Source organism: Capricornis sumatraensis, chromosome 2 (genome assembly GCF_032405125.1).
Source record: "Capricornis sumatraensis isolate serow.1 chromosome 2, serow.2, whole genome shotgun sequence".
Lineage (NCBI taxonomy): Eukaryota > Metazoa > Chordata > Mammalia > Artiodactyla > Bovidae > Capricornis > Capricornis sumatraensis.
Genome location: NC_091070.1, coordinates 10,660,773 through 11,237,488, shown reverse-complemented (window position 1 = coordinate 11,237,488; position 576,716 = coordinate 10,660,773). Strand labels below are relative to the sequence as shown.

The 576,716-nt window shown below is 38.7% G+C and overlaps 2 protein-coding genes and 3 non-coding genes across 5 annotated transcripts; 3 read left to right on the top strand and 2 right to left on the bottom strand.

Moving 5' to 3' along the window:
* Nucleotides 1-54,941: 54,941 nt before the first annotated feature.
* Nucleotides 54,942-55,013, bottom strand: TRNAQ-UUG (transfer RNA glutamine (anticodon UUG)). The gene has a single exon. It is a non-coding gene; the product is annotated as a tRNA-Gln (tRNA).
* An 8,323-nt stretch (nucleotides 55,014-63,336) lies between these two features.
* LOC138074393 (transmembrane protein 126A) lies at nucleotides 63,337-64,002 on the top strand. The gene has a single exon (XM_068966524.1). The coding sequence runs from the start codon at nucleotides 63,409-63,411 to the stop codon at nucleotides 64,000-64,002; it is 594 nt and encodes a 197-aa protein (XP_068822625.1). The 5' UTR covers nucleotides 63,337-63,408.
* Nucleotides 64,003-102,227: 38,225 nt separating this feature from the next.
* CEP128 (centrosomal protein 128) lies at nucleotides 102,228-543,993 on the bottom strand. The gene is made up of 23 exons (XM_068966164.1): nucleotides 543,847-543,993; nucleotides 541,857-541,943; nucleotides 520,339-520,465; nucleotides 519,023-519,141; nucleotides 515,303-515,394; nucleotides 513,444-513,516; nucleotides 489,545-489,661; nucleotides 458,912-458,998; nucleotides 455,756-455,830; nucleotides 454,062-454,194; nucleotides 440,206-440,351; nucleotides 402,609-402,959; nucleotides 392,156-392,806; nucleotides 384,861-385,025; nucleotides 366,718-366,894; nucleotides 362,540-362,599; nucleotides 348,065-348,257; nucleotides 203,832-203,881; nucleotides 171,452-171,475; nucleotides 131,626-131,703; nucleotides 127,916-128,029; nucleotides 108,833-108,941; nucleotides 102,228-102,355 (listed from the first exon to the last, which is right to left on the bottom strand). The coding sequence occupies exons 1-23, from the start codon at nucleotides 543,991-543,993 to the stop codon at nucleotides 102,228-102,230; spliced, it is 3,303 nt and encodes a 1,100-aa protein (XP_068822265.1).
* Nucleotides 315,066-315,137, top strand: TRNAS-GGA (transfer RNA serine (anticodon GGA)). The gene has a single exon. It is a non-coding gene; the product is annotated as a tRNA-Ser (tRNA).
* TRNAS-GGA (transfer RNA serine (anticodon GGA)) lies at nucleotides 458,345-458,416 on the top strand. Its single transcript has one exon. It is a non-coding gene; the product is annotated as a tRNA-Ser (tRNA).
* Nucleotides 543,994-576,716: the final 32,723 nt, after the last annotated feature.

Sequence of the window (576,716 nt, the reverse complement as noted above, 5' to 3'; positions counted from 1 at the left end):
ATTGCTGTTTGCCAAGTTCTAGTTAACCCAGTTACAGTAAAACCATTGTGGAGTCTTTAGTGGAGCAAGCCTCACATCTACATGGCATTCACGATTGTTGATGGCCAGGGCCCCAGCCAGTAACTGCAATTTAGTGGCTTACACATTATCATGAAAGGGGGCGGGCAAAGGCTCAAGAGCAGTGGGTTTTTACAGCAATAGGAAACAGGACACATTTTGTGCGGCCGCCAACTCCTTTGCATTTCTGAGGATGAAATGCCCCCTAGATCAAAGTGACAAAGTGGTTAGGATATTCACGGGACAGAAGACAAAAGGAGTTCATCCACTGCCAAAAAACAGCCTTCTGTTAAGTGTTTAGAAGTTTAATAACAGTACTTACATGAGAAGCAGAATGCAGGAGGGTAACTTGAAAGCGTGCGATTTAATAGAAACTGGTTGTTCTTCACGACACAGGCGATCCAGGAGGCTCACCCTCATTCACTCACTCACCTGGCACACACAGACTGAGTATCTACTATATGGGCACGGTGCCTGGTGGTATAAAGGGTATAGAAATGCACATAACCAAAGCATCTACCTTTAAGGAAGCTGCAGACCTATGTAATAATTATGTAATAATATAATACGTATTTATGTACATAAAGCAAGTATGCACAAATCATCAGACACTGTATAGGTATCAGGTCACCTCTACAGTACTTGCAAAAGAAAGGGAACAAAAGCTGAATTTGCGATCTTAGCCCAACCCCCTCCTCAAGAGAATAAAAGAATTGTGGTTAAAGGGGAAAGGAGAGAGAGACAATTACTTTGGAGGATCTCTTAGTATTTGGAGTATTTTCCCACTCCACATGCCCCTACCCTGCCAGTGGAACATGGTGCTTCCTCTTTACTTCAAGTCAAACGAAAGACATTTCACGAGGACCACTTGGACAGCATGGCCTGTGTCCCTTCAGAGTTGGGGAGCTACAGGGTCTGATGCAAGACCTATACTCATAGGAACCTCTAGGCAAGAAACTACAGTTGCCTACAGTGTGATCTGAGGTCTACATTGAGTGCAAACTGTGCTTCCACTGATGGCAGAGACAAGGATGCAGACAAGTTTCCCAAGTACTACATATGGTCTGCAGCACGTGGAAAAGAGCTGCTCTAGAGTTGTTGAAAGTCCTTTACAAAAGAGGGCTACATAGTGAGACAATGGGTTTAAAGGAATGGAGGTGGACTCAGGGAGTTGAAAATAAAAATGCCTCCTGTCTGCAGCTGATGGAGATCAGCACACTTCATTTAGCGCTTATAGTCCATTAAGGTAGAAAGTCTAAATCGCATTAAGATACTTGAAGATAAAGGTTATGGGGGAAATTTTTCTAAAGCAGCTGTTTTGTTATATCCTACAAATGTGTCTCTAAATAAAGGCTGGATCTAAGAAGGCTACATCTGTGACCCAAGGAGTCAAATAAAATGTGAAATTTTAAGTTATAATTCAGATATTTAGCTTCTGAGACATCAAGGTTTTGGAAACATATAGAGTTTGGGAAACTATAATTTTTATCAACATGTCAAACTTATGAAGACACAGCATGAATAAATACAGAGTCAGACTTGATTCAAATGTATTTGGTCCTTTAGCATAAAAATCCCTTAGTGTGATGCCCCTTAAGAGTGAATCATCAGACAGAGAAAGACAAACATAATATGACATTGCTTGCATAGAGAATCTTAAAAAAAAAATGATGCAAATTGATTTGCTTACAAAACAGAAACAGACTCACAGACTGAGAGAAGGAAATTTTGGTTACTAAGGGGAAAGGTGGAAGGGGAGACAGATTGAGAGTTTGCAGTTGACATGTGCACATGGCTATATTTAAAACAGATAACCAACAAGGACCTACCCTATAGTACAAGGGAGCTCTGTTCACTACTCAGTAATAACCTAAATGGGGAAAGAATTTGAGAAAGAATAAGTAAGTGTTACTCAGTCATGCCCAACTCTTTGTGACCCCCTAGACTGCAGCCCACCAGGCTTCTCTGTCCATGAGATTTTCCAAGCAAGGATACTGGAGTGGGTTGCCACTTCCTCCTCCATGAGAAAGAATAGAGGCATATATATGTATAACTGAATCACTTTGTTGGATACCTGAAACTAACACAATATTGTTTATCAGCTAGACTCCAATATAACTTTTTTTTTTAAATAAAGAGGGAATCATATAGGGAACGATAGAAGGCTTGCATCCTCTTTCCTGAAGGAAGTGAGATGGAGCAGAAGTAGGAGAAATGAAGCCAGCTTCACTCGTCTTCACCCTGCTCCTTAGAATGGGGAAGGCAGGACATTCAGGCCCAAAGAACAAATCCTGCCTCCTCGCCCCAGCCTCTTTACCCTATTTGAAATTCCCTGCCCCCACTGCCTTTTTTCTCAACCCCCTCGACTGCTTAGCCAAACAAGCCACAGCCCTAGCAATCCTCTCCAGACTGGGCCATAGTTTGCTACCGTTTATATGCAGCTCAGGAAACATCCAGAGTTTGTGGGGTCTGTACCTCTCTGTTCTGGGGCCAAGAGAAGTTAAGTAGCCCACACACCACAACATATAGGTTGGTGGCAGCCACAGAAGGAGAATCCCCTGCTTCTCTAATCGGGCTCTTTCTACACAACCTTCAGTGGAAGGAGTGAGAGGTCCTGTGTAGATACAGACATACAAAATAGGTAAACATTGCCCAACCCCATCCCACAGAGTCATTTGGGGCCACAGTTTCAAGCAATTTTATGTGCAGCAGCCAAAACAGGGTACTTGGGAAACTTCAGAGAAATTTACAGGACCACTTAATATGCTGTGAAATTGGACCATGTGTCATGAATCCAAAAATCGATTAAATAAACTGGGAATGTCATGAAAGCTCCATTAGTGCTCGTGTTACCTCTGCCTAGAAAACCACTGGATTAAGTCAATTCTGAACAAAATGGCTCTAATCTCTAGTCACCTCAACTCTTAGTATATAATCATATCAATCTGATGTGGTTGTGGCCCAACCTTAGACAGATATTTCAGGCAAAGGGCCACGGGGTTGTCCGCAGAGCCTGCATCCGACTTAATTTTGTCCTCTGCAAGGTTCCTGTTCCTGTGATGACGTATGCATCCACAGTCTCTAGGAACCATTCCTCGATAAGAGTCAAGATCAACCTTGGCCAAGCCCTCACCATGCAGTGTCCCCACCTCACGCCAGTGCAGCTGCCCTTCAGGGTCCTTGCTGTAAACGCAAAAGACTTGAATGGAAAGAACTAACTGCTAAGAGAATTCTTACACTTGGGGATCCATTTTTTAAAAATTTCATCAAGGAGATAAAAGCAAGTAGCTCAAACACAACACCCTTGTCTCCCCCTGCCAACTCTTCCTTCAATGGCAAAAAGACAATTGCTTCTATAACATGAATAGTAAAAACATATATACTAATGAGATAGATGAAATACTGGGAAAAGATTATGAATAGGTAATGACACTTTTAGGAGATTTACAGATTTCAACCAGTTAAGCTGCGGGGTATGATTATCTCATTAGTCCTATGAACTCAAAGTAAACATAGAATAAGTTGGGTGTGACCAGTGAAAACCATGTTTTGCCAAAAACTTGTAAAGAACAAGCTGTGGCTTCAGAAGGGTATGTACCAAGGGTTACCTAAGTGGATTTCATGCTTTTGAAAGGCACACAGCACTTGGCAAAGCCAGCTCTCCACGTTCAGAGCCATTCAGGTACCTGCCATGTTGCCAGGTTCCCAAACAAACCACATTGTCTCATTCTCATTCCGGCGCCTCCGCATCTCAAAGTACTTCAAGTTCTTTGTGTACCAGGCTGCAGCTCTTGACCTACCATTCCCTCGGGCCTTCTCTGTGGCTTATCCCTTCGGTTGTCCCTAGAAATGGATTTATTCTCATCCACTCATTCCTGGGGGGCCCAGGAGTGGCGTGAGCCTCAGTGGCCCCTAAAATTTTAAACCTACCGCTTTGGCTTCATTTATATCCTACTCTGAAAGAGATCTCCTTACCCTGCTGGTGGGAATGTAAATTGGTGTGGCCACCATGGAGGACAGTATGAAGGTTCCTCTAAAAACTAAAGAGTCACCCTGTGATCCAGCACACCCACTCCTGAGCAGTGAGAGAAAAACACGCCCCAAAAGGGTATATGCAGCTCCATGTTCACTGCAGCACTGTTTACAACAGCAGGGATGTCACAGCAACCTAAAATGTCCATTGAGAGAAGAATGAATAGATAAGATATGATACACATATACAATGGAATATTCAGTTCAGTTCAGTTCAGTCGCTCAGTCATGTCCGACTCTTTGCGACCCCATGAATCGCAGCACGCAGGGGGGAATTGGGTCATTTGCAGAGACATGGACGGATCTCGAGATTGTCATACTAAGTAAAGTAAGACAGAGAAGGAGAAATAGCGTATGACACCCCTTATATGTGGGATCTAAAAAGAAATGGTACAAATGAACTTATTTCCAAAATAGAAACAGACTCACAGACTTAGAGAATGAATTTATGGTTGCCAGTGGGGAAGGATAGGGGTAAGGAATAGTTAGCAAGTTTGGAACTGACAGGTACACGTGTCTATGTTTAAAATGGATCACCAACAAGGTCCTGCTATACAGCAGAGGGAACTCTGCTCAGTGCTATGTAGAAGCCTGGATGGGAGGGGAGTTTGGGGGAGAATAGATGCATGTATATGTATGGCTGAGTCCCTTTGCTGTCCACCTGAAACTATCACAACATTGTTAACTGAATATATGCTGATATAACCTAAAAAGTTGAAAAGTGAAAAATAAAAACCAAAAAAAGTAAATAAAAGAGTTCTCATGAAGAGAGAGAGCTAGAACAGTCACAGGAGTGCTGTTGGTGCGAAATACTCATGAAGCAAAAAAGACTGAAACAACCAGCCGCAAGAACTCCTTTATCAACAATGACTAACACTGAACAAGCCCCTGCATGTGCTAGGCCCTCTTCTAGGAGCTTCGCCTGGATCAAGTTATCCAGTTTTCTGAACAATGTCATGCTGAGTGCCCCTAGAATCCTCATTTGCAGAGGAGGCAATACAATTACAGAGAAAGAAAGTCAATTGTTCGAGATTAGAATGTTGGAGTCAGGCAGTTCTGCTCAATAATCAAAGTAAAATTACTCCTAGACTCAGATGGTTCCCAGAGTGTTAGTTATATACCAGGTACTGTGCGAGGCGTGTTATACGTATTATCTCACGAGATCCCTAGAAGGCCCCATGAAGTAGGTGCTATCGTGACGCTCATTTATACATTGTCCTTATTTTACATCTGGAGTTTAGAAATGCCAAACAAGAGAGTTAGGATTCAAATTAAGGTTAGAGTAAAGGAAGTGTCAGGGTTTTTCCCTTCTCACTGTTGCCTCTACAAAGTTACACCAGCTAGTCCCTAGAGAGGGCTAGGGACGGGTGCTTCAGAAGACACAGGGCGCGCTGTTATCAGACATAGTCAAGCAGGGGCGAAGCATTTACTCAGGAGAGGTGGCCTTTCAAGTCATTTCCATCTTTCCACAGCGTAGGGACTTTTGCTCATAATCATTCAATGTATTCCATGTCTGTCTGCTTTTCCCATCAGGCTTCTAATGGCTCACCTTGCGGTTGCAGACGGCCTTCTTCTTTTCATTTGTGTTTTTTACAAGATTCAGGTGCTATCTTCAATAATTCTTGCTGCTGCAGCAGCAGCTGGATATGGAAGACCCTGAAAAACAAGCCTGAATTGTCTTCTTACAAAACAGACATTTCCTTGCTGTGTGTTTTGCGCTGAGAGCCAGGATCGCACTGTTCAGACTTGTAACGGACTGGGTGCTCCTAAGGCACCGCACCCATGCGTTAGCCCGCGGATGTCTGCTTTACCTTCAGATTTAGACCTCTAGGATGATGTTAAGTCCCTGGAGACTTAGAACTTTGTGATCAGTCACAGATTAAAGAAGAAAGTGCTCTACAGTGATAGAAAGTCATTAGGTTCTGAATCCATTATTGGAATAAAGTCAGTTTCCCCAAAAAGGGAGGACATCGTAACAAGGGTAATAATAGTCCTTATTTAATGTCAGACTTTATTTTGGGGGGCTCCAAAAGCACTGCAGATGGTGACTGCAGCCATGACATTAAAAGATGCTTACTCCTTGGAAGGAAAGTTATGACCAACCTAGATAGCATATTCAAAAGCAGAGATATTACTTTGCCGACTAAGGTCCGTCTAGTCAAGGCTATGGTTTTTCCAGTGGTCATGTATGGATGTGAGAGCTGGACTGTGAAGAAAGCTGAGTGCTGAAGAATTGATGCTTTTGAACTGTGGTGTTGGAGAAGACTCTTGAGAGTCCCTTGGACTGCAAGGAGATCCAACCAGTCCATTCTGAAGGAGATCTGCCCTGGGATTTCTTTGGAAGGAATGATGCTAAAGCTGAAGCTCCAATACTTTGGCCACCTCATGTGAAGAGCTGATTTATTGGAAAAGATTCTGATGCTGGGAGAGATTGGGGGCAGGAGGAGAAGAGGAAGACAGAGGATGAGATGGCTGGATGGCATCACCAACTCGATGGACATGAGTCTGAGTGAACTCCGGGAGTTGGTGATGGACAGGGAAGCCTGGCGTGCTGCGATTCATGGGGTCGCAAAGAGTCGGACACGACTGAGCGACTGAACTGAACTGAATATCCATTAAGCACTTCCTGTGTGCCCCTCTACTGAGCACTTTACATTTATTAATCTCACTTAATCCTCACGTACAAAAGAAAACAGAAATAAGTACTGAGATCCATCACAGGTGGGGGTGTTTTTTAGACACTCAGTCGTTTCTGACTCTTTGCAACCCTATGGACTATAGCTCCCCAGGCTCCACTGTCCACAGGATTTTCCAGGCCAGAACACTGGAGTGCGTTGCCATTTCCTTCGTGAGGGGATCATCCTGACCCAGGGGTCAAACCCGTGTCTCCTGCACTGCAGGCGGATTCTTTACCACTGAGCCACCAGGGTAGCCCACCACAGGTTGCAGGTAAGTGAACTGAAACTTTGGAGTTTTAAATAACTGCCCCATGGCCACACAGCTGTGTGAAGGGGAAACAGTATTTTAAAACAACCACTACCCTTGGAGAAGCCTATCTACCATCCAACACAGCTTCCCAGTATCCCAGTAAAATTAACTCAGCATCATGAGGTGCGCCAACACAAGAGCATTAGGGGTGCCGCTTACTGGAGCTTTTATGAGAGCCTTCAGAGCAGGACTAAGTTCTCCCTTGAGCTCAATTCCCGCCACGTTGATCGCTAGTCCAAACCGGCCTTGACACAGCTAGAAACTTACTGGGTACGCACTTACTGTATTTTCAAATGCCATCAAGTCCATACACTGTGGGTCTAAATCCAGAGAATATGACTTAAATCCAATCTTTCATAGAGCTTCCTCTCTCCTTATATGCTTATTTATCAATACTTAGGTCTAAACATGGGCTTCTTGTAGTGCCAAAGCAGGAGACATAAAGAGACACAGGTTTGATCCCTGGGGAGGGAAGATCCCCTGGAAGAGGGCATGGCAACCCCCTCCAGTATTCTTGCCTGGAGAAGCCCATGGACAGAGGAGCCCGGCGGGCTGTAGTCCATGGGGTCACAGGAGTCAGACATGAGTGAGCATACCCCGACATGGAGGTCGGCAGGACAAGAAGCAGGACCCACACTTTGTAACTCTCGGTCAGGCTTCTCACTCACAGCCTGCATTTTTTGGTTTCCTGTTAAAGTTTTACCCCCTGCCCTTTTCTCCTGCCTTCACGAAATGATATTTTTCATTAAAGAGCATTCTGGCCCACATTCTCTCTGGCAAGAGATAAACATTCAAGCTCCACCCTGCCACTGACTCACCATGGGGCACACCATTGGCCCCGGTGATGGCCCCTTGCTGCAACTGTGCTCAGCGGCCTCTCTCTCTCTCGTTCATCCCAAAACAAGAGCCCTGACTACACCGCTGATGGCTGAACCCTAGGGTACAGCCGGCATTGACAGGGACACCCGCCTTGCTGTGAACTGTACGGTTTGGGAAGCCCTCATCTCTCAGCCAGTTCCTTTTTTAAGCACCTGGAAGCTACCCCAACTGATGTAACATGTTCTCTGAATAGAAAGCCAGAGACAAGATTAAATATTGGTCTTTCTCATGGTCATTCAGCCAGAAGTCAAACATTACCTTCCCCCTTTACTATGGTGAAGTAAAATATTTGTGCCCGATGGTTCCAGTGTATTTCATCATCCTAGGTCTGGTGTTTTTTGTTGTTTTTTTTTTTTTTGCCTAGGAGCTCTTCTGTCAGAACAGATCAATGCTGTCCATCAACTGATGTCCTAGTTCTCAGTAGTCAACCCCCACGACAACCCCCTAGAAGCTTCCCCTGCCGTTCTCACAGTACCGGGGGAGCTGACAGGACTGCTTCACAAGCGATAGTGAGGAGGAGAAGGGTTCTGCCCTTTTTGCAGACATCAGAAGTTTTCTCATACTGTCTCAGGCATGGTCCTAACTTCCATTGGAGATGACGCAGGGGGAGGGCCAGCTGGCAACTGACCTGCTGGCTGGCTCTCTGAAACAGGTTCAACTAGTTAAATGGAAGTGGATTGCCAAGCCAGGATTATCCTGACCCTGCATTGGGAAAAGGTCAAAACCCCACCACTGGAGGGAGGTGGCAGGGAGCATCTGGATGCAAAGATTCTGCTGCATCTTTTGTTCAGTAGCTGTACCTTACCGGATCATGTCCATCGTGTCCATGAAAAATTTACATGCTAAAGTGCTAACCTGCAGCATCTCAGAAAGTGATCTTATTTAGAAACAGGGGTGTGACAGACATCACTAGTTCACATGAGGTCATCCCGGAGTAGGGTGGGCTCCCGTCCAATATGACTGGTGTCCTAATCAGAAGATGCAGGTAAACAGGGAGGAGACCATATGAACATGAAGATGGAGATCAGGGTAATGCCTCTACAAGCCAAGGAATGCCAAAGATTGTCAGGAAGTGGGGAGAGAAGCACCAGAAGCTGGGAGAGAGGCATAGAAGAGATCTCTCCTTCCTGGCCCTTTGAAGGAATCAACCGTGTGGACACCTTGATCTTGAATTTCTAGACTCCAAATAATAAATTTCTGTTGTTTAGGTCACTCAGTCTGTAGTACTTTGTTATGGTAACCCTAGAAAAACTATAGACCATGGTTCCCAAGTTTTCAGAAACTTAATACATCGCTACAGCAATCTAGACATTCCAATAATTAGTTGCTGAAATAAAAAGTTCATAGAATTCATCATAATTAATACTTATCCTTATTGTGATACATTGTTTGTTTATCTCCACCCGACAATACCATCACTTGAATGTCTCAAAATAAACTAAACCAACAAACCAAACCACAGGCTTATAACTAAAACTTAGAACTCTCTGCACAACTCTTTCCAAAGCGGAGTGCCGTTTCCAAAATGTAGTTAAGACCAGCTAAGAGCTTCCCATAACTCAACTGGTACACTGTATTCTTTCCTGCCCCTCAATAAATGCTACTGTGTGTCTGCTGTGTACCAGTCACCATGAAAGGTATAAGGTCCAAAGAGGTGGCCATCGTCTTCCAGTGGCCTGCGTTCAGTGAGGAAGACAGAGATCAATCAAGCAATTACTCAGACATAGACAACTACGAACCGTGGCAAGTGCAGTGAAGACCTGTCACCACACTTTGTAGGCAGCTCTTTCCCTAAGGACCAGCGGGCAGGCGAAGAGAGACAGAGATAGGCATGCCCTGTATTCCATGGGAAACCTATAATACCATCAGTTTTCTCCCATGAAAACAAAACACCAAATATGACATTCCAAGGCATCTGCCAAAAATAATCATCTTAATAAAACAGGGACCTAAAAAGAAGGAGAAGACAGGAGCTGGTGGTAAAGAGAACCAGAGCGAGAAATAGGGACACAGAGAGAGTTCAATAAATTGGAAACTCTGGACAAAATGCTGCCATCGAGTCCCCCACCCTCCAGGATTTAAGAATGAGAGCATGAGGATGTATGCCCAGCACTGTGAGCGTGGCAGTGGTGAGTGGCACGTGATCAGGCATGCGATTTTGCGCAGATGAAAGGACCTTGCTCAAAATAAAAGCCTACCTTTGTTTGCAGCACTCTTTCTAAACTGGAACCTCACTGTTCAGCAGGCTCCTTGCTCTGTACAGTTGTGAGCCCTTGAACTCGCTGCCAAACGGTGTAGCCGGTCACCAAAGAAGCTGCCGAACCCTGCTGAAGACAGGGAAGAAAATCCATTGAATTAGTCCTGAACATTGCAAAAGCGGCTGCCTCTCTCAATTACTTTGTCAAGTCCCATTTTAATTGTGGCTCTGATCACATGTAAGCTTTTCCCACGGCGGGGATGGAGCCAGGATCGTCAAAGTGCCAGCGTGTCCCCCACCACCAGGCTGACATGGACAGGTCCGAAGCTGCTGTGTTGCTTGCCTTTGGTGGAATTCAACAAGATAAACTGCTTCCTTAGCCTTTATGTTACTCTCAGCGTGGATTGTATTTACACCTTTTTTGCCTCTTGGTGATGACCAACTCGGACGATGTACTTTGAGATCTCCCAAACAAACTAAAGCAGAACTGACTTGAAAATACCTTGAAAACAATAAATCCATCACTGTATAAAAACACACACTCTTCTGTTTTCCAAAATAAGCATCCAGGGACCTGTGATAGACAGGGGCTGGGTTAACAAGCAAATGAGAGCAAAGTAATACCAGTGGGGCAAGCACCTCCTCCAGCACCGAATTCCACTGTGACCCTTGATTCAGCCTTCTCTGAGTTTGCATCATTCCCAAGTGTGGTTGTGATAAGTGGAGATGTCAAACCGTCCTTAAGTAACTACTGGCATCACTACACTGCCCAGGTAAATAATGTCAAAGCAAAACTGTTCTGAATTCTATTATATTAGAAGGTGGTGAGGCTTAAGTATGCTCAGCACATTCAGTGTCATGTTTGAAAATGAAGGGGGGGACATGGTCACAAAAGAGGAAAAAGAGAAGAGAAATAGATTGTCTGCAAGGGACAGAAAATGGAATGTTCTAGGAATGGGAATTGATGGCTGGTGAGAGCAATGGTTCTTGAAATGTGGACCAGGACTAGAAGCATCAGCAACACCCGGGAACTATTTAGAAACACAAACTCACAGAGAGAGGGGGTGGTGGGGGTGGGTTTGGGTGTGGGTGTGTATTTTGGAGGCAGGCAGAGGAAGTGGGCGTAATAATCCATAGTCTAATAAGCCAGGGATTCTGACGCATACTCACATTTGAGAACCACTGAGTTAGGGCATGAAGACCAAAGCACATTTCAGAGAAAAACAAGACAGAGCAAACCATCTTCCCCTAAGCAGATGATCAGGGGAAGAACGTTAATGCCTCCAGGAAAAGAACTCTAACCCTGGAGCCTATAAATTATTAGGGAGTCTAACAATCTAAGCAGTGGTGATAAAGAGATGAAAAGGTCATTGAAGTAGACCGTTAAATAGTTCTTCAACCGAATGGGTGACAGCCCTGACCCCTCTCCTTGTGACACTTGCAGAATTTCTGCAAGTTCACTACAAACAGTGTTTTCATCCCCAAATTCCTTAGAGACTGAAATCAGCCCTAAGCCCAGGCAGCTGGAGTTTTTGTGGTCTGGCAAGTGTTTGGTATGACTCCCTTCACCTGAATCTGAGCATTTTCTTTCTAAATCGTTCACTGAGTGAGAAGAATTTGCAAAGGAATTAATAAAACACATTCTCTGAGGTTGGAAAAATACAATTTCCCCTGATAGCCATATGGCTAGGCCAGTACAAGCAAATGACATACAGATAAGAAACACAGAAGACTTCTACCTTGTGTAGGCGTCCCAATTATCCTATACACTTGGGGGAATCCCTAGTGGAGGTCACTGGTCAAAGCAAAAGTTGAAGGGATTGAAAATCTGGGAAAGAACGAAAATGTCATAATAAAAGTGTAGCGTTGGTGTGGTTTGTCCAACCTAAGCTGGATGCTAGTGATACTTCTCCACCCTCCTCACCTCCCCCAAACTTACAAGCAACTCTTTGCTCTGGGATATTAGTGAGAAAGACTTTTATGTGAATGGAAGTTTCTTTTTTCCTTCAAACTTTTTCATTTAGCATACACCAAAGACACTTGTGGGCTTAGAAGTGACATCCGTTTGCTAGTTCAGTTTCCCCAGGCTAGGAAAGTAAATGGATGTTTTGGCAAAAAGTCTTAAACTAGCACTCAAAGTTGGATTGAGAAACAATTTTCTTTATTCAGTGTTCCCCTATAATGGAAGGTGGTATAAGACTAATTTTGAAAAGACTGGAAATATTCTAATGAAATTTCTTTTTCTTTTCCCAGATATTATTGTGAACTTCCTATGTCTACCACAAATACTCATTTCAAAAGATGCTTTAAAATGTTCCCCCAGAGGTGCTAGCTTCAGAGCCATCATATCAATTTAACTCCAGTTTATAGGAATAATTTCAATGAAAAAAATAACATTCGCTTAGCTAGTTCCAGCTCTTTGATTTTTCTCCTAAATGTATCTCCTTTTTTTCACACAACAAGGGTAGCAGCATATAGTCATGTCTCTGCCAAAACTTTTGAAAGCACTAGAAAGAAAAGTGCAAGAATAGTCATTTAGTATTTTCCACCTGTGGATATAGCGCTTCTTTTGTGCTTACTGGTCTCACCCCAGCAAGATTCATGGGATGGTTTTTCTTTGCCATGGCAACCCACTTAGTTTTTTTAATGGAGTGTAACTGCTTTTCAGTGTTGTGTTAGCTTCTGCTGCACAATGGAGCGAATCGGCTGTGTGTATAGGTATGCTCCCTGCCTCTTGCGCCTCCCTCCCACTCCCCCACTCGCAGCGGCGCCTCTAGGCATCACAGGGCACTGAGCTGGGCGCCCGCAGCTTCACACGGGGCGCGGTGTATGTATATCAATGCTACTCCCCCCATCCGCCCCTCCTTCCCCTCGCTCCCCTGTGCCACGTGCTCACTATATCTGTGTTTCTGTTCCTGTCCTGCACATAGGTTCATCTCTACCATTTTCCTAGTTCCATATTCATACACTAATGGACAATATTTGTTTTCCTCTTTCTGAGTTACTTCACTTTGTATGACAGACTGTAGGTCCATTTACATCACTACAAATGACCCAGTTTCATTCCTTTATATAGCTGAGTAATATTCCATTATACACACACACAATCACATCCCATCTTGTTTGGGCTTTCCAGGTGGCACTAGTGGTAAAGAACTCACCTGCCAATGCAGGAGACACAAGAGATGCGGGTTTGATTGCTGGGTCAGGAAGCTCCCCTGGAGGAGGGCATGGCAACCCACTGCAGTATCCTTGCCTGGAGGATCCCATGGACAGAGGAGCCTGAGGGACTACAGTCCACAGGGTCGCAAAGAGTCAGACACAACTGAAGCGACTTAGCCCACATGCACGCAATCATCTTGTTTGGTCATTCAACCATCGATGGGTGTTTCGGTCGCTTCCAGGGCTTGGCTATTGTAATACTGCCACAATGTTCATGTGCACGTGCCTTCTTAAATTATGGTTTTCTCTGGGTATATGCCCAATAGTGGGATTCTGATGCACCTGAATTTTTAACTTTGCCTACTGTCTTTTACTCACTACCAAGAATATGCTGACAACCCAGGTGGTTCAGTGGATAAAGAATCCACCTACAATGCAGGAGACTCAGGTTCGATCCCTGGGTCAGGAAGATGCCTTGGAGGATGGCACGGCAACACACTCTGGTATTCTTGCCTGAGAATCCCATGGACACTGGAGCCTGGTGGGCTATAGTCCATGTGGTCGCAAGGAGTCAAACATGACTGAAGTGACTAAGCATGCATGTACCCATGTAAGTATCTCATTTTAAGTTCATCTCATTTTAAGACAGTCCATCTTTTAGTCTAGGCTGTTAAACCTACTCTATGGATCATCAACCAAAGCTCTACTTTAGCTTGTTCACCAGTGGTCTTCAAAGCTGGAATGGAAACTACAATTTGGATATTAAAGACCTCATGACAGGTACTGATGAGAAGAACTCTTCTAAGATGCATCAGTCCAGATGGTTGCTCACAGAAATTCATAAGTTTGGTCTGGCTAAATATCCTTTGGGACTTAAAAAAGCAGACCAGTTATTTGAATTTATACAAAGCCAGCTTTACTATGATCTTTATCTTAGACTCCCTAGGCAGGTAGCTTTGCATGAGATTGAAGAAGTTAAAAACCTCAAAGAAAGGAGGATTCAGTATCCAATGAATTAAGACGGCTGTCTGACTCTCTCTCTCTCTCTCTCACACACACACACACAGAGCATCTAGGAACTCAAATTCCAATGATGGGGTCTTTTTCAACCACAGAGACAGTGGTATTTTGTTCCCTCTTCCTTTCCACAGTCAACCGAAGGGGTTTAACAGTAATTGAAGCCACATGGGATTCAAATTGTATAAACTTGCTTTCCTTTTTTCACTGCCCTCTAAATTTGCATTTTTACCGTGCACATGGTATATGTCAAATCTCATTACAATAGAAACCTCTGAAAGACAGACATCCCAAACCTCTCAACTGTGAGTACTATTTTTTTTTTCAGACAGTGCACAATGCAATAGTTTCCCTATGACAAAATTATATGGACAATCATTGGGAATTAGTCTGAAAGAAATTAATAACCTGAAATAGATAAATAATTTGAGAAGAAGCCAAGTCTTGCAATTGACATAGTACTGGTTTTCTTAATATTATTCCATGAATCTCAGTGTTATTTACTGATTTCCTTTGAGATACAACATACGGGAATACTTTCATGTACACCTCACTTTGCTCTCCATACCATCTCCTGGTTCCATTACTAGTTTATATAAATGATTCTATCTCCCTCATGTAAAATGAGACTGTTGGCCTACGTAGTCACTAAATTCCTTTCTATGTCCCCAAATCTCTGATTCTCTTCTGACAACCTCATAGAGTCACATTCTTCAGAATATTTCATGAACTCTCCCTACCAAATTCAAACTACTCCATTTAATTCAGGTATGACCTAAATCAAATCCCTTACAACTATTCAGTGGAAGTGACAAATTAGATTCAGGGATTAGATCTGATAGACTGCCTGAAGAACTATGGATAGAGGTTGATGACATTGTAGAGGAGGCAGGGATCAAGACCATCCCCAAGAAAAAGAAATGCAAAAAGGGAAAATGGTTGTCTGAGGAGTCCATACAAAGAGCTGAGAATAGAAGAAAAGTAAAAGGCAAAGGAGAAAAGGAAAGATATACCCATCTGAATGCAGAGTCCCAAAGAATATAAAAGTGAGATAAGAAAGCCTTCCTCAGTGATAAATGCAAAGAAATAGAGGAAAACAATAGGATGGGAAAGACTAGAGATCTCTTCAAGAAAATTGGAGATACCAAGGGATTTCATGTAACCATGACCTCAATAAAGGACAGAAATGGTATGGACTTAACAGAAGCAGAAGCTGTTAAGAAGAGGTGGCAAGAATACACAAAGGAACTAAACAAAAGATCTTCATGACCCAGATAACCACAATGGACTAATCACTCGCATAGAGCCAGACGTCGAAGTCAAGTGGGCCTTAGGAAGAATCGCTACCAACAAAGCTAGTGGAGGTGATGGAATTCTAGTTGAGCTATTTCAAATCTGAAAAGATGATGCTGTGAAAGTGCTGTACTCAATATGCCAGCAAATTTGGAAAACTCAGCAGTGGCCACAGGACTGGAAAAAGTCAGTTTTCATTCCAATCCCAAAGGAAGGCAACATCAAAGAATGCTCAAACTACCGCACAATTGCACTCATCTCACATACTAGTAAAGTATGCTCAAAATTCTCCAAGCCAGACTTCAACAGTAGGTGAACCGTGACCTTCCGGATGTTCAAGCTGGTTTTAGTAAAGGCAGAGGAACCAAAGATCAAATCGCCAACATCCACTGGATCATAGAAAAAGCAAGAGAGTTCCAGAAAAACATCTACTTCTGCTTTATTGATTACACCAAAGCCTTTGACTGTGTGGATCACAACAAACTGTGGAAAATTCTTAAAGAGAGAATACCAGACTACCTTACCTGCCTCTTAAGAAATCTATATGCAGGTCAAGAAACAACAGTTAGACTTGGACATGGAACAACAGACTGGTTCCGAATCAGGAAAGGAGCACGTCAAGACTCCTGTCAAGACATATATGGTCACCCTGCTTATTTAACTTCTGTGCAGAGCACATCATGGGAAACGCCGGGCTGGATGAAGCACAAGCTGGAATCAAGATTGCCGGGAGAAATAGCAATAACCTTAGATATGCAGACAACACCACTGTAGAAAGTTAAAAGGAACTGAAGGGCCTCTTGATAAAGTGAAAGAGGAGAGTGAAAAAGCGGGCTTAAAGCTCCACATTCAGACAACTAAGATCATGGCATCCGGTCCCATCACTTCATGGCAAATAGATGGGGGAACAATGGAAACAGTGACAGCCTATTTTCTTGGGCTCCAAAATCACTGCAGATGTTGACGAAATTAAAAGACACTTGCTCCTTGGAAGAAAAACTATGAACAACCTAGACAGCATATTAAAAAGCAGAGACATTACTTTGTCAACAAAGGTTCATCCAGTCAAAGTTATGGTTTTTCCAGTAGTCATGTATGGATGTGAGAGTTGGAATATAAAGAAAGCTGAGCACCGAAGAATTTGTTTTTTTGAATTGTGGTGTTACAGAAGGCTCTTGTGACTCCCTTGGGCTGCAAGGAGATCCAACCAGTCTATCCAAAAGGAAATCAATCCTGAATATTCATTGGAAGGACTGATGCTGTAGCTGAAATTCCAACACGTTGGCCACCTGATGTGAAGAACCAACTCACTGGAAAAGACCTTGATGCTGGGAAAGATTGAAGGCAGGAGGAGAAGGGGACGACAGAGGATGAGATGATTGGATGGCATCACAGACTTGATGGAAATGATTTTGAGCAAGCTCCAGGGGTTGGTGATGTACAGGGAAGGCTGGTGTGCTGCAGTCCATGGGGTCACAAAGAATTGGATATGACTGAGTGACTGAACTGAACTGAGTTTATTCATTTAGTCATTAAAGGAATATATATTGAACTTTAACCTGTGTTCAGGCATTCTGCTAGACACTGCCCTTAAGAAACTCATAGTCTAGAATCATATTTTCCATTTGATAAGATTTATTTTTAAAGAGGATGTACACACTTTTACGTAACACAATATCCATTTTGCTTATGTACGTCAGTGTAAATATGCATATGCCCAACTTGGTCTTAGTTCAGTTCAGTCACTCAGTCGTGTCCGACTCTTTGCGACCCCATGAATCGCAGCACGCCAGGCCTCCCTGTCCATCACCAACTCCCGGAGTTCACTCACATTCACATCCATTGAGTCAGTGATGCCCTCCAGCCATCTCATCCTCTGTCATCCCCTTCTCCTCCTGCCCCCAATCCCTCCCAGCATCAGAGTCTTCTCCAATAAGTCCACTCTTCGCATGAGGTGGCCAAAGTATTGGAGTTTCAGCTTTAGCATCATTCCTTCCAAAGAAATCCCAGGGCTGATCTCCTTGCAGTCCAAGGGACTCTCAAGAGTCTTCTCCAACACCACAGTTCTAGCACCCTTAAAACTATAGACATCTTGAAGTTCAGGAGAATACTTTATGAATTTTGGCCCCATTTAAAGAAAGAAGATAGAATCTATATATTTAGTATAAAAACAAAACATTAACATATAGTTCATTCAGGAAAATGAAGGGAATGCTATAGTTACTTTTCTTAAAATTTCCAGGTAAGATAGAAATCAATAATTCAAATCCCTGATTGTGAACACGATTGGAATGAAATTCAAATGAGATTGAGAAATATATTTGCCAACACGTTATTTCTCACTAATCCTTAACCAATTATTACTTATATTTGTGCAGAAATCCAGTACAAGATTAGATCAATTATGCAAATAAAGTCAGCTTTCAATCTGATAACATTTTTAATGAAATCTAATAGGTCTTAAGAGTCCATGAGTTAGCTTTAGAATTCTAATTCAAGTGTTGTGAAACCGTATAAGTGAGTTTATGAGTTAACTCATCAGAATTCCTAAGTATGCCAGAATTACTATCTTTTTATTTCTCTCCATTTTATATCATATATATATGATTGTATATGATACATCGACTCGTTGGTGTTGTTTAGTTGCTAAGTCTGACTCTTTTGCAATGCACGGACTGTATCCCGCCAGGCCCCTCGGTCCATGGAATTCCCCAGGCAAGAATACTGGAGTGGGTTGCCATTCCCTCTCTGGGGGAATCTTCCCGACTCAGAGATCAAACCCACGTCTCCTGCATTGGTAGGTGGGTTCTTCACCCGTAAACTGAGCCACCAGGGAAGCCCATGATACATCGGTACATCATTTCAATAATGATGTCCATTCATTGGGTGCGTAGCCCACTGTGACAAGTGCTTTACACACTTATTCCCCAAAACATCCCTGTAAAACAAGTATTATCTCTTTCCCCAGATGAAGGAAGTAGTAGAAAAAGATACACAGAAGGCTGCACAATTTGGAGGAAATTAATATAACGGTGATTATTATAGCTAGCATTCACTGGGGACTTATATGCACATTCACTGTCCTAGGAATCACACATATCTTTTCTTGGCTGTAGACTTTTTATTTTGTGTTGAGGTTTAGCCAGCTAACAACGTGATAGTTTCAGATGACCAGTGAGGGGCTCAGCCATACATATACATGCGTCCATTCTCCCCCAGGCTCCCCCTGCCCCGTGCCATCTAGGCTGCTGCAGAACATTGGGCAGAGCTGCATTTGCTATATGGTGTGTCCTTGTTTGTTACCAGGGGAGAATCACGCATATCTTATCTGATTTAAACTCTCAAGATCAGAGAACTGTCTCAAGTTTGGAGAAATCTCAGGGAATCATGGTTGACAGGAAAAATAAGACTTACCGTGCCAACTTGGCCTGCTTCAAGGACATTCCTTTGCACACAGAGCTACCTCTAAAAGCCAGCTTGTGATTATCTGGACACATCACGTGCTTCTAATCAAGGACCTGTGTGCTTAGTCACTCGTCGTGTCCAACTCTTTGCGACCCTATGGACTGCAGGCCGCCAGGCTCCTCTGTCCGTGGGGATTCTCCAGGCAAACATACTGGAGTGGCTTGCCATGCCCTCCTCCAGGGGATCTTCCCAACCCAGGGATTGAACCCAGGTCTCCCACATTGCAGGTGGATTTTTACTGACATAGCCACCAGGGAAGCCCAATAACACTTTTTAAAAGTGCTTATCATAACCATTCTAATGGATATGAAGTGATATCTCATTGCAGTTTTGATTTGCATTTCCTTAATAATTAATGCTGTAAAACATCTCCCCATGTGCCTGTCGGCCATCTGTAGGTTTTCTTTGGAAAAATGTCTATTCAGCTCCTCTGCTATCTGTTAATTGGCTTGTTTTGTTGTTGTTGAATTATATGATTTTGTTATATACTATTTTGAAGGGTATTAAGTGAAATAAGTCAAATAAACAAAAAAAAACGACAATTTTTAATATGTGAAATATTAAATTAAAAGCAAACAAACAAACCAAACAAAAACTGAAACAGATAGATTCAGAGAACATAGTGGCTACCAGGAGGGAAGAGAGAGGGGAAGGGCAAAATGAGTAATGGGACCGACAGTACGGTGACGGATGGAAACTAAACTTTTGGTGTTGGTGAGCATGCTAAGGTACATTCTGAAATCAAAACAAAATATTTTACAGACACAACTTACATCAAGTTGTAAACCAATTTAAAAAGTACTTACATAAAGAGCAGGGACAGATCCAGGTTTGTTAGTCCTAAAGGTTATACAACTGGGGGTCCTTATTTTGTAAAAGAAACCACAAAATTGTTCAGACAAAATTGGTCATGAAAGCACACAGTGGTTAGAACTAGCTGTTGTTAGGTTATCTTACGTTTTCAAATTTTACAAACACATGTGATCACATTGCAAGAGGTCTTGCCAGAGACTTGGAAGGGGCTGTGCATGTTGGAGGGGGTGGTGGTTAAAGTTTGCGTTTCATCGGATTCACTGCCTCTCACCATGAGCAAGCGTGAAGTGAGTACACTCAGCAGCATGTTGAAATAGTAGTCATCAGTGAAGTTGCAAGTGGAGGATATCCTTCAAATGGACTCAACTGTTGAACACAAGAAACTTTATAACCTCTGGATCCTGGGAACCGAGATACATATTGCAACTGATCATTCATCTGGAGACTGGGGCACAAGTGCTCAGGTTCAAAAGTGAGGCTAAAGGTGCCTGACTGGCAGAGTGACAGAGTGGCATATTGTTACACTTCTTAAACCCCTTCTGGGAAGTGACAACCACCTCTCCCGCCTGAATGTGTCAAAACACATCAGAGCGTTAGTCAAACAGCTCAGACGTTTACCACATTTCCATTCTTGTATGTTGACCCCAGGGATAGGGAGGGGCAGGGCTTGGTGAGGCAGTGAGCATCCTGTTACACATAATCCGCCCAACAGTCCAGAATTCATTTCTTGAATTGCTATCACACCCTGGGCCCCTTTGTGTCTCAACAATAGACAGACTCATTTTTCTCTCCACCTTGTAAAATCCACTTTGAAGAAATGTAAGGCAGTCAGCGAGCATTAAAAAAAAAAAAAATTCCTTAGTGGGACCACCCATTAATAATGTTACCCTAGAAGAGATAAAGAAAAATAAAGTATAGATGCAGGAATCAAAGAGATCAGATGAACCAGATGTCAATGGCTTTCATAGAGAATGACCTAATGAAATGCACTGGCATGGTTTTCCTTTCAAAAGCAATCTTGAAATGAAAAGAAAAATATCTTAGGCAGGCTGTAACCTACATTTTTAGATGATGGACATAGACTGACTTCCTTATTTGCACCCTTAGAGTTTTTGGAAGGCCAGAGAGATTGAACTCTTCCCTGCTGTTTGTTTGATTTGGTCTGAGTTGAAGCCAAGAGATGTGGTGATGGGAGTTTTGGAAAAACAATTAAAATGAAATGTATGCAGTGGGTTTTTCTGGGATCCTAATTAACTGGCCCATTTCTAGGTAACATTAGGGAAGTTGTGGGCAGTGATTATTATCTCTTTAAAGTCCTAATTAAAATGTCAAACTGTAAGGTAGAATGTCTTCAAAGCTGCATGTAATTTGATTGTGTTGGCGTATTGGGAAAATGGCCTTGGAAATACAAATAAACCAGCCACTAAAAAGATCCCAGAAGTCCAGGCTTTATTCCAGAAGTATAATCTGTTGAACCAATAGCATTTCATAACTAACCACTCACCAAGTGGTAGACATCCAAATGTCAAAGCCAGTTTCATAACATGGTAACACCTAACAGGCTGCACAGGAACACCTTGCCTTAGCATAGTGGGGTTTCAGAAGGGTGTTTGGGGTTAGTTCACCCACAAACACTTCTCATCTAGCTTGAAATGTTCTCATTTGATGAATTTCAGAAATGGCTGGCACCCTATCCACTGTTTAATTAAAACTTTAGAGCTGTTGAAGAACTCCTGCATACAGTACAGACTTCTGTGACTCTCCTGCACTGAGGTCTCAGGCAGACTGGAATCCCTGTCACACCGTGTAAGACCATTAGGAAAGCTGTCATTCCCTTAAGAAGGTGAAGCAGTTAAGACCTTTTAGGATGCAAATAACAAAAATTCCATCCAAAAAATGGCTTCATAAAGACTCCTATGATATAACAAGCGCAGCAGTTGGTTCACAGAGCATCTCAACGACATCACCAGTCACTCACTGTCCTTCCATCCATCCACACTGCCACTTCAGTATGCCACCTGCTCCCCTCTCTCTCACACTTTTCATGAGCTCTAGCATCACCCCCTCATATAACCACAGCCAAAGAGAGAGATACAGGAATGTGGCCTTTCATGCATATCTTTTTATCTTTTCCTGGACACCCTTCAGCAGACTTGCCATGACATTTCTTTGCCCAAGATTGCATCACATGCCCATGCCTACACTAATCACTGCCAAAGGAAATTACCATGACTGGATTAGTTTAATCAAGACTCATCTCTTACCCCCACAGCTAAGGGGAGATCCAGTCTCCCCTGATGTACACGGCACACTGATGTCATACATGCCATTCTATAAAACGACTCACCATTCTCTTTGCAATGAAAAAAAACAAAACAGAATAGCGTCCTCCTCAGAGGTGGCATGTCTATTGCACCACTATCAATAGGGTTGACCACTGAGTTGCTTTTCCAGCGGTGGACAGATTTATACTGACCCGTTCACTTCTATTCTCTTCTCTCTCCATTCATGGCAAAGCTTATGCAAACTACCTGGTCAAGACCTTTGGCCCTGAACAAGAGAAGAACACTATTTTCACCTTGGAATCCATCCATTTCATTCACTTGTTGACTCACAAATGTAGTCTGAGCAGCCACTCAGTAGTTCCCCGCCTCTGGGATCCAATGCCTGACAATTTAAGGTGGAGCTGATGCAATAGCAAGAGAAACAAAGTCCGCGATAAATACAACGCCCTTGAATCATCCCCAAACCATACCCCCTCCCCCCAGCTCATGGAAAAGTTTTCTTCCATAAAACTGGTCCGTGATGTTGGGGACAGCTGTATTAGTGATGGGCCCTGTGTTAGATGTGGTCGGATGTGGTCTCTAACATCAGAAACCCTACAGTCAAGTGGGGAGAATATGGAAAGGCAAACAGGCAGCATAGTATCCTAATCTCTGATGCAGAAAACACATTAAAGTACTTGGATATGATAGTATCATAGGTGCTTCAATAGCAAAAGTCCTGGGCACCATATAGATGCAGAGAGAAGACTCTCTCACCCAGTCTCATAGAGGAAGGGACTCCTAGAATGATAGGAGGACATGTCATAAGTAGAAAGAGTTAAAAGAAGATTAAATGAACCATACAGCCTTCATCCTCATCTAATTAATTGTGAATAATTATGTCAAAACTCCTCAAGGATATACATACCGCTGATTTCTCAAGGGTACCTAAACCACTAAATCAGGGATTCTTGAGGTACATAGATGAAAATCAGATTAGTAAACTTGAAGAAGAAAAAAACATATCTTTATTTTCATTAACACTTAACTGAAATTTAGATTTTCTTCGATAAAAAATATGAGCAAAAAAAGCACCAACCCCACAGTAGTGTTAATCATTGCCCATGACTTTGGCAACAAGAGAAATCATAGATATTTCACACTATTTTATGATGTGATGCAGACCTATCAAAAAAGTATTTGAATTGTTGCATTTCGACTGAGCGACTTCACTTTCACTTTTCACTTTCATGCATTGGAGAAGGAAATGGCAACGTACTCCAGCATTCTTGCCTGTAGAATCCCAGGGACGGGGGAGCCTCGTGGGCTGCCATCTATGGGGTGGCACAGAGTCGGACACGACTGAAGCAACTTAGCAGCAAAGACCTACTGCTAGGCATTGTTCTTTAAAGCATTTCTTTTAAAGAATTACATGGACTTAAAAAACATTTTGATTATTATATTTCAATATAATTAGTTTCCATTTTTATCCCATATATTTTAGTTCATGTATCTAAAAGCTATAGTTGGAAAGTTCACCAGATTAATAGAGTTCACCAGATTAATTGGGGCACATTTCTTCCCTGGTCAGACTCTGTACTTGTATGTGAATGACTCAGCAAAAGCTATGAATTTAATTTTTGTTGTAATTGTGCCTTCTGCCCAATTAAATTTTGTATTTGATTCTCAGCAATGATACTCCAGGTTATTAAAAAGATATTTTTTAGGGATATAATAAAGCTCTCCAAGTCTCTGGATTTGTCATTTTCTTTTTGTAAGAACTTCAAAACCGTCAGAAAACCTATCCCAGCCAAAGTCCTTGTAGTCATGATTACTGTCATAACGGTCAGGTTCTTATGCATATGCTGTAGTAGGCATTTCACCACAACCAACACTGGTAATGATTTGATTAAATGAGATCAACTGCACTCCATGGGTTGCTAGTACCTAATTTCAACACTGTATTCAAGTACAAAAATATGACCAAACCAATCCCCATTTGGAGTGTCCATTTCCCAGGACCACACGTGGAACCAATATTTGTATCAGTCAAGGTCCAAGCATGATCTAGAAACCACACTGATTATATGAACAGAGAGAACTTAATGTAATTATTTTAAAATTTTAGCATAAACTAAAAAGACAAGACTAGAACACTGTGGCAGAGTTCAGTAAACTTTCTGTACAAAGAGCCAGGGAGCAAACATTTTCATATGGTCTCCATCGCAAATATTTGACTTTTATAAAGCAGCCACAGATAATACACACATTTGCCTACCACTGTATTAAGGTATCATGGAAGTATCCTATAAATCAAGTATACTTGAACAAAAAAGTTTTTTTCAAGTATCATGAAAGTATCAGTTGCAGGAGGCAGCTGCACACCTTGGCTTAGCAGGACAAACGGAGGAGTTTGGAGTTTTGTAAACCGAAAGTCTAAAGTTTTTTAAACCCTGGAGGAGATGAAATTCAGACTTTTGAGAAGGTGCTAGCTAGTGCTGATATCCCTGGGATGGTGCCTTAATCCAACTCTGCAAGTGTTGGAAAAACCGCAAAATGAATTCCCAGTGAATTCCCAGGGAAGATACTGTGGAAAAGACGAAGAAGTATAGCACAGTCATAGGAAATAAACAGGAAACCCATCTAGCGGTGTCTAGTGGTATAGCCTAGCCGGGAGCCAAGTGGCCATGCTGAAGTGTGGTTGACAGAATCTCAGCCTCACCATCACAAAGCAGAGTTTCGAAGAGTGGGCTTGCAGCTAACGAACAATAGCTTGGCACAGAAGGTGGTTTCCAAGCTTCACAGACTAGCAAAAGATATTCCATATGTAAAAACCGAAAACAAGGAAAGAATGATCTGGTTCAACTTTTTCATAAAAGTAGTCTATACCTGAACTGTGTACTTCAGGAGACATTCATTTTTACTAAAAGAGTATTGAGAAGTATTGTTTCCCTTGTTACCAATTTGAATGAAGAGAAAGAACTGTAACTAATCAGTAAATGCAATGACTCCATTCAGGTCACTTTTGAAAAAGAAGGCACCAAAGCTGAGGCTGGTTCTTCTGCTATTTAATTATCACTTCTGGGCATACACAGATGGCACCATAATCTCTTCAAAACCTACTGGGAAATTAAAAAGAATACTAAATTAATTTAGCATTTTTAATAAAATAGTAATGTTTTTTAATGGAATCCTTTGTTGCTATGGGTGGCAGAAACAGACTGGAGACAGAGATGATAATTAGTTAGCTATTTTCTTTATGGAAACTAGTCTCTGGTCAAAAAGACCACACATTCTTTGCCCTTGGATAATATCCACTATTAATAATCATAGGGATTCTGAGGAATAAAAGAAAATAAAGCACACTCCAGGTTGACGTGCCAAGGTTGGAGGATTCATCAAATATTCCAGGTTCCAATTTTCCCAAGGATGTTTGCACCAAACAACACAGCAGACCATGCAACATTTGGAATTTCTTTTCTTTTTCATTTTTTTAAACGTTGTTTTTTTATTGGCATATCATTGCTTTATGATGTTGTGCTCATTTCTGCGGTACAATGAAGTGAATCAATTATATGTATACAGGCATCTCCTCCCCCTTGGAGCTCCCTCCCACCATCACACCCCTCTAGGTCATCACAGACACCGAGCTGAGCTTCCCGTGCTGTACAGAGGCTTCCCAGTAGCTATTGTACACATGGTAGAGTATTTATGTCAATCTTAATCTCTCAAGTCACCCTTCCCTTCCCTTCCACACCCAAGTCCACATGTCCGTTCTGTGTCTGCCTCTCTGTTCCTGCCTTGGAAATAGGTTCCTCTGTACCATTTTTCTAGAGTCTACATACGTACATTAATCTATGATTCTGTGTTTCTTTTCCTGACTCGCTTTACGCTGTATGACACACTCTAGGTCCATCCACGTCTCTATAAATTCATCCCTTTTAGTGGCTAAGTAATATTCCATCGTAAATATGCACCACAACTTCTTTATCTGTTCATCTGTTGTTAAACATTCAGGTTGTTTCCAGGTCCTGACTATTGTGAATAGTACTTCTTTGAAAACCGGAGTACATGTGTCCTTTTGAATTAGGGTTTTCTCAGGGTATTATATCTGGCAGTGAGATAGCTGGGTCATATGGTAGCTCTATGTAATATTTGGAGGTCTTTCCTATCCCTCCCATTTGGTGTCTTTAAAGAAAGAAGAAACAAAACTCTTGTAAAATTATATTTTCTTCTTGAAATTATTTCTGACTGGTATCATTCAAGGCTTGCTCACTTCCCTATACTTTGTACCACTGTGGTATTTTTTATTTAATATGTCTTCTTCCTCAGTCACAAGTAGGTGCTGTGTTAACTGCTGGGTACCCGGCACTGTCTGAGGTACTGCAGAATTCTCAGAAGGCTCCCGTTGTCTAACTGTTTACTATACGGTTTGGACAGCGGAATGGAAATAAAGGATACTATTGGATTCAACAGAATGTTAAATGAGGTCATTTCTTTCCCAGCATCCTAGTTAATAGGCTTATATCTTGGCAAAGAGAAAAGAAAATAAACATTCCTGTGCTGAAGTATGCTGCCTAAGGTTTCAAGTTAAAAATATGATTTAGACTGGGCCTTGAAGGATGAGTAGAATCTAAACCAAGGAAAGTGAGGCTGAGCAAATAGCTGAGCAAAAAGAGCACAGACGCAGAAAATAATTCCAACTTAACTGAGACAAACGCTAATAATTTGAGAAATAACTATGTGAAACAAGGTTCATAACAGTTAATGGAAGCATTGGAAAATGATTCATTAAATCTGAAACAGAAGCAGAAACTTCAAGTATGCAGGAAGGGGGGTTTTGAAAAGATGGATCATCAATGTAAAGAACAGTTAATAAGATGGGCAGGACTTGTCAGGGATGTCAAATAGGAGTCTACTGGCAATTCCCTGTGGTCCAGTAGCTAGGACTCCATGCTCTGGGGCCCAGGTTCAATCCCTGGTCAGGGAACTAGGTCCCACAAGCCCCAACTAAGACCTGTAACAGTCAAATAAATAAATATTTTAAAAATAATAACATCAGCGTTCTACTGTGGTGGCCCAGGCAGAGGTAGGTAATAATCGTACCAGCCATGAGAATAAAGATGAAGGCTCTTGGAATCCAGGAATCAAGGTCACAGTGGAAGCTACACTCCAACAGTTGGTTACTTTGATAGCATCTTTCTCAGCACCCTTTTGGTCCATCATTCTTACCACATCATTCCCAGACTGATACGTGGAGTGCTCCAAGGTACAAAGACAGTACCACCCCTGGAGGAGGAGGGCGGCCTCTTTCGAGGGTCTTGGGGATGCCCAGCGTTGAGCCTTTTTTCCATTATGTTCCCTCCACACACAGGTTTTATAGCATCCTACCATCTCCTTCAAATCTTCGTTTCTTTCCGCTAAACCTGGGGAATGCTTACCCTTCCTGCTTTCTGATTTGATGGAAAACAAAGGGGCACTGAAGATCCTAGCTGATCCCTTCACATTTTCTTCTCAAACCCCCAACTCATCTAAAACATCTGGCTCTTTGCACAATAGAATATATCTTTGTTTCACCTGACTCTTTTAGACACCAGCCTCCTAGCTCTCCCAAAGCACCTCCGCGTATTTTATAGGTTCTCAATGTTTTGGTTTGGTCTTGGTCTTAAGCAGTTTGGTTATATACAACTGAACTCAACTGGAATGTAAGTAAACAAGCTAATCTTTTGCATGTTTATGTCTCTTGCTGAAGAGCTGCAGATGCTAATGTCGAGGTCTTGATAAGAATTTCTAAACTTTGAAAGGCATGAATTTTGCTAACAGGTGAGTAAAATTTCACGAGAGCATCTTTTTCTTTAATATATGCTAAAAGATAAATTGTATCTAGGCACAAACCCTCAGGATTTGAAATGTCACTTTTAAAAAAGGCTCCTACAGTAATGCTTGGAAAATAACTTTAAAATAAAACAGAACCCAACCCGAAGACGGTTTCTTTCTTTTTTATATGTCATTTGTTCTCTAGTACAACAATCCCAAAACAGTAATTTATAATATTGTACATTCTAGCAGCATAAAAACTCAGACTATTCACAGTTAATAACCATTAGCTTTTCCTGTTCGATCACCAGCCACAGATTTTCATGAATTTTCTTTCCTGTTCTTTCAGATGGTGCCTCCCCTCCTATTCTTTAAGCCAGTTTGCTCCTCATAGTATCCTACTTCCGAAAAATTTCTACAAAACACACGCAATTTCTCAATCTGTGTGCTTCTAGTTGCAAAATTGTATTGTTACCACCTGTGATGATTATTTAGACAAGCAAAAGATATTCATTCAATCTGGCTATAGACTTACAAGAAACTAAACTTTTTTACCAACTACGTTTGCTTACCAACCCTGCACTACTTAAACAATATATTCTCAAGAGCCCAGTTCCGGATACCCACCCTTCCCTGCCTGGATTAGAAAGTGGAAAAAAAAAAAAAAAAAGATTGCTTGAAATATCTTTGATAATTAGACAACATGGAAGTAATACATGTAAAGTTGGATAAAAAGAATATACAAAAAATGTTATTAAAAGGTATGTGTGTGTGTAATATTTTATATAATAAAGGCATATAAAAAGAAAACAACTGAAACATCTTAGATACAGCAGGAAAGTTTAAGAATAAATCATTTGTTGCAAAGAGATATCTAGTCATTTAAATATTTTCCTTAACCACCTTCAGACGAATGCTCCTGTGTAGGTATCCTGGATAGCCTATGGAGATAGTCCAAAGGAAAAACCAGGCTCTTATCTAAAAGAATCTGACAATTCAGTTGGAGAGAAAACACAAGTAGAATAAATACTAAACTAAATTATAAAAATCTATCACAGGTGCATGCCTTATGACCCAGATATGCTACTTCTCAGATTTCAACCCCAAAACAATCATGAATATAACCATATAGATTTATAGGATAATTTTTAGAATAATTCATCTTGGATAAATGGCAAGATAATTCAGTTTTTACACACCGAGGAAACCAGAATTGAAAGAGACACATGTACCCCAATGTTCATCGCAGCACTGTTTACAATAGCCAGGACATGGAAACAACCTAGATGTCCATCAGCAGATGAATGGATAAGAAAGCTGTGGTACATGTACACAATGGAGTATTACTCAGCCATTAAAAAGAATTCATTTGAATCAGTTCTGATGAGATGGATGAAACTGGAGCCGATTATACAGAGTGAAGTAAGCCAGAAAGAAAAACACCAATACAGTATACTAACACATATATATGGAATTTAGAAAGATGGCAAAGACGACCCTGTATGCAAGACAGGAAAAAAGACACAGCGGTGTATAACGGACTTTTGGACTCAGAGAGAGAGGGAGAGGGTGGGATGATTTGGGAGAATGGCATTCTATCATGTATACTATCATGTAAGAATTGAATCGCCAGTCTATGTCTGACGCAGGATACAGCATGCTTGGGGCTGGTGCATGGGGATGACCCACAGAGATGTTATGGGGAGGGAGGTGGGAGGGGGTTTCATGTTTGGGAACACATGTAAGAATTAAAGATTTTAAAATTAAAAAAAATATATTAAAAATAAAAAATAAAAAAAATATTAAAATGAAAAAAAAAGAAAAAAAAAAATAAAGTGCAATACAATGGCATGTAGCCATTACAGTGATATACAAAAAACAGATTAATGACAGAACTGTTTGTGGTATGTTGGGTAGAAAACTAGGCTAAAATTTGCAAACTTGATATGATCCCCTTGGTGTGAAAAACATACAAATAATCATCCACATAAAGTTTACAGTTAATATATTTATAGGAGTGCTCAGTTGTATCCAACTCTTTGTGACCGCATGGACTATAGCGAACCAGGTTCCTCTATCCACGGGATTTTCTAGGCAAGAATACTGGAGTGATTGCCATATCCTACTCCGGTGAATCTTCCTGACCTAGGGAATGAACCTACCTCTCTTGTGTCTCCTGCATACAACCTAGCAACTGAACAACAAGTGAAAAATATCATATTGATAGTGTGAATGAAAACTAGAAACTAAACAATGGTGTCTTCTCTTTCCACTCGTATGCAACATTATAGTGGAGGTCCTAGCCAAGACAGCTATGCAAGAAAATTAAATAAAAGACTCCAGATTGGAAAGGAAGTAATAAAACTGTTTCTACTTGCCAGTGACATAATCTTGCATATAGAAAATTCTGCAGGAATCCACTAAAAATCTATTCGAGCTAATCAATGAGTTCAGCAAAGTTGCAAGATATATATCAGAATGTGAAAATTAACTGAATTTCTATACAGTGCGTGTGTGCTAACTCACTTCAGTCTTGTCGATCTCTATGACCCTCTGGACTGTAGCCCCCTAGGCTCCTCTGTCCATGGGATTCTCCAGGCAAGAATACTGGAGTGGATTACCGTTTACTTCTCCAGGGGATTTTTCCCTGGAGCAATGATCAAATAAAAAATGAAGTCAAGAAAATAATTCCATTTAAAATAGCATCAAAAAGAATAAAATACTTAGGAATATATTTAACAAAGGAAGGGTAAAACTTATACTTAAAAGCTACAAAACATCACTGAAAGAAATTTAAGACCATAATCAACAGGAAAACATTTGCTTTCATGGAAAATACATATTGCTATGATGCAAATATTCCCCAAATTGATCTACAAATTCAATGCAATCTCTATTAAAATACCAGCTAACTTTTCTGCAGAAATGGACACGCTGATCCTAAAATTCATATGGAGATGCAAGGCATGCAGAATAGTCAAAACAATCTTGAGAAAGAAAAACAAAATTAGAAGACTCACACTTCCCAATTTCAAAACCTGCTATGAACATATAGTAGTCAGGACAATGTGGTACTGTTATAAACACAGACAAATAGGCAAAAGGAATAGAATCGAGGATCCTGAAATATACCCTTATATTTATGATCAATTATTTTTAATAAGAGTGCCAAGTGTTGGATCACATATACACATACATCACACCATACACAAAAATTAGCTCAAAATGGATCAAATATCTAAATGTAAAAACTTAAACTATAAAACTCTAGAAGAAATGATATAAGTACATCTTCATGAACTTAGATTAGGCAATGGTCTCCCAAATATGACATCAAAACAATAACAAAAATAAATAAACTGGACACTGACATTTTTGGTTAGTTTTCTGTTTGTCCTGTTTTTTATTTCTGTTTTCTTTTTCTAGTCTTTTTATTGGTTTTCTGTAACAGTTTTTAGAATCGTGCTTTTGAACTGTGGTGTTGGAGAAGACTCTTGAGAGTCCCTTGGACTGCAAGGAGATCCAACCAGTCCATCCTAAAGGAGATCAGTCCTGGGTGTTCATTGGAACAACTGATGCTGAGGCTGAAACTCCAATACTTTGGTCACCTCATGTGAAGAGTTGACTCATTGGAAAAGACCCTGATGCTGGGACAGATTGGGGGCAGGAGGAGAAGGGGACGACAGAGGATGAGATGGCTCGATGGCATCACCAACTCAATGCACATGAGTTTGGGTGAACTCCGGGAGTTGGTGATGGAAACAGGGAGGGCTGGTGTGCTGCAATTCATGGGGTTGCAAAGAGTCGGACACAACTGAGCAACTGAACTGAACTGAACTGAACTGATAGCATTTCTTAGTTTCTTTGTTTAGTGTTGTTAGGGGTTGCTCTAAATATTACATTGTATACACATAACTTATTACTATTTGGCATTGTCATTCAACTAACTTAAATGGTACATAGAAACCTTACCTGGCTTTACATTCTTTTACTCTCCTCCGCTTATAAATGTAATAAATATTTCCACATATGTTCAGAGCCACATCAGACAGTGTCACAATTTTAGTTCAATTGTCAAGCAATTTTCTGTTTAGAAAACTTCCTTTGGTTGTTCATTTAGGGTAGATTTGCTGGCAACAAATCCTCTTAGTTTTCCTTCATTTTAAAATGTCTTTATATCTCCTTTCAGCTCAGAAGTATGTCTTCTCTAGGTACTCAATTTGGGGTTGACAATTCAGACTCCTAAACCCTAAGTGCACGGAATAGAGCATCTGCACCTCTGAACTTTAAAGGATCATGGACTTTTCAATGGTAACCAGTGAAGCCTACATCTCTGAAAAGTCTAGTTGGCCAAAGCTTCCTTGCATAATCCATTAAAATATGGAGAGAGTCCCAATAAATTTACAGTCTGCGGTACTGAAGCTTACAGTCAGATTTAATTTGGTTTGATTTAAAGGAAATAGATATTATGTCTTGCACATTTAGCTTTGTAAAATACAATATAAATCTCTTATATAGTTTTTGCTGCTGGTGGTAAGCTACTCAGTTGTGTCCAACTCTTTGCTCCACCAGGCTCCTCTGCTCATGGGATTTCCCTGGCAAGAGTACTGGAGTGGGTTACCATTTCCTTCTTCAGGGGATCTTCCCAACCCAGGGATCGAACCCACATCTCCTGCATTGCAGGTAGATTCTTTACCACTGAGCCACCAGGGAAGCCTTTTTGCTTCTTCCAATTTGTGTGTTTAATTTCTAGATCACTGTAGCCTTCTGCAATACCTATAATGTTCTTGGTTTTAAAAAAAGAAACACCTAAAATAAGTCAGATTTTCTTACAGAGCTAGCATTTCACACTGTAGAACTACCTTAGCCCGGGCCCCAGTGTTCAAAGGAAATTTATCAAAGTGAACATGGGTTTCAAGAGTGATGTTTCTCTCACCTTGCACTGGAATGTCATCTGTGACTTTAAAGGTAAAAAGTCCTCCTGTGGTACTCTCTATTTCCTCTGTGGTCCGGGAAATGCAGACTGTGAGTAGACAGTGTGAGTATACGTTTCTAGTAGACAGATTGGACATTATTGGTTTTCCCTGAGATTTCTGGTGTACGATATTCTCCTCCCAAGGCTGCATTCTTTATTGCTTTTTTCTGAGTTTTCCTGAGAGTTCCATCCTCCTCTTCTGCTTAAAACCTTTTTAGAGCTATTCTTGTATCCCATTTCTTTCTAATTATTTTCTCAATTACTAATTTTTTTTAATGTGGGTGTCCCAAAGATGCTAGAATTGTAAATATACTCTTTACTATGAGATATTTATCTCAAGGCTCAGTCTTTACTCCAGGTGGCACAGTGGTGAAGAATCTGCCTGCCAATACAGGAAACACAAGATAGATTCGATCCCTGGGTTGGGATGATCACCTAGAGTGGGAAACAGCAACCCACTTGAGGGAAATCCCATGGACAGAGGAGCCTGGCAGGCTACAGTCCATGGGGTCTCAAAGAGTCAGACATGAGTGAGCACACACACAAGTCTGTCTCTGTCTCCCTAATGCCAGAACTCTCCAGCTACATACGGAAATCTCACTGGGGATATTGCAAATGTATCTCAAACTCATTACTTTCCAAACCAGACTCTAACTTTCCCATTAAAGTCAGCACCTCTGTGATCAGCTTAGCTAGCCAGTTATCCAAGCTATTTTCTTGCCCACTTCTCAGTCAAACTGTTCCTGAGAATTAAAACCTAAACACTGCTACTTCTCGCCCCCCTCCCAATGCTACCACGGCTGCTACAGCTGCTATTAATAGTACTAACCAAACAGTAATAAAAGCCAGCATTTACTGGGCACTTTCTAGAAGCCAATGCCTGACATAATTTGATTAAGGCTCCTCACACAACCTTTGAGAGTAAGTTCCACTTTCATCCCCATCATATAGACAAGGAAACTGAGGGCTCTGGGAAGTTAAATATTTTATGCTAAGTGAAATAGCTAGCTAAGAGGAAATTCAGGAATTCAAGCCCAGGAAATCAGGCTCCAGAGCCAGGAGAGTTAACCTACACCATCGTCTCCAAAATCACCTCCACGCTCACTCTCCTCCTACCTCACTTCTGAACACGGCAACCGTGATGACGTTAAAATGGATGTCTGATCATGCTACTCACCTCCGTAAAATCCCTGCGGCTTGAGGACAGCATCAAATGGCTTCCTGTGTCACTTAAAAACATTCGTCCCCTGCACCATGCAAGTTCGTACCCCAGAGGAATCAGGATCTTTTGCACAGATTTCTCTGACTTCACTGCTTCCGCCATTTTCTTCCCCTGGGTGGAATCTGTTCTTACTCCAAGAATTAACTGGGTAGGTCGTAACTTCTCAGTAATCTCCAGGGCAGGTGGCTTTCATTCACCCTTTTTTTCCCTCCAAAAGGTGGCAGGTGTATGGCATTAGTTTAGCCTTGGCAGCAGCTGAGGAAAGGGTCTACCAGCCAAGGAGTGGATATACGGCAACAATCGCATCTCCCGCAGCCGCTTGCATGCTTATTGCTCTGCATGCAACTGTCTTTTTCCTTGTCTTCACTCCTATATAAGGAATTTCCTGAGCACAAGAATCGGAGATTTTCCCCTCTGGGTCTTATTTGCAAACGGATTGTCCAGTAAACTGATGAATGAATGGATTAAAGATAATTCAGTGCATCAAGGAAATCCCATCATAAGTGGAAAGTGAAAGTGTTAGTCGCTCCCTCTTGTCTGACTTTTGCAACCCCATGGACTGTAGTTCACCAGACTCCTCTGTCCATGGGATTCTTCAGGCAATACTAGAGTGGATAGCCATTCTCTTTTCCAGGGAATCGTCCCAATCCAGGGATTGAACCCAGGTCTCCTGCTATGCAGGTAGATTCTTTACTATCTAAGCCACAAGGGAAGCTCAGTCATAAATAGGTAGATATACAAACAAATTCTTATAAAATAAAAGTGTGTAGTATAAAAGAAATAGAAACGAGTGACTCAGCCTTAGGTTCAAGAGCAAGCATGAGAGCAGTGTTTCTGATAGGCTTATTCTCCAGTGTATCCCTGGAGACTGATAAGAGTGACTAGCCTTTACCTGGCACTCAGTAAATACATGTGACAAAATAAGAGAACTTCTGTGAACTGAATGCCTGAAATCCAATTGATTAAAATTGAGTAAAATTAATTTCTTGTACTAGCTTGTACACATCACAAGTCAGTGACTTCCAAAACAATTCTCAAAGGGAGGTCCCAGCAGAAGCATCACCTGGATAACTGTTATAAATGCAGATTATGGAGTACCATTCCAGACCTAGCAGAGTAATGCTCAAAATTCTCCTAGCGAGTCTTCAACAGTCCATGAACTGAGAACTTCCAGATGTTCAAGCTGGATTTAGAAAAGGCAGAGGAACCAGAGATCAAATTGCCAACATCCACTGGATCACAGAAAAACCAAGAGAATTCCAGAAAAAGCATCTACTTATGCTTTACTGACCATGCCAAAGCCTTTGACTGTGTGGATCACAGCAAACTGGAAAATTCTTAAAACGATGGGAATACCAAACCGCCACCACTATCTGCCTCCTACGAAACCTGTATGCAGGTCAAGAAGCAACAGTTGGAACCAGACATGGAACAATGGACTGGTTCCAAATTGGGAAAGGAGTATGTCAAGACTCTATATTATCATCCTGCTTATTTAACTTATATGCAGAGGACATCATGCAAAATGCTGGGCTGGATGAAACACAAGCTGGAACCAAGATTACAGAGAGAAATATCAATAACCTCAGATATGCAAATGACACCACCCTTATGGCAGAGAGCAAAGAGGAACTCAAGAGCCTCTTGATGAAGGTGAAAGAGGAGAGTGAAAAAGCTGGCTTAAAACTCAACATTCAAAAAACTAAGAGCATGGCATCCAGTCCCATCACTTCATGGCAAATAGATGGGGAAACAATGGAAACAGTGACAGACTTTTTTTCCTTGGGCTCCAAAATCACTGCAGATGCTGACTTCAGCCATGAAATTAAAAGATGCTCGCTCCTTGGAAGAAAAGCTATGACCAACCTAAACAGCATATTAAAAAGCAGAGACATTACTTCACCAACAAAGGTCTGCCTAGTCAAAGCTATGGTTTTTTCAGTAGTCATGTATGGATGTGAGAGTTGAACTACAAAGAAGGCTGAGCACCGAAGAATTGATGCTTTTGAGCTGTGGTGTTGGAGAAGACTCTTGAGAGTCTCTTGGACTGCAAGAAGATCCAACCATCCTAAAGGGAATCAGTCCTGAATACTCATTGGAAGGACTGATGCTGATGCTGAAACTCCAATACTTTGGCCACCTGATGCAAAGAGTTGACTCATTGGAAAAGACCCTGATGCTGGGAAAGATTGAAAGTGGAAGCAGAAGGGGATGACAGAGGATGAGATGGTTGGATGGCATCACCGACTCAATGGACATGAGTTTGAGCAAGCTCTGGGAGAGGTGAAAGACAGAGAAGCCTAGCGTGCTGCAGTCCATGGGTCATGACTGACTGAACAATGATTCCAGACCTATAGAGTTAGAGACTCTAGGGGTGGTGTCCATATATATTTATGTTTATATTTATATTTCCATTTATATTTATTAGCAAGTTCTTCAGATGGTTCTGACATATGAGAAGGTTTGAAAGCAATTGTTCTGAAGCAATGATTTTCAAACCTGCCTGCACATTTGAATCACCTGCTGTGTTTGTGTTGTGTCTGTGTGTGTATTATAGACTGAATATTTGTATCCCCCTAATATTTATTTATATCCTCCTAAAATCCACCCATAGGGTCACAAAGAGTCAGATATGACTGAAGCAACTTAGCAGGCATGTGTGTGTGTATCTCTATATGTACATGTATGTATATATGAATTTGTCTGTGCATATATGTACACACCTACCAAGCTGGTCTCCTTGGCTGCTGTAACAGAGAATACTGGGTGACTTAAATGAGAATTTATTGTTCTGGAGGATGGAAGTCAAAGATAAGGATGCCGGACAGGGCCGCTGCTGGGGAGGATCCTCTCCTTGGCTTGCCGATAGCCGCCTTCTCTCTGTGTTTTCACCTGGTGGTGGGTGAAGAGGGAGCGGTGAAGGGAGCAGGGAGAAAGAGTAGGAAAGGAGGAGAGGGAGAGGGAGAGGGGGCTCTAGTCTTTGTCCTTCTTCTAAGGGCGCTAACGCCATCATGGGGATGAGCTGCCCCCTCATGAATTCAACCTGAAACCAATTCATCGCCCAAAGACAGCTCCTCCAAATATCGCATTGGAAATTAGGGCTTGAGCATATGGGGACCTTCCAACTCAGGGATTGCACCCGGATTTCCTGCATTGACAGGCGGATTCTTTACCACTAGTGCCACCTGGGAAGCCCACGCATTTATTCAATCCTTGCTTTATCCTCAAGGAGCTTGATTTAATTTGCATTTGCAAAAGCAGTGGTGTTTCCTGGGGCTCCCAATGCTTGGGGCTAAGTCTCAGAAGTCCCAGGTTTGTTCTAAGAATCAAGCATGTGTTCTGAAACTCAAAAATTTTTACTGTTCCCCACAGCAGGGCATTTTCTTGTTCTTGGCCCCTCACCCTTCACTTCCCTATTCCTCGACACTGTGAGCTTCTAGAAAGAACGTGGACTTTGAAGCCAGAGACACAGATCCTGTTTATATCCAGTTCTACCACTTAATGGCTTTGTGAGCCACAGCAAGTCATTTAGTCTTTCTGAGCCTCAGTTTCTCATCCCCACCAAAAGTAGAGGGGGGATAATGGGATGACACCTACTCTCTGAACAGTGTAAAGATTAAATTAAATTAGGATCATATATAAAATTCTAATCTAACATTTAATGTAAAGCAAATATCAGTTATCACATAAATAGCAGTCTTCTTAAAGATCATATTATAATTTAAAGACTTTCCCAAATTTCATAATCATAACAAAAAATAAAAGGTGTATTTTTGTCATTTCTGACATGTGTATATTGAAACAATAGAATACAGAGCACTTTTATTTTAGAAAAGATGTTTTCTTTAATGAACATTGTTATATTTGCATATTTACTAATAAATAATATTCATCTTGATATTCCAATTATTAAAATATCAAGCGATAACAAAGCTTTAAGCACTATTTTTAAGAAGGGATTTTAATAAAGAATCTGAGACATGTTCCAACAACCTTCAAAAGAGTCTTTACCATAGTCTTACTCCCTTGATGAATGAACACAGGAAACTGCATTTTACAGTTATCCTCCCCTAAGCTTAGAGAAATTTTCAGTTTCATTTTCTTACACTCATCTTCTTACTTTCTCACCTCAGAAACTGACCAGAGGCATTAGGTAACAACCCTAGAAAAAGGGTGAATAATTCTTACTTCCATGAAAAATAATTTAGTTTTCTTTTGCAGTTTTTTTTTTTAATTTAGCTTATTGAAGCATAATTTACATACAATAACATTCACCAGTCTAAATCAGCAATTTGATGAGATTGGATAAATGTACCCAGTTGTAGAAATACTACACAATCGTGATATAGAATATTTCCAGCACATCAAAAAGTTCTTTTTCTTTTTGAGGTTGTTTCTCCCCAACCCCTCAAACTTTAGACTTTAAACCCTAAGGGTCTGCTTTATATCACTGCAGTTTTGACTTCCCTAGAATTTCGTATAAACGGAATCACATAGTCTTCTGTATTTGACTTCTTTTATTTTAGCATTATGTTTTAGGACACTGAATTTGTTTCCAGTTCTTGGCTATTATGGATGAAGTTTCAGTGAATATTCCTGTACAATTTATTATGTGGACATGAATATGTTTTCATTTCCCTGGATCCTTAGAGTGGAATTTCTGGGTCATATGGTGGCTATATGTTTTGGCTCATAATAAACAGCAAAATTGCCAAAGTGGCTGTACCATTTTATATGTACATATGCAATGTAAGAGTTTTGTTATTTCCACACCTTACCAGTGCAATGTGTGAGAGTTTTGTTATTTCCACACCTTACCAGTACTTTGTATTGTTATTTTTATTTTAGCCATTACATTGTAATTGCAGAGCATCTACTGTGGTTTAATTTTATATTCCTCTGATAACATAAGTTTTATGAGAGATTAATTTTATACTAAGTAATACAATTTTAAAATATTTTAATATTAATTGTATTAATTTCATGTTATTTTAATGTCTTAATTTAATAATATAACTCATTTGACATTAATGCTATATTTAACTTATTTCAGCAAATATTAATCCTATTTACAGTCTAAAGTGGGCTTCCCCAGTGGCTCAGTGGTAAAGAATCCACCTGCTATGCAGGAACCGCAGGAGACTGGGGTCCAAGCCCTGAGTCAGGAGGATGGCTCCCCTGGAGGAGGGAAGGGACAGAGGAGCCTGGTGAGCTAAAGTCCATAATGTTGCAAGGAGTCAGACACGAATGAAGAGGCTTGTGCATGCATGCACAGCTTCAAGCATATAGGTCTTACATATATTTTATAAACTCTTTCCTAAGTGTTTTATTGTTATTCTAAATGATGCTCATTATATACTACTTTCCAATTTATCATTTCTCATATATAGAAATACAACTGACTTTTGTTCATTGGCCAGGCATCCTGCAACTCTGCTAAATTTATATCAGTCAGTAATATTGTACAATATTTCTTAAGATTTTCAGCATAAATTTGTGGTCTGAAAGTAAAAGCAGCTACGCTTTTTCTTTCCCAAAAGCTCTGAAACCACAAGTGAAGTTTTATCTCAGGTAATAACTATATTCATTTAGCAATGCTTCATCATTTAGCTCCTGAAAAATTGCATCACATTTTGAACTTTTTTTCAGAATGATATATTTTTTCACCCAAAGTCACACTAAATAAACACACAATGAAATGTGATATTTTGACATTATACCCTGACTTATTTTCTTGGTACCATGGTTTCTAGCCAAGGAATATTCTATGGAAACAAACATAAATTGTGTGCTCATTTGGATGACCTCAAAATATTTTGTTTATATAAAGACATGTGCAGGTGTACAGATGTTTTGCTTTTACACACAAACAGAGCAAGAGGGTTGAAAAAGTAGCATCTATCACATTTCAGGCTAAGTTGGATGTGTGCTAGTTTTACTCGTTTTTAAGAATTCAGTCTTTATTTGGTCCTAACAGGAACTTTCTGTGCTATAACTTCAAAGTGTAGTCTGATTGTAAGATAAGAATGAGCCCCAAAGTACTGTAAATTTATTTGCTATAGAATTCCCATTTGCTTCCTTCCTGTTCTTGTGACTGTAAGCATCTGCTTAACAATGCTTTTTACCTTGGAAGCAGCAGTTGCTTTCAAACACAGCAGCTGAATCCAGTTTTCAATTTTTCTAATACTGGTAGAACCATCTTCATCATCCACCCCGCCCCACCACCCACCATCGCAGCCCAACACAAGAAGATATCCGCAACCGCTAAGCAGAGCCTCTTTGTCATTGAAAGTCTGACTTTCAGCACCACAGGCCTCTCTTCCAGCTTCTAGGACTTAAAATTTCCAAACTCTCCCTCTTGCCCCCCAACCCCAGCCCTAAGAGTGGTGGCCGCTTCCTTCAATAGCTACGTCTGTGACACCTTCGTGCTTTGTCCCTCTTTCTCTTGCTCTCACTCTTTTCATTTTTCTATTACATAAAATAAAACTTTAAACACAGTGACTAATTCATTCAATGAAGTCACTTCATTTCAAAAAACAAAAACAAGGTTGATACGTTTTGTTTTTGAGGAACCCTGAGTGATAAAGATATTGGCACGAGGCATAGTCCCAGACCATCAAACATAGTCCATTAGAGTTAATTTGGTCATTTTGTAAGCGGCAGTGAGTGTTGAACTGTTTGTTAATGTGAAATGGATAGTTAGTGACCCATGATAGGAAATGGCATATGACTAATCAAGGTATTGCTGGTGATTGATGGTGAAATGCCAGGGGAAGCAGGTCTGTAGAAAACCAAATGGTTACTCTCCTTCAGTACTGTGGCAATGAAGGTAACAAGGACTACGGTGAGGGGCAGACTTTGAGTGTGTTGGAGCATTTACAGAGAGGAAATGAAGAATACTGTGAATAGATCCTAAGGGTGTTTGACCAAGGAGGATGGAACAAGATTCCAGAAAGAACCAAGCGTCTTGATACTGATGGTTTTCTGAGTGTTTCTGGATGGAAAATGTCCATTGGAAGTGGTTCTGATAGTCTGTTTTGATTGAGTGGCATTTGCCTCTCTGATAGCCTGCCTGTAACAAGACTGAGATGCCAGAACATCCCTGGGAAAAATGTAGAAAAGCAGGTCTAAAAGGCTTAGGGTAGGGGGCAAGACTGTTCGGGAGATTTATCACCTTTGACCTACATTCCCACCCCTCCACTACCTTTAACCCACAGCACATTCACTAGAGGGCTCCAAGGTCACTCTGTTTACACTGCTGAGGGGAGACCTGAACCTTGGGAAAGCTACTTCGCAGCTCATAGCTGCAAAAGTAAGAGCTGCTGCCATTGAAATGCGTTCTCTGATTTTCAATAGGAAACTGCACTGGTGGCTTAACTGACGTTTAACCAAGTGTCTGTGCTTAACTGACAAAGACAACGTGGATGCATTTACCATAATGAGCAGAAGGAATAAACTGATAATCAATTTGTTTTGACTTACAAATATATCTGCCAGTGGAAAACTGATTAGAGTGTCTCTAGGGAAAAGACCCTGATGCTGGGAGGGTTTGGGGACAGGAGAAGAAGGGGACAACAGAGGATGAGATGGCTGGATGGCACCACCAACAAGATTCACATGAGTTCCGGTGAACTCCAGGAGTTGGTGATGGACAGGGAGGCCTGGCGTGCTGCGATTCACGGGGTCGCAAAGAGTCAGACACGACTGAGCGACTGAACTGAACTGAACTGAAGGATGAAAGATAGAGACAGGTAACTAAATTGTTACTTGATCTATAAAATACGAACAATTCAAATGTCTGACAGAAACTAGGCAGGGACTGATAAAATGCAGCATCAAAACCTCCCACCTAGTTTGTGTGCATAAGCCTGGAACCCCTTGATTAAAGGGGAGAGCCTAAGTTCGCTAGATACCAAGGGAACATTTCATGCAAAGATGGGCTCGATAAAGGACAGAAATGGTCTGGACCTAACAGAAGCAGAAGATATTAAGAAGAGGTGGCAAGAATACACAGAAGAACTGGACAAAAAAGAGCTTCACGACCTGGATAATCATGATGGTGTGATCACTCATCTAGAGCCAGACATCCTGGAATGTGAAGTCAAGTGGGCCTTAGAAAGCATCACTACAAACAAAGCTAGTGGAGGTGATGGAATTCCAGTTGGGCTCTTTCAAATCCTGAAAGATGATGCTGTGACAGTGCTGCACTCAATATGCCAGCAAATGTGGAAAACTCAGCAGTGGCCACAGGACTGGAAAAGGTCAGTTTTCATTCCAATCCCAAAGAAAGGCAATGCCAAAGAATGCTCAAACTACCGCACAATTGCAGTCATCTCACATGCTAATAAAGGAATGCTCACAATTCTCCAAGCCAGGCTTCAGCAATATGTGAACCGTGAACTTCCAGATGTTCAAGCTGGTTTTAGAAAATGCAGAGGAACCAGAGATCAAATTGCCAACATCCACTGGATCATCGAAAAACCAAGAGAGTTCCAGAAAAACATCTATTTCTGCTTTATTGACTATGCCAAAGCCTTTGACTGTGTGGATCACAATAAACTGTGGGAAATTCTGAAAGAGATGGGAATACCAGACCACCTGACCTGCCTCTTGAGAAATCTGTATGCAGGTCAGGAAGCAACAGTTAGAACTGGACATGGAACAACAGACTGGTTCCAAATAGGAAAAGGAGTACGTCAAGGCTGTATATTGTCACCCTGCTTATTTAACTTATAGGCAGAGTACATCATGAGAAACTCTGGACTGGAAGAAACACAAGCTGGAATCAAGATTGCTGGGAGAAATATCAATAACCTCAGATATGCAGATGACACCACTCTTATGGCAGAAAGTGAAGAAGAACTAAAAAGCCTCTTGATGAAAGTAAAAGAGGAGAGTGAAAAAGTTGCTTAAAGCTCAACATTCAGAAAACAAAGATCATGGCATCTGGTCCCATCACTCCATGGGAAATAGATGGGGAAACAGTGGAAACAGTGTCAAACTTTATTTTTTGGGGCTCCAAAATCACTGCAGATGGTGACTGCAGCCATAAAATTAAAAGACACTTACTCCTTGGAAGAAAAGCTATGACCAACCTAGACAGCATATTCAAAAGCAGAGACATTACTTTGCCAGCAAAGGTCCATCTAGTCAAGGCTATGGTTTTTCCTGTGGTCATGTATGGATGTGAGAGGTGGACTGTGAAGAAGGCTAAGCGCTGGAGAATTGATGCTTTTGAACTGTGGTGTTGGAGAACACTCTTGAGAGTTCCTTGAACTGCAAGGAGATCCAACCAGTCCATTCTGAAGGAGATCAACCCTGGGATTTCTTTGGAAGGAATGATGCTAAAGCTGAAACTCCAATACTTTGGCCACCTAATGCGAAGAGTTGACTCATTGGAAAAGACTTGATGCTGGGAGGGATTGGGGGCAGGAGGAGAAGCGGACGACAGAGGATGAGATGACTGGATGGCATCATGGACTCGATGGACGCAGGTCTGAGTGAACTCTGGGAGTTGGTGATGGACAGGGAGGCATGGCGTGCTGCAATTCATGGGGTCGCAAAGAGTCGGACACAACTGAGTGACTGAACTGAGCTGAACCCTGCCATACGTATATACTTATGAACCTTCCTTCAAGCCTTTTCCAAAGGAAACTGTAGGCATTTATATGTATGATTGTGCTATGGCAAAAAGATATATCTGCATCTTTCAGGAGCTATGAGGCACTGGCTTTGAACTGGCTCTGAATTCTAGGAATCCTAAATGCCACTTGGTCCACCAGTCATATTGAGGGTTCATCGGGGCCTTGTAGCAAACAGAGTTGATGCTGGAGAAACACGTGAGATGGAGATATAATTTTGGAGTTATTAGAACACAGGCGAATATTTAGAACCACGAAAAAGGATGATATCACCAAACAGTGGTGTGGATAGAGAAATGAAGTCCAAGGGTTAAGTCATGATCACACTTCAAATTTTAGACATTGATAATATGAGAAGGAACTATCAAAAAAAGATTGAGAGGCAGCAGCCAGAAATAGAGTTGGGAGTAGCAGTGTGGTGTGCTGGAATCCAAGGGAAGAAAAGAGAAGAAGCAAGGGTTAAATGCTGGTAATCAGGCAAATAAGAAAAGGACCAAGAAATTGCAACTGGGTTTTAGCAACACTGATAACCTGGAGTAAAGGAGATTCAGAGCAACGGTTGGTGCAGAAGTTCAAGGAAAAAAATAAGAGGATACACTGGAAACAGCAAGTACAGACAGCTTTTTCAAGGAATCATGCTATAGAGAAAAGGAGAGAAATCAGGCGACATCTGGAAGTAATGAGGTCAGAAGAACACTGATGTTGTTGTTGCAAATTGAAGAAGTAATAGCATATTTTATGTGGGTGGAAATGTTCCAGTAATAAGGAGGGGACTGCGATGATGCAGGAAAAGAAATTAGAATTGTCAGACCAGTGTTCTGAGTAGGAGAAAGGAATGAAATTTAATGCACGAATGACGGGGTTAGACTTTGCTTTGAGCTCAGATAGTCTGTCCACAATAATAGGAGAGAAGGTAAAAATTATTAGTACAGATTTGGGACATACATAGAAATAATCTGCAAATTTAAAAATTGGTTCTTATGAAATTCTTATAGATTTATAAGCCATTTACATATTTTAAAGTTCTTATAAACTTACAAAATTGACAAAACAATTGGCAATTGACAACAACTGGCAAGGTTTATCAGGAAAACAGATAATGCTTTCATAGGCAAAATTAAGAATAAAATAGAAGTCATAACTAGAGATGCTGAAGATATTTCAAATATAATAAAAGAATATCATGACCAACTTTACGGCAATGGATATGAAAACAAATTCTAGGAAAATGTAACTTAGTAAAATTGACTAAGGAAGAGAAAATTGATAGTCCTATAATTGTCTTAAAAACTGAATCAGTGCTATAAAATTGTCCTACAAAGTTTTATTTAATGATGAAGTATTGAAATCATTTCCTTTAGGATGAGGGTAAGAAAAATTAATCTATTACCATTTATATTCATGACTGTATTGGAGAACCTATCCAAAGGAGTAAGACAAGAAAAAGAAATAAAAGCTTTGAGGGGGCTTCCCCCATGTCTAGTGGTTAAGACTCTGCTTGTCAAGGCAAGGGACACAGTTTTGATCCGTGGTCTGGGACGATCCCACATGCAGCAGGGCAACTAAGTCCATATGTCAGAACTACTGAGCCAGCACTTTAGAGCCTGTGAGCCGCAACTACTGAGCCCACATACCACAACTACTGAAGCCAGGACACCTAGGGCCCATGCCCTGAAACGAGGGAAGCCACTACAGTGAGAAGCCCGTGTACTGCAATGCAGACCCGCCCCTGCTCACCACAATGAAAGAAAGGCTGCATGCAATGACAGAGATCCTGTGCAGCCAAAAATAAATAAGAAAACAAGTCTTAAAAAAGAAAGCTTTGAGACTCAGAAAGGAAGTAAAAATAATTCTTGATATTTGCAGATGCCATCACTATCTACATAAGATAATCTAAAAAAATCAATAAAATCTAAAAGAATTATTAAAAGGCACCTGGATTAAAACCAGTATTTAAAAATCAATTGCATTTTAATACACTGTCAACAGAAAAACTGTTTTTGGAAAAACAATATCATTTCAATAGAAAAATCATAAATACTTAGAAATGTACAAGACCTACATAAAAAAAATTCTAAAACTCTTGACATTAAAGAAGACCTACGCAAATGGAGATATACCATACTTGTGGTTCATAATTATCAATGTCATAAAAATGTCTTTTGTTCCAAAATTCATGTATAGCATCAGTGCAGTGTATCAAAATCTTAACAGGTTTTTTGGTATGTGTATCTGTGTGTGTCAGGGTGCAACCATACATGTGTAAATGAATAAGTTAAACCTGAAAGCTATTTCTAACTTCAATAAAGAAGTTCAAGTGTAGAAGAAAATCTAAAATTATCTTAAAGAATGAGTAAGAATTGACAATAGATTTGAAGGAAAAAATGATAAAATTTATCATTTATAAACATTTCTAAAGAATCCTGTGAAAGTTTTAAAAATAGTGTTATTGAGGTAAAATCAAGTACAATAAACTGCACATGTGTTAAGTGTACAGCTGAATAAGCTTTGTCATATGTATACCTGTGGAACCATTACCCTCTGAAAGTTTCCGTGTATTCCTTTGTGATGCTTCCCTCGACGTCCCTGCTCCATTTCCAAGCAAGCAGTGATCTACTTCGAAGAAGGCAATGGCACCCCACTCCAGTACTCTTGCCTGGAAAATCCTATGAAGGAAGGAGCCTGATAGGCTACAGTCCATGGGGTCGCTATACGACTGAGCGACTTCCCTTTCAGTTTTCACTTTCACACATCGGAGAAGGAAATGGAACCCACTCCAGTACTCTTGCCTGGAGAATCCCAGAGACGGGGGAGCCTGGTGGGCTACCGTCTAAGGAGTCACACAGAGTTGGACACGACTGAAGTGACTTAGCAGCAGCAGTAGCAGTGATCTACTTTACGTCACTATGGATTGTTTCTTTTTCCTAGAATTTTATATAAATGGAGTCATACAGAATGTCCTGTTTGTCTGGCTTTCACTGGGCATAATTATTTTAAAACTCATTCACATGGTACCATGAATCAGTAGGTCATTCCTTCTTGTTGCTGAGTATATCCCCAAATTGAAAGTGAAAGTCGCTCAGTCGTGTCCGACTCTTTGTGACCCTGTGGACTATATGGGCCACGGAATTCTCCAGGCCAGAATACTGGAGTGGGCAGTCTTTCCCTTCTCCAGAGGATCTTCCCAACCCATGCTTCAAACCCAGGTCTCCCACATTGCAGACGGATTCTTTACCAGCTGAGCCATAAGGGAAGCCCAAGAACACTGGAGTGGGTAGCCTATCCCTTCTCCAGAGGATCTTCCCGACCCAGGAACTGGACCGGGGTCTCCTGCATTGCAGGTGGATTTTTTACCAACTGAGCTATCAGGGAAGTCCCCAAGTTAGATTTAAAATGGCAGCTTCCTGAAAACATGGGCAAGTGGAGACCAAGTGGATGACTTCACATTCTAGAATCCTCATACCAACGGACCTTAACAAGTTTTCTTATGTTGGCCCTAATTTGGCTGCTGCACTTTAAGAAGCTATGGTTTTAAGGAACCAGATTCTCAAAAGAGCCTGTTGCTGAAAATCATCTTTCCTTTTCACAGACTTTATTTAGCTGAATACAGTTTATTGTTACAAATTTGTCACTATGAATGTGTTTTCCCTATGGGCCATTTAGGTTTTACTTTATTCTGTTTCTATAAACTGTAGCCCTGTGCTACAGTTTATTGTTAGCTGTTGATCCCAAGAAATGGTTTATGGAGAGGTCAGCCGTGTTCAAGCAACTGCAAGAAAAGCAGTTCAAAGAGCAAGCTGACTGATTATCAGGAGAGAATTCTCATACAAGAATTCTGATGGATACATCATTTATTCTAATGCAGTCATGCAACCAGCATTTACTTGAGTATGTTCTATGTACTTGCATCGTTATCAGAGTTTTACATCGCATTGTCTCCTTTAATCCTTAATTCCCAAAGAGATTGATGCAATTAGCTCTCTTACTGACCAGTGCCTTAAACTGAGGCACTGGACAGTAGGGTCACAGAGGAAACGGCAGAATGCAGAGCATAGCTTCCAGAGACAGATATACTCTGCTGTGTTCCAGCCCTGATATTAAAGAAGCAACCAGCTTCCTTGGTTAAACAGACTCCTGTAAAATAAATACTATAAAATAATAGTACCAACTTATAAGGTTGTTGTTTGGCTTAAATAATACAATACTTGCAAAATGTTTGGCAGAGTGCCTGGCACAGCATAAGTAATAAATGGTAGCTATAATAATTATTTTATTACCACTATTATTATCATGACCAAGAATAATACTTTCAACCATTATCACCAGGAGCCAATCACTCAAAAGTAAAATGTTTCCAAACTTCCTAATCAAAAAGGAGATTGAGTCACATCTAAATACTGGACATTTAAGAACCATGGGAGATTAACATTAATTAAAAACATTATGATCTTCCACAAAAAGTGCTGATTTATACTGTGTCACTAATCATGTTTTCTTACTTGGAGACAACTAATTTAAAAAAAAAAAAACACATCCAGAGAGAAACACATCTGATATTTTAATCCTGTGACAATGGTCTTCACCACATAGGTATTACCTGAAAGTTAGCAGTTTGCCTCCACAATCAACAATCCCTGCTTTACTTTGTTCATTTCAGGCAACTCCCATTTCTTTTACATTTCTCCGCACATAACGTGATGAATGACCCAGCTGCAATCTGATTCACAGGGGACGTGTGAGGTTGTCGAGGCACAGATACAAAGTCTCCCCGGGAGATGAGGAGGGTAATGTACCCAGGCTGCATGGCATTCTGGAGTTCTTCATGACTGGGAAAAGCTTGAGAGCTTTCTCTAAAAGACAGGTGACCTCGTGGTACTTGGGAGTATAAATATTTTCTTCTCCTACATCCGATCACAGCCAAGGACTCTGGGCTCCTAGCTTAGAAAAGTAGGAGACCATTAGCTTGCCACTTGCCCTTGCATGCCACATGACAAAATTAGCCTTGCCAGTTACATCTCTCTCTACCCTCATTCCAGCTCAGGATTAGTGCAATGACCTTTTCTAATTGGATGACACAGATTCTTGTCTGGAGTCTTGCTCTGAATTGTAGCTACTAATCATATGACTGTAATAAAATACTCTAAGCTGTTAGCACCCGGCAGCTGGAGAAGGAAACCTAGGTAGGAATCCTTGTTCTACAAAGCTGGCCTTGGCGCTTCCTTTATAACAGAACAGAACTGTAAATGCTGTCTAGTTTTGTGGGAGAATAAAGACAAGCATTTGGCTATTGTCACTCAGAGCCATCAAGTCCTTCTCTAATTTCAGCCTCTGTTGGAAACAAGAAAGTTGGAAGTGACCTTAGGCTAAACCCACCACCTCCTCAGCTTAGGTCTATCTATTGCCCCAGTCATTGGCTTTCAGGTTCCATCACATCACATGGTTATGTCTCCCTCATTAGGAGCCCCTCCTGGAACTTCCCTGGTGGTCTAGTGGTTAAGAGTCTGCTTGCCAGTGCAGGGGACACGGGCTCGATCCCTGGTCAGGGAACAAATATCCCACCTGCCACTGAGCAACTAAGCACAAGCAATGCAACTTCTGAGCCTGTGCTGCAAGTGCTGAAGCCCAGATGTCGAGAGCCTGTGTTGCACAACCGGAAAAGTCACAGCAGGGAGCAGCTGATGCACCACAATGAGAGAGTAGCCCCCACTCGCTGCAACTGGATAAAGTCTGCATGCAGCAACGAAGACCCAGGAAGCCAAAAATAAACAAATAATTAAAAAAAAAAAAAAAACTAGCTCCTCCTGAAAATCCCATGTATGGAGGAGCCTGGTAGGCTGCAGTTCATGGGGTCGCAAAGAGTTGGACACGACTGAGCGACTTCACTTTGACTTTTCACTTTCATGCATTGGAGAAGGAAATGGCAACCCACTCCAGTGATCTTGCCTGGAGAATCCCAGAGATGGGGGAGCCTGGTGGGCTGCCATCTATGGGGTCACACAGAGTCGAACATGACTGAAGTGACTTAGCAGCAGCAGCAGCACATCCAAACATCAAGCCCTCAATGCCATCTAGCAACATGACAATATCTCTTTTGTTGACACACTCTTCCACTTGTCATGGTCCCACAGCACAGTGTGCTCAACTCTCGTGCATGCGTGCCAAGTCACATCAGTCGTGTTCAATTCTTTGCAACCCTCTGGTGTGCAGCCCGCCAGGCTCCTCTGTCCATGGGATCCTCCAGGCAAGAATCCTGGAGCGGGTTGCCATGCCCTCCTCCAGGGGATCTTTCTGACCCAGGGATTGAATCTGTATTTCCCACGTCTCTTATGTCTCCTGCATTGGCAGGCAGGTTCTTTACCATTAGCGCCACCTGGGAAGCCCCATGATCAACTCTCAACTCTCCTTAAATACCCATCCTCCCCTACTTACCCATTCCTTTCCTGTAAGGAAAAAACACAACAGAAAACAGCAAATCTTCACAAACCTAAAAGATATAAACATCAATGTATCTTGTATCCTTCCACAATAAGGAATGAATGATCTCTTTATTTCAGAGGATAATCACTCGATGTGTACTATGGATCCTCTAAGAATCTGCCTTTCTAAGAACCTAATCCTATGAACTGGTTGGTTGGTTTAGTCATTAAGTTGTGTCTGACTCTTGTGACCCCATGGACTATAGCCTGCCTGGCTCTCCTGTCCATGGGATTCTCCAGCCAAGAAACTGGAGTGGGTTGCCATTTCCTTCTCCAGGGAATCTTCCTGACTCAGGATTTGAACCCAGGTCTTCTGCACTGCAGGCAGGTTCTTTACCACCTGAGCTATGATGGAAGCATTCTATGGATTGTCCCAACTCATTAATTCATCTTCATCCTGCTTTCTCTGTGATCTCTTTATTTTAATAACCCAATATATTTAAAATACTATTTCAACATAAAATTAGCATAATAGATGAGTAATGTTATATTTTATACCAAGTCTTTGAAACCTACTATACACATTTTTACCATCTTAATTGGTTTTTCCCTTTTATTTATAAATTTTTATTGAGATATGTTTGACTTACTCTCTGTGGCCTCTGGAGAAGGCAATGGCAACCCACTCCAGTACTCTTGCCTGGAAAATCGCATGGACGGAGGACCCTGGAGGGCTGCAGTCCATGGGGTCGCTGAGGGTCAGACATGACTGAGTGACTTCACTTTGACTTTTCACTTTCATGCATTGGAGAAGGAAATGACAACCCACTCCAGTGTTCTTGCCTGGAGAATCCCAGGAACAGGGGAGCCTGGTGGGCTGCCGTCTATGGGGTCGCACAAAGCCAGACACGACTGAAGTGACTTAGCAGCAGCTGTGGCCTCTTTGCCATCAAACATTCTTAAATTTCTCTTCTCATTAAAAAAAAAAAATTCTTCAACTATATTCCCCCCACCAGCTAGATCCTCAGAATCTTGTTTTCTATCCTACCACAATCCCCTGAAACAGTTCTTGTGAAGGTCGCCAAAGACCTTGATGTCCTCAAATTTAATTGGTCGAGCTCTGTTTCAGGGCTTCCCAGGGACTCAGTGGTAAAGAATCTGTATGCCAATGTGGGAGATGCAGATGTGGGTTTGATCCCTGGGTTGGGAAGATCCTTTGGAGGAATAAAATGGCACCCAACTCCAGTATTCTTGCCTGGAAAAATCCCACAGACAGAGGAGCCTGGGGGCTACAGTCCAAGGGGTATCTAAAGAGTCAGACATGAGTGAGCACTCAGGCAAGCTCTGTTCTCCCGATGTCTCCCTGGTATCTGACACACTCCCTTCCTGCTGGAGACATTTTCTACTCTTGACTTCAGGACACAGCAATCTCGTTTCCTCCCATAATTGCTACCTCTACCTTTTCTCAGCTTTCCCAGCTCATCCTGCTCTACCCCACCAGTAAATGATGAAATTTCCCAAAACTTAGTTCTAGACTCTCTTCTCATGTAAAACTATAAATTCTCCCTAGATGATTCCAGCTGCTCTGCACATTTTAATTTATCATTAATATGCTAATTAGGCCAAGTTAACTTTGCTGCTAGCCTTCTATGAAGTCCATTTCTAAACTCTTAATTATTTATTCATCCTTGTTCACACATTTCAAAGGCATCTTAAAGGTAACTTGCTCAAACCAATCTCACTATATTTTCCCAAAAATGGTTCTATAGAACATTTCCCCATCTAATAGCAGTACAGTATATTCAATTGCTCTCACAAGAAACTGTGGAATTATTCTTGCTACTTTCTTCTCCTCAACTGTCATATCTAGTCAATCATCGGGTTCTCTGCTAGCAAGAATCCCTATTTTCCTCTGGTCATGTCACCTGAAAGGAACTTCTTAGTCCTAGGAAAGAAATGTGTTGAATAACACTTCCAGTTCTTGTCCCATCCTGCCTCCCTCAACTTTCATTTTTCTCGTCAGAGGAGAAGAAATGAATCACCTTATGGGGGAGTTTAGGTGTAGAAGCCAGGCCATTCACCATTTCCCTCTTTTGGCTTTTTACACTGCAATAGTGGCTGCATTTTAAAACATGAAGAAATAAACTTAATCAAAAATGCAAAACTTGTACATTGTAAAGTACAAAACATTGTTGAAAGAAATTAAAGAAAATCCAAATAAACAGAAAGACATCCCATGCTCATAGATCAAAAGATTTAATTTTATTAAGATTTTCCCCCAAAATGATCTACAAGTTCCCTACAAACTATATCAATATCCTGGCTGAGTTCTTTGCAGAAGTTTACAAGCTGATACTAAAACTTGTATGAAAATGATGAGATAGGACAGCCAAAACATTCTTGAGAAAGAAAAACAAAACTTCCCAATTACAAAATGTTAAACATCTACAGTAAGGAAATAGATGTATTCTTATGGCTGATTCACATTGTTGTACAGTGAAAACCAACACAAGTTTGTAAAGCAATTCTCCTCCAATTTAAAAAGAATTTTAAAAACTACAGTAATCAGGACAAAGTGGTACTGACACAAGGAAAGACAAATAAATCAATGGAATAAATTCATTCTAAGGACTTCCCTGGTGGCTCAGACAGTAAAGCGTCTTGCTTACAATGCAGAAGACCTGGGTTCGATCCCTGGGTCGGGAAGATCCTCTGGAGAAGGAAATGGCACCCCACTCCAGTACTCTTGCCTGGAAAATCCCACGGACAGAGGAGCATGGTGGGCTACAGTCCACGGGGTCACAAAGAGTCGGACACGACTGAGCGACTTCACTTTCACTTATAAATAAAACTTTACATTTATGGTCATATGATTTTCAACCAAAATTCCAAAACAATTCTTAGAATAGTCTTTCTGACAAATGGTTCTGGGATGACTGGATATCTGCATACAAAAGAATGAGGTTGAATGCCTACCTCGGGTGTGCGTGCTAAGTTGCTTCAGTAGTGTCTGACTCTGTTTGACCCTGTGAACTGTAGCCTGCCAGGGTCCTCTGTCCATGGAATTCTCCGGGCAAGGATACTGGAGTGAGTTGCCATGCCCTCCTTGAATGCCTGCCTGTTATCATGTATAACAATTAGCTCAAAGTGGATCACAGACCTAAATGGAAAAGACAACCTAAAATAAGTTATAGAAAACTATAAAACTCTTAGAAGAAAACAAAGGAATACATGTGTATGATCTGACTTAGCAACAATTTACTAGATAACACTTTTTAACAGCACAAGCAGCAAAAGAAAAATCAGATAAATTGGACGTCACAGTCAAAACCTGTTGCACTTTCAAAGGACACTATCAAGAAAGTAAACCCACAGAATTGGGGGAAGTACTTGCAAGTCATATATATTACAAAGGACTTTCATCTAGAAGATATAAAGATAACCTCTTAGAATTCAACAATAAAAAGTTAAATAACCCAATTTAAAAATCTTAGCCCATAGGCTGAGAATATGAAGAGCTGTCCAAATAAGCTATTCAAATGGCCAATAAGCACATAAAAAGATGCTGAGCATCATAGTCATGCTGCTGCTGCTGCTAAGTCGCTTCAATCGTGTCTGACTCTGTGCGACCCCATAGACGGCAGTCCACCAGGCTCCGCCATCCCTGGGATTCTCCAGGCAAGAACACTGGAGTGGGTTGCCATTTCCTTCTCCAATGCATGAAAGTGAAAAGTGAAAGGGAAGTGGCTCAGTCGTGTCCAACTCTTAGCGACCCCATGGACTGCAGCCTACCAGGCTCCTCCATCCATGGGATTTTCCAGGTAAGAGTACTGGAGTGGGGTGGGAAACACAAATCAAAATCATGATGTGAGACCACTTCACGTCCACAAGGATGAATAACATTTTAAAAGCCAGACAAGTGACGGTGAGGACGTGAAAAAATAAAAGTCCTCATATATTGCCGCTAGAAATATAAAACAGCGTAGCCACTTCAGAAAACCACCTGAGAGCTCCTAAGATGTTGAGCATAGAGTCGTCATATATGGACTTAGATTCAGTCATGTCTGACTCTCTGTAACCCCATGGACTTGTAGCCCACCAGGCTCCTCTGTCTGCAGGATTCTCCAGGCAAAAGTACTGGAGTGGGTTGCCATTCCCTTCTCCAGGAGATCTTCCTGACCCAGGGATCAAACTCAGGTATATCCCACTGCAAGCAGACTCTTTACCATCTCAGCCACCAGGGAAGCCCATCTGATGACCAGGGAAGAGTCATCATATGATCCAAAAATGTCGTTCCTAGTTATATCCAAGGGAAACGGAAACTTTGTGTCAACACAAGAACTTGTACATGAATATTAACAGCAGCATTCAAAATAACCTAAAAGTAGAAATAACCCAGATGCTCATCAACTGATGAATGCATAAACAAAATGTGTTACATCTGCACAGTGGAATACTATTCAGCAATGAAAAAGAATGAACCAGTAATACATACTACAACATGGATGACCCTCAAAAACATTAGATCGTCACACAAAGTCACATTACAGTCACAAAAGACTATATATTATATGATTTCATTTATATTAAAGCTTCAGAACAGGCAGCTCTATAGGGACACAGTTAAAATGAAATGTTCACTTTGTTCATTTGTTTGTTTTTGTTGTTGTTTTTGGCCATGCCAGGCAGCTTTCGGATCTTAGTTCCCCAGCCAGGGATTGAACCTGGGCCATGGCAGTCAAAGTTCCAAGTCCTAACCCCTGGACCTCCAGGGAATCCCCTGAATTCTGCATTTTAAACAATAGATGACTGTTATGGTATGCATATTACTTTCTTACCCATCTTTGACGTTAGGAAAGTCCTATGTCTCTCACCCTTAATACACTGTCATATTTTTCTAACCCAGCCAGTAACCCAGATTCCTAGTAGTTTTTTCATTCAATAAATGTTAACCTCTTTTTCGGTTGCTTGGGAAAATTTTAGCCAGGATATTTCAGTCTACTTGTCTTTAGAGTACGTTTGAAGGACTTTCTAAAATATAGAATTAAGACCCTAGGTAATGAAGCTACAGAGCTACCTACAAAAAGACTAAATTATAGGAAATTTGAAAAAGACTAGTCAGGGCTATTGCAGGTCATAGTTTCTACAAACTGTTAGAAAACGAACTGGCAATAACATAACAAAAATCTTAAAATATTTACACCTTCAACTTGTGTAATAATCCACAGTAAAGTCATTATGAACAAGGATATTCATCTTAACTCTAATGACTAAAACGTAGAAAAATCCTAAAAATCCAAATAAAAGAAAATCAACGTAAGACTCCACATAAACAGTCAAGTGATGTTCTAGAAATACTAAAATGTTCATAAAGAGTTTTTAGTTGCATTATACCATAGACATTTTCTCATTTATTATGTTCTAGGCCAGGGACTGGCAAGCTATGTTAGCCCATGGGCCAAACATATTCTGGCCACCTGTCTATATATGGCCCATAAGGTAAGAAATCATTTTTACCTTTTCATGACTGAAAAAAGATCTAAATATTTTATTATACAGGAAAAATAGATGAAATTCCAATTTCAGCCCCATAAATAAAGTTTTATTGGGAACACAGCCAAGCTCGTACGGTTATGTATTTTTCATGGTTTATTTGACACAACTGTAGAGTTGAATAGATGTGAAAGAAATTTTGTGGTTCACAAAGCCTAAAACATTTATTATGTGGCCCTTTACAATAAAATTGTTGCCAAACTCTGCTCTAGGAATCAGTGCTATTTCAGGTTGGTCTGATTCCAGAGCTCCTTCCTCCATGCCTTGCTGCTCTCTAATGTGCATATGGGGTCCATATAGTAGTGAGAGAAAATTACCCTCATGAGAACAGTGTCTGGCCCATGATAGACACTCAATATTTTTTGCATGAATAAATGTGTGTATGGATACTGATGCACACAGAAGGATTCACATGGAATAAGCGTTCTTGAGTAGTCTTATGTCAGTCTGTCTCTTGGCATCATCTTCAGAAAAGTGGACTTCCCTGGTAGCTCAGACAGTAAAGAATCTCCCTACAATACAGGAGACCTGGGGGTTCCATCCCTAGGTCAGGAAGATCCCCTGGAGAAGGAAATGGCAATCCATTCCAGTTATTCTTCCCTAGAGAATCCCATGGACAGAGGAGCCTGGTAGGCTACAGTCCATGGGGTTGTGAAGAGTCAGACCTGACTAAGCGACTTACACTCACTCACTAAGAGAATTAGCCACTCAGTGAAGAAGCCAACAATTGCTCGAAGGAGTCTTCGGCTTCCTTATGACAAAGTGTCGGTTGCTCAGTCATGTCCAACTTTTGTGACTCCATGGGTTGTAGCCTACCAGGCTCTTCATCCAAGGGATTCTCCAGGCAAGAATACTGGAGTGGGTTGCCATTTCCTTGTCCAGGGGATCTTCCCAACCCAGAGATTGAACTTGGGCCTCTTGAATTGAAGGCAAACTCTTTACCATCTGAGCCACTAGGGAAACCCTATTGTGAGATGATGCCCTGTCTTAAGATCTTCTAGAGTCATGGAATAATGGGGGAAAAGTCTTCTCCCACTGAAGTCTGATTTCCAAGAGGGCCCTTCAGACCCTCCTGAGTTCAACAAGCCAGCATAGCCATTGGAATTAATGCTGCTTAGTCCAGAGGCAATGAAATAGAAACTTCTGGTACAAGTTGTCTATACCTAGGCCACTAGCAACATGTGGCTCTTGAAATTTGCATACAAATTAACTAAAATTAAATAAGATCAGTATTTTAGGTCCTCAGTCACACGCCACAGTTCAATTGCTGATTCACAGCTAGTGGCTTCTGTTTTGGATGGTTCAGAATAGAACATTCCCATCATCACAGAAAGTTCAACTGAACAGTACTGCTCTAGAAAACAGAACTGCTCTTTCATGCAATTGATAGTACAGTGTAGGGTTGAGCATTTTTGTCCTAAGTCATCTGTGTAATTTGTTAAACTTCTGTTCCCAGTATTCTCCATGATGACATATCTCTAAATTTAGAAATCATAGGGAGAGGAGATTTGCTTTCCAGAATTCTATTTTCTGAATATCAAGAATCTCTATATATCTCTTACTTTATGCTTGAGATCCAGAGATTAGACATGGCTCTCCATCTCACATTAGGGACACAAAGGCGGACTTTGTCTTAATTCTTAATTCTTCTCATGCAATTATGATACAGGAAAGTCTGTGGATACACATTGGCAATCACTTCTTTCCTTTCTTTACTTCTCTATTATGTGTTCAAATCCTTGTGGACTATAAATCAAGTAATTGTTGAATGTGTCCTGGCTTGCAACTTGACTTAACACTTTTCTCTAATCCCAAGGCCTTTTATCCAGACTGAGAGTACTTTATATTTCTGTACTCACTAGAACATCTCATTCTCCTGGGTAGATGATAGAGATTAAAATCTGCTCACAGATGGAAAGTCAAGGGAAGGAGACTACATGGTCACTTTATGACACTCACCATTCTGAGAACTGAATCCGCTAAACCAACAATAACTGATCCAGTGCTAAAATTGATGACTTGAACTCTAAAGAACATTCCTCATCCAAAAATTTTATGCAGGTATTTTTAATTTCTGGAACTACTTTCTACATCTGTGGAAAAGGGCAAGCAAGTCTGTTTTCTCTCACTTCCTTCTTTTTAGGAATTGCAAAAATAATGAATACTCTTTTTTTTTAATTTAAGCAAGAATGAAGGAAAAAAAATCTAAAAATCACTTGCTAATTAATTTACTTTTTCATTCAAGGAAATGAAAACATTTATTAAATGCATATTACATGTCAAAGACCTTTTTACTTAGAGACAATTTCCCACTTGACCTGTTTGTGCTTACCCTTCCCTTTGTATACGTTTGGGAGATAGCATGATATGCTGGAGACAGCATGAGCTTCAGCATCAGACCAATGTGTGTGTCTAAATCCTGACTCCAGCACTGTGTGAAGTTGGATAAGTCATTTAAACACTCTGAGTTTCATTTCCTTACATGTAAAATCAGTGTGTTAATAGAGCATGCAGGCTTTCTAAGGATTTGAATAATTTCTGCTCTGCTGGGCAGTAGCTAGGCTGTGCTGGTCACAAACCCACTAGCCCCACCCAGATCTTTGTTCTCCACCAACCTGGAGTGACACAATTAAGCAGGATCTTTTTTTTTTTTTTTTTTTTTAATCATAAAAAGATGGCTGGAGTAGGGAATCAGGGAATATGAGCCACTGGGATAGGGGCCAAGTTTTTCCAAGATTCTGAGAGGGAGGACAGATTTCTTTTTCCCAGGCCAAACTTGCAAATTCCCAAGTGTATCACCAACTACAAATCCCCCCACGTTAACACACCATTCAAGGCTATTAATGTTAGGTTCTCAAGCAAGTTGTAGACTCAACACAGAGGAGGATGTATGCAGGGCAAGTAGGGCTGTGTAATCTTAAATTATAGTGAGTTAAATGGGAGCCTTTGAGAAATGATTAGGTTTATCCATAGTATTTGCAGGTCTCTCTTGCCAGCTCACATACTGCGGCCACAATGAGAACGAAGGAATCATGGAACCTTCCATACAGCCTTGCCAATTCTCTTTTTTAGTAGGAAGCTGATTATTCAGTTTGGAAATTAACCCAGATTCCTTGTTTCTCTTTCTGCCTACTTTCCTCCACTGTTTTCTGATCAGTTGGCTTATTAGAAGCTCTGCCAGAGGGTAGAAAGGAACACGTTCAGGAAGCACTGAGTCAGTGTTTCATTGTTTTCTGGTAACACAGATAAAAGTTATTTGGGAGACTATACTCTAAGATTGTCCTTTACTCCTGATTATGCAAATGACAGATCAATCAAAGCCCTGGTAGGATTATCTGGTTTCCTACACTAATACTCCATTCTTTAGAACTGGACATTCAGGAGTTACCATCTCCTTTTCCCCTCATTACCATGGACAAATTAAAATCTGGGTGTACCAAAACTCTCCCAGAGGTTTTGTATTTATTTTTAGCTCTATGCATTGATCTGAAACTAGTTTAGGAAAACAAAACAAAAAAAAAAGTGAATTTCATCTTTGAACTGATGAGAACAATTTAAAACATACTGAATAACGCAGGGAGCTTCCAATGTGTAATAAGCCAAGAGTTGATATAGTTTACTTTCCTGCCTTATAACTTGATTTGATGAAAAGTATAGCTGGCGTCTCAGAAAACGTTAAAGGACATTATTTTCTAACCACCTAGCCACCATGCAATATTTATTGTTACGGCAGAGACTTTTTTCCCCCTTAGCCTCAGCCTGAGATCATTTTATGCCCTAAAGCACATCACAGCATGCCCTGAAGCATTCCTGGGAATCAGAAGTGAATCTTTAAATCATCTAATTTCACATCCCAGCAGCTATGGTTTGGTCAATATCTGTGCAGAGTAGACACTGAGTCAAAGGTTAAAAACCCAAAGACAAAAACTCCAAACTGAGTGGAATAAATAACTTGTCTTCAGGTGGAAAGAGTCTGTATTTTTGTCAACTTTGCTTCCATAATACCCATTTCCAGAAACATGAGCATCTCAACATCCACAGAAAAACCCTCCTGAAGTACTTTTAGAATAATTAGGCACTGTCTTTATTACATGTGAGTTGTCAAATAGAAAGAGACATGGCTCTGGAGTCTGCTTCTAGGTGATCTATCACTTTTGATCTTTATTTGTTCAAATTTGAAGATTATTGCTTTTCATATTGCCTGTGAGCCCTTGGAAGCTAAAAATGAGATTCAGCTATCAAGATCTAGACAAGCTATTGATTCAGAATCCTTTAAAAGTGCTCACATGTGCAGATTCAACTGTAGCCATACATATAATTTTATTTTATTCTTAAAATGATAGAATATGCATGGACTTTGGAGAATGGCAAAAATTATTGTGTGACTTTCATCAATTTAATTAGGCCAAGTCTTTTGTTTTGCATAAAGGATCTAGAAATACTTATTTTGTAAGATATTTGTGAAGTATAACCCAGTTCTCATTGTAAACTTTCCAGAATATTACCTGTTATATGAGAGACAGGCAAATTTTCCCTCTCTTTATAAGCAAACTTGAAAAGTTAGTTGAATATCTTTTTCTTATGTTATGGGCTAAAGCACATCACAATTCGGAAAAATAAATTTTCTGGAGTGTTTTTGAAGTGTCCAAAGAAGGAAGATTACTTTGTTTGGGTTTGGTTTATTACTTCTGTGTGAGGTCCTGCCCTGTACACATGGTAGGCTTGTTGTGGTTGTTGTTTGGTTCCTACGTCGTATCCAACTCTTTGCAAGCCCATGGTCTGTAGCCTGCCAGTCTCCTTTGTCTATAGGATTTCCCAGGAAAGAATACTGGTGTGGGTTGCAATTTCCTTCTCCAGGGGATCTTCTGGACTCAGGGATCGAACCTGTGTCTTTTGCATTGCAGGAGGATTCTTTTTTACTGCTGAGCCACCGGGGAAGCCCACACACAGCAGGCTAACCATTCAATATTTATCTCTATCTGGACTAGAGCAATAGGAGCTGACTCTCTATTATCCACTCCATCCCCAAAGTATTCACTCAAGTAAATACTAATAAATTTATACCTTCTGTCAGTGATGGGGTCAGGAGTAACCAATCCTGGACAAAGAGGTATTAGGGCAGGGACTTCCCTGCTGGTCCAGTGGCTAAGACTCCATGCTCCCAACGCAGGGGACTCGGGTCCCATCCCTGGTCAGGGAGCTAGATCCCACAGGCTGCAACTAAGAGTTCTCATGCCACAACTAAAAATCCTGCAGGCTTGCAGCTAAGGCCTGCCGCACCCAAACAAATACATTAAGTAAATTTTTAGAAACAGATATGGGGCATATTTAGAAGCGAGGACACTTGCTAAGAGATTGCCACATGATACAATAACTTCTCTCCTACCTCTGGATTTGGTGATTTGGGGGCATCACTCTCAGAGTTATAGCAACTATTTTGTGACTAGCATAAGAATAACACAAGATCCAGGGGTGGCAGAGAGGTCTCCTTGATGACATCATGGAGTTGCTGAAACAACCAATCCTGGAGGCCACCCTGCTCCTGGACTTTTTATATATGAAATGAAACATGTCCTTTTGTAAGTCAGTCTGAGTAACTTGGATTAAACAAAACAAAACATCTTTCTAACTAAAAAGAGTAGCCTCCAACTGATCTCCTTGCTTCCAATGTTTCCCCTCACAGTTTATTCTCAACACATCAGCCAAAGTCATCTCTTAAACATAGATCTTCTCCTTTTCTGGCTTAAAATCACCTGGTGGGCTCCTCTGACCTTTAGAATAAAATTCAAAATCAGTACCAAGTCTTCTGTAAGCCACCTTCTGTAAGTAACTCCACAGGGGCCTCCAGTAAGGTGGACGGCAGCGTCCTGGGTGCCCTGGCCTTAGTCTACTTCTCCACCATCGGCTCCTATCCACCTTATCTTCTTTAGCTCAGCTGCAGCCAAAGTGGCCTTCTCTATATTCCTTAAACAGCTCTTTCTCACCTCAAGGACTTTAGTCTTGCCGTTCCCTCTGCCTGGAATTCTCTTTTCCCAGTTCTTATGTCATTCTCTTCTCAGCTCAAAGTCACCTTCTAGAGGAGCCTTGATCATCCTATTAAGAATGAGAATTCCAAAAAGAAGAGCTTACCTACTCAACTAAACCTAGCTCTCTACCTCATTAGGCTACCTTATTTTCTTCACAGCATATATCATTATTTGAAATCATATTATTCATTTGATTTCCACACTAAAATGAAAACCCCATAAGAGCAGAGACCCTGCCTGCCATCTGTGCCCTTGTGTCTCCAAATCCTTGATTAGTGTCAAGGATATAGTGTTAGTAGCTCAGTCGTGTCCAACTCTTTGTGACCCTATGGACTGGAACCTGCCAGGCTCCTCTGTCCATGGGACTTACCAGACAAGAATATTGGAGTGGGTTGCCATTTCCTTCTCCAGTCGAGGATATAGTAGGCATTCAATAAATATCTGTGGAATAAGTGAATGGAAGGACTAGTGTTGGTACAGGAGCAACTCAACCTGAGACAAATAGACAATGCAGAAAGATGACTCAAATGAGACAGGGAGAAAATATTCAAGAAAAGTCTTCACAGAGTAATTACAATGTAATAAGTATAAACAGAAACATGCATTACAAAAGAAATAGTTATAAATATCAATGGCTAAAAGCCTAGCTCTGAGAGAAGAAAAATAAATGGATGCTGTTTTAATACAACAACAAATCTTAATATGAAGAGGAAGACATGGTACCCAGATTCCAAGGGGAAGTTCCCAGGGAGGAACTTCCCCATCAGCCCAAGAAGTCAAAAGGACCTGAAATCTAAATTGAAAGGCCCACAAGTGTGAATTTAATTGTAACTGATCAAAGACAAAAAATTGGAATTATATAGTCCCTCTCTTCTTTCTGGGGTGAAAAAATAAAAAAAGATTGGAAAAAGATATGGGCTCTGTCTCTAGGAAACTGCTGTAAATTTAGAACAGTATGTAAATATGGGGGGCACACTATTTTAAAAATACCCTTTTAAATAGTATTAGGATGACATGCTCTTTGAAAGAAACATACTATAAGTTAGGGAATTAGGAAAATGAACACAAAGTACAGGGAAAGAGATAAGGAGCCCAATGAAATATTAAGAGTTATCTCCTCCATTCATACAACAGTATACTCAAAAATCAGTTATACAGCCAAAAGGAAAAGTGTGAGATATGCCAGGAAGCAGTGAAAACACACTTGAGAGGAGGATCAAGATGCAAGCACTTTTTAACATATTTTAAAATGCATCAGTAAAGAGTTAAATTCAAAAGTTTAAAACAGTGAGAGATCCCCATCCACATAAGTGGCTGGAAAGAAGGACCAAAATAAAAGCACTTTTCATGGACTTCAAGGAACATAGAAAAATAACAGTTGGTTTAGGAAAATGTACAGTGGTCTTTCTGAACAGCTGGTTTCCAACCAGAGCTCAGCACCTATGACTCTATGGTTACATAAAAGATAGCCATTAGGGCGCCCAAAATGGCCGCGTCCGGGCGACTCGAGCGGAGCGTGGCATGAGCCCTCGCGGGGCCAGGGAAGAGCCGCGGAGGCCGCGGCTGCACGGAGGAGCGCGTAAGGCTCAAGATGGAAAATCATGAACCAGATGGTACTATCATCAAGGAGAACTTAATTGATATCATAGCCAGAAAAATTAACCAACTCCCAGAAGCAGAAAGGAATCTGCTTGAAAATGGATCAACTTATGTTGGGCTTAATGCTGCTCTCTGTGGCCTAATAGCAAATAGCCTTTTTCGACGCATCTTACATGTGACACAGGCTCGTATAGCTGCTGGCTTACCAATGGCAGTGAGCCCATTTTTGACAGCAAATGTATCTTACAAAGGTTTTGTAAGTTTACCTTTGAATACAGGTGATCTGCATTGTGAAACATGCACCGTAACACGAGGCGGATTGGTTGGTCTTGTTTTTGGTGGCCTGTACCCTGTTTTCTTGGCTATCCCTGTGAATGGTGGCCTAGCTGCTAGGTATAATTCAGCCCTGCTACCAGAGAAAGGAAACATCTTAAATTACTGGATTAGGATTTCTAAGCCTGTCTTTAGAAAGATGTTATTTCCCATTTTGCTCCAGACTGGGTTTGCTGCATACCTCGGGTCTAGACAATATAAACTACTTATAAAAGCTCTTCAGTTACCAGAACCTGGCCTAGAAATTGAGTGATTGTTAAGCAAATCTGTACACAAAAACAAAACTATAAAAATAACCTACATCTGATTATGAATAAACAGAGACTTGTACATTAAAAAAAAAAAAGATAGCCATTAAGTTAAGGACAGCACTGCCACTATAAATAAACCAAAGGGAAAATATATTAAAACAGTAGTCTTCAAAAACAAACAAACAAAAACCTTAGAAAAATGATGCTCACCTAGCAGACACAAGAAAAGAGGAAAATAATGAAATCATCTGTCAACTTCCCTGGATGTCCAGTCGCTATGACTCCATGCTCCCAACACAGGAGGCCAAAATTTGATCCCTGCTCAGGAAACTAGATCCTTCTGTTACTCAACTGTGTTAGCCTCTAGACTCTTCTCCCAGTAGTCTCTCCCTCTGAGAGCTATCCCTCCTCGTAGCTTCAACTATTAGTTCCAGGCAGACAAAAGTCAATATTATGGATCATACCTCTCCTCCAGGAGTTGGTGATGGACAAGGAGGCCTGGCATGCTGCAGTCCAAGGGGTCGCAAAGAGTCCGACACGACTGAGCAACTGAACGGAACTGACCTCTCAGTCGGTCGATAACATTGGTAGCTGAGAGTACTGGTTCTGAGCTGTGGGCCTGAGGGAAACTTTAAACCCTACTACCTCTTAATTATACTACAGACAAGTGAGAAGAGACCTACTCCTAATGATTGGAGGAGGCCTATTGACACCTTATCTTTGACAAAGGAGGCAAGAATATACAATGGAGAAAAGACAATCTCTAACAAGTGGTGCTGGGAAAACTGGACAACTACCTGTAAAAGAATGAAACTAGAACACTCTCTAACACCATACACAAACATAAATGCAAAATGGATTAAAGATCTAAATGTAAGACCAGAAACTATAAAACTCCTGGAGGAAAACACAGGCAAAACACTCTCTGACATAAATCACAGCAGGGTCCTCTATGACTCTATGACCCAGAGTAATGGAAATAAAAGCAAAAATAAACAAATGGGACCTAATTAAACTCAAAAGCTTTTGCACAATGAAGGAAACTATAAGCAAGGTGAAAAGACAGCCTTCAGAATGGGAGAAAATAAAAGCAAATGAAGCAACTGACAAAGAATTAATCTCAAAAATATACAAGCAGCTCATGCAGCTTGTACCAGAAAAATAAATGAGCCAATCAAAAAAAGGGGCAAAGAACAAAACAGACATTTCTCCAAAGAAGACATACGGATGGCTAACAAACACATGAAAAGATGCTCAACATCACTCATTATCAGAGAAATGCAAATCAAAACCACAATGAGGTACCATTTCACGCCAGTCAGAAAGGCTGCTATCCAAAAGTCTACAAGCAATAAATGCTGGAGAGGGTGTGGAGAAAAGGGAACCCTCTTACACTGTTGGTGGGAATGCAAACTAGTACAGCCACTATGGAGAACAGTGTGGAGATTCCTTAAAAAACTGGAAATAGAACTGCCTTATGACCCAGCAATCCCACTGCTGGGCATACACACTGAGGAAACCAGAATTGAAAGAGACACGTGTACCCCAATGTTCATCACAGCACTGTTTATAATAGCCAGGACATGGAAGCAACCTAGATGTCCATCAGCAGATAAATGGATAAGAAAGCTGTGGTACATATACACAATGGAGTATTACTCAGCTATTAAAAAGAATGCATTTGAATCAGCTCTAATGAGGTGGATGAAACTGGAGCCTATTATGCAGAGTGAAGTAAGCCAGAAAGAAAAACACCAATACAGTATACTAACACATATATATGGAATTTAGAAAGATGGCAACAATGACCCTATATGCAAGACAGCAAAAGAGACACAGATATAAAGAACAGACTTTTGGACTCTGTGGGAGAAGGCAAGGGTGGGATGATTTGAGAGAATAGCATTGAAACATGTATATTACCATATGTGAAACAGATCACCAGTCCAGGTTTGATGCATGAGACAGGGAGCTCAAGGCCGGTGCACTGGGACGACCCTGAGGGAGGGGATAGGGAGAGAGGTGGGAGGCGGGTTCAGGATGGGGGACACATGTACACCCATGGCTGATTCATGTCAATATATGGCAAAAACCACCACAATACTGTAAAGTAATTAGTCTCCAATTAAAATAAATATATTAATTTTTTTAAAAAAGAATACTGGAGTGGGTTGCCAGTTCCTTCTCCAGAGGATCTTCCCAACTCAGGAATCAAACCCAGGTCTTCAGCATATCTCCAAGACCATTTCCAAATAACGTATACATGTGACTTTCTAGAGAACCAGTATTTGGACTGTTGCTGCTGCTACTGCTGCTAAGTCACTTCAGTTGTGTCCAACTCTGTGCGACCCCAGAGACGGCAGCCCACCAGGCTCCCCTGTCCCTGGGATTCTCCAGGCAAGAACACTGGAGTGGGTTGCAATTTCCTTCTCCAGTGCATGAAAGGGAAAGGTGAAAGTGAAGTCGCTCAGTCGTGTCTCTTAGTGACCCCATGGACTGCAGCCTACCAGGTTCCTTCCTTCATAGGATTTTCCAGGCAAGAGTACTGGAGTGGGGTGCCATTGCCTTCTCCGAGTATTTGGACACCTACTGTATATTTGGACACCTATAGTTCAGCAGGCCAGTTCCATTGGCAGGAGAAGCAAAGACACTCTACAGAAAGAGAACAACCCGGGCAGCTGAGTCAAGAGACATCTGCCATTCTTTCCCTGTTTCCCCTGACCCTCCCTCAACACTAGAGTTCATCCACCTTGAAAAGAGAATGAGAGAACCAGATCATGACCCTAATTACCAACCCTAATATACCCACACACAGTGCCAGGGCAGGAGTAGGTGAGGAGTGAGGAGAAATCACCACTTTCTCCCTTCAGGTCTCTTGAATCCTAGATGTAGCTGTTGATCTGGGAAGGAAAGGTCTTACTCTAGTAAGACTGGAGTTGTGAATTGATTCATCTTTTAACACCAAAAGTGACTGTAAGTTATAATTCTGCTCAAGACATGGCTAAGGAATTTATAACTAGGAAAGGAAGGGGGCTGCAAGATAAGACACTGAGGAAAGTGTTTAATCAAAAATAAGTCCTGTTTCATCTTTAAGCTGACCTAGTTGAAACTGGTCAATAAATTGGGTTCTGCCTGCAGTGCAGGAGACCTGGGTCTGATCCCTGTATTGGGAAGATCCCCTGGAGAAGGAAATGGCAAACCACTGCAGTGTTCTTGCCTGGAAAATGCCATGGACAGAGAGCCTGGAGGGCTACAGTCCATGGGATCACAAGGGTTGGACATAACTTAGAGACTAAAGCCCCAATAAATTGGAAGTTTCAAATTCTGGACTGTCCACTGGCAGCTGTTGACCTTAGGCAAGTTACTTAACTTACTTTTGCCTTATCCATGAAATGGGAATTCATGAGACAAGACATATAAAGCACTTAGGGAAAGAGATGAATAATTCCATAATGTGTTCAATTCACACCAGCTTTCATCATTAGAATTCACATTATCTCATATTCACCTTAAAATAAATGTGCCTGGCAATAAGTGGTGATGGGGATTAATAGGGGACACAAACTCAAATGCATTGCAAGGCAATGGTTCAGTTGCTAAGTCATGTCTGACTCTTGTGACCCCATGGACTATATCCTGCCAAGCTCTCTGTCCATGTGATTTTCCAGGCAAGAATATTGGAGTGGTTTGCCATTTCCTTCTCCAGGGGATCTTCCTGACCCAGGGATCAAAACTAGGTCTCTTGCACTGCAGGCAGATTCTTTACCTAGTGAGCTACCAGCAAAGCCCATTCTAAGGTATGGAGTGTCCAAAAGAAAATGTAGGGAAGCTAAGGAGCTGGAGAGTCGATGACCCACCTAATAGATTCAAATTCAAATTTTTAAAAATCTAAAGGGCCAAACAAAACTACTCTACAGATAAATTCTGCCTTGGAGACTGCAGTTTCCAGCGTAATTTCAAGATCTCACTCAACTTTAACCTGGACTGACCACCCAGTCAGCTTTAACCGTCTCCTCCATTTGTTGCCTCTTTACCCTGTCAATTCCCACATCCTATTCCTGCCTCCATTCAATGAATCCTTAGCCTTCTTTCCAAAATAAATTCTGAATACTTTCTCTCTCTGCCCACTTCCACACCTGTACTGGTCAGCTATTCCTGCAAACCCAGAGTCTTCAAAGATATATTTTTCTTGTTCACTGCCCTGATGGTCAGCAGAAGCAGATTTGCTTCCATCTAAGTTGGCTGGGCTCCAGGCTTTAGATCAGGAACAAATTTACATCATATATCCCTCATCATTCTTAGGCCAGCAGTTACTTGTGGCATGTACTTCCTGTGGCAAAGGGCAGGAGCACAAGAGGTCATACAAGGAAAGCACAATTTCTCACATGGTCTTAGCCCCAAACTGGCCAACTGTGACTTCTGCCCACATTTCACTGGCCAAAGCAAACCATGCAGCCAGTCTCAACATCACCAAGGGTGGGAAGTGTTGCGAAATCAGATGCCAAAGAGGTAAATATATAATTCTAGCAAAGACAGGGTTCATTTGTGGATTCTAGCAAAGGGAGGGTTCATTGTGCCAATGAACGAATCAATTGGCAAAATCCCATCCTTTGGACCCAATTATTCATGTACTTATCATGCTCAAATTACATTTAAACCCTGCCCTGATAACACTTCCCAGATGGCACAGTGGTAAAGAATCCGTCTGTCAATACAGGAGATGCAAGAAATGTGGGTTTGATTCCTGGGTTGGGAAGATCCCCTGGAGAAGGAAATGGCAACCCACTCCAGTATTCTTCCCTGGAAAATCCCATGGACAGAGGAGCCTGGTGGGCTGTAAGTCCATGGGGTCGCACAGAGTAGGACATGACTTAGCAACTGAACATGCAAGCACACAAATAACGCAAGGATGGTGACATGTGGGGCAGAATGGCACCCAACCACAGTCTAATGGCAACTCCAGTTGACTTAAGTGACCTGCAGCCTTTCACAGAGCTACTTGACTAATCCAGCCTCAATCAGCAGACCTATAAGTGTGAAAACAAGTGCTCATATTAGACACTGAGTTTGGGAGTTATTAGGCAGTATTATGTGGCCTTGATGATTAATAGAATGAACTTTCTCATAACTTTTCTATGTCCTTGACATGACTTCAACACTTTCTCAATCTTTTTACATCCTCCCTGTGTCTCAGATTGACCCAAAGCTTCTCTCAGTTCCTATATCTTCATCTCATCTCCAATAATGTCTACAGAGGCTAAGCTACTTTGTACTTTAAATATAGTCATTCTGTGTATTTTTGAAAACTTGTTATTCACTCACATTTCAACAGAGATTTTTGAATCCTCACTATATGAACAATGACAAGAGCTGGGAATACAAGGATGAAAACAGAATCCAGCAGCCTGGAATATACAGTCTAGCAGAAATAAAACAGTAACAATTAAGAAGGTACATGAAAGCTCTAATTCCAATACGTCAGTCTTAGCTGCTTAATTAAATTTTAAGATAAGCAAAGAGTTAAAGGTGAGGGTTATTTTATTCTTTCCTGATCCCCTTATAGTACTAAGAAACAGAGTTTAGGGTAAGTTTTCAATAAGCCGTTGATTGTTTTGTTATTAAATGACCCCTGTATCCCAGCTGCCTTTGTGCTGTGTCTAGCAGCTGAGTCTTTCATCCACTGTCCCCAGTCAAACATTTGCTAAATGGTTATTATGTGCCAGACATTGTGCAAGGCCCAGGTGGTCCTGGCTGTCAAGAAGAGTAGAGTCTGGCTGAGGCAGACATGTATACACATAAATATGATAGCACTTAAGACACAAGATACTGGGAGAGCAAAGAAGAGTGCCAACGTTCATTTAGGAAACTACTTTCATAATTTTATACTTGGATATTTTCCATGTAGAACTTTTCAGGCAGAAAAAGAAAAATGGGAAAGGCTACTCTCGGTCACAAGAACATCCTGTACAAAAGTACATAGGCATGAAAAAGCAGATGGGTTTGGAGATTAGCAAAGCACTAAGTATGGATAGAATTTAGGTTAGGTGGGAGCTGAGTGATGAGAGATGAGGCCACAGCTGAGTTGAGAAGAGCTTTATATGCCAAAGTAATAAACTGAGAAATTATTCTATGGAGATCCAGCCAGAAAGCAACATTTTAAGAATGAAAGAATTGTGATTGTTTTGTTTACTTGAGGCCGACTACCTCATGACAATGTGGAGACTGGAAGAAAGATAACTTGATCATAGAAGGAACAGTTAGGAAACAGCTCCAGGCCCAAAGTGATAATGGCTCATCTAGACTGGAGAGGTGTTTCTGGAAGAGTCGACAGGATGTATGAGACGGTAGATGGGAAATACAGAGAACGGGAGGGTAAAGCAGGCCTGCATTGTGTCTAAGCTTTGGGGACTTCAAAGACCATACGATAGGAGGAATGGCACGTTCTAGTAGAAACAGCCATCTAGTTGTAAATCCTGGCCTCCCCATTTCTTTGCCATTTAGGTATTTTACTTATCTGAACTACAGATGTATCATCTTTAAGTGGAAAAATAGCATCTACTTTATGGGATTGTCATGAGGTTAAACAGGAGCAAAAGATAAAAACATTGAGCATGCTGCATGGAGAGAAAGGGCTTTGATAAATATTTGTTGGATGAAGGAAACTGACAGAAGTATTGTAGAAGGAATAGTGAGATCAGGGTTTTACTTGAGGCTTCTTGATGTGTCCTTGAGCACAATACCTAACCTCCCTGACACTCAGTTTCCTCACATGCCAAACAGGGAAAATCTGTCCTACCTCACCGGCTTGTTGGGAAGAGTAAATCTGAAATACTAGGCAGAGTCTGATGTCATCACTGGCACATAATTGGTGCCGAATAAATGTGCATTGCATGAAGGTATAACCAACCTAGACAGCATATTCAAAAGCAGAGACATTACTTTGCCAACAAAGGTCCGTCTACTCAAGGCTACGGTTTTTCCAGTGGTCATGTATGGATATGAGAGTTGGACTGTAAAGAAAGCTGAGCACCCAAGAATTGATGCTTTTGAACTGTGGTGTTGGAGAAGACTCTTGAGAGTCTCTTGGCCTGCAAGGAGATCCAACCAGTCCATTCTAAAGGAGATCAGTCCTCGGTGTTCTTTGGAAGGACTGATGCTAAAGCTGAGACTCCAATACTTTGGCCACCTGATGCGAAGAGCTGACTCATTTGAAAAGATCCTGATGCTGGGAGGGATTGGGGGCAGGAGGAGAAGGGGATGACAGAGGATGAGATGGCTGGATGGCATCACTGACTCAATGGACATGAGTTTGGGTAAACTGTGGGAGTTGGTGATGGACAGGGAGGTCTGGCGTGCTGCGATTCTTGGGGTCACAAAGAGTCAGATAAGACTGAGCAACTGAACTGAACTGATAAATTCATTCAGCTGTTATCTGGCTTAAGGAAGTAAATGGAAAACTACCTCAGTTTAGTAAATATTTACATTCACACTCAGACACATACACAAAAGAGAATCATATGTGTTTTACATTAAAAATGGCAAGCTTCCATTATTTGGAAAGTTAACTTAGAAAGGTTTATTCTTCAATAATGCTCAAAAAAATGGCATGCCTCTCTAATATGCTTGTGTTATATATTAACAAAAACTAGAAACTACCTTCATATCTTCTCATTAGAGACAAAGCCATGGACACAGCTAAATCTTTGTTCAAAAGGTAGTGACGGGTAACTTTTACGCCAAAGAAGTCATACTAGATTGAGAAAACTTGAGCGTCACTACTTTTAAATAACACAAGCACTCAGTTCAGTTCAGTCGCCCAGTCGTGTCCGTCTCTTTGTGACCCCATGGACTGAAGCACACCAGGCTTCCCTGACCATCACCAACTCCCAGAGCCTACTCAAATTCATATCCATCGTGTCGGTGATGCCATCCAACCATCTCATCTTCTGTCGTCCCCTTCTCCTCCCACCTTCAATCTTTCCCAGCATCAGAGTCTTTTCCAATGAGTCAGTGCTTCACATCAGGTGGCCAAGTATTGGAGCTTCAGCATCAGTCCTTCCAATGAACATTCAGACTGATTTTCTTTAGGATAGACTGGTTGGATCTGCTTGCAGTCCAAGGGACTCTCAAAAGTCTTCTCCAACACCATAGTTCAAAAGCACGAATACTTCGGTGCTCAGCTTTCTTTATAGTCCAACTCTCACATCCATACATGACTACCAGAAAAACCATAGCTTTGACTAGATGGACCTTTGTTGGCAAAGTAATGTCTCTGCTTTTTAATATGTCGTCTAGGTTGGTCATATCTTTTCTTCCAAGAAGTAAGTGTCTTTTAATTTCATGGCTGCAGTCACCATCTGCAGTGATTTTGGAGCCCCCCAAAACATAAGCACTCCCAGCATTAATTTATTTTTTAATTATTTGAATGACTGTGATGGTTCCTTGTGGATACTATGCATTTTACTTTGTATATAGCGACCATGACAGATACTGGTAGATACTCTCTGGTATCTTTTCTTCTCCACCTTCTTTTAATAGATGAACCCACCCCTCCACCCTTCCTCCTCCACTCTATCTTTTAAAAGAATGGTCTCCCAGTCACAGACTACATTTCCCAGCATCCCTTGAAGCTAAGTAAGCTCCTGTGCTAAAGTTCTGGGCAATGAGAGAGGAGTAGAAGGATATCTTTCATTTCTGGATCAGCTCCTTAAAGACTCTTGCCCTGGACTCTCTCCTACTCCCTTCCTCTCTGGGCTGTAGCACAGACCTGGTAGAGACTCAGCTTTCGGTCACGCTGATGAGCACATCAGGGAATGGTAACGCAGCAGAAAGGAGGGAGGAGACCTGTGTATTTTAATGACCTTCACCACCTGGACCCGCAGGACTGTAATGTGAGAAATACACTTCTATCTATGTAAGCCGCTACATTGGGCTTTGTTTGTTTTGTAAAATAAAATTTGGGGGGGGGGCGAGTTAGAGCATCTTAACTTCTACCCCAGGGAATGTAGGGTTTTACCTTGTTTTATAACAAAAAACATGTTTCAATTGTGAAAATTGCCCTTGGGACATTATAGGAGGAACAGATTTTTACATACGATAAGTCTGAAGGGTCAGGCTGACCTTTCTGAATACTTATCATGCCAAGGTTACTATAAGGACTTCTTGACTGCTCCTTATATGTTAAGAGTATTTTGAATTCTAAGGGAGAATCTGTGTTTGTCAACTTGGTTGGTTTTGATTATGAGTATGCTGTTTTCTAATGATATAGCAGTTTCCCATTTTTTTGACTAATCCTGCCAGCAAGTGCCGGTTGAATAAACTAAAGACTTTTCAATTTGCCTGTCACTATTAAGCTTAACCATAAATTAAAATGAATGGGTATCTCCAAAGTGAATGTCTAAAAATATGGTTAATCAAATTTTAACCTTGCAAAAAAGTATCAATTTTGTAATACCATAGTCTCTGATTTCTATTAAAAGTTTTTTGTTGACTAAAGGACAGTATTGGAAATAGATTTATTTTATGAGTCAAGGTTCTAGTTTTGTATACCTTCATTAATAGGGTATCTTGCATCAGTATTTTCATTACTAGTGTAATGAATAGCAGCTATGTGATGGTTTGTCAAAAATAAAGTTAATAAAAAGATAGTTAACATAAAAGAATTAGAGCAGCATCGCATAACATAGACAGAACACATCAAAGTTATCACACACGGTCCTTTACATTACTCACTCACACACAGGACTGCCTTAGATCATCTGGCTTTGGAAAATAACGGAACTGATGATATTTCAAGTCACTGTCAATAATGCTCAACTTCAGAGAACTTAAATCAGTTTCTTTCCCTCAGCTTCCCAATAACCAGTGACAACTGTTCCAGTGGAAAGAACTCTTGGCCAGCAATCAGGAAACTTCCTTGCTAGCCCTGGCTTTCTTAGTTACCAAGTGTGAAATTGGGCAGGTCATCTAACCTTTGCGCAGGTTAATTATGGAGTGCAGTAAAAGATCATCTATAAAAAGCCTTTTGCAAAATAAAAATCTTTATACCAATACACAGTGGTACATATATATATATATATATATATATATATATGTATCCCTGGTGAAGGGAATGGCAACCCACTCCAGTATTCTTGCCTGGAAAATCTCATGGACACAGGAGCCTGGTGCATTACAGCATTGGGATGGCAAGGAGTCGGACACAACTTAGCAACTGAGCATGTACATAAGTTTAAGGAAAACATCATTAACAATATAAAGCCACCTATAAATGTATTTGTTCATACACATACAAACACATATATACATGTGTGTTTATAAAGATATACACATTAGCTAAATTTAAAAATTCTACTATTTAGGATTTATTTCCTGGCTGCTTCTAGAATGAGTTAAGGCATTTATGGGTTAACACACAATGCAAAAGTGCAATGAGAAGCTTTAAAGCAAAACAAAGTCTATGCAGATGCCATTTAAGAAGCATTTTTTAGAGGAGTCCTCCTGTTCCTCCTTGATGGCTAAAAACAAATCAGATAAGGGGACTTCTGTAATAATAATAACAACAGATTACTAATAGTTTATTAAACATTTGTTAACTGTCCCCTACAAATAAAAGAATCTTAACGATGGCCTACATCTAACCGCACAGAGTCACCCGTATGTCATTCCTCTATTGCAGTCTCCCTGGGTGATAAAGTTAATAAGCCAGATTTGCCAGAGTTTTCTGGAAGTAACAATTGAGAGTGTCAGATTCCCATAGTGGAGTCCAAGGCACACATTAGGCTTGTACCCTAAATTCAACAGGACTGTAACATTCCTTTGAACTTTTTTCCTTAGTGATCACCTTTAATCATCAGATTAAGGAATCGTGAGATGATAAGAATGAGAATGACTAATCTTTTCTTTTCCTAGACCCATGCCACCTGTTAGTATTAAGTTAGCTACATTCCTTTTTATATACAGGTAAATAAATTAGGGATTAAATTCATTGTGAGATAGAGGGTAATATTGACACAAACAACTTTGATTCATCAGCTCAGGTAATACCATTCTATTTGAAACCATCCATCAGTTTCCTTTGATCTTTATTTTAAAACTAAAAGCAAAGCATTGCATTTTATGGCCTTAGTCCTTAACATGAACAATAAATATATTAGACTGTATTTTTATTAATAGGTTAGTATTGAGGGTCATCTAACTCAAACTGGAAGTCTCAGAGTAAAATCACTAGGTTAACATTGGGATTAGCAAAGAATGGCATTGGAGATTTTCTCCCCCATGTGCCTGTCTTTCAAGAAATGACAAAGTATAATAAAATGGGTTATAAACCTCTGTGCAGATGTCATGGAAAGAATAAAGCAAGAGCTGGTCATTGAATATCACTTTCATACTTAATCCTAATGGCATGCTTGACTTCATCGCTTAACCAAAGCATCACTCCACAAGGGTCTTTGGGCCTTAAAAAATGCTCACAGCTGGGATACAAGTCTTTCAGAAGTTGGAATTTCTGGGTGAGATGAATTGGGAGATTGGGGTTGACATATACATACTACTATGGATAAAGTAACTAATGAGCACCTACTGTATAGCCCAGGGACCGCTACTCAATGCTCCGTGGTAACCTAAATGGGAAGGAAATCTGAAAAAGAGGGGATATATGCATACACATAACTCACTCACTTCACTGTATAGCGGAAACTAACACAACGCTGGAAAGTAACTATCCTCCAGTAAAAATTAGCTAAAAAAAACCTCCCCTACCCAAGTCTTGTGACTGATGCCTGAAATTCCAAATTACAGGCGCCTTTCATCACTTCAGAACATTTGATCACTGAGTAAATAAAAATGCATACTAGACTAAAAATATTTTAAGCAATTATGAAAAAAAGAAGTTGGAATTTCTTCTCCAGACTAATATTTCTACTTTCTGACACTTAAAAGAAAGCAGTTCCTAAAGAAGAATTCTGCAGCAATATATTCAAAGTTTGCCACCCTAGAACCAAATCGTAACATGCCTTTCTTCCAAATGCAGCCACATTTAGTACCACAGTGTACCAGCCAAATAGGCCACAGACCATGCCAGCCCCGTCTGACAAATGGAGGCCTGAGCGTCATCCCAGCCTCTCCTGATGCAGAGAAAATGAAAGGAAGCAGTGATGGCCATGTATTCTACTCATTTCTTGAAAATGCATTTGTGAGCTCACATGTCAATGGCCAACTCCTTTAAGCAGGTTCAGAGTAAACAAGTAGAATACACTGGGAAGGCTGGTCCTTACGATTCAGATTTAACAGTCTCGCAGAGCAACTGCAGAGGGATGAAATGCATGTAAGTCTAGTTGATCCCAGACTCACCTGACTCCTTTTGTCCTCCTGGAGTTGTAGAAATACCTGCCCAGATTGGCAGGTGTTGACTAGAACAGAGACAGTGGAGCAAGAGAGAGGAGCCCCAAACCCTAAGTCTTTATATACACTCTCTCTTTCGGTCCAAACATCCTCTTCACTCTGATTGGCTTCCGGTTCCCTCACTGCCCCTTGCCTTTGAAGCGTTCTGGACTCAGCAGCACCCAAGGTTAATGTCTCCAACTTGCCCGCAGCACCTACGTGTGTCCTGGGCATGCACGTGTTATTTCCAGTGACCCAGAGTGACAGTGGGAAGTAGCTTCTTGTAACTCCTTTTCCTGGAGACTTGTCTCTGCTTTGCACTGCTTGTCTTGGCTCTGCTAAACGGCTGAGGGAGGATATCTGTTCTTTTCACCCACAGGTTATAAAACACAACACAGTTCAGTTTTAGAAGGATGGTCGACATGACTGTCATACCACCGCCAGGAAGAAACCTCAGGTTCCGTATTTGAACCCCCTACCTTGTATTCCAAATCAAGCACCTCCGAAAAAATGATGCCCCCATTACTGCCTTTTCCTTTGTCACCCCTCCTCCAACTAACATTTTCCTTTCCTAATATTACTTTTTTCATTTTTCTTCTTTATGAAGTTTCTTCACACCTCATTGTAGAATGAACACATGTGATTTCCAGAGAACAAGAAATAGAATAATTCTGTTTGTCATTCTATCTTCATTTTTCAACTACGAAAATGAATATTCAGGTCAAATTCTGTTGTAATGGGGCAAGGAGTTTGCAAGCTCCTTCCTTAGGATGAAGTTTTATGATACCCGTTATTGAGTGAAAGCAAAAGGGAAGCTTAGGAATGAGCTTCTTAGCTATGAGCTGTCTTTGCTCTTACAATGGTATTTGCTGAAATGGCAAATATCCAATATACCATTGTTGAATTTCAAGATGACTGTTTTCTGATAACCAGAATGTGATAGCATGATCACCTACATGTAATTGAATTTTACAGTTTTGGTCTACACAGTGACTGCAAAAACATTTTTTAAAAAAAATCATGTTTAATTGAATTTAACTGATTTCTGCCAACTAGATAAATATCAGCTTTCCCTGAAGTCTTTATTTCAGTGAAATTCAATTACTAATGAGATTTAACACTTCCAACAATAAATTTATAATGTACTAAATTTAATCTCTTGAAATTCCGGAACAAACTAACACATCCCTCCCTCCCAATTATTCTAGATGGAGATATACTGGATGTCCTCTCAGAATTCTCAACCGTTGAGTTATTTTTGATTCAGAACATTTCCACTGGTTGCCCTTGAGTAGACATGCCATATTATCACGTTACCTTTGGAATCTCTTTAGACTGCGACTGACATTCTCATCAAGGCAACTAGATATGAACACCTTCTCTACCGACTATTTTTTTTTTTAATGACATCTCCCTTGAGGAAATGGTCACTTTGCATGGCCTCAATCTAGAGTTGAGAACATGTGTTACATATTCCAATGAACCATAGGAACTGTTTTTCTGTTGTTGTTGTTCAACTTAGAAGTAAAGAGAACTTTGTTAATATCTCCCCACATATATGAGTTGTGAAGTTTACAATATTATCCTAAAGAATTACATTCCTCAATATTTCTTGTACGTTTCTTCTTGCATCCCAACTGTACACACACAAGTATCATTCACTTTTGGAAAGTTTGCTTTACGCAACTCTGCTTTTACAAAAGACCTACGTTAGTATTTGTTTTCTCTAACCAGAAGAAATCCAAAAAGGATTTTTGCTTATATTTACACACACACACACACACATATTATATTAGTATGTAACTATTTCTTTGCTTTATGTCATTTCAACTTATTATGAAATTCTCCAGGCAAGAACATTGGAGTGGGAAGCCATTCCCTTTTCCAGGGTATCAAACCCAGGTCTCTTGCATTGCAGGCAGATTCTTTACTGTTTGAGCCATGAGGGAAGCCCCAAAGGTGTCATCAGTTCAGTTCAGTTCAGTTCAGTCACTCAGTCGTGTCTGACTCTTTGCAACCACATGAATTGCAGCACGCCAGGCCTCCATGTCCATCACCAGCTCCAGGAGTTCACACAAACCCATGTCCATCGAGTTGGTGATGCCATCCAGCCATCTCATCCTCTGTCATCCCCTTCTCCTCCTGCCCCCAATCTCTCCCAGCATCAGGATCTTTTCCAATGAGTCAACTCTTCACATGAGATGGCCAAAGTATTGGAGTTTCAGCTTTAGCATCAGTCCTTCCAAAGAAATCCCAGGGCTGATCTCCTTTAGAATGGACTGATTGGATCTCCTTGCAGTCCATGGGACTCTCAAGAGTCTTCTCCAACGCCACAGTTCAAAAGCATCAATTCTTTGGCACTCACCTTTCTTCACAGTACAACTCTCACATCCATACATGACCACTGGAAAAACCATAGCCTTGACTAGACGGACCTTTGTTGGCAAAGTAATGTCTCTGCTTTTGAATATGCCATCTAGGTTGGTCATAACTTTTCTTCCAAGGAGTAAGCGTCTTTTAATTTTATGGCTGCAATCACCATCTACAGGGATTTTGGAACCCCCAAAAATAAAGTCTGACACTGTTTCCACTGTTTCCACTGTTTCCCCATCTATTTGCCATGAAGTGATGGGACCGGATGCCATGAACTTTGTTTTCTGAATGTTGAGCTTTAAGCCAACTTTTTCACTCTCCACTTTCATCAAGAGGCTTTTTAGTCCCTCTTCACTTTCTGCCATAAGGGTGGTGTCATCTGCATATCTGAGGTTATTGATATTTCTCCCACCAATCTTGATTCCAGCTTGTGCTTCTTCTAGCCCAAGGAAAATAATTTGTGTAATTATATATGGGGAATACTGGTCATCTCACAAGGTCAGGTGGAGACAGATGTGATGAGAGACAGGTATGTTCTACACTTGAAATGAATATAATGTTATATATCACTAATACCACAATAAACAATAAAAATTTTCACTAAAAAATGAAGATTTTTATGAAGCTCTTAATAGTGCTCTCTGTGGATACAGATCAGGGTATGCTATCTTTCATAATCCTCTTTTTCATATGGTCTATCCGAAAAATTATCTGTGAAGTCCCTTTCTCCTTGTCTTCATCTCCCCATCCTGTGTACCCATCCTAGTCTTCAGAAGTATGTTTAACTAACAAAGACTTCAAAGGATCTGCCTTCTCCCGAGATTCCTTCATTTCAATGAAGGATGAATCTTACTGAATTTCTAAACAGGAGGTTTCTGGATACCCTTGATGGGGTAAGAGGGGACTGGTGTGGAAACATTGTAAGTGCTCTGAAAGGAAAGGACACAAAATGAAAAGTGGCAAAATGCATAACCTGAGTGTGATTTTAAGGAGCAAAATTGTACCAACTAATAATAGTGTTTTGATACATTATTTCTGATCTTTACCCTGCACAGTGGGCATTATTATTAGCACCACGTTTACAAATAAGGAAGCTGAGGCCCCCAGTTGTTATATGATTGGCCCCAGGTCAGGCAGCAGAGAAATGGCCGAGCCAGGATTCACACCTAGTCTCTGGGAGGCCCACTCACGTGTGCCTGCTCCTCTCAGAAGGCTTCGGGGAAGGAGAGGTGAGAGCTTGGGCTTGTAAGGTGGCGCTAGTGGTAAAGAATCCACCTGCCAGCGCAGGAGACATAAGAGACGTGGGTTCGATCCCTGGGTTGGGAAGAAACCTTGGAGAAGGGCATGGCAACCCACTCCACTATTCTTGTCTAGAGAATCCTGTGGACAGAGGAGCCTGGTGGGCTACAGTCCATAGGGTTGCAAAGGGTCGGACACGACTGAAATGACTTCACACAGCACACCACAGGTGAGAGCTCAGAATCTCCAAGTATCAGCTACAAATGTAGAATTTGTACAGTAAGAGAGACTGGACCAGAAAATATATATGGAGAACCAAAAAATGCCCCTCCCACCATTTTTTTTAAAAGTCAGGGAAAGAATAGGAAAAAAATAGAATGAACATGGACTTAGCAGGCACTGGATCAAATTCAGTTACTGCCAGTTATTATACTAGCTCTTACCTTGGGTAAAATTACTTACTTTTTTGGTGCCAAATTCTTTTATACAAAAAAATGAGTATAGCAATATCTATTTGATCAAGCTATTGTGAGGATTAAATGAAATGACTTACATGAAAGTCTCAAGATGAGTGCCCCACTCATTATAGGATTTCAATAAATGGTCCTTCCTAATCCTTTCATTCATTGCTATAGTTTATTTAAATAGATGCAAAGGAAGCAGCTTTTAAATCTGTAACAGCCTATTCTTATGAGCACTGGACCACGACTGTGCCATCACACCTTTAAGAGAATGAATTCTAAATCCTAACTTCTGGCTCAAATCCTGGCTCTAATTTTTAAAACTTGTGTAATCTAAGCACATTTGCTCCAGACTCAGTTTCTTTATCTGGAAAAGAGAGTTAATAATGGAATTTACCCTGTGAGGTTTTATAAGATTTGATTTCACTAATGGAAGTGAAGTGCTTATTACAGTGACTGGCATTTAGTAAGGGCTCCATAAACACTACTACTATTAACCAAGCAAATAATAGAGTTAGAACAGCAATTCTCCATCAGGGGTGATTTTGTCTCCCCTGAAAATATTTGGTAATGTCTGCAGACATTTTTGGTTGTTACAACTCATCAAGGAAATGGCATTTAGAGGGTAGAAGGCGGGGATGCTGCTATACATTTTAATATGCACAAGACAACCACCGTGACAAAGAATTACCCAGTGTAAAATATCAATAGTGCCAAGGCTGAGGAATACTGAGTTGAGAAAAGTCATCCCAACTCAGTAGGGATCCTGAGATATTTTCCTCATGAGGGCATAAGAGGTCACCAACCAAATACTGCTGGAAAACCAAATACCCCTACACCCCATTTAATATACAATGGGCTTCCCTGGTGGCTCAGATGGTAAAGAATCCACCTGCAATGCAGGAGAGCCGGGTTCGATCCCGGGGTTGGGAAGATTCCCTGGAAGAGGGCATGGCAACCCACTCCAGTACTCTTGCCTGGAGAATCCGGTGGACAGAGGAGCCTGACAAGCTACTGTCCATGGAGTTGCAAAGAGTCAGACACAACTGAGGAACTGACACTTAAGCTAACACTGGAAAAAGCAAAAATAATTATTGAGCATATGGGACTATAACAATATGTCTTAGAGTTGTGGTAAAAATGCTCTTTTAAAAGGGTAATATTTCTCATTAGAATTGCCATTCTAAAATTCACTGAATAAGAATTTGAGAATGGGTGAACAACGATACGCAAGGGCTTTAGAGACCACTCCATGAAAATTAATGCTTGCACATACATCTGGATTCCCTCTGCTGCAGGAGTGAGCAAGTGAAAATGGTCTGCCAATAATGGATATGGGTAGGAAAGTGGGCACAAATTTTCATGCTCCTTGTTCATATTTTCTCCCTCCTCATCCTCACCCAGATGCCTTGTGGGTGATGGGATTACCTAGAGAAAGGTAAATGTGAAGGGCTCAAAGCGTCTCTTTCTCGCAGGCTTAGTATCTCAGGTGAATTTAGCACGATCTCTAGCTGAGAGGATTCCTTATTGATTCTGTGTGCTTTTGTACACCTCCTGCAGCTTGAATTGGTAAGGGTACATTGGCAACTTGAACCAGAAACTAATAAGCCCAGGAGCTAGTTCTTCCTTACTGAAAAAAAAATACAAACTCTCAAGTCTGAGGAGGAAAATAGGGAACACTCCATGAGGAAAACACACTTAATCCCGAACCTCGTTATTTAGGATTAATGGTTGGTACTTAGGGAATTAGAAAGTTACAATGAGTTCCTTTTTCCTTTTTTCAGTCATTAGCAGGGAGGGATTGCTCACACACAGAACACTGTTTCAGTGAACACAAGGCCCATGAAGAGGGACAATCCCTTTCTCAAGCTTGCAAGTGAGATCCACCAGAGAGGCTCCAGTGTGTTCAGGATGGATGCAACGTTGTCTGCCATATGTCAGTGAAGGAGTCTTTGTAATATTCTGATTTTGGTGGCTGAATAACGGTGCCCAAATATGTTAGGTCCTAATCCCTGGAACCTGTAATTATTACCTTATTTGGAAAAAGGGTTTTTGTAGACATGATTAAGGATCTTGAGTTGGGGAGATTACCCTGGATTATTTAAACAGGCCTTAAATGTAATCATGAGGGTCACTACCTTTTTTCCTGATGCACAGTGATTTACAATATTATATTAGTTTCAGGTGTACAACACAGTGATTCAATATTTTTGCAGATTATACTCCATTTATAGCTATTATTTTTTAAAAAGCTATATCTCCCCATGCTGTACAATATATCTTTGTTGCTTATCTATTTTTATACATAGTAGTTTGTGTCTCTTAATCCCATATCCCATCTTGCCCTTCCCTTCTTCCCTCTCCCTACTGCTAACCACTAGTTTGTTCTCTATAACTGTGAATGTTTCTGTTTTTATACCTTCATTTATTTTTAGATCCCACATACAAGTGATAACAGAATATTTGTCTTTTTCTGATTTATTTATCTAAACTTAATACTCTCTAGGTCTATCCATGTTGTTGCAAATGGCAGAATTTCATACTTTTTATGACTGACTAATATTCCTGTGTGTGTGTGTGCGCGCATGTGTGTGTGCATGCGCGTGTGTGTGCGAGCGTGTGTGTGTGCGTGTGTGTGCGTGCGTGTGCATGCATGTGCGCGCGTGTGTGCGCACACGTGTGTGTGCACATGCGTGTGTGTGCATGTGCGTGCGCGCACGTGTGTGTGCGTGTGTGTATGTGTGCGTGCGTGTGCATGCGTGTGCGCGCGTGTTTGTGCGCACATGTGTATGTGTGTGCGTGCATGTGTGTGCATGCGCGTGTGTGTGAGCGTGTGTGTGCGCGTGTGTGTATGTGTGCATGCGTGTGCATGTGTGTGCACGCGTGTGTGTGCGCGCATGTGTATGTGTGTGCGTGTGTGCGTGTGTGTGTGTGCGTATGCGTGTGTGGAGTGTCAGATCTTTATCCATTCATCTGCTGATGGTACTTAGGCTGCTTTCATGCCTTGACTATTATAAACAATGCTGTTAGGAACACTGAGGTGCATGTATCTTTTCAAACTAGTGTTTTCATTTTCTTAGATGAGTGTTCTTGTAAGAGAGAGGCAGAGGAAAATCTGATATACAGAGAAGAGGAGGTCATGTGACCATGAGATAGAGATTAGAGGGATGTGGCCACATGCCAAGGAATGCTGGCAGCCTCCAGAACTTGGAAGGGTCAAAGAATGGATTCTCCCTAAGAGCTCCTGAAACAAGTGCAGCCCTTGATTGCTGTCCAGTGAAAATGATTTTGGACTTCCAGCCTCAGGAACTGTGAGAGTATACATTTCTATAGTTTAAAGTCACATTTTTATAGTTTAAAGTTTCTGGTAATTTGTTTCAGCGACAACAGGAAACTAATACACTGGTCATAACTGTGGATTCTCTTCTCACAGACCTCTGTTGGACTACTGAAGGGAAAGAGGAAGAAAAAAAGTTAAGAAGCATGATCCAAGCAAGAGACAAAAGAAAGAAGAGGAGAAGGAAGAAGAACCAGGGGAAAGTGGAGGAGAAATAACTCACCGAATGGTTTAGGTCATGTGTGAATTACACTGGGGAGAAGTGCACATGACCCCTAAAATCCACTTCTGTCAATACGGTGGATATTAAAGCTATGCTTAAGCCCGGGTCAGAAGAGGAATTTGTCTTTAAAATTTATGATTCATCCAATAGTTGTAATGTGGCTTACTGAAATTTTTCTCATCAAGATCACCACTGACCTCCTTTTGGTTAAAAAACAGTAACCACTTAGTCATCAAGTTCTTTAACCTGACTTGCCAACTTTCAAGATCCTGCTCATAACGCACTTCCTCTACAAAATCACCCTTGATCTGTGTTATTTTTCCACTTTCCGAATTCCTATTACACTCACAGGAAGTATGTCTGTTATTTTTGCCCCTCTAAAAAGAGGCCAGAAATGCTTACTGCTAAACACCCCAAAATGTATAAAACAACCCCCTACCGCAAAGAATTACGGTATTTCTTTACCCCTTCAACAATCTGCACAGGGCTGGTCTGTAATAGAGTCCTGTGGTGACTGGCTACCCACTATTTTGAGTCCAACAACATAGATGGTCTCACCTCCTTCATTTATATCTATTTATTATATCATACAATGATGACTGATATTAGAATTATGTCCCTGGCATGCTAGATCTAAATCATGAAAAATTCACTGACAAAATTCATTGTCTTTCTAGTTAAGAAAATCTACTCATACATTTCAGAAAAATTCCCAATTGGAAGAGCTGAGGCCAAAATCATTTCTTATTTGTCTAATTTAACCCCCCAAATGCAATTAGCAGCAACCTCTCAAGTCTCTAATATTCAAAACATGTGAAGATTTACTTTATTACTGGAAGAGTTACAGGTTTGTGCTACGGCACACCTGAAGGTACCTGCTTTCTGCTATATATTTCCCAATATGTGCCAAGTCTCATAGAATGGAAGCTTATTTTTTAATTGACATATGTTCCTGGCTTAAAAGCTTCAAAAGGAAAGTCTGCATTTTGGGCCTATTTATACTTTAATATTGCTCACTTGCATCCTCTGTAACTGAAACTGAAGCTCAGTTCAGTAGACTATCCCACAGTAAGTGATCAGATAATTGCCCACATGAAAACCGTTACATACACACATGGCCAAAGAATCCAGTCAAGGACATACACCTGTTGGTGATCAGTCCTTGCGTTTTCACTTTTTTATTTTTTAAGCATAAAAACACCAAAGGCACATGGTGGCATTCCCCTCACTTAAAAGCTGTGGATATAAACCACACCATACAATTCAGAATCACCACACAGGCAGGACGGCAATAGATTAAACAAAACAAGTGAACTATTTAACATACTTCCAAAACAGAAGAAAACAAGTTTTAAAACACTGTATACCTCAGTGAAGTAGCAGCTGCTTTTATCAAGAACCATATATTCTCTTAGTACAGTATTTTGCAATTTACTGCTTTTCTCACCTTGGAAAAATTATGTAACAGCTATACTGCCCATATTAACATTTTTTGGCCTTTTATAAGTAACAGCTTTTGAAACCAGACATTCAGATATCCATTAAGTTAGCTACTTGAAAAAAGTTTTCAGTTTTTTTAAATCTCTTTCAGATGCTCCAAAAGAGTGATTCAAATAAACTCATAAAAGGATTAATTCATTAATGATGAACTTCATAAAATATGTCCTCCCCCACCTAATGTGTTATCTATGATTGTAAAGCATGATGCAGTCACAACATCCACATGTTCAGTTCAGTTCAGTTGCACACTTGTGTCTGACTCTTTGTGACCCCATGGACTGCAGTACACCAGGTTTCCCTGTCCATCACCAACTCCTGAAGTTGGCTCAAACTCATGTCCATCGAGTTGGTGATCATCCAACCATCTTATCCTCTGTCGTCCCCTTCTCCTCCAGCCTTCAATCTTTCCCAGCATCAGGGTCTTTTCTAAGGAGTCAGTTCTTTGCATTAGGTGGATGCAAAGTACCAGAGCTTCAGCTTCAGCATCTGTTCTTCTAGTGAATATTCAGGACTGATTTCCTTTAGGATGGACTAATTTGATCTCCTTGCTGTCCAAGGAACTCTCAAGAGTATTCTCCAACACCACAGTTCAAAAGCATTAATTCTTCAGTGCTCAGCTTTTTTTATACTCCAACTCTCACATCCATGCATGACTACTGGAAAAACCATAGCTTTGACTAGACGGACGTTTATCAGCAAAGTAATGCCTTTGCTTTTTAACATGCTGTCTAGGTTTGTTATAGCTTTTCTTCCAAGGAGCAAGCTTCTTTTAATTTCATGGCTGCCGTTACCATCTGCAGTGATTTTGGAGCCCAAGAAAGAAAAGTCTGTCACTGTTTTCATTGTTTCCCCATCCATTTGCCATGAAGTGATGGGACCAGATGCCATGATCTTTGTTTTCTGAATGTTGAGTTTTAAGCCAACTTTTTCACTCTCCTCTTTCACTTTCATCAAGAGGCTCTTTAGTTCCTCTTTGCTCTCTGCCATCAGGGTGGTGTCATCTGCATATCTGAGGTTACTGATATTTCTCCTGGCAATTTGGATACATGTATCAGATTTCTATTTTGATGACCTTGGTACAGAATGATGATTAGGGTCAAAAGGCCCATGCATCCTGGAAAGCTTAGAGGGTTTTAAGTAGGGAAAAGGGTTCTTGAGTAGGCTGATATGACCAGGTTCTTTTCAACTTACCAAAGATGATTCCAGAGACTGTAGCTCGTTTTCCTGTTTGCTCATGATAAAATGCTTGGTCTTCGATTATCACTTTCTGACACTCAAACTTCACTGTCATCCTGAGAGAACTCTGTCCTGAAAAAGGAAAATTCTTTTCTTCACCCAAGGTCTTTTCCCCTTGTATTAATATCCCATAGATTATTAGCTCTGGAGGAAAGAATTCAGTGGCAAAATTCCACATTTGCTCATGAAATTCACTCCCAGCTTCCACTCACACATCAATAGGGTGGTTAGAAGAGAAGCTCCTCACTCCCTCTACCCTCTCTGCATGTTTCCCCTCAGCTTTTTCTGACACCCACACTGGTTTGTCGGTTTTTTTCCTACTGAATCAAAAGTCCCTTTTATTAGCAGAGGCTCTGCTTTAGGCAGAGTATATATATATACACACACACACACATATATATATACACATGAAGTGTACACTCTGCCTAGTGAAGAGGAACTAAAAAGCCTCTTGATGAAAGTGAAAGAGGAGAGTGAAAAAGTTGGCTTAAAGCTCAACATTCAGAAAACGAAGATCATGGCATCCGGTCCCATCACTTCATGGCAAATAGATGGAGAAACAGTGGAAACAGTGTCAGACTTTATTTTGGGGGGCTCCAAAATCACTGCAGATATTGACTGCAGCCATGAAATTAAAAGACGCTTACTCCTTGGAAGAAAAGTTATGACCAACCTAGATAGTATATTCAAAAGCAGAGACATTACTTTGCCGACTAAGGTCCATCTAGTCAAGGCTGTGGTTTTTCCAGTAGTCATGTATGGATGTGAGAGTTGGACTGTGAAGAAGGCTGAGCACCGAAGAATTGATGCTTTTGAACTATGGCGTTGGAGAAGACTCTTGAGAGTCCCTTGGACTGCAAGGAGATCCAACCAGTCCATTCTGAAGGAGATCAGCCCTGGGATTTCTTTGGAAGGAATGATGCTAAATCTGAAACTCCAGTACTTTGGCTACCTCATGAGAAGAGTTGACTCATTTGAAAAGACCCTGATACTGGGAGGGATTGGGGGCAGGAGGAGAAGGGGACGACCGAGGATGAGATGGCTGGATGGCATCACGGACTCAATGGACGTGAGTCTGAGTGAACTCCGGGAGTTGGTGATGGACAGGGAGGCCTGGTGTGCTGCAATTCATGGGGTCGCAAAGAGTCGGACACGACTGAGCGACTGAACTGAACTGAACTGATACACTTCATGCTTGTTAGGACAGACAAGTATTTAAGTTTACAAAAAGTGCATGGTACTGGCTAGTCCATAGAGACAGGAAATGGAGTCTGCTCAGTCCTCTAGGTGCTAACCCCACCTGATGCTCTTTCACTCCTCCTGTGGGCTACAGGAAGGATGTATCAAAGCCTAATGCATTATCAAGGCTTAGTGAAATTTAAGCAAGGTCAGCAGAGTTGACAGCTGTTTTGCCTCTTTCTTTTCCTAGAAATGCTGTGTAAATCTTTTTGGGAAAAACAAACAAAGCCACCACCACCAACAAAACACAACAACAGCAACAAAACAGGACAACCCCCCGCCCCCGCCCCAAACTTCTTAGTGCCATTGATTCCCTTTGATTTTAAACATTTCACTTTTGCATTTTTAAATAAAAGTGAATAAAATGGCTGTTTGCAAAGGTGACCGAGTGTCCAAGGGCATGCATTCAACTGTGGGCTCCATACTTACGAATGCATGTCCTTGGGTATGGCAGTCAATCTCTCTGTGCCTCAGTTTCCTCATTTCAGATAGATTATTGAAGGAAAATGATAAATACTTACCTTATAGGGTTGTTGTCAGGAGCAAATGAGTTAAACTATGGAAATTATTTCAGAATAGAGTTCACTCAGTAAATATTTGATTAATTAATACAATTTAACAGAATAAATGTTCTAGAACCCAAGTAATTTCAACTTTGATTTTTGTGCAGTTAGAGTGATACATTGCTCTTTAGTAAGTGGAGACAAGAATCTGAACTCATGGGAGATTTTTACAAATGAAGTGGATCAGGCATTGATGTTAAAGAAAAGTAAGAAACCTTCATGGAGAATGATTGAATGCCACATTCTGAACCTGGCATTTTTCAAGTACCATTGCATATAAATCTCCTAACAGTTCTTCTGAAGTAGACACAATCAATTCCACTGTGCAGATGAGATAAAAGAGCTCAGAAATGTTGATTACCTCAAATCACACTTACCCCAGCACCAGTCAGTGGTAGAGGTAGGATTCTAATCCTATATCATTTAAAAACCAAATATAACATGGAAAAAGGAGGAAGGCAGATTGTGCAAGTGAAGTGATTTTATTAAAAGGTGATTACTGAATGGCTCATTGACAAGGTTTATGATCCAAAGCTTCCCAGGTGGCACAGTGGTAAAGAACCTGCCTGCCAATGCAGGAGATGTGGGTTTGATCCCTGGGTCAGGAAGATCCCCTGGAGAAGGAAAGGGAAACCCACTCCAGTATTCTTGCCTGGAGAATCCCATGGACAGAGGAATCTAGGGGGCTACACTCTATGGATCACAAAAAATCAGACATGACTGAACCCAGCACAGTTACAATGTTCCAAATATGGTTTGATAGCTCTTAGAACTAGCTTTGAGGTAGAGATTCAGACTATGCACAATACTTTTAGTCTAGTGAAGAATGCCATTGTACATATCAACAACACACTCACAAACCATCAGAGATAGAAAGCGACCCAGAAAACCATTTAGTCCTACCTCCTCCATTAACAGCTAAGAGACAGAAGTGAAATGGCGAGCTCAGTGTCATATAGGTGATTAGTGGCTGAAATAGCCAGGATTCCTCTGGGCCCAACACTCCTTCCCTTGGCAGCATGCAGGATAGCCAACTGGATCACCATGTTTTTAAACCCACCTATTTGGATGCATGTAAATTCTAGTTCATTTTAAATACCCCAACCCCTACTTTGGCATTTAAATCTAAAACAAGTATTAGAGTGATTCTTAAAATTCATTGGGAATATATAATAAATAATAAGAATATTCTCTAGTGAAAATAAAGTTTCTATGAGCTAGAACCTTCTTTTTAAAAACTGACTAAAATTCTGGGATTGTTGTATTTTGTCAAACAAAAGTAAAAATTAAATATTGTCTGAGTAGGAAAGCCCTTTAAAGGATAATATTGCTCTTCTTCACACAGAGAGGAATTAAAAAGTTCTTTAACTTTTTTGTTGTTACTGTTATATTACATTCATTCACCAAATATTTACTGAACAGCTAAAGTAGCAGGACTCCTACCTTCCTTGCATATTTCACAGCACCCATTACAGTGCTAAGCTTTCGGTAGTCATCGATTGATTGGTGGTAACTTCTTCCACGTTCAATATATTAGAAGGATTCAGGACAAAAGTCACTGAGGTTATGTCAGCTACTATTGATGTCCTGGAGGTGACGGGTATACAGGTTAAGGATATGGAAGTGAAGGAAGGAGACAGCTCTTGACTATTCAATGATTGTGTTGTCCTGAACCATGCAGAATAATATGCACTTTCTTAGTTATAATCAGTAATGCAAACTCCAAAGTTTCATAATTTCTTTCATTGTGCATGCATCAAAAGTGTATAATCAATTGTACTATTTCTTAGGCTGGCAAGCATCAGGCTGTCTGATGGTAGCCATATTGAAAAAAATGGCATTATCTAATTATGTCATAGGGCCAAATCTTGTTCATGCAGGTTATAAAAGATAAAAACCACATTATCCACTGCTTCAGCAATACTGCATTATTATAAACATAAGGAAGCTAAAAGTGCTAAATCTTGGGCCACTCAAGCTTTTTGACCTAAACTTCAAAGCACACAAAATCTAACTATGGTAGGAAGGGTTTTGGATTGCTGGAATGTGGAGAGAAAGGAAGCACTAAAGGGAAAGATGAAGAAGAATGGAAGCACCCAACTTTCATTGATTTTTATAGTAGACACTTAGCTGGTCAGCAAATAAACTGGTAACTGACAAGAAATTGGCATATGAACTAAGTGAGTTTTTCAAGCAAAACATCCTGGAATAAAGGAATGCTAGTAGGCTGAATAGGAGAAGGCAATGGCAGCCCACTCCAGCACTCTTGCCTGGAAAATCCCATGGATGGAGGAGCCTGGTGGGCTGCAGTCCATGGGGTCGCTGCGAGTTGGACACGACTCAGTGACTTCACTTTCTTTTTTCACTTTCATGCATTGGAGAAGGAAATGGCAACCCACTCCAGTGTTCTTGCCTGGAGAATCCCAGGGACGGGGAGCCTGGTAGGCTGCCGTCTATGGGGTCGCACAGAGTTGGACATGACTGAAGCGACTTGGCAGCAGCAGCAGTAGGCCGAATAGGCAACGAAACCACAATTAGCCACAGATTGGCTGGATATCAGCGGGCCTATAAAACCTAGCAAAGATTTACCTGCCTTATTGTGTAGAGGGTGAAACACAAGTTCCGGCAGATGATATTGAAAAGTCAATAATCATGGAGCAATTGATCTTAATTCATCACATGGGTCTCTCTACTTTCCTTCAAGTACCATAGCAAAATTAACTTGGGGTTTAAGGGACCAACGTTACAATCTCAAGGATTTTTGTTCTACATTAGCTGTTCAGTGGAAAAGGCTTGGCGTAGCATCTCTAAAAAGATCCACAAATGTGATATCAGGCCAACACACACTCAGGCCTCAATTATACACTTACACAAACACAAGAGATGGTGCATGCCATGATAATGTAGATATCAATATTTAATGGATATTCATTATGGTAAATTCAGCAAATTTCACAGTCAGTAAGTTAGTCACCAATACTGGTGATGCAGGGTGCTATCTAATTGGTTCTGTTTTCCTGCCATCACGGCTCTGAAGACATAGTTTAAACCCTTAGGAAATTCCAAGGACATTATGATTTGAATTTTCATGAATACACTCTGGCAACTGGTCTGTTAAGTGCTGAACAGTTCTGCAAATCTGGCTATCCAGATTAGTTAGTAAACACTGTTTGCTCACTGTCATAGGGAAGGATGGTTGACGGTGTACGTGTGATTAGTTCAGTTAGCAAATACATTCTGAAGACTGAAAATATGCCCATCCACTGTGCTAGACCAAACATGCTGCCTTTATTTAAAGAGCTTACTGTCTATTGAAGCATCCTGTAATTTAGAAATACAGTATAATTATACTTAAAGCAAATATACATAATTCATCAATTAAAGATGTTTTCTTTTTCTAGGTACCATTAATTGCATTCAGCAATTTTCTACGTAATTTTCAAAGATTCTGATTCTCAATATAATATTGATTGTAAGAGTTAAGATGCTGTTTGATCTATTATGATATCAAAACAATAATAAAAACCTAATACTTGGTTCCTACTATCCACATTTTTTTCTCTTCTAGATCTTTGGCTCATGATGACAAAATGCACTACAAATATTAAAGCAGTGATGAATTACTTTGGTCTGACCTTCCCAACACCTACGTGGATTCCAAATATTAACAAATGTCTCTTCGCATAAGTTATGGATAACTTGGGAATTAGCTCCCAGGATGCTACCAGCAAAAGGTAAGTCATTCTGTTGGCAACAGTGTCACTTTTGTAAATTGATCAAACATTGCTTTCTACAGTTAATAGACAAGTTACAGACCCCAGAAGATTTTAACGTTTTCTTCTTTCTTCTGTAGATGCCTACTTTGTTCCCAATTCACTTATAATCACTGTCTGAAAAGAGAAATCAACACTAAATATTTAAGGATAATGAAAATTTAGCCTGAACATCTACTTGCATGAACATTGCATGGGAAAGTTTTCCTTTAGCTGCTCTGCGGTACCAGTATCTGAGCCCGTCCATCCCACTGAGAAATATAAAAGAGTCCCAAAGGGCAAAATTAAGGGTAGACAACATCTGACCTCAATCATGGGCGTCAGGATAAGAAATGCATAACACATGGTCACAACTCAAAAGCAGTGATGTCAAGGTTACTGCAGTGGATGGCAGCTGTTCAGTTGGACATCTGGATCTTGGTGGCTCCAGAACCGATTGTTCTCACATGAGATCTGTCCATGAGAAGCTCAGCCCATCTTTAGTAACATTTCTCAGAATTTTAATGAAATTTTCATGTAATGCCCAGCGAATAATACAGTTTTCACATGTACAAAATATTCTTGTTTCTGGAAAGTAAATGTTGCCCAAAAGCAAAATATTAAAACAAGAAGGATTATTCTGGGTTGTAGAGCTGTGCCAAACTGATTCTTCACCTTTAGTGTTTACAGTCAGAAGACATCAAGGACAATGGAAGGGTGTGGCTGTCTTCCTTTATTATTTGATACTATCTAAATATGCACAACCTTGTACTTACCTTTCGAAAGTTCACTTTCCTTCTCTTTTCTGAGAACAATAATCAGCAAAATGTTGATAGACATGACAGGTTTAGCACGTGCAAGTCTGCTATATCAATTTCAAATGGTGCATAACTATTACAATTGGTAGGCAGGAATTAAGAAGTATGAGCACATTTAAACATACATATCCAGCTAATCAAATATATCAGCACATTAAGTGAAGAAATTATATTTAAATTCTTTAAAATTATAAGGTTAAGATTGGTAATATGTACAGAAAACCTTTTTTAGCCAATTAAACAAGACACACTAGATTCACACTAATTAATGAATGATATGGAAATGTGATAGACAGAAATTAATGGAAAAAGTGCTTTCTTGGATAGAAGGTCACTAGTCCTGAGTAACTTATTAACTATGTGGTTGGCACAGTTCCTGTTCAACAATGGGAAGATTTTCCAAGGCGTATAGCAGCAGGTGTAATACATTTATACATTCAAAAGGCTTTTATAAAAAAATTATCCATATATCTACTTGGTATGAATTTCAAACCCTAAAATTACTGAAGACATTTCAAACACAGTTGAGGGGTTATGCTATCTGCAACTTATTTGGTTTTGTTATTTATGCAAGACCTGTAAATTGCAGTAATTTTAGTGCTGCTGTGGGCTAGCTGGCAGTGTAAGTTCCTCGGTGTAAGTCTCTGGATGGGTCCTGTCACAGTGTGGTTGCTCAAAAAACAAGCGCTCTTCCAAAAACCATACTTCCTTTGATGGATGGCATAGTGTAATATTTAATTCAAGTGTTCAGAAACTGAAAGAAGTGCTTGAAAAGCTTTAGTTAAGAGAACTGGAGAATTCTGTATAGATTTTGATTTAGTCCATTTCTAAGTATATACAGGAATGGGGAAGCAACCTGATTTGAAACCAGTCAAATGATCAGTGATACATAATGGAGGGTAAAAAGATGTAAGATAAAAAGCCAAGACAAATTCTATTTAGCAATTAATTATCAGAGGATAAAGAGATGGAACAATGTAATAAATCTCTGGTCTCAGTTACAGACAATGAGGAAAAGTGGATAAGACTTAAACATTCAACAGTCATTAAATCAAAATCTTTCTTAAAGTGACAATGTCAGAGTCTGGAAATGTTACTCTGACACACAATGGATGACTGTGAGCTATTGATATAGACAGGAAAAATTAAAATCACATGTAAAATGACAATATAGAACCAATGCCCCAAATCTCTCAGGTTCCTGGGAGGAAACAGGATAAAAATTCAGCTCCAAAGAAGTTCACATCCTTTTGATAATCAAATATTAGTCTGCATTTCACCAGAGAGAAGAGCTATACCTGTAGGTTCTGATTTAATTAGATGCCCTGATGATGATTCTAAATGGTTGACAAGCTCTTGTTAATAGAAGCTTGTTAGGTGAAGCAAAGGAGAAGTGACCTCTAATAGTAAGTCAAGCACCTTTGGAAGCTGCTTTATCTCCTTAACCTGGGTGACCTGGGCCTGGAGTCATAGTTTGGATACTTGGGAAAATATATATTAGGAACTGGAAAATAATTTTGTTGTTGTTGTTGTTTTGGGATAGACTAAAACTCAGAGATGGATGTAATCAAATGAACTTTTAAGTTCATGTGACTCTTGAACTTTAGCATTCATCAGTATCACCTAGAAGACTAATTAGAACCTAGACTGCTGGCACTTCCCCAGCTTCTGAATCCTTAGGTCTGGAGATGAGAAATTTGTAGTTCTTACAAGCTCCTAGGTGCTTGCTATTGGTGCCACTGGTTTGGGGACCACACTTTGAAAACCAGTGCTGTAAGGAATACTCAATAAAGAGATATGTATTTTCCTCAGAAAACTATGATTTGTCCTCAGTGGAATCTAATCAGTAGGTTTACGCACAGTTAAAATTTTAAAAATGAGCAATGACCCACCACTGTTAATTTGGAACAGTCAAACTAACCTCACCAAAGGCTGCTCCAATGGAAAAAGTGGGAAACTCTTTCCACGGTACACACTGGTTTTACTGGCTGTGGTCTTAAGTCAAAGCACAGAATGAACCTTGGCCAGCAGCGTGAGGTCTCTCAAGTTTGCAGCTGTTGGGAGGAGACTGCTCTGCCAGTGACTGGGCAGGAAGTTCCTCCTTAGAACTGATGCATCTATTTTATTCAGCTTGGAGTGAAAATAAATAAATAAACAAAAGAGGCCAAAGTCTCTCGGCTTCTCCGAACTTCTTTTAACTGCCTGACCTCCCCAAAGCCACCATGTTAGATGGCTTTGCCGCCATGGCTGCTTTACTTCCGGTAACCGACGGCTCGAGGTTCCGGGTGATGGGAAGTTTTCAAAATGGCCGTCATAAATCACACCTGTGGAATAAATAAGATGAAAATCCCAAATGACAGACAAACACAGGGCACTCAGACTGAAAAAAATATCTGCAATAAGGCCACTCTCCCAGTCCACACGGCCAGCGAGCAGTCCGTCAATAATATTAAGGAACAGTGTCATTTTCATCAGAAATGGGCCTTTATGGTGCACAAGTTCAACAGCACTTCTCACAATGCTGCTTTCCAGGATCTTGCATCAGATAAAGGATGGAGGGCTACCGAAGTTTCTTCTTTCAAGTAAACACTTTAAGATATTGTTGTTGAAGGCAACACAGCTTCCTCTGTGTTCATATCATTTTACAGAACTCCTGCCACTCTCCATTCCCTTATTCAGCTAAGTGCTCAGCAATAATGGACAAACAAAATCTAAACTAGCGTTACCACTACCCTAGGGATAACACTGAGTAAGAGTTATGCAGTATGATCTGATAATAGCTGGCTTTGGGAGCAGAAAAGGAAAAAAAATATCTTTTAAGGGGATGTATTAAGACATTTAGATTTTAAATCCTAAGTCCAACATGACGCATAATTTGGGAATTGCTCTGTTGGCTTTAAGGTTTAAAAAAAAGGGATAGAAATAAGTCCTGATATATAAAATACATATTTTTGTTCAGTCGCTAAGTTGTGTTTGACTCTGTGACCCTATGCTGGACTGCAGCACGCCAGGCTTCCCTGACCTTCACTAGCTCTTGGAGTTTGTTCAAACTCATGTCCATCGAGTCAATGAAGCCACCCAACCATCTCATCCTGTCACCCTCTTCTCTTGCCCTCAATCTTTCCCAGCATCAGGGTCTTTCCCAGTGAGTCAGCTCCTCTCATCAGATGGCCAAACTGCTTAAAAAACAGCTGTGTATCATCACACAAAGATGAAGAGAAACAATCTTGTCTTACCAAGAGAAGTCTTTCACACCTAGTTAACAGACCAGCCAGATCATTAAAAACAACTTGTGTTTCATGTGTTAATCTCACGAACGCTTTATGGTGGCACTGTCTTGGTATCTTGAAATGCATGCCCAGGCACGTGAGCATGACTCCAGTCTACAAGCTGGCCCAAATCAAGGACACAATTGGCTTCCAAAGATCCTTGAGGAAATGACTATGGATCCCATGGGAAGAAATGAGAGAAACTTGAAGGGAAAAAATATTTCCATTTGAAATATATTAAGCCAAGAACAAAGAGAGATGCACTATCTTGAAGTACAAGTTTTCATGCTATTGGCCAAGTTGGGGCTTTTAAAAGCCATTTGAACCCTTGGTGGCTTCAAATGATTCAGAAATACATTGAAATATTTGCAAGAGGGGAAAAAAAAGGAGACTGTAATTTGATGGAAAACATATCATAAAAATAAGATGTCCCATTGTCACAGGCAAAGCCCATAAAAACTTCACAGGAAATAAAAATAGAATATGGGTAATAAAATAAAATCTAACTTTTTTCCCCTTGGTCCTTAGTCTAGTTCCACTTGCTTATAGCATGCAGAGGCCTCCAATCTGGCCTTTCAGACCAGAGTTCCCAGGGCCAAATGGCCATTCTGGACAGAGTTCTGATGGGCTATGCTGAAGGCAACTCACAACACTGATTCAAGATGATGGTAGTGGGCCGTGTGCAGAGACACCACACCCAACACTGTGATCCGGGGTCTCAGCGGCCCAGCTGTGCCCTCCTCACCAGACCCCAGCGCCCTCCTCTCCCTGCTGCTGGGACCCCTATAAAGCAGCCCCACCCATGGCCAGTCCAGGAGACTGTGTCCTCCAGAGCTCATACCTCTTCATTCTCTGATCAAAGAATAAAGCTCCTCTTCGCTTCTCATTCTATTGGCTTGATCAACACTGGGCAGAAGGACCCTTGCTGGGGGACCAACTCTGGAGGCTTGGTAACACTTTCAAAAAAAGCATGATTTTATAAAAACATGAAGTCAGAATCTAAAGGAGATTGTCCAACTAGTTACAAATGAACATGTTATCCTTCTTTCCCTCAGAATAAGATATTTTCTCTTATGACATCTGAACTGGTGGTGGTTTAATATCCACTAATTTTGTTTAAAAAAATACTGCTTCAAGCCAGTATTCTGATCTTTTATTTTCAGTTGAGTATACAGATGACACAGAGCTCCTATATTTAAGGATAAGTGGTAATTTTTGCTTTTTACTTAAAATAATGCCAGTCAAAATGCTTTACCAAAGGATGAAAAATGAGAGGGTATCAATTCGTGAGGATCTACGGAGAGATGATAGAAGACAGTCTGGGCATAAATGTCTACCATCTGCCAGTTTGAGGAAAAAAGCATTCATCCCAGGGAATGGCAAGTATGCAACCAATGCCATAGAACAGCAAGTTACTGTTACAATTACAGGCTATAAATGTATGGCTCTAATTTGACTGCTGCAGCACTTTTTTCATGCCCCCACCTATATGCTCAAAAGCATAAGGTTTTACATTCTGAAAGGTGGTGTGTGCATGCTAAGTCGCTTCAGTTGTGTATTTTTGCGAACTTATGGACTGTAGCCTGCCAGGCTTCACTGTCCATAGGATTCTCCAGAGGACCTTCCCTCTCCAGGGGATCTTCCCAACCCAGGGCTGGAACCCACTTCTCTTCTGTCTCCTGCATTGGCAGGCAGGTTCTTTACCAGTAGTGCCACCTGGGAAGCCCCTGAAAAGCGGAGGTCATCAGATTATATGTTTGTTGTTTTTACTGTCCTCCTGAACGAGAACCAACATACTTCTGTGTTTAGAAATACCACATATTCCTGCAGAGAGCAAGACAGTAAGTTCAAGCCGATGACTGTCTCATGGCTTTGGACTATGTCAGAGTTAAGCTGTATTATGGAGGAAAAGATACCAGCCACAGAAGTATTCCTAGGTTTTCAACCAGGAGAACAAAGACATGTGACATTCAAATCCTTTTAATTGGCTGGTCCTTAAAGACATGAAGGTGTTACAAACACCAGTCAGCCAGCCCCTTCATTGTAGGCTACAGAGATGTATCAGACTCCAGAGGTGAACAGTAGAGGCTGACTTGGCAAAACTCCGAGTGACTTGGTTTGGGTTTGGATTTGGGTGGGACGTGGGCATGGGGTGGATAGACGCACAGAGGCTAAGATGGGGACAGATGAGATTAGAACTTGAAGGTTCAGCTGGTTTTACCAGAGCACAGCAAATTTGTTTACTTTGTTACTGATCAAAAGCAAGGGAGACTTCCTTGAAATTTATTTGGGGACTTAGAATCCCAAGTTCTGCTTCTAGATGTAAGCACTTCTAGCCTTAAATGAGATGTGTTGTGTTTTGTATGGAAGTGAAACTAAATGGAATCTTTCATGGTTTAAATTTCTTTCCTCAAATAGGGGATAAGCTGATATGTTTTTACTGCTAAACTTTCAGGAAGTTAAAAGTTGAAAGATGTGACTATTTTCGTATCATACTTCAGAGCATGAAATGCCTTTATATACAAACTTTCCCAAACTTACTTTCCAGCTGAAGGTTCATGGTCTACTTTTGATCCAAGAAAACCAGGTGCTTTCGTGAGGACAGCTTCCACATTTGAAGGCCATGAAAATCACAAATTTTCTGTTTTGTTTTAAATTGAGAGAAAACACTGGGACAGTTTGTTTGGGGAGGGGTATAAGAATCTTGGAAAAGGAATAGCTTCCTCAGTGATCATTCACATTCTTGGCCTTCACCATATAATGTGTAGTTGGGCTTATAGTACAAATTCTCAGTAAAACAATTTGAGATATTCACCCCTTCCTAAAAGGGGGTTGCAAAGTAAATACAACACCTCATTATATGGAAGATTTAAGTCCTACACAAAACAATTATTTGTTTTTTAATGAAAAGATTCGATATAGATTAAGGAATATGTAATAATCACTGTGATTATAAGAATGCTTTACATACCTCTGACCTGGGCTTTATGCATTTGCCAGTTGAAAGGAGGAAAATGAAGAAAAAGAGACTTTACTGCATTCTTAGCTAAGCAGGGAGGTGCTTTTTATCCACATAACCTTTAAATTCAAACACCTTACGTGCCCGGTTTTGTTCAGCTATAGTAAAAATAGTAAATATATCTATTAGTAAAAAATATGTAAACTGTAACAAGAAGGAAGCTTCATGATTCTGGTAAGCCGGATGCATAAGATGTTATATAACCAACTGGTTTCCAGCCTTCAAATCAGACATTAGTCAAGGAAATAGTAATAACCTTAGCCAATGGGAAAAACATCAAGCCAGATTTCTCCCAGCTGTGTTTCTCCCATCTGCAGCCTTCAGTAACTTCAGTGGAAGTTTAGTGTGTTTAGGGAGAAAGATGGCCAGAAGAATCAAAATTATTAAACTGAAAAGGTCAAGCTTCAAATTAAGTCTGGGACCACGATCATTTCCAGAATAAGGTTTATCCTGTCCAATGTCCCAGTGCTACAAGCAACATGGCCGACCAGGCTCAGCTCAATGGGGCTGATATCACACGTTATCCTGCCAAAGGGGTGAGTAAAGGGAAAACCGTTCTGGCTTCTGAAATGTACAAACCAAACTATTAGTGTTTCCTTAGCATTCCTTTTACATTTCCAACTCAAGCTTATGGTGACTGCAAGAGATAGGAAAAATCTTCAGAGAAGATAGGTCCTTGGATTTAACTCCACATAAACAGAGGGCCAAGGTATTTCGACAAAACTGTTGCTCACAAAAAGTTGACTTTGCCTTTGAAGTTCTTGTGTGTTCCATACTTAAAGTCAGACACGTTCATTCATCCAACCATAGTATAGGGACTTCAGTAATATACAATGCTTTTTTTCCAGATTAAAGAAAAAAAAGGCCTTTTATAAGATCCTTTTCTGTTATAAAATCATCACCTAACATGCTTTCAAGGATGTGCCAAGTACATAATCTGAGCTACCTCCACTTTTCAGGCTTAACTGGCCTGATGTAACTTTTTTTAATGACCACAGATTTTTCAAAAATGCTAGTAATGCTTCCCCCCCCCCCCCCCGCCACGAAAAGCTAATAGTTTTAGATCAGTTTCTATTAGAGAATGGACCACATGAAGTTCCTAATAATGCAGTAAATGAAAAGCTATCTAACATCTACCTGTAGGATTTAAGTAAAACCTGTTAATTTCTCCCTTGTTTTCTTCCCAGTCATTTAGATCCACGTAGATAAATATGGTATTAGTTAAAACATCAAAGAAAATACTGACATAATTTCTCAATATCCCAGATTATTACCAAAGAGTAATAATTCCACTTGCACTGAAGCCTCTGGTGCTCGTTAGCACATTAGCAGCTCCAAGTCTCAAGGTTAAGGTTAGACACAACCAAACCAAGCCTGCTTAGTGGTGTCTACTCCAGAATTTCTCCAGCCAGCATGAGCACATCACTCCTTTTTCATGTAACTCCTAATGCCAAATAAAGTTTGGGACAGGCACACCTGTTTTTGGGTCTCGTTTTCCTTTGTAACCCCGTGATTAGCCTAAAGCAACAACTCAGCAAAAGGTTTTTGGAATGAACAAATGATAAAATGCATGGCTGCATTATCAGAGGTTGTATACGTTGTACTGGTAAATTGTGAAGTAAAACATTCTGTCTTCTGTAGTAACTGTTGCATTTGAGTTCATGGAGAATTCCATTTCTTCTGCACATTTAAATATGGTAAATTAGGAAAACATATCTTGAGTAGAACAAGAAACATCTTTATGAAATGTGAGAGCTCTAAACAGGAAGTAGATTTTAACAAACACAAAATGTAATGCACATTATGAAGACACTGTTTTATTGTCCTTGTCTCTATTCAGAATCTTTCCATCATGACCCAGTGGGATTTAGTTCCTGGCTATTTACTCTTATTTAGCATTTAATAAAAATCTTTCTTCACTGGTAAATCAGCATGTAAAGAGAATAGGTTCTTAAAAACACTTTGATGTTGAGAAAGACTCAAGATACTCAAAGAATTCAGACAGATAGTAACAGATTATACTAGAACTCTTGGAAAGTAAATCTCATGGACACAGGAGTTTGGTGCTATGATTCTGGTCAGAGTAAACCAAAGAAGGTCCAGGATATGACCGGAGTGATCACAGTGGGATATTTGGCCACAAAAAGACAAATAAATAAAATATGCTACAAATTCTTTATAACTCTAACAATTCAGATTTCATTTGTAAATTCTTCATTGTTACAAAAATGGATGATTGGAAATAATTTTAAGATACTGCATGTAGTAACAGACTGCTGAGATGATAGATGTTAACAATTCTGAGCGTTTATAAAGTGGACTGTCTAATATTATATATGCATATTTCCATGACATGTTATAACACATGATAATTTATGAGGGAGAAAGCATCAAAATAAAATCACTTGTATACAAATGCTCCCTGAATTCAAAGTGCCGGCAACTTCTGCCTCAAGGAGAACTCATTTTCCTCTTTTTCAGCCAGCCATTTTTGAAAGACCTCAATTATAAATCGAAATTTTGGTCAGAAGAATGTGACTGACTACACCTGAAAATGGAAAATGCAAGGTGAAAAATATTCTTCTTTCTCTGCTGGTGTAAGTTGCCAGTAAGTTAGCTGTATGTCATTCACGAGCTGATATTATTTGGATTGGTTTAACTTATATCCTCCACAAAGACCAGCTGCACTGTCTTTCAGTCAGTGTTTGGCAATGCTGAAGAGCAGAAGCTGCAGACATGTCTGCTAGATTATCTGGGCCAAACTGTGGCAAGGATACATATACTATTATTTGTAAAGCACTCGGGTAAAGTAACCAATCACATTTTGCTGTTTTTGCTTTCGTATTCCTCCTTTCTGGGTTGTGGACTTCTTCCATCCATCGGTAAACTTGGGGCATCTTCCTTGATTGAAGGTGAGTCTGGAGTAACTGTTCTTTGAGTAAATGCTGGCAGGGTAAGAGAAAAGAGAAAAATACACCTGGATGAATATAATCCCTGGCTTCACAAAGCTATAAGTAATCACTGCATTTGCTTACTAGTTTTCTGTAAGCTTTACATGGACTACCAAATCTTTAATTGAGGAATAAAATACTTGACTATATTAAAAAAAAAACCCACATATTCATGTCATTTGTTTGTTTTGGACTTGAAGAGTGAGGGTAGAAGGCGGGTGTTGATCAGTATACAGTGACATTAAAGCACACAGACTTTTAGAAGAAGAAATCTGAAGGGCTTCCTTTTTATAGAAACCTCTGTTTTACACAAAAGGAAACTGAGAGTAGATGTGGAATCTAGGTTGTTTTTCTACCACCTCTTACCTTTCTCTGAGCTCTAGATGCCTATATCCAAATATATCGGTCAGTCCTCCCACTTGGTTTCTTCATCTCTGCTGCCTGCCTATCCCTTGCTCTTCATCATCTTAGAAAATGATATACTCATCCACCCAGTTTCTGAAACTTTGGTTCCCTCCTTCCCGTGGCTTGCTTGCTGGGCCCGTCCCATTTAAGGGTAAGTTCCAAGGAGTCTGCCTTCCATTTCGCCTGAGTCCTTCTGCTTCACACCATCTCTATTATTAATACCATCACCCCAGCCCAAGCCACCATTTTCTCTATTTTCATCTTGCCCCATTTTCCACACACCGGAATTACCTTTCTAAAATGTTCATCAGACTATGTCACTCTGCTGCGTTATCCTTTCCCTCCCCACCCGCCATGGCCTCCCAGTGACATCAGAATAAAATCTGCACATCTGATGGTGGCTGAAAAGGCTGCCGCGGGACCTCATGTCCTGCCGCGCTCTCCCCCAATCACTCTCTCCCTCACTTCTTCTTCCTCTTTTTCTCCCTCTGAGGTCTTTCCAGTTGTGCCCCTGAACCAGGAAGATGTGTCCCACCCAATTTTAACTCAGCTGGTTCTTCTTGCCATTCAGGTTTCAGCTCAGGTATAACCTCCCAACCACTAATACAAAGTCCTGGTCCAGGTACGTTCTATCATTTCACCTTTAACACATATTAACTACACGAACTGTTCTTTTTAGAGCAGCATGATCTGAAGTAAGCAAGTGAAAAAAAAAAGTTTTTTATTAACTTTCATTGATTTTCTTTTCTAAGAATTTCAAGTTAAATTAATATATTAAGATTCACTTACAACTCCTAAAGTAACCCCATGAAATACCACAGTCCTTTCTTTCTGGGATTATTTATTTATATATTCATTTATGGTGGTATGGTGAAGTCGCTCAGTCGTGTCCGACTCTTTGCGACCCCATGGACTGTAACCTACTAGGCTTCTCCGTCCATGGGATTCTCCAGGCAAGAATACTGGAGTGAATTGCCATTTCCTTCTCCAGGGGATCTTCCTGACCCAGGGATTGAACCTGGGTCTCCCGCACTGGAGGCAGATGCTTTAACCTCTGAGCCAATATTCATTTAAATAAACATTATTTACAACAATGCTAGAATTATAGAAAAACTGAAATCTGCATTTATGTTTAAAATTGAGTTTATAGATACCAACTCCACCAACATTTAGCATTTGAATTTCAAAGCACTCAAGATGTGGATAAGTCATCGGTTTCCTCCAGACTTCACTCATATCCAGTCTGGTCTGGGCCCTGGGAGTGAAAGCCCTGTCCAGAAATTGTGTCCTTTAGCCTACAAGGAGCTATACATGGAGACCCAGTCACTACTTATAAAAAAGTAAAAATGACAGTTTCCAAAGCTGGCATTATGAGTCTCCCTCACTAAGCCCCCACTGTCTACAGGCTACAGGTAATGGAATCCAAGCCTTCTAAAAGAGTGTCCTGAATCATGGCCATAGCTTCCAGCCAGCCAGAATAAATTTGGTAGTAATCATGGCTTTAAATAATGGATTTCTGTGTTCCTATTTCCAATGGTTGTATAAACTTACAATTTATACATTTCTCCCTGTCTTCCTGGCAGGGAAGCATCTACCTTTTCTTGAATTGACCTGAACTACACAAAGCTGACATAAATTACTACTGAAAACAAACTTCCATTAAGGCTGGGTCATTTCAGAGACCACAAATTATGCAGTATTTTCCCATTTCCTTTGTTTTTTCCCGTGGTCAGTGATTCTGCGCTTTTGTTGGGTCACAGTTTTGATGGGGCACCGAAGTCAGCAGGATGAGTGTGTTAGCGTCTTCAGCACAGACAAAAGAGCCTCATCCAGGGCAAATCCCAACCTGAGTAAGAAGGAGCCTGTTCTGCGGGCTCAGAAACTCGCGTCAACCTCAGCACCTCAGTTACCCGCCTTGTCTTCACGCAGGCCAGCTGCTCTAACCGCCCCCTTCCCCGATAGCTTTCATGGTGCATTCAGAAGTTAACAACAAAATCCAGCACATGCTAGTCAGACATAAAAGCTGGAGTTAGTAGCATTTTATTTTTATAAGATCCCTTTTTAGCCAGAGTTTCCATACATACACATATTAAACAGTACCAAAGGACTACACAGAAAGACTGCGGCCTCTTGCCCTATCCCTCCCAACCCCACACACTTGCTCCCGGGAGTCAACCACAATCAACTCTTTTAGCTTTATTTTCCGTATTTACTTCAATTTTTGAAAGAAAAAGCAGCTTATATTGCTATTTTCTGAGTTATCATTTTTAGACGTATCCACACCCATCCACTTCCCTTCACCCCATCCTCCCTATGTAGTTACGTCTGGACTTCCAGTTATGTCAGTAGTGAGTATTTACATTGACTTTAAATATGGCTCATACAAACCTAATAGGACTACTCTGACACTGTTTCTTTTCATTTTTTTCCTGGAGTTAGTAACTGACCTGTGTTTTTGTTTTTTTAATTTACTCTTTCTCCATAACCATCCTCAATTGTTTCTAATAGCTCAATTAGACCTGTCATGTGCCTACTAGTAGTTTTTCTAAGTGCTCAAGTGAATCCAATAATCTATCCAGCTTTTTAAAAAAAATTTATTTCCTAAAGCTTTTCCTGGTAGAATCTTTTGTTTCTTCCTTCCCTGTGAGAGAACTGAAGAATATGAATGTCCAGATTAAAAAAAACCCACAGCAAATAGGTAGAAATTCAGTGAAACAAGACTCATGGGGAGACATACCATCACAAAACTCATGGAGGTTAAAGAGACAATCCTAAAAGTTGCCGGGCCGGGGTGCAGGGGGATAGCAATGGTGAAAACGATCATGTCAGAGGAATGGGAGTCAAATGGAAAAGATAGAAGGTTTTTCAACAGCAACACTAGATTTTGGAAGATAATTGTGTGATGACTTCAGAAGGAAAGTCTTTTTTAACCGAGAATTTTATAGCCAGCCAAAGTCTCAGTCAAGTGTGAATGGAAGAAACTCATTCTCAGATATGAAAATGAAAATATTTACCTCCCTTTCTTGGATGTGCTCCCACGAAAGAACTGAAACCAGCAGAGGAAGGCCGGGGGTGACCAAAGGAACATGGGCATCCACCATATAGGAGGAAGGGGAAGGAATAAACCTCAGGGCGACAACTGTGCAATAGCCATTTATTGGTGGGCCGTGTCATCTGCCCACTTCTGGCCTTTGTTCTGTTTTCTTTACTCTCTCTTTCCAGGACTCTCACTAATCACGGTCTGTCCTTCCTATATTGGTTTTTCGGAATAGCTTATCTCTTCTATTGCCCTTTTTCCTTATCTTCTGCTTTCTTTGAGGTTTCTCAACTTTGTTGTTTCCCACCTTTCTAGTTTATCATATTTAAAATTTCCGAGACCTCCTGGCTCGTGCTCCTTTTTCATAACATCTCGCTCTTGTTTTTATTGGATGCACTATCTCCTCATATCTATGAGGGCATTCGTGATATTTTTCAGATGTCTTCTGTTCCCTGCATTATCAGCTTACTGCAGGCTCCATTTTTCTCTTTGTTGATTTTGACAAATCTCCTTTTTAATTTTGTAGTGTCAAGAAAATGTTCACGACAGGACAATTTCTATAACTAAACTGAAATTGTGTGTACCACAAAAAATGGAGAAGTATTTAGGGTGATCACAATTCAATTCCAAAAGCCATCATGAAAAACATACAGAAAATTCAAAGTTCATCAGAAGAGTAAATTAGAATCAATGTTATTTCTAGAAATGTTTATTAAATCACCTAAAATGAGTAACAATAGGTACCTATGATTAAACTTTTTAAAGTATCCTTAAAAACATGGGGGAGGTAGGTATGGGAGGAAAATCATAAAACTTGTTAAAAAGAAGAATAGTAAAATATATGGTTATGTATAAATAATCAATAAATTAATAAAGGGGTTTACTTTTTAAGCTAAATTTCTCAGTCAGATTATATAATATAGACTAATAAAGTATTTTCTTATCCAAATAATGTTCTCAATGATATTTTTTCTTATTCTTTTTTCTTATTCTTTCTTACCTGATTTTCTGTGTCAGTGTATTTATATAGAATCCTGCAGCAGCCTGTGAGTACTACATCTTAGGAAATGACCAGTGTTAGTCATGAAATGCTACTGAGTGAAAAGCCAAATACAGTTTCTTCTACTGCCTGCCATAATATTAAATAAAATTCTAAAAATTTTGATGTTTTCCCCTTAATGTCTTCAAAGGAACCTTTCTAGAAGCCTTTCTAAGGAGGAACCTTTCTAAGGAGACTTCTGCAAGTTATAAAGGCAAAATTAAATGCCAGTAGAACAAAGCCCTCTGTGCCCACATCCTGGTGCTGCTTATTTCCAGGCTCTTGGATGTCTTCATGGATGGGGTACCATGTTGGGTTTTGGTGCTCGGTCCCCACCCTCTTCCTCTTCCATGTTTTCATACATCAAACAGACCTGAGGAAATTTTTCCATTGCTTAATATGAAAAATAATAATTTTGTATAACTACATATATATCATATTCTGACGTACCAGAACCAACCTGAGATATGATCCAAATTGAAGGGTGACTGCCAGATGAGAATAGCAGAGGGTTTATGAAAATAAATAAAATCACTTGGCAAAATGGTTGGGGCAGGAAAGGGAAAATGCTTAGCTGTTGGAATAAAATTAATCATGATATAATGGAAGCCAAACCATTTGTCAGAAACTGATAAATATTTATTCAGTGGATCCATGAATATAAATCAGAAAAAATGAGTTATTATTTTCTATTTGGTCTACTTCTTAGTGGCTAATTTTGATATTTTATTTTATAGAAACCTAGCTTTTTAAAATGACAGCATTGTCCAACTGAATGTACAAACTCTATGTCCATGGGAAACTGAAGAGCTAAATGATGATCTAAATAAGAATCTATTAACATTTGAATCCCAAATGGCTTGGATAAAAGTGGACTTGAAATAAAAATATTCATATACTCATTCATCTTACATTAACTGAGCATTTATTATGTACCAAGTTTCATATAGGATGCTGAGGAGACAGTGGTGTATAAACATCACTCCTATCATGGAGTTCACTCTTGGGTGAAGAGAAGAATCAGCAAATAAAATGTTACTTGAATAGCAAATAATTCCATAATTATTCCTAGAAAGGTTTCAAAGGAAATTTGTAATGCATTGTGAGCACTCATAACAGCTCCTGCTGCTGCTGCTAAGTCGCTTCAGTCGTGTCCAACTCTGTGCGACCCCAGAGACGGCAGCCCACCAGGCTCCCCCATCCCTGGGATTCTCCAGGCAAGAACACTGGAGTGGGTTGCCATTTCCTTCTCCGATGCATGAAAATGAAAAGCGAAAGTGAAGTCGCTCAGTCGTGTCTGACTCCTAGCGACCCCATGGACTGCAGCCTACCAGGCTCCTCCGTCCATGGGATTTTCCAGGCAAGAGTGCTGGAGTGGGGTGCCATTGCCTTCTCCGACTCAAAACAGCAACCATACTTAAAACCATGAGTTCTAAAGGGTTTTTTTAAGGACACTGCATCCAAGGTGAAGTATAAGTGGTGGGAGAAGGTATTCTGGGTCAACAGACTCACACTTTGTTAACGTTATAACCTTTTATTAATATCTACAGTGTATTATTCATAGAATGAAACCTACACAATAATCGTTTTCATATCCTTATTCTTTGTACGAAATTAGATATTTCTGAATAGTTTTTCTACTTTTTGAAGACTTGGACTTTATTTCAATACAATCTAACTTCCTTACTCACTCATCCACAGTTGCTAGCAATCTCCATGCCAAAAAAATTGCTTAATTAAAATTTGGTGATTTAGTTTTAAGTTTTTGTGAGAAGTGTAACGTCTAAAAAGAAGGGATTCCATATATTTTTAGTAAGTTGGTTAATTTTATAAATGTACTTGGGCATTATTTGTATGATTCACAATGAAAACTTTTTCAAAATTACAACATGAATATTACTATCATGTTCTGGTCTTTCACTTTAATCTTTCCATGAACTGAAATTTCTTAAATCCAATTTAAAAGCTAGTACTGGGCATCATTACTTACAGTTCAAGTGGGAAAATCGTGGACTAGACAGGAAGCGACTGTGATCCTGCCAACAAGATGACTGATCTAACCCATAAGCATGGGAGCTTTCAGCAAAGTTTCTGTCATCCTAAAAAAAGAGAGCATGGGCATTTCAGTTCAAATCACTGCAATATGTAAGGCTCAGGATTCACTTAAATGTACTGAAAATAAAACTGAATCTCAAGATACAAGCTATGTTATATCATAATTTAATATTATAATCCATATAAAGAGACAGAGAAGGAAATCACCTAAAGCCATAACAGTATGACATATTTCTTTCCAGACTTCTTTTCCCCCTGTGGATAAGATTTGTAAATTTTACTGTAAAACTCTGCTTTCTTCATTTATTTATATTTAATAATATAAATGGGCTTCCCTGGTGACTCAGTGGTAAAGAATCTGCCTGTCAATTCAGGAGACAAGGGTTTGATCCCTGGGTCAGACAGATCTCCTGGAGAAGGAAATGGCAACCTATTCCAGTATTCTTGCCTGGGAAATCCCATGGACAGAGGAGCCTGGTGAGCTACAGTCCATGGGGTCACAAAAGAGTCAGACATGACTTAGCAACTAAACAACAACAGTAGCACTAACATAAAAGTTTTAGAAAATCATCATGTTTAGCTTATGTTACTTCTACCTTTAGCTTATGTTACTCACATAAGGGGCTACCCTGGTGGCTCACATGGTACAGAATTTGCCTGCAATGCTGGAGACTTAGGTATGATCCCCGGGTCAGGAAGATCCCCTCAAGAAGGAAATGGCAACCCACTCCAGTATTCTTGTCTGGAGAATTCCATGGACAGAAGAACACGGTGGGCTACAGCCCATGGGTTTGCAAAGAGCTGACTATGATTGACTAACACTTTCACTCCCCCCGCCCCCCACTCATATACTATCTAGTGAATATACTATGCTTTACTCAGGTATTACTTTTCTGGGCATTTAGGCGGTTTTTCAATATTTTACTCCTATAAATAACACTGTGAAAAATATATTTAAATATATAAACTTTCCCATGTTTAGCAATATTCTTTATGACAAATTCTTGGGTGGAAATACTGTGTCAATAAAAACAATTTGATGATTTTAAATACATTTACCTAGACTGCTTTCCATGATTATAAATATTGTTACTCATTCAACAATATTTAATCCATAAACAAAAATGAACCCTTGTGGATTGTATGAAATTTTCCTTTTCCTCAAATCTTAGCTGAAAAAGGGAATTATATCTTTGAATAATTTTACTAGCTAAATGGGTGAGAAAACAGATGCTTTAATATACCTTTCATTGATAAATAGTAAAAATTGCATATTTTCCCTCTTAAATGTTTTCTAATTATTTGCTACACTTCATTTTTCTTCCTCATACTCATTCATTCATTCAATAATGACTTATTTGGCACCTACTATGTGCTGGTCAAAGAGCAAATATAAAATATCAATGTAAATGATCCTGAAAGCTTCAGGATGGCAGAAGAGAAAAACATTAAACTATACATAACACAATTCAGTTAAAACCTCTGGTAAGAACTATAAGAAGAAGAGTAAATAACAGGAAGAACTACATTTAGATTTGAGGTCCAGAGAAGTTACCTCTGGAGATGATATTGAAGGCGATACTTGAGTGCTGAGTACAAATCAATGAATTAGCCAGATGAGAACTCATAGGTGGAGGATGGAAAAAGTAGGAGGTGAGGGGTCCCAGCGAGGTGGTGAGAGAGCAGTGTTCTAGACTCACGTGCAGGTGCTGAGGTAAGAAAGAGTTCGGTGTGTTTGAAGAACTGAGGGAAAGCCCATGGCTTAGGCACACTGAGCCTGAGGAAGTGACTGCAGTGAGATCCAGAGGTGGGATTTGGCCTGCAGATTTTTTTCCTTAGGTACAATAAGAAGGTAATCAACGGTTTTGAGGAGAGGAATGATATGTTTTGATGTGTATTTCTCAAAGATTATTCTGGCCTCTGTGGAAAACAGGCTGGAGTACCACAAACATAGAAGTGGGAATACCAGTTAAAAGACAGGAACTGGGGATGACTGTGGGGTCAAGGGAGACGAAGGGACTGAGAATGGTGCCAAAGACGCTGGATGAAGCGACTGCAGGCAGTCCATGGGGTCGCGAAGAGCCGGATGTGGCTGAGGGACTGACCTGAAATGAGGTGGCCCAGACAGGTTCCTCAAAACTCACATGCAGTAAGGCCTCACGTAGCATGCATGACTATCTGATGACTTAGCTGTCGTTTTCTGCACTATGTACCAAGTTTATATTTTATTTCTTTGTCACATTTATATGTATGAAATGCAAAAGAAAGGTCAAAAGACTAAATATGAGTGTGTATGTGTGTGTGTGTATATATATATGCATGCATGGGTTTCCCTGGTAGCTCAGCTGGTAAAGAATCCCCCTGCAATGCAGAAGACCCCAGTTCAACTCTTGGGTCAGGAAGATACCCTGGAGATGGGATAGGCTACACACTCCAGTATTTTTTGGCTTCCCTGGTGGCTCAGCTGGTAAAGAAACTGCCTGTAACACAGGAGATCTGGGTTCAATCCCTGGGTTAGAAAGATCCCCTGGAGAAGGAAATGGCTACCCACTCTAGTATTCTGATTCAGAGAATTCCATGGACTGTATAGTCCATGGGGGTGCAAAAGAGTCAACCACGATTGAGCGACTTTCACTTCACATATGCATGCATACACACATACACATTTATAAAAATCCATTTATTCTGAGCTAAATGCATGAACATAATCCTAAAATGACTTAAGAGCATCATTTTCATGTACCAAAAGGGAGTTCAGTTTCATTTAAGATGAAAGCCAGAGGTTTTAAGCAAGTGATAGACAGTTTTCATTAATCATGAGAATTTCATAAGAAACTGGGAAGTCATTCATTATAGGTTTGCTGGAAAGGAAAGGCTATACTGTTGACCCCTGAACAACACAGGGGTTAGGGGTGTTAATCCTCTGTACAGTCAAAAATCCTTATATAACCTGTAGTTGGCCCTCTGTATTTACTATTGATAAAAATCTGCATGTAAGCAGACATACGCAGTTGAAACCCATGTTGTTCAAGGGTCAACTGTACTAACTTCCTCATTTTCTACATACGAAAATAGAAATATGAGTTGTTGAATAAGTAAAAAAAAATGGAAAGAAAAGGGATAACGCGCTAAATTGTATGTATACATTAACCCAGTGTCAAAATACATGAAGCAAAACTGGTAGAACTATAAGGAAAAAGTAGGCAAATCTATAATTATAGTTATTGGGCTTCCTCTGTGGCTAAGCAATAAAGAATCTGCTTGCAGTACAGGAGAGGCAAGGGACATAGGTTCGATTCCTGGGCTCGGAAGACTCCTTGGAGAAGGAAATGGCACCCCACTCCAGTATTCTTGCCTGGAAAATCCCATGGACGGAGGAGCCTGGCGGGCTACAGTCCACGGGGCCACTGAGTCAACACGACTGAGCACAAGCACACACGTAATTATAGTCGGATATTTCGACATTCCTCTCTCAGCAACTCATTTAACTCAATAACTCTCTCATGAAACATTTAGATAAAGAATTGAGTTGAACAATGCTACTGGACAACTAGACGTAATTAGTATTTATAGAATACTCTCTCCCTAAACAGCTGATTACAAGTATTTTTTCAAGTGCACATCCAACATTCTGCAAAATACACTATATGCTTGGTGGCAAAACAAATCTCAACAAATTTAAGATGACTGAAATTATACAGAAGATGCTGTCTGACCACACGGAAATCAACAACAGATGGATATCTGAAAATTCTCAAGTATTTAGAAATTAAAGAACATACTTCTACTTAACTCATGAGTAGATACCAAAAGAAAAATTAAAAAAAAATTTACTTGTATGAAAATAAAAGCACAATTTATCAGAGTTTGTGAGAAGGCATTAAAAGTGTATTTGGAGGGATATGTATAACATTAAAATGTGTATATTACAAAAGAAGAAGTCTCAAATTGATAATCCAAGTTTCCACTTTAAGAAACTAGAACATGAACAGCAAATTAAGCATAAATTAAGTAAAAGGAGGGAAATAATAAAGAGCAAAGGTCAATTAAATAGAAAGCAGAAAAACAGTGAAAATATGAAACCCATAGTGGGTTTTTTGTTTTTTTCTAAAGAGCAATAAAATCTAAAAATCTCTTCAGAGACTGATTAGGGAAAAAAAGAAGGAAGATATATGTAGAATGAAAGGAGGATATACTATTATGCCTATAGACATTAAGAAGGTAATTAGGAAATATGAACAACTCTGCCAATAAATCAGACAACTTAGACAAAACGGGTATAAATAAACAGCCTTAAAATGTGTCATCCAGTACTTCTACTTCTAGGCATCTAGATTAGGTTAATAAATTCAAGATATGGACAAAGATTTTTATACCAGGATATTAATCAATTGATTATAGTAGAAAAAAAGCTGAAATTAACCTTAAATTTTCAACAACATGAGATTAGGAAATAAACTATGGCATAACCATAATGATAATAATGATGATCATAGAGAAAATTCATATATTATATAATTCATTTTTATATATAAAGTATAAAATAAAGAGGAAATAAAATTGTCAACAAATAATGATTTCAATGTAAAAAGGTATTTATAAGTAAGAATTGGGAAACCTTTAAATTAAGCAAATAGGTTTTAAAAAATATTTGCTACTTATTTTCTTTTCAATATTTTTCTGCATTTTCCAAATTGTGCCATATTTTTAACTGTGATATGCCAAGAAGCTGGTTGCATCATTAAAAATATAGGAGGTCCTTTTTCTGTAAACAGAAAAGATATAATCTATGCTTTCATGCCAGTTGGTTTTGTTTCAGAAATTTAAAACCCTACCTTGGCAAGAATGAATCGGATTTGACGACCCTTGTGGACTTCCTCCTTCCTCTGGGAGGCACACTCTGAGGCTGTCATTACACCAGCTGATTCATTCAGCAAGATGCCCAGATCTACACCTCCACTCTTGTCCTTTCTCACTGTCTTTCTCAGTCCAAGCATCAGTGGGCAAATATGAGTGTGTCTGCTTTCCCTTGAGTTTTCCTTTCTCTTATTGGCCCATAATCATCTAAGCATCTTTTTAGTGGGAAACCTTTCATTATGCTTTTCTCTTTCACATTTTATATAGAAAGCATGATTAAGTGAAGATTTCCAGCACTGATTAAGAACATAACTCTCCTTTCTATCTGTGCATCTTCCAACTCCCCGAGGCCTTTAGAATTTCACATCTGAACATAATTGTCAGATCTATGGTTTTGGCTCGAGTTACCCCATGTCAGCTCATTCTAAAGTAGCTGTTGGCATACAGCTGGGACTCAATGAACAGTTGACCCTTGAACAACATGTTTGAACTGCGTGTGTCCACTTACACACAGATTTTTTTTTTGCAATAGTATATACTGTAGTACGATATGATTTACTGTTGGTTGAATCTAAGAATGAGGAATAATACCTTGGATGCAGAGGGCTAACTACAATTTACAAATGGATTTTCAAGTGCACTGAGGGTCAGTGCCCTTAACTCCTGAGGTGTCCAAGGATCAGCTGTATGTCTTTAAGTTTCAACATTTTACATTCAACAAATCTTCAAAAGATTGCCAGAATCCCCAGGGTTACCTAGAAATAAATAATGAAATGATCCCTAGAAGAACACCCTAAAAGAAAAATATTTCATGATCCTTTTGAACAAATCAACATGTCAGAATATGAGAACAATATCTTCAAATCCTCCAATTATAAATTTTTATTTAATTTGTGGACTTTCTATGCAAGTAAAGTTTACAGGGTCACCATAAGATGGCTATTTCTAATTTCTATCTTTTTTCAATTAAATACTTATATATTAAAAAGGAAGTATTGGTTGAAAAGGAAGATTCTTTGCAAGCTTTTGCTTTTTGCCAACTCTTACATCCTTAGCACAGGGACCTATTTTTATTACTGTCTTAAGTCTCAACAAGCTATTTAGCCATAATTCCCTGCAAAAATTCCACTGGGTGAAGGAACTTGCAATTTCTAATATTTTCCCTGGGTTTCTTCCACTTCTCTTTTCATAACACACATTGTAATTGGTTTCTTAAAAGTTGTTCCAACCCGACTAAATCTTTTTGCTAAACTGATCTCTAATGATTAATATTTAATGATGCCCACCAAGTATTTTTCTCACAGAAATATTGTTAAGTTCACAGTTTATAAGACAAATGCTGCATTTAATTTTTTAAAAAATTTTAATTTATCCAACTCTGCCCCTAGAGAAAAGGAAAAGACACTTATGTGTTTCTGAATCTGTGGCAGAAATGTTTTCTTGAATTTGTCTCTACCCTAACAATGCACTCTTCCTTTGTTCCCCACTTTTAATTCCCAGTTCTCCATTAGTGCTTGAAAAAGCTTAACCTCTTCCTCAGTAAACTGTATTCCTATTTGAAAGTTCTAACTGGACAGTTTACTTAAAGTTAGCCTTCCGTAACTCAATCTGCATGACTGCCATTATAGAGCTTTTAACTTCCACAAGGGTGGGGGTTTGATCACCTCTTTTCGTATTTCCACCTACCTATCCTAGTTTGCACAGTTCAGGACAGTGCCATATGCAATAAGGAACTCAATAATGATCATATTCTTGAAAGTCTGCTCCGTGGAAGTCGGAAGTAGGAGCCTGTCACTCTCACATTCTCAGTTTCTTCATGGAAGAAAATGACCTAGCTGGGCAAGACCATCTCCTAAGATTTCTCAGCACTGACATTTTGAAATTCTAATTTACCCAAGCAGAACCACTGAACAATTAGAACATCTAACTATGCAAACCATCTTTTCCAAAATTAAATCATAATACAATAAACATGAAGCCACATTCAGCCACAGAGGAACAAACTCATGAAAAACACTGTGTTGGATAGGGCCATTTGATAAATTTACCTATATTCAATTGCTATTTTATGGTGTAAAAATTTAATATTCTTAGTGACTCACTAAAAAATAAAGGAGTATACTCCGCTTTTGTTGTGTGTGTGTGTGTGTGTGTGTGTGTGTGTGTTTTACCCATTTCAAACTTGGCTCTATATGATTTTAACCCATTTTCAAGAACCAAACATATTCACAGTGGGTAAAAATTTCCCATAAACAAATATACTCAAAAAAATGTGTCACTGACTTAAGAAACAAAGGGAGAGATGCGAAGATATTTTATAATGATGGTTCCTGGAACCAATGTTTATTCCCTGAAAGTGACTATTTAAAAGGAAACAAGGATTGTTTGGATAAATATGTTATGGTATATTTACTACAAACTAACAAAACAATTAACTGGCATTATCACTCACCTAGAGCCAGACATCCTGGAATGCAAAATCAAGTGGGCCTTAGGAAGCATCACTACAAACAAAGCTAGTGCAGGTGACAGAATTCCAGTTGAGCTCTTTCAAAACCTAAAAGATGATGCTGTGAAAGTGCTGCAAACATGGAAAACTCAGCAGTGGCCACAGGACTGGAAAAGGTCAACTTCATTCCAGTCTCAAAGAAAGGCAATGCCAAAGAATGCTCAAACTACCACGCAATTGCACTCATCTCACACACTAGCAAAGTAATACTCAAAATTCTCTAAGCCAGACTTCAGCAATACGTGAACCGTGAACTTCCAGATGTTCAAGCTGGTTTTAGAAAAGGCAGAGGAACCAGAGATCAAATTGCCAACATCCACTGGATCATCGAAAAAGCAAGAGAGTTCTAGAAAAATATTTATTTCTGCTTTATTGACAACGCCAAAGCCTTTGACTGTGTGGATCACAACAAACTCTGGAAAATTTTTCAAGAGATGGGAATACCAGACCACCTGACCTGCCTCTTGAGAAATCTATATGCAGGTCAGGAAGCAACATGTAGAACTGGACATGGAACAACAGACTGTTTCCAAATAGCAAAAGGAGTACATCAAGGCTGTATACTGTCACCCTGCTTACCTCAGATATGCAGATGACACCACCCTTATGGCAGAAAGTGAAGAACTAAAGAACTTCTTAATGACAGTGAAAGAGGAGAGTGAAAAAGTTGGCTTAAAGCTCAACATTCAGAAAACGAAGATCATGGCATCCAGTCCCATCACTTCATGGCAAATAGATGGGGAAATAGTGGAAACAGTGACTGACTTTATTTTTGGGGGCTCCAAAATCACTGTAGATGGTGACTGCAGCCATGAAATTAAAAGATGCTTACTCCTTGGAAGGAAAGTTATGACCAACCTAGACAGCATATTAAAAAGTGGAGACATTACTTTGCCAAAAAAGGTCAGTCTATTCAAGGCTATGATTTTTCCAGCAGTCATGTATGGCTGTGAGAGTTGGATTATAAAGAAAGCTGAGTGCCGAAGAATTGATGCTTTTGAACTGTGGTGTTGGAGAAGACTCTTGAGAGTTCCTTGGACTACAAGGAGACCCAACCAGTCCATCCTAAAGGAGATCAGTCCTGGGTGCTCATTGGAAGGACTGATGTTGAAACTGAAACTCCAATACTTTGGCCACCTGATGCAAAGAACTGACTCATTTGAAAAGACCCTGATGCTCCTGATTGAAGGCAGGAGGAGAAGGGGACGACAGAGGATGAGATGGTTAGATGGCATCACCAACTCAATGGTCATGAGTTTGGGTGAGCTCCGGGAGTTGATAACGGGCAGAGAGGCCTGGCGTGCTGCAGATCATGGGGTCGCAAAGATATGGACACGACGGAGTAACTGAACGGAGTAACGGAGTAACTGAATATACCTAATATATTTAGAATTTTGAATTCAATATGATTAACAATTGTATCTTTACAGTTAAATTTCTTCATAATCTTTCCTTTCTTAATGCTCTTATTGAGCAAATTATTGCGAACACTGAAGAAAGCATGTGGTTTGTCAGGGGAACTGGGTTTGGTAGGGTTAAAGAAAAATAAAAACCCTAATGAATGCAGAGTTCCAGAGAACAGCAAGGAGAGATAAGAAGTCTTTCTTAAGTGAACAACGCAAGGAAATAGAGGAAAACAGTATGATGGGAAAGATTAGAGATCTCATCAAGAAATCTGGAGGTATCAGGGGAACATTTCATGAAAGGATGGGCACAATAAAGGACAGAGACAGTAAGGACCTAAGAGAAGCAGAAGAGTTTAAGAAATGGCAAGAATGCATAGAACTATACAAAACAGGTATTAATGACAGGATAATGATGATGGTATGGTCCATCATCTAGGGCCAAACATCCTGGAGTCAAGTGGGCTTTAGGAAGCATTACTACAAACAAGGCTACTGCAGGTGATGGAATTCTAGCTGAGTTATTTAAAATCCTAAAATATAATGCTGTTCAAGTGCTGCACTCAATATGTCAGCAAATTTGGAAAACTCAGCCAGCAGCCTAGGGCTAGAAAAGGTCCAATTTTCATTCCAATCCCAAAGAAAGGCAGTGCCAAAGAATGTTCAAACTACTGGACAACTGTGTTCATTTCACATGCCAGCAAGGTCATGCTCATAATACTTCAAGCTAGGCTTCAGCAGTATCTGAGCTAAGAAATTCCAGATGTACATAATGGGTTTAGAAAAGGTAGGGGAACCAGAGATCAAACTGCCAACATCCATTGGATCACAGAGAAAGTAATTCCAGAAAAACCATCTACTTCTGCTTTGTTGACTATGCTTAAACCTTTGTGTGGTTTCCACAATAAACTAAGGAAAATTCTTAAGAGATGGGCATACCAGACCACCTTACCTGTCTCCTGAGAAACCTGTATGTGCATTAAGAAGCAACGGTTAGAACCAGACATGGAACAATGGACTAATTTAAAATTCAGTTCAGTTCAGTTGCTGAAGTAGATGTTTTTCTGGAACTCTCTTGCTTTCCTGATGATCCAATGGATGTTGGCAATTTGATCTCTGGTTTCTCTGCCTTTTCTAAAACCAGCTTGAACATCTGGAAGTTCAGCGTTCACATACTGTTGAAGCCTGGCTTGGAGAGTTTTGAACATTACTTTGCTGTCGTGTGAGATGAGTGCAATTGTGCGGTAGTTTGAGCATTCTTTGGCATTGCCTTTCTTTGAGATTGGAATGAAAACTGACCTTTTCGAGTCATGTGGCCACTGCTGAGTTTTCCACATTTGCTGGCATATTGAGTGCAGCACTTTCATAGCATCATCTTTTAGGTTTTGAAAGAGCTCAACTGGAATTCCATCACCTCCACTAGCTTTGTTTGTAGTGATGCTTCCTAAGGCCCACTTGACTTTGCATTCCAGGATGTCTGGCTCTAGGTAAGTGACCACACCATCATGATTATCTGGGTCATGAAGATCTTTTTGTATAGTTCTTCTGTGTATTCTTGCCACCTCTTCTTAATATCTTTGGCTTCTGTTAGGTCCATACCATATGTGTCCTTTATTGAGCCCATCTTTGCATGAAACGTTCCCTTGGTATCTCTAATTTTCTTGAAGAGATTCTATTTTTTCCCATTTTATTGTTTTCCTCTATTGCTTTGCACTGATCACTGAGTAAGGCTTTCTTACCTCTCCTTGCTGTTCTTTGGAACTCTGCATTCAAATGGGTATATCTTTCCTTTTCTCCTTTGCCTTTTGCTTCTCTTCTTTTCACCGCTATTTGAAAGGCCTCCTCAGACAACTATTTTGCCTTTCTTTTTCTTGGGGATGGTCTTGATCACTGCCTCTTATACAATATCACGAACCTCCATCCATAGTTCTTCAGGCACTTGGTCTATCAGATAATCCCTTGAATCTATTTGTCACTTCCAGTGTATAATCCTAAGGGATTTGATTTAGGTCATACCCGAATGGTCTAGTGGTTTTCCCCACTTTCTTCAATTTAAGTCTGAATTTGGTAATAAGTAGTTCATGATCTGAGGCACAGTCAGCTCCCAGTCATGCTTTTGCTGACTGTATAGAACTTTGCCATCTTTGGCTGCAAAGAATATAATCAATCTGATTTCGGTATTGACCATCTGGTGATGTCCCTGAGTAAAGTCTTCTCTTATATTGTTGGAAGAGGGTGTTTGCTATGACCAGTGCATTCTCTTGGCAAAACCATGTTAGCCTTTGCCCTGCTTCATTCTGTACTCCAAGGCCAAATTTGCCCATTATTCTAGGTATTTAAATTTAGGAAAAATTAGTTTAAAATTAGGAAAAGTGAAGTGAAGTCGCTCAGTCATGTCCGACTCTTTGCGACCCCATGGGGTGTAGCCTACCAGGCTCCTCTGTCCATGGGATTTTCCAGGCAATAGTACTGGAGTGGATTGCCATTTCCTTCTCCAGAGGATCTTCCCAACCCAGGGATTGAACCCAGGTCTCCCACATTGTAGACAGACACTTTACCGCCTAAGCCACCGGGGAAGTCTGTCAAAGCTGTATATTGTCACCCTGCTTATTTAACTTAAATGCAGAGTAAATCATGTTACATGTCAGGCTGGATGGATTACAAGCTGGAATCAAGATGGCTGGAAGAAATATCAACAACTTCAGATATGCAGATGACACCACTCTTATGGCAGAAAAAGAAGAGGAACTAAAGAGCTTCTTGATGAAAGTGAAAGAGGAGAGTGAAAAAGCTGGCTTAAAACTCAACATTCAAAAAACTAAGATCATGGCATCTGGTCCCATCACTTCATGGCAAATAGAAGGCAAAAAAGTGGAAGCAGTGACAGACTTTATTTTTCTGGGCTCCAAAATCACTGTGGATGGTGACTGCAGCCATGAGATTAAAAGATGCTTGCTCCTCGGAAGGAAAGCTATGACCAACCTAGGCAGTGTGTTAAAAACCAGAGACATTACTTTTGCCAACAAAGGTCCATATAGTCAAAGTTATGGTTTTTCCAATAGCCATGTATGGATGTGAGAGTTGAACCACAAGAAAGCTGAGCACTGAGGAATTGATGCTTTCAAACTGTGGTGTTGGAGAAGACTTTTTAGAGTCCCCTGGATTGCAAGGAGATCAAGGCAGTCAACTGAGGAAATCAGTCCTGAATATTCATCAGAAGGACGGATGCTAAAGCTGAAGCTTCAATACTTTGGCCACCTGATTGGAAGAACTGACTCATTGGAAAAGACCCTGATGTTGGGAAAGATTGAGGGCAGGAGGAGAAGGGGGTGACAGAGGATGAAATGGTTAGATAGCATCACCAACTCAATGGATGTGAATTTGATCAAACTTTGAGAGACAGTGAAGGACAGAGAATCCTGGTGTGATGCAGTCCAGTTTGGGGTCGCAAAGAATCGGACATGTCTTAGCAACTGCACAATAATAGCAAAAAATATGCTCATACAAGTACTCATTTTGACTCCTAAATAATCACTTTTGCTCCTTTGCTATTTTCAAGTTTTATAGCAAAAACATCTCAACTTATTTGGCAACGTTTTGTTTAACTTTTAAAATGGCAAGATGCAATCAACTAGTTAAATATTATGGCTGGGAAGTTAGTCTTAATCAGTTCAAAAGAACAAAATTGCTTCAGAGTTCAGCATGATTCAATTGCCTGTGAGGTTTCAGATGTGTCATCTAACAATTACTGGAAAAATAATAATGAAATCTGTTAGAATTCTGTAAAAGGCTGAAGTTAGGGAAAAAACGTTTAATCATCAAATTAGCATGCACTGTGTATTCTGGAGTCAAAGATAAGGCAGACAGTGTCTGCCCTCAAAAGTCATATAATCCACAGAATAGCATTTCCCAAATTTCAGTATTTACCTGTAGCTATATTTACTATTTCTTTTATGGTAACTTAAAGATTAGACTTGCGCCTGAAATCATCAGTTCCCCTCTCCACCCCCGATGGCTCAGATGGTAAAGAATCTGCCTGCAATATGGGAGACCCGGGTTCAGTCCCTGGGTAGGGAAGATCCCCTGGAGGAGGGCATGGCAACCCACTCCAGTATTCTCGCCTGGAGAATCCCACAGACAGAGGAGCCTGGCGGGCTACAGTCCATGGGGTCTCAAAGAGTGACCCTTTACTTTAAAGGGTCACTTTACTTTAAAAAGTCACACCCTTTACTTTAAAAGTCACTTAAAGTGATTTAATTTACTGTGTTTTTTTTTTTTTTTTTTAAGATTAGTCTTGCACCTTAAATCATCAGTCCTCAACCTTTTTGGCACCAGGGACCAATATTGTGGAAGACAATTTTTCCAATGATGGGGGGAGGGAGTTTCGGTTGATTCAAGGGCAGTAGGCTTCAAGCTCTTAAGAGAATCTAATGCCACTGCTGATTTGATAGGAGCTCAGGCCTTAATCTGAGTGATGGGGAAAGGCTGTAAAGACAGGCAAAGCATTGCTTGCCCGCCACTCATCCCCTGCTATGTAGCCAGGTTCCTAACTCAGGCCAGGGACCATTTCTGGTCTGTGGCACAAACGCTGGGGACCCTTGCCCTAAATCTCTGTATAGGGCTTCCCAGGTGGCGCAATGATAATGAATCTGCCTGCCAATGCAGGAGTCGCAAGAGACAAGGGTTTGATCCCTGGGTCAGGAAGATCCCCTGGAGTAGGAAATGGCTATTCTTGCCTGGAGAATCCCTTGGATGGAGGAGCCTGGCAGGCTACAGTCCACAGGGTCGCAAAGAGTCAGACAAGATTGAGAGACTTCACTTTCTTTCTTTCTTGGAGAGGTTTAAATGATGGCAAATTGCTTGGGGCTGGCAGAAGCATAGAGCTACATTACATAGCAGTTTATACACAACTTCTTTAAAAAGCATGGAGAGAGATGGTTATAAGTCAGATAAAGCTCCCTCAGTTTCCACCGTGGGATTGCCACTACTATTCCCAAGCAATATCTATAAAATTACTTAAGTAATACAGTGATGATATATTTTAATAGTCATTAAGTGAAAATCACCTCCAATTGTGAATTGCACCAGGAGTTACATATTGCATGCTTCAGAAGCTAACAACTGTAGACGATTTAAGATATGGACAGAAATAGCTGACCTTAGAGAGAAAATGCAAACAGTCATTAATTGCTATGAGCAAAGCATAAACAAACCACGGAACAATTCAAGCAGGGAGAAACAGCTTCTAGGAGCAGCACACACGTGCTTACACTGAGCAAATATGACAATGGGCTTTGTCAGACTCTGCCTTCATAACCTGTGCTGAAAGCCATTATCATCGTTTCCTTACCCACCTCTTCTTATCCTGTAAAATATCTGCTTTTAAAGAGAAGTTGCCTACTAGCTCTTCTGCTAAAAATTGAAAATCATGATTTTCTTTTCAGGAGGAGGAAGGATGGGAACAAAACATGCCTTTTGTGATTTTACTGAAAACTCCACTGCTAATTAAAACCATATACTGAACGTGGGTAGAGAGCAAAAAGGGCAGGTAGCAAATGGGAATATCTTGGGCAAAACCATGCTCCTCTGTGAATTCCGATTAGCAACGCTATGTTATTGGCTGACTGTTGAACATTTTGTTCTATTCGAAACAGCTGGGACAGCAAAGAAGTCTGTTGTCTTACAGAAAGCCAGTAAGGCTTGATGAAATGAGTTACAGAATGTTTTGTTGTGTATACAACGCTGTGTCCAATTCAGCAGTGAATTGACGTCTCCATATATACTTCGAGATCAGGCTTCGTCCAGTTAACTTAGGAACCTCAATACAACATTACATTACGCTCTCAGCAATTGTTGACACTGGTCCTGCTGAAAATCTTGATGGGTTTCTAGAAACCTGATCCTTTTGAGCCTGGTGATGGCCCTTGGAGTAAACAGTGGGCGATGAGTCTCCTTCTGGATTGAAAGGGAATCCGACTTGCACACTTTCTACTATACCTCCCCCTCCACCGGCAGCAGTGCAGTCATACTGGATGTCTCACTGCCTTCTGACATCAGTGAAAACATGAGCGAAGCCAGCTGCCAACATGGTTCTCCTGTTCCAACAGCTATTTGTCTGTCAACAGTAATACAGTCAGGGTTCTACGACTGTAATGCTAACAGTGATTCTTCTCCAAACAGATGAGGATAAAACACTTCCATGTACCTTGTCATCACGAGCCTCTTTTCAAAAGACTTGAGAGCATCTTTCTTCTCTGAACTTCCACTGCTGTTTATTGGGATCGATTTTAAAATATTTTTTTTGGGCTGTGCTGGGCCTTACGGCAGCCCACTGGCTTTCTCCAGTTGCGGTGTAGAGTGCAGCCCAGGTTCTAGAGTGCAGGGGTTCAGTAGCTGTGGTGTGTGGGCTTATCTCCCCGGTGGCTTGTGGGATGTTAGTTCCCCTACCAGGGATTGAACCTGTATCCCCTGCATTGGAAGGTGGATTCTTAACTACTGGCTCATCAGGGAAGTCCCCTAATGGGGTCGTCTTTACAGCATTTATCCCTTTCTCCTTTGTACTACAGTTATTTGAATTCCTAAGGATTGGTAATGACTTTTCTTATGAAAATGCCATCATTCCCTCCACCTTTCAGCGCTGTGTCTTGTGCACAGTGGAAATTCAGTATATGTTTGCTGGATGCTGTAGTCAGCAACAACAGACTTGAAGATCTTACCTTAAGAACAGAAGCTCTCAAAGGCAGAGATCTTTGTTTTGTTCACTGCTGTGATTCCCATGTACCTAGAGAGTTCCTGGCACATGGCTGAAACTCAACAAATATTTGTTGAATGAATGAATAGTATTACGACTTTACAAAGAACTTGTGTAGCATGTATTTGGCTGATAAATGAAGAAAAGAGAATACTTCACCTAACATGTAAAGGAAGTAAGAATAGTTTGGTAAAAGTCTCCTTTCTCTAGACCAGGAGTTGGCAAAATTCTCCCACAGAGGGCCTGATGATAAATCTATGAGGCTTTGTGGGCCATACAGTTTCTGTTGCAACTACTCAACTCTGCCACTGAGCATGAAAGCTACCATAGACAACACATGAATAAGTGTTTTTACTTACAAAAGCAGTCAGCAGGCAAGATTTGGCCCGTGGCTGGCAGTCTGCCAAACTGTGCTCTAAAACAGCTGTACAGAAATTATCTATAAGGATTAAGATGACAGATAACTATTCTCTCCTTGAAGATCTGCCTTCTGTATGCTTACACGTGCTGCCACCCCCATCTCCGACAGGTAATGCAGTGCTTTGGCAATACAGTCTGTACAGAATTTGAGCAAACTCTGGGAGATAGTGAAGGACAGGGAGGCCTGACATGCTGCAGTCCATGGTGTTGCAAAGAGTTGGACATAACTGAGTGACTGAACACCAACAAATCAGAGGCAGCGTCTCTGAAATTTTTTCACTGCCCATATGAACTTATTTCTTTCGAAGCTGCCTCCCCTTTCATTCTTAATAAGTTATTTTTATAAAAAGCATATAAGAAAATGATCGTTGGTATTTATGATTTGCAAAAATGTGCTCTCACATTTTTTGCAATAATGACTACAAAAAATGTGACAGTCTCATGAGTTTTGCGTTAGATCACTGGATTATTTCAGGCCAGACATCTGCTACATGGGATAATAATCTACATATTCATCACTGAAATGGATCAATATTTAAAAATGTTTAAGAAGTATTAATGTGGAACAATGTCATCATACAATGTACTTCGTGGCTCTTTCCTGTATTTTTACCACCTATTTACAAAATTTTCAAACTTATTTCTCATTTTGATAAGTGTTGGCCTCACAAAACCAGGCTTGATTTCCTCTTCAGCTGCAAATGTAATTTTAAAGAGAACTCCAATGAGATTACTTGCTGAACATGTTAAACATTCACAGCTTTGCCATATGCTGTTATAGAAATTGCATTGATTTATAGCAATTTGGGTGCCACTAGATAGCACTGATTCACCTGATACTGAATCTAACTGTATTGGGAAGCAATGTCTTAAATGTTTCATCTCCTTTTAGACCTCTATTGAACTAAGAGCCATACACTGTGTTTCTGTACTTTTGGAGAGAACAGACTTTTATTTATTAAAGATATTGTCCTGCATTTGGTGACTTCTAAAAAAAATTAAGGGACAGCAGATCCAAATTTACACCATAATAGCCTGGTGGTCAAGGATATAGATTCTTGTAACCAGGCAGATTTAGGTTTTAACCATTTAATTGCTTTAACCATTAAGCGATTAATCACTTAATTGCTCTATAACCTGGTTTTCTTCAGTGGTTAAAATAAAAAAAAAGAGGCTTGCTGTGAGGATTAAATGAAATCAGGCACATAAAGCATAAGACACATAAAAAAAGAGCAATTTCATGTAGTTTGTTCTAATATGTGCTCAATAATGAGTAGTTATTATTATTAGCTATTGTTGTCTAACCCTTGTTCTTCTGCTTAAGTCAGTGGCACTCTAAGTGGCGGAGAAATGCTTGAGTATATGGGACCTGATGAGAATGTTGGAAGACAATTTAGTGAACTTAAAATTTGCCATATATGATAACATGATCGCTGCTATAATCAATAATACCAATATAAAGAGCAAAGGTATAAAAAGGCACAAAGTCACAGGCCGCCCTCTTCGCAGTAAGGGCATAAATGACACGGCATATTGTGTTAAGTTTCGTTTGAGATGGGGGAAGTAAAGAGCTCATTTTAATCATGCCAGGGAGGGCTTATGTAAATGAATACTGTCTTTACATCCACTGAGCATTCTGTCCAATCACATTCAGAGGAGGGAAGATGCACCTTAAAAATAATTACACTTGGCTGAAATAAGTGAATATATACAGTGTAATGAATATGCATACATATTGAACTTTGTAAGAATATAAAAGAGCTGAAACTTTAGCTTTATTTTCTAAATTGACTTGTAGTGCACTATGGATGGATCCTCTCTAGCTCAGTGTTCTCGTGAGAGGGAGAGGGCAGCTTTGCCCTCCAGGGGATGCCTAGCAACATCCAGAGACACTTTTGGATGCCACAACTTGGGATGGGGAATGCGACTGGTATCCAGTGCGTAGATTCTTAGGGACGCTGCTTAACATCCTACAATGCCTAGGACAACCTCTGCAATGAAGAATTACCTGGCATACATGTCACTAATGCTGGGGTTAAGAAGTTCAGCTCTAGGCTGACAACTGTTAAAGGTCAAATGAGTTTCAAGTCACCCATAACCCACATGGGTCTTGTATAGCTTCTAGGGAATGGTTTGTAATTTAGGTCAAATCTTCCCAGTCTCTTATATGGTCCCCTACTAGTGAATCACAGACAGAAGTAGTAATATGGAGCTCTTATCCTCATGAAATGATCTTCTATAAACGTTGATCCTAGGAAATACTATAGGCTATTTCACCTACTGAGGATTTTAGCGCAGAGAGAGGAATAGTCAGACTTACACAATGAGGAGGGTGGCCATCCACACTGAGCCACTGACCAATGGAGAGGCCAAGGGGTTCTTGGCTCAGGATTTCTTATTGTTGTTTAGTCACTAAATCGTGTCCATCTCTTTGCGACACCATGGACTGTAGCCAACCAGGCTCCTCTACCCATGGGATTTCCCAGGCAAGAATATTGGAGTAGGCTATCATTTCCTTCTCCAGGGGATCTTCCCAACCCAGGGACTGAACCCACGTCTCCTGCATTAGCAGGCAGATTCTTTTCCACTGAGCCATCTGGGAAGCCCACCAGGGTTTCCTAAGTAGCATCAACTCCCATAGACAAACATATTAAGCAACAATGAAAGTGAAAGGAAGGAAAGCAAAAATCGCTCAGTCCTGTCCTACTCTTTGCAACCCCATGGACTGTATAGTCCATGGAATTCTCTAGGTCAGAATACTGGAGGGGGTAGCCCTTCCCTTCTCCAGGGGATCTTCCCAATCCAGGGATTGAACCCAGGTCTTCCGTACTGCAGGCACATTCTTTACCAGCTGAGCCACAATGGCATACACTTACAGATTAGTTCTCAGATAAAAAGTTATAAACACAATCCCTGAATTTTTATTTTCTACTTCTATAATACTGAAGATCTATCTCTTACATCAAGACATTTCTTTCATAAGTACCCTTATGCAAATGCCACAGGGCCTGCTTAGAAAGCTATAGTCATAACCATGGGTGACACCCAAAGTCTGCAAATGTATATAAAGGACATTACTTTGAAGCTTTGGATTCTGAGCTTGGTGTCATCCCGGCACTGCTGAAGAGAATCTCTGTGAACTCGGTATTTCGAATATCTCCCGTCAATTCTGTCAGATAAACTGCGGGAACCCTGCAAAAACAAGAAAGGGTCTAAATTGGTAGATGAAAGAGAAACCAGAGCTTGAAATTAAGCTGAGAAAGTTTTGATACCTAGATAATAAACTATTAGAGGCATTTAGAGAGATATACAGACAAATCATAGGCTCCCTTCACTGCCCCTTAGAATTGCACTTAGCAAAAAAAAAAATTATCTTTCTTTAACACACTACCTTCTATTATTTCATGTAGATTTTTAAACGTAAGGATAGCTCATCTTGGGACTTCCTTGGTGGTGCAGTGGTTAAGACTTTGTGTTCCAATGCAGGGGGTATGGGTTCGATCCCTGACTGGGGAACTCAGATCCCAAATGCTTCAGGGCCAAAAGACCAACACCATAAAACAGAAGCAACCTTGTAACAAATTCAATAAAGACTTTAAAAATGGTCCACATCAAAAATATCTTAAAGGAAGAAAAAAAGGAATAGCTCACTAGCCCTCAAAAGCATGAAAAGATTCAGGTAATAAATTAAGACAGAAAAAATTACCAGGGCCTGCCTGCCTTTCTATTTTTCCTTCTTTCTGAGGAGAGAGGATAGAACACAGCAAGCAGTCACTGCAGCCTGTTACTTAGCCTTTTTTTTTTTTTTTTTTGCTGCACTGCAGGGCATATCAGATTTTAGCTCCGCAACCAGGGATCTAAACTGGGCAACCCCTGCATTGGAAACCTGGAATCTTAACCACTGTACTGCCAGCGAAGTCCCCTATGTAGACCCTTCTAGTATGAATTAGGGAGAAATGAAACAGAATTAGGGCAACTGATTTTCGTATATAAGAAAAATCATCTATGGAATTTAGCTCCCCAAATAACTTTTTGAATGTTCAGACCAGAAGGGGTATTAGAATTCCAAAGTTATCATTTTTATTTTAAAAAAAAGAGTTACATCCCAGGTAAGTTAAGAATGACCTATCCATGGCTAGGCAATTTGTGGCAGAGTGACCTTGGAACCCAAAGCTGTTCCCTCTCCTCCATATCAAATATGTAATGTTTAAATGTAGGATTGTGGTGCTGAACCATTCCTTTCAAAATAAGGATTAAAAATTTAAAAATGAAGTGGGACAGGGAGGGAGGGACAGAGAGAAACAGAGAGAGACAGAGACTATGACACCTTTAAATAAGAATAAAGTCAAGATCATCTAAGTAAGATGACATCTGTATTCACATTTAGTTGTCAGAGACTACAGTGTTGTCCAAAAACATGTGAAATGCATTTTCACATATATGCTAGTGATGCCAGTGTGAGTAGGAACAACAGAGATAATATTGTTCAAGTCTCTCATTTTATGGATGAGGAAATAAGCTCTAAGATATTAAGTGATTTGTCTGGGCAGGGGCATGAACCAGAACTTAGGTTTTTAAACTTGTTAACCGCAAACTGAATTTTAGAAAGTTTTAAGGACTTGAAAAATATAATCTACATCTAATAATCTAAAAGCTTTATATATTTTTATTTAAGGCAATGTTTTCATTAATTGATTACATGACCTCTTTTTATCATATAGATGGCTTTAGAATATATGGGACTGGGTTTCAGGCTAGAGGCAGTAGGCAAAATAGATGGGCTTTCCTATAAATATGTAGAATTATATCATAGTTTTATATAATCTACACACTCCAAGCTTCAGTTTGAGTAGTAAAAGGAGGGAAAATAATGCCAACCTATAATGTGTCTCTGAGGATGTGAAGAAATATAAAATGCTTAGCTTTTGCTTGCCATATATAGTGCGTAATACTTGCTAACGAATATCTTTACATTTTAAAGGTAGATGTTTCCATTTGAATGACTAAAAGTACAATTCTAAATTTTGAAAAACATTCTGTCTCTAAAAATTTCACCATCTTTCTATGTGTGCATACACATAAGCTAAATTTGTAGATAATTAATAGCCCATATGATGAAAAACAATACAGAAATTTGGCAATAGTAGAGAACAACTTTTACATTGTACTTGTGAACATTCTGTTTAATGTAGACCACTGAGGAAAAATGAGCTGTTACCGGAGGTTAAATTTTACATTTTTATACTGGTATAAGACAGGCATCCTCATGCGAAGAGTTGATTCATTGGAAAAGACTCTGATGCTGGGAGGGATTGGGGGCAGGAGGAGAAGGGGACGACAGAGGATGAGATGGCTGGATGGCATCAGGGACTTGATGGACGTGAGTCTGAGTGAACTCCGGGAGTTAGTGATGGACAGGGAGGCCTGGTGTGCTGCGATTCATGGGGTCGCAAAGAGTCGGACACGACTGAGCGACTGAACTGAACTGAACTGAAGACAGGCATCCGTTTCTCGGGTGACAAATGCCGCTGTTTCTAATACTTTCTCTCTTGCCTGCCCTTCATTCACTGTGGTAACTTCTATTATCTAAAGAGAAAAGAGTGGAAAGGACATGGGTGTAACATATTGTCTCCTTTCTGCATTGGGTCACATAAGGGTGTACATTTTTCGTAATTATTTGATAGAGACTGAGATTTAGACTACAAATATAAAATCGAATCATGAGAAAGAATTGAAGCTTTAATAAAGCACACTAGAAATGCCTGGTTTTATTCTATACGTGATAGTCTAGATTCCCACGGGTGGCAGCTCCTTAGATCCCACTCAAAAATGCTCAGTTACTCAACTAGCAAAATACACAGTGGAATTTTAAAATAGTGTAGACCTTGAAAGCTGAATCGCATTAATACCTCCAAGAATCAATATGGCATGATCTGCCTTATATTTTTTACTTACTATATTCTCAAGTATGTTAGAGTTAAGCAGAACCTAAATATAAGTTATATTTTAAAGGCAATGTGAAATGAACGGTTAATGCTTTTCAAAAAGAGACTCTCACCTCTGTTTGTTCATACAGGGTCAAAAAAATTACAGATCATGAAAACTGTCCACTACACATGCATCCCTAAGGGGACATGTGAAAATGCTATCTGGGCTGGACCTTGTTTGGCATGACTGGGCGGCAGGGTTATTTGCTTTGCCTCTCTCCTCTATGAGCAACTTAAAAAAAAAAAGATTGTAGTAGGTAAACCCACATACGTAATTAACTGACTTCATAAGGAAATCCTTTGTGGTTAGAGTTCTATCAATAAATAGCATTAGATACAAAATCTAAAATTCTATGTGGATTTGAATCATTATATTGTCGTATAGGGATAACCTGTGTACTACTATAGCTCTAAGACAAACAGTACTCTGGAAATTAAATGATTTAATAAAAGAAGGTAATTCACAAATGAAAATTGCTCATCAAAAAGTTCTACATTACCAATGTAATGTATTTTAATTCTTAGATTTTTCTAAATTATAATGAAAGCTTTAGGGAGCCAAATGAGCTTCTGGTAATAGGGTAAAAGTCTCTATTTTCCTTTATTGTGCTAACATATAAATTCCATTATTTTCAAGCCTGGCTTCACAAATGTCAATCAACTCGGATAAGATTGAGAGCTAAGAGTCTCCAAGCTCTTTGGTTTTCCTCCCTCCCTACAATTTTCTTTGCACATCAGGAAGATGTCACTTGTTTTCACTCAGATAGAAATACTGAAAGAGACAAGCCAACTCTTTCTCACTCGGAAGCCTTTGAAATCTTCTAGTAGGCTCAGTTTCTCAGGCACAGACTCCAGATGGTCCAAAGCCACTCGGGTACTCTAGAAAAGAAAACAAGGCAAGCAAACATTATAAAAAATTGATCAATACTCTCAGAATCCAACTACTAAAAATTGTCTGTACCACTGGCATAAGCAGTTCAAGCTGTAGATTGAGACAGTCAACTAAGAAGAAATAGTATTTCTAAGATAAATGTATGTTTTCAAATCAGAAAATAAAAGTTTCAAAGAAGTATATGAGATACATCTGCAAACTGCCTCAGATACAAAGCTCTTCCTAGATAACTGCTTTCAACTGATACGCTATGAAAGTTTCTATAGAGAATTTCATATTAATTTACCAACCTGCTTCAGTGCACATCAGAAATAAATCACAAGGTAATAATGAGAAACAGATAAATTTGCATTTACTTATCTACAGAGCCCATTAGAAATCCTTACATGTTGCCACTGTAAAGAAGAAAAGAGCTCTCAACAATTATTTGAGTTAAAAAGAAAAAGCGCAGTTCTCAAAAGACTTGGAAGAAATATCTGAAATTAAAGATTTCGCCACAGGGACAAAAGGTCCTGTTGATTACAAACCAATAACTTCTACAGTCTTCGATTAGCTAGTCACTGATTTATACATACCAATATAACCGCTAAGAGGGAATGACCTGAAAATTATTTCAAAGCCAATACTGAATTAAGAGGTTAAATGTAGAATAACCTTGAGACCAGTGACTGTACCATACACACCTCTGTATTCTAACTCCTGTCACAGGGCAGGCACATAGATAGCTTTTACATTCAAAACAAACTGTAAATATTCAATGAAATTAAAAACAACCCCCGTGGCTGTGGCATGGGAAGAAAGGGGTCTGCAAGGACCTGCACGTAAGATTGCACAGAGCTGTTGAGAAGTTAGTGACCACCCAACGTTCCAAGTGTTCCTCCATGTCTCCCACATGAACAGATCTGCACAACAGATTATGAATGAAAGTGACGAGTGTCCCTTCTGGACCGAGAAGGTTGAGTCTGTGTGTTCCCTCTTCCATCTGAGATCCTGCCATAAGGACCCTGGAGACCACATGTTCCAGAGGGCAGAACTACAAGACAGAGGAGAGCCACCCACTGCATTGGAACGTAATGGGCATGAAAAAGCAAACCGCACAGTGTTAAGCTGTAAGATTTCATGGTTTGTTAGTTACCAATGCATACCACATAATTTGTTGCAAAAATACCTGAGCTTATATAATCAAACTGTAGGCTAATCAGGTGGTCAGATGGCTTTTTTTTTTTTTTTAACTGGGAGGAGGCTCCATATTATATGTACAAGAGGGTTTTTTCTCAGGGGGAGTTCAATTTCTTTTGGGAACTAGACAGGGTTAGGAACTGGTGTTCTCATCATCTGATAGACCCACTTTTATTTCCTGTTCGGATCCCTGTCTCACACTGCTGCTGCTTTCTGCCTTCACCTCTAATTCAGCGCTTCTCCAGAGTATACCCTTATGGCTCCCTGAAAGGTGTGCAGAGAGGTACGGATGGAGACAGTTAGGAGGCTCTAACTCTTCCTTGAAGACACTTCCAATGTCCTTATTTCCACTCTTTCCTTCTGCAATAAAAAAGTGACACCAGCTCAAAAACCTTTCTGAAATTCTACAGGCTGAATAAAATCTGCCTTCCAAAGCTCTCCCCTTGACAGGCATGTTAAGAGTCATTTTACCCTCTTTATTGTTATGAGTCATTTTGCCCTATCTTCTTTGGAGTTATAGATGTCTTCTACTTATCAATGTGTAATCCTCTGCTTCTATTTCTTCATATTTGCATTTTTCTAATGTGATTTTTGAGAGAAGAGTGGAAACATCCTTACTTCGCTTTTTCGAAATTGCGAAGTTGTAAATGCTGTTTCGTCACTTTCTTAACTTTTCAAGTTCTACTTAAACTTCCTTTCCAAGTTCCACTTAAAGGACTTAAGTATTTTGTTCCTTCCCCTTAACTTGTACTAGTGTTAGTCTTTTTGTAGCATGTGCTCAACTTAAACCGCCATGCATTTTAAATGGCTTCATTTAATGTTTTCATATGTAGGACGGATTCATCACAACAACATGTTTCTTAGACTCACAGACAACAGACAACAGTCTTCTTGTTGCCAGGGGAGGGAGCAGGAAGGGATGGCCTGTAAGTCTGAAGTTAGTAGATGCGGACGATTACACCTGAAATTCATAAACAACAAGGTCCTATTGGACAGCACGGAGAACTCTATTCAATATCCCGAGATAAATCATAATGGAAAAAATATAAAAAAGACTGTACATACATTTATAGCTGGATCACAGTATGTTGTACATAAGAAATTAACACAGCATTGCTAATGAACTTTATTTCACTAAAAAAAAAAAAAAACGGCATGTTTCTTAGCATAGTCCTTCACGCGTAGCTTTAGGAGAACTAGTAGTTTTACCCACCACATATGCTACATTCATTTAAATAGTAAAATTATAGCTTTCCTCAAGAATTATATTGGCCCTTGAATAGTAAAATACAAATCAATGCCATGGTGATTTTAAAGCAGAATTTTATGCTTTGGATAAACTCTTCTTCATAAACAATAGCTTTAGTACAACTTGCTGTTTAAAAACTTTCATTTTTTCATCTCATAATTTTTCTCACTCAAAAGTGATGCTCTAAACTTGGGTTAAATATTAATATGTTAAACTCATTGTGATCTTAAAATAAGCAAATAATCTTTTCCCTACTGTAAAACCAGTAGGTTATGTAAGTATTTTGGCTTAGAATTTTCAATCAACCAAGTGATGCATGGAAAAGGTTTTTTTTTGTTGCATGTTTACATGTACTAGTTTATTTTGACTATTTGATTATGTTTGGGGGTACTTATTCAAATGGTGACTTTTTTTGAGTAAACCTTCAATCTTAAAAAAATTGCTTGGCTCCTTCTTACGTACAGTTATTTTTCTACTTCCATCCCCAACTTCCTGTGTCTCAGTTAATATCTTCATATTTTCTCTTCATCTTTTTCAGTTGTGATTATTTTATATTCCATTTTTGGGTTGTTTTGCAATATCTCATTCAATATCAGAAATATTTTCTGGTACACACGTCTTTCTCTTTATCCTTATATTCTAGTCAATCGATTAACACCAAATGTATTATCTAGGTAACACAGAAAAATTCATAAGACGTAGACAGCACACTTTCTGTTCTGCAGGAACTTTTAATTTACTGGAAGGAGAATACGCATATGCAAAAGATGTAAGAACAAAGAAAAAAATTAACTGCATTTATTTTAAGGAAATTACACGTACAGATGCTGAGATTTTTAAGTCATCTGCAACAGTAAGATATGAAGTAATGAAGATAATGAGACCAGGCCTGCAGGCATCTCAGGTCTCATAATTTTACGACTGAGTGGTATTGGGGAGCACATTTATTCTTTGTCCTTCTCTCTCTCTATGCATGTAAGTGCGCTTAAACCTACCACTTTCAAATACAGACTTAAGAGTATGCACATTCACATTCGAACTCTATTTTTTGTTTTCTTTTTTAACGTGAGGCTGGCTGGGATTCTGTGATTAGGGTCTTGTCACATTACATGGCATTTCAAGTTCACCTTCCCCCAAAAGTTTACTGTGCTAGAGAGACAAGAAGTAATAGCAGATGGGAAGTCTAACCAGGGTTTGTTGGATTTTAGAGATACTATGAGGGCCTACAGCCTGCTAGCTCTTAGGGCAAAACACCTCACGGAGAGTCAGGGAAGCTTTTTATTTTTTAAGTTGGTTAATTATTTCTGTCTTACATAGTTGAATGCTTTAAAGGGCACAGATTAAGTCTTCTCTGGTAGGATTAAAGGAACAACTTCTCAAGTTTTAATGATGGCACTAGCAAATGACAGGTCCTTAACCTGTCTTTAATTTCCTGAAACCAATTTCCCAGAAAAACTAAATCAGACAATCACAGAGGGGTTTGAAGATTATTTCTCTTTTGAAAATGTTACAAGATACTAAATTTCGTATCAAATTTGAAAACAAACAGAAATTCAGAACTAAGACTCCATTTCGTAAAGATCAATACAACACAAGGAATATAGTATGTGGTTTATCTCAGAGGCTTAAGAAGTTGGACTTCCACTGGCCTAGGAAGCAAATGATCAATTATACCTACTTCTATGTAGTAGGACAATTAAAAACTGAACTATACAAATGTAATTCAGTTTCACAATACAATTCTTAATCCTCATACCACCATATAATGTAGATACTGTTTTCCCCACTTTGCAGATGAAGCAACTGAGGAGCAAAGTGTAAGTAACCCTACAGTCACTCCATAGTGGCAAAATTGTAGTCTATTTTCCTGGTAAATCACCAATTGAAAAGGAGAGCAGCCCGAAGCTGTAACAGTATGTGCTTTAAGTAAATTCCTAATCCTGTGCTAGCCATCAACTCTTAGCAGCTAGAATTCTGAAGATATGTCCTCGGAGAACTTGAACCAGGGAAGAATTTCATTTTGTCAGTTCTGAAGCGTCTGTGCTTAAGACCATGCATCCAATACACACTCACACACAAAGGGTCGGGACATTTTTTTCTGTTGATTAAAGGATGTCAGGTATGAGATTGAGTTTTATGATACTAACATTTCCTTTTTTGTAACATCTAACACTAGTATAACACACAAACTACCCACAAGAGATGTTTTTATAAATGTTGGCCGCCTGAAGACAACGGCAGAGTTACCATGTTCTAACCAACCTACTGAATCCTGGCCTCTACATTAAAAACCTAGAAGCAAAAGTCTGCTGTTTCATTTATTTTCTCTAGACTAAGGGTAAGATCCAGTGGTAGAAACAACAGTGAAATTCAGAAATCCTGTCTGTTAAGTCTTCCGGCTTTTGCACCTACAGGCTTGTTTAGATATCTGTTGGAAAGGGCCATGAATCAGCTGGCAATTGTACTATTCCAAAACCTTCAACACACACCAAACTGCTATGGAGCTGAACGGTTTGTACTGGTGCACAGAATATTTTTCTTTAGACATCCCTCTGCTTCAGACTTCAGGGAAATTGGATAATACAGCGTGACAACATAAGTAGCAGTTATTAGAAACTAGAAAGGAGCTTCACTGCAATTCTTAAGATTCCTGTCTCCCGTAGACAAAGCTTACAAAACAGATTTAATAGGTATATTTTAGCAAATATACTTTTCTTCGTAAAACTCCATGTGTCTATTTTCTTATTAACATATAACAACCACCATTTTCTTATAGGGCTATTGAAATCACATGTTTTGAGGTTCAGATGATAAAGGATATAGTCTCTATATTTTTACTTTAAAAATGTGTGTGCACTTCTGGCACTATACAGATATTAAGTAAAAGAGGTTATGAAGCAGTTTATTGGGGGTCAAAACTGCAATGAAGTTTCATTTGGAAAGAGATCCACTGCAAAACTTTTCTTGACAAATGGCTGGAAGTGGTAAAAGGACCTGCGTAAACAGGTTGGAAGGACAGGAAGGCTGAGATCATAAAGAGAAGAGACTGTCTGCCTTTTTCACTTGCAGGACTCAACCCAGCACAGCTGTATCTGCTTCACAGGGTCCTCTTTTCACCCAAACTGTAGGACACTTGTTGGAACCAAGCGAAAAAGTAGCAGAAAACAGGCTGGTAAAGTCATTTTGTAGATATATGTCCTTCAAAGAGCCCCAATGCTCAAAGTTGTGTGGATACTTTGGAATATTAGAGGAGTCCTTTATTTCTAGATTGTGTACTTTTGATACCAAGTGGGACCCTGTGGACTCCTGAGCAAAAGAGCCTCTGAGTTGCCCCCATTTCTTAATTATAGAAGATGGGCTTTATTCAGCCTCCATGAGGCTTCCCTTGTAGCTGAGTCAGTAAAGAATCTGGCTGCAATGCAGGAATCCGCTTGTGATGCAGGAGACCGGGGTTCAATTCCTGGGTCTGGAAGATCCCTTGGAGAAGCAAAGAGCAAACCCATTCTGGTACTCTTCCCTGGAAAATCCCATGAACACAGGAGCCTGGCGGGCTACAGTCCATGAGGTCGCAAGAGTCGGGCGTGACTTAGCAGCTTAAACTACCAAACTACTATAACCTTCTCAGTGTTCTAAGGAGCAGGTTCAAACAGTGGCTAATTAGGGAAGGAAGGGGATGCTAAGACACGGAAGTCAAACAAAACAAAACAAAACAATAGGGCAGCCTTGGGTAAAGTCCAGTTTCCCTCACAAGGGATACATAACAGTGGAGCTGTTTTGCAGATACTGAACTCCCCACAAGGCAGTCTGCTGCCCAGACCACTGGGAACCAGAAGGTTGATGATGCTGACTCCCACCTACCTCACCACCAACCAATGAGAAGAATGTCCACGAGCTGACCATGTCCTCTTGAACCATTACTGTAAAACTTTTCACTATACCTCCAGGTTGGGACACACAGCTTCGAGGGCATTAGCCCGCTGTGGCTTTTCTGGGCCGGGTAAAGCAATAAAGCTCTTCTTTTCTACTTCAGCCAAAACTGTGTGTCTAAGATTTAATTTGGTGCCTGGGTACAGAGGCCAGATTCGGCTTCACTTTAACAGAGATTTCAAAATTAGACACCCACTTAGAAATGTTTACATGTGTCTTGGGATTAGAGGGTACACAGGCTCGGTAAAACAAAACATCAGCTTAATGTGGCAATTTAACATCAGTTACTATATTGGATTTAAAACCCAGAACTTTTGTCAGTAACAAATTCTATTTGTCTTCATGTAGTAGCATTCTAATCAAATGTGGTAGAAGATTTCCTTTAAAAGCACAAATTTATGAAATAGGAGAATAGGTAGCATATCTTTACTGGAAAATCTGAAAAGAAGATGGTCTAGGTGTTTTCCAAATCTCATCCACAGTAATTTTTTTCAGTGAAGACCAATAAAAAACTGTCATTCTAGATTATTGATTTCTAGATATAACCAAATTATGAGTTACAGTCAACACATGATCTTATTGTTATCTTAATTTGGGGATTTTTTTTTTTTTCCAATAAGAGAACATCAAGAATGAGTCGAAGGAGAAAGGAAGTCAGAAGGAATAAACATCTCTCTTTTGCTCCAGATCCCCTCTTTAAATATTTTTTCCTGCCACTCCTGATACAAAAGAACAACAAGATACAAAGAATAAAGGGGACCAGTTTAGTGTTCTCTGTAGGCTAGGTGATGAAGCAGGCTCTTACAACCAGTCTATAAGGAGGAGGGTCTTGCAGTCCACATTTTCATTTATGAAGTCACTTCATTTCTTAAAATGAAAACTAAATGTACTCAACAAAGGAAAGAAATTTGAGAAGGTTTGCCCCCAAAATGTGATTGCATGTTAATAATGGGCAAATAGTGTAAGCAAGGGTTTCCTGAAAGAGACTGAGTTTAGCAATTTCTACTTGAGGTGGTAGGTTAAGAAACTGTGCTTATGGATGTACTGGTCCCAGTCATGTGTTTGGAGAACAGTGATGAGGTGGAAGGGATGCTGAATCAGAAGTCAGTCTGCCTTATTTGTGGAGCGGCATAGTTCCAATAATATTACCTGTATTTTGTGGTCTGAGGAGTATCACTTTCCCCTGCCCTTCTTTTTCAGTTGATTTTCTGTTTTTTTGCCACGCCATGCACCTTGTGGATCTTAGTTCCCCCACCAGGGATCGAATCCACACCCTCAGCAGTGAAAGCTCGGAGCCCTAACCATTAGACCACCAGAGAATTCCTGCCCTGCCCTTCTAACCTTCAATCTTTTATTTGCAAAACAGGCATACACAATGATGATCTCTATTATTCCACACTCAGAGGGTAACTGTGACTATTAAGGAAGCGTGACTGTGAAAGTGCATTGAAAACTCAGTTCAGTTCAGTTCAGTTCAGTCGCTCAGTTGTGTCCGACTCTTCGCAACCATATGAATCGCAGCACGCCAGGCCTCCCTGTCCATCACCAACTCCCAGAGTTTACCCAAACTCATGTCCATCGAGTCGGTGATGCCATCCAGCCATCTCATCCTCGGTCGTCCCCTTCTCCCCCTGCCCCCAATCCCTCCCAGCATCAGGATCTTTTCCAATGAGTCAAGTCTTTGCATGAGGTGGCCGAAGTATTGGAGTTTCAGCTTCACTGTCAGTCCTTCCAATGAACACCCAGTCCTTCCAGTGAACACCCAGGACTGATTTAGGATGGACTGGTTGGATCTCCTTGTAGTCCAAGGCACTCTTAAGAGTCTTCTCCAGTACCACAGTTCAAAAGCATCAATTCTTCAGCACTCAGCTTGCTTCACAGTCCAACTCTCACAGCCATACATGACTACTGGAAAGACCAAGGCCTTGACTAGATGGACCTTTGTTGGCAAAGTAATGTCTCTGCTTTTGAATATGGTATCTAGGTTGGTCATAACTTTCCTTCCAAGGAGTGTCTTTTAGTTTCATGGCAGCAATCACCATTTGCAGTGATTTTGGAGCTCCCCCCAAAATAAAGTCTGACATGGTTTCCACTGTTTCCCCATCTATTTCCCATGAAGTGATGGGACCAGATGCCATGATCTTTGTTTTCTGAATGTTGAGATTTAAGCCAACTTTTTCACTCTCCTCTTTCACTTTCATCAAGAGGCTCGTTAGTTCTTCTTCACTTTCCGCCATAAGGGTGGTGTCATGTGCATATCTGAGGTTATTGATATTTCTCCCATCAATCTTGATTCTAGCTTGTGCTTCTTCCAGCCCAGCGTTTCTCATGATGTACTCTGCATATAAGCTAAATAAGCAGGGTGACAATATACAGCCTTGACGTACTCCTTTTCCTATTTGGAACCAGTCTGTTGTTCCATTTCCAGTTCTAACTCTTGTTTCCTGACTTGCATATAGGTTTCTCAAGAGGCATGTCAGGTGGTCTGGTATTCCCATCTCTTTCAGAATTTTCCAGTTTATTGTGATCCACACAGTCAAAGGCTTTGGCATAGTCAATAAAGCAGAAATAGATGTTTTTCTGGAACTCTCTTGCTTTTTGATGATCCAGCAGATGTTGGCAATTTGATCTCTGGTTCCTCTGCCTTTTCTAAAACCAGCTTGAACATCTGGAAGTTCACAGTTCACATATTGCTGAAGCCTGGTTTGGAGAATTTTGAGCATTACTTTACTAGCATGTGAGATGAGTGCAATTGTGAGGTAGTTTGAGTATTCTTTGGCATTGCCTTTCTTTGGGACTGGAATGAAAACTGACCGTTTCCAGTCCTGTGGCCACTGCTCAGTTTTCCAATTTTGCTGGAAAATAAGAGTCTGAAATGCAGTACTTGGATGCAATCTCAAAAACGACAGAAGGATCTCTGTTCGTTTCCAAGGCAAACCATTCAATATCATCGTAATCCAACCCTATGCCCCAACCAGTAACGCTGAAGAAGCTGAAGTTGAACGGTTTTATGAAGACCTACAAGACCTTGTAGAACTAACACCTAAAAAACATGTCCTTTTCATTATAGAGGACTGCAATGCAAAAGTAGGAAGTCAAGAAACACCTGGAGTAACAGCAAGTTTGGCCTTGGAGTACAGAATGAAACAGGGCAAAGGCTAATAGAGTTTTGCCAAGAGAACACACTGGTCATAGCAAACACCCAACAACACAAGAGAAGACTCTACACATGGACATCACCAGATGGTCAACACCAAAATCAGACTGATTATATTCTTTGCAGCCAAAGATAGAGAAGCTCTATACAGTCAACAAAAACAAGACTGGGAGCTGACTGTGGCTCAGCTCATGAACTCCTTATCGCCAAACTCAGACTTAAATTGAAGAAAATAGGGAAAACCACTAGACCATTCAAGTATGACCTAAATCAAATCCCTTAGGATTATACAGTGGAAGTGAGAAATAGATTTACAGGACTAGATCTGATAGACAGAGTGCCTGATGAACTATGGACAGAGGTTCCTGACATTGCACAGGAGACAGGGATCAAGACCATCCCCATGGAAAAGAAACGCAAAAAAGCAAAATGGCTGTCTGAGGAGGCCTTACAAATAGCTGTGGAAAGAAGAGAAGTGAAAAGCAAAGAAGAAAAGGAAAGATATAAGCATCTGAATGCAGAGTTCCAAAGAATAGCAAGGAGAGATAAGAAAGCCTTCCTCAGTGATCAATGTAAAGAAATAGAGGAAAAGAACAGAATGGGAAAGACTAGAGATCTCTTCAAGAAAATTAGAGATAACAAGGGAAAACTGTCAAGGACTTTCTAAATAGCAAGTATTAAAACAACAACAACAAAAAAGTGATTCTGTTAAGTACTGTCAGCTGCAGCATTCTCAAATGGAGAAAAGGAGGTCAGGTCAGTGACAATCTAATATTACAGCTAATAAAAATCAGTCAACAGAGTACAAAGCAGAAACAAGGCAAACTAAATTAATTAAAACTACGTCCAATATTTAGAAAGATACTTACTGTTCTACAGACATCATCCAAAACACAAAAGTAATGGAAGTGTAATGGTACGTAAGTGACATTTGTACATGCTGTGCCCTCGGGGCGGGGGCGGGGGGGATGTTCCCTCCAGTCTCCTTATCTGGTTAATACTTTTCCCCCCAACAATATGAGCATTTTCAAGCATATAGGAAATCTGAAAGAAATTTACAGGGATCACCCAAATACCAATCACCTAGATTCTATTAACACTGTGTTATATTTGCCTTATTACATATTAATCCATCTATCCTTCCTAACATCTATCCATTAACCCAATTTGTTTTTTGTACACATTACGAAGTAAATTGTGCACATTATTACCCTTTACTCTAAAGCCTTCAGCATGCATATTGTTAACTCCACTTGAATACGTTTAATGTAAATTTATGTTATTGAGTAATGAAGGGTATAAATCTTAAGTGAACAGGTTAACTGTGATTATCTCTCATCCCTTGCTCAGGGAAGGTGCCCATGCCTTCACTGATTCCATCAAACAAGCTCTCTGGTACATCATGAATGTTTCCTTTGCAGCACTCCTGAGTACTAACATTATACCTGTTTGTGTGGTTAGCTGACCAAGGTTTGCATGGACACTGGGCAGTCAGCATCACAGGTCGGGGATGCCTTGTCATTGCTCCCCACCGTTCCCCAGTAACTCACCCAGTGTTTCCACAGAAAAGTATTCAGAAGGCATTTGTATTTGAAGGGATGAATGCCTCTTATGCAATGAAGGGGAGGGTTATAACCTTTATTCTAGCTGCAATTACTAAAGGCTAGTCTATAGTGGACCCTGTTCTACAGGTGAGCTGAGTGAGAGCCTAAGACGAGGCCAAAGAAGCCTGTGGCAAGAACTTAGAGTCTACGAGGCCACAGTGAAGTCTTTCCTTTTAATTCTGAATGAGACAGAAGGTCTTCTGAGGGTTTTGAGCAGAGGGGTGTGTGTATTAGCTACTCAGTCATGTCTGACTCTTTGTGACCCCATGGACTGTAGCCCTCCAGGCTCTTCTGTCTGTGAGATTCTCCAGGAAAGAATGCTGGAGTGGGCTGTCATTTCCTTCTCCGAGCAGAGGGGTAACATGCTCCAAACGGAACCTCTGGTGCTGTTTGCAGATTGTGGGCTCCTCAGCCCCGAGCAAGGGATGAACAAGTAGAGTCTGGGAGCATCGTGAGAAGGGGCTGAGGCACCTCACTCCCTGGCTCAGGGACCTGCTGGGCAGTGGAAACTCTCAGACCCCCTCAGGGGTGCAATGTGGGTAGAGGTGCCTGAGAAATTTACTAGAATACACTGAATCCCTAGAAGGCCATAACAAAGGCTCTTGATTTATCCCAAACACTCTTACATCTCAAAAACATGTACTCTGACCATAAACTTCTGAAAATGTCCTAAGTTCACAAAATGGTTTCTGTTGTAATGCTAGGTTATTTAGACGAATTAGATAATATTTTTATTTCCAGTAGCCTTCTAGTTGAGGACAGCCAGGCACAGTGGAAAAGATCACTGATAAGCAATGAGATAAAAGCTCTATCTCAGGTTTGCCACTATCGGTTGTATGAACCTGGGAAAACTGTTTAACCCGTGGGCCTCAGTTTTCAAGTCATGAAAATGGGAAAGTGGGATCTAACAATCTCAAGAACTTTTTTAGCTCTAGATTTAGTCTGCTATTGCTTTCCCTTCTTCCCATAGTAGGTGGGCAGCTTAAAAGGCTGGAAAGAGTGTGAAGAATAGTTTTATATAAAGAGAAAGTAAAATAAGGAGAAAACCATATAGGGATTACTGTTTCCCTAAGAATATCTGTGGGGTGGAAAAACCTTCATTCTTCTGTGGCAGAAAGCAAAGCTAAGGATTGCAGGAGGAAAACAGGAAGAAAGACATCTTTGTGTTCTTGTGTGTTTGCCCCATCAAATTATCACTCCAAATATTTGTCATTTTATATTTTTAGAACAGATACTACCAAAAGCAGGCAAAGAACTTGCTTTTTTTCTTTGTTCATTTTGTAACTGTCCTAACTAAAAAAAAAAAAAAAAAATTAAAACAGAAAAAAGACTTTACAGTTTTTCCCTTATCTGTATGTGAAGTCACTCAGTCGTATGCGACCCTCTGCGACCCCGTGGACTGTAGCTTACCAAGCTCCTGCGTCCGTGGGATTCTCCAGGCAAGAATACTGGAGTGGGTTGCCATTTCCTTCTCCATCTAGATGCTGTTAATTAGCTTCTGGTTCTATTACCATAAATGTTATTCCATATTTTTCTATCTGTCAAAGTTTCTGTGTGATCATGACTGCACATTGTAGACCAAAAATGTTACCTGCCTTTGTGGTAAATAACAAATGCAATCTGCCATCAGCCACTGCAACCAGCTCCAATGGAGTGCCCTGAGGGGAATTCAGGATGGAGAGAAACAGGATACTGGCCCTAGACAGCTAAGACACATGTCTAAGGAATAACTTCAATGAACCCACGCTCATGCCTCTTTCCATACCTAGAAAATCACTAAAATAATTAACTTGAGATGTCTGGGTTTTGTGTGTGTGTGTGTGTGTGTGTGTGTGTGTGTGTGTGTGTGTGTGTGTGTGTGTGTGTGATTAGTGGCAATCTTTTGATGTTTGACTACATTTCTTTTCTTTTTCAGCTAAAATTTCTATATGTCAATATCCTGGCTTCCTCAGAGCTGACAGGCCTATATTCTGATTATATAGTTCCCAGTTCAGTTCAGTCGCTCAGTTGTGTCTGACTCTTTGCGACCACATGAATAGCAGCATGCCAGGCCTCCCTATCCCTCACCAACTCCCGGAGTCCACCCAAACTCATGTCCGTCGAGACAGTGATGCCATCCAACCATCTTATCCTCTATCATCCCCTTCTCCTCCTGCCCTCAATCTTTCCCAGCATCAGGGTCTTTTCAAATGAGTCAGCTCTTTGCATCAGGTTGCCAAAATACTGGAGTTTCAGCCTCAACATCAGTCCTTCCAACGAACACCCAGGACTGACCTCCTTTAGGATAGACCGGTTGGATCTCCTTGCAGTCCAAACAGCTCTCAAGAGTCTTCTCTAACACCACAGTTCAAAAGCATCAATTCTTCGGTGCTCAGCTTTCTTCACAGTCCAACTCTCACATCCATACATGACCACGGGAAAAACCATAGTCTTTACTAGATGGACCTTTGTTGACAAAGTAATGTCTCTGTTTTTTAATAAGATCACCAAAGAAAACATATTTCTCAACTTTTGGGTTGTGCACTTTGTTTTTGCTTTTTCCAGTTGACAAAAGGAAGACCCATCTGTCTGGAATACTCTCTACACACTGCTGAAGTTAGGTCACGGATTCTCCTTCTGCAAGACTTGACTTGGCCACCTTCTCTAGCGTGGCAGTTGGAAGAATGGGCTCTCGAGCAGTCTGAGTTGAAACCCTGCTTTAATTTCTTACTGGCCACGGGTGCCTATGGAAGTTCCTGACCCATGTGCACTGGAACTGTTTCTTCATCTATCAACAGGTATAATAAGAACCCTCATAGTGCAGGACTATTTTAAGGGTCAAATATATTAACACAGGCGAAGTACTTAGAATGGGGAGAGGCACGAGCGGCAGCGGGGGCGGGAGGTCTGGAGAGGTAGGGTCCTGGGCAGAGAAGCCTCTTGTCTCCCGCAATTCTTGTTGGCAAGACTCTAGCTTCCAGGACCTTCCCTGCACACCCTTAATCCTGTCAGCTACTCCACCCTTGAAGTACTGTTATCAAAGTCCTCATCAGATGCTCCCAGGCAGAGACACATAGATTTGGGGGGCATGAACCTGCTATGCCACCTTTTGCCTGGCAAAACAATAAAGCTATCTTTTTCTACTTCACCTGAAACTCCATGTCTGAGATTTGATTTGGCACTGGCGCAGAGAGGCCGCCCTTTCAGCATCAATCAGCTCAGTTCAGTTCAGTCACTCAGTCGCGTCTGGCTCTTTGCAACTCCATGAACTGTAGCACACCAGGCTTCCCTGTTCATCACCAACTCCCGCAGTTTATCCAAACTCATGTCCATTGAGTCAGTGATGCCATCCAACCATCTCATCCTCTGTCATCCCCTTCTCCTCCCACCTTCAATCTTTCCCAGCATCAGGGTCTTTACAAATGAGTTGGCTCTTCGCATGTGGTGGCCAAAGTATTGGATATCAAGTATTGGCCAAAGTATCAGCATCAATGGTAAGCACTCAGGGAGCTCTCCGATGACCCAGATGGGTGGGGTGGGGGTGGATGTGCGGAAGGAAGGTCCAAGAGGGAAGGGCTATATGTATACAGACTGATTCACTTCAGGGGACAGTAGAGACTAATGCAACATTGTGAGGCAATTCTATTTCAATCAAAAAAAATACTAGTTATTGTTACAATGATAATACTAGTTATTATTCTGTGGACATCTCCTCTAACGTGTGGGTTAGGTGCTCATCCTCAGTGCTTCCTATGCACACACATGCCTTCTGTCACCTGTCCAATTCTTTCCTGAGTGTTTATTTGTCCTTTTCAGTAGACAGCAAATTTCTTAGAGGCTTATATTCTTCTCTTGAGAGTCCCTTGGACAGCAAGGAGATCAAACCAGTCAATCCTAAAGGAAATCATCCTGAATATTCATTGGAAGGACTGATGTTGAAGCTGAAACTCCAATACTTTGGCCACCTGATGTGAAGAACTGACTCATTGGAAAAGACCCTGATGCTGGGAATGATTGAAGGCAGGTGGAGAAGGTGACAACAGAGGATGAGATGGTTTGATGGCATCACTGACACAATGGACATGAGTTTAAGCAAGCTCTGAGAGATGGTGAAGAACAGGGAAGCCTGGAATACTGCAGTTCATGGGGTTGCAAAGAGTTGTACATGACTTAGCAACTGCACAACAACAAATATTCTTCCCTATATTTCCGGTGCTGAATATTTGCTATTGTACACAACAGATTTTAGTTTTATGAGGGGGGAGTGGACATCTCAGCACAAAGATTAATATAGACTCATTCATAACTTATAAATGGAAATATATTTATAGCACACATTATTTTTTTAAATACAACTTAAAATGTGAGTTTGTGAAGGACAGAGACTATTTTTACACAGACTCAAAATTTAAAAAAAAAATAAAAGAAGAAGAAAAATGATGTACAGTAAGGTTGAGTTAAATGGTCCAGACAGTTAAAGAGAAGAAGATGAGAATAAAATTTTCTGTGGACCTAGTAAGATCTTAATAAGGAAACGTAGGAGAATGCATTGGCACCCCACTCCAGTACTCTTGCCTGGAAAACCCCATGGATGGAGGAGCCTGGTAGGCTGCAGTCCACAGGGTCGCTAAGTCGGACATGACTGAGCAACTTCACTTTCACTTTTCACTTTCATGCACTGGAGAAGGAAATGGCAACCCACTCCAGTGTTCTTCCTGGAGAATCCCAGGGACGGGGGAGCCTGGTGGGCTGCCATCTATGGGGTCGCACAGAGTCAGACACGACTGAAGCAACTTAGCAGCAGCAGCAGCAGGATGTCAACAGCAACCTGTCTCCCCTGGATGAGCTGACAGGGCTTGTCTCAGGAGGCCATGATGACCCTGAATGCTGGCAGATTCTGAGAAAAGCTAATCATTTCCCTGACCGATACCAAGCCCTCAACACATGCTAAGGCAGGCAATCACAATTGCTTCTTCCATATTTAACACAGAGCAGAGGGTCTGGATAGGGAACACTGATAAGGGATGATAACTGTTCTGGCTGAGGTAGGGTCCAGGCTAATTTACTTAAAAGCTCCTTGGTGAGGTGAACATAATTAATCTTCTCTGTTCTCAAATTAAAGGGTTATTTTCTTTCAAAGAGATGTGTCCCCCACTCCCCCAACCTGGTGCTCTAAAAAAGAATGACAAAACAAATTAATCATTTTCCATTAGTCCCCACACAGCACTTGGGTGTTGAAAGCGCATGTGAACAGTTAATCCTCCTATATGGATGAGTTTCTGGTGACAGGCAGATCAGATCTAAATAGAAATCAGGCAAAGTGTTTTATTTTTATCATTGTGGCTTTGCGACTTAACTCAAAAGTAACTGAGATCAACTCTGCCTATACTTTTAAAAGTTTGCTTTCATAATTAATCCTTTCCTGAACACTTAGAAATGCTCTTTTGAATCTTGCACAAAGCACTCTCCCTGGGCCAACTGCTGCCAAAGCAGACAGAAGCAGAGCCTATCTAGAATATTTTAAAACTATCGAAAATTCAACAGAGCTCTCTCTTAAGGAGACCCAACTGCCAGGACACACTTAAAGTACCAATAATTCGAAGTGATAGCAATACATTTTGGCAGACAGCTCACCTAAACCAGTAACGTTAACGGTGAATTCTAAGTATGTTTGAGAAGCTCTGTGAAGGTATGGCCTGAATGGCTGAACAGAAGAAGGACAAGAGAGGAGGACAGTGTATGTGAACAAAAGCATACATTTTTAAACAAATTCTTCTAGTTTCTGAATTTTCAAACCTGAGCTGACTAAGATGGACCACGAAAGCCAGGGGACATAACAGGTGATAATATTATTTGATGAGAAAATTCATCTGACATTTGCCACAAACAATTGTTTTCCTGAAACTTCAATTGCTAGAAAGTTTTTTTTTTTTTCTTTCCTTTTTTCCCAATGAAAGCCATGCATTCATTCAACTGGACAACAATGAAGCTTTGTGGCCTGGTGGTTAGTATGAAAAGGAGTTGGTCCTGCCAAAACAATTTGAAATTTTGAACTTGGGCTCCTTCCTCTCACTTCTTTTTTAACAGACTCAACTAAAATGAACGAGTTCTGCAACCTTTACTAGACACATTAAAAAAAACAAGACAAAACAAAACAAAAAAAACAGCAAAAAAAAAAAAAAGCCAGGAAACAAAGTAGGCAAAACCACATGCCTTTGGACATTTAAAGTAAGTTGTAAAAACTTAGAAAACATGCAATAATCTGGAAATTAAGCAGGATTTCACAACATTTATTTATACAGGAATTTGAAAGAATATCTGGTCTTCTCTTTATCTAACAGTGTTTACTAAGTATTGGGCTGGCCAAAAAGTTTGTTTGGGTTTTTCCATAAGGTGTTATAGAAAACGCCGAATGGAGTTTTAACCACGTACAACTCGAACTGTAACAGACTTCACTACATCAGACTTCATTCTGCTAAAGATAACTAGATTTAGTTCAAGAATATTCTTTTGGTTCCTGAATGACAATAAATGAGAGCAATAGAGAGAAAATACTTATGATTTTTCATTAACTGCCTTTTTCCTTTAAATTGGAAAATTTTAAGCATAGGGATTATACCTTATTTACTATTCTTTACATCTACATAGTGCTACACAGTAAATATTTATTGAATTTGGTGTTGTAATTGCTTCTCACACATCCAGTAACTACATATACGCAATGATACTTTTAAAAGTTGCTAGTGTGAAAGATTAGATAATTTATATTTGACTTGGGAATGACTCCATATTCTGTCAAGTGTATATGGGTGTGTCAGGAGTTTTGGAACACACATTCCAGTGTTCTTGCCTGGAGAATCCCAGGGACAGGAGAGCCTGGTGGGCTGCCGTTTATGGGCTCGCATAGAGTCAGACACGACTGAAGTGACTTAGCAGCAGCAGCAGCATGAAAGATTAGATAATTTATATTTGATTTGGGAATGATTCCATATCCTGTCAAGTGTATATGGGTGTGTCAGGAGTTCTGGAACACACTCTTCTTATAATTATGAAGTTGTAACAGTAACATCAATTACATGAGATGGAACCCCTACTTTGGGAGAGAGGAGTCTTAGCCAATGGGCCACCAGGGAAGCCCCTGGAGGTCTGCTTAAAGAGGTAGGGTCTCTCCCTCTTAAACTCACAGGGGGCCACTGCTTTAAAGGAATGTTCTGGAGATGCAAACAAGGTGTCTATTGACAGTGAAACTGGGTGTATTAAATTTAAGGTAATATCGCTTGAAGTCAGCTGCAATTTGCACACTGTGGGAACCACAGGAGATTGACTTTTAACAAAGACAAACAAGCAAACAGAAAACAAAGAAACAGGAAGACGGGAATATAGAATGGCAGCTTGTTCCCAGATCCCGGAACACAGCAATGACCTTAACGTTTAGCTTATTAGTAATAATTAGTCACCACCAAGTACAATTCAGACCCCATGGATGAAGTTTTTTAAAAAATTTAGCTACTTGATAAATAATTTAGAGAACCAAACAGTAAAAAATGTTGTAGGAACTTCAGTAAGATGCTAAGCATGTTACACGTTCTCTTGATTCTGAAGGTATGAATGCAATGGACTGCTGCATAAATGCCATTCATGATCCTGAAAAATACCCATCTTGTAAATAGTGATTCCAAATTTCAAATATACTTCTAACGAGCTCTATTTTACCATTACTTCTGGTTTGCTCTCTTACACTTTCTTCTTCAAAACACAATACTTCTGAAAATATGATTTTCTAATTTTTAGAAAGTTGATAAAGCATTCTTTACTAGATAACTCTAGATTTTTTCATTTTTTAGATTTATAAGCATCAGTTAGAATGACCAATCCAACAATGATTTTCATTTCTATATTATCTTTTTCCTTCTCATCACATTTCTATACAACCTGCTTTCAGTATTTGCCCATTTATGAGCCATAGGAAGTAAATTATGTTGCACAAACATAACTAAAGATGAAATGTGTACTGTCACACATTCTTTCAGCAAATGTTCTTGTTACAAAATACTGCATGATGAAGTCCATTCTGTTGAATAACTAACTGGATTAAGAGTACCCTATTTCCTTTTTGTCCTTAGAAACTATACTGTTCATGCACTGATTCCTAAGTTTGCAAAACAAAATCATATAGCATATTATCATTTGAAGACTCACAATCTGACTTTTGTTTATACAGTCAATTTCACCATCCTCATTAGGATCTAGAATGTTGCTGTCTGTCCCTTTATATTAATCGTCTGATTCATCTAATAGCTGTGAAATGTCTTCCTCTGTCAGTTTCTTCATTTGCTCTTTTTGGAGGAAATAAGAAATTCTGAAAAGTGATAATAATCATAATGAAAAAGACTATAGAACTTCTTGAAAGATAATACAGTATTTTGATGGGAGGTACTTCTCTATGACATTGCTACAGATCTTACGATGGCTTTTGTCCCAGAATAGCTTTTCAAGAATGTTTGTATAGCAAACAGACTTGGAAAATGAGACAGTGTCTTCCTCTTAGGCAAAGGTTGGGTAGAATTTCTTTTTGTTCAGTCACTAATTCGTGTCCAACTCTTTGTGATCCCATGGACTGCAGCCTGCTAGGCTCCTCTGTCCATGGGATTCTCTAGGCAAGAATACTGGAGTCAGTTGCTACTTCCTTCTCTAAGAATTTCCTGTAGCTCCTTTTAGAAGACTGGGGTCACATAAGCTCAGGGTTCCTCAGCTATAACACAAGTTCACTGCATGAGCAAGCCCACTGGACCCGTCTGAGGGACTGGAGATGCAAAGGGACGTGACTCAAACATGCAGCTCATGGGCCAGCTGTGCTGTAATTAAGTCCTTAGTCTCGTCTCTACTTCTAGCATCCATGAAAGTGCAGCCGGCTAAGGTGGTAACTGGTGAGAAGGGTAAGAATTCTCAGACTCTTCAATTCATGATATACTTTTGACAACAAAATAAGAAAACTGAATTGTCACGCAATAGTGCCAATTTAGGTCACTTATTGCAACATCCTTCTACATGATCCTATTATTCCTCCATCTGCATAAGATTTTGGTCTCTTCTAGCAAAGTGGGGAACAACTGAGAAGTAACAATAAAATAATTTCTAGGATGATGAGAAAGGAAAATGTTTCAAGAAAATAAGACCATCAAGATTCATTATGTATCTTAAATTTACATTTAAGTGACCCCATGGACTGTAGCCCACCAGGTTCCTCTGTCCATGGAACTTCCTAGGCAAAAATGCTGTTGTCGCCATGCCCTCCTTCAAGGAATCTTCCTGATTCAGGAGTTGAACCCATGTCTCCTGTGTCTCCTGCATTGTAGGCAGATTCATTACTGCTGAGCCACTGGGGAAGCCTTCTTAGATTTATAATAGGCTCCAGCAGACCCATATGGTATTTGCAAGAGAGAATGAAGGTTTTCTATTTAAAAATAAGGAAAATTTGTCTTTGTGGTTTGTAAGATATTTTAAAAGAAAAAACTCAGTTCTTACCAAAAGAAATCAATAGACCAAGATTGGATCCAACTGACCCCAACAGTATTACCAAAGATTAATCTACCCTTGGTAAGTTCTTTGCCTTTTACCATCAACTCTCAGAATCCTCTTCATTCCTTTAGTGCCAAATTTCTCCTTCCTGAGATGGGAGCCTTTGTAAACTGCTTATGTGGAGTCTGATATGAAGTCTGGTAGCTCATGAAATGCTTGTCCTATGCTGCCTTGTAAGATAAACCATGCTTTATACTCAGTCCTTTACATGGGTTAGTTGATGGTCATTTATTGAATGGAAAAATGAATGAAAGAAATGAGTGACTGGCCAAATGAATGTGATGTTATAGAGCGGGGACTAACCCAAAGGTAGGAAAGAGGAGAAATAAGAGAGATGAGGGAGGAAGGTAATTTACATATTTTAGTCAGTAAGCCAAAAGCAAACTGATTGAATAGACAATTTGCTCAACATACTGATTTACAAAACAACATATTTGCTTTTAAACTCTTTATATAGTTTCCAAACATACTGTTTTGCAAACTGGATGATTTATTAACATTTATTAAAATTAGAGAATTAATCATTTGGTAAACTCATGACTGGGCAAATATGTTCCTAAAGTTAGGCCCAAGTAAGTTATACTTTAGTAAGAAGCTAAAAGTAAGCACCTTATATTCTTGGAAAATTTAAAAAAAATAATGTTTGAGAAATAATCTCACAACTATTGTTTTAGTAGTTTGGAAATAATATGTGGTAGGCAAAGAATTGGATGAAGCACAAGCTGCAATCAAGATTGCTGGGAGAAATATTAAAAACCTCAGATATGCAGATGATACCACCTTAATGGCAGAAAGTCAAGAGAAATTAAAGAGCCTCTTGATGAAGGTGAAAGAGGAGAGTGAAAAAGCTGGCTTAAAACTCAACATTCAAAAAACTAAGATCATGGCATCCAGTCCCATCACTTCATGACAAAAAGAAGGGGAAACAATGGAAACAGTGACAAATTTTATTTTCTTGGGCTTCAGAATCACTGTGGATGGTGACTGTAGCCATGAAATTAAAAGATGCTTGCTCTTTGGAAGAAAAGCTATGACCAACCTAACGTATTATATTAAAAAGCAGAGACATTACTTTGCCTACAAAGGTCTGTCTATTCAAAGCTATGCTTTTTCCAGTAGTCATGTATGGATGTGAGGGCTGGACAATAGAAAAGGCTGACTGCCAAAGAATTGATGCCTTTGAATTGTGGTGTTGGAGAAGACTCTTGAGAGTCCCTCTGACAGCAAGGAGATCAAACCAGTCAATCTTAAAGGAAATCAACCCTGAATAGACATTGAAAGGACTGATGCTGAAGCTGACGTTCCAATGTTCTGGCCACCTAATGCAAAGAGTTGACTCACTGGTAAAGACCCTGATGCTGGGAAAGACTGAAAGCAGGAGGAGAAGGGATGACAGAGGGTGACATGGTTGGATGGCATTACCGACTCTATGGACATGAGTTTGAGCAAGCTCCAGGAAATGGTGATGGACAGGGAAGCCTGGAGTGCTGCAGTCCATGGGGCTGTAAAGAGTGAGCGACTGAACAGCAGCAAAGGCACAGAATACATGATGGTATGGGCAGAAAAGACGTGGAATTAACTCAGTGGAAATTAACAGGACTACATCCAACAGATGTGAAGGCAGAAGAAGACCAGACTTAAAGAGCACCTGGCAGATGGCTCAGGTCAGTATTTCTCGCCCATGACTGCCCACTGGAATCATCCGAGCAACTTTAAAAATTACTGGGTCCTATCCCAGGCCAACAGAATCTGGAGGCAGGAATGAGTTGAACTAAAACTATTAAATAAGAACTATAAATCTAAATTCCTCAGATGCTAAACTTGAAATAATTACACTGAATTTTGGAAGTAAAATGTATATAACACACAGTGCCAAGACACATGGCCTATGCGACAAAACTAGGACCAGAATGCAAATGTCTCAATTAATGAGCCAAATATTTCTAGCCTGTATATTGCTCTTGTGACCGGTAAAGGCAGTGCACACATAACGGAGGAATAATTGTTTTAAATTAGACAAGGACTTTCCCATCCTTTACCTCATCTGATCATCTCAGCAAATCTGTGACACAACAGGGTAAGTATTGGGCCCACTTCATGGATCATAGAAATTGGGATAAGAGGGGTTATGTGAGTTGTCCATGTGAAAGTGCCAGGACTCACAAACAGGTCCTTTAACTCTCAGGGCACCAAATCATAATCATTCTCTGAGAAATCTGGAGATCACTCTTTCAGTCAACTCCATATCTGGGAACAAATACACTCTTCTTCAAGGAAAAAATAATGTCTAATGTAACAGGGTATTACAAAGCAAAACATGTTCTGAATTAGAAGTGATAGGGAAAGCCAAAAACAGTTTAAGTTCTCTAAAAGGATATGAAGGAAGTACTTCATGGAATCCAGGTGCTTTAAGTCAGTGAGTCCATCTTTAATGTGTTTTAAACTATCTGGTTAAAGTCTGATGACAATGAAACAAGTCAAGGATGTGTTTTATTGACCTCTGCTATGGATTTAGGTAGACAGCGAGGTGCTAATAGAGAAAAACATTGAAGAAGCTCCAGAAAATCACTGATGGAACACCAACTACGCAAAATAATTAAGAACAGAGCCTAAAGAGAATAATGAGGGAAGGGCTATTTTGATGGTTTGGTCTTTTACTGTTTGATGTTCAAATATAATGCATTTGGGGCAATGAGAGGATAAAATCATTCACTAATGTTAAATAATTAACACAAGACTACTTTGGATATTTATATTAATGGTGCTAATAGTGACAGTTTATACTCTCTCCAGCCTTTCATCTGAGATCAAAGTTTGTTAAAAGCCCTAAACAAACTTTACAAACAGTTGTGTAAGTGGAATTAGAGTATAAAATAAAAACCATGGATGGAGGCATTTAATATCACTGGGCAAGCTCAAGACAGAACTAGCAATGCAACCTGGGGCATGCCGACTCTCTTCTTCAGCATTCATAAGGCAGAAAACTAGATCAAAGCTGGTTTATTAGACCCCACTTACCATCAGGTTGAGGGCATATTTCAGCAATTTTAAATATGGTTCAAGAATGTCAGTGTTGTATTTGTGACTCTCTACTTCTTGACGTGCTCAAGGTAAATACAGGATCTGGTCGTTAATTCTCCTCCTCTTCACTTTGTATCATTCACTAGATATTTACTTAAAAAGCATTCCTCACTCATGTCATTACTCTCAATAGTCACAAGTAGAGTATATGGAATGGAAAGAACATGGAGCCACTAATCAGGATGCTTGAATTCTATCTAGCCCTAATTTTGCCACACTTGGCTATTCATAAACTCCTATGGCCTCAGACTTCTTATTTATAGGTCGAGTGGTTTTGATGAGGGTCTCTAAGCATCCTTCCACTTGTAATAGTCCCTAAAATATGAGATCCAGGGCAGCAGGGACCTAATCTGCTATACGCCCCAGGACACAACTGAATGGCATGGATTCAACAGGTATCTATAAAATACATTTACATGATTCAGTTCAGTTCAGTCGCTCAGTCGTGTCTGACTCTTTGCGACCCCATGAACCGCAGCACGCCAGGCCTCCCTGTCCATCACCAATGCCCGGAGTTCACTCAAACCCATGTCCATCGAGTCGGTGATGCCATCCAACCATCTCATCCTCTGTCGTCCCCTTCTCCTCCAGCCCTCAATCTTTCCCAGCATCAGGGTCTTTTCAAATGAGTCAGCTCTTCGCATCAGGTTGACAAAATACTGGAGTTTCAGCCTCAACATCAGTCCTTCCAATGAACACCCAGGACTGACCTCCTTTAGGATGGACTGGTCGGATCTCCTTGCAGTCCAAGGGACTCTCAAGAGTCTTCTCCAACAGTTTAAAAGCATCAATTCTTTGGCACTCAGCTGTCTTTATAGTCCAACTCTCATATCCATACATGACTACTGGAAAAACCATAGCCTTGACTAGACGGACCTTTGTTGACATAGTAATGTCTTTACTTTTTAATATGCTATCTGGGTTGGTCATAACTTTCCTTCCAAGGAGTAAGCGTCTTTTAATTTCATGGCTGCAATCACCATCTGCAGTGATTTTGGAGCCCCCCAAAATAAAGTCAGCCAATGTTTCTCCTGTTTCCCCTGTTTCCCCATCTATTTGCCATGAAGTGATGGGATCAGATGCCATGATCTTAGTTTTCTGAATGTTGAGCTTTAAGCCAACTTTTTCACTCTCCACTTTCACTTTCATCAAGAGGCTTTTGAGTTCCTCTTCACTTTCTGCCATAAGGGTGGTGTCATCTACATACCTGAGGTTATTGATATTTCTCCCAGCAATCTTGATTCCAGTTTGTGCTTCATCCAGCCCAGCATTTCTTATGATGTACTCTGCATATAAGTTAAATAAGCAGGGTGACACCATACAGCCTTGACGTACTCCTTTTCCTATTTGGAACCAGTCTGTTGTTCCAAGTCCAGTTCTAACTGTTGCTTCCTGACCTGCATACAGATTTCCCAAGAGGCAGGTAGTAAATTGTTTGAAAGCAACTTTTCATAGGGTAGAAATTTGTGAAGATTAATTCTTTAATTCCTTCTAGATTAGACTTCCTTTGTAGCTCAGTCAGCAAAGAGTCTGTATGCAATGCAGGAGATCTGGGTTCAATCCCTGGGTCAGGAAGATCCCCTGGAGAATGAAATGGCAACCCAATCCAGTATTCTTGCCTGGGAAATCCCATGGACAGAGGAGCTTGGCAGGTTACAGTCCATGGGGTCGCAACAGTCAGACACAACTGAGCCACTAAGCACGACAACACAGACTAGACTAGATAAAAGACTTTCTAAAACATCACCTATTGCAACACACTCATTAAAAGAACGAGACAAAGAAAGAAATGTAGAGGGGTTAAACAACTTGCCCAGAGTTACGTGCCTGATTATCAGGGAGGAAATGACCAGAATCTACCATTTTTGACTACATCAGATACTGTTTTACTGTATCCCTTTCTATCATTTTAAACTAGGCATATAACAAGTTTCAGCTGAAATCTGTATGCAATTGGTTAAAATTAGATACACAAAATGAAAATGCCCAAATCAGCTTTTCATGTAAAGGCTGCTTCCTAAATGTATGTGACAGACACTACTCCCACAAACTATATATTAAGGGTATAATACCAATATTTCATTTTATAGTTAGGATAGATCTTTAAAAAATGTAATACACTATTATTCTGAGATTTCACCCAGATATGCTCTCTTAAAGAGAAAAGAAGACATTTCATATATGCATTATGTTTTTCAGAAAGATAGTTCAGAAAGTGTTTTATAGTATACACTCTTAGTATCTTCACAATACAAAGCAAGAGCTTTCACTCAGAGAATGCACTGTTATTGGCAGTGTTTTTAACAGGACTATAAAACACATTACCAAGCAAGCAGTTGGGCATCCTGACTACTTCTCAGCACCAACTATGAAGCTGTCAGTCTGACTTCTAAACACTGAGCAATTCAATAATCCTAAGTTCATCTGCTGGTGAAGCTGCATTCATTATGTGATTTCTCAATGATACTTTTCCTATGTCACTGCATTTATGAAAAGTTTGACAGGGCTATGAGATCTGCAGACTGAAGGAAGTCTTAGACTTTTAAACTGGTCATCACCTTTTGCCACAAGGTTTGCAACTCTGTATAAAACAGCCCGCTTGTTTCAGCAGCACTTTCATTTGAACATAAGCACAGTCATGTTTTTGAAATTTAACCCTTTGATGCTGACCCCATTATTGGAAAACATACACATCTTAATACTAATGCAGAATACGGGCTCTGTGTTTGGGGACAAGGTGGTGAAAGGAGAATGTCTAGATTGTTTCAACCAAGATCCCTCATGAGAGATTCATGAGGATATTTCCGTTTGCCCTCGATGCGAATATACAGAAGGTAGACGAACATTAGAGCAGTGGGAAACTTGGCAGAACGGGCTAGGACAGGGTTTGTGCAAAACCTTTTTCCGGTTTCAGTTTGAATGGGTTCCCAGGAAGTGTCAAGTTTGAACAAATCCAAAATTTTACAATGTAGCTCGGCCAGAACTGCTGAGATTCACCTGATTCTGGGTCAAAACCGTACAGAGCACACTGCGTTTTATTTGGGGTAAAGCCAATTTGACTGAACCTTTCAGGCAACTTCAATGACAGGCTTATAGCCTTGGCAAAACCAAAAATTGAACCTAGCTTGATCTTTGGTTCTGAAACAGCAAGTTCTGGCTTTATAAAGAGATAAAGGCAAGTCCTACTCAGCTTCAAGATTCTGACAAATACTTAGAAGAGGCACTGCAGATAATTAACCATTATTTGGCCACATTTACATACTCAAGTCAGTAATTTCCTGAGCTAAACCGGGACACTTCAGTCAGTACATTAACTCTATTGGGCCCCTATACTCCTAAGTGCCTGAGAGCTGAATCTGGCGTCCTAACAGAGAATAATGGTTCTTCTTCAACAACTTAAGTGCCTGTGGAGTAGCTTGAAGCACAGGTAGCGCTGGACCCACAGTGTGAAGGCTTCCCAGGTGGTGCTAGTGGTGAAGCATCCGCCTGCCAATGCAGGAGACGCAAGAGATGCGGTTCCACCCCTGGTTGGGCGATCCCCTGGAACAGGAAATGGCAAAACTCTCCAGAATTCTTGCCTACAGTGTATGGGGTCTCAAAGAGTCAGACACAACCAAGTGAGCACACACACACCACAGTGTGAAGGAAAGAAAATTGAAAGTAAATACCCAACAACAGTAGACGAGTGAAGTCAGAGTCCACAGCATCACGTGGTCATTTCCAGAGACATGCTGGCAAAGTCTCACACTCATGACCATCAAGATCTTGAAGATCAACTGGTGTGCATTGTTCAAGTCTGGTATCACTAAAACTGGCTGAATGAATCCTTTGGAGATGTGCAGAAGGCTCTAATAGATTTTTAAAAGTAGAAATCATATTTCTAAGAGATTTCCTGTGTCTTGCATTTTTTCTCAGATAGGCAAATTTGTGCATGTTTTTTTCCATAGAAGCTACAGGTTAGGATATATCCTATAAATCATCCTATCTCTGTGTAAATATACCCTAAAAATATAGGAAACTTAGGTTGTTTTATGCAACTTTGATTTAAGAAGTTGATTAAACACTGGTAATTACAATCACACAATTACACATTTGCTCTAAGTCAGTGCTTTTCAAAGTTTGATGATATCCTCTCTAAATAATTATTTAAACTGTGTATATCCCTTATTTGTCCCCCCTTTCTTACATAAGTTTTTAAGCTGTCAAAATGTTTTTATCATAAGTTTAGGAAGTTGTAAAGGATGAAAATTCTGGAATGTAGTAAATATTGTCATTTTCAAATAAAACTTTTATATTACTCATATTAACTTGTCTAGTGAACTTTATTTTTATTTAAAAAAAAAAACACTTATTAATTTATTTGGCTGTGCTGGGTCTTAGATGAGGCATGTGGGATCTAGTTCCCTAACAAGAGGTCGAACATGGGCCCCAGCACCGGGAGTGCTGAAGAGTTAGTCACAGGACCAGCAGAGAAGTTCCTCCAGTGAACTTCAGATCTCATTAATTTCTTACCACCACTTATCCATTTACAAAATAACTAAATAGTATCCTCTTTAAAAGACAGATTTTATACGATTTCTTTTCACTTTGATTTCAACTCTGTTTTTCCTCACAGATTTTTATCCTAATATACAATACCTTCATCCTTCCAGGACTTCTGGTTATCCTACACACTTCATCCTTCTCTGTAACAGAAATGCACATACACAGAAAGAAGAACTGATTTTTAAAACTCTCTGTGACCAAAATGCTCAAAGTGTTACACATTATTATGGATTCAATTATCATACATTTGACATTATATATATTAAATTTCTTAGAAAAAATTAAATGCAAAATGTTAAAAAAAAACCCTATGGCTTCCAAATGTATATCTCTTACTGGGATGGATATAACTCCTCCTTCTGCACTCAATTAGCCTATGTATCTAAGGGTAAATGCTAATTTTGTTTTCAGTAAGACAAGGTTTCATTTCTATTTCTGTTTTCTGTTCCTATAGGTTTATTCACAGAGAAATCTTGTTCACGTAGAAAAGTACATGAGAATGAAAGCAGTTGTGTTATAACAATGTTACTCAATTTCTTGAAAGCCTTCGTAGTTTCATGGCAAAGATTACATGGCAATCTGTCATCAAAAATTAATTTTAATGATCTACCATCTCGATTAGGTCTTCTTTCAATGTGTTGAAAGCAAAGAATTAGAAACCACTTGACTTGCCAAAGAATTGTAATGTAGTTATTAGAGTCATTCGCTTTCTGTTTCTGGAAAGTATATCTAAAAGGCTTTATTTACCAAGACTAGTCAAATGACTATAACTGTTCTTTTTTTACATAGAGATATTTCATTGAACTTAACATATGCAAAAAATAAAAACCTTGTTAATTTCAATACCATTCTGTCAGTACAACATTTTAATATATTCATTTTACCTCAGTATTAAATATACTTGCATCCAAACCTTACAGCTGCAGACTGGCAAAGCCAGTTCTCACTGTCAAACCAATCAGCCAAATCAGCCTTACTTTCTGGCAAAAAACAAATTTGACCTCATTTTTCAATTTTACATATTGTGTTAATGTGTCCTTGTGACAACCATCTCACTTTTCAATCATAATTCTAAGATAGATAGACAGATAAGGAATGGAGCCAGGCCAGAGTTTGTCACCTGGATGAATTAAGACACTGGCTTTCAACGATTTCTTTTCAACACTTCTTAACTTTGTTTTCTGGAGCTATACAGTCTCTGATTATAGCAGGGCGGTGGAAGAGGTGAGGTCATTAAATAAAATTGTCTTTACTCCGCCCCAACATCAATCAACGATACACGTCAATTTCAGAACAACTCAATCTCAACAGCCCATATATCTAACACAACTCTTTGTTCTTATCAAAAATGTATGCATGACCAAGAAGGAAAAGTGAAAAAGGAAATGGCAACCCACTCCAGTATTCTTGCCTGGAAAAGCCCATGGATGGGGAGCCTGGTAGGCTACAGTCCATGGGGTTGCAAAGAGTTGGACATGACTGAGCGACTTCACTTCACTTCAAGGACAAGAAGCTTTACTTTAGTGATTTGATTAAAGGAGCACATGAAGGCACCCAAATCATAAATTGTCCCTTCTCTGGCACCCTAAAGAGCCTGGGGCATTTGCCATCAAGGGAGAAGGCAGTTTTTCTTTGGAGAAGTGGGAGAAGGTGGGTTATGAAAAGTAAGAGGGCTTTCTCAAGCAGAGCTATTTTAAGAGTGCAGGCAGAAGCTGAGGATAAAACTGATTCTCTTAAACATTCTTGTGTCTTATGTCTGATTACCCCTTCAAAGATCTTTGTGTACTCCTGGGAGTGAGCCGCTGGAAGACCATGCTCCAACTCACCAGCTCTCTTTGAAATTACTGTCAATAACAGCATTAATCATTTTGCTATAAAAAGAAAAGAAAAAGAAAAGGACAGCTAACATGTTTCTGTTTTCTTTGCTTTTTGGTGAAATGTCATAGATACAAATGAGTACATAAAACATATACATAAAGGAAAATGACAATTTTTGTGGCTTTAATTAGTATTTCTTTGATTACGAATGAAGCGGAATATATTCTTACATAATTTTTTCAACTGAAATGCTTGCTCATGCCTTTTACCCTTTTTCTTTAAATCTGAGTTGTTTATTCTTTTCTAATTGCTTTGTTGAGCAATAAGATTTGTACACAAATTGATTTGGACATACACTGCTTGTCAGTTATATCTTCTGCTACAAATAAATTCTAAGCGTGGATTGCTTTTAATTCTTTTTATGTTGTCTCTTTGATTTATGGAAGTTCTTAATTTTGATGTGGTCACATCAGTTGTTTCCTTTCTCATCTCTATTTTCAGCAACTCTCTCCTCCTAGAAATCTTCCAAAGTCCTAAGATCATGAAGATAGCAAACTATACTGTGTTTCAAAGTTTTACAGTTTTACAATTCACATTTAGGCTTTCAACCACTTTTGCATCTGAGATAGGGGTTCAATTTCATTTGTTTCATATGATCTATTAAAAAGTTCACCCTTATTCCCCTGATAGTGATGAGCAGTGTGTCAGACATCAAGTTCCTGGGAATAAAATTTGTTTTTGGATTCTCTGTATGATAACATTGACCTATTTATATATTCCTGTGTCAAGACTATACTATCATAATTTCAGTAGCTTTAATAAGGTTTTATATAAATATATTCATTGCAAGGACTGATGCTGAAACTAAAACTCCAATACTTTGGCTACCTGATGCAAATAACTGACTCATTTGAAAAGACCCTGATGCTGGGAAAGATTGAAGGTGGGAGAAGGGGACGACAGAGGATGAGATGGTTGGATGGCATCATCAACTCAATGGACATGAGTCTGAGTCAGCTCTGGGAGCTGGTGATGGACAGGGACGCCTGGTGTGCTGCAGTCCATGGGGTCGCAGAGTCAGACATGATTGAGCAACTGGACTAAACTGATACATACATGGGAAACTGTGTCAAATTTTATTTTGGGGGCTCCAAAATCACTGCAGATGGTGACTGCAGCTATGAAATTAAAAGACGCTTACTCCTTGGAAGAAAAGTTATGACGAACCTAGATAGCATATTGAAAAGCAGAGACATTACTTTGCCAAAAAAGGCCCATCTAATCAAGGCTATGGTTTTTCCAGTGGTCATGTATGGATGTGAGAGTTGGACTATGAAGAAAGCTGAGCGCCAAAGAATTGATGCTTTTGAACTGTGGTGTTGGAGAACACTCTTGAGAGTCCCTTGGACTACAAGGAGATCCAATCAGTCCATTCTGAAGGAGAGCAGCCCTAGGATTTCTTCGGAAGGAATGATGCTGAAGCTGAAACTCCAGTACTTTGGCCACCTCATGCGAAGAGTTGACTCATTGGAAAAGACTCTGATGCTGGGAGGGATTGGGGGCAGGAGGAAAAGGGGATGACTGAGGATGAGATGGCTGGATGGCATCACTGACTCGATGGAAGTGAGTCTGAGTGAACTCCGGGAGTTGGTGATGGACAGGGAGGCCTGGCGTGCTGCGACTCATGGGTCACAAAGAGTCGGACACGACTGAGCGACTGAAATGAACTGAACTGAACTGAAAATATGTTTATATCTGATTGTATAAACTGATATATTTTAAATATATATATCACTTCCCTTGTGGCTCAGTTGGTAAAGAATCTGCCTGCAATTCAAGAGACCCTGGTTCAATTCCTGGGTTTGGAACATCCCTGGAGAAAGGAAAGGCTACCCACTCCAGTATTCTGGCCTGGAGGATTCCATGGACTGTATAGACCATGGGGTCACAAAGAGTTGGACACAACTGAGCACCTTTCACTTTCATATATGTTAGGAAAACACCCCCACCTTATTCTTTTTCAGAAGTATCTATTCTAGAGTGTCCTCCTATAAAGGACTGAATTTTTGGTTACATATTTTCCTGCATATTTTGCAGTCTTTGTTATTTTTGTATTGATATATTGCTTTTAATTACCTTGTCTTAGGAATTTTTGCTGGAGTTGGAAGTAAAATGGGCTTTCATATAGTTGTTTTTATCAAACTTGTTAAACTCTATTTCTCATAATTTAACTACAAATTCCTAGAGCTTTTTATATGAACAATACTATTATTTGCAAACAATGATAGTTTTACAGCTCGGGCTAATACCACCAAGACAGTGTATAATACAAACTGCACAATGGGGCACCCTTTGCTTATTCCTGGTCTTAAGGAGGAAATTTTAAAATGTAAGGTGAGGTTTGCCATGGAATTTTTTTTTCACATGGCCTTTATCAGATTAAGGAGGTTCCCTTCTATTCTTAGTTTGCTAAATGGCTTATGAAGATGATAATGATATCAAAGGAATGCATGCTAAGTCGCTTTAGTGTCTGACTCTTTGCAACTCTAAGGACTCCTCTGTCCTTGGGATTCTCCAGGCAAGAGTGCTGGAGTAGGTTGCCATCTCCTCCTCCCAAGGAGCTTCCTGACCCAGGGATCAAACCTGCATCTCTTATGTCTCCTGCATTGGCAGGTCGGTTCTTTACCACTAGCACCATCTGGGAAGCCCAATTAAAGGAATAAATTCATCTTCTTATTCATCTATTGAGATGACCTTATTAATTTCCCCTTAATCGGTTTGAATTGTAATTTTTTTTTAATATTAAACCAACTCAAGTCCTGGAATAAACTCAATTGATAAATTGGTAATTTGTCAGTGTTTTATGATTAATTATCCTTTTCATACATTCCAGGATTTATTCTGCTAATATTTTGTGTATAATATTTTTGTATCCATGCTAATTTGTGAATAATTTCTGAATTTCCATATTTGTACATTCTGTCTGATTTTAACTCAAGGGTTATACCCATTCCTACCGAGTTGAGCATGTTTCTTTTCTACTATAATTTATTTTTTGACCTTTGAGTTGTTTAGAATTTTACTTTGAAATTTCCAAAAGTTGATGGCTTATTTGGTTCTTTATGAATCTTAAAACTAGTTATAATCATGTCACTAAATTCTGCTGCACAGAAATGATACGTGCAAATTCTAGTTTTCACTAAAGGCAAGCTACATACATGCTTTCCCTTTCTTTCATCTAGTTACAACACAAATCTAAGGACTGGAGCGGAACCAGAAATCTTAGATTAGGAGGGTAAAGGAATATACTGAAGATGGCAGAGCAAAACAGCAAAAGAAGCCTGAGTTTCTGACACCCTACCTGCCATGGACACAGTATATTTGGACTGCTACACAAGAGCGAAACTAATTTCTCTCTTACTTTACCCGTAATTAGTTTTGGATTTCTTTTAACTGAGGTCATGAAAACTCTAACTAATACAAAAGTATGAGAATCTAAATTATCATGGCATTTATGGAAATGAAAATAAAGACAGATTTGAGGGGTGATATGAAAAACGGACTTTATATATCCAAGTTCGCTTCCCCCTTCCCTTTCGTTTCCCAAAAGTGAGTCTTGGCTGTATCGCCTGGGCCTCTTCTTTGCCCTCCACCTCCCACTTACCAAGCGTCCTAACTCCTTTCCAGAAATACTGGCACTCTCTTGAACTCTGCCTTTCTGGCACCACACTGCCCCAATTCCCAATTTTCCGAGCACATCCCTAAAGCTCTATGATCTCCACATACACTTCCCCTTTCCCTACTTGCAGCCTGTCACTACTGCACTCCAGCTGTACTCCTGTGCACACGTTCACCATGCCACAATCCCTGATTAGAAAGCATTAACACTCCCTATAGGGTTAATAGCTGTGTTACCAGCTCTCACCTCCAGACCTTGTAATGCCAATGACAGAGAATGAATAGCAATCACAGTAATTCTTTCCAAAGGAGGAGCCCAGAATCCTTCCCAACGGAAAGTTTCAATAGTCAGTACTATGCCCATCAGTAGGAACCGGCACTCGGGTAGAAACCCGCTTGTATGCCTGATCAGTTCAGTCACTCAGTTGTGTCCGACTCTTTGCGACTCCATGGACTGCAGCACGACAGCTTCCCTATCCATCATCAACTCCCGGAGCTTACTCAAACTCATGTCCATCAAGCTGTTGACACCATCCAACCATCTCATCCTCTGTAGTCCCCTTCTCCTCCCACCCTCAATCTTGCCAAGCATCAGGGTCTTTTCCAATGAGTCAGTTCTTCACATCAGGTGGCCAAGGTATTGGAGTTTCAGCTTCAGCATCAGTCCTTACAATGAATATTCAGGACTGATTTCCTTTAGGATGGACTGGTTGGATCTCCTTGCTGTCCAAGGGACTCTCAAGAGTCTTCTCCAACATACTGAACTTCTCCAACTTCTTGCATACAGTTCAAAAGCATCAATTCTTTGGTGCTCAGCTTTCTTGATAGTCCAACTCTCACATCCATACATGACCACTGGAAAAACCATAGCTTTGACTAGACAGAACTTTGTTGGCAAAGTAATGTCTCTGCTTTTTAATATGCTATCTAGGTTCGTCATAACTTTTCTTCCAAGGAGTAAGCATCTTTTAATTTCATGGCTGCAGTCACCAACTGCAGTGATTTTGGAGCCCCCCAAAATAAAGTCTGACACTGTTTCCTCATCTGTTTCCTATGATGGGACCAGATGCCATGATCTTCATTTACTAAATGTTGAGTTTTAAGCCAGTTTTTTCACTCTTCTCTTTCACTTTCATCAAGGGGCTCTTTAGTTTTTTCGCCCTCTGCCATAAGGGTGGTGTCATCTGCATATCTGAGGTTATTGATATTTCTCCCGCCAATCTTGATTCCAGCTTGTGCTTCATTCAGCCTGGCATTTCTCATGATGTACTCTGCATATAAGTTAAATAAGCAGGGTGACAATATACAGCCTTGACGTACTCCTTTCCTGACTTGGAACAAGTCTGTTATTCCATGTGCAGTTCTAACTGTTGCTTCTTGACCTCCATACAGATTTCTCAGGAGGCAGGTCAGGTGGTCTGGTATTCGCATCTCTTTCAGAATTTTCCACAGTTTGTTGTGATCCACACAGTCAAAGGCTTTGGCATAGTCAATGAGTTGGACACGACTGAGTAACTGAACTGAACTGAACTATTTTTCTGGAACTCGGTCTTTCGCTGATCCAACGGATGTTGGCAATTTGATCTCTAGGTCCTCTGCCTTTTCTAAATCCAGCTTGAACATCTGGAAGTTTATGGTTCAGGTACTGTTGAAGCCTGGCTTGGATAATTTTGAGCATTACTTTACTAACGTGTGAGATGGGTGCAATTGTGCAGTAGTTTGAACATTCTTTGGCACTGCCTTTCTTTGGGATTAGAATGAAAACTGACCTTTTCTAGTCCTGTGGCCACTGCTGAGTGTTCCAAATGTGCTGGCATATTGAGTGCAGCAGTTTAACTGCATCATCTTTGAGGATCTGAAATATCCTGTATGCCTGATATCAAATCTAAACTCCTCGGTTTGTATTTCAAAACTCCAAAATGTCTATCATTGTCTTAAAGTTTTATAGCTAATGCGTCTATAAAAAAAAAAAATCTGTGAAAGCCTTTGAAATGGAACAAAAAGTTACTGCTTATCTGCAATGAAAAACTAGTTTTTGCCTAGCAGATCCTTCTGGGTTTTTGATTCAAAGGGATCTCTATATCAGTCATTGTTTGATATATTTATAATTTGCTATGCAAATGATTCTTGTAGACAGACATGAAATAAATTTTATGTGCAGGGAGGTTCAATTGATTTCCTTCCTCTACCATGGAAGAAGCCAGTTTTGCTTCTATTTTAAATTCACTGCAGTACTCTAGTGCTCTTTGAATGTTCCTTTACATGAGTAACATCTAGCTCATTCTCTCATTTAAATTAGTGAGTTAAACTCATTTGTCATGAGTTCATTTTATATTTCTATGAGTCATGATTTCATGAATTTGCCTTTAAATTTTTTTTAAATATCCTTCTAACAAACTCTTGTTTTCATTATTGCCTTTAAACTTTGATTTCATCCCCAATATACAATTTCTTCTCTGGCTTTCTTCCTGATACTACTGATTCTTCCCATTTCAGGGATGAATCTAATCTCCACCATGACCTCAAACTACAAAAGCTATGCTTTTCCATGAAGAACCTAGACTGCAATGATGTCAATTTATTTTACAATTATAGTTTTTTGTAATGCCTTCTACAAAATGCACTGTTTCATTGACATGTTGTAGACACTGCATATTTATCTTACATCATTAATTTATATGTAAGTAACTTCTCTCCTTAATTAGAGTGCAAGCTCCTTGAGAGAAACTGATCACAATTCATTTTCCTTTTCTCCTCTTCACTTTCTACCGTAGAACGTGCCCAAGAAATATCCACTAGTGAGTCCCATCCATGGCTCAAGGCTCTCAACCACGATTTCTTTCAGGTTAATCACTTAACTTTATTTAGGTAACCAACCAACTATGCTTTGGCTGAAGGTGGTTCCTTCCTAGAAAAAATCATGCTAAACTTTAATGAAGATCATTGGAGCTTCGTGAAACACCAAATAAAGTGTGGTACTAATCAGAAAGTCTAGAGAAAAAATAATAAATTGATATGCTTCTAGGTACTTTCCCCCTTGATTATCAGTACTGTGTATACCTATACTCTTACGAACAGTCCATGTGAGGGTTATACACATTCAGTTCAACATTCATTCTCTGATTCTACAAATGTTTATTGATTTTCAACTATATGTTAGAAATTTTTTGCAGGCCTTGGCGATTCATTTGTAAATAAAATGTAATTTGTAATCCAAGACGCTTACTTGCTAGTGAAGAAGGAAGAGGGAAGGATAAGAAAAGAGGAGGAAAATAGAAACAACTGTGACCTAAGCATATAGATAACTGGTGACAGGCCAAATTAAGTTGCTCTTATTTTCAGGAATTATATACATTGAACCTTTAAAATTAATTTAATATAAGTACAATAATGGAATAATGAAATTCAAATTTTGTCGATCTGTATCACCAGAATACACATCCTACATTCAATGTCTTACATACCCTAACACCAACTAAACCAAATGAGAGGCCACCAATATTTTTCTACTGCTTAACTGCTGAGTTGTGAGAGAATAATAAATGGTCTTGAGACTGCTGCCAGCATATTTGATTTTATGAACTATAAAATATTTTACCAGTTGAATAGTCTACCAAGTATATTAAATCTGCTCCTTATAATGCTATATGAAGTAAAAGGATTTCATAACATTTGAGCATTAATGTTATTACTGAGCATTTTCATTTTTATGGTTTTACTTATGATAATTATTTCAAATTAAAATCATCTTGAGAAAACTGCCACTGTTTAAGAAAAAAAAAAACCTAGTTCATTTAACCAGTTTTATTTTTCTCATGATGACTTTTTATTCTTACCTTTATTCCTAGAGGAACCCTTAGAATAAAGCATTTAAGATTTTATACCATAGCACTCTGTTAGTAAAGAGATTATGGAAATAAAAAAGACCAGCAAATACTAATAAATTTTACAGGCTTAATGTTGTATGTTGACATATTGGTATAATTAAAATGATTCAAAAAGAAATAAAAAGCAATCATATAATGATAACCTAACAGTTGTTTATTCCTAAATATCATCACATATATTTTTCTCTTAATTCTACCAATAATCTGATAAAACAAGTTTAATTATATTCATTTTTACAGATGAAGGAATCAAGAAACAAGTGGTTCACTAAATGTGTAAGCGGCATTTCGTATGCTACACCCAGGCCCTCAAACTTTCTGCTTTTGTTCATACTTTTATAAAGAACATTTGATTTATAAGCCAAATCCTATTGGCAAGACACTTTCAAAGGGTAAGCAAAATATATGTAGAGGAACACTAAACATTTTATTCACTTACAGTGTCATCATACTAAAACTGAAAAAATCAAGTGTACTTTCCAAATGGCTCAGTTAAAACTAAGGAATAGATTATTTACTCACTACGGTCTAGATGCTGTCTATCAAAATCACTTGCTTACATAGGACTAAAATGTGCTCTATTAGCATCTTTCCTTTCCTCATACAAATTAAATATTTTATTCTTTATTAGGAGAAGGCACCGGCGACCCACTCCAGTACTCTTGGCTGGAAAATCCCATGGACAGAGGAGCCTGGTAGGGTATAGTCCATGGGGTCGCTAAGAGTCGGACACGACTGAGCCACTTCAATTTCACTTTTCACTTTCATGCATTGGAGAAGGAAATGGCAAACCTACTCCAGTGTTTTTGCCTGGAGAATCCCAGGGACGGAGGAGCCTGGTGGGCTGCCATCTATGGGGTTGCACAGAGTTGGACATGACTGACGCGACTTAGCAGCAGCAGCATTGTTTATTAACGTTATTGTTTAAAAGCTTATGTTTTGCCTTCTCATGAAAAACATTAAAAGAATGACTAGTCCCAAGTCACTCAATATTTTGCATTTTTTCAAAGTTTTTAACACAAAATATACATTTCCAAGTATTTACATCACATTCTGTATATAGCTTTAAATATCTCCCTCTCTATATATTTACTTTTGAACATATGACCCTTTATGGCTGGAACAATGTCTCATTGTAGATAGTACCATAATTTACTCTACCATTCTTTCAATTCGTGTGGCTTTATCATGCGAATGTTTATTTATAAAACCATGTTTTTTTTAAAAAATTGCAGAATCGGGTGATATCACAGCCCCAGTTCTTCTCCAACAAGTCACCATGATGAGATTCGTTTGCTTCTGTTCTTTTTTCAGACACCTATCACCACGTTATCATGAAAGTACACATGTCATTTTATATCTTAAATTTGCTTCCATTTAACATTATATAATAAGCCTTTTCCATAATCATTGTATCATGTTGGGCAGAATTTTGCACTTTATCTAACCATTACTTTATTGCTAAACAATGTTTTCTCCTCTTTTTTCTTTTTAAAAATATGTAAATCATTTTCCAATAAATGTTGCAAGCATATAACCTTTACATATGTGCCCTTAAAAAATGATTTACTAACACCAGATTCCTGCAAGTAAGATTATTTTTTAAAAAAAGGCTAACCAGCTTTTATCATTATTTGAATATGGAAAAAAATATTGATGGCCTACATTTCAAAAGTTCAAAGGATAAAATGGCATCCTAATATCAGTATCTTATCAACTAGTCCTTTTAGTGATTGGGAAATATAGAAACAAATAGATATAATTACATTTAAGCTAATTGTGTTTTCCATAAATTAGTATATATTGGCACCATGTGTCTTAAGACAGCAGTGACCACTTAGACACATTTTTCTTTTTCTTAACACTTTTTTCCTTATAAAAGTCTGTATCTACATACCTTTCAGGTATAGTTTAGCTTATTGATCCCTTTGAATCTTAGATGAAGTTTTAGAAATGCTTTCTGGAACTGCTTCCTTTGGGGAGTACTCTGAAACCCACAACAGGACCCAGCAGTAGTTCTGACAGAAGGAGAAAGAAAATGACCCAACTTACCGTTTCTAAGGCATTTACACGGTCCTGCAAATAAAGCATAATATATAATTATAAAAACAAAGCCATCAAAATATCATTTCAAGTTTAGTTTTTAGATTTTTCCATTTATCTTCTATTAACATTTTTAACACGTAAAAGATGAAAACTCCTACTCAGGATTATCTCTCTAAGAGAAAAATAGTCATGAAACAATTACTTTTCTCATCTTGACTAGTGTTAGGACTACAAGGTTTAATTTAGCCGTAAACACCATAAATTCAGGCTTAGTTACTAAGTGAAATAGATTTTAAGACTTCTGCATTGGTAAAATTATGTCTATTTAATAAAATATAGCTATTAGATAGATCTGAACATATGAGTCACAACCGGACAATGGTAGTGATATAAAAAAAGGAATTTAGCACATATACTTGCTCTCAGTTAGATATATAGCACAAAGTGCGCTGTCACAGGAGGTCAAGTTCAGACATAAGAATGACATCACCAACTAAAATTAGTAAGTACACGGTTAACTGAAACAAGGCAGGAAAAATAAGAACGATAGGCTACATGCAAGCAGTCCTGAGCCCAGGTGGGTATTCTTTACTTATAGTATCTTAGAAGGATTAACAGACACATTGGTCATTGATAATATTGCTTTAGAAACTAAATGACTAAGAATGATTTCATTCTCAGTCCAACAGCTGTGCCCTCAACTCTTCCCAGAGCTAAACAGCTATATACAAAAAGTTTTTTTAAAAGCTGAATTTGAGAGGAGAGTCTGAAAATTCAAGGAATTGTAAAGCTATCTTTTTTATGAAGATGAAGGCCATTTTTCTATTCTTTCATTTTAAGCAGTTGAAGAAGATATATAAAATCTGGATCTCTCTCTTGTTTAATTAAAATAATCATTTGTGCTAGAGGGTAAGGAGGGAAAATGGTGCAGACAGCCACTGAGCTCAGATCTCTGAGACCCTGCAGACACTGAACCTTGCCCTCCCTGCCCCAGATTCTCCCAGCCTCACCTACCACAGAGGCCTTGCCTTTGAGGATTTCTGTAACCCAGCCTCCAACATTCAGACTGGGAAACTAAGTTGGACATTTCTGCCCCTTTAAACATCTGGCTGTGTGGGCACAAGTTAAATGAATATATTAATATTATGTAAAAGCAGCCCAAAGCAGACTGTTTTTAGCAGTATAATCTGTTTAACTGCATTTTGCTGGCATACTTGAGAGAACCTCACCGTTGCCCCCATAATTTTCATAAAATAACGGTTATTTTATTGGTGACTTGGGTACTGTCACATTTGAGTAGCTCGTAATAAATGCATATAGTGCCTCTAGGGGGCTTTGATCTGTTGTTACCAGGCATCTTATTCACAGTACATCTGGGACAAAACCATTCAGCAAAGCTTTATCATCCTTTGCAGATTGAACAGACCCTCATTAGACAGTCTTTGGGTAGTGCTGCATTTCTATGAACCATCTTGGAAGGCTGAAAATATTTACAGCCACTATTTGGGCCTTAAGTTTTCCCCATACCATGTATTTATGGGGCTCATGTTACTTAGAATTAGCATATTTTAAAACCACACATACAGCTGGTTTGCAATCAGTGATTTCATATGATGCCAAAATGGTACAACTGAATTAAATTGTTTTAATTCATAGCTCAGTGTTCAGGAAAGATAAAATTCATATGATTTATGTATTAGTACCTTCATTTTATTTAAATATTTGTTACAGGATTTTAAAAGGAATGTGTACTGTCATAGACTATGTGTTTGTGTCTTCAAAATTCACATGCTGAAAACCCCAATCCCTAAAGTGATGGCCTCTGGATATATAGCCTTTGGGATGTAATCAGGTCAGGAGGAGACAGCCCTCAGGAGATTAGTGCCCTTCTAAGAAGAGACACAAGAATGCAGGCTTCTCTTTCTGCCCTCTGCCAAACTAAGGCATAATGGGAACATGGCCATCTACAAGCCACGAAGAGGTCCTTCACCAAGAACCGAACCTGCCAGCACCCTGATCTTGGAACTGCCAGCCTCTGCAACTGTGAGAAATGAATGTTTGCTGCTTAAGACACCCAGGCTACAGTCATTTGGTACAGCAGTCTAAGCTGACATGTGCCTAGTCTGTAAGGCTAAAACACAAATGGTGGGGAGACAAAAAAAAATCTCAATTTCATTAAAATATAAAGATCAATAAATAATCTATTTCAATGCAATTTAGTTACATCTGTTTGTCTATAACCTGCTCCATTCCAAAATGGTACTGAAATAGCTTTCAAAGAAAGAATATATATTGAAAAAAATAAGAAAATTAGAGAAACAGGAAATACAGTTCATTAACCGGAATTTAAATAATTTAATCTGCCAATCAACAACAGCTAATAGGATCTCGGTCATTGTTGCCAATTAGTGAGCTTCCTCTAAATTGCAGTTTGGGGCTTTAATTATAGCCTATATAAAAAAAGAAACTACTCCTAATCTTTATGAACTTATTACCTTGCTTTTAAAATTTTAAGAAATGTATTTTGAAATTTAAATGGCTGAAGTTGACTTCTTTTTTGGCAGCCAAGATTAGTTACTATAATTCTGCATATAAAAGAATTAGCCTATTGCAAATCCCTGCTCGCAAACAAAATATCTGCATACTTCTCATGTTCTTATCATTAGAACAGAGGTAATGTAAGCCAGTCTATGAAGAAATACTAGTATATGTCCTGGAATGAATATGCAATTATACCAAAATTGATTTATATTCTCCCTATCCTCTCTCACTCTCACTAGAACTGGACTTGTAGTGTTCTATTGTTGCTGTTTAATCTCCAGTTTTCATTTCAATAAATCTTATCTTAAAGCTCAGTCCACAGGTTCAATACTCTGCCTTCTCTCCCACCACGCACACACTCTCAAGCTTAGATCCTGAAAAGAATTGCTTAAGATACTGAAAGGGGAGTTGGTAGGTGAGATGAGCAGAGAGAGAAGAAAGCCTCCAGAAGTAATAAAGACACTCTCACTATAATGCAATTTCAGGTGGTTTTAATAAATCAGCGGTTCTTATTTTTGTAGTCTTGGACTTTAAGAACTTTTTCCTCAGGAAAATGAACATTATACAAGACACACATAATTTTGCATATACTTTTAGGGGAACTGCAGACTCTCAGAACCCACCCATAGCTGTCCAAGTATTTTACTTAAAATAAAGATACTTGAAATAGGATGTAAGAATTAATCTATTAGACCAAATAAATTATTATATTAGAACAAATCTATTTCTCCTGTATGAAATATTTCTTGACAACAAGTAAAAAAACCATTGCGAGTGGAAGGTTAAAAATCAGAGGAGAAATTTCCTTCAAATATTTTGAAGGAAAAGTTTTAAGGGGAAAAATAGGTTTTATTGTTATCAGGTTTTTTGGTGATTGAAGATTCCCTTTCCCACTATTTTTTAGTGCTATTTTAGAAGGGGAAAGTCTAAGAAAATCACAGTCTTGTCACAGAGAAGGGGCTTGCATAACTCAATAAAGCTATGAGCCACGCCATGCAGGCCACCCAAGACAGATGGGTCACAATGGAAAATTCTGACAAAACATGGTCCACTGGAGGAGGGAATGGCAAACTACTCCAATATTCTTGCTGCAAGAACCACATGAACATAAACAGTATGAAAAGGCAAAAAGATATGATTCCAGAAGATGAGCTCCCACATCGGAAGGTGCCAATATGCTACTGTGGAAGAGTGGAGGGCAATTACTAATAGCTCCAGAAAGAATGAAGTGGCTGGGCTAAAGCAGAAATGACTCTCAGGTGTGGATGTGTCTGGTTGTGAAAGTCAAGTCTGATGCTGTAAAGAACAATATTGCATAGGAACCTGGAATGTTAGGTCCATGAATTAAGGTAAATTGGAAGTGGCCAAACAGGAGATGGCAAGAGTGAACATCAACATTTTAGGAATCAGTGAATTAAAATGGACTGGAATGGGCAAATTTAATTAGATGACCATTATATCTACTACTGTGAGCAAGAATGCCTTAGAAGAAATGGAATAGCCCTAATAGTTAATAAGAGTTTGAAATGTAATGCTCAGGTACAATCTCGAAAGCAATAGAATGATCTCTCTCTGTTTCCAAGGCAAACCATTCAATATCACAGTAATCCAAGTCTACACCTTAACCATTGATGCCAAAGAAGCTGAAGTTGACTGGTTCTATGAAGACCTAGTAGGCCTTCTAGAATTAACACCAACAAAAGATGTCCTTTTCATCAAAGAGGACTGGAATGCAAAAGTAGGAAGTCAAGAGATACCTGGAGTAATAGGCAAGTTTGGCTTTGGAGTACAGAATGACACAGGGCAAATGCTAACAGAGTTCTGTCAAGAGAAAACACTGGTCGTAGCAAACCTCCTCTTCCAACAACACAAGAGATGACTCTACACATGGACATCACCAGATGGTCAATACCAAAATCATATTGATTATATTCTTTGCAGCCAAAGATGAAGAATCTCTATACAGTCCACAAAAACAAGACTGGCAGCTGACTGTGACTCAGATCATCAGCTCCTTATTGAAAAACTCAGGCTTAAATTGAAGAAAGCAGGGAAAACCACTGGGCTACTCAGGTATGTCCTAAGTCAAATCCAGTGAAGGTAACGAACAGATTCAAGGGATTAGATCTGGTAGACGAGAGTGCCTGAAGAACTACGGACACAGGTTTGTGACACTGCACAGGAGGCAGTGATCAAAACCATCTCAAAGAAAAAGATGCAAGAAGGCAAAGTGATTGTTTGGGGAAGCTTTACAAATAGCTGAGGAAAGAAGAGAGCAAAAAGTAAGGGAGAAAGGGAAAGACGTACTCAGCTGAATGCAGAGTTCCAGAGAATAGCAAGGAGACACAAGGCCTTCTTAAGTGACCAATGCAAAGAAACAGAGGAAAACAATAGAATGCGGAAGACTAGATATCTCTTCAAGGAAATTGGAGATATGAAGGGGACATTTCATGCAAAGATAGGCACAATAAAGGACAGAAACAGTATGGATCTAACAGAAGCAGAAAAGATTATAAGAGGTTCAAGAATACACAGAACTATACAAAAAAGGTCTCATGACGAGGATAACCATGATGGTGTCGTCACTCACCTAGAACCAGACATCCTGGAATGTGAAGTCAAGTGGGCCTTAGGAAGCATCACTACGAACAAAGATAGAGGAAGTGATGGAATTCCAGTTCAGCTATTTCAAATCCTAAAAGATGATGATGCTGTGAAAGTGCACTCAATATGCCAGCAAATGGAAAACTTAACAGTGGCCACAGGACTGGAAAAGGTCAGTTTTCATTCCAATCCCAAAGAGGGGCAACGTCAAAGAATGTTCAGACTGCTGCATAACTGTCCTCATTTCACATGCTAGTATGGTTATGCTTAATATCCATCAAGCTAGGCTTCAGCAGAATGTGAACTGAGAACTTCTAGATGGACAATTAGGTTTAGAAAAGGCAGAGGACCCAGGGATCAAATTGCCAACATTCTTTGGATCATAGAGGAAAGCAAGGGAATTAAAGAAAAACATCTACTTCTGCTTCATTGACTATACAAAAGCCTTTGAGTGTGTGGATCACAACAAATTGTGAAAAAATTCTAAAAGAGATGGGAATACCAGACCACATTACCTATCTCCTGAGAAACCTGTAAGCAGGTCAAGATGCAAGAATTAGAACCTTACATGGAACAACTGACTGGTTCAAAATAGGAAAAGGAGTATGACAAAGCTGTATTTTGTTACTCTGTTTATTTAACTTGTATGCAGAGTACATTATGCAAAATGCCGGGCTAGATGAACCACAAGCTAGAATCACGATTGCCAGAAATATCATTAACCTCAGATATGCAGATGATACCACTCCAATGACAGAAAGGGGAGAGGAATGTTGAGTTTTAAACCAGCTTTTTCACTCTCCCCTTTTGCCCTCATGAAGAGTCCAATCACTTCATGGCAAAAAGATGGGGATAAAAATGGAAGCAGTGACAGTTTTACATTCTTGGGCTCCAAAATCACGGCAGATGGTGACTGTAGCCAAGAAATTAAAATGCTTGATCCTTGGAAGGAAAGCTGTGACAAACCTAGACAACATATTAAGGTCTGTATAGTCAAAGCTATGGTTCTTCAGTAGTCATCTACGGACGTGATAGTTGGACCATATTTAAGGCTGAGCACTGAAGTTTGATGCTTTCCAATTGTGGTGCTGGAGAAGACTCTTGAGAGTCCCTTGAACTGCAAGGAGATCAAATCAGTCAATCCTAAAGGAAATCCCCCTGAACATCATTGGAAGGACTGATGCTAAGGCTGAAGGTCCAATACTTTGGCCACCTGATGGGAAGAGTCAACTCACTGGATAAGACCTTGATGCTGGGAAAGAGAGAAGGCAAAAGGAGAAGAGGGCAACAGAGGAGGAGATTGTTAGACAGCACCACTGAGTCAATGGCACGAATTTGAGCAAACTCTGGGAGATAGTAAGGGACAGAGTAACCTGGCGTGCTGCAGTCCATGGGATTAGAGTCAGACATGACTTAGCCACGGAACAACAAGGAGAGAAATGTCTTGATAGCTTATGGTGAACGATGTCGGATTCGTGATCTCCAAAGAAGATTTATCTTTGGGACCAGGGACCAGGCTTTATCACTCAAAAGCTTTTGCGTAGCAGAGTTTTATTAAAGTGAAAAAGGGACACGGAAAGCTTCTGATACAGACATCGGAAGGGGGATGGAGCACGCCCCCCTCGCTAGTCTTAGCAAGGGAGCTATATACTTTTTAAATTAGTTATTACAATAAATGAAGGCAATGTCTCAAGGTTGTAAAGATCTTACTAGACCCATTCCTATAATTTACATTTTAAGGTAACAGGATTAGCCAGAAGGTTTTGAGGAAGGAGAAACTGTCCTCAAGCAGGATATATTATTGTTATATAATCCTTAGTACAGAGTTTAAACTGACTTGTTTGTTGTGTAATCATCAGTTCTGGGCTTAAAGGAAAAAAACATTTTATGTGACTAAGACTAAGGAATGTAGAGAGAAAAAAAGATGTTTGTCCTTTCCCCCTCCTTTACAATTCCAGACCCCAATTTCCGCTTTGAGAGCCCCAGATCCCTTTCTCCTCCTCAGGGACCACATACTTCTTATCAACCTGCCTAGGAATTGACTCTCTTAGTCTAAGAAAAACCTAAAAGGGCAAAATTATTTTAATATTTACTTTTAAGGATTATACTTACAGTCACTGCATAGTCCTGGAGTTACAATGAAGCATACTGTTATTATCCTCTACTGTTAATATTGCAAACCATTTCTAACTGAAAACAATAATGCTAGAAATCACCCTTTAATTTATTTTGGTCTTGACAGATCAAGTGAGGTGAGCTGTATTTTTGGGAGGCCAATAGCACATGTACTGTAAAAAAAGATTTATTTTAACTTTTTATCCCGAGGCTATCAACCTGTCTTGAGCTGTACATATTCCTCTGCTACTTGGTCACAATGGGGTGTACATTAGAATTTATGAATAAACCAAGCAAACTCATTACATCACTGGAGATGGGAACATATTTGTGAGCTAAGTTAGGACATGGGTGCTAAATGGACAGTTGGTATCTGCATTCCTCATCATTAACAGCTTATTTGACTCAGCTGAGCAAATCAACGAACCACACTGGCTCATCCATCTCACCTAAGAAATGAAATAGAGGTTCTTAGGTCTAAATACTCAAGAGTTCTTCTGCTTCTGGTAAGTGTAGTTGTACAGATCTACTGACTTTTTCATGATAACACAGTATTTTTCAAGCATGTTTGAAATATATTTGTTATCAAACAAAAAATGCACGATAATGGCATAAAAATATAACAAGAGTCTCTTCTTTATCCAACTCTAAGAAACAGTACAAGTATAGACTAATTCTGGAAACTTCTCTGGGACTGAAGGGCCATGATGGCCATATAACTTTCAAAAAAAGAAAATCGACAATGAGGACTTCCTCTCATTACTGTTCTAAAAGCACAACGCTTGTCTTCTGGAAGAAAAGTCCACTCAGCTTCTTCACCCAGAGAGAAAACTGCCGAGCTTTTTCCTGCCAATGTTAACTCAGTGCGAAGAACACCCACACCTTACCTGCTGCTTCCTGTATGAAAGATATCAAATGAAAGGCAAATGTGTCCCATTTTTCCTTTATGCATTTCCACATGACAACTCATTACATTCAACAAACTGTCAATCAATTTTTGGTAATTAAAAGAGAAATAATTTCAAATGCATTCTTTTCCATGCATCAAGATATTAGAATGAAAGAACAGGCTTTTATTAACCACTACAAAAGATCACTGTTTCTTGAATTATGCTAGAAATTTAAAATAGATAAAAACTGTAAACAACCACAATGTTGCAACACTAAAATAGAAACAACTTTAAGAGGCAGCATAGCTTGGCTTTGAGCGTACCTGAGTCAATGGTCTATACATAAAACTGCATGCCGTCTATCAAAACTCAGATGAAGTTACTCTGTAGGCTAAAAAAACTTCAGAATGAATGACATTAGAGTAACTTGCAGCGGTTTTCCATTCTCTAGTGTTCAATTTAGCCAGCATTATATACCTACAGTCAATCTTTGTTAACTCATTTCACCAGCTGCTTATGTGTCTTTTCAAATAATCTACTCCAGAGTTCAAAACAGCATAACGAAAAGGCAGCAAAGCAAACCACAGCAAGGCATCAGGATTTTATCTCAAACATTGTCAGTAAGAAAACCCAACATTTGATTTATCAAGAAAAACCAGTTTAAAGGGATGTATCATTTTCTAGCCTAGCAATGATCCTTGCTATCCTTGTGGACTAGAGAATCAGAGCAGGAACTATCACCAAATTTAAGAACAGAGTCAGAGTGGGTGCTCCACATTTCTGATCTGTTCTCTCATCCACTATCATTGCCAAATAGAGAGCTGAGGCAGCCAGCTGGGCTTCTGGAGCTTTCTTCTGCTGTATTCTCAGGCTGGTGATTCGGTTGGTGAGAGTGTTTATTACAAGGTCATTTCTGACTCCTGCACTTTCATTCAACACTATTCAGGAAAAGCTGAGATTGCACTTCCACTGACGTGGGATGTGTACGTGGGTTTGTGGGGGCAGAGGAGAAAGATGAAGAGAGAGATATGGACATGGGGCTCTGCTGGTCGGTTTCAACAGATGTACCCCTGGAAAATGCAGCCAGAAAGCCTAGGGACGGGCTTTGCTTCAGGTTCCTGTAAACACTTCCATTCAACAGTATGAAACTAATACCAAGAAAATCTCAGATTGACCCTTTATGTTTCAGATCACAAAGCAACACATGAGATTTCTCCCCCCACAACCCTGCCCTTTAAAGGGAAGACTCTCTGTTAAGTTTCTTCTTTAACACACAATGTAATATGCTGCACAGGTGTGCACCTACAGGATAAGACTACATCCCAGACGAAGAGCAAAAGACAGAATTCTCTTTCTGCTGGGACTGCTCAGTTCCACAGGGAAACTTCTGGTAACACGCAACAAGAGTTCAGTGAATGACATCTAAGACTGGAGCACAACTAAAAGTTATCTGCAGATAATATAAGGGCTATGATTGTGGTTGGGGTAATGCAAATGACAACCAGTATAATTCCAAAGATTGACTGTCCCCCAAAAGTGATGCAGAAATAGGAGTTGAGTACTAGGGGGAAAAGCTAACAACCCAGAAACCAACATATCATATTTTTTTTTCAAGATTTACATTTTGAGAAATAAAGTACATGTCTCCAGTTGTGAGGCTAGTCATATATCAGCTGAATATGCTCTGAACTCTTATGCAAATCATAGTGCAGTGGTGATTATGGGAAATTTATGAGATTTTTGTTATGCATAACTTATAGAAAACAATAGAATATGCTTTTTTTTTTTCAGGGTGTGTATCTGACTGCCACCAAACATAGCTGATCTAATGCAACTCCCTGAGGTTAACACCCTTGTTTTCCTCAAGTGTACACATCTCTTGGGTTTCCAAGTGAAGAATTTTCACAAGAACACCCATAGAAACACAGAACCCTTTGTCTCAATCTCCTTCCTCTTGAATATTTGACTTTTAGCACTTGTCAGCTACCACACATGTCACATGGCTAAGTCATGAGATGACACAAAGCTAACAGTCCACCTTGGGAATTAAATTGCTTACCTTTGAGCAATTTCAACAATCCACATCCCAGTTTACATGTAGAGTCATTTACTCAATTCCTTCCAGGAATTAAAATATAAGGAACATGGTATTAGAGACTCTCCCATCCTCATACCCATATTCCTTCTGAGAGCTACTGTGTGCAGATCTCTCGCACCATTCTATACAAAGAGAGAGACTACTGTTCAGAATTAACAGTTAAGATATGAAACAGTTGTTTTATTTATAAAATAATATATTTGGCTGACAAAACTCAGGTTTTTCTTGCTTCTAGTTCAGTTTGACAAAGCTTAGAACAATTACTGATCTCCATTTTTTTAAATGTACAAGTATAGGTAGGAAGAAAAAGATGGGCAGAGGATTTAAAACAAGCCTTAGATTATCTGTATTCTGACAATCAATGGTGCACTATTCTTAGCATCTACGAAAACTGGAGGAAAAACCCCAATAACTTAGTTTTCAGTTGAACTTCTGAGAAGCATTCCTGAAGGCTAACTTACCCTGTATGTCCTGAGATAAAGTAGATGTATTTTGACAATTCAGTTCCAAGTATCCTAAGTAGTCTACCTATGAAATACTTAACTGCTTTTTCTCCAAATTGAGCTTCTTTCTGATTTTTCATTGCAGTCTGACTAGCATCTTCCAAAGGTGGCATTTTAAATAGTAGCTTTGGCTGTTTAAGAGAGAATGTAAGTAAAGAAAAAGTGTTGGCAAGCTCTATTATCTTGAAATAACTTAAAGCACTATAAATAGTAATAGCTATAAAAGTAACACTAAGAGGATCATAATAATTTCTAATGATTTTTAAAGTTTCTGCATTTAGAGAAAATGACATCACATAGGATTTTAAAATGTTCTCTGAAATAACTGGCTACCCAAATGAAAGTCACAAATTTTAGGGAAAACATTATTTGAATTTTAAAATATTTTATTCTCCAGGATTATAAATAAAAGAGTAGTGATTCATTTCAAAATATCCCCAGTTGTTTTGTTTTCAAGATCATCCCTGGAGGTAACTGATCCCAGATTCCAAAGACTATGGAATGAAAGAGCAAATAAGATGTGAATTGTTGGCAGATGTATGTGGGCAGTTTTAGCTAGTAATGAAAGCTATTTAACACTAATAACCTTACCTGTGGATAATGGACCACTAATGCAGTGTGATTCTACAGTTCAGGAAGGTCTGACTGAATACCCCAAATTATGCTTTCCTTCAATTTGCAAAATTATTTAAAATTCTACCAACAGAAATTTATTCTTTGAGGAAGAATTCAAACATTAATTCCCCCTCACCAGTTCATCTTTCAAAAGACAGACATTCTTGAGATTGAAAACCATTAAAGTTTAGTTTACTCCAAGGCAGGGGTCAGCAAGGAAGGACAGTAGGTCACTCCAACCTGCTGCCTGTCTTTATAGGCCCACCAGCTAAGAATGGTTTTCACATTTTTATTTGGTTGGAAAACAATCAATACTTCACAACATGTCAATATTATAAGAAACTTAAATTTCACTTTCCATAAAGAAAGTATTGTTAGAATATAGCCCACTCATTTCTTTACATACTTTATATGGCTGTTTTCACTCTATGATGTCAGGGTTGAGTTGCTGCATGAGAGAGTATGGCCTGTGAAAGTATGCCAATATTTAGAACCTGGTCCTTTACAGGAAGTCTGGCCACCTTCTTTTCTAAGGTGTTGGTATCCTATGAGAATTACTTCCAGTCTCACAGAGGTCACCCTGGAGCAAACCTTGTAAGGTTCTCGAAGGAAAAGACAAGGTGAGACATACTGACCAGGGATAAGAAAATAAAGTAAGAACCAAAAAAATTTTATTCAACTTTTAAACCATTCCTCAGGCCATATAAGTTTCTTTATCTCTTTTATCCACCATTTGTTCTTTCCTTCTGGTGTCTTTCCCTACTTCATTGCTTCCTTTCTTGTTATCTCCCTCCCTTCCACTCATTTATTCATTTAATTAATATACCCATTCATCCATGTTTATTGACAGATACACTATGATAGACACTGAGTACACAGTTATCAACAAGAAAGATAAGGTCTCCCTGCCTTCACAGAGCCTACATATCAAAGGAGAAGACAGGGACATGAATGGAGCCGATATCCAGGAACTGTGATGGAGGGTCAGGGCAGAGGTTGGCTTTAGACAGGTTAATTAGGTTTAGTTCCCAAGAAGAGGTGATATTTGAGCAGAGACTCTAAAGGATGAAAAAGAGCTATCATTGAGAGAGTGAAGGGAAAAGCATTATGTACAGTGAGAGGGGGTAGCAAAGGCACAGGTCCTGGCATAGGAAAGAATTTCATTAGTTTAATGAATAAAAAGACACTGGAATGTGCATTGTGGTTGCTAAGGAAAACACTCCTCTAAATTGCCACTATCATAAGAAGCAACACTATTTATTACAAGCTTATTATTTGCAAAAACTGTATTGGGTGTTTCTCATGTGTGTTCTCATTTAATGCTCACAAAAACCCTCAGTAGGTGAAAATTATTAATTTCATTCATTTAAGTCAGAGAAACAGACTTCAATCATATATGTACTTTAAATTTTACATTGTAATTAAATGTTGGCACTTAGACTATAATCTGGGTCCACCTGACTCAAAGGAGTCTATACTAACTCTGAGAGGCAAGTTGAAGTGTGTGTATGTATATATGGGTATGGATGTATATGTGTGTATATATATGTGTATTTGTTTATTTAACAGATCTACAGAATGGAGTAGTGGAAATACCACTTGCTGACAGTGCAGTTTTATGAGCAAATAGTCAATAAATGGCAGGGTTACCATCAGGGGTATTTTTATATGCATATTACATTCCAGTAGGATATCCTGGAAAACTCTTCTAGAGTCTTTTCTCAAAATTACACAGGCCAGAAGAGCATTCTAAAAACCTCATTTTTGACAGATGTCATGCAACAGTGTTACAAAACACTATATCACAATAAAATATAATGTTCAAATAAAAACCATTAACTGTATACTTTTTAATATTTATTTCACTGTGTAATAAAAAGGATTATATTTTTGCCATGACTTTCTCAAGTAGGTTGCAACTCTTTCTGACTTCTGGGTCTGACATTAGGCCACCTGAAAACACACAGTCAATACCAGGAGGGAAACAGCAGAAGAAGGATATAGGAAAGCAAAGATCTACACTTAATTAGCACTGATGTTGTGCAGTTAAATGGCACCTCTATAGTGCTGGTCTCTCAGTTCTTTTAGATCTGAGCTACAGATTAGATTCATCACTGAGCTCATAAATGGTCTCTTTCCTTCAACCTGGTTCCGTTTGTGACAAATTTATTAGTTCTCTCTAACAATGTAATGAGAACCACGGGTTTCAAATATAACCAGAATGTAGTAAAGGCATGGAATCCCTTGTAGGTAGTATGTTTTTATTTTATTTTATGGGAAAATATAGAAATATTACTAATAGACATCAAATGTTATTTATTAGCATGTTAATAAGGCTTTACACTTTTAAAAGTAAACACTGAACTTCTAACAAATTAAACTTAGAATAGTAAGATACTCTGGCAAAGGAATGCACTTCAGAATTAATTTTTTACAACCAAAATAATTACAAATTAGGATAAAAGGACAAAGAGATAAAAGGAGACGCTTATTAGTCATTCTTTCAGCTCAGTTTAGTTCTATGGCATTTCGCACAATTTAAAATTTATGCAAACGTTTTCAGTGTTGCCTTTAATTTTTGCCAGAATATTTTGAACCTGGTTTAAAACTGAAATTGAAGAAGCCTAAGGAGGGCTTTAATAACAACTTTCTTCAGTCTGTTTATTTAAAACATGATGAATAAGCAAAAAGAAAAGGTGCAGAATTGAAAAGAAAAATGATCCTTTCTCCTTAGAAGTGTTTGGGATTACTGGATTGCTAGTAATCATGCACCAGGAACTGAAATCTTCCTCACGTATTCACAGCCAGATACACAGCAACACTGGTAAGTCAGTCTACACATGTAAGCTGAGGGTCTAGGGGTTTATACGTAGATTTAAAGTTACAGAAAGGCAGGAAGAAGTTTCACTAATAATACCCCAGCGTCGCCTGACTTATCTAACGCACGCTCTCAAATTTGTGTCACTACTTACAGTCTTTTCTCTTGAGGGGGTTAGTTAGTATTTTACCACAGTTCAGTTCAGTCGCTCAGTCGTGTCTTACTCTTTGCGACCCCATGGATTGCAGCACACCAGGCTTCCCTGTCCATCACCAACTCCTGGAGCTCATTCAAGTTCATGTCCATTGAGTTGGTGATTTTACCACAATAAATGCTTTATTTGTTTGATGATAAATTAAATGGAAAAAAATTAAAGATGTTTAAAGGCAGAAATGCCAGGAACCCAAACAAAAAGTGAAGAAATTCTGTCCTCCAGAAGGTCATGAGGCACGTGAGTACAGGAGCACAGAAGATGGCAAGCGAATTCTAACACAAGTACTAGCCCTGCCGCTTACTGGCTGAACAAGCTACGCACCTTAGGCTTTTTATCTATAAATGAGAACAAAATTATCTTACAGATTGTGGCAAGGAACAAATGACATACATGCAGAAGTTTTAGCAGTTTTAGCACAGTGTATAACACAAAAGAATTGCTTGGTAGCTACTAACATTATGCATTAAGAAGACAGAGGGTGACTTTTTTTTTTTTCCCCTCTTCTCCTTTAACATAGAGATCATCACCCTCTGGGATTGATTTAGCACAATCTTGATAGGAATTATGACCAACCTAGATAGTTGTGACCAACCTAGTTAGTATATTCAAAAGCAGATACATTACTTTACCGACTAAGGTCCGTCTAGCCAAGGCTATGGTTTTTCCTGTGGTCATGTATGGATGTGAGAGTTGGACTGTGAAGAAGGCTGAGCGCCGAAGAATTGATGCTTTTGAACTGTGGTGTTGGAGAACACTCCTGAGGGTCCCTTGGACTGCAAGGAGATCCAACCAGTCCATTCTGAAGGAGATCAACCCTGGGATTTCTTTGGATGGAATGATGCTAAAGCTGAAACTCCAGTACTTTGGACACCTCATGCGAAGAATTGACTCATTGGAAAAGACTCTGATGCTGGGAGAGATTGGGAGCAGGAGGAGAAGGGGACGACCCAGGATGAGATGGCTGGATGGCATCACTGACTGGATGGAAGTGAGTCTGAGTGAACTCCGGGAGATGGTGATGGACAGGGAGGCCTGGCATGCTGCGATTCATGGGGTCGCAAAGAGTCGGACATGGCTGAGCGACTGAACTGAACTGAACTGAACTGATAGGAATTAACAAAGGCTAAATAAGTATTTGCTAATAGACTGAACCATAACATGAGTGAGTTTCCAAGATCCCAGACTAGGGAAATGCTCTGTTTATTTACATTCTGGAAAATCAGCCAGGCATGGGAATGGGAGATAGCCCTTGATGTGAGAACTATTGATATCCGATTGATATGTAGAACCTTGGAGATTTGTTTTATGAGTCAATAGAAATCGCTTCACCCGGAAATGTATCACTGCTGAGCATTTATTTCCAAATGTGCTGTACATCACCATCATTAGAGTACTGCTTTTCACAACTGTCATTGTTATCAAGAGATAAATTAGATAAACATAGAGAAAACAATTTATTCTTGCTGTTCAGTCAATCAATTGTGTCCGACTCTTTGCAACCCCATAGACTGTAGCACACCAGGCTTCCCTGTCCTTCACCATCTCCCAGAGCTTGCTCAAACTCATGCCCATTGAGTCAATGACGCCATCCAACCATCTCATCCTCTGTCATCCCCTTCTCCTCCTGCCTTTCTTTCTTTCTTTCTCAGCATCAGGGTCTTTTGCAATGAGTCAGTTCTTCATATCAGGTGGCCAAAGTATTGGAGTTTCAGCTTCAGCATCAGTCCTTTCAGTTAATGTTCAGGACTGATTTCCTTTAGGATGGACTGGTTTGATCTCCTTGAGTCCAAGGTACTCTCAAGAGTCTTCTGCAACACCACAGTTCAAAAGCATCAGTTCTTCAGTGCTCAGCCTTCTTTACTGCCTAACTCACATCCATACATGACTACCGGAAAAACCATAGCTTTGACTAGACGGATCTTTGTTGGCAAAGTAATGAATGTCTCTGCTTTTTAATCTGCTGTCTAGGTGGGTCAAAACTTTTCTTTCAAGGAGCAACCGTCTTTGAATTTCATGGCTGCAGTCAACATCTGTAGTGATTTTGGAGCCCCCGCAAAATAAAGTCTGTCACTGTTCCCATTGTTTCCCCATCTATTTGCCATGAATTGATGGGATGAATTGCCATGATCTTAGTTTTCTGAATGTTAAGTTTTAAGCCAACTTTTTCACTCTCCTCTTTCATTTTCATCAAGAGAACACAATGTTAAGACATAAATGTTTGTGTTCCCCAGAATTCACAGGTTGAAATCTCAATCTCCAATGTGATGCTATTAGAAGCTGGGGTCATTGGGAAGTGATCAGGTCAGAGGTGGAGCCCTCATGAAAGGATCATGCCCTCATCAATGAGACTCCAGCTTGCTCTCTGTCTGCTATGAACCAGAAAGAAGGCTGGATACGGAATTTGAATCTGCCAACATAAATACTGAATACAGATAGTGAATCGGCCTTGATCTTACACTTCCTGACCCTCAGAACTGTGGGAAACAATCGTTTCCAGTTTAAACTACTCAGTCCATGGTATTTTTGTCATAGCAACCAGAATGGACTAAAACAGCCTAATGGTAGGCTGTCCGAAGTCTGAGGCTGATCTCGGGATGTGACCTGAGAAGAACAAGCAGATACACATGGTGGAGTGTGGTCTTGAACTGATCACTTACACTGCAACCCAAATGAAACTATCCCAAGTTGTAAGGTGATAGCTCACTCTGGAAATGTGGACAAAACTCCCAGCCAAACTCAGCACTGGGAAACATCATAACAGGCTTGATGGTTTTCATTTTTCACACGAAGGCTTAAGTTGCTCTCTGAGCTTAGACTGTGATGAAGGGACAAGGTGATGTATTCTGGAAGTATGGCTTTTTATGATGTCAACTGCAAAGGGGCTGGTGTATAGAGACAGATAAAATAAATCCCAGCCTTGTGGCAGCAATTTATAAAATCTATGACACATATTTAGTTCATTTTCACTACTGAGGTTTTTAGCAAACTTTCTGTACAGGGTAATATTTGGGCTTTAGAGTTCAAAGACTACATTTTGTCTTTGCATTTTAAAAATATTTCCAAATAGCATCGTTTTTTAGAAACTTTTTAAGAAGTCTGATTCAAGGAGAGTGCTGAATCTTGAGGACTTACACTTTTTATCTCTTTGGATAAACAGAACCAGCCATGGTTTTATACTTTTTTATTCTAAAAAGAAAACAATCCAGTCAATCAACTTCCATACACTCGGATACAAGAATAGTTCACTCTCAAGGTATTCTATTTTCTACTTTTATTCTGTCATAAATTTGGAATTAAAATTAAGTTGCAAATTTCAGTTAAAATAAGATGATAAAATTTAATGATCACTAAAATTTCAAGTGGAATCTATTTTACTGGGCTTGGTTCTCTGCTCTCCTGAGGCCTCTTGATATAGTACATTGAAGTCTGCAAATCTAATTGGCTGAGAACCCTGCCTGACCCTAATATAGACTTCTAATGTTTTATCTCTGCTGAGAACTCATACCAAATTTAAGGCTTGTTAAGTCTCTTCACCTTTTGAGAAAACAGGATTTTAATGAACCATTAAGTCATCTAGCCCTGAAAGGGGCGAAGTGTTGCCAATGGTCCATCACCCATAATAACCCAGGTGTTGTTTTAAGTCACTGCTTAGGCCCATTATTCTTTAATCATACATCAGAAAAAAAAAAAAAAGAAAAAGAAACAGTTACACAGAGAGATCCACCTACATTTTGAAGAATGCATCTTGGGAAGAATAAGTTCATATGCATTACGTTTCTGTTTCTGGAAACTGTAGAAGCTCCATTATAACTTTCATGAGTCATCCGAAGGATAAGGAAGATACTGAATTTACCTTCCAGTTGAATAAAGCCTTAAATAGTCCATTCCAATTTATCAATTTACTCAAATTGGGACTCCTAAAAATGTACTTTAGTATCTCCTAAGCAATTTAGAATCCCTGGGGAAATTTAAATTTCTTTTACCAAACCCTCAACTCTTCTGGAGATCCAGCAGTAGAATGGAACACCCCATATCACCCTCACTGTCCTTTCTGAAGTAATGCAGGGATTCTCAGCTATCCCTAGCCCCACTTTCTTCCCAAATCACCAAAATCCCCAAACCACTATGGAGTTTGAAAATCCAGGTCGGGCTTTCTACAGTCAGGCAGGATGATTGACAGCAATAGCCCAGTTTATAACATGGCTGCTCACTAGGGGAAGACTGGCCATCCATTGGGACTACTGGCTTAACACCCTATACTGTCAGCCTCTGGCAGGGCAATTCATTTGCCTGGGTCAGTTTTCTGTCTTTGGTGGTTTTTCTTGCCCAGTTTATCTCCAGTGAAGTGACTGCTAGCTCTACACTGGAAGTCTTTTCCATATTATAACATACTCATTAATATTTATTAGACTTGCTCCAAAAGAACCAAGAAATTTGAGTTTAATTTTTTTTTTCAAAACAGCACACTGCCATAGGCTACTCTATAAGCAGTTGAAATGAAGTAATGACTGAGAAAAAGATTATCTTCTCTTTCTGGCTCATTTCAAATGCTTTTGCCTAAGCACTATTAAAATGACAAAAACAAAATTGCCCACCTGCCCCTTCACTCTCAAAACATATCTAAAAAAATTAATCAAATCCTTCAAATGGAAGAACCCAGACTATTTTTAAAAGTTATCTAGGAGAGAAATTAACTATAATTATGGGTCATTTGAAAAACAAGTCAATAATGCCACTTAATGTCCTTCAATGCCAAAGCTTCTGAAATGCCGTAAAAATAGTACTGTTTCAAAAAACGTAAATCCAATTTTTAAAAACTAAATGAAGGATTCATCTCATTTTAAATGAAAGTACTGATACTGAAGAAAGTCTCCAGAAATACTTGTGACATTTATAGATCCTGCTATTAAAATGTTCCCTATTTCTGCAAATAATGAAACTGCTATTCACGTGTAGCCCATATACTCAATTCCATCACTGCCACATGCACCTGTTTTCCCTTTATCATTATACTTAGTAGCTATCCAAAGACTTAACACATCCCTTAGCAAAATCGTAACTGCCCAGTGGAAGGGAGGGGAGGGGAGGGGAAGGAGACGGTGCGGGAGGGGGTCCATGAGTGCAGGTCTCAGGAGGGCAGCGACGTCTCTCCTTTCAATGCCCAGCGTGCAGTGCACAGCTGGTGCAGAGCAGGTGGAAATAAACAGTCCACATGTGGAATTGTTATTTTGGAGGACCTGCCAGATACCAAGGTTTACATTTCTAATCATAGTTAATCCTCTCAATGGGCTTATAAAGTCAGCAATATTACTAGCCCTAATTTAAGGACATGAATACTGCTTAAATGACCTAAGGATGGCCTAGTAAAAGACACAGATGAATAAGAAAAATCATGTTCATAATCATCTATTTTTATATCATTTAAAAGAAAACCAAAACAATCAGATGATGGTAAGTTAGCATAAGAGCAGGGGCATAATCATATTTCAGATACTCTGTTAAGTGACTGTCATAGGTAGCAATTTGAAGCTTTTCGTAACTAAGCATAATACTGTTTTGGTGTGCTCTGCATTCTGGGATTCACAAAGCGACAAGGGGGAAAGCAAGAAATTGATGAGGGATGAACCAGGTAGGCTGGAGATTTTAAAACTAAAAACAAATACAGCAGCAACACCTACCACTAGCAGCCATCACAAGCAAGGTGGCAGTCACTGAATACTTCTCAATTACATTGAAGAAAAATGTATTATCTTTTGTGTATATTTAAAATGTTTCAGCTAATTTGCAGCAGATTAAGTAAGGGATTTGCTTATTTCAATGTACCTCAAACTCACATGCAAATAGCACTGTGATAACAGCACCACACATTTATAGTCAAAAACAATACTTGGTTTTTAAGAAGAGCAGTACACAATGTAACTGCAAATGAATGACACAAAAAAGAAAAAAAACAGACAGTGCTAAGCTCCAGTGAAGGATTTTGGTAATTGCCAGATGCATTGTAAAAATCATTGTCAAATATGTTTCTCTCCACTGTTTGTGATTCCTCTAAAGAATGAAAAAGAAAATCCTCTCTGTTGCCCCACACCCCCTCCACCATTTGATCCTTTCCTATTCCCATACACAACAAATAACTCACTTATTGACATTTTGTTCCAGTTCTACTTTCAAGGTAGGAGAAGACAGCAGGATAGAGAGGAGGGGGAGTAAAAGTAAGTGTGTGTGTGTGTGTGCATGTGCACGCACGTGCATGCGTGTGTGCATACAGGAGTGACAGAACATGGAAGTCGACTACCAATTAAAAAAAAAAATTCTAGTACAGGGATGGTTGTTGCTATGTTAATGGGTAGACCTCACAGAGAATCAGGAAATCATTTCAGTTCACTCGCTCAGTCGTGTCCGACTCTTTGAGACCCCATAAATCGCAGAATGCCAGGCTTCTTGGTCCATCACCAACTCCCGGAGCTTACTCAAATTCATGTCCATTGAGTCGGTGATACCATCCAACCATCTTATCCTCTGTCGTCTGGTTATTCTCTCACCTTCAATCTCTCCCAGAATCACTGTCTTTTCCAAGGAGTCAGTTCTTTGCATCAGGTGGCCAAAGTATTAGAGTTTCAGCTTCAGCATCAGTCCTTCTAATGAATATTCAGGATTGATTTCCTTTACGATGGACTGGGTGGATCTCCCTGCAGTCCAAGGGACTCTCAAGACTCTTATCCAACACCACAGTGCAAAAGCTTCAATACTTCGGTGCTCAGTTTTCTTTATAGTCCAACTCTCACATCCATACATGACCACAGGAAAAATCATACTTTTGACCAGACATATCTTTGTTGGCAAACTAATGTCTCTACTTTTTAATATGCTGTCAAGGTTGGTCATAACTTTCCTTCCAAGGAGTAAGCATCTTTTAATTACATGGCTGCAGTCACCATCTGCAGTGATTTTGGTGCCTAAGAAGATAAACTCTGACACCGTTTCCATTTTTTCTCCATCTGTTTGCCATGAAGAGATGGGACCAGATGCCATGATCTTAGTTTTTTGAATGTTGAGCTTTAAGCCAATTTTTTCCCTCTCCTCTTTCACTTTCATCACGGGGCTCTTTAGTTCTTCTTCGCTTTCTGTTATATGGGTGGTGTCATCTGCATATCTGAGGTTATCAATACTTCTCCCAGCAATCTTGATTGCACTATCTGCTTCATCCAGCCCGTCATTTCTCATGATGTACTCTCCATATAAGTTAAATAAGCAAGGTGACAATATACAGCCTTCACGTACTCCTTTCCCGATTTGGAACCAGTCTGTTGTTCCATGTCCAGTTCTAACTGTTGCTTCCTGACCTACATACAGATTTCTCAGGAGGCAGGTCAGGTGGTCTGGTATTCCCATCTCTCAAAGAATTTTCCACGGTTTGTTGTGATCCACACAGTCAAAGGCTTTGGCGTAGTCAATAAAGCAGAAGTAGATGTTTCTGTGGAACTCTTGCTTTTTCCATGATCCAGCAGATGTTGGCAATTTGACCTGTTCCCTCTGCCTTTTCTAAAACCAGCCTGAACATATGGAAGTTCACGGTTCACGTACTGCTGAAGCCTGGCTTGGAGAATTTTGAGCATTACTTTGCTAGCAAGTGAGGTGAGTGCAATTGTGTGGCAGTTTGAACATTCTTTAGCATTGCCTTTCTTAGGGATTGGAATGAAAACTGACCTTTTCCAGTCCTGTGGCCACTGCTGAGTTTTCCAAATTTGCTGACATATTGAGTGCAGCACTTTCACAGGACCATCTTTTAGGATTTGAAAGAGCTCAGCTGGAATTCCATCCCCTCCACTAGCTTTGTTCGTAGTGATCCTTTCTAAGGTCCACTTGGCTTCGCATTCCAGGATGACTGGCTCTAGGTGACTGATCATACCATCATGGTTATCTGGGTCATGAAGATTTTTTTGTATAGTTCTTTTGTGTATTCTTGCCACCTCTTCTTAATATCTTCTGCTTCTGTTAGGTCGAACCATTTCTGTCCTTTATTGTGCCCATCTTTGCAAGAAATGTTCCCTTGGTAGCTCTAATTTTCTGGTAAAGATCTCTAGTCTTTCCCATTCTTTTGTTTTCCTCTATTTCTTTGCACTGATGACTGAGGAAGGCTTTCTTATCTCTCCTTGTTATTCTTTGGAATTCTGCATTCAAATGGGTATATCTTTCCCTTTCTCCTTTGCCTTTTGCTTCTCTTCTTTTCTCAGCTATTTATAAGGCCTCTTGGGACAACCATTTTGCCTTTTTGCATTTCTTTTTCTTGGGGATGGTCTTGATCACTGCCTCTTGTACAATGTCACAAACCTCTGTCCATAGTTCTTCAGGCACTCTATCAGATCTAGGCCATTGAATCTATTTGTCACTTCCACTGTATAATCGTAAGGGATTTGATTTAGGTCATACCTGAATGGTCTAGTGGCTTTCCCTAATTTCTTCAATTTAAGTCTGAACAGGTGCCTATGAATAAGAGACGAGTAGGATGGTATTCAGGCTTCCCTTTTGGCTCCATCTGCAGTGCAGGTGACCTGGGTTTGATTCCTGGCTTGGGAAGATCCCCTGGAGAAGGGAATGCCAATCTACTCCAGTATTCTTGCCTGGAGAATTCCATGGACAGAGGAGCCTAGAGGGTTACAGTCAGACATACCTAAACAATTAACACACACACACACAAAGTTGTATTCATTTGTTATTTAGTCAAATTTAATAGCGCCGTGAAATGATGCTTTTGAACTGTGGTTTTGGAGAACACACTTGAGAGTCCCTTGGACTGCAAGGAGATCCAACCAGTCAATCCTAAAGGAAATCAGTCCTGAATATTCATTGGAAGGACTGATGCTGAAGCTGAAATTTCAATACTTTGGCCACCTGATGTGAAGAGCTGACTCCCTGGAAAAGACCCTGATGCTGGGAAAGATTGATGGTGGGAGGAGAAGGGGACGACAGAGGATGAGATGGTTGGATGGCATCACCGACTCGATGCACATGAGTCTGAGTAAGCTCCGGGAGTTGGTGATGGGCAGGGAGTCCTGGCGCGCTGCAGTCCCTGGGGACATGACTGAGCTACTGAACTGAACTGAGTGAGTAGTTACTATGTGAGACACTATGCTACCCAGGTGATTTTTTGCAAAAGTGAATGACTTATTTCATAAATGACAGGAAATTACAGTTTTTATTTTAAAATATTAGCTAAGTGGATTCAAAGACTGAATAATTTTTTATTCAGGTAATATATTTCTTAGGCTTCCTAACATTATACTCTCTAGAATTTATTTTCTTTAGATCTTAGACTTCTTTGCAGGATTTTCATCCTTAGCTGATATTTAAGTGTTGGTGCTCCACAGGGTTAAGTTTTAATTTTTTTTATCCAACATACTTCCCTGAGTGTTCTCATGGATCCTATGACTTTTAGCATCATCTATAATATATTGAGACCAGAACTGATGACACCAAATTCCACACATCCAGTTCAACATAGGAACCCTTCTCTTACCATTGTTCCCTGGATAGTTTTAAGGCACCCAAACCCAAATACCATGAAAGTGAACTAATCAACTCCCCCTTATCTCACATTCATCCATGAAGTTGCCCAATTAAGAAACCTAAATGTCATTCTTAACTCTTTCTTTTAAACTTCCTAACAATCTAAAAATACTTTCCTGGTGACTCAGTTGGTAAAGAATCTGCTTGCAATGTGGAAGATTCCCGCATTGGGAAGTTCGATACCCCGGTTGCGAAGATCCCCTGGAGAAGGGAATGGCAACCCACTCCAGTATTCTTGCCTAGAGAAGTCCATGGACAGAAGAGCCTTATCCTCATCCATCAGAGGACAGATAAAATGAAAACCACAGTCACAGAAAACTAACCAAACTGATCACATGGATCACAACCTTGTATAATTCAGTGAATTACGAGCCATGCTGGGCACGGTCACCCAAGGTGGACAGGTCATGGTGGAGAGTTCTGACAAAATATGGTCCACTGGAGAAGGGAATGGCAAACCACTTTGCCTTGAGAACCCATAAACAGTACAAAAAGGCAAAAAGATAGGACACTGAAAGATGAACTCCCCAGGTCAGTAGGTACCAAAACGCTAATGGAGATCAGTGGAGAAATAACTGTAGAAGGAATGAAGAGCCAAAGCAAAAACAGCACCCAGCTGTGAAAATGACTGGTGATAGAAGTAAAGCCCAATGTTGTAAAGAACAATATTGCATAGGAACCTGGAATGTTAGGTCCATGAATTCAGGTAAATTGGAAGTGGTCAAACAGGAGATGGCAAGAGTGAACATAGACATTTTAGGAATCAGCAAACTAAAATGGACTGGAATGGGTGAATTTAATACAGATGACCATTATATCTACTACTGTGGGCAAGAATCCCTTAGAAGAAATGGAGTAGCTCTCATAGTCAACAAAAGAATCCGAAATGCAGTATTTGGGTGCAATCTCAAAAATGACAGAATGATCTCTGTTCATTTCCAAGGCAAACCATTCAACACCCCAGTAAGCCAAGTCTATACCCCAACCACTAATGCTGAGGAAGCTGAAGTTGAACAGTTCTGTGAAGACCTATAGGACCTTCTAGAACTAACACCCAAAAAAGATGTCCATTTCATCATAGGGAACTGGAATGTAAAAGAAGTCAAGAAACACCTGGAGTAACAGGCAAATTTGGCCCTGGAGTACAAAATGAAGCAGGGCAAAGGCTAACAGAGTTTTACCAAGAGAATGCCCTGGTCATAGCAAACAGCCTCTTCCAACAATACAAGAGATGACTCTACAAATGGACATCACCAGATGGTCAATACTGGAATCAGATTAATTATATTCTTTGCAGCCAAAGATGGAGAAGCTCCATACAGTCTGCAAAAACAAAAGTGGGAGCTGACTGGATCAGAGCATGAACTCCTTTTACAAAATTCAGATTTATTTTGAAAAAGTACGGAAAACCACCAGGGCATTCAGGTATGACCTTATCAACCCCTTTATGAATATATAGTGGAAGTAACAAATAGATTCAAGGAATTATACCTGATAGAGTGCCTGAAGAACTATGGACAGAGGTTCATGATATTGTACAGGAGGCAAGGATCAAGACTATTTCCAAGGAAAAGAAATGCAAAAATGCAAAATGGTTGTCTGAGAAGGCCTTAAAAACAGCTGAGAAAAAAAGAGAAGTTAAAAGCAAAGGAGAAAACAAAAGATATACCCATCTGAATACAGAGTCCAAGAATAGCAAGGAGAGATAAGAAAGCCTTCCTCAGTAATCAATGCAAAGAAATAGAGGAAAACAACATAATGGGAAAGACTAGAGATCTCTTCAATAAAATAACAGATTCCAAGGGAACATTTCATGCAAAGATGGGCTCAATAAAGGATATGGACCTAACAGAAGCAGAGGATATTAAGAAGAGGTGGCAAGAATACATAGAAGAACTGTACAAAAAAGATCTTCACGTCACAGATAATCAAGATGGTGTGATCTCTCTCCTAAAGCCAGACATCCTGGAATGTGAAGTCAAGTGGGCCTTAGGAAGCATCACTGTGAACAAAACTAGTGGAGGTGATGGAATTCCCATTGAGTTATTTCAAATCCTAAAAGATGGTCCTGTGAAAGTGCTGCACTCAATATGCCAGCAAATTTGGAAAACAGCAGTGGCCACGGGGCTGGAAAAGGGCAGTTTTCATTCCAATCCCAAAGAAACGCAATGCCAAACAATGCTCAAACTATCACACAATTGTACTCATCTCACATGCTAGTAAAGTAATGCTCAAAATTCTCCAAGCCAGGATCCAGCAATACATGAACCACGAACTTCCAGATGTTCAAGCTGGTTTTAGAAAAGGCAGAGGAACCAGAGATCAAATTGCCAACATCCGTTGGATTATCAAAAAGCAAGAAAGTTCAAGAAAAACACTTACTTCTGCTTCCATGAAAACACCAAAGCCTTTGACTGTGTAGATCACAACAAACCATGGAAAATTCTTTGAGAGATGGGAATACTAGACCACTTGACTTGCCTGTTGAGAATTCTGTAGGTAGGTCAGGAAGCAACAGTTAGAACTGGACATGGAACAACAGACTGGTTCCAAATAGAAAAAGGAGTATGTGAAGGCTGTATATTGTTACCCTGCTCATTTAACTTATATGCAGAGTACATCATGAGAAACGTTGGTCTGGATGAAGTACAGGCTGGAATCAAGATTGCCAGGAGGAATATCAATAACCTCAGACACCAATCTAATGGCAGAAAGTGAAGAGGAACTAAAGAGCTTCTTGATGAAAGTGAAAGAGCAGAGTGAAAAAGCTTGTTTAAAGCTCAGTATTCAGAGAACTAAGATCATGGAATCCGGTCCCATCACTTCATGGCAAATAGATGGGGAAACAATGGAAACAGTGACAGACTTTATTTTCTTGGGCTCCAAAATCACTGCAGATGGTGACTGCAGCCATGAAATTAAAAGATGCTTACTCCTTGGAAGGAAAGTTATGACCAACCTAGACAGCATATTAAAAAGCAGAGACATTACTTTGCCAACAAAGGTCCATCTAGTCAAGGCTATGGTTTTTCTAGTGGTCATATGTAAGGATGTGAGAATTGGACTATAAAGAAAGCTAAGCGCTGAAGAATTGATGCTTTTGAACTGTAGTGTTGGAGAAGACTCTTGGGAACTCCTTGGACTGCAAGGAAATGCAACCAGTCCATCCTAAAGGAAATCAGTCCTGAATACTCATTGGAAGGACTGATGCTGAAGCTGAAACTCCAATACTTTGGTCACCTGATGTGAAGAGCTTACTTATTTGAAAAGACCTTGATGCTGGGAAAGACTGAAGGCAGAAGGAGAAGGGGACAACAAAGGATGAGATGGTTAGACGGCATCACTGACTGAACAGACATGAGTTTGAGTAAACTCCAGGAGTTGGTGATGGACAAGGAGGCCTGGCGGAGAAGGCAATGGCACCCCACTCCTGTAATCTTGCCTGGAAAATCCCACGGACAGAGGAGCTTGGTAGGCTGCAGCCCATGCAGTCACTAAGAGTTGGGCACGACTGAGCAACTTCACTTTCACTTTTTACTTTCATGCATTGGAGAAGGAAATGGCAACCCACTCCAGTATTCTTGCCTGGAGAATCCCAGAGACAGAGGAGCCTAGTAGGCTGCTGTCTATGGGGTCACACAGAGTTGGACATGACTGAAGCAACTTAGCAGCAGCAGCAGCAGAAGCAGGGAGGCCTGGCATGGTGCAGTCCATGGGGTCACAAAGAATCGGACACAATTGAGCAACCGAACCAAACTGAAGGCAACATTTCATGCAAATATGGGCAGAATAAAGGACAGAAATGGGATCGACCTAACAGAAATGGAAGATATTAAGAAAAGGTGTCAAGAAGACACAAAAGAGCTACACAAAAAAGGTCTTCATGACCCAGATAACCACTATGGTGTATCACTAACTTAGAGCCAGACAATCTGGAATGAAAAGTCAAGTGGGCCTTAGGAAGCATTACTATGAACAAAGCTAGTGGAGGTGATGGAATTCCAGTTGAGCTCTTTGAAATCCTAAAAGACAGTGCTATAAAAGTGTTGCACTCAATATGCCAGCAAACTTGGTAAACTCATCAGTGGCCACAGGACTGGAAAAGGTCAGTTTTCTTTCCAATCCCAAAGAAAGGTGATGCCAAAGAATGCTTAAACTACTGCATAATTGCACTCGTCTCACATGCTAGTAAAGTAATGCTCAAAATTCTCCAAGCCAGGCTTCAACAGTACAGGAACTTAAAATTTCCAGATGTTCAAGCTGGATTTAGAAAAGGCAGAGGAACCAGAGGCCAAATTGCCAATATCCATTGGATCATCGCAAAAGCAAGAGAGTTTCAGAAAAACATTTACTTCTGCTTCAGTGACAACGCCAAAGCCTTTGACTGTGTGGATCACAACAAAATGTGGAAAATTCTTTGAGAGATGGGAATACCAGACCCAGAGATGGTAGGTCAAGAAGCAACAGGTAGAGCCGAACATGGAACAACGGACTGGTTCCAAATTAAGAAAGGAGATCGTCAAGGCTGCATACTATCACTTTGCTGATTAAACTTCTTATATGCAGAGTACATCATGTGAAATGCCGGGCTGGATAAAGTACAAGCTGGAATTAAGTTTGCCAGGAGAAATACCAACCACCTCAGATTTGTAGATGACACCACCTTTATGGAAGAAAGCGAAGAGGAACTAAAGAGCCTCTTGATGAAAGTGAAAGAGCAGAATGAAAAAGCTGGCTTAACACTGAAAATTCAAAAAACTAAAATCATGGCAGCTGGTCCCATCATTTCATGGCAATTAGATGGGGAACAATGGAAACAGTGACAGACTTTATTTTGGAGGGCTCCAAAATCACTGCAGATGGTGAATGCAGCCATGAAATTAAAAGACACTTGCTCCTTGGAAGAAAAGCTATCACAGACCTTGAAAGCGTATTAAAAAGCAGAGACATTACCTGGCTCAAAAAGGTTGGTCTGTATAGTCAAAGGTATGATTTTTCTGGTAGTCATGTATGAGTGTGTGTTGCACCATAAGGAACGCTAGCGCTGAAGAAGTAATGGCTTTGAACTGTGGTGCTGGAGAAGACTCTAAAGAGTCCCTTGGACAGCAGGGAAATCAAACCAGTTAATCCTAAAGGAAATCAATCCTGAATATTCATTAGAAGGACTGATACTGAAGCTGAAGCTCCAATACTTTGGCCACCTGATGCAAAGAGCTGACTCATTGGAAAAGACCCTGATGCTGGGAAAGCCTGAAGGCAGGAGGAGAAGGGGACGACAGAGGATGAGATGGTTGGATGGCATCACCAACCCAATGCACATGAATTTGAGCAAGCTCTGGGAGATGGTGTAGGACAGGGAAGCCTGACGTGCTGCAGTCCATGGGTAGCAAAGAGTTGGACATGGCTGAGTGTCTGAACAATAACAACAATCTAATAGTGCCCAAAATTTTTATACCCTAAAATACATTAAGAAACCACCCATTCCTCTTCACTCTCTCTGCTACCAGCCAATTCAAGTCAGCATCATCTCTTCCCAATATTCTCACAAACATTTGCTTAATTGGTCTCTTTGGTTTCAATCTTGCCAGTCCCTAGTGATTTCAGACTTTACAGCCAGTTACTTTGTAAAAATGTAAATTTGATCATATTGCTGTCCTGTTTGAAACTCTTTATAAAGGGTTTCCCATATACTAAAGGTAGAATTCCAACTCCTTTATGAGATCCTTTAGACCTCTATTTATCTTACAAATTCTTGTCTTGCCTCTCTTCTTTCAGATGCTACATTTCAGCATAATGATGGTCTCTCAGGACCTTAAAAATGAAATTGATTCCTTAGGTCCTCCCATATCCTTCCTACTGCCTAGAACTTATTTTTACTCTACAACCACCAATGTTAACTCTTGGTTATCATTTAAACACTGACTTCGTTTGAGAAGCCCACCTGGATTGCCACTTCAACCCTGCTCTTCCTACCCACGTTCAACCCTCTGTACTTGCACCCAACATCCCCTTACCTCCAACAAACATGAGGGTTGTTATATGTTCCCACCATGATGTAAACATTCTAACATAATTTCAAATATTCTATTATAAACACCTACTTAATATTTTTTTCATTAATTTTGGTAGAAAAGGGAAACAAACTACCCACTATAAGCAGCTTGTCCAGTACAGTCCCTTACATAGAACTGGTGCTCAATGAATATTTCTTCAATGAGTAAATGGAGCACCTTTGACTTATAGTAACTGGGAAGTGTTTAGAGATAAATAAACACCCCCTGCCCTTAAGGAGGATAACATTAAATGCAGAATGGCTGTTATATATAATTATATGATGATAATGAGTAAATAAAATTGACTTCAGTTTAGATACATGGGGATTTGCTAACATGGTAAATTGGAATTAAATATTTAGCTCTCCCTTCTGGGATAATCTAATCCACACTAAACACTTCTGGAAGACCATTTTATGATTCTATATTACAGATGGGAAAATAGGCACAGCAAAGTTAATTGAGTTACTCAAGGTTACCCAGTGAATCAGAAGCAGAGCCAAGTTGTCAATATCTAGTACTTAGTGCTATCATTTTTAAACACCATTTTGTCTTTTTCTGTGATTGTCAGACTTCACTCTGTATACTTTAACAGCCTTCTCAAAACTATTTCTTGTACTATGTATATTTGCATATGGAAATTCACAAATGGAGGTACTTTGAGATGCATTTTCTTCTAGTCTTTAAAGTGAGAGACTTTCTGGGATGTGTCTCTGCACTCCTGTACACTCTGAGGTACTCCCTTCTTTGTTCTTAACAGAGTGTTCGTGTTAGGCACTAATTGCCACTACAAAGTGCCAAGGTTGAACTCTTCTGCACTGGACCTCAGATTGGATACGCTACATCTGTAAGTGCCCATAGTGAGTGGGCTGGTGCATTCCATTGCACTCAATGGACATTCTGGTGGAAAATGCTGCCAGTACTTAATAAATATTTGACAGGCTATTAAATTTAACAGGATTTCTAGTTCCAACATTCATATTGTGAGAGAAATAAACTCAAAAAGGTTTATGATGCCATTTCAAAAGGCCAGATGCCTTTTGTACTTTGTGCCATATATGTACTAAGTACTCAATAAATATGCTTATATGTGGTGTTCGGGGGCTAAAGGCAAACATAGTGCATAATCAAAAGGCCTCAGAAAACCTTTATCACTTCTGTACTATATACAATTAGTGGACAAACTTTCACTCTTTATAACAACAAGTATTGCTGATATTAATTTCTCAAAGACAGGGCAAGTATACACTTGAGATTTTTTCCCCTAGTCCCAGACTGGACCAACCAGGGCTCTTTCTTTTTATACCTGAATATAGCACAAGGTGTTAAAATAAGCTGTATAAATTGTGGCTAACACATGCAACTTTTATTAGGTATGCAGTAATAAAATTAGGTATTTTATTAGGTATACTACACTCCTCTGAATCATTTTTCAGATCAGTTATACAATTTTCTCTCACCAGATACATTATCAAATAAAAGAATCCCCAATAAGAGAACATTTCTCTTGCTCTGTGAGCTTTGCTTAACCCTTCCTTTGTTCACCAGAAGCAAACATCTCTACCCCTAAAGCACTCAAGTCAGCTCATTATATCAGTCTCCAGCCCCGCCTTGCGGCTCCAGGCTCAAGAAGAACTCTAAATGTCCAAAGTATTTACTGTTCTTAATCCCCAGTGTGATGTTAAATGAATTGGTTCTGTCATGTGAGTATAACTGATTATGTTTCCCCTAATAAAGATAGGCACTCGAGTTACCCATTTGTAAGTCAGCCTATGTAAAAGGAAGAGAGAACTTCTGTCAGATGCTAAGTTAACATCAATTGCTCACACCATGGAAATGTCAATTAAAATCTGAATGTAATCTTTCAAACACAATTTTCCAGTCCAAGAAATGCGCATACATCCATAGTGAATTGAGAGGCATACAAGGTAAAGTATTAAGCTCAACAGGTGTGTTAATATTCTTGGTTGGTCATTGGTAATAACAGGATGATACTTGTAGAGTCAGAATACTTTTGATTTCACTTGAAAATGCAGATTCCATGAATTCATTCTCATTCATTAGCTCTGTTTGAGGGGAAAGGACTTTACAGAGATGTTGCTTCATTTCTGAATGCTGCAGTTCCAACTAAGCTCTGCCAAGAAAAAATGGTTCCTTTTAAGAGTACATAGAGATGGAGTTGACTTCCTGCTTTCAGAGATTATGAATGCTCTCAAACACTTCCAAAACAAAGTAAATTCCAAGATGGGTATTAAAGATTATTTTTTAAACTCCATTTGCCATAGTGGTCTGAATGTGACTATGACAAAGGCTAACAGAGTGAAAACAAATGTTTAAACCAAAGGTACCTGCCCACTGGAGAATTTACCTGCAGAGATTCCATTTCTTCATCTTTTCTATGAGTCTCCTCCAGCAGATCTAAAATAAGAAAGTAAAATACTGGGTAAAATATAATGTAAAAATGCATTGCTTCTTAGTATCAAAAGTTGATTCAGTCAGTAGCTTGCATAAACTATTGCCTGGAAAGAGAATTTGATGTTGAAGTACAAGAAACAACAAGAAAGGAATGCTCTACGATCCCAGCTGATGAAATGAGGCAGAGATCTGGGCACTGCCATGCCTAAGCTAGCTGAGAAGCCCTGGGTGATCTGAGGTCTGGTGGAGATTCCAGAAAATGAGACCAACTCAAGTACAAGTTTAACCTCATACCAATGCTTTAGAAATTTGGTCTAATGATTATGTAACTTAAAAACAATACAAAATTTTCTGAAAAAAAAAATTTTTTTTCTTTCAAAAGAAAAAAAATAGAGACAAACCATTTGCTCTTAAAATAAGCTCCCAAGCCAAGTTCCACCTCTAGAGTCAATTTTTATAACCAAATTAAAATACCCTGGAATTATGGGTGTTATAAATGGAAAGAGAACACCCCCTTAACTGTAAAGTCATTAATTATCATTTCACACTGAGAGGGTGGGAAGCGCTGAAGCCACATCTGACCAACCGTCTGGCACCATCTAAGAGAAATCAGTGGCTGGAAGGTGAGTCACTCAACTCCAGAGATTCCTGTCTAAATGCATGTGTACAGGCACGGTGTCTCAGTGTCCTGCATTAATTTATGAACTTGCTATAAAGGAGAATGCATTTGGCAAGCAGAATTTTCTGCCTGCAGCCATACCACCCTGTGCTCTGATCTTATTAGATCTTGCAAACCTAAAGAGGGCTGGGCTGACTTAGAACTTGGATGGAAACTGGTAAAAAAAAATACCTACAGCAGCGCACATCATGATTAGTGTTTGCCTTACGCTGTGATGTATATAACTTACCAAGAGGCTGTGCTGCAGAAAAGGAAAATATAACACACAGAAACTCAATGTATATCCCAGAAAAGCAAATGCAAATGTTAGTAGCAAATGCTGCTAGAAGGAGCAGGAAAGTAGTATAGTGGGTAGCAAGTCACACTGGCCTGTGTCATAACTGAGGGGCAAAATCCTGAAACTTCAGGAGACCTGGTGGATGATATAATTGATGGTGATGACTTTTTGAGACTGCACAGTGAAGAGAAATACAGAGGGATGTCAGGTAATCTCCTTAACACACAATGTACTGGGATTAGGGATAAAAGTCAGGTGTGCTCTGTACCTGTCGATGGCTGATGTTGGCTCCCAAAGCACCCACAATCTGAGTTACATCAAGAAAGCTATGGGAGAATCATTAGGGTTTTATTATTAGGGCTTTATTTTTAAAGGTTTTTGTTGGCACATCAAATTTTTAGCTATAAAGTACAGACACCAATGGGTGGCGTGATACGTTAAGTGTCCTCGATCATTTTGCTTCCTTTATCCTTACTTATCCAATGTGACAATGCAGCTACTGTCATTAAGAGGTCATGGGTATCTTGCATCTAAGCGTGCCACCTGACTTGATCTGGTAAATAGAAAATTGCAGAAGTAAGTGTGCCCATCCACACTGAGAGTTCATAAGGCCTCATGCATTTTCACTTTTCCACTTGGTATTCTGTCACTACCATTTGCACAAGCCCAGGCCAGCCTGCTAGGTGACAAGAGACACATGGTCCAGGGTTCTTTCCACTCCTGAAACTCTGCAGGTTGCCCCAGCTGGTAGCCAGCAAATGCCCAGAAGCCAGATGACTTCCTGTTAGTCATCTGGCTTCATAAAAGGAAAATGTAATGCACAGAAATTCAGTGTATATCCCAGAAGGGCAAATGCAAATATGTTTAGCAAATGCTGCCAGGCGGAGCAGGGAACAGTGCAGCGGGTAGCAAGTCGCACTGGTCTGTGTCGTAACTGGGAGGGCAACATCCCGAAACTTCAGGGAACCTGGCATGATATAATTGATGGTGCTGGCAGCCAACTGAGACCAGACAAACTGCCCAGCTAAGCCCGATACCAATTTCAGCTCACGGATTCATGACTTATGGGACAAATGTAATTGGGGGTTGTTTTGGTACACAGCACTTGCTCACTGATAATAATCAGCTAACCAAACATGCTAACTGAACAACAGGCAATTAGAATTTATTAGAAGGCTATAAGATTAATTCACCAATATATCTAATAACAATAGATAATAGAAAAACGGATCCAGATTCTGGAGAGAAAAACAACTGATCTGGGTGGGTAGGAATGTAGGTAGCATGAACTAATGGGCATTTTATACTGGGTAACACTCATCTTCGCATTACTCCACTCAAGATGGAATTCCATTACAGAGAAGAGCTAATGAGACGAGCTTAGATGTCTTGCTTACTGCTTGGCCAAGGGAAAGTATGAAACACTTTCACTGATAATCCCAGAAGAATTGGATGAAGACCAGAAAGGACTGTTTCCAAACATCAGGGCACTATTAACAAGAGGAGGAGGTATGGATATCAGACAGGCCAAAACAACAGATGGGTTTAGTAATTGTATCTTCAGCACAACTCTCTTCAGTATTTGTGAGACATAAAGTACTTCAATATCTTGGCTATTGTAAATAATGCTTCAATAAACATGGGGGTGAATGTATCTTTTTGGATTTAGTGTTTTCATTTTCTTCAGAAAAATACCCAGAAGGGGAATTGTAGGATCACGTGGCTGTTGTAGTTTTAATTTTTTGAGGAGCCTCCAAACTATTACCTCCAATGGTTGCACCAACTTACATTCCAACAGTGCACAACGGTTCTCTTTTCCTCATATCCTTGCCAGCATTTGCTTCTGTTGTCTTCTTGATAATAACCATGCTAACAGGTGTGAGGTGATAACTCATTATGGTTTTGATTTGCATGTCCCTGATGATTAGTGATGTTAAGCATCTTTTTAAGTGTGTGCTGGCCATCTGTATAACTCCCTTGGAAAAGCGTCTATTTAGTCCTCTGCCCATTTTTGAAATCAGATTTTTTTAATTGAGTGGTCTGAGTTCTTTATATTGATATAATTTAGATATTAACTCCTTATCAGATATATCATTTTCAAATATCTTCTCCCCCACAGTGGGTTGCTTTTTTGTTGATGATTTCCTTTGCTCTGCAAAAGCATTTCAGTTTGATGCAGTCCCGTTGTTGTTGTTTTTTTAATTATTGCCCTTGCCTGAGGAGACACATCCAAAAAATACTGCCAAGATATCCCTATGTTTTCTTCTAGGAGTCTTATGGCTTCAGGTCTTCTCAAGTCTTTAACTCATTTTTAGTTTATTCTTGTATATTGCGTAAGAAAGTATCTGTGAATCAATAAAGAAGATGTGATACATATATATGATGAAATACTAGCCATAAAAAAAAGGAAGGAAATCTTGCCATTTGTAACAACACAGATGGACCTAGAGGGTATTATGCTGTGAAATAAGTCAGAGAAAGAAAGACAAATACCATATTATTTCACTTACAAGTGGAATCCAAAAACAAATCCATAACACCAAACAAAACAAAACAGGCAAACTCATGGATACAGTGAACAAACTGGTAGTCTAGGGGTGGGTGAGAAGGTTGGGTGAAATAAGTGAAAGGATTAAGAGGTACAAAATTCCAGTTATAAATAAGTCATGGTGATGGAATGTATGGTATAGGGAATATTGTCAATAACACTGCAATAGCTTTGCATGATGACAGATGTTTACTAAACATACCATGGTGATCAATCTGTATTGTATAGAAATGTCAAATTACTATGTTGTATTGTTTTCGTTCAGTCGCTAAGTTGTGTCCAACTCTTTGCGACTCCATGAACTGCAGTACGCCAGGCTTCCCTGTCTACCAGTTCCCAGAGTTTGTGCAAACTCATGTCCATTGAGTTGGTGATGCCATCCAACCATCTCATTCTCTGTCGCCCTCTTCTCCTCCTGCCCTCAATCTGAAACTGATACAATACTGTATGTCAACTAAACTTCAATTAAATTTTTTTTTTAATAAAAAAGTATCTGTGAGATACAAAATCACTAGTGTGTCACTATGTGGCTATGGCCATTTTGCTCCAGTACCTACCTATATAGGAGGTTCTCAGAGCTGAACCCCTTGTGATGAATGACATGGTTAATGAAACAGTGGAGCCGGAACAGTGGATAGTGGGGTATAACAACCATTAAAGAAAACTGACCTTGTTTCTCCAGGGTCAACTTGGTATGGCAAACAACCAATCTTCTTAGCCAAAACTTAACTGGATAAGTAATAGGTTTTGAATTTTATAGCCAAGCTCAACTCACACATTTGATAAAATAAATTATTTTTATTTTATTTAGTAAAGGAGTTCAGTCTATCCTTAGAACGTCATAGAACTATCACAATTTAAAAATTATGCTCTCGGTTTTCTTCAAATACATAAACGGGACACTGCTCTTCTAAAAAGCTGATGCCAATGGCAATGCTTGATTTTGAATGACTTTACAAAACTACCATGGAATTTCTATAGTTGATTTAAAATACAGAACTCCCCTTCTGTTCACTCTCACTGATTTTCATCCCAGCTTCTATCAAGGGTGTAAGTGGACAACTGTTCTTTTTCTGTCTCTATGTCAAATCCTTCCCTTTTGAGAGCTTCACGTTCTTCTCCATGTGGTTCCTGTGAAACTTGCAGTCAAAGGGCCAACCTCTCTGGCCACAAAAGTAGGTCATGACCCAGACTGGCCTATCAGGGCATCTTACCTCCCCAAGCATATAAGCTAAGCAAATGCCAGCAGGAATCCTTTTTTTAGGGAAGAATATGGATTCCAAGAGAGAACTCTCCTTCTGAACCTGCAAGCTTAGATAAGCCTGGTGCTTCCAAGGTGCTATTTTCTCCTATGTCAAAGGAATGTGTACCAACCATGAAGCTGCCAGGGAAGAACCCAGAGTCAAGAAGCAGAATTGGCTGAGGACAAGATCCACCCTTATCTGAAGGCCACATAACTGCTTCTAATGTGTTTCTTTTTCTTTTTTATTCAGTAGTAGCTGCATTGCTGTCATTGCTAAAAGTCTCTGCGGATGTGGCTGTGCTGAACCTTCTTATCTCAGCGCAGAAACTTGGAGAACTTGGGGTTAGCAAGAACTTTGTATTTCACAGTGAAACATTTCATTCTGTAATAAATAGATGAAGACATGAAGCTCCAAGAAGGCAAACTGTTTGCCTGCAATTACCTAGCGCTACAGCCACAGCTAGAGCTCTGCTCTCACGTCTCCCTAGCTCATCTCTTTAGTACCACTCAGTACTTAACTGCATCCTTCTTCATATGGTTATTTTATTTTTAAAAAATAATTTTAAAATACATTTATTTATGGCAGCACTGGGTCTTCGTCGCTGCCCCCGTGTTTTCTCGAGCTGCAGTGAGCAGGGGCTACTCTCCAGCTGTGGTGAGAGGGCTTCCCACTCTGGTGGCGTCCCTCCTGGAGCATGGGCTCCAGGGCGGTCTGGCTTCAGCTGCTCCAAGGCATGTGGGGCCTTTCCAGATTGAACCCATGTCCCCTGCATTGGCAAATAGATTCTTAACCACTGGATGACCAGGGAAGTTCCATATGGTTATTTTTTAAGTGCACACATTTGTATTCATCTCACTTATCTTAGGAGGCCACTGATGTCAACAATGAGGGCTTTGATGTCTTTATATCCACAGCTTCCCTAACCACTGCTTAACCACCTTTGCTACTTAACTCAGTTCCCTAAAATACCCTTCTCTGCCTATATCATTTCTTTATTCATTTGCTCACTTGCTAGGTGCATTGTTCAAGTATATGCATTTGGAATGATAAACAGGGCTGTTAACCTGTGCTGATGAAAAATGGCTACTAGGCATCACTGAGAAGCGACTGCTTTATTGCAAACAGACATGAGATGGGGGAACACAGGTGAGATCTCTGGACAGCTGACGTTACACAATACTGTGACAATAGAGTGTGCTGTGACTCCTGGGTCTAATGAGCAAACTTGCTGTTTGTTCTTCCTTGCTTTAGAACAAATGATCAGCATGGAAAATGCTGAAGGGCTTCTCTGCTCCCTTGCTCACCACTGGCATGTTTCTGTTTTTCTTTATTATTCTCTGGTTTGCTGTTCAACACAAACAGCAATTCAACTGCCATGCAAATTGCTGTGGCTAAATGTGCTTCCATCAACATTAGTAAATGAGAGGTGCTTTTTTTTTTTTTTTTTTGGTGAAAAGGGCAGCCATCCTGTGTATTTGTGTTGGACTGGCTTGAGCCAGTTTAAATGAGCTGATACTAACTCATTATGACATATGGTTATTAGAGGAGGGAAAAAGTCCCACTTAAAAAAGCAGGACATTATGGGTGAGAAGCGGAGAATCCTGTTGTTCTGTTTTGTTTTCTTCCACGTTGCATTTCTCTGGCACACACAGGGTAATATATCATGATCATGTTTCTGGCTAAGACTGTCTTCCACCACTTCCTTTGCAACTAGTGGTCTGGCTATTTAAGGAGGTTTGACACTTTTTAAATGTTGATTCTGGTTCCTAGTAGCCAAGGAAACAGATAGGTTGTTTGTTTAACTGCTTTTAAAAGGAGAATCCTGTTCAGGTGTGCATAAGTCATTTAGCAGCTTGACCCTTCACAGAAAGGTTGGAGATCAAGCTTAGAAAGAAGTAGGTTTTTGATTTTGTTTTCCCTAAATTTTACTATAAAATATCTCATTCACATTATAACTCAGCCTAGTTGGTAATGGAGAGAAAGTTCTAGAAACAAGGATTTCAGACTCAGCAGCATTTATAACAATAGCACTGGACGCGGTAGCAGTGGCAGGAGAATATGGTGAAATAGTGACTGCAGTTTAGGAAAAAGCATTTAGTTTCTGGCTCATGTATCCCATTTAGTAATTTAGTGCTCCTTTTCAATGCTACTCTACGTATCCTAACATCTATGAAAAACAATGTGATGTGAAAGTAGCTAGATGTGTCCAACTTTTTGCGACCACATGGACTATACAGTCCATGGAATTCTCCAGGCCATAATACTGGAGTGGGTAGCTGTCCCCTTATCAAAGGGATCTTCCCAACTCAGGGATCGAACCCATGTCTCCTGCATTGCAGGCAGATTCTTTACCAGCTGAGCCACCAGGAAAGCCCAAGAATACTGTAGTGGGTAGCTTATCCAGTCTCTAGCGGATCTTCCCAACCCAGGAATTGAACTGGGGTCTCCTGCATTGCCCGGCAGAGTCTTTAACATCTGAGCTACAGGGAAGCCTGTGGAAAACAACAGATAATGTAAAATAATAGACAATGTAATTCCCATGAAATTTCTATGGAAAACCCATGGAAAACAATAGATAATGTAAATTCTCAAAAGAATAATTTGTAGCAAGTAAACCCGTGCCATTTTTCTTTGTGGGTGGTAGGTGTGGCACAATGGAATTAACCAAATTAAAGAACACACCACAACCCTAAGATGCCACAAACGACGGACCTAGCCTCCCACTGTTACATGCTAGATGCTCCAGATACTATCTACATGCTGAAGACACGGTCAATTTCCCTTTTCTTTTCCTGGCTCCCAAGTTATTCAGGATTGCTGACACTTTAGGGACCACTGAACTAACCTAATGCTAAGGTTTTTGATTTTGATTTTTTAAAAAAAGAAGTAGAATTCTTATGAATTAAGTCACACACACTTTCAAGTGTATAGCATAAACAAACAATTTAAAAAGCTAAAAGAAATCAGCTTTGGTGGAAGCAGAAGTGAAGGGGCTGGAGGCCCAACCACTGGACTTCCCTCTAATCCTGGCATCATCCTCTGTGGGGCTGTGATATCGCTATAAAGCTCCACACTGTGCTAATTGAGGACCACTGCTCACTGCTCTAACCCACTTTTCACATCTTAGAGATGAGGACTGAGTTCTGAGAGATTAAAAGGCCCTGTCAACATCACATAACTAGTGAATAGAAGTGTGTGAACCTAAGCCTGGGGTTTCTGACCTGGACCAGGGTTATTTCTCAAAACAGTGACTATCTTCCTTGCCTTTCGAGATTTCTACTGACATGACATAGTATTTCAAGCTCTGCCATAAATGCCTATACATTTTCCAATGTCTCCCCAAACTAAAAGGAAACTTTGCTAAAGCACTTGAATAACATCAGGCATCTATGAGAATACCTACAGTTAACGACAGTCCACAATAAAATGCCTCAACTCTGGGAGATGACATCAAAAGATGTGGCTGTGATGGAAAGCAAACACCTAGACACTTGAGAAAGCAGTTTTTTTTGGCAAAATGTGTTCAACATACAACATATATAGTATCTCACAATATAAAAACAGCAAAAAATTTGTTTAAAGGAATAGGTGACAGTTAAATAGTTGCTCAGCTTAATATAACATTTGTCAGCAAATGTTTTGCCTACTTTTTTACACTAGTAAAGGTAAATAAGATAAATGAATAACATTATGATTATACATTCGACACAAAACCTCAAAAAACAATAAAATGTATGCTTTTAAATAAACATTAGTAAAACACTTAATACAGTGTGAAAGTGTATAAACTGACATTAGTAAAACACTTAATATAGCCTGCTACATAGTAAGAGTTTATATATATGTGTACACATATATATAGTAATAATTACCCATAGTACATCTGCCAAAATTAGAAAAATATGTGAAAAATAATCAGCTGCATTTTGAAACAAATAAGCCAAACAAGCCCTCAAGCATTCTGAATTTGGATTCCATCCATAACTGGCAGCTACATTACTTAGAACTCGGCCATATCTACTGCCACCCACTGGTACATATCTGGATATACCACGGCGAGTTAAGAGTCTTCTCATCAGGCCAGACCACAGAAAACACACAGGTTAAAATGAAGAACAACATTCAAAAAGTATGTCTATCCTCTGTGGTTTGTCTCAGACGCTGAAACAACATGCTGGTCTACAGATGGAGCCCAAATGGCCCAATAAATGAAAGGGTCATAATCCACTGTCTGTCTTAGGCATGTGGTAAAACACCCAAATACAGGTACCCATGTTTTATTTGATGTCAGTCCACTTCTGGTGAAACTTTCCATCTTGACAACTTTAGAGATTTAAAACTTCTCCATAAAACTGCGACATTATGGAAAACAACAGAATAATCTGCCCCATTCAGCCTCCTTCTTGGCTCTGGTGTGAAGAAACACCAAGATACAGAATGGAGGTTTCAACTGAGTCAGCTATTCAGATTTTTAATATTTCGACTAGCAACAAGAGCAGAGAAAGTAAGAATATCTTAAGAAACAAGTTGACTGGCTTAAATCAATTTAAGGGCTATTTTGGTTAAAAGGACTACATGTGACAATTAGCATAATGAGCAAGAGACAGGTATGATCTGTTCTAAACAACACTTCGAGAATAAGTTTCATGTGCTCAAATTCAGGCATAAAATCATGTTCCTCCCTACATACAGTATCTCTAAATTAAATTCACCTAGTGGAAAGTTTGGCTTTTATTTAAATTCCTTTATCTTGGACTGTTTAGGTTCTGGACTTATAAGGTATAAGTGAGTATGTATTTTGGGGTTAGGGTAATTCTGGCTGTTTGATGTGTTCTTTGATCATCTTCGATTTATAGAAACCACAAGTCTTTGTGCTTGTTTCTTGATGTACCTACTAATAAATCAGATCTAGGCTTCTTAGGGAGAAGACAATGGCACCCCACTCTAGTACTCTTGCCTGGAAAATCCCATGGATGGAGGAGCTTGGTAGGCGGCAATCCATGGGGTCGCTCAGAGTCAGACATGACTGAGCGACTTCACTTTCACTTTTCACTTTCATGCACTGGAGAAGGAAATGGCAACCCACTCCAGTGTTCTTGCAGGGAAAATCCCAGGGACGGGGAGCCTGGTGGGCTGCTGTCTATGGGGTCACACAGAGTCGGACACGACTGAAGTGACTTAGCAGTAGCAGTAACAGGCTTCTTAGGCCTTTCAAACCCTAGGTCTACTCTAAATATATTGAAAATAGAGATGAAGGTCTGAAAACCAAACATAAAGAACAAATCTTAAAAGCAATGAGAAAGAAACAATACCATAGTTATAAGAGGAAAATAGAATCCTAGCAAATTTCTCTTTAGAATCCATTGAGATGATAAAAATTTTTAAATGCTGATAGAAAAAGAAACGACAACTCAAGAGTCCTGTATGCAGAGTCTCCTTCAAGACTAAAGGTGAATTCAAGGCATTTTCAGGGAGAAAAATTAAGATAATTAGTTGTCAACAGCTGTTATTTTAGGGACTGATACTTAAAAAACAACTAAAGAAAAGTTCCTGAAAAGAGATGATAAAAGAATCTTAAAAGATCAGGAAGAAAAAAAGAACACAGTAATCAAATATATGGATAAATCCAATAGATTTGCCTTCTCCTATTGAGGTTTTAAAATTATGTTTGATAGTTAACATAATGATGTGATATGACTCTAAATAAATATAGAAGAATATTTAAGACAATTAAATTACAAATAGGAAGGACAAAAGAACATGAAGGAAGAATGTTTTCTACTCTTCAAACTGATAAAATGACAATACTAGTAGACTTTGACAGCTATATATACATAGTGTAATGTTTACAGCAACCACTGAAAAAGCTACACAAAGAGATCCATTAGAAAAAGGAATCGATAAATCACAATGGAATTCTAAAATAACAAAAAAATGGAATTCTAAAAAACAATTTTTAGAAAAAATGGAATTCTACAAAAGTGAAATTCTAAAAAGCCAAAGAACCCACAGGAAGATAGAAAAAAGGCAGAGAAATAGAAAACAAAGAAAACAAACAAACAAACGGCAGACCTAAGTCCTAACATCAGTAATCACATTACATAAAGGTAGTCTGTGGGACTTCCCTGGTAGACCAGAGGTTAAGAACCCACCTGCTGGTCCAGGGGACATAGGTTCAATCCCTGGTCTGGGAACTAATATCCCACACGCTGCAAGGCAAAGTGCACCACATCTACGACCCCTGCATGCTCTAGAGCTCACGTGCCACAGTTACTGAGCCAGTGCACCGGTAGCTCACGCACCCTAAAGCCTGTGCTCTGCAACAAAAGAAGCCACCGCAATGGAAAGCCCTGTGCACTACAGCTACAGAGTAGCCCCTGCTCACTGCACAGGAGAAAGCCTGTGTGCAGAGGCAAAGAGCCTGTGTACCACAAGGAAGACCCAGGGAGGCCAAAAAAAAAAAAAAGGTCTAAATACACCAAATAAAAGATAGACAGATAAAAGACAGAAACTGGCAGACCAGATTAATGACCACTCTGCTATTTTATCCATGACATTACCTATGACGCTAACTATACGCTGTCTATAAGGCAGTCACTTCAAATATAATGATACAGGGAGAATGAAAGTAAAAAATGGAAAAAACATACACCATGTAAATATCAAGGAAAAAAAAAAAAAGCAGGGATTATTATATTGATGTAAAGTAGATTCCAGAGCAAAGAAAATGACCAGAAACAGAAAAGTACATTTTATACCGATAAAAAGGGCCAATCTAGCAAGTGATATAACCCAAAAGAACAACAGAGACACTCAAAACTAGAATCAGAAATTTGAACATCGCTCTCTCAACAATCGGTATTACAGCTCGAAAAAAAACCATCAAGTGTATATATAAGCATAACTATAACAAAGAAACCTCTAAACACATTGAAACTAAACACTTTCAAATAATACGTGGGTCAAAGAGGATGTCTCAAGGGAGATAAAAATATTATAAACTGAATAAAATGAAAACACAACATGTCAAAGACTGTAGAACACAGCCAAAGGAGTTAAGAGAAGAAAATCTATAAAAATAAAGCATATTTAAAGTAGAGGAAATATCTTATACACTATGCTCCCACATCAAGAATCTAAAAAAAGAAGAAAATAAATCCTACGCACCAAAAGGAAAAAAAAAAAATTAAGATAACAACAGAAATCAGTGAAGTTGAGAACAGGAAGACAATAGAGAAAAATCAGTGAATCAAAGAGGTGCTCCTTATATAATTTAATAAAACTGGCAAATCTTTAGCAAGGTGGATGAGAGAGCTAGAGTATGTGTGACATCAGGAATGAAACAGGGGCTCTCACTACAGATTAGCAGTCAGCAAAGGGATATTAAGGGAAAACTATGAGCAACTCTTCATGTATAAATCTGACAATTCAGATGAAATGGACCACTTTTTTAAAACATGTAAAGTATCATAATTTACCAACATAAAATAAACACTTTGAATAGTCTTGTAACTATTAAGGAAATTACATTTGTAGTATTAAAATTCCCAGAAATCTCCAGACCAGAAAGTTTAACTCGTGAAGTCTACCAAATGTTTAAAAAAGAATTAGCACCAATTTTACACAACTTCTCCCAGAAAACTGAAAAAAAAAGGATACTTCCCAATTCATTTTATCAAGTTAGTATCAGTCTGCCACCAAAAATACACAATTAAAAAAAGAAAAAGAAAGAAAACTGCAGCTCCCTCTTAAATACAGATGCAAATATCCTTAACAAAATATTAGAAAATAAAATTTAACAGTATATAAAAATTATATATCATGACAAAGTTGGGTTTATTCTAGGGATACAAGCTTGGTTCAATATTCAAAAATCAATCAATGAAATCCATCATTTTAACAGATTAAAGAAAAAAATCACATAATCATGGTCAGTTGATACATAAAATTATTTTACAAAATTCATCGTATATTCATGATCTTTTACAAATTCAGAAAAAAGAAACAGAACTTCCTCAACTTGATAAAGAGCATCTATAAAAAACCTACACCTAACATCATACTTAATGATACAAGATGAAATGTTATCCCCTTAAGATTAGGAATAAGGTAAGAACGCTCTCTCACAATTCTTATTCATGATATTGTACTATTTCTTCAATGCAATAAAGCAAGAAAAGGGAATGAAACATATACAGATTGGAAACAAAAGTGTCCCTATTTGAAGATAACATGATTGTCTTTAGAGAAAATCCCAAAGACTCTAACACAAAAACCTAAATAGACAACACTAGCCTCTGAAATCATTAACTGAACTCAGCAAAGTACAGTACACAAGACAGATAAACAAAAAGAGACTATGTTTCAAAATACTTGGAATGAACATGCAGACACCAAAATTAAAAATTAAAACACCAATTTAAAAGACCCCCTCCCAAATGAAACACTTAAGTGTAAATTGAACAAAACATGTGAAGGACTTGTATGTAAAACACTGGTGAGAAATACCATGTTCATGGGCTGGACGACTCACATTATAAAGATATCATTTCTTTCCAAACTGATAGGAAAGTTCAATAGAATTTCTAAAAAATTCCCGCAATTTTTTTTTTTTTTTTTTGTAAATAAAGACAGGTGGAAACAGTGTCAGACGTTATTTTGGGGGGCTCCAAAATCACTGCAGATGGTGACTGCAGCCATGAAATTAAGACACTTACTCCTTGGAAGGAAAGTTATGACCAACCTAGATAGCATATTAAAAAGCAGAAACACTACTTTGCCAACAAAGATCTGTCTAGTCAAGTCTATGGTCTTTTCAGTGGTCATGTATGGATGTGAGAGTTGGACTGTGAAGAAAGCTGAGTGCCAAAGAATTGATGCTTTTGAACTGTGGTGTTGGAGAAGACTCTTGAGAGTCCCTTGGACTGCAAGGAGATCCAACCAGTCCATCCTAAAGGAGATCAGTCCTGGGTGTTCATTGGAAGGACTGATGCTAAAGCTGAAACTCCCAATACTTTGGCCACTTCTTGCGAAGGATTGACTCACTGGAAAAGACCCTGATGCTGGGAGGGATTGGGGGCAGGAAGAGAAGGGGACGACAGAGGATGAGATGGCTGGATGGCATCACCGACTCGATGGACATGAATTTGAGTGAACTCTGGGAGTTGGTGAGGCACAGGGAGGCCTGGGATGCTGCAATTCATGGGGTTGCAAAGAGTCGGACATGACTGAGCGACTGAACTGAACTGAACTGAAAGACAAGATTATTCTAAAATCTGTAAGGAAAGGTAAAGGAACTAGAGTAGCTAAAACAATTGAGTAAACTGGTTGAAATCAGTGTATTCCACTTCTAGACTTGTTTCAGAGCAACAGTAACCAAGACTGTGTAGTCTTGGTGGAGGTATATACACACAGACCAATGGAACAGATAGAAAACTTGATTACAGAAACAGAAAGGATTAGTGGTAGCCAGAAGTTAAGAAGTTAAGTGGGGGGTAGAAGAAAAGTGAGTGTAGCTATAAAAGGCAACATGAAAGATCTTGGTGTTGGTGGAAATGTTCTGTATATTGGCTGTATTGATGCCATTATTTTGGTTGTGATACTGTATAATAGTTCTGTAAGATATTTTCCTATTGGAGGAATAATGAAATGTAGACATGTAGTATTTCCCATGTTGAGATAGATAAAAGATATGTCTGCAAATTTACTCCCAAGACCATCATCTTCTCTCAGAACTGCAACATCTTCTTGCATGGTCTGTTATGTCCTTCCTGAAGGTGAAAGTGAAGTCGCTCAGTCGTGTCCGTCTCTTCGTGACCCCATGGACTATATCCTACCAGGCTCCTCTGTCCAGGCTCCTACAGCTACTCCTCTGTACCTCTTGTCCAGGCAAGAGTACTGGAGTGGGTTGCCATTTCCTTCTCCAGGGGATCTTCCCAACGCAGGGACTGAACCCAGGTCTTCCACACTGCAGGCAAACGCTTTACCCTCTGAGCCACCAGGGAAGCCTTCCCTAACTAGAAAACATCTTAGCCATTCTTCAAATCCCAGCTAAAGCAAATATCCTCTGTTGCCTTTCACCAACTATCCCATGCCCAAATACCACTCATATTCCTGGAGATAATGCTTTAGGTTCTGTGTCCCCCAAATACTTTGTTTTTCCTCTATTATAGTAATTGTAAAATATAATTATTCTGAAGTTATAACTATAATTTATTTCATTATATTTTGTTATTTGTATACAATTCATCTCTTCTAATCTTCCTGAAAATGGGATCGCTTGGTATTACTTCTCACAATTTTATATGAATAGATCACCCATAAGATAAAAAGTTTAAAACATTCTGAAGTGTTTTAGAAAAAATGACAGAAAATGGATATCAAAAGTTATTTAATTATGTCTTGAGGTTAATACCTCAAAATGTCCTTTACCACCTATCCATCCTTACTGCACTGCCCTAGTCCGGATAACCATCTTCTGTTTCCTACACAAGGACAATTACCCATATTTCTAGAGCAAAGCATACGGTTTAATAGTCTACTATTATTAAGAGAAAAAAAGAAAAAAAATGGACATGCTAAGGAATATAGGGTATAAGCTTTGGTGTCATAGTCACTTGGATATATAATCTTATCCATCTGCTTATCCTCTGGCAAAAGTCAAAAGAATCCAGTCAGACTTGAAATCAGGATAACTTGAAAATTAGGACAACAGTAAAACCAGTGACTATACAGGCCAATCAATAATTTGAGATTCATGACTGAGTTTCAACCAAGCTCACCGTAGAAAGGTATGGTTTACTCAGTATGATGGAAAAATATCAGAATGAGAGTCAGGAGACCTGGATTCTAGCTCTTTTCTGCTCCTCGTTAGCTAACTAGATTTGTAAGAATGGTCACTTCATCTTTCTTGCCCACAGTGATCACATCAATAAAATAATGGGAGTAACTAGACTATTGCAAAAATCTTTCAGCACTGAAATGTTAAGCAATACATTTTAGTAGATTGCTGTAAGATCTCTAAATGTGAGTTGTTGTCTCTTAGTTGAGTGCCTCAGTGGGAGAGTAACAATTATTCAGAATTAATAATCCCCTCAAAGCTTTTTAGAAACCCCAACAGATCCTTCACTTAGTTTAAGTAATTATCCTTATTGTTAGTACTGATAATAAGAACATGCGACAAATTCACTCTCATTCACCTATAACATCTATTTGTTTTCTTTTACACTCAGGGTAAACACTTTTAGATAATTACAAATCTTCCCTTTTTGTTCTTCGAATGCTCACAATTACAATAATTCTTTTCTATCTTCTTATTCAGAGTCCTTTTTGAATTCTAATAAATAAATCAACCATTTCATCTGGAAGTGGAAAAATTTCACAAAATGGACTTTTACAGAAATGAACTATCTAACACAGATATTTTCCTTTGTCCGATCTGTTGCTTTTCTTGTCAGTGTCATGGCAAAAAAAAAAAAAAAAAAAGGCCATGAATGTCCTCAAAGGACAGCTTTCTCCTGAATCAGGCCTCATGCAGACCTTCTAAAGGGCAGACAAGAATACCAAACCTAGTACATGAATAGGGAGAATTAGGATTTTAGGCGGTTTAGTCCCATTTATAAGAATTTATAAGAATTAAAAATGTGTGTCCCATTTAAACAAATGGATTCAACAAATACCCAACTAATCAGCAAAATAAAAATAAACCAAAACAGTCACTGATGTAAGGTTACAGCACGAAAAGAAAAATTTTAAATGAGTATTTTCTTAGGTGTTACGTTCACAAGGCAAATGGTTTTAATGGATAATCTCACAGGTCATTGCTTCCTTTAATTAGTAACCTTTGCCAAACATAAAAAAGCCTCAAGTAATTTTTAATACTGATTACAACTGTCTAGCCCATTAAGAAATTGTTATATTAATACCAGCCACGCTACTGTATATCTTTAAAGGTTATTCATTTCATTTTCATATATTTTAATCAGCTTTTCCTTTCCCACTAGGGTTGATCATTGAACAGCAATAGAAGCATTTTGCCTTTTTTTGCTTTCGGATCTGCAGCATCTTGACTGAATAAGAAGTCCATAAAATGCAAAAAGTGTGGATCAGAAATTAGATGGCAGTGGTGACTTACAGTGGAGAAGGAAATGGTTACTTATAAATATATTCAAAAAGCCAGGCTCTGTGAATTCCACCGGTGTCCTGATTGAATCAATGTCATGTTGCCACAATACTTCTGGAAGTCTCTTTAAAATTCCTCTTTCCATCAGCAGCTTCTCTTATTTGCATTAGCTGGGAACAGTACATATAATCATAACTGACCGACTGGAGGGAGTTTAGATTTATTAAACAGGGAATGGAAAGGAAAATGTTCATTGTTTAGAGTCTCCAAAGTATAAACTGTTATCTTTGTTTGGGAAACAGAATGTACTGTATTTGTAGTCTAATCCCAAGGGGTTAGCCAGGTCTAGAAGTTTGTAATGAACCTCAAGGGATCCACTCTCAAACAATGGCCTCTTTTCCCCAGCACTTTCATATATAAATAAATGCAGAGAACAGGAGTCCCGGGCTTTTGAACACCGTGTCATTACACATGTAAGACCTCTGTTCAAATGTCACTTTATCAGAGAGGACTTCCCTGGTCTAAGAAGATCTCAAACAGTACTTTCTACAGTTCTACCTTGATCTGATGTTGATATACATACACTATATAAAATACATACATGTTTTGTATATAGAACATTTATGGACATCAAAGGCTATGTATCTGAAGACAAACATACAGCTCACTTTCAAAATAAATATATACCTTAAAGAAGATAAATATTTACTAAGAAAAGGTTGAAGCTGCAGAATAAGCATGACCAAAGAAACCAGAATAACATAAAATTAGAGGAGGAGGAGGAAGAGGGAGACAGAGTGAGAACAAAAGTAAAAGACACATGGGAAGGACTACCATTTCAACAGTTTCTCCACGTCTCCTAACGTAGATTTCATTTCAAGATTCTATCTTCATCTGTTCAACCATCCCGTCACCACCTCCGTCAGGTCTCTGTTCTTTGCAATCCCATCTCTAGTCCTACTTGCATCCCTGCTCTTTGTGGATATGTCATTATCACTGCCACAGAGTCTTTGATAAGACTGAGTCTTCTGCCTAGAACAAACTTTCCATTCATTCCTTCACTTCACATAAGTCTCTGCTCAAATATCACCAAATCGGAGAGGACTTCCCTGAACTAAAAAGATCTTAAATGATACACACCTTAGTTCTGTCTAATGTACCCTGCTTTTATTTTCTTCTTAGTCCTTTTTGACATTATTTCATTAAATAATGAAACATTATTTGTACATTTAACTGCTGTTTTTTTCTCTCCAGCAGAAGGTCAGTCACTCAGTCATGTCCAACTCTTTGCGACCCCGTGGACTGCAGCACGCCAGGCTTCCCTGTCCATCACCAATTCAAGAAACTTGCTTAAACTCATATCCATCAAGTCGGTCATGCCATCCAATCATTTTATCCTCTTATGTCACCTTCTCCTCCCACCTTCAACCTTTCCCAGCATCAGGGTCTTTTCAGATGAGTCGGTTCTTCGCATCAGGTAGCCAAAGTATAGGAGTTTCAGCTTCAGCAACAGTCCTTCCAGTGAACATGCAGGACTGATTTCCTTTAAGATGGACTGGCTGGATCTCCTTGCAGTCCAAGGGACTCTCAAGAGTCTTCTCCAACACCACAGTTCAAAAGCATCAATTCTCTGGTGCTCAGCTTTCTTTATGGTCCAACTCTCACATCCATACATCACTACTGGAAAATCTATAGCTTTTACTAGACTGATCTTTGTCGGCAAAGTAATGTCTCTGGTTATTACTATGCTGTCTAGATTGGTCATAGCTTTTCTTCCAAGAAGCAAGTGTCTTCTAATTTCATGGCTGCAGTCACCCTCTGCAGTGATTTTGGAGATCAAAATATAAAGTCTGTCACTGTTTCCATTGTTTCCCCATCTATTCGCCATTAAGTGATGGGACCAGATGCCATGATCTTAGTTTTTTGAATGCTGAGTTTTAAACCATATTTTTCACTCTCCTCTTTCATTTTCATCAAGAGATTCTTCAGTTTCTTTTCGCTTTCTGCCATAAGGGTGTTATCATCTGTATATCTGAGGTTATTGACAATTTTCCCAGCAATCTTGATTCCAGCTTTTGCTTCATTCAAACCAGCATTTCACATGATGTACTCTGCATAGAACAGATAAATAAGCAGGGTGACAATATATAGCTTTGACATACTCCTTCCCCAATTTTGAACCAGTTCATTTTTCCACGTCTGGTTCTAACTGTTGCTCCTTGACCTGCATACAGATTTCTCAAGAGGCAGGTCAGGTAGTCTGGTTATTTCCATCTCTTTAAGAATTGTCCACAGTATGTGGTGATCCACACAGTCAAAGGTTTTAGACTAATCAATGAAGCAGAAGTAGATGTTTTTCTGGAATTCTCTTGCTTTTCTCAATGATCTAATGGATGCTGGCAATTTGATCTTTGGTTCTTCTAAAATCAGCTTGAACATAAGGAAGTTCATGGCTCACGTACTATTGAAGCCTGGCTTGGAGAATTTTGAGCACTATTTTCCTAGCATGTGAGATGAGTGCAATTGTGCAGTAGTTTGAGCATTCTTTGGCATTGCCTTTCTTTGGAATTGGAATGAAGACTCACCTTTTCCAGTCCTGTGGCCACTGATGAGTTTTCCAAATTTGCTGGCATATTGAGTGCAGCACTTTCACAGCATCATCTTTAAGGATTTGAAATAGCTCAGCTGGAATTCCATCATCTCCACTAGCTTTGTTCACAGTGATGCTTCCTAAGTAAGGCCCACTTGTCTTCAGACTCCAGGATGTCTGGCTCTAGGTGAGTGATCATACCTAGAGTTATCTGTGTCATTGAGATCTTTTTTGTATAGTTCTTTTGTATATTCTTGCCACCTCTTCTTAATATTCTGCTTCTGTTAGGTTCATACCATTTTTGTCCTTTATTATGCCCATCTTTGCATGAAATGTTCCCTTGGTGTCTCTGATGTTCTTGAAGAAATCTCTAGTCTTTCCCATTCTATTGTTTTCCTCTATTTCTTTGTATCGATCACTTAGGAAGTCTTTATCTTTCCTTGCTATTCTTGGGAACTCTGCACTCAGAAGGATATATCTTTCCTTTTCCCCTTCGCCTTTAGCTTCTCTCCTTTCCCAACCATTTGTAAAGCCTCCTCATAAAACAATTTTGCCATTTTACATTTCTTGTTCTTGGGGATGGTTTTGATTCATGAGAAGGTAAGCACTGTGAAAGCAGTGATTTTGATTATTCAGATCACTTAAGTATCTCATGTACCTAAAGCACAGTCAAGTACATAGTAAGTGCTCAGTAAATAGCTTGAGTGTGTGTGTGTGTGTGTGTGTGTGTGTGTGTGTGTGTGTGTTAGTTCCTCAATCATGTTTGACTCTTTGGGACCCCATGGACCGTAGTCTGATAGTCTCCTCTGTCCATGGAATTCTCCCAGCACGAATATTGGAGTGGATAGCCATTTCCTTCTCCAGGGGATCTTCCTGACCCAGGAATTGAACCCAAGTCTCCTTCATTGCAGGCAGATTCTTTACTATCTGAGCCAATAAGTGAATCTAATTCTAGATTTCCCACTAACATAAAATTGAATGTTATTTAATATCATACAGCACAAATTATACCTCATTTCACATCTTTGTTTTCCTCTAATACCAACCTAATGTTGCTTAAAATACTTTAATCACTTCCCAGTGGTTTTAGAATATAATCCACTTTTCCTTTATGGACTGGAATTTGTTTAATTTTCCAGTCTTTTCTTTTACTGTCCATTTTCATATTCTAAATTTGAATCATACTAAAATATCTGCAATCCTACATTGTAGGATTTTCTCTTCAACCTCTAAATCCTACTCTATTTCTTCTGCCTGGAGTACATTATCTACCCTGTTTACCCTGACTAACTCCTACTTGTCCTTCAGAATCCAGCAGAGCTTTCCATTTGGGTTAGATACCTTCAGTAATAGCTCTTACCATCACTACCCTGTGATTTGCTTTAATAAAACACTGTCATACTATTTTTTAAAAAATAATAATGATCTCTGTATTTTTCTGTTCCTCCTCTCCTTAGATGAAGATTCTTCAGGGACAATAAAGGGTCTCTTTGTACTTACTCAATACAATACCTGGAACCTGGTAAACATGTAATGAATATTGACTGAATCAATATATATTATAAATTTATATTAAAAACTAAATTATTCTGGGTTTTGAGATTTGAGAGATTTCAGAATCATGACTTGAGAATACTAGAGATATAATACTGCAAAGGCTATATAAGACCAGAAATTTCTTCATTTTTAAAAAACTACATAATCAAATATATGTTATTTGTAATTTCAAACATAAGGCTGAGATATTTTAAACCTGGTAAAGCATTTGAATAAGTAAATATTATGTAATTGGAAAGGGCTAAGCATGACTTTTTTTTTTTTTTTCCAAAAAGCTACCTTGGTTAATATTTCTGGATTTGCCTGTAAACAGAAATTCCTTCCCTGCAACTTACTTTGAACCTTTTAAACCCAAAACACTAAATCATATATCTTGGACAGATAAATAACATGAGTTTTATTTAAGATGTCAATTTAGAGATTCCATTATGACAGTGCCTTCCAGCATCTACTGGGTCAGTTTCCGGGTGTCCATTTCCCCACATGGTAATAGATTTGCACTTTGCTCCATCAGGTCTTCCTTGGGCCAAAAACACATTTGAGATGTAATTATGGGAGCAGTCTGTGGCAGTGGAAAACCAAGGTTAACTGAACCACATGGAAATAAAACCCATGTCATTGGTGTCATTACCAGTATACTCAAACCAACAGAGTTAACCTCAATGTAAATAGCAGGCAAAAAATAGCACAACACTCCATCTTTTGGAGAAATCAGTCCCTTTGGAAAGAATGCAATAAGAAGGAAACACCTGAACTCATATTTTTTTTGAGCAAAAGGGGGCAAAGTTATTGATTTTTTAAGATTACATATATAAGTAGGTGAAAACATTTCACAGAGTTGAAAAAAAGTTTATGATAAAAAGAAAACATCAATTGACATAAAGAGAAGAGCACTGAAGAAGGAATAAAGTAAAAAAAAATGTTCATTTTTCTTATTCGCAAATGTTCTAACAAGTAACAGTTTGTTTAAAATAATAACAACAACAATGTATTAGATTATGCATGGCTTATGCATATACCTTATATATGTATAAATAAATATATATGATTATAGATGCTCATATGTAAGAGAAATGAATGACAGTATAATGATATATGATACAGTAGACAGAAATTAAAATTATTGTTATTATAATGTACTCATACTGCCCATGAAGTGGTACAGTGTTATTTAAAAGTAGACTTGTATTAGTTGTAAATGTATACTGCAAATGCTAGGACAACCACTGAAAAAAGCAAAAACAATAAGAAATAGAAAGTAAAACATATACTAAGAAAGAGAGAAGATGGCATATAAAATCCTCAATTAAAACCACACAAGGCATGAAAACAGTGGAAGGGAAACAGAAACAAAGACTAACAAACAGAAAACAGTAATATATAAGGTTGATACTAATCCAACAATATAACTGTATATCTCTTTGAATGTCAATGTTCTAAATACATGTAGAAATTGTCAGAGTGAATTAAAAACACATGACCCACATATATGTTGTCAACAAGAAATCCACTTCAAGCATAAAGACACGGATGGATTTAAAGTAACAGGATGGAGGGAAAATAAACCACACTAATACAAATCAACCCCTTCATGGATCTCAGCCTTGTTCTAGTAAAGGGGCTTGCATAACTCAATGAAGCTATGAGCCATGCCATGCAAGGCCACCCAAGACAGATGGGTCATAGTGGAGAGGTCTGACAAAACGTGGTCCAGTGCAGGAGGGAATGACAAACCTCTCTAGTATTCTTGCTGTGCAAACCCCATGAATATTACAAAAAAGCAAAAATACATAACACCAAAAGATGAGTCCCCAGGTTGGAAGGTGCCCAACATGCTACTCGGGAAAAGCTGAAGGCAATGACTAACAGCTGCAGAAAGAATGAAGCTGCTGGGTCCAAGTGGAAACAACACTCAGTTGTGGATGTGTGCTGAAGCTGAAGCTTCAATACTTTGGCCACTTGATGTGAAGAGCTAACTCATTGGAAAAGACCTTCATGCTGGGCAAGATTGAAGGCAAAAGGAGAAGGTGATGGCAGAAGATGAGATGGTTAAGATAGCCTTATTGACTCAATGGACATGAATGTGAGCAAATTCCAGGAGATAGTAGAAGACAAGGAACCCTGTCATGCTACAGTACATGGGGTTGCAAAGAGTCAGACACAACTTAATGACTGAACAACACAAATCAAAAGAAAGCTATATTAATTTCAGACAGATCAGTCTTCAGAGCAAAGAAAGTTATTAGGGATAAAGAGGGGCATGACATGATAATGAAGGGGTCACTTCTCCTGGAAGACATAACAACTCTTAATGTGTAAGAACCTAACAACAGAGCATCAAACTTGTCAGACAAAAACTGATAGAACCACAGGAGAAATAGATGTATGCAATATCACAATTGGATGCTTCAACAATTTGTATCAAAATGAACACAATCAGCAGGCAGAAAGCAGTAAGGATGCAACTGAACTCAACAACATTAATCAACTGAATATAATCAACACCTACAGACTACTTCATCCATCAACAGCAGAATATATACTCTTCTCAAGATCATATGGAACTTTCATCAAGACAGATCACATTCTGAGCCATAAAACACATTCTGACAAATTTAAAAGAAAGTGATATACAGTATCTGTTCTCAGACCACAGTGGAATTAAACTGGAAACAAAAATTGGAAAGTATTTGAATAATGATCTTTCCCACTAAGATCAGGTATAAGGCAAGGATGTCCCCTCTTACCATTCCTTTTCCATACCCTACTAGACACCCTTGCTAATGCAATAAGGCAAGAAAATGAAAATAAAAGGTATATATATTGGAAAGGAAGAAATACAACTGCCTTTTTTCACAGAGTAAATAGTTGTCTATGTGAAAAATTTGAAATAATTGACCAAAAAAATCCTGCAACCAATGAGGAACAATAGTAAGGTTGTAGGATATGAGGTTAATATACAAAAGGAACTGTTTTCTATATACCAGAAAACAACACAACAAGTAGTATTTGAAATAAAAAACACAATCCTATTACATTAGCACCTCCAAAATGAAATCCTTTAGGTACAAATCTAACAAAATATTTACAGAGATCCATTTGAGGAAAACCACACAACTCTGATAAACAAAATCAAAGGACTAAATAAATGGAGATATATACCATGTCTATGGATACAGAGACTCGATATTGTCAAGATATTCAGTTCAGTTCAGTTCAGTCGCTCAGTCGTGTCCGACTCCTTGCGACCCCATGAATCGCAGCACGCCAGGCCTCCCTGTCCATCACCAACTCCCAGAGTTCACTGAGATTCACATCCATCGAGTCAGTGATGCCATTAGTTCTTCCCAATTTGACCTACTGATTCAATGTAATCCCAATCAAAATCCCAGAAAGTTATTTTATGGATATTGATACACTGACCCAAAAGTGTACATGAAGAGGCAAAAGGCCCACAATAGTCTAGACAATATTGAAGGGAAAGAATAAAGTTGGAAGACTAATACTGCTGAGAGCTTACAGTGAATGATGTTGGATACATGGTCTCCAAAGAAGAAGATTCAGCTTCAGGACCAGGGGCCAGGCTTGATCACTCAAGAGCTTTTGTGTAGCAGAGTTTTATTTAAGAGAAAAAGGAAAGCTTCTGACACAGACATCAGAAGGGGGATGGAGAGTGCCCCCCCAACTAGTCTTAGCAAGGCCTTATATACTTTTACCAGACCCACTCCCACAACATAAATCCTAAATTAACAAGATTGGAACTAACAACAGAGGTCTTTTCAGACCCACTCAAGATTAGTTCTTGTTAAGGAGAAACATGTCCCTGAGCAACATACATTATTATATTGACTAAGACAAACAAATGTAGAAAGAAAATGTTTGTCCTTTTCTCCTTGAGAGTTCCAGACCCCTTTCTCCTTCTTGAGGGCTCCTGACTCCTTTCTCCTCTTTGGAAACCCTGGACTTCTTATCAACCTACATAGGAAATAACTCTCTCACTAGCTAACTTCAAGATTTACTATAAAGCTACAGCAATTAAAACAGTGTGGCACTGGTGCAACAATAGACTGATTGAACAGAATGCAAACTGCAGAAACAGACGCACAGAAAGGAAGGACACTGATTTTTCACAAAGGAGCAAAGGCAATACAATGGAGCAAAGACAGTCTTTCAATAAGTGGTGCTGGAGCAATTGGACACCCAGATGCAAAAAGGTGAATCTAGACCCAGACCTTACACTCTTCACAAATATTACCTCAAAATGGGCCAGGGACCCAAATGTAAAACGCAAAACGATGAGACTCGTAGAAAATAACATAGGAGAAAACCTAGATGACTTTGGGTATGATGATTTAAAAAAAAAAAAACCACCACCAAAGACAACCTAAGAAAGAAAAAAGAAATGATAAGCTGGACTTAATTACAAATAAAATTTTCTCTGTGACAGACAATATCAGGAGAATTAAAAGAAGCCAAAGACTGGGAGAGAATGACTGCAAAAGATATATCTGACAAAGGATAGTTATCCAAAATATACAAAGAACACGTAAAACTCAGCAATAAGAAAACAAACAGCAGGAAGGTAAAATAGGCCAAAGACCTTAACAGACACCTCACCAACTGGAGTGGGGTGCCATTGCCTTCTCCAAAAGAAAACATACTGATGGCAAATAAGGATATGAACAGATGCTCCGTATAACAGGTCATCCGCTTAGCTGTGTCCGACTCTTTGCAACCCTATGGACTACAGCCTGCCAGGCTCCCCTGTCCATGGGATTTTCCAGGTAAGAATACTGGAATGGTTTGCCATTTCCTTCTCCAATAACAGGTCATCAGGAAAATCCCTGGGTCAGGAAGATCCCCTCCAGAAGGGACACACTACAGCATCCTTGCCCAGAGAATTCCATGGACAGAGGAGCCTGGTTGGGTACAGTCCGTGGGGTCACAAAGAGCTGGCCACAGCAGAGCAACCGACACTAACACTAGCCAGTATCTACATACTGGAGTAGCCTAAATCTGGAACACTGAGAGCAACAGATGCTGGCAAGGGTGTGGAGCACAAGGAATGCTCATACATTGCTGGTGGCCCAGCTCCTGTGGATGCCAGTTTGGAGATCTCTGACAAAATAAACACATTCTTACTATAAGATCCAGGGATTACAGTCCTCTATATGTACCTATAAGAGTACATAAAACCTACAAAAGCATTTTTACAACAGCTTTATTCATTACTGTCTAAACCTGGAAGCAATAACAATGGCCTTCAGTGGGAGAATGGATAAGTAAACTATGAGACAGGGTAACAATGGAGTATTATTCAGCATTAAAAAGAAATGAGCAATGAAGCCATTAGCAGACATTGAAGAATCTTAATTGTCTATAACTCCAATACAAAATGGTTTTGGTGTTACAGAATAAATGAATAAAATAAAATTTAAAAAGAACCAAAAGAAAAAAAAAAAGTTAAAGAAGCTAAAATGAAAAGACCGCATACTGTATGCTTCCAACTATATGAGATTCTGGAAAAGGCAAAACTATGGAGACAGTAAAAAGATCAATTGTGCCAGGAGGTTGGGGATGGGGAGAGATGAAAAGGCAGAGCACAGAGGATTTTTAGAGCAGTGAAATCGTGGCCGTGATATTATGATGAAGGCTACATGTTGTTATACATTTGTCTAAATTCACAGAATGTACAGTACCAAGAGTGAACCCTAATGTAAACTACGGATTTTGGATGGTTGTGATTTGTCAGTGTAGTTCACCAAACACAGCAAATGTGCCACTCTGGTAGGGGAGATGGGTAACAGCGCAGACTACTCATGTGTGGGGGTGTGGGATATAGGAGAAATCCCTGTGCCATCATATCAGTTTTGCAGAGAACTTTAACTGCTCTGGGCTTCCCTGGTGGCTTAGAGGTTAAAGCATCCGCCTGGAATGCAGGAGACCAGGGTTCAATCCCTGGGTCGTGAAGATCCCCTGGAGAAGGAAAATGGCAACCCACTCCAGTACTCTTGCCTGGAGAACCCCATGGAGGGAGGAGCCTGGTAGGCTACAGTCCATGGGGTCACAAAGAGTCGGACACGACTGAGCGACTGAACTTCACTTCACTTCACTTAAAACTGCTCTAAAAACTGTTTACGCAAAACAATTTTTTGTCAAAGTAAACTGCATTCCTCAGTATTCAAATACTGACTCCCCATCCTTTTGGTGCCTTCAAGAGTGAAGATCTATTAGTGCTTTCTAAATTTTATTTCTTGCTCAGTGTATCAGTATGTGTATGCGTGATGTGTGTGAGCATGTGCACAATCCTCTTTCCTTTAACAAATGGCAGCAAGTTATGTACTGGTTGTTTGTGTAGTGTGTGAGTCTCTGACCCCTCTGAATTGATTTTGCTAAAAGGAATATGGGTCACACTGGATCATTTTCATCCAAGATGAACATCTAGTTGGCTTAAAATCACTTATAGAATTACCAATCTTTTCCCCACGTCTTTGAAATGAAACCTTTTTGGGAACTACCTCTTGCATGTACTCAAAAAATCTCTGGGAATACTACTGCTCTTATAATCTTTCTGTATAGTTATTTGCTAGTACCATCTATTTAACATGGCTTTATGGTTTTGTTATCTCAGAAGAGGTAAGAATCTAACAATGTTATCATAAAGCAGGTGACATAGGTTGCTAAATGTGGTATTATGGTATGAATATTAGAAATTACAATTCATGGGGTACTCTCATCAATTCTGAATCCTTAGTGTTTTTATATGAATTAGGGGTAAAACCTTTAGTTTAACACTCAGGTAAAAAGTATGGGCATAATATTGGTGTGCATATGGGGAAGTTTCACCCTTTCCTAGTAGGAGTGTAAACAGATACAACCTTATAGAAGAAGATTATGCAAAATTTACCAAAATGATCAATCCATGTACCTTTTCCTTTATCAGCTCTACTTCTGGGAATTTATTCCACAGCCATAATTTCACCTGCGCATACGACAAACGTATGTTGTTATTCACTGCAGTGTTACAGCAAAAGCTGAGAATATCTTAAATTCATATCAGTAGGAAAACTTGTTAAATAAATTACAGTATTTTCACAGTTGAATTTCTACAGAGTTGCTAAAAAAATACAAAAAGATCTCCAAAAAATATTAAGTGAAAAGCATAATGTTGAACAGTGTGTAGTGTGCCACCATCTGGGTTTAAAAAAAACCGATAGAAAAAGAATCCATATTTTTATCTGCTAGTATCTACATAGGTCATTCCTGGCAGGACACATAAGAAAATAGGACTGAGCAAATGTGTGGAAAAGAAATAGCACTGGGAATAGGGCTTTCCATTCGCAATAGATCCTTTACTGTATCATTTTAGTTTTAAACCTTGGAACCAATGGTAAACATATTTATTGAGAACCTGTAGTGTTCCATGAACTATATGATATGGAGTTTTCACTTTTGTTATTAAATTATTCAATCCAGCTTCGTTAAACACTAAAAGACTAAAGAGAAAATATTAAGAACCTCACATTGCCATGAATTATTGAGAGGGGAAAAATGAACTGGATACTAGCATCAAGTAACCAAAGAACATGATTAATTTTTATCTAAAGTAAATTATAGTTGGGAGTGAGAAAGCATATATCATATAAATTATGCCCAAGTAAATCAGCAGTGAATTCCAGTGAAAAGAACTCAAAGAGAGATACAGATAATTCAGTTTAACACAAATGCCACAGCATCTTATTTATAGTTCTTTTAAAGTAACATCTTTTTTTAAAATATAAATTTATTTATTTTAATTGGAGGTTAATTATTTTACAATATTGTATTGGTTAACCATACATCAACGTGAATCCGCCACAGGTATACACGTGTTTCCCATCCTGAACCCCCCTCCCACTTCCCTCCCCGGACCATCCCTCTGGGACATCCCAGTGCACCAGCCAAGCATCCTGTATCATGCATCGAACCTGGACTGGCAATTTGTTTCATATATGATATTATACATGTTTCAATGCCATTCTCCCAAATCAACCCACCCTCTCCCTCTCCCACAGAGGGAGAGGACTAATCTCAAAAATATACAAGCAACTCCTGCAGCTCAATTCCAGAAAAATAAACAACCCAATAAAAAAATGGGCCAAAGAACTAAATAGACATTTCTCCAAAGAAGACATACGGATGGCTAACAAACACATGAAAAGATGCTCAACATCACTCATTATCAGAGAAATGCAAATCAAAACCACAATGAGGTACCACTTCACACCAGTCAGAATGGCTGCAATCCAAAAGTCTACAAGCAATAAATGCTGGAGAAGGTGTGGAGAAAAGGGAACCCTCTTACATTGTTGATGGGAATGCAAACTAGTACAGCCACTATGGAGAACAGTGTGGAGATTCCTTAAAAAACTGGAAATAGAACTGCCTTATGACCCAGCAATCCCACTGCTGGGCCTACACATCGAGGAAACCAGAAGTGAAAGAGACACATGTACCCCAATGTTCATCGCAGCACTGTCTATAATAGCCAGGACATGGAACCAACCTAGATGTCCATCAGCAGATAAATGGATAAGAAAGCTGTGGTACATATATGCAGTGGAGTATTACTCAGCCATTAAAAAGAATACATTTCAATCAGTTCTAATGAGGTGGATGAAACTGGAGCCTATTATACAGAGTGAAGTAAGCCCGAAAGGAAAACACCAATACAGTATACTAACGCATATATATGGAATTTAGAAAGATGGTAACAATAACCCTGTATGCGAGACAGCAAAAGAGACACAGATGTATAAAGTAACACCTTGATAAAATCAGGGCTTAATTTCAAGTATTCAGTAAAGTTAATAATAAAAAGTATTGAATATTTTAAATATAAGTGAAGTCAGTAAATACTGTTTTTAATAACTTAGTTATAAAAGTACCTATTAGCAGAATCATGGCAATGATCTTGCTGTTTTATGTTGTACAAGTCATGAAAGTGCAGTCTGCCTTTTAATATTCTGAAACAATGGTAAGCATTTTTGTCCAGTACTCTTTTGGTAAGATTCCAGAGGTCTTTTGTCTCTGATGAAATTGTGTTAAAATTATCTCAGAAATCTCAAAATGAGTGAGAGGGTAAAAGAAGAAAATACAGAGTGATGTATGCATACATAATAAAAGAATGAAAAGGAAGAATTTTAAATTCCAAGATTAGGAATAGTATGGATAAATGGAATGACTATATCCGTTTGATATCACTACTTCTCTTATTATGTATAGTGCCCTTAGCAACTAACGGGCTTTCTAGGTGGTGCAGAGGCAAAGAATCCGCCTGTCAAGGCAGGAGACGTAAGAGATGCAGGGTTCAACCTCTGGGTCGGGAAGATCCCTTGGAGTAGGAAATGGCAACCCGCTCTAGTACTCTTGCCTAGAAAATTACATGGACAGAAAAGCCCGGTGGCCTACAGCCCAAGGGGTCATAAAGAGTCGGACATGACTGAGCACGCACACACATATGCTTAGTGACAAATTACCACATTATCTCTCCCTAGACCAGATTATGATTCTTATTTACTTAAAAAAGTGCCGTAAGCTTTCATTTGAAAATTAACTAGAGTTTAAATTTTCAAAATATCAAAAGACACAAGAAGAATAAGAAGAATGCCAAAGACCATCCTCCGTGGGCCTCTACCTGGACTCAGGTGCTTTACGCTTTTCCCTGATCCTTTAACCAACTCCCACCAGATCAGCACAGGGGTCTGGGGGCCCTTCTTGTCTTCCTTCTGCTCCCCCAGCGTTGCTCCTTCAAATCCTGCCAAGGATCTTGGTGCTTTTCTCACACATGAGATGACTGAGCCTCACATCCGAGTTCTCATTTACAAAGCCAACATATGGAAGCAACACAAGCATCCATCAACAGACAAGCAGATAAAGAAAGTGCATATACATGTTATACATGGACACACACACACATATGCACTCACAATGGAATAGTAGTCATAAAGAAATGAAACTATTACTTTTCTGCAACATGGATGGACCTAGAGAATATTTAGTTCAGTTCAGTTCTGTCGCTATTCTCCTGGTTGAGCCCCAATAAAGCCATCAATTTACAAGTGATTTTTCTTGGAAGGCTTCCCTGACCTCTCAGACTGGGTTCCTTTGTTGATGATTTAGTCCATTTGGGGCCTGCTGTTGTTCAGTTACTCAGTTGTCGGACTTTCTGCGACCCCGTGGACTGCAGCACGCCAGGCATCCCTGTCCTTCACTATGTCTCTGCTGCTGCTGCTGCTGCTAAGTTGCTTCAGTCGTGTCCAACTCTGTGTGACCCCGTAGACGACAGCTCACCAGGCTCCCCCGTCCCTGGGATTCTCCAGGCAAGAACGCTGGAGTGGGTTGCCATTTCCTTCTCCAATGCATGAAAGTGAAAGCTCAGTCATGTTTGACTCTTTGCGACCCCATGGACTGCAGCCTACCAAGCTCCTCCGTCCATAGGAGTTTCCAGGCAAGAGTACTGGAGTGGGTTACCATTGCCTTCTCCGCACTATGTCTCTGAGTTCGCTCAAAGGCATATTCATTGAGTCAATGATGCCATAATTACTGTATGCAATAAATAGAGAATATTATACTTAGTGAAATGAATCAGGGAAAGATATACTGAATGATATCACGTATAAATAAATTTAAAGAATAAAACTAACAAATGCTTACAGCAAAACACAAAGAGACTCACAGATATAGAAAATAAACTAATGGTAACTAACAGGGAGAGGGGTAGGCGTAACGTAAGGGTATGGAATTAAGAGACACAATAATATTAGTGAAAATTAAAATAACAGTACATCCAGATTAACAATATTGAATTCAACTGAATCCAAGAAAGCTCCAATTACATTTGAGAATGATTTCTAAAATCCTCAAAGATCAGAGAAACCAGAAACATTGTTTTGAAAAGCTTAAAAATGTAAGTACCTGCTAGATAAGGAAGACTGTGATATCAGTTATAGGTAACACAAACTATATACAGTAACCGCAGTCTGCCTCAAAATTCTTCTGAAATCATAATACATTTTTAAAAAGTATTTTCCAAAATCATTATCTAAACAACCCTTTACTGGAAATGGTTCGTGTTTCTCTCTCCATCTCTCTCCTACCCCTACATCGCCCTCTATGTATATATCTAAATATAAATTTTAACTGGATTCAATATATTTTGATGCAAAGTCATTTTGAATTAAGATAGCAAGCTACCCAGGAAGAGCACTAGAGAGGAACACTGGGCAGAAAACGGTAGTAAAAAGGTCTTTCAGGAAATAGTCATTTAGGACCAGAACATTGAGAGACATACAAATCCAAATACACCTCTTGATCACCATAATAAGGAAAATACAAAGGGAACCATTTAATTGTTTACATAAAAAGCCAATCTCATTTAATGAAGAAAAGGTGATTGTTCAGTTGCACAGTGCTGTCTGACTTTTTTGAGACCCCATGGACTGTAGCCCAGCAGGCTCTTCTCTTTGTGGGATTTCCCAGGCAAGACTACTGGAGTGGGGTGCCATTTCCTAACTCCAGTAGGTCTTCCTGAACCCAAGTCTCTTGTGTCTTCTACATTGGCAGATGGGTTCTCTACCACTAGCACCATGTGGGAAACCCAAAAAGGTTATCACAGAAAACATTTTATATATAATTTTCTATAATAAAATCATCTTTCATATTTGACAGGTGACAAGGAGATAAGCTTTTTAACTAATATATGGGGGAACAGTCATGGAAAAGGGAATGACTGATGTAAGGATTAATGAGCAAGATACATAAAAAATAAATAAAATGGGAAGAAAAAAACTAAGGTGGTTAAAAAAAAACATGAAAAAGAGGGCAATCATTTCCAAATGACAAAACTGTACTCAGGAATAATACAGTTTCTTTTCTTTACAGAATTATATTATTATATAACCTCCATACTGCTGAAGCCAGTGGACATTTTTCTATCCCTAGCTTATTTGGGATCTTTGCAGCATCTGGCACCATTGTTATTACTGTTCAGTCGTTTAGTCGTGTCTGACTCTTTGTGACCCATGGACTGCAGCACGCCAGGCTTCTCTGTCCTTCACCACCTCCTTGAGCTTGCTGAAACTCGTGTCCATTGAGCTGGTGACGCCATCCAGCCATCTTGACACCACTGACCACTCTCCTCTACTGAAGAGTCACCCTTTCCTTGGCTCATACGGCAATGCTCTCCAGAGGTCTCTCCCAGCCTTTTGTCACTCATTCTCTTAGGCATCTTTTGAGCATTCACATTCCCATGGCTAAACCTTACATATCACTAATTAAGGAGCTCTGCCCTTAAACTCTACAGATGAAAATCCAGTCTTTGCAGATCTGCTTCCAGAAAACACCTGCCTAACGTCAGATCCTATTCAGTTCAGTCCAGTTCAGTTGCTCAGTCATGTCCAACTCTTTGCACTCCCATGGACTGCAGCGTGCCAGGCTTCACTGTCCTTCACCAACTCTGGGAGCTCACTCAAACTCACGTTCATAGAGTCTGTGATGCCATCCAAGCATCTCATCCTCTGTTGTCCCCTTTTCCGCCTGCCTTCAATCTTTCCCAGCATCAGGGTCTTTTCCAATGAGTCAGTTTTTCACATCAGCTGGCCAAAGTATTGGAGTTTCAGCTTCAGCGTCAGTCCTTCCAATGAATATTCAGGACTGATCTCCTTTAGGATGGGCTGGTTGGATCTCCTTGCAGTCCAAGGGACTCTCAAGAGTCTTCTCCAACATCACACTTCAAAAGCATTGATTCTTCGGCTCTCAGCTTTCTTTATAGTCCAACTCCCACATCCATACATGACCCCTGGACAAACCATAGCTTTGACTAGATGGAACTTTATTGGAAAAGTAATGTCTCTGCTTTTTACTATGCTGTCTACGTTGGTCACAGCTTTTCTTCCAAAGAGCAAGCATCTTATAATTTCATGGCTGCAGTCAACATCTGCAGTGATTTTTGAGAGCCCAAAATAAAGTCTGTCACTGTTTCCATTTCTTCCACATCTATTTGCCATGAAGTGATGGAATCAGATGCCATGATCTTAGTTTTTTAACTGTTGAGCTTTAAGCCAATTTTTTCACTCTCCTCTTTCACTTTCATCAGTGGTTCTTTAGTTCCTCTTCACATTCTGCCATAAGGGTGGTGTCATCTGCCTATCTGAGGTTATTGATATTTCTCCCAGCAATCTTGATTCCAGCTTGTGCTTCATCCAGCCAGGCATTTCTCATGATGTACTCTGCATATAAGCAAAATAAGCAGGGTGACAATATATAGCTTTGATGTACTTCTTTTCCTATTTGGAACCAGTCTGTTGTTCCATGTCCAGTTCTAACTGTTGCTTCCTGACCTGCATACAGACTTCTCAAAAGGCAGGTCAGGTGGTCTGGTATTCCCATCTCTTTCATAATTTTCCACAGTTTATTGTGATCCACACAGTCAAAGGCTTTGGCATAGTCAATAAAGCAGAAGTAGATGTTCTTCTGGAACTCTCTTGCTTTTTCAATGATCCAGCGAATGTTGGCAATTTGATCTCTGTTTCCTCTGCCTTATCTAAGTCCATCTTGAACATCTGGAAGTTCACGGCTCACATACTGTTGAACCCTACTTGGAGAATTTTGAGCATTACTTTGCTAGCATGTGAAATGAGTGCAATTGTGTGGTAGTTTGAGCATTCTTTGGCATTGCCTTTCTTTGGGACTAGAATGAAAAGTGATCTTTTCCAGTCCTGTGGCCACTGCTGAGTTTTCCAAATTTGCTGGCATATTGAGTGCCACACTTTCACAGCCTCATCTTTTAGGATTTGAAATAGCTCAGCTGGAATTCCATCACCTCCAGCAGCTTTGTTCGTAGTGATGCTTCTGAAGGCCCACTTGATTTGGCATTCCAGGATGTCTGGCTATAGATTAGTGATCACACCATAGTGATTATCTTGGTCATGAAGATCTTTTTTGTATACCTCTTCTGTGTATTCTTGCCACCTCTTCATAATATCTTCTGCTTCTGTTTGTTAGGTCCATACCATTTCTGTCCTTTATTGTGCCCATCCTTGCATATAATGTTCCTTGCTATCTTTAATTTTCTTGAAGAGATCTCTAGTTTTTCCCATTCCATTGTTTTCCTCTATTTCTTTGCATTGATTGCCAAGGAAGGCTTTCTTATCTCTCCTTGCTATTCTTTGGAACTCTGCTATCAAATGGGTATATCTTTTCTTTTCTCCATTTCCTTTCGCTTCGCTTCTTTTCACAGCTATTTGTAAGGCCTCCTGAGACAACTATTTTGCCTTTTCGCATTTCTTTTATTGGGGATGGTTTTGATCCCTGTTTCCTGTACAATATCACGAATCTGTTTCCATAGTTCTTCAGGCACTATATCAGATCTAATCTCTTGAGTCTATTTGTCACTTCCACTGTATAAACGTAAGGGATTTGATTTAGGTCATACCTGGGTCACATCCCATGACCCACCACAGAACTCTGTCCCATCCAGGTTGTTGGGTTCATAACACTCTCCTTTCTTCTAAATGTCTTTCTTTGCTTGTATAACTTCTACTTAATCTTTAAAACTCAGGTAGAATGTAATCTCCTCTATGAATTTTCTCAAAAAGCCCAAGAATAGGATAACTTTTGTTTGTCCAAAGAAATCTTCTCATGTAATAACAGCATTTATCACTGTTTACAAATCACTAATTTGCACATCTGCTTTGCTACTGGACTATAAATTCCTTGAGGTCATATCTTTTGTTTTTGAAATGTTTTACTAAGAAGTATAAAATATACATAGTAAAGGTTATCAAATTTTCAGTTTAATGAATTATCACCAAGTATATAACTACCCTCAGAAAGATCCAATTAAAATATGATCCTTCAATTTGCATACTCAGTGACTGGTATATAATAAACAGTATGTATACAATAAATAGTAACAAATGACATTAATCAGGCTTGGAGTATATTAATCATTGCAGGAAATCATTCCACTGCTGTGGTTCAAAATTTAGATTTTTAGATACAAAGATCACATATCATTGACAATGGGGAAACGCTATAGTCATGTAAACTAGCAACAATTTAGAACTGAAGTTCATAATTCAACAAATATGATGTTAAGTAACAACTTTGCCATGAAACTCAAAATACAGAAAGCTTGGCATCAAGACCCAGGGGGAGATCAGGGTCCATCAGAGATTACTTTTGTCAGCACGTGATTTGAGCTAGCCAGTTCAAGGAAGGAATAGCTACATGAGATCTCTAAAGAGTAAAAACCAAAGATGGGCATTTTACCAGCACCTAAGCAACTTAGACTCTCAGCCCTGGGATCGTCAACAAACAGGATTGATGAAACAGAACAGCTATCCATCTGCTTCGTAACGAGCAGCCGTGGGAGACTGAGCAAGCAGGCAGGAGATATGTTACAGGGATGTGGAGAGCACAACTCCAAGAGTCAAACGCTTGGAAGTGACAGCAGCAGACTGGCCCACACTGGCTTATAGGACTGAGAGATAGACTGTCTCAATTTATGAAACAACAGCTTGTAACCTGGGAGGCTGAACAGCAGAAGCTTAAATACAGAAAACCTATGTAAGCAATACCAAGAGATTTCTAACCAATGGAACTAACTACAGATGTACTTCACCTAGAAAGGGCTAAAGGTTTCCTGTGGCCCGTTCAATTTCACTCTTACTTGACAGACTCAAATAATTATTTAGCAAAACATAAAGATTTGCATTCAATTTCAACTTTGCACTTTTACTTCCCTGATAGTTCATTCAATGAGAACTTCAACACAAAGCAACGCTGCTTAACAGGGATCACCACAGTGACAATAGTAAAGCCAGAATTTATGAATGCTTACAGGGCTCCAGACACTGTGCTAAAGTTGCTCATGCATTTCCCTGTTAAATTCTCACCCAATCATGTAGAGATTATTACTTTGCCCATATACCAGAGAAAGAAATGGGGTGAGAGAGAAACAAACCTTCACAACTAGGAATTAGCAAAACTGGACATCTGATTCAGGATGGACTTATAACCTGCACTTTTCTCTGTTGTGTTAAATTACTCAAATTCAAATGATTTTTATCAAATGTGATAAAAGTATTTCAAAGATCAGGTGTTTGCATTTCTAATCATGATGATGGATGCTAACAAGAGTCTTAAGAAGCAAAGAGCAGATGAGTTCACATAAGACGTCCGAACTTACAAATGCACGTGACTATAGATCACAAAGGATAATAAGGAGTCTCATTCAGGAAGGAGGGGCAAAATTGGATTAAATCATTAGACCTAACCATCTGCGGTTTTTAAAACCTAAATTATTATAATTACTGCTGTTGAATTAGAATGTCAGAGCCGCAAGGACATTTATAGATACTAAAGTTCAAAAACAAAAAATCAGAAAGCTGAAACCTAGGGAGCACAGCTGACATAAGCAATGGCGCCCACTGTCCGGTCTACACAGAACAAAGGCCACAGCCCTCCTAGAACTCTGCCCAAAGATTCTGTCAACCACAGGGCCCAGTGGAAATGAGTCCCCTAAACTAAAAGGCTTTCAGTAGCTGGGCTGGCAATTTTGCAATCAACAACCACAGAGGAACAGATTTTGAACTAAGGTAGTCAGCCTTGTTACCTTCTGGGCAGCAAAAGGATCTGGGTTCAAATTCAACTTTGATTCACTGAGGCAAAATATTTAACCTATGTGAAAATTATCTTTGAAAAACATAAAAGGATGGGGTGACTAGTAATAACTACTCACAGGATTATTATAAGCATTAAACAGAAAATAGGAGAAAGCACCTAATATGACACACAAAGCATGTTTTTTCAGATGTTGTTTTCCTTTTCTAGAATGAAGTGTGGCGTGCTGGTTAAAGCATCTGCTGTGTAGTTGGGCTGTATGGGCTCAAATCTCACTTCATATAACAGCCATGTGATCTGGGAAAGGTACTTAATTCTCTGTGTGTTTTAGTTTTTAATACATAAAATGAGAATGGACTGTTTCTGAGGATTTAATTAGGTACATGGTAAAGCATTTAGTTTATATCCTAAAATATAATAGGTGTTCTTGAGAGAAATTATCTTGATTCCAATCTGTAATATGCAAGGAATATAAGTTCAATACACACATTTATTTTTTATTCTCTAAAAGATACTACATGAAAATCTTTGCTTCACTTTTATCCCCATATAATTTAGGATGTAAAATTTAAAGAACCTGCAATCATTAGGCAATTACAGTAGATGTTACAAAGCATCTACTATAATATAGAGAAGGCTGAAGGCCAAATATCCAACCTCAATTTCCAAATTTAAAACAAACCACAGTGTCTATGGACTTCCCCGGTGGCACAGCAATAAACAATCCACCTGCAATGTAAGAGACCCAGGTTCAATCCCTGGGTTTAGAAAGATCCCCTGGAGAGGGAAGTGGTAACTCACTCCAGTATTCTTGCCTGGGAAATCCCAGGAACAGAGAAGCCTGGCGGGCTACAGTCCATGGGGCCACAGAGTCACCCATGACTTAGCAACTAAACACCATCACCACAATGTATATTCACCATCCAAGATAATATCAGTATACAACATGAATAATTTACTTAAGGCCTTCTAGCAATAAGACTGCTAAGCTCAAAGTCTTCTTACTAACACATGTTGAAATTCTGAGTAAAACAAATACACAACGGGAAAAAAAGGAAGTCCCCAGATGCATAAAGAGTTCAATGAAACCCTGAGTGGTACAAGCAAGCTGTTACTGTAGCAGACCCTGAGGTGGGGAATGGATTTCAGGAGAGGCCGTAAGAGCTGGAATTTGGGATTCTAAGACCCAGCAAGTGACAGGAAGTAAGGTCTTGGACCAATTCTGAATGATGCAAGAAGTTGGAACTGAGATTTCTGCACGATCTTGAACTCTTTAAGGCCACATGTACCAAACTGTAACTCCTAGAAGAATCACCTGGAGAGCTTATTAAAACTCAGATTCTTCAATCCACCTCCAGAGATTCTAACTCAGCAGGTCTGGAAATTTGCATCTCTCAAGCTCCTAGGTAATGCTAATGATTCTAGTCAAAAGAACATATTTTGAATAGCAAGGCTCTAAGAGCTTAATCATTAATGAAAAGGAGCCTGTATGCGAGACAGCAAAAGAGACACAGATGTATAGAACAGTCTTTTGGACTCTGTGGGAGAGGGAGAGGGTGGGATGATTTGGGAGAATGGCACTGGAACATGTAAAATATCATATATGAAACGAATCGCCAGTCCAGGTTCAGTGCATGATACTGGATGCTTGGGGGTGGTGCACTGGGGCGACCCAGAGGGATGATACAGGGAGGGAGGAGGGAGAGGGGTTCAGGATGGGGAACATGTGGATACCTGTGGCAGATTCATGTTGATGTATGGCAAAACCAATACAATACTGTAAAGTAATTAACCTCCAATTAAAATAAATAAATTTATATTTTTTTAAAAAAGGACCCTAAAAAACAATCTTTCCTGACCCAGGAAAAAAGATAGAAAAGCTTATGTCTGACCAGGGCTCCTCTGCTGTATACTGCTTTGGAATGAAAATGCACATTGCCTACAAAGCTATGTGAGTGATACACTTAAGAAATTAAATTAAAAAACTGACCCTGGGTTAAGGATTCTTTTGAGGCATATGAAAGAAGTAAACTGTTTTACTTCTAAATAAAACTGTTCTTTAGAGAAATTTTCACATGCCAGATATTGTAAAATGCCCATTTAAAAAACGTTGTTGTTGTTGTTCAACAAAAATTAAAAAAAAAATAAATAGGAAGGTGGAAAGCCCCAAAACTTAAGAAAATTGAATAGTTGAAAAGCCTATAAGTCTTCAGTTATTTAAAGACACACAGGAAGGAATAGAAAACAGGAAGCCTAACTTCTAGAAATGAAAAATAACAGCCATTGCAATTAAAATTTCAATAGATACATTTTAGACACTGGTGAAAAAAAGAACTGGTAAATTGTAAGAACTACCTAAAGAAATTACACAGACAACAGCACAGGGGATGAAAAGATACTAAATAGCAGTAAAAGTATATTAAGAGTAGGATGAGAAAATCCAACATGTGGCTAATGGGAGTTTTATTATGGCCAAAAGTAGAAAAGAGAATTCTAGAATAGTTAAGAATCTTCTCTAGCTGGAATTCTACAATTAAATAATCAGAGAGAATCAAGTAAAATAAACAGAAATAAGCCTATACTAAATACGTAAAATGGTAACACTGCAGAATACACTGGCAAAAATTTCTTAGAGGGATGAAAAATATAAGAAAACTTATTTGTAAAGAAATTACAATTTGGCTGGATGAAGATACATAACAGCAAGAAAACAGAAACTGGAAAATAGTAAGATATCTTTCAAGTATTGAGATAATGGAAGTGTTAGCCTAGAGTTCTTTACTCAGAGACAATCATTTAATAATTAAGGCAAAATAAAAGACATTTCCAAGACAAAGAATTTACCACTCATTGAAAGAGCTACTAAAGGATGCTTTTCAGTAAGAAGGACTCTCGGCCTAGAAGAAAAGACTTGGGTCATAGGGACAATGATGAACAACGAAAATGATAAATATATGGGTAAATGTAAATGAGCACAACAATTAACAATAATAACTAATTTAAGTAGGTTTAAAAACAATATCTGTATGCAGGTCAGGAAGCAGCAGTTAGAACTGGACATGGAACAATAGACTGGTTTCAAATAGGGAAAGGAGTACGTCAAGGCTATTTATTGTCACCATGCTTACTTAACTTATAATTTACATGCACAAGAAATGCCGGGCTAGATGAAGCACAAGCTGGAATCAAGATTGCTGGGAGAAACATCGATAACCTCAGATATGCAGATGACACCACCCGCATTGCAGAAAGTGAAGAACTAAAGAGCTTCTTGATGAAAGTGAAAGAGGAGAGTGAAAAAGTTGGCTTAAAGCTCAACATTCAAAAAACTAAGATCAAGGAATCCAGTTCTATCACTTCATGGCAAATAGGAGGGGAAACAGGGGAAACAGTGGAAACAGTGACAGACTTTATTTTGGGGGCTCCAAAATCACTGCAGATGGTGACTGGAGCCATGAAATTAAAAGACACTTGGTCCCTGGAAGAAAAGCTATGACCAGCCTAGACAGCATATTAGAAAGCAGAGACATATTGGCATTGAAACATGTCTACTACCATGTAAGAAACGAACTGCCAGTCTATGTTCGATACAGGATACAGGATGCTTGGGGCTGGTGCACGGAGATGATCCAGAGAGATGATATGGGGTGGGAGGTGGGAGGGGGGTTCATGATTGGGAACTCATGTACACCCGTGGCGGATTCATATCAATGTATGGCAAAACCAATACAGTATTGTAAAGTAAAATAAAGTAAAAATAAAAATTAAAAAAAAAAAAACAAAGCAGAGACATTGCCGACAAAGGTCCATCTAATCAAAGCTATGGTTTTTCCAGTAGTCATGTATGGATGTGGGAGTTGGACTATAAAGAAAGCTGAGAGCTGAAGAATCGATGCTTTTGAACTGTGGTGTTGGAGATGACTCTTGAGAGTCCCTTGGACTGTAAGGAGATCCAACCAGTCTATCCTAAAGGAAATCAGTCCTGAATATTCATTGGAAGGTCTGATGTTGAAGCTGAAACTCCAACACTTTGGCCACCTGATGCGAAGAAAGATTGAAGGCAGGAGGAGAAGGGGATGACAGAGGATGAGATGGTTGGATAGCATCACGAAGTCGATGGACATGAGTTTGAGTAGGCTCTGGGAGTTGGTGATGGACAGGGAGGCCTGGTTGCTGCGGTTCAGGGGGTCGTAAAGAGTCAGACATGACTGACCAACTGAACTGAAGGAAAACCAGATTTAAAATGTTTAATGTATTCTCTTTCCTCTTGAAAATCTATTTGGTTTGTCTAAGAGTTTTTGATTGTAGAAGAGCTTATAATGAAAAATATATATACCAAAAAGCTGTGTTGTTCTTTGTAAACATTGTGTTTTTATTCTAATGATGGTTCCATCAGTGATCAGAAGTACAGATGAAAGAATGAGAGATGTTATTAGATGCTTTTTAAAGCAAATTCTGCAGATGAAGCAAAATCTTGTAAACCTGTTTGAAAGATGGTAGTACACTATGCAGCCAAAAACATACATTTAAGAAAAATCACAATGACTAAAAACAAGTTAAATTCTAGACTAGTCCTTGAAATGTACTAGTTTTTTTATTTCTCGAACGTCAAGCTCCCATCTGCTGGGATATACTTTTTTGCTTTGGATTCAAAGGATCTCCATTCTCAGCATTTTTCACTGATAACTCAATCCCTCTGTTATTTGTAAGGGTGTTTTTCTTTTTCCATTCAACATTGCATAAACTCATGCTCCTTTTTTCTTTAATGACTCATATGTTACAGTATGTTGTTTATTAATTCCAAAACAATTCCTGTTAGTGACTGTGACTATATCCCCAGGAGAACGAAGGCTAAAATTAGACCTTTTGACTTCCACTTCTTTCGTGGGCAGGTATGTTCATGCTTGACCTTTCCCCTCCCCAGCTGCTCATTTCTTAAAAGGCTGCAGCAGAAGGGCAGAAGTCAGAGAAATGGAATTTCCCTGCCTAGCTTTCAAAATTAAAGCTGACAGGTACAATGGGGTAAAAGAAAAACCTGTGCACACAGATGTGGTGATAGACTTTAGGGGGCTGTTTACGGCATGATTTATGCAGCTAAAAATAGGTATCTGTATTGGAGTACTCTTTGGTTTTGTTTTGGGTTTTTTGTTTTTGTCTTTTACTTTTAGACTAAGATGGCATCTTTTAAACACTTTTTCACTGAAATGAACCTCCAAGCTGTCCTATCCCTTGTCAATCTCATGTATTAAGGTTTGAAGCACTGTCTGTCTCAGGTTTCATCAGCTCTGGTCAGAAATATAATATGTTACAACTCACACTCATATTTTATATAACAAAATATATTTGCCAACAGCATGAAGCAGAAGAATCGGAAACTGGAATGTCACGTGGCTCTTAGTACGCAGGAAAGTGAAAGAAAGTGAGTGAAAATCGCTCAGTCATGTCCAGCTCATTGCAACCCCATGGACTACACAGTCCATGGAATTCTCCAGGTCAGAACACTGGAGTGGGTAGCCTTTCCCTTCTCCAGGGGATCTTCCCAACCCAGGCAAATTCTTTATCAGCTGAGCCAAGAAGCCCTAGTACACAGGAGGTACTCAGTAAATATTTGGTGAATTCAATGCTGAACTAGAGCAGAGGTCAAGAAGCTTTTTCTATAAATGATCGGATAAGAACTATTTTTTCATTTATGGTCTCTTTCTCTTTTAACTCGGCTATTATAGTGGGAAAGCAGCCTTAGACAATACATACACAAATGAGCATAGCTGTGTTACTATAAAAACTTCATATGTGAACACTGAACTTTGAATTTTATGTGCCACAAAATACTTTTCTACTTTTGAGTTTGTTTTTTTTTTTTTTTTTCTGGCCATACTAGCTGGCTTGCAGGATCTTAGCTCCCAGGCCAAGGACAGAACCTGGCCCCTCCCTAGGCAGAAGCATGGGCATCCTAACACTGGACTGCCAGGGAATTCTCTTCTTTTAACCCTTTTTTGACCTCTAAAAATGTAACAGTTATTCTTACTCATGGGCCACACAAATACATGTTGAGAGCCTGAATCGGCCTGTGGATCCTAGAAACAGAGTTTAGTGACTTCATAAACCATTTGATTTTATTCTTCAAAATTACAAGAGGAATATGAGATTAAATTGTAGAGCATAATAAATGTGTGCAACAACTGAAAGCATGAGCAAAGTAGTTAAAACCATCAGCTCATGTAAAGTGTATACACAATAACATATGTATTTTTCTTTTTGAGTAGCTTCACAACAGACCAGTAACCTTTGATTTGCATACATGTGAGTTGAAAGCAACATATATCTGAAAATATAGATACACTGATTTGAGCTGAGTTTTATAACAAGAGAAACCCAACCCTGTATCTGATGCAGGAATTCTGAATCTTGAACCTATACATCTATATTTAGAATCAAAGGCTAGTTTCTAGGGGTTCCCTGAATTCTTGACTTTGGAAGCTGCAAATACTGGTTTCTTACATGCTTTTTTCTGTGGACTCAGTGGAACTTTCATCAGATTTTCAAGAGGTCAGTGGGTTCAAAAACCAGTAATCTAAAAGACTGAAGTTGATTATCTAAATAAATTCAATTACTATTCCTTTGAATCTTCAATATCCAAAAGCAATATCATTTTTTAAGAAAAGAAAGTATATAAAAGTTTGATATTCTATTTCATATTAAAGAAACACATATTAAAATAATTTCCTTCTAGAAGTGAGTTCCCACCATCCTCAGAGTACATTAGTCTCTGCTTCCTTTATCACGCTGGCTTTTCCTCTTCTGTAGACAAATATCCGTCTGCCTCCTTCTTAACAAGGACACTTGTGATTGTATTTCAGGCTCATCTAGATAATCCAGGACAATGTCTTCATCTCAAAACCCCTGTAATCTATGAAGTCCTTGAGAGAACTAATAAAGTGGAGCTGCTCATGGGGTTGCAAAGAGTCAGACACGACTGAGAGGCTTCACTTTATTAGTTCTCTCATTCATACCAAAATCTAAGTGCTACCTGTATTATTCTTACGAGTCACAAAACACTAAATAGGAACTGTGGTAGGCTGAATAATGGCTCCTAAAGATATCTAGGTCCTATTTCCTAGAACCTGTGAATATATTACTTTACATGGTAAAAAGGACTTCATAGGATTTTGAGATGAAGACACTGTCCTGGATTATCTAGATGTGCCCGAAATATCATCACAAGTGTCCTTGTTAAGAAGGAGGCAGACGGATATTTGTCTACAGAACAGGAAAAGCCAGAGTGATGAAGGAAGCAGAGACCAAAGTAATGTACTCTGAGGATGGTGGAAAGGACGACAAGAAAGGGATACAGACAATCATCAGAAGCTGAAACAGGCAAGAAAACGACCTCCTCTCAGATCTTCCAGAAAGAACCAGCCCTGGGGACACCTCAACTTTAACCGAATGAAACTGATTACAGACTTCCAAAAGTGTAAGAGAATAAATTTCTGTTGTTTTAAGCAACCAACTGTCTGGCTGTTGGTTACAGAAGTTAGGAAATTAACACAGGAACTACTGATACTTATTCCTCCTTTCACCAGTAGCTACTATCCGGCCCTGCACCTTTTCACCTTGACTTTTATTGAGCTCAATATCTGGCTTCTGAGAAATCAAGATATGAACAATTTGATTCTGCATTTTATGTTTATGTATTCCATAATGAGAGAAATCAACAAATCAAAATGACGAGTAGTCAGGGTCTAAATCCAGGCAACTTTTCTCTGCCTATGAATCCAAATCCTATGAATGCATTTGTTGACTAACAATTGAGAACTTTCTTGTAAGTTATGTCTCCAATTTTTATACTGAAAATACTCATCTGAGAAAGAAAATAATTTTAGAAATTATTAGAAACACATTGCCTTCTCTAAATACCTAATGGTCTCAACATTTTGAGCTTAGTCATGAAAAGAAAGCAACATCATCTCTCCAAAGACATCCCATCTGACCTTTCCTCCAACACACATACACACATGAGATTGAGGGATGGGGAGAACGATGTAAGTAGTCAAAACAGCTGCCCTAAAATCTGTGCATCCAGAGAATCATACGTTTTATTCACAGGTAAAATCCTCAAGGCTTTTCTCAGAGTGTAATGGCTTTTATGGGCTTCCCACGTGGCACTGGTGGTAAAGAACCTGCCTGTCAATACAGGAGCCTTAGGGACATGGGCTCAATCCCTGGGTCAGGAAGATCCCCTGGAGGAGGAACTGGCAACCCACCCTAGCACTCTTGCTTGGAGAATACTGTGGACAGAGGAGACTGGCGGGCTACAGTCCACGGGGTCACAAAGAGTCACCCACAACTGAAGAGACTTGGCATGCACGATGGCTTTTATATTCCATAAAATCCCACCCAAGTAATTTTTTTAGGTCAAAGTATACTTAAGGAAGTCAACCACACTTGGACACGTGGAAATTCTGGGGAACTCGGAACAGAACACATCGGGATCACTGGATGAAACAGCATTTCGGAATTAGAAAGAAAAGAGACAAAAGGAAATGTTGGTGCAGGGTACAGAACAAGTGGTAAAATAGTTAATGCTGAGGACAATTAGTATGTTAGAATACAATCATCGAGGGGGCTAAAAATGGACCCAATTCCTTACGTATATGTTCAGCGTGCTCTGCTTAAGAATGTAACGGAAAAACAAGAAACTAAGGATTTTATCAAAAGACTTCAAGATGCAATTAAACAGTCAGGCTTAAGCTTGAAGTAAGCATCAAGTACTGAAATATTTATCTGTGTACAGCAACTCAGTAGCAGTGCGGCTGCAGGACACTGTAGACGTTCTAACATTTGACGGGTAAATCCGTGAATGAAGAGTGCACTAAGTGGGTATCATCTGTTGTAGATCTGCTGGTGCAAGTGCCATAAATCATACATATACATTTCAATTTCATTTAATAGAAATACTCAGAAATGATCTCATTCAAGAGCAGTTTTGGAAAAAGAAAATTAAAGAAATGAAAACAGAAAAATAATTTGAAGCCCATCTCGAAAAAGCTTCTTTAATAAAGTAAAAAAACAGTGTCTGCCCACTCAAATTATTTTGGAGTTAGATAGACGTAATATAACTAGAGCAATAAGCTCACTCAGCTATAAGATGAAAGTCCCATATTGGAGATTGCATTCAGTTTCCCTTAAGAGTTTTTCAAGTAACCTAACACATTTACCTTGCTCAGGCTGTGTGTGTGTTTAAACCATGTTCAAAACCTCAGCACAGCTCTAATGAAGGCAGTTTAGTTCCCAGGAGTAAACACCCTTGTGAAAAAGCTTAGATTGCAAGGGCGGAAAATTTAGAGAACTTTATACTGCTAGAGACCCATATGGTGGTTTGACAGATCAAACTAACCTCCAAAGGGAACTTTCCATTTGAATAGTAAGTAGATGAATATGGACACATGCCTGAGGTTTTATTTAGAAATACAGATTAATGCATCTGTTATCCTAAATAGTGAATTTCCCTCATTTGGACGCACTACAGATATGTTTATTGGTACTGTCTTCCGTTTTTGAAATAATGTACATTTCCTTTAGTTTGGTTGCCTGCCTTTAGACACAGCATCAAGCACCGAACTAGGAGGAGCACTCTGCGAAAAAGGCTGCATGTAATGAAGCTGAAGAAAAGAGAATTTCTTTCAGTATGTCTAAACCAGTTTCAAACTATGACAAGGCTTTAGTTAATAGGTTCAATTTCCAACATAAAATACGGCTACAAAGGACGTGTGTTCTTTTTACCTATCCAGGATCCATTTTCTCTTTTTCCCTAAAGACAGTGCCCAGACTTTGCTGTGGTGACTACCCCTCTCCACACTCACCCTATAAAGCTTTAGTGGGGTGAACCCCACTGTCTGTTTTAGCTTTGCACAAGTGACTGAAACCTGGTCAATGAGAGTACCACAGCCGGAAATAGTCTAAGGGTAGCAGGTGAATCAATGTCAAGGCACATCGGTCCCAGGCCTTTGCCTGGAGCTGCTGAGAAGTAAGGCTTTCTTTGCTAAGGATGTAAGAAGCCTACAGGCTACTGCCGCCATGTCTCTACTCAGAGAAAGCCAGGCTGAGAATGAGATTAACGTCAAGGGAGATTTTTAAATGCTGGAATAAGATTCTTGGATGACACAAATGAATTTTTTTGTGCTAAAGATGGAAACTAAAAATACAAATGTAGCCTGTCAATAAGTAATCCCAACTCTTCATTTTTCTTTTTTGCTTAACTCTCTCTCTCTTTTTTTATTTATAAAACCAGGCTTAATGTCATTTCAACCAAGATCCTTGAGGAAAACAATAGCTCCTACAATTCCATACTTATTCTCCAAATAACTTGGAGATTTTATTATTTTGCAACGATTGGAAGGATTGGGCTTTGACTTCTCCGGGAGGTCTGAGTTCTAATCCTGAATTTAGCAATGCAAGTTGTGTGGTCTTTGACAAGCTATGTCCTCTGAGGCTGGTTTCTTTGACTATAAAATACACAGAAGAATACAGATCTCACAGGGATATGGTGAAAATTAAAAGCACAGTGTGTCCAGTACAGCAGAAAATTGATAAATTGCATTTCCTTTCCCTTTTTGGAGAACTAGAAGGACTTTTACATACTTATCTTTTTATTTTTTACATTTCATAAATGGAATGTCAAAAAAGGTTCCTCAAATTCAAAAGACAAAAGTAATTCATCTTTAACACAACAATAAGAAGTTTTTTAGAATCAACTATATTTCAATAAAATTTTTTAAAATAAATTAATTAAAAAATCAGGACAATAATTTGAATCAGGTTTGTGGAGGGAGGGACATTTGACACAGGAAGTGAGAGACAGAAATCAAAAATAATTCTGTGGACTTCCCTGGTGGCTCAGAGGTTAAAGTGTCTGCCTGGAATGCAGGAGACCAGGGTTCGATCCCTGGGTCGGGAAGATGCCCTGGACAAGGAAATGGCAACCCACTACAGTACTCTTGCCTGGAGAATCTCATGGAGCAAGGAGCGTGTTAGGCTACAGTCCATGGGGTCGCAAAGAGTTGGACACAACTGAGCGACTTCACTTTCACTTTCTTTTATGAAGCTTAATAAGAGGTGATGTGAAGTCGCTCAGTCGAGTCCGACTCTTTGCGACCCTGTGGACTATAGCCCACCAGGTTCCTCTGTCCATGGGATTCTCCAGGCAAGAATACTGGAGTGGGTTGCCATTTCCTTCTCCAGGGGATCTTTCCGACCCAGGGATCGAACCCAGGTCTCCCACATTGCAGGCAGACACTTTAACCTCTGAGCCACCAGGGAGCCCTAATAAGAGGTATATATGGTAAAAAAAAATTTTTTTAGAGGTAAGAACACGTTGTCTTAGAGATCTAAGAAATAATATTCGAGAAGTAGGTCGTTAATAAAAGATCTAGTAAAACTTTCACACAATCAAAGCTTTAGTAATGTACATCAACATGAGGTATAGTCTAGGCAGGCCTAGGGTTTGTGCAGAAGTTTTTCTAAGTGATTTCTCTTGTTTGTTGATTTTTTAATTGGCTTGAGGCTTTTGGACATTGTTTTTCTTTTCTCTTCCATCAGTGACTTACTCAATCTGAGTGTCTGCAATTTTGAGTCACACATTCCTGAGATACTATAGTTCTAAGAACAACATGAGAATTAGGTATCCTGGTAACAAAACATTTTTGAGTTGGTTTAGCTAGACATATCTGTTTATGAGTGAATTTAACATGCTTTAATCATGCAGTTTGCTATTCATTGACCCAATTAAGAAACTCCATAATGAATTCAAGAAACTTGTAAATTTCTTAAGACATGTCAGCCAGCATAAAAATTTAGATTATTTTTTTTTACCTTTGAAACCCAATCTAGATATTTCCATATCATTATTATGTGCCCTCCAAAGAAAAAAAAGACCTGTGCTATTAAGTACAGAACAATCCCTTCTGCTTTGTTCAATGTTTCTTTAACAGTAGTCAGTATGGACATATTCCAATTTCATTGGTGGTTTAAAAACTAATAAAATAATCAATTATTATTCTTAAATAATCACATACTTCTACGAACAATGTTGGATATTCCTCTTACATGACATTAGATTATAAATAAAAAATATATTCTGTAAGCTCAAAGCAATTTATTATCAATTGTCTAACCTGCTATTTTACAGAAATCATAAAATCCTATAAGCAATACTTGTTATTGAAACAAAGTAAAATGGCACTATGACATAATACTTAATATTAAATTTTTACAGGCTTTAGAGTTTACACTCAGATGTGAAATGAATTCATTAGGATAGTACTTTCTGAGTGGGCAAGTTAAGGTTTAACATTATGAAAGATTCCTTAGTATATGAAAAAGAAATTCTTAAGAAACATCCTCCAACTCTGCCTTTGTAAGAAAGTGAGTCATACGGCAAAAACCGTAAGTTACCATAGAAGTTGACTTGCTACAATATACACGTGCCTTCTGAATTATATGGATGATACACATACACACAAAAAAACTCCAGCTCTCCAAGCCAATAAACAAGTATTTTATTAAACTTTCATTATTTGCTCTCACAGCAGAATCTAAGCAAGGTTTTATTTTGTAAAGATGAATAAAGATAATGAAAATAAGTTAATGAATCTAGATGAAAAAAGACAAATAACCCTGCAATAATCTAGAATCACAAAAGTTAGAGTTAGGGCACAGCCTAAAATATATGAACAGAAGGTAATATTAAGATTACGAGACACAAAATCTTATAATGTCAGTTCTCCATAACATGTCTTATTTGAGTTTTAATTTTTTAATTATGGAGCAAAGCAAAAGAAAATCTGCAATGCTATCTTTCTGAAGAATAATTTTTACCTTAATATCAAGAGACAAAAACATTACTTTTTTTAACCACTAATTTCACTTAAAAGAATAATCAGAAAAACACCAATACAGTATACTAACACATATATATGGAATTTAGAAAGATGGCAATGACGAACCTGTACGCAAGATAGCAAAAAAGACACAGATGTGTATAACGGATTTTTGGACTCAGAGGGAGAGGGAGAGGGTGGGATGATTTGGGAGAATGGCATTGTAACATGTATACTATCATGTAAGAATCGAATCGCCAGTCTATGTCCGACGCAGGATACAGCATGCTTGGGGCTGGTGCACGGGGATGACCCAGAGAGATGTTATGGGGAGGGAGATGGGAGGGGGGGTTCATGTTTGGGAACGCATGTACACCCGTGGTGGATTCATGTCAATGTATGGCAAAACCAATACAGTATTGTAAATTAAAATAAAGTAAAATAAAATAAAATAAAATAAATAAAAATAGTGTCTTGGCAGAAGACTGGGAAAAAAAAAGAATAATCAGAAAGGTTCAGAATTAATTAAGTATAAAGATTATCATTGTCATATTATAGCAACCACATTTTCTAAAGGACCTAATGTCTGGCAATAGATTAGATATCACCTCCTTTAAGAAGTTGATGAAGCCTAAGGAAGAGATACACAGGTGATCCCTTAAGAATGTGGAGGTTAATTTGTGTATAATTTAGAATCAATTCTCCATATCCTGGGTTCCTCCACATCCAAGGACTCAACCAAATACAGATCCTATAGAACTGTAGTATTTGCTACTGAAAAAAATCCAGGTGTAAGTTCAAACCCACATAGTTCAAACCTCTGTTGTTTAAGGGTCAATTGTACACATTTGCTTTGCTTCTACAGCACACACACGTATACAGGCACACATATACACACACACACTGAACATGATATAAAAACTGCATTGTCATCTAACTTTAAAGGAGTCAATAGAAATTTCATAATGTATTAGAATAAAACTTTTAGGATAATGGAAGAAAGAGAATGCAAAGTTTCTAGAGAAGTGAAAAAAGCAGTACACTTACTGCTGAAATTAAATCCAATTAAAAATTGGTCTAAAGATTTGAGAGAAAAAATAAAATTCAGAAGTTGAAGGCTATAAAAATGCTTACATAGTATTAACAGTGTTTATGCATCTCAATTATTCAGTTATTCAAAGATCACACTATGATTCAGTTTCTATATGTGGTTCAGGAGCTCTAAGATCAATGAGTGAAGCTCTAAGAAGGCTGATCTTTGATTTGAGGTTATAACTGTGATTGAGAAAAGCTGAAGCAATTTGTATTTCTTTTGTTCCACGGAGGTACAAAGTACAGTGTTCATTTACTAGGCAATTAAATTCCATAAACATACTTACTGGGTGTCAGATTTAGGTGCCAGATATACAAAGATGAATAAAACACAGAGCCTATATTCCAGGGAGCTCACCATTTTAATGAAAATTCATGACAATTTATTTCTAACAGCTAGAACGTAAACTGCAAAAGGACAGGAATTTCTGTCTATTTTGCTCAGTGATATATATATATATATATACATATCCTAACCACCTTGACGATTATTGAAAGGTAAAATTTGAACCAAGTTTTGTCTGACTCCAGAATCCATATTCTTAGTGAACATGTTATTTGGCTTACCAGTATAAAAATTGGCTTTTTCTAAGATGTATAAGCTACACATTTGAGATACAACAGCATGAACACTACATAATCATTACCCAGGAAAGTCAAAAAATAGCAAGAATAGATACAATGACCATGATTATTCATGATTATTCTTTATAGTTTTTTATATATGTACATATCTCTAAATAACATAGTTTCCTTTCTTTTAAAATTTTATTAATATAAATTATACTGAATGTGTTCTCTGTGATTTGCTATTTTCACTTTATATTTCTGAGACTACTAGGTTGGTGAGTTAATTATATAATGCATTTATTTAAACTTCTTTAGCATCCTGCTGTATGACTATTCCAGCTTTTAAATGCTATGGGTGGGCATGTCAGCTATTTCCTTAGTGAACATTTTAAATCTGTTTGCCATTACAAACGGTGAATATTTACGTGTGTAATCTCCTGGTTTGGGTGTTCAAGAAAGGAAGAAAATGGTTTCCTTTATGACTTTCCAGAGGGAAAATAATACTGGCACGAGAGGTCTAGTGTATTAATAGTAATACTTTTCACTGAGAAAGATTTGTGGTAATCCCATATCAGTATTAAGATACAAATCTACTCACATCCCTCTCCCCCTGAAAGCATCAAGCATGACAGACACCACAGGGCGTCTGTGTCCAAGCCAGTACTCCTGACATGCCTCAGTCTTCCTGGCTCTGTTGCGAGGTCCTGCCTGTTTCTCCGAGGTCTTCCGTCCCCACTTTCTCTCTCCCCCTCTCCTGATTGCTGGTACCAAACTTAACCTCTTCCAGTTCCTCCAGCGAAACTCCCAAGCTTCAGGATCAATAAGCCCCTGCCTCTCTCAGCCTTGCTCCCACACCCAGGACAAGCAGACCATCCCACCAGGTACTCCCGCTGACCAGCCAGACTAGGTTTTATAAGCTGGGGATCACAGTTACCTTATTCACCACTGTATCTCTGTTATCAAGCTCACACCCAGTTGTCTGGTTCAAGTTGTCCTCAATAAATATTTAAATGGATGATTATATGTCCCTAGTTCAAATGAATCTACTCATTATGAGATGTATCCATCCTCGGTGTGAAAAAAATCTGAACCCCTAAGTCTACATATCAGACTCTGGACCATGATGAATTTATAAAGGTCAAGGGCTACCTACAGAGAGAGCCCCTTGGGTCAAGAAGTCATCCCTGGGTATATATCTCCAAAACAGTAAGTGCCTGTACCACCAAGTCCACTTTAATATTTGAAATACAACGACTTCCCATGGTAGGGAGACTTGCATATTGAGGAGACAGGAGATGGGGGTAGAAATGCCACGCTCCGTGACAACCTAGGAAGGTGGGATGGGGTGGGGGGGTGGGAGGTGGGAGGGAGGTCGGAGAGGGAGGGGACATATGTATATCTATGGGTGATTCGTGTTGCTGTATGACAGAAACCAACACAATATTGCAAAGCAATTATCCTTCGATTAAAAAAAAAAAGAAATGTGGGTTACGAAGGGTCCAGCAAGCTGCACTGCCAAGTTCAGATTTTGTCCCAGAGGAAATGGCAACCATTGCAAGATTTAAAATTAGACAATAATTTGTGCTTCAGATAAACTTCTCAGGGCACTTGACAGAGGAAAAAAAATGTTGAGAAACAAGGATTCTTGCTGGAAACTCATGATTCTAACTTCTAGTTTACACTGACTATATTCTTTTGAATGAGCTGATCCTTCCTTCATGTTTTCCTTCTGGAAACACTTCTTGGATTTTGAAGCAGAGACTCCAAAAGAGCATTTCTGGGTGGGAAATTTTAAAGCAATGAAAATACCTAGGTTCAATTCCTGGGCAGGGAATTAAAATCTCACTTCAAGTCATTGCTCACGGCACTCTCCCCTATATCCAGATCTGATCATCCACCTAAAAATACCCCTCCCATACCTTTCTACTTTCTTACCCTAGTTCATTTTTCTGTATAACACTTTTCATACCACCTGATATAATTTTTGTTTATGGTATCTCACTGTCTTACACCATAGGACAGTGAACCTCAAAAGAGGTACAGACAGTGACTAGCACATAGTAGGAACTTAGTAAATATTTACTAAATGAGTGACTGCATGAAAGGAAATGCCTAATATTAATATTTTATTAGATTTATGAGGCTAAGCAGTCTGAACACAAGTGACTGAAATGGTAGCTCCTAATATTTGAAAAACTATCTCTGAATTCAACCAAGGCCCAGAATTTCAACTCCAGGAGACTCTTTATTCAGTTATCTCTAAAGCTAATAAGCATTGCAAAACTACCAACAGATTTAAAAAAAAAAAAAAACAGTCTTTTTCTTCTTTTCATCTCAATATAGGAAGCTCTGAAAGGTGAGATGAGAAGAAAAAAAGTATGGAATGCAGGCCCCAGCTCTGCAATGCCCAGATTGTTGGTTATAATCTATGTACAATATCTAGCAATGATAAATTGACTATTTGTTAATGAGTTGTTGTTGTTCAGTCGTTAAGTTGTATCCGACTCTTTGTGAACCAATGGAATACAGCACACCAGGCTTCCCTGTCCTTCACCATCTCCCAGAGCTTGCTCAAACTCATGTGCATTGAGTCAGTGATGCCATCCAACCATCTCATTCTCTGCTATCCCCTTCTCCTCCTGCCTTCAATCTTTCCCAGCATCAGGGTCTTTTCCAATGAGTCGGCTCTTCGCATCAGGTGGCCAGAGGATTGGAGCTTCAGCTTCAGCATCAGTCCTTCCAATGAATATGCAGGGTTGATTTTCTTTAGGATTGACTGGTTTGATTTCCTTGCAGTCCAAGGGACTCTCAAGAGTCTTCTCCAACAATAGTTCAAAAGCATCAATTCTTTGGGACTCAGCCTTCTTTATGGTTCAACTCTCACATCTGTACATGATGACGGGAAAAATCATGGCATTGACTATACAGACCCTGGTTGGGAAAGTGATAACTCTGTTTTTTAATATGCAGCCTAGGTTTGCCATAGCTTTTCTTCCAGGGAGCAAGCATCTTTCAATTTCATGGCTGCAGTTACCATCTGCAGTGATTTTGGAGCCCAAGAAAATAAAATCTGTCACTGTTTCCACTTTTTCCCCATCTATTTGTCATGAAGTGATAGGACTGGATGTCGTGATCTTCATTTTTTGAACGTTGAGTTTTAAGCCAGTTTTTTTCACTCTCTTCTTTCACCTTCATCTAGAGGCTCTTTAGTTTCCTCTTTGCTTTCTGCCATTAGAGTGGTATTATATGCATATCTGAAGTTGTTGATATTTCTCCCAGCAATCTTTTGATTCCAGCTTGTTATTAATCCAGTCTGGCATTTTGCATGATGTACCTTACAGATAAGTTAAATAAGCAGAGTGACAATACACAGTCTTGATGTACTCCTTTCCCTATTTGGAACCAGTCTGTTGTTCCAAGGCAAGTTTTAACTGTTGCTTCTTGACCTGCATACAGGTTTCTCAGGAGGCAGGTCAGGTGGTCTGGTAGTCCCATCTCTTGAAGAATTTTTCACAATTCGTTGTGACCCACACAGTCAAAGAATTCAGTATAGTCAATGAAGCAGATATACATATGGTAGCTCTTGATTCACATCCCGAAAACTCTCTTGAGGGATTTTGAGCATACTTCGCTAGCATGTGAAATGAGTGCGACTGTGTGGTAGCTTGAACATTCTTTGGCATTGCCTTTCTTTGGGATTGGAGTAAAAATTGACCTTTTCCAGTCTTGTGGCCACTGCTGAGTTTTCCAAATATGTTGACATATTGAGTGCAGCACTTTAACAGCATCATCTTTTAGGATCTGAAAAAGCTCAACTGGAATTCCATCACCTCCACTAGCTTTGTTCATAGTAATGCTTTCTCAGGTCTACTTGACTTCACACTTAAGGATGTCTGGCTCTAGGTGAGTGATCACACCATCACGGTTATCTGGGTCATTAAGACCTTTTTGTATAGTTCTGTGTATTCTTGCCCCCTTTTCTTAATCTCTTCTGTTTACCATTTCTGTCCTGTATAGTGTTCATCTGTGCATGGTATTTTCCCTTGGTATCTCCAATTTTCCTGAAGAGATATCTTTTCGTTCCCATTCTATTGCTTTCCTCTATTTCCTTGCATCATTAACTTAGACAGCCCACTTACCTCTCACTATTCTCAGGAACTCTGCTTTCAGCTGGGTATACCTTTTCCTTTTTCCTTTGCCTTTTCCTTTTTCCTTTGTTCAGCTATTTGTAAGGCCTCCTCAGACAACCATTTTGCGTTTTTGCATTTCTTCTTCTTTGGGATAGTTTTGTTCATCATCTCCTAAACAATGTTACAAACTTCCATCCATAGTTCTTCAGGCATTTTTTCTACCAGAGGTCTAATCCCTTGAATCAATTTGTCATCTCCACTGTATAATCAGAAGGGATTTGATTGAGGTCATACCTGAATGGTCTAGTGGCTTTCCCTTTCTTCAATTTAGTCTGAATTTTGGTGTTATTTCTAGAAGGTGTTATAGGCATTCACAGAACTGGTGAACTTCAGCTTCTCCTACATCAGTGGTTGGGGCATAGACTTAGATTATTATGATGTTTAATGGTTTTGCCTTGGAAATGGACCAAGATCAATTTGTTGTTTGTGAGACTGCACCCAAGTACTGAACTTTAGACTCTTGTAGACTATGAGGGCTAGTCTGCTACTTCTAAGAGATTCTTATCCCCAGTAGTAGATATAAGAGTCATCTAAATTAAGTTTGCCCATTGCTGTCCATTTTAGTTCATCGATTTCTAAAATGTCGATGTTCACTCTTGTCATCTCCTGCTTGACCACGTCCAGTTTACTTTGATTCATGGACCTAACATTCCAGGTTCGTATGTGTCAATGGAATGTACTATGTTAAAAGATGGTAACGAACCAAAGAACGAAACCATATTAAAATCACACTCATTTACATACTTATGCAAATGAGACTTAAATTCACTTTACCTTCAAATAATGAAAAAGTTTCTGATTGTGATGTTATAAGTACAAAAACAAGTCAAATAGCATCCTTCTGGCAGATACATACAAGATATGGTTCAGAAGCTGAGTTCACACAAAACAATATTATGCAAAGGCTACCAAACATATGGGATGAGTTACTAATGGAGAACTGCTGAAGCAAAAAACACCAATATGCCTCACTGAGAGCAAGAAGAGTATTTACATATGATTCAAATGAAGAATGTGGAGAAGAGTAAAATACAAGGTTAAGAGAACTGGGACTCTACCCAGTAAATGTGAGCCTGAGGTAAACTCATTGTCTCTGTTAAAATCGAAAGACAATAACATATTCTGTGCTCTTCTTAAATATGAGTAAGGCTGACATTTGTTAGATTGCTTACAATGGAAATCTGTGGACCACCCAAATCTTTTTATTCTAATACAATTGGCCTGAAATTAACATATTATTGGAAATAATATTTATTTTATATCTTAAAACAGCTGATGACCATCTTTCAATAATAACTGGTCTCTACCTTGTGGGCTAAATAGAGAAGTTGAGAAGATAATGCCCACTTTCCTGCTTCTTTAAGTAGAATCTTAATCTTACATGGATCCGTGGTTTTTTGATGGAGAGTTTTGCTCTTAGACTGAAATCAGTAAGAAAACCTGACAGTAATTATCACGTGGCCAGAACCAAGGACTAAACAAAGTTTAACTCAATCTCTCTGACTGCAAAGGCAAATAACACATAATCAAATCTTTCTTATAGAAAGTGACTTTTCCATGGACCAAGACAGATAGAAGTACCCACTGCATGGAATTTATAAAAACCTCAAAAACAAAGCCTTGTTTCTAACCATTGTCCTTTGGAATATGGAAACATATTTGCTGTTTTACTTTGAAAGGGCATTTACAGGAACACATTTTCATTTCAAAATTGATAGGTCTGGGATTAGTCAATTCAGTTGACTAACTGGGATTAGTCAATTCAGTTGACTAACTGGGATTAGTCAATTCAGTTGACATCACAGTGTAAATAAGTCTAATTCAGGTGTATAGGAGGTACCCTCATCTTTATTTTGTAGATTATGAAGTATGTCATTCCTGATAGGTGGAATCAAACTAGAGACGGAGGATAAACTTTTTTATTTTAATCTACCATGGCTAGTGCTAAAAAAAAATAAGTAAACTCATGACCTATTAATAAAGGGTAAGGACTACTACACTGACATACGGAGTGACCATATATTAATAAATATTTTTTACTATCTCATCTATTAATTCTTCAAGTTACTATAATGGGACTCTCACCTCTTTTTAAAGTCACTACCAATTCCCTGCCAATGTTGAATTCAATAGACATTTTAGATTACTTACCTAACTTGACCTATATGTTGTACTGAACACTAAGGACAATTTCCTCAAGATAGTCTACTTTTTTCCAGAACATTCTCTCTTTTATCTCCTGAATCCTCACTTCCCTGTATGCTCTCCTGGCTCTTATTTTTGTTTTTTACCATCCCTTTAAATGCAGATGATCCCCAGGGTTCTGTCTAAAGCCTTCTCCTTTTCTCACTCTTGATTTGGCCTCCGGATAAACACAGTATGAAATGTGGGTTTGACAAGTCCCCACATGTAAACAGGGTTTCCCTCATATGTAAACAATCACACCAGAGGTAAACAACCCACCTACCGATGCAGGAGACGTAAGGGACAAGGCTTCAATCCCTGGGTTGGGAAGAGTCCCTGGAGGAGGGCATGGCAACCCACTCCAGTATTCTAGACTGGAGAATCCCATGGACAGAGGAGCCCGGCGGGCTAGAGTCCATGGGGTAGCGAAGAGCTGGACATGACTGAGCAACTGGGCACATATGTGAACAATTCCCAAACAGGCCCTCTCAAAACACTTATCCTTTTTCTGAGCTTAAGTACCAAATTCTAATACGCAGTCCATTAGCAGACTTGATACTTTAAGGGGGTCTCAAACACAGCATCTAAGTCTGAATTTGTTATCCCCCACCATCCTTCTGAATATGTAAGAGGATGAGTGAAATTTCAGGAGAAAACATCAAGTTCTGTCACTGCCTAGTTAATCTTACTTATATTAACTTATTTACATTCTTTGAGAATGGATTCCTAGCTACTGTGAAGGACTATTATTATGAGAATTAAATTACATGACATGATGGCCCTCCCTAAACACAAGTTTCTAAGTTTCATTCTATTTCCCTGGAGTTTCTATCTCAGTTGATGGTAACCTGCCCATCTAGACAACAAGGCAGAAACCTGAGGCTCATTCTGGATAGCTTTCCCTCTCCCAGCAACCATAACCATTAGTAACAGACTCTGGCCTGTCTGTGTGTCTCCAGCATTTGCCCCTTCTCTATAATTTACACTCATTTTAGGTTAAATCCTCATCATTCTCTATTGCAATTGCACACTCACATCCACGTTTCTAACTGAATCTTTATACTACTGCCTGAAACATAAAAACTACCACTACTCCTCGTTTTATAAAAGCTAATGTTTTAAACTCTTAGCATGGGATCCATCTGTCTGACTTTTTTGAAACCCCATGGACTGCAGCTCACCAGGTTCTCTGTCCATGGGATTTCCCAGGCAAGAGTACTAGAATGGGTTGCCATTTCCTTCTCCAGGGGATCTTCCGGACCCAGGGATCACACCCAGGTCTCCTGCATTGCAGGCAGATTCTTTACCACGGAGCCACCTGGGAAGCCCCCTTTACAGATCATCAAGTGTCCACTTTCCCATTAGCTAACGCTTAAGTCACAAGCTATCAATGTTTGTCACTGCTTCACCATTTTTCTAGTTTTGGGTTGTGAGTCTGGTCTTCCACATTTTCCCTAGACTCTGATATACTATCTGGTATAAAGTGTGCCCAGAATAAATAACTGTTGAATTAAAACAGATTAAAATAAAATTGTAAAATATTTATGGCTGCTGAAGAGTGCTTTCTGGGTCTAAAGTGAATGACTGTTAAAAGGTTTAAAAAGGATATTTGTTCTTTACTCAACAGTATTTATCTCAACAGTGAAAGAAAGCGATCTTGTAAATAATTAAAATAGCCATGTCAGAACAGCATAGCAATACAATTCAATTCAATTTAGCAGTACAAGTGTGAGATGGGGGCGATACAAAGAAATAGGGAGCAGGCCCTACTTTGAACTTCAGCTACAAATTGCTGGGACTCACATCAGCCCAGAGATGTCTGAGCAGTAAGCAGAGAAGGGCTTACTTGAAAGATGGAAGAGGCTCCTGGAAAATCCTCATCCTAGAAAAACACTGACTCAAGTTCTGTCCACTAGTAAAACTTTAGCATTAATGAGAACTGCCAATTCTTAATACAACATGGGATGGATAGTTGGGATTGATTGCTTTCGAACCTACTTTAACTGTATAAACTCAAAAGAAGACTGATTGGTTCCACAAGTCTCCCGTGCATCAGCGGCAGTGCCACTGGGACGTACAAGGCAGTCACTACCATTAGTAACAGAGACAGGCAGGCACCATGGCTGTCCGCAGATAGTGGAGAGGCCTCATCAGAGTGGTACACACCTGAGCTTAGGCAATGAGGCTTACCAAAGACGGTGATTTGTGAAAGGCACAGCAACATGCAGCCGAAGGGGCACTGGTATCCAGCAGAGGAGCAAAGCCTGGTAGGTACATGCAGAAATAAACACCATCCCAGCACAGGAGGTGGACTGCTTGGCCCATACCAGGTATAGTAAGTTAAACACTGACATGCCCAAATGCATGTCTGCTTGGAACCTCAGAAGACACCTCACTTGGAAATAAAGTTAATTAAGGATATCAAGAAGAAAGGTTCATACAGTCAAAGCTATGGTTTTCCAGTACAGATGTGGGAGTTGGACCATAAAGAAGGCTGAGTGCTAAAGAATTGATGCTAATGAATTGTGGTGTTGGAGAAGACTCTTGAGAGTCCCTTGGACAGCTAGGAGATCAAACTAGTCAATCTTAAAGGAAATCAACTCTCAATATTTTTTTGGGAGGACTGACATTGAAGTTCAAATCTGACCACCTGAGGAGGAGAGCTGACTCACTGGAAAAGACCCTGATGCTGGGAAGATTGAGGGCGGGAGGAGAAGGGGACAACAGAGGATGAGATGGTTGGATGGCACCATCAACTCAATGGACATGAGTTTGAGCAAACTCCAGGAGATAGTGAAGGACAGGAAAGCCTAGCATGGTACAGTCCATGGGTTGCAAATTAGGCCATGACTTGGTGAGTGAAGAAGAAGAAGAAATGGTCCTGGATTCAGAGTGGGTCCTAAATTCAGTGACTGATGTCTTCATAAGAGAAAGGTGAAGGAGATTTAGATACAGACACATAGACATACGAGGGAAAAGGCCACTAGATGACAGAGGCAGAAGTTAATGAGTGCTGCAGCTGTAAGCCAACTAATGCTAAAGGTTTCCAATCACCACCAGAAGCTGGAAAAAGTAAAGAAGGATTAGTCCCCAGAGCCTTGAGAGGGAGCATGGCCCAGGCAATACTCTGATTTCTGACTTCTAGCATCCAGAACTATGACAGACTAGATGTCTGTCATGCTAAGCTCCCCAGTTTGTGGTGTTTTGTTATGGTGCGGTATCAAGAGAGTATGTGTTACCTATTGCTGTTGTTGTTCCGTCCCTAAGTCGTGTCCAACTCTTTGAGACCCCACAGGCTATAGCATGGCACGTTCCTCTAGCCATGGGATTTCCTATGCAAGAATACAGGAGAAGGTTGCCATTTGCTTCTCCAGGGGATCTTCCCAGTCTAGGTTTTGAATCTGCGCCTCCTGAATTGGCAGGCATATTCTTCACCACTGAGCCAGGAGGGAAGCCCCATGTTACCAAGTAGAAAAGGGTATATGAACATCAGACACACGTACTTCGACTTCTCAGAATACATGCAGCAGTAGGGGAAAAGACTTTATTGGGGAGACCGACAAAAGCAAGTAAGGACAAGAGACAGTGAAACAGGGGTGTCACGGTGTCAAGAGAAACACAGTCCACTTGTTTTGTCTGCATTCTTTCCGTTTCAAAAAGAAGATACAGAAGATACTGTCCTTCTCAGAAATCTCACTGATACAAAATCATGAGAAATCAAATCTCAGATATCAAAGGAGCATTCAGTAACGACCATTACTACTATTAGTCTCTTTTGCTAATATTCAATTCAATGAAAACAACACAAAACAGAATTCATATATTATAAAACCTTTCTTCTAAGGTAATACTTTAACCACTCTTTATTTCTATAAAATTAAATTCACTGGAAAATGAAAGGATGTGAGTCATGACAACTAGACTATAGTTAATGTCTCATGTGAATTAATAAATTAGATGATAAAGATACAATAAGAGGCACAGTAATGTATATAGTTCACACTGTTATTTTAATGATATAGAACATTTTCAAAAATATATTCTTAAATTACCAATTTTTGCATTTTCTAGAAAATCTATTTAAATCTATTTAATCTATGGAACAAAATTTATCCCATCTCAGATTCAGTTAAAATGAGAAAGCAATAGCAGTTCTGAGGAAAGATAAGAAAGGGTGATAAATGAGACATATTATAATTCTACTTATGTGCCGGGGGCTGTATTAAGAAAACACTCTGCATCTCAGAATCCTCATAGGTAATTTAAAAAGCTAACAAGGTTACTTTTTTACTCTAACAAGCCTTCATTCCATGAACTGTATATAAACATAACACTTATTTTACTCACTTCACAACAAAAATGAAGCAGCTGAGATTTACTATGGGTACATTTCTATATAGTTTTATTTTAAAAAACGATTTACATATATGAAAATATAACCCTCATACTTTTTTTAAAATAAACATTGATCTAAATTTTATAAAAATTGCTAAAATTTTATAAATTTTCTAAAAATTGCTGCTGTCAAAGAGTTAATATTCAAATAGGAAAAATGAGACAAAAAATCAATAGCATACAGTAAGTCTAAGTGGTAAAATGAAGATAAGTATAGTATGGAATGCGGAGGTATTATTAACAGGTTGGTTAAGGGAATACTATAGAGGATGTCACATTTGAATTGGGCACTTAAGATGGAAAGCAATTAATTTAAGCAAAGAACACTGCAAACACCAGATGCTGGCAAGGATGTGCAGCAAGAGGAACTCTCATTTACTGCTGGTGGGAAGGCAAAAATCTATAGACACTTTGGAAGACAGTCTGGCAGTTTCTTACAAAACTAAACATACTCTTACCACATAATCCAGCAATTGTGCTCTTTAGTATTAACCCAAATAAACTGCACTTATGTCCATATACATCTGAATGAAAACTGCACTCTAGAAAGATTGCATGGAATGTTTCAGTTTAGTTCAGTTCAGTCACTCAGTCGTGTCCTACTCTTCGTGACCCCATTAATCACAGCACGCCAGGCCTCCTTGGCCATCACTAACTCCTGGAGTTTACCCAAACTCACGTCCATAGAGTTGGTGATGCCATCCAACCATCTCATCCTCTGTCGTACCCTTCTCCTCCTGCCCCCAATCCCTCACAGCATCAGGGTCTTTTCAAATGAGTCAACTTTTCGCATCAGGTGGCCAAAAGTATTGGAGTTTCAGCTTCAGCATCAGTCCTTCCAATGAACACCCAGGACTGATCTCCTTTAGGATGGACTGGTTGATCTCCTTGCTGTCCAAGGGACTCTCAAGAGTCTTCTCCAACAACACACTTCAAAAGCATCAATTCTTCAGCACTCAGCTTTCTTCACAGTCCAACACTCACATCCATATATGACCACTGGAAAAACCATAGCCTTGACTAGATGGACCTTTGTTGGCAAAGTAATATCTCTGCTTTTGAATATGCTATCCAGGTTGGTCATAACTTTCCTTCCAAGGAGTAAACATCTTTTAATTTCATGGCTGCAGTCACCATCCACAGTGATTTTGGAGCCCCCAAAAATAAAGTCTGACACTGTTTCCACTGTTTCCCCATCTATTTCCCATGAAGTGATGGGATCGGATGCCACGAACTTAGTTTTTTGAATGTTGAGCTTTAAGCCAACTTTTTCATTCTCCTCTTTCACTTTCATCAAGAGGCTTTTTAGTTCCTCTTCACTTTCTGCCATAAGGGTGGTGTCATCTGCATACCTGAGGCTATTGATATTTCTCCTGGAAATCTTGATTCCAGCTTGTGCTTCTTCCAGCCCAGCATTTCTCATGATGTACTCTGCACAGAAGTTAAATAAGCAGGGTGACAATATACAGCCTTGACGTACTCCTTTTCCTATTTGGAACCAGTCTGTTGTTCCATATTCAGTTCTAACCATTACTTCCTGAGCTGCATACAGGTTTTTCAAGAGGCAGGACAGGTGGTCTGGTATTCCCATCTCTTTCAGAATTTTCCACAGTTTATTGTAAATGGAATGTTTAAGAATGCTTAAATCACTATCTCTTACCAACACTATCATCAGCTTATCAAAGCTTCCCAAGCCCTGGTCTCCAGGCCAGTTGGATGGGGTCTACTTGGAGTGCACTGTTATACAGCTGATTCGAGGGCCCCATTTTGCAATTATAAAATCAGAAGCTTTGGAGGATGGAACTCAAAAATGTGCATTTTTAAAAAGTTCCCCCAATATTTATGCATATTAACTTTTGGGAGCCACTGAAATGGGAGGAGAATCTAGTCCTTTCGAATTAACAGCAATCTTCCCCAAATCTCATCTGACGTTTTTCAGATTAGGAGATGTTACCCATAAGTAGCTCATTATATAAATTTACTGTGTTTGGTAAGTTTCTTCACTTTGTAACGACACAGAATTCACAGAACAGTATTTTAAAAATTATATCCTGGCCCAAGGAGAGTATTGGTTCACAAAACTTTTCTTCAGGTATAAGCACATGTGCGAAGCCATATGTGTGTCCACACATGTACCAGGTAGTGGGGGAGAAAAAGGGTTTCTCATGGAAGTGAAAGTGAAAGTCACTCAGTCGTGTCCGACCCTTTGCGACCCCATGGACTATACAGTCCATGGAATTCTCCAGGCCAGAATACTGGAGTGCGTAGCCTTTCCCTTCTCCAGGGAAAAGAGATCTTCCCAACCCAGGGATCAAACCCAGGGCTCCTGCATTGCAGGCAAATTCTTTACCAGCTGAGCCACAAGGGAAGCCCCTCTTATAGAAGGTCATGGTCAAAAAAAGTGGGAAAGACATGGCCTTCCAGAGCAATAAGGAACATTCATAGGCAACAGCAGGTTTGAGGATTCAGTTTTTAAGCTCAGGAAGAAGAGTTAGCTATTTGTGATTGGCGATTTTCTTCTATATAGGCCTGACATGACAAATTAGAAAGTGTATTTTCTGAAAAGTCTACTTTACCTATAGCAAATAATCAGATATGTGACCTGACAAGGCTTATTAAATCCACTGGCTGGTATTTATTATTTCTGATTCACTTGGCCACGAATAATATAGTCAGGAAGAAAACGGAATATATGTATAGTGACTCTGAAGCCCAAGATAGGAAGTTGAAGGGCTTGGCAGGTAGAGTTTTCATTTCTTCTTTTAGTTGAAGGTCAGGACATTTAAATAGAAAGGGAAATATGGGAAGTGAAAAACTAGCTATATAGATGATATGGACAAAGCGAACATGAAGGACATGAAGTCAAAATGGGCTTCTGGCAGGGAAAGAAATTTACTTCATCATTAGTCGGAAGAAAAATTTGGTGGGATTTTCATCAGAATGTCACAGAAGATTTTCACCTGAAATGTGGATAAGTGGAAAAATGTTTCAAATCAGATCCTATGTGAATCACTGTTCAGGGTGAGCTAAATATTTTATAGAAGAAAGTAACCCATGGAAAGGTAAAGCACTACCTAACCAGCCAAGGGCATCTATGTATCGTTATGGAGAATATGGGTGATGGTCATTATGAACTTTAGAGGTAAAGAGATGGAGATGAAAATGATGTGATAAGTTTTAACAATGAGGCTCATTTATTTCACAGATACTCAGTCTCTTCTATAATTTAGAGAAGAAAGAAATGGCCTTACCCCCAACAAAATTCTACTTTAGGAAAAGAGGTACCAAATACAAAAAATTATATTAACAAAAAATTATTGCTATTCAAAATGATGCAGATAAATGGCAGTGGGAGGAAGAAGAGAAGACTTGGGAAGGAAATCAGGGAAAGCTTTCTGCAAGACGTAGCTTGTTTTGAAATAAGTCTTATAAAAGAAGTTAAATTCAAAAGCACATAAGGAGTGGGATAATGGAGGAGTAAGAAGTGTTTCAGAAACCCAATCCAATGAAGTGGTCAGGGAGTAGCAGTGTGTTCCATTATACTGATATACTTATTTATTATAAGCAGACGGTGATTGCAGCCATGAAATTAAAAGACGCTTACTCCTTGGAAGAAAACTTATGACCAACCTAGATAGTATATTCAAAAGCAGAGACATTACTTTGCCGACTAAGGTCCATCTAGTCAAGGATGTGGTTTTCCCTGTGGTCATGTATGGATGTGAGAGTTGGACTGTGAAGAAGGCTGAGCACCAAAGAATTGATGCTTTTGAAATGTGGTGTTGGAGAAGACTCTTGAGAGTCCCTTGGACTGCAAGAAGATCCAACCAGTCCATTCTGAAGGAGATCAACCCTGGGATTTCCTTGGAAGGAGCTGAAACTCCAGTACTTTGGCCACCTCATGCGAAGAGTTGACTCATTGGAAAAGACTCTGATGCTGGGAGGGATTAGGGGCAGGAGGAGAAGGGGACGACAGAGGATGAGATGGTTGGATGGCATCACGGACTCGATGGACGTGAGTCTGAGTGAACTCCGGGAGTTGGTGATGAACAGGGAGGCCTGGAGTGCTGCAATTCATGCGGTCACAGAGAATCGGACACGACTGAGCGACTGAACTGAACTGAACTGAACTGTATACTGTCCTAAATATGAGTACAAATATAGGAATAAAAATAAAGAAGTATAGTGAACAACTTTTTTGCAATAAAAGAAGGATAGATAAATTGATATTTCTGGGGAGGATACTCTATTGTACCTTGCTTTGGACAGAGCTTTAGATAGAGCTTTAGAGTTTAGACAGAGCTTTAGAGTTTTTCTCACCAAAAAAAAAATAAAAAATCCCAAAAGAATAGACAGTACTTGACATTTCCACTTTCTTAACAGCTATTTAATTCTTGTACTTTGGCTTGAAATGGTCTCTCAAGTATCAATGGTGACCTAATTGCTAAATGTAATTTCGTTTCCTTTTCCTCAATATTCATCTTTAACATTCGTGAGGTATTTTATACAATTAATCTTGCTTGCTTAACACACTTTCTTTGGATTCTTCACTAGAGGCTCACCTATCTCTCAAACCAAAGTTCTCATGTCTTTCTGGTCTGTTCTTCCTGCTTCTCCCCGCCGCTGTATGCTGGTGTTTTTCAAGGTCTTACTCTTGACCCTTTTCTTTTCTCATTCTAAGTCATTTTATTTCCTTCATCCATTGTGGGTGAACTAAATCTCTATATGCATGATCTAAATCACTCTCTATAAGCTGCAACTGCTCTTCTTACCCAGTTTCCTCATTTCAGTGTATATTCCAATTCTCTTGAGGATGCAATCTGTATAAGTAATCACCTAACTGACACCAAAATTACATTTTTCTCTAAATGTCACAATTTCATAGTCACAGTCTAAAAAAATGCCCCCTTCCTTTTTCTCCCTCTTAAATGAGTTAGAATTCTTGTTGATTCTTTGTTCACATACACTCATACCATCCTTTAACCTGTTTGTATTGTTTCTACCTCTGTTGACATCCTTACTATTTTATATTTCACAACTAGACCCAATTGCCAAACCACGTAGGGTGTTTGGAGGTACACAACATTATATTTTGGAATTGAGGGATGAAATATAATAACTCCCATATCACTGTCCTTACATTCCTGTCTTCATCTATCTACCTACCCTCTGCACAGAATCAGAGTGATCTTACTAAAATATAAATCTGTGATGTCATATCCATGTACATCCTTCAAAATGCTTAATTAACATGAAAGACTGGCCACCTGATTCATTTCTTGTTTATTAACTGATCACATGCTGTTCACTATAATCATACATGTCTTTCACAATTCTGCTCTCTCCCTCCCTGCTCCTCTTCTTTGTTTGCCTGGGTTCTTGCTCAGGGGTTCAGGGGGAAGTACATGACCCAGATCTGACCACTCATTAACAACTTTCGCTTGGCCACAGCGACTGGCTCCCAGAATGACAGCTGACTGAGTTAAGGCAGAGGCTCCAGGGAACTTATGCTATGACTTTTGGGAAAGTGGCACCTTACCGTTGGCATTGTATGGCTTGAAGAAAAAGACCAATGGGGGACAGGGATGGTTATCATTGCTACCACTTGGGAGGAATCTGCCTGAGAAACAGAAGAAAATGGAAAAGGGATGAAAGCAGAATCCTGACAACAGACCTGCACTGGCCTTTCGGGTTACAGGAGTCCGTGGAAATCCATTTTGTTTTGTTTAAACCAGTTTGAGTGTATCTTCCTTTTGCTGCAACTGAAAGCATCCTACTGATAAGACCTACTCTAACAAGTCTCTGTTGACCTTCTAATCTGTTTTATCCCTCTTTCTTCTGTGCTTCATACTGCTGCATCTCCTCTTCAAGTAGCATATATTTGATCGTAGAGGCAGATGAAAACTGAAGCCTTTCAAAAACCAAAGGAGATATTTTGTATCTTTGGCAAAACCCAAAATTGATTTGCTATAATAAAGCTCTCCATTGAGATGTAATGAGTAGGGAAGTGGTTCTATTCAGTCACTCAGTCGTGTCTGCCTCTTTGCAACCCCGTGAACCGCAGCATGCCAGGCCTCCCTGTCCATCAGCAACTCCCAGAGCTTGCTCAAAATCATGTCCATCGAGTTGGTGATGCCATCCAACCATCTCATCGTCTGTAGTCCCCTTCTCCTCTGCCCTCAATCCTTCCCAGAATCAAGGCTTTTCAAATGAGTCAGTTCTTCGCATCAGGTGGCCAAAGTATTGGAGTTTCAGCTCCAGCATCAGTCCTTCCAATGAATATTCAAGACTGATTTCCTTTAGGATGGACTGGTTGGAGTGGAGGTGGAGTGAAATCAATATAAATGTGATGGATTCTCAAATATTTCTTATAAAAGAAACCAGGGCAGAGATCAAACTTCCAAAATCTGTTGGAATCATCTGTTGGAAAAGGAATCAGATTAATTTGCCAACATCCACCGGATCATAGAAAAAGTAGTGGAATTCCAGAAAAACATCTACTTCTGCTTCATTGACTATGTTAAAGCCTTTGACTGTGTGGATCACAAACCACTGTGGAAAATTCTTAGAGACAGGAATACCAGATCACCTTTCCTGAGAAACCTATATGCACGTCAAGGAGCAATGGTTAGATATGGAATGATGGACTGGTTCCAAATTGGGAAAGGAGTAAGCCAAGACTGTATACTGTCAGCCTGCTAATTTAACTTATATGCAGAGTGCATCATGTGAAATGTCAGGCTGAATTAATCACAAGTCAGAATCAAGATTGCTGGGAGAAATATCAAAAATATCAGATATGCAGATGATACCACCTTAACAGTAGAAAGTGAAGAGGAACTAAACAGTCTCTTGATGAGGGTGAGAGGAAAATGAAACAGCTGGCTTAAAACTCAACATTCTAAAAAGTAAGATCATGGCATCCAGTCCCATCACTTCATGGTAAATAGATGGGGGGAAAAATGTAAACAGTGGCAGATTTTATTTTCTGGGCTCCAAAATCACTGTAGGTGGTGACTGAAGCCATGAAATTGAAAGAAGCTTGCTCCTTGGAAGAAAAGCTATGACAAACCTAGACAGTGTATTAAAAAGCAGAGACATCACTTTGCTGACAAAGGTTTGTATAGTCAAACCTATGGTTTTTCCAGTAGTCATGTATGGATGTGAGAGCTGGACCATAAAGAAGGCTGAGCACCAGAGAATTGATGTTTTCAAACTGTGGTGCTGGAGAAGACTCTTGGGAGTCCTTTGGACAGCAAGGAGATCAAACTTGTCAATCCTAAAGGAAATCAACCCTGAATATTCATTGGAAGGCTTGCTTGCTGAAGCTGATGCTCCAATACTTTGGCTACCTGATGCAAAGAGATGACTCACTGGAGAAGACCCTGATGCTGGGAAAGATTGAGGGCAGGAGGAGGAGGGGACAGTAGAGGATGAGAAGGTTGGATGGCATCACCAACTCAATGTACATGAGTATGAGCAAACTCTGGGAGGTAGTGAAGGACAGGAAAGCCTGGCTTGCGCAGTCTGTGGGTTACAGAGTCAGACACAACTGAGTGACTGAACAACAACTCAAGTATTTCTTGAAAAATTCAAGTTCATAAAAGAAAACACAGGACAATACCTCCTCTGCTTTCAACAGTCTTCTTCCTACAGTTTGAGTTATAGGTTATACTACTCAACCCTGCAGAAAGCAAGGGCATGCCTCCAAAAGGAGAATAGTAGAGCACCACATGAAAGCAGACAGGACTGGAAAGATGGGGCTTCTTTTTCTTTTTTCCAGCTAGAAAGTTCTACCCTTCTTAACCATGGTATTAGTCAGATGCTAAATGTGACCAGTTCTAGGATGCCTCTGGAGAAAACTAAATTTAGCTTCATTCTACCTAAATCCATTGAGAAATTTGTGAACAAGCATACAAATCCAGATTTAACTTTTGGTCACAAATAGACCAGAATTAATATTTACAGCGTGTTACTAAATTGCCCTCCTCTGGTCATGCCCTAATATCCATGTTCCTATTTCTTTTTACTGGCCCTGAATCCACCTAAGCCCACTCACACAGACCTTTCCTGTTTCCAGCTGTCCTGGCCTAACCTGATGCGATGTAAATAGCATTAAACCACCCAGCCATGTTTGAGTGGTTGGAAGTCATTCATTTTTTTAAAAGAATAAGTTGAACTTTTTTTTTTTAATGGTGGCATCTCACTTTTCTCAAAAGGCAGAAGTCTATCTTGGCCTTATATTTGATGGCCATTTTACAGGGAGATTAATATTCTTTCAGGGAAATGACACAAAGAAGTAGCTGTACTCGATGCATGATTCATACACGTAATTCCAATTAATACTAGAAAGAAAGAAGTGAAAAGTGAAAATATTAGTCTCTCAGGCGTGTCGGACTCTTTGCAACCCAAAGGACTGTAGCCCGCCAGGCTCCTCTGTCCATGGAATTCTCCAGGCAAGAATACTGGAGTGCATAGCTATTCCCTTCTCCAGGGGATCTTCATGACCCAGAGATTGAACCTAGGCCTCCCGGATTACAGGCAGATTCTTTACCATCTGAGCCAACAGGGAAGCCCAGTGCTAGAGAACAAACATGTAAAAATCTTTATGGATGGAAGGGAAGGGGAAAGGGAAGCTTGAGACTCTTTGAAGTGAGGCAGCCAGTGGTCAGTTTCGAGCAACAAGTAAAGAATCGGAAATGACTGAGCGACTGAACTGAATCTTTTGTAACCAAAAAAAAAAAAAAGAGAGAGAGAGAGAGAAAAAACTAACATGTTTAGTTTAGGTGACATGTATTGATGTTAAGCGAGACTATAAAATGTTCCTTTAAAAATCCTTTTTGAAGACAAGGATTCTTGAGTAAATCAAGTTTAAGCTGAAAGTCGCGCTGAATATCCATCCTGTCTCCTGTTACTGTGTATACTTTAAATTTTCAAAAGCTATCACCAAAGCAGAGTACTTTAGATTGATAATTTAGATCTTCTAGGAACATGGAGAAAAAAAGTAAAAGTTAATTGGTTTTTAATTCACCTAGTACAAGCCTGAAAAAGGTAATCTGTCATTTTTGATCTGACATTGCTTATGGGCATGGCAACTACAGAAGAATTATGGTAAGGGATATAGAAATGATAGAGGAAATTGGTTTTGAGTATTCCTAGGTTTTGCATCAACGTTCTTTTGTTGTTGTTGTTTGAAAGCTTTATTGCCCTATTCATAGTTATGCTTGTCAGCAAATTTCCTTTGGCTACATTCAAAAGGCAGCTGTTCATCCACAGTCCCTGATGAATCAAGAATTTATCAAAGCCAAATCTTGGCCCAGTGACATGATCTGATTGCTAGAAGAGCTGCCAGTTTCCCCCTTTGCAGAGACTCACAATTGTCAATTGGATCCAGGCAGGTTGCATATTTATTTTTAAATTATCTATTACTATATTCCAAAGACAACACTTTAAAGTGGGATAATCACATTGAGATTTGAAGGTTTAGAGCAACTAATGATGCAATATTTTTTTAAAGGTCTCCATAGATATATAATGCCTGAGTGATGAGCATGTGCTTGCTCAGTTGAGTCAGACTCTTTGTGACCCCATGGACTGTAGCCAGCCAGCTTCTCTGTCCATAGAATTCTCCAAGCAAGAACAGTGGAGTGGGTTGCCATTTCCTCCTCCAGGAGGTCTTCCGGACCCAGGGATTGAATTCACATCTCCTGTGTCTCCTCCGTTGGTGAGCAGATTTTTTACCACTGTGACACCTGGGCAGTTTATAGAAAGTCTATAACATTTTAAATTCCGAATGATGCAGATTCTTCTCTAAAATATGACAATAGGTATAATATATGTGGTACCCCTGTGAGTAGAATACATATAGTTGATCAAGCGACTGACAAAGCCTGGCTCATGCCGTACACCGAGTTGTTTTGATATGGGAACACCATGGGTGAAATCATATTACCTATAAAGATTTTCTGCCACCCTTGACAAGGATTCAGTTTCCAAAGTAATGCTTGAAGCTACAGAGTGAGACTGATGAAACAGGTCAGGGAGCAGTTAGACTATACAAAACTTTCCATTTCCACGTTAACTGAGCTTCCCTGGTGGCTCGGAGGTTAAAGCGTCTGACTCCAATGCAGGAGACCTGGGTTCAATCCCTGGGTCGGGAAGATCCCCTGGAGAAGGAAATGGCAACCCACTCCAGTATTCTTGCCTGGAGAATCTCATGGACAGAGGAGCCTGGTAGGCTACAGTCCACGAGGTCACAAAGAGTCGGACACGACTGAGCAACTTCACTTTCACTTTCACTTTCTGAGCAACATAAAGTGCAAATATGGCCTGTGACTACCTGAGGAAATGAATTTAGAGAGGCACTGGATACGATATTGTGACAAGTCTTAAATGATTTCTGTTCAGTTCAGTTCAGTCGCTAAGTCATGTCTGACTCTTTGCAACCCCATGGACTGCAGCATGCTAGGCCTCCCTGTTCAACACCAACTCCCAGAGTTTATCTAAACTCATGTCCATTGAGTCAGTGATGCCATCCAACCATCTCATCCTCTGTCTTCTCCTTCTTCTTCCGCCTTCAATCCTTCCCAGCATCAGGGTCTTTTCCAATGAGTCAGTTCTTCACATCAGGTGGCCAAAGTATTGGAGTTTCATTTTCAGCATCAGTCCTTCCAATGAATATTCAGGACTGATTTCCTTTAGGGTGAACTGGTTGGATTTCCTTGCAGTCCAAGGGACTCCCAAGAGTCTTCTCCAACACCACAGTTCAAAAGCATCAATTCAGTGCTCAGCTTTCTTTATAGTCCAAATCTCACATCCATACGTGACTACTGGAAAAACCAAAGCCTTGACTAGATGGACCTTTGTTGGCAAGTAATGTCTCTGCTTTTTAATACGTTGTTTAGATTGGTCAAAACTTTTCTTCCAAGGAGTAAGCCTCTTTTAATTTCATGGTTGCAGTCACCATCTGCAGTGATTATGGAGCCCCCAAATAAAGTCTGTCACTGTTTCCACTGTTTCCCCATCTATCTGCCATGAAGTGATGGGACCAGATGCCATGATCTGTTTTCTGAGTGTTGAGTTTTAAGCCAATTTCACTTTTCTCTTTCATTTTCATCAAGAGGCTCTTTAGTTTTTTGCTTTCTGCCATAAAGGTGGTGTTATCTGCATATCTGAGGTTACTGATATTTCTCCCCGCAGTCTTGACTCCAGCTTGTGCTTCATCCAGCCCAGCGTTTCTCATGATGTACTCTGCATATAAGTTAAATAAGCAGGGTGACAATATACAGCCTTGATGTACTCCTTTCCCTATTAGGAACCAGTCTGTTGTCCCACGTCCAGTTCTAACTGTTGCTTCCTGACCTGCATACAGATTTATCAAGAGGCAGGTCACATGGTCTGGTATTCCCATCTCTTTCAGAATTTTCCACAGTTTATGGTGATCCACACAGCCAAAGGCTTTGGCTTATTCAATAAAGCAGAAATAGATGTTTTTCTGGAACTCCCTTGCTTTCTCGATGATCCAGCCAATGTTGGCACCAGAAACATTTGTTAAATGAAGAAGGATGTGCATGCCCTGGTACACAAGTAGAAAACCCCAGTGACACTACCATCATTTCTGGCTTTCCTTCATGTAACAAGCCAGAGAGATGTCTATTAATTCCCTGGTTTACTCAGCTCAGAGCTCTACCACTTTAAAAATTTGAAATTGTTCTAAATGTAATGAAAAGCACTTGGTGATCTAAATAATTATGGTACTACCACTGAAACGTGATGATGAAATTTATATTTTCACTAATAGAACAGGACAGTAGTCTATTACAATGGAAACTACTGAATCATATATGTATTTCATTAATAATATCTGCTTTTTAAAAATTCATGTAAAACTATTCTAAGTAATGATTACACTCACTTTCCAAGTCAGATGGGCAATTACATGATAAACTGGCAGTATTTATGATTCCTTAATTATGATGATGGATTCTCATGAGCCATGCCCCTTATCAGGTGGTTTGAGAGGTCTTTTACTGAAACGCAACCCAAAACTTTCCTGGAACCCAGATCCTTTTGACTGCAATGTTCCCAGAGCCAGATAGTGTATGCTGTGTTATCAGAGACCATGGATTTGAGGTATATGACAAATGCTTATAAACAGATGGGGAGGTCTTTTATGCACACTAAAGATACCATGAATTATCAAAATTGTAACATCTTCAATCTCTTAGTACTTTATTTTCCTCTCTTCTTTGCTAGTATACTCTAAATCCCTCAAAGATAGAACAGAATTTGGCTTTGAGATATGAAGAAAGTGGTTTAAATAAGAGGATGGGGCTCACAGCACTTCAAATACTTTGCTTATATTCTGTCATTGTAAATTTTAAAATTGTCAGTGTGTACAAACCACCTGAATTAATGTCAACAAAACATATGTTAAAATATTACTTGCTTATTGTATCGTATCAATTACTTCAGAGATACAAACACAGTAACTGACACCCATATAACAACCCTCAGTCTTAAATGAGTTATGTGCCATTTCTACATTAGACACACTTGGCCAAGTATAGAGAACATGAAATTAGTTCTTCTATCAGATTTTGTGATTGCAGAGATAAAGCCAGAAGAGTCCATCAGAAACATAAATTTAGATGACATCAGACTTAGGTATAGACATGTGCTAAATAGCAATTTAAAAGCATTAACAGATCACTGTCATGTTGACTAGAAGGCTTTCTTAACAATTGCTAAATGCTTGTTATTTTTAGGTATTATGCAAAATACAGTTAAACTTAACAGCCTTAGGCAGTATATGGTATTATCTTTATCCACTAGAGGAAACCAAGGCTCAGGAATGCTATATAACATTGCCAAAACCACATAAAAAATGGTAAAGCAGAGTCTGATTTTTTAGCCCTTTGGCTATCTTGTGTCCCTCGCACATTTTCCTTAAACATATACCCTAAAATATATAAAAATGTTTCATCTAAATTCACATTTCACCTGAAAAAAGTTTGACCCCAAATGTTATTTCTTTGGTTGGAAAAAATAAAATCCATTTGCTTGTCCACTGATAAGACCCCTCCTATCTTTTTACAGAAAGCACATGAACCAAGATCTGTGCAACCACCACCCCTCCCTGCAACCCGATGCTGACTTTTCTAAGCCACTTGGTTTTCCAGTGGTTTCTGGAATTACTTTGTGTTAGACTCTTAACTTGAGAGCCTTTGCACACACAGCCCAGGAGGAAATGTGAATGTAGGGATGTCTTTCAGTATAATATCAAACTGCCAAGTGGCACCTAGCTGATACGACATGGCTGTTATTGTCACTGGTCTTTCTTTATCTTGCCATGACATGTCTAATAAACCTCTTGGATCCTTCTTATGAAAACAAAAAACAAAACAAAATCTGTTTTAAAGCGCTGTTGACATGGAGCAAAAGAGGAAAGACTGATGCTATAGCTTTGTCTGGCAGGGGAGCACTTTTTACTTAAACCACTCTTTATAATACTTCCTGGTTCCATTTCGGGACTATGGAAAAATCAGTGCCATCATTATTCGGTTTCCTCAGAAACTAAAGGAAAAAAATGGACTCAGGTAAAAACGAATTACCTGGGGTCTAGCTCACGACAAATTCAGTATTTCAGATAGTGGAGAAAGTGTATACCAAGTTATGAATTTTGCACAATAGCCCTTGGAATGATGGTATTCAGTTGCAATATGAAGTTACGGAGGAAGATTCACATCAAAACATTTTGATGTGAAAACGGCTTGGATAAAATCATGATAAAAACCAGGATAGTGCTAAACACCAAGCAAGGTTCAATGGAGGCTAAACTGCTGAATGAAAGTTCATTTGCATGAACTCAGACTTGGTCACCCAATGAAACAGAAATATGGGGTTAAAGAAATAGAACTATTAAGTATTGTAAAGCAGGTTTCCCAGTGGTTAAAGAACCTGCCTACCAATGCAGGAGGCCTAGGTTCAGTCCCTGGGTCTGCAAGGTCCCCTGGAGTGGGAAATGGTAACCCACTGCAGTATTCTCCCCTGGAAAACTGCATGGAGAGAGGAGCCTGACTGCTACAGTCCATGGGGTCACGAAGAGCTGGACATGACTGAGCGCAGAACACAGCACAAGTATTATAAAAAGAGCATTAAATGCCAAGTGCTTCCCCACAGGACACAGCGACAGCATCAGTGTTTCCTCCTCTTCCGGTCCACGGTCAACAGTGCTGTGGCTTTATTTCCATCTGTTTAAAACTAGAGTGTACTGGTTTGTTATGCTAATATTTGCCATTGCTAGGATCAACCCTAGTTCTTAAAGCCAGCCTCAATATACTTCAAAGATAGGAGAGACCTTGGACAACCAGAGAGGAAGTCAGAAATTTTTCTGCCGAATGGTCCAAGGTCATGAATCTATTTTAATAGGAGATATGTTTTGCTTATGATAGGGGCTAAACTGAAGTCTCTGAAGAATAACAACAAAAATAGTGCAAATTGTTTTCAAGGGGAATATTTATACAATTGAAAGACCACATTGTTTGCAAGAACTTCAGACGTACTTGTTACCTAGATACATATAAATAAACTGTAAATACAGGCCAACATTGTCCCTTGAAAAGGTACTGTGAAATTATAAATCTTCTTTTCATTAAAAGCGTTTTTGCTGGGCAGTTTGACTTCAAATAAATATATGTATTAAGCAATATAAGTACATTTTTCCAAAATGCTTTATGCTTTATAATTCAAATTTTTCACTAATGTTGCCTCTCAACTCCAACTAATGAGATTTAAGAAGTGATCAGAATAACCAACAAAACATGAATTCAAAGTGTTGGGAAGGGTGGATGAAATTGCTTAATGAACTAAAGAACATCAATTGCTTAATTATACAGAGTACATTGGGCTGAAACAATATCACTCAGTTTCTATTAAATCTTCCATCAGCAGAGATAGAAGCTTTCCGGCCGCTTAGACAAATGCTTTTTCCGGATTTGGTACTACTACAAGATTTTGAGATATGATTAACTTGATCTGAGCTGAACACATGAGAAACAGCAGTGACAACATTTCAAACAACCCCAGCTTCAGAGGATAACATTTGCTGAACATTCAATAATTAACTAACTAATTAATGGAAATATACATCATTTGTAAACACTAAAATATTTCAGAAAGTTGGTCTAAACAGTTTATGTCATGGAAGGTAGCTGACTTCTGTATTTTACGGTAGAGACTATATTTCTGTTTGGAATACAAAATATTAAGCATACAAGTCTAAAATTAAATTTATACTTAAAATATAAGCAGTCTCTACAGAGATGGTTATTTTGCTATCTTTTCTAATTAATGACTATTTATAATTTTTTAAAAATTATTCCCTTTTAACAAATTATTATTCACTGTTACCTTAGTCATTGTAAGAATCAAGATGGATTATTAAAGTCATTCTCTACCATGCCCACTCAACAATATAAAACCTTTAACATGACAGCACACAATTAAATGGATTAAATGGAGGCTTTGAAATATTACAAAGCAAAATGGAAGAAAAAAGGGTAACATGTAATTATATACTGTAACTTAGAACGTACATATTATTTTACAATGTATAATGGAGAAGGCAATGGCACCCCACTCCAGTACTCTTGCCTGGAAAATCCCATGGATGGAGGAGCCTGGTGGGCTGCAGTCCATGGGGTCGCTAGGAGTCGGACACGACTGAGCGACTTCACTTTCACTTCTCACTTTTCTGCACTGGAGAAGGAAATGGCAACCCACTCCAGTGTTCTTGCCTGGAGAATCCCAGGGATGGGGGAGCCTGGTGGGCTGCTGTCTATGGGGTCGCACAGAGTCGGACACAACTGAAGCGACTTAGCAGCAGCAGCAGCACAATGTATAATAATTAGATGAAAGCTAATAGGATAACTTTTAAAAAAAAACACTGAAAAAGGAAAAATAAAACATCAGACATCTCCCTTGAGCTAACCTCAGCTAGGTCTCAGGGACCACACTGATATTGAACTTTCTGTAATAATAGAAATGTTCTAGAGCCAGTCAACGTGAAAGCCACTAGCCACTGGACAGATTAACTCTATACTTGACTTCTCTCTGTACCAACATTGACAATGACGTTGTTGAATGTCTGAAGTACAAAACATGAGAATTCTGTCACTATATTAGACTTTGTTGCATCAATAAACAATGCCAATTTTCACAAGTGACTAAGGATTATTTTTTGTCATGCTCTCTGCTATTTTCATTGTATGCTCCAGATTGAGGGGGCAGTCTCCCTCTAGCCTGCCAGCCTTATAACAGAAGGGAAGAAAAGAGAAACTGCCTGTAACCTGGGCTTTTCAAGTTTCTATTTAAAAGTAATTCATTCCACTTTCATGCACATGTTACTGATCAAAATGACCACAGCCTCTCTTGATTTCAACAACATGTAATATGGCCAATCTGATGTCAATGGGCCCAAGCAACATAATCCTCCTCCAAGGAGCGGCAGCAAAAATTTTCAACAATGCTGCAATCTACTACAAGACTAAAATTTTGAATTGGTCATGGAACACATGTAAAGTTATAGGACATTTTGCTTTTATGTGGTCCACCAATCAGCATATAAAATGCCTCGATAATAGCTCTTTCTCAGCTGCTTCCCAACAACAACAACAACAAGAAATCACCATAAAAAGCAGCAGCAATGGAAATAAGAAGAGCAGCAATGACCCCAGTGCTTCCCAAGTCCCTCCTCTATGCCAGGTATTGTTGCAGGTACTTGATGGACACGATTTTACTGAATTCGCTTACCAGCTACTGGAGGCTGGCGTCATTTCCCTCAACCTTCTTATGAGAGAAGAAGCTGAGGCTCAGGACCAAAGCACGAGTTTCAGGCAACCGCTGTGCTCACTCTCATCACAGATGTCTCAGACAGATTGACCTCAAGCCTCATTCCTGTTCCACATTTCAGCACTGTTACCATACGCCTGGCATTAATGCTGCTCTTCAGCAATTGTAATATCAGTATTGAGAGGCTGCTCCAGGACAAACTTGACCTGGTAACCCCACCACTCTACAGTCCTTATCCCCCACCGCTCTACACTTCCATGCTCAGCTGCCCTCAATGTAACCTATCTGGCCCCGGCAGGAAGACAATCTTCTCCTGACCTTTCTTGGAAAATGTGCACTTTGCCGGCCTATCTACCACTTTCCATTAGCTGTTCAACCTGGAATGTGGGCTGACTTCAGTTGTGGACGTCTGAACAGAGACCTAGGCAGCAGCAAACAACTGGAAACTGGAGATGTGCTCTGGAAAGACGGTGAGGGCACGGCTCTAAAGCCTCCTGCCAAAAGGAGTCAGAAGGAACGGACAAAAAGAGTTCAGGTCAAAATCGATCAATGGCAGCATCTGAAAATAACTGAATGATTCTGAAGGAACAGCGGCATCAGAAATTCAAGTTAGGCAATTAAACGATGAGCAGAATGAGAAAGAGCTCTGAGAAGGAAAGTTTGAAATTCAAATCATGTATTCACCTTTCCAGAATCAGTTCTGGTAACTGAGAAGTGAAATGTGCCACAGGATACAGCTTTTTAGCACCAAATCAGCTGGTAAGCTGAATGGTTCTGATTTTAGGCATGCCCTTACGACAGAGGATGAGATGGTTGGATGGCATCACCGACTCGATGGACATGAGTTTGAGTAAGCTCCGGAAGTTGGTGATGGACAGGGAAACCTGGCGTGCTGCAGTCCATGGGGTCGCATGGACATGGCTAAGCAAATGAACTGAACTTACCCAAACTCACAGTTCGTTTTTTTTTCTTTTTACAATTTATACTAACATTAGAAGTTAAGAACTTGTCCCCAAAGTCAGACAGACATTGGCTTGAATCCATCACTTCCAATTTGTGACAAGGCCAATGAATTCATACTCTCATAATATCAGTTTCTGTAAAGCTTCCGCATACCTATCCACAACTTTATTAGAGATTCTAACATACTTTATTATAAATGAACAGACTGAGAAAGAAAAGAATAGAAAAGATTTTAACAATAAAACTAATAAGCTAAATCATGAGCTATATAGAAAATTCTTACACTACAAATGGAAATGATACATACATATATATTTTAAATAAACATGAAATATTTTGGAAAGTGTGACAGGCATTAAGATATTAAGGAAGTTTCAATAAATTTCAAGGAACAAATATTAAAAAGACAAGTTATTTAATAATAATGCAATTACATTTAAAACTGGTATTGGAAAAGTAATGAAAGAAAAAGAAAAAGAAAAATTTTAGAGACTGAAAAAAATCAAATTATTTAAAGTAATCAGCCTCCAATTAGACTAAGTTAATTAATTTAAAAAATCAACTTATACTCCTATATTACTCATAGTAGAAATTATATAAAATTTATAAATGAACAGCAATGAAAGACCATATATCAAAACACAGGGAATGCAACTAAACATAAATAAATGTATTAATTTAATGCATTAACTCAAAATATTGGAAAGATATTGATTTTAAAAGGTCCCTTAAAAAACTAGAAAAACAGACTAACATTAAGAGAATAAAAGAAGTGAAATAAGAAAGGGCAGAAATTAATAATACAGATAACAAGAAAAGATTAGAGGGATGAGAATACCAAAAATTCCTCTGGGAAAGAGAAAAATAGTAATAAACAAAGTAACAGAAATTGAGAATGGTAAAAAATGAAAAATAAATACAATTCTCAGGAAAAAAGTACGGTGCCAGTTAGAAATGCAGTTGAGTTTCTTAAAGTATTAAGAGAATATACTATTATTGACTTTATGAAAATTGGCTTTAAAAAAAAATAGAAGGGCTAAATAAATGCAGAATCATTGAAGGAAATAAGTGAGTAATCTAAAGTTACTGAAGTAACTCTACAAATCAATGTTGGTATGACCAAACTTAAAATGAATTAAAACTACAGTATATGATAAACAAAATAAAAATTAAAAATTGATTACTATGTGGAAAAGTCATCTGTTAAAAAGCTTAAAAATCTATGATCAACAGTATATATATTTTGTTGACAGATAATGTGCAGTAATAAAAGGGCATAATACATTTAAGAATGAAAAACATAAGTTCAAGATAGTGGCTACCTCTAGGTTCACTCTTCTCAAAAATAATAATGGAGTTGGGAAGGAGTAGCATTAATAATGGGTTGGGCTTCCCATGTGGTACTAGTGGTAAAGAACCCACCTGCCAATGCACGAGACGTAAGACATATGGGTTTGATCCCTGGGTCAGGAAGAGCCCCTGGAGGACGGCACAGCAACCCACTCCAGTATTCTTCCCTGGAGAATCCCATGGACAGAAGACCCTGGTGGGTTACCATCCATAGAGTACCAAAGAGTCAGACAAAGCAAAAGTGACTTAGCACACATGTACAGTAACTGGTTATAGAGGCATCAGCTAACTCTGAAAAATTATAGTAGAGCAGGTCAGTATAATACAAAGCTTTTTTTTCTTTTTAAGGCTAACAAAATGAAAAATTATTTGTCGAATCTGATTAAGAAAAAAATGAAGACAGAATTAACAAGACTGAAAGACAGGAGACCTAAATACTTAGGTAAGTCCCATAGTTTCAGATATGAGTTGAATTTGTTCCCTCACAAATTTATATGATGAAATTAAGCCCCAGTATCTCAGCCTTTTTCAGTGAACAATGGAAAGAAACAGAGGAAAACAATAGAATGAGAAAGACTACAGATGTCTTCAAGAAAATTAGAGACACCAAAAGAACATTTTAAGCAAACATGGGCACTAAAGGACAGAAGCAGAAGCAGAAGATGTTAAGAATAGGTGGTATGAACACACAAAAGAACTGTACAAAAAAGAACTTAATGACCTGGATAACCATGATTGTGTGATCATTTAGCTAGAGCCTGACATCCTGGAGTGCAAAGTCAAGTGGACCTTAGGAAGCATTAATACAAACAAAGCTAGTGGAAGTGATAGAATTCTAGCTGAGCTATTTCAAATCCTAAAAGATGATGCTGTGAAAGTGATGCACTCAATATACCAGCAAATTTGGAAAAACTCAGCAATGGCCATAGGACTGGAAAAGGTCAGTTTTCATTCCAATCCCACAGAATGGCAATGACAAACGATGTTCAAACTACCCCACAATTGTACTCATTTCACATGTTAGAAAAGTAATGTTCAAAATCCATCAAGCTAGGCTTCAGTAATATGTGAATTAAGAACATCCAAATGTACAAGCTGGATTTAGAAAAGGCAGTGGAACCAAAGATAAAGTCGCCAACATCTATTGGCTCATAGAAAAAGCTACAGAATTTCAGAAAAACATCTAGTTATGCTTCACTGACTATACTAAACCCTTGGACTATATAAACCACAAAAAACAGGGAAATTCTTAAACAGATGGAATACCAGGCCACATTACCTGCATCCTGACAAACCAGTAAGCAGGTCAAGAAGCAACAATTAGAACTGGATATGGAACAACAGACTAGTTTCAAATTGGGAAAGGAGTACGTCAAGGCTATATATTCTCACCCTGCTTATTTAACTTATATGCAGAGTATATCATGTGAAATGCTGGACTGGATGAAGCACAGGCTGGAATCAAGATTGCAGGAAGAAATATCAATAACTTCAGACATGAGATGCTGCTGCTGCTGCTGTTAGGTCACTTCAGTCGTATCTGACTCTGTGCGACCCCATAGATGGCAGCCCACCAGGCTCCCCCATCCCTGGGATTCTCCAGAAAAGAACACTGGAGTGGGTTGCCATTTCCTTCTCCAATGCATGAAAGCGAAAAGTGAAAGTGAAGTCACTCAGTCGTGTCCAACTCTTAGCGACCCCATGGACTGCAGTCTAACAGGCTCCTCCATCCATGGGATTTTCCAGGCAAGAGTACTGGAGTGGGGTGCCATTGCCTTCTCCACAGACATGAGATGACACCACCCTTATGGCAGAAAGCAAAGAGGAATTAAAGAGGCTTTTGATGAAAGTAAAAGAAGACAGTGAAAAAGCTGGCTTAAAACTCAACAGTAGGGGTGGGATGGGGAGGAGATGGGAGGGAGGTTCTAAAGGGAGGGGATATATGTATACCTATGGCTGATTCATGATGAGGTTTAATAGAAAACCGGAAAAGTCTATAAAGCAATTCTCCTCAATAAAAAAAAAAATTTTTTTTTAATGAAGATCATGGCATCTGGTCCCATCACTTCATAGCAAATAGATGGGGAAACAATGGAAACAGTAACAGAGTTTATTTTCTTGTGCTCTAAAATCACTGTGGACAGTGACTGTAGCCATGAAATAAGATACGTTTGCTCCTTGGAATAAAAGCAATGACAAACCTAGACAGCGTATTAAACAGCAGAGACGTTATTTTGCCTACAAAGGTCCACAAAGTCAAAGCTATGGTTTTTCCAATAGTCATTTACGGATGTGAAAGTTGGGCAATAAAAAAGGCTGAGCACCAAAGAATTGATGGCTTCGAACTGTGGTGTTGGAGAAGATTCTTGAGAGTTCCTTGGACAGGAAGGAGATCAAACCAGCCAATTCTAAAGGAAATCAACCCTGAAAATTCATTGGAAGGACTGATACTGAATACTTTGGCCACCTGATGAGAAGAACTAACTCACAGGAAAAGACCTTGATGCTGGGAAAGACTGAAGACGGGAGGAGAAGGGGACGACAGAGGATGAGATGACTGGAAGGCATCACTGACTCAATGCGCATGAGTTTGAGCAAACTCAATCCAGCAGATGGTGAAGGACAGGGAAGCCTGGTGTGCTGAAGTTCAGGGGGTCGCAAAGAGTCAGACACAATGGAGCGACCGAACAACAACAACCACAGAATGTAACTGCATTTAGAGACAGGGCCTTTAAAAAGGTTAAGGTAAAAAGAGGTCCTCAGGTGAGTCCTAATCCAACAGGAGTGGCATTCCTGAAAGGCAAACACACACAGAGAGGGAAAGACATGGAGGCAAAGAGACAATACTGTCTCCACAAGTCAGGGCGAAACGTCTCGGAACGTGCCAGCCAACCCTGTCGGCACCTAATCTTGGACTTCTTGCCTCCCGAACTGTGATTAAATAAATTTGTTGCTTAAGCAACCCGGTCTGTGGTAGCTTGTTATGGTAGCCCCTGAAAACTAACACACTTGGGCAAAAGAAATCCCCGTATTAATTGAGACAGTATATGTTCACTTTTCTGTCACTCTAAAACTTGTGAGTTCTCTAATACATTGTCATTTTATTTTAACAGACCCTTAAAAAATGTCTTAAAAGGGCAAGACATTTGATTTACTGCAAACATGTTTTAAATTATTTGCAAAATTTATAGAACTTGAGGAAAGCAGGAGGAAAACATTCTGAGATGTTCAAGTATTATTTATATAGGGAGAAAATTCAGAACACTTGTATAACTTTAGTTTAAACATCTCATTCCCTAAAGAATTGCAATTTTGGCTTGATCAACATCTTTAGTGGAATAACATTTACTGATTATTTACAGGCTGGGGCTTATTTAGGATTTATTTTGTAAAGACTGTGATGATGAGTTCAATTCAATAAGTGATTTTGTTGCAACTTTATTATAATACAAATTTAACAATTAAAGCTTTACTAGCTCCAACATACAAAAAATCCAAAACCAGAAAAAAAAAATCTGGCTTCTCATTGTATCCTATATATAATAAAATGAAATCATCACAACAAATTATGAGTATTTCTAAGTACCCTGAGTTGCAAACAGGGCTTCCCTGGTGGCTCAGAAGATAAAGAATCTCCTGCATTGTAGGAGACCTGGATTCAATCCTGAATTCTGTCAGGAAGATCTCCTGGAGAAGGGAATGTCTATCCACTTCAGTATTCTTACCTGGAGAATTCCACAGACAGAGGAAACTGGCAGGCTATAGTCCATGGGATCACAAAAAGTCCAACAGGACTGAGCAACTAACACTTTCACTTTTCAAAAGGGAAAACAACATTTTCTTCAAAACAGCAATTGGTAACATACACCTTCTAGGTACATATTACAAGTCTAAGGAATTAGGAAACTTTTAAAGGTAAGAATTGGAAATAAGCAATTGAAAACAGATGTATATCTAATTAATTTGGCCAATGCTATTATATTTATACGTCTCAGTTGGAAACTGTATTGTGCTATTCTGTGCTAGACAGTTATCATATTGCATTGTTACAGGGTCAGTTTTTTGAGGAAAAAGAAATCCTCTTGATGCTGTTTTTAAATATAAGAACATGACTCTGGTCTATTTTCTTTCATAAGGTTCTTCCTGCTTTTACTGCTTCCTGGTACTTGAATTTCTACTATTAAAAAGTATGTGAAAAAAGACTTAGAAAGTCTGGAAGAACATGGCTAAAGCAACATGATCATCCAATCACTGAGAGGTTAATAAAAGGGCATAGGACTAAATGCTTCAGTGTGTCTAACCTACATATGTGAGACAGAACTAAAAATCCCAGATACTCAGTGGTATTATAATGGATCAATATTTTTTTAAAACCTAAATCTGTCCCTGGCGGCTTCCCCAGTGGCTCAGTGGTAAAGAATCCGGCTGCAATGTAAGAGGTGCAGGAGACACCAACCAGGAGGAGTGCATGGCAACCCACTCCAGTATTCTTGCCTGGAGAATCCTATGGACAGAGGAGCCTGGTGGGCTACAGTCCATAGTGTCGCAAAATCTGACACGACTGAAGCGACTTAGCACACACACACCAAGCTGTCACACATCACTTATCAGCCACTAGTACCTAACTCATGTCCAACTTTCAGTTCATTTTTCATAACGATCTATCACCATTTAAAAAATATATAAATCTTAAATTATTTACAAAGATTTTTATCAGTGATAAAGATTCTATACTTGCCTTTTTATATAAATTTGGTTCAATGACAGTTATCTCAAGCCATACCTCATCTTGAGCCATATCACATTCAGTTGCATTTTACCTTCTTACTTTTAACTTCTATTAAATCAAAGAATCCTTACTTAAACCAAGAGACCATCAGAGGAATGACTGCAAGCATTTGGCAGCTCCTGAGGATGTTGCAGATAATTAGATCAGAGAAAGGATTAAGAGGCATTTGTCATAGACAATGATATCCAGCATTTTATCAGATGGTAAGTTATTAACTATAACATACTGAAAAAGGTAGAATGCTAAATATTTCCACTAGAGAGAGAAAGGTAAACAGATTTATAAAAGGGAGCCTACTAAACTGATTGAGTATTTCTGAGTTAAAATAAGGAATGAGAACTACAAACCACTACTCCGTACTTAAACAGGCTTGGATTACAGGTGAAGCACTGATGAGGTTGGTCACAAACACCAGACGCTGTGACAGACATCTCTGTCAATTAGTTACATATGGCTCACCATTAACCAAAAAAAATATCATAAGGCAGGATTCTGGAGACAGGTATCCCAACTAAACCTAAGATCAATTCAGTCATTCTCAAATCTTGTGCCATGCTAAACCACAACACAACACAATCACTGCTTCCACAGTGAAAATAGGAAACAGTCCTTTTCTAGAACTTATAAATAAGTAAAAAATAAAATTCCCTATCTGTACCAAAGACAAGTTATGGGGAATAAAGAAAACTAAACAGGCGACTCAACAATACCAAGTCAAAATGAGTTGGGACACAAGAATCGTGAGAACTGAAATACGTCACTCTTTTTGCAAGCTGGGCAAACTGGATGCTCTACTTTAATGAACCATGGAGAAGGACTGATTGATTATAAGGGATGTAGCCTTACGGTTTACTGTTCACAAATCACTGATCTCCTTATTGTATTGACTATATATAGTAATCAGCTTTCTCCCTCTTGCTTTTTGGGGAAAGAGTTGAAAGGACAGGTTGGAGAGAATTTTACCTCTTCAATATTATCCTCACATATCAAAACTGACAGGCTCTTGAAGTTTAAAAGCACCTTCACAATTCCAATTTCATAGAAGCAAAAACAGAGATTTACACCAAAGAGATGACATAAATTGACCTTAAAGCCCAAAGGCCTGCCATTTATAAATTATAGATTTCCAGGCCTATTTTTCTATCAACAGGATATATAAGCTAGTTATTGGCTGTAAAATTAACAAGTCTATATAAATTATTATAAAAAAGAAAATCACACTCAAAAAGCTATTGTTTAAAATAATCCTCACAAGAAGCATAGTAGTCATCTCTTGTTCTTCTCTGAAATTAACTTGACATTATTATTAAATAAATTTAGAGAGACTTATTAAGCAACAAAAGAAAGTACAATAAAAATGAACAGAAAAATCATCTTAAAGCAAATCATGTCATAAAATTGCTAACACTGCAGTCAGTATATTAAAAAATACTTGTTGAAATTAGTTTCTATAAAAAGGAACTTCAAAGATAATCAATGAACAAATAAACAAATCCATTATAGCTAAGTTTTTTAAGGAAATGTATTCAGCTACAAAGTGGAGGGGTTTGGGGATGTGGGGAGTCATTATGATTTTCACCAACTTCCATGTTTTAACACTTTCCTTGGCCTCTTGTTTTTCAATGCCAATTACAGATGTGTATTTGTGCTCATAAAGGCCCATCTGTAGTATGGTTTATTTTTCCTTTTTTTTCTAAAATTTCTTTGACCTTGAAATCAATTAGTTTCATTTCACAAGAAGAGTCTATGCTAATTCAATAATATTATTTTCTAACTCAGAAATACTATAGCATTGGAAGAATATATCACATGAAAACTAAGCAAACTTAAAAGATAATACTTTTCTGCATAATCACTCTACTTAAGTTTGTAGAAGTAAGTGAATTAAGTAAAAGCAATCAATGGCAATTAAATTCCTATCTGTCTTTATCCTCTCAAAATAATTTGTTCTCAAGCTTAAAGTTCTAAACTTTTGTCTCTAAGATATTCAAGGTTTAAAAAAGTGTGAAGGTTAGAAATCTTCGAAAAGAGAGGCAAACATTTATGTATAGTATGATCTATATAATAGTACTTCTCACATTTAGGGTATTTTTTTCCTCTGAAATCTATTTTAGGACAATAATTAACAATAAAAATGAAATTTATAGCCTTAGCAAAATTTTAAAATTATCATTTTAGTAGAAGACTTACAGAATTATAAACCACTTTAAAATAGCTCCATTCTGAAATGATGAAGGAACCCTTTCTGGTGGTTACTCGTACAAAGAAAGCCAGAATATTCATTAAAGAAAATATTGTCATTTCCTGCCTCACTAAAACTACTGCTTCATTAATGAACTGATAAGCATTTTAAAAAAGGATTAAAGCAAAGAAACATCACACTCAGAAATGTAAATTTGCTTACAACCTATAATCCTGGCCTACCTTTGATTTTCCTAAAGAAGACATGAATGCCTTTTTTTTCCTTCAAGCATCAGAACTGTAGAAAAGATAAGTTTCCATAAACTCCCTGAAATTAATTAATAAATCCAAAGAAATGCTATCTTCACAGCAAAAATGATAAAGAATTTTGAATCACTTGTCCTTTATAGGAAATAGTGCTTCTGACTGGCAAATCTGGAAGCAATTCAGCAAAGAAAATAAAACAGGTAATTATATGAACAGGATTATGAAAAATCCTACCATTCTTTACCTAGATTAAAGTTTTTTTAGAAAGTTTCTCGAATTTTCATTTTATTTTTTATTCCACTTTGAAAAATTTATGTGTTTTTGGTGCAGAAGATGGATAAAGAGCTAAAAGGTTTCAATTAGAAAAACCTGGATTCCAACCCTAGCTTTGACCCATATCAGTTGTGATATCTGAACCTAAAAATATAATAATATCAAAATCAAAGGACATTTAAAAGGATTACTAAAAGTAATTAATACTATGCTATGCTTAGTGCATAGCCAACAGCTACGAATAATGTTATTATGGTAGTAATCATTCACCATCATCATCCTTATTATAGAGAATTTAGAATATCACATCTTTATAAATATATTCTACTTCTGCTCACCAACAAGTGGTCCTATAGCACTCAAAATCTGTGACATATCCCATTACTTTTATAAAATGGATTGGGAACTTCTGAAAATATTCAGTCAAATGCAAAATATACTTTTGAACAAGTAAATGTTTAAGAGCTTAATTCTAAGAAAATTTCTTTATTGAGCCTTAGAACACACTACAGTTTCAAATGAAGAAAAAGATAGGTCTCAAAAATGTATGTGTGATACATTTATATATGTATGTATGAGACAGAATAAAAGGGGTACAGTTCATACTAACTTACTTTATTTCAACCACATATACTGTCACTGAGCTTCCTTTATTACAGAGAAGACAGTAAGGTAAATGACAGTGGCCTCATATTTGAGAACTGTGGGAGCCAAACTGGAAAAGCACTACATCTAAGATAAGGCTTTTATATACGAAGTAGTTTTATCATTAAATTACTTATAAAGAGTGTACTTACACATTTCCTAAACTGGAAGCATGTGTGCGCTCATGAATATTTTTCTGCATTTTGTCTGTTCATAATCTGTTCCTTATCTATACCCATAGCCATATTAAAGCTCTTTAAAAGAGCTAGAAAGCAATTTTTTCCACCTAGATTGTTTTAATCCATAGAAGGTAAATTTAACCAAAATATACAACAGTGTTAAAGAAAGTAATGTTATTTAGGTAAAAATAAAATAACAATTTAAGGAATTTGCTTCAATGACATAAGAAACAGAACCTTTGTATATTTAAAAGAAAAAGAATTTTTCCTCAAGAAACAAACTAGACCACAGGAAATTCAGAATTGTTTAAGTGTAGAAAGTGAAAGTGTTAGTTGCTCAGTCTTTCTGACTCTTTGTGACCCCATGGACTGCAGGCCGCCAGGCTCCACTGTTCACGGAATTCTCCAGGCCAGAATATTAGAGTGGATTGGCCATTTCCTTCTCCAGGAGATCTTCCCAGCCCAGGGGTCGAACCTGGGTCTCCTGCATTGCAGGCAGATTCTTTACTATCTGAGACACCACAAAAGCCCTGTCTAAGTGTGGTGGAGCCTAATGAAAAAATAAAATGAAAGATATACATACATATAAAAAAACAGAACAGTATTATTTATCTCACAATATACTAAACCACAGAGCCTCCATTGTAATTGGGGTATTAGACCGGCATTAATACAACAAACAATTCAGGAGCTTTAGCAAGAAAAATGCTTGGTTGCTCAAAAATATGTTTTTTTTTTTTTTTTTACACAGATGTTTATAGCACCTTTATTTGTAATAATCAAAACCTAGAAACAACCCAGACACCCTTCAACAGGTGAATAGATAAACAAATTGTGGTACACCCAAATACTGGATCACTACCCAACAATAAAGGGGAACAAGCTGTTAACACATGCAACAACTGTGTTGATGGACCCCAAGGGCATTATGCCAAGAGAAAAAAAGCCAATCTCAAGAAGTTACATACTGTAAGAATCTATTTATATTGTATTCTGAAGAGATGAATTTATAGTAGTGAAGAACAGATTAGAAGTTGCATGGGTTCTGGTTGGAGGAAGGGTGTGACTCTAAACAGGGTAGTTGGAAGGAGGTTTGGTTTTGTTTGCATGTTGAAACAATTTAGTATCCTAATTATGGTGGTAAATACATTAATCTATACATATAATCAATTTCATAGATACACGCACACATACAAAGAGTACATGTAAACACTAGTGAAATTCAAATAAGGTCTATAGTTTAGCTGATAGTACTGCACCAGTGTCAATTTCCTGATTTTGATAGTATACTCTAGTAATATAATATGTTATCTTTGGAGAAGGCTGGGTGAAGGGTATACAGAAATTCTGTTTTGCAATTCCCTGTGAGTCAAATAATTTCAAAAGAAAAAGTCTTTTGAGAAAAAGAAATTCAGGGATTTCTGGTGAAAGCTAAATTAGAAAGTACTGCTTGACACAACACTAAAGTAGGACCCAGGGAGGGAGGAGAGTTCACTGCCCAGTAGAGATGGGAAAGGAGGGATGTGGAGTGGAAATTGCCTTCGAGACCATTTAATAGAACATGGCCTGGGCCTGTTCGCTTCTCTCTAGCCTGACTATGGACTCCTGCTTGCTCGAGGAAGAGTCAGTACTGGGGTGGAGAGGGAAGTGAAAGCTTATTCCTCAGCAGTTTCCGACCCAAGGAGGGTGGGAGGAAAATCTTTCCTCAATAGGCCTAGAGTGGGATTAAGAAATGTTGACTTCTAGAGCTTCCCTGGTGGTCCAGTGGTTAAGATTATGCACTTCCACTGCAAGGGGGTGCAGGTTTGATCCCTGGTCAGGGAACTAAGATCCCTCATGTTGGGTGACATGGACAAAAAATGAAAATAAGTTTTTAAAAATATTTAAAATAGGGTAATGATACTATGTATCTCAGAATGCTGTGAAGATTGCATTAGGTAGTATAGAGAGAGCACAGCCTAGCACATATTAAATATATAATTGATATTGCCTACTCTTTTAATATTATTCTGTATAATTATCAATGTTCTAAGAAGTAGAGAAAATATGTTAAAAGACATCTTTCCATATGTTGTAGAATTATAGAGTCTATAATACAGAAAACTAGGATGAATTAATCTATATTTTTCAGATTTTCTTGGCTTAAGGAAAGGCTATTTATCAACTGCTGTCCACCCTCTATTTTCAGCATGGACAGTTACTCTGTAAGAGATATATATGCTCAAGAGAAAATTACACAGCAGCTGCAGTCATGAAGAACTGCCCATCAGTTAGCATGGATTCCCACAGGTGACCTGAGAGCCCCATTTCAATTAAAACAAAATAGAACAGCATGTATACAGCAGATTCAGATGCTCTATCACTTTTTTCTTGGATACAAGCATTGGGGATAATATGTAATCCTGCTGTGAAAGAAAATAACTCAAATGCTATGTTCATGTAAAAGACCATCTATCAAAAATATCAAAAGCACTTTTACAATGCTTAACCCAAAATGTTCTAACTACAGTACCAAAAAAAAAAAGGCTATCCTAAATAAGCATGAGATTAACCAGTTAGAAGCTAAAAGCTAAGAGTGAACTCCCCCCAAAAAGATTAATCATGCTTGAAAAGGAGTATCTGATCGCCAACTGTCTGCTATTAACCTGATGATATACCATATTCTTAAAAAAAAAAAAAAAACACTAAACACATAATAGCTATTTTTCCAGGTGACATATTTAGTATGTACAGACTAGGAATTAAGATTTTTTTTTTTAAATCCCTGTATGAAAAGCCTTAAACCAATTATTTATCTCCTTTCTCTCTAATAGTCATTTTACCTTATTCTGGCTTAACTTTTAATAGGTTAAGTTTCTGATTATATGTCCAGTTCTTGGTCAGAGCTTGGGGCTGGTGCACTGGGATGACCCAGAGGGATGGGATGGGGAGGAAGGTGGGAGGGGGGTCCAGGATGGGAGACACATGTATACCCGTGGCTGATTCATGTCAATGTATGGCAAAACCACTACAATACTGTAAAGTAATTAGCCTCCAATTAAAATGAATAAATTTATTTTTTTTAATAATAAAAAATAAAATATAGACTTGCCAGGGTTTCAATTTAACCTCTTCCTTAAATATATACCCTCTACCAAAATGGACACTTCTCCAAACTCTATACTAATCAGAACAAGTATTAAATATGTTAGCTTTATTTGAAACAACAAAAAATGTTTCTAGATGATCAGTAACTCCTTGAGTTCTCTAACTTTTTCCACTTCTTATGCTTACTGACTTTACTCAGTCTGGTCCAAAATCCACAATGACCTTCATTCTCTGCTTTCTGCTACTTTGTTCTCCTTGAAAAAATAGCCTTGCCAACAGAATAAGAATGCATAAATTCAGTTATTCACCAGCCTATTTTATATTCATTAATAAAAATAAATGAAATCAACACTCTCTACTATGACTTAATGAACAGCATCAACTTTAGCAAGAAGCTCTTTGCAAGTTTCCAAACCCAGATGAACTAGTTTCTATACCAAACAAATTTTTGCATTTGTTTTATTTTGTTTCCCTGATTGTTAAATCATATTAAGGCATCACACAGGAAGCTCATGGGAACCCAATTCCCCATTCACCTTCCTATTAGCTGATGACAGCAAATAGGATGGTATTAAAATGCTGGAAATATTCCCTAATGGTGGTTTAAAAACAATAACAGAATTATCATTCTATCTCTATATCTGTAGGAAAACAAGTGAGAATAGTTCTTGCTTCATAAAGCTTTGGAATGGCTAAATCAGATAACTTCAGTATATTTTAGTATAATTACCTAACTAGAATGTAATCTATACAGTTTCTTACCATCAGATCTGAGTTATAGCAAATCCTTTTATGGGGAGACTTTAGATGAAGGCAAGAAAAAAGACCAAGAGTTAAAGATCAGAGGAGGTCATAAGGTAGAAATTTTCCCAGGAAACATAATTATCCCAAAACATCCATCAAGAAACTGTTCGGGCACCTCATAATATACCAAGCACCAGAAGTAAAAAGAAGATATGAAACACTTCTGATCCTCAAGTTTCTTACAGTCTAACCAGAAAGAGATCAATCTACATCAATCTACTATCTGGAGGCATCGCTGAAATGAAAGGAGCAAATGAAGTTAGAGGGCCGATCAGTAGAAGAGGGTCTTGGTGTTAAAGAGGCAAGAACAGTGGCAAGAATCCTATGCTACTCCAACTGCTACACATTTAAGTATTATTCCCAATTCTAGTCGACTATACAGGAGATACAACTGTGTTTAAATTATGCAAAATTATATTGAATATATGATAGGGCTCAGAATACAAAGCATTAGGCTTTGAGCAGTTATACATTTATGCATTTTATATATATATATACACACACACAATTTGTGCATAATATAACAGGCTTATTATGTTAGAAATTAAGAAAGTTCTTTTCTGAAATGGATAATGTTTCAAAATATTTTAAAGTAAAAGCATTCTTAACTTCTGCATCCATGAATTAATTTATATATTAAAATATTTAGTTAAATTATAGTGATTTTCTGAATTATATAACTTTTTTTAAAAAATCATATAACAACTTGTGGACAGGAGGAAAGAGGGACATGTACTAAAGTAAGAGAGTAGGTCTATGATACTGAATGCAAGGCATGGCAATCTTGAAAATATCAACCATCCATCCTGCTCTAACCCCTTTCACCTGTGTTAGAAAAGCAGTCATTTTCGTAAGTTGTTCCACGTTTTTGAAGTACAGAGCTTAATGTTTGAATCAGATTCATTGTTTCATATTGCTTTATGTTTATGACTGACAGAAAACACAGTTTGAAAGACATACATCCTCGTTATGTTAGTAAGGAAGAGAATTTGATGATAAGTAGCTTCAGTCTTTCAGTCTTCTGGAAATTAAATTTCGCACATTGGTTGGCCCAGGTGTAGATAAAATCATTGCAAACACACTGTCCAAGATATTGTAAGACAAGTGTAAGAAAACAGAAAAAACCTACATCATGATGCATACCAAAGCGATAAGAAAATGTATTTGTTTCCCTGTGTGTGCAACTTCAAATCAGTGTACAGGACTCACTTTAACATAACAATTTATTAACAACAAACTCAACTATCGATATTTAATACCTGATTTAAGTAATTACTAGCTTATGGCTTTCCCACATCCCTTTACTGAACTGATGTCTCTTTATAATAAATCCACTTTGGAACTCAAAATGATCTCATTATACAAAATCCTGAAATACTAATTATTAAATGAAGGATGGTAAATAAGATGAATTCACAAGTCAGAAAGTTTTTCTTGCATTTTTCCATTCACTAAAAATAAGTAACAAATGTTATAAATATAACTTTAAAAATCTGTCACAGAATTTTAAAGCTCAAACATACTCTTAGTAATATCTGTGAAAAAAAGGACAATATTGTAATGTCTTTCCTATTCTCCATCAGAGCACAAATATTCTCTAACAGTAGGCTATTAAATAAGTCTACAAACTTTTGTTTGTTCGATTAGAACATGTATTGTGACCTGTAACTACATGTAGTATCATCTTGCTTTAAAATATTAAGACAGAAATTTTGTACTAGAATCTACATACCCATAAGTATAGGTACAAACTCTTCTTAGATTCCTGGCTTTCCCAACAGATACATTAAGAATGTCTTTATTTTTTTTCTTTAAATGGGGTGAAATTTACTTTAAAACTTACTATAAGCTGAAAAAGACAAATGATATTAATCACAGGAGTCAATTATCTGTTTAGTAGGAACTAATACTGGTCAAGCAGATATAGAAAAGGCAGAGGAACCAGAGATCAAATTGACAACATCCGTTGGATCATTGAAAAGGCAAAGAATTCCAGAAAAACACCTACTTCTACTTTATTGACTTTGCCAAAGGCTTTGAGTGTGTGGACCACAACAAACTGTGGAAAATTCTTAAAAGACATGGGAATAGCAGACCACCTGACCTGCCTCCTGAGAAATCTACAGGCAGGTCAGGAAGCAACAGTTGGAACTGGACATGGAAAAACAGACTGGTTCCAAATCGGGAAAGGAGTATGTCATGGCTGTATATTGTCACCCTGCTTATTTAACTTATATGCAGAGTATATCATGAGAAATATTAGGCTGGATGAAGCACAATCTGGAATCAAGATTGCCAGGAGAAATATCAATAACCTCAGATGACACCACCCTTAAGGCAGAAACCGAAGAGGAACTAAAGAGCCTCTTGATGAAAGTGAAAGAGTAGAGTGAAAAAGCTGGCTTAAAACTCAACATTCAGAAAACTAAGAAACAATGGAAACAGTGACAGACTATATCTTCTTGGGCTCCCAAATCACTGGAGATGGTGACTACAGCCATGAAATTAAAAGACGCTTGCTTCTTGGAAGAAAAGCTATGATCAACCTAGACAGCATATTAAAAAGTAGAGACATTATGTTCCTGACAAAGGTCCGTCTAGTCAAAGCTATGGTTTTTCCAGTGGTCAGCGCCAAAGAATTGATGCTCTTGAACTGTGGTGTTGGAGAGGAATCTTGAGGCTCCCTTGGACTGCAAGGAGATCAAACCTGTCAATCCTAAAGAAAATCAGTCCTGAATATTCATTGGAAGGATTCATGCTGAATTGAACTCCAGTACTTTGGCCATCTGATGCAAACAACTGACTCTTTGGAAAAGACCCTGATGCTGGGAAAGATTGAAGGCAGGAGGAGAAGGGGATGACAGAGGATGAGATGGTTGGACGGCAGCACCGACTTGATGGACATGAGTTTGAGCAAGCTTCAGAGTTGGTGATGGAAAGGGAAGCCTGGTGTGCTGCAGTCCATGGGGTCGCCAAGAGTAGGACACAACTGAGCAACTGAACTGAACTGAATCATCCACCTAGAAAGGTTTTGAACAGAAAGTGAACATTGGATTTGGAGATTTGATAGTTTGTTGAAACAGAGAAATTGTGGCTAGCTGTCAGAAAAAAACAGGACATAGATTCAGCCGCAAGGAGGTATCAACATGTTATGAAATGGAAAGGAATAACACAATACCTATAACAGTTGGTGAAGTGAGCTAAGTGCCAGATGAAGAAATTTGCTGTCTAAGAAATTTTGAAAGAGTAAAACTTCATGATTCTGAATCACATCCAGAAATGGACATCCATTCAGTTCAGTTCAGTTCAGTCGCTCAGTCATGTCTGACTCTTTGCAACCCCATGAATCGCAGCATGCCAGGCCTCCCTGTTCATCACCAACTCCCGGAGTTCACTCAAACTCACATCCATCAATTCTGTGATGTCATCCAGCCATCTCATCCTCTGTCGTCCCCTTTTCCTCCTGCCCCCAATCCCTCCCAGCATCAGGATCTTTTCCAATGAGTCAACTCTTTGCATGAGGTGGCCAAAGTACTGGAGTTTCAGCTTCAGCATAATTCCTTCCAATGAACACCCAGGACTGATCTCCCTTAGAATGGACTGGTTGGATCTCCTTTCAGTCCAAGGGACTCTCAAGAGTCTTCTCCAACACCACATCAAATGCATCAATTCTTCGACGCTCAGCTTTCTTCACAGTCCAACTCTCACATCCATACATGACCACTGGAAAAACCATAGCCTTGACTAGACGGACATTTGTTGGCATCCATTAGTCATCTGTAAACTGACAAATCTCAGATAAACTCTTGTTCAGTCGCTACATCATATCCAACTCTTTGCAATTCTATAAACTGCAGAAAACTCTGTCAAAAAGTAAAATCAACCTATTGAATTCAATTAGTCATGTGGTTATCATGGGTATCATACATACCAAAGAAAGGTTATGCACTCTGAATGTTAAAAGTATAAACAGGGCAATTCACATGAAAACTGGCTATCGTAACAGCCACAGAAGAATGTCTGCATGACCTAATGGCACTGGATTCTGGAGACTGGTGAAAACTGCCCAGGTAAAATAAAAAGCACAAGCACGGAGTGTTGTTCTCTGCATCTAATTCACCAAAGTAAAAATGGAACAAATTAGTCTAGACTATGGTAGGCAGAATATGATCTCAGGCAACAACAGACTTTATTCAATACGTATTTTATTTGGGGGGACTCAGATTTCTAGTTATAAAGCGAGGATAGTTGAACTAGATCATCTCTGAGGATCCTTCCAGACTTAAAACAACATGATTCTGAGTTGTTTACCCAATCCTCCACATAGCAGCTCACCTCCAGAGTTTGCTAAGGTACCCTAAAGTATTTGGACAAGAAGGCTTTCTATCCTTCTGTAATCTGACACATAAATGTCCCACTGGTCTATGGCACTGTGTCTCATACTTTAACGTGCATTTGAATCACTTGGAGATCTTGTCAAAATGCAGAGTATAATTCAGAAAGGGTATGGCAATCGACCCCAGTATTCTTGCCTGAAGAATCTCATGGACAGAAGAGCCTGGCGGGCTACAGTTCACAGGGTCGCAAAGAGTCAGACACGACTGAAGTGATGGGCTTCATAGGTGGCACTAGTGTTAAAGAACCTGCCTGTCACTGCAGGAGAAGTAAGAGATGTGAGTTCGATCCCTGGGTCAGGGAAGATCCCCTGGAAGAGGGCATGGCGACTCACTCCAGTATTCTTGCCTGGAAAATCCCATGGACAGAGGAGCCTGGTGGGTTACACAGTTCATGGGGTCACGAAGAGTCGGATATGACTGAAGTGACTTAGCATACACCACACACAGGCTTGAGTTTATAGACCAAACTTTGAATAACAAATGTCTGAGATACTCAGGAGGTCTCAACAGCTTCAAAAAAAGAAGCAGCAGCATACACTAGATTTCCTAAAATCTGTAGAACAACAGTTCAATGAAATATTCATATTTTAGATGAAACCTAAGGCCCATTTACTAGTTCAATTTGTTTTCAAGTTCCCTGTAACAAAGACACAAGTTTCCATTCCACTGTTAATACTTCACTTTAGGACCACAATTTAATCATGTCAGTTGGGGAAAAAAAACACACCTACATGTCATTTATGCAGTTGTTCTCAGAAAATACAGGTTGTAAATAGCTTTGCTCTATTTCAGAAGCAACAGTACTGACATTTGGAGTTTATTCTCAAAAAACTGACTTTATCCTTTAATGAGATATGAAAGTACTCTTCCAAAGCTCCAACTGAAATCTAATGTTTTTTCCCTGTATGGAATTTATTTTTGATCATTAAAAATAAACAATTATATTATTTCTGTTGGGGGAAAATAAAAAAAACAAAGTCACCAAGTATTTTAAAGATGTGCTACGAAACAAGAATGGGAGGCCATACTTCTTTATTTAAATAGAAGGCCCAGAGGGAACAAGAAAGTGTCCAATATTAAGTTATGAAATCTAAAATTTAAAAAATATTACAAAAGGGCAGCTCCACACTTACTAATACGTTTACCTCTACCTTTAACTCAGTTGTTTGAAACACAGACCAGAATTTCCCGCCTGGATAGATCACAATGCATACTCAACTATTAATGTGGTTGAAATATTGTTGTTTGCAATGACAAAATAAATGTATGCCTGAAAAAAATTTTTAAGAAAAATACTGCAATTAAAGAAGAAATCATTCTCAATTTCCATTAGATTCTAACGGGCTTCCCTTGTGGCTCAGTTGGTAAAGAATCTGCCTGCAATGTGGGAGGCTTGGGTTTGATCCCTGGGTTTGGAAGATCTCCTGAAGAAAGGAAGGGCTACCCACTCCAGTATTCCAGCTTGGAGAAATCCATGGTCTGTACAGTCTAAATCTATTGACTGTGTGGATCACAACAAACTGGAAAATTCTTAAAGAGATAGGAATACCAGACCACCTTGACCTGCCTCTTAAGAAATCTGTACGCAGTCAGGAAGCAACAGTTAGAACTGGACATGGAACAACAGACTAGTTCCAAACACGAAAAGGAGTACGTCAAGGCTGTATATTGTCACCCTGCTTATTTAACTTATATGCAGAGTACATCATGAGAAATGCTGGGCTGGATGAATCACAAGCTGGAATCTAGATTGTCAGGAGAAATATCAATAACCTCAGATATGCAGATTACACCACTCTTATGGCAGACAGTGAAGAAGAGCTAAACAGCCTCTTGATGAAGGTGAAAGAGGAGAGTGAAAAACTTGGCTTAAAACTCAACATTCAGAAAACTAAGATCATGGCATCTGGTCCCATCACTTCACTGCAAATGAAGTGACAGACTTTTTGGGGGAACGTCAAAATCACTGCAGATGGTGACTGCAACCATGAAATTAAAAAACATTTGCTTCTTGGAAGAAAAGTTATGACCAACCTAGACAGCATATTCAAAAGCAGAGATGTTACATTGCCAACAAAGGTCCACCTAGTCAAGGCTATGGTTTTTCCAGTAGTCATGTATGGATGTAAAAGTTGGACTATAAAGAAAATTGAACACCGAAGAATGGATGCTTTTGAACTGTGGTGTTGGAGAAGACTCTTGAGAGTCCCTTGGACTGCAAGGACATCCAACCAGTCCATTCTAAAGGAGATCAGCCCTGAATATTCATTGGAAGGACTGATGTTGAAGCTGATACTCCAATATGTTGGCCACCTGATGTGAAGAGCTGACTCATTGGAAAAGACCCTGATGCTGGGAAAGACTGAGGGCAGGAGGAGAAGGGGATGACAGAGGATGAGATGACTGGATGGCATCACCGACTCAATGGACATGAGTTTGAGTAAACTCCAGGAGTTGGTGATAGACAGGGAGGCCTGGCATGGTACAGTCCATGGGATCACAAAGAGTCAGACATGACTGAGTAACTCTCACTAATGTTTCAGAAGGGACATCTGAGGATGCAGAGGGACAAAGTGGGATGTCTGTGTTTTCTTCCTCAAGTATTTTAGTTTTTAGTTTTTTAGTTTTTTTTAGTTTTTTAGTATTTTCAGTTTAAAATTCTATTTTTTTCCCACATGGCAGGAGTTTTCACTTGCATAATTTATATATATATTAACCATAACTAAGTTTTGCTTGTTGCTTAAACTATCAAGGTAATCCTATTATTAACAGTTTATGAATGGGAAAGTATAAACAAAGGAAAAGGAGCAGAGATGTTGCTGAGAGCAAAACCTGTAACAGAGAGAAACTGCTTGCAGGGGTTGCATTTGGGCCCATGAGAAAGAGGTTGCCTGCTGTGGAAAACGTGAAAAGACAGGATTGGAAAGTATAAAAATACATTAACTCATCAAGGAGAAGACAGGGTTTGGGGCACACTGGGTCAGAAATTTCTTCACTGGTCCAGACAGAGGCTGGGCAAAGGCCAGGCAATGTTGCAGAGAATCAGAGACGGATGTTGAGCTTTGAGAAATTCACCAGTAGGCGAAGATGGAATCTGAAACAGAAAAAAGCCTTTCCAAAGGTTCATGCTATGAAAATGCAGGAGGGGTTCAACTAAAGTTGGTGTTGCTGGAGGGCAAGGTGTCTAGAAGAGCAACAGTATTAAGAGATTTCGATGTAAAGAAATTATCCTTCAATTAAAATTTTTTTAAAAAGAGACTTTGAGGTGGTTAGAACTGGGGATGCCTGGGTTCCAGGGACCCAGTTCTGGGAGAGCACACAACACTGAGCCAGGAAGGAAAAGACCAGCCCTGGAGTCCTGTTGGGTTTACAGATGCTGCCCCAGCTCTCTGCTGTGACCACCTCTGGGGAGTGGTTGACTGTCTGCCATTCACCATGACAACATCCCCCCAAAACATAGACTTTCAAATATAATGTGTCCCTTATCCAACAGAATACTACGGGAAGGTTTTAAGGTAGTAGTAAACATCTTCAGGATTCTCTGTGGATCAAACAGACTGGTATCACAGATAACAGACTGCATGGTAGAAAGGCTTAGGGAATGTGCCATGCGTGGTATGTGGAAAATTTGAACAGTAGTTCAGCAATAACTGGGGTAGTGGGGTGGGAGAAAGAAGCGTGGTCGAGGAGGTAAGGAGTATGAATTTTCAAGCTATAAAAAAGGCAGCTGAGGACCACTCAGTGATAACTTGGCTACTGGGGTGGGGCTAGGGCACGGGGCAGGGAGTGGAGGGGATGGAGTAAGAGGAAGGAAAGACCTGGAGGTTTCCACATCGACTGAGTGGGCAAATAAGGGATAAAGAAAGAAAGTAGCATGTGAAGAATATAGCAAGCTAACACTCAGACATAATGCATTTGAGATACTTGCAAGATATTCAAGTAAATATAAATATATATTTGAGAGTCAGTAGGAGACTCAAATCTGGTATATTTAAGAGACAGTAAGAGACCCAAATCTGAGTCCTGTGGGAGAGGTTGTGGCTAGAGGTCATGAGCATTTGGATATATAAACCAGGCAAGTGGATTCAGTCTCCCAAGCAGCACATGAGGTATGAAAATATAAGAGGATCTAGAATCAATATTTAGGAAACAGCAAAAGTTAAGGGATGGCTAGAGCAAAAGGAGCTGATAGAGGAGCTTGGGAAATGTTTAGGAATGCACTTAGTAAGCAGAGAAAAGTAGTGTCAAGAGAGTTTGTTGAGAAGAGAACAGCCCTCAATGTCAAGGGCTAGAGAGACATGAAATAACAGCATACTGAAATGTAGCTTGAGGAATTTACAATTAGGAAACCACTACTGATCTTATAGACAGTGGTTTCATAAAAGCAGTAAGATGAGAAGTCAAAAGGTCAAATTTCCGTAGGCTGAAGAAAAAAGGGAGGAGTTAAAAAAAAACAATGAGCAAGATGGCTCTTCAGAGGTCTTTGAATAGGAATAAAATAAAGCGGTACTTGGAGATGTATGAGATTCAGAGTGGGTTATTTGTTTGAACAGGACAGACTTGAGCACATCAATACAAGTAGGAAAGGAAGCAGGAAAGGATGTGAGTATAAAGATACAAAGACACTGAGGATAACTGGGGCAGGGCATCAAGACTTGGGGCAAAGATAGGTGGTTTTCAAACCAGACCCCATCAGCAGACTGTACATTATCTGGATTAAACCTAAGACAGAACTGTTTGGTATCAGCAGTTTCTTTGAATCTGGGTCACAGCAAATTACCAAGGCCATCAACTGAAATTTAAGAAATAGAAAAGCTTTCTAAACATTGAAAGTAAGAACTCTGGAAATCAACGTGATCTTCCAGAGATACAAGGTTTCCCTCTCTTATTTTAGCTTTACTATAAAACATATCTTATGGATGAACTAGGAATACGATGCTGTTCTTCTTACACAATAAGAAGAATTGAGAGGTACTGGGAGTAGTTAATGGATTTTCTATTTTCATGCCAGAATTATATCTCCCAAAATGTATCTAAGTCATTCATCTAATATTTTCAAACCTATCTTGCAATATGAGAGATTAGGGATTTCTTATCAGCCCTGGGATTTCTTTGGAAGGAATGATGCTAAGCTGAAACTGCAGTACTTTGGCCACCTCATGCGAAGAGTTGACTTATTGGAAAAGACTTTGATGCTGGGAGGGATTGGGGGCAGGAGGAGAAGGGGACGACAGAGGATGAGATGGCTGGATGGCATCACTGACTCGGTGGACATGAATCTGAGTGAACTCCGGGAGTTGGTGATGGACAGGGAGGCCTGGCGTGCTGTGATTCAGGGGGTCGCAAAGAGTCGGAAAAGACTGAGCGACTGAACTGAACTGAATGATATATTATCACATTATCTATTTTTCCCTCTCCAAACTTATTACTATTAAAATCAAATTCAAAAAGCCTTATTTAATAGATTTTGTCCTTAAAATAAGAAGGCACAGCCATTGTCCTTTTTGTCTGCAGTTGCATTTTGTTTTTAATAATGCGGACTCACTTGGAAAATGCTGAATAGAAAATAGACGAACATTTAAAAATAGAAATACAGAAGAACACTGGAACATCTGCTCTACTTGCATACCTCAAAATGTGAAGACATGCTAAAGCAGACTTTGTGCTTTATTTTCTTAAACAAGAGTTTAGGGAGGGTTACAAGAAGACTCACTGAACAAAGAGTTGTTAAGGCAAAAATTGGAAACCAGAAACACTTCAGCGTTTGATGTCGAAACCATTCAGACATATCCATCAAACCAACAAACCTGACCAAAGACAGCTATTCACAGGACTGTGTACTTATGTTTATTTAAAAAATAAAAGGTATTTCAGAAACCGTATATATAATAGCTACAGATTTTTCAAATTATTAGTTTTTTTCCCAAATTTATTTCTGAAAATGTGGGCTTTTCAGAAACAGATGCTCATTCCAAAGCATCTATCTGAGTAGAGGTTACAAGTAGTAACAGAATTTCATTCCGAATTAGTACTTTAGGATTTTGTGACCTAAGGAATCCCAAGAAAAATAACACTGTAATATGCAGCTTCTTTCATAGAAAATAGGATTTATGGAGTCAGATAGGCTTGCTAGTTTGAATACCAGCTTGAGAGAAAATACCATCTGTCTCCCATTTTAGCAACCCAAGGGAAAAGTTTGTCTCGCTGACCATATAGTTTTAATGTAGGGGATATCCAAACAGGAATAGGATGTAATATATGAGCAAGACTGTCCCTTTCTTGTCTTAAAAGGCAGCAGGGAAGAGAGAGGAAGCCAAACGAGACTGTCTCATCCATGAGCCGATTTCCCTTCTCCTGTTCTTTCTAGGGCAGCAGCAGCTCATTAGATCCCCACGGATACCACAGGGCAGGCAGGACTCTAGCTCCTGGTCCTTCTTAAGGACTCGGAAAAGTGCCTGTCCCTCAGGCTGCCCCAGATGGCAGAACCACCACCTTGGAGGCAGGGTGTCTGCACTGAGGAGGACCCGAGGTTTAATCCACTGATTAGCCTCTGGTTCCGGGCAGTCTCAGAGGGAAACAGAAGCCACTGAGGGCCAGCCAGGGTACCGACCTCAGGGAGGCTGCCCAGCAAATGGTTCTGTGGAATTAAACAGGACACACATCCAGGTCTGAGAGGAATGGAGGGCGGCAGCAGCGAGAGAAGAGGTGAAATCAAGCTGGCTGGTGCTGCAGGCAACACCACCCGAGATGAAACGTGGCAGACGAGCTACACCAGCGACTGACTCTAGCCTTGAAATGTGCAACTGCGGGAAAGCAACCACCAAAGGGATGGGGAGCTTCACTCAGGGACAGAGGAGGCAGGGGCACCTTTCTGCCTCAAAGGTGCATAAGGGGACCTCTGCTGGGATGCAGACAAGGTTACCTGAGAGACTATGGTCCAGATTTGGTCCCTGGACCAAAGCAGACTAAAAAGGACTGCTTTAAATTTTAAACTAGATCTGACTTTCAGTTCACTCTTTCCCATTAAGTTTCTTGCTGCTTCACCACCAGCCTTCCCACGTCAGACAAGGAGGGTTTGCTTTTTCAGCTAAAGGCTGTCATCATTTGGACTCCTCTGGATTTCTTAAATTCCACCACCATGGTCCCCTTTGCTCACTCAGGTCCAGCCATAGCGGCTTCTCTGACATTCCTCAAACACGCAGGGCACACAGCTGCCCCAGGGCCTTTGCACTAGTGCTTCTCTCTACCTGGAATACGCATGTCATTTCTGCATGTAAATTTCCCCCTTGCATTCCTTGTTCCAATGGCACTTTCTCAATGAAGCCAACTCTGATGACATTTATGGTACAGGCAGGGAGGAGGGAGGAGGGAGGAGGGAGGGGGGTTCAGGATGGGGAACACGTGTATACCTGTGGTGGATACATGTTGATGTATGGCAAAACCAATACAATACTGTAAAGTAATTAACCTCCAATTAAAATAAATAAATTTATATTAATCAATAAATAAATTTTTAAAAATAAAATAAAATTATACTTTGTCTTTACTGGCATTCCTCTTGCCTTCTTTGCTTTTTTTTTTTCCCCCATGGCAATTATTATCTTTTAAAATACTCTATAATTGACTTGCTTTTGTTTATTGTCTGTCTCCTGCCAGTAGAAGATAACCAACACAGCTGCAGGACTTCCTGTGTATTTTATTCACTGCTGTTATCTTTGCTTTCAAGAAAAGAGCCCAGCATTATAGTAAGCACTTGACAACTATTTGTTAAGTGGATTAACCAAAGGGTCAAGATTCAAGAGGAAAATCAGATTAGTTAAACACTAAATTAAGGGAAACACATTTCCCTGGGCATCTATTTGTCCTTGACATTACAAGTGCTCAAAGATGATTTACTGATTCCTTGTGTATGTACTCCTGATCACATTCTTATGATTGCCCTTGCGCATTCCCTTAATGCAGCCTTTGGACCAAGCAATGTCTCATGAGAATAACACCAAAACAAAGAGTCATATGTAAAAACAGCAGTTCATATGTAAAAACAGCAGTTCACATTTACTGAACCCTCTCTAGCCACTGTCTCAATCAATCTGCCTGTATTAGTGCATTTGATACAACAACCCTTCCAGGTGAACAATATTATTAATGCCACTTAACAAATGGGCAACTAAGGGATAGTGAGGTTGGAAGTGTCTCAGGGTCAAAATGTGGTAAAATCAAGAGTCAAACCTAAGCAGTGGGAGTTCAGAGTCCATGAATTTCCAAAGGCCACTTGGAAAACCTGTGGCAACTACCTGCTTATTTTGTGACCTATAATAAGAGCTATTTCTTTAAAATCAAAAAGAAACTGTTTTTCTGAGAGGTAAAGCAACACAAACACATAAAGCAAAACCCAAGCCAAAAGATCCACACAGCATGGTTTTTTAACCATATAAATTATGATTTATATGATTATGACACCACCCAAAAATGTACACTATAAAAATTATGTTTGTTTTTACTATTCTTATGATTAATACCAGAGAGACTAGAACTAAAGGAAAAGTTCTTAAAACAAAAAGTGAAAATACACAGATTGACAGATGATGCAGGAAAAAAGAAGGCCAGAGATAAAAGGTAGGTAAAAATCAATCACTGCTTCATTAAAATTGTAAAACCTTGGAAAAACCACTTAACCTTTCTGGGTCCATTCCTTCATTTGTAGTAGAGACAGTTAGAAACACATACGGGGCTCTCCCAGTTCTCAGATCTATGGTTATCTATTTAAAGATTCTTATGCTAAACAGTATCAGCTTTCTTTAAAAACAAACAAACAAACAAACAAAAACTTAAAAGTATGGAAACTGCATTCCTTTGGCTGAGTCTTAGTTGTGGCATCTGTAGTCATATCTTTAGTTGCGGCATGCAGACTCTAGTTGTGGCTTGTAAACTCTTAGCTGAGGCATGTGGAATCTAGTTCCTGGACTAGGGATCAAACCAGGGCCCCCTGCTTTGGGAGCATGGAGTCTTCGCCACTGGACCACCAGGGAAGTCCTCGATGTCTATTTTTAAGAACTTACTCAGGTCCTATTCTAATTTAAACTTTTAAAAATTCAAAAGCTAAAAAATATATAAGAAATTAGAACACATGTGTTCACTGTTTTAACTAGGTTTGATATTTTATTGTCTTATGTCAATAAATTATCATTCAAAATATTAAAACCAATATAATCTACTTTCAGATTTTATTGTGAGATTATAAGATTCACATGCAGCTGTATAAAATAATAGAGAGAAGGCTTATATCCTTTGCCCACCTTCCTCCAATGATACCAGTCTGCATAAATGTTATTTAATACCATAACCAGAAGACTGACACGGATACAATCCACAGACATGATCCAGATTTCATCAGTTTTTACCTGCACCTGTGTGTGTGTGTGTGTGTGTTTAATTCTACACAACTCTATCATTTCATCACATGTGCAGATTCACGTGAGCACCAACACAGTCACGACACAGAAAGTTCCTGCACAAAGATCCCTTCATCCTACCTTTTTATAGCCACAGAAAACACCCTCCTTCCCTATTTTCTTTCACAGCAAAAGAAAACCAAAGAAAATTGTCTGGGTAATAACATCTTAATTTAGATTCAACCCACAAAATGATTATTAATAAAACTTTAAACTACCAGAATTAAGAAACTCTTTAGATTAGTAAGACAGATGCTTATGTAATGGGAAAAACACACTAAAAATAATACCTTTATTTGTTCCTTACCACATAATTAAATATAGAAAAACAGGATCTCTGAGAAATAATTTCAATATGTAGCTGTAAACCATTAGAGCATTTTACTAAGGATAAATTGCAATTTAAGAAGCTGATACTCATTTGAAGAATGAAGAAAACCATGAAGTAAACATTCCAGCCAATAAGTTAACATTTGAATCAAAAGTTCAGATTACATTTTCTAAGAGGAAAAAAAAGAAGTACCATATACTAAATAAAATTTAGGATTTGGTTACGCTGAGAAGTCACATAGATTTTTATCTGCTCATATTTTATATACAGATACAATACAATATATGTGAAAAAGTGAAAATGAAGTCGCTTAGTCGTGTCCGACTCTTTGCGACCCCATGGACTGTAGCCTACCAGGCTCCTCCATCCATGGGCTTTTCCAGGTAAGAAAACTGGAGTGGATTGCCATTTCCTTCTCCAGGAGATCTTCCCAACCCAGGGATTGAACCCGGGTCTCCTGCATTGTAGGCAGACGCTTTACCTTCTGAGCCACCAGGGAATATACATATATTTTCCAATCTCATGTGTACTTAACAAATATAAACAATTTATTTTATTATGGAGACTTTTAGGACTATTCCTCATAAATCTAAAAATTACAGATGTATCTTAGGTCCATATTTTTATGTTTTGAAAATGGAAATGTATATTGAATGTAATTTTCTATAAAGCTGAGACAGCAACAATATTGAATTATGCCAAAGTTTCACCTAGATCAATTCCATCTTTCCTTTTCTCAATCCTTCCATTCCTTCCCTTATTTTCTTTCTTGTCTCATTTCTACCTTTCTTTTTTAAACCTTTTTATTATGCAAAATTTCAAACCTATTCAAAAGCAAAGAGCTAGATCAGTATAATGAGCTGATATACACATTATCCAATTACAACTATTATCTATACCTGAACAATCTTATTCGTTTGTGATACATTATTTTAAAATTGCTATTTTTTTAGGCATGACCAAAGTACTGTTGCTGCTGCTGCTGCTAAGTCGCTTCAGTCGTGTCAGACTCTATGCAACCCCATAGATGGCAGCCCATCAGGCTCCCCTGTCCCTGGGATTCTCCAGGCAAGAACACTGGAGTGGGTTGCCATTGCCTTCTCCAATGCATGAAAGTGAAAAGTGAAAGTGAAGTCGCTCAGTCGTGTCCAACTCTTAGCGACCCAATGGACTGCAGCCTACCAGGCTCCTCCGTCCATGGGAGTTTCCAGGCAAGAGTACTGGACTGGGGTGCCATTGCCTTCTCTGGACCAAAGTACTGTAGTTATGTTTAAAAGATAAGAATCATTTTATTTTAGCCAAAAGGATGTTCACAATAAATATTTACCAATGACCTGATATAGCCTGATATTTGCTGGTGAAGTGAAGTGAAGTGAAGTCGCTCAGTCGTGTCCGACTCTTTGCGACCCCGTGGACTGTAGCCTACCAGGCTCCCCTGTCCATGGAATTTTCCAGGCAATAGTACTGGAGTGGACTGCCACTTCCTTCTCCAGCGGATCTTCCCGACCCAGGGATCGAACCCAGGTCTCCGGCACTGTAGACAGACGCTTTACCATCTGAGCCTGGAGAGTGGCTTGTTATCAACAGAGTGCAGGGCAGTGATGCTGTGTGATTTCCACAAAGAGATTAGAAGAAGCAATATAACTTCACTATTCCCCAGGACACATGAGCCCTGAGCTGCCATGCTCTGAGGAACAGGAGCAGGGGGAGACTTCCTTGTAGGCAGCCCTGCCTCTGAATCCTCCCAACAGAGATACCAGACACTGAAGAGGAATTTCTCTCCATCGTTGCATATTAGTACACATTCTGGATGTTCGGTTCTTTTTTTTTTTTCAACCAACCCCCTAATGATGGATATTGGGTTATTTCCTCTTTTGCTATTAAAAAGTGCTGCAAAAAAAACCAGCATTATGCAGTGGGCTCTTGTATGGCTGTCCACTGTATCTGCATCTTTGACACAAATTCCTAGAAGTAGGATCCAGGAATCAAAAGTTAGTGCTTATGGAAATTAACTACATTCAAAGGCACCTTCAAAAGGGGACCATTTTGCATTGCGACAAGCAGTGTGTAAAAAAAGCTTGTTTCCTCAGTTTCCAGTCTCAGTATTTAGGGCTATAACCTCTTGTGTATGATAAGACTGGCAAATATTTTTCCCAATTGATAACTTGCTTTTTATTTTACTTATGGTGGAAGGTTTTCAATCATTAAAATAAATAAATAAATAAATAAATAAATAACTTCTATATAATCAAATATATCAATTCTATATCCTGATTGCTTCTGGATTTTAGCTAGTAAAGGTAACTTTTGCCTACTGCCAGACTATAGAGGTATTGTCCATGCTTTTACTAGTATTTGTGTAATTTCATTTTTAACACTGAAGTCTCTGATCCATTTAAAATACATTCAAGTGGATGGCCTCAGTAATGAATCTAATGTAATCTTTTTCCATACAAATATCCAGTTATCCCTGTATACTTACTAAAAAGTTTATATATCTGCACTGATTTAAAATTCTAACCTTACTGTAGACTAAATTTCTTTAAGCATTTGGGTCTATTTCTGGATTTTCTATTGGTTCCGTTGGTCTGTCTAGTAAATTTATTTTTCTTTTTAAGAGAGATTTGGGCTTCCCTGGTGGCTCAGAGGTTAAAGCGTCTGCCTGGAATGCGGGAGACTCAGGTTCGATCCCTGGGTGGGGAAGATCCCCTGGAGAAGGAAATGGCAACCCACTCCAGTAGTCTTGCCTGGAGAATCCCACGGAGGGAGGAGCCCGGTAGGCTACAGTCCATGGGGTCGCAAAGAGTCGGTCTAAAGAGATTTAGACCGACTCTTTTCCCTTGCTCTTCTTTCTCTGGATTTTACAGTATATTCATACTTTTTCATTCTTCCAAATGAATTTTATAATTGGCTTTCCAAGCTTGAGTTAAAAAAAAGAAAAACAAAAAAGGAGATTATACATGTATGAGTTTGCATTTAAGTCATTGATTTGGGAATAAATTATATCATTATGATACTTGAGTTCTCCTAGCCAAGAAAATGGTATGCCTCTCATATCTTCCAGTATACAGCTGTCTCTTTCAGGTGTGTTTCACAGTTTTCCTCATATGGGTTTTAATTTGTCATTAAGGTTAGTTATAGCTACATATTTTATTTCCTTTTTTTGAAAAATGAATAGGGTTTTCATTTCCATTCTATCAACTGGATTTTTTTCTGAATGGCTCAGTTTCTTATTATCAACAATTCTAATGGCTTGCAAGTGGAATATCAAATGAAACACCTGCCTTGCTTAAGAATAATATCTGATCAATATTGGATCCTCTATCTAATTTTATACACAGGACATTAAGAAGTAACCATAATGTGGAGCTGAGAGAAAGCTACAATGGGGATCAACATGTATTTCACGTTTGTTTCTATAATCAACAACAAATGCCACAATTAGACTGTCTTCTTTCTATTTCAGACTGCAGAGCAATGTAGCAAATTAAAACTAGGAGAGTAACTAAGAATGAGAGAATACCTAAAATAAGAATTCTTTTGTAATACAAACAGCCAGCACAACAATTAATTCTGGACTAATAATTATTTTTGAACCTTGACCCTTGGAGGAGGGGACATAAACAGATAACCTATACCTATAGCTATCTGCAAAACACAGCTATTTCTTAAGGATAGATAGGAACAATCTCAGAAGGATGAAATCACATCATAAATTGCTGCAAACATAATCTCCATTACCAAACAATTTTAAACACAGACTGAAACAGTTTTAGTGTTCTTCTCATCTGCTTTCCTTGATAATTTGTTACTAGGCAACAGATCTTATTGACTTTGTTTTCTCATGGGAGATGCCACAACCATAGTATGAAATCAGAATTATACATTGCGTTTAGAAAAAAAGTTAGGAAATTCTGATTAAACAATAACAAACAAGATGTACCTATTTCCATCTATTTCAGAGTTGACTGGATCTGCATATATATAAGCATATATATATGTATTATATGAATACACACACATATATACAGTCTATACCACCTACTGAAATAATAATCATGTAAAATATATTGCTGTATAAAATAATAACTTGTCCATATCACAAAACCTACTTTCCCAGACTTTTTCCTCAAGTTATCTTAGGATTATAAATATTAAAAGAATAGATATTTCTATTGAAATACTGTCATTAAGGAGTATACAACTGAAAATAAAATAAAGCAAGTCACTAGTCATTTAAAAATTCTCTTTAAAAAATAATCATCTAATTAACCCCTTGTTATCTGATCTGCACATCAACCTGCTCAAAGGCCCCATAACTAGTGACGTATTTTACACATGCATATTCCATTGACTTTATTTTTTTTTGCATATTCCACTGACTTTAATTGGATATTTTCTTGAGCAAAATTTTAAAAAATCAAAAGTGATTTAGAATAACTAGAACTGACAATGTGCAAACTCCATCTAAACGTTTACATAGAACAATTTCAAGACCACAATATGACTGTGAATTAAACCATCGGACATTCAAATTGTCCAATAGTTTTCTTTAAAGTCATAAAACATTAGAAGCTAAAATCATTAACTTGCATACTCCAGAGCATTAAAGTAAATCTTATTTACCAAATACACACATTCACTCCCTTCAAAAAAACAAAGTGTAGCACCTACAAACAAAAGAGCTCTTTTGGCTCACAGGAAAAGATAATCTAATTTTGCTGTTTTTCTGATCTCCAAAAATTATTTCCATCATTTATATACAGATTGAGGTAAATGTTGAACTGAGGTAATGAAAAACCAAGGAAACCACTTAGGATAACTTCCATGTAACTACTCTGAGTCAGTCCTTGTTTTTTCTCCTTTGTAATGAAGAAAGAAATCTAAAGAAAAATACATACACTCCTTTAAAGTGTGCTCTGAAAATTAACATATGAGAATATAAGTGTGTGTGTATATAAATATATATAAAATATCTATGTGTTCACATATTTTTACCACACAATATTATACTAATGAAGCGTCAAATAACACATAAAACAATTACTTTCTCTTCAATCATAAGATGCTACAGCATAAAATATATAGGAAATTGTAAGTAGTAATGTATTTGTTTTTTAAAACGGAGTGAAAATAATTCTACAGGTCTAATGCTATTGACTTAACTTGTTGCGTGCCAATTCATCTTTTATTATCTTGTTCTACTATAAACACAAGTACATGAAATCAATTTGTTCTTTCTAGTCTAATTCCAATGACTACACATTGGGCATAGGAGGGAATTAGGGCCTAATAGTAAAATTTGATAAACCCCTTTAGAAAGAAACCTTTTAATTTGAAACTTTTGGGGGAGATCAAATATAAGAGGTCAGAAAGTCTGCAAATACAAACATTAGACATAATCTGCCTCCAACACAAGAGGGGGTTTGAGAGAAATAACTCCAAGGAAAAGCAGTGCACAGATTCTCTAAAGAGCTCATTGACACGTCTCAAATTCTATACTGAAGCCTCTTGATCCTTTTAACTTCTATAATTCCAGTTGACCCTTCCAGGTCCAGGCAGGCTGTTCTGCACATCTTCAGGGATGTAAAAGGAAGCCTTCCCAAGCCACCGGACTCTGTCCAGCACCATGAGGGGCCTTGGCATACGAATGTGGGGACTGCAGCACACATCTGAGCCCTGCTGCCCCACAGACAGTGACTCTTCAGCCGCCTCTTGAACCTAGAGGGATTCACACTGTCTTTGGGAAGACAAGACCAAAGGAGAGGGCCTGAACTTTTCCTCCGAGTGGGCTCTTCACGGTTTGATCAAAGAATCTAACCATACCCAGAGTTTGGTCCAGTATGAGTGGGCAGCCATGCATCCATGGCCCTGTATACTCCTCATCCCATAGAATGCACTCTGAAGTAGAAAACCCAAGGCAAGCCCTCGGATGTATCCTCGAAAGGCAGCCTGAGATCACAAGGGTGATTAGGGCTTCTGTAACTGTTCAACTAGAAGCCATCTTAAAGTTCTACCAATCTACCTATCTCAGTCAGAAACACTTCACCTACTCCATCATGAATATCCTGAAATGACAAATAACCAAGTCAGTGGCAAGGGTTCACTTTCCCTGAGCCCTGTATGTCTCCATTAGATCTAGTTCAGGCTGGACAAACAGACTGCTTCCAAATGCCATACAGCCTAAAACTCTAAACTGTAAAATGCAAGGTTACACTAACTCCATCTTTCACCAGATAATGCCCTATCTGTAAAGAATACAAAAGTTAAATTTAATCATATCATAGGACAATCAAAGAAGACACAGGTAGACTAAAACTGAACAATACTGTAGCTTCTTATCACTACTAGTAACAGAACAGCTCTCAAGAAGAGCATGTTTTATACAGAAGGCATAACAGAGGAAGAGCATTTTCCCCATTGCTCATTCTACAAATAAGAGGAATCACCACACTCATTCACAGAAGATATCTGGTGGTTAATGAAAAAACATTCTTAATCTGATATCAAATCACATTTCCAAGTTCACCTTATTTCTTTCTTCCTCTCCCACTTCTCATCTGCTGAAATTTACTCCTGCTCCTCATTGAAGGAAACCATTTTCTACTGTTGTCGTCCTAAATCTCTTCCTGGTTCCTAGACCAGCATGGCCTTTTTAAAATCCTATGACTCTTCTGTAGTTTCAGTTGCCTGCTTCTCCAGCTGGCACACTCTTATTTAACCTTCAGAGTCCAATTGAAATAGCTCTCTGTCCTCCAAATCATCCAGGAAGAGCTAGTGTCTTCATTATGTGTCTGCACAGTACCTTATTAGTATTGACAGCAATATATCCAAAGGTGAGCTGAAGTGAGCACCTAGACTACGGGGCTAGAACCTCCTCGAGGGCAGGGACAGGGTCCTTACTACTCTTTGAATCTGCCCAGCCGTGCACATGGTAGGTTTATTTTTATATATGTATTTAAAGCATAAAAAGTTTTTAAGTAACTTCTATTTAGCATCACTTACAAGTACTGGATAACTTATGTAGATTGCAGGCAACATCCTACAACCAGCCTATCCATACAAAGAATCAAGAGTCAGCTGCATGAAAATCTTGGTTATTAGAAACTATGTAAAAGCAGCTGGAACCTAGCCATTCAATGCTGCAGTTTCCTATTTTATTTGTTAGCATCTAGTGTTTATCTGTCTTGCTTTGCTGAGTAGTGAAAAGTTAAGAGAACTGAATTCTATAAATATTATTTATGCACATGGGATCCAATTTTAATATTCTGAAAAATAAAACTACTAGTAAGAATATACTGAATATTGTATTCTTTTTCAATGTATCAGAGGCCAGCAAAATATCAAAATGTAAATCTCAGACATCTAGTTGTACAATATGTTTCTTCTCAAGAAGCCCGAGTTTTCTTTAGGATGTGTGTACACAACTGGAATCTTTAAATTGCTGCATAAGTGTACATGATTGTATCATTAATTCAAGGAGTAATATATGCACACACAAAGAGCTATGTCTCTCATTAGAAATGTAAACACCATCACTCAAAGATGAGAAAAACAACAGAAAAGGAACAGAAGGGAAGATACTGATGAAAGGCTATTATGGAAATGGAACATTAAAGTGTGTTTCTGTGTGTATGCATTGATATCATCACACTTCACCACATAAGTGTGTGTGGGCCCAACTAATGAAAAGGCTTGGTACAGCAAGGCTTCTCAGTGAGAATTTAGAATCAAGAACATCAGACAAGAACAGATCTAGAAAATTACCCTAGCTCTCTCATGGTTTCTCCAAGTTGACTGTGGTTATATCACTTCAAAGGCCCCCATAAAACCAACAGCCAAGAACTGCTTTCCTCAGCCCTTCCCACTCTCTATTTATACTCCCACCTGAAAATATATATATATATATATATATGTCCTAGAAGTAAACAGTAATACCTTAAAAAATATGGAACATGTTAATAATAGCAATATTGTCTAATCATTCAAATATCACATAATCAAATGGTCAACTCCCATCTTAAAATAAGTGAAGGCCAAAATGACACTTGCAAAGGTATCAATTATAAAAGATTATTTTATTTTTTAAAAGTAATTATAATAACATGTGAAAAATATTCTTACAGTGAGTCACTAGAGCATAAAAACAGTCTTCCCACATGCACTGTGAAAATTTGTTTCAGCCATAATTTGGAAAACAAATAAAATCCAAACCTCCCACAAGTCAGAAAGTCAGAACTCTTACTATTTGTCAGGCATGATTCTACAAGGCAGAGGCAAAGCTTATATGATTAAACATTTAAAATAAGATAATTTCAAGCACTGATAGAGGCAATAAAGAAAATATTCAAAAATGCAAAAGCAAGTTGGCATTAATGAAGATAGCTTTTCCGTGAGGTGACAATGAAGTTAAAAATGATAGGAAGAAATAAAAGTCCAGAGTGAGACCTGTAAGAGAGAAAGGGAAAAGTACAAATGGCCCAAGGCAAGAATGAGATTGGTAGGCTAGAAATTGGTAAAATAAAGAGGGGCAAGCACTGAGTGAATGTTAAGTCAAGGAATGCCTTGATCCACTTTATATAACAGCTATTTACTTGCTGCACAGCCTTGGGCAAATCACTTAACCTTTCTGAACCTGAGTTCCTTCATCAATAAAATGGGGATTAGTAACAGCACCTTCAGCATAGAGCTGTGGTAAGGATTAAATGAGTGAACATTTATGTACCTGTAATATTACGTGGCACAGTAACTGTGAAGTGACTTCACTACAATTTTATTAGCATTAATAGGCAATAATATTACCTATTTCATCATCAATTTAAAAATATTCACTCTGCCTGCTAGATGAAACAAATAACTGCATGAATGCAAGAGTGGAGGCAGGTATAAGCCAGATAGGAGGTCACTGCAGTGGTGTCCAGGCAAAAGTTGACTTTGAACCAAGATTATTAGAATGAGACAGATTTGGAATATAGTGTATAGGTAGAGCTGATAATATTGTTTAAAGAATTAGATATGCAGAGTGAAGGGAAGATTAGAAACTAAATAACACTAATTTTAACAGTGAGAGATATAATTCATACAGCATATGAATCACCCATTTGAAATGTATGATTGGATGACCAAAACACAACCATCACAATTCTAGAATGTTTTCATTACCCCAAAAAGAAACCTTGTACCCCTTGGCTGACACATCCCAATTCACCCATTTCCCCCACTACTCTGGCCTTAGGCAACCACTAATCTATTTCCTGTTTCTCATTTGCCTGTAAGGGACATTTGATATAAATGAGATCATACAGCATGTAGCTTTTTTCATTGACTCCTTACACTTAGCTTAGTGTTTTTAAGGTTCATCGATGTAAAATTTATTAGTAATGCATTTCTTCTTATTGCTAAATAATATTCCACCATGTAGCTGTACGACGTTCTACTTATCCAATCACCAGTTGATAGACATTTGGGATGCTTCTACTTTTGGGCTATTATGAACATTTGGCTGCTATGAATATTAATGTACCAGTTTTAACATGGATATGTGTGTTCATTTCTCTTTGGTATATACCTTGGAATAAAAAAGTGGAGTACTATGATAATTCTATATTTAACTTATCAGAAAACTGCCAGATTTTTCCACAGTGGCCTCACTTTTTCACATTCTCACCAGCAGTGTATAAGGCTTCCAATATCTCCACATCCTCTCCAACAGTCATTATCGGTCTTTTTGATAACAGCTATCCGGAGGGGTGTGAAATGGCATCATGTTGTGGTTTTGATTTGCATTTCCCTGATGGTTAACGATACTGGACATCTTTTCATGTGCTCATTAGCCATTTTATATAATCTTTGGAGAACTGCCTATTTGAGACCTTTGCCCAATTTTTAATTGAGCTATTTGTCATTTCATCATTGAGTTGAGGGAGCAAAGCGAAATACCTTAAGCAAAGCAAAGGTTAATTGAAAAAGAAATAATAGCCAAAGCCAGCATGTCCGTGATAGTTCACAAAACTTGTAGCCTCTTAAGGGTAAGAACTCTGCCATCAGCCACTTGGAATGATACTTGTCCCTTTCTGAGTGACTAGCAGAACTGAAAGTGAAATATTTTAAAAAGCAAATGAAAATTCTGAAAACAGAATGCCTAAAGTAAGAAGAAGTACTATCACTTTTAGTGTAGACAGAACACTAGCATTTAGAACTAATTTCCTACACATACTAACAACTAAATTTCACTACATGAATCAGTTTAAGTAAGTTGGCAATGGCTATCTAGAACAGTGTTTTAGGGAGAATACTGAAGCTGCAGCTGACCCAGAGAAAGCTAACTTTTGTAATGTCTGCCATGAGCATCAGAAGATGAGAGTAGTGGCAGGTATGGTAGGTAGGGCACTATTCCTAAGATGGTTTAGGTCTCTTGAAAATATAAAAGCAATTCAAAAAGTTTTTTAAACCATGCAGGTTACTTTAAAAAGAAATGAAAGATACTTAGAGTACTCTTGTGGGCTTCCCTGGTGGCTCAGCTAGTAAAGAATCTGGCAGTAATGCAGGAGATGTGGGTTTGAGCCCTGGGTTGGGAAGATCCCCTGGAGAAGGGAATGGTAATCCACTCCAGTATTCTTACCTGGAGAATCCCATGGACAGAAGAGCCTGCTGGGCTAGAGTCCAAGGGCTCACAAAGAGGCAGACATGTCTGAGTGACTAAGCACACATACACAGAATATACTCTTAACATTTCAAAATGACCAAATGAACGTAAGGATTGTGCTTCCATCAAAACATCTACATGGGGCCGTTGTCAGAATACTGAATGAAATGGATCGCTAATTTAACTTAGTATGCATTTCACTTGCATCTTCACAGAGCTTCCATCCCCAGTCCTTGTTTTCATGTAACATAACACAGCCAAAATGGTGTTTGTTACTTTGCTATGTAATCAAACATATGAATTAAACTAGAATGACATGATCAAGTCGTATACAATTCAACAGCAATGACTTGAATGATACAAATAAATGTACAAATTATCAATGCCAATTCATTAATTCTATCTAGCATGGGGACAACTTCATATTAGCAGATATTTGTATCACTTTCATCTTCTCAACAAAAACTTCATAGTATTTATTCTAAATTTTAGTAAAAATAATGCAACTCAAAAAAACTAAACACTGTTTCAATGGACCCCAAATTTACATGGCACAAAAATACAATAATTTCACCGATAAAATGATATGTCCACAAGTAATCATTTTGTATTTTATATATACGTACATATCATATAGAGATATTCTACCTCTCTAGGTTTTCAGAAATTGAAGGAATACTAAAAGAAATTCTGAACAGAAAATATATAGCTGCAGACAAAGTGGAACCACCATTTCCAAACTAAATAAAATTAGCTTAACATGATCTTAGAGTGATGCTAAGAAATATTTTTTAATTTAACACAGGAAAACAGAATGAATTCTAATAATTCCTTGCTGTGTGTATTCAGGGATACAACTGGGAACGCTGATTTGTCAAAATGCTGCCTGTAAAGGACGGAGAGCCAAGGTTCACTAATAACCAAAAGGGAAGGAATGAAATGCAGCATCTCATCAAGAAAGGCACAGGCTCAAATGGGGTTAAGTGAGTACAAGGGCTCAACACCAGCAAGCCCAGCAATTGACCCACATCTGTAGGTTTTTTTGGAGCACTGACTTATTTCTCTGCTATCGGTTTTTCTCTTCTTGCCACAGAATATGAACTCTGAAAGAGAGGTCTGTAACCTTTTAATACCATGTCCAAAGCATAAAAAGAGGTTCTCCTATTTTGAGTTTGAGATTTTCAATCACAGAAGGACTCAGAAGAGACTACAGTGGATCTCCTGAAACAAACCCTGTGGTGAGGGGAAGCGAGCCACCAGCCCAGTTCAGGTCTGGCTACCGAGCTGTCAGTGTGAGTCAGGAAACTGAATCCTTTAGAACAAAGAAAGGGATGCGGACCTGGAAAGTCAACGCAATTGGTACTTATGACAGCTGGACAATATTAGCAGAGGAAAGAGAGAAGGAACAAAATGAAGGTGGGAAAAAACAGTTTAAGATGCAATCCAAGTACCAAAAGGCAAAAAAACACAATAAAGCCGGTATAAACTGTGTCTAGAACTTACTGCTCAAGTTGACAGGGAAATGGATGAAACTGGGGAGTAGGCAGAAGCCAAACTGGGAGGGAGATTGCAAATCATGGTAAAGAACTCTGGATTCTTTCCTCTAAGTACATGAGTTATTGATGGGTTGAGGTAGGGTAATAAGATGGTATAATTTATGTTACAGAACAGTTTCTCCAGGCTGCTGAGTGGTGAATGACAGGTACAGGTCACAGTTGAAAGTGACAGAATAAAGATAGTGATTTCCTGCATCACCGGTCAAGCCACATTTTACAAAGGAATCCTGTTCCCATTATCCACAGATCCAAACGCCTGTCACTTAACCTGCAAGAGTTTCAGTTTCCTTCCTAATAAATTAGGAAGACTGATACCTATCTCAAATGAAAGATTATCTGAGAAGTTACATAACACATCAAATACAAATTTGGAGTGTGGTAAATACTCAGAAAGCATTAGGTCCCTTTTCATTTACTTCCTATGTAGCTAATAAAAACTCTTCTAAATTCATTAGAAGGTGCTAACTTTTGAAAATAAAAAGCTGGAAACAAACAACTTGGTCTAGGCAGTCAAAACACAGCCTAAGCAATTTAGACTCTGTAGGCTAAATGGAAAATAACCTTGCCCTGAGCAAAATATTTACTAAGCTCTACACTCTAAACCAAAAACAATATGACTTGTGTACTGCAAAGAATGAACTATCCAAATTCTTTACTGCAATCTATACAGCACAGAGAAAGTTCTAGGAGGAAGGCAAATAAACCTCCGTGAAATGTCCTTCCTTCTGATTTGCTAAAGCTATCTTTGTCTACTGCCCAGCTACATAAATGACTGTACTATTCTCTACCATCTGTTTTTTGAACAGACGTACAGAAAATCAGAAAACTCAGTGACGGTTCAGTTCAGTTGCTCAGTCATGTCCGACTCTTTGCGACTCCATGAATTGCAGCACGCCAAGCCTCCCTGTCCATCACCATCTCCCGGAGTTCACTCAGACTCACATCCATCGAGTCCGTGATGCCATCCAGCCATCTCATCCTCGGTCGTCCCCTTCTCCTCCTGCCCCCAATCCCTCCCAGCATCAGAGTCTTTTCCAATTAGTCAACTCTTTGCATGAGGTGGCCAAAGTACTGGAGCTTCAGCTTTAGCATCATTCCTTCCAAAGAAATCCCAGGGCTGATCTCCTTCAGAATGGACTGGTTGGATCTCCTTGCAGTTCAAGGGACTCTCAAGAGTCTTCTCCAACAACACACTTCAAAAGTATCAATTCTTCAGCACTCAGCCTTCTTCACAGTCCAACTCTCACATGCATACATGACCACAGGAAAAACCATAGCCTTGACTAGATGGACCTTTGTTGGCAAAGTAATGTCTCTGCTTTTGAATATACTATCTAGGTTGGTCATAACTTTTCTTCCAAGGAGTAAGCGTCTTTTAATTTCATGGCTGCAGTCACCATCTGCAGTGATTTTGGAGCCCCCAAAAATAAAGTCTGACACTGTTTCTACTGTTTCCCCATCTATTTCCCATGAAGTGATGGGACCAGATGCCATGATCTTCGTTTTCTGAATGATGAGCTTTAAGCCAACTTTTTCTCTCTCCTCTTTCACTTTCATCAAGAGACTTTTGAGTTCGTCTTCACTTTCTGCCATAAGGGTGGTGTCATCTGCACATCTGAGGTAATTGATATTTCTCCTGGCAATCTTGATTCCAGCTTGTGTTTCTTCCAGTCCAGCGTTTCTCATGATGTACTCTGCATATAAGTTAAATAAGCAGGGTGACAATATACAGCCTTGACGTACTCCTTTTCCTATTTGGAACCAGTCTGTTGTTCCATGTCCAGTTCTAACTGTTGCTTCCTGACCTGCATACAGATTTCTCAAGAGGCAGGTTAGGTGGTCTGGTATTCCCATCTCTTTCAGAATTTTTTACAGTTTATTGTGATCCACACAGTCAAAGGCTTTGGCATAGTCAATAAAGCAGAAATAGAAGGTAACCTATGTAAATCATTTCTATACATCTTTAATTTTCCTTCATCTATTTTGGTATAGTCTTACTGTAGGAAGCCTTACATCATTTCTTAAATGTGAAATTTTTTCATAAATAGAAATTAATATAAGAGCATATGAGCTTCCGCTTACACTCTTCATCTTAGACTTCCTATAAAGTTCTCAACAATCCTAGGATTCTTACTACTACAGACAAATCGTTCATCAAAGAAATGATGAGATGAGACAGTGGGCAACAGAGAAGGTCTTTTAAGGCTGTGCCATCACATACATTGCCATGAACCACACAAGGTTACTGAGCCTCTGAAATGTGGCTGGCTGGGGCTAAGTTGTGCTGTATGGGCAAAGTACAAGCTAGGTTTAGAAAGCTCCATATGAAAAAGGAATGTAAAATAACTTGATAATTTTTATACTAATTATACATTAAAATGATTATATTTGGGATATAATGGGCTATATAAAATATATTATTAAAATTAACTTCACATTTTCTTTTTACCTTTTTTAATGTGACTTTTAAATAACATGTGTAGCTCGTATTTGTGTCCCATTCTTTTGGGGCAGCACTACTCTGTGAGGCTGCACATTTTCAATGAAATCCACTGTGTGTAATTCTGTTTTACAAGCCCAGATATAAACACATGGCTAGATGAATAAGTAAGTGGATAATCAGATATGTTTATGGTATCTCTGGATAAACTATTTCACAACATTGCTTAATCCTGTGTTTGGGGAAAATGCTATTCAAATAATTAGGTAAAGGTTAAAAAGTAAGTATTACATTTCATCTGATGAATAAACATGGCTTAAATGCTTATGGGTCACACACTGTGATGTCATGGAATATTGATACATTTAAGACAAGGTCTGTGCTCTTGTGTGATTCATGGTTTCCTGAACAGATACAAATAAGAAAACAAGTAAGCACAAAAAAAATTTCTGGTGCTGTGAGAAAGGCATCTAGTTTTCTGAAGGTTATTTCAGAATATAGACAGTGCTGCTAGTATTCAGTATTTGGAGGCAGCGATAACCAGATGTCCTTCAGCTGGTGGGAGCACCCTGTACCACAAAGAAGTTTCCACGTCAAAAGACTCATAGTGCCCTGATCTATGCTGGTTCCTGGACACTGGGGTGATTTCAGAGCCAAATGCTCAGAGACTCCATTCTAAGAGTACAATCAGCATAATATTACACAAAAGCATCTCTGGTGTATACATATACATACATGCAAATATATCACATACATTTTTACATATGGCATGCCAAAAGCAACAAAGTTTGTCATTCTCAGTCTGAGGAAAAAAAAAAAGTTACTTGAAGCACTTAATGCACATGCAGAATTTCCATATGTAAGCAAATAACATCTTAAAATTTTTTTTTTCCCACTTACAAACACTTTTGTTACTGAGTAGGAATATCAATCTTGCCATTCTTAGCTGATGCCCAGTTGACAAATTAAGTGGGAAGGATGGGGGCAAGGGGTGGTGGAAAGCCCTTTCTGTCATTTGCCCAGAAAAGTCACTCTTTATTCCTTTTAACCATTAGAGGGAACATTGCTAATCTGGTATGGGAAGCAAAAGACAGGTACTGTTCATTGCCTCAGAAGCAAAAGATAGGTACAGCTCAACACAAAATGTCAGAGTCATTAAAAGAGAAACAAGTCAACCTACCATAAATCAAGATATTCATTATTTAATAACAATAACTTTTAAGTATGTATGAAATTCATAAAAATGTCATACCTTCATGTCAAACCTGCTCATCTCTCCCACCCAAATCAAGAAAGATTCTTTGAAGAGCTGACATTCTAGAATCTTATTCAGGCTTAAGGCAATAGGAATATTTTAATTCCTGCTTACATCTAGGGATAGCTAAGCTATTTGCCTCAAAACTAAGGGTGTAGTACCCTTTTCAAAATGTCTTACTATATAACTTAATTATCTCTATAGGAAGTGAAAAAGTCTATAAATTATGGAGGGGAAATCAAGCATAATGGTGGAATAGTGTCCAAAAACTGATACCCTTTCTGCATTAAAATATTCAGGGCTAATTGTGATTTTAGCACTTGTTTTTATCCTTGCTTTGTTCATTGGCCAAACTTAAACACTTCTCATCTCCTTCAATGAAAAGTGGCGCTATTTGTTCCTGGAAGCATGAGCAGGGTTCCTCAAAGCCTAATTTTAAGGTCTTAATTGGCTGAGGCAATGGGAGACCATACAAAGCCCACTTCACAGAGAAGGGCAAGATTGCCAGGTCACTTGAGAATAGATGAAGAGCTAACTGGAAGCTATTGCTGAAATCTTAGTGTTCTGGGAAGTTTTACCAAATAGTAACTCACAGAGAATGGAACACAATCATCCATCATAACATAGAACCCAGAGGTGCTGAAGTCAGCTTGTAGAAACAAAACAATTAAAATAGAAACAGTTACCATCACTTAATAATTGAATATCATAACAAGCCAAGCAAGCTTTATGGAAACTGGATACTTCATTGGTTCTGTGGAATGTTGTTGATATCCAATCTGCAACTGTATCTTCTCATAAGCTCTAAGTCCCAGGAAACAGGAGGTTGTAACTTACTAACACTTTTGTTCATTTGGAACTACTGGACCTGTAGTCTACTTTTCACCTTTGCAAAGTTGAATGATCACCATTCATCCAGCCATCCATTTACCCATCCAACATCTGTTGTGTGTTATGTGATAAAAGACACTTAAGACACTGAATAAAATTATCTCGGCCTTCAAGCAGTCCATTATTACTTAACTAATAATAATTAATAATTCATCAACATACACCCACTATAAAAACATCCATTTTGGAATAATTTGAAGTAAATTGATACTTCCATCATCAATTCTAACCAACAGTGACAGGTTCCCAAAACAAACCAACAAAACCAAAAAAGACCAATTTATATTCGTGAAATTCAAGACTATGGAAAAAGAAAAGTTAAAGGTTCAGAATTAACTTAAAAATTTTTTTCAATAATCTTATGCTTGCAAAAAATAATAAAGATACATAATAAAAAATGATATTTCACATTTCGGAGGCTGAGAACAGTGAGGACATATGGCTGATATCCATATGCCATCAGATACTAAAATATTCATAAATTCATTCTATTTGCTGTTACAAAAAATATAATAAGAGGCTTATTTTCTTCAGGATGGTTCCCCAGGCAGTGAACACCCTGATTGTTTACTCTGGACTACTATCCTACTTGTTTGCTCCTTTGTCGGTTTACTCATTTCTTTCTGCAACGATTCATTGTGCACCTAGTATATGTTGCTGAAAAGAACAAGAAAAACCAAGGTGCCTCTTGTCATTAAGTTCTACCTCCGTCTGCCCCTAATAAACAACTAAGGTGTTTTGTTTGTTTGTTTGCTTTTTTCTCTATCAACCATTAGAATTCAATTCCTAAGTTCAGGTATATTCTACCTCATTCTTACCAGAGCCTTTCACTATAGAAAATTTACTTCTTTATTTCTGTTGTCTATTCTAGAAACACAAGTCCCCTCTTTTTTGGCTACTGAACAATTAATCTGATACTGGATTATCAGTCCTATGTGGACTGACCCAAAATAGATGAAAATTGAATACACAGAAAATGCTCTATAATTCCAAGAATTATAATAGGCAAGAGTTTGGTATAGGAGAAAGTTCTTATTGATCTTTCAGCAGAGGATACTGTAATTCACAATTAAAATTTAAGTCTAAAAGAAAAGCTTTTTGAAGAAATATGCAGCATTTAAAAAAAAACTGGAAATCCTAAATGATATTAATTCCAATTAATTATCATACATGGAACAATCAGATATGGTATTTTTCAAGTCTTTAAAAACTACAAATGAGATCTAAAAAGAAAAAAAAAACCCATTGTCTCCTGTGCCCCACCAACCAACAACTCTTCCTCCATTAACATGCTAACCACACACTCCTTCTGTTCTGTCACCTAGAATAAGAGGAGAAGTAATATAAGGTGCTACACATAAAAACAGATAAAACCCCTGTAAGATCTTTTTTGTAGGTAATCAGCACGTCTCACCTTTCCCAGTCTCCAAATACCCGCTAAGCACGGACACTCCTTCATTTCCTTGTATCTTAGAAATCACTAGACATTTCCAATCTCCCGTTACCATGACAGCCGTGATGTGTCTGAGCTAGCCAAAGCAACAGGTGCTAATAACATCACACTAACAGGGAAACTTCCCAATAGCAAAATGACAAAGAAACCCTTCTCTTGATGCGTTTTACCAGGATCTACAATGCATATCACTTCAGGGTAATTTATAGCAACTCACAGTTAGAGAAGACAAAAGAACAATTCCCTCTGTGGGTGCTTCTTCTGAAGCACCACACCTATGTGAAAAAAGGAATTCTAGAACCAAGCAGGGCCACTCCATCAACAACTTTCCCCTTTTGTGAAGCAGACACCCAAAACTACATAATACTTTTCATAGCCTTATATGTAAATTCTTCTGTAAATCCTTATCTGAACTAGAATTTTATTTTATTTTACTTTATCTTATTTTTTTCTTTTAGCCATGACATGCAATATGGGGGGATCTTAGTTCCCCAACCAGGGATAGAACCTGCAGCCCCTGCACTGGAAGCTCAGAGTCCTAACCAATGGACTGCCAGGGAAGTTCCTGAATTAGAATTTTAACTTTAAAAGACTATGTCTCTTTTATATATGGAACCCAGTGAAACAACACACACTATCAAGACACCAATAGGTAGTCACTGAAAATAAGTCAGTCTTGGCTCTTCTACGGCTTGCCTGAGCAAGGCAAGTACTTTCATTAGCACAAATTGAACTGGAGGAGATACAAAGTAAACTATACAGCCAAATATGTATTATAAGCCATGAATCTCACTTAATATTTCTGTCCAGGTAGTAATAAAAATAAATGGATACTTCTTCAAAAATGTTTTTAACAAAATGTTATATTTTAGAAAGAACAGATATTTCAAAGAGAATGGGGTACCAATGAGCATAGTTAATACTACACACCAATTTCTTACAAAATGGACTTTAAGACTGAGATGCAGAAAGGTGAATAAAATATTTGAGAACCAGAACTATAAAAGGAGGGAGGCATTTCAAAGTGCTCATGGAGAAATACTGAACTAAAGAAAGATTGCAAAAAATTGTAGATGAAAAATAAACTAGAGATTTAAATGGCGCTAGAGTTATGGAAAAGTAGTAAGGTGCTTAGTCACCTGGACACGGTAATGGAAACATGGAAATTGAAAGACAAATACAAAATCTTTTTGTTTTTGAAGTTCAGATTGGTTTACATGGAGACACCTGAGGCCAAACACTGATGTCTTACCTAACACTAGTCTTACACCAAGACTTACACAAAAACAAGGTTACAACTGGACCCGTGAACAAGAGATTATAAAGAAGTTAAATAGTAAGGTACATTAGTTTAATATGGAATGAAGATCAATTTACAGTGAAGATTAAAAAATAATCAATGAAAAAGGTTTTCATGCAGAAGCCTCAGAAGGAAGTAGATATTCATCACAGCTCATTAAATGTCAGAGAAAACAAATTCTAGAGCAACTCTCTGTCAGAAACTATATTTTAAACATTTGCCCACAGATTTCAAGAGGAAGAGAAAAAGAGGTATGGGTAACACATTTCTATGTGAACTATGCAGAAAGCATCAGTACTGAATCAAATCCAAAGGACAAGAAGATATTTCAAATTCTTTTTTCCTAGCATAGTTAAATAAAAGCTTTTTTATTCTGTCAATAACTTATAGATTATTTCTGAGATAAGAACAAAACTAGTGATTATTTTCAGATTTAACTAGAAAATTAGTGTAAACATGTATGCAGATCTCAATACTACAGAACAGTATGAATACAGAAGGCTAGAGTTTTTACACTGATTTCCAACTGGAAAGTAACCACATATTAATCAGCTATATCATTCCTCTTTGGACAGTTTCTTTCTTGAGAACAACTTTTACCTGGAGAATGTTTGCTTGAAAAAAGGATATTTCCTTGAAATGACATCTGCCTTTCCTCTCACCCATTTTGATAAGCATATTTGTGAAATGCTATGAGAATTTGTCTTCTCCAAGATGTATCACATGCAACAGCTATCTTCTCCTCCCTGTGCTGCTCTAGAAAACACTTTAACTTCACCATGGACAAAGATGCGAATACTAAAGTGACTCTATCAGAGGCCTCACTGATCGGGATAAACAAGAGATCATGTTACTTAGAAACATACCTCTGTAAAGTGTTCATATTAAACAGCTATAGCCAAAAGTGCCTGGAAAGCAAGATCAGTTCCTTGATTAAATGAGAGCTCACAATTTCAATTAAATAAAGAATAAGAAAACTAACTTCTCCATTTGTCCATAATCATTAGCATTACATTGCCACTAAACCATCTACACAGATGTCTCCCTTTCATTGAACGAAAAACTCCTCCCAAAAGGCATAGACATTTTAGTTTCTAATAACCTCAGTTTCAAAATATCCTTACATCTTAGCTATATCCTTCCAGCTACAGCTATTTTCTCTCTCCTCAAGATGAAAGTCTTCTGTGTTAAGGTGTGTTGAGTCATTACAGTCAGGACAGAAGAAGGAAGGTAGAGAGATGTTAACGTGAGGGCAACTGTTAATAACAGTGCCAGACTCAGCAAAGGTTTTAAGGGGCACTATGACCCTGTTCAGTGGGGAAAGAAGGAGGAAATGTGACTCATAAATCGGATATACACCTGTCCTGATCCCAGTGAGCTTAGGAAGTTTTGAAGAGAGTCAAATCCCTCTTCACTGTAAAGCTATGTATTAGTCAGTAACACGACACTGTTGCTGCTGTTCAGCCACTAAGTCATGTCTGACTGTTTGCAGTTCCATGGACTGCAGTGTACCAGGCCTTCCTGCCCTTCACTATCTCCAGGAACTTGCCCAAACTCATGTCCATTGAGTCGGTAATGCCATCCAACCATCTCTTCCTCTGTGGCCTCCTTCTCCTCCTGCCCTCAGTCTTTCTCAGCATAAGGATTTTTTCCAAAGAATCAGCTCTTTGCATCAGGTGGCCAAAGTATTGGAGCTTTAGCTTCTACACCCTCCAATGAATATTCAGAGATACTACACATTGAAAATGCTAAAGATCCTACAGAAAATTACTAGAACTAATCAGTGAAATTCATGGGGTTCAGAAGGCAAGAATGCTGAAACGGTTGCCATTCCCTTCTTCAGTGGACCACTTTTGTCAGAACACTCCACCATGACCTGTCTGTCTTGGGTGGCCCTACAGGGCATGGCTCATAGTTTCACTGAGCTAGACAAGGCTGTGATCCCTGTGATCAGTTTGGTTAGTTTTCTGTGATTGTGCTTTTCATTCTGTCTGCCCTCTGATGGATGAGGAGAAGAGGCTTCTGGAAGCTTCCAATGGGAGGGACTAGCTGTGGGGAAACTGGGTCTTGCTCTGGTGGGCGGAGACTAAACTAGAGATCTCTTCAAGAAAATTAGAGATACCAAGGGAACATTTCATGCAAAATTGGGCTCAATAAAGGACAGAAATGGTATGGACCTAAGAGAAGCAGAGATATTAAGAAGAGGTGGCAAGAATACACAGAAGAACTATACGAAAAAGATCTTCACAACCCAGATAATCACGATGGTGTGATCCCTCACTTACAGCCAGACATCCTGGAATGAGAAGTCAAGTGGGCCTTAGGAAGCATCACTATGAACAAAGCTAGTGGAGGTGATGGCATTGCAGTTGGGCTATTTCAAATCCTAAAAGATGATGCTGTGAAAGTGTTGCACTCAATATGCCAGCAAATTTGGAAAACTCAGCAGTGGCCACAGGACTGGAAAAGGTCAGTTTTCATTCCAATTCCAAAGAAAGGCAATGCCAAAGAATGCTCAAACTACTGCACAATTGCACTCATCTCACACATTATCAAAGTAATGCTCAAAATTCTCCAAGCCAGGCTTCAACAGTATGTGAACCAGGAACTTCCAGATGTTCAAGCTGGATTTAGAAAAGACAGAGGAACCAGAGATCAACTTGTCAACATCCACTGGATCATCAAAAAAGCAGGAGAGATTCACAAAATCACCTACTTCTGTTTTATTGACTATGCCAAAGCCTTTGACTGTGTGGATCACAATAAACTGTGTAAAATTCTTAAAGAGACTGGCATACCAGATCACCTGACCTGCCTCCTGAGAAATCTGTATGCAGATCAAGAAGGAACAATTAGAACTCAACATGGAACAATAGCCTGGTTCCAAATCAGCAAAAGAGTATGTCAAGACTGTATATGGTCACCCTGCTTATTTAACTTATATGCAGAATACATCCTAAGAAATGCTGGACTGGATGAAGCACAAGCTGGAATCAAGACTGCCAGGAGAAATATCAATAACCTCAGATATGCAGAACACCATCCTTATGGCAGAAAATGAAGAATTAAAGGACCTCTTGATGAAAGTGTAAGAGAGGAGTGAAAAAGTTGGCTTAAAACTCAACATTAAGAAAACTAAGATCATGGCATCTGGTCCCATCACTTCATGGCAAATCCATGGGGAAACAATGGAAACAGTGATAGACTTTATTTTGGGTGCTCCAAAATCACTGCAGATGGTGAATGCATCCATGAAACTAAAAGACGCTTGCTCCTTGGAAGGAAAGTTATGACCAACCTAGATAGCATATTAAAAAATAAAGACATTACTATGTCAACAAAGGTTCTAGTCAAAGCTATGGTGTTTCCAGTGGTCATGTATGGATGTGACAGTGGACTATAAAGAAAGCTGAGCCCCAAAGAACTGATGCTTCTGAACTTTGGCATTGGAGAAGACTCTTGAGAGTCCCTTGGACTGCAAGTAGATCCAACCAGTCCATCCTAAAGGACATCAGTCCTGAATATTCATTGAAGGACTGATATTGAAGCTGAAACTCCAATACTTTGGCCACCTGATGTAAAGAACTGACTCAGCTGAAAAGACCCTGATGCTGGGAAAGATTGAAGTTGGGAGGAGAAGGGGATGACAGAAGATGAGATGGTTGGATGGCATCACCCACACAATGGACATGAGTTTGAACAAGCTCCAGGAGTTGGTGATGGACAGAGAGGCCTGGTATGCTGCAGTCCATGGGGTCACAAAGAGTCGGACACCACTGAGGGACTGAACTAAACCAAACTGGTGTACCAGGCCATGCTAAGCAACTCTTTAATCCAATTTGATGCTTCTTGGTGGGGCTGTGGTACCTTCCTCAGGCCAAACTATGGCAGGGTAATGGCAGTATTGGCATCTCCTTCAAAAGGACTTATGCCAGCACCCCACAGCTCCCAGGACTGTTGTATTCGTTGCCGCTGACTTGACCCACACCTCCATCAGAGACTCCTAGGCACTCACAGGCGAGTCTGGCTCAGTCTCCTGTGGGGTCACTGCTCCTTTCTCCTGGGTCCTGACGTGCACAAGGTTTTGCTTGTGCCCTCCAAGAGTCTGTTTCCCCAATCCTGTGGAAGTTCTGTAATCAAATACCATTGTTCTCCAAAGTCAACTTCCCTGAGGGTTCTCAGTTCCTTTGCTGGATCCCAGGTTGGGGAATCTGCTGTGGGCCCCAGAACTTTTGCAATAGTGTGAGCATTTCTTTGGTACAGTTGTTCTCCAGTTTGTGGGAAGTCTGTGTGTTAGCTCTATGGTGGGGCTAATGGCGACCTCCTCCAAGAGGATGTATGCCACATGCTGCACCTCCGAGGTCTGCTGCAGCCAGAGTCCAGTCCCTGGGGCAGGGCACTGCTGACCCGTGCCTCGAAAGGAGACACTCAAACACTCAAAGGCAGGTCTGGCTCAGTCTCTTACAGAGGGTACTGCTCCTTTTCACAAGGAAATCAATCCTGAATGTTCACTGGGAGGACTGATGCTGAAGCACCAACCTGAGGTGAAGAGCCAACTCATTGGAAAAGACCCTGATGGTGGAAAAGATTGAAGGCAGGAGGAGAAAAGGATGACAGAACGAGATGGTTGGATGGCATCACCAACTCAATGGACATGAGTTTGAGCAAGATCCAGAAGTTTGTGAGGGACAGGTAAGCCTGGCATTCTATAGTCCATGGGGTCACAAAGAGTCAGACACAACCGAGCAACTGAACAACAACAAACAAGGGAATTTAGTTAAGTCACAGGATACAAAATCCATACACAGAAAGTCCCTGCATCTCTATACACTAGCAACGAAAAAATCAGAAATAGAAATTAAGGAATCAATCTCATTTACCATTGCAACAAAAAGAATAAAATAGTTAGGAAAAAACCTACCCAAGGAGACAAAAGAGCTATAAACAGAAAACTGTGAGACATTGATGAAAAGAAATCAAAGATGACATAAACAAATGGGGAGTTAGTCCATGTTACTGGATTGGAAGAATATTGTGAAAAATGACTATACTATCTAAAGCAATCTACAGATTCAATACAATTCCTACCAAATTAGCAATGGCATTTTTCACAGAACTAGAACAAAAAATTTCACAATACATATGAAAACACAAAAAATTCCAAGTAGGCAAAGCAATCTTGAGAAAGAAGAACAGAGATGGAGGAATCAACCTTCCTGACTACAGACTATACTACAAAGCTATGGTCATCAAGAAAGTATGGTACTGGCACAAAAACAGAAACACAGAGCAATGGAACAAGATAGAAAGCCCAGAGACAAACCCATGCACCTATGGGTGTATATGGGCACCTTATCTTTGACAAAAAGAATATACAATGGGGAAAAGATATTCTCTTCAATATGTGGTACTGAGAGAACTGGACAGTTAGATGTAAAAGAATGAAATTAGAACACTTCCTAACAATATACACAAAGATATACTCAAAATAGATTAAAGACCTAAATGTAGGACCAGGAACTATAAAACTCTTAGAGGAAAACATAAGCAGAACACTCTATGACATAAATCACAGCAAGATCTTCTATGGCCCATCTCCTAGAGTAATGGAAATAAAAGCAAAAATAAACAAGTGGGACTTAATTAAACTTAAAAGCTTTTGCAAAACAAAGGAAACTATAAGCAAAGGGAAAAGACAACCCCCCAGAATGAGAGAAAATAATAGCAAATGAAACAACTGACAAAGGATTAATTTTCAAAATATACAAGCAGCTCATGCAACTCAATACCAGAAAAACAAACAACACAACAAAAATGTGGGCAAAACACCTAAACAGACATTTCTCCAACGAAGACATGCAGATGGCTAATAAACACATGAAAAGATGCTCGACATCACCCGTTGTCGTTCCCTCGACAAGTTGTGTCCAACTCTTCAAGACTCTATGGACTTCAGCACTTCAGGCTTCCCTGTCCCCCTCACCATCTCCTGGAGTTTGCCCAAGTTCATGTCCATTACATCAGTGATGCCATCCAATCATTATTATTTTTTGAGAGTCACTCATTGTTAGAGAAATGCAAATCAAAACGACAAGATATCACCTCACACCTGTCAGAATGGGCATCACTGAAAAATCTACTAATAATAAATGCTGGAGAGGCTCTGGAAAAAAGAGAACCCTCTTGCACTATTGGTGGGAATAAAAATTGATACAGCCACTATGGAAGACAGTATGGAGATTCCTCGATAAACTAGCATTAACAGTACCCATGATCCAGAAATCCCACTACTAGGCATGTACCCTGAGGAAAACAAATGTGAAAAAGACACATGTCCCCAGTGTTCACTGCAGGCTATGTACAATAGCTAGGGCAAGGAAGCAATCCAGATGTCCATCAGAGGTGAATGGATAAAGAAACAGTGGTACATACACACAATAGAATATTACTCAGCCAAAAAATGGAACACACTTGAGTCAGTTCTAATGAGGTGAATGAACCTAGAGCCTATTGTACAGAGTGAAGTAAGTCGGAAAGAGAAAAACAAGTAGTGTATGTTAACGCATATTTACAGAATCTAGGAAGACAGTACTAGTGAACCTACTTGCAGAGCAGCAATGGAGACACAAAAATAGAGAACAGAATAATGGACACACAGAGGGGAGGAAGGAGAGTGTGGGACAAATGGGGAGAGTAACACGGAAACATATACACTACCATGTGTAAAAATAGACAACCAATGGGAATTTGCTGTATGATTCAGGGAGCTCACACTGGGGCTCTGCAAAAACCTAGAGGGGTGGGGAGGAGAGGGAGGGAGGTTCAAGAGGGAGAGGACATATGTATACCTATGACTGACTCATGCTGATGTATCTCAGAAGCCAACACAATATTGTAAAGTAATTATCCTTCAATTAAAAATAAATTAAAAAAAAAAAATGGGCAGAAGACCAAAATAGATATTTCTCCAAAGAAGACATACAGATGGCTAATAAACACATGAAAAAATGCTCAACATCAATTATTATAGAAATACAAGTAAAACTTCAATGAGGTATCACCTCACACCGGTCAGAATGGCCATCATATGATTTCTCAAATCAGATTTCAGGTTACCTATAAAAATATTCTAAGAAGATAGTACACCCATATGTGTGTGATAATTTGTTATGTAAGGGGTATTATGAAAATGAGATCTTTTTGATTTGATCTGTTTTTCTCAAGTAAGACATAACTAGTAACATTTTCCATCAAGTTTATAAAATCTGAATTTTTACAGTATGAATGCAACTAACTTTTATAAGTAAATACTGGGTTTTATGAGCTTCTCCAGTGGCTCAGTGGTAAAGAATCTACCTGCAATGCAGCAGATTTAGAGACCCGTGTTTGATCCCTGGGTCGGGAAAATCCGCTGGATAGTATATTACAACCCACTCCAGTAATCTTGCCTGGAAAATTCCCAGGACAGAGGAGCCTGGTGGGTTACAGACCGCGGTGTCACAAAGAGTCAGACACAACTGACTGAGTAACTAAACAACAAAAATCAAAACTACAGTGAGGTATCACCTCACACTGGTCAGAATGCCCATCATCAAAAAATCGACAAACAATAAATGCTGGAGAGGCTGTGGAGAAAAGGGAACCTGCTCACAAATTGAGCAATGCAAATTGCTACAGCCACTATGGAGAACAGCATGGGATAAAAAACACAAAATCATACTTTGAAAACGATTTCCTCTTTTGTAGTGAAAGTGAAGTTGCTCAGTCATGTCCAACTCTTTGGGACCCTCTGGACTGTAGCCTACCAGGCTTCTCCATCTACGGGATTCCCCAGGCAATAATACTGGAGTGGATTACCATTTCCTACTCCAGGGGATCTTCCTGACTCAGGGATAGAACTTGGGTCTCCCGCATTGGAGGCAGACGCTTTAACCTCTGAGCTCTTATTACTATATGAACAGTAACTGGAGACACTATTTGTTATATCACTTACAGAAAGATCAATACAATACCTTCTTCTTGACTTCAGTTTCCAGATTTTTTATTTCTCACTAGGAATTCCCATGTCCCCTTTAGTTAACTAAGATGATAAGAACCACGTGACCAACAATGTATACCTCTCTGATGTTAGAAAACTCAGAGTTGCATTAAATGATAAACCACAATAACTCCTTCCAGGTGTCAAGGACACTATTTCTCTGTTCCCTGATTTCTTTTTTCTGCAATTTTGTTTTTTAATTTCTTTCTATGTACATTTTAGTATTATGCTATAACTTAAAGTGGAAGAAGAATAAAATTTTAAAGTAGGACTAAAAATGCATAAAGGCCTCACTACAGTCTAAACTGATAAAGACTACCTCCATTTCAGGTTCATTCATGATCTATGTAATTTCATTGAATTTAATTTCTATATTTAAATGAAGCATACCAAATGTATGCATGAATGTATATGTGTGAGAGTAAGGAAATTATATACATTTTGAAAATACCACATTTCACTCACTTTGAGAACTGCCTCGGGCATTCATTTCCAAGTTAATTTTAGTAGACTGAGAGTAATACACTATACTTAACTTTCTGACAAATGTCCAAAGATGGGCTCAAGTACCCAAAGAGATTCAAGCAGGCTGAAGAATTACTTTATCTGAACAGAACTGAGAACTAAGACTCAGAGAAACTGTTACAAATGCCTAATTTCATGATCTTACTAGTTATTAGTTTGCTATGTATACTGTAACAACTTACCACAAATACAGTGCCTTCACCTCAGTTCAGTTCACTTGCTCAGTCATGTCCGACTCTTTTTGACCCCATTAATCGCAGCATACCAGTCCTCCCTGTCCATCACCAACTCCTGGAGCTTACCCAAACTCATGTCCATCGAGTCCATGATGCCATCCGGCCATCTCATCCTCTGTCATCCCCTTCTCCTCCTGCCCCCAATCCCTCCCAGCATCAGGATCTTTCCCAATGAGTCAACTCTTCGCATCAGGTGGCCAAAGTATTAGAGTTTCAGCTTCAGCATCAGTCCTTCCAATGAACACCCAGGACTGATCTTTAGAGTGCACTGGTTGGATCTCCTTGCAGTCCAAGGGACTCTCAAGAGTCTTCTCCAGTACCACAGTTCAAAAGCATCAATTCTTCAGCGCTCAGCTTTCTTCACAGTCCAACTCTCACATCCATACATGACCACTGGAAAAACCATAGCCTTGACTAGACAGACCTTTGTTGGCAAAGTAATGTCTCTGCTTTTGAATATGCTATCTAGTTTGGTCATAACTTTCCTTCCAAGGAGTAAGCGTCTTTTAATTTCATGGCGGCAATCACCATCTGCAGTGATTTTGGAGCCCCAAAAAATAAAGTCTGACACTGTTTCCACTTAGAACAATGCAAATTTATGATGTCACAATTTTGTATGTAAGAAGGCCTGTATGGGCATCACTGGGCTACAATCATCATTCCAGCAGGCTGCATTCCTTTCTAGAGGTTCCAGGGAAGAACTGATATCCTTACTTTTATACAGCTTCTTAGAGACCACTCACATTCTCTCGGTTTGACTCCTTTCCTTCTTCTTCAAAAGTAAAAGCACAAAATGAAGTTGGTCAGCCGTGTCTGCCTCTTTGCGATCCCATGGACTGTAGCCTACCAGGCTCCTCTGTCCATGGAATTTTCCAGGCAAGAGTACTGGAGTGGGTTGCCATTTCCTTCTCCAGAAGATCTTCCCAACCCAGGGATCGAACCCAGGTCTCTCACATTGCAGGCAGATGCTTTACTGTCTGAGCCCCAGAAGAATTTCTTCTTCAAGGCCATGAACAAATGATACATTGAGTCTTTCTCTGACTCCCTTTTCTGCTTTCTCTTTCACTTTAAGAATACTTATGATTATTAGTGGGCCTATATAAATAATCCAGGATAACTTCCTCTTTTCTAAACCCTTATTTGAACATAGTTACAAAATCTCTTTTGGCATGTAACATAACATATTAAAAGATCTGGGAGTTAGGATATAGACATCATTGAGGGTAGTGAGCCGGCATTATTCAGCCTATCACAATTGATAACTAACATATAAACAACAAAACAGAAAGAAGCGTTAGTTTAAAATAACTGAAACACAGCAAAGATAAGTTTTGAATTTAATAAAAGCTATTTACTAACCTAAAAACCCACATCAAATCTCTTTTAGCACATACAACTTTAGGTTACTTTCCTCCCTGAATATGACTATGATTCAAACTCAAGCAGACCAGCTTTGCTGTCCTATGAAACAGTAGAAAATAATATAGATAATCTATGAAAAGATCAAAAAATATAATCTAAAATTCATTTGTAGAGTATACTTAACATTTATGGATTTTCTAGAATACACTCCAAAATATAAAAATACATCTAATAATTTAGGAGAGGAAAAATGTAACTTTAAATATCTGAACTCTATATTCAATGCTTCACTGTTGCTATCTGATTATGTAACTGAAAGTATTAAAAATTTTTGTCTTCCAAATTAATTAGCCAATAGAAGTAGTACAAGAATTAGGCCCATTACACAGATAGGCAGGTGGGTGGGGATATTTATAACTAAAGAATAATTAGCCATAACTTTCTATTGTCAATTTACTTAGTAACAATATGGATGTTGTTATAGAGTCAATCAAAGTTGATACCTGCTTAGATCTGCATATCATTAATTTATTCAATTCTGGTCTTATGCACATTTAATCAATGAAGTTTAATTTCAATCCCAGTTGACCTGTTGGCCTGGCTGGATTTTAAATAACACTAAACACATGAGAAATAAAATTATTATGATGAAATATATATAAGCAAAAACAAGGGCTAAGATTAAAACAAACTTCTGATTTTACTCAAGTAGTAGATATAACTTTTTAAAAACCCACTGTTTCTCAATTGGTTTTTGAAAATAATTATGAAGAAAATCTGAACATACATGAGGGAAGATATGACTTCACATTAAACAAAATAATAGTTTAGTAAGTTTAAATAATTTCCTCAATCAGCTAAAATTCTTTCATTATCTATAATGATCAAGATCACTGAACTTCTGAACAAACTGGTGAAATGTAAAATAAAGTCCTAAATAGATTCTTTTTAATTAACCAGAATCCAAATAAATTACATTACACTTAGAGATTATCTCTTAAATTAATTTAGAATGCTTAATTATACTCCGACATGCAATAGAAAAAAATGGTTTTCCAAGCTCTTAGACTAGATAATGACTAACATTTGTATAAGTTGCATGAGTGCCAAATATTCTTTCAATGAGACAAATAAAAAAAAAACTGCTTGAAATAATGTGGGAAATAAAATATGAATCACAAGTAGGAGAAAAATTTAACCAATAAATACATAATGCACACACACAACATAAATGATACAACCCCATGTTTCCCTACACTAGGAAAGAGTACTGGAGCGAAAGTACTCTTCATTTTCACTCCAGGAAAGATGCCTTCGGTTCACAAGTCCCGCCCTTGTTTCTGTCCCAAAAATGAATTCTAAGAAATTGTTCTTTATTCTGCCAACAACACGGAAATGGTACAAAAATTCAGAAAAAGGACAAGAGGAAACAGAGAAAATAGTTAAAAGGAGTTATTCATAACACTGGGAAATCAAAGGAAAATTCTTAAAAAACTGAGATTACTACTGGTAGAAGTGAATCACGTAGATGAGAACCTATGGAAGTGCCTTGAAAAGAATAAAAGTTTTAGAAAACTGAAAAATACTAAATCACATCTCTATCATATAGTAAAAATACTCATCCTCAGAGCCATATATAGGAATATACAGTGTACCAGTTTCATCACTAAGCTGACTCTATTCCTTGAATGACAAGTGTTATTATCCTTTGGATATTTTACAAAAAGCAAGCAAGCAAACAAACAAAAAAACTGTGAGAAATGTTTTGGCTTAAAATCCATAAGGCTTCTACTAAAACAGGTCTTTCAAAGTCTAGCATGGCAAATCCAGTAGCTTTGGCTCATTCCTTGCATCCTCTTCTCCAAACAGACACTTAACATATACAAGGCAAAGATTAATTATATCCAATCACAAATGTTGAGGACCTAACAGTCAAAATAAGGAAACCACTACAAAACTTATTGTGACAAATTAAACTACCCAAAACAGCAATGTATTCAAAGTGCTAAAACGGTAATGGAAGAAGAAGTAACTCTTGTCCTTGTTCTTTCTAAGATTCATTTCTCTACCTTTACTTTTGACCCCATTCACTCTCGTATCTTCTGGGTTCCTGCTATACCAATTAACCTTTCTTTCACCTATTCAACATCTCCTATTCCTGGATCCTTCTACTCAACATTTATAATCACGCTTAAGACTCTCTATGAATTATAGAATAATACTCTAAAAGTTATATTCATTCTACTATTAAGGACTGAAACTACTTTAGATATAAACAACATATTTTATATTGTTTATTTTCTTTTTGATACTCAGGTATTAAAATTTCTTTTCACGTGCAATACCAGAGAGCTACCCCATGTTATGGTACAAAAAGAAACAAGAATGACTACTAATAACATTACAGTATGCTTTAAATGAATCAGGAATCTCCTAGAAAATATTATCACAAAATGAATAAAAATATAAATGGTTTAAATACTTCTGCTATAAAATGGAATACATAACTGAAATACTAGGAAAGGCAAATACTGTTACCTAATTTCAAAGTGCCATAACAAAAATGCAAACCACTCTTATTAAATTACTTAACTTCTGCCAAATATTTGCTGATTTGCAATTTGGTTTTGCAGAATTCATTTTGGAATGTACAATTCATTGTGTTTTTTTCTTTCACTGAACAGAGATGTTATGGCTCCCTTATCAACTGTGCCCCTTTAATGTTCTTTCATCCATTCACTCATTCAGCAAACATTTGACATATCTATTATGTGCCAAGTTCTCAGGCACTGGGGTACATAGTGTTGAACAAAATAACGAAATCACTGCCTTCATAGAAACTCCATCTACTCGATACACTCAACTAAACATACTTCTTAATTGTGTGTCATTCCCAAACTCACTGAGGCAAGAAACAAGATGTTTCTGTCCCAGGACAGTCCTCTGAATGCTGGCCACGGCCACAGTCAATGCTAACATAAGATTTAAAACAGCTGAACTAAGGGAAAAAAACAAAGGTAGGGCAATGACGCAACCTTTCCCACTGCCCACTTGTCGGCCCACTTCATTGCTATTCCAATGAACAGGTGCTCATCAGAAATAATCAAACAACCTGAGCGACAGTCCTCTGCTGCAAAAATATACCTTGTGAAGTAGCCGAAGGACTACTTCCCTTCTTCTACATTCTATTAGTACTTTTTCCTTTATTCAGAAAAGGTAACTCCCTAATAAAGAGTCCGTTCATAATGGTTTATTTCATCATTACATGTGTTACAGTCGCAATAAGTGACATATGACAGGAAAGGACAGATTTGAGAGCCTGGATTCACAGTGCAGGCTACCAAGAATGGCGCCTTGCTAGGCACTGCATCTGTCAGAGTGGACCGAACGGATGAAGATCCCAGTGACTCCAACAAAGCCAAATAAGCATGTGACCTACCCAAAAGGGAAACTGGGTAAGAAGACAAAATTTCATCTTTAAGGGAAAGGAATTTAAGAGGCCATGTGAATTTTTAATTACTTCAGAAAGAAAAATGATGTACATTAAATAGTCACATAAATCATAAATCGCCTGGAAAGCAAAGATGGGTTCTTTGTTTAATTAGGAGTTTACAATTTCAGTTTAAGAAAAAATTTGTTAATAAAAGTTATCTGCTATATTTGTTCATAATAATCAGCATTTCATAAGCAAGAATGGAGCTAAATCATACTATACCGATATCCCTCCTTCTAAAGGTCTCTGACGAAAGAAATCCCTCTAACATGTACCTAAATTTTAGCTTTTAGTAGACCTCATAGTTTCAAAGCATGTATTCTTACCTAGGAAAACTGCCACACACAGGAGCACTGAGCTATCAGAATATTAAGAAGGTAGGCAGTGGTTGGTTTATTAAGAAATTACTAAAAATAACTACATACACAAGTTAAAATATCATACCTAAATCTTCTCTGCTGCAGTTTATATCTCTCTACTCTTTTCTTTGTTGCCATTCATAACAATGAAGAATTCCCAAGTCAACAACTACTAAACTTCTAAGAGGTCCATGACAATAACTTCTCAGCAGACTTCGTCTCCTTTTGGAACACCCCCAGCTCCAACCTACAGCCCTAAAATAGCCCAGAAAACAGAAGAAAACTCTTATCTTCCTAATAATACATGTGTACATATGCAACTATATAGGCTTGGCTTGTTCTTCATTATCCATATTACGTCCTCATTATTTCTGGATCACAGACAGCACTCATACATCTTATACCGAAAAGTCAAGAAATTACCATATCATCCCTCTATCACAAAAGTTTGGGTATTCCTGAGACTTTTACTTTTTATAATTTTTAAAGAATAGACAAAACATGATCCTTTTTGGTCTCCCAACAAATCAGCCCCTCCTTCCCAACATTGCTATTTCTCCCAATGCCAAAAGCACTAAGACCTTGAGTATTCTGTGAGTCTTCTCTCATTCACCTGCATTGTTCAATCTTGCACTAATTCCTCAACAGTATCTTATATTTGTTGCCACTACTAATGTCCTCTGTCAGATCCTCTTTTGCTTTTATTGAGACTGTTACAATAGGCTCCTAATTAGATTCATGGGATCTTAAGAGTGGGACACGACTAGCGACTAGTTAGATGCATTTCCACAATCAATATCAAGATGGGATCTAACAACAGAGTTTCAAAACATTTGAAGGAAAAAAATATCACATACTCAAAATATCTGGATATCTCTATCAGTTATTGATAGAAAAAAAATCCTCTATCAGTTAGTAATAGAAATAATCAATATTAGTAGGGATATAGAAACCACCAGAAATGAAGAACAATGTGAAACAATTTAGCGTAAGTGACTGTTATAGAACATTTCACAATAAATGCAGAACATAACTTATTTTCAAGTGCACATGGAAAATTTACTAACAGAGACCACATATGGGGTAATAAAACAAGTCTCAGAAAAGAATCGAAATCATGGAGTATGTTTTACAACTGCAAGGGTACTAAGTTTAGAAACTGATAATATCTATAAAGTTCTACATAATTGGAAAGTAAGTAGTACACTTCTTTAAAAAAAAATTCCACATGTCAGAGAAGAAATCACAAGGGAAATATTTTCTAAATGAAACTAAGTAATAATAAAAGGACAATATACCAGAATTTGTGAAATATATTTGAAGTATTATTAAGATGGAAATTTATAATTTTAAATGACGGTACTGAGAAACAGAAAGATTAAAATAAAGTTTCCAACTTATGAATCCAGGAGAAAAACAAATGTGTACAGAGGAAGTAAAAGAAAGGAAATAAAAATGACAATATAGATCAATAAAACACTAAAAAGACAAATAATAGAAAAAATTAAAAATCAAAGGCTGTTTCTTTGAAAATAGTAACTAATTTAATAAAACCCCCAGCAAGACTTATACGAACAAAAGAACAGAAACAAATTACCAATACCAGGAATATAACAAGAGACATCAGCACAGATCTTACAGAAACTAAAGGAATTAAAAAGGGGCTATTACAAAAAACTTCAAGTCAATAAATTTGACAACATCAATAATTTGGGAAAATAGACATAAAGTAAATATTTATTGAGTGAATGGGTATTTTAGTGAAGTAAAATATAAATTTTAGCATCTTATTAGGGAAGAACAAACATGACTTACCTAATTAGCATTTGCAAATGGCCAATAGACAGAAATGTACACAGCAGGGATACAGGAGCTAAAGGAGAAATTCTCGAGGAGAAACAGCTCTCTCTTCCAGACCCAGAAATGAAGATAAGGAGACATGAGACGAGGAAAGGAGAAGGATTTGGAAATTTTGTAGTTCAAACCGAAGGCAAGAGAAACAGAATATTTTTCTCCCAACCCTAAGATTTCATGAACTTAAACAAGAAAAATAAAAGAGAAAGAGCAATTAACGTACCTCTCTTCTCTCGGTGTATCTCTTCCAGAAGTTGCTCCTGTCTTTCTATCTGTTCAAAGAGACACTGAAGCTCAGCTTCCTTGTTTTCAGTCATATTCTTGAGTTGCTGTCTGCACAACATCAGCTGGTGCCGTAGACTTTTCTCTCTGTTTTCTCTCTCTTTCAGCTCCTCACAGAGCCACTGAAGTTTTGTCTAAAAATATGACATTTATTCTAATTTTTAAAATTCTAGAAAACAGCAGCATTCCAAAACATGACAAAGTCATGATAATCTAAATTTGGACAATAACTAATGAATTTAAACAAAATTTAAAATTAGCCATAATGTTTAAATTTGCATAATGGTTTATATCAGTTAAAAGTTCATGCAGAAAATTATTTTCTTGGATTTTTATAAAATTCTTGGTATGTTCTATCATCTTTGGAAAGGCAATACCACAGAAAGTTTAGCCTGTTAAACTTCATGTTGTAATACAATTAATCCCCTAATTAGCTTAGTACAAATATTTGAAAATCCAAAGCACTCCATAATAGAGACCTAGAGAAACTTGTATAAAGAGAATGTTATTTCTGAGATTAAAAAATAAGATAAAATTCCTAAATTTTGTTTCTAAAAATGTATATACCCAAGGGTCTTGCTAATCAGGTAGAGAGCAAGATTTTATACAGCATGACCTAACAGAAGCAGAAGATATTAAGAAGAGGTGGCAAGAATACACAGAAGAACTGTACAAAAAAGATCTTCACGACCCAGAGAATCATGATGATGTGATCACTCATCTAGAGCCAGACATCTTGGAATGTGAAGTCAAGTGGGCCTTAGAAAGCATCACTACGAACAAAACTAGTGGAGGTGATGGAATTCGAGTTGAGCTATTTCAAATCCGGAAAGATGATGCTGTGAAAGTGCTGCACTCAACATTCAAGCAAATTTGGAAAACTCAGCCGTGGCCACAGGACTGGAAAAGGTCAGTTTTCATTCCAATCCCAAAGAAAGGCAATGCCAAAGAATGCTCAAACTACCACACAATTGCACTCATCTCACACGCTAGTAAAGTAAAGCTCAAAATTCTCCAAGCCAGACTTCAGCAATACATGAACCGTGAACTCCCTGATATTCAAGCTGGTTTTAGAAAAGGCAGAGGAACCAGAGATCAAATTGCCAACATCTGCTGGATCATCGAAAAAGCAAGAGAGTTCCAGAAAAACATCTATTTCTGCTTTACTGACTATGCCAAAGCCTTTGACTGTGTGGATCACAATAAACTGCGGAAAATTCTGAGAGAGATGGGAATACCAGACCACTTAACCTGCCTCTTGAGAAACCTGTATGCAGGTCAGGAAGCAACAGTTACAACTGGACATGGAACAACAGACTGGTTCCAAATAGGAAAAGGAGTATGTCAAGGCTATATATTGTCACCCTGCTTATTTAACTTATATGCCGAGAACATCATGAGAAGCGCTGGACTGGAAGAAACACAAACTGGAATCAAGATTGCCGGGAGAAATATCAATAACCTCAGATATGAAGATGACACCACCCTTATGGCAGAAAGTGAAGAGGAGCTAAAAAGCCTCTTGAGGAAATTGAAAGAGGAAAGTGAAAAAGTTGGCTTAAAGCTCAACATTCAGAAAATGAAGATCATGGCATCTGGTCCCATCACTTCATGGGAAATAGACAGGGAAACAGTGGAAACAGTGTCAGACTTTATTTTTTGGGGCTCCAAAATCACCACAGATGGTGACTGCAGCCATGAAATTAAAAGATGCGTACTCCTTGGAAGAAAACTTATGACCAACCTAGACAGCATATTGAAAAGCAGAGACATTACTTTGCCGACTAAGGTCCATCTAGTGAAGGCTATGGTTTTTCCTGTGGTCATGTATGCATGTGAGAGTTGGACTGTGAAGAAGGCTGAGTGCCAAAGAATTGATGCTTTTGAACTGTGGTGTTGGAGAAGACTCTTGAGAGTCCCTTGGACTGCAAGGAGATCCAACCAGTCCATTCTGAAGGAGATCAACCCTGGGATTTCTTTGGAGGGAATGATGCTGAAGCTGAAACTCCAGTACTTTGGCCACCTCATGTGAAGATTTGACTCATTGGAAAAGACTCTGATGCTGGGAGGGATTGGAGGCAGTAGGAGAAAGGGACGACCGAGGATGAGATGGCTGGATGGCATCACGGACTCGATGGACATGAGTCTGAGTGAACTCCAGGAGATGGTGATGGACAGGGAGGCCTGGCGTGCTGCGATTCATGGGGTCGCAAAGAGTTGGACACGACTAAGCAACTGAACTGAACTGAACTGAGTCAGATCAAGTCAGCATTTTTCCATATTTAAAACTAGGATATTTAATTGAAGTAACTCTCTTTTCCAAAGACTCTAACCTCACCAACGCTAATATTTAAAGCAGGGATGAGAAAAGAACTTTCACATTTAGTAGAACAAAATTTCAGTTGGGTCTTATGATGTTCCCAAGTGAGAGTACCATCCAGCTGCTGCTTCTGCTAAGTCACTTCAGTTGTGTCTGACTCTTAGCAACCCCATGGACTGTAGTCCACCAAGCTCCTCCATCCATGGGATTTTCCAGGCAAGAGTACTGGAGTGGGGTGCCATTGCCTTCTCCGATCCAGCTGCTAGTTGACTTTAAATAATCTGAACAGTCTTCACCTCAAAAGAAGCAAAATAGTGGAAGCTGTGCACTAGAAGGATAAATGTGATTAAGCTAATGGACAATCTCCCTGAATAGTACATATCATAAGCAAGAATATTCTAAGCCTCCCGAAGTCTAAAATGCTATTTGGAGATGCCCCAGTTTATTAAAAGTAGCTGTGATAGAATCATTTAGCAGGTTCAATCCCTGGGTTGGGAAGGTCCCCTGGAGAAGGAACTGGCAACCCACTCCAGTAATCTTGCCTGGAAAATGCCATGGACAGAGGAGCCTGGCAGGCTACTGTCTATGGGATCCCAAGAGTTGGACATAACTGAGCGACTTCACTTCACTGATAGTAAATGTCCAGAACAGACAAATCTATAGAGATAAAAGCAGAATACTTGCTGACTAGTGCTACCAGGAGGGTGGGATGGGCAGGTATGTTAAGAACCTGATGGCTAATGGTCCAGATTGTCTTTTGGTGGGTAATGAAAATGTTCCAAAATTCATGTAGTGATGGCTGCACCTCTTTGTGGATATACTAAAAACTACTAAATGGTAACTCTAAATAGGTTAGTTGTATGGTACATGAATTATATCTCAATTTAGCTATTATTTAATAAAAAATAAAAGGGGGGAGGAGATAGATCAACAAAAGCTAAAGTTAAATCGCCCTGCAGAGATGAGACCTGGCTATAGTACTTGCTGTACAATTTGTAGGCCTTTGTCTTGTCTGTATGTCACTAGATAAATACAGGAAACAGTAAATAAATACAGTGGAAACAGTGACAGGCATTATTTTGGGGGGCTCCAAAATCACTGCCAACCAGTCCATCCTAAAGAAGATCAGTCCTGGGTGTTCACTGGAAGGACTGATTTTGAAGCTGAAACTCCAATACTTTGGCCACCTGATGTGAAGAGCTGACTCATCTGAAAAGACCCTGATGCTGGGAAAGATTGAGGGCAGGAGGAGAAGGGGATGGCAGAGAATGAGATGGTTGGATGGCATCATCGACTCGATGAACATGGGTTTGGGTGAACTTCGGGAGTTGGTGATAGACAGGGGGGCCTGGCGTGCTGCGGTTCATGTGGTCGCAAAGAGTTGGACATGACTGAGCTGGAATGAAATACAGGAAGTCCTCAACTTATATGAGGATGTGAACTTCAAATTATGACTGTAGAAATTTAAGTAAGTCTGCTTCATTCCCCAATATCCACTTTGAAATACTATTGCAAATAGAAAAAGAAAAAAATAAAATTTCACAGCACACAAAGCCAGAAAAGATAATCAATTCTGCCAGATTAAAGGATCACTTTCTTCCCTGGTGGCTCAGAGGTTAAAGCATCTGACTCCAATGCAGGAGACCCAGGTTCGATCCCTGGGTTGGGAAGATCCCCTGGAGAAGGAAATGGCAACCCACTCCAGTATTCTTGCCTGGAGAATTTCATGGACAGAGGAGCCTGGTAGGCGACAGTCCACGGGGTCGCAAACAGTCAGACACGACTGAGTGACTTCACTTTCACTTTCTACTAATGCATTTAGGAAGAAAACACAGTCAGCCTGAGGGTGAGAGATATACCATCATCCCCATCTAACCACAAATATGAGACAAGGAAGTGAAGTGACTGTTCTTTAGAAAGCATACTCTCTAGATAGAGTGGAGAAAATATCAGGAAGCCAAGAGGCTGTTACAGTATTCCAAACAAGTGAAAAATGGTAATAAGGACTGGACCAAACCATTTGTATTTGAGACTTAAATGTAAGTGGGGTAAGGAAGGAGGAGGAATCGGCATTGACAGCCAATTTTTAGCTTATAAACTAGGAAACCTAGAAAAAGCAAAGATTTAGGGGTTAAGAAGTTAAATTAGGCTGAATTAGACTGAAGTTAGGATCAAAACACACAGAAGTATAGATAATAATTGGATATATAGATCTAAAGCTCAAGAGATATGGTCAAGAGATACAAACTAAAAAATCAATAGTGTAAAGGAAGTTAAAGGGATAGGAACAGATAAAATGGCCCCTAAAGAATATCTACAGAGAGAAGAGAAGAGGGTTTAGAAGAGATAAACACAAGTGAAACTACAAAATAAAAACTGAGGATATAAATGGAAATTTAGGAGGAAAACATGAGTCTGGGGCAAAATAAAATATTACAACAAGGTGGATATCCTCAATGTCAAAGATTCAAAAGGAAGGGACAGGCATATAAAGTAATTTAAAAAACATAAATTTTGTCAAAAATGATTGCAGCTCAGCCCATCAAAACAAAATAGGACTAAGAACATGAACACCAAATTGTTTGTGGTGATTATGCCTTTATACCTACCAAAGACAAGTGCAAAGTATATAGGAAATATGTTCCCTTTTATATTTCTTGAAAAGTTCCATTCAGGCTACTATGTTACAAAAAAAAAAAAAAAGGCAAGAAGGACACTACTTCTGATGTGGTATCATATCCATGGTTCTTCTCCTTAATTCTGTTTTCTACCACAAAAGAATGAAATCCTAGCATTATTAGATCTTCTTATGCCTCAGAAGGAAAACAAATTCCATGCAGTAATAATGCACTTACTTGATTTCTTAAAAAATATTCACTAGCAATTCAATTTTTTAACACTCAAGTGTTCCAAACAGAATGAATGCCTAGAGATCAGTGAGTTCAGTTCAGTTCAGTCGCTCAGTTGTGTCCGACTCTTTGCGACCCCATGAATCGCAGCACGCCAGGCCTCCTGTCCATCACCAACTCCCGGAGTTCACTCAGATTCATGTCCATCAAATTGGTGATGCCATCCAGCCATCTCTCTTCCTCTGTCATCCCCTTCTCCTCCTGCCCCCAATCTCTCCCAGCATCAGAGTCTTTTCCAATGAGTCAACTCTTTGGATGAGGTGGCCAAAGTACTGGAGTTTCAGCTTTAGCATCAGTCCTTCCAATGAACACACAGGACTGATCTCCTTCAGAATGGACTGGTTGGATCTCCTTGCAGTCCAAGGGACTCTCAAGAGTCTTCTCCAACACCACAGTTCAAAAACATCAATTCTTTGGCGCTCAGCTTTCTTTCCAACTCTCACATTCATACATGACTACTGGAAAAACCATAGCCTTCACTAGACGGACCTTAGGTGGCAAAGTAATGTCTCTGCTTTTGAATATGCTATCTAGGTTGGTCATAACTTTTCTTCCAAGGAGTAAGCGGCTTTTCATTTCATGGCTGCAATCACTATCTGCAGTGACTTTGGAGCCCCAAAAAATAAAGTCTGACACTGTTTCCACTGTTTCCCCATCTATTTCCCATTAAGTGATGGGACCAGATGCCATGATCTTAGTTTTCTGAACGTTGAGCTTTAAGCCAACTTTTTCACTCTCCTCTTTCACTTTCCTCAAGAGGCTTTTTAGTTCCTCTTCACTTTCTGCCATAAGGGTGGTGTCATCTGCATATCTGAGGTTATTGATATTTCTCCCGGCAATCTTGATTCCAGCTTGTGCTTCTTCCAGCCCAGCATTTCTCATGATGTACTCTGCATAGAAGTTAAATAAGCAGGGTGACAATATACAGCCTTGACATACTCCTTTTCCTATTTGGAACCAGTCTGTTGTTCCATGTCCAGTTCTAACTGTTGCTTCCTGACCTGCATACAGGTTTCTCAAGAGGCAGGTCAGGTGGTCTGGTATTCCCATCTCTTTCAGAATCTTCCACAGTTTATTGTGATCCACACAGTCAAAGGCTTTGGCATAGTCAATAAAGCAGAAAGAGATGTCTTTCTGGAACTCTCTTGCTTTTTCCACGATCCAGCAGATGTTGGCAATTTGATCTCTGGTTCCTCTGCCTTTTCTAAAACCAGCTTGAACATCTGGAAGTTCATGGTTCACGTATTGCTGAAGCCTGGCTTGGAGAATTTTGAGCATTACTTTGCTAGTGTGTGAGATGTGTGCAATTGTGTGGTAGTTTCAGCATTCTTTGGCATTGCCTTTCTTTGGGATTGGAATGAAAACTGGGGATCACTAGCTTCCACCATCTAGTTTAATCTGTTCTTTCTCAACGATTTAATAGCAAATGTAAAAAACACCTTCAATTTCCTTTTTCTCAATGGTTTCCTACCTATTCCTTATTCCATTCCAATCTTTGGCCTGTTGTTAAAAGAGAATACCAAAAAAAAAAATCTGTTTTATCATAACAATACTCCTACTGGTTTCGATAAAAACAGAATAACAAAAAATTATTGGAAACAACGCAGTAATCAGGTTTGATCTGTGTTATGGACTGAATTATACTTCCCTCAAAATCATGTTAAAACCCTAACCAAAGACACAGGGACTTTAGGGAAGTAATTAAGGTTAAATGAGGTCTTAAGGGTACTGTCCTCTGAAGAAGAGACACTCTCTGACTCCTAACCTTCAGCTCTTCCAACCATGGCCTTAGCCCCCACATGAAAGATGACTGTCTATGAGGCAAGAAGTCTCACCAGAAACCAGTTCTAGCACTGAGTGACCTTGGAATTCTAGGCCACAGAACTGTGAGAAAATAAATATCTATTGTTTAATTCACCCAGTTTTCCTATGGCAGCCCTAGCCAACTAATAAGACCTATGGCGTCAGTTAATTCCTATTGAGCCTTTATTTGACTGCCATACAAAATTAAAAACAGGTCATAGTTAGATGCTTGTTATGAGTTGAGTAAGTATGAACAATATATTGTTAATCCTACTAAATAAATTCATTTATGGAAATTTAACCAACCAATAATCAATTGGGAGAATCAGAGTTTGTTAGAGAAATACCCATTACCTTTCATTAAGTATCTTGGAGAAACAGCTTGGAACACAGTACAGGAATAACTTCACCAATTCCAAACAATAATTAGATGACAAGGCTATAAATCACAGTGCAAACGCCATTCTATTTAACCACTCACAAGAGTATCTTACAGATTACGTAATAGGCTCATTTATTTAACTATAACAACAAATATTGCTAAGTAAAGAAAAATAGGGCAAAAAAACTTTAAATCAGTTTTTTTTTTTTTTTTAACCTTCTTAGTTGACAGCTTGCAACTAGGTGGGAATATTTTTATGTATCTAGTAAAACAATCATAGTGATATTTTAAATCTGTACAAATCCTCCAGTGAGACTTAGTGGAATAATATACCAGAAGTCATTAAGGAGTGACTCAGAGCTAAAAATAGAAAATTCAAATAGAAAGATTATAGTTGATAGAGTTAGAAATAATATCAGGAACCATAACTTTGCTGCTTTTAACTACCATGCTTCCTTCATTAAAAGAACCAGAGATAAAAAGGATAGTTAATTTTTTAGAATGTGCTAGGTTACCAAAATGAGAATTAACCCAGAACTGCAAATTAAAATTGAAATCAACCTCAAAATATAATTCTTTCAATAAAACTTTCTACTTTTTTATTTGGTTTGAATATCATCTAGAAGAAATATACCTATATTTATAGTTCATTTTAGAAAATACAAAATAATTCCGCCAGTTAAACTGAGTGAGTTCCCTGTGTACGACCTAAGGATATTTCCACCATAAGAAGATACCTGAACATCTGTATCACATTTTGCTGTCGACACTGGAAGAATAAAATACTAGATGATCACTTGCAACCTTCAACAAGAATTAAATATAATGAGTCCAATGACAAACCTAGACAGCACTTTAAAAAGGAGACGTCACTTTGCCGACCAAGGTCCATCTAGTCAAAGCTATGGTTTTTACGGTAGTCATGTATGGATGTGAGAGTTGGACTATAAAGAAAGCTGACCGCTGAAGAATTGATGGTTTTGAATTGTGCTGGAGAAGACCCTTGAGAGTCCCTTGGACTGCAAGGAGATCCAACCAGTCAATCCTAAAGGACATCACTCCTGAATATTCATTGGAAGCTCCAATAGTTTGGCCACCTGATGTTAACAACCGATTCACTGGAAAAAACCCTGATGTTAGAAAAGAATGAAGGCAGAAGGAGATGATTGGATAGCATCACTGACTCAACGGGCATGAACTGGAGCAAATTCCAGGAGACAGTGAAGGACAGGGGAGCCTGGTGTGTTACACTCCATGGGGTTGTAAAGAGTTGGACATGACTTAGCAACTGAACAAAAACAACAAAACTTCTCATAATAGTTTTTTTTTTAATCCACATCACTAAAAAGACAATATTTGCAAATATAAAGTTTATATTCAAGTATAGGTCACACAATCAGAATAAAAAAACAGTGGCCCAGAGTTCAGAGCTCCAGGTTCCCAAACCCTTTTCAGAAACTAGCTTTATGTCCTTAGGTAAAACTCAAAACTCCCAGGGTCTCTTTCTCATCTACAAAAATAAAAAGTCAAACTTCACGATCTCTGAAACTGCTTCAGTGACACTATTTCTAAAACAGTAGAGAAAAACAAGTGCTTGTCACCTTATAGAACGTCAGTTCAGTCGCTCAGTTGGGTCCAACTCTTCGCGACCCCATGGGCTGCAGCACGCCAGGCTTCCCTGTCCATCACCAGCTCCCGGAGCTTGTTATACTACAGAAGGTATGACTCTTTGGGATGATGTGCATGTGTGTTCAGTCATGCCTGATTCTGTGCAACCCCACTGACTGTAGCCTGCCAGGCTCCTTTGTCCATGGAATTCTCCAGGCAAGAATAGCAGAGTGGGTTGCAATTTCCTCCTCTAGGGGGTCTTTCTGACACAGGGATGGAATATGCATCTCCTGCATTGGCAGACAGATGCTTTACCACTGAGCCAACTGGGAAGCCCCTTTGGGATGATACCAAATAGGAAAATCCCTGAATAACTTGGAAGCATACTTTTTTATATATTGATATATAACCTTATAATTTAAATACTATTGACAAATAATACCAGTTTGAGATCTGATATATTTCTGAAATCTAACCTGCTTGTTCCTTATTCATTGGTGATAGTTAACCTGAGGAAGTCAGTGCAGTAGGAAAATGCAGCAAGTCTATGCTTTCTTAAAAAAATAAAAAATAAATACTACTTATTGAGCATTTAGCCAACCCCATGGTAAGCACTTTCTCTGCATCTAGGAATATTTCATCTATCCCAAAGGAAAGATCTTTGAGGTGCATATTCAATACATTAACATCAGAAGTGCAATGGGCCCTGAATGGCTCACAATGAAACAATCCGGCAGTCAGAAGTGCTTTACAAAGGAAAGGAACACTCTGATAATGAACATGCCCCAGGGGCTCCCCTGTACTTGAGGCATCCAATTCTAACTTTCCCTTCAGGAGCCCCAGAGAAGGAAATGGCAAGCCACTCCAGTATTCTTGCCTGGAGAATTTCATGGACAGAGGAGCATGGAGGACTACAGTCCATGGGATCACAAAGATTCAGACATGACTGAGTTACTTACTTATGGTAAGCCTTAAAGACACAACAAGGAATAGGATAGACACAGGTGTTCCCACAGAAAGCTTACAGATTAGGAAACAAGAAAAGAGTAAATGGGGATTTCAACACAGTGGGATAAAGGCCAAGAAGGAAAAGAGCTCCATAGCCAAAGAACCATATCATTCACCTTTGTGCATCTTCAGAGAATAATTAATACCAGCCTCCCAGAATTAAATGTGCTCTGTAAACAAAAGAGTCCCAAGGCTCTTGTCTTGTGATGAGCAGCAGCTGACACCAGCTTTTTTATTTACTATTGTAAACCGGTAACTTAAGATCTGAGATCAAGAGAGATGCCTCCAAGTGGTGTGGGTCCATCCTGAAAGTGAGTGCCTGCTGGGTCTACAGCTGATGACCTGTCCCTGTTTTCTCACTAAAGGTGTCTTTGCTACTTCTCGTTTCACTCCATGATTTGAACCTAAAACTCTGATCTATGCCTTTGTCCCTGCTTCTCTGTAGGCCTTCCTGTTCAAATGAAACTTTCTGGATATTAACTCCTGTAGTGGAAACTCTTCCAATACTTCTGCTAGCTTGCTACCTAGGACTGTGAATACCTATCTATTCCAATACCAACCACTGACTGGGGTCTTCTAGTCTGAATGGAAATCCCTGGATGTCTCCTTCTCCATCAGCCTCTAACATGACATTAAACATTACTTGCATATTATTATCAAAATATTTCTTGAGTCTGTCCCTTCCAATGAATTGCTACAACTTCCTAAATTACAAGTTTCACCCTACCTCAGCCAGAGACCTGGGTCTCACCAAAGACCTCTTAACCGATCTTCTTCCTTTGGTCTTCCCACCTGTAATCCACCTTTCACATCACTATCAGAGTGATGCTTATAAAATATGAACATACGGTTCTCCTGTTCAAAACTCCTTCATGGTCCCCCACTAAATGCAGAGCAGACCCAAGCTTTTAAAATGGCATACGATGCTCTTCTTGATGGATCTAAACTCTGCCTCCTTCTGGAGCCCCATCCTTGACATCCTCTGTCTCATGTTTTCACGGTGTATGTAATACTGCCAGATCACTTGGCGTTTCTTGGCATTTATCTTGCTGGTTCTCTTCCAGGCCATTCCTACGATTGTTTACTCAGTATGCATATTCTTTCCTGTTTACCTGGCTGGCTGCAAGATCTATCCTTAGCATCTGCCTCCAAGGCAGCTTCTGCTCCCGTTATGGCTCTTACATCTAATATTGAAACCATCTACAGAAGTGTCAGTTTTTCTAGGCAACATGTTCCTTAAAAGGAAGGATCATTTTTTTTTTTTAACATTTATTTATTTGGCTGAGCTGGGTCTTAGTTGTGACATGTGGGATCTAGTCCCCTGACAGGGGATGGAACCCAGACCCCCTGTATTGAAAGGGTGAAGTCTTAGCCACTGGACCAACAGGGAAGTCCAGGGATCATTTTTTAATTCATTTTTATCTTCACAGCATGTAATAGAGTACTGAGGCATAGAAGCTACTTAGTAAATTCTCAGTTAAACTGAATAAAATTTACCCTCTAAATGCTTTGTCAGGGTTTTTTGACAAAAACAAATTCCCTGTCTATGGGAACACCCTCCTTTACTTAAAAACCATCTCAACCCTCTTCCTCTCTGTCATGCATTATTCTTAGATTCACTGGTTATTTTATCTATGAGCAAGGTCCAAATCTTAGTTGGGTTTCATGTTTATGTTATGTTACCACTGCCAACAAAGCAACAGAAACACAATTTCCATCCAGTCTAAGTTCTAGAATTAACACTAAAAGAAGAAATTCATTTGGCAGATTTATGAAAACAATTACAAAATGCCATCAGAGGTCCTTCTAATACTGCAAGACATCAACATCGACTAGCTGAATAGCAATTCTACTTTCCATATAGCTTTTGTCCTTTGATTTCAGATCTTATCTTCAATACTTATAGGGCTGTCCAGTCATAGTTCACGGGAATTACAGTACTGTAGCCCATCAATAACCTGAGCCATCTTTCTAGTAAATAGATTCAATTCCTCCTTAGTCAGTTGGTCAGCGTAGTATTGCTTATCACGACCTTTTTACACTGTAGAGCTACAGTTGCCTCATGCAGCATTAAAACTTGTCTGATCAGAAGTTCAACCCCATTAAATGATAAGGGAAAACAGCTCACTCGCTCCCGAATTAAAGAGCTATGATTAAGAGTCATCTCTGGCTCTCATAATTTAACTGAACAACAGCAGTGAAAACTTTCTGTTCAGAAATGATAAAGATTTTAACTTGAAAGGAAATTCCAAGTACATTGCTCTTGTTGTCAGAATTGTGAACTTGGGAAAAGAAAAGAAAAAAAGAGAGAAATGCTTTATTAATGCACAGCAAACTTTTAGCTTAAAAATTCTGAGACAGCAAAACATGTATATTCTAAAATTTCTATGCCAGCAGCATAAATACAAGTCAGGATTGGCTTCTATAAAAATGGTGAGGTACACACAGGATCACTGTATTGAAAGTATGAGAGAAAATTTTATAAGGTCAAGTAAATTTCAACGTTCAATCACAATACTGCTAATTTCTTATTAAGAATTTTTTTTAAAAAAAGAAGCTTCTCTAATGACTATCTGGTTTCTAAAGTAAACTCTATCTTGTACCACCTCCCACCTGTACCTTACTCATAAATCTCAGGGCCATATCCCTATTGACTCAAATATTCACCGTTTTGCCACTGTTATACTTAGCCAACTTCTACATACGTTTTGTACAACTGAGTTTAAACGTATTTTTGCAGAAGCCTTCTCTGACATGCTGGCAGCATCACACCCTTCCATCCTCCCAACACAAACACCATAGTTCTTCCTTCTTCTGTATTCTCAGGTCAATGTTTACCTATCTCTATAACAATATAACTCGCATTAAGGATTTCAAGGATATCTAAAATTTGTTTACAATTCCATTTTCCCTATTAACTTCCATGGCTTTCTAACACCTATCCCCAATGTCTGTACACAAAAAATACATGACCAATAAATCTTGGCTAAATGAACAAGACTGGCTATATTTAAATGTTAATACACATAATCATGGGCTTCCCCTGTGGCTCAGATGGTAAAGAATCTTCCTGCAATGCAGGTGACCTGGGTTCAGTCCCTGGGTTGGGAAGATTCCCTGGAGAAGGAAATAGCAACCTACTCTAGTATTCTTGCCTGGAGAGTTCCACAGACAGAGGAGCCTGGTGGGCTGTAGTCTGTAGGCTCACAAAGAGTCGGACATGACTGAGTAACTGACTGACACTGATACACATAATGGTAAGAACATTCATTGTGAATCTGACATGGCATGTAATCCATTCTCCCCTTCTTTACATCAAAAAAGAAGTAAAAGTGTCAGTCACTCAGTCGTGTTTGACCCTTTGAAACCCCACAGACTGTAGCCCACCAGGCTCTTCTGTCCATGGGATTCTCCAGGGAGAATACTGGAATGGGTTCCTGGCCCAGGGATGGAACCCACATCTCCCACACTGCAGGAAGATTCTTTACCATCTGAGCCACCAAGGAAGCTGAGAAAGTTACGTATCTTAATGAAAACCTCACTTTACTCATATTTTTAAATAAGGATATTGTAAAAACTTAAAGGTTCTTTCATGCAAAAAAATCCTAAGATGGAATACAATTGGTGAGGTTTATAGTACAGTTGGTTTTCGTATAGAATTTAAATGGGATGGAAGATTTTATTAACTTAAAGCAGAAAAAAACTATTCTAAAAAGGAATGCAAGTGTTAAGCATTGATAATTTCATAAACAGATATCTACATCTTATATGATCACAATGTTCCATATTTAAATTAATGAATTTCCAGGTTGACCTGATATATGAAGACAGCTGAAAACTATCCCACAGTGTAGGAGAATCTTTTTGCTAAAATTAACAAATTCTTCAACATTATTTTTTGTTACCTTCCATTACATTTAAATCATGATGTCAAAGAATCATGAAACAATCAAGTTATCTTCAGAACACACAGTTTACCCTTCCCATTTTGTAAATGAGAAAACAGCACACCCAGAGAGGTGAAGGATTTGCTCGAGCCACAGAGATATTTGGCAGCTTTGAGCTAACACTCCAGAACCAGAATGTAAGTATATATACACGTATATGGAGACTGGTTACAGCTTCCCTGACTTTTGTGCACCTCAGCTTTCTCTCCCAAGGAAAAGGTAGAGGAATTTGTCTGACAATTAAATTTCAATATTTCAACAGTTTTCCTTTCTCATTTATTCTCTCATTCCATGCCAGTATATTTAAGCTAGTTTTAAAATATTAAACTATTAAGGCTTTCATATGTTTAGTTACATGTCAAAATACATGACTAGGACAAACAGGATGCCTTGAAGGTCATAAACATGATGAAAGCTTTAGGATTCCAAGATTAATTACCTTGCTCTCTGCTAACCAGCGATGTGGGTCATAATTAATATCAGGACTAGATGAAAAAACCTACAAAAAAAGAGAAGTCATCTGTTAGTAGTAGGTACCTCCCCGAAATGAATTTACATAAATGAAGATTGTACACCATTATATCCAAAAGTTTAGTCTCTAAACCTAAGGGTTTAAAAAGAAAGTTCACAGCGAGTATAAAACCAGTTCCAAACCATTATTTATTTAATGTCTATTTATTTAAGCATGTATATATGTATCCATGTATGAAGTATGTATTGACACTAATATTTAGCTCACATACACACATATGAATCAACTCTCAAGTGCTACTACTGCTTGAATCTCTGAGGCTGATCCATGGAGTTCTGCAAGGCAAGCAGCCTCACTTACACCAGTTTACTTCATTTTTGTGTCTTTTCCTCAGTCTTGTTCCAGATAATGTATTTCACAGTGAGTTGGATGTAATTACATAAAACTTAATTCTTTGTCTCATTTTTCCTTCTTCAATTTTATACTATGAGGGCTATTTTGTCTCATTAATGGTTTTTATAAAACTGACAGAACCTAATCGATGTAACTTTACACCAACATCGCTTTATAATTCATGATGGTAACAAAATTCTACAATAAATAGGTTGTCTACACTAGATGCCCTGAGTGCCTTCACACCAACTCATTTATAAAATTAACAGCTAGTTCTGCTGTATTACTGATAAAAGTGTACCCAGTTTGTCAGTGACTTCAAAATTTTAAACACAAACCATTTTCTCAATTCCTCCCTTCTTTGAACTTTGTGCTACCCATGGAATTTTTGCATCAGTTTTTCCTAGAAATTTTCTGCTTAAAAATATCCTATCCCTCTGCATGCAATGTCTGTTCTTATCTTCAAATACTTCTACACTTCTCGATGTGTGTGCACATCACTCCCCTAAGGAACAGCATTAGGTAATTCATTTAGACATATGATAAATGCACAATGAGTGCTGACCACATGCCACGCACAAGAGTGCTGTAGTCTTACATAACCTTTCCATCACCCCTTTTTCTCATTATCTAGATCTCACTCAATTCTCATGCCTTTCCTGCTTTTTCAATGAGATTTTTCTTAATCTCTCTAGTTCAGTGCTCTTTCCTTTTCTACCTCTCTACTGTGTTGAATATTTGTAACCATCCATTTATCATTGATTATGTTATTCTGTATTACTCTTTTTCATTGACCTATGTCTTCAACTCAAGTCTTCAGTGACCTAAGATACAGTACTCAAGATTAAAGACCAAAATAATTTGAGATAAAATGTTTATATTTTGCAACATGCTTTATAAATTTATATATAGTTTAGTGTTTAAGAAAAGTCACTTAATCACTTATAAATGGTGTGACTTAATTTTTCTCTAAGCTGCAGGCTATCATCTATAAAGTGAGTAAACTACCTCATGAGGCCAGGGTATAAATTAAATAAAATGGATGTTAGCACAATATCAGGCATACAGAACACCATTATCACTTCACTACTAACTGTGTATCAAGATGTAATTATCAATAAATACACTTCAAAGTCTATTATGACAAGAACACAAAGTCTATTAAGATAACAGTTATTTGTCATAAAAAGATTAAAGAAACAGAAGCCATATACTTGGCAATATCAGTACATTATAAAAAACTCTGTATAATAATGAGAGAAATCATTAGTTGATCCTGCTATACACTTAGTATGTACATCACACTATGATGTACACCTTCTATATCTTTTTTATCTTCATAATAACCCAACTTATAAATAGGACATGATTTCTTAGAGAGAATAGAGATTACATAACTCATCCAAGGTCATACATTAGCAATTTGGAGAGTTGCAATTTGAATCTACATCTGTCTTGATCCAAAGGCTATCCTCTGCATGCTCTACAAAGAAATGAATACTCTGACCAAGTGTTAGGGGGAAATCTCTAGAATTACCAAAGACTAAAACATTGTACCTTTAATTCAGACACTTTCCTAATTGTTCTGTAAGCGTCTAACAACAGATTTTCAAACACTGCATGCACTTACTAATGTGGAATGCATAATAAATATGGTGGCTGAAAAAAGAAACTATAATTAGAAATAATGCCAACATTCCCAAAGACTTTTCACAGACTCTTTTGTTGCATATCTCTTATTCAGTCCATTCCATAATAGTCACTTCTACATAAAATGGCTGAAAATTTCATCAGCAATATTTCAAAAATCAACAAATGACCAAGAATGATTGGAATTACTTCATTTCTGAAAATATTTTACAAAGACCACCAATCTCACCTACATCTCTGAACTATAAAGCAAAAAATCAATTTTAATAAACACTTTGGTGGTTTCTGTGAGCTAAGAACAAATGTTATGTTCTTGAGTATTCCTTTTTTTTTTTAATAGGAATGAAACAACAAAAGTTATTAATGGAAAAAGATCCACAATTTAAAAAAAATGCATTCTTAAAAAAACTCTTAAAAGAATTTCCATTCTCATAGATTAACTTTCCACCCATCACTTGGATTTGAATTAGTCTTTCTCCAGGTAAAGAGGTATAAAGACCCATTATCACCACATTCTTGAAAGCCTATTAAAGAACAAGGTACTTTTCATAATAGGATGTTGGAAGGATAATTTGAATCTTATAAATAAAATATTGAAGCAATGTGCAACATACACACCATGCTTTAGCTTGTAATTGACCCATTTTAGTCTGTAAATAACATGGTTTATATATAATGCAATCCAAATGTTTCTATTTTTATATCTCTACTTGACTGCAAACAAGCCATTCTGACATGAATTCTTAAACACAGAATAAATATTCGATAGTTAATCTGTGAATCTTCTAGATAAAATTATGATTTCAAGGATTTAAATATATGTAAATAAGTTCTAAATAAAAATAAAGCAGTATTAAGCAAGGAACAGAATAAACAAGAGTTATAACAGGACAGAAAAAGTTTTCCCCTAAAGCCAATTACTTCTCGTATTTGGCTCACAGTCCTCTCAAACTGACATCTGAACTTTAAAAAAAAATGTATACAAAAATATATACTGCAGGAATTCCATCAACTTCACCAAATTCTGCCAGTTGAAATATTTCCTTTAAAGCTGAATCCTAATGCACAAGTGTAGAATATCATTTTATGTTCTTGAAAACATTATTTAAGAAAAAAAAAATGGGTAGAAAGAACAGGAAAAAAGAGAGGAAAGTAGTTTAGGGAAGAATATTTTATTTGAGAAAAAAGATGAATGACAAAATATTGGAAAAGGTTTAAAAAAAAACCTTAATGCATAATGCAATAATTTGAATGCTGTTATAGCATCAAATGAAATAACTACAGGGGGAAATGATGGGCTAAACTATAATGTACTGTGGTTATACCACACCAAAGCACTGCAATGCTCTTTGTATATAACTTAGCAGTAGTAGGACCTAGAGTGTAAGGAGGTACTTATTTCAAGGAATTAAGAATATCCATGACTGCTGTTTTTATTTATTATTTCACTAGGACTACAAATTTAGTGGCAATAATCCATTTTAAAGACAGGAAAACTAAATAAAATGCAATTTGTTTGAACAGGGAAGGCAAATAGCATGGTAGATACTTGTTTAAGCTCCAGAATTAGACACCCAATACTTGAAGTCCTAATTCTAGCTTTAAACTAGATACATGGCCAAGGGCAAGTTACTTATCCGCTCCAAGTCTTGCTTTCTCTTGCCTAAAATGGATTTAGTGTGAGTATCTAAAGGACAGGGTGGTTTCAGAATAGAGAGAGAACGTATATACTGTAATTACAACAATATGTGTAATATAGCTAGCACTCAATAGATGTTACCCAGTAATATACCAATAACAATAAAAATGGCCTATGATAATAAAAAATTCAAAATCCAGGCTTCTTGACTTGAAAGCTTTCTCTTTTAAGACATTTTCTTTTACAGAGTGACATACAAGCAATTCAGTGGAGTAACAGCATACTTTCTTTCACCATGACTGTGCAATAGATAAAATAGCTCATTCTAAAAAGTATAAAATGTAATTTTGTTCCATAAAACTCTCTGAAATAAAAATGTGACGACCAGGTAACTATGCATTAAATCCTATTATAATTATATATTAGGAAACTAACTGAAAGGCACACAGCAACTCATAATTACTTTCAATTTGTCCACTGAGTCCCTGGAGAACGTTTTACAAGCTGCATCAATTTCCTTTCCTATAACCCCAAGGATGGATTCCTGTTCAGTCTCCAGACAAAGAAGTTGATCCTTGAGCTGCAATCTGGCCTCTTCCATCCTCCTACGGTGTTCTTCTTCATTGGTTATGTGTTTTTCCTAGAGGCATTGGTAAGAAATAAAATCAGAGGTTAATTATTAAGTGAAGACAAGAAACACATGTTATATCTGTACAACGAACCCAAAGAAGCAATATTAAAAAACAGATCTGACTTTGTCCCTTGACTTTACCAAAATAACTTATCATTCTTCCTCATTAACTCATGTCAAGTAACAGAGAATTCAGAAGTACAATAATGAGTGAAATAGCGAGCAGATATGTGATAAAAAATACTACAGTAATTCTGCTACTAAAAGAAAAAAGAAGTTTTAAAAAATCCTTCACCATTTTAATAACACAGTGCCATTAATGGATCAGAGTAAGAGCCAATGCCACAAACCAATTTTGAGTTTTCCATAAATATTAGTAAAACACTAGAAAAGGCAAAATGTCAAGTAAGTAGGTTTCTTCATTTCAGGGGGAAAAAAAGTGTTACTACTACCTTTATCTCATCAAAACACCATTTCAAAAGATCTAAGTTTCCAAACTCAGTCATACTACATAAAGGCTTTGAGTCATGAAAACTTGATAGAGCTAAGAAAGAGCTACTTTTCAAGTAAGTAAATATACTTCATGAAAAGGAGATTCTCAAGAACCCTGTAAGAGATTACAAGTCTTGGGGACGCCCCCTAGTCAAAACAACTCTCCACCATTAGGGTTACACAATTTCATTAGAAATTCGTTAGAGACATTCAAGTGGTATTGCACAAGGCTTAGAGGAAAAGAACAGAATTACTAGAATTGTAAGGATAAACAGCGGACCAAAAAGTCACGATGGCTGGCTAGTTATGCCTTCAGTCATCACATAGTAGCCTAATGATCTTCACCTACCCTAGTGAACACAACATAAGCAGGAAGATTATATGGTCGACCAATCAACTTGAATTTAAAATAACAAAAGGCTTTTTCAATGAAAATTAATCATGAAAGACAGAATGGTATTTGAGCAGAATAATCACAGAGGAATTTCCTAGCAATTCAATTTACTTTTAAAAAAATGAATGAAACACTCTCCCTACAAAAGAACAGTCATTTCACAACCTGTCTTCTGCTCTTCTCTCCCGCCTCATCTCCCTCCTTTCCGCTATCTCATACTTGCAGCTTCTCAAGAACACCTACATGCGTCCCCTTTAGCCGCATTTCATCTGAACAGCTCACTCAAATTGTGCTATTTCAAAATGGATCTAGCAGTCCTGAGAAGGCGTTTACCTTCATGAGTACATCTTCCTGGCCAGGAACTCAACTTTGTAGACTTAGGAGCTGGAGTTTCACTGCATTCTGGTCCTCTGATGCGAGTCATCTTTCAGCAATGGAGCATATTAAGCTCATAAGAGACTAGCAGACAGACTAAATATCACTCAGTTTACTGCATTTGTTTACAATGAGAACCATAACTGCCATATGGATCAGAATGCTCACGTCAGCGTAAACCAGCATGTTTTCTCCCTGTCAGCCAATCTAGCTGGGAAGGCAAATTATAATCAGAATGTTGCTTAATGAACTGGAAATCTGACCAGAGGAGTCTGTTTTCATGAAACAACATTTAAATGGCATCACGCTAATGGCAGCCTGGCACGTCCAACTACATGTCAGGGCTTTCAAATCACAGCAACAAGAGTGTTCCATTCTCTTGGGTAGTTTGGATGGAGACTGTTCCAGTATATCTCTCTTTCTCCTTTGTCCACACTCTCCCTCCTGATGGATATGGTATCTTTTCAGATGATACTCTGCTAAGTCTAACTTCATCTACAAACCTTTCACAAAAATTAACATCGTGGCCTGGCTCTGACAATAATGGATTATTTCATAGTTTTTTACTAGAAAGAAACCTTACTGCCAAGTCTCTAGTTGAGGGACTGTATAGTTATGCACCTACCCACCTCTGCTTCTTATCTTTCAAAGTTTCTCCTTCAAACCCCAGTCTCCTTTCATTTCTGATCTCCCAATGTAGAAGGTTCCCAGAGTACATTATGTACACCATAGTTTTTTTTAATGCATTAAGCTATAATAAAATTATTTGGTCATGCATCTGTCTCCCTTAAGAAACTGATAATTTCAGGAGATCACAAAACATACTTACAGCCATCTTCAAAATCCTCCACTTTGCTAAATAAGTGATTTAAACATTTTTGAAGACAAACTCAACACTGTAAAGGCCATCTCATCAGTTACCATGCAGATCTATACACTCAGAGGTCACTGAGGTGCGCTAGGTTTCCTCCATAAGACAAAGTCCTCCAGTCAAACAGGCTGCAGTGTTCCTGCCACAGGCCTGTGGCACGGTGTTAATAAAGAAAATACTCTCTCAAGGGTGGCTGACATACTTAAGGAACAACCGTTCATACTTTAAATCCACATGATTCACAATAATGTTCTAACTGATTTTTCTTTTCTCTTTTCCCTCATAGAGAGCATAGACTTTTCTGTGCTCTCTGTTACTTGACTCATTAAAAAGAAGACAAAACTATTTCCAGATTTTTATAGTCTTAAGAAATGCTGATCCTGTCAAAAAGAATCTACAAGTTCAAACACTTTAGCACAGGCTGAAAATTTCATTACCCACTTCGCTATCCTCTGCAAGACAGCATGCCATGTCTAATCTCCCTTTGAAGTAAAACTCAGAGAGCTACAAACTCACATGAACCTTAGTAATAAGTGGGTTCAACTACCCACTCTTTCAGGATCCCCTTCTGTGACATTTATGACAGATGGTCATGCAACCGCTATCTACATGACCACCTCAGGTTTTAAGGAAAAGAGTACTTGATACAAATGCAAAATCTTTCCACTTGAGTCTAAGTGCTATACTCAAAAATTAAAGCAAATAAGTGAATCCTCCAGCCCTATTAAATCTTCCACTGTCCGGGTAAAGGTCTGTGTTCTTTTGTTTAATTAGGTTTCAGATGCTGCACCATACTGGTTCTCCATCCTTTCTGCATGTCCTCCAAGACCCTAAATCTAAGAGTTATAATAAATAAGCTCTTCCACTCTGTACATAAGCAACTGTAATTTAATTTTTTCACTGGTTCTATAAATCTTTATGGAATGCCTACTATGGCAATACACTCTTCTGAATGTCAGGGATAGAGCAAATGAGATAGATAAGCCACCTGTTCTCAGAGAGCCAACAAATTTCAGCACTTCTGTTTTATCCCAGTTCTTCTGCCTTGAGAATATCAATCTGAACACTAACTGTGACACCCAAAGAATTAGCTGTTTTTCCCTGTTTCATGTTTCAGAAATAACTCTACCAATGCGATGCACGTGTGTGCTAAGTTATGTCTGACTCTGTACGACCTTATGGAATGTAGCCTGTTGGCTCCTGTCCATGGGATTCTCCAGGCAAGATTACTGGAGTGGGTTGCCGTGCCATCCTCCAGGGGATTTTACTGACCCAGGGATCAAACCCCGTGTCTCTTATGTCTCCTGCATTAGCAGATGGGTTCTTCACCATTAGTGCCACCTCAGAAGCCCAGCATTGGGGCAAGTCCAGCTAATTCTATGGGAAGAAGTTAAACTGGTTGACATTAACTCAATCAACCATCTCACTGGGGCCACATATGTTAATAAAGGCAGATGGCAATATTTAGGCACTATGATGGCTATTCTGTGGCCTTCTAGTGAAATTAGAGGGAGAAGTAATTCTACAACAACATGAACCAAAAGCTACCATATTTCTGGAGAACCAGAAGTAAAACAAGGTATTTCAGAGACTATTTAAAGATATGGAAGACACAGATAGTCCAACTTCAATGTTTCACGGTGAAAGGACACAAATGCTTGGGTCTAAGGAATATAAGGAGATTATTTGCAGGGGTTAGGGGAGTGGGGCTAGATGAAGCTGACTATAACAGTCCATACAATCCAAGCAGAGGGATGTCAATAGACCATGACTGAATCTAAGAACCACCTTAGAAAACAAAAGTGAAAGTCGTGTCAAATGCTTTGTGACCCCATGGACTACAGAGTCCATGGAATTCTCTAAGCCAAAATACTGGTGTGGGTAGCCATTCCCTTCTCCAGGGGATCTTCCCAACCCAGGGATCAAACCCAGGTCTTCCGCATTGCAGGCGGATTCTTTATCAGCTGAGCCACAAGGGAAATAAACCCACCTTTAATTTTATGCATAAGGAAAGGAAAGTTCAAAGAAACCTGACGAAAGTCAAAGAGCCAATAACCCATAAACTAAGTCCCCTGACTTCTTCACTAGTACTCTTTATTCAAATGCTACAAAAGGTTGAGTTCTCAAAACTGTAGTTTAGAAAGCCAATTTGAAAATCTCAAAAAAGTTATCAGGAGGTTATATGGGGACTAACGTAGTCATAAAGTAGAAGGAATAACTCAAAAACATTTCTGAATGAGCCGTATCACTGCAAATGAAAACATATGAAGCAATGGCACAAGAAAGGGAGGCAGACCACAACAAGAGGGAAAACCGCCTAGCAGGTACAATACCCTGCATTTTTACAGACTATCACTCTCCTCTATGCTGGAGATGTACCTTGTATACACATAATCTCCTCTAGAGTTTAGTTTAAAAGTATAACTAATACCACACTAAAGGTATGGTTCCATGGTCAAGACAGCGAAAGTTTCCTGATGCTTCCACTTAAAGACAGGAAGAGCTTACAGTGTTGACATTTTCATCGACAGGAAACAAAAATCATAATATTCACAATGTCATCATACACACACACACACACACACATACCCCCCCACACACACACTGTTCACTGGCTTAATCATTGAACCTATAATTCAAAGGATAAGAAATGCTCCTCTAATCAGAACATCCACATTCCCAAAGACTATAAAGATTACAAGGAGACATGATCTTAATGAAAATAGAATGACTTCAATAAAAACCAGAGCATATCCAAAATGTTCTCTCCTTGGTAAAAGCATATGAGATTCCTTCAATGTCTTCAGTGTTCCAGAAAAGTCACTGTATTTCCAATACCATTATTACATAAAATGAAACCAGTTCTTCATACAGTTTAAGAGAAACATTATAGCAAAAAACACAGGCACACCATTAAATAAATCATTAATTTACAAAACTAATGTTTTTCCTTTACTGAAAAGTAACCTGAATAAACATGCAATATTTCAGCCCAAAGGCCATCTACAGTACATGATCGGGGGTGGGGGAGAGAGAGGGTAAGTGGTAGAGTTTAGAAATCAATGTTTAAGGCCAAAATTAAAACTAATAAAATGTAATTAAAGACTGCTAGAAGCATGGCGTGTTGAAACTACAGACCAGCACACATTACCTAAAAAGTTTTGAGAAAGAGTATTTCTGTAACTCAAGATAACTATTATGCCTAAGGTTTAAATCCAGGACACTAGCATTACAAGGCAAATTATGAAACTATCCTGAACTAAAATTGGATCTGTCTGGAAGCCATTTATCTGACTCTCTAAAGAAGGCTCCCATTACTTCTGCCAACAGCGTTGACTCAGCTGCAAGAAAGCTAGGATATGATACAAAATGCCAACCAGGGCAGAAACTGCGAGTGACTAAAAGAAAGGGTCTACTATGGATTCTGTAGGAAATCTGCAAAGAGTTTAATCTAGAAAATTACTAACCTGCAGTTCAAGCTGTCTTGCAAAACAGCCAACAAATAAATAACACATTAATTGCAATCACATGTAACTACTTTTTTCAAACATTTGTTAGATCTTACATGACTGTGGATTTCTTAAATTACGGCTATATATTAAACACCTGGATAGGTATTACAAAAATAAAAACAGAATAAGGCAACAATAGTTCAGATCAGTTTGAAAAAGTGCACGAACTCAACCTATGTGAGCCCAATAATACTCAGTGAGAGGGGATGAGGCAAAGTCATACACTAAGTTTTTTATTTGCTATTAAAGTCCAATAACATGCACCTAATATTAGAATGACAGAAGGTGACCCAAGTTCTTAGGAATACTGAGTGCTCTGTCCGTACATTCCTCTGGTACTTCATATAAGCTTCTGCTGTAACTCTGTGTGTCTTCTATGTCTGTCTCCTCATCAAACTGTGAGTTCCTCTGGGGCAAAGATGATTCCTCTTCATTTCAGTATCCCAGCACCACTCATACACTGACAATGGAAATGTAAATGGGTATAACCACTATGGAAAACAGTATGAAGGTTCCCAAAAAAATAGAACTACCCTATGATCCAGCTATCCCACTTCTGGTTATTTATCCAGAAAAAATATATGTTCCCCTAAAGTTGCCCGAAGCATTATTTACAACAGCCATGATATAGAAACAACTTACATGCCCATATGGCTTCCCAGGTGGCATTAGTGGGAAAGAACCACCTGCCAATGCAGGAGACGCAGAGATGCAGGTTCAGTCCCTGGGCTGGGACAATCCCCTGAAGAAGGGAACGGCAACCCACTCCAGGATTCTTGCCTGGAGCATCCCATGGACAGAAGGGCCTGGCGGGCTACAGCCCATGGGGTCACAAAGAGTGAGACGCAACTGAGCGACTAACACTTTTCACTTCCATGCTGCACTGTATACAGAAGTAGAATGTTGTACACATGAAATCTATATAATGTTATAATGTTACCTCAATGAAAAGTAAATTTTTTTAAAAAAAGAGAAAAGAATTTCTCACATAGCAATCGATAAATCTTTCTGAAACATGAATATCCTTTTATGTTCCAATCATTCCACTTGTGTTTCTTTTTTTTTTTTAACCACATTTTCTATGTGCCAAGCATAGTAGTTCCCAACTATACAATGGAAAAAAAAAAATTAAGAAAAAACTAGAATCTCTAAACTTAAATAACTTCTCGTATTTCAGTAACTTTGTTTTTGGAATACACTAATTGGTAAATATCACTGATGGCAAGCACCTTATCACTAGCAGGTTATTATAACAATTAAGGTAAGCTGATGTCACAAAAGTAAAGGGCCCATCAGTGGTAAGAAGTGAATCAGAATAAATCTTGAGGATAGATCCAGTAAGATCTTGTGATGAGTTAAGTACTCATCAGTATATTAAGTATGAGCTCTATCTGTGAGAGAGTAAGATAGTTCTTTATATGTATTTAGAAAGCAGAAGAACAATTACTTCCTCTAGAAGTAATACCTTCTAGAAAATTAAAATCAAAATGCTATTTTTTTAGTTGGATAGACCCTTCCTTCCTCTCTGTAAGAAAATGCTTTACAATCTTTCTTTCAAAGGAGGGAAGAAATTCTGACTAATAGTATGTAAAAGTAAGAGCTATAGTACTCTCCAACTCTTTGTGACCTCATGGACTATAGCCCACCAAGCTCCTCTGTCTACGACATTCTCCAGGCAAGAATACTGGAGTGGGTTGCCATTTATTTCCTCCTCCAGAGGATCTTCCAGACCCAGTGATTGAACCCATGTCTTTTAAGTCTCCTGCAATGGCAAGCAGGTTCTTTACCACTACTGCCACCTGGGATAACGGAAAAAAGTAATGGCATAATTAGAAAACTTGATAGATGTTTGACGCATGTTAAAACTTCAGTGTGAAAGACTTTCCAGTCTATAACCTGGTCTTAGGCAGGCTTGGAAAAGTTATCCATAAAACAGAAGTCAAAAAATGGAAATTCAAACTTAAATGCCAAACCCCATTTAAGGAAATTACTCTTCAGTTCGGTTCAGTTCAGTCGCTCAGTCACGTCCGACTCTGCTACCCCATGAATCGCAGCATGCCAGGCCTCCCTATCCATCACCAACTCCCAGAGTTTACTAGCAAACTCACATCCATCGAGTCAGTGATACCATCCAGTCATCTCATCCTCTGTTGTCCCCTTCTCCTCCTGCCCCCAATCCCTCCCAGCATCAGAGTCTTTTCCAATGAGTCAACTCTTCACGTGAAGTGGCCAAAGTATTGCAGTTTCAGCTTTACCATCATTTCTTCCAATGAACACCCAGGACTGATCTCCTTTAGAATGGACTGGTTGGATCTCCTTGCAGTCCAAGGGACTCTCAAGAGTCTTCTCCAATACCACAGTTCAAAAGCATCAATTCTTCAGTGCTCAGCCTTCTTTACAGTCCAACTCTCACATCCATACATGACCACAGGAAAAACCATAGCCTTGACTACATGGATCTTTGTTGGCAAAGTAATGTCTCTGCTTTTGAATATGCTATCTAGGTTGTTCATAACTTCCCTTCCAAGGAGTAAGCATCTTTTAATTTCATGGCTGCAGTCACCATTTGCAGTGATTTTGGAGCCCCAAAACATAAATTCTGTCACTGTTTCCCCATCTATTTGCCATGAAGTGATGGGACCAGATGCCATGATCTTAGTTTTCTGAATGTTGAGCTTTAAGCCAACTTTTTCACTCTCCTCTTTCACTTTCATCAAGGGGCTTTTTAGTTCCTCTTCACTTCTTGCCTCAGGGTTTTTAGTAATTTTTTTCTAGAAGAATACTGAACAATATAAAAGTCATTGGTAGCACAATCAAAAAGGTGTTAGGATACATTCCTAGTAATTAACATTCACAGTTGAAAACAAAAATGCCTCTAGAAGGTATTTTACACATTCATTAATCTTTAGGACAATTTTGTAATCATGACGTTATTTCTCTTAAGTCAATGCCTGGAAACATAAGTAACATTAGCTATTTAAAATCAGCCACTTTTGATGCATTTCTATTTCTGAAACAAAACATGGACAGGAAACAAACAACTAGAGTTTCAAATTATGCATCTGGAAGGAACACTGTTTAATTTTCAAAAGAAAAAACTGCACCATTCATCTCCAGGAAAATGTTTATAAACTTACAGTGTCTTTAGAAAACCAACAGAATTTGTTTCTCTCCTCTTTTTCTTTTCCTTGCAGGATGCTAAAGTATACATTTATTCCTATGAAAGGCTATGGGGGAAAAAAGTGGAAAAACAAATCGCCAAATAATATAACTCCTGTATACAATAAGCACCTTCTACATATTGGCTTATCATAAATTTAAAGAATACTGCTTGTTCAACATTAAATGAAAAAAATGGACTGAGTCAACAAGTGCTTTCAATGGTGGTAAAAGAAACGCCATGTAAACACAGCTGGACGTTCACCGTATGAATCTTTCAGGGTCTACAAGGCAAGCTAGGCCTGCTCAGCATCCGGCAGAGCACTGACACCCAGGCAGTAGAAACCTTCAGGTGGCCTAGTCCTCTTGGCTAATTGACACACCCCAAGCAACTACATACTATCATTCAGTCTATCTCCTACACTCTGGATATCACTCACAGTTTCACAAGGAAATGAAACCAAACTAGCAATACAGGATTTTAGAGAAAAGTGCTCCAAAGACTTCTTTCTTCTCAAGCTCCTGTAGTTATCAGCCACTCAGTAAGTTAAAGATCCATATAGCCAAAGCTATGCTTTTCTAGTAGTTATGTATGGATGTGAGAGTTGGACTATAAAGAAAGTTGAGCGCTGAAGAATTCATGCCTTTGAACTGTGGTGTTGGAGAGGACTCTTGAGAATCCCTTGGACTGCAAGGAGATCCAACCAGTCAATCCTAAAAGAAATCAGTCCTGAATATTCACTGGAAGGACTGATGCAGAAGTTGAGGCTCCAATATTTTGGCCACCTGATGCAAAGAACCTGATGCTGGGAAAGATAGAAGGCGGGAGGAGAAGGGGACAACAGAGGATGAGATGGTTGGATGGCATTACCGGCTCAACGGAAATGAGTTTGAGTGAACTCCAGGAGTTGGTGATGGACAGGGAAGTCTGGTGTGCTGCCGTCCATGGGGTCACAAAGAGTTGGACACAACTGAGCGACTGAACTGACAGCAAGTTAAAGATTAAATGCCTTGAAAAGTGGAAGTGAAGTGTTAGTCACTCAGTCGTGTCTGACTCTCTGTGACCCAACGGACCGTAGCCCGCCAGGCTCCTCTGTCTAGGAGATTTTCCAGGCAAGAATACTGGAAAAGGTTGCTATATCCTCTTCCAGGGGATCTTCCAGACCCAGGGATCGAACCCACGTCTCTTATACCTGCTGCATTGGCAGACAGGTTCTTCACAACTTGAGCCACCAGGGAAGCCGTTCAAAATGACTTGGAATGCTTCAAAGTCAAATCCAAATCAGGGGTCATAAAGACACAAACTTGGATGTCCCTCCTTAAATTCACTTAAAACCAACCGATTAGATTGTAAATGGTTGGTAGAGAGTTCACTGCCACTGGGAAAGACGTAGGAAGGGGCTTCTCCACACCTTCGTTTCAGTCTAGGGAAGTATAAAAGTGTTGGTCACCCAGTCGTGTCTGACCCTGTGACCCTATGGACTGCAGCCCGCCAGGCTGCTTGGTCCATGGAATTCTCCAGGCAAGAACACTGGAGTGGGTTGCCATTCCCTTCACCAAGGGATGAAGGTCTCCCACACTGTGGGCAGATTCTTTACCATCTGAGCCACCAGGGAAGCTGCTTCAGTCTGGGAAGTAGAGACCAAATGTCCTTCATGCATCTGTGGGTCTTGCCCCTCCCTCCACCACAGCTGGATGTAAGGTCACTCCATCGATGCATTCTAAACATATTTCCTAACATCTGGCTGAGTGATTCATACATGGTAACACTCTGGTGTTTCCATCAGTTCTCTGAAAAAGGGCGGACTACTCTGGAAAAATGACTATCAGGGATTCAGTTAAAAGCACTTTACAAATAACAAATGATAAATTTATAATTTTGCCTTCAATTTGACCATTTTATTATTATTTTCAATGTTTTTTTTTAATTGGGAGAAATCTGACAAGAAATTACTCATATTATCCTAGTTAGTATTTATTTAAAGTGTCTGGTTTAAAGTTTGCCCTCAAATTAATATGTAGAAGTTATAGATTTAGTCTATTCACATGATGTAAAAAAGATGAAGCACCAAAGAAAGAGTATAGATTGCCTAAAAATGGCCTAAAGTGTAATCATTAAAATAAATGCTACAAGTCAACAGCTCATTAACTTCTACTTCTTTCTCATACTTGTGGGGGGGGAAACAAACAAAAATCCAGATAATTCTGCCTAATACTATCAAGGAGTTCTTGGTAAAAAATGTAAAACTGTGATTTTAGCAGAGTGACTATTTTATAGAACAAATATCTGACAATCATATACATTTTCTCACCTCATGAAAAAGAACAATCCTAAACAGATGGTCAAATTAGAAACAAAACAAAATTAAACAATGCTGATTCATTTTTTCCAGTCACAGATATCTTTTATGTGGAAATATCAGGTTTTAATTAGACTTTTCTAAAAAAATTACTGATGACTTCTAATCCAAAATTTATACAGACTAAAAACAAATAAGAAAGGATATGGTAATCTGTTGACTATAATAACAACAAATTTAAATTCAGCACTAAAGAAATCAATGAAAAGACAGAAACGTGAGTCATTTTACTGGCAGTAAATAAAGGGGAAAACACAAGAAATCTGTGCTCATATCCTGTGCAATGTTGGGCAAGTCACAATACTATGCTCTCAACCTCAGTTTCCAGCTTATGTAAAAATGGCATCATCATTACACTTGCAAATCTGAATTATAATCAGCTTTTTAAAGATCCACATTTTATATAAGAAAATTATTTCTTAAGAGTTTTTAACCAATACAGCCATAGCTTTAAATTTGTTGCTACATGTCACTTCACAAACAATTTAAATAACGGATTTCATGAGAAGGAACAAAAGCACATTTCTGCGAACCCTGATCTATTCAATGCTTACTTTCCTGTGAACTGCAATTGCCTTAGATTGTCTCACAATTCATCTCCTACTTGTTTCACTGCAGCTACTCACATCTCCCAAAAGAACTAATAATAGAAAACGAAGTTAAAGTATAATAATGGAGAAAAGCAAGTATCATATGAGTTAGCTAAGCATCCCAGATAGCCTACGTAATCTATAAGCAATGGTTCCATAGAGACCCTTTAGATTGGAAATCTCTTCATTAGGATTATAAATCCTTCAATTGGGCCCTATTTATCAAGTTCACTGCACTGGTTGGATAGCAGGAATCTCTGGGATATAAGTCATGGGCTTTTTTTCACTGGGGACATATTTTTGTACTGTTTTCTTGTTTTTATTTCCCCCAGACTGGCCAACACATAGACACTCATTGAAGGAAAGGGAAAGGAGGAATGGGGAAGAGAGGGAGGGAAGGGGAGAGAGAGACAGGAGGAGAGAATGAACAAATATCTATAGCCACAGGTTACCACATTTTTTATCTACACATAAACACGTAAGCAGGGTTTCCCAGGTGGTACAAGTGGTAAAGAATCCGTCTGCCAATGCAGGAGCCCCAGGAGACACAGGTTTAATTTCTGGGTCAGGAAGATCCCCTGGAGGAGGAAATGGCAACCCACTCTAGTATTCTTGTCTGGGAAACCCAAGAAATCCAAGAATGAACAGAGGAGCTTGGAAGGCTACAGTTCATCAGGTCACAAAGAGTAGGACATGACTGAGCGACTGAGCACGCACACAAACATAGGAGCATGTATGCATACACATTCGTGTCTCTTCGTCCACAATTTGCTTATAAATTACCTACCATATGTCAAGCTCTGTACCTAATCTTGGGGATAGGAAAACAATCATGATTTGGTTCCTCTCTTCAAATAGCAAACATAATTACAAACCCACCCTCCTGTTTGTTCAACAGGAAATGCCAGCTCTTCTCAAGTTGGCTCCTCCTTTGTGGATTGTCATCTCAAGTGGTTCAACACAGTTCTGGCTCAAAACATCCAATCAACATAGTTCTGCAGTAAGTCTTATTCCCACTTCCCTGGCCCTTAATCCTTAACATATCATAAGTAGTTAATCAATGCTTGCTGATTGGTTTATTGCTTGGCTGAACCATTAACTGGCATCCACTTAGTAACTTAACGATAATAAAATAATGACAGCTGCTAATTGATAGCTGATCAGGTATCAGACACTCTGCCAAGCACTTTAAATACATTTTCACATTTAACTCCATTAGAATTTATTATTATACTAGTTTTAAGGATGATATAACTGAGACTTTGAGTTTTAAGCAACTTGCCTAATGCCACATGGCTAGAAAATGATTTAAACTGAAAGTTCTGTCCATAGCCATCAACACCTCACTACCTCTGAAAGAGAAGGCCCTATCTGGATATAACTTGATCCAGTGAAGTTCAGAATCACAGCTATTTATATTAAAAAAAATTAGGTGAACAAAAACAGCTAAGCCAATCAAAAGGATACAGCAATCATGTAAACAAAAGATATTAAGCATTTACAGCAAGCCCACAGGCTGTGTGTGTGAGTGTGTGTCTCTGTATTCTTAAGATTACTTACCATTTTAGACCTTAGATATCTTTTCTTTGCATCAGCACCCATTATCAGGACTTGACTATATACTCAATAGTTTTAACAATCAAAAGGGATATTTCTTTTAATGATCCCACTATGAACTTTCAACTTCAGACCTGCATCTTATCCCCAGCATCCAGCAATGCCTCCCACAGGCTAGATGCTCAATATATAGCAAAGGACTATAGGAATCCCCAATTATCTGAGGGACACATTCCAAGATCCCACCAGGGGATATCTGAAACTGCAGACAGTACCAAATCCTTTACATGTTTTTTTTCCATCAGTTCAGTCACTCAGTTGTGCCTGACTCTTTGCAACTCCATGGATTGCAGCATGCCAGGTTTTCCCTGCCCTTCACCATCTCCCGGAGCTTGCTCAAACTCATGTCCATTGAGTTGGTGATGCCATCCAACCATCTCATCCTCTGTTGTCCCGTTCTCCTCCTGCCTTCAGTCTTCCTCAAGATCAGGGACTATTCCAATGAGTCAGCTCTTCCCATCATGTGACCAAAGTATTGGAGCTTCAGCATCAGTCCCTTCAATGAATATTGAGGGTTGATTTCCTTTAAGATTGACTGGTTTGATCTCCTTGCAGATCAAGGGACTCTCAAGAGACTTCTCCGGCACCACAGTTCAAAAGCATCAATTCTTCAGCACTCAGCCTTCTTTATGGTCCAGCTCTCACATCCCATACACGACCACTAGAAAACCCAGAGCTGTGACTATACAGACCTTTGTCAGAAAAGTGATGATGCTCTACACATACATATCTATAATAAAGTTTAACTTATAATCCAGCACAGTAAGAGATTACCAATAGTAACTAATAATGAAATAGGGCAACTGTAATGACACACTGTAATAAAAGTTATATGAAGGTGGTCTCTTTCTTTATCAAAATATCTTACAGTACCATATTCACCACACTTCTGGTGAGGATATCAGACATTAAAATGCCTACATGATGAGATAGCGTTAAGCTACTATTGACCTTCTGATAATACCTCAGAAGGAGGATCTCACCTGCTTTGGGTGATTCTGGGCCATCAAGCCATGATGATGTGGCTGGTTGGATGTTAGCAGCAGATTGAGATAAGAGGGCATCCCAGGTGGAAAAAAGTGGAACACGCGATGGCACCCCACTCCAGTACTCTTGCCTGGAAAATCCCATGGACAGAGGAGCCTGGTAGGCTGCAGTCCATGGGGTCGCTAAGAGTCAGACATGACTGAGCGACTTCCCTTTCACTTTTCACTTTCATGCATTGGAGAAGGAAATGGCAACCCACTCCAGTGTTCTTGCCTGGAGAATCCTAGGGACGGGGGAGCCTGGTAGGCTGCCATCTAAGGGGTCGCACAGAGTCAAACACGACTGAAGCGACTTAGCAGCAGCAGCAGCAGAGGAAGATTTCACCATGTTACTCAGAATTATGTGCAATTCCCTGGTGGCTCAGAGGTTAAAGCGTCTGCCCGCAATGCAGGAGACCTGGGTTCGATCCCTGGGTCAGGAAGATCCCCTGGAGAAGGAAATGGCAACCCACTCCAGTATTCTTGTCTGGAGAATCCCATGGACGGAGGAGCTTAGTGGGCTACAGTCCACGGGGTCGAAAAGAGTTGGACACAACTGAGCGACTTCACTTAAAACTTAGAATTATTTCTAGAATTTTCCAATTAATCTTTCTGCACCGCAATTGGTCCAAAATTGGTCATTTCAGTAATCTGCTGCGGCAGGTAACTGAAATTGTGGACAGGGAAACCACTAAGGGAGGCGAGGGAGAATCTACTATACAACCACTAACTCTAGAAACTGTCGACTGAAACAAACATACAACATAAGAGTTAAGCTTTATCTGGGGCAAAATGAGGGCTGCAGCCTGGGACACAGCACCTCAGAGAGCTCTGGGCAACTGCTTCAAAGAAGTAGGGGGCAAAGTCAATATCTATGTGATTCTGGTGATGAATACGGAGTTCATGCAACCAAACATTTATCTTTGCAAAAAGCTTTCTGGTAGTCGCAAGGAACTGATGTCACCAGCAAAGGATTTAGGGCTTTTCTAGATGTGAGCAGGTACAAGGATTGGTTTCATAAAATCAGCTCCTGAAAATATCTAACTCTATGGAGACCTGTTCTGCCAGTTTTCCCAGAATACAGACTGCCTCATCCCTGATCTCTACCTTGAAGTCCCTTAGGGAGGTATTGAAAGTCAACAGCCAGAGCAGCACATGATTTAATCCTTACAGAGGTAGATGGCAAGCGCTCATAGCAGGTAACAATTCGTAGTTGACAAAAACTCTGTTCTAAGGTAAATGTTCTATGTATTTACTTATTTATTTAATTTTGGCTGTGCCATGGGGCATGCAGGATCTTAGTTCCTCAACCAGGGATCAAACGCAAGCCCCCTTGCAGGGGAAGAACGAAGTCTTAACCACTTGTCCACCAGGGAAGTCTTGAATGTTCCCTTTATATGAATGCATGATAATCCATATGCATCTGGAACATCACAAATATAATAGTGAAGAAACATTTATTCTAAGCAGAATAAGGTAACCTTTACACCTTCAATGTATCAAAAATGTCTCCACTAGTTCCTATATGCAAATAACTAAATATATAACACGTTAATACAACTTTCTGGCTACATTTTAATTATGAAAAACTTGGAAAATTAAGCATTATCTCCAAAGCAACTACACCCTGAAAACAGATACATTAAATATTTGTGAACATTAGACATAGTGAAAACAAAGTATGACATAAGAGCTAAATTACAACAACTGTCAAGGCTGTAGGCCTAAATTTAGCAACTTAAGCACATTTAATCATAAACACGAAGTTTACTTAAATTTCCTTTCCTTGATTTTAACAATTACTAGAAAGGTAAATATATATATATACAGAAATGACAGAGGAAAAGAAGAGCAAAGCATGAAAGTTTCTTCTAGAGGTTTATGCAGAGTTTTATGACACCCTACCCCTTGATAATTCCTTTATCACAGATGTTAGTTAGTAACATTTATCAAGAATAGGATTCATCTGGCCCAGTCTATCCTGCCCTATCCTATTATCCAAATGCTAAAAGTCTTTTCTCTATTTGACTTCTATCACAGTGGAAGGCAAATCTTTTCAAGAAGCTGGTAAAGACACAGGGATGGTTGGATGGCATCACCGACTCAATGGACGTAAGTTTAAGTAAACTCTGGGAGTTGGTGATGGACAGGGGGTCCATGGGGTCACAAAGAGTCGGACACAACTGAGCAACTGAACTGAACTGAAAGACACAGAACACAAATTTAAATATTCTATCTTCTATTCTTAGTCGACACTTTGCCACAAAAGTAGTGACTTAAGTCCCTAGTATTCTACCCTATGCCTGATACATAGTGTGCATGCGTGCTAAGTCGCTTCAGTTGTGTCTGACTCTTTGCGACCCTGCATGAGGAGGAAGGGGCAACAGAGGATGAGGTGGCTGGATGTGATCACCGACTCAATGAACATGAGTTTGAGCAACTCCAGGAGATCGTGAAGGACAGGGAAGCCTGGCATACTGTAGTACATGGGATCACAAGCAGTCAGACACAACTGAGTGACTGAACAACAACAACATGGACTGTAGCCCGTCAGGCTCCTCTGGCCACAGGATTCTCCAGGCAAGAATACTGGAGGCGGTTGCCATGCCCTCCTCCAGGGGATCTTCCCGACCCAGGGACTGAACCTGTGTCTCTTATGTTTCCTGCATTGCCAGGTGGGTTCTTTACCACTGCTGCTGCTGCTGCTAAGTCGTGTCAGTCGTGTCCGACTCTGTGCGACCCCATAGACGGCAGCCCACCAGGCTCCCCCGTCCCTGGGATTCTCCAGGCAAGAACACTGGAGTGGGTTGCCATTTCCTTCTCCAATGCATGAAAGTGAAAAGGGAAAGTGAAGTTGCTCGGTCGTGTCCGACTCTTAGTGACCCCATGGACTATACCCCACCAGGCTCCTCCATCCATGGGATTCTCCAGGCAAGAGTACTGGAGTAGGGTGCCATCGCCTTCTCTGACTAGTGCCACCTGAAATGCTCTGATATACAGCAGATACACCCCAAATTCCTACTGACAGGAAAGCAGTGAGTCTGCTGGTAATGTTCCAAGGTTACCAATCTTCTTAAACTTCAGTCTCTGTAACTTCAAAAATGAGCCTAATAGTATCAATTTCATAAAATGACTATAAGCATGAAGAGTGCCTAGTGCACAGTGACCACTTAACTTTTACATATTTTATTTTGAACCATGGTTTCCTCATGAGTTAAAGGGATCAATAAAATCTAACTCAAAGAGTTGTGTGAATTAAATGAGCACACATAAATCAATCAATAAATAAATCAATAAATGCTTGCCATAGAGTAGGTCTTCAATAAACCATAACTCCTTTCTTTGCTACCTTGCCTGTAAATACCTATTTTAAGATCCATTAGAAATTTAAAATAAAAAGTATTAGAAAGTTACTAGTTGTTGAAAGAATAAAAATCACAGCATCCTAATATACTTCTATGACTTTATCTAGCACTGATACAACTTTTCTATGAAAGCTGAAAATTAGCATTTATTAACTTCTATGTTCTAGAAGGAATGCAAATAAGCCTTTTCAATTAGAATCCATCCACATCTTTACCTTTTCTTCTAGTTCATCCTTCAAACACTGGTATTTTAGCTTCAATTTTTTGTTCTCATTTTCATTCTGGGTTAATTCCTCTGTCAGTCTGTCATACTGTGATTTCAGCTTCTCCAGCTGACAACGCTGGACCTTAGCCATATTCTTATCTTCTAAGCTTTCTGCCTGGGGGTAAAAAAAAGGAGAAAAGAGAAAGTCCACTGGCCACAGCCAAACTGTACACAAGAGAAATTCCACGTTATATCAGTGGGCAAATACTTGGAGATTTTGCCACTTCTAAGCATTCCCACATAGACAGACGTGCAAAGGAAACATTCTTTCCGTATGTTCAAGCTCTGCTTAGCACTAACTGGGCAACCAACTAAGTGCAAGGTACTGTACTAGGTGCTAAAGGTAACAGGCATGAACCATAAAAGACACAGATGCAACAATCAAGTCTGACAACGATGAGTAATAAGCTCTTAATAAAGGTGTAAGCAGGGGTCTGTGTAACCCAAAGAAGGGACACTACCTGCCAAGAAATGCCCCCACAAGGACACACTGTGGGATATCGCTGCCTGATCAATTTCGTTTTCTATAAGAGGAGCGTCACAATAGTCCTTTTCAAGCTACCTCCTCGTTTTCTGTGAAAGAATTGTGTGTTTCTGTGCAATGTAATTATAAATAGCACTCTTGTGGGGTTAAAAAGATTATGAATCGCAGCAGCGAAAAATCTATAAACAAGTAAGTAAGTAAAAAACGTTTACCAGGGATTATTTCAGTACCAATAATGCAATAAGGTGCCTGGTTTTCGTTTATTATTTGAAATATAACCAGAATCAGCTTTAAAAAAAATTAGTAATTTCCTAATATTATTAGGAATAATGTGTGGAGGGGATTCAACAAAGATTTGCCAGGTATGGGAACTTAAATACCTTTGAAAGGACAATGTGGATGCTGACTCTGTCAGGCATGGCATTAAGACCTTTTTGTATAGCTTTTCCTCATTTCATCCTCACCACAACCTGACCAGGGAGATATTATTACTGTCTCCTTTTTTGAAACTCAAGCAGAACAACACTAATAATTCTCCCAAGGGGCTGCAGCGACCATAACACAGCCAGGATTTGAACCCAGAGATTATCTCTACTGCCCACGTTTTCAGCTGCTCTGCCTTACTACCTTGAAAAGTACGTATATCATAAGGTTTTAAACACCAGCTGGGTGCACTTGCAATGCGGTTAGTACTAGTTACACCCACCAGCTAGAGACAGCCTGTAAGCGACTACGTAGAATCTGTTTAAAATACGTTTCAATGTGTAAAATATATTCACTTCTTTATATACGTTCACTGTATGGATTTAATTCAGTACACAGGAACATAATCATGGGAAGTAGTTTCCCGAAGGGAAGACGTTGTGTGAGTGTGAGACAAAATCTCCATCTTATTCACCCCACAAAATTCAGTGAAGACCTGATGCCACTTTGAGTTAACAAAACAACTGATCTTTTTTTTAAATTAGGAATCCTGTATTCACTATCCAAAAATAAATTTTCAAAATAGAGTCTCCCATCAGGAAAACTGTTCCATTATGATTTTAAGTTTCAGCAGAATGCCTGGCTGTTCTTTGTGTCTTATAAAGAGCATGGGTATAGACAGTCTTGCCCTAAGGCCATTGGTGAGATGGACCAGCTCACAGAGACTCTCAGGGAGCCGCTGTATTCAGCTCCCAACTCTGTATCCAGTGGTGCTGTTTGATGGCTTGAAACCAGTCAGAAGGGGGCTCTTAAATCACTCAACTTGGCAAATGCTACAGATCAGGGCTCCCTCCTTTGCCCCCAGAGAACTTGTTTTAGAACATTTACCAGAACACTAATGCCTAGGTTTGACAAAGAACTTACTTCTTTTGGTGGTCTCATTATTATGTTTACATTTCATTTTAGGGTTTACACAGTGATGTCACTCACAAAAACCCTGTGAGAGAGAAAGACGTGACTGTTCCCATTCTACTGATGAAGTACAAAGAGGTTAAGTAACCTGACAAAGATCATATGGCCAGCAAATGGCAAAAATACACAACTCTACTCTTGGCCTCCCAACCCCAATAAGACTCTACAAAATTACCTTTGTTGAAATCATCTTGAGGCGATAACAGCCTTCAAATAACCTTCAAAGAGCCTTCAGATATTAATAGCAGCAAGAGTATTTCATTAAAATATTTTACATTTAAATTCAAAAAATAGGCATGTGAAGGGTAGGTCTTGATGGGGAAAAATATATAATTTTTGCAGAGAAAAAAATGGGTAATGTATCAGCACTTACTAGACTCAAAAAAAGTGATAAATTAAGGTGAAGCCAAAAGAGAAACACAACATTTACAGAGCTATTTATCTATAGCCCTCTTGTACATAACTTGACATATTAAACCTTTGATGATGACCACTGCTATCAACTATTTTTAATATGTGAGACAGCAAAAGAGACACAGATGTATAGAACAGTCTTGTGGACTCTGTGGGAGAGGAAGAGGGTGGGATGATTTGGGAGAATGGCATTGAAACATGTATAATATCATATATGAAACGAGTCGCCAGTCCAGGTTCAACGCATGATACTGGATGCTTGGGGCTGGGGCCCTGAGATGACCCAGAGGGATGGTATGGGGAAGGTGGAGGGAGGGGGGTTCAGGATGGGGAACACGTGTATACCTGTGGCAGATACATGTTGATATATGTCAAAACCAATATAATATTGTAAAGTAATTAACCTCCAATTAAAATAAATAAATTTATATTTAAAAAATAATATAAATGAGTCAAAAGTACAGGATTATATTAATAAAACAGCATGAGGTGGGGTTGTCCCTCATGGGTGATTTCGGTTTAAGAGAACAGTACTGAGCTCTCACAATCCCTGGTCTCCTTTTAAGCACATATGCTGCTGCTTTTGTACCACATTAAAGAGTGACTACCAAATCCCTCATCTCAGTCTTCCAAATAAAAAACAAACAAACTGAAAAAAAAAATCTAAGCAACTAATACCTGTTGCCTGTCCTTCTGCAGAGATATGAATATACCCCAAACACACCAAAATATTAGGCAGCCTAAATGTACTGTATTGGTGGTAGCCACAGACTGCTATGGAAACAGAGGAGCAAGAGATTTCTCTCAACCTCAGTTGAGATATATCCATCTTCAGTGAATCCGTAAGAGAGCTAAAAAATTAACTGGGCCTTAAAAGGTTAGGCAGCCCTTTTCCTCCTGCAGACTGGGGGGAAGGACAATCAGGACGAAGAGCAGGCAGCGAGAAGTCGGTGTGGGAAATGGTTTTCCGTTTGTAAGAGGCCAGCTGGGGAACAGAAAAAGGCTCCAACTGTGAACAGCTCAGGTGGGACCATGTCAGGGAGGACTGGACTAGATCTGAGACTTTGTTTCTGAGATAATAATGGGTTTTGAAGGTTTCTGAGCAGGAAGTGATACACTTGGATCAGCATTCTGAAAGAGGCAAACAGGTGGTATCTGAAGGCTGAAAGGGAGGAGTTGGGGGTAGAAAGAGGGACTAAGGGGGAAGTAGGGAGGCTCCTCAGAGCTGTGTCTCACGTCTCCACAGTCCAAATCAGCAGGCTGAAGTCCACTTGCTACTATGATGCATGCTATCTTGTTCATATGCCAAGGCGTCCAGGGGCAAATGCAGTTTCTGTCAACCAGGCTGTACCTCCTGACTTCACCTCCCTCTCAAGAAAGCATATTTTCAATACAATGTGAGAATGATGTTTTTACACAGATGATCTTAAATCTGCAAGGACTGATTAAATTATTACCAACTCCTGCTGGAATGCACGTTTATCACACAACTACATAGTGATGATGAGAATACGAAATATGTCGGTAATACCAAGAAGAAAGAGAGGGTGCAGTTTCAACATTCCCAGGAAAACCAAAAGTTCCCTGAAAGAACCATTTCTCGATTCATGACCTCATGCAAAAACGCCGCCTTCCACTGAGATTCACACTATTTCGACTCTGCCTTCCTGGTTAGCAGCAGCCAACTGACCAGTCATCCTCTTCACTGACGTTTTTGGTGTGACCCATTAACACCTTTGCAACAGCATCATGAACACCCAAATATCTACCCAACAAACTAACATCGAAGTTATTTGACCCATTCTCTTCCAACCACCTTTACCCACATTCCACAATGGCAACTCACTGCATTACCACTCGGCTGGACCTCAACTCTGAAAATCTAAGCTCCAGTCGAGGAACTCCTACCAAACAAGCAGCCTGCGGTCACCGATTCCTTTCCCTCCACTCTCATTCCTTTGTCCATGACACTTCTTCAGTGGTAGCCCCGCGGGAGCACATCACCTGCTCCCAGACTGGCCTCGTGCGGTTGGTATCAGCCTTCACCACCACGAACAATTCACTGCACGGCCGCTGTACTCAAGATTCGCATCCACAACCAGAGTCCATCCCTATCGACCTTCCCAAGCTTACTGAGATCTTTCAGAACCTTCAGAGGAAGATATGCCCTGTCTCCTGCTGAAATCTACCCCCTCTGTTATTGGTCCAGCCCCTCACATCACCCCACAGACCTTCTCCCCACATTTGTGACAAATGGAACGAACACATTATTCAGTTCATCTTTTAGCCTGTCTGCTGCACTGACACTCATGACTGTACTCTTCTAAAATGTCCTCCTTAGGTTTACAAGATACCATTCTCTTCTGGTTCTCCTCCTGTGTCACGTGTGGTTCTTTGTTCTGTATTTCCTAGGAACTCATTCTCAGTTTAGCCAATTCTTCCCTTAAACAGTGGTGTTCTAGAATTTCATCCTCTTCTTTCTCCTTGCATAATGTCATCCAAACCCCGTGATTTCAACTACTAACAATGGGTTACTAGCTCCCAAATATCTAACTTGCTGCTGCTGCTTGCTGCTTCAGTCACGTCCAACTCTGTGCGACCCCAGAGATGGCAGCCCACCAGGCTCCCTCGTCCCTGGGATTCTCCAGGAAAGAACACTGGAGTGGGCTGCCATTTCCTTCTCCAATGCATGGAAGTGAAAAGTGAAAGTGAAGTCGCTCAGTCATTTCCAACTCTTAGCGACCCTGTGGACTGCAGCCTACCAGGCTCCTCCATCCATGGGATCTGCCAGGCAAGAGTACTGGAATGGGTTGCCATTGCCTTCTCTGAAATATCTAACTTGAATCTCCACTTAATCCTCAACTTCTAACCTATCACGTACTAAACTGTTCCACCTAGCCTCTTAGGACTAGGTTTAAGGTCTCTTCCACCCAACTCAACAACATGTTAAGAAGCTGGATTTGACATTACTCTCTCCAAATATGTTGCTCTGTCTATATTATCCATCTGGACAAACAGCTTCATTATCCAACTAGTCACCCAAAACTAAACCTAGCCAGTCTAGAGTCTAAACCTTTTCCAGTACAGCAATGTAGTTAAGAACTCAAGTATCTGACTACCTTAGTTCAAGCCCTATCTCTATTACTCTCCAGTGTAAGACCCTGGAAAAGTTACTTCTCACGTCTGAATTTCTTCACTGGAGAGAAATTAACATCACACAATCTACAGAGATGATGTATTAAATGAGTAACACACATAAAGTTCTTACAGTAATAAAACCAGCACAACCTAAGTGCTGAAAAAAATGTCTGCTAGTATTATTATTATCACAACCAACCAATCCATATATGATATGCATTTTATTTTCTATATATGTATTTATATATATGTATGCTGCTGCTAAGTCACTTCAGTCGTGTCCAACTCTGTGCGACCCCACAGATGGCAGCTCACCAGGCTCCCCTGTTCCTGGGATTCTCCAGGCAAGAACACTGAAGTGGGTTGCCATTTCCTTCTCCAATGCGTGAAAGTGAAAAGTGAAAATGAAGTCGCTCAGTTGTGTCCAACTCCTAGCGGCCCCACAGACTGCAGACCACCAGGCTCCTCCGTCCATGGGATTTTCCAGGCAAGAGTACTGGAGAGGGGTGCCACTGCCTTCTCCAATATATATATGTATTCTCTTCTCCATATCTCTGATTCTGCTTTTCCTTATGGACTCACCAAAACTGAAAGACTATTATGCCATACTTCACCAATATCAAAAGATACAATTTTTTCACATTTTACCTTCTCTGCCTCGGGATGTTATCTTACAGTTGACAGCATGTCACGTTTTCATAGGCGTAATTTTTTTTCCTAAGCACGCAGTAAAGATCCATCTTACAAATGACAGTGTCTTAGGCTACATGAAATAGAATGCAAGCCTCTTACCTATTTCATCCAGCTTCCATTCTGCTCTGCCCACCCCAACTTAAACAACTCCAAATTCACTACTGCCAGTAGACTAAACAGGACTAAAGAAAAATTAATAAATTAGCTGAAAAGATTCTACAAGTGCATCTTAATTATAGTTAATAATTTCATCTTTATCACAAGCATTTTTATGGTAGTTGCATTTCAAGGAATTTTGAGAAAAATATAATCAATCTTTACAGATTTATGCATGTATTCACCTATTCAACAAGATATTTTTAATGTTCCAGGAACTGGGCACTAGGGATATAGGTGTAAACAAGAGTCAAATCCCAATCCTCATGGAGTTTTCATACTAATAAAAGGAGACTGAAAAATAAACAGCATGAAATCTATACCATATGATGATGCGTGCTCTAGAGAAAACTAAAGCAGGAAGGGGGGATAGATTTATCACACTCCTGACAATCATGTTATGAGATGACTCCCCTGCATGTGATAACTGCTAATATAATAATATATACATCTTAGAAATACTTCCTCAAATCCAAGATCTCAATTACGCATTTACCCAGGCAATTCTGACTTGGAAAAGAAGGGGTAAATCTCAAAAAGCCTTGGGTTTACAAAACCCACAGACTGATCCTCTTTAGTTACCATGCTAATAGGGCCCATGGTTACAGCTTCTATGGCCTTGACAAGTCTTTGCCTTTTATATTTTAGAAGATCATAAATGTTGAATGCGGGCACGTTTCAGGCCCATGACTCACAGCCACCTCTGTCTGCCTTTCCTGAACTCCCCGAACAGCTAACCGTTCTTTTTAAAGGGTTTCAGTCCTCTGCAATAGGTACTCCCGGGTGGCCGCTATAACTCATTTCAACCTGGCTGAACAGGCACGAATACGCCTCTTTATTGTTAGTTTTATCTCCCCTTCAGTGCTTGGGAATACAGAATGATCTCTAAAAGTTTACGCTTTATTAACTTCATGAGCCACCAGAAAATTTCCTCCAGTATCATCAGGATAACTCAGCGCAGGTACCTTCAGGGTCCTAATATGATTCTCAGCCTCACTCTTTTCCTTCTTGAAGTGCTTCATCAGCTCCTGGATATTGTGTTCGTGTTTCGTTTTCACACTCTGCAATGATGATGTGAGATCTTCCAGCTCCCTCTGGTGAATGTCTCTTTCAAGCTTTAACTGAGTAATGACTGTAGCTGTTTCCTCATCTTTAGATTTCGTTTGTGTCCTGAGGTCAGAAAGGTTCTTGAGGACCTCCTTCCTGGCTCTCTGTTCCTCCGCCAATTTATTCGCGAGGTCTGCCCGGATGGCACTCAAGTCCTTGATGGCCTCTTGCATCTCAAGAAGTTGAGCTTTGTCCTTGGTCTGGCTCTCCTTCAGCTCTGCAATCTGTTCCTCCAGGTGAGTTTTCTCAGCTTTCAACTGGCTTTGAATCTTATTCTGTGTTTTCAATTCACTTTCCAGCCTATGGATGGTATCCAGGGAATCCTTGACTTCCAGTTCAAGATCAGCTTGATGAGACTTAACATCACTTAGCTTCTGCTCCTTACAATGAAGCTCCTCCTCTTGAAGGGCACGCTTGGTCAGCACATCATTCAGTTCCTTTCGGAGATTCTCTATTTGTTGCAGCGCTGCATAAAGCTGGCTTTTCAGTTCATCCTTTTCTTTTAGAATCTATCAGATTAGAAACAGAAAGCAAAAATTACTGTAAAATTCACCATATACACTGCCAGAAAACAAAATAAAGTTTAAGCCACAAGGAGAAGAAACTTTCATAAAATAATACTTTGTATTTTTTTCTGATTTTAAATAAAAAATAGTTTTTAGGGTAGAAAAAGGCAGAAAAATACAACTGCTCTGAAGTAGTACCACACTGAGATATATGTTTCAGATTTTCATCAACAAAATGCATCAATCCATGATCATAAATAATTACTTAAAGGTAAGATAAAATTGAGCAGAAGAACGAGAGAAAAAAGACTCCAGTTATTATTTACCAGAGGTTAAAATAATACAATGTTACTTAAAATAATAATGATTTGCATTTCCATGGCACACTTTTTAAATGGAGAAACCTCAAAACAGATAGGGAAGACAATGTGAAGAAGAATGTAGATACAGAAAGGTTTTGGTACAATCAGTCATTGTTAATCAAATAATGTGATTTGATTAGTGACAAGAAACACACCAGTATGTAATGCAGAGGTCTTTAAGTTCAATAAAGGTAGAAATAAGGTTAATTTAAGAGTTGGAAGGGTTGGGAAGGGACTCATGAGAAAAGTCAAAGGACCGAAAGGCCATCACCCTCTGCCAGCCTCTTTGGGAGTTAGGGCTATTGCTCAGAAGCAAAGGCCAAGAACTAACCCTTTAATCCTCACTGTCCATCGATGCAAATGAAAAAGCCAACAGCTAAGGAAGCTGAAACTGTCCCCTCTCCCCCAACACTGACACCAATAGCATCTCCATACTTGTGTACTGATGCCTACCACAGCTTGAACCCAGAAAAAAAAAAAATTCTCATTTTAGAATTAGAAATGAGTTAAAATGCAAATACTTTAAGACATTTTTATACTTCATATTTTGCACCTCAGTGTGAAACAATTCATGATAAAATAAGTCCATCACTTCAAAAAAATGGTCTCCTCAAATTTCTAACAGGGAGAAAGAGCATGAAGCTAACATGAGAAATAATAAAAGGAAGTGATTAAATAGCTGAGCTCTGACCAGGAGAACTGGATTCTCAGCCCAGGCATAAGCAGTTGTATGGCCTTAAAGAAATTGTTTATCTTTAAAAAGATAATAAAAGCTATATCATAGGGCTGTGATGAAGATAGCTGGGAAAGGGGAAGTAAAGAGAAGGGGTGGAATTTAAGTTTAAGGAGAAACCTGGAGTCTCCAGGAGGTACTTATGCAAGACAGTGATCAAAACTGTGAAGAGAGGGGTTCACTGATAAACTACTGTTCCAGATTGAAAAGTCTCTAGAACACAGAGGAAAGAGTTCACTTCAAAGAGAATTTAAGGCAGGAAAAATGGCTAGAAATAATCATAAGCCTAAGGTGGATGTTGGAGAAGAAAATGGCAACCAACTCCAGTATTCTTGCCTGAGAAATCCCATGGACAGAGGAGCCTGGTGGGCTATAGTCTAGGGGGTCGAAAAAGAGCTGGACCAGACTGAGTGGCTAAACAAGGGCAGATGTATTCTTTTTCTATTGCAGTGTAACAAATTCCAACAAATTTCATGGCTTAAAACAATACCACCCATACATTATCTCACTGTTTCCATAGGTTGTCAATCCTGGCAAGCAATTCTGCCTTTCATCTCCTGATGCTAAAACAAGGTGTCAGCTAACCTGGGCTCTTATCTGGAGGCTTTGAGGGAGAATCCAGTTCCACATTCATTCATAGTGTTGGCAAAATTTAGTTCTGTGCACCTAGGACATGGGGCCCTGTTACCTTTGCTGGCTTTGGGCCAGCTGTTTTTCTGAGCTTCTAAAAGCCATTCGCACTCGTGGCTTATGGACTCCTCTATCTCTGCAGCCAGTAACATTCCACACCGAATCCTTCTCAAGTTTTGAATCCCTCTGACTTCTCCTTCTCCCAACAATCAGAAAGATTTATCTGCTTTTAAGGGCCCCTGTGATTAGACTAGGCCCATTCTGACAATCTCCTCATCTTAAAATCAACCTTGCCATATAAGGTCATCATGGCACTGATATTTCATCCATATTCTCAGCTTCCGGAAACTAGGCTGAGGTATCTTTGGGAGGTCACTCTATGCACCACACTAAAGAAGACAAAACTGACAGAATCCAGCCTTGGCTGTAAGGCTAACATAAGGAGGGACCTGAGAATAGGGGAGGCAGCTCAAACACAGTGATTGACCTTTGGAACAGATAACACAGGCCCCTGGCCTTGAGTTAAGAGACTTCCATGCAGCCCTGCCCTGAAGATATCAGTAAAAATCGTGTACTCAAGATGAAGTTGTAGCAGATAAAATGTCTTTGATTGCAAAATACTTTATTTATTTTTGTAAGAGCAGAGATGGGGTGTTTCAAGATGAGTCCTTCCAAGCTCAGACTCTACCACCCTCCACAACTCTCCAGGTTTCACCCTCCCCTTCAGTGCTCCAAGCGTTACATCAATTCAGGACAGCAGTGACAGCCTTAGAGCAGTCACAGACTATGCTGGTCAAGTTTGGAATTTCTTTGGCAATATATGTACTACAAGCTAAGTAACTTCTATTTTCTTTTGGTTAATGCTTGGCTACTAGCCATAGCCCAAGATTTGTCTAGACATTGACTCTGTGTCTGAAAATGTCAGTGTCCTAACCACCACCTCAGCATCCTGGAGATTCCTGGGGGCCCTCAGTTGAATAACCTTTATCTTGAGGGAATCCAAAACAATGGACTTGGGTCTCCTTTGGTGAGAAATGCTTGAGTAGAAGTGCCTGGGCCTGAGAAATCAGGCTTGTTTTTTTTTACCTCATTTAAACTTTTGCTAAATGTCCTACCTCCCTCTCTTACTTGGACTAACTTTAGCATAGATAGACGATTTGGCTTTTCCAACTCTGAAAGACTCCAAATGATCAGACTCGGTAAATATGGACTAAAGACGGCAGATTTTCAGTCTCCCAATGCCCCAAGATCTTTCTCTCTGCTCTTAGAGAGCCCAGTTTCAACCTGTGCTTGTCATTCTCTCCTGGGAGTTTTCTAATGGCTGCAATAAGTACACAACAGACTCCAACATCCTAAAGTTTTCCTGAAGTGAAGTGAAAGTCGCTCAGTTGTGTCTGACTCTTTGCAACCCCATGGACTATACAGGCCAGAATACTCGAGTGGGTAGCCTTTCCCTTCTCGAGGACATCTTCCCAACCCAGGGATCGAACCCAGCTCTCCAGCATTGCAGGCGGATTCTTTACCAGCTGAGCCACCAGGGAAGCCCTAAGTCATTTACCTACTGGTCACTTAATATCATCCCCTGAAGCACATCATCAAGACCCAAAGGTATGACTTCTAATGGCTCAATTAATTATTTCCAATAGCATGGTAAGGTTTTCCAGCTTTCCCTTGAGGACAGTCTGATCATCCCTGTCCTCACCCTACTTCTCCACGTAGGCAATCATTTTAGGTTTGTTCACTTACAGCTCCTTATTCCGAGAATTGATGTTTCATATCAGCTTGGGTTTTTTTCTACTGCAAGTAACAGAAAACTCCAATCCAAGCTAGCTTAAACTACAAGGTGATTTACCATCATTCCAAGCAGAACTGCTCCAGACACGGTATGTCAGAGCTCTAGGTCCACTGCTCTGCATCGCTCTCAGCAACACCTTCCCTCCTAATGAGGCTGCAGGCTCAGGATCATTGCAGGACAGCCTCAGCCATTTCTGGCATCACAGTCAAACACAATAATGTTCGGAGAAGGAGGACATCTCCCTCCTAGTGTTTTTTTTTTTAGGAATGAGTAAAATTTTTCAGAAGGTCCCCAACAGTCTTCATAGTTTACCCTTCAGATAAAGGATAGTTCTTGATCAGAAGAGGGCTAGGCTAGATGCTTAGCAATTGGCCTACATTAATTTTTTTTCTTTTTAATGTGATGGAATGAATTGAGCTGGGGTCGGGGAAGAAACCAAGATCTCTAGAGGAGCCAATATACATGGTATTCTATGTAAGTTTTGCTGGTACCACTCCAGAGCAGCAACAGAATAAGTAGAGAGTTAGGTAGATCCCAGACTGAAGATCAGCAAAATGTGTGGGGTGGAAGTTAGGAAACTGAAGATGCCAGTGAACATGTCACCAGATTAGCTTTTCATGAAGTCCAGTCTGAGAGGGAAAAAGAACTGATTGCAAGAAACAGTTGGTCAGCCAATGGAATGTAGGAAGATGAAAATCCAATGGTAATAGTTAAAAGAGGATACAGGAATAAAACTAATACGGACAATAAGAGACTGAAATTTCAGATCTAAAGATCTGAACACAAATTACAGATGATGACAAATTTTAGCCACAGAAATTAGCTGCAGAGTGATTTGAAGGTCACTATATAATAGGAAGTTAGTGAAATATAAAAACACAGAGACCAATGGGCTGCTGACTTAAACTTGGAGATCACCAAAGATAATAGCAAAATTATATGTAATGAAACAGGCTGAAGGGAAGCCAGGCTTGAAAATTCTTGAGAAAAGTGGAGGCTTAATGGAGACATAAGTAGCAGTCAGGAAAAATGGGAAGGGAATGTTCTAACCGAACACTGCTTCCATTGCAGAAGAGCTATAGGGGAAGATTATGAAAGAAGGATTGAAAATGGCTGGTGTGATGCCAAAGGAATGATACTGCTTAAAACCATGGTGATTTATAGGAATAGGAATCAACTCCTCAAAGGCCTGACTATCAAGTATGTACAGTTTTTTTCCTTTTTTTTAAGGAACCAAAAGGTAGATAAGAAAAATTTTTCAAGAAAACATAAGTTATTTTTCTGCACAGAAGGAAACATGCAGAGAGACTGCTGGGTTATACTAACATATCAGTACTCTAGCCTTTCTTAAATTGCTTATGACAAGACTGCATACACATGTAGGAAGTGTGCACTTTAGCACTGATCCTCCTTACTTTTCAACCATTAAGAAATTCACATTTGAAAAGTTAGTATATATTACATACAGCTCTTTTATTTCCCTCAGCATGAAAGCAATACACAGAAGGAAAAGATGGCAATTTAAGATTCTCGAAGTCAAATATTATCAAGGAAAAAGCTCAAAACATGGGCAAGTCAATTATCCTGCCAATTCAATAAGAAAAAAACAAAACCTAAGAATCATTCCCATTATCCATGTTAAAAAAAATAAAATGAACTGAAAACATTCAGAAAAGCATACATTATGATCAAAACACAAATTGAAATTATTTTTCCTTATTATTTTTAAAGCACATATAAAAACCAATGATTTCAAAAGCACTTTAAAAGAAAAAAAGGCAAAAAATCACAATTCTTGACTAGATTATCTATATCAATAGAATGGTAGGCCTTCTAGCGAATATTATATCTATCGATAGAATGTTAGGTCATCTATGTATATTCGAAGAACATCATGATTCCCTGATGTAACCATTCATGTCAGTGTCTTTTAAGAAAAGTATACATACTGACCTGTCTGCATTCTTTCTGCAATGATATGCTATTTATTTGATGTGTCATATTCCTCAATAATGAAACAGTATTGTAATATGATATATATCTGACATCTTACCAAGATTTCATAATGTAATGTAAAAAGCAGGAAAAAAAAATAAAAGCAATAGTTAAGAGAATAAAAGCTTTTGGCTTTCTAATGAATTTTTTAAGTGGCACATCTTAAAACAGAAAATAAGTGAACCTCGAAAAAGAGAGATGGAAGTAGGCAAGGAACTATTTTGAAAATGCAAAGACTGCATCTGTTGAGCACATGAAAGGGCTCAATAAAGTTACTTATTAAACAATTAATTCATTCTCTAAACTATAACGTGCTTTGCTTGTCACTTTTACTTTAACATACTCTTCCAAATATACCCTGGAGTCACTTTTGGAAAGTTCAGTTCAGTTCAGTCGCTCAGTCGTGTCCGACTCTTTGCAACCCCATGAATGGCAGCACGCCAGGCCTCCCTGTCCATCACCAAGTCCCGGAGTTCACTCAGACTCATGTCCATCGAGTCAGTGATGCCATCCAGCCATCTCATCCTTAGGCGTTCCCTTCTCCTCCTGCCCCCAGTCCCTCCCAGCATCAGAGTCTTTTCCAGTGAGTTAACTCTTCGCATGAGGTGGCCAAAGTACTGGAGCTTCAGCTTTAGCATCATTTCTTCCAAAGAAATCCCAGGGTGATCTCCTTCAGAATGGACTGGTTGGATCTCCTTGCAGTCCAAGGGACTCTCAAGAGTCTTCTCCAACAACACACTTCAAAAGCATCAATTCTTCAGCACTCAGCCTTCTTCACAGTCCAACTCTCACATCCATACATGACCACAGGAAAAACCATAGCCTTGACTGGATGGACCTTAGTTGGCAAAGGAATGTCTCTGCTTTTGAATATGCTATCCAGGTTGGTTATAACATTCCTTCCAAGGAGTAAGCGTCTTTTAATTTGATGGCTGCAGTCACCATCTGCAGTGATTTTGGAGCCCCCCAAAATAAAGTCTGACACTGTTTCCACTGTTTCCCCATCTATTTCCCATGAAGTGATGGGACTGGATGCCATGATCTTCATTTTCTGAATGTTGAGCTTTAAGCCAGCTTTTTCACTCTCCTCTTTCACTTTCATCAAGAGGCTTTTGAGTTCCTCTTCACTTTCTGCCATAAGGGTGGTGTCATCTGCATATCTGAGGTTATTGATATTTCTCCCGGCAATCTTGATTCCAGCTTGTGTTTCTTCCAGTCCAGCGTTTCTCATGATGTACTCTGCATAGAAGTTAAATAAGCAGGGTGACAATATACAGCCTTGAGGTACTCCTTTTCCTATTTGGAACCAGTCTGTTGTTCCATGTCCAGTTCTAACTGTTGCTTCCTGACCTGCATAGAGGTTTCTCAAGAGGCAGGTCAGGTGGTCTGGTATTTCCATCTCTTTCAGAATTTTCCACAGTTTATTGTGATCCACACAGTCAAAGGCTTTGGCATAGTCAATAAAGCAGAAACAGATGTTTTTCTGGAACTCTCTTGCTTTTTCAATGATCCAGCGGCTGTTGGCAATTTGATCTCTGGTTCCTCTGCCTTTTCTAAAACCAGCTTGAACGTCAGGGAGTTCACGGTTCACGTATTGCTGAAGCCTGGCTTGGAGAATTTTGAGCATTACTTTACTAGCATGTGAGATGAGTACAATTGTGTGGTAGTTTGAGCATTCTTTGGCATTGCCTTTCTTTGGGATTGGAATGAAGACTCACCTTTTCCAGTCCTGTGGTCACTGCTGAGTTTCCAAATTTGCTGGCATATTGAGTGCAGCACTTTCACAGCATCATCTTTCCAGATTTGAAATAGCTCAACTGGAATGCCATCACCTCCACTAGCTTTGTTTGTAGTGATGCTTTCTAAGGCACACTTGATTTCACATTCCAGGATGTCTGGCTTTAGATGAGTGATCACACCATCATGATTATCTGGGTCGTGAAGATCTTTTTTGTACAGTTCTTCTGTGTATTCTTGCCACATCTTCTTAATATCTTCTGCTTCTGTTAGGTCCATTCCATTTCTATCCTTTATCAAGCCCATCTTTGCATGAAATGTTCCCTTGGTATCTCTACTTTTCTTAAAGAGATCTCTAGTCTTTCCCATTCTGTTGTTTTCCTCTATTTCTTTGCATTGATCGCTGAAGAAGGCTTTCTTATCTCTTCTTGCTATTCTTTGGAACTCTGCATTCAGATCCTTATATCTTTGCTTTTCTCCTTTGCTTTTTGTTTCTCTTCTTTTCACAGCTATTTGTAAGGCCTCCCCAGACAGCCATTTTGCTTTTTTGCATTTCTTTTCCATGGGGATGGTCTTGATCCCTGTCTCCTGTACAATGTCATGAACATCATTCCATAGTCCATCAGGCACTCTATCTATCAGATCTAGGCCCTTAAATCTACTTCCCACTTCCACTGTATAATCATAAGGGATTTGATTTAGGTCATATTTGTCCCCAGAACACAAAATGCGAGTAGACTGTCTTACCGCTGCCCTAAGGAGGTTTTCTGTTTCATTCAAAATTAAATATTCTTCAAAGGCAGTATTCAGTAAGGTATTAAAGATATACTTTTTCCAAAGTTATTTACAATGTATTTCCATATCACAGACTTACTGGACACTTGAATTTGCAGTAAAATATCTGTCACCCTTTCTTCTTTGATTAACCATTGCTCTAACTGTGACATGCCGCATTAATTTTTAAGGCTTTTAAAGTGGAAATTACAATGCCTGCTGTGATAATTGTAATACTACCCTAACTGTGGCAATCACTTTAAAACTACTTCTTTGCTTACCATTAGCAATTCTAAGTGATAAAAATAATTTTAGCAGGAGTATTCTGGGAAGTGACTGTTTAACAATTTTTAATATTTAAAAAGCTCAATCGATAAAACTCTCCTGGATTAGGATACTGTCTGATGACATGGACCCTTCTAAATTTCCTCTCATTAAGTAAAATCCCCAGATGGCTCTCAATCAGTCAATTTCCCCAACCACTCTTCTCTCTCCCTACCTCCGTTATAGGCAGACTCATTGAACCAATTGCCAAACCAGGCTGACAACAGAATAATCAAGGTAGACCAATTTCCTGGGATCAAATCAATTCAGATTCAAGTCTGAAAGCTTCAGAAGGACTTTACCTTGGGGCAATGAGTCACCTATTAAGTGTCAGGTGGGTTAAAGTGAAAAGCATTCCACAGTCAGTGCAAAGTGATCACTTTCTCCATCTTTTATATGTCGAAGAAATTCGCATGTAAAAATGCAAGCATCATGTCCATGACAGCTCATCTGTCATGAAATAAGCATCCGTCATTCTTAAGTGCTGACAATTGATTTTATAGGTATAACTAACTGCCCCACATTTTGCTTTCTTTTGAAAGAAAGTCACCTTATCCAAATGATTATTCTTCTGAAACAGAGTTCTTGACAAGTGACAAATGACAACGCAGAAGTGATAAACCAACACTAAACATGGATAAAAATCAATCATGACTTTCCTGCTTATTATCTTATAAACATCTGGGTTTAATTCAATGCAAAGATAGAGTTGAGAATCAACACAGGAGCATAAAATCCATTTAAAATAACTGATTATACAAGAGAAAAGATGACGTTAAATGTATACACAGATCAATGAAATGCTTTTTCTTGCTATCAAAGGAGCACAAAAGTCTTCAAGAGGCTTGAGATTTGACAATACTGCTCAGTGAGATTATCAATGTTATTCACTTAACTAACTAACTGCTGCCAGAAAATGGTCCAGCAGTAATGACTACATCTTAAATGCTTCTTTCCAACCAATACTGAAGTTGAGATATACAAATAAATGAGATTTTAAAAATACATTCACTGAAGGAAAAGACGTGATATTAACGAAGATTTTGTGATTTTCTTCCATTTGGATATTAAAAAATAATTTCAAATTAGGGCAGGGCAACCCACTCCCATGGACAGAGGAGCCTGGCTGGCTACAGTCCATGGGTTTGCAAAGAATCAGACACAACTGATCAACTTAGCACGGGGAGCACTGGGGAACTAAACGTTAAAATAGATGAGGAGAGTGGATCTGTTTTAAGGGTTAACTCTGCAAAGTCACAGAATGTTAAACTACTACAAAAGCTGTACAAAGATTTTTATCTTTGTACCTTGAGATAGTCAAGACAGAGACTCTTCTATCAAGAACCTCTTGATAGGTTACACACACAGCACAGCACTCAAGAGCTTGTTCAAAGGACAAATGAGTGAATGGTTGGTCACAACAGAAATCATTCCTCAGGAATGTGGCTTTTGTACCTGATTATTCTTGTCTGACAGTTGATCAAGACTTTCAGATTGTTTCTCCAGCGCACGTTCTAACTTCTTATGCTTAAGCTTCCATTGCCTAATGGACTCCTGAGCTTTCAGCTTCAGCTCCTCTCTCCTCTTCTCTGCCTCCTGTCTCAGGCCCTCGGACTGCTGGAACTCCAGAAGGTACTGCTCGGCCTGCTTGGTGGCCTCCTCGGCGTGCTGAGTCAGCTTCGTGATCTGCAGGTCAGCGCACTTGTGTTTGGCGTCACACGTCTCAAAGTGCTTCTGGATCTCCTTCAGTTCATCCAACATCTCTAGCTGCTGTTTTTCCCTGTCCTCCAATTCACGGGTTAAATTCTAGGAATAAAGCATGTGAAGGATCAGGAACATGTTCTTGTTAACACTGGATGTGTAATATATCATCAAACAGGAGTCACTAATGTCATCAAATTAGCAATCCATCTAGAAAATATGATCTTTTCCCATGTATTTCATGATCATATTAATTGAGAGTAATTTGTTATAAAAATATTTTCATTTTTAGACTACTTCATTATTCAAGAAGGGAAAATATGTTTTCTTCCCCCAATTGACTGTCACTAAAACAGAAAGCCTCGTTGATGAGAAAAACAGTATGTATTACTTTAGCAAGAATCTAGTGTCTTGTACAATGAAAGAAATGTCAATGTTCTAGAATCTGTCAGATTGTCAGAGCAATTATATGCCATTATACATAATGCTTCACTTTCTGACAGCAAATAAAATTTTGCGATAATAAAATAAAAATCTGTAACAAAAAAATAACATTGATGATAGAATCACCAGTATAGACGATACTGTAATGTGAAAGTCCATTTTAAAGTGATAAATAACTTACAGATAGGTTATTTGACTGGAAATACATAATGTTATAAGTTGATGAACTTATCTCAAGCTTATACAAATCAATGAAGGACAGATTTTCTATTTATAAACTTAAATTTACATGGAATACTTACCTATTCAAGAAAATAACTTGAACTCTTAAAATCTAGTTTCTCTAAACCAGTGGTAGCAGTGGTTTAGCTGCTAAGTCAGGTCCAACTCTTGCGACCCTATGGACTGTAGCCTGCCAGGCTGCTCAGTCCATGAGATTTCCCAGGCAAGAATACTGGAGTGGGTTGCCATTTCCTTCTCCAGGGGATCTTCCCGACCCAGGAGGGAACCAGTTTCTCCTGAACTGGAAGGCAGATTCTTCACCAGTTGAGCCACCAGGGGAGCCCCCTCCCCAAACCAGAGTTGGTCAATAACACACTTGGAACTTACACTAAATCATCATGATTCAAATGCATTTTTAATTTGAGAAGAGTGAGCAAATACCAATTTTTTAACTTCAAAAATGAGAGTACATTATATGACATTGTATACAAATAAAAGAATGTTATCATCATTAATGTTAAGCCACTCTTGTAAAGCTCTGGAAGCCAGTGAGAAGTTCAGAAACAAGTGCCTACAATGTATCTCATAAGCTGCTCCTTCTGAGCCTTAGTTTCAAATACCTGTGGTTACAAAAGTAACACAAAAAGGTCATATGTTCAAGTAAGATTGAGTTCAGGAAGCTAAAATGACTGTGAGCTGGACAAACAATAAAATATCACCTACACTGTACTGAAGTACCTATAAACAGACTGGAAACATTTAAAAAACCTCCTTTAACAGCAGATTATCAGTTCCACATTCAGCATCCCTCAACTGTGGCTCAAATCAAGTTAAATATAATTTCTCTCATGATTAAAGTCATGATTTGACATTATGGCAACAACATATAAATAATGCCTAGAAAACAAGAGGTTTGCATTTGCTCAGTTGGCTAAATCCAATGCAGCTTGGAAGCGATGAGTCACTCCTTTATCCACCCAAACAAAACAGTAAAATGAGAACTGTGCACTTGTTTGCGTGGAAAATTCTAAAATGAGATCAGAAAACCCTAGTGATGGTGGTTTAACCTTTTGCCCTTATCTAAAAGTTTTACCACTATGCCAGAAATCAACTTTATTAAACAAGCAGTATTCAAGTGGTTTCTACATCAACAGAGAGATCCCATTTTTCCTCCCACAACAAAGACTTAGGAGAGTGGTTATGCTTCTGATGTGTTAGGCACATAGTTTATAAAAAGGTTAATAAGATCTGGCTTCAATACCAAAGACAATGATAATTCAACTGGGGAGATATTCACACTAACAACTAAATTACAACAGTGGATAGTACAAGGCACTAAAATATGATGGGCAGTTATTTGAACGGGTCTATATCTTACAGTGTGACTGGGGAGGGTCTCTCTTAGGCGGTGACATAAGAGTTGAGATCTATATCAGTCCAAGTTCGATGGGTGCACTGGGACTCCCTGAGAGAGGGGTTGGGGAGGGAGGTGGGAGGGGGATTCAGGATGGGGAACACATGTACACCCATGGCTGATTCATGTCAATGTATGGCCAAATAACACCATAATACTGTACAGTTATTAGCCTCCAATTAAAATTAATGAATTTTTAAAAAAAGAATTGTGATCTAAATGAGACGGAGCCAGTAATAATGGTAACAACAACAATGATGACTAGAACTAAGGTTTATTGAGCAGTTAAGTTGGGCAAGGGATAGTACAAATGCTTTATAAGAATTACTTCATTCAGTCCCACCATAAAACTAAAGTAAGGCACTCTTATTATCTTGATTTGAGTGACAGTCAACCACCACTTGGAACCTGCCTGAAATCACATACCTAAGAAGTGAGGGCACAGAATTCAGACTCAGACAGTCTGAGTCCAGAGCCCACATTTTCAACCCTTTACCAAGCTTTCAGACTTCCAGATGGACCCTAACTCCACGTGTCTACAGTCACTCACTCCTACAGACCTATCCTAGTGGGGTTTTTTTGTTGTTGTTGTTGTTTTTTCAGAACCGTCACCTTTGAAGCAACAGTATATCCAACCTCCTTTTCTCCCCATTATCTCCTCCTCTGGCTTTATCTACCCATCCGCCCAATTCCCTTTTCTTCTAATACATTTGCTCTTCATTGCCAAGTAGAGATGATACAACTTTTACTGGCTTGAGATCCAGGCTCTTTAACTTAACTTACTTATTTCGCTTTAGCCACTCTCCTGCTTACATCTCAAACTCCTTTTAAACCTATTCATCTACTGAACTTGAACAGCAAAACCAACATCTCTGTAGGACCTAAAAAATATCTCCTATTTCCCATATCAAGTTACTGAGTCCTCCAAGGGAAATCACAAATGAGTATCAGGGGACATGATGAGACACTGAAAGCCACCCACGGCACCCAGGAATTCTTCAGTGCTCTCTCCGAACCTACCAGCTTTTTCACTCACTGCGACATACATCATAATCTAGCTCTCCCCCTGAAAAATAACACTGAGGCTATTAGGCAAGACACCCCCCAAATTTCCTACATGTACCATCCTGAATCTTCCCAGTGGTTAAGGAAAAGGGACCTTTCTTCTTTAGACAAATCAGCCTACCTTGGTTCCTTCCTTCCACATCCATCAAGGACTTCACTACCGCAGTTATGCCTTCTCTTTTCCTACTATATCCTTCTTCTCTACTATTCTCATCTTTAAAAAAAAAAAAACTAATTTTTTTAAGTGAAACAAACAAAAAACCTTTATAATCTGACTTGATCTTCTAACCAGCATCCTATTCTTTTCCGGTTAAAAACTCCTGCAAAGAGCAGTCCACACTTGATGCCCCACAATCTTATTTCCAATCCACTTCTCAATTCACTGGCTCTGGTTTCCAGCCTGATCACACAATTAAAATAACTCTCATCAAGATCCCCAAAGAGAACCTAGAGCCAAATACAGTGGGCTCTATAAATCTCTCCTTGTTGCATGTGACACTGCCAATCACTTCTTATTCCCAAGTTTCTTCTCCCTTGACTTTCATAATACACTCTTCACTAGTTCTCCTTTTTCTTTTATAATCTCCTTTCCTGGGTCTCTTCAACTATTTGGCTTTTAAATAGAGATAATTGTACAGGGTTCTAGAATTAAGCACCATTCCATCTATAAAACGTCTTTGGTAGTAAATAGGTATGTAGGTAAACAGAGATCTAAGTGATTCCTAATTCAGACCCAGACTGATCTTAATTCCAGATTTTTAAATATCTAGTTGCATAATGACCCTCTACACTTGATAATCCCACAGGCATCTTAATTTTAGCACATAAAAAAAGTGAATTCACTGGATGCCCAACTCCTAACAAAAAGACATTCCTATTAAAATAGCAGTAAATCTCCACTGAAGGAGGGTAAAAATGGAGCTGGACTTGTGTATTTAAACACAGTGAGAGAGTCAGAAATAGCTGCTGTAAGAAAAGAGAAAATGAACAAGAGAGAAATGTTTAAAAGCTGACAAACAGAAGTAAGGTTACAATTAGATTGTCTCAAATTTACAAAGGACCCAAGAGTAGATGAAATTCTTCAAATTCCTCCAGCAACTCTTTTGAATCTAGAATTAAAATAAATCCAGTATTATTTATCCTCTGTTAATTACAAAGCAACAAGAATAGGCACAGGATTAATAAATGCAAACCCAGGGCTTAACAAAATAAAGTCCTTTTGTTCTCACATTTTAAAACTGCAGACTTTCATATTAACAGATGACAGAAAATAATTCACTTTGAAGAATATGTGAAAACACCATGGCACTGACTGGATGTGTGAGTGCAAGTGAACAGAAAAGGGTGGTTCTTACCATAAATAAGGTGGCTATCACTCTTGATGGGAAAGTAGGTTTCAACCTGAACAGCATGAAAACTGCCCTGAGTCTGGAAACTGTTGCTACTGTTTTGCTCCTGTCAATCTGACTGCATCATGCTTCAGGTAAAACTTATCAGAGAATTCCTTCCTATATTCATTCCTCATTCCTTGGTGGAGTCTATTCAGTCACTTTTTTGACATTCTCATTTTAATCCATCTTCCTCGAAAAACCAATCAGAATCATCTAGTTATAATAAACATTTCTCCTTCATCAATCAAAAGATTATTCTATAGAACCCTCAAGACAATTTCTCCAATAAACACACACACACAGAGCACACGTGAAGCATACACATACATCATTAATGCATGGATAAATGCTACCAAGGCAGGCACATATAGTAAACATTAGTATCCTCCTATGTACTACGTGAAACTTCAACTGGAAAGCAATTTTATCATTTATTCCATTATGATGATTTTCAATTCTAAAAATACCATCATACATTCCTGGAAGCATCTTCTACCCTGAAGAACTTTTTAATATTTAAACTGTAAAATTATCTCAGCTACTAAACCAAGTTGTTAAATTTTATATCACTTAATTAACTCATTATTTATTTTCCACTATATAAGTACCATCAAAGATAAGAATAAATCAAAGTAACAGAAACATACTTTTTACCAAGAATTCCTTCCAGCAGGAGGGAAGGGAAAAACTTGAGAATCCTATAGGGAACCTTTCAGAGTCTGTAGTTGGACCTGAGAATTAAATTAACATAAGATAGATTAACAGGAGAAAAGAATATGAATTGTATTTAATACTTTTATGTATACATAGGAGCCATCACAGCAAAAAAGAAGATCTGAAGAAGTGGTTAGGACTGAGAGCTTATATACTTGTTAATAAAGAATTTGTAGAGAGATGACAAGATAAAAGAAAAGGAATTTAATAATGCAAGAGTAACTAGGAAATCTATGGGGAAAATGAATGGAAGATAAGAGGACTGATGCTGAAGCTCCAATAGTTTGGCCACCTGGTGCAAAAAGCCAACTCACTGGAAAAGACCCTGATGCTGGAAAAGATTGAGGACAGGTGGAGAAGGGGATGACAGGGGATGAGATGGTTGGATGGCATCACCAACTCAATGGACATGAGCTAGAGCAAACTCCAGGAAATACAGGACAGGGAAGCCTGGTGTGCTGCCGTCCATCAGATTGCCAGGAGCTGGACACGGCTGAGCCACTGAACAGCAAGGGTTAGTTTAGGTTTGTTTGTACAGATCCAGTTTGGCATCAACTCCCAGTTTCCTTGATGAGAATGCTCTTCTTTTCCTGGTACAGGGAGGGCACTTACCTCGTGGGAAATACTGACTTGTTTTTAGGTACAACAAGGAGGTCACAGACCCCTTTTCTGCACCTACTGGTTCTCAAGCGCCCTCAGCTGAATAAAATCAATACACCAACATGGCATAACTTGGGGTAGCATGCTCTGATTTCCTTCAGGTTACAATACCAAAAAAATTTACGAACGCTCCAATTTACTAAAACTTCATACATTTGCATGGATTTTTCTCTTGCCTTCTTCAGATGGGAAAATATATTAATGGGTAGCTGTATTAAGGGTCTCAGGTTTGGTGATAGCTAGGATTCACAGAACTAGAAACATACAGTTGTACTTATGCTAAGATTTCTTAGACTGAGAAGATGCAAGGCAAAAGCGGCAAAGGGAAAAGGGCACGCAGGGTAGGCCAGTGGAAACCAGGTGTGAGTTTCCAGGAGCCTCCTTCCCAGGGGACTCACACATGACGCACTCAGTTCTTCCAGCCGTGAATTCTGACACTTGTGAAGTGCTGTCTACCAGGGGAGCTCATTAGAGGCTCGGTGCCCAAAGTTTTAATCAGGGGCTGGTCACTCAAGTACTATCTGCCTCGTGTGCGTGCTCAGTCGCTTCAGTCATGTCCAACTCTTTATGACCCTATGGACTACAGGCCGCCAGGTTCCTCTGTCCATGGGGAGTCTCCAGGCAGGAATACCGTGCCCTCCTCCAGAGGATCTCTCCGACCCAAGGATGGAAGCGATGTCTCTTCCGTCTCCTGCATTTACAGGTGGGTTCTAATGCCTCGTGAAGTGAAGTAAAGTCGCTCAGTCGTGTCCGACTCTTTGCGACTCCATGGACTGTAGAGTACCAGGCTCCTCTGACCATGGGATTTTCCAGGCAATAGTACTAGAGTGGACTGCCATTTCCTTCTCCAATGCCTAGTATTGTATACCAAAATCTCAGACTCCTAGGAAGAAAGCAGATGTTCAGTAGAAACCACATTTGTTTGTACAAAACATCCAGGCACACTGAGCTACCTTCATTACTTAGGGAAGATTTCATGTCAGTGTAGAGAAATGATTATCACTCCAGTTCCTGGATGCCAGACAAACACCTACCTTGCAAGCAGACCCTCCTGAGGAAAGCTGCCTTGGGTCTACTAACTTAATTCCTCTCTTCCTAGTAGTAAAATGGCCAAAGGACAGACAGAAAGGAAAAAAATAAGGCCCTAAGTAAGTTCTTAATTAAAAAACAATTAACTATAAGTAATACCCATAAAATAATGCACACAGAAGACAGTAGAAAAGAACATGCTCCCGTAAAACTGACTGGCTTCGGCTGCCACTGGCTCCCGTTTTAAGAGCTGCAGTGGTTGTATTCAAATTCTAAGAAAACTAGACAACCCATTCATATGAATAAGGCATTAAAACACAAATTAGACAAAAAAAAAAGAGAGAGATTCTATTAAAAATATAACATGGATAGGACCCATCATAAACTCTAGCTTTAACCGATCACACATCTAAGATCATAATTTTACATATTTTGATTATGAAAGGATATTTATTGCTTGAAATTACAAAACTGGAAAAAGTGGATATGGTAGGAGAATAATGGAGCAAATTTACAGAATTAAGAAATCAGCTCTGTCTGGCATACAAAAATCTTTTCACCCACCTTCTTCCTATTTCTCATATTCATGAAGAATTGTTAAGCGTACATTTAAAACATTTTCCATGAGGGATTAGGGACAAAAAGTCCTACACCTATGGTGTAGGTGGTAACAATGATCATTTGTTCACTGATGTAACTAAAATACAATTAAATACAATTTCTCCTCTACTCTTAATTGACAGTCAACACACACAAAAGATTCGGCACCTTAGTGAACATTTAAAAATGAAAACCTGGCCCCAAATAAACCAGGGTACAGTAAATGGGTGTTCAGTCGCTTCAGTCGTGTCTGACTCTTTGTGACCTTATGGACCATAGCCCACCAGGCTCCTCTATCCATGGGATTCTCCAGGCAAACACTGGAGTGGGTTACAGTGAATGGTATAAATTTAAAATAAACATTTCCACATATAGTATTATGTAGTTCATGTGAAAACTTGTAACAGTAACGAAAAAACAGCTAGACTTAAAAGCCTCAAAAGTTAACACCTACAGGGAGGCAGCAGCATGCCATGGGAAGCACATGGCTAACAGACTCGAGTTCAGATCCCAGCTCTGCCAGTCTGTGCCCTTAGGAGAACTGCTTACAGTCTGTGAACCTAAGTAATAAGTAAATTCATAAAATGCACTCAATAACATCTACAGTACAGAAGAATGATGACCTACACGAGATCACTTAGACAAAGCATGTGAAAGAATCACTGGCAGGCTTCAGGAAATCTTTTTATTACTATCTAGAAACAATGTTAGAATTAGAGAGGCAATCCAACACCTACCTTTTAGAGATAAGGAAACTGAAGGCAGTGGAAGATAAAGTGATCAATCCAAGATAAGGAGGCGAGTTTTCAGCTGAGAAAGGACTAGCCATAGGGTCCCTACTATTCAAACTGATATTGATTCCACTTCACCATATTACTGGATACCAACCAAACAATCTTTTTTAATAATTAAATAAATTGCCATGTTCCTTCCTAAGATAGACGGAAAGCCTGAATAGGAATCATACAATCCCAGATGCATAGATGTTTTTAGAACTTTTTTTTGAGAGAGAGACAAGAACCACAGGATAAGGTGGGTTAAAACAGAACCAGGAAAAGTACTGAATGAGAAATACTGTTTGAGGCAAACATGAGAGCCAGTGGGAAGCACCATGGTAGCTACAGGAACAGGAGTTAAGTCACTAAATTTAAGAGAACATATTCGAATTAGCAAGACTTTATAAAGAAGGAGATATAATATAAGGACACAACAGGCAAACTAAAGTGTGAAGAAGAAAAAAGATTTGGCAACTGGTGGAAAGGAAATAAGCACTTGGGACCAACGACAGCACGGGCAAGAGCCACAGAATAAGCGAGCCAGCAGAGGCTGCTCACAAAGAGCAGCAGCTCAACTTCTCACTTGCCCACGTGTAAATAAGAGTAACAGCTCAACTTTTCACCTCCCCAATTGTATCTCTCACAAGCATACTATTACTAGCAAACTCACTTTTTCCCTGCACCCCACAAAACAGTAATGCTCAAGAGGGCTAAAAAAGACTGGAAAATAAGTTGAGAAATCAGGTTTGGGGGGATGTTAAAATCCAGTTTGAGCTCTCAGTAGTTTTTGAGCAAGGGAGTAACATGATCAGATATGTGCTTGAGAAAGAAGAATCACCAAAGGACACTATCCTAACACTAGGATATTAAAATATTATAGCAACATTAGAAATAATTGAAGATCATCCTTTTGAAGTAGGAATGGACTTTGAGAACCAATTCTTCTCTCATCTGAGTTTAGTTTTAGCAACAAATTTGATGAAGCTGGTTTAAAACAGACAAGAACCAACTGTGGCATTTAAGAGACTAGAAAAGGAAAAGGAAAAAAAAAAAAAACTACTGTCAGACTTTCTAAAGAAAATACAGATATGTTTCTATTCAGTCCAATAAACACTTACTGCATTCAGCAACCACCAAGCTGCCAAGACACAAAAATGAATCAGCAGCATGGTTCTATGTTTTACTACTCCAGATATCCATACAACCAAGTTGGGGAAACAGTCATGTAACCATTACTTTGAATAAATGTGATATATGCAAGCAATTGTTTCTTCTCTATTTCAATTTTGCCTCTCTTCCCTATTTGTGCTACCAAATATATACTTAGGTTTCACTTGGCAGTGTCTTTATCTGATTATGTAATGGTTTCTAACAATAATTATTTGTCCAAAGGAAAGACCCCTGAACTAACAACATTAAGGAGTGACAAAGGGAACAAAAAGAAGGTGATTGAATGGCTGCTACTGAATGTACTAGACAGAGAAAGCGAGGGCAGGATGGGGAAGAGAGAAACATTGACAGGGAGAAAATGATTGCTCATGACAGCCACTCCCAAGCTGAAACAATGGCCATCGCCGCTAAGGCAAGAGCGGGCCTAGCATGCCTGTCCTGTGTGTGTGCCTTTGGTGCCTTCTATTAGGAAAGACACGGCCTTAACACTGGTGTTGGTAGGGGAAACAGGGTTGAGAGGAGGATGAGTGAAAGTTGCTCGGTCGTGTCCGAATCTTTTGCAACCCCATGGACTATACAGTCCAGGGAACTCTCCAGGCCAGAATACTGGAGTGGTAGCCGTTCCCTTACTCCAAGGGATCTTCCCAACCCAAGATCAAACCCAGGTCTCCCACAATGCAGGCGGATTCATTACCAGTTGAGTCACCAGGGACGCCCAAGAATATTGGAGTGGGTAGCCTATGCCTTCTCCAGGGGAGCTTCCCAACCCAGCAACTGAACCAGGGTCTCCCACATTGCAGGCAGATTCTTTACCAGCTGAACTACCAGGGAATCCAGAAACAAGTATGAAGAAGCGGAAAAAGATTAATAAGAGAATCTGATCAACAAGACGCCTCTGACAAACATGCACAAATAAAGCGTTTCATAAGAATTCAAAATAATTTGTTCCTGTAACGTTTGAAAAAAAAATAGGGGCAAGCCATATAGAAATATAATCACCTGTGAGGCTCATGCTTACTAATAAAAATACAAGAGTTGTACATGTACATACACACCTTTTAATGTACTAGAGCAAACACATATACTATAAAATTACATGGTGTTTCTATTATATCTCTTTTATATCTTGGCACTGATGACAACTTCATTTTAAGCCTAAAATATTTTGGTTTAAAAACCCTTGGTTGGAAACACAGTGCTTAATTATAGTATTTATCATTTAAAAACACGTAAACCACAAAAGAATAATCTGTTTTATAATACAGCTTCTAGAAACCCAACAGAATAAAAGTAGGAAATGTCTAAATATATCAAATCAATACACTGAGCCAAAAATTATCTTTAAAGCATAAAGCTCAATTCATTACAAGGACAAAAACAGTGACATTAAAGCTAATAAACAGCAAATAAGTCACAAGTAGAAAATCATTTTGAAATAGAATTCCATTAGTCATCTTTAATATGATGTGAACAAAGCATCTGTTCACTAATTCTAGTCTAAAATATGACTTCCTTAAAGCAGGGACAAGAAGAAAGCACTGACTGAAGAAAATAACAACATTATACCCAAAAGGAGTACAAACAGCCCAGTAAGGAAGATGACAAGCTCAAGTACAGAAAAAATAAAATAAAATTTTATATTTTTTGCTTTACTGAAATTAAACTCTATTCCAGCATGTTGGAATATTTTCATTTCCATGTGACCAGTTAATTGCATTTATACATGATTTAACTTTTTCTTGGGCTCCAAAAATCACTGCGGATGGTGACAGCCATGAAGTTAAAAGATGCTTGCTCCTTTGAAGAAAAGCTATGCTAAACCTAGATAGCATATTAAAAAGCAGAGACATTACTCTACCAACAAAGGTCCTTACAGTCAAAGCTGTGGCTTTTTCAGTAGCCAGGTATGGATGTGAGAGTTGGACCATGAAGAAGCCTGAGCACCAAAGAACTGATGCTTCTGAACTGTGGTGTTGGAGAAGACTCTTGAGAGTCCCTTGGACCACAAGGAGATCCAACGAATCCATCCTAAAGGAAATCAGTCCTGAATATTCATTGGAAGGACTGATGCTGAAGCTACAAAACTTTGGCCACCTGATGCAAAGAGACAACTCATCGGGAAAGACCCTGATCCTGGGAAAGATTGAAGATGGGAGGAGAAAAGAATGACAGAGGGTGAGATGGTTGGATGGCATCACCGACTCAACGGACATGAGTTTGAACAAACTCCGAGAGATAGTGAAGGTCAGTGAAGCCTAGCGTGCTGCAGTCCACGGGGCCACAAAGAGTCAGACACGACTATGGGTTGAACAACAAAACTAAACTAAAATGGACAGGAAGTTAAAAAAAAAAAAAATAAAGCCCTGCAAAGAAATTACAGATTGAATATAAGATTACCTATTTGTAAATGTGTTATTAGGTCTAACAAGAACTGAACCCGCGTTCACTGAGTCAAACAAGGCTAGGCTCAAAGGCTATGAAAGAAGAAAAGTGAAAGTCATGTTTCTCACCTAAAAGGAAAACCTGATTACTGCATTATTGGGTATGACCCAATAGCAGCCAGGCCCTAGCACTGCTTTCTAATAAACTCCCCTAATTCCACAGAGGTTAAAAAACCAAATGCTCAGTACTCCCTTGTGCTCGGTTCCAGGGCAAATTAGATGCAACACAGAGAGACTTAGAATATGGAAGAGAGGCAGGGACCATATACTTGCTAATGTGGGTTTTTGCTATGTGTGTTCAGAGGCTCAGCAGTGGCCAACTCTTTGCAATCACATGGACTGTAGCCCAACAGGCTCTTCTGTCCAAGGGATTCTCCCAGCAAGAATACTTCAGTGGGGTGCCATTTCCTCCTCCAGGGGATCTTTCCAACCCAGGGATTGAACCCATGTCTCTTACATCTCCTGCATTGGCAGGTGGATTCTTTACCCCTAGTGCCACCTGGGCAAGGTCACAAAAGATTTTAAATGTATTCTGTTCTGCAGTGAATCTCCCCCTTTGTGCTATCCATCCTTTCCCAGAAGCCGAGGCAGGCCCACATCTGTCAATACCATAGACAGCCATTGTATAAAATACCTAAGGCAGTTCTATTTCCCACACTAAACTCTAACTGATATTATAAAGTTTTGCCTTTACTGAGTAAACAAAAGAATAGATTTAATAGGATTTCACCTGAATTCCTCAGACTCTCAATTAAGCCATGCCCCATTCACCTCTATTGGGAAATTAGCTTGATATACTCTTGCATGTCTTGATGAACTCATTCATTTCAGGATAATTTAGGTGTTTTATGAACTGATACTGAGAGGACAAGTAATCAATTCTCCACAGTCCGAAGATATAAGGTAACTCTCTTGGAATAAAAGAACTCAAATCAATCAAAACAAGTGTGGTAGCCCCAAAATACACTTACATGCAGCTAAATTAGGCCATCACTCACTGGGATCATAAAATTTAAAACTTTTTTTAAAATCATGATAGGTTGAAAGTAGAATGTACTGAGTCATTGTTTTTTTAATTCAAGCAAAACACATACGAATAATCTTTAAAAACTGATTTGAATTCTCAATGAGGGATCAGTGACATAAAATATTAGGGGCCACTGTCATAACCATGTCACAAATAGTCATCCTTTAAAAGTACAACCTTCTGTCTTTTCTATCATACTAATTTTGACCACATATACTATTATCAGATTCTTTTAATCCAGTGAAGCAGAGACACACAAAGAACATTAATTCCAAATAACAGGTTGCTCAGTCTTTCTCAGTGATTAAAAACAATTATTTCTCCACAAATCCTATGAGAACATATCTGCTTCATACAAGTACAGTTTCCTTGTACTTTTTAATGAAACATGATACTAAGCTTAAGCAAAGTACTGAAAATAATGTTCAATTAATTAAACACATTCATCGCTTTGTGAAGAAATAAAATATTAACTTCTGTTTCATTAGCTGTGATGTTCACTACATGGAACGTTTTAAATATACATTTCTTCAGTGTTGAACCTAAAATACAAGGGGACATATAATTAACATCTAGGCCCCAGAAACACACACTAGAGGAATTCTGACCCTGCAACACACATCTCAAAGTATATTTGTGTTTTCTTAATTTTTTTCATACTCTATTGGACTGATAATTTAACTCTACAATTCTGGTGTTTTAAAGTATGCAGTTTGGGAAAAGAAGATTTGAATACAGATAGGATAAAACCATTTGACTTTAAGCAGATTGGTATTTGGGACAGCTCTTATTGGAGGTGAAGCAACCTGAGACTACACACTTGCTATGAAATACAACAGGCCAGAGCAGGTATCAGAGAAAGACATTCACCTGTGACTTACCAATACTGATGTGGCAGCTGAGAGGATGAAGATAAAGCACGTATTTCAGCTAAAGAAATAGTATTCCCAACATTACATGACATACAGTGAAGAGAAAGTAAATATAACACTTAACTTTATTGCTCTACATCATTATAGAGCGTTCCGGTTTATCTGGAACAGATCAGATGCATTATCTTATACAAAACAATAACCTTGTGCAATTGGGAGAAATCAATTCTATTTTAGACAAGAGGAGAAAAGAGAAGGTAAGGAAAGCTAAACAAGATAAAAGAAGCCTAATTTCTTTAAATAAAGTAAATATTGTTTTAAACTAACCATCCCTTGAGACACCACCTCACACCCATTCAGATGGCTACTATTTAAAACAGAAAACAAACGTCAGAGAAACTGAAAGACTGTGCACTGTTGGTGTGAATATAAGATGGTATAGTTGCCACAGTGAACAGGGCAGTGGTTCCTCAAAGATTAAACACAGAATTAACATATGATCCAGCAATTTCTCCCCTGGGTATGTACCCCAAACTGGAAGCAGGTTCTGAAGAGATGCTTGGGCACCCATGGACATTATTTATAACCCAAATGTCAAAGCAAGCCAATTACTCAACTGATGTGTGGATAAGCAATATATAAACATAAAATGAATATTACTCAAACTTAGAAAGGGAGGACATTCTTCAATATGCTACAACACGGAAGAAACTTGAGGACATTATGTTATGTGAAATAGTCACAAAAAGACAAACGCCATGTGACTACACTTACATGAGGTCGTAATCCTAGAAAGTATAATGGTCATTATCAGAGTTGGGGGGGAGGGGAAATGGGGAGTAACTGTTTAATGGGTGTAGAGTTTCGTGGGGGTGGGGATTGAGATGGCTGCACAACCTGACAGTCTTTAGTGCCACTGAACTGCACACTGAAAAACAGGTAAGATGAAAAGTTTTCTGTCATGTGTATTTTATCACGAAAAAGGAAAAATAATAATAATCGCCTTTTGAACTACAGGAGACATAGAGAAGAATGGCTCTGAGGGATGTTTCTATTATCAGCCCCTCAGTAAAGTCCCAAACCACAATCTTTCCCTCATACAGCCAGACCATATTCAGACAATCAAAGTAAAATCAGTGTGATTACTGTATCAATGAGAATTCAAGATGGGACTCTGAACCCAATTTCACACCTTCTAGTGAAACTGAAAGTCACTCAGTCGTGTCTGACTCTGTGACTCTGTAGACTATACAGTCTGTGGAATTCTCCAGGCCAGAACACTGGAATGGATAGCCATTCCCTTCTCCAGGGGATCTTCCCAACCCAGGGATTGAACCCAGGTCTCCCACTTTGCAGGCGGATTCTTTACCAGCTGAGCCACAAGGGAAGCCCAAGAATACTGGAGTGGGTAGCCTATCCCTTCTCCAGGGGATCTTCTCAATCCAGGAATTGAACTGGGCGGGGTCTCCTGCATTGCAGGTGGATTCTTTACTAACTGAGCTATCAGGGGAACCCCCACAACATCTAATCACATGTTAAATCACATTGGATCATAGAGAAAGCATGGCAATTTCAGAAGAACATCTACTTCTGCTTCACTGACTACTCAAAAGCCTTTGACTGTATGGATCACAACAAATTGTGGAAAATTCTTAAAACAGAAGGACAAACCAGATCACCTTATCTGTCTTCTGAGGAAACTGTATGTGAGTCAAGAAACAATTAGAACCTTACATAGAATAACTGACTGGTTCAAAATTGGGAAAGGAGTACAACAAGGCGTATATGTTCACCCTGTTTATTTAACTGCAATGAAGAGTACATCATGTGAAATTCTGGGTTGGATGAATCATAAGCTGGAATCAAGATTCCTGGTAGAACTACAAACCTCAGATATGCAGATGATACCACTCTAACGGCTCTTCTAAAGTGAAGAGGAACTAAAGAGCCTCTTGATGAAGGTGAAAAAGGAGAGTGAAAAAGTTCACTTAAACTCAACATTCAAAAAATGAAGATCATGGCATCTAGTCCTATCACTTCATGGTAAACAGAAGGGGAAAAAGTAGAAACAGTGACAGACTTTATTTTCTTGGGTTCCAAAATCACTGCATATGGGGACTGGAGCTATGAAATTAAAAGATACTTGCTCCTTGGAAGGAAAGATATAAAAAACAGTGCTGTGCTGTGTCACTTTAGCTGTGTCCAACTCTTTGCAACCCCATGGACTGCAGCCCACCAGGCGCCTCTGTCCACAGGCTTCTCCAGGAAAGAATACGAGAGTGGGTTGCCATGCCCTTCTGCAATAAAAAACTTAGACAACATATTAAAAAGTAAAGCCATCACTTTGCTGACAAATGTCCACATACTCAAGGCTATGGCTTTTCCAGTAGTCATGTACAGATGTGAGAGCTGGACCATAAAGAAGGCTGAGTGCCACAAAATTGATGCTTTTGAATTATGGTGCTGAAGAAGACTCTTGAGAGTCCCTTGGACTGCAAGGATATCAAACCAGTCAATCCTAAAAGAAACAAACCCTGAATATTCATTGGAAGGACAGATGCTGAAGCTCCAATACTTTGGCCACCTGATTCAAAAAGCTGGCTCATTGGAAAAGACCCTGATGCTGGGAAAGACTGAAGGCAAAAGGAGAAGGGGGTGACAGAGGATGAGATGGTTATTACATCACAGACTCAAAGGACATGAATTTGAGCAAACTCTCAGAGATTCTGAAGGACATGGAAGCCTGGTATCCTGTAGTCCATGGGGTCGCAAATAGACACGACTCAGCCACTGAACAAATACAAAGAATCACATTGCCACATGTTAATTTCCACCAATATTTAAATTAGAATTCAGTGAAATTAAAAATGAAAATTTTTAAAAATTTAGTCACATTAACTTCATTTCATATGCCCAACAGGTACATATGGCTAACCTGTACTGGAAAGTGCAAACATAAAACATTTCCATTGCTACTAAAAGGGCTAATCTAGGGCAACCACTTGATATTCTTCCTAATTTTCCTTCTCTTTTAATCTATAGGCATAGGACTTTTCTTGTTTCTAATGTTGGTGACATATATTTTCTTTTCTAATTTTTAAAATAAGCTGCATAAATTTTACCAAGAGTGCAAAAAGTATTTTTTGATCTCAATAAAAATACTTAGGACAATATGTTTTGTGGGAGCAATGTGACTGAAAATGATTCATTGGATTTTTTTGTTTGTTTTTGGTTCAGCTTTAAAGGTCTGCTCACAGTTCATTTCTTTTGACATGTGACTTTTCATCTTAATTGAAATACATCACTTGTTAATGTTAGTCATATATTTACAATATGCTGGATATATGTCCTGTAAATACTTCCTTTCAGTGTGACTTACTTCTTTCATTTTCCTAATATTACTTAGTGTGAAGCAGAAATTTTGAACTGTCAAAATCAAATTTATATGCTTTTGTCATTTATAATTTATGCTTTTGGTGTCCTCGTAAGAAATCTTTCTTTATCCAATATTGTAAAGATTTTTTATGTTTGCTTTTTAAAGTAATTAATCTTTAAAAAGTTTTCACTTTCTTTCCCTGTATTAACTATATATACATGACTCATCTTTTAGTGGTTATCCTAGAGCTTACTATATGTATCCTTCACTTCTTAATATATAAAGTAGATTAGTAATTTTATAACTTCCTTCATCTTAGAATCAAGAAATTTTAAAACAATTCAACTTAATATATAATTCCCAAATAAAACAGTATTATTCATGTAATTTTAATTTTCCAAATCACTTAAATAAGAAATTACAATGACTGGTTATTAGCCAATATTCATTTAGACTTTTCCAAAAATTTTACCCCATTTATTGGGGTAAAATCTTTGCTGCATTTTTGTTCTTTCTCCTTCAAAAAATTACCTTTACCATATTAGGTCTACCAAAATGGAATTCATCAGTTCTTGTTTTCAGGAAATATCTTTACTTCACCTTCACTTCTGAAGAATATTTTCATTGGGCATGGACCTAGACTGGCAATTATTTTATTTCAGTACTTTGAAGATATCTTTCTATTCTTCTGGTTTTCATTTTGATCATTTATGGTAATATGTCTTCTTTCCCCGCTAGCTGCATTTGAGGCTTTCTCTTTTACTTTGGTTTTACTAATTTTACTATGACAAGTTTAGTTGTGATCTTCATTGTATTTGCCCCACTTGGAATTCTTAGCACTTCTTAATTATATGAACTGATGTCTTTTCAAATATTGCTTCTGTCCCTGTTCTCCTTTTAAGACTCCAATTACACACATGGTTGGATGGTATCACCGATTCAATGGACATGGGTTTGGGTGGACTCCAGGAGTTGGTGATGGACAGGGAGGCCTGGTGTGCTGCACTTTATGGGGTTGCAAAGAGTCCGACACGACTGAGCAACTGAACTGAACTGAACATGTATATTAGAACTTCACTATGACCCATGATCTTTCATAAGCATTTCCATATTTTCCATCCTTTTGCCTCTCCGTGACTTGGAGTGGGCACAATTTCTATCGAGAAGTAAGACTTTCCAAATTGCAATCTAAGGAGGTTCAGTTCAGTTCAGTCACTCAGTCATGTCCAACTCTTTGCGACCCCATAAATTGCAGCACACCAGGCCTCCCTGTCCATCACCAACTCCCTGAGTTCACCCAAACTCATCTGCACTGAGTTGGTGATGCCATCCAGCCATCTCATCCTCTGTCGCCCCCTTCTCGTCCTGCCCTCAATCCCTCTCAGCATCAGAGTCTTTTCCAATGAGTCAGCTCTTCGCATCAGGTGGCCAAAGTACTGGAGCTTCAGCTTTAGCATCATTCCTTCCAAAGAAATCCCAGGGCTGATCTCCTTCAGAATGGACTGGTTGGATCTCCTTGAAGTCCAAGGGACTCTCAAGAGTCTTCTCCAACACCACAGTTCAAACGCATCAATTCTTCGGCACTCAGCTTTCTTCACAGTCCAACTTTCACATCCATACATGACCACAGGAAAAACCATAGCCTTGACTAGATGGACCTTTGTTGACAAAGTAATATGTCTGCTCTTTAATATGCTATCTAGGTTGGTCATAACTTTCCTTCCAAGGAGTAAGGGGCTTTTCATTTTATGGCTGCAGTCACCGTCTGCAGTGATTTTGGAGCCCCCCAAAATAAAGTCTGACACTGTTTCCACTGTTTCCCAATCTATTTCCCATGAAGTGATGGGATCAGATGCCATGATCTTCGTTTTCTGAATGTTGAGCTTTAAGCCAACTTTTTCACTCTCCTCTTTCACTTTCATCAGGAGGCTTTTTAGTTCCTCTTCACTTTCTGCTATAAGGGTGCTGTCATCTGCATATCTGAGGTTATTGATACTACTCCCGGCAATCTTGATTCCAGCTTGTGCTTCTTCCAGCCCAGCGTATCTCATGATGTACTCTCCATATAAGTTAAATGAGCAGGGTGACAATATATAGCCTTGGCGTACTCCTTTTCCTATGTGGAACCAGTCTGTTGTTCCATGTCCAGTTCTAACTGTTGCTTCCTGATCTGCATACAGATTTCTCAAGAGGCAGGTCAGGTGGTCTGGTATTCCCATCTCTTTCAGAATTTTCCACAGTTTGTTGTGATCCACACAGTCAAAGGCTTTGGCATAGTCAATAAAGCAGAAGTAGACGCTTTTCTGGAACTCTCTTCCTTTTTCCATGATTCAGCGGATGTTGGCAATTTGATCTCTGGTTCCTCTGCCTTTCCTAAAACCAGCTCGAACATCTGGAAGTTCACGGTTCATGTATTGCTGAAGCCTGGCTTGGAGAATTTTGAGCATTACTTTACTACTGTGTGAGATGAGTGCAATTGTGTGGCAGTTAGAACATTCTGTGGCATTGCCTTTCTTTGGGATTGGAATGAAAACTGACCTTTTCCAGTCCTCTGGCCACTGCTGAGTTTCCAAATTTGCTGGCATACTGACTGTAGCACTTTCACAGCATCATCTTTCAGGATTTGAAAGAGCTCAACTGGAATTCCATCACCTCCACTAGCTTTTTTTGCAGCGATGCTTTCTAAAGCCCACTTGACTTCACATTCCAGGATGTCTGGCTCTAGGTGAGTGATCATTACCATTGTGATTATCTGGGTCATGAAGATCTTTTTTGTATAGTTCTTCTGTGTATTCTTGCCACCTCTTCTTAATATCTTCTGCTTCTGTTAGGTCCAGACCATTTCTGTCCTTTATCAAGCCCATCTTTGCATGAAGTGTTCCCTTGGTATCTCTAATTTTCTTGAAGAGATCTCTAGTCTTTCCCATTCTGTTATTTTCCTCTATTTCTTTGCATTGATTACTGAGGAAGGCATTCTTATCTCTCCTTTCTATTATTGGGAACTCTGTATTCAAATGGGAATATCTTTCCTTTTCTCCTTTGCTTTTTGCTTCTCTTCTTTTTACAGCTATTTGTAAGGCCTCCTTAGACAGTCATTATGCTTTTTTGCATTTCTTTTCCATGGGGATGGTCTTCAGACCCCATTCTCAACAAAACCATCAGTTAACTGGTAAAAATTGTTTTAAGAAATAAGAAACATTTAAAGCATCTAGAAATTGTCCTAATGGCACAGGGCAAATGGAGAAACACTTAACTAAGAAAATCAATTAAATCTTGGTAAGAATAATTAGAGGCCATGGCATCTAAGCCACAATCTATTTAATATATTAATAGTATTGAATATACCATTCCCAGCTCAATGTGATTGAAGCAACACTCCAGGCAAGGATAGCTAAGAAGACAGAACTTTCCCCATGCCCAGCTCCCAGTCTAAGGCTACAGATTCACCCACAGAGGGGCAGGAATCTAGATCAGAAGTGCTAACCCAAGAAGATATGGCCAAATGAAGTATCCTTTTCCCCAAGCAGTTCCCACTTGTAGGGCAAACTTGCCCCTGTCCAAGTTCACACAATACAGTAAAGGGCCCATAACCAAAGGGGCAAATTCAGATCAGAGACTACTACCATCCGAACCCAACACCATACTTGACAAGCTGGAGCATCACTCCAAAGGGAAGCAAATTATAGTCCCTGAATTCAGCTCCAGTGCAGTGATGCAGAGGTTCTACTGAGGAGAAAGGTCATATGACCAGAGAGCTCAACAGTTCTGTTCTGTTGTTTGCAACAGGGGATAAGAAAATCTATTTCTAAGGATGATGTCAGAAACAATGGCCATCTTGAGGGTGAGCATTTAAGAGGCTGGTAGTTTCCATAATACTAGTAGGAACAAGACAACAGATCATATAGAAGTTTAACAGACAGACTCAGGTAATAAGAGGGCTACGGAGAGCCCTCTTGGGATCAGAGAATACCCCAAAAACTGGTTGGTACCCACACCTGACCCTGCAAAGAGCCCCAACTTAAACTGAATCAACTGCAGAGCAAATTTTACCAAAGGACACTGTACAAAAAAAAAAAAAAAAAAAATCTGCTAGCAATTAGCAGAGAGCCTAAAAGCTAAGAGAGATAACAAAGCCACCCTAGGCAGAGTTTAGTGGGAGGAGCAGAGAATCAGACAATTAAAGACTCCCAGTGAAAACAATAATCATGCTTGGTGGTCACAGACACTGTGCACATATCCTCTGACAAACGAATCATTGGCTTCACACTGAAGCGAAAATAGGTTTCACTAAACTAATAAAAAAGCACACAAGAACAAACCCAAGAAAGTGTTGAATTAATTAATACCCAGAATTAACACAATATATTTTCTTAAAGGTCTTATTTCAATAAAAATTATAAGGTTCAAAAAAAAAAAAACTAGGAAGGTGCAACCTGCATAAAGCAAAACCGTAGACAATAAAAAATGTCTCTCAAAGGGTCCAGATGTTGAACTTAATCAACAAAGATTTAAAATCAACTGTTAGAAATGTGTTCCAAGAACTAAAGGAGATAATGGGGGGTGGCGGGGGGGGATAAGAAGTATATGAAGAAAATATCTCATTAAATAAAGAAAATCACTAAAAAAGATAGAAATTATTTTACAAGTAGAAATTCTAGAAATGTAGAGTACAATAAGTAAAATGAAAAACTCACTTGAAAGGCTCAATAGTAGATTTGAGTTGGCAGAAGAAAGGATCTAACAACTTAAGATAAATCAACAGAATATGAAATGTGAGGGGGATAAAAAGAATAAAAATGGATAAAACCTGAGAGAAATGTGGAATACCAAAATATATATAACAAAAATACCTAAAGGAAAAAGGAGGGAAAGAAAGGAAAGGAAAAGTACAAGAAGAAATAATGGCTGAAAGCTTGAAATTTAAAGAAAAGCATTGATCTGTATTTCCAAAAGCATGAGGAACCCCAAATAGAATAAATACAAACAGATCCATATCTAAATATATAGTAAAATGCTGAAAGACAAACAAAATGAGAAAATCTTAAAAGAAATAAGAGAAATATTACTCATCATGTATGCTGCTGCTGCTAAGTCGCTTCAGTCGTGTCCAACTCTGTGCGACCCCAGAGACGACAGCCCACCAGGCTCCCCCGTCCCTGGGATTCTCCAGGCAAGAACACTGGAGTGGGTTGCCATTTCCTTCTCCATCATGTATGAGGGAATGCCAAAAGATTAACAGCTGACTTCTCATGACAAACAATGCAAAACAGCAATCAATGAGATGGCATATTCATAGTGCTGCAAGAGAGCCAGGGAATTTCCTGACTGTCCAGTGCTTAGAACTTGCCACTTTCACTGCCAGGGCCCATGTTTGATCTCTGGTTGGGGAACTAAGATCCCCAAGCTGCACGGTGCAGCCAAAAAAAAAGTCAACTGAAACCCTACATTCAGCAAAATTCTTTTTAAAATGAGGTTAAAGACATTCTCAAACAAAAACTAAGAGAATTTGTTGCTAGTAGGCCAGTCTTACAAGAAACACTAAAGGAAGGCTTTCATTCTTTGATGATTAATAGCAATTGATGTTTAATATTGATTTTTAATAGCATCAATAAAATTGATGCTTAATAGCAATTCTAATACATATATATGCAAAACAGTACAACTAGAAACCCTGTGACTCCGCCACCATAGTCATAGATGACTGGACCAAGAAATTAATACTAAACTCAAGACAACCATCTAGAGTTGACTGAAGTTTTTCAGTTTTGGAATAAAGAGTCTCAATAATGACACAGTGTAGTTACATATATGAAATTTGTTTTCTGCATGAAGTCCAGCAGGGCAATTATCAAAATAATTTCTTGCCTCCCTTACATTAAACACCTTCTTGAGAATATCTCAGTTTCTTGTAACCTAGAAGGGATAAACAAGTATAAATGAAGAATGTGACATAAGAATGAAAATACTAAACCTGTAAAACTATGAAACCGCTGCTTCAGATTTTTGATCACCAAATGCCATTTTCTGTTTGAAGACCTTTCTGCTCCTTTGTCTTTCCATGATTGTTTGCATTGACACTTATTGTTCGGTCCTTGGAGAGCAGCAGCCATCTGGTGCACTAGGGATGGAGGAGTCTCATGACCACTTCCAAAGGTTCAAGGCACCAAGCGCACACCCCTGTGCCCCATTCTAAGCCTCACAGTGATTCTGCCCATCCATGCTGAAGAGGCCTGGTTCTTCTAGCGAACTGACATTTCAGTACAAAATGTGAGTTCAATGATTGTGCCTTTACTGAGGGCAATGTTGATTTCATTTGTGGACAAGAGATCCAAGCACCAGACCCAATATCTAACAGGCCCTTCATCAAAATTTACTGAACAAAAGATTGCATAAGTTGTTTTTCTCCTTGCCAATTAGAAAATAAATTTAAAAAAAGAAGAACACAAAACCAAAAACCAAACCAAATACCATTAATACGTATCCTAAGCATACAAATGGATGGAGGTCTCATAAAACTCTTTAGAGTAATAAGGAAAAAGTGTGCATAATCTTCTGTTAAACTCTATCTACCCATCCAGCTCTTAATTTAGTTATATTTCAATTCTCAGATTTCCAATGATTTTTTTCATCGTGTCCTATTCTCTCCTAGAATTAAATATCATAAAACCTAATTTCTTAACATATTAATTACCATTGATTAAAGCTGGCTTCTAACACCTATAACATCTGAATAGTCTATATGCCTGTTTCTATTTTTTTTCTCTTACTGAATAGTATGATTTTGTTTCCTGATTTGCCTGTAACTTTTCATCAAAGGCTAGATATTGTATGACAAATTATTGAAATAATGTGGGCTCTGGATGATCATATGTTCTTCCGCAAAAGATTTACAGTTGACCCTTGAACACCACAGGGGCTTAATTCAAGTATAACTTATAGCTGGCCCTCCATATCCATAGTTCCTCACCATGGAGTCAACCAGCTACAGAGCATGTAGTACCGAAATACTTAATACTGAAAAATATCCATATATAAGTGGACCCATGCAATTCAAACTCATGTTATTCAAGAGTCAACTGTACTTTTGTGTAAATGGGCAGTTAGGATAGGAACAGATAAAACCAAAGCTGATTCAAACTTACGTTACAGATTTTTTGACTGTTGGTATATTTTCAGTTCACCCAGAGCCCTGGTGTTTAGCCTTTTGGGTATCCCAATTCAAAGTACAAGATGTTTACCAGGCTCTTCCTCTTCAGTGTGCCTAAGCTATGTCTAAAGCTCTGCTCAATTTGTGATTCAGAAGATGTCAGGCCCATTACTCTGCATTCCACTCCTTAAGAGAATACTTACTTGCTCCTTCTTGTCCTTGTGCCCAGATAACTTTCTGTCACCTCAAACAAAATTTTTAAACATATACCATCCTCAGCTTTTACAGTTTTTCTCAAAAGAATATTTTCCACAAAAAGTTAATACCATTACCAAAGGCAGAACTGTTTTTCAATCAAAATTACAAAAGTTTGCCTAATTTATAATCTTCTTTCAGTTCAGTTCAGCTTAGTCGCTCAGTCGTGTCCGACTCTCTGCGACCCCATGAATCTCAGCACGCCAGGCCTCCCTGTCCATCACCAACTCCCGGAGTTCACTTAAACTCACGTCCATCGAGTCGGTGATGCGATCCAGCCATCTGATCCTCTGTCGTCCCCTTCTCCTCCTGCCCTCAATCCCTCCCAGCATCAGAGTCTTTTCCAATAAGTCACCTCTTCACATGAGGTGGCCAAAGTATTAGAGTATCAGCTTTAGCATCATTCCTTCCAAAGAACACCCAGGACTGATCTCCTTTAGAATGGACTGGTTGGATCTCCTTGCAGTCCAAGGGACTTTCAAGAGTCTTCTCCACCAACACAGTTCAAAAGCATCAATTCTTCAGTCCTCAGCTTTCTTCACAGTCCAACTCTCAAATCCATACACGACCACTGGAAAAACCATAGCCTTGACTAGACGGACCTTTGTTGGCAAAGTAATGTCTCTGGTTTTGAATATACTATCTAGGTCATAACCTTCCTTCCAAGGAGTAAGCACCTTTTCATTTCTTTTCATTTTTTCGACAATATAAATCTTTATTCCCACATAGAAGAAATGGTTATGTCCTCTCCAACTTCCTGTCATTTCATGGCTGCAGTCACCATCTACAGTGATTTTGGAGCCCAAAAAAATAAAGTCTGACACTGTTTCCACTGTTTCCCCATCTATTTCCCATGAAGTGATGGGATCAGATGCCATGATCTTCGTTTTCTGAATGTTGAGCTTTAAGCCAACTTTTTCACTCTCTTCTTTCACTTTCATCAAGAAGCTTTTGAGTTCCTCTTCACTTTCTGCCATAAGGGTGGTGTCATCTGCATATCTGAGGTTATTGATATTTCTCCAAGCAATCTGGATTCCAGCTTGTGCTTCTTCCAGCCCAGCATTTCTCATGATGTACTCTGCATATAAGTTGAATAAGCAGGTGACAATATACAGCCTTGACGTACTCCTTTTCCTATTTGGAAGCAGTCTGTTGACCATGTCCAGTTCTAACTGTTGCTTCCTGACCTGCATATAGGTTTCTTAAGAGGCAGGTAAGGTGGTCTGGTATTCCCATCTCTTTCAGAATTTTCCAGTTTATTGTGATCCACACAACATTTTATCATTATGGGTTCCCCCAAAATATAAAAACTGCATAATATAAACAAATATTTCACCCAAGTGAAATACTAGAAACTAGATGCATTTAATACATTTGAATAAACTTGTGAACATTAACCTTTACGTTAATCATGTAAAATTATTAAAACTAAAAGAAAGTTTCCTTAGTGCATATGAATAATTTATTTTAATCTTCCTACAAAGATAATTTACACTATTTGAACATTTCCAAGAGTATAATGAATTTGTTGACTTTTCGTGGTTTGAGGCGCAGTACAATTTCATTTCCATTTGTAGAAATTTACCTGAAAATAAGCATCTAAAAAGTAATTTAATTTTCCACCTAAAATGATATGGTATCAAATTAAAATCACTCCCATGATAAGGTAACTATAAGGACTATAGGAATAATGCACATTGTAAATTTGCTTATTGTAAAGTCTGCGCTGGCCCCTTATAGTGGCATTTGTCATAGTCGAAAAATGAAGAATCATCAATTACTGAGACGTAAAGATATTACCTCATTTGTCTCATATCACCCACTTTTCTAAAGCAAGTACTTCAACAATTATTCCCAATAATTTATAATTGCTTTAAATATTAAATCTACATTAAGCTAACATAAGTTTTCAACACAGCATTATTTTGTGAGGCACGTAAGTTTCTTTCTCTCTCACCACCACCCCGTGAATGCATGCACATACACACAGGTGCACACACACACACACACCACTACAAAGAATCGCAAAGGCCTACATATTCAATTTATATGTAAAACATGATGTAGAAGATCATGATTTCAGAAAACTAAGAACTTGAAAATGGACATTTTCATTCCTAAATTTCTTCTTTATTTACCACATTCAAATGATGTGTGTGTGTGTGAGTGTGTGTGTGCACATGTGTGTGTGTGTACGTGTGTGTGTGTACATGCAAGCGTTCAGTCTCTTCAGTCGTGTCCAACTCTTGACAATCCTATGGCCTGCAACCCACCAGGCTCCTCTGTCAAGGAATTCTCCAGGCAAGAATACTGGAGTGGGTTGCCATGTCCTCCTCCAGGGAATCTTCCTGACCCAGGGATTGAACCCACATCTCCTGCATTGCAGGCAGATTCTTTATCCACTGAGCCACCTGGAAAGCCAATTCAAATGATAATTATAATAAATATTAATGCTAGTTTAAAAAAATTAAAATATTCAGTTCACTTCTACTTTCTGGCTTTGTGGAAATACTCATTGCAACTGAGAGTTACAGAAAAACTGTCTTTAAGCCCCTAAAATTTCTATATTTTCATGCAGATGAAATCTCAGACTTAAGCTAAATCTTGCAGGAACTGTAAAGGTTGATTCAGCCTTAGAGTTTTTACTTGTAACATAACTCTGTCCATAATCATCTTTTTTAAGAACTTGGGATACGGTACATCTATGGTCTTAACAACTGTCCTAATGTGAGAGTTGTCTGATTAACAATACAGGCAGACTTCATCTCTACCAGATTTCATGATTTTACCCTCTCATCTATAAGTTTTGCTGCCAATATTTTTCTTTAAAATCTAACTTGGATATTAAAAATTACTTACTGCTCAGATAATACCTTATTTTACAACAGGCATTTGGATAAGGAAGAAATTATTAAGATTAAAAAAAAAAAGAAGTATAATAGGAAATTGCAGACAGGGGTATTAAGATGTCTAAGACCATAGGTCTCTAAAAAGAATTTAAAAGTAGTATTGAAGTGGGCATTACTGCATAGCAAAGTCACCAACTTTATATAAAAAATGCAAGGATCAAAAGACTTTACTCAAAAGCATGCACAAAAGGAACAATCTTCCTTCTGTTTCTACTGTACTAATCATAAAAAAGTTGTTACTGATTATCATTTATTTTCCACTATCTTCTCTCTTTTTAAAACCAAATACTGGCATTATAGTCTCAAGTTTCTGCTAATGACTAATCATGCCAGTTGTCACTCAATTATCACTTTCAAAACTTAATCTAAATTATGTACAGAGCCTTTTTTTTTCTTTGAAGTTCTTCCTTGAATTTAAAAGTCAAATTTTTTTTTCAAGAAGAGTAAGTTGATGGAAGATGGAGGCTGAGATTAAATCAGGAGGAATCATTGATCAAGGATGCTTGGAATTCTTATGAATACAAATAGCCTATCAAGGTTAATGAGTTCAACTCAAGTTTAGAAGAAGAGAAATATCCCACTTAGTATTTTCTATGCATGCAGAGATTTAAGATCTTAGGTGGAATTTGAAAGGTAAATTATGCAAACTCAAATGTAGCTTTCATTTGGGTTTTTCATAAGCTATTCTCAATTGTTTTCCCCCAGTGTAGAACTACTTAAAATATATGTTCTGGACCAACAAAACCTAATGCAATTAGTGAGAAAGAGCAAAGGTCCCCTTGAATACTGACAACTCTTTCAAAATGAATGTGCTTTTAAGGAACTACTAGACAACAAATACCAGCTTTGAAAAATAACCATAAAATTTTTCTACAATGTATTCTTTCAGTCAACAAATATTAACTAAGTGCCTAAATGGTAAAGCAGGCCTTAGGAAGCATCATTACGAACAAAGCCTAGTGGAGGTGATGGAATTCCAGTTGAGCTATTTCAAATCCTGGAGGATGATGCTGTGAAACTGCTCCACTCAATATGCCAGCAAATTTAGAAAACTCAGCAGTGCCCACAAGACTGGAAGAGGTTAGTTTTCATTCCAATCCCAAAGAAAGGCACTGCCAAAGAATGTTCAAAGTACCACACAATTGCACTTATCTCACATACTAGCAAAGTAACGCTCAAAATTCTACAAGCCAGGCTTCAGCAATACGTGAACCATGAAGTTCCAGGTGCTCAAGCTGGATTTAGAAAAGGTAGAGGAACCAGAGATCAACTTGCCAACATCTGCTTTATCACTGAAAAAGCAAGAGAATTCCAGAAAAAAAACATCTACTTCTGCTTTATTAACTATGTCAAAGGCTTGACTATGTGGATCACAATAAACTGTGGAAAATTCTTAAAGCACATCTCAAGAAACAACAGTCAGAACTGGCCATGAAACAACAGACTGGTTCCAAATCAGGAAAGGAGTACGTCAAGGTTCTATGTTGTCATCCTGCTTATTTAACTTTTATGCAAAGTACATCATGAGAAATGCTGGGCTGGAAGAAGCACAAGCTAGAATCAAGACTGCCAGGAGAAATATCAATAACCTCAGATATGCAGATGATACCACCCTTATGGCAGAAAGTGAAGAAGAACTAAAAAGCCTCTTGATGAAAGTGGAAGAGGAGAGTGAAAAAGCCGGCTTAAAGCTCAACATTCAGAAGATGAAGATCATGGCATCTGGTCCCACCACTTCATGGCAAATAGATGGGAAAAAGTGGAAACAGTGAGAGATTTTATTTTGAGGGGGGGCTCCAAAATCACTGCAGATGGTGACTTCAGCCATGAAATTAAAAGATACTTGCTCCTTGGAAGAAAAGTTATGACCAACCTAGATAGGATAAAGCAGAGACATCACTTTGTCAACAAAGGTCCATCTAGTCAAAGCTATGGTTTTTCCAATAGTCTTGTATGGACATGAGAGTTGGACTTTAAGGAAAGCTGAGCACCAGAGAATTGATGCTTTTGAGCTGTGGTGTTGGAGAAGACTCTTGAGAGTCCCTTGGACTGCAAGGAGATCCAACCAGTCCATCCTAAAGGAGATCAGTCCTGGGTGTTTATTGGAAGGACTGATGTTGAAGCTGAAACTCCAATACTTTGGCCAACTGATGTGAAGAGCTGACTCATTGGAAAAGACCCTGATGCTGGGAAAGATTGAGGGCAGGAGGAGAAGGGGATGACAGAGGATGAGATGGCTGGATGGCATCACCGACTCAATGGACATGGGTTTGGGTGGACTCCAGGAGTTGGTGATGGACAGGGAGGCCTGGTGTGCCGTGGTTCATGGGGTCGCAAAGAGTCGGTCACAACTGACTGACTGAACTGAAAACATACTTAAATAACAATATGTTAAAAATTATTATTTCACATTCATATGAAATATAATAGTATAGGAAAAGAAAATTCTTAAAACAAAGAGTGAAAAGGGTGACTAGCCTGTTTAGATATTAAAGCATATTATAAGGTGACAATAATTAAAACCACATGAAAGTTGTCCTGCAGGCAGCTGGATGCTGAGGAGCCTCTGGAGCCTGGAAGGAGAGAGGAGACTGAGGGAGTGAAAGCTCCTCAGTGTTGGACAGGGAAGCCTGGTGTGTTGCTGTCCATGAGGTTGCAAAGAGTCGGACATGACTGAGCGACTGAACTGATCTGCAAAAATGAGCAAGACACTGTTGAAAGGGAGACATAAAAGGATAATGAGGTAAGACCTGATTCTTACCCCATACTCGTTTATGATTTGAAAAGGGATCTAAGTCTTTAATCCCAGAAAGCCACAGTTTGAATTATAACATCAATGCATACTGGTAAATGACCCTGAGCAAAATCTGTACACAGCAGTATATCAAAAGAAAATGTAAACAGGAGGATAAGCATCAGAGTGGAAGCAGAGGAGAAGATTGTTAGTAAGACAAAAGAAATCAGTTGAACACACTTCAGGAATAAAGACAGAATCTGCCAGAGTAAACAGGATCTCTGAAATCAAGAATGCTGTTAAAGAGAGGTGGAGGGTTGGAGAGCCTTACCACAGCCATGAACAAATTAGTCTTTCTTTAGACATCATTACTCTGTCATTCCTGTCCACCAAGCAATTTTTTGGTTACTAATTCAGCTTTCTAAAATCTAGGTACAGAAAATTGGGAGACTGGTGTCCCGCACGGGACAATAGAGTATAAATATCCATGTAGGACTCTCACGGATATGTCAATAAACTGGGTCTCTTTCATATACTGTTCTCTTGCAAGCTTTATTATTAACATGAATCAGCCTCCTGGGTCATATTAATTCTAGGACAGAGAACATGCAAATTTCCAGATGTGACAACAAGATGTTGAAAAATGGTAGGGACATCAAGGTCAGATCTGTCTTGGTGACAGGACTGCTTTCTTCTACAGCCTCCTTTCACCTTTATTTCAACCTGCTTTGAAATTTTAAAGAAATATACCCAGATTACTTTAATAAGACTGTGAAAAACATGCTGTAAGGTCCTTAATAATGGAGGTGAGAGGATGATTCAGAAGGAAGGATTATCACTTGCAATGGATATAATACAAGAAAGCTTCAGGGAGGGAAAGCTTCAGAATTTCCATGAAAAGAGGACATTTACAGAAACAGGGAAAAACTGGAACAAAGACAAAAAATGAAATGAAAAAAGATAAAGAAAAAATGAAATGAGAAGACTGTATAAGCTTCTGTAGGAGAGGCATTAGATCAAGATTAAAGAGAAAAACATTAATAAACAAACCAAAAGAAATGCTACTAAACAAATGCTCTGCATCTGATCAATAATCTTGTTTTATGCATCTTTACTTACTTATGTTTGATCTCTAAAAAGCAACTAAAGGAGATTAATTTCAATTTTTTTATAGAATGTATATAAAGTAATATCCCATACCACCAAAAGTAAAGCAGAGGTTAAATGATTTATGATTAAATTTCAATAAAATTTCCAATTTTGAGATTAAATTGAGTGATCCATGATGGATATATGTCTCTCACAAAGTCCACACAGGATGTCACTTTGAGAATAGCCTGGGGATAAAGATATTCAAAGGACCTCCACAAGGTAAAGACTAAACAAGCCATAAACAGAAATGTCATTAAATCTGAAACAACTGTGCAAATTTAATTATTTTACTGTTAAAAATGAGAAAAATCAGGGGAAATAATAACTGGCTAATGGTAATTTCTTCCAGGATGAATGATGCCTTTTTGTGATATCCTTTTCAATGAAAATCACAAAAATCTTCCATATTACAAAAGGAATTTGAACTATACTTGCAACAAACTCAAAGAATCCTCTATGCGAATTTTAGGAAATCATCTTCATAGAAATACAGAAATATGAGGGATTTTTGTTCACTGCTATGTGACCAGTAACTAGAACAGTGCTTGGCGTGTAATAGATGGTCATTAACTATTTCATATGTGAATAAATATTCAATCTTTCTTTCCACCTGAATCTCACATCCAAATCTACACAACCAATCCAAGCTAACCAAAGAGAACTCCAATTCTTTCCCTAAAACATGTGAAAACGTAAAAGAACTATCATTTTAGGACAAATGGAAAGCAAATGTAATTTATAAATTATAAGTAATTTTTTAAATGTCTACATACTTGAAGTTTTTTCAATTTTTCCATAAATGGCAAATAAAAAGAAACAATGAGAAGGATGGGAGGAGAGGAAGAAGGGAGAGAGGACAGACCAACATATGGTTTTAAACAACTCAGCAAAGGGATCTTTCTAGCTTTGGCATCAGTAGCATAGTTCTGTTTTTTTTTAATACTTAATTTTGACAAAATAATCATATTTTACCACTTATGAGAGCAGAATAAAGAGCTAGACAATTTCCATAAAAAATTTAAATGTCCTACAGTTACAGCTGCCCTGAGAATATTTCCAATGAGAATTTATTAACATGTAGAGGGGAAGTTGAGATCAAGATGACAGAGCAGGAAGACACTGAGTTCACCTCTTCCCAAGGACACACAAAAACTACAACTACTTACAGAACAACTACCTGCGAGAATGGCCTGCAATAAGCGATGAGAATTTGCATAGCAGCACAGCTGCTCTGCAATGAGGGGTATAAAGAAGAAGAAAAAGAAAAAAAATACCAAGATGAGTATAAGAGAAAGAAAAGTAATTGAATCAGGACCTACACTCCCAGCAGGTGACCCAAAAGAAGGAGGAGAGATCACAAATTCAGAGGTCCTCCCTAAGGAGCAAGGGGTTCAGTCCCAACTTCAAGCACCCCAACCCTGGAGAATGGCACCTGGAAGACAAACCCCCTTACCTGGTTCTGGAAACAGGCAGGGCTTACCGTCAGGAGAGCCAGAGGGCTGCAGGCAAGTGAAACCCTGCACTGAGAGACTATGCACACAGACTCAGGCACTCCCGGGCCCAGCAGGGGAGCAGCGAATGACAGGAGCCCGCACGCCTGCCATCCCGGCAAGGGCGCCAAGCACCCACCTCGGCCATGCCAGCTCCCACTTCAGTCCCTCCAAGGCAGCAATCCCTGGCACACCCCAGGAGAAGCCTGGGTTCATGCTGGGCTCCAACGCCAACCCCTCTGGCTCCAGCCCCCGTGCCAAAGTGGTAGCCCTTCACACATCCTAGGAGAAGCCTGAACCCCACACCAGGTTCCAACTTCAGTGGGGAACTATCTCCAGCACACACCAGAAGTCCATGGTCACTTCAGCTTCAGCCCTTCCATCAAAGGCAATGCACACACAGTCTGTCTAAAGACGCTCCTACGCAAGGACACACCTTCAAGACACAGGGAAGTAATCGCTTCTCCTAATGCATGGAGACAAACACAGAAAGTCAAGCAAAATAAGAAGACAGCGGATTGTGTTTCAAACAAAAGAACAAAATGAAACTCCAGGAAAAACAAAAATCTAATGAAATGACAGTAAGTAATTTACCTGGTACAGAGTTTAAAGCAATCATCATAAAAATGCTCACTGAACTTAGCAGAATAAGGGAAGAAAACAGAACCTCAACAAAGTATTAGAAAACATAAAAAAAGAAGGCATCAGAGGTGAAGAATATTATGTGTATTTTTTTAATATAAATTTATTTTAATTGGAGGTTAATTACTTTACCATACATCAACATGAATCCGCCACAGGTATACACGTCTTCCCTATCCTGAACCCCCCCTCCCTCCTCTCTCCCCATACCATCCCTCTGGGTCGTCCCAGCGCACCAGCCCAGAGCATCCAGTATCATGCATCGAACCTGGACTGGCAATTCATTTCACATATGATATTATACACGTTTCAACGCCATTCTCCCAAATCATCCCACCCTCTCCCTCTCCCTCTGAGTCCAAAAGACTGTCCTATACATCTGTGTCTCTTTTGCTGTCTCGCGTACAGAGTTATTGTTACCATCTTTCTAAATTCCATATATATGTGTTAGTATACTGTATTGGTGTTTTTCTTTCTGGCTTACTTCACTCTGCATAATAGGCCCCAGTTTCATCCACCTCATTAGAACTGATTCAAATGTATTCTTTTTAATGGCTGAGTAATACTCCATTGTGTATATGTACCACTCCTTTCTTATCCATTCATCTGCTGATGGACATCTAGGTTGCTTCCATGTCCTGGCTATTATAAACAGTGCTGCAATGAACATTGGGGTACACGTGTCTCTTTCAATTCTGGTTTCCTCGGTGTGTATGCCCAGCAGTGGGATTGCTGGGTCGTATGGCAGTTCTATTTCCAGTTTTTTAAGGAACCTCTACACTGTTCTCTATAGTGGCTGTACTAGTTTACATTCCCACCAACAGTGTAAGAGGGTTCCCTTTTCTCCACACCCTCTCCAGCATTTACTGCTTGTAGACTTTTGGATCACAGCCATTCTGACTGGCATGAAATGGTACCTCATTGTGGTTTTGATTTGCATTTCTCTGATAATGAGTGATGTTGAGCATCTTTTCATGTGTGTGCTAGCCATCCGTATGTCTTCTTTGGAGAAATGTCTATTTAGTTCTTTGGCCCATTTTTTGATTGGGTTGTTTATTTTTCTGGAATTGAGCTGCAGGAGTTGCTTGTATATTTTTGAGATTAGTTGTTTGTCAGTTGCTTCATTTGCTATTTATTGTCTCCCATTCCGAAGGCTGTCTTTTCACCTTGCTTATAGTTTCCTTTGTTGTGCAGAAGCTTTTAAGTTTAATTTAGGTCCCATTTGTTTATTTTTGCTTTTATTTCCAATATTCTGGGAGGTAGGTCATAGAGGATCCTGCTGTGATTTATGTCGGAGAGTGTTTTGCCTATGTTCTCCTCTAGGAGTTTTATAGTTTCTGGTCTTACGTTTAGATCTTTAATTCATTTTGAGTTTGTTTTTGTGTATGGTGTTAGAAAGTGTTCTAGTTTCATATGTGTGTGTTAATTGCTCAGTTATGTCTGACTCTGCAACTCCATGGACTATGGCTCATCAGGCACCCCGATGATGGAATTCTTCAGGCAAAAATACTGGAGTGGGTTGCCATTCCCTTCTCCACGGGATCTTCCCAGCCCAGGGATAGAACCAGGGTCTCCCACACTGCAGACAGATTCTTTACCATCAGAGCCACCAGGGTAGCCCGATTAATATAATAACTGAAATGACATACATATTATAGGGAATCAACTGCAGGTTAGGTGACACAGAAAAACACATAAGCAAGACAGAATGGTTGAAATAACTCAATCAGAACAGCAAGAAGAAAAACAATTTTTAAATGAGGCTTAAGTTTAAAAGACCTCTAAGATAACATCAAATAATAAAATTCAAATTTTAGAGGTCCCAGAAGGAGAGGAAAAAGAAAGAGGCAAAAATGAATTTGGTGAAACCATGGTTGAAAATTTAACCTGTAGTAAGAAACACATATCCAGATCCAGAAACAAAGAAAATCCCAAACAAAATGAAAGAGATCTATGCCAAGACCTAGCATAATTAAAACAGGAAAAGTTAAAGAGAGAATTTTAAAGGCAGTCAAAAAGAAAAAGAAAAACTGGAGTGTCATACAAGGGAAGCCCCAGAGGCTATCACCTATTTCTCAGCAGAGACTTTGCAGGTCTACAGGGAATGGCATAGTATATTTTATTTAAAGTGATGAAAGGAAAAAATATCTACAACTGGTGATACTCACATGGCAAAGTTATTTAGAACTGAAGCAGAGAAAGTTTCCCAGACAAGCAAAAACTAAAAAGAGTTTAACAACAGTAAACCAGCCTTCCAAGAAATCTTAAAGGAACTTCTTTAAGTGGAAAAGGAAAGGCCCTATGAAGATAGGGAAAATGAATGAAAGGAAAAATGTACTTTACTAGGAAAGTAAAAATTTCCTTTACTAGGAAAGGAAAATACATAGTAAAGGCAATGAATGAACCACTTAAAAAGTGAGTGAAATGTTAAAAGACAAGTCATAAAAACAAACCCACAGATACAGAGAACAGACTAATGGTTATCACAAGGGAAGGGACAGAGTCGGGGTTGGAGGCAAAAATGGGTAACGGGATCAAATGTATGCTGATGAAAGGAAACTAAATTTTTGGTGGTGAACACAAGTAGTGGAAAGGAGGAGAAATATAATGTGGTACACATGAAACTTATATAGTACTATGAACCAATGTTACCTCAATAAAATATAAAATTTTAAGCCAAAAAAATTAAGTTGAATTAAAAAGTCACCGGGATATAATATACAGCACAGAGAGAATAGTCAATAATACTACAATTAACATGGCATGGTACATCATCTATAAAAACATAAAAATCACTATGCTGTACAGCTAAAACTAATATAGTATTCTAAGTCAACTATATTCCTATTAAAAAATTAATAAAGAAATAAAGATGCAGAGGCTTTGTAAAGAAAATGTCACTGTTTCGTTATCTTTAAACATGAACCTGAAACAAATCTAAAATATATTTTGTACTGATGCACTGACAAGATGAAAGAGAAACTTAAGACTGCAGTAACATTAAATATTTCCTTTGGATTTTATAAAGTTAGATACTTTTCACACCAATTTTCTACCTGTCATTATAACTTAGGAAATTCTTCAAATGTGACTACTCATTACAATTAGAACACAACTTCACTAACAACAACAGATACAGAGAAAGACATATATATCTAGTTCCAAATGTGTCCTCCATGTTTGCATGGATCTAATTTACATAATTAAAATGGGAATTAAGCCACTTTCTTTTATTAAGTTCTTTCCTTTGATTTTTTAATAGTTTTTGATAATTACTTTTATCTAGCACCACTTGTGCTAGGTAAAAGGCAAGTAGGACACGGGAGTTGCCTAGTTACACTTCACTCATCATTCATGACTGATGCACAACTCTACATTGATGGTAGCATCACACCTCTACCTCACGCAAAACAGCTAGAGATTTGAAAACTTTTCTGTTTCCAAAGAAAAAAATATCAGTAATACCTTATTGCTATGCCTTTTGCCAGTTTCACCCTTGCCCCCTTCCCCCACACCCACCACAAATAACTGCGGTCCTTTGAGAGAAGAAAGATCCCTTCTCTCTGAGGGAAGAGCTCAACTGCTAGTGGAAGAATATTTTCAGGTTTCATAGGTATCCTGGCTTTGAGGTCCAAATGAAGAGAAATGAGTCCATAGAAATTTATCTATGTAATTAAAGTAACCATCTAGGTAACTTGACATTATTCCCACCCAAACTTGAGTTCGTAAAACATCACAATCTTTATATTAAAATTTCACTAAGCAATGCTATGAAATAAAACTAAAGTCTTTTGAACATGGCGTAAATATAGCAAAGTCACCTCCACTTGGGCTGCCAAATGTACTCTCTCCTTGTCCTTTCGTTCCAAGCACCGCTTCACTTCCTCTAACTCAGAAGCCATTGCACTGAAGTTCAGCTGCACTCTCAAATCTGACATCTGCTTCTCCAGATCCTCTCGCTCAACCCCTTAAAAGAGAAAATGTAAAGCGTGATGGTTGTTCATTATTCACAGGATAATGTACTCTCAAATGGTAGGCTTATTAACTCTACTCCATACAATCCACTTATTAAATGTCACTGTCACCAACTCGCCATTCTATTATTTCAAGTCTTACACAATTTTCTGAAATACATAGCTATGTCATCCAGTGTTATCCCATTTTGATACTGTACTTGGACTGCTATCTGATTTCCAGTATAATTTATTTCAGGAAAATTTTATGTATTTTTCTTTAATTTGCCTTATATCCCTATATTACCCCCAAACTCTAAAACAAAAATACTGAAAGAATTTTCAACTAAGCTTCTACAGCTTACTGAAGTTACTGAAGTTCACACAACAAAATGCTTTTCTTGCAACATAAGCAAAGGAGGCAGCTAAATCTTGATTGTGTTCTGACCTTTAACTTCCTAGTTCTGGAGACAACTACCTACAACTGAAAAATATAAATTGACATAGTATGTACTTTTAGTTCAGTATGAAATATTTGGTATACGATGAAAAGGGCACTGTAACACCATCTTTTTCAAAAATAAATAACAGGAAAACCCTTTTCTCAATGAGCTTGCATTCTAAAAACAGGAAAAGGACATAAATAAAATACTTCTATGATGTTAAGATGTCAAAAACTGGCACATATACTCTTTTCTAGTACTTTCACTTCCAGAAAATGAAAGAAGGAAGGAAAAACTAGCAAATACAATTTACAGATCATTCATAAGACACATCCCAACTTCAGAATAATTAAACTGTCAAAATTGTACAGTGTGTATGAAAGATACATAGGTATTTTAACAGTGATAAGATGACCTTCAGATACTATACAGATATTTCCCTGTATCTGTATAATTTCTGTAGAGTAAATGGCTATCATACAAAATCAGTCCAAAGGACAGAATGATTAACTCTATCTTAAAAAGAAACTGAGGTTGTAAGAATTGGTTTAAAAGTTAGTTCTGAAAAATAGATAAAAAATTTCACCCAGCAAAGCAGATGAAGCTGGGTTGATATTTCAGGGGAAGGAAACAGCATAAAGCACTGAGCAACAATATTGGATTTCATATTCGGGTAACTGCACACATCACGTTCTACATAGCTAATACTTGTAAGGAAGGAGAGTCAGTAGAGTCAGCAGTCATGCGATCCCAGGGAGCTTGGAAATCAGCCTACAGACTAAGAGTTAGCAAACATTTTCTGTAAAAGGTCAGACAGTAAATACTGTAGCTATACAGTCTCTGTCGCAACTACTCATCTTTGATATTATATTACAAAAGTGACCTGGACAATGCATAAATGAGTGGGAGTAGCTGTATTCCAATAACGTTTCTTTATTCCAAAACAAGAAGCAGTCTGGATTTGGCTCATGGGCCATCCTTTGCCCACTCCTGCTAAATCAACCTGAAAATATGCATATTTTTATGTATAAATGTATTTATTTATTTGAAAAATACACATATCCATTCATCTTAAAAATAACTTTTATTTTATAAATTTATTAATATATACCCATGTGTTCCAAGTCACTTTAGTCATGTCTGACTCTTTGTGAACTCATGGACTATAGCCTGCCAGGCTCCTCTGTCCATGGGATTTTCCAGGCAAGAATAATGGAGTGGGTTGCCATGCCCTCCTCCTGGGAATTTTCTCCAACCAGGGATCGAACCCACATCTTTTATGTCTCCTGCATTGGCAGGCAGGTTCTTCACCACTGAGCCACCTGGGAAGCCCATATAAATATGCATATGTGTGTGCAGCTCTCTCTCTATAGTACCCACCTATCTATATACAGACCTAGACATGTTTCATGGTATATATAATATTAGTATATACACACATATGTGCAAATTAATGTTAGTATATTATTATACAACTTATGAAGATTGTATATGTATATACACATACACATATATGTATTTTATAAAACATCTGGGTATTTGATGTGAAGACATAATATTTTGATATGTTTTACACATAAAATAGCAGTAGTAGTGTAGTGTTAGTTGCTCAGTCATGTCTGACTCTTTGAGACCCCGTGGATTATAGCCCACCAGGCTCGTCTATCTATGGGACTCTCCAGGCAAGAATACTGGAGTGGCTTGCCATTCCCTTCTCCATAGGAGCTTCCCAACCCAGGGATCAAACCTGGATCTCCTGCATTACAGACAGAATCTTTACCATCTGAGCTACAGGGAGATTCCTACATAAAATACTAAAGTGTAGCTATATATAAAGGTATAACACATATATGCATACATAATGAAACATTTATAAAAATTAAAATACTTAAAACACAAAGTATACAACACAGTAGTGTTAGAGACACTCTCCTCCCAGAGGATTATCTCATACGCTCCAAAGAATTCTTGCTACAAACGTTGATGGGTCGGTAAAGGACAGCAGTTAAAGAGTTCAAGCCTGGAAAGAAAAAAGATTTGGTTTGCTACTTCCCACAAATGTGACTTTAAGCAAGGAATTCAGTTTTTTTGTTTTTCAGCCTTTAAAAAAAAATCATTAAAATGGAAATAAGAAGAGTATCCTTCTCATAGAATATTTCTAAGAACTAAAAGACATAGTGTAAGATAAGCAGCATGATGCCCTGTAAGAACTCAATAAATTATGAGAGGTTTTAATCAAGAGAATAACATGACAGGCTTGTGTCTTAGAAGGGTCCCTTTTGTAGCAGGACAGAAGACAGATTACAGGCAAACCACCATAAGACAAGTTAAGAGGGTAACAGAGATGAGATAACGCATGCCTAAACTGGGTTAGTGGAAATACGAAAGAAGCCACTTCAAGAGCTATCAGGATCTTCAAACAGACAGGATACAGAGACTAATTAGATGGAGGGGAGAAGTAAGTTCGGACATTCTTTGTATTTTAGGCTTATCTAGATAAAGAAACATTCGACCAGTTAAGACAGGAAATTAAAAACAGGTTTGGAGGAAAGCATGAATTCATTGGTAACCCTGTTCCTGAGCATGCTGCAACAGCACAAAGACACCCAAGGAGCACCCCCATCTGGAGGGCTGGAGGTCAGGAGTGAGAAGAGCTCCCTTTGGGGATCACCCTTTCTAGGTGATAGTTAAAGCCTAAGATTAAATAACAACCCCAGGGGAGAAGCACCAAGTGAGAAAATCCATAAATAGGATTCTAGAACACAGCAACATTTAAAATGCAAACTGGAAACAAATGGAAAAGATTCAGATGGAAAGACTGAAAACAACTAAGACAGTCGAAGCAGGAAACAGTAGGAACAATCAGGTCAGTGGAAGAGCTTTAAGGGAGAGGAAACAAATGGGAAACAACTAAGGCAAGTAATTAAAAATTCATTTGAATCTGACAGAGGAGACCACTAGTAAACCAAGCAGTCAATTTTAGAAGCAGAACTGGAAGTCATTTTGCAGTGGGTAGAGGAATAAAGAGCAGGCGGAAGATGACAAGTGCAATTTCTCACGTAGAATTTTTTTAAATAATGCAAGTATTCTATAAAGATGAAAACTCTAGAATTATTAAAAGAAGGTGAAGAAGTCCATTGCCACAACAATAAGAGAACTTTAGGATTTTCATTAAGCCTGGTAAGTAGCTTAAAAAAGGGAGATTCTTTGAATCCTCAAAGACACCAAAAATAACTAGATTTTATAAGACAACAAAACATATAACAAATGTACCACAGAATCTTTTTCCAAACAAAATGAGAATTCCTATGTACAACTTCATGACAATGTGGAAATAATCTTAATACTATATTTTACTTTTAAAAATAAATTGTAAAGTTGTTCAGTGGCTAAGTTGTGTCTGACTCTTTGCGACCCCATGGACTGTAGCATACAAGGCTTTCCAGTCCTTCACTGTCTCCTGAAGTTTGCTCAAACTCATGTTCATTGAGTCGGTGACGCCATCCAACCATCTCATCCTCTGTCATCCCCTTTTCCTCCTGCCTTCAATCTTTCACAGCATCAGGGTCTTTTTCAATGAGTGAGCTCTTCACATCAGGTGGCCAAAGTATTGGAACACAGCATCAGTCCTTCCAGTGAATATTCAGGGTTGAGTTCCTTTAGGATTGACTGGTTTGATGTGCTTGCTGTCCAAGGGACTCTCAAGCACCACAGTTTGAAAGCATCAATTCTTCAGCACTCAGACTACTTTATGGTCCAACTCTCACATCTGTACATGACTACTGGAAAAACCATACCTTTGCCTATACAGACCTTTGTCAACAAAGTGATGTCTCTGGTTTTTAATACACTGTTTGTCATAGCTTTTCTTCCAAGCTTCTAATGTCAAAATATGTTTAAATTACAATACCACATGAAACTCAACTGAACTTAATGGCATGCAAATATGTTAGGACAGGTATGTCAAAATCTGCCATTTTCTGGTAGATTCAGAAGATTTTCTGGTAATGTGGGAATTCTAACTTAGGCAACACATTGAGTTAAGTGTAGGGAATCTGGGGAATTTATAACATCAAACACTTTCTATGGTAATTTAGGCATTTGAGTAAAATGCCCCAATATTTAAATGATTTAGAGTGGAACAATCTTTAGTAGTCTGTTAGAAAATATTATAAAATTTCAATATCACCATCTCTGTTAAACACAAAACTTTAAAAAAGAAATATATCCAGAGTAATTAAATTCTACAACCAAAATCAACACATCCACTGAAAAAACATTCTAAAGATTTTCAAACACAATGCCTTTCTAATCAACATTAAAAAAGCCAGTCATATGGTTCATGACCACTTCTACAATCTGATTAATTTTTTTCCCCAATCTCCAGGTAACAAAACAAAGATAGAAGATTAATTTATACTGAAAATCAGATTAAGAGAAAGTGAAAAGCAGAGGAATTTCCAATTTAAGTACAAATACACACACACATAAATACATTCACATGTATGTGTGTGTGCATGTGTGCATATATGCATGTGCATGTGTTTAAAAAAAATTCCACAACTGGCTTGTTGGCTCTTTCTAAAAGGAAGATTCATGAGATAAGCAAGTCTGACAACTGAAATGGGTTTAAAAATCAAGCAGAAAAGACATTAAAACTGGATGCTAAAATCAACAACAAGCAAGTGAACTTTGAAATTAAACACACAATGCTATTTACATTAGCATCCCCCCAAATTAAATGCATGCATGCCAGTCACTCAGTGAGGTCCACCTCTTTGCAACCTCATGAACTGCAGCCCACCAGGCTCCTCTGCCAATGGAATTTTCCAGGTAAGAATACTGTAGTGGGTTGCCATTTCCTACTCCAGGGGCTCTACCTGAGCCAGGAATCAAACCCATGTCTCCAGAGTCTCCTGCATAAACAGGCAGATTCTTTACCACTGAGCCACCTGAGAAGCCCCAAAATCAAATACTTAAGTATAAATCTAACAAAATCTATATGATGAAAACTACCAAATTCTGATGAACGAAATCAAGGATGAACAAAATAAATAGAGAGATAATCCATGTTCATGGACAGGAAAACTCAATACTCTCTAAATGTCAGTATTTCTCAACTTCAGCAAGAGCTTCAATGAAGGCACTCAAAATCCCAGCAAGTTATTTTGTGTATATTGACAACCTGATTCTAAAGTTACAAAGAGTGGCAAAGAATCCCAAATAGCAAGAGCAACACTGAAAAAGAAGGAAAGAGCTGGAGGACTGACACTATCCAACAAAACAGATTGGTACTGGCCAAAAACAAAAAAAAAGACACGTACACACCTGGGACAGAACCGAGAGCCCAGAAGTAGACCCACATAAACTAGTCTACTGATTTTCAACAAAGAACAAAAGCAATACAATGGGGAAAAGATAGTCTTTTTAAACAAAGGACACTAGAACTGCAAAAAACAAACTGAATCTAGACACAGAACTTAAATCTTCCACAAAAATTAATTCAAACTGGATCACAGATTTAAATTTAAAATGACAAACAACTAATCTCAAAAACAGACATGATTGAAACGACTATAGCAGCATACAAGCGACTCCTGTAGATCAATTCCAGAAAAATAAATGACCCAATCAAAAAATGGGCCAAGGAACTGAATAGACATTTCTCCAAAGAAGAAATACAGATGGCTAACAAACACATGAAAACATGCTCAACATCACTCATTATCAGAGAAGTGCAAATCAAAACCACAATGAGGTACCATTTCACGCCAGTCAGAATAGCTGCGATCCAAAAGTCTATAAGCAATAAATGCTGGAGAGGGTGTGGAGAAAAGCAAACCTTATGACCCAGCAATCCCACTGCAGGAGATACACACTGAGGAAACCGGAATAGAAACAGACACGTGTACCCCAATGTTCATCACAGCACTGTTTATAATAGCCAGGACATGGAAGCAACCTAGATGTCCATCAGCAAATGAATGGGTCAGAAAGCTGTGCTACATATACACAATGGACTAGTACTCAGCCATTAAAAAGAATACATTTGAATCAGTTCTAATAAGGTGGATGAACTGAAGCCGATTATACAGAGTAAAGTAAGCCAGAAAGAAAAACACCAATACAGTATACTAACACATATATATGGAATTTAGACAGATGGTAACGAGAACCCTGTATGCGAGACAGCAAAAGAGACACAGATGTATAGAACAGTCTTTTGGACTCTGTGGGAGAGGGAGAGGGTTAGACAATCTGGGAGAATGGCATTGAAACGTGTATAATATCATATAAGAAATGAATCGCCAGTCTAGGTTTGATACAGGATACAGGATGCTTGGGGCTGGTGCACTGGGATGACCTAGAGATATGATATAGGGAGGGAGGTGGGAGGGGGGTTCAGGATTGGGAACACGTGTACACCCGTGGCGAATTCATGTTGATGTATGGCAAAACCAATACAGTATTCTAAAGTAAAATGAGGTTTAAAAAAATGAATTTTAAAAAAATGCAAAATTATAAAACTCTTAGAAGGTAAGAGAATGATTTGCAGTTTGGCAATGACTTTTAGATGTAACACTGAACTCACAATCCATGAAAGAAAGAATGAATAAGCTGGACTTCATCAAAATTAAATTTCAGCTCCGCGAAAGATAATCTTAAGAGAATGAAAAGCCAAACCATAAACTGTGAGATATTATTTGCAAAGACATACTGATAAAGCCTTGACGTACTCCTTTTCCTATTTGAAACCAGTCTGTTGTTCCATGTCCAGTTGTAACTGTTGCTTCCTGACCTGCATACAGATTTCTCAAGAGGCAGGTCAGGTGGTCTGGTATTCCCATCTCTTTCAGAATTTTCCACTGTTTATTGTGATCCACATAGTCAAAGGCTTTGGCATAGTCAATCAAGCAGAAATTGATGTTTTTCTGGAACTCTCTTGCTTCTTCCATGATCCAGAGGCTCTTGGCAATTGGATCTCTGGTTCCTCTACCTTTTCTAAAACGAGCTTGAACATCAGGAAGTTCACGGTTCACGTATTGCTGAAGCCTGGCTTGGAGAATTTTGAGCATTACTTTACTAGCATGTGAGATGAGTGCAATTGTGCGGTACTTTGAGCATTGTTTGGCATTGCGTTTCTTTGGGATTGGAATGAAAACTGACCTTTTCCAGTCTGTGGCCACTGCTGAGTTTTCCAAATTTGCTGGCATATTGAGAGCGGCACTTTCACAGCATCATCTTTCAGGATTTGAAAGAGCACAACTGGAATTCCATCACCTCCACTAGCTTTCTTCATAGTGATGCTTTCTAAGGCCCACTTTACTCCATATTCCAGGATGTCTGGCTCTAGGTGAGTGATCATACCATCGTGATTCTCTGGGTCGTGAAGATCTTTTTTGTACAGTTCTTCTGTGTATTCTTGCCACCTTCTGCTAGGTCCATGCCATTTCTGTCCTTTATTGAGCCCATCTATGCATGAAATGTTCCCTTGGTATCTCAAATTTTCTTGAAGAGATCTCTAGTCTTTCCCATTCTGGTGTTTTCCTCTATTTCTTTGCAGTGATCACTGAAGAAGGCTTTCTTATCTCTTCTTGCTATTCTTTGGAACTCTGCATTCAGTGCTTATATCTTTCCTTTTCTTCTTTGCTTTTCGCCTCTCTTCCTTTCACAGCTATTTGTAAGGCCTCCCCAGACAGCCATTTTACTGCAGATGGTGACTGAAGCCACGAAATTAAAAGACGCTTACTTCTTGGAAGAAAAGCTATGACCAACCTAGATAGCATATTCAAAAGCAGAGACATTACTTTGCCGACTAAGGTCCGTCTAGTCAAGGCTATGGTTTTTCCAGTAGTCATGTATGGATGTGAGAGTTGGACTGTGAAGAAGGCTGAACACCAAAGAATTGATGCCTTTGAACTGTGATGTTGGAGAAGACTCTTGAGAGTCCCTTAGACTGCAAGGAGATCCAACCAATCCATTGTGAAGGAGATCAGCCCTGGGATTTCTTTGGAAGGAATGATGCTAAAGCTGAAAGTCCAGTACTTTGGCCAACTCATGCAAAGAGTTGACTCACTGGAAAAGACTCTGATGCTGGGAGGGATTGGGGGCAGGAGGAGAAGGGGACGACAGAGGATGAGATGGCTGCATGGCATCACTGACGCGATGGACGTTAGTCTGATTGAACTTTGAGAGTTGGTGATGGACAGGAAGGCCTGGCGTGCTGCGATTCATGGGGTGGCAAAGAGTCAGACACAAATGAGGGACTGAACTGACTGAATGATAAAGCGGTGGCTGCATGGGCGGAGGAGGGCCTAGAGGAGCTATCCCACATTCAAGGTCAGGAAGGGCGGCAGTGAGGAGATACCCTTCGTCCAAGGTAAGGAGCAGTGGCTGCGCTTTGCTGGAGCAGCCGTGAAGAGATGCCCTACGCCAAGGTAAGAGAAACCCAAGTAAGATGGTAGGTGTTGCAAGAGGGCATCAGAGGGCAGACACACTGAAACCATACTCACAGAAAACTAGTCAATCTAATCACACTAGGACCACAGCCTTCTCTAACTCAATGAAACTAAGCCATGCCCGTGGTGCAACACAAGACGGGCGGGTCATGGTGGAGAGGTCTGACAGAATGTGGTCCACTGGAGAAGGGAATGGCAAGCCACTTCAGTATTCTTGCCTTGAGAACCCCATGAACAGTATGAAAAGGCAAAATGATAGGACATTGAAAGAGGAATTCTCCAGGTCACTAGGTGCCCAACACGCTACTGGAAATCAGTGGACAAATAACTCCAGAAAGAATGAAGGGATGGAGCCAAAGCAAAAACAATACCCAGCTGTGGATGTGACTGGTGATAGAAGCAAGGTCCAATGCTGTAAAGAGCAATATTGCATAGGAACCTGGAATGTCAGGTCCATGAATCAAGGCAAATTGGAAGTGGTCAAACAAGAGATGGCAACAGTGAACGTCAACATTCTAGGAATCAGCGAACTAAAATGGACTGGAATGGGTGAATTTAATACAAATGACCATTATATCTACTTGTGCGGGCAGGAATCACTCAGAAGAAATGGAGTAGCCATCATGGTCAACAAAAGAGTCTGAAATGCAGTACTTGGATGCAATCTCAAAAATGACAGAATGATCTCTGTTCGTTTCCAAGGCAAACCATTCAATATCATAGTAATCCAAGTCTATGCCCCAACCAGTAATGCTAAAGAAGCTGAAGTTGAACGGTTCTATAAAGACCTACAAGACCTTTTAGAACTAACACCCAAAAAAGATGTCCTTTTCATTATAGGGGACTGAAATGCAAAAGTAGGAAGTCAAGAAACACCTGGAATAACAGGCAAATTTGGCCTTGGAATGCAAAATGAAGCAGGGCAAAGACTAATACAGTTTTGCCAAGAAAACGCACTGGTCATAGCAAACACCCTCTTCCAACAACACAAGGGAAGACTCTACACATGGACAACACCAGATGCTCAACACCGAAATCAGATTGATTATATTCTTTGCAGCCAAAGATGGAGAAGCTGTATACAGTCAACAAAACAAGACCAGGAGCTGACTGTGGCTCAGATCATGAACTCCTCATTACCAAATTCAGACTTAAAGAAAGTAGAGAAAACTGCTAGACCATTCAGGTATGACTGAAATCAAATCCCTTATGATTATACAGTGGAAGTGAGAAAGAGCCTAGATCTGATAGACAGAGTGCCTGATGAACTATGGAATGAGGTTCGTGACACTGTACAGGAGACAGGGATCAAGACCATCCCCATGGAAAAGAAATGCAAAAAAGCAAAATGGCTGTTTGGGGAGGCCTTACAAATAGCTGTGAAAAGAAGAGAGGCGAAAAGCAAATGAGAAAAGCAAAGATATAAGCATGTGAATGCAGAGTTCCAAAGAATAGCAAGAAGAGATAAGAAAGCCTTCTTCAGCGATCAATGCAAAGAAATAGAGGAAAAGAACAGAATGGGAAAGACTAGAGATCTCTTCAACAAAAGTAGTGATACCAAGGGAACAATTCATGCAAAGATGGGCTCAATAAAGGTCAGAAATGGAATGGACCTAACAGAAGCAGAAGATAGTAAGAAGAGGTGGCAACAATACACGGAAGAACTGTACAAAAAAGATCTTCACGACCCAGATAATCACAATGGTGTGATCACTCATCTAGAGCCAGACATCCTGGAATGTCAAGTCAAGTGGGCCTTACAAAGCATCACTACAAACAAAGCTAGTGGAGGTGATGGAATTCCAGTTGAGCTCTTTCAAATCCTAAAAGATGATGCTGTGAAAAAGTGCTGCACTTAATATGCCAGCAAATTTGGAAAACTCAGCAGTGGCCACAGGACTGGAAGAGGTCAGTTTTCATTCCAATCCCAAAGAAACGCAATGCCAAACAATGCTCAAACTACTGCACAATTGTACTCATCTCACATGCTAGTAAAGTAATGCTCAAAATTCTCCAAGCCAGGCTTCAGCAATACGTGAACCGTGAACTTCCTGATGTTCAAGCTCGTTTTAGAAAAGGCAGAGGAACCAGAGATCAAATTGCCAACAGCCACTGGATCACGGAAGAAGCAAGAGAGTTCCAGAAAAACATCTATTTCTGCTTGATTGACTATGCCAAACCCTTTGACTACGTGGATCACAATAAACAGTGGAAAATTCTGAAAGAGATGGGAATACCAGACCACCTGATCTGCCTCTTGAGAAATCTGTATGCAGGTCAGGAAGCAACAGTTAGAACTGGACATGGAACAACAGACTGGTTTCAAATAGGAAAAGGAGTATGTCAAAGGCTGTATATTGTCACCCTGCTCATATAACTTATATACAGAGTACATCATGAGAAATGCTGGACTGGAAGAAACATAAGCTGGAATCAATATTGCCAGGAGAAATATCAATAACCTCAGATATGCAGATGACACCACCCTTATCGCAGAAAGTGAAGAGGAACTAAAAAGCCCCTTGATGAAAGTGAAAGTGGAGAGTGAAAAAGTTGGCTTAAAGCTCAACATTCAGAAAACGAAGATCATGGCATCCGGTCCCATCACTTCATGGGAAATAGATGGGGAAACAGCGGAAACAGTGTCAGACATTAGTTTTGGGGGCTCCAAAATCACGGCAGATGGTGACTGCAGCCATGAAATTAAAAGACGCTTACTCCTTGGAAGAAAAGTTATGACCAACCTAGATAGCATGTTCAAAAGCAGAGACATTACTTTGCTGACTAAGGTCCGTCTAGTCAAGGCTATGCTTTTTCCCGTGGTCATGTATGGATATGAGAGCTAGACTGTAAAGAAGGCTGAGCGCCGAAGAATTGATGCTTTTGAACTGTGGTGTTGGAGAAGACTCTTAAGAGTCCCTTGGACTGCAAGGAGATCCAACCAGTCCATTCTGAAGGAGATCTCCCTGGGATTTCTTTGGAAGGAAGTATGCTAAAGCTGAAACTCCAGTACTCTGGCCACCTCATTTGAAGAGTTGACTCATTGAAAAAGACTCTGATGCTGGGAGGGATTGGGGGCACGAGGAGAAGGGGATGACTGAGGATGAGATGGCTGCATGGCATCACTGACTCGATGGACATGAGTCTGAGTGAACTCCGGGAGATGGTGATGGACAGGGAGGCCTGGCGTGCTGCGATTCGTGGGGTCGCAAAGAGTTGGACACGACTGAGCGACTGAACTGAACTGGACTGTTAAAGGACTGCTATCCAAAATATACAAATGATTCAAGAATAAAAGGAAACAAGCTAAGAAATGGGCCAAAGACTTTAATGAATATCTCAGCAGAAAAGATACATATATATATATATGTATATATAGTAAATAAGCATATGAATAAATGCTCCACACCATGTTATCAGGAAAATGCAAATTAAAACAAAATGCCACTACAAACCTATCTGGATGGCTAAAATACAGAACTCTGACAAATTCCCAATGTTCAGAAGGAAGCAGAACAGGAAATCTTATCACTGCTGGTAGAAGGCAAAATGATACAGCTACTTTGAAAGAGAGTTTGAAGATTCTTACAAACCTAACCACTCTTGTCATATGACTGAGCAATCACACCCTCTGATATTTATCCGAAAGAGATGAAACCTTGCTAATTCACTTCAATTCAGTCGTGTCCAACTCTGTGCGACTCCAGAGACGGCAGCCCACCAGGCTCCCCCGTCCCTGGGATTGTCCAGGCAAGGACACTGGAGTGGGTTGCCATTTCCCTCTCCAATGCATGAAAGTGAAAAGTGAAAGTGAAGTCGCTCAGTTGTGTCCGACTCTTAGCCACCCCATGGACTGCAGCCCATCAGGCTCCTCCATCCATGGGATTTTCCAGGCAAGAGTACTGGAGTGCGTTGCCATTGCCTTCTCCAGATGAAACCTTAAGTCTACACAAAAATCTGCACACAGATGTTTAGTTTACAGCAGTTTTATTCATGATTTCCAAAACATGGAAGAAACCAAGACAGGCTTCTGTACATGAGCGGATAAATAAATTGTGGTACATCCAAACAATGAAATATTATGCAGTGCTTTAAAAAAAAAAAAAAAGTTTTTTTTTTCCTTTTGAAGAACTTCCAAGCCATGAAAAGACATGGAGGAAACTTAAAGGGATATTACTAAGTAAAAGGCCAATCGGAAAAGGCTACATACTGCATGATTCCAACTACTGATATATTAGATTCTGGAAAAGGCAAAACTAAGGAAATGATAAAAAGATTAGTGTTTGTCAGAGGTTAGGGGGAGAGAGGGATAAATAGTGAAACACAGAATTTTAAGGGCAGTGAAACTACGCTATGATATGATCATGATGGATACATGTCATTGCTTGTTTGTCTAATCCTACAGAAGACACAATACCAACAGTGGACCCTAAGGTAAACTCTGGGCTTTGGACAACAATGATGTGTCAATATCCAACTCATTAGTTATAACAAATGCACCACTGGGGTCAGGGATGTTGACAGTTGGGGAAGCTGTGATATGAAGAAGCAGGCATATATGGGAAATCTCTGTACCATATGCTCAATACTGCTATAAAATTCTGTCTGTTTTTAAAAACTGCATGCTAAACTATGATTAATTTGGAAAACCTTGTAGTAGATCAAGAAATATGGTGAAAAGAACATAAGAAAAGCTATTTTGAAAATGAAAATTATTTAAGAAAATCAAAAACAACAGAAATTAATATAATATTGTAAAGCAACTATACTCTAATAAAAGTTTTTTAAAAAGGCCCCAGACATTTACAAATCAGAATTATACCTCTCCTAAACCTCCAGTCATCTCCCTGTTCATCCTGAAGACTTGACTGTTGCCTGGAAATCTGAGATACTTGATGATGTAAACCCTTTGGATCTCCTTCTGCTTTCATAAGCTGCGTACGGAGTTCTTCTACCTAAATACATATAATCAAAGGTGAAACTTTCATTAGTTTTAAAAGCAGGAAAACAATAATTGAACTTATAAATTATTACAAAGTATTTCCCTAGGGGAAGAAATCACTTCCAGCAGATTACTGTAAGCACAAGCTGAAGCCAAGTTAACCTCACTATGACAAGCACAGTGGAGCAGTCTCTCGCTTCACTTCTTTACTCCTATTCCTTTCACGATGAAGGCATTTTCCCCTTCTTTGTGTCTATGACAAATAATTTGATCACATTTTACAAAATCCCTATTTTCACCTCAATCCACTCTACTACTATTAACCCAAATCACCTCCCGTTAAGTACTGTATGTTTTTACACTTTTCACTTATTTTCTTTCATGTGAATGTAGTCTATTGGTTGGTAAAGTCAAGTGAAATGATCACAATTTAAAACATTTTGATATCAAAGTACTGCTCAAAATAAATAAGCACTAAAGGCTGTTTGAAAAAAGTTTAAACTCCTTGAGGTCAGGTACCCTTTTATTCATCTTCATGTATCTGGAGTCTAGCAGGCAAGTCCCCAATGACCATTAAACAAGTCAGCGGTGCCAGAACATCTCAGCTAAAGTCACAATGGCAACCTAAACACAGAAATCTCTTATTTCAAAAGATTAGAAGTTATAAGACAGAATTCTAGAACCAGAAGAATCAGAAGGAATTGAATATAGATATAACCTTCCAAAAAGTAAAGTCTAAACTCTGCCAACATTAATTCCATCATACCACTGGCTGCAGAACAAAGCCATTACATGTTTTTAAGGATTTTGTAAAACAGGTGCTATGTTGCATTTTCAGGATTAATCGTCAAATAAAGTACTCCTGAATATCTATAATGTCTGACATCTTTGCCTACCTAGCATATTATGTAGTGAGTTATGGAACCCAAACCTCAAAAGAGAGGCAAGTACAACTGCAATTTACATTAAACACAAGCAGAAAGACAGTTAGAAATCCAATGCCCTTTCCCAATGTATGTAAGATAGCTATTTCAAGCTGCTGAACTTTAAATATCAGAAGCACCAAACAACTATTATGGACTAATGGGCTACAAAATGTTATGTTTTAAAATTAAGCCTTATCTCTGGTTGAAAGGAAGCAGGTAGCATCTCAAAAACGAGAATATTAGACAATGACACAGTCAAGGGAACTTGAGCTGCAAAGGCCTGTCTTATGTGTTTCACTTCCTTTTTCACTCTCCAATGCCTCCTCTAACAAAATAAAGCTTCCGGGAAAACTGCATCTTACCCACCCAGTCTCACTTTTACACTTTTACATTCTATGCTAAGAATTGGAGCGGCAATCAGCAAGATAACACTGTCACAGGAGGAACTTGGACGGGCGCTTTGTGCTGGGTTTCTCTGAATCTTCCTGAAAGGATTTCATCTTTTGCTTACGTGTGCTAACACACATTTGTTAGGAAAAAAATTTCCTAGACCTGAATTTTTTTACCCTTTCACGAAGACATTTAATAGGGAAAGAGACTCAATCCTGATTTAATGTAAAAGCAGATTATCATAGCTTGCATACTTACTTGATGCAAAAGAGTTTCTCTGCTGCCTTCTGACTGATTCAGTAACCTTCGAGATAGCTCCAATTCCTGTTGAAGCTAGAGTTTCATCAAAGGATAAGGAAAAATGTCCAATGGGGCAGAAGAAAACTAAATTATTGCAGGCACAGTTTAAGAGGAGAAAAGTGAAAAGATTTTCAGACTTTTACAGCTAACATCTTGAGATAAACACGTATCAATGCTCCCATTAAAATAATGGTAATTAAATAACTAAAACTGAACCAGACCAGAGTGCAGGAGGTCAGCGCTCTAGTCAGTTTCATCTCAATTATGACCCTTTTAAATCTTTTTTCCTTAAAGGCCTCCTTTCTGTTATCTCTAAAATAGGGGTTTTATATAAGACAATCTCTGAGCTCCCTTCAGTTTTAAATCATTTTAATGCAAAATTCTAAAGTGATTTTTTCTTTAAATTACTACATGTACTATCATATGAACTAAATTGGAATAAAAATTTCAGGGACCCAATGACTCAAGATATATTTCATCCAGTTGGTAACTACTTTATATTCTTATTAGTCTTATACTCCTAATATTTCCAATATTCATAACATTCCAAAAATTTTGAAGTATCTCAATTCAGAATAAGACATTTTAAATTTCCCTAATAATACTGCCATTAAGTAATACCCACAGAAAATGTGCCAGTTAGGTGACTAAATACGCTACAAAGTCACTGTGCCTAGCTTATTTCAAGTTGAAAAATATAAAAGGATGAGAAGGGGAGAAAAATATGCCACCCCAAAGTACACCTCTTTGGCTCAAGTATTATTGTGAGCTGACGGTAAGCAAAGCCAAGCAGACTCAGGAAAAGCTTTTCATCTTCCCCTTAACTGCATAAAAAAATTTAGAAAGCGGGTCTGTACCAGGAAGAGAGCTATTACTAAAGATACTCTCTGTATCTGAAAGATATACCTGCGCGGCAGGGCAAACATCTGTTAACCATACCCATCCTTCTCACTTCCTGTGAACTGCCTTCCTTCCCTCTGAAGTCCCAGGCCCCTATTCCTTTCCTTAGCTCAGGATGGAAGATAAGCTTCAATTGCCTCGCTGCCTTTGTACCTCTTATGTTTGTGGGGCTCCCATACAAACAAAATCAAATGCTTTTTCTCCTATTAATCTACTTGATATCAATTTAATTATTAGACCAGCCAAAGAACCTAAAAGGTCTGTAAAGGGAAAATCACTTTTCCTCCCCTTTCAGATGGAAAAAAATGTTTGCTAAAAATCCAGAGCTTACATATGCTGGACATGCTTGCAATTTGTAAGGGTAAGGTCATTTTGTGAAATCACAAGTTTGTATTAAGATGTTATTAAGTGCTTCGATTTTAATAGTTACACTAAATTATCACTTCATTTGAACAAACTACTATCTATACATTAGTCCTTCAGAAATTGTGCATGTGGTCGGTGTGGCTACTAAGGAGAAGCACGGGGGAGCGCTGTGGTGACAGAACACTTCTGTGCTTTGACTGTGGCGGCAGTAAGATAAGCATGCACACACACAGACGCACTCGACACACAATAAAACTGGTGAAATCTGCATAAGCTGGATGCATTGCAGGTGTCAATTCACTGGTTTTGATACTGGATGGCAATAAAACAAAATGTTACCATTGAGAATAACTGGATAAAGGGCACAGGGCGCATTTTATTTTGCAACCTCTATGGACCTATTATTATTTCAAAACAATTTTCTAATCCAATTATATACGCTTTTTAAATACCATACATGCAGCTCAGAAAATAAACATCACGTATTTTTTTAAGTAGAGCTGGCCCTTGAACAACATAGCTTCAAATCGCAGAAGTCCATTTACACACGGATTTTTTTTTTTAATTGTAAACACCACAGTATTACAGGATCCCCAGTGGGTTGAATTCACAGGTGTGGAAGTGCAGCTAGAGAGAAACTGCAAATACAGAGGGCCAACTACATGTTATACTCGGATTTTAGACTTCACAGAGGGTCACGGTTCCTAAGCTCACACTGGTCAAAGGTCAACTCTAAGCCAGCTGTAAAGTACCTGTGGAGGCAGAGAATCCACACAAAATATTACCTGACCAGTTCTCTTGTTTCCATGGCTAAATAAAAAGGGAAGAAATCACCCTGAAGTCAAAGTAGTTTGAAAATCTACCAGGGCCTACCCTGGTCATATTTCGTGGGTAATGGCAGCAGTCTTTGCTCCCAAAGGGCAAGTGTGATGGCCCGACACATCTTGCTTGCCCCCATGAAGGCAGCAGAGATGCATCATGGAATTCTATGGAATTTGGTGAAATAAAGGAGGCAAAGGCAAACGGAAAAGACAATGTGGGATAAAGAACATTACAGCGGGGGCAAATTTTCTCTTTATCATTTATTACTCTGGGCTCAGCCTGAAACCTACTTATTTGCAAACTGAACAGAGCTGTCTGGCCTCTGAATCACCTTCCAGTTCTAAAGAGCTAGGCTCTGCAGGTTCATAGACATGAATATATAGCAAAGGTTCTTAGTATTTAATAAGAACAGAGGATTTTTCAGAACGAGGCTGCTTATTTTTATCTTCTGTAATGGCTTCCCTGGTGGCTCAAAGGTTAAAGCATCTGCCTGGAATGCAGGAGACCCAGGTTCGATCCCTGGGTTGGGAAGATCCCCTGGAGAAGGAAATGGCACCCCACTCCAGTACTCTTGCCTGGAGAATCCCATGGAGGGAGGAGCCTGGTAGGCCACAGTCCATGGGGTTGCAAAGAGTCAGACACAACTGAGCAACTTCACTTTCACTTTCACTTTTCAATGAAAATGAACAGATGCAAAATACTCAGCCTTTAAACAACAGGTCTTTCCTAACCCTGCAGCAAAGTCAAGCTCTTTAAATGTTCTCCAACAAGGAATGGTCAAGTTTAACCCTCATCTGAAAAAGCAAAGTGGCCAGAAGACAAGGTAGCAAACTACCTGTGCATGTTTCCAAGAGCAAGTAGCAGAGAGTGGCAGAGCCCTGAAGCCAAGTGATTTCACATCAAATCATACAGGCCTCACTGCACTAATAAGCAAATGACCTCAGGACACTTTTCAAGGCATTCAATGAATGTCAGTGGCCCCAAACATTAGTAGTACTCTTTGAAAGATGATTTTCAGAATCTTACTTTACTCTTCTCACTTTCTGTCTGTCTTAGCTTATTTTTCATTTCTCCTTCATTCTCCTCTGCTTTAGCTTCTTGTTTCTTCAGTGCCTAGAAAGACAGAATAGGAAAATAAACACTATTAATATTCTAAAAGGATTTATTAAGAAGAAGCTGAGGCAGATGATTATGAATTGCCCAAAACATACACATGAATTACAACCTGCTCATTCACTCAAGTCCTAAGATCACTTCGCTGGGGATCAAATATAAACAACTTTCCAATCTACCTAATCAAGTTCCACTTAATTTCATTTTTTCCCATCTTTGGGAATTTTATAACACATTCAGAGAACTTAGACAGCTAACAGTTTTCTTGGAAACAAATTTTACAGCCTACAGAAATAATAGTATTTCCCTGGTGGCTCAGACGGTAAAGCGTCTGTCTACAATGTGGGAGACCCGGGTTCGATCCCTGGGTCGGGAAGATCCCCTGGGGAAGGAAATGGCAATCCACTCCAGTACTATTGCCTGGAAAATCCCATGGACAGAGGAGCCTGGTAGGCTACAGTCCAGGGGGTCACAGAGAGTCGGACACGACTAAGCGACTTCACAAGTTATATTATCTGTTCAACTATTCTGATATGATACCAAAAACCAGTTGACTACCTTTTCAAATTCTGGGGGAAAAAAAAAAAAATCAATGTAGAAAGATGCTGGTTGCATCATTATTGCATTTATGACATTTTATCACAACATATAACTGGCTCTTCAAACCTTACTTCACATACAGCAAAAAAAGTATTCTTTTTTTCTCTCTCTTTAATAAATATTTTTTCCTTTTAACTTTTTTCCTTTTGATTTTTTTTCCCATTTTTCTCTCTTTAATAAAATGAAGAAAAGGAACTTTAAGAAAATCCAAACATCAAAACTTAACCACAAAAGTGTTTGTTTTGGTTTGTATCTATGTTAAAACAAAATTAAACTTGAGAAAAAAGTTTATACTAACAGCAATCTTTCATCTAAAAAACAATTCATTTGTTTAAAAAAATTTTTGACACTTTGAGCATTTAGACTTAAAAAGGTACATGTGTGGAGACCATAAAAATTGAGAAAAGCCAAATTTCCAGATCTCTTTTCCAACAAGTTCTATGATGCTCAAAAGAAAAATTATTTTTAGGCAAACAGCAAAACATGTTAAAACTGTTGTTTTGACACAAATATAATCAATCACATTTCAATTTCATTTACTCACATATCCAACCAATATCTCCAAAGCACATATACATGTGTGTACAGAATAACCATGGACCCCTACCCATGAGATCACTGCTGCCTCTGCACAGCTCCTACTCTCACTAATAGAAACAATTAAAGCAAAAGGCAGAGCTGCTGGTTAGTTACTAAGTTGTGTCTGACTCTTTTGCAACCCCATTGACTGTAGCCTGCCAGGCTCCTCTGACCATGAGATTTTCTAAGCAGGAATACTGGAATGGATTGCCATTTCCTTCTCCAGGGGATCTTCCCAACCCAGGGACTGAACCCAAGTCTCCTGCACTGGCAGGTGGAATTTTTACCACTGAGCCACCAGGGAAACCCAAAAGCGCAGAGTAATTTTGGCTTGAGTATAAATAATATAATAATACTTTGAGAGTGCTGTGTCCAGGCATTCTTCTTCTTCTTCTTACATAAAGTAAATATTAATATATTCTACATACTAAATATTTACATTAAATTTTTATGAAAATTCCATGAGTTATCATTAAGGCCATTTTATTAAGAGGGAAGCTGGAGTTACAAAGAATTGAATACTTTGCTCAAGGTCATTCATCTAGTTCATGACAGAGACAGGAAGTAGATTCGGGCTATCTGCCTGTTAACCCTGAATGGTATTGCCTCTCCATGTTGAAATAACAGTATTAAGCACAGAGTGAATATGAAGACTAAATAATTTGATACTTGTAAACCATTAAAAGGGGACTTCCCAGGTGGCTCAGAGGTAGAGAATCCACCTGCCAATGCAGGAGTTGCAGGAGACATGGGTTCGATCCTTGGGTCAGGAAGATTCCCCTGGAGAAGGAAATAGCAGCCCACTCCAGTTGTTCTTGCCTGGGAAATCCTATGGACAGAGGAGCCTGGTGGGTTGCAGTCCATGGGGTCACAAGAGAGTAGGACATGACATTGTGATTAAACATCAACAATCATGATTACAAGACTGCTAACAATTGATAAAGTATTACAAACCTTAACGTTTTTCAGGTAGCTACCAAGTGATTTTGATGTTTGATACTTGGTCTTCATTGTAAGGTAAGTAGAATTTGTAATAATACTTACTTATCTATTTGTTTTTGGCTGGTGGGATGTGTTTAGAAATTTTTCCTGAAAAAAATTATCCTAGAAATTTGAGAATTACTGCATCTCTATTCTTTCCTTGCTTCTTCAGTCTAACTCCACCTAACGTGTGTGTGTGTGAGACAGAGAAAGACAGAAAGAGGGAGAGGGAAGGAGGGAGAAATATGAAGAAAAAAGATATAAATTGTTGCTACATTTTTCATGAATTCATTTAATAATATTTGAACTATCTTATTCCCCAACATCATCATTCCAACCTAGCCACCCCTCACCTTTTTTTTCTTTAATGAGTGAAACTTAGTTGGTTATCTTTTCAATATTTTTTCTTTGAAATAAAAACCAGCCTGGGCTTTTCCACAGGGAGGAGACTATGAGGAGACTTCTTCAGGCAGATTATAAAGTTTGATTAAATTATAAACAGTCAGGCTCCCCCAGCTCCCCTTCTGGATTCAAACTCCTAAGCAGAAGCCATTCCAAATGGGTATGCACTGAAGGCCCACTCAAGCCAGGTGGCATCACTTAAGGCCATAAAAAACTTCCAGAAAGATGAACTTGTCCCAAATATGAGAGTCATTCACTTCCAAAGCCAAACTCAAAATCCACCTTGGAAGACTCTGCAACCTTCAGCCAGTAATTGCTAGTGTCCTTCCAGTAAGATTTTGTACATCTTCATGTTTCAAATTGTTTCCACCTCTGCTTACTGAAAACAGAAGGAGGCACCTCTAAGACCTGGCTTAACTTCATGCTGCCACTCTAAGGAATTTAACTTACTCAAGAACTCAAACTCCAAAAATTCTCCAGGGAAGAAATTTTTCCATTTTACTAACTAGAATTAATACATTTCTGTCCTTTTCTCATGAGCTCCAAAACTTAGAATTTAAAAATCCTATCACTTTTTACATCAAAGACAAACAAATAAGAAAGATATATTAACATTTTCCAAGTGTTTACATACCTTAAGTCAATTATTTTAAAAAGCTTAATTCATTTATAGGCTCATTTTAACTTACATAGATAGGCATTCAAATATTCCTTGTTTATCTAGAACTTTACATGTCCAAAGAGAACTGCAAAAGGTTTGTTGTCACTATGGTATAAGCTTCAGAAGGCCAGGGACCCCATCTGTCAAGATCACATTTTAAGTCTAACACAATTCTTGACACATTTTAGGTGGTAAACATATGTTATTTAATGGATGAATAAACATCCCTTTATAATTCCTGAATAACAACTGCAGTTTACAACTGGCCAACTCTGCTCATCAACTACATGAAAGTTTCCCAGATTTCTCCCACCTTTCTTAACCACTACATTTTCTCAAACACCAAGCTGTCTTTCTTTCTGAAAAAAAAAAAAAAAAAAAACAATTATCATGATGTGCTGATGTCGAGAAAATAAATATTTATTTGGGGGTTTGTGTCAAAGAGTTAATAACTCTTTCCTATTTTCCAAAGACATCATTTTAGACTTTTCCTTAGGGAAAAATCCTCTGAATGGTTTTATTTTTGATAATTCAGATTTACAGTACAATTGTAAAGACAGCTTAGAATGTCCATATATCTTTCACCTAGCTTTCCCTGAAATTAACATCTTACATAACAATGGTAGGTTTATCAAAACAAAGATGTCAACACTGTTACAAAACCATTAAACTACAGGCTTTATTCAACTTATCATATGGTCTTTATCCAAGACACTTCAGAGCATCTCATCTTTTTAGTCTCCTCGGATCTGGGGAAGTTTTTCAATCTTTTCTTCCTTTTATGATTTCAGTATTTTCGAAGAGGAAACACTTCAAGTATCTTCTAAGACAGATATTTCATAAAACACCCTTCAATATGGGTTTTTCTGATGTATTCTCATAATTAGAGCTCATAAATATGGGAACAGAATATCCAAGAGGTAAGTACCCTTCTCAGAGCATCACGCTGTAGGGAACATGATAACATGACTCAGGACTAGCAAAAGTAACCTTGATCACTTGTTTAGGGCAGCATGGTAGCTGCCAAATCTCTCTGCCATAACGTTAGTATTCTTTCCTTTCCAGACTCTGTTAGAAGCAAGTCATTAAGTCCAGCCCACAGCTCAAGGGAGAAGAGTTAAGCTCCACTTCCCAACAGGAGAATATCAAAGAATATGTGGAAATATGTTAAAATCACTAAAGTAATATTCTGGTAGACAATTTGAGCTATGCAAGTATGCTTACATTTCACCAACCAATTTAAGCTTAAAATCAGACCTAATGTAACATTACCTGTACGTTTTTGGCCTACAAAATGCAACGCAGATTCCTGGTATGTTAACTCACAGGCCAGTGCTCACTGCTAAGTAGAAAGCTGAACCCCTCTGCACTCTCCTCCAGATAACCTACCTGCACCAAAAACACTAACGGGTAATGTAGAATTTATGTAAGACCATATCGGTGGATGGAGTACACTCATCAAGTTTCCATCTAATCCTAATTCTCCTATTTCACTCATCAGGAACTCTCTTTCTCCCCAGTTCCCCTCCATCTTTCTTCAGCTTCATTGTTTGGGTTTCTTTTCAGCTTCTGGATATTCCCAAATGGCTTCTAAATATCCCTCCCCAAGTTATACAGAGCAGTGTGCTCTATTCCAATTCTCAACTTTGAACACTTATACTGGTTACCATGTCCAACATCCCCACTTTCCTCACTCCATAAAGAAAAGTTATCAGCATCCAGGATCCTCTTACAGGGCAGTTGGCAAATAATTACTTTTCATTCTCATCACATCAGTTCAGTCATTCAGTCGATTCCAACTGTTTACGATCCCATGGACTGCAGCCCACCAGGCCTCGCTGTCTATCACCAACTCCCAGAGCTTGCTGAAACTCATGTCCATCGAGTCATGATGCCATCCAACCATCTCATCCTCTGTTGTCCCCTTCTCCTCCTGCCGTCAATCTTTCCCAGAATCAGGGTCTTTTCCAGTGAGGCAGTTCTTTGCATCAGGTGGCCAAAGTATTGGAGTTTCAACTTCTACATCAGTCCTTTCAATGGATATTCAGGACTGATTTCCTTTAGGATTCACTGGTTTGATCTAATTGTTGTCCAGGGGACTCTCAAGGGTCTTCTTCAATACCAAGTTCAAAAGCATCAATGCGCTCAGCTTTCTTTATAGTCCAACTCTCACATCCATACATGACTACTGGAAAAACCATAGCTTTGTCAAGACGGTTTTAATATGCTGTCTCTGCTTTTTAATATGCTGTCTAGGTTGGTTATAGCTTTTCTTCCAAGGAGCAAATGTCTTAATTTCAAGGCTGCAGTCACCATCTGCAGCAATTTTGGAGCCCAAGAAAATAAAGTATGTCACTGTTTCCATTGTTTCCCATCTATCTGCAAACAAGTGATGGGATTGGATGCCATGATCTTAGTTTTTTGAATATTGAGTTTTAAGCCAGCTTTTTCACTCTACTCTTTCACTTTCATCAAGAGGCTCTTTAGTTCCTCTTCGCTTTCTGCTATAAGGGTGGTGTCCTCTGCACATCTGAGGTTATTGATATTTCTCTCGGCAATCTTGATTCCAGCCTGTGTTTCATCCAGCCCAGCGTTTCTCATGATGTACTCTGCATATAAGTTAAATAACCAAGGTGACAATATACAGCCTTGATATACTCCCTTCCCAATTTGGAACCAGTCCATTGTTACATGCTTTGTTCTAACTTTTGGCTTCTTGACCTGCATGCAGATTTCTCAGGAGGCAGGTAAAGTGGTCTGGTATTCCCATCTCTTGAAGAATTTTCCAGAGTTTGTTGTGTCGTCAATGAAGCAGAAGTAGATGTTTTTCTGGAACCCTCTTGCGTTTTTGATGATCCAATGAATGTTGGCAGTTTCATCTCTGGTTCCTCTGCCTTTCCTAAAACCAACTTAATTAGCTGGATGTTCTCGATTCACATACTGTTGGAGCCTAGCTTGGAGAATTTTGAGCATTACTTTGCTAGCATGTGAGATGAGTGCAATTGTGAAGTAGTTTGAGCATTCTTTGGCATTGCCTTTCTTTGGGATTGGAATGAAAACTGACCTTTCCCAGTCCTGTGGTCACTGCTGAGTTTTCCAAATTTGCTGGCATATTGAGTGAGGCACTTTCACAGCATCATCTTTTAGGATTTGAAATAGCTCAACTGGAATTCCATCACCTCCACTAGCTTTTGTTTGTAGTGATGCTTTGTAAGGCCCACCTGACATCAGACTCCAGGATTTCTGGCTCGAGCTGACTGATCACACCATCGTGGTTACCTATTTTTTTTTTCTTCTTCTTCTTCTTCTATGTATTCTTGCCACCTCTTCTTAATCTCTTTTGCTTCTGTTAGGTTCATACCATTTGTGTCCTTTATTGTGCCCATCTTTGCATGAAATGCTCCCTTGGTATCTCTAATTCTCTTGAAGAGATCTCTAGTCCTTCCCATGCTATTGTTTTCCTTTTTCTTTCCACTGACCACTTAGGAAGGCTACATTCTCATACTAATAGATATTTAATTTTCATATCTTATAATTAGTAAAAATGTTAGTAATTTTACTTGATGTGAAAGGAATATCAATAAGTTGAACTTTAATCAAATTGTGTTTCCTAGTACATGGAATTATGCCCTCAGTTCAGTCGCTCAGTCATGTCCTACTCTTTGAGACCCCATGGACTGCAGCACACCAGGCCTCCCTGTTAATCACCAACTTCCAGAGCTTGCTCAAACTCATGTCCATCAAGTCGGTGATGCCATCCAACCATCTCACATCCTCTGTCACTCCCTTCTCCTCCCGCCTTCAGTCTTTCCCAGCATCAGGATCTTTTCCAATGAATCAGTTCTTCGCATCAGGTGGCAAAAGTACTGGAGCTTCAGCTTCAGCATCAGTCCTTCCAGTGAATATTCAGGACTGATTTCCTTTAGGATTATGCCCTAGAAAAACATAATTCTTCTGAAAGTCAACTGTCTATTTTGTTTTTAAATTTGAATTTCCATACATGAGCTGGTGGAATAAAAGAATCTCTAATTCTCTTGGATAGCTAAGAATCTGCAACAATACTTCCTTTCCTCCTTACTTTCCAGTTAATTACATCACTTTTCCAAAATGACATACGTTTCTATTGTAGCTCTACTTGGTGTTTAAAACATCATATAATGCCCTTCTTTTTTATTTCTCCTTTTGTTCTAAGCCAGGGATCCCCGAACTCCAAGGTCTAATGGTTGATGAACTGAGGTGGAACTGATATAATATTAATATAAATAAAGTGCACAATAAATGTAATTGCTTGAATCATCACAAAACCATCCCCAGTCCAACCCCAGTATGTGGAAAAATTTTCTTCCATGAAACCAGTCCCTGGTACCAAAAGGTTGGGGACTGCTGCTCTAAGGATATGTAAGTCTCAGAAAACTGAGGCAATGAGAACTTAAACTTTATTGTTTTCACTGGAGGAGCAAAAGTGAGGTATCGAGAAGCAGCCCAGAGAAAATTACTCTATTTCAACCATATTATTTAGAAATCTCGTTAACGTAAAACATTATTTCTGCTACCTATACAACACAGCCAGTAGCAAGTAACACACAAGCAATATTCTAGCCCAAAACACTGAACCTATTTTCTACATTTTCTATATTAGTTTAAAGTGAAAGACCAAAAGAGGTCTAACTCTTGAGATCTAGTAAATAGATACATTAATGCACTTTAAATTTTGGAAACACAGGTAACAGTCAATGAATCAAAATTACAAGTCATTTCTTTAAACCTTAGTAACAAACTTTAATTCATTTACTACCTCTTTTAAAAATGTAAGGCCACACTGGATTTCTTTTCCATTTGACTTAGATCAAGCAACTTAGAATTATATTGAAAACTGACCCCGTAAAAGTAGTTATAAAGAGGAAAAAACTTCACATGCCAATGAATTTCTATTACTGTGTTATTTTGCCCTTTAAAACTTGTCTTTTTCTTAAAAGCAGTTTAGCTATAAAGCTATCATGTGCCCTGCTTCTGGATTCAGATTGTCTTTTACATATTGAAGATCACAGCAACAACCCGGGCCTTAATAGAGGGTCCCTAGAGCACATTTAAACCTTTAATAACAACTTTTCTTCTTTTCCTTAAGTGTGCCTATTTCCATTAAAAAGACTAACATAGTGAGTATTGTACTACTTAAGTTCTTTAGAGGCTGATGCTTCTGAATTCTCATAGTTAAATACAATCCAAAAAAAACAAGGAGTCACTCCTTTAAAAAGAATAGGGGAAAGGAGAAAAAAAAAAAGTTTGCGGACATTTCATCTGACCAAAAAACTCCCACAACTTTGACAGTAGGCATGTTTATCAAGAGGTTCTAAAAAACAACACACTGAAAAACGTAGAAGAAATAAGGAACTAAAGGCCTTTTGTCTGCTTTAAATGGACCAGCAAAGCCTGGGTAAGAATGATGGAGCTGGAATGAAATAAAGGTCACATGTCAATTATCCACACAGGCCACTGAAATTTCAAAAAAAAATTATGAGCATAAGCTATCCTGTCTCACCCTAGTCACTCAGCAGTGCTACAACTGCAGGCCATTGGTCACAAGAGCAAGAATATGTAGATGATAAACCAACAGGACTATAGGAAAATAAGTCTGTGCTCATAGTGAACGACAGGTCTGTAATAGTATATTAAAGGTACAAACTTTTAAGTCAGATTTTCTCTTTCCCCAGTAAAACTAAAAAATGAAAAAGTCATATTACTGAAAATTATAATAACAGTTGCTCTTAATATATATGTGTGTATTTATATATGTATATATATTTGTGTTTATTATATATATTTTTTTTTCTTAAACCCTTATTTTTTAGAGTGGTTTTAAGTTCACAGTCAAATTAAGAGGAAGGTACGTCTACAGTTCCCATATACACTTAGTCCACATACAGGTATAACCTCCCCAATTATCGACATCCTCCAACAAAATGGTACATTTGTCACAAGTAATGAACCTAAATTGATGCATCATAATAACCCAAAGTTCATGGGTTACATAAGGTTCACTTGCTGTCATACGTTGTATGAGTTTGGACAAATGTATAATGACAAGTATGCATCATTATAGTACCATAAAGAGTAATTGCACTATCCTAAAAATGTCCCCTGTGATCCACCTATTCATCTCTCCCCTCTCTACCCCAACTTGATGCTGTCTACTATCTCCATATCTTTCCCCCCAGACAGTCACTTAGTCAAAATCATACAGTCTGTAATCTTTTCAAACTAGCTTCTTTCACGTAGTAATATGCCTTTAAGGTTCTTCTATATCTTTTCATGACTTCATAAGTCATTTACTTTTTATAATTGTTCACGTAAGTACAAAATAAAAATCAGCAAATATTTTAAACTTCATAATATAGTAATTGTGGTTGTTGTTTAATTGCTAAGTCATGCCCGACTCTTTTGCAACCCCATGGACTGTAGCCCGTCAGGCTCCTTTGTTCATGGGATTTCCCAGGCAAGAATACTGGAGAACGTTGCCATTTCCTTCTCCAGGGGATCTTCCTGACCCAGTGATTGAACTCATGTTCCCTGCATTGGCAGGCAGATTATTTACCACTGAGTCACCATATTTTGATGCCAATTAGACCACATAAGCTATAAATTGAAGTTGTAAGTTGTTTATGTATTTTAAAAAATCAAAAGCTTTAGGGACATGTTATATTTCAGATCGAAGAAAAACATTATTAAGTACTCAGTATGTATAAAACACTGTAATTGGAACCTGACTTGACTGGAATTTTTTAAAAGACATAAGTCTGCTATTTCCAAAATTCTATTCTATAAACCTAAATCACAGCTCCAAAACTATCAAACATCAATAGAAAAATACATATTTTGAAAAGGAATATATAAACATAATACAGCAGGATTTTATTGCTCATATAGTACTACTCATTTAAATTAACTCAGATTTTATTTCTATCAAGTTTTGTGAATTTCTAAATTTTGTTTTTTCCTAAATCAAGTCAGAGATTCCTCCCACATGAAAACTAGCTAAAGTCATGGAAAATTTTAGCCTTTAAGTTCATCCAGTTGGGGATTATCTGTGCCAACAAAAACCATAACAAAACAAACAAAAAAAATTAAGTTTCTTTTCAAGGCAGAAAACAATACATTCATCTTCTAAATCCCTGAGCCAATATCTAACTCAAAGACAGCTAAGTGACTATTACTTAAATTGTTCAAAGAAATTTATTTTCAGCCGTAACCAAGGAACAAAAATTCTATACCAACATCTACAATTTTAAAACACTTAAATAAGTGAAAGTAGAACTGTGTGAGAGAAGTCCAAAGGAATCTGATACTGATCATTACCACTGTGACACCATATAGATCTGGGGGAAACCAGATCTGAACTATGCGAGCTGAACTATGTGTATTTTCCATACTGAAGCAGTAAGCACGTAGTGAGGAGTCACAAGTTGCAGTCATTCCTGTTTTTCAAAGAGCAGACTAATATCAAGCATCAGGTGGTTAAGCAAGATTTATCAGTAGTTAAGCACACTGCTATAACTTCTGATGTAAGTAAAATCTTCAATAATGTTCTTTAAAGATACCTGAGGTTTTGAAAGCATAAAACTCAAAGCTTCTGTTTGAGAATGGCCTAGATGTCTTTTCTTTTTTCTTCTTCTTTTTATCATATGGTGATTATGATTACAGAACTCCAAAGAGCTTTCATAAGAACTACTGTGGTAGGACAGATGGGTACATATTATGGACCTATTTTCCCTGACGAATAAACAAACTCATTGCTTCCATTACATTCATATTTATGGAGTCTGTGACTGGTTAGGACGCCCTGTGTCAAAGAAGTCAACCAAGGTCATGGGTTCAATCACCATGAGAGCCAATTCCCTTTGCTCTCTTGCATGGCCAGTGTCTTTACCCTAAACTTTAGCCCAAGGCCACATGGAAGACTAAGTAGGCCAGAGACCATGGATGAATCAGTGAAAATCCACTACCATGACTATAAAAATAACTCAAAAGTAAAACCCCTATTGACTAGTGTCAGGATTTCATTCCTCAGACATTATTAAATTTGCCAATCTGCAAAACAAAACCTTAATCATTGCCTACAAAGTTGGTATGCTGAAAAGACATACAAGTCTTTTGACTTCTTTAATTCAAAAGCAACAATGGTAATGAGTATTACCCTTCTAAATGCCATTGCTTTTACTGGAATGGATTTTATTTTTATGCAACCTTTTACTTAATAAAAATCTTGCAAGTAAAGTTAAATGTGAGCCCAACAAGTGTACTTTCCAGGATTTCCTTCAAATTCAAAAAGCAACCGCTCTTAGTGGAGGGTCTGTTTTTATCTGAGTAGTTCCCTCTCAAAAAAGAGACACATAGTTTTATTAGAAATCCCAGAGCAATATGATACTTTGTTTGACTTTCTAAATGCAGGACCATGGAGTTAGAAATATTGACAAACAGAAGATCATAGATAATTATGGAAATTTAATTTGGAATTTCTCAAGTTTTAGGTGTATTTGAGCAGAATGCTCTGTAAATACACAACATCCTTCACTGTTCAGAGTTAGAAGATATTATTTCATGCCTTTGAATTGTGGGGGTGGGGGGGTGTTTTGTTTTTTACTTTTTCTAATCAAAATAAAACAGTACCAAGCCTATCTGTAGCAAAGTCATCTTTGTTTGCACAATATTACTATGCACTCAGTAGTTGCCCAATAAATATTAATTGATAACGATGGAAAAGGGCTTTATAAACAGATGGTCTAGTATAAATTTGCTGAAAATGTGAATAAAAACATTCCACTCTTCAAGAAAAGCATAAAGTAGAAATTAAATAAGTCCTGCACTCAGAAAACCTCAGTCTATTGTCAGACAGCTGTTCAGTCAACAAGAACACAAACATTTTTCATCATCATCATAGCATTAATAGCATTAAATGTCTATTTGCATATGGTCCCTACACAGATTTAAGTTAGCAGTATTTGTCATAATTTGCAGGGATAATATTGACAATAAAAAATAAGCACACATAAAAAAATGTGATTAAACATTACTTTGAGATCTAGTCATATGTAGTATGAACATAAAATATGTGTCAGACTTAAATGCAACTCATAGAAGCAATATGGGTAGTTATTTATAATTAAATAAGAGAATATGAGATGCTACACAAGAACAGCTCAGCAGATGTGTAAAGAACAGGTGAAACAAAGAATGAAGCAGAGGCCATAGCAGCCCTAATAGAATTAGTGACTCTTCAATAACCTAGAGAGCAAACAATTAGGAAAGAAGAAACAAAAATTATATAAGGACTTACTGCAACAAGGGTACGACCAAGGAAACTATAAGCACAGTGAACAATCCAGAAGGGCATCCCGAAAAATACACATAATTCAAAACCACTTGAATAAGAAGAAGATGTAAATTAGTATATATGGAAGAATTTTGGAGAAAAATAGTTGAAACAGGGAAGTGAAAGAGGATGGAAAGTATAAGTATGTAATATATAATAGCCTTCAGTTCAGTTTAGTTCAGTTGCTCAGTCGTGTCCAACTCTTTGCGACGCCATGAATCACAGCACGTCAGGCCTCCCTGTCTATCACCAACTCCCAGAGTTCACTCAGACTCACGTCCATCGAGTCAGTGATGCCATCCAGCCATCTCATCCTCTGGTATTATTTTTTAATAAAGCAAAAAGGCTAACAAGACATAAGCATTAATTATCTAGAAATGAGACTGTAAGAATTTTAGGACAACTTACACCTACACATCATCTCCCAGAACCGCTCCCTTCAAAAGGATCCAAAGGCCTTAAGCAGCATGCTAACAGTTGACACATTACCTATTCTCTGATGTGAAATACATTTCTAAATGTTCAACTTTCATCTTATCAATATTAAATAGTATATTAAATAATAGGTTCCTGAAAAATAGTATCAAAATGAAACTATCTTTAATCTGGTTAGCTATTAATCTCAGTATTTCCCAATACAAAAAAGATAACATGGCTGGTAGAGACCTGTCTCTGATATCTACCATTCATGCAGGAAATTTGCTCTGTGAATGGAAACTCAAGTACTGAGTAAATATAAGGTTGAAAGAGACAACATCCAAGATCTCTTCCAACTTCTGTAAGAAGTTTAGGGGAAAAAAAACATTTTCCACAGACAGAATATTTGAAGTGTTTTAGTGTCATCTGAAATGATCAATGCCTAATAAAATAGACCTTAGGTTAAATAAGAGAGTGGGTGGACATGGGAGGAAAGGAGAGAAATCAAGAGAAAGACTGACGAAGACTAAGGAACACTGTACGTCTGGGGCCTGCATGTTTCCAGCTGTGCCAAATAGCGTTCAACCAACTCTGAAAGACAAACCCCATAATAACCAATCATCCTTTTCCATCTATTTCCTTTCTTTCAGCATGTTGACATTAATGGATTTCTCACAACCTTACAAAAAAAGTGTTTAACCTTGCAGAAAAAAAAAAAAAAAAGTAATCCACAGGTAACAAACATAAAAGAGAGAAGAAAATAATTAGCATGGCATAAAATGATAAGACAAAGAGCAATGTTGTGAATCACCAGTAGAGTGGGTCTGAATTTAAATAAGGATTTTAGCCACAGATTGGTAAAATGCTTCTTACACAGCAATAAGCAACAGAGTAGAATCATATTCATAAAAGATCTGCCTAAAATGATTTGAAAATGCACAATCTCAGTAAAAATGCCATCTCTTTCACTCAAATTTTCCCAAAGGGCAGAGAAAGGGTAACTATTTCCTCTACGGGCTACTCTGGAGTCTCGGCAAAGCTGAAATAACACACCAAATTACACTCATTGTTAACATTTCCACTTTCTCAACTGAACTGGGAGCCTGAAAGCACAATAGATCATTTTAAGAGCTTTTAAATCCCCAGTCCCCAGCACAGCACCTGGCACGTGGTAGGTCCGTGAGGGTACTAGCCAAAAGAATATTTCATAATGAATAGCTTATAACATTCATTCATTCATTCAAGAGACACTTACTGGGCCTATGGCAGGCATTGTTGTAGGCACTGGAGGTACAGCAATGAGTACGACAGACCAAGTGCCTGCCTTCTGCTCAGAGGGAGAGACGACAGACAGATGGCAAACAAGGAAAAGTGTTACAAAGAAAAAAATACAGCCAGATAAGGAGCTCAGGAGGGAAAAGGGGGATATATTATGTAGGCTAATTAATAAGGCTTTTCTGAAGTAGAGCTGTGAATGACAAGATGGTGTATGCAATACAACTGCTTTCCAAGTTGAAAATCCCTGGCTCTGGGAATGGAAAATACAAACGTCCAGAAGCAGAAGGGCACCTGGCCTATCCTTGGAAAAGTAAGGCCAGGCTAACTGCCCTAGATTAATGAGGCTAAGTAGAAGAACAATAGAACACCAGGGTAAGATGGCAGGCAGGGACCACATCAAAGGGTCCTTGTAGGCTGAAGACTTTAGACTTCATCCTGAACAAGATAAGGAAAGCACTGAGGGTTTTGAAGAAAGAAGTAACATTACCTGATTCTATGGGAAAAAGATTGCAAGGAGGTTAAGAAGGGAAGCAGGGAGGTTACTCCACTACCCCAAGCAGGAAACAAGAGTCCCCACAAGATCAAGATAATAAGTCAGGGTAGAAGTGATAAATGGGTGAGTTGTTAGCAATTAAGACAATATTTTCAAGACAGAATTGACAAAATTTAATAATGAACTGGATATCAAGAATGGGAGGAATGGACAAGGCAAGGCCATAAAAGATATATACCAAAAAGCTATAATATAAAATTAAACTTATTTTACTATCAAGATGAATAGCCACATTTTTTCAGAAGAAATAAGTCATATGAGGTACTCTTAAGATGAGCCACACAAAAAGGTAAGGTTTAGCACCTTCTCTACAAGTTCACGAGTCAGAAGAAGGATCAGGAAATGGGGCTCCAGAGACCAAGTCTGCCCAGGCTTTCCAGTTCTGAATCACAGCATCACTCCAACTTGATCCCCATCCAAGACGGATACAGGGGAGCAAGGCTTCACGTTCTCAACCTCAGATAATAAACGTGAAATGGCATAGCTCTTTCTCACTGCCATATGAAACCCATCAAAGAACTACATAAGGAGGTAATAGCTGCAAATACTATTCTAACATGACCATAATATGAACAAGGATATGCTGGAAAACCTAAGCAGTTTCTCATTTCTTGGGCAATAAATAAAACTACAGATGTAGTATTAAAAAAGAAAGAAAGGAAGAAAGAAAAAAAGGATTCAGGGTACTGAATAGAAATGTAAATTCACTAGAAACGCAATAAGTCATGATAGAGCTATAAAAAAAATGCTTTTCTACTAACAAGTAAAGAAAAACAAACGATTAACCAAATAAAAAACAAACATTAGAATATCAGTGGAAAATGAATTTAACTGGGGAGAGAAGACAACAGGGTGCAAAGGCAGTGATTACTAAGGAGAAGAAAACAATCATTAGGAAATAGTGTTTTAGAGACTGTATCTTTGGGATACTTCTGTATAGCTTAGAAATATGAAACCTGGAAAATGGCACAAGTCTATATGATCCCAGTGAAATAAATTCTCATTTCAAATTGTAGTCTCTAATTGTTTTACTATACATAAAAAGATTTCTCTTTAGTGGGAGGGAAAGAGAGAGGAAGAAAGGAATTATAACTCTGAATAGGAATTATGAAAGAAACTAACAAAAAGGCATATAGAAATGACAGTTTTAGTGTTAAATATAACAGATGTCAATATGTAATACTCCATATGTCATATTTTATTTTTCAATAGTAGAAAGCAACACTGTTTCTAATTTAGGTTTCAAACAGCAGTAGTTAAATAATTAGATTTTTTTTCAGTTGCAATATTTGTGCCAAGTGCACTTTTAGGGAGCTCTAAGAGATGAGGAATGTGTATATACTATAATCATTTTTCAGCAAAGTTTAGCAACTTTAATAAACGATGCCTGCAGTGTCACAATTGATGGTTCAATACTGACGACTAGTGGTCAAAAACATGTAGAAATGCCATTACTAAGAATCCTATGATTTTTATCATCTAAATTTGAAACATTTGATGAAACTTATGTGAGAAACCTTAAAAGAACTTCCCTTAAAAACTTCTTGACAATTGCATAAGAAAAAATTGTATCTGAAAAGTCTCTTAAAAAACCTTTTCTGTCCATTATTTGCAATATCCACCAACCCAAGCCAATAAGCATCTGCTACAATGGCACCCCACTCCAGTACTCTTGCCTGGAAAATCCCATGGATGGAGGAGCCTGGTAGGCTGCAGTCCATGGGGTCACTAGAATAGGACACGACTGGGCGACTTCCCTTTCACTTTTCACGTTCATGCATCAGAGAAGGAAATGGCAACCCATTCCAGTGTTTTTGCCTGGAGAATCCCGGGGACGGAGGAGCCTAGTGGGCTTCTGTCTATGGGGTCGCACAGAGTCCAACACGACTGAAGCGACTTAGCAGCAGGAGCAGCAGCAGCATTGACCCCTAATGGGAACAACTTGGTAAAGTGTCAGTTTACCCACATCCACACAGCTGAATTAACGTGGTTTAAAAAACCCATAAATATTTCAACAGGTCCTACTTTTCTATTTCATGAATCTGTGTAGTGCTAACAATTATCTAACTTTGTTAGACACAAAGACAGAAGAAATCCAACTATTCTAAATTTTCAACGTATTAATACTCTGAAAAGCAGTAACCTACTATATCAAAATGGCCATTTTCAAAAGTTGAAATATTTAAAACTTAATCGTGATTGTCTGAATTCTTGAAGAATGTTTATGGGATTCGGGTTAAATCATTTAAATGGTTATATATTATACTTCAAAAAAGTTAAAACTTGTAAGACAAGAGGGCATAAGAACATGTATAGAAATACAGACCATTAACACAAATGGACCATATCACTAGTGATTTAATGCCATTTTTTATTATGTTATGTTTTCACTTTTAGGTTTCATTTTCAGGAGTCATTAAGTCAGAAAAACAATATGGAATTTCTAAAAAATGAAAATCACTCGACAAGTAAAGGACTGTTTTTAAAAGATACATTAATGCTTGGTTTTATTACAGTTTACAAGACACTGCTTATCTATTAATATATCTTGACAAAGTCTGTGTGTGTGTTTTTTTTCCTGATCAAGAAAAAAAGTTAAAATTTGCAGATGTGTACTTCCTTCCTTGCAAGAATAAGAGCCACAGAATAATACAAAAATGTATACAGACTTTGGAAAGAAACTTTCTATCAAGAATGTTATATGCAGCTAAATGGCTATTTATATTTGAAAGCAGTCTTCATTTTTTAACAACTATTCACAGAATATCTGTTGTGTGATAAACACTGTATTATGTGCCCCAGAAATGATGGGCAAAGGGCATGATGGGAAAGTTCCTACCAATGAAGGAAGAACTAAAGCCACTTAAGTAGTTATGCCATAGAGAGGGGAAGCCATGCAATAACACAGGTAAGCAAATCACAACTATAGGTGCCGTGTGGTAATATTAAAAGGCTGCCCAGTTGACGCCAGTGGTAAAGAACCCACCTGTCAATGCAGGAAACTTAAGAGATGCAGGTTCAATCCCTGGGTTGGGAATATCCCCTGGAGAAGGAAACAGCAACCCACTCTAGTATTCTTGCCTAGAGAATCCCACGGATAGAGAAGCCTTGCGGGCTATGGTCCATATGACTGCAAAGAATCAGACACGACTAAAGTGACTTCACGAGTTACTATTAAAAATAAAGTCATATGACATAATAAGGAAGGGGGAGAAAAGGCTATTTTAGAAAAGGGGGCAGGAAAGTTCTCTCTGAAGAGGTGGTAATTAAACCTCAAGGATGAAAAAGAGTAAGTTAGGCTGAGAATCAGAAGAAAAACATTCCAATAAGACAAGGAGAGGAAATCACTATGGCTGGAATATATATTCCTTAGAAAAATTTGTAGGGTCACCCATGTACATTTAAACACAAACACAAACAGAAAAAAAAATTTTTAACAGAAAATGTTTAATTTTTTTACTCATAAAATAGCAAAAAAAATGATAATGGTACTAAGCTAAATGGGAAGTTTCAACAAATTTCAAAGAAATTAAAAATAAATACTAAAAAGTGTTAAAAAAAAAAAAGCATACATATATATTTCAAAATTCCAAAAGGCACTCCTAAGTCTTGAATTATTGAAGAAATCATAATAGAAATTATAAAATTTAGAAGGAAACTATCATAAAATAATAGTATGTCAAAACATAGGGTAATTTCTTCATAAATTTATAGCATTAATTTTTAAAAATCAGACAAGTCAATTAATTAACTTGCAAGTCTGTAAAACAGAACATCTATCCGAAAAATGAAAAATCAGAAAATAAAAGTTAAAAGAAGTGGGTGAATTAATAAACAAAGCTAGTCAAAATGAAAACTAATAAAATAATTATATCTAGTAAGACTAATAAAGAAAAAGAGAACAAAAACTAAATAATATTAAAAGGATATAGCTTCAGAACAATCTTGAAAAAAAATACAGCAAGGCTATGATTGCTTCTTCAAATTAATATCAACATAACAAAATGGATAATTACACAATCAGGAATAATCACCAAACTGAATTTTAAAAATTAAAAGTTTACATAAACCAAAAAACACAGAAGTTGAAAACCTTAGCCACCAAAAAGATAGCAGATTTCAGTGATTATGTGAGTGAGTTTTAACAAACAGTCAAGAAATAGACAATCCTCTTAAACAGACAGAGCCAGGGGATAGAAAAAGAAGGAACCTGCCTACCTTGCTTTCAAAACCAAAAAGAGTAATGCAAAGAGAATTCATCAGTTATCTCAATCATAAACATAAATATAAACATACTAAAGAAAAGACTAGGAAATTAACTCAGCAATGTATAAAAAAATAATATATTATGGCCAAACAAAGTTCTCAGGAATGCAGAGAGAGCCCAGCATCAATTGATAAACGTCAATTCCATTTAAATAAAAGAGAGGACTTTCCAGGGGACAGAGTGAATAAGAATCTGCCTGACAATGCAGGGGACATGGGTTCCATCCCTGATCCAGGAAGATCCCACAAGCCTCAGCTACTAAGCCATGCACCACAACTACTCAGCCTGCTACTAACTAACTCCTAGTGAGCTGCAGCTACTGAAGCCCACACGCCTAAGGCCTGTGCTCTGCAACCAGAGAAACCACTGCATGCACTGCAATTAGAAAGTAGCTGCACAGAGCAACAAAGACAGAGTGCAACCAAAAACAAAATATTGTATAATTTCCACAATCCTCATTCATGGTTTTTTTTAAAATCAACCTCTCTTGGCAACCTACAAACAGAAGGCAATGTTCTTTATCTGATAAAGGACAGCAGTCAAAACCAGGCACAAACACCTTCCATAAGGTTGACACTCTAGAAGCATTTCTATAAATATCGGAATAAAACAAGGATTCTTACTATCTTTGCTTATATTCAACATTGCGTTTGAGTTTCTAGTCAATTCAAAAATATCACAAGGAAAGAAACTAAATTGCATTTAACTTCAAATTAACTACTAGACCACCTTACCTGTCTCCTGAGAAACCTGTACTCAAGACAAGAAGCAACAGTTAGAACCGGACATGGAATAACAGACTGGTTCAAAGTTGGGAAAGGAGTACATCAAGGCTGTATACTGTCACTCTGCTTTTAACTTATGTGCACAATACATCATGTGAAATGCTGGCCTGGATGACTCACAAGGTTGCCAGTAGAAATATCAACAACCTCAAATATGCAATACAATTCTAATGGCAGAAAGCAAAGAGGAACTAAAGAGCTTCTTGATGAGGGTGAAAGAGGAGACTGAAAAAGCTGGCTTGAAACTCAACATCCAAAAAACTAAGATCATGGAATCCAGTCCCATTACTTCATGGCAAATAGATAGGGGAAAAGTGGAAACAGTGACAAATTTTATTTTCTGGGCTCCAAAGTCACTGTTGATGGTGACAGCAGCCATAAAATTAAGACGCTTGCTCCTTGGAAGAAAAGCTATGACAAACCTAGATGGCTAATTAAAAAGCAGAGACATCACTTTGCCAACCAATGTCCATCCAGTCAAAACTATGGTTTTCCCAGTAGTCATTTATAGATGTGAGACATGGAGCATAAAGAAGGTTGAGAGCTGAATAATTAATGCTTTTGAATTGTGGTGCTGGAAAAGATTCTTGAGAGTCCCGTGGATAGCAAGTAGATCAAACCAGTCTATCCTAAAGGACATCAATCCTAAATGTTCACTGGAAGGGCTGACACTGAAGCTGAAGCTCCAATACTTTAGCCACCTAATGCAAAGAGCCGACTCATTGGAAAAGACCCTGATGCTGGGAAAGATTGAGGGCAGGAGAAGAGGGCAACAGAGACTAAGATGGTTGGAATGGCATCACTAACTCAGTGCACATAAATTTGAGCAAACTCTGTGAGATAGTGAGACAGGAAAGCCTGGCATGCTAGGGGTCACATGGGTGTTCATGGGGTCACAAAGAGTTGGACATGACTTAGTCACTGAACAGCAACATGATTAGCTATACAATAGACAAGATGTCATTAAAGCTATTAACAAATTATAGGAACTAATAAGATCATTTAACAAAATTATTGGATAACAAAGCCAGATATCAAACAACTGCATTCCTATATGCTACAAAATATCAGAGATGCAATGAAAGAAAATATTACAAGAGAAATAAAAACCATAAGGTACTAAGAAGTAAGTCTAAGATGTACATGATCATTATAGAGGCAATTATATATATTATTGAAGAACATTAGAAAACACCTCTTCAAACTAATCTACGATTGAGTACAATTAAATCAAAATACCAGCAAGATTATTTGCAGAACTTGACAAGAGATTTTCATTATCATCCACTGAAATATAATGAAAGCTCTAAACAATGGAGACAACACATTATCAGGAATAATTCAGGGATGGACAACACATTCAGGAATAGACAGACAGAACAAACCACACAGAACTCAGACAGATATCATGGGACACTATATAGCAGAAGTGGCATTTAAACCAGAAGGAAAAGAAGAAAGTATTCAAAAAGGATGCTGAGGCAACTCATTAGCCATACAAGAAATAACTTAAGATTCCTTCCTTCTGCCATTAAAAAAGTGAAATTCCTGATAGAAAATGCAAGTAATTTGAGATTGACATGTACACATGATATTTAAAATGGATCATCAAAAAGGACTTACTGTACAGTCCAATATTTTTAAATGAGCAAAATTTATACACAGGCTATTTGGACAGGCACAAATGAAAACTGCCAGCAAATATGTGAAAAGATACTAAAATTCACTAATAGGAAATAGAAATAAACACAAAAATGAGTTAACACTTTATACTCATCAACTTGGCAAAAATTAAAAACATTTATAACCATTACTAACAGTAGGAATGTGGAGGAAAGGGGGCACTCTCAGCTATTTTGCTGGTAAAAAAGTAAAGACTTAGAACCATTTGGAAAAATAATCTGGTAATCTCTATTATAATAAAAGATCTGTCAATGGCAATAAAAGATTAAGTTGGAACCACATTCGCTACTTGGAGGAATTTCCAGAGTATTGATGAGAGAAAAAAAGGAAGGTGAAGAAATGCAGATATATGTAATCCTAGTTTACTAATATAAAAGCATACCCAAAAAATCCCCCAAAACCTCTGTATATACAAATGTATATATATTTTATAAATATATATATATATCTGCCCGGCATAATTAAGAGCACAAAAAAGAAAAAAAGGAATATATCCCAGGCTCTTTACACTATTCTTTTTATTTTAGTGAGCAGGGGTAGTAATTGATAGTAAAAAACAGAGGGAAAGAAATAGGAAAAAAATGACCTGAGCAATAAAGCTGCATTAAAAAAAGAGATCACATAAGAATTTATGATATGAAGTTATGCATTTATTTAAATTAAATATAAAAATACTTTTTATACTAAATGCAAAGTTTAAAAACAAAGACCCATATGAGAAATAAAACCTGTTAAACAATGTATCAAAATAATACATTAGTATGGTCACTACTTAATGCAGTCAACAAATATTTATTAAGAGCATACTGTGTTAAATGCTAGAAATAAAATTTTTCAAAACAAGTACAATTAAAAGAGACAATACATCAAGAAATGGTAATTAACAGAAATATTCTGAGACTAAAAACTTTACCTCATGTAATATATATTACCGGAAGCTGACCAGAGAGAGGAAAACAGCCATCATAATGAATATAAAATATATATATATATAAATATAAAAATATAAAAGAATAAAAATCGTGGCTCAAAGTAAGGAAGGCCTAAATTTCTTCTACACACAATTTCGCCGCCTGGAAGCACAAACACTAGAGTGTAAGTTTTCAAATTTTACCTTGCAACACACATTCTCCTACAGAGCAATACATGCGTGGCTGTGCTGGTGTGACACTCTGGGCTTCAGCCCTTTGTCAGTCTGGGGCCCTAGGTGGTGTCACCCTACCTGTGTCATTCTCTATTAAACTCCACCTCATCACCTGGGTCTGACAAAGTACTGAATTCTAGAGCTCATACCCCAAGGATTGCAAAAATTAGGTGCGTTCTCTGAGCGTTTCTCGTGCTTTCCACAGAACTTGTCTTTTATTTTTGAACTCTCATTTACTTATAATTTCCACTGGTCTTTCTTAACACCCAGGGAGGCTACTGGGATGGTCAACATGAGGGTGATTTAATGGGCACTTATTTAGAAGGAATCTAATAATATCAGGGGGAACTGAAGCTTGTACTATGAAAAAATGTGAAAATGTAGGGGATACCTACAAAAAAAGAGAGCACTGGTTATGGTAACAAGAGGGTAAAGCAGAGGGTAAAGCAAATGGCCACGCAAAAGTTTTGGAATTCAGCCTTGGAAAGGTAAGTGAAGAGAATCCAAAATGTAGCAGCCTCAGAAGGACTTCCACATCTCCAAATCAAACAGCACAGTCTCTAAAGGAAGAGCAGAAGAAAGCCTTAACGAGGCCACGTTAGAACATTTGCTGGACTAGGATCTCCTCTGAACTGGCTCAGAAGTCTCAAGGGAGGTGGTAAAGCTATTAAGAGGACATTAGGAAAACATTCTTGGCTTCAGTGGAAGCTTCTCCTTTAATGAGTCCAAACTAAATACATTAATAAACAGTACCCAAGGCTTTTCTTAGTTGAAGTACCATATTACTCAGCATCTCTGGAGCCACAATGACATTTCTGGGAAGGAATGAATAGCTATTTCTTCGTTAGGTTTTTCACAATTGATACAGATGCTAAAAGATGAAGGAAAATACTGGGGGGAAAATCCATCAATTCATTTTTCTGTATATGGTCTCATTTTATTGAAGAGACTCACAGAATCTGGTTTTCTATCAGAGCACAGACTGAAAACCACTGAGCCGAGCTCCCATACTACACTGAATTCCTCACTTAGTCTTCACTATCTTCTATTAAGATTCCATGCCCTGCCTGCCCCATGGGTTTCTCCATGAAACACTTTCAAATCTTAAGAAACCTGGTTCACTTTAGGTTATATGCAAGTATGGAATATTCCTGGTGGGGGCATATCAGGGAACTAGCATTTTAATATGCTACAAAATGCTCTGAAAAAACATATACAAATATCTATCTCATGTTTTTCACTTTATGTAATTCAACTGAAGATGAACAAGTAATATTCAATTTATAAAAAACAGCTAGTTAAAAAAAAAAAAGCAAGTCAGGAATTCCCCAGATTCCCAGAGTCAGGAGTTAAAAATGTTATGTAAGATTTTATGCAAATTTTGAACCTGCAAAAGAGTTCTGATTTGGGCTTACAGTCTAAATACTTCTTTGATGTTCCTACTATCAAAGCACCACCATTCTTACCTCATGCCACTAAACTAATCAAAGTTACTTTACTATCAAGTGTCTGACCAAAAAGAATCTCTAATTTGACAAATGTACTATAAGTTAAACAAACACTTTATTGTTTCCACAATGGTTCAACAAGGAAAGGCTGATGGTTACAAGCTTAACAATATTTGAATTCTGTTAATAAAAGTTCAGTCAACAACCATTCAAAATTCAAAAGAGCTATATGAATAGTCTGGGGAAACTAGAAAGCTACTTGCAAAAAAAAATGAAATTAGAACATTCTAAACACCATATAAAAAATAAACTCAAAATGGATTAAAGATCTAATCCTAGGAACAGATACTTTAAAACTCCCAGATGGAAACACAGGCGGTACACTTTTTGACACAAAAAGCGGCATTATCTTTTTGGATCCGACTCCTACAGTAATGGAAATAAAAACAAAAATAAACAAATGAGAGTTAATTAAACTTTAAATCTTTTGCACAACAAATGAAACCATAAATTAAATGAAAAGACAACCTATGGTATGGGAGAAAATATTTGCAAATGATGTAACCGAAAGGGTTTAATTTCCAAAATATACAAACCACTCACACTGCTCAAAATAAAAAAATAAAACAAACCTTATCAAAAAATGGACAGAAGATCTAAATAGACATTTCTCCAAAGAAGACATACAGATGACCTACAGACACATGAAATGATGCTCAACATGACTACTTATTAGAGAAATGCAAATTGAAACTACAATGAGGTATCACTTCATATCAGTGAGAATGGCCATCATCAGAAAGTCTAAGAATAATAAAGGCTGGAGAGAATGTGGAAAAAAGGGAACCCTCCCACACTGTTAACCGGAATATAAAGCCACCATGGAGAACAGTATGGAAGTTCCTTAAAAAACTAGAAGTACAGTTACCATATGGTCTGTCAATGCCACTCTTGAGCATATAACTGGAAAAGAAGGAAACTTTTTTGAAAAGATACATGCACCCCAATGTTCAGAGAAGTACTGTTTACAGCAGCCAACACATGGAAGCAACCTAAATGTTCATCAATCAAGAAATAGGTAAAGAAGATGCGGTGCATATGAACAATGGAATATTACTCAACCATAAAACAGAATGAAATAATGCCATTTACAGCAACAGGGATGGAATGGAGAACTATGCCAAAGACAAATTTCATATGGTATCACTTATATGTGGAATCTAAAATAACAATTACAAATGAACTTACTTACAAAACAGAAATAGACTCAGAAACATGGTTACCAAAGGGAAAAAGTGGTGGGGAGGGATAAATTAGGAGTTTGGGATGAATGAAAACATACTACTATAAACAAAAGGATGAACAATAAGGTCCTCCTGTACAGCACAGGGAACCATTTTCAATATCTTATAATCACCTATAATGGAAAAGAATCTGGAGAAAAACTATATATATGTATATATATATAAAACACATAATAGCAATCACTTTGCTGTACACTAGAAACTAACACAGCAAGGTATATCAACTATCATTTAAAACATATATTTTTAAAAGCTATACGAAAAGAAAATTATTGCACAACTAATGAAACATTCATCTCTCCAGAGAGATATCAACTGAGCTACGAGAACAATGCTGTCTGAAATGTGACATGTGAGGTCTGCAGGCCAGGGAAGGCCCTTACCAAGTTAAGTAAATCTGACACTCGTGTGCAGTAGCACATGAGCAGCTGAGGCTCACCAAAGGAAGTGAATTCCAGAGTGTGCGCATAACCCTACTGCTTAGACCAGGAGGAATGGGAAAAAAAGAACAGAAGGGCAGACAATTTTTAAAAACTCTAAATAAGAAAAGGAGAGTGGCTTTCCCTCAATCCATTTCCAATTACTAATACTGTGATTTTCATTAGGTGGGAACAGATAAAACTCTGAGGACCTAAGAACCTCATTAGATCACCAAAACAAAGCAGGTTTTAGCCAAAACTACAACTGCCTCCCTATAACACACTATATCAATACCCAGAAATCTCTGACATTCTGGAATTTTTAATGACAACTCCCAATCTCTTCACAACTTTTGACTGTCATAATTTGAACTAACATTGAATCACACATTTTAGGGAGGCAGAAGAATATAGTGGCTAAAAGTCCAGGCATACTTACCCACCTAGAGATTCAATTTTCACCATGGCCACAAACAAAATTCAAAATTAGTACTGTCATACAGTACAGGTATATCCATAAGTATTAATATCAAATAGAAAGCAAAGTGTTTTCTCTCCTTAAACATGATCTTTCCAGAACACCCTAAGCCACTTAACTTGGGAGTAGGAAAATGCATCAGGCTAAATTAATCCTTTCCAGTTTCCACTGCACTGTTTAACCCAAAATCACCTATTAAAAGCACATAGGTTACCACATATATTAAAGTGACAAAATATGAAATTAAACTTTTCTTATCAACAGTGATCCTCTATTGTACTGTCAGAGATGGAATTCCAAAGGACTGTTCAAGCTTTTAGTCAAAATGACAATTACAATGCAAATACTCAGGCTCTGGTTTCTCAAGAATAGGGGTGGGAAGCAATCTTTCTCTCCCTCTTTCTTTGTAATTTTCTGCATTCTGTAAAGAGAGTAGAAAATAAGCACGAAAAATTTCTCTAATCTTCTCTCACAAAAAAGAACAATTGTCTCTTCAGTGCTGTTCTTACGCTCACCAGATGCAATTTGCTTTGAGAACAAATGTATAAAAATCAAGGTTTTGTTTTGTTTTTTTTTTTTTAAAAAGGCTACCCACATCTGTATCTAATTATTCAACAAAGTATCCTCTTCAAAGTAATTACCAACTAACAAGGGTATGCTTCCTTTTATGAAATGGAGGAAAAATGGAATTTTAGAAAACAAAAGCAGATTTTTCTATCAGCTTACATTATAATTTCAGGTTTGCAATTTTCATTCCTAATTTTCAATGGGCATGTTTTCTAAAACTTAAAAAAAATTTAATCTGTCAATCTAAAAAGGTTAATGATCTTTAAGAACACGCAAGTACATCTGAAGAACATCACTTTTAAAGAAAAACATTTTGTAAAAGAAAAAAATAAAGCACTCTTTGTTTTTAAATCTTTTGGTTTCCTTGTTTCTAACTTTTTTTATGCTTTATATATCTAAGAAATATTTAAAGGTAATCTCACAAGTTTCCTATAATGACAATTATAAAACATAACCAAGATGATAAAATGACAATTCATAAATCTACACTAATATTAATGAATGAATGAATGAGTGGAGAAAATGACAAAGTACTTCCTGACAGTAGGATTCCTACTGATAAATGTAACAGATATGACAGAATATTTTTAAAATCACTGTTTAGTATCACTTACAGCAGTAACTATTTCATGTAAGAATCAATAGATGCTAAAATTTACAGGTGAAAATATGATGAAATATAGGCTATTTTCAAGTTTCAAAGGGTTTCCCCATAACACAAATAATTAACAAGCATAATGTAGTAACTTTACAGTAGAGAAACCTGGCAAGCAACACCTTAATCAATGTTCAGTTTTCATCAGTGATGGAACAAATCAACATTACATGCCTCCTGATCTGATAACCTAGAGAAAAAACAACAATAATTCTCTGGGTTTCCTGCCAGAAGTCTAAGACCTGAATCTAGTGATGAGAAAAAAAAAAAAAATCAACAAACCTAAAACAAAAGACATTCTACAAAATAACTGGCTAGAAAAAAAAAAGACTAAAAAACTATTTCAGATTAAAGGAGACCTGCCTCTTGAGAAACCTATATGCAGGTCAGGAAGCAACAGTTAGAACTGGATATGGAACAACAGACTGGTTCCAAATAGGAAAAGGAGTACGTCAAGGCTGTATATTGTTACCCTGCTTATTTAACTTCTATGCAGAGTACATCATGAGAAATGCTGGGCTGGAAGAAGCACAAGCTGGAATCAAGATTGCTGAGAGAAATATCAATAGCCTCAGATATGCAGATGACACCACCCTAATAGCAGAAAGTGAAGAGGAACTAAAAAGCCCCTTGATGAAAGTAAAAGAGGAGAGTGAAAAAGTTGGCTTAAAGCTCAACATTCAGAAAATGAAGATCATGGCATCTGGTCCCATCACTTCATGGGAAATAGATGGGAAACAGTGGAAACAGTGTCAGACTTTATTTTGGGGGGCTCCAAAATCACTGTAGATGGTGACTGCAGCCATGAAGTTAAAAGATGCTTACTCTTTGGAAGAAAAGTTATGACCAACCTAGATAGCATATTCAAAAGCAGAGACATTACTTTGCCAACAAAGGTCTGTCTAGTCAAGGCTATGGTTTATCCTGTGGTCATGTGTGGATGTGAGAGTTGGACTGTGAAGAAAGCTGAGTGCCGAAGTATTGATGCTTTTGAGCTGTGGTGTTGGAGAAGACTCTTGAGAGTCCCTTGGACTGCAAGGAGATCCAACCAGTCCATTCTGAAGGAGATCACCCTGGGATTTCTTCGGAAGGAATGAGGCTAAAGCTGAAACTCCAGTACTTTGGCCACGTCATGCGAAGAGTTGACTCATTGGAAAAGACTGATGCTGGGAGGGATTGGGGGCAGGAAGAGAAGGGGACGACAGAGGATGAGATGGCTGGATGGCATCACGGACTCGATGGACGTGAGTCTGAGTGAACTCCGGGACTTGGTGATGGACAGGGAGGCCTGGAGTGCTGCGATTCATGGGGTCGCAAAGAGTCAGACACGACTGAGCGACTGAACTGAACTGAAAGAGATATGATGGTTAAACGCCTTATTTAATCCTGTACTGTACCCTGGACCAGAAAAGGACTTTAAGTGGCAAAATTTTAATAAAACCTATAGGTTAATAGTATTGATCCAATGTTAATCTCCTGTGATAACAGAAGAGAATGTACACACCCTATTATTTAGATTTAAAAGCATCTACATTATGTCAGCAACTAGCCTCAAAAAAAACTTTTAGATATACATACACATGGAGATACATATATAAAATAATAAAGCAAGTCTGGCAAATATGAGTATTAGGGGAATCAAGGCAAAGGATCTACATTATTCCTTTGTTCTAATCACTCAACTTCTTCATAAGTCTGCAGTTTCAAAACAAAAATATTACCTTGGGCTTCCCTGGTGGCTCAGTGGTAAAGAATCCACCAGCCAGAAGATCCCTGGGTCAGAAAGATCCCACACGCCATGGAGCAACTAAGCCCACACACCACCACTAGTGAGCCCGTGCTCCAGAGCCCGAGAATTGCAACTGCTGAGCCCATGAGCCACAACTACTGAAGGCCGTGCACCCCAGAGCCTGTGCTCCCCGACAAGAGAAGCCACCTCAAGGAGAAGCCTGCGCACTGCAGCAAAGAGTCGCCCCCGCTCACCACAACCAGAGAAAGCCCACATGCAGCAATGAAGGGCCAGCACAGCCATAAATAAACAAAATTATTTACAAAAAAACAATGTGACCTAATGGATAAGTAACCTCCAGTTGGAATTTGACGATAGTCTAGTCCAGGGATCTGCAAACTTTTTCTATAAAGAGCCAGTCAGTCAATACGCATTTTAAGCTTTGTGAGCCATACAGTCTTTTTCACAACATCTCAACTCTGCTGTTGTGTCACAAAAGTACTGAAAATGAATGGGAGTGGCTATGTTTCAATAAAATTTCACTTACAAAAATCAGCAGTGGGCTAGATCCGGTCCATAGGCCAGTGTGCTGATCCCTGGCCTAGTTCACACCAAAGAAAATGAATCTGAATAATTATACCTTCAGTTCACATGTATGGAGCACAAGCTAGACACTATGTTAACTGTTTTATCCACATCAACTTATTTACTCCTGCACCAACATGATTAAGTAAATTGCTATGATTATTTCTATTTTCTACAGAGGAAATGATGTGAAGACTTAACTCATTAGAAAAGACTCTGTTGCTGGGAAAGAATGAGGTGGGAGGAGAAAGGGACAACAGAGGATGAGATGGTTGGATGGCATCACTGACTCGAAGGACATGAGTTTGAGCAAGCTCCCAGAGTTGGTGATGGACAGGGAGTCCTGGCATGCTGCATTCCATGGGGTCACAAAGAGTCGGACACTGAGCAACTGAACAACAGCAAAGGAAATCAGTCTAGAGAAGTTAAGGAACTTGCCCAAGGTCATACACCCAGTAAAGCGTAGGCTCTGGGTTTGAACCAGAAAGGGTCATCTACATACAAGGAGCTGTAAGCAATACGCTGCACTTCTCACATGGACTGAACTGTCACATGCAGCACCCAGGAACTAAAACCATTTTAACAATAGCTAAACAACCACCTAACCTCAGGATTTACATTACAAAAAGCCACTTTTCACAAACCTCCTGCAGCTGCTGAGAAATAAGTCCCAGTTGATCCTGTCGTCTTTCCACCAGCTCTCTTTCTGTTCGCATCTCTTTCTCTATTTCCTGAAGCCGCCGCTCCACTCGATCTGAAACCTTAACATAAACAAAGAAAAAAGTGCCATTATAGAGCTGCTAGGCAAAAAAAAAAAAAGACTAAACTGAAGAGATATTTTATGCCAGATACACTACTGCCTAAAGCATTTAAGACTGTGCCTTACTTGTAGAACCATTTTTAATGACATTTATAAAGCAGGTCACAAAAATACTCACTAAAAGTTGCAATAGTAAACAATCATTAGTTTCCAAGTAATCCAAACCTAGACCCCAGGAAAAGACTGAAATGTTTCAAAGTATAACCTGTGTCTAAAGATCAGAGTGAAAGGTAATAAATTAGAAAAGAGTGCCCTCTGGTGAGTTAGAAGACAATTACCAATTTTCCTACAACTGTATTTATTACTTTATGAATGATAAACTGTTCTATTTAGTTCTTTTTCATTTTAATTATCTAAAACCATGACCTGCCTTGGAAGGTTTTGATGTTCATATGCAACAAATAATTGAAAGGGCTTGTCAACCTTTGCTACTCTGATGTGCTAAAAATAAACCAACTGTAAAAGATCAAAAAATCAAGTCACATGGAAAAATGTTTAATTGGGACTCTCTAAAATAAACATGATAGAATTTATTCTCTGATGTAAGATTTTTCCTTGCTGAAAGTGATCCACATTCAAACACACTTCATGTGTATTATTATACAGTCCCCTAAATAAAATATACACTACTTGACTACTTGCATATATTTGGTATAGGAGGATACGATAAAAGACATTTGTATTCATTTAAGAGAAGCAATATATACAGCCCTGTTACAAGATATCTTTTGCCACAAATTCTATAGAGTCAATAAGGGTCTTGGTCACAAGGGATCTTACTGGGGCAACAGAAATATTCCAAACTAGATTATTAAAACAAGACCTGGTGCTGACTGTGGCTCAGAACGTGAGCTCCTTATTGCAAATTCAGACTTAAACAGAAGAAAGCAGGGAAAACCACTAGGTCATTCAGGTATGACCTAAATCAAATCCCTTATGATTAAGTGGAGGCAATGAACAGATTCAAGGGATTAGATCTGGTAGACAGAGTATCTGAAGAACTATGGACAAAGGTTCATTGTATTGTAAAAGAACAGGCAGTGACCAAAACCATCCCAAAGAAAAGGAAACGCAAGAAGGCAAAGGGGTTATCTGAGGAGGCTTTACAAATAGCTGAGAAAAGAAGAGAAAAGGCAAAGGAGAAAGAGAAAGATATATCCAACTGAATGAAGAGTTCCAGAGACTAGAAAGGAAAGAGAGGAAGGCCTTCTTCAATGAACAATGCAAAGAAGTAGAGGAAAGCAACAAAATGGGAAAGAGTAGAAACCTCTTCAAGAAAATTGGAGATATCAAGGGAATATTTCATGAAAGGATGGACATGATAAAGGACAGAAACAGTAAGGACCTAAAAAAAACGCAGAAGAGATTAACAGGTGGCAAATACACAGAGAAGCTCTTAATGATCTGAATAACTGCAATAGTAAATCTGGAAAACTCAGCAGTGGCCACAGGGCTAGAAAAGGTCAGTTTTCATTCCAATCCCAAAGAAAGACAACACCAGAGAATGTTCAAACTATCTCACAACTGCACTCATCTCACACAATATCAAAGTAACGCTCAAAATTCTCCAAGCCAGGCTTCAACAGAACGTGAATCAAGAACTTCCAGATGTTCAAGCTGGATTTAGAAAAGGCAGCGGAACCAGCGAACAAACTGCCAACAACCATTGGTTCATTGAAAAAGCAAGACACCGGAGCAAAACATCTACTTCTGCTTCATTGACTATTCAAATGCCTTTGACTGTGTGGATCACAACAAACTATGGAAAATTAGAGATGGGAATACCAGATCAATTTACCTGCCTCCTGAGAAACCTGTTTGCTGGTTAAGAAGCAATAATTAGAACCAGACAAGGAACAACAGACTGATTAAAAATTGGGAAAAGAGAAAGTCAAAGCTGTACACTGTCACCCTGCTTATTTAACTTACAGAGCACACCATGCAAAATGCTGGGTTGGATAAATCACAAGCTGGAATTAAGACTGCCGGGAGAAATACCAACAACCTCAGATATGGAGATGACACCATTCTAATGGCAGAAAGCAAAGAGGAACTAAAGAGCCCCTTGATGGAGTTGGAAGAAGAGCAAAAAAAGCTGGTTTAAAATTCAGCATTCTATTTGCAATTTTTTAAGGAATCTCCACACTGTTCTCTATAGTGGCTGTACTAGTTTGCATTCCCACCAACAGTGTAAGAGGGTTCCCTTTTCTCCACACCCTCTCCAGCATTTATTGCTTGCAGACTTTTGGATCGCAGCCATTCTGACTGGTGTGAAGTGGTACCTCATTGTGGTCTTGATTTGCACTTCTCTAATAATGAGTGATGTTGAGCATCTTTTCATGTGTTTGTTAGCCATCCCTATGTCTTCTTTGGAGAAATGACTATTTAGTTCTTTGGCCCATTTTTTGATTGGGTCGTTTATTTTTCTGGAATTGAGCTGCATAAGTTGCTTGTATATTTTTGAGATCAGTTGTTTGTCAGTTGCTTCATTTGCTATTATTTTCTCCCATTCAGAAGGCTGTCTTTTCACCTTGCTTATAGTTTCCTTTGTTATGCAGAAGCTTTAAATTTTAATTAGATCCCATTTGTTTATTTTTGCTTTTATTTCCAGTATTCTGGGAGGTGGATCATAGAGGATCCTACTGTGATTTATGTCGGAGAGTGTTTTGCCTATGTTCTCCTCTAGGAGTTTTATAGTTTCTGGTCTTACGTTTAGATCTTTAATCCATTTTGAGTTTATTTTTGTGTGTGGTGTTAGAAAGTGATTTAGTTTCATTCTTTTACAAGTGGTTGACCAGTTTTCCCAGCACCACTTGTTAAAGAGATTGTCTTTACTCCATTGTATATTCTTGCCTCCTTTGTCAAAGATAAGGTGTCCATATTGTGTGGATTTATCTCTGGGCTTTCTATTTTGTTCCGTTGATCTATATTTCTGTCTTTGTGCCAGTACCATACTGTCTTGATGACTGTGGCTTTGTAGTAGAGCCTAAAGTTAGGCAAGTTGATTCCTCCAGTTCCATTCTTCTTTGCTGGGCATACACACCAAGGAAACCAGAATAGAAAGAGACACATGTATCCCAATGTTCATCGCAGCACTGTTTATAATAGCCAGGACATGGAAACAACCTAGATGTCCATCAGCAGATGAATGGATAAGAAAGCTGTGGTACATATACACAATGGAGTATTACTCAGCCATTAAAAAGAATACATTTGAATCAGTTCTAATGAGATGGATGAAACTGGAGCCGATTATACAGAGTGAAGTAAGCCAGAAAGAAAAACACCAATACAGTATACTACCACATATATTTGGAATTTAGAAAGATGGTAATGATGACCCTGTATGCAAGACAGCAAAAGAGACACAGATGTGTAGAGCAGACTTTTGGACTCTGAGGGAGAGGGAGAGGGTGGGATGATTTGGGAGAATGGCATTAAAACATGTATACTATCACGTAAGAAACAAATCGCCAGTCTATGTTTGATGCAGGATGCAGGATGCAGGATGCTTGGGGCTGGTGCACGGGGATGATCCAGAGGGATGATGTGGGGTGGGAGGTGGGAGGAGGGTTCATGTTTGGGAACTCATGTACACCTGTGGCGGATTCATGTCAATGTATGCCAAAACCAATATAGTACTGTAAAGTAAAATAAAGTAAAAATAAAAATTTAAATTAAGAAAAAAATTCAGCATTCAAAAAACTAAGATCATGGCATCTGGCCCCATCACTTTATGGCAAATAGAAGGGGAAAAAGTGGAAACAGTGACAGATTTTATTTTCTTACACTCCAAAATCACTGTGGATGTTGACTGCAGTCATGAAATTAAAAGACTCTTGCTCCTTGGAAGAAAAGCTATGACTAACCTGAACAGTGTATTAAAAAGCAGAGCCATCACTTTGCTGACAAAGGTCTGTACAGTCAAAGCTCTGGCTTTTCCAGTAGTCATTTACGGATGGGCGAGTTGGACCATAAAGAAGGCTGAACACCAAAAAACTGATGCTTTTGAACTGTGGTGCTGGGGAACACTCTAGAGAGTCCCTTGGACTGCAAGGAGATCAAACCAGTGAATCCTAAAGGAAATCAACCCTCAAAAGTTGCTAAAAGGACTGATGCTGAAGCTCCAATACTTTGGCCACCTGATGCAGAGAGTTGCCTCAATGGAAAAGACCCTGATGCCAGCAAAGATTGAAGCCAAAGGGAGTGGCAGGGGATAGGATGGTTAGAGAGCTTCAAGGACTCAATGGATATGAGTTTGTGCAAACTCTAGGAGGCAGTGAAGGACAGAGGAACCTGATGTGCTACAATCTACAGGGTCACAAAGAGTTGGACACAACTTAGCGACTGAACAAACAGACACAAAACTAGATTATGGTGATAGGTGCATAACTCAGTACATCTACTAAAAATTATTTAATTGCACACTTAAAGCAGATTAATTTTATGGTAAACTATACCTCAAATCAGGTTATTTTTTGAAAAGACCTGGCAAACATAAGTTCAATTAGTCATTAAGGTTAAGCAAAAATATTCCATCAAAAATTAGTAGTTAACATTTACTAAGACTGGTAAGTCTTGGGTTTCCAATTTTGAGTGCTCAAGAGCAATTAAGATATATATAAGCAATTATATATATATAATTAATATATATATGATATTCAGAGTACTTTACTAAAACCTCAAAACACCTTTAGCATCAGATTTCTAATTTATTCTAGCAGTCAACACTAATATCCCAACAATTTACTACTGCATCTGAAATAAAGGCAGTACTTGCTGTTACAGAAACAATATTAAAAATAAATCAAAAAAATAAAGCTAATTCATTCTATTTTTACAAGTGGTAATACTTTCGTTGCTCACTCAATATGAAAAGTAATACCAACACATATTAAAAATAAATAATAGGGAATGATCTCAAACATATTAGGATGGCGATTATCAACAAAAACCAGAAAACAATGTCAGGGAGGCTGCGGGGAAACTGAAACCCCCATTGCTGGGGGGGTGCGCAAGTGTGGGGCCACTATGGAAAACAGTCCAGCGGCTGCTTAAAAAAGAAAGAGTAGAGTTACCCCACATGATTCAGCAACTGCATTTCTAGGCATACACCCAAAAGAACCGAAATCCGGGTCTCCAAGAGATTATTTGTATACCCATGTTCGTGGCAGCATTACTCACAACAGCCAAAAGGCAGAAGCAACTCAACTGTCCCTGTACAACGGTGGGTGCAGGGGCCTGGGGGAAGGAGGAATAAGTAGCTGCTGTTTGACGGGTGCAGCTCCAGTTTCGTAAGATGAAAAGACTTCTGTATTTGGTTGGACAACCGCGAAAGCACATAACACTAACGAACTGAACACTTAAAAACGGGTAAGACGACAAATTTTATGTTATATATATTTCACAATTAAAAATAAACAAATAAGATAGAATGATAAAAAAGTTTTTAATCTGTTAATATCATCTATCAGAAGAAAAATAACATTAAGTATTTTGTTGTATACTCCCAAGAAATCTTTCTATGCATATGTATATGACTAGTCAAACATAATTCCATTTCACTTAAATTTTTAAACAAAAATTGGGATATTAGAGCTTTGTAAATTTTTTCAGTTTATATATATATATATACAGTGTATATATACATATATACATATTTTTTTCTTTTTGCAGTTCACATATCATGGATAAATTTCCATGACAACAAATCTATATCCTGATTTTTAGCAAAGCTATAGTTTTCTGTCCACTGATTAAAATAATTCCCTGTTTATAATGGGATAACTGTAATTTATTTTTACTGGCACATGTTGTGACAGATACTCCTGTAAAGATTATTTTTGTAAACTCAAAACACAATCTTTACATAGAATTATTAAGGCAAAAGGTATGAGTCAAAAAAATTTTTTTAAATATGGACTTGACAGAATTTTGAACTTTTACCCAAATTTTTAATTCTAAAAAGACCAAGGTGATGAAGCAAGGTATTAACCATGAATCACAAAACAAACTAATGAGAAAACTGATTCCAATACAAGTCTCCTTTTTCAGCAGCATCTGTAATTCTCAGCTCCATTTTCACACACTTATTCATTCAGTAAGAATACACAGACACTAATTTGTTCCAGCTTAATGCTAGGCAGAGGTTAGAGATACAGCAATACACGAATGTATGCACAGACCCTACCTTTCAATAACTTTTATCCATTGAAGACTGACACTAAATGAGTAATTAGAAATTTTCTAATTAAATTCAATGAGTTGAACAACTGATGTACTTCAAGAAAGCAGGCTGTGCCTATTATTAGCATCCTATCAAAATGTAAGCAATTCAAGTAACTAAATACCAAAATCAAAACCCAAGATTATTTAGCCATTATCTACCTTACCACCATAACTGGTACATGAAATGAGACTGAGGTACCATATTTGAAGGACTCTCGGTTTTGAAATAATTGTCGTGTTAGGCAGTTTCTGACAGGGTTTCAACTGTCTCTGCTTCCTGGTGTTCACACACTGGTAATAACTTCCGCCCCTTGAGTGTGGGCTGGTCCTAGTACTTCCTTCTAGTGAACAGAATATGACATAAGTGATGAAGGGTCACTTCAACAATTAGGGAACAATAAATTAACTTTCAACTTAATAGCATGTTTTCACTTCTCGCTTGCTCTAAAGAGGCAAGCTGCCATGTGCTGAAATGCTTTGTGCCGAGATCACATGTCAAAGAAACAAAAGAGGTCTCTGACCAACAGTGCATGAGGCCTGATGCTTCAATCCAGTAACCTAAAAGGAACCAAATGAGCAAGGAAGGAGATCCATTCTAGTGAAGCCTTGAGATGACCGTAGCCTGTGAAAGACCCAGAGCCACACCTGAATTCCTAATCCATATTAACTGTGAAATAATAAAGGTTTAAAGCCACTAAGTTTTGGGAGATTTACTATGCAGCCATAGATAGTTAACTAATGTAACTTTTTAATTGATTTTCAAATAAATCCTCACCTGAGAAATAAACTAGAGTCTGATGAAGAAGAAGAAAATATACATATATTTGTTTTTTCTACTTCATCCACAAAATTTCTATCCACTTCACATAATTTTCTTCTCCATTTCTAATTATTAAGACCCCCATTTCATCCATGGTAGAGGGATTTTTAAATAGACAGGTAGCTGGTCAGTATTGAGAAATAGCTAAACAGTACTGAGAAAAAAATAAAACATATACACAAACTAGCATGATTGAAACTGAATAAACACACAAACTATTTTATGAATTTCATTGACTGTGTGGATCACACCAAACTGTGGAAAATTCTTCAAGAGACTGGAATACCAGATCACCTGACCTGCCTTCTATGAAACCTGCATGCAGGTCAAGAAGCAACAGTTAGAACTGGACATGGAACAACGGACTGATTTCAAATCAGGAAAGGAGTACGTCAAGTCTGTATATTGTCACCCTGCTTATTTCACTTATATGCAGAGTACATGCCGTGCTGGATGAAACACAAGCTGGAATTAAGACTGCTGGGAGAAATATCAACAACCTCAGAAATGCAGATGACACCACCCTAATGGCAGAAAGTGAAGAGGAACTAAATGCTTCTTGATGAAGGTGAAAGAAGAGAGTGAAAAGGCTGGCTTAAAACTCAGCATTGAAAAACCTAAAATCACGGCATCTGGTCCATCACTTCATGGCAAATAGATGGGGAAACAATGGAAACAGTGACAGACTTTATTTTCTTGGTCTCCAAAATCACTGCAGATGGTGACTGCAGCCATGAAATTAAAAGACACTTGCTCCTTAGAAGAAAAGCTATGACAAACTTAGACAGCACATTAAAAAGCAGAGACATTACTTTGCCAACAAAATCTGTATAGGCAAAGCTATGGTTTTTCCTGTTGTCAAGTACAGATATGAGAGCCAGACCATAAAGAAGCCTGAGTGCCAAAGAATTGATGTTTTTGAACTGTGGTGTTGGAGAAGACTCTTGAGAGCCTTTGGACTGCAAGGAGATCAAACCAGTCAATCCTAAAGGACATTAATCCTGAATATTCATTAGAAGGACTGATGCTAAAGCTGAAACTCCAATACTTTGGCCACCTGATGGAATGAGCAGAGTCATTAGAAAAGACCCTGATGCTGGGAAAGATTGAAGGCAAGAGGGGAATGGGATGACTGAGGACAAGATAGTTAGATGGCATCATCGACTCAATGGATATGAGTTTGAGCAATCTTGCAGTCCACAGGGTTGCAAATAGCTGGACATGACTAAGTGACTGAACACAACAAAATTATAATCATCCTATAGGGCTACCAAAGTATCTAGATCTAATCACCCAGAGAGATTAATATGCTCAAAATATTTTCCTTTTTCTACTGTTAATATTTGTATTGAGTTACTCAACTCCAACTAAGTCAGCAACAATCAAGGACCTAAAACATACATTTGGATAGCTCCAGTTTTCTCTTTGTCTATTCTTTCTCATCTCTTTCTATGTTATATTCTATATCAGTTAGGGTACAAAGGATCAAATACACATCAGCTCAAATAAGATAAGGGTTTCTTTCTCTCTCATCTTACTGCCCAGAAGAAAGTAAGATTAAGCTGTCAGGCCACTCTCTTCCCTAAGGTCATTCAGAGATCTAGGTTCCTTCCATCTGTTACTCCATCGCCCCCAGACTGTTATCCTCACCTGCATGGTTTAAGCTGGGTCAGTGCTACAACCCCATTTCAATTCACATACAGACAGAGGAAATCTCAGTCAAGTGTCTTTGTTTTCAAGGAGATAACCCAAAAGGTGCATGTACCACTTTTACTCACACCTAGTCAGTCACATGGTCACAATTTAGACACGTAGGAAATCTAAGATATGTCATCTCTACCTGAGTCATCATGGGCCTGGATAAAACTGCTGGGGGTGGGGAACAGGCTCATAAGAAGAGGAAGATGGGGATCTGATGCTAAAGGAAAGAAGGAACTCAATACAATGGGCCAATTAGAAAAACATATCTTCACGCATATTGCAGTTTTAAGGTAAGCCACATTTCATCCTTTTTGGAAAAGAGTAAGATAAATGTTAATTCTCAGATTAAAGTATTGGAAGAGGACATTCAAAATACTAATTATAAAATTGAGCAATATGCAACAAATTACAAATGCACATAAACTTTAATCTTATAAATCCACTCTTAGAAATTTATTCTACCAATTTACTTTCCCATGTGAAAAACAGTGCATGTTCAAGATCAATAACTGCAGTGCTGTGGATAAAAGCAAAAGATTTAAACCACCTAAATGTCCATCAGTATAAGACTGGTTAAATAAATTATGGGACATTCAATGGAATGCTTTAAATATTAAAAGAAAGGAATTAGGAAGCTCATGAAATACTAATATGGAACAATATCAAAAATATATTAAGTGAAAAAGGCAGTATACAGAAGTGTTTTCACTATGCTAATTGCTGACAATGACAACAAAGGGGGAGTAAGAGTGGCCCCCCTAGAGGCGGTGGCTGTCAACAGAAGACTTGAGTGACAAAAGGGAGCCAGCCGCGCAAAACAACGGGAAAAGAGAAGCCAATGCAAAGACCAAAATGTAGGAATGAGTTTGGCAAAACCAAGGAACCTAGAGAAAGCCAGATAATGCAGGCAATATAGCCTATGGTAAATCATTTGAAACAGAATAATCTCAGGGAGGGTTTTAAAAAGCATTAGAGAAATTCACTGTGATGACTACTTTTAAAAATCACGTGGGAGAATTCCTTGGCAGTCCAGCGGTCAGGACATTGTGCTCTCACTACTGCGGGCCCAGGTTCAATCCCTGGTTGGGGAACTAAAATCTCACAAGCTTCTCGGCACGGCCAAAAAATAAAATAAAAATCACCTGGGAACTGTCAGCACTGATATGGACAATTGTAAGAGGCAAGAGACCAAGTTCAATGCATTCCACTGCAGTAAACTCAATAAAAGTGACTGAACGGAAGTATTAGATGATATAGACGGAACTGAGCAAGACTGCAAGAAATAAAAATGACAAAATTTGATAATGGATTGGAAGTGTGGTATGAAAAACAAGATCTGGAGTGAATCCTAGCTGACTGCTGGGTAGATTGTTACACACTTTCCTGAGACAGAGAAGACCAAAGGAAGAGCAAACATAAACAGTTCTAAACAGAAGGGCACAGGGGCTTTGTACCTTGCAATACAGCATACATTTATAACTTTTGAAAGATAAGATAATTCCCAATAATAAGATTATAAGGACTACATGCATTATTGCCACTCCACATTTATTTTCTATTTCTGAGACCTAAGGGAAAAGCCTAACATTGAAAAATTCTTTTTCACCAGAGTCCATATTAATCAGTCAAATTCACTGCCAAGATATCAAAATGTCCTGAATCTCTAAATTTAGTTGTAAAAAAAGCAGGATAACAATGAAAGTTAGGACAGCTTTTAAAGTCAGCATTTTAATGAAGAGAGAGGAAACAACAGCAAAAGCATTCTATTCACAGGATTGTATTCTGGCGTATCAATATGTTAATTCCTCAGATCTTTAATAATATCTGCTGGCTTAAAATCCACTTCAGTAAGTATGAGTTATACACGCTGCCATTGTAATCTCTGCAATAACTATTTTATTCTAAATGCAGTATTGGGGGAGTTCTTAGAGTTTGATTAATAATTAACTCATAAGCTGCTGGATCCATGTTTACATTTCCAATTTAGTGGCCTTCCTACAGAAATCAAAATAAAAATGTTTTTAAATAATCAAACTTAATATGCACTCCTATCACACTCAGCCAGATAAAGCCCAGATAACTAATGGACTAAAATTTCTCCTATGGTATGATGCATACAAAATATTGTTTATTATCACGATTAAGTGTTGACAGAAAATATTTCCCATAACATCATGCTAAAATAATATTCCCCTTGAAATGGGCAGTTTGAAAACAAACAAACAAAAATTTATGACACCCAAAGGATTAACAAATTAGATCTTGGCATGTGCTATAGGAACTAATACTTTCTGCCTCTGAAAGAAAAATGTGTTCTATAAACTTTCAAGATATATTTCAGTTACTGAGAAAAATGCATGATAAACAACTGTAGCCTCAGAATAATGCACAATAAATGTGATTAAAAGCAGTTACCAAAAGAAATTGAAATTGGTAGATGACAGGAGCAGTCAGTCATTTTTCTTTATGTACTTGACAATATTTAAAAGGTTTCCACAGTGAATGTGCATCACTTCAGTAATCTTATTTTAAACTTAAATCTGGAGATGGGGACACAGGTTGCAGCCTCTGAGAAGTTTAATGCTCAGACAACAAAACTGCATCTTCCCTGAGACAGGCTATCATTAATTCACAAATACAACACAGTGTGTCAAACTGTTACAAAATGTAAACTCTGACTTCAACTGGGATGAGTCACAAAATCTATACTAAGCCTTGCACAAACTGAAAGTAAACATCATGTGGCCTTCAGAAGACCTTCTAAAATTCAACATATTATTTTTTAAACTTTGCATTAGACAACCTGTTTCTTAATCAGAACTACATACAACCAAGCGAAGTTTGAGAGGATCTGCACAGTTATGAGACAAATCTGCTTTGAAAGCAAATTACAGAAAGCACAAAACAAGCTGTAACATCACAACTTGATGGGAGGAAACGGCAGATAAAAAATTCAAAAGAGTGCTCAATTAGGTATGTACGATTTCCTAAGTTTTGACAACATAAAAGGATGTGCCCTGATGAGGTGGGCCCACTGGGTAGCTCAGTAAATAGTCAAGTTGTATAAACCAATCACACCAATGAGCTAAGCACTAGTGAGGTGTGACATCTAGCTGCCCAGTTATAGCTTTTATCTAACACGGAGTAATTCTTGATACATGGTAATGATGAGAGAACTCAGACATTCTTTGAATTCAGCTGTTAACTTCAAACTCGGTGGTTATAGTTTAGCTCCATGTTAACATTCTACACTATATAGATAATACTTGATAATTTTATTTGCTATATGAAAGAAATATAAACACAGTAACTTGGTTTATTACGGCTTTTTTTATAAAACGGCGAAAGGTGAAATTTAGCAAATGTAAGGTGCATTGTGCAAATTAGCATTTCAAACTCCAAACTATCCCACTTGTCTAACAATGTAACAAACTAGCATGACAACTGGGTATGTCCATGGCTTACTCAGATCTACAAGGATTTCAGAGCAATAAGAATATTTGAATTTGGATCAAAGTTCTTATAAAAAGCATGCTCACAAGTTATGCACCTATGTAGCAAGTAAAGGAAGACTCAGCTGAAAAACTTGGTAAAATCATGTACAATAAAAACAGCAAACACAGTAATGGAACTTGATAGAAATAAAAAGATTCCAGGAGTTTCACTGCTAAAAATGATAGACCAGACGTGTGTGTTAGTTGTTCAGTCATGTCCAACTCTTTGCGACCCCATGGACTGTAGCCCACCAGACTCCTCTTCCATGGGATTTCCCAGGCAAGAATACTGGAGTGGGTTGCCCTCCCCTTCTGCAGGGAATGTTCCTGACTCAGGGATTGAACTTGCGTGCCCTACATTGAAGGCAGTGTCTTTACCATCTGAGCCACCAGGGAAGCCTGATAGACTAAGTCAGACCAATTCTCCCACTGAAAATAACTTAAATAGCAAAAACTACTACTTTAGTATCTGTTTTAAGGCACTAGAAAGCTTAAGAGATAAAGTCAGACAAGACCGAGATGCAGGATAAAAAAGAAACCCAAGAGGTCAGTCTATCTTCTCTCTCTTAAATATCAGCCTATTTCTGAAAATGAAGAAAAACAAGTTGATAACCCTTTCAAGGAAGGGTTAAACTTACACTATCCCCACACCCCAGAACTTTGGACTGGAATCCTGAAGGACTATATACAAGCAGTAAGGATGAATCAAAAATAGCTGAAACCTGGCAGTGAAGTGTAACACTGAAATATCTCAACGATAAATAATAAGGTAATTCATGATTGCTATTGCCCCTAGTCTAATCTAACAAAAAGGAAACATGTCCTTTCATATATAATAATTATCAAACTACCCGTGCAAGGTTTCTTTGAAGAGATGAATATTTCTGTCATCACAAATAACCAATCAAAATGAAAAAGAAGGCAAAAACAATGTGATCAAAATCCAAGAAAAATAAGAGGTAACAGAAACAGACCTATAAAAGGTCCAAACAAGGGAGTTATGAGACAAAAGTATATAGTTTGAGGATTTTGGCAAAAAAAAACTACAAAGTAAAGAGAAGAGAAATAAAAATTCTAGAAATGAAATGTGTAACGACTAAAAATAAAAATCAATAGGTTAGTCTGACAGATTTGATTTAGCCAAAGAAAGGAACGAAATGAAAGATTAGCAGAAAACATTTAAAATAAAGAATGGAGAAATAAATTTCTAAAATTATAGAAAATGAACCTAAGAGACAAAAAGGATTGACTGAAAAAGTCTAACATTACATGAAATGTGAGGTCTACAAAGAAGAGACAGAGAGTAAGGCAAAAATAACTTTTAAAAAGATAAGTGAAGTTGCTCAGTCATGTCCAGCTCTTTGCAACCCCATGGACTGTAGCCTACCAAGTTCCTCTGCCCATGGGATTTTCCAGGCAAGAATACTGGAGTGGGTTGCCATTTCCTTCTCCAGGTGGACTTCCCGACCCAGGGATTGAACCCAGGTCTCCCGCATTGTAGGCAGAGGCTTTATCGTCTGAGTCACCAGGGAAGTCAACACAACTATAATCATCAAACAACAAATCAATAGAACACAACTAGTAAAACTGTAGAAAATCAAAAACAGGAAAAATTCAAAAGCAATTAAAGAAAAAATACATATTATCCTCCAAAAAAGCACCACTAAGACAAACGGCTGACTTCTCAACAGAAACAACAGAACTCAAAAAATGATAAAAATGTTATCTGCAAAGTACAGAATGGAGAAACAACCACCTATCTACAATTTTCTATCTAGTGAAAATTCCTTTCAACAAAGAAAGTGAACTAAAGTCACTTTCAGACAAATATAGACAGGATCTGTCACCAAAAGACCCACTCTAAATAAAATTCTAAATGGAATTCTGTTTGGTATATGCAGATTCACTCTAAAGTAAATTTTAAAGTATGTTCCTAAGGCACATGTAGAATCTCAGAGATGCAGAAAGGAATAAAAAATATAGAAATAAGTGTAAATCAAAGAAAAATAAATATAAGGACAAATCTAAAAGAACAATCTATATAAAATAAAAATTAAAAGACATTTACTCCTTGAAAGAAGAGTTATGACCAACCTAGATAGCATATTAAAAAGCAGAGACATTACTTTGCCAACAAATGTCCGTCTAGTCAAAGCTATGATTTTTCATACAGTAGTCATGTATGGATGTGAGAGCTGGACTATAAAGAAAGTTGAGCGCTGAAGAATTGATGCTTTTGAACTGTGGTGTTGGAAAAGACTATTGAGAGTCCCTTGGACTGCACGGATAGCCAACCAGTCCATCCTAAAGGAAATTAGTCCTGAATATTCATTTGAAGAACTGATGCTGAAGCTGAAACTCCAATACTCTGGCCACCAGAGTTCTCTGGCGAAGAACTGACTCATTGGAAAAGACTGTGATGCTGGGAAAGATTGAGGGTGGGAGAAGAAGGGGATGACAGAAAATGAGATGGTTGGATGGCATCACCGATTCAATTGTCATGAGTTTGGGTAAACTCCAGGAGTTGGTGATGGACAGGGAGGCTTACTGTGCTGCGGTCCATGGGGTCGCAAAGACTCAGACACAGCTGAGCAACAAACTGACTGATGCAGTTCAATGAAATACAAAATTAAAATATATGATAGTAACAGAAAAGTGGAGAGTGAGATTAATGGGGTTAGAATTTCCTAAATCCTGCATTTCCTGGGAAGATCTTAAAGTGCTACTTTATATAGATTTGATAAATTTAGGATGCATGTTTTAATCCCTTCATTAACTATAAAAAGAGTAACAAAACAAGGTATAATTAGCAATATGGAAAATGAAAACTAATCAATCCAAAGGACAAAAAAAAAAAAATTTTCAAACATCAGAAGTGGAACCAACAGAAAGCAAAGAGTAAGATGGTAGATTTATACAAACTAAATCAATATTTACATTAAATTAATAGGAAAAATTTAAAATAATAGTAGGGAAGCAAAGTCCAACGCTGTAAAGAGCAATATTGCATAGGAACCTGGAATGTTAGGTCTATGAATGAGGGCAAATCGGAGGTGGTTAAACAGGAGATGGCAAGAGTGAACATCGACATTTTAGGAATCAGTAAACTAAAATGGACTGCAATGGGTGAATTTAACTCAGATGACCATTATATCTACTACTGTGGGCAAGAATCCCTTAGAAGAAATGGAGTGGCCCTCACAGTCAACAAGAGAGTCAGAAATGCAGTACTTGGATGCAATCTCAAAAATGACAGAATGATCTCTGTTCGGTTTCCAGGCAAATCATTCAATATCACGGTAATCCAAGCCTATGCCCCAACCAGTAATGCTGAAGAAGCTGAAGTTGAACAGTTCTATGAAGACCTACAAGACCTTTTAGAACTAACACCCAAAAAAGATGTCCTTTTCATTACAGGGGACTGGAATGCAAAAGTAGGAAGTCAAGAAACACCTGGAATAACAGGCAAATTTGCCTTGGAGTACAGAATGAAGCAGCACAAAGGCTAATAGAATTTCGCTAGGAGAACGTACCAATCATAGCAAACACCCTCTTCCAACAACACAAGAGAAGACTCTACACGTGGACATCACCAGATGGACAACACCGAAATCAGACTGATTACATTCTTTGAAGCCAAAGATGGAGAAGCCCTATATAGTCAGCAAAAACAAAACCAGGAGCTGACTGTGGTTCAGATCATGAACTCCTTATTAGCAAATTCAGACTGAAATTGAAGGAAGTGTGGAAACCACTAGACCATTCAGGTATGACCCAAAACAAATCCGTTATGGTTATACAGTGGAAGTGAAATATAAAACTTAAGGGACTAGATCTGATAGACAGAGTGTCTGATGAACTATGGACAGAGGTTCGTGACACTGTACAGGAGACAGGGAGCAAGACCATCCCCAAGAAAAAAAAATGCAAAACAGCAAACTGGCTATTTGAGGAGGCCTTACAAATAGCTCTGATAAGAAGAGAAGTGAAAAGCAAAGGAGAAAAGGAAAGATATACCCATTTGAATGCAGAGTTCCAAAGAATAGCAAGGAGAGATAAGAAAGCCTTCTTCAATGATCAGTGAAAGAAATAGAGGAAAACAACAGAATGGGAAAGACTATAGATCTTTTCAAGAAAATTAGAGATAACAACGGAAAACTGTCAAGGACTTTCTAAATATCAAGTATTAAAACAACAAAAAAAGTGATTCTGTGAAGTACTGTCAGCTGCAGCATTCTCAAATGGAGAAAAGGAGGTCAGTGACAATCTAATATTACAGCTAATAAAAATCAGTCAACAGAGTACAAAGCAGAAACAAGGCAAACTAAATTAATTAAAACTACATCCAATATTTAGAAAGATATTTACTGTTCTACAGACATCATCCAAAACACAAAAGTAATGGAAGTGTAATGGTACGTAAGTGACATTTGTACATACTGTGCCCTCGGGGCAGGGGCGGGGGGGATGTTCCCTCCCAGTGAGGGACGTTATTTTTTTTTGGCTCCAAAATCACTGCAGATGGTGACTGCAGCCATGAAATCAAAAGATGCTTACTCCTTGGAAGGAAAGTTATGACCAACCTAGACAGCATATTAAAAAGCAGACATTACTTTGCCAACAAAGGTCTGTCTAGTCAAGGCTATGGTTTTTCCAGTAGTCATGTGTGGATGTGAGAGTTGGACTATAAAGAAAGCTGAGTGCTAAAGAATTGATACTTTTGAACTGTGGTGTTGGAGAAGACTCTTGAGAGTCCCATGGACTGCAAGGAGATCCAACTAGTCCATCCTAAAGGAGATCAGTTCTGGGTGTTCACTGGAAGGACTGATGTTGAAGCTGAAACTCCAATACTTTGGCCACCTGATGTGAAGAGCTTACTCTTTTGAAAAGACCCTGATGCTGGGCAAGATTGAAGGCATGAGGAGAAGGGGATGACAGAGGGCAAGATGCTTAGATGGCATCACTGACTCAATTGACATGAGTTTGGGTAAACTCCGGGAGTTGGTGATGGACAGGGAGACCTGGTGTGCTGCAGTTCATGGGGTTGCAAAGAGTCAGACACGACCAGGCGACTGAACTGAAATGAATAGGGAAAATTCTCCTAATGAAAAACAAAGATTGTTAAATTTTTAAATGTTAAATGACACACTATAAAATAGCATAAAGATATCAAATCAAGGCATAAATCTTATAAACATTGTATTAGTTTGACTACAATGTAATACAATCAAGATCCTGGCAAGTTTTTAAACAATTTCACATTGATTCTAAAGTAAACACAAAGAGTAAAAAACACCAGACAATCTTGAAGAACAAAGTAAAAGGACTTACTCTATCATATCACAACTTTTCACAAAGGAATATCAAGACAGTGTAATATTAAGCACTATTACTCAGACATAGTTCAGTTCAGTTCAGTCGCTCAGTCGTGTCCGACTCTTTGCGACCCCATGAATTGCAGGACGCCAGGCCTCCCACGTCCATCCAGTCGGTGATGCCATCCAGCCATCTCATCCTCGGTCGTCCCCTTCTCCTTCTGCCCCCAATCCCTCCCAGCATGAGTCTTTTCCAATGAGTCAACTCTTCACATGAGGTAAAGATGACATAAATCCATTTCCAACCACAGGGAAGAAAGTATTAGGTTGGTGCAAAAGTAATTGTGGTTTTGGACTGTGAATATTAAATCATGATAACTAGGATGAAACACATCTTCATTAATCAAGATAGGAACCATTACAATCAACACATTTTTGCCAATGAGAAATGAATTTCTTTATTACTATAGCATAAAAAATCCATGCATCAGGATTCAATGAACTCTTGGAAAGTATTTTCTGCCTCCTGCTGGTTGTGGAAGCATCTTTCCTGAAAAAAGTTGTTGAGATGCTTGCAAGAAGTGGTAGTTGGTTGCTGAGAACTCAGGTGAAGATGATGGATGAGGCAAAACTTTGTGTCCAATTTGTTCAACTTTTGACGTGCTGGTTGTGTGATGTACAGTCAGACATTGTCTTGGAGAAGAACTGGGCCCTTTCTGTTGACCAATGCCAGCTGCAGGCATTGCAGTTTTTGGAGCATGCCATCGATTTGCTGAGCATACTTCTCAGATGTAGTGGTTTTGCTAGGATTCAGAAAGCTGTAGTGGATCAGACCAGTAGCATACTACGAAACAGTGGCCATGACCTTTTTTTGGTGCACATTTGACTTTGGGAAACGCTTTGGAGCTTCTTGTCAGTCCAACCACTGAGCTGGTCATTGCTGGTTGTTGCATAAAATCCACTTTTTGTCGCACGTCACAATCTAATCAAGAAATGGTTCATTATTGTTGCATTCAGTTCAGTTGCTCAGTCGTGTCCGACTCTTTGTAACCCCAAGGACTGAAGCACGCCAGGCTTCCCTGTGCATTACCAACTCCTGGAGCTTGCTCAAACTCATGTCCATCAAGTTGGTGATGTCATCCAACCATCTCATCCTCTGCCGTCCCCTTCTCCTCCTGCCCCCAATCCCTCCCAGCATCAGGGTCTTTTCCAATGAGTCAACTCTTCACATGAGATGGCCAAAGTATTGGAGTTTCAGCTTCAGCATCAGTCCTTCCAATGAATATTCATGATTTATTTCCTTTAGGACTGACTGGTTGGATCTCCTTGCAGTCCAAGGGACTCTCAAGAGCCTTCTCCAACACCACAGGTCAAAAGCATCAATTCTTCGGCACTCAGCTTTCTTTATGGTCCAACTCTTACATCCATACGTGACCACTGGAAAAACCATAAATTTGACTAGGTGAACCTTTGTTGGCAAAGTAATGTCTCTGCTATTTAATATGCTGTCTAGGTTGGTCATAGCTTTTCTTCCAAGGAGCAAAATATTGTTGCACAGAATAAGAAAAGACAACACTTCAAAATGATGATTTTGTTGATTTTTGGTCAGCTCATGAAGCACCCACTTATCAAGCTTTTTCACCTTTCCAATTTGCTTCAAATGTCAAACAACCACAGAATGGTCGACACTGAGTTCTTCAGCAGCTTCTCATGCAGTTGAAAAAGGATCAGCTTCGATGATCACTCTCAGCTGGTCACTGTCAACTTCCAATGGCCGGCCTCTGTGCTCCTCATCTTCCAGGCTCTCATCTCCTTCACAAAACTTCTTGAACCACCAGTGCACTGTATGCTCATTAGCAGTTCCTGGCCAAATGCGTTGTTGATGTTGCAAGTTGTGTCCACTGCTTTATTATCATTTTGAACTCAAATAAGAAAATCGCTCAAACTTGCTTTTTGTCTAACATCATCTCCATAGTCTAAAATACATATAAAATAAATAGCAAGAAGTCATTAGCACAGAAACATAAAGCAATAAATGTGCATTAAAATGATATATAACACAACCACATTTAAGAATGTATTCCAATATCAAAGGGCAAATTTCAACAATGCAAAAACCACAATTATTATATGTCTGCACCAAGCTAATAGAAATGATCACATAATATTAACTGATGTAGGGATACAGGGAAAGACAAGTATCATACAATATCACTTCTAGGTGGAGTCCAATGAACTTTTTTCCAAAGAGAAACAGCTTCACAGATTAAGAATTGAAATTCACGGTTACAAAAAAAAAAAAAAAGTTGGGCAGGCAGGAATCAGCTGGTTCATGTAAACTTAAAACTACGATCTATAAAACAATCCACAAAGACCCACAATATAGCACAAGGAACTCTATTCAAAAAGAAAGTGTGTAGATATATTCCTAAGTATTTTATTCTTTTCATTGCAATGGTGAATGGAATTGTTTCCTTAATTTCTTTTCCTACTTTCTCATTATTAGTGCATAGGAATGCAAGGTATTTCTGAGTGTTGATTTTATATCCTGCAACTTTACTATATTCATTGATGAGCTCTAGTAATTTTCTGGTGGAGTCTTTAGGGTTTTCCATGTAGAGGATCATGTCATCTGCAAACAGTGAGAGTTTTACTTCTTCTTTTCCAATTTGGATTCCTTTTATTTCTTTTTCTGCTCTGATTGCTGTGGCCAAAACTTCCAGAACTATGTTGAATAGTAGCGGTGAAAGTGGACACCCTTGTCTTGTTCCTGACTTTAGGGGAAATGCTTTCAATTTTTCACCATTGAGGATAATGTTTGCTGTGGGTTTGTCATATATAGCTTTTATTATGTTGAGGTATGTTCCTTCTATTCCTGCTTTCTGTAGAGTTTTTATCATAAATGGATGTTGAATTTTGTCAAAGGCCTTCTCTGCATCTATTGAGATAATCATCTGGCTTTTATTTTTCAATTTGTTAATGTGGTGAATTACATTGATTGATTTGCGGATATTGAAGAATCCTTGCATCCCTGGGATAAAGCCCACTTGGTCATGGTGTATGATCTTTTTAATGTGTTGTTGGATTCTGATTGCTAGAATTTTGTTGAGGATTTTTGCATCTATGTTCATCAGTGATATTGGCCTGTAGTTTTCTTTTTTTGTGACATCTTTGTCAGGTTTTGGTATTAGGGTGATGGTGGCCTCATAGAATGAGTTTGGAAGTTTACCTTCCTCTGCAATTTTCTGGAAGAGTTTGAGTAGGATAGGTATTAGCTCTTCTCTAAATTTTTGGTAGAATTCAGCTGTGAAGCCGTCTGGAGCTGGGCTTTTGTTTGCTGGAAGATTTCTGATTACAGTTTCAATTTCCGTGCTTGTGATGGGTCTGTTAAGATGTCCATCAGCAGATGAATGGATAAGAAAGCTTTGGTACATGTACACAATGGAGTATTACTCAGCCGTTAAAAAGAATTCATTTGAATCAGTTCTGATGAGATGGATGAAACTGGAGCCGATTATACAGAGTGAAGTAAGCCAGAAAGAAAAACACCAATACAGTATACTAACACATATATACGGAATTTAGAAAGATAGCAATGATGACCCTGTATGCAAGACAGGAAAAAAGACACAGCGGTGTATAACGGACTTTTGGACTCAGAGGGAGAGGGAGAGGGTGGGATGATTTGGGAGAATGGCATTCTATCATGTATACTATCATGTAAGAATGGAATCGCCAGTCTATGTCTGACGCAGGATACAGCATGCTTGGGGCTGGTGCATGGGGATGACCCACAGAGATGTTATGGGGAGGGAGGTGGGAGGGGGTTTCATGTTTGGGAACACATGTAAGAATTAAAGATTTTAAAATTAAATTTAAAAAAAATTAATTAAAAAAAAAAAAAAAGAAAGTGTGATATGAGCACTGGGATAGACAAATTAACCAGATGATTGAACAGAGAGTCCAGTAAACAGATGACTGCATATATGAACATTTTATTTATGACCAAGACAGGACTGTAAAGTAGTGGAGAAAGGCAGTCCTTTCAGTAAATGAGACTGAATCAACTGGGTATCCATATAAAATGTATGACCTCTGCTTCACACCAGAAACAAATATCAATTTCAAGTACATAATAGATTTTAATGTGAAAGGTAAAACACTATGCTCCCAAAAGATTATATAAGGGAATATTTTCATGATTTTAAAATAAGGACCAATTCCTTAAATAGGTCAAAAAAGCACTAACCAAAAAAGATGGAAAATGAACTAAATTAAATTTTAACAAAAGACTCAAATTAAGAGAGTTTTAAAAAAACAACAAACCCCCCCCCCAAAGAAACAGCTGTGGAATGGGAGACAATAGATGCAAAACAGATAACTGACAAAATGCTCATGTACAAAATTAAAACCTCCCACAAATCAACAACAAAAAGACAATCAGCCCTATAAAAACAGTGGGCAAAAGAAGAACTGGCATTTCAGGAAAGAAAATAGCTAGTAGCCAAACATGAAAAGATGCTGATCACCATGAATCATGAAAATGCCAATTAGAACCATGATGAGATACTGTAAGCACCTAACACAATGGCTACTAATGAAAGACTAATAATATCAAGTCCTTGAGAAGCAACACAGTTTCTCATACACTGCTACTAGGAGTGTGAATTAGTGAAGCCACTTTGGACATCTGTCTATCAGTATCCACTCAACTGGAAGGCACCTAGCAACTGCACTCCATGTTATATACCAACAGAAATACAAGCACATGTGCACTAAAATAGACTGGTAACAGTAGATTATTTGTAATGGCCCCGAATTTGAGATAACTCAAATATCTATCACCAAATGTTAAAATAACTGCAGTATATCCATACAATGCAATACTAAGGACCAATAAACATGAACAAACTCCAAGTTCATGACATATCACCCAGATATATCACAATCGTGATCAGCAAAAGAAATCAGACACCCACACACAAAAAAAATGCCTACATGGTTCCATTTATATAAACAGCTAAATCATGCGAAATTAATCTATGGATTCAAAAGTCAAAATCATGGTCAGAAAAGGAAAATTATGATTGGGAGGGGAAGTAAAGAGGCTTATATGCACTGACAACATTCTGTTTTCTAGATCTGGGTTGTGGTTTTATGAGTGTGCTTACCTTGTAAAGATTCATCAAGCTATACACTAATAAGTGCACTTTCCTATAAGTACATTATCCCTCCAAACTTTTTAAACTAAAAATGAGAGAAATTAAGTTGATATCTTTGAAAACAGAGCATATCCATCTCTTAGCATATGTGGCCAATAAATTCAAACTCCAAAATAAGTTCAGCATATTATGTAAGAACCTGTATACATAGTAACATCTGGAGAAAAATTACAACTGCAGAAAATTTATTTGCTTTTATTAGGAACCTCTTAATTTTAATAAAACAAGAAAAGAAAATTTTGCCACTACTCTCAAAGTCTTTGTGGTAAATGAAAGAATGAATACACAGTGCTCCTGAAATGCTAAGTTTGCAACTGAACAGTTTAGTGACCACTTCAACTGATAACTTTTTCTCCAGAAAAAAGAAAAAAAAAAAAAACTTGATGATGCAAAGAAATGGACACGTATATACTTCATTTTTAATCTTAATTCCAGCAAGAATAGTGATTTCACAAAAAGAAATCACTGAATAATGAGAGTCAACAATCTGAATTTGAAATAAAATTCAAGATTAGGGCTCTTTTTTTTTCCAGTCAGCACCATGTCAAACAAAAAACAGAGCAAGATGGCCTTTGCAATAGTGGTGATCCCATGCTTCTGTGAGATGACTTAAAAATACTTAACAGAGTGCTACAGAGTCACTACCAAAAAAGTCTGTATTTCTCAAATATCATTTAATAAAAGCACAACATCACTGAGTCAATAAAGTTTAAAATATCTTTAAAATATTCATAACCAAACTCTAAAAATTAATTCTATCTCTAACATAATACCACTATAAATATTTCAAGCCTCAATGCCTAAAATTCATGAATATTTTAGATGAAATGGTATATAGTACACAAAAAGTTAAACTTTATTACACTGATTGTGATTATGACCAACTCAATTACCCTAGCACCTGGGTATGAAATAAAACTTTCTATGAACAAGGAGATCTCACCACATCTTGTTTTTGGGCTTCATTAAGTTTTTCAGTCAATTCTTCCAAAGCCCTTCTTGTTGCAGCATCTGACCTAGGCAAACAAACAAACAACAAGAAAAAATTTAAATCAGCTATTTGAGAAAATATATGTAATTCATGATACTTACAAGATCACAATATGTTATTACATAATACTCTGCGGCAGTGGGTCTCAGAGATTAGCAAACATATGAAACACCTGGAGGATGTGTTACACAGAATCTGTCAGGAGATCTGCATTGGAGCCCAAGAAGGCATTCCTACAGATTCCTAGGTGATGCTGATACTGCCCATCTGGGGACTACATTTTGAGAAATAATGCTATACTACATCACCTTCACTTAAAAAAAAAAAAAAAAAAAAAGGCTATAATCCTCAATTTAAATTAAGAAGAATGAAAGAGGTAAGGAGGACCAAACTCTTATCTCACATCCTCTCCAGCAATTCATCATCAAATTACATCTGAGATTACTGTACAAACTCTGTCCTCACTGATTTATCTCCCATTACCTTTTTCCCATCAAACTAATAACACACATGACAAATAATCGAATAGTACAGGAAACTTACAAAGAAAAGCAGAGCCCTTTCTCTCTCACATTTATCTGGTTCCAATCCCCGCTGGCAGCCATGTTCGCCTAATACATTCTTAATTCCTTTGCTGGTTACTGCCATCATTTTCAGCTCTAGATATTTTCAATTCTGTTTTGAAATATTTAACTCACTAACACTGCTCTCCAATTTCAGATAAATTTATTACTATTTTCAGTTCTTTTAGTCACCTGTATAACCTACTTAATATATTTATACCCATTACGAACTACTTCACTGTAGAGAATTAATACTTTCTCCTTACATTCTATCATGCTCACATTTTAGTCAGCTTCCTACCGGAATCACTAACTTCCCACCGGGATCACTAACTCTCCGGCGCTTTTGTTTTTTTCTGCGTTCCCATTATCTTCTGACCTTATTAACACATGATTGATATTTTTCTCCCACTTATTACTGAATCATCTTTTAAGAATCTGTGCCATTCTTCTTAACTACATTCATCTCAAAGGCTACTTTGAGATGTTCATAAAGGGGACATATGTATACTTATGGCTGATTCATGTTAATCTATGGCAGAAATCAATACAATATTATAAAGCAATTATCCTCTAATAAAAAATAAAGTTTAAAAGACCAAGAAAAACATGGCCTCTAAATGAAAGCCAACTATCACTACTTATGATGAAAATAAAGACAGAGAAGAAGTCTTAAATTAAGTGATACTTCTTGGGACAACCCAGAATCAACAAAATTGCAAAAACTGGGCAGATGTAAACAACTGGCCTTTGAAGATTTCAACTGAAAGATAAAATGTCTGATTCTACAATGGCTCACGAAGAATTCACTGACGAATTCTACATTATGTTTGCTCCAGTGTTGGTCAGTTGGTCTCAGGCTCTCTCTCCAACGCACTGGGTTAGCCAAAAAGTTCATTTGAGTTTTTCCACAAGATACTACAGAGAAACCCAAATGAACCTTTTAGCTAACCCAATGTTTGCATATTTACCTCTTTACTAATATCTAACAACATCTCTCTCCATAATGCCAGCATTCCATTGTAATAAAACAAAATGTTTTCAAAGTATGAAATTAACTTGTCTAACACTAAGTCATGATATATTGCAAATTCAAAGGGTTTCGAACTGTTCTATTAGTATACTTTAAAATATGAGTATAAAAACACAGTATTTTTTTTTGTAAACTCATGTAAACATGTCAACTAGAGAACCTGTTTTATTCTTCTAACAATTAATTCCTCAACAAAAATCATTTTCAGCTTTTACCGGCTTCTTCTGGCAAGTTCCCGGTTGAAATCATCTCCAAGGCGAACTTGTTCACTGCTGAGGTCTCGGAGGGACTGATGAAAAGCATGAAACTAAAAACAGCAAAACAAAGTTATCCATTTAGGATTCTGCTGAATTCTTCCATGAAGATTCATTGAAAGTAAGAGAGGAGAACTTCCTCTTTCCAATAGTACACAAATTTTTATAATGTTATCAAGACATAATAGAACAAATGTCTATTCTAAAAGATATAAAATATTCTTTCCCAAAGAAAAGTGTTTAAAGCCATATGTAACATTAACCATTACATGCTGTATAATGCAATATTTCACTCTTGACAGACACTCTAGAAAACTGGTCCACAAACTTCTTCTGTACACAGCACAGCAGCAAATATTTCAGGCTCTCGGGCGACATGGCGTCTGTCACAATGACTCAACTCTGCCATCACAGCACAACAGTAGCCATTAAACACATGAGCGTGACTGTGCTACAGTGAAGTTTTATTCAACCAGACCATGTGCCTCAGTGTGCCAACCCATGTTTCCAAGAAACCCTTGCCCACATGCACCAGGAACCATGGACAAGAATGTGTGGAGCAGCACTGTTCATGGTGGAAACACTGAAAACAAAAGTCCATTAAGAATGGAATGGAGACAAACTGCAATATAGTCCTCCAGGGGAGTATCACACAGCACTGAAAATGAAAGATCGAAGCTAGCTACACTTTGAAACAAACATCAAGTGAAAAAGGCACGTTAGCAAATATATACTGCATTATTCCACCTATATAAAGCTTAATGCAGGCAATACTAAGTAAGATACAAGTAGTAAAAATGGTATTTTTAAAAAATCAAGAGAATGATTAATACAGAAAGCAAAATAGTTGATAGTCCTTGGGGAAGCGAGGAGCGTTAAGAGGTTTCGGGTGTACTATAATCCTCTATTTCTTGGTCTGGGTGGTGATTACATGGATTTTTCATATTATTGTACTTTTAATGGTAAATAGGTATGCTATACACATATGTGTAGGCTATACTTTATAACAAAAAAGTAAGCTATGCAGACTTGCAGAAATACCAAATTGATTCTTTCAACAAACGTAAACTGAGCAGAAGAGTGCCAGCAACTGTGCTGGGAACAAATGGCTCTGAATTTATATAAGAGACAGACATGTAAACAGAAGCACAAACGCGGCACTGGGGCACTAGGAAAGTACACAGTCACGTGGAGCTACAGGTCGTCTAAGACGTGGACTGAAACAAGGCAGAACTGGTGAAAGGAGCAGAGCTAACACAGCAGATGAGCAACAGGCCATTCACTGAGGTTTTGCCATCAGGATTTTCCAGTTTTACAAAGCAGAATCTGAGGACCCATCTTTGACCCCTCCTTTACACTCATTTCCACCCTTCCCAAATGGTCATCTGATCTTCAAGATCTTTCATTTTATCCACCAAACAGTTTTTAAATCTACCGCCCTCTTTCCAGCTCCATCTACTTTCATCCAAGTGACCATCAGCTCACACCCAGAACACAGCGGCATCCTTCCTACTGGTTGGTCCACACTGACTTCATTTTCTACACTAGAACCAGGGTGATTTTTTCAGTTATTGTCACCCCCTTACATGGTTGTACACAGTATCAGTTTCACACTTCTTTAGCCACATGGCCTTCTGTAAATTACGTACAGCTGCTCTCTTCCCTCCTGCCAAGCTATCTTTTGTACCTCAAATGACTCTTAATCAACTTTCAAATCTCAGCTTAATCAGCCTTTCTTTGGGAAGGCTTTCCCGACTGGAGTAGGTCCCTCTACGGAACACACCCACAGCCCTAGGCTTTTTTTTGTTATAGCATTCATCTCAGATCATAATTTTGGGTGTATTTATATACTTTTTGATTAGTATCTAGCTCCCCCTCTAAATTGTAAGCTTCATGAAAAGGCAAGGTTTTTTGCTCATCACTGTTTCCAAGTACAAGCACTGCCCCAGGACAGAAGCACTAAATAAATAAAATGAAAGAGGGAGTAATGTTAGGATATTGTTCTCTGCTCTAGGTTTAATCACATAATCAACATTACTAGTCAGTGGCAACTACCAAAAAATGATAGCCAAGGAAAAGTTTTTACAAGGTGTCTTCTAAAGGACTTAGTCCTTTTATCTTTTTATCTTATGCTATAATAAGCACAAAATACAAACGAGTATCCTAACAAACTGTGAGCTCTCAATCTTAAAACTACCAAAACAAAGATGTCAAAGTCAGCAATATCTTCTCAGCTCAGTTCAGTCGCGTCGTGTCCGACTCTTTGAGACTCCATGAATCACAGCATGCCAGGCCTCCCTGTCCATCACCAACTCCCGGAGTTCACCCAAACTCATGTCTATCAAGTCAGTGATGCCATCCAGCCATCTCATCCTCTGTCATCCCCTTCTCCTCCTGCTCCAAATCCCTCCCAGCATTAGGGTCTTTTCCAATGAGTCAACTCTTCGCATGAGGTGGCCAAAGTATTGGAGTTTCAGCTTCAGCATCAGCTCTTCCAATGGACACCCAGGACTGATCTCCTTTAGGATGGACTGGTTGGATCTCCTTGTAGTCCAAGGGACTCTCAAGAGTCTTCTCCAACACCACAGTTCAAAAGCATCACTTCTTCGGCGCTCAGCTTTCTTCACAGTCCAACTCTTACATCTATACATGACCACTAGAAAAACCACAGCCTTGACTAGTCAGACCTTAGTTGGCAAAGGAATGTCTCTGCTTTTGAATACGCTATCTAGGTTGGTCATAACTTTTCTTCCAAGGAGTAAGCGTCTTTTAATTTCATGGCTGCAATCACCATCTACAGTGATTTTGGAGCCCCAAAAAATAAAGTCTGACACTGTTTCCCCATCTATTTCCCATAAAGTGATGGGACCAGATGCCATGATCTTAGTTTTCTGAATGTTGATCTTTAAGCCAACTTTTCCATTCTCCTCTTTCACTTTCAAGAGGCTTTTTAGTTCCTCTTCACTTTCTGCCATAAGGGTGGTGTCATCTGCATATCTGAGGTTATTGATATTTCTCCCGGCAATCTCGATTTCAGCTTGTGCTTCTTCCAGCCCAGTGTTTCTCACAATGTACTCTGCATATAAGTTAAATAAGCAGGGTGACAATATATAGCCTTGACATACTCCTTTTCCTGTTTGGAACCAGTCTGTTTCTCCTATCCATTATTAATTTAGCAACCCAAAGCAACAACAACAAAAACTTTCAGATCTTGCAGAGAAGTTTAAAGCAAAAACGTATATCCAGAGAACTAATACTTTCAAAATCTTTCATGAATACATGGAAGAAGTTTAGAATTTCTGCTTCATAGAAAGTGGCTCCATCAATGATTCAACAATAAGAAAAAAATTATGGAAAATATCAATAGGTTAACCACATAAAGACTAATTTGCTCATAGTAAACTAAACTTAGCAAATTACAAAGTAGCTGACATAGCAGAGCTTCCAGAACAGTGAGTCACCTGAGCAAGGGAACAAAACAAATTATAATCCTCCATAACAAAGTTCAAAATAAATGCATGATGGTAATCAACAGACTGAAAATAAAATAGTTTACTTCGTTAAAAAAATCAGTACAAAGTTAGTGATGATCAAACAGTTAAAACACAGCCACAAAATTCAAGTGTTAGTCATTTAAACAGAAATAGGAAGAACACAGACTATAGAATGGGAACAAAGTACCTGGCCCACGTCATCAGTCTCCGGAACAAATCGGACACCAGTTTTGGACCTATTTCGTTTAATACCCTGTTGATCCCCATAGTCCTTGAGAGGTGAGGTAGGTGGAAAACGGTAGCTGTCTTTACAGAAGAAAGAAAAGAGAAAAGGATTAAAAAATAAGAAGCAACAATCTAAACTTTCACTCAGGAAGTACATAACACACATGGATATACACATGTGCCCTTAACACACACTATTTTCCACAGACAATCACAAACAAATCTCGCTGTGGCCATAAAATTCCACAAAATTGGCACTTATGTTGCTCTTAAAGCAGATAAAATGAACAATTGAAGTGATCTGAAATAGAACATATCAAAAATTCTAACTGGCTTTAATTTTCAAGGAAGCGATAGAATATTTTCTCTTACATAAAAATAGTAAGTTGCTATAAAAATAACTTCTATGATTCCCCAAACTAATACTAATAAAACAGAAATTTTCAAACAACAAATTATCTAAAATCTGAATGGTGTTTAAAAATCAGTATAAATGAACTAAACTACATAAAGAAATAGCCAACTGTGATTTTTAGTCATTATCATGACCAATAGCAATATTAACAGTGCAAGCTACTAAGGTTCACTCTAATTGCCTCTCTTCACCGCAAACTTTTACAAGTCTTCGCTATTCAAACATGAACCTCGGTGCTGTGGAAAAGGATGTGTGTGCTCAGTCGCTCAGCTGTCTCTGACACCTTGTGACCCCAGGGACTGTAACACACCAGGCTCCTCTGTCCATGGGATTTTCCAGGCAAGAATACTGGAGTGGGTTGCCACTTATAGCAAAGTATAAGTAAGGTTAATTATAGGCAAACTAAGCGTTATCACCTTTTGTGCAGCCACTGAAATCTAGCTGCACAGAAAGGATAAAACTCCCCTGTTCTTAACAACTATCACAGGGTATTTCATAATGAGACATTTGCAGAACTATGAACCTAAAATAAGACTTCTAATCCAGAAAGTACACCACATAGCAAATCCTATTTGTGTTTGTTTTGACTGAAGGCAGACAATTAAATCAAAGTTTTGTCAGGTAAAGCTTTACATGGTCTACAGAGCCTGAGAAGAACCAAAGTAACAGACTCAGAATATCAAAGTCCCATTGAACATGTTTCAAAATATTCGCTGCAAAACTGTATCTTCTAGCACCTTATTTGAAGGATTTTAAGTATGGGTTACATTTGTCTAAATACTACATGTCCTCAATATGTACTTCAGGAACATTTTTAAGACAAAGAAAAGAAAGAAAAGGTTTTCAGAATCTGAAAAATTTACCTGTCACAGTGCCACCATCGAGGTCACTTGTACTCAGACTTGTAACAGAAATACTTCTCCCTCCTGAGTTTCTTGACAACCGTTGACTCCGCAGTTGGCCTATTGATTGTTCCAAGCTTTCTTTTAACTAAATTAAAAAATATAATGAAGGGAGATTTATTCTTCTTAAACAACTTCCAAATACAAATACCCTACAGTTTTTCCAGTGGTCATGTATGAATGTGAGAGTTGGACTGTGAAGAAAGCTGAGCGCCGAAGAATTGATGCTTTTGAACTGTGGTGTTGGAGGAGACTCTTGAGAGTCCCTTGGACTGCAAGGAGATCCAACCAGTCCATCCTAAAGGAGATCAGCCCTGGGTGTTCTTTGGAAGGAATGATGCTAAAGCTGAAACTCCAGTACTTTGGCCACCTCATGAGAAGAGCTGACTCATCTGAAAAGACCCTGATGCTGGGAGGGATTGGGGGCAGGAAGAGAAGGGGACAACAGAGGATGAGATGGCTGGATGGCATCACCAACTCGATGGATGTGAGTTTGAGTGAACTCCAGGAGATGGTGATGGACAGGGAGGCCTGGCATGCTGTGATTCATGGGGTCTCAAAGAGTCGGACACGACTGAGCGACTGAACAGATTTTTAAAGCTATTTCTGAACTATTGGTGTTCCTAAAGAGAATGTATATCACAGAAAATTCTGAACTAAGTTATGTCAATAGAAATATAAAAACAGTAAACATAAATATTTTAAGAGCCAACTCTAATGTGGTTTTAAATACCATCTGTCCCTACCTATTCCGTCTTTGTATTACCAGAATACAAAAGACATGTCTACTATCCAAGGGTTTACAAAATGAGATGGATGTTCCACCAATGCTTAGAAACATAAAAAGGCCAACACATCTGAAAAAGAAAGAAAAAGTTTTCCTCTGTTCTAAACATTCCCTCGGAAGCCCCAGATCTGTAACAAACAGGAAAATGAACAGTTGTCAGAGTGACTGCCGTTATGAAAAAATGTGCACTGCCCAACTCTGCATCAGAACATCTCTTTCACTCATTCAAAGACTTCAAATCCCAGAAAACCACACGGTCAGATGTTAGACTATTAGTACAAACTAGGATCACAATTGTCCAAATGCTCTCTTCAGACCAGCAGAGAGTTAGCCAGTGGGGAAATAAGATGGCATCTTTTTAGACCTAAAGAGCTACGACAAATAAAAGCACACTTAACACTGAGAATAACATCCAGAGCTGTACAGAGCTATCGACCTAAAAAGAGGATTCAACTAAAATCTGGAGGAAAAACAGTAAACCTAAGGAAGATCCACATCCCATGAACTGCTGAGAAACTTCTGGTCTAGGCATTTTAGCCAAGTGTGAATAAAAAAATAATATTAATAAAAATAACGCATGGATCCAGAAAACAAGTCATCTATAACTCTTTAAAGAGAATGTCAAAATAAAACAACTGATGGAAAAGAGAGGGCTTCCTACATCCAGCCAAAATTAAAGGTAGAACATCACTTATGGAGGGATAAGTTGGTTTCCTTGAGAAACTGTGCAGAAAGAAAGTAGCTTCAGCTGAAGGAAGAGCACAGCTGAAACAAATGAGTCACAAATGAGCAAATCCTTTTCCATTTTGGTTGCTCGGGTATAGCTCTTCTGGAGAATCAAGGTTAAAATAGTCTGGATTAAAAGGAACAGTGCTAGATTTCAAGATTGTATTTGTATTGCCACTCTCATTTCTGGAAAAAAAAAAAAAAGATAAAGCTAGTATTTCCATACCCTCTGTTCCCTGCTTCTCTACATTGGGGTATGTACAATACCATCCTGCCTGAACATTCACCAGTTAAGGGCCCAGATTATCAACCCAGGGAAATATACTGACAAAGCCTGGGAGAACTAAAGTCTACCTGGAGAGTAATTAACACACACATAAAATGAAACTAAGTTTAACATACAGGTAGACGAGAGGTCTTACATAGAGAACTTAAAATAGCAAATGTAATCCATACAAGACTAAAATTGTACAATGTTAAAATTAAAAACTTCAAATCCAAATTATAGCATGAAAAAAGGAACTGAAAAGGTAAAATGTCTTTAGATAACACAAATTAGTGACAGAACGAGTTCTACCAAGGTTTCTTGTGTTTATTATTTGCATCTTTACAAGCTAAGCCTGATGTCAGTATCCTCTTTTCATAGCTTATTTTTTTTAATTGAAGTAAAGTTGATTATATTTTTGGAAGCAGAGTCAGCTGACATTTCTAATCACTGCATCTTTTGGAAGATAAGCTGCCTTTTATAGCTCTGGCTATCTTTAAGATTTTTCTCTTTAAGTGTCAATAGTTTTACAATGATATGATTATGTGTAGTCTTATTTGTAGTTATCCCACTTCTGACTCAGAGATAATGGAATCTGTAATCTGATCTCTTTCATGTGTTGAAAGTCTTCAGTCATGTCTCCTCATTTCTTCTGCCCCTTTCTTTCTGGCCCCCTTCCCTTCTCCTCTTCCTCTCCAACCAGCTGCACTCAAGTGATACCGTTTTACCAAATCCCATGGGTTATCCATGCTCTCCTCTCCTCCTTTCATTCCCCCATTTTTCTTTTTGAATATATTTTGCTGGTCTATCTCTCAATTTATTAATTCTCTCTTCAACTGTATACAAGCCACTACTTAATCCATCTGTTGATGTTTTCTTTTTCCTAATTTACTTGTTTGCTTATTTTAGTTATATTTTTCAATTTCCATTAATTTTCTTCTGGTTACACCAAGTCTTAGTTGGGTACACAGGATCTCTGATCTTCGTTGCAGCATGCAGGATCTCCAGGTGAGGCATGAGGGACCTTTAGTCGCAGCACGTGGGATCTAGTCCTCTGACCAGGGATTGAACCCAGGCCCTGTGCATCGAGAATATAGAGTCTTAGCCACTTAACTATCAGGGAAATCCTTGTGATTTTTATTTGATTTTTTTGTCTTTTAGAGTTTTCAATTCTATGTCAACATTTTCAGTCTTAATTTCTTGTACAGGTTAATCATAGTTATTTTATAGTTCGTTACAGGTCCTCTTTTTCCCTTGGTTTTCAGTCACCTCTTGCACTTTCTTATGCCTGAATATTTTTTAATCATGTGACAGACATAAGAAAAACTGGAGTTAATTTAAAGCTCTGGATTGATGACATCTTCTGTCAGAAGGGATTTGATTCTGCTTCTATCAGAGAGTAAGCCTAGGTCACCAGGAAACCCAAAGCACCTTAATTTGTTAGAACTGAGATGGCCAAAGAATTGATGCTTTTGGACTGTGGTGTTGGAGAAGACTCTTGAGAGTCCCTTGGACTGCAAGGAGATCCAACCAGTCCAGCCTAAAGGAGATCAGTCCTGGGTGTACACTGGAAGGACTGATGTTGAAGCTAAAACTCCAATACTTTGACCACCTGATGCCAAGAGCTGACTCATTTGAAAAGACCCTGATGCTGGGAAAGATTGAGGGCAGGAGGAGAAGGGGACGACAGAGGATGAGATGGTTGGATGGCATCACCAACTCAATGGACATGGGTTTGGGTGGACTCTGGGAGTTGGTGATGGACAGGGAGGCCTGGTGTGCTGTGGTTCATGGGGTTGCAAAGAGTCGGACACGATTGAGCAACTGAACTGAACTGAGATGGTTCAAAGCTGGGGCTTCCGTCCCCATCAGCACTGTCAATTATTTTCATTTTATCACTGCTCTTATTTTCAGTTCACCATTTTCCTAGGTTATCGCCCTTTGGGGTCTCACTCAAAAGCTGGAGGGTTCCTGAACTACAATTCTGGTCCCTCCAGCCTCTTTAGGTCTACTGATAGCTCTAATCCTATCCACTTCTAAGCCACCTCGTTTCAGATCAGCTACTGCCTTAACAGAGGAGTCCCAAATGCAGGACTCTTCCTTCCAGATTTCAATTTTTGCCAGATCTTGACAATTATATTCCCCACTATGTTGGTACTTTTCTAATAGTTTAGTAAAATTTTTACACTTTTTCATCTTTTCAGCTGTTCTGCATGGGAGAGTTGATCTAAAATAACCTCATCAACAAATGCCAGAAGCAGAATTTGCCAGCATCCTTTTTACGCTGTGCAGTGCTCAGTCCCTTCAGTCGTGTCCAACTCTTTGCAACCCTATGGACCGCAGACCACCAGGCTCCTCTGTCCACGAGATTCTCCAGGAAAAAATCCTACAGTGGGCTGCCATGCCATTCTCCAGGGGATCTTCCCGACCCAGGAATCCAACCTATGTCTCTTGTATCTACTGCATCACAGGCAGATTCTTTATCCACTGAGCCACCTGGGAAACCCATTATGTGGGTTTATTTGCAAACAAATCCTGACCTGTAACTAAAAGCTGATTAAGAAGATGAATTTACACACACACACACACAAACACACACACAATCCCTCCTAACAACTAAAACTCACCATGGAACATATGGGAAAATATTGCAGAACAAGAGAAAGGACACATTACTCCCAAAATCTAACAGATGTTGTAAAGTTGATCATTTCAGAAATAAGATAAAAAGTTAAGACAAACTATTTGGCAATCTCATTTTAAAACTCTCAACAGATATGCCATATACCATTGAACAGATGAACTAGCTAATATATAAAGATCAAAAAATGAACTGTAAAAGGAAAAGAGGTTAAAGATTTTTTTTAATCACTCCTGCAAACATCACAGCAAAAATAAGTCCTCCTCCTAAGACACAAACTAAATGTAATAAAATTTAAAACTATACTTAAAGTAGCAATAGAACAACAGACACCACACAAAATCTACTCATGATGTACAAAACCAATTTGCTAACTCCTAGAATAAAAACAAAAAGACAAGAAGATATAAAATTTCTTTTAAATTCCTTAGAATTATAACTTCTAATTATGTGCAAAAGCAGATCAAACTCAAAATTACATAAAAGCAAAACACTAAAAAAATTATATTTAACATTAATTTACTATGATGGATGATGCTATTTTGCAGAAACTAAATCAGTGTTCCACACAGACTACTGTAATGACCACAATGGTCCAGGTTCTAAGAGTTTATCTTGGAAACCTCACCACATACCAATGTTGATTCTATTTCCCCCACTGCAGAACTGGCATCATAGAACATGACATTTTTTCACTTTAACTTGACATAAATACACTATTTACATATTAGGTCTATTCTTTCATCTCCATTCATTTGAAATCAGGTGAAAACAATTGAAGCAAGACGGAGGGGTCATGGTGGAGAGGTCTGACAAAACATGGTCCACTGGAGAAAGGAATGGCAAAACAGTTCAGTATTCTTGCCTTGAGAACCCCATGAACAGTATGAAACGGCAAAAAGATAGGACACTGAAAGATGAACTCCCCAGGTCAGTAGGTGCCCAATATGCTACTGGAAATCAGTGGAGAAATAACTCCAGAAAGAATGAAGAAATGGAGCCAAAGCAAAAACAATACCCAGTTGTGGATGTGACTGGTGATAGAAGCAAGGTTCGATGCTGTAAAGAGCAATATTGCATAGGAACCTGGAATGTTAGGTCCATGAATTAAAGCAAATTGGAAGTGGTCAAACAGGAGATGGCAAGAGTGAACATCGACATTTTAGGAATCAGCGAACTGAAATGGACTGGAATGGGTGAATTTAACTCAAATGACCATTATATCTACTATTGTGGGCAGGAATCCTTTAGAAGATACGGAGTAGCTATCATAGTCAACAAAAGAGTCTGAAATGCAGTATTTGGATGTAATCTCAAAAATGAAAGAATGATCTCTGTTCATTCCCAAGGTAAACCACTCAACACCACAGTAATCCAAGTCTATGCCCCAACCTGTAATGCTGAAGAAGCTGAAGTTGAGCGGTTCTAAGAAGACCTACAAGACCTTCTAGAAATAATACCCAAAAAAGATGTCCTTTTCATATAGGGGACTGAAATGCAAAAGTAGGAAGTCAAGAGATACCTGCAGTAACAGGCAAGTTTGGCCTTGGAGTACAGAATGAAACAGGGCAAAGGCTAAAGAGTTTTGCCAAGAGAACGCACTGGTCACAGCAAACACCCTCTTCCAACAACACAAGAGATGACTAACACATGGACATCACCAGATGGTCAATACCAATATCAGATTGATTATATTCCTTGCAGCCAAAGATGGAGAAGCTCTATACAGTCAGGAAGAACAACTGGGAGCTGACTATGGCTCAGATCATGAGTGCTTTATTGCCAAATTCAGACTTAAATTGAAGAAAGTAGGGAAAACCATTAGAACATTCAGATATGACCTAAATCAAATCCCTTACAATTACACAGTGCAAGTGACAAATACACTCAAGGGATTATGGCTGATAGACAGACTGCCTGAAGAACTATGGATGGAGGTTCATAACACTATACAGGAGTCAGGGATCAAGACCATCCCCAAGAAAAAGAAATGCAAAAAGGCAAAATGGTTGTCTGAGGAGGCCTTACAAATAGCTGAGAAAAGAAGAGAAGCTAAAGGCAAAGAAGAAAAGGAAAGATATACCCATTTGAATGCAGAGTTCCAAAGAGTAGCAAGGAGAGATAAGAAAGCCTTCCTCAATGATCAATGCAAAGAAATCGAGGAAAACAATAAAATGGGAAAGACTAGAAGGCACTGGCAACCCACTCCAGTACTCTTGCCTGGAAAATTGCATGGACAAGGGAGCCTGGTGGGCTGCAGTCCATGGGGACACTAAGAGTCAGACACGACTAAGCGACCTCCCTTTCACTTTTCACTTGCATGCATGGGAGAAGGAAATGGCAACCCACCTCAGTGTTCTTGCCTGGAGAATCCCAGGGACGGGAGAGCCTGGTGGGCTGCCATCTATGGGGTCGCACAGAGTCGGACTCGACTGACATGACTTAGCAGCAGCAGCAGCGATCTCTTCAAGAAAATTAGAGATACCAAGGGAACATTTCATGCAAAGATGGGCACAATAAAGGACAGAAATGGTATGGAACTAACAGAAGCAGGAGATATTAAGAAGAGGTGGCAACAATACACAGAAGAACTATACAAAAAAGATCTTCATAACCCACATAACCACGATGGTATGATCACTTACCTAGAGCCAGACATCCTGGAATGCAAATCAAGTGGGCCTTTGAAAGCATCACTATGAACAAAGCTAGTGGAGGTGATGGAATTCCAATTGGGCTATTTCAAATCCTAAAAAATGATGCTGTGAAAGTGCTGCACTCAATATGCCAGCAAATCTGGAACTCAGCAGTGGCCACAGGACTGGAAAAGGTTAGTTTTCATTCCAATCCCAAAGAACAGCAATGCCAAAGAATGTTCAAACTGCCGTACAATTGCACTCATCTCACACACTAGCAAAGCAATGTTCAAAATCCTCCAAGCCAGGCTTCAACAGTACATGAACCATAAACTTCCAGATGTTCAAGCTGGATTTAAAAAAGGCAAAGGAACCAGATATCAAACTGCCAACATCTGATGGATCATAGAAAAAGCAAGAGAGTTCCAGAGAAACATCTATTTCTACTTTATTGACTACACCCAAGCCTTTGACTGTATGGATCACAATAAACTGTGGAAAATTCTGAAAGAGATTGGGAATATCAGACCACCTGACCTGCCTCTTGAGAAATATGTATGTAGGTCAAGAAGGAACAGTTAGAACTGGACATGGAACAACAGACTAGTTCCAAACAGGAAAAGGAGTACGTCAAGGCTGTATATTGTCACCCTGCTTATTGAACTTACAAGCAGAGTACATCATGAGAAACGCTGGGCTGGAGGAAGCACAAGCTGGAATCAAGATTGCTGGGAGAAATATCAATAACCTCAGATACGCAGATGACACCACCCTGATGGCAGAAAGTGAAGAAGAACTAAAGAGCCTCTTGATGAAAGTGAAAGAGGAGAGTAAAAATGTTGACTTAACACTCAACATTTAGAAAACTAAGATCATGGTATCCTGTCCCATCATTTCATGGCAAATAGATGAGGAAACAATGGAATTGTTTATTTTGGGGGGCTCCAAAATCACTCCAGACGGTGATTACAGTCATGAAATTAAAAAACACTTGCTCCTTGAAAGAAAAGTTATGACCAACCTAGACAGCATATCAAAGGTCCATCTAGTCAAAGCTACGGTTTTTCCAGCAGTCATGTATAGATGTGAGAGTTGGACTATAAAGAAAGATGAGCACTGAAGAATTGATGCTTTTGAACTGTGATGTTGAAGAAAACTCTTGAGAATCCCTTGGACTGTAAGGAGATCGAATCAGTCCATCCTAAAGGAGATCAGTCCTGGGTGTTTATTGGAAGGACTGATGCTGAAGCTTAAACTCCAATACTTTGGCCTCCTAATGTGAAGAACTGACTCATTGGAAAAGACCCTGATGCTGGGAAAGACTGAAGGCAGGAGGAGAAGGGGACAACAGAGGATGAGATGGTTGGATGGCATCACAGACTCAATGGACATGATTCTGAGTAAGCTCCCAAAGTTGTTGATGGACAGGGAAGCCCAGTCCATGGTGTCGGAATCAGTCAGGCACAACTGAGCGACTGAACTGAACTGACCCAGTAGAAATAAAAATAAAAGTCAGCTACTGAAATTGAATGGCAATACTTGTTTACAAGGTAGTTCATTCAAACTGTTAAGACATTCTTTTAAACAAACAATTAAAGTTGAAAAATCTCTTTCTAGTGATAGATGAAATAATTTGGGCATCAATAAAAATACTAACTACAATGGAATAAAGCTGTTCCAATATGCCTAAATTTGCAAGTTAATGATACTCAAAAAGAAAAAAAAAAAAAAAAAGTCATTGGTCACCAGTAGAGAATACTAGGGAAATAACTCATCATTTTGGAAAGGAGTGAATAAATTATAAGCTTTCAGATTAACAATAAAAGAGCAAATTTTAAAAACTTTCATTAACATCTCTGAAAGGACTCTGACGTCTCTATTTGAACGTCTAATTTGAGACAAAATATAAGTCAAGCTCAGTGAATTGAAATATATATATATATATAGTGTATATATATAAAACTCAGAAAGACTGAGTATACTGCAAATCAAATATATGAAGAGAAATCACCTAGGCAGCAGTCACACTCCATATAAGGGGTACAATCATTAAAAACATGATTCAGAAGAAAGCCAGTACTTGCCTCAACTATGCTACTTCTGCATCTGCTCCAGTTGACCTATTTAGCAGACTAACATTTTATATTGAGGATGAAATAACATAATGTATGTAGAATAATTAGAGCAATGCCTAGGGAAGATTGGTTTGTCCAGTAAATGGCAATTTTCATTGTGATGATTACAGAGGCTGAAAATAAGAGCCAACAGGAGTGAAGAAATGGGATGTTTTCATCTGAAGAAACTCTTCAGAAAAATATAATTCCCTAAAGATGACTCACTGAATTCCTCTGTACATCTACAGACAGCAAAACAGCAAAACTGTCACTATTCTCACTCTCAGCTATTTCAACGTTTGATTTTACATTGGAGTACAGTTGATTCACAATGTGGTGTTAGTTTCAGGTGTACAGCGAAGTGATTCAGATATACATGTATCCATCATTTTTCAAATTCTTTTCCCACTTAGGTTGTTAATAACATTGAGCAGAATTTCCTGTGCTATACAGTACGTCCTTGTTGGTTAACTATTTTAAATATATTAATAGCAGTATGTACATGTCAATCCCAAACTCCCTAACTATTCCTCCCCACAACCCTTCCTACATCTTTATAACCCCATATGCAACTCCTCCATAATATAATTCAAATTTCATTTTAGCATTATCAATTTTCATTTCTTTGCAACACTTTCACTTTTTGACCAATTCCTTTATTATTTTTATAAATAGCAAGGTTTGTTACTGGAATAGAAGGGAAGTATCACAATTATACTTTCACTGTCTGCAACCAATCAGCAGACTATTTCAAAAGCAGCAATTTGTTATTTACACAGTAATGTGTGGCCTGAAAAGCTAGCAGCAAAGTTTCTCCTTTTTTGCAGTTACTCATCATTAATAAAATGTTGTGTTAATTGAAATTTGAATTGTGTTGTTTAAGGACAGGTGTTATTTTGACCACACAGGGATAATGAAATTCATGCACATCAAAACCATGCAACAAGGACTACCTGTCTTTACTTTTCAGAGTCCTCAAAAAGCTACTCCATGCATTCAGTAAAGGTGTTACAGCTGTATTCAGTGGAAGAGTTACGCTAAACTTCACCTCACCTGGGACTGGGACTCTGGTTTGTTTCTTTCAGTGAAAAAAAATATATATACTGACTTTCCAAAAGTCATTAATAACTAAACCTCTTGACCAGTCTTTGGGAAGGTAAGGTTTCCAAGCAACAGTAAACAGCTAAGAAACTAGACACCAACTCCACACACAGTATCAAAAATGCCTATGAAATAAATCGTATTAAGTAAAATTTGCCCTCAGTAAGATGAGAAAAGGCAAAGAGCCACATGGATTAACTTCCATGGTCAATTTATAGTTATTGATACTAATAAGCAGTGTATCTCACATACTCACATTCTCAACAAAATGAAGCTCATTGAATGAGAGGGGGAAAAAATCTATCTACCATTACTTTCACAAAGAGGAATTTCCATAATAAAGTAGGAATAAAACAAAAATAAAGTAGGAAACAGTGATTACTCACACATAAACACAATAGGTAAGAAATATTCAAATAACTAGCTTACATACAAATGAAAAACACAACAAAAAAAGTCAACAATGACCTTGGTAAACATTCTAAATGTTGCACTTCAAGTGATGTGAAGGTTGCTCAGTCGTGTCCGACTCTCTGCGACGCCATGGACTATACAGTCCATGGACTTCTCCAGGCCAGAATACTGGAGTGTGTAGGCTTTCCCTTCTCCAGGGGATCTTCCCAACCCGGGGATTGAGCCCAGGTCTCCCACACTGCAGGCAGATTCTTTACCAGCTGAGCCACAAGGGAAGCCCGTTGCAATTCAAAGTAGGCTTAAATTGTGGAAACTATTAAAGATCCTATTTAGCTTCTTCAGATACTTTCTTACTCCAAATCATCCTTTATTTTCATACCAGGAAAACACACATCTCCTAACACAAATTACACAGAACACAGATTATACAGAAATGCATGCAAATCTGGTCATGGATAGGTAACTGCATCCACTTGGCTGCATGGTTGAGCAGAAACTGGAAACATGTGAATATTCCATCTAACCATTTACCCTGGGTTCACCTGACAGTAAAGTCAGTATTTAGCAAACATTCACAACAAACATAGCACAGGTAACTATGGAGGCAGTTCATGTTGTATAAAAAAGAAAAACTGAAGTACTTGATTTACAAGTGTAAGGTCAATTTGGCAAAATCAGGGCACAAGTAGAGGCAGAGAAGAGGTGATGTCAAAAATTTTGTCTAACATAATAATGACAGCCGTGGGCACACCAATTAAGTGCTTTCTACTTGACTTTCCTTCACTGCCTGTTTCCCCACAGAATGTCAGGGTTGATCTGGCAATAGACTGCAAAATAGACTGGTGGTAGAGTTAATTTTATCAGCTCTCCTTTGGTCCCTTACAGCCTAAATCTTCTACTATTAACACTAGAACAAAGAGAAGGAGGAGGACAGAAAGAAGAGGTGGAGGAGGTGGGGCATTTTATAAAATTAGAGTGGAAATTTATGGATTCCATATTTTTCCGGTCCCACCGTCTGTTGCTGAAATGTATTTTTTAAATGGCTGCTGCTATCTTTTTCATTTATCAAAAAGATCATCTCTCACTGTTATCCCTAACCTCTCTGCATATGCTGATTTATGGAAACGTAAGTCCATACGAATACTTTTCAAATTTAGAAATTCCCTTTATTTATGTAACTATTTTATTTTTAAATGAAATCTCATATATTCAAAGCCCATACAGAACACATATTCTAACCAGTTTTTTTTTAATTTTTTAAAAGTACTTCCATAAAATATTTGTAATGTTAAATAAGCATGTATGAAAAATGGAATGTATTTTTAATAGTACCTTATTGTATTTTGGGTGGACAGGCAATATAATCATGGGGGCAAAAGCAATATTACGTATGCTGCCTATTTAGCATATACTCTGAAGTCAAAATAATCAGGTACACTTATCACTGTGAATGTTATAACACATTATGTCATTCATATAAATAATAATAAACAAAAGAAACTTAAGTCAGACCCAATGAATTCAAGGAAAGCACAGCACCAGTACTGAATGCCTATAATGTGCTGTGGGGATTTAGTCACTCAGCTGTGTCCGACTCTTGCGACCCCATGGAATGCAAACCGCCAGGCTCCTCTGTCCATGGGATTTCACAGGCAAGAATACTGGAGAGGGTTGCCATTTCCTTCTCCAGGGGAATCTTCTCGACCCAGGGATGGAACTTACATCTCCTGCCTTGGCAGGTTGGTTCTTTACCTCTGGGCCACCAGGGAAGCCCTGCCTAATATACCAAGTACTATATTAAGAACATACTCAACACTTGAAGATAGGGATTACTTAATGAATTAAAGAAGTAACAAGAACATAAAGGTTTAACAAGAGTCTAAAACAGAGCATGACTACTTCAGTAAATGTTAGCTCTATAAGGCATATATAATTATGTTCATTTTTCAGATGATTAAACTCAAGTTCAGAAAGGTTTAATAACTTGCCCAAAATCACTGAAATGGTTTCTAGTGGAAAAAGTTCAGGATTCAATAAGTCTGACTCCAAAGTCTACAGTTTTCCACTAGTTTCAAAGCAAAATTTTGTAAAAAATTCTGTCTAGTAGTTTCATGGGAAACTTGGCAATAAAATTTTAAACATAAGGGTCTAAGAACCTAACTCCTAAGATCTGAAATATATTTACAAAAAGAAGGTTCTGACAGAATTCAGTTGTTCCATTACAATTCTTATCCAGAGACTCTTACTACTTAACACTAAAGTTGCTAAAAGTTGGTACAGTTCTCACCTTTAGGGCAATTATCAGAACTCAGCCAGAGAGAAAAGTATAAGTACCTTCAGCTCTGGAATATTACAAGTGGCTCATGTTTGGCTCCAAAAATCTAACATTATCCTTCTGGGCTGTCACTATGTATATCTGACAACTGAAACCCACTAAGAAGAAGAAAAACCTGGACTTTGTTATGTAACATTCAAATTTTTCCAAAGTTCATATGCCAGATGCTAACAGTCTATTATTCCCAAAGAGAAATTTGAATCAGAGTACTTAAATTGAGGAAAAATGACCTATTAATACATGCCTCTAAGGTCTAATTGACGTTACCATATTTTAACCAATCTTTACCTTAAAATTATACTTAGCAAATCTAATGATTTGAATCAAGAGAACTGTATCTTTCCTAAATATGGAGTATTAACTACTTCAGCCTCATCAGCTACAGTCCAAATTTCTACTGCAGAATGTATTAACTTTCTATGTTGAACATTCCTTAAGGGCATTCCATTTCTATAACATTAACATAAAAAACAGACCTATTCTCTCATGAATAGTAACATACAGTCCTAGAAATATCCTAAGCACTAGGCAATTCAACCGCACTATTTAACCCAGGAGTACAATATATTCCAAATCTTCCTAGTAAACTTGCAAATAAAACTTTGCCATACTTCCTCTAGGGCTTCCCTGGCGGCTCAGATGGTAAAGAATCCGTCTGCTATGCAAGAGACCCAGGTTTGATCCCTGGGTTGGGAAGATCCCCTGGAGGAGGGCATGGCAACCCACTCCAGCATTTTTACCCAGAGAATTCCATAGACAGAGGAGCCTAGCAGGCTATAGTCCATGGGGTTGCATAGAGTCAGACACGACTAAGCAACTAACACTTTCATAACATAGGTTCTTTTTGGACCAAATGTTCTCAGAGTTCCCAAAAAATTTACAGCATGAGAAATAACACAGGATGACACCTCCTTAAGTTCATAAAGTTCACTGAGCCCAAAGATCCTAAATCATATCATCCAACTTAATATGGCTTGTTGGCTGCAATGGCTACAAGAAAGGCTAGTCAGAAAAAAAATAATAACTTAGGAAGAAGGGGGAAGGAAACGTGCAGAATCCACCACATTGCCTTAAGTGGCAGCTCAAACTGCCGACTTTGACAAGCCTTCAATGCCAATCCAAGCTCAGCACCAGACTCCCTCCCATTCTGTTTCCACATTTGTTCCATCTAACTCTCATTCTGGACATTGTACCAGATGTAACCTTAATGACTTGTATGACGATGGGCTTTGGATCTTCAATCAGTTAAGATAACCTCCAGAATCTAGTTTATCAATGTAAATTATATAACCCTTCAAACTTGGAATCCAAAATCCCAATTTTCAGGAAAAAAAAATTCACAGCATCATGAAAACATGGGTAACCACAACTGAATGACAGGAACAAACCCTGGTGCTAGGTTTGGGGATAATATCCTATCCTTGGCTCTGTCACTGACTTACTGTGAGACTGTGCAAGTTAGTGACCATTCCATGCCCCAACAGCATCTACCTAGTAGGACTACTGAAACAATTAAATGAGTTTCTACCAAACAAAAAAAAAAAAGAAGAAGAAGAAGAAGAAAGAGCCTGTAAACTAAACTTAGGCAGAAATTCCCAAAGAGGTAGGTGCTATTTTCCTATGAAACACCACACACCCATTGCCGATCCTCTAACATTGCTCCACTTTTCACAGAGCAAGACCTTCACATATAATAAGCAAAGAATCACATTTAGCGTTGGAATAAAGATTCAAGAAAACAACAGCAAAATCATGTACATTTCAAGAAAAAAGTAGTCCAAAAATTGACTGATCATGACTCTTGACCCTTACAAAACCAACAGAAATAATTCCCACAATTCTCTTGTTTGAAGAGATCATCTCAGGAGGAAAACATTGCACTGAATATTTGTATTGTCCCTCACTCACTGACAAATTATGTTCACAAAACTAAATCTCAATGAAATAAATATATAAGTTTATATACAGTTGACCTTTGAATAACATAGGTGTGAACTACACTCGTCTACCTATATGCAGATTTTTTTCAATAGTAAATAGCACAGTACCACATGATCCAAGGTTGGCTGAATCCATGAACATAGAACTGTAAATATGGAGAACTTCAGACAGGGAGGAAACTCAGACACCAAGGGCCAACTACAAGTTATACATAAATTTTCAACTACACGGAAGGTCAGAGTTCCAACCTCTGTGTTGTTCAAAGGTAAACTATAAATATATCACTTATATCCATTTCCTGAGATTTAGCACTAGTATCATTTATAAATCTAAGTTAATAATAAAAGTTCTTATCTTACCTAGAGCAGAACAGCTGATCTCATTTCCTAGGAAATCTCTTATATGTTAAAAGAGAAATGCTAATTTCAATTAGACAATGGATATTTAATATGGAGAAAATTCTTTTAACAGTTGAACACTGGTTAAAATGGATTAACCAAAATTCAACATCTATTCATGATAAAAACTCCATGCACCCTAAAGCCCATGCTCTGTAACAAAAGAAACCACCACAGTGAGAAGCCCATACTATGCAACTAGAGAGTAGACCTCACTCTCCCCATCCAGAGAAATCCCACACAGCAACGAAGACCACAGCCAAAAATAAATAAATAAAATTTTAAAAAATAAAATCACATCAAAAACAAAGAAATACTCAGGAATAAACCTGACCAAGGAGGTGAAAGATTTATATGCTGAGAACTATAAAACACTGATAAAGAACTGAAGATGACAAAGAAACAGAAAGATATACCATGCTCTTGGACTGAAATAATTAATACTGTTAAAATGGCCATACAACTGAAAGCAATCTACAGGTTTAATGCAAATCCCATCAAATTACCCATGACATTATTCTCAGAACTACAGCAAATAATCCTAAAATTTATATGGAACCACAAAAAAACCAGAATTGCCAAAGCGATCCTGAGGAAAAATAACAAAGCTGGAGGTATAACCCTCCCAGACTCCAGACAATACTACAAAAAGCTACATCAAGAAGCATGGTACTGGTTTTAAAAAAAAAAAGAAAAACAAAAAAAGACATATGAATCAAAAGAACAGAGCAGAGAGCCCAGAAATAAACCCACATACCCAGAGTCATACCCAGCCTCCTTTGACACAGCACCACACAACAGCAAGTGGTGTTGGGAAGGCAGGAAAGTTGCATGTAAATCAATCAAGTTAGAACACTCCCTCACACCGAACACAAAATAAACTCAATGGCTTAGGGGTTTAAATATAAGACACAACACCACAAAACTCCCAGAAGAGAACATATGTAAAATCTGTTCCAACATAAATCATAGCAATGTTTTCTTAGGTTAGTCTACCAAGGCAATACAAATAAAAGCAAAAATAAATGAGACATCAAATTTATAAGCTTTTGCACAGCAAAGGAAACCATAAGCAGAACACAAGGACAACCTACAAAATGGGAGAAAATATTTCCAAACAATGAAATCGACAAAGGATTTCCAAAATAAACAGCTCAGTACAGTTCAGTTCAGTCGCTCTGTCGTGTCTGACTCTTTGCAACCCTATGGACTGCAGCACGCCAGGCTTCCCTGTCCATCACCAACTCCCAGAGCTTGCCCAAACTCATGTCGATCAAGTCAGTGATGCCATCCAACCATCTCATCATCTGTCGTCTCCTTCTCCCGCCTTCAATCTTTCCCAACATCAGGGTCTTTTCCAAGGGGTCAGCTCTTCACATCAGGTGGCCAAAGTACTGGAGTTTCAGCTTCAGCATCAGCCCTTCCAATGAATACTCAGGGCTGATTTCCTTTAGGATGGACTGCTTGGATCTCCTTGCAGTCCAAGGGACTCTCAAGAGTCTTCTCCAACACCACAGTTCAAAAGCATCAATGTTTCTGCACTCAGTCTTATTTATGGTCTAACTCTCACATCCATACATGACTACTGGAAAAAACATGGCTTTGACTAGATGGATCTTTGTTGGCAAAGTAATGTCTCTACATTTTAATAAGCTGTCTATCTTGGTCATAGCTTTTCTTTCAAGGGGCAAGCATCTTTTAATTTTGTGACTGCAGTCACCATCTGCACCAATTTTGGAGCCCAAGAAAATAAAGTCTCTCAATTTTTCCATTGTTCCCCCATCTATTTGCCAACAAGTGACGGGACCAGATGCCATGATCTTAGTTTTTTGAATGTTGAGTTTTAAGCCAGTTTTTTCACTCTCCTCTTTCACTTTCATCAAGAAGCTTTTTAGTTCCTCTTCACTTTCTGCCATAAGGGTGGTGTCATCTGCATATCTGAGGTTATTGATGTCTCTCCCAGAAATCTGATTCCATCTTGTGCTTCATCCAGCCCAGCATTTTGCATGATGTACTCTGAATATAAAGTTAAATAAGCACGATGACAATATACAGCCTTGACGTACTCCTTTCCCAATTTGGAACCAGTCCAATGTTCCATGTCTGGTTCTAACTGTTGCTTTGTAACCTGCATACAGATTTCTCGCGAGGTAAGTAAGGTGGTCAAGTATTCCTATCTCTGTAAGAACTGTCTACAGTTCGTTACGATCCACAGTCAAAGGCTTTGGCACAGTCAAAGGCTTTGGCACAGTCAAAGCAGAAGTAGATAAACAGCTAATACAACTCAGTAACAGCAACAACAACAAACATCCAACAATGCCCCCCAAAAAGGGGGCAAAAGACCTAAATTGACATTTCTCCAAAGAAGACATACAGATGGCCAATAGGCACATGAAAAGATACTCAACATCACTAATTACTAGAGAAATGCAAATCAAAATTACAATGAGGTAATCACACTAGTTAGAATGACCATCATCAAAAGCCTACAAATAATAAATGTTATTGAGGGTATGGAGAAAAGGGAACCCTCCTACACTGTTGGATGGAATGTAAATTGGTGCAGCACTACAGAAAGGAGTATGGATGTTCCTTGAAAAACTACAACTTGCCATAACATCCAGCAATCCACCCCTGGGCATATATCTGGAAAAAACTCTTAATTCAAAAAAAATGTTTGGGAACACATGTAAGAATTAAAGATTTTAAAATTAAAAAAAATAATAAAATAAAATATGTAAAAAAAAAATGCATATAACCCAAAGTTCATAGCTGCACTATTTTCAATAGACAAGACATAGAAGCAACCTAAATGTCAACAGATGAATGGATAAAGATGTGGTATATACATATATACAATGGAATACTACTCAGCCATTAACAATGAAGTAATTCCATTTGCAGCAATATGGATGGATATAGAGATTATCATACTAAATGAAGTAAGTCAGAATGAGGAAGACAAATATGACATCACTTATCTGTGAAAATAAAATATGACACAAGCAAAGTTATTTACAAAACAGAAACAGACTCACAGATATAGAAAACAAACTGTGGTCACCAAAGGGGAAAGGGGGTAGGTGGGGGATAAATTAGGTGTTTGAGATTAGCAGACACAAACTATTCTATATAAAACAGATAAGCAGGGTCCTACTGTTTAGCACATGGAATTATATGCGATATCCTATATCCTATAATAAACCATAATGGAAAAGAATATTAATAAATATGTGTGTATAACTGAGTCACTTTGCTGTATACCAGAAACTAATACAATATTATAAATTAACTATATCTCAATAAAATAATAATAATAATTTCAAAATGAATTAATCTGCTACACAATGTTGAAAAGAAACTAGGTTCCACAGCAAGAGAACTTGCATGAGCTGGAGCACAGGCTCAAAAAGAAACAAAAAAAGAAAAATCAATTTCCAGAGTCCCTTCCTAAACAGAACACACAATAATTAAAATTTTAAAAACAGAGGATAACACTATTATGTACTTACAAGACTTAAAGAATATAAATAAAAAGATTCAAATGAACCACCTGATAGTTGGCACGTTACATACACTCATTTTGAGGTTATGCTCATTTTACTGCTATATTTCATAACAGTGAATATTTTAATGCTAAGAAAGCAATTTATACTGAGAAGCCCATCAGACTGACTTGTGAGAAATACTCCGAGTTGCACATCTTCCCACAGATTAAGGCAGGTGTGCCCCCAGGTAACTTACAGGTGGTAGAATGGAAATCATTGCTCCATCGAGGGACTGTAATATAAAGCAATGAGAGACATCCCCCTCTGGTATGAGGGTGAGTGGGTAATCATTGAGAACGAACTACTTTAACAGAACAAGAATTTGGAGAAACTAAGGAGGAGAATTTAGACCAGACAAAGAATGGCCTAAAATAAAAGGAGGGCTTCCCAGGTGGTGCTAGTGGTAAAGAACCTGCCTGCCAATACAGGAGACATAAGAGACATGGGTTCGATCCCTGGGTCTGAAAGATCTCCTAGAGGAGGAAATGGCAACCCACTCCAGTATTCTAGCCTGGAGAATCCCATGGACAGAGAAGCCTGGAGGGCTACAGTCCATAGGGTTGCAGAGTCAGACATGACCAAAGCAACTTGGCACAGATGAAAGGTAAAAAAATCTTTTCTCCTATGTCCTATTCTAAATATGAGTGGCTCTACATTTTATGTACGGGTAATTTAGATGGAAATGAAATACCTGTTGAGTTTATTTCTCATGTATAAAACCGTTCCCCCAGAACACAGCGTTATTCAATTCTAGGCCTCCCAATTCTAGCAGAACACATTCTGTGTTTTAAAAGCTTACCCATACAGAAGTTTCCCTAATACATAGTTTTATTTCCCAATAACTCAATCCACGGGAAATTCATCTAATATTCTCCCTTTCAAAGTAGGTTAGTTCTCCGCCACTAGTTAATGTTTTTAATTTTTTACTAATAAATTATGGAGCAAAAAATTAACTACCATTATTAATATGGTAATTAAATCAAAAATATCTCATGAGCTACTCAAATATATAAAGTCTATGGCACCATCTGCAAATACATCATAAATCATAAAAACCTGGTAGATGCAAAAATGTCCAAGTTTATTTTCTAAATGAAAGTAGTTAAAAAAACCTTACAAGAGAAAATATGTTCCCTGCACTCAAGCAATTAGCCTCCAATTACAAGCAAATGGATGACTACATTTCTGCTTTGTAAAAAGAAAATAAATCATCAATTAAGCCTGAGACTTAAGTGACAACTCAGTACAGCGCAGATATATATAAAATAATCAATTTTACAGCACACATGTAATACCTGTCATCTTAGAGTATATATTCATAATTAGAAACATGAAGGAATAAATTTAATTGGTTTCCCAAGAGTTTGCAGAAGATGAGTTACCAAATTCCAAAAGAAAGAAATAAGAGATGGAATTAGCAAAATATTAATAAAAAATATTCATTTTAGGGAATTCTCTGGTGGCCCAGTGTTTAAGATTTCACATTCTCACTGCTTAGGGAACAGGTTCAATTTCTTATCTGGGAATTAAAATCCCACCAGCCACATGGCATGGCCAAAATCAAACAAACAAATAAAAATATTCATTTTATCCCAGAATTCTGGGGTATCTTTCCAGCTCCCATCCCCATGTGAATTATATTAAATCCCCATGTGTTTAAATTGGCATATACTTGAAAGGGCATTTTGAAATGTCTTGAGAATTTTTAACTGCACATGTCCTTTAACCCAGGAACCCTATACTTCCAAGAATCATACATGATTATGCACAACAAATGTGTACAGTAACGGTCATGGCTGCACAGTTTATAATAACAAACAATAACCTAAATACATCTACACTATGGAATATTGTAACTGTTCAAAAGAATGAGGAAGAGCTACTGTGTCATATGAAAAATGATATACATTAAATGAATTAAAGTTACATAACACTCATTACACAAAAGTTAAATAACACTTTTTACAGGATGCTGGTTTTCAAAGCAATTTCATGTATGCTTATGCATGCATAGAAAATGTTTGGAAAGATATACAAGAAGCTGTCACAACAGTTACCTCTTTGGAGTAGCACTAAAAAGGGCTATGGAGTTTTAGTATTTATTTAAATAATGAGCATGTCTTACTAAATTAAACCATTCTTAAAATTCTTAATTCCTCATGAGGAATATCCATGGTCCAAATTTAGTAAGTTTCAGTTTAATTCCTATCCTGAATTCTTCCCCCTCTGATTTAAAGCTTTCAAATTCAGACTTCCCTGGCAGTCCAGTGGTTAAGACTCCATGCTTCCACTGCAGTGGTTTGATCCTCATCAGGGAAGAAATCCTACATGCCATGTGGCACAGCCAAAAGAAATTAAATAAAGCTTTCAAATTCAATAGAATCTAATCTATACACACTAGTTGCCAATCCATCTGACAAGCTAACCTAAATTTAAACTACAAAATAATAAACCAGTCAAAAAGCTAAAGCTATTCATGACGGTCATCTCCTTTATCTCACATCCATATTCAACAACTAAACTTACCAAAAAGGTTCGTAAGAGAAAATGCAAACATTTGTAAACTTTCTTACATGTTCTATAGCTCCCGCCTGTCCATTACTATACTCTCGATAATGTCCAAGCATCTGGTCGACTTGTCGCAGGTTCCGACTGGTGTCCTAAAAAAAAAGTGGGCTTTATTAATTGCTCCAAATGATGTATTCCCCAGTCTTAGCAGTATATCAAAGAACTAGGTCAACTGTTTGCAAAAGGTACAACTGATACAATAATTAAGTTGCAATCAATATACTTCATAAATATCAAATAAATGTTATTAACACTGATAAATAAACTCAAGCCCATCTACAATTTACTCGTGTGAAATCTGAAGCAAATGGTTTCAGTCCTTATCCAAGGCTCCATAACAAGCTGGAAACAAAACCATAAATTGGATAAGAATCCTCATCATCAATTTGTGCACGTCAACAATTTGCACACTTCACCACAACTTTATAGAAGAGAAATCCTTAGAAAAATGTAGTAGATTGTGTTCAAGACAAGCAAATCACTAGGATCAATGTTATTACAAGTATTTACCTTAGAACTCAATTAAGAGAAAAGAAAATAAAGTAGCCTTTAACTTTTAGCTATAAACAAACTTGTTTCTAATTACAATAAAAATGGTTTCCACGAAATTTGATAGGTTTCATCTGAAAGGTGAATGAAGGCATTTCTTTCAAAATATATACTTATTAATATGTTTTATTAGTGGAAAAATTCAAGAATCTGCACTGCAAAAATCCAATATTATGTTAATTTAAATAAGTTTCAAAAGAAATAGGTTTCTGAGTTTTAAAGCATATTATGGTTTCTCCACCAGAAATTAGCCTCTTTTTAATAAGCACAATAACTTAAACCAATTGAAAGCCAAAATCCATGGTTATTCAGGCAAAACAGAAGTAACAGATTAAAGGGTAGGAAAAAAATAATTCTATTTGAGTTTTCTTTTTCCCCAACATGATACCCTTCCCCCACCTCATTATCAAAACCCTTTCTAGGAAGGGCATATAAAATGCCCACTCAAATTTCCAAACACTGTCAAAAACTAGCCTCTAAATAAAAATAGCATCTCAATATCATTCATCCATGAATAATTTACGCACCCAAAATAGGAACAACTTCACTAAAGACATGCCCACAAAAAGCCAAACTATGGTAATTCTTACTGGCTTCACTCCCAGAGTATTTTAAGTATTTGTAAATACTATCTTATCCCAAGACATTTCCTCAACCTATCAGATATCTCAAGTATCTGACTGTGTTAGGCAGAATAATGACCCCAAAAATGTCTAGGTCCTAATCTCTCAATCTTGTGTATACGTTCCCTTATATGGCAAAAGGGATTTTGCAGATATAACTAAATTAAGGACCTTGAGATGGGGAGATTATTCTGGATTATGGGGTGGACCCAAGGTACTCACAAGGAGCCTTAAAGGGAAGCAAGAGCAGGCATAGTAACATGATGTAAGAAGGGTCCAACCCACCCTTATGGCTGTGAAGAGTAAGGGAGGGGCTATAGGACCAGGAATTTCGGCAGCCTCTAGAAAAGGCTGGAAAAAGAACAGATATTTTCCTAGGGACTCCAGAAAGGAATGCAGACCTCCTGATATCCTGCTTTCAGCCCAATGAGACCACTGTTAGATTTTGACCTTCAGAACTATAAGAAAATAAATATCTGGGTTTTTTAGACACTAGTTTTATGGTAATTTGTTACCATGTCATAAAAAACTAAGACACTGACTTAAACCATTTCTTAGCTTAACCTAGTTAAAATCTACCACATGCTCAGTTCAGTTCAGTCACTCAGTCGTGTCCGACTCTTTGCGACCCCATGAATCTCAGCACACCAGGCCTCCCTGTCCATCACCAACTCCCAGAGTTCACTCAGACTCACGTCCATCGAGTCAGTGATGCCATCCAGCCATCTCATCCTCTGTCATCCCATTCTCCTCCTGCCCCCAATCCCTCCCAGCATCAGAGTCTTTTCCAATCAGTCAACTCTCTACTACTTGCTAAACTAACCTGTAAAGTACTGGTTATCGTGTTGACCTTCTCAGTGACATCCACAGTAGGACGATGTCGAACTTCCCTGTGTACTGAGCTGGCAGCCCATCGACTCAATCGGTCACGAGAGCGGAAGTGATCTGAATCGCTGGAGGATTCTGCCATTGATGTATAAAAATCCTTAAAAATAAATCCAGCTCAAGGTCAATCAAATGGTAAAGAGCAGAGAAATAAGAGGTTAATTTAACTTTTATTTGCCTTTTGATCTTAAGTACTTATTACATTAGTCTTTTGCCATATCATAATTTCTAACACAGAGCTTGAAAACACAAGTCATTTCCACATGCAACTCTCTCTCCTTTGTCTTTTCTGCTTTATGAGCAATTCCTCAGACATTTACAACTCCAAATAATAATAATCACTTAGTTTTGTGCAATGCTCCTAAATTTTCAAAGCATAAAGTATCTCATACAACCCTACCAACAACACTCTAAGGTATATGAGACATACAGATTGGTATCTCTACAATAAAAGAAAAAAAATAACACAGATATTCTCTAAGGTAGGACCTACAGTTCTCAATATTCGTCTGACGTCCATTCTGCTAAGCTATGAGAACATGTGTATCTTTAAATAAAAATACAACACACACAGAATAAACTAAACTAAGAGAATTCCATTTATTGTACAGCAAACACTCTCATACCTCTTAATTTAAAATATAGTCAAATTAAATGCCATCACAGAAGTACAAATTCCATGATAACAAACATGTGAGAAGATGACATCTTCAACATCTCCACCAAAACAGAAAGCCAAGAAGCCTGAATATAATCTCCTAAGTAGAAACATCTCTAAATATGCTTTCTTTCCATCCTTACCTCAATTTTCAGTCTAATGCAAAAGAAAATTATTTCATGCAAGACAATCTCAAAATTTCAGAGAATTTTTATAGAAATTGACAAAATGAAATATATTTTTAACAAAGAAACATCAGAGAAAATTCAATTATCAAAAGTGAAAGTTTGAGTATTCCAACAATTTCATTTTCTGCTTAATAGAGAGTTAATGATCTTTATTTTAACATTAATTGTTACAATCTTCCTAAAATCTATATGGCCGGTTTTCTGGCATTTTTAAAACAGTATGAGGAAACCTCGCTTTAATAATCTAGAATCTTCTGAAATTTTTGGATCTTTATTCTGAATGAATCTGGGAAGTACATGACCAAACATCTAAAGCCAAAGGGATAGAGGGAATTTGCTAAATATGTATAGATTCTAGCACATTTAATGAAAGTATTCATGTTTTTAAAATATTAAACTAAATTAAAAAGATAAGCAAGGGAGCTTGCTGTGAGTTCAGGTTTTTCAAAGTGAAATACAGTCTGTCCTTGTAGCATCAGAAAAAAGAAATCAACAGAACATCCACCTTCTTGGACCCATCTGAGACAGTGCTAGAGAAGAGCTGTCAGACTGCAGCCTCTCCTCTGCCCAGGTCTCTCAACTTCCTTCCTGGCCTCTTTCCTCAGTTCTTGCCCCCCTTCTCCTGTCTACAAGCATAAAGGCACAGTGGCAACAACGTAGCTCCCTCTGACATCAGCAAACACTAACAAGAAAGGAAGGCTGATACAACTGTATGGCTACACTTTTGCAGGATCACACTTGTTTAAGTCCAAAAGAATAAACTTTAGAAATCTTAAACAGAACTTCACCTTTAAACTTAGGAAATCACTTGTGTGTCTCTGCACACCCATGCACACATGTGAGCACACCCATAAATCTATGCCACTTGACCTAAAATCATTTACTGTACGTTAGAGGACTTTCCAACACTTTCCTTTGGTGAAAACAGGAGGAAAAAAAAAAAATTCAACATTTTCTGAGAGCCTACTACAATGCCAGGTACTCTACAAATGCTCACATAGACAATCCAATTTACAGTTTCCCTGGTGGCTTAGAGGGTAAAGCGTCTGCCTGCAATGCGGGAGACCTAGGTTCAATCCCTGAGTCGGGACGATCCCCTGGAGAAGGGATAGGCTACCCACTCCAGTACTCTTGCCTGGAAAATCCCATGGACGGAGGAGCCTGGGAGGCTACAGTCCATGGGGTTGCAAAGAGTAATAACTTACTAAAATGGGCAGTTAACCTATAGAGGATGCTGAAGGCAGAATGTTAAGTAACAAGTCAAGCTCCAGACAGTGATTATAAGTAACAGACCCAGGAGGCAGACCTAGGGTTCAGCCAGGCTTCTTCACCTTCAGTGTTCTCTTCATTCTGCCCTGCTCTGCTGTCTCCTGAACACTACTTGTGAACAGTCTTAACAGTTAGTAAAAATAATTAAAGGTAGCAGCAGGCCATGGCTCACATGTGTCTACAGCCTCCTTAATGCCCCATCATTTCATTTAAGCATAAAAATACCAAAGGGAGGGAGAGTGGGAAGCAAGTAGCAATATGAAATCTCTATTAGTCACTTAGGGAAAAAAACAGTGACATATCTATGCTGCATATAATAAAACAAATCAAACCTCTGGCCTCAGACTAAAAAGGCTTTTATGTCCTTATTCCTTCTCTTATATGATGGAAAGTAATAATTATGCCTGGATCTGTCAGAATTCTGTATCTGAAAGAATAAGTTTCATTTTAACCAGTCATAATTCTGGAAACTAAACTGGAATTAAGATTTCACCAGGCAGAATAAAAAGGCAACACTGAAAAACCAGACGTTAACCATAATGGCTGTTGGTGAGAACAAGAAACAAAATGGGTCATAGCAGCTATGAATCAACTTAGATACAGAACTTGTGCTACACAACAATTATAGATACATAATTGAATATAATTTTAATAAAATGCAAACAAAATATAATTTCCAAAACCAAGAGATGAGGAAAGAGAAATGTAAGAGCACTATTTTCTTCATTTAATATAGCTTACAATAAACCAACCTTGTGTAAAAATAAATATTTAAATTGAAAAAAAAAGATGTCTTTGAGACAACCTGAATTTTTTTTTGAATATCAAAATTTTAATAATAATTAGTTATACATAATATAATGTCAGTGAAGGGAGAGGGAGCTTCCTAGATGATGCTAGTGGTAAAGAACCCGCCTGTCAATGCAGGTAGACATAAGAGACACGGGTTCAATTCCTGGGCTGGGAAGATCCACTGGAAGTGGGCACAGCAACCTACTCCAGTGTTCTTGCCTAGGAAATTCCAGGGACAGAATAGCCTGGTGGGCTATAGTCCATGGGGTTGCATAGAGCTGGACACAAATGAAGCAACTTAGCATGCACGCAATGTCAATTAATATAAATGGCATATCAGAGTCATCTAATGAGCTATTTGAGTATCAACTTGACTACAAAGAGTGAAAACTGAAAATTTTACGTTTTTTTAAATAATTTGGGGAAAATATGTAAAATATAAAATAGTACAGAGACTAAGATAGCAAGCAAGCATGTATCTACTACCAGAATGTTATAATTTTCTATTTCTATTTTCTATTATATTATTCTGTTTCTATCATCTATTTCCCTATTATTTTTAAGAATATATTCTTAATATTATTATTTCCCATTCTGACACATGTACTTCTAATATTTTGAATAAAATCTTAGGTTGGCCAAAAAATTTATTTGGGTTTTTCCATTAGCTGGTACAGAAAAACCTGAACAAACTTTTTGGCCAACCCAATACTTAGAACACTATAAATAGAGTCCTAGTATTGGCACAGCAGTGAAGAATCCTCCTGCCAACATAGGAGACACAGGTTCGATCCCTGGGTTGGGAATATCCGTTGGAGAAGGAAATGGCAACCCACTCCAGTATTCCTGAAACATTCCATGGACAGAGGAGCCTGGCAGGGGAGCCTGTCATGGGGCTGCAGAGGCGGACACGGTCACACATGCACACACTCGGCTGCCCACCCTGTCCTCACCGACAACTCCGCCACTCCACCCACCCCAGCCCCGGGTTAACTACTGGATGATTTTGTGTTTAACTCTCCACACCACACTCCTATACTTTTACCACAGGTACATATGTACTTCACAGTCTTTCTGAATGGAACACACACTGTAATTAGTTGAAAACATATTAACAAGTGAAGATACAGGGTATCTGAATCTAAAAGAGAAAATCATAGCAGCATTAGCGGCTCACACATACAGTGCTGTTGTCAAAACCATACAAACAGCATTAGCTTAACTATGTGTAACTGTCACATAACACACACACATACACAAGACCTCTCACTTACCCCTATTAAGGATTACATACTTTTAATAAGATAAAATCACACTTTTCAGCATGAATTTCACTAGTTCACAAAGTCCTCAGCTTTTAATTTCAATTATGTTGAGCAATAAAAGACGTACAAACTCCTGCATCTGATGGAACTCCTGTAGAAATATCAAGATTCAACGTAAGATATAGGTGAAGATTTCTATATCATGTTACAGCATACGAAACATTTGCTTTTATAGCATATGAAAGAACTTTAATTACATAAATGTCATAAGTGTTGAATTTAAAACACTAAAGACATTAAAGAATCTGATTATAATAAATAGAAATTCGATTACTATTTCATTGCTGATTTAAACAAAAAAACTTAGCAATGTCTACACCTACTACCAACAATTCAAAAGGTCAAACACATCTCTCATGGCTAACAGAGCACCTGAACCTAAGTGTCAAAACGCAGAAGGCAGGTACAGTGGCAGAGTTCCAACCTTAGCGAAAGATGTCAGTCTACTAACAGTCAACACTTCCACACCCAGACACGGAGCTGATGGAGGAAGAGAGAAACAAATGAGAAAGGAGTGGCCTCGAGAGTCGCCAGACGGCTGCTGGCCCACTATCAAGAAAAAGTGTCAGTCACGCAGTCGGACCCAACTCTTTGTGACCCCGTGGACTGTAGCCTGCCAGGCTCCTCTGTCCATGGGATTTCCTAGGCAAGAGTACTGGAGTGGGTTGCCATTTCCTTCTCCAGGGGATCTTCCCCACCCAGGGATTCAACCAAAGGCCATGCAGATAGTTCCAAGAGCCCCTGAAGATAACTGACGGAGAAGCACAAAACAGTAAGTGCCAATGCTGCCCTCTTCACTGACCATTACTATTTTGTACAATTAGATAGTTTTTCTAAAGTATTGTAGGATAACTATCAGTGGCGTTAATGAAAATAAGATTTTTTTTAGGACTCTGAAAATCCTCTCCCCAGTGAAATTGTACCCAAAGCATTAGACTCAGTCCATGTTGATAAAAGCATACTGAGAACAGTCACATTAAAATATATATATATATATATATATATATATATATATTTTTTCATGGCCATGCAAAACTGTTCTATCTAATAACCTAGGAAATATAAATTGTCAGTGAGATGCTTTTATAGCCCACTGTTCTCCCTTAAATAATTCTATCTTAGCCAGGTTGTAAGGGAAGGAACATTCCTATGCTGTCCCAATGGATATGTGTAAGTTGATACAAACTGTCTAGATGTCAGCAGGCAATATGTATCAAAAGCAGTTTGTACCTTTGACCTACCAACAATACTTCCACAATTTCTCCTAACAAAATCATTGGAATACATACAGAAATTTATATATAAGAATATTTGCTGAGAACAAATATCACAACTATATAACAGAGGGAAAATAAAAAGCACTGAAATTTCAAATTATAAGAGAAGAGTTGGAATACAGTACATTCATGTAATGGAACAGTACACAGACATTAAAACCCTATTTCTAGAGATATTTAATAGCAACGCAAGGGATAAAAGCATGAATCCCAATTTTGTAATAAACATTACATGATGTCTGTATATGAATATAAATTGCCAGTATACATATTCAGGGGTTTCCCAGGTGGTGCCAGTGGTAGAGAACCCGCCTGCCTATGTAGGAGACTTAAGAGAAGTGGGGTCAGTCGCTGGGTGGGGAAGATCCCTTTGAGGAGGGCCTGGCAACCCACTCCAGTATTCTTGCCTGGAGAATCCCTTGGACAGACGAGCCTGGTGGGCGATGGTCCACAGGGTCTGAAAGAGCAGGACACGACTGAAGTGACTTCACCCACGTGCACATATAGGAAAGGATGACAAAGGGAGAAGAAAATAAAAGTATATTCACCACGTTAAGTTTATGGCAGATTTCTATTCTTTAAACATTCTTATACTTCCTGAATTTTCTTACAATGATTGAATAATCAGAAAGAAAAAGAAAATCAATGTTTAAAAGAAAGAAATATATATATATAAAGATCCCCTTCAGAGACAGCAGATTAAGAACAGACTGATAACCTGGAAAATGTGTTTAAATAAAACAAATTTAAAGTGGTCCATGAATAATAATCACTACTGCAATTTGAATTCCAAAGAAGAATTTAAACACCTAGTATGCTCAAGAAAAAAATCTTTATTATTTTTAAAGAGTTAAAAAAAATTCAGGTGGATTAGAAATTCATTCTCATTAGCATAAGAAATCTCAGCATGACATTTGTAGACAAAAGAAGAAAGAATTGCTAAATTTGAAGAATGATTAAAGAACAATTTAAAGGAGCTGAATCACCTAAATCCTGGTTAAATGTGTGACAGGCATTTCCTTTAACTGGAGAAAGAAAGAAAGTGAAGTTGCTTAGTCGTGTCCAACTCTTTGCGACCCCATGGACTGTAGCCTGCCAGGCTCCTCTGTCCATGGGATTTTCCAGGCCAGAATACTGGAGTGGGTTGCCATCTCCTTCTCCCGGGATCTTCCCGACCCGGGGACGGAACCCCATCTCCCACTGCAGGCAGACTCTTTACCGTCTGAGCCACCAAAGAGGAACAGATACTCTCTGAAGCTTAAACCTCCAGGTACAATTTATCACTGATGAGAAAGCAGGACTACTCACGCTGTCTGCTTTTCAGATTCTAAGCTTCTCCCAAGACTCTAGAGAGATCTAAGATGGGTGACCTTGGGCGAAAGTCTCCAGCGTCACAGAGAAAGCTCTGGGTCTGAAAACAGATGGTACCATTCTTGGAATAGTTTATTTGGCTGTTCCCAACACATCAGTATTTAAAGGCATAAATATTGTTGCTTCTGCCTTAATGAACCTTATAAAGAAGACATACGGCCACCAGAGCAAGTAATAAACCCCTCATCAATTCGCTCCCACTGAGGATCTATCCATCAAAAATGAATGCCCATATGCAAACCTGAATATTGCGAGAGAATAAAAACTGCATTCAGCCCTGCAATTTCAACCCTGCAATAAGAGGACTGGCAGTGAGTCTACAGACTCAAGTCCACCTCTTTTGTTATTTGACCTAAAGAGCCATCAGACTGTCTTCATTATAATGATGCACATTTGTATGTATGAGAGCTGTAATTTATTGATTCTCAAGTCTCTTTTCCTCAGAGCCAGTTTAAAACAATTAGGATTTGCAAGCTGTTCCATAAAAGATAAGCACCCAGCATCAGGGGTGATATTTCACAAAGGCTGACTGGTGCATGTTAAGTAGGTTGATTGCTTCTGTGGCCTCCAAGAGCCTCAGCCGTCCCTGTCCAAGGCAGCTGTCCTCCAGGTAATGACGTTGATATGTAAAGGGGATTGGGGCAGCTAGGGAATGTATTTTAAGCTGAGCCACAAACCAAGTTCAAAAATTTTAATATATTTCTCACTGCTTCAATAGCGACTGCCGCATCCTTCAAGAGAAAAAGTTAACACACCAGCAGAGGCTACTATGCACAAATAATTATCACCTGCACCTGTCTTCTCTACATCAGTCCTCCTCTGTAACACCATCTCCTCAAACCCTTTTAGCAAATTCATATAAGATCAAAGCTGGATTGGAAGAATCAATATTGTCAAAATCACTATACTACCCAAGGCATTCTACAGATTCAATGCAGTTCAACTCAGTCATGTTCAACTCTTCGCAGCCCCACGGACTGCAGGATGCCAGGCCTCCCTGTCCACCGCCAACTCTCAGAGTTTACTCAAACACATGTCCATTGAGTTGGATGGTGATGCCATCCAACCATGTCATCCTCTGTTGTCGCCTTCTCCTCCCACCTTCAATCTTTTCCAGCATCAAGGTCTTTTCAAATGAGTCAGTTCATCACATCAAGTGGCCAAAGTACTGGAGTTTCAGCTTCAGCATCAGTCTTCTAATGAGTATTCAGGATTGATTTCCTTTAGGATGGACTGGTTGGATCTTCTTGCTGTCCAACAGACTCCCAAGAGTCTTCTCCAACACCACAGTTCAAAAGCATCAATTCTTCAGTGCTCAGCTTTCTTTATAGTCCAACTCTCACATCTATACACGACTACTGGAAAAACCATAGCTTTGACAGATTCAATGCAATCCCTTTCAAATTTCCAATGACATTTCTCATAGAACTAGAACAAAAAAAACTTTCAATTTATATGGAGACACAAAAGACTCCAAATAGCCAAAATATACTGAGAAAGAAAAATGAAGATGGAGAAATCAGACTCCCTGATTTCAGACTATACTACAAGCTACAGTCATCATTGTATTCTGGGCTCCAAAATCACTGCAGATGGTGACTGCAGCCATGAAATTAAAAGACGCTTACTCCTTGGAAGGAAAGTTATGACCAACCTAAACAGCATAATAAAAAGCAGAAACGTTACCTTGCCAACAAAGGTCCATCTAGTCAAGGCTATGGTTTTCCCAGTGGTCATGTATGGATGTGAGAGTTGGACTGTGAAGAAAGCTGAGCACCAAAGAATTGATGCGTTTGAACTGTGGTGTTGGAGAAGACTCTTAAGAGTTCCTTGGACTGCAAGGAGATCCAACCAGTCCATCCTAAAGGAGATCAGTCCTGGGTGTTCACTGGAAGGACTCATGTTGAAGCTGAAACTCCAATACTTTGGCCACCTGATGTGAAGAGCTGACTCATTGGAAAAGACCCTGATGCTGGGAGGGATTGGGGGCAGGAAGAGAAAGGGACGACAGAGGATGAGATGGCTGGATGGCATCACCGACTCAATGAACATGGGTTTGGGTGGACTCCGGGAGTTGGTGATGGACAGGGAGGCCTGGCATGCTGTGGTTCATAGGGTCGCAAAGAGTCGGACACAACTGAGCAACTGAACTGAACTGAACAGTCATCAAGATTGGGTAGTATGGTTACAAAGACAGAAATATAGACCAATGAACAGGACAGAAAGCCCAGAGGTTAAACTCACACACCCAGGGCCAATTAGTCTATGAGAAGGAAGGCAAGAATATTCAATGGAGAAAAGACAGTCTCCTCAATAAGTGGTGCTGGAAACACTGGACAGCTATGTGTAAAAGAATGAAATTAGAACATTCTCTAACACCTTACACAAAAATAAACTCAAAATGGATCTAAGACCTAAATGTACAGCCAGACACTATAAAACTCTTACAGGAAAGCAGAACACTCTTTGATATTATTTTCAGCATTACCTTTCAGGGTCCACCTTCTAGAGTAATGAAAATAAAAACAAAAATAAACAAATGCCACCTAATCAAACTTAAGAGCTTCTGCACAGCAAAGGTAACCATGAACAAAATGAAAAGACAACCCACAGAATGGGAGAAAATATTTGCAAATGAAGGGAGCAACAAGGGATTAATCTCCAAAATATACAAACAGTTCATCCAGCTGTACATCAGAAAAACAAACAACTCAGTTAAACGGACAAAAGATCTAAATAGATATTTCTCCAAAGAAGACAAACAGATGGCCAACAGGCACATGAGAAAATGCTCAAATATTGCTATTCATTAGAGAAATGGAAATCAAAACTATCATGAAGTTATCGATTCATACCAGCCAGAATGGCCATCACCAACAAGTCTACAAACAATAAATACTGGAGAAAAAGAAACCCTCCTGCACTGTTGATAGAAATGTAAATTGGTACAACCACTGTGGAGAAGAGCATGGAGATTCCTTACAAAACTGAAAACAGAACTACCATATGATCCAATAATCCTACTCCTGGACACAAATCCAGAGAAAACCATAATCCAAAAGGGAACATGCACCCCAGTGTTCATTGCAGCACTATTTACAATAGCCAAGACATGGAAGCAACCTAAATGTCCACTGTCAGAGGAATGGATAAGGATGTTGTACGTATACCCAATGAGATATTACTCAGCCATTTAAAAAAGAATAAAATAGCGCCATTTGCAGCAATGTGGAGGGACCCAGAAATCATCATACTGAGTAAAGTCAGACAGAGAAAGACAAATATCGTATGGTATCATTCACATGTGGAATCTCATTTCTTTAAAAGATACAAATGAACAAAATGGAAACAGACTTACAGATATAAAAAACAAACTTATGGTTGGTTGCTGCTGCTGCTAAGTCACTTACCAACAGGTAAATGTGTTGGGGAGGATAAGTCTGCAGTTTTGGATGAACACACACACACACACACACACTCACCATAACGTATGGTTAGTTCATAATATATTATTCACCATAACATATATGATAGACAACCAGTTTCTCCTTTGGGATTGGCCCACCCTCACGCCTTAGCAGGGGGTGTACTATCCTCTGTTTACCAAATAAAACTCTGAGCTGTAACCAAAAAAAAAAAAAGGATAACCAACAAAGACCTAACCTACTGGAAAGCACAGAGAACTCAATATTCTATGATAACCCACATGAGAAAAGAATCTAAAAAGGAATGAATATATGTATAACTGAATCACTTTGTTGTACACCTGCAATTAACCACAACACTGAAAGCCAATAAAATTACAACCAAAAAATTTAAAAATAAGAATAACTTGGTTTGGGAGAGTTTTTTAGAGAAAAGTGGTCAGCACAGGGCTGTTTTAATCAGAGAGCTTAATGATGAGAAGAACTTCACATAGACATGAGGTGGGAACCAAATTCTAGACAGGTGGAGGAACAGAACAGATGCATAGCACATGAAGCAGGAAGGCATTTGCTGTGTCTAAGAAACAGCAAAAGGCAGGAGCACAGTGACCAAGGAGGAGGGTGTCACAGGATGAAGTCTGAGAAGCAGGCTGGGGACAGCTCACAGAGAGGGTCAGGCTGAGAGAAGCGTGGATTTTATTCCAGCCCTCACGTAAGTTTCATGAGGGGAGACACTTACTCTACTTATTCAATGTTGGCACCCCAAGGCCCAGAACTCTATTAATAACATAGTTGGCACTCAGCAGAGATCTAACGGACTGAGAATAAATCAAGAATTGTTGTCCAGTGTCTAAGGCGTGCCCGACTCTTTGCAGCCCCATGGACTGCAGGACGCCAGGCTTCCCTGTCCTTCACTATCTCCCAGGTTTCGCTCAAATTCATTCATTGAGTCATCTCATACCAAACCTCAAGTCATCACCTGCCCACTACCCAAACCAAGCTCCCTGCGGTGGGGACCTTTCCCCAGGTGACAGAGGGCTTGAGATCTCACACCAAATCTTTAGCTTAAGGATGTCTAGGCTACTCAGTTGCATCTGTTACCACCTAAGTGAAGACACAAAAGAGGGAGCTACTTGCAGTGCACCTTGAACTGCTCCTGAAGAATTAAATATTTTATTGTGATGTTACTACTTGAATTTATTATCCTTTGCTGGGGAACAAAATTAAACATAACAGGGGCTGTTAGTCTCCTCACAAAAAGACAAAAATAAAATAGAGAGATCCAAGTCTACTGTCCAGCAGTCAGTTCTCAGTTAAGTCAAGAGAGAGTGTAACAGGAACAGAATCGGAGAGAGACAACAGACGCATGCTCTCACCATCCACTGAACTGTCACCATATTAGAAATGAAAGAGGAAAGCGATTAAGTCACAGTCCTCGATGGGAGAAAAAGACCTGTAGGAAGTCTACACACGATGAGCTAGGTGCTATGACAACACGCCAGGGGGCCAGCTCAGGATCTTTCCATCCATCTACAAGGATGAGACGTTTGACAGATGGATGAGACAAAGAAGCGAGAGTCCATTAAAAAGCATCGTTTCAGAGGAACAAGGGAAGAGACAAATATTCAGAGTTCTCCCATCCTTCAATCCGAGCATAGATTTAAAACTGTCTCCAGATATTCCTTGGAAAAGGCAATGGCACCCCACTCCAGTACTCTTGCTTGGAAAATCCCATAGACGGAGGAGCCTGGTGGGCTGCCGTCTATGGGGTCGCACAGAGTCGGAAACGACTGAAGCAACTTAGCAGCAGCAGCAGCAGCAGCCAGATATTCCTAAATGTCCCCTCGGGCAGAGATGAGGTGCATGGCTACAATCACTCTCAGTTGAGAACTTCTGACCTAGAGAATTAACATTAAATATATATTATGCATATATGTACATATATTCATATATATGGGCTTCCCGGGGGGGGGGGGGGGGGGGGGCTCAGCAGTAAAGAAACCACCTGCCAATCAAGGCAAAAAACTCAGGTTCCATCCCTGGGTCGGGAAGATCCCCTGGAGAAGGAAATGGCAACCCGCTCCAGTATTCTCACTTGAAAAATCCCATGAACAGAGGAGCCTGGCGGGCTACAGGCCATGGGGTCACACGGAGTGGGAATGATCGAGCATGAACACATGCATACAATATACATATGTATACTGCGAATATACTAGGTTTCATTTTTTTTTGGATACTCCACTTACTCCTGTTGCTACCATCCATTTCCCTCCTTCCTCTCTGCCTTCCCCCTCCTACTTCCCCCTCCCTTCCTCTCTCTCTCACACACATGCACACACCCACCCCTCTACTCCATGGATGACACCAGACAGACTCAGCCCCCAGGCTCCATTTTGCTCCCCTTGCGGGAGTAAGAGGGCAGAGTCACTGGATCAGCACCCATCAAGCAGGTGGCAGGGGCATTTCTGGAAAAGCCTGCATGGCACACAAAATTACTATTTCCTCAGGCATGGAGACAAAACCAATAGCTGCTTAATTATATGTATGCCAGTTGTTAAAAATTAGCAAGGCTTTAAAAGAAAATAAAGCTACTTTATAACTCTTTCCCTGTCTCACCAGAAGAATGACACAGATATTTTAGACTCATACACCTACACACACTTCTAAAATAAATGAGGCAGTTTACAAAATTAAATTAAAAGTAAAACATGTCAAGATAAAAAACAATCAACAAAAACCCAAGGGTGGGAAAAAAAAGATAACAGACAGAAATGGATGCTAACAAACAGAAGATGGATTTCTTACTTGGAGCTAAGCCCTAGAATGGCATTCTATTTGCTAACAGATAAAAAGAGTAAGTACAAATTACACTATTCCCAAAGTAGACAATAATGAAGGCCTCTGGGTGTGGACACAACCCCTAATAATGGCCCAAACTATCAGAAAATGGACATGAGGTGAGCCTGGACAAAGACAGAGCTAGAATCCCTGAGTTCCTAACACCATTCTCTTTAAATCAGGGGATGAAAAGTAGAGAACTACAGACCAAATCCAGGCAAGCGATACATATTTAACAGAGCCCTCATTGTGCTATCTTAAAACCTTAATTTGAAAACAAAGAGACTTCACCAAAAAAATCTAATTTCCAGTTTCTCTTGAAAACTCCAAAGATCTGGCAACACTGGGGAAGACTGTTCTCATGGCAACGCAGCTGTAAACAGTGGCTGTCATGAGTGGGTCATGCTCCCTCCTGCTTGCCCTTGCAACACCCACCAGGCATAAGACCTGATTAATAGCTGACTTTGCAATCCTACTTTGGATAAAGAACCAAGACAAAGGAAGTTTATTGGCCTCATTCCCCAGTTAAAAATGAACAATTCTACCGTGAAAGAATCAATCAAGGTTAAATGCTCGAGAGACAATGCTCCCCTCTACAGACCAGAAGGAAATCCGGTGACACAGCTTCCATATTAGCCTATAGACTACAAAACCAGAACGAGAAATAAGCCTTGAGCAGGAGGACTTGATTTTCGGCAGACCACTCAGGATGTTTTCCCACTCGGGTATATAGAAGAAATTAAATGCAGAACAAAGTGCTGCTTGCATAATCTGGCTCCAACTCTTCACCTCCCCAAGATGTAAATCCTCCCACTATGGGTGGAATTACCCTCCCTGCCTCTGGGCTCAGCTATTTGACCTAAGTTGACCAACAGGATTTCAGCTGACAGGGCACCAACAGACACCTGAAATGGGCCTACACACTGGAACCTGCTCCCCTCATAACTCTTGCGTCACCATCAGGACACGCAAAGACGATCCCACTGGAAGGTGTGGGATACATGGCTGCCCCAACGACCTCCAGCTTAGATCAGCGGACCAGTCAATTGAGCCCAGACTAACGTGTCCAGCCCAGATAGGTAGACAATAAAAGCGCACTGCTGTATGCCTGCCAGGATTTATTTATTATGCAAAGGCTAACTGATATATATATATATATACACACACATGGTTTACTAATAAGTCATTTGATTTAGTTCAGAAGATGGTTAATTTCCTGAGGCTTCCTCTCAAGCCTGCTCTCCTTGAGGAAACAAGTTGGTTTCAGACTGTCATCTAACAGTAGAAGCAAAAAAGGATAAATTCATATTAGGGTTCACAAAATAAGCATTAACAATTGATATAACAAGGGACAGGCCACCAATTTTTGAGAGAGTCGTCATAAATATCATTTGGGGCTATTTATTTGTTCATGTAACATTAAGTTTTTCATAATAAACATGCTATTTCTTAAGTGTATTATAAAGCTTGTTTGTTTTCTTCCTCCTAGTTTTTAAAGCAGAAACAGAAATTCCTCTTGACTTTCCTAGTGAACAAAACAACACTACAAATTTTTAGGAAAGGAAATATTTCTTATTGCTATTTATCCCTTAAATGTGCATACTGCTTTATAGCTTATGAAGAATTTTCATCAGCATTTTCTCTTTTGATCTCTATTTGAAGCCTATAAAGCTGGTATAATTGCAACCCTTTACTTCTGTTCCTAAAGGAACAAAAAGTTTGAGTAAAATACTTATCCATGATTGCTTTCATAAAAAGCTACATTAAGAGAGCTAGAACCTACATCTTCTGTCTCTTAGCCACTGCCTCTTCCACTACATTCTTAGATGTGAAAACACCATTTAAATTCCAAACACACTGAAATGTTGGGGCTGTGTATGTGTGTCTTTCCTCACCATATTTCTTATGATTCAATTATCCCACCATATACATACAACCAGAGCATTTAAGGCCAGACTATTCCAAGCGTACCCACTTACTCAGAACTAATAGTTTATATAAAGAATATAGCATAAGATAATAAAGTATTAATTATGTTCTGCTATAAGTCCAACTTTCTACAGCTCTTTTAAGATGACTTTTAAATAATCCTATCTCTTGCTAGGAATCTTTACAACCTCTTTCAGGCATTCTTTTTTTTCAGAAACCATATCCTAAAGACATAAACTTTAAAAAAAAAAAAAAAGTATTTTCTTGTCCTCCACTCTTCCTCAAGTTCCATATTTCTTTCTTCCCCAACTCTACTTTTACTTTATATCTTTAGATCTCCCTTTAACTCTTTAGTTAATAATAATTAACTAAATAATTAGTTAATAAAAATTAACTAAAATACACTTTCATTGTATTTATAAATATGCTTATTCAAGAGTTCATTTTTTATTCTTATTTTTTAAAGGAGGTAACAAGTATTCTTTCCAAGATACTATTAAAAAAAAAAAAAAACTTCTAAAATTACTTAAAAGGTGATTAGAATGAACTGTGTACCATAAACTTTTTCTTGTAAGGTTTTTATATGTACAGATAAAATTTTTTTAAGATATAGGATTAGAAAGGAATCCAACTATAATGAAAAACAGCTCAATATCATATAAAACCAACTACACTTAATCAGTAAACTGCCACACATGTATGGATATAAACGCCAGTTAAGAATCTCAATTTCAAAAACCTTCAAAAAGCAAAAGTTGAAATAATAATGCTGACTAGCTAATGCTTTAATATCACAGATTGTTGTATGACAATAACCCTACAAGGTAAGTACTGCTGTCATCATGACCTACACCTCAGAGGCTTAAAGACGCTAAGTAAGGAACCCAAGGTGACACAGCTTCCAATCAATGGCAGAGCCAAGTCACAAGACTTTCTTCAAGGCCCAAATTCATCATGTCTCCCTTCTCATTACCACAGGCACCATCCAGAATTCAGGACTTTTCTAATCTCATTACTAGCCACTATAATGGTTTCTCCAACTCTGCGTCTTTTTCCATACGTTTCAACCTGCACTGACACTCCACTGCCCATGTGACTGAGTCTAGGTTCTTGAATCAAAAATTCAAGATCCTCATCAAGACACCCTTTTCTTAACAAATGAACCATAGAAACATCAGGCCTACGTTTAGCTACTATGTACACCACATTCTCCTACCACTTCCATCCCTCACTGGCATCATTAGTTCCAACTGAAATGCCGTGAAAATGCCGTCTGCTGTCGACCACTGCCACCTGTTTAAATTCCAGTAAAATTTCCAGGTAGAGGTCAAACACAATCTCAGAGAAGCCTTCCATTTCCAGCCAGATATAGTCTCTTCACCCTCTGCATTATTATAAGTCTATATTTATAACAATACAATTATTAAATATGTCCATGAAATGTAATTATTCTTGCCACAGAAAGTTTTTTTTGAATTTCTCAAATACGCTCATCTCACCATCATACCTCTGCCGCATTCACCACCTGGAACATTCTCCTCACTCCAGTTCCTTTGGCTAACTCTTACTTGTCCTTCAAGTCTCAGTTCAGAGGAGACTTTCTCTGGAGAACCTTTCTTCACTGCCCCCACCTTGGACCACCTCCTCACAGCCCAGAGGAGCTAACTGGCTGCTCACTTGTCTGTCTCCCTATTAGACTAAATCTCATCACAGAGTCCATTAACTTTGCTCACAGATGTATTTCAGCATCTAACATAGTGCCTGACATGTGGCTGGAACAATTTTAATGAATTTACAGTTAAACTTCCCTTATTACACTGATTAACCCAGAGACAAACTTCAAAGTACAGGACTTTGCAATTAGTGATTCTAATTAATTAACTGTTGGATGAAATAATTCTTGTGGTACATGGGCTATATTAACTGAGTTCTCAAACAATATGGACTGAACTGCAAAATAGCACAAATGTGAATACTTGACAATGTCTCATAAGCAAGGATAATAATTTAAAATTCATTTCAATGGTTAAAACTTACAAACCTACAAGGTTTGCTTGAATTATTACAAATCATTTTCTCATTGCAATCTGCAGCTACCTACATTCCTCAATTATTATTTATCCGTACTATAAAGTTATACACACTCCAAGTTACCTGGACTAATATCAGTGTGCATTCTCAGTATTGTTTTACTGTATCAATTGCTGTTAATAAGCCAACCTATTTTTGTCATTTTAAAATCTTCACTCTTCCACGATCAAGCTCTTTTCTTCCTCCTACAATCTATAAAATTATCTTATGTTTTCTAAATAATAATTATAGTCCATTTCTTCCACAAGTCTCTCTTCATTAAAAGCCTAATTCAGGTTTAGCTTTAATTCATACATCTGTGAGTTCATTCATTCATGAGCACCTGTCTCATGGCAAACACCATGCATGGCTCATTGCAGAACACGCCTGCAATGGCGTGTGATTGAACCAGGGAGACCCGGGCTCAATCCCTGGGCTGGGAAGACCCCCTGGAGAAGGGAAAGGCTACCCACTCCAGCATTCTGGCCTGGAGAATTGCATGGACTATACAGTCCATGGAAAGAATCAGACATGACTGAGCACCTTTCACTTTAAGATAAGAGTTTTATAAATTTCAGGAGGTGTTAATATCCGGACAAAGGCCTAATAAGACTCAGGATCATTCATAATTATTAATAAGACACCAGAACAAGATTAGAAAATGAAAGTTAAAACTTAGAAAAACATTTGCATTATATGGAAACCAAAGAATTTATCATCTTTCAAAAAAAAGAAGAAAAGAACATTCCAGTAGTAAAAGATACAAAAGATAAACAGACAATTCAAAGAACATAAATGGCTCTAAAAAAAGTGAAAGATACTATATTTCACTAATTTAAAAATAGCTAATTAAAATAATGATATTCCTTTTTATCTGTTCTGTACCTATGAACAAAAGGTCTCACCATCAGTGTTCACAAGGACATACCTTGCTGTAAGATATTAACTAAGACAGTTTTCCTAGGGAACAATCTGGCAAGTAAAAATAAGTAATACACACCTTTTGATCCTGAGTCTACTTCTATGACTATTATCCTAGGAAAACACAAGATGTATTACAAAACGTATGTATGAATCTTACGCGTTGTTGTTCAGTCACTAAGTCACATCCGAGACTTTGCAACCCCATGGACTGTAGCCCAACAGGCTCCTCTGTCTACAGGATTTCCCAGGCAAGAATACTGGAGTGGGATGCCATTTCCTTCTCCAGGGGATCATTCCGACCCAAAGATCGAACCCACATCTCCTTTATTAGAAGGCAGATTCTATACCGCTGAGCCATCAGGTAAAAGAGCTTCATTGAAGAATTATTTATAATAGTAAAAAAAAAAACCCACAAGTCCACTGATTAGGGATACAATAAATGTATCTAGCCATTTGGGAAACTATGTAGCAGCTAAAAGAGATAAGGAAAAACTTGTGCTAATGTAATAATACATTATTACAAGAAAGAAAAACACTACTAGAATAGTATGACTATATTGAAACATTTCATACTAGAATCAACCCAGTGACATTATTACATGGTTAAGAGTGAATCCACTGTGGGTTATTTTTATATTATTTCCAACTGTGTCAAGACTGTGGCTGAAAACTTTGGGACTAAATTATCCTACCAAGCCACTCCAGCTCTAATATTCTTTAATTCTAAGAACCTTTCACACATATAGCTTAAACAAAGTGTTCTTACAGGGCCCCAGTGGGTCTTCCCTACATGTTTAAGTGCCCTCTATCAAAATGCAACACGAAAATGCTAAAGTGTCCAGAATTCTAAATCCACGATGCAAAGCCTGAGTTAACACTATTCTCCTGACTATCAATGACAATTCATGTTGCATACATACATTTACATTCAATTGAAATCATAGATACAATTACCTCTTACCTCAATAATACCATAAAGGCCATTAAATCTTGGGGATAAAAAACTAAGAAAGATACTGGAACCCCTTGAACATTTAAAGAGATGAATAACAACAAATTTTGCTTATATGATACACAATCTAAAAATACTAAATATAAATCAAACTCTACTAGAGGACAATCAGAGATCACAATGTGGCCTCCTGTAGTGGGCGCAGCTGGGATTTGGAGTCAGAGGACCTGGGGATGAAGACCATTTTTCTGGCTCCAGAATCCAGGCGAATCCAATAGTCTATCTAAATCTCATTTATAAAATGAACAGAGGTATAATAAATGTACTATATACATATATGTGTGTGTGTATATATACACACATGTGCATGCATGCTCAGTCGCTCAGTCATGTCTGACTCTTTGCTACTTCATGGACTGTAGCCCACAGGCTCCTCTCTCCATGGAATTCTCCAGGCCAGAATACTGGAATGGGTAGTCTTTCCCTTCTCCAGGGGATCTTCCCAACCCAGGGGTCAAACCCGGGTCTCCTCTATTACAGGCAGATTCTTTACTGTCTAAACCACCAGGGAAATAAACCTATAAAACATGTAAACGTGCCTAATATAGTGCCTGAGACAAAAAGGTTCTCAAATACTTGCCTAATGGAAACAGGTGCATCACTATCGCTTTCATTAAGGTATCCAATCTGTTCCCCTTAATTTTTGTAATACCGCATGTACAACCATCCTATTTAGTCTTGATATTGCATGTTAGAAAGGGGTTTCCGGCCCCTTAAAGGTCTACTTGTTGATATATTCCTTTCCACTATAAATATACAAAAATGTGTCATCTCAAAAACTCAAGGAGGGAGGAAGCATACTTACAAAGCATACCCCCCAAACTCCAGGCTGCTGTCCTCTGAGCTCAGAGCTCTTCTTAGGCACGTATGTCTGCCTCTTATCATTTCTTCATGAGGTTCAGGGCAAGAGGCCTAGTCAAGTGGAGGATCTTTGGTTGCCCCTACACTTTCCCCAAACCACCTACAGATAAATGAAACAAGGAGTAAAACACACCTACAACCTTAAAATTTTTTAAGCAATTAATAATAAAATAAGCTCACCCTATGGACAGTTTGTGTGCATGGCAGAGAATAAGTCACATCAAATCAGAGAACAGAGAAATTGCTTCTTGGATCATGCAAATGCCCCACTGAAGTCACAGGAGTTCTTCACGTCCAATCCCCAGCCAGCATACTCCTCGCTGGGGACTTCCACCCATCCCCGGCCATCCCTTAGTGCAAACTGTAGCCCAGGTCTAGCCAAAGGTACTATCCCTAAGTCTATTAGTGGGTAAATTAACTAAGGCAGGTAATGAATTTAACATGTTACTTCTGAATTTAATGGACCAAACATACTTCTAAGCCAGTAAATGAACTACATGCTAGCACTCCTAAAGGAAATACTTTATAAACTGTCCAGCTCTTCCAACACTTAGTACAGCAATTAAATAAGTAAAAATAAAATGCCTTTGGTTCTAAGATCTGTGGATAGAAATAGTCTCAATTCTTTGTGACTCCTTTCAAAGCAGTCTGTAAGAATCCATAGAAAATTATCCAGAAAATTGGTAACTGTCCACATAAAAAGCAGATCAGAATACATCTATAAATCACTCCAAAAGAAAAAAAAAAGTATTCTCTTAGTCAAAATAAACAGTTAAGAGAGAGTTCAAAGTGACCCAGAGGTCATGCAGTGGGACAGGACGTAGGCATGATGCATAGCCAACTCTTTCAACAAAACAGCAACCTTCATTCTATGAGTCATGGACACACAAATTTCTGTGCCAACATGAAACTACCAAAATGTTAATCTTCTAGCTATGCTGTCTACTAGAGCAGTCACTAGCCAAAAGTGGCTAAAGTGCTATACACATAAAATACACATAACATTTAGTCCACTTTTTAAAGTTATTTTAGGATGTGAAATATCTCCAGTTTCGTTCTGACTTCATGTTGAGAGTGGAAACATTTTGGATGTGTCAAAAAAAATTATTTAATTTCACCAGCTCCTTTTTACTTTAGTATGAGTACTAAAAAATTTTAAATTTGCATGTGTGGCTTACACTGTGTGTCTATGGGCACAGCTCTGTATAATCAAAAAAAAAGTAACAAACACTGAGCCCTCCCTGGGGGCTAGATACTTGACATAATACTTGGCATAAGGCTGCAAAGCGGTTTTATAGAATGTCCGCAGAAGCGACTGAGCTCCATCAAACCGCTGAGGGAGCAGCTGGAATTCAATGTTCAGGTGTTGACAGGAAATAAACTCCTGGAAGGGACTGTTAACAGCTGACGCTGAGGCAACGTCCATGTTGGCAAAGGAAGACGCGCTGATATAGACAGAGCTCCCGAGGGTAGCAAGTTCTTGTGACTCCAAAACAGGTACGAAGCGTCCAATTATATCCCAGGCCAGGCAACGCACACGCCAGGAGGAGGCCGACCTCTTTGACAGCTCAAAGCTTCACAGCTGCTAGCGACAGGACGCTCTGTGCTCTCGAAAAGAGGACAACCAAGTTCAAACTCCCCGTATAACTTGACCAGGACCTGGCTGTGGACATGCATGCCGAGGGAAGCGGGGCGTGGGGGTGCCGGGCACGCCGTCTCCCCAGCTTCGCCACAGACCCGACCCGCCCCCGGCCCCAGCCCCAGCCCAGGGCTTCCGCGCAGCTCCGGCCTCCCGACCCCCGGGACCAGGGGAAGCGGGACCCAAAACGTCAAGGCACGACAGAGAAGTGGTACGGAAAGGGCGAGGGGCGGCTGAGGGAAGCTACCTGAACTAGAAGAGGACCCCAGGTCCTTAACGCCGGATCACTGCCGAGGCCCCACCCGGCTCCCGCGGCCACCTGCGACCCCAGAAGGTGTAACTGACCAGACGCCGCAACGCAACCGACTCTGCTCTCCCCAGACTCGCAGCTATGGCAACTTGAACTAGCCGCCCAGCCGCGGCGAAGGTACAGGGCCCCGCTGCTCCCGCTTAGCCCTCTGGGAGTTGTAGTCCACCTCATGCCTAAGAGCAAGGAGTTACTAGGAGAGAGCGACACAAGGAGAAACTGCATTTCCCATGATGCCTTACGACTGGTCTTGCGGCTGACTTTCCCGGAAGAGGCCGGATTAGCGGGCACCTGAGTCCTTAGGCGGCGCCCTCTTGCTCTGTTCTTTTTGTTAAAGTGCCAGTAGCAGCTGTTAAGAGCCAACCCCCAGATAAAGAATTAAGAGAGCTGCTTTTGCCCTCACTCTAACATCATCAAAACAGTCTAAATTATTCATTTAAAATAACAAGCAAACAAAAAGAAATCTAAATAGTTGTAATACACAAACTATGTTTCTTTCACTGTGTGGGGAACAGGGAAGTGTAATTTCCAACAGTGAGATGGGAAAATCCCCTTTATACCAAGACCCAATGTCTGTTTTTGAAGGCTCACAAATTCTCAGAACTGAAAGGGAACAGTGAAGATTAACTAATCAAATCCTTTGGCCTGGAAAGAGCAAATGACGCGACTGAAGCCGCACAGTTCACGAACCGCAAACCCCAAGTGTATGTGGCTGTCACGTCATGGCAGCTGCTACCTTCAGTGAAGGCTGTCATCTCCTCAGTCGTTCTAGAAGATGAGACAGACATATTCCACTACAGATGTCGGTTTCAGTAATGAAAAGGTGATGATAAAACCTTCGACAAATAATTGAACCCTGGAAATGCTATTGCTGCTGCTGCTAAGTCGCTTCACTAGTATCCGACTCTCTGCGACCCCATAGACGGCAGCCCACCAGGGTCCCCCGTTCCTGGATTCTCCAGGCAAGAACACTGGAGTAGGTTGCCATTTCCTTCTCCAATACATGAAAGGGAAAAGGGAAAGTGAAGTCGCTCAGTCTTGTCCGACTATTCGCGACCCTATGAACTGTAGCCTACCAGGCTCCTCCATCCATGGGATTTTCCAAGCAAGAGTACTGGAGTGGGGTGCCATTTCCTGCTCCAGGAAATGCTATTGAAGAAGATCATTAATTCTTCCCTCCTCAAGGCTAAAATCAAATCTTATTTTATCTGTGAAAGTTTTCCTGGCTACCTCCAGTAAAGCTAAACCACATTTCTAAACTACACAGTTTCCTTATTCTAATAATTCTGTACTGTAATCCGATCCCAGTTGGTCTCCTCCACTAGACTCTAGGGCTTCCCTGGTGGCTCAGCTGGTAAAGAATCTGCCTGCAACGTGGGCGAGCTGGATTCGATCCATGGGTTGGGAAGATCCCCTGGAGAAGGGAAAGGCTACCCACTCCAGTATTCTGACCTAGAGAATTCCATGGACTGTAAAGTCTTGGATTTGCAAAGTGTTGGACACTGCTGAACGACTATCACTTTCACTAGATTCTAAGCCCTTCAAACACAGGGTCCTAACCTTTCTAAATTTTTATCTCTCTTCTCAGCCTTTCCTCACTGCACATTCTCCCTTTGGCTCTCTCTCCCCCCACTGCACCACCCACCCCCCACCCTGGCAACCTCATGCTTGTCTGCGTACACACAAGCACACAAAATCATACTATATATTGCAATTATTCAAATATTTTTTCTCGCCCATGTTGAGGGGTAAAGTTTATTTTATATTCGGTTTGGATATAAAATAATTCTTCTAAAGATCTACCTATATATTTGCATCTATCTTCAAGCTGTTTGCTCAAAGTTGTATTCAAGAATGTGCTTCACCTGATACTGAAATTAAGGTAATTCAGAACAGCCTTAAGCTTTCCCCAAATGCACATGGAAGCATAATAATAACTCCATTTATTGGCTAACATTTTAATTTTTCAAAACAAGTGTATTCATTTAACTCAGCAAATATATGCTGAGTCTTTCTATCAACCAGACATTGTATTAGGCCCTGAAGACGCAGTAAAAAAAAAAAAAAAATGAGAGGATAAACATCATCTCTGCCCACATGTTGCTCAGAGTGAAGTGAAGAGAAGAAAATAGGTTATGAAACAAATTATTACAAACCCAGGTGAGAGTAAAGCATAGGTTTCTATCAGCTCAGTTCAGTCGCTCAGTCATGTCCGACTCTTTGCGACCCCATGGACTGCAGCATGCCAGGCCTCCCTGTCCATAACCAACTCCCAGAGTTTACACAGACTCATGTCCATTGAGTCAGTGATGCCATCCAACCATCTCATCGTCTGCTGTCCCCTTCTCTTCCCGCCTTCAATCTTTTCCAGCATCAGGGTCTTTTCAAATGAGACAGTTCTTTGCATCATGTGGCCAAAATATTGGAATGTCAGCTTCAGCATCAGTCCTTCCCATGAACATTCAGGACTGATTTCCTTTAGGATGGACTGGTTGGATCTCCTTGCAATCCAAGGGACTCTCAAAAGTCTCCTCCAACACCACAGTTCAAAAGCATCAATTCTTCAGTGCTCAACTTTCTTTATAGTCCAACTCTCACATCCATACATGACTACTGGTAAAACCATAGCTTTGACTAGATGGACCTTTGTTGGCAACATGCTGTCTAGATTGGTCATAACTTTTCTTCCAAGGAGCAAGCGTCTTTTAATTTCATGTCTGCAGTCACCATCTGCAGTGATTTTGGAGCCCCAAAAAATAACATCTCTCACTGTTTCCACTGTTTCCCCATCTATTTCCCATGAAGTGTTGGGACCAGATGCCATGATCTTCGTTTTCTGAATGTTGAGTTTTAAGCCAACTTTTTCACTCTCCTCTTTCACTTTCATCAAGAGGCTCTTTAATTCTTCTTCGCTTTCTGCCATAAGGGTGGTGTCATCTGCGTATCTGAGGTTATTGATATTTCTCCCAGCAATCTTGATTCTAGCTTGTGCTTCCTCCAGCCCAGCATTTCTCATGATGTACTCTGCATATAAGTTAAATAAGCAACTGAACTGAACTGAACTGGGCTGATAATGGCTCAACAAACCAGTATTCATGTCAATTGTTTCATGGCCAGGGGATGACACACCTCGTGCCATCCTATCTCAAAATGCATATTGTGAGAGAGGGGCCTGGTGAAACTCCCTCAGCCTTAAGGGGTCTCTCTTATCTGATTAATAGTTTTCTAACAGACATAAAACACCTCACTAAAAACTAGCAAGGGGGCACTTTTCTGTCCCCTTCTGCTGTCTATGACAGAAGCTTTCCCTATCTCCAGCATACTCTAAAAAAACTTTGCTACACAAAAATCTCCAAGTACTCAAGCCTCTTCTCTGACCCTGGATCAAAATCCCCTCCTCCGGGAGTCAGAATCCTGGCATAACACACGCTTGCATCAGCAACCTTTCATTTTTTACATACTTCACCCTCGTGCAATGCTAAGTCACTTCACTTGTGTCTGATTCTCTGTGACCCTGTGGACTGTTACCCACCAGGCTCTTCTGTCCATGGAATTCTCCAGGCAAGAATGCTGGAGTGAATTGCCATTCCCTCCTCCAGGGATCTTCCTGACCCAGGAATTGAACCCAAGTCTCTTGTGTCTCCTGCAATGACAGACAGGCTCTTTACCACTAGTGCCACCTGGGAAACCCTTACTTCACCCACATTTCCCCCTTATTGGGAATGATCCTACCCACAGCCCTGGGACCCCGAAGACCTTGTTTATATTATACAAAGTCCCTACCTCTCTGACTATAGATGGCTGAAGAAGGGGCAGATGCCTGAAATAATTTGGGCCAATTTATTCTCCTTATCCTTTAAAATTAGGACACAAGAATTTCATTCACTGCCTGAATAGTCTTGATGTACAGGTACAAGCTGAGGTGGTCACAGTGAGGTGGCCATCTTCAACAATGTTCAAGGAGAGATTGAAAAAATCTAATATGCAGAGAAAGAGAGAAACAAACAAAGCATGAATAAACTGTGCAGTCCCAGAGGAAACAGGCCTAAGAAAAGATAGCCTTGCTTCCTGGTAACTAAGTTCCTAGTTCCAATCCCACTTGTATTATTATGTGTTATCCCAACTTGTGTATCCTATATTCCTGATTCAGGATACACTAGAGGCAGCTGCTGCTGCTGCTGCTGCTGCTGCTGCTGCTGCTGCTGCTGCTGCTGCTGCTGCTAAGTCATTTCAGTCGTGTCCGACTCTGTGCGACCCCATAGATGGCAGCCCACCAGGCTCCGCTGTCCGTGGGATTCTCCAGGCAAGAACACTGGAGTAGGTTGCCATTTCCTTCTCCAATGCATGAAAGTGAAAAGTGAAAATGAAGTCACTGAGTCATGTCCAACTCTCAGCGACCCCATGGACTACAGCCCACCAGGCTCCTCCATCCATGGGATTTTCCAGGCAAGAGTCCTGGAGTGGGGTGCCATTGCCTTCTCTGAGAGGCAGCTAAAGGCAGTTAAATGCACAGATTCTAGAGCTGGATCACTCAAGTTCAAATCTTAGCCATAATACCTATCTACAGTTTGACCTTGATACTAAGAATAGTACCTAATGTGTAGGGTTATTGTGAGGATAAAAATCAGTTAATGTATGTAAAGGATTTAGCCCCAGTGCCTAGCCCATAGTAAGCACTCAATACAGGTTAGGTGATAGATAGTAAGATATCCTCAAATGTCAGTTCCATGAACATTGGGACCTTGTTTACTGCTTTGTCTAGGGCTTTCCTAATAGCTCAGGTGGTAAAGCGTCTGCCTGCAATGTGGGAGACCCAGGTTCGAGCCCTGGATCTGGAAGAACCCCTGGAGAAGGAAATGGCAACCCACTCCAGTACTCTTGCCTGGAAAATCCCATGGGAGTAGGAGCCTGGCGGGCTACAGTCCATGGGGTCACAAAGAGCAGGACACGACTGAGTGACTGACTAGGTGCTTTGAATAAAGAATAGGTAATGCTGCCTTGTCATGACTTTCCTTTTGAAGCTTAAGATAAGTTCTATTGATTGAAATTCAAAGAACCTTGATAAAGATTACACTGATGAAGCTTCTTCAGCCTGTGAGATCTGAGGCGTTAAAGTCACATCGAGTTTTTTGAACAGTTTCATTAAAAACACTTTTGAACCACACCAAACACTAAACATCAAGATGGGATAATCAATAAAGAGGTTCTGGGATGATGTTAGATCTGAAAGCATTGGTACGATCCTCATAACCTAACTCACCTGGAATGGATAAGCCTACAGAAAGGAAGACAGCTATTCCATACACTGTTGTGTGGCAGACACCGGCAGTGCTATTTTGAGTAGAAGGCACAGAAGCTGCATGCCACCCATACCTTGAAATTCACACCACTCTGGAACTACAGCAGAAAACATTTCTATGTGACAAGAAAATATATTTAAACTACTAACCAAATTTTCCCCGAATATTTTCTTGTCCATTTGACTCCCTCACTCACACAGCCAGCTAAGCAGTACTGTGCTCATGGCTCAGAGAGGGCATGTGACCACATGAAGCAGAAAGGGAAAGCAAATGAAAGAGAAAAAGAAGAAAGAAAAAAAAAAAGAATAGTCTCTTCTTGACTTTTGAGACTTCAGCCCAGAGATTCTCAGATAAGACTGGCTGATAAGTTGTGGGGCCCAGTGCAAAATGACAGTATGAGGCCCTTTCAGAACTAAATAAGGAGGTCAAAATGGCAACAGCAGAGGATTAAACTGAGATCGCGGTCTTTCTGAGTGCAGAACCCTGTGCAATTATACAATTACAAACCAATGAAGCTACTAGCCCTCCTTTCAGAAAGGTGTTGTGGTATAAGCAAAAAGTCTGGACACAAATATCATGGACAAGAGCAGTGCCCTCCAGAAAAAAAGTGATTCCTATCTGGAAATGTCATAAGAAACAGAAGAAAGCCCTAGAATGGGAGGCTGAAGGTGGGCTGACCTGATGGTGTTGGAAGAAAGCCCGCATCCATTAGGCACTCAGCTGTACTCAAGCAAGTACAGTTCACAGCCTGAACCCAGCTGTCCTGCCCATTGATGTTAGGGGAAGATGTCCCTTCAAAAACAGCTTGCATCTTGCCTAGTGATTTTCCAGCCCAAGTAATGACCATCTTTACCACTATATTTCGCTTGGTTCTGTCCAGCCATCTCAGATGGTCAGGCTCCATCATAATGTGCTGAGCCGCTCAGAAGTGTCCGACTCTTTGTGACCACATGGACTATATATAGCCCGCCAGGCTCCTCCATCCATGGGGATTCTCCAGGCAAGAATACTGGAGTGGGTTGCCATTTCCTCCTCCAAGGGATCTTCCCGATCCAGGGATCAAATCCAGGTCTTCTGCAGTGCAGGTGGATTCTTGACCTTCTGAGCCAGCAGGGAAGCCCAGAGGACATTGTAATGCCAGAGAACAATTATAAGCCATAAGAAGAAAAATGGAGCACCAAAGTGGAATGCTATGCACAAGGTAAAAAGGAAATCTCTAACACCCTGATTTGTTAGGACTGAAGGGAACTACTCAAAACTCTCTCTGTACCAACACAGTGATGAAAACCACTCCTTTTACACCAGCATGAGATGACATAAATGGTTGTTGACTCTGTATGCATCAAGTGTTCAAGATAACTGAAAGTCTAATAAGAATTGAAATAAAATATAAGATGTTGCAGTAGTGGTATTGCCCACTACTCAAAGAATCATTTTCAACCATTCATTGTAAAGATGCACCATTGATCCCATAATAGTCTTTCTAGTCACATACTTCCTAATGTCAAGAACATCACAAATATAAAACAACAATATTCATGCATTTAGATCAAAATGAACAACTATTAATGCACAAACCAAAATTCTAAGACTTTTTTGGGTGCTAAATAATATAGCTTATATTCCACTTTAATAGGCATCTTTTCAAAAAAGACAAAATACACAGAGGAACTCACTGCTAAATACCACTGTCTGATGTTCGGACCATGCTAATGGTTTTCCTACAAAAGGAAAAACATAATGTTCCATTGCCATTTTCATTTATCTGTTATATTTTAAAGAATTTTTTGTGTGTTTAATCGATGTGAGTATAAACACATCCCTTTATTTAAACTGATTCATCATATCATCCTATGTGTTTACTTGCCCCAGTTTAAAAGCTATGCTAAGGAAAGAAAATTGCTTTATTGATTGTCATAGCAATTTGTCAAGCAAGCTATTAGAATATAGTCATTCATTGAAGGCTTGTTCTAGTTTAGTAAATTGAAACCAATTGACATACAAAATTTTACCTGCATTATAATCACCAGTAAGCCAATTTTACACTGTCTAAATCTTCATCAAAATGTTACAGATTTCAGCATACCATTTCTATTCCCAGCAAAGGAGTAGCAGAGACCAGATTTACACCTGAATCAAACAAAAACACAGGCAAAACATATGAAACAAAGCTTTTCAAGACAGTAGACATCAGACAAAGAAGGACAGAGGAAGAGGAAATACAGTAATCCCTTCAATTGCCACACTCACTGCCTTGGGAGCGTTTCCAGGCCATGGTACAAGGGGAAGGAACTCATAAATAACCCAGTGGATGCTCTGAAGTGAGGAAACCAGAGCTGAGGGGCAGAGAGAATCAGTGCAGCTGGAGTTTGCAGAACAAATCCGAGCAGAGAGGGCTACATAAAGGGGAAACTCCAGAGAATCCGATGGAGTGTTCAGCAGAGGACGAATCATCCCATTTATGGGAAGAAACTGAGGCTAGGGAAAGAAGTACCTTACCAGTCTGGAGGGAAATGTTCTTGTCACTCACAGGACCAGGAACAGTGACTAATCCCACCTGTCAGGTTGAAACACCACATAATCCATGGACCATTAGGTAGAAAATACTCAGAAGAGTCTTGTCTCAGGGCTGGGAAGTAATTAGTGCCAGATTAAATGCTACTCTGGTCCCACCTAACAAACTTTGAAAGCAAGATCCAAAAATACCAAAGTTTTCAAATAATTCAATCATGTGTATGTGTGCTAAGTCACTTCAATTGTGTCTGATTCTTTGAGACCCTATGGAGTAAAACCCTCCAGGCTCCTCTGTCCATGAGTATTCCCCAGGCAAGAATACTGGAGTGGGTTGCCATTTCCTCCTCCAGAGGACCTTCCTGACCCAGGGATCAAACCTGTGTCTCATGTTTCAGGTACTGGCAGGTGGGTTCTTTATCACTAGCATCACTTGGAAATAATATGTGATGACAAATCTCAAGTTTATGTGAAATCAAATAATTTAGCATCAATACTGTTACAGTTTACACTAGCCATCCAAATAAAGTCATCAGGCGTATTTTTTAAAAAATGAAAGTGCAACCCATTTAAAGAGGAAAACTAAACTGATTCAGAACTGACAAACATGTTAGAATTGTCAAACATTGACATAGGTTGAATTCCATATCTTGAAATTCAAACACCTGGTACCTGCGAATGTGACTTCATGTGGAAATAGAATCTTTGCAGTTAAATTGAAGTTAGAGTGGATTATAGTAGACCATAATCTAATGACTGCTGTCCTCACAGGAAAAGAGAAATTTGGACACAAACACACAGAACATCTTGTGATGACAGAGGGAAATTGAAGTGATGAAAGTCAAGAGATACCAAGGATTATTGGCAACCATCACGAGCTGGAAGAGACAATGAAGGATCCTCCCCAAGAGCCTTCAAAGAGGGAATATCCCTGCCAATACCCTGACTTTCGACTTCAAGCCTCCAGAACTGGGAATGAATTAATTCTTGTTGTGTTAAGCCTCCAAGTTCATGGTGCTTTTGTTTCAGCAGCCCCAGGAAACTAATTCAGACATTAAAGCAGTTACTGTGTTTCAGATGTTCAGAAAGTTACATAGACACAGGGGAAAAAAAAATATTAAACCCCAAACTGAACTTTTAGATATGAAAACTTTACCTGATATGAAAAATACACTGGCAAGACTAGTGGCAGATTAACTCTTTCAGAAAAAGAGAAAAGAATATACCAATTTGAGATGTCCCTGGTGGTCCAGTGGCTAAGGCACCACGCTCCCAAAGCAGGGGACCATAATACAGCTAAGCGTTCTCATGCTGTAACTAAACCCTGTGTAGACAAATACAGAAATAAAAATAAATATTTTTAAAATAATACTGAGTTTGCAAACATAGTAAAAGAAACTGTCTAAATAAAAAAAATAGAAAAAGTTTTTATTTAAAAAGCATCAATGAGCTCTTTGTGGCACACTTCAGCCTAATATGAGTGTAATAATTGGAATCTCCAAAAAAAATAGAGAGAGGTAAGGGGATAGAGAAAGTATATGAAGAAATAATGCCTGAAATTTTTTCATATTAAAAAAAAACATAAAATGCACAAATCCAAGACCCAAAAAATACTGCAAAGAAATAAGAAGAAAAATACATCAAGGAACATGATAATCAAATAACTCTCAACCAGTGATAACAAAAGTCTTAAAAGCATCTTAATGGGAAAAAAAAAAGTATGTTGCAAAAGAAGAATATTATGACAGAAGATTTTCCCTTGGAAATATCACAAGCAAGAATACAGTGAAGCAATATTTCTTCAGTACTGAAATGAAAAAATACTGTCATTCTATAATCCTATACCAAGAAATTATATCCCTTAAAAATGAAAGCAATATTAGCACTTCTCAGACAAAAGCTGAAATAATTTATAACCAGCTGATCTGCACTGCAATAAATGTTAAAGTCTTCCAAGCAAAAGCAAAGTGACATCAGTGGAAAATATGGGTCTATATACACTCAGGGATGAAGAAGACCAGCAAGGATAACTAAATGAGTCTTTTCTCATGACTTAAATTTCTTTGACAGATAATTGGTTAACAAAGATAATAACAATGCATTGTACAGTTTACAGCTTATGCATGGGTAAAATGTATGGCAACAGAAGCATAAAGGCCAGGAAAGGAGAATACTGGAGTGGGTGGTGCTGGTGTTCAGTTACTCTTTTGTGTCCAACTCTTTGCGACCCCATGGACTGCACCATGCCAGGCCTCCCTGGCCATCACCAACTCCCGGAGCCTGCTCAAACTCATGTCTGTTGAGTCGGTGATGCTATCCAATCATCTCGCCCTCTGTCGTCCCCTGCTCCTCCTGCCTTCAATCTTTCCCAGCTTCAGGGGCTTTTCTAAGGGGTCAGCTCTTCACATCAGGTGGCCAAAGTATTGGAACTTCAGCATCAGTCCTTCCAATGAATATTCAGGACTGATTTCATTATGAGTGACTGGTTTGATCTCCTTGCAGTCCTAGGGATTCGCAAGAGTCTTCTCTAGCACCACAGTTTGAAAGCATCAATGTTTCGGCACTCAGCCTTCTTTATGGTCCAACTCTCACATCCATACATGACTACTGAAAAACCATAGCCTTGACTAGATGGACCTTTGTTGGCAAAGTAATGTTTCTGCTTTTAAATATGCTGTCTAGGTTTGTCATAGCATTTCTTCCAAGGAGCAAGTATCTTTTAATTTCATGTCTGCAGTCACCATCTGCAGTGATTTTGGAGCCCAAGAAAATAAAGCCTGTCACTGTTTCCACTGTTTCCCCATCTATTTGTCCATGGAGTTCTCCTGACAAGAATACTGGAGTGGGTAGCCATTCCCTTCTCCTGGGGATCTTCCTGACCCAGGAATCAAACCTGGGTATCCTGCATTGCAGGCAGATTCTTTACCATCTGAGCCACCAGGGAAGCTCTAATACAGTTGTAGGGTTTTTAAACCCTATTTAAAGTAGTGTAATATCACTTACAGGTAGACTCTGATAACTTAAAGATGTACACTCTAAGCCCTAAAGCAACTATAATAACCAAGCGAAGAGTATTAGCTAAAAGCCAACAAAGAAGATAAAATGGAATAAT

Bases quoted from the DNA above. Each gene is read 5' to 3' on its own strand.
- CEP128 (XM_068966164.1), bottom strand. From the start codon at position 543,993: ATGGCAGAATCCTCCAGCGATTCAGATCACTTCCGCTCTCGTGACCGA. The intron at 513,517-515,302 runs GTAAAAGCTGAA...TTGTTTGCCTAG, and splicing joins GAACTTGCCAGAAGAAGCCG to GTCAGATGCTGCAACAAGAA. The intron at 366,895-384,860 runs GTAAAGATGTGG...CAATGCCTCTAG, and splicing joins AGGATGAACTAGAAGAAAAG to GAAAAACACATAACCAATGA.
- LOC138074393 (XM_068966524.1), top strand. From the start codon at position 63,409: ATGGAAAATCATGAACCAGATGGTACTATCATCAAGGAGAACTTAATT.